At 42.2% G+C, this 576,716-nt stretch overlaps 2 protein-coding genes, 3 long non-coding RNA genes and 1 pseudogene across 8 annotated transcripts; 3 read left to right on the top strand and 3 right to left on the bottom strand.

Annotated features, from left to right (window-relative positions):
* The first annotated feature begins 7,355 nt into the window (after positions 1–7,355).
* LOC102516019 lies at positions 7,356–7,811 on the top strand (annotated as a pseudogene).
* A 105,235-nt stretch (positions 7,812–113,046) lies between these two features.
* LOC116669194 lies at positions 113,047–121,630 on the bottom strand. Its single transcript, XR_004326548.1, has 3 exons — positions 121,492–121,630; positions 121,209–121,210; positions 113,047–113,057 (listed from the first exon to the last, which is right to left on the bottom strand). It is a non-coding gene; the product is annotated as an uncharacterized LOC116669194 (long non-coding RNA).
* A 57,228-nt stretch (positions 121,631–178,858) lies between these two features.
* Positions 178,859–468,545, top strand: ANKFN1 (ankyrin repeat and fibronectin type III domain containing 1). Its single transcript, XM_032498452.1, has 20 exons — positions 178,859–178,988; positions 242,645–242,685; positions 325,016–325,150; positions 340,375–340,576; positions 343,397–343,607; positions 356,021–356,215; positions 357,967–358,080; positions 397,175–397,272; positions 401,585–401,675; positions 407,072–407,179; positions 414,155–414,254; positions 414,567–414,699; positions 415,177–415,293; positions 422,436–422,651; positions 432,004–432,170; positions 434,814–434,964; positions 436,471–436,639; positions 446,288–446,454; positions 453,595–453,808; positions 466,354–468,545. The coding sequence occupies exons 1-20, from the start codon at positions 178,968–178,970 to the stop codon at positions 467,148–467,150; spliced, it is 3,447 nt and encodes a 1,148-aa protein (XP_032354343.1). The 5' UTR covers positions 178,859–178,967; the 3' UTR covers positions 467,151–468,545.
* Positions 389,973–475,646, bottom strand: LOC116669280. Of its 2 annotated transcripts, XR_004326638.1 has the most exons (4): positions 475,553–475,646; positions 475,318–475,458; positions 409,507–409,602; positions 389,973–391,045 (listed from the first exon to the last, which is right to left on the bottom strand). It is a non-coding gene; the product is annotated as an uncharacterized LOC116669280 (long non-coding RNA). The 2 variants fall into 2 exon arrangements; XR_004326637.1 differs by lacking the exon at positions 475,553–475,646 and having other exon boundaries at positions 475,318–475,523.
* Positions 475,647–530,906: 55,260 nt separating this feature from the next.
* On the top strand, positions 530,907–532,905 carry NOG (noggin). The gene has a single exon (XM_006181400.3). It carries the CDS (start codon positions 531,515–531,517, stop codon positions 532,211–532,213), a length of 699 nt encoding a protein of 232 aa, XP_006181462.2. The 5' UTR covers positions 530,907–531,514; the 3' UTR covers positions 532,214–532,905.
* A 2,591-nt stretch (positions 532,906–535,496) lies between these two features.
* Positions 535,497–576,429, bottom strand: LOC116669279. Of its 3 annotated transcripts, XR_004326635.1 has the most exons (5): positions 576,308–576,429; positions 570,796–570,903; positions 569,849–570,000; positions 568,491–568,604; positions 535,497–535,777 (listed from the first exon to the last, which is right to left on the bottom strand). It is a non-coding gene; the product is annotated as an uncharacterized LOC116669279 (long non-coding RNA). The 3 variants fall into 3 exon arrangements; XR_004326634.1 differs by lacking the exon at positions 535,497–535,777 and having other exon boundaries at positions 568,425–568,604; XR_004326636.1 differs by lacking the exon at positions 535,497–535,777 and having other exon boundaries at positions 568,425–568,604; positions 576,317–576,429.
* Between the last annotated feature and the right edge of the window lie 287 nt (positions 576,430–576,716).

Here is a 576,716-nt window from a genome sequence, read left to right as displayed (position 1 = left end):
TTGAAGAATCAATCAAAGGGTTAGCAGATGTGCTGACAGCCACACAAGCTGATTTCCTGGACCTCTTAGTCTTCAGGCCCAGAAAGGAAGCACCGCCCTTAATGGACTCTCATTTGTAATTAAATGACAAGGATATTGTGGCGGGAAGAGTTGTCTCTTCTTTATTAGGGCCACTTGCTGGCTTTTCAAATTCATTTTTATGAGTTTAATTTCCATTGATGTGGGTGATGACTGTTGGTCAAATACCACTCCTGCATCTGAGTCGGCTTTCTCCCCCCAGTGTCCCTGTGGTAAACACGGAGGAATTGAAAGACAGAATGATTTCACATCTGAAGCCCTATTTGGTGCACATTTTGAGCCCAGGGACTAACCACGCGGGAGGCCTGGGGTGTTTTCACTCGGGCACAGCCATGAACGTGTTGTGTGTATTTTTCCCCTTTGGTGGAAAAATGATGGCTTTGCTTTCTTGAAGCATTCCTGCTGACTTATTCATGGAACCCAAAGAGGGTGACATCCAAGGAGGGCAGCATGCAGCCTTCTGTTTCCCAGCCAGAGTCAGGGTTTGGCAAAGAGTGAGCTGGAGGGAGGCGGGACTGCCCAGTGCAGTAGGTAACAGAAGAGTTGGCCAAAAGGTAGGAAAGACTTGAAACCAAAATCCACACTCTGATGCGCGGGGCCTCCCAGTGAGAAAAAACACTCACCAAACACCCACATACTTATTTGGGTTGGAAGAGGGTATGCAGTGCCCAGGAGGCTGTTGAAACAGAGAACTGAGCCCCTTCGATGGGCTGGAAGAGCTGTGGAAAGCTGGGGCAGGGGCTGGGAGGGGGGATGAAGCAGAGGATGCCCAAGGCAAGGCTGTGGATACTTGGCCCAGAGAACCCATTTTGCAGGTTTACTTGGGATGAAGCTGTAGGTTGTCTCTTGTGTGGGTGGTGGATGGAGAGACTTATGAGTAGTAAGGTTATGTCTTTTCTCTAGAACTAGACAGACTTGGGTTTAAATTCAAGCTCCATCACTTAATGAGCATTAGAACCTTGGGGGAAAGTCACTTAATTGGTCTGAACCTCAGTTTCTTTGCTATTAAAATGGGAGTAAAACTGTGGTTTTTAATGAGGATTAAATTTGGCCTCAGTGTGCAGCCACCATCCTTCCATATGGTAGATGACCGGTTGTGTACAGGGAGAAAAGCCCAAGATAACGGCCTTAGAGCAGCTCAGCCTATCTTGCACTAGATTTGTGACTAAGAGTAACTTTCATAGCCTCACAAAATTGCAATTTCTTCCATCATTAAAAAGGTTATTGTAATAATATTTATCTCACTGTGTTATAGAGATTTGAGATAACACATAAAACCACTTAGCACAGTGTCTTACTAAGCAAGTAGAGTGAGATTTCATAAGTATTAGCCAAGGTGACTGAGATAGTAGTCTCTGAGGATGGGAATTGCAGTCTAAACCATGGCTCTCAATGGGGGCCCCCAAGAGATATTTAACGATGTCTAGAGACATTCTCAATCATCAAAATTTTGGGGGTATGCTGCTACCAGCATCCAGTGTGTAGAGACCAGGGATGCTACTAAACCTCCTACAGTGCACAAGGCAGCCCTTCACAACAAAGAATTACCCAGCCCAAAACATCAATAGTGCCAAGGCTATGAAACTCTGGTCTACACCAGACTTAAACAAAATTAAGCAGATATCAGAGGACTGCCTGAGTTGGTATCAGGGATAACTAAATATTTCAGTTATTTAAATACAAAACACGTATCACTTTCTAAATTGTATCTCCTTGAGCATAGGGGCCATGCCTTCATCACCCTTATCCCCTGTAGCTTGGCACAAGTTATGAATTCACTAAATGTCTTTCAAATCAATGCATAAACTGATGCAGTAGCTCGAGGGCAAGGTCAAAGATATAACTGTTATTTGATAATCCATGGAGGATTTTCACCTTGAAACAAAATGGAAAAATGGTTCAGTTTTTGGATAGAGCATCACCCAGGGTGATCAGAACTAAAACTGAGAAACCAAAGTGGCAGAAAACACAGGAAAGTTACTGCTTGGCATGGACCACCAATTTGGGGCTGGGAAGGCTGGGAGTGGATTTGCCTTTCTAATTAGGTTTGACTTGGGCTAATATTGAAGTGAGCTTTTGTTCCCTGAGTAGACACCAGCTGGGAGGTACTCCAGGAACGTGCTGGGTGGCAGGGTGAAGTCAGCCTGATATTACACATTTTCTCTGGGTGATCCATAAATAGATGGTTCACACATGGACATATGAGACCTGTCTATAAACTTAGCTCTGACGCAGAATGTCCTGAGAGGTCAGACTCCTGAGTCACTCTGGATGACAGTTCAAACCCAGGTTCCGTTATTAGCTCGCCGTGTGGCCATGCACAGCACAAGGTTTCAGCTTTTCTGAGCCTCATTTTTTTCCCTCAATCTGGCAAATGCAGACGGATAAGATCTACCTCAAGAGGTTGTTATGAAGGGTAACAAACCAAAGAGATGAGAGATTATATTGACTCTTACTACAAAAAGCTTGGAATAACCCAAAATTCATTACACCCTGTACTGATTTAGGGGCTAAATCAGGCCCTAAAGTAAGTCCCTAAGTAAGTGACGTACCATTTATTAATTTTTGTGTTACCTCTAGTCTCTACCAACTCTTAACCATACCAAAGGATGGCCTCCTAAATATTCTTGCTGCACATCTCTTCCACTCCACCCCAACAACTGTCCTTAGAATATACTCCAGACAACTCCTCCTAAAGCATAATGCTTGTCAAACCACTCCCACACTTAAAAATGCTTTTCATCACCTGCAGGATAAAGCCTAGACTTACTGGCAGGGCATTCTGTCTCCATGACACTCCATCTGTAATCCCTGCCAATGCCACCATCCTCACACACAGGTGTAGTCTAGGCCATACCCTTTCCAGGTTATTTTCTATTCCTGAAATATCCCCATGCTTTTTATGCCCTTAGGTGTTGGCTCCCAATGCTCCCTTAGCTTGAATCCCCTTTTCAAATGAAATGTCTGGTTTTGCAGACTCAAGCCAAATCCCATCTTCCTCCAGGAGATCTTTCTTAATTTCTCCTCTCATGGTTGGAATTATAGCTCTTATCCCTCTGGTCCCCAGAGCACTTTGCTGGCTCTCTTTTAGGACCCTTAAGTTATCTGCTCCTGCTGTTACAGCAGTTTGGGTCCACATCTTTACTCCCTTAGGAAATGGTGAGTTCCAGATAGGTGTTAGGGGTCTTTGTGACCCCTCCTACAATCCCTACTCCAGCACCTGGAATAGTATCTTGCACAGGGAGGCACTCAAACATGTTTATTGGATCAAACATCAGGATCATCAAAGGTTTCACTTCTTAAAGAGATTCTGTTGCCAAAGGTATATCCTTCTGTCCTACCAAAATATCCCCCAAAAGGAATGCTAAAATAAAACTCATTTTCTCTACAACCAGAACAAGTTCATGTCTACCAGTGCTAGAAGCTGGGTGTGATGATGGATGTGTGGTTTAAAGATTTAATGTTTCACACCACTTATCCACTAAATAATCATTTTTTGTCGTACAAGCGTACTATGTGGTGTGAGTCACCATTTGTGTAATTTCTCTCCATTAAGACTTGAGGTAACTGGAAGGTCTATGTGTTATTTCTTTAAGGAATTATAGTTTCTATAAGAAATTACAGTTCTCATCTCAGTGCATTACTTTGGACAGTATTAAAAGGGGAGTTGTCTTGATAAGTTTGGTACCCATCACACCAACAATGATGAATTATCTTGATAAGTTTCATATCCTTGATGTGACACAATGAGAAAGGAGCTTTACTTCTATGGTCTTCCTCCCCCAAACCCATAAGCCCTATACAACTGTAAGGAAAAACATCAGACAAACCCAAATTGAAGGACATTCTACAAAATGCCTGATCAGTATTTCCCAAAACTCTCAAGATCATTAAAAAAAAAACACGTAAAATCTTGAGAAATTATCACAGTCTAGAGGAGTCTAAGAAATCATGACATCTGAACACAACGTATCCTGGATGGGATCTTGGGACAGAAAAAGGACATTCAACTTCCCTATGAAGAATTAGAAGAAAACTGAACTGTTAAAACATGTGGTTATGGCATGGCATGGTGATTGGATAACCCTGAGCTAGTTCATCTGTTTCCTCATTCACTTAATAATAGTTTTCAAACGTGCATAGCTTGTGGGATAGAACGAATTAAATGACTCTGTATTGAATTCCTAGCACTTAGCAGGTGCTCAGTGCACGTTTCCTTCCCTCTGTCATAATGACTTGGGTGCATCTCTCTGTGTTACTGAATAGAATTGAAAGAAAAGTTCTTTAAAAAACAAAATCTGTAGCTATCACTACCTTCTTAATGGTGGAGTAGCATATCTTTAATAAATGGGAAATAAGTTTCTATACTCTCCCCTTCCAGTTCCAGAGACTGGTGGGAGAAACAGACTGGAGAGATGGACATTTCAAAGCTTATTCTATTTCTTCTGTGATGATAAAGATGAGTCCAAGGGTGGAAGAAACTTTGTTCTAGCAGGTATATTAATGAGGTCATATTTTTTAAAATAAGCCTAGAATCCAATAAAGGGTGGAGAGTTCAGAAACAGCTGAACTGTTTTGCACAGTTAAGGTAGAGAGAATTAAGATAAAGGGAGTATAAATGTGTGTGTGTTGGGAGTGGGTGGTGGTACTGAGCCACAGAGTAGGAAGTTACAATCTTTAGAGAAATGTGATCAGCACAATATTTGGAGGCACAGCACAAATCTTTTAAAGCAAAAGTGTATAAACTCTCACTTTAAGGTATTTGTTTTTCTGTAAACACCCCTCAAATTTCGAAAGATCTGCTAAATACAGATGCCTAGCATGAAAGATTCTGGTGGAAATCAAAATCCTAATCTACACTGGCATTAATCCAAAGGAAAAATACAACCCGAGATTTGGGGGTAAGATGAAATGAGATTTTGTTTCAGCCAAAGAGGAAACTGGACATAGAAATGACCATTGAGTCCACATATACCTGGGGAACTCGCAGAAAGTTGGGGCCTGGCATTACACTTTAATAAGCAGGGGCATATGTGTAACGTGTGTGTGTGTGTGTAGGAAGCAAAGCTATACTGCCACTGATGAACAAAACTATCCATTTCTTACCCAACTTCCCAGAGCAGAGTGTTGGGACAATGGGAAGAGCTGAGGTTTTTGAGGCTCACAGTGATGTCAAAGATGTGTGCTCCCTGTAGCTGAAAGGTCCAAACACATAGACTACGCTATACCCTCCATACCTTCTCAACCTCGTTTCCTAATGTGCTCCCACATCTGGGAATTGCCATACTGAGTTATTTACATATCCTGGAACACAGTGTCTGTTACCTTCCTTAGGCATGCTATTTCCTTAGGCATGCTATTTCCTTATCCAAACTCAAATTCCAACTCATTCTTTAAGCCCAGCTGTAGTATTTTATCTACTGTAAAGCCTTCCTAAGCACACTTTCTCCCTTTCTGGATCCCAGATTCTGGCAGTAGAGCTTACGCCTTCCTTACCAGGTGCATTGTTATCTATCTCTATCTGAAAATAACTGCTGTCCCCTCTGGAAATATATATCTCCCGCAGCTCAGAACAGAGGGGACTGTGGATATTTTCAGTTATTTTATTACATACCAGTCCCCAACCCCCAAGACGGTCAGGGCAGACAGAGTAGAGATCAGAAGTGTTTCCATCTTTGTGTTCTGTGGGCACTTAACACAGTGCCTTATTATCAGAGGGTGCTCAACAAATATTTGGAGAGAGACTCAATATCTCTCTTCCATTGCAGGTATAATTGCCTGGTCCTAATGGCAGCTGTAGATGCTTTGACTGGTTAGATCCCATTAGCACAGATATTTTCAAGCTTGTTAGCACACTGGAATCACTGGGAGCTTTGACAACTACTGATGTCTAGGTTTTACCCCAGACATCCTAAGTCCTCACTTAGCTGACCTGGCTACAGCTGGGTGAGGGGACTTTGGAAGTCCCTCAGTGGGTACTGATGTGCCGGCCTGGTTGAGTCTCCTGCACTTGGGTCCAGTGTCTGCCTCTCTTGGGGTCATTTTCCCTCCTCACTCTCACTGCTGACACTGTGGCTGGTTCCTCCTTTCCACAAGACCAGAATTCCAGAATGGCCTTAAAAAAAAAAAAAAGATGTGAAAGTTCTCTGTGGAGCTAAAATGTTTGCTTGGACTGTAGGTTGACATAGAAAAATCTCGAGTTGGATTTGGTTTTCCAAGCCCTAACTGAGGTCATTCAATTTTCCTCTGCAGCAGACACTGGTGAGGAACCAATAAAGAACAATGGTAGAGACTTGGGGGTCCTGAGAATAGTGGGCTTCAGTTCCTCCTCCCAATAGCCATCTTAGGGGGGTGGGCAGGGAAGGAGAGTGGGGACACTCAACTATAGCTCTGTGCTGGCTTTTTCTCCACTGACTTCCCTGGTGTTAGCAAAGGGCAGAGTTCCTGCATTATAATTGTGGCAGAAGAAGCCCCAGCAGCTTCGAGATCAAGGACAGGAACAGACAGCAGAACCCTCCTCATAACGCCCATCTCAAAGCCGCTCCATCTCAGGTTGATCTCCTGGAATCTCTTGCCTGGGAATTGTGGGGATCAATTGGGTGATGAATGAGAAAACGCTTCAAAAGCGCAGCACACACAGTGACCTCTGATCCCTCTTAGTTTCCAGGGACCCCTCTGCTGCCTTGTATGTGCTTTGCTTCTTTCTGTGTAAGAAGGCTTTAGGAGCTGCCTTGCTCAGGCTTCAAGAACCGGAGTGCCTGCAAGTGTGTGTCCCTAGGGGCTACTTTAGCCAATGACTGGGGATGAGAAAGTCTAAGGCCCAGCCCGCTTGTCCAGAGTTAGAACAGCCTTTGAGCTGTGATTTATGCTCCAGAGTCCTCTTGAAAGCTGAGGCCGACACTTTGCCTCAAATCCCATGCTGGCTTGGCCTCTTTCCCCTCCCTGCCCTGCCTCCCCAGTCCCTTACTGGTTCCTGCCAGGAGCACTTCCTTGATCATTTAGTTGCACACAAATCTTGTCTCAGAGTCTGCTTCTGGGGAACCTGGCTTAAGTCACGAATAGAACATGATACAACAGGGTAATTCCTCCCGGCAACTTGACGATTACAAAAATACATGCTTCATGAGTATCTTCTTAAACATTGTTCAGTGCTTTTATTTGAAACATGCACTATTTAATTCCCAATCCAACACTTTGTAAATCAAGAAGCGGAGGTTTAGGAGGATTTCGTAATTTTCCCAAAATCACACGGTCACTCAGCAGTCATTAAAGAATATATGGACTCGAGGGAGGGGCCGCCAGCCGCGGGGCATGCTGGGGGTCTGCGCACGGGTTGCTGGGAACGGGGCGGAGCGTGGCCGCGCCTGCGCGTCGAGGGGGAGAGGCAGCCGACGGACGTGTTTATCCTGAGGCGGTGCCGCAAGACCCCAGTCTTCACTGACGCCGAGGAGTGGAGCACTATGTGCAAACTGAAGCACATCGTGGAGCGCATCCTCAAGCGGCTGCCCGGTGAAGGACGACCAGCTTTTGGACGACGGCAAGACATTAGGTGAGTGTGGCTTCACCAGCCAGCCAGAGGGCCGCAGGCCTCAGCTGCTGTTGGGCTAGCCCTCTGAGCAGATGATACCTTTGAGGCCCTGCGCAGGGAGCCTTTCTCCAGCCTGGCCAAGCTGCAGGCCGTGATGAAGCCACAGGACTTAGGAAGCAGCGACCATGAACAAGCTGTGCAGTGAGAGGGCCACCCCAGGGTCCCTCACTTCTCCCCAGAAAAAGAGGTTTGGGTGTCAAAAGAAGAAGGAGGAGGAGGAAGAGGACGAGGAGGCAGCGGCCTGATTGAACCTAAAACTCCTGCCTTGCTTTACTCCATCAAACTAAAGGTTTTGGAGCATTGTATTTTGCCCTGCCATTTTGTTAATTTTTCGTGGCTTCCCTTATTCCTTTACTCCTCAACCCCTTTCAATCATGTTAGCTCGCAGGCAGGTCTAAGGAGAGAATGGGGTCCTTCTGTCAGGCAGGTGGGAAACGAAAACTCTGCCCACAGCTTGGCAAGGACAAAGGTAGTGATTGATCGGAGGTTGTTGGTCCAAATGGCAACCACTTTAAAACCCATTCTGCCTCTATACTGGTAGAAAAATCATCACTCACCACATTTCCCATCCTCCCCAAGCTGCTGCTTGCAGTTTGCAGCTCAGGTGTGAGAAGTAAAGTAAGCTGTCAAAACAGGGTTTCATTGCCCCTGGAGGTGGGGAAAGGATTCAAGCAGTAATTCTGTAGGGAGCCAGAAGGCAGTGAGTGGCAGGTTATTTTGAGGGACTGCTGGTCATTTTATTATTGAGTTCTGCCTTGAGTATTGAACATCTGTCAGAGGCAGAGCACAAAGATGAGCAAGGCTGGGTTCCTGGTCTGGAGGAACTTGCAGTCTGTGGTGTTACAGGCACATTTGGCCAACCAGAGCCCAAAAAAGAATTTGGGACGCGAGATCAAGGATGATCAGGTCTGCCTTGGAGATTAATGGAAGGTTTCAGATGAAGGTTTCACTTTGGCTGAAAGGCAAGATGGCTGCAATTTCTTCACACAGAATCATAATGGGGGCAGAGGGAGTGGAGATTTGAAGATGTTTCAGGTGATGTAAAGAGAATCTGGAAAGGTACTGATGTCTTAGTGTGTATAGTACCTTCTAGGAATGGTCCAAAGTAGCTAGAAATGCTGGGTTGGGTAGTGGTGAGAGATGCAGTCACTGAAACTTTCTTGCCTTCCTACTCTGTACTGTGTAGGATGCCAGTCACTGTAAAAGATAACAAAGATTCATAAGACACAGCCTTGTGTCCTTAGTTGTTTATAGGAGGAGGAGACAAATAAACAAAAAGATAATTACAGCAAAATGAAATATATTATGGGAGAGTACAAGGAAATGGTCTGATAGAGTTAGGAAGTGTTCCTGGAGGAGGGGACACTCGAGATAAGTCTTATATTTGAAGGAGTGATTAGGTTGGAAGAGTGGGCTGTGGACCAGTTACTGAGTGTTTTATGCAAAGTTAGGGACTTCAGACTTAATCTGGTAGTAGATTGGAATCAATGAATATCTAGGTGCAGTGGGGCTGAGGGAGCACCATTAGATCTGTGTTTCTGAAAGATCATGTAAGTTAATAGCCACACATGTGCTGGTCTTCATTTCTCCTAACCATTCTACTGGTTGATTGATAAGGCTGTGCTCTATGTTTTGAGATAGCAGTCCTATTGTTCTAGCTAATTTGTGGATTTATTTTTGTCCCTGTAAATAGGTGGCTTTAGGTTCCTAATAGAACAGAGAGCTGGGGGCAGGGTTGAGAGTGGAGCAGAGAAAGGCTTTCAACTCACCTGCTGTGCTGTGTCCTCCCATTCAGTGTTCAGTAATAGAAGAGGAAATGGTTAGAGACTCTGATTGCTGATTCGGTAACTATGGTAATGTGCAGGCTCCTGTCATTTATGAGGGGCTTGAATGGATTAGAAGCACCTTTTAAAATGCTTGCTTGTGAAGAGGTAGCTAAACACGTCTTGACTGCAGAGACAGGGTTTTAGAAGGCTGAGTTTCAAAGGCACACCCGACTTTTGCAAATAGAGAAAGGAGGCTTGGGAATCACTCAAGCCTGGCTTGCATATTTCCAACTAATGCCAGGCAGCTGCCCCTAAGCCCTCCCCAAGTAACCCACAAACCCAGGGCTTTGCTTTGAAACTAAGACTCTGCCCCAAATACCCATCTATTTAAAACCGCAACAAAAAATCCTGTCCTTTTGTTTCACATCCCTCTACCAGTCCCACCTTTGTCTCTTTTGAACTCCCATAATAATCCATTTCTACCCCTTTTCTTTAATATCATGAGCCATATTTTGGCTTCTATCAGAACTTCCCAGATAATGAAATTAGACTGACTTGGATATCAGTCCAGTCTTTGCTGCTTCCTTCTTTCTGTGTGACCTTAGAAAAATCACTTTGCCTCTCCGAGCCTCGGTTGTCTGATCTATAAGACAGAGATGACAGTGCCTATTGTAAAAAGCTGGTGTCAGAATCTTGCAAAGTCTCTAGTGTTATCCATGCCACAGAACGAAGTCTCAAGTAAATGGTATTTTCTTTAACTTTCCATCTTTACCCATTCTCTCTAAGCCATGAGCTTTTTAAGAATAAGCGCTGGGTCTGTCACACACCTGCTTCCAATTCAGAGTCTAGACAGCCAGGACATGAGGAAAATGAGTGAGAAAACTGAGCCTGGATCCAAAGATTCTGTTCAACCAGTTTATGTGGCCTGAGGCCAATATCCCAGGTTAGCCAGATAATAGCACTCTTGCTTGACCTCTGACTTCACCCAGACCCTACAAAGGGAGCTCAGTCAACAGATTGATGTAGCCCACACAAGCTGGCCTCCACTCCCAGGAGAACAGACCCAAGCACCTGACGTACTGGTGGAAAGAATTGTGATTTTGCAGAAAGGATGGAACACTGGAACATGGAGACAAAAAGAGTACTCTCAGAATGCCCCCTAAAGAGACCTGTCCAATGTCTTGAGATTTTTAAGCACTGTAAGAATCCCTTCATACCCCCAAACCCAGCATTCCCACCTCATTGCACACCTCCATTTGACTGGAATGCTCTCTATTTCTCTCTAAGTCAGTCTTCTCATCCATCCAGACACCATGCTAGTTGCATGCTTCCCAGTAAGCTTTTTCTTACCCTCTCATTAAAGCTGCTTATTCCATTTTAGACCAAGAAGAGCACTTATGACATGTATAGTTATCATTTGAGAATTAGCTTCATTTTTTAAAATAACTTTTTCTTTGCACTCTATTTTTAAATTATAAAGCAAAGGTACCATGATGCCAAAAATAAAAATTTAAAAATAGAAAAATCAAGCATAAATCCATATGTTCTAACACAACTATATTTGACATTGTGATATATCAACTTCCCATGTTTTAATTTTATCAGCATTTTAAACTTATGTATAAGAAATAATTACATAAGATTTTATATATTGCAGTCTGATTTTTATATTAAAATGTTAGCATTTTCCTAAATTGCAACATGGCATCCACAACCATCACTTTCCATAGATGCATTTTGAGTAGGTTTATATTCTTTCCTTAAACTCTCTTTCCTAGTTGAACATTTAAGTTACTTCTGCTTTTTCATTATTATAAATAATGGTGCTCTCTGCATCTTTTGCTTATACAATGGTATGGGCCAGCACAGAGTACAGTTTCAGTGAATTAAGACATAAAAGTGTTTTTCTCACACATCACAGCCTAATGTCACCCCTCCTGCTCTCTCTTGTTCCACACGGTTTATTTAGGGACCCAGGCTTCTTCCGTCTGGCAGCTCTGCCACGTTCTAGAATCTCTGTATAAGATCGTCAGCATCCAGCAGGCAGATGAAGGAAGAGATAATTTACAAGACACTTCAAAGGACATTTTTTGGGTTTTTCCTGGAAGTCAATATATGCAATTTATGCACAGGTGTCATTGGCCAACTCAGCCACATGACTTCATCTAATTGCACAAGATGCTGAGAGAGGCAGTCTGATATATACCCAGGGAGAAGAGAACGCTGGGTTTGTTGAGCATCTAGCCCATCTCTGCCACAGTTGCTTTCTTTATTTTATGTTACTTATTTAGATTGGAAAAGTGACAAAAAATTCAATATTGCTTTTTGTAGCTATTAATATATATTAAAGCACCATCCCTCACCCATTCATTTATTTAAAAATGAGCTGAGTGTCTGTATAATACAGGTACTATGCTAGACAAGCACTAGAGTAGAACACAGAACAAGCCACATCCCTTGAATTCTGTCAACAAGTCAAGCTACCTATTAGATACTCTCTGCTTTGCTCTTGAATCTCTTAAATGTGTATAAATCTCCATCAAAGCTTTATATACCTTGAGAGCCAGGCATTTCTTTTGTAGTCTCCATTGAACCTAGCTTAGTTCTGGGCACACAGAATCTAGAATGTTATTAGATTAAATGAATGATGAGATAAGTCACCAAATATGCTCTATGAACAAAGCTCTGAGAGGATAAATGAGTGGCTGAAGTTCTACAGAAATCCTAAACTGCAGTAACCAAAGAAAAATATCCAATTGAACTGGACAAGACATCGAATAATGGTTCTCCAAGGAAAGGAAAGATGATTTCTGAGCATGAGGAGCTCTCCCTGCCCTCCACTTTGTGCCTGAAATAAGCAGCACAAACATTGCATTAACTCACGGCAGGAGGGACTTACAGCAAATGCAGAGCTTCCTGTTGTGATGGTTTACATTAAAGTCAAGGGAGATTGTAAACTTCCCATCCAAGGCAATGCTAAGAATGAAGGGCGTTTCCTATTAGCCTATAGTAACTTGGAAAAGCTCGCAGCTCACAGGAAGGGGTAAATCTTGTTTGACCTCCATTTCTAATGTATGAGTTTTGTTTTCAGGCACAATACTACTTGCTTTATGCTACTTTGTCTTCTTTTTTCTCAATAAAGCTTTAAAAGAGAATCCATTCCCTTCTGGGAAGTATGGTTTTACCCTCTTTTCTCATATTTCCTAACACCTGTTGGGCAGCTGCTACATTTTGCTCAAGCAGTGGCTGCATTTGTAAGGACTAAATTCTAACAATATGGAAAGTTAGTGATACTTAGGGATTTGCAATATGAACTTAACTATAGTAGATTACTCGAGCCACACTCTCATATTTCCCATGTACTTCTGTGCTCTCTATTAAGAAGCAATAAAAATAACAAAGCTATGGAGTTCACTGGTTGTGTAGTTAAGAATCTTTTTCTACATCTCTAACCACATAAACTCAGTACTTATATAGCTCTACGTGTATGAGCATACCTGTATATCTAGCTGTGTATCTTTATCCAGGTTTGCAGGCATAATAATGATTTCTTAACTGTATTGCTGTGGCACTAATGTGAAGCATTTATGAGATGTCAGGCATTGTTCTGAGCATTTTTCAAATGTTGATACATTCAAACCTCAAATGACCGTAAGAAGTAGCTACTATTATAATCCCTATTTTATAGACGAGGAAAATAAACCTGAGAGAGGTTAGCCAGGTTGCCCAGGTCACACAAGGTGGCAGATCCAGGATTTCATTTGGGCACTTTGGATCCATAGTCCATGATTTTAACTAAGATCCAATACTTGCACTTAATATTTTGTATTAGATTGATTCAACTATATCTCAAACAAAATGAGAATTACTAGTATAGTTTTAATTTGAAACAAGCCATTCAGAAAAGTAGGACATAGTATCACAGTTATTATCCATATTATTTCTGTCCCATAATAAAAGTGAAGCTTAGAGAAATGGAATGACATTTTAAAGCTCATGTAGTTGGTGAGGGAGCAAAAACATGCTGCATTCTGGCTTTATGTATGAATTTTATGTATTTTACAGTATATAATGTATTATCTGTTATATATAAAAATGTATTTATATATTATAAATTATATGTTATACATATGTTTATTTACATATTATAATAATATATCTGTATGTAATAATAATGAAAATGCTTTGAAAATGACATTTAAAAACAGACACATAACTTGGAATACAACACATTATCCACATCTGGTCAATACACATTTACTTTAGAGCCTTTTGCAAATTGAAATGCCCTACCCTAGGAAGACAGGGAAAGGATATTTTATGGTCTAAGAGAGTAAAGTTCCATATTTCTTGTGAAAATAAAATTCATTACTAAGTGACAAAAACGTTGCAGCTTTCTTACAATAGTCTAATAAGTCGGGTTATTAAAATTTGAGAGCCATTCAACATTCCATGAATATTTTTTGTATCTGTGGAGGTTTGAGAGAAATGAGATGAAAGATCTCGAGCCTGGGTTCTGCTCTTAATTCTGCTGGTGATTGGCCTCTGGTAACTAGGTTAGTTCTTCAGCCTCTCTGGGCTTCAAGTTACTCATTCTAAAAATGAACCTAGGGATATCATTTGTAATTGTTCAAGGGGCCTTAATGTCTGACCAACATTTCCTCAACATGCCTTAAAGCAACAGTGGTGACAGGAAAGGGTGGTTAGTGCTAATCATGACCTTGAACCTGTGGGAGTCCCATCTTCAGTCACACTCCAACACAACCAGGGAAAAGGAAAGTGTTGTGTTGGTCATCTCTTTCTGAATTTGAGGATTTATTTATTCCTCCATGAAAAAATTACTGACCACCAGTCGTGTGCCAGCAACTCTTGTGTGCACTGGGGAAAGAGCTGGGGACTAACTCCGAAAACCTGCTCTCATGGGCTTTATATTGGGTTTGAAGAAGCCAGACATTAAGCAAGTGAACAAACACTGTATAATATGCCAAGAGTTGGTAAATGATATGGAGGAAAATAAAGCAGGAGAAGGATAGGGAATGAAAATGGAGAGAGGGATTTTATTTCTCATTCAACAACAAACTTGATTTAATTGATAAGAAGCTTTTGATAGTCATTGTTCATTTAATTTGGTGTAAAGTTATTTTTTACTGCAAAAGTATTGCTGCATTTGAATATTGAGTGCTGCCCCAAATCTTTTTTTTTTTTTGAATGATATGTAGTTTTTTAATTGAGGTATACTTGATGCACAATGTTCTGTTAGTTTCAGGAGTACATCATAGTGGCTCAACATTTATATTCATTACAAATTGATCACCAGGATAAGTCTAGTTACCATCTGTCACTATTCAAAGTTATTACATTATTATTGAATATATTGCATTACATTCCCATGGCTTATTTATTCTATAACTGGAAGTTTGTATCTCTTAATCCCTTCACCTATTTTTCCCAATCCCCTACCCCCTTCCCCTCTGGTCACCAACAGTTTGTCTCTATAACTATAGGTCTGTTTCTGTTTGGTTTTGTTTGTTCATTTATTTTGTTTTTCAGATTTCACAGATAAGTGAAAAATCATACAGTATTTGTATTTTTCTGACTTATTTTATTTAGCCTAATAGCCTCTAGGTCCATTCATGTTGTCCCAGATGGCAAAATTTTATTCTTTTTTATGGCTGGGTAATATGCCAATATGCCACATTCTTTTTATCCATTCATCTGTTTATGGACAGTTAAGTTGCTTCCATATCTTGGCTATTATAAATAATGCTGTAGTGAACATAGAGGTGCATGCATCCTTTCAGATTAGTGGGGTGGGCTTTTTAAATTTCAAGTAAATACCCGGAAGTGGGATTGCTGGATGATATAGCAGTTCTATTTTAGTTTTTTGAGGAACATCCATACTATTTTCCATAGTGGCTGCACCAGCTTACAGTACCACCAACAGTGCACAAGGGTTCCCTTTTCTTAACATCCTCACCAACATTTGTTATTTATTGTCTATTTTGATAATGGCCATTCTGACAAGTGTGAAGTGATATCTTGTGGTTTTGATTTGCGTTTCTCTGATGATTAGTAATGTTGAGCATCTTTTCATGCGTCTGTTGGCCATCTGTATGTCTACTTGGAAAAATGTCTATTAGGTCCTCTGCCCATTTTTAACCAGATTTGTTTTTTCAATATATTGAACTGTATGAGTTCTTTATGTATTTTGGATATTAACCTTTTATCTACCATTTGCAGATATCTTCTCCCATGCAGTAGGCTGCCTTTTCTTTTTGTTGATGATTTCTTTTGCTGTGCAAGACCTTTTTAGTTTGATGTAGTCATGTTTGTTTTTTTCCTTTTTTTTGTTTTTTTGTTTTTTTTTTTTTTTTTTTTTTTTTTTTTTTTGCTTTGTTGCCCTTGCTGGAGGAGACATCTAAAAAAGTATTGTTAAGGCTGATGTCAAAGAGGGTACTGCTTATGTCTTCTTCTAGGATTTTTATGGTTTTAGGTCTTACATTTCAGTTTTTATTCCATTTTGAGTTTATTTTTGTTTTGGGTTTTTTTTTTAACATTTTTTTATTGAGTTATAGTCATTTTACAATGTTGTGTCAAATTCCAACATAGAGCAGAATTTTTGAGTTGTACATGAACATATATATATTCATTGTCACTTTTTTTTCACTGTGAGCTACCATAAGATCTTGTATATATTTCCCTGTGCTATACAGTATAATCTTGTCTATCTATTCTACATTTGTATATGGTGTATGAAAGTGTCCAGTTTCATTATTTTGCATGTAGCTGTCCAGTTTTTCCAACACTGTTTATTGAAGAGACTGCCTTTTCCCCATTACATATTCTTATCTCCTTTGCTGTAGATTAATTGACCATATGAGCATAGGTTTATTTCTGGGCTTTTTATTCTGTTCCATTGATCTTTGTGTCTGTTTTTGTGCCATACATTTTTTTAATTAAAAAACTTTTTAAATTGAAGTGTAGTAGATTTACAATGTTGTGTTAACTTCTGGTGTACAGTGTAGTAATTCATATATGTTTATACATATATATATATATATATATTCCTTTTCATATTCTTTTTTATTATAGGTCATTATAAGTTATTGAATATAGTTTTGTAGTATAGTTTGAAATTAAAGAGCATGATGCCTCCGACTTGGCTATTTTTTTTTTAAAGACTGCTTTAGCTACCCCAAATCTTGCTGGAGATATCTGTAACATACAGAATATGCATATAAACTTAGAAAATAAAAAAGTAATGTGTTCTAAAGCACAGCTGTACCAAGAGATTTCAGATAAGAGCTCATGAAAGTCTACCAGCCAGACTTCAGGAGAGGGATCAGGGCTGACAATATAAATGTGAAAGTCATCATTTTATAGATGGCATTTAGTTAAAGCCAAGTGGCTGAGTATTATCAGATGGTGAGAGGAGGAATGAGGATTGAGTCATGTTTCACTCCACTGTTTAGAGTGATGACATGGGAGAACAACAAAGAGAGATTGTCCAGAAAGCAAATAAACAAAGTGTTTCAAGAGTACCGCAGGAAGCACTGGGTAGAATGCAGCTAATAGGTCAGAAAGGATGAGGACTTAGCATGTGAAAGAACAGCAGCAGCAGCAACATCAAGTATCCTCCCTCCTTTTCACCATCACTGGGGGGATTCATTATAAACACAGCCATTCTTGACACATGTTTGATTCTGTATCTGAAATGATTGGATAATACTCACTTCTTGGAGGCACTGCTTAAATTACTGACATTTTCTGGATGTGAAGATACATGTCTTAGAAGCAGGTAATATAGTAAAATAAGAACCCACCAACTTCAAAGCCCACACCTACTTGGGTTGTCCATTCCTTCATAAGTCAACCTCAGACAAGTTACTTAACACTACTGTATCTCAGTTTTCTTATCTGAAGAATGAAGCTGTCAATAACAGTCTCAAATGTGTGTTGAAGATTAAAAGCAATAACCTGCCTAAAGGGCTTTAGCACATAACAAGTCCTTAAGTTCTTCCTGTTTTCTAAAGAAAGTGGACAACCTGTAAACGTGAAGAAGGGTGGTGGGACAAGGCATGCACTGAATGGGACCACAGGAGACATGGACTGGGACTCTGGCCCTGGCACTGGTGTTTTGTGAAACCCCAAATAATTCACATCACATTCTGAAGCTGTAGAATCAAGAGTTCAACAGCTAACAGGTCCAAACTACCATATTTGTTTTGATTGGGACAGTGTTTTAGCCCGTTAATTGGTTGGTTTGTATCATTCTCTAGCTTGCCGCAGTTAGACTTTCCTCATGACATCACTCACTTAATTTACCTGCCTTCCCCTGAACCCGTCTGAGTTTGCAGCCTCCCAACCCCTGGAGTAAATCATCTTTCCAATCCCTTCATTTAGACTATTTTATAAGTTTTGTAGCTAGCACCCCAAGATGTCCTTGCTCAGGGCATGTTTGTGTATGGAAAAGTATAAAAGCAACGCTTAGGGTCTGCTTGCTTTTTAACCCCCTGCAGAATGTTTTAGACCTGAAAACAAAATGATTGCCTCTCAAATAAGAAAGATGAACAGAAAAATTAACTGATAAAAGTTTTTGTACACAGAATATATAGCAGCATATCAACCATTCAACTGCAGTTAGATTAAGGTAGTTTGATATTAAAAAATAAAGTTTAAATTACAAAAATAAAAGTAATAATTTCATTGGGAAATTTGTAATTATAGAAAATTATCAAAAATCTTTTCAAATTTTAGGGAAAAATTGCATTTAATTTAATTTTAATGAGGCAGCATAAGATGGAGTTCTTAAGAACTATAGTTGCTTTTTAGTTTTCTTGTCACTCTTCTTAGGAAATGTATCCAATAGCTTTTGCCTTCTTTCATTCATTTCCTCCACAGATTTCTCCAAGTTAAAGAGGAGTGAGAAAGGGAATGGTTATAGATGCTTCCTTATTCATATATTTTACCTTACTGTACATCCTTATGTCCTTAAAACTAAGCACATTGTAGATGCTCAGTAGTATTTCTTGGCTTAACCATCTACTGAAGGGAAGGTTGGGACAGCAGAGCTCAGGTGCCTGGAAGGGGTATAGCATAAAGTTTTGACTGGTATCATAGAGATATACAAACTCTGGCATTGCTCATGGGAAGCAATATCCTCAGCACCCCTTACTTACAAGAGGGGACACGTGACACAGTTGCTACCAAGGAGGCATAGGAATAAACCTGTGCAGGTTTCTGGAAAAGCTTTTCCATTTTGACTTAATGGGATAGATGCAGCTGATGCGGCATTCCTCTTTCTGCCTTGAATCCCAGTGTGATATCTGGAGGAGCGGATGACACTTTGACAACATAAGTTGACAAGCCAACGTGCTGGGCATGGTGGAATGGAGGGGCTGAAGGACATTGGGTCCTTGATGTCATTGACAAACTGCTGCCCTGGGCTTAGACCACATACTTCCATGCAGCTTATTATGAGAGAAAATTAAACCTTATTTGTGTCACAGAAAGTCAGGGATTTTTTTGTTGTTTCTTTTTTGTTTTTGTTTGTTTGTTTTGTTCTTGCACCTCAAAAATATATCTGTTGCTATACCATAGGAAGGGATGGTTAAAATAGAAGGAATATGAAGTTGGCATTAGGGGCATTCAGACACTTTGAAGCTAGGAAGCTAGAGGGGTATTCTGGAAGGAAATTGGCTATTCAGGTATGCAGATAAAAATCAAATAAGTAAAGCATTTAAGAAAAGCTTCATAGTTGGGGAAGTGGGAACATGAACTAGTTATTTACACCCTGAAGTCCAAAATATCCAAGTGGATGATGGAACTACAGATACTCAGTATGGACTCCTTCAGTCCAGAAATACAGCTTCCTAGTACTAAAAATGATACGGGAATAGAACTTAGAAAGTACAAAGGAAATTATGCCTCTCATAATATTCATCTATTCATCTCAATTTTCTTATCAGCAATTTTGGCAGGAGGGTGGATGTTAGATGATTCAAGTTGAACTCTTTGGAAGTGCATGAAATAAAGATTTCTCTGGTCAAGTCATGAAACACCCACTGCTAGATTTTAAAATGCTTAACGGAGAGGAAAGGCGGGGAGGAGAGGAAGGTGTTTGTGCATACTGGGCTTGAGGGACTGTGGGACAAGGATTTGGAGATGACTCCCAGGCAAATGTATGTAAAGCTTAAAAGTGTTTAGACTGCTTTTAAGTAGCTTTTGAAAAATAATTGATTTTGGAAAGGCAATTGGGGAAGGAAGTTATTTTTGTCCTGTAGCTATTTACAGTAAACATGTATCCAGAGGTTTCCAAAAGCATGATATCCTTATATATTATTTAGAGTTTAGTCTCCAGTTTCATCAGTTCTTTTGGCATTAGACCTGGTTTTTACACTTGGGTGCTGAAACTCAGTTAACTGTGACATAGTACTAATGAACTGAGAGGTGTGCTTTCCACCTTAATGGCTGTCATTGAATTGCGTTTCTTCAGCAGAGATGTAATCACCAGCAGTGGTGTATGAGTCAGTGCCGTGTGTGTGTGGGCCTCAGTTTCCACACTCGAAAACAAGGCAGTAGGAGCAAGTGTTCACAAAAGTGCCTTCCAACTCTGACAGTCTATGGTCCTGGAATTCTACAACACAGATGCTGTTACCTTTCAGTCCCAATATGCAGGTAGCTGACTTGACCCAATCTACTTTCCAGAAATGCAAAGTTAATCATCCTCTATGGGTAGATAGTTTGCATCACCTTTTTAAGTTAAAGGATAACTCACAGTAACTCTCGTACATGAACCTGCAGTTTGGAGAATTTTAAAACACAAATAAAGGCCTGTTTTTTTTCCTTTGAAGTCTGAGTCTGAAGTTTTTTTTCCTTTATCTTTGCTAAGAGAAGGAGAGCAAAATTTGAATTGCCCTAAAAGCCCAATGTCTGGATCTTGAATCAACTAAATGACCTCAAATTAGCTGCCCCATTTTAAAAATCTGGATAAGGAAATCCTCTCATTCAGAATTATATAGCTCTAATCAGATATCTGCTGCATATCATCATCTATGCCAGGCCCTTTCATGGTTTCTTTACCCACTAGAGAATCATCAATTCCAAAGGATGACTGTTTTTATGCATTTTTGTATTTCCAGGGCCTGGTACAGCATCTGACATGTTGAAGACACCCACAAATGTTTAAGGTAGTTGTGGTAGTACTTACTTCCTGTGAAACGTGAAATAACAATATGAGGTAGGGCACTACTATTTTTTTGTTGTGCAAACTAAGGCTAAAATTAAGTCAGAAAAACTAGTGCCAATGTCACAGACCAGTCATTGGCAGAGCTATAGCTTGAATCTAAGCATCTTACCTCCAAAGACAGTACTTTTTCCCACTAACTAGATTGTGCCTTCCTACCATGGCCTTCCACCTATTTGCTGCTTCCTCAACACTCCAAGCTGTAACAAATAGATTTTTAAAAAGAATGTGGATTAGCCTCTGATAAGAAAGGATTTTTCATTTAAAACATTTTGCAACAAAAGATAGCCTTCCTTGAGGCTAGCCTAGAGTAATAAATATACTCCAATAGCATCCCACAGAGAACAGGAAAGAGTTAAAAGACTGACAATGATACAGTATAGAGGGAAGGAGGATTCTGAGAAGAGGATAGGAGACACCAAAGGTATGAGCCTTGGGAGAAACAAGGAAATAAAAGCTAGTGCAATAGAGCAAAGGAACCATTCCCTAAAGTCCAATGCCCCTGTGAACCAGATGGGCTGAGATCCAATTATTTTTTTCTTTCGTTTTAAACTCTTTGGGTGCTTGACTGACTAGCAATAAGATTATTTAGAATGGAAAGTAAATAATTCCTTCTCTCATTCAGTTGTGAAGTTCTTAGGTTGCAAACTGAGACAGAAGGGAAGGGGACAGGACACAAACCATAAAAAGAATGACACAGCCTTTGAGGATAGGACATAAACTGGTTAGAACCAACTTGGCCCAAGATGGCAGAAGATTCAACTTACAGTAGACCTTGAGCCTCATTATTTGTTCATTGTAATACATTAGCATGCTAAATGGCACACCCACAAGCTTGACAGTTCTGAGGCTGACCATAAAAGGCCAAAAAGTGGGGACAATGGCCCAATTCCTGGAAATCCCCATCTCTTCCCCAAAATAGTTGGAATAATCCTTCCACTCGTTAGCATATGAAATTACCCAGCCAATAAAAACTAAACACCTCCCCCCACCCCACCCTGGGACTGCTCTTGCTTCTGAGATGGACCACATTCTGTCTATGGAATGTGTATCTCTCTAAATAAACTTGCTTTCACTTTACCATGGTTCCCTCTTCAGCTCTTTCATGCATGAAGCCAGGGACCCTAACTTGGTGGCAGTCCCAGGAACTTGTCCAAGACCTGGGATAAGACCTTTTCTCGTGCCCATTCTTCTGCAACAAAACCAATTAATGGAGCTTACACCATTAGCTAGTTAATACTCAGTTATATTAAGCAGACTTTCGTCAACAGTGCAGTGCCAGTTTGAATTTATATTTAATATTATTAAAACTTTTCTGAAACCCAGTTTTCTAGGGTTTAGATGAAGTTGGCTGGGCCAGCCCATCACCCTTTCTTTCTTCAGTTTCTCATATACTTGGGAAGTTCTTCTCTCCCTCTGTCAAATATTCACTGAGCTCCTAACTCCCTAAAGACTACCAAGTATCTTCAAATTTTAACTGAATGATCCCTTCTCCATGAACCCCAAGAGTCTAAGAATTGGATTGATTACAGCTAACCTGCCTTTCCATGAACTAAAATGTTTGCATTCATTGAGGCATTATGTCTCAAGTGATATCCACCATATTAAGGGATAATACCAGCCATCTCTCCTTTTAAAAGATAAGTAATATATTTTAAAACATTGGGTGGGAAAAAGTCAAACAAAAATTGCCTTTCAGAATCAGATTACTGTTAACTTTGTATAAAAATATAAGTCATCTTCCTGGCTTGGTTTATGTTAGGTTCTGCCAAAATATTAAATAAATGTTATGACCTTTAACAGTACTAGTTCCAAATAACTGTAATGATTTTTAATTCTCAAATTGTCCATTGCTTGGTCACTGGCAACCCGCTCAACAGACTGGCCTATTTAACCTTTGAACTCTGCTCTCAAGTACATAAGATAGGATTCTTTCCAACAAAAAGATGCTTCATAATATATGTATCATTCTGTCCTGAGAAATAGAGCCATCTCAGAAATGAAAGAAACTGGGAAAAAAAAAAGGATGCTTCAGTGTGATCATTTTTTCCTGTTTTTTACAAATAAGAATTTATCTACTTTCTAAAGATTTCTGGGGTATTTGTTTTTGTTTTGAGTATAGCATTTGACACCAGAAACACTGAATTTTTTTTATATGAGCATACAGGATAAATAAGTGATGAACACATTACAAGAAGAAAAGCTACCTTTGTATCAAACGGTATGACTTCATTTATATGTATTATCTTTTATGCATTTAACTACTTACTGAGTTTCTTTTTACCTTATTCCATATGAGAGTTTATTACTCCAAAGTTCATTCCTTTTCCACTAACACATTTGTAATTGTCATAACCAATACTATTCACATTTCCCTGATGAATACTGATGTAGAGAAACATTATATAGGCTTATGGGGTATCCTTTTTTTATGAAAGTTTAGATTATCTGGTTGTTTTTTTCCACATCTCTACAATATCTTTAGAATATGATCTAAAAATACAGTTTATCATTTTTTTCCCCAATGCATTGGAAGCATTTGGTCTACTGTGACTTATCTCAACCTATTTGGAGATGGAAGTCCCTGATATACGTTTTAAAGTGATTCACTTTACGTTAATACTCCACTTAAAACTTCCCAGCACAATCACAATGAAATCCAAACCGAAGTGGCCAACAGCTGGCTCCTCTGATCCATCATTGACTGACCTGTCCTTCACTCACTGCTCTCCTGCTACCATGGCCCTCTTTCTCCATTTTGAATGTGTGTCCTTCTGCTTCAAGGACAGAGCACTGACTATCACATCTCTAGACCCCTCTCCCTCATATCATTATGTCTGGCTTTCTCACTGTCAAGTTTTCTCAAGCATCACTTCCTCTGCACGCATTTCCCGAGCTTCCTAGCTAAAGTACCCACACGTGAGCTCATATTTCCCACCACCCTGTGTTATTTCTTGCATAGAAATTATCACTTTCTGAGATGCTATTTATCTGTCTGAGAACTTGTTGTCTGTCTACCCAGTAAAATGAAAGAGTGCCTGGAACATGTTAAGTTCTCAATAGATAGTTGTTAAATGTCAGATAAAAGATTAAAACATAAAAAGTAACTGGGGAAAGACAAAATACAGGGAAAAAAATTATCAGAATCTTGTGCTAGAGAAGGTTTTTCTAAGGATACCACCAGGAGGAGAAAACATAATAGACAGATTTGTTTGTACATAAAATTGTAAAACTTCTGTCTAGTAAAATTCCCCACAAGAAAAGCTGAAAGAAGAAAGTATTTACAGCATATATAATTAACATTCATGAATACTCAGTTCAGATTAACCCAACCACATGTTTTAAACCTATTTAGAGAAGAGTCATCTTCCTGATTCAGTTTTGCCCAGACATCCTTTAAAATAAGTATAACAGTAATCATCACAGGAAATGATGCAGTTCTAAAGACAAACAGCACAGTAAGGAAGAGGGCAAGAGTAATGAATAGGCAAGTCACACATGCAAATGGACAGTAAGAGATATAAAAACATGTTCAAATTTATTAATGATCTAAAAATACATATTTACACAATAAAATAGAATTTGCTGTCTATAAAACTGGCAAAACTTTTTAAATATTAGTAAATTTTTTTTAAGTAAGCTGTCATTTGTGTGGAGAAAATAATTTTTCTAGTATACAATTGGTGGAAACCTGAATTATAACAACATTTTTGGAAACCAATTTGCCAATGTCTATCCAAATTTAATTGTGCATGCCTTTGACTCAGAAATGCCTTTTCTAAGAAGATATCTTATGAATATGCCAAAGTATATATGCAAAGACATCCATACAAATTTTGCAGCATTGTTTATAATAACAATATAGTAACAATCTAAATGTGCAAAACTGGGAAACAGGATAAATAATGGTTGGTATGTCCATGATGGAATTCTGTGTAACCATTAAAAAGAAAGAAGTAAATCTGAATGTACTTAACAATAGTGCCTATGATACGTTAAGAGAAAAAACAAGTTGAAGACCAATATGTACCCTGAGTCCCTTTAAAGAGCATTCCAGTCTGCAGATATAAGACTTCTGACCAATTATGGCTAAGATGTCAAAGACATCTTATGATCCTCCCTAGCACGAAATCTGGTGGAATTGTTACAGAATTATTTCAACAGCCAATGATGTTATAAGTCAATGACCCCATGATTTCCTTTGCTTTTCTTTCATGGTCACAAAATAAATGCAGCAAATGATAGGTCTCCATATCAGTTTCCCAAGATAAAGAGAGCAAGGGGAACACACTCTCTCCCCAAGAAATTGTACCTTTTTACCCAGCAAAATAATCTCTCATAGAAACCTCCTATAAGATTTGCCCTTACTTCACACAGTCCAGAACTGTGGCACATGGACAAACCTTGCTGCACAGAAGCCTGCAAAAGTGTCATACAAAGGAGAATGGATTTTATGGTCCACCTAGAGGTATCATAATCTATTCTCAGGATTGGAGGAGGAGCCTACTGCCCTAAAATCAAGAGATCTCTGCCCTCAAAAGCCCTGGTCATAAAAGAGAAGATAGGTAATTTAGACCTCAGTAAAATTAAAACTTCTGCTCATTAAAAGGCATCATTAGGTGTATAAAAAAAAGACTAGGAGAAAACATTTATAAAACAAAGATCTGATCAAGAACTTCAATCCAGAAGATATAAGGTTCCTACAAATTAAAAAGACAAAGTCAATTTTTTTAACATTTTTTTATTGATTTATAATCATTTTGCAATGTTGTGTCAAATTCCAGTGTTCACAACTTTTCAGTCATACATGGACATATACACACTCATTGTCACATTTTTTTCTCTGTGAGCTACCATAACATTTTGTGTATATTTCCCTATGCTATACAGTATAATCTTGTTTATCTATTCTACAATTTTGAAATCCCAGTCTATCCCTTCCCACCCTCCGCCCCCCTGGCAACCACAAGTCTGTATTCTCTGTCTATGAGTCTATTTCTGTCCTGTATTTACGCTTTGTTTTTGTTTGTTTGTTTGTTTTTGTTTTTGTTTTTTAGATTCCACATATGAGCGATCTCGTATGATATTTTTCTTTCTCTTTCTGGCTTACTTCACTTAGAATGACATTCTCCAGGAGCATCCATGTTGCTGCAAATGGCATTATGTTGTCGGTTTTTATGGCTGAGTAGTATTCCATTGTATAAATATACCACTTCTTCTTTATCCAGTCACCTGTTGATGGACATTTAGGCTGTTTCCATGTTTTGGCTATTGTAACTATTGCTGCTATGAACATTGGGGTGCAGGTGTCATCCTGAAGTAGGGTTCCTTCTGGATACAAGCCCAGGAGTGGGATTCCTGGGTCATACAGTAAGTCTATTCCTAGTCTTTTGAGGAATCTCCACACTGTTTTCCATAGTGGCTGCACCAAACTGCATTCCCACCAGCAGTGTAGGCGGGTTCCCCTTTCTCCACAGCCTCTCCAGCATTTGTCATTTGTGGAATTTTGAATGACGGCCATTCTGACTGGTGTGAGGTGATACCTCATTGTAGTTTTGATTTGCATTTCTCTGATAATTAGTGATATTGAGCATTTTATCATGTTCCTTTTGATCATTTGTATGTCTTTCTTGGAGAATTGCTTGTTTAGGTCTTCTGCCCATTTTTGGATTGGGTTGTTTGTTTTTCTCATTGAGTCGTATGAGCTGCTTATATATTCTGGAGATCAAGCCTTTGTTGGTTTCATTTGCAAAAATTTTCTCCCATTCCGTAGGTTGTCTTCTTGTTTTACTTATGGTTTCCTTTTGCTATGCAGAAGCTTGTAAGTTTCATTAGGTCCCATTTGTTTATTCTTGCTTTTATTTCTTCTAGGAGAAAATTTTTGAAATGTATGTCAGATAATGTTTTGCCTATGTTTTCCTCTAGGAGGTTTATTGTATCTTGTCTTATGTTGAAGTCTTTGATCCATTTTGAGTTGATTTTTGTATACAGTGTAAGGGAGTGTTCTAGCTTCATTGTTTTACATGCTGCTGTCCAGTTTTCCCAACACCATTTGCTGAAGAGACTGTCTTTATTCCACAGTATATTCTTGCCTCCTTAAGACAAAGTCAATTTAAGATGGACAAAAGACTTTGACACCTCAGAAATGGGACTATCCAAAAGGTCAATAAGTTTACGTGAAAAGTTATCAACATCATTATCCATGGAGAAAATTCAAATACAAATAAAGACCACAATAAAATTAAAAAGACTAGCAATACCAAATGCTGTTGAGGACCTACAGCAAGTAGAACTCTTATACATTAGAGGTGAGGATGTAGATTGGTTTTGCCATTTTAGAAAATTATTTGCTGATATCTACTAGCTAAACTTATACTCTATGACCCAATAATTTTACTCTTGGTTAGATTACCACAGAAATTAATGTATACATCCACCAAAATATATCAAGGGATGTTCTCAACAATTTTATTCAAGGTATCACAAAACTGGAAGCATCCCAGGTGTCTGTCAGTAAGAGATTGGATAAATTGTGGTATGTGCATGTGATGAAAAACTACACAACAATGAAAAAGAATAAACTACTGAATCATGCAACAAACCATGAACTAATCTCATAGAAATGCTGGCAAAAACCAGACACAAAAGATTACAAATAGTTTTATTTAATTTATCTGAAATTTTAAAAATGGTGAAACTTTGGTTATAAAGATCAGTAGTACAGTGATTGCCCTCAGGAGATATAGATTGAGAAGTGGTGTGATGAGGCCTCTTGTGGTGACGGACATAATCTATGTCCTGAGCTGGGTAGTGGTATAATAGTTGCACAGATATATAAACTTAAGATTTGTGGAGAGAGTAGCAAGATGGCAGAGTAGAGGATGCTTGTAGCTCACTCTCTCCCACAAATACACCAAAACTCACATCTACAGACCTACTCAGCCAACCAGAGCCGAACTCCAATAGAACATCACCCTCTTTGAAAGACAAAGACGCCAAAAATCTGGTAGGAGAAAAGGAAAAAAGAAAAAAGAAAAAGCAAAGTAGTGTGGGACCGATCCTGTGGGGAGGAAGCGGCAAAGGAGGACTGGTGCTCGTTCGCTGGGTCTCCCCTCTCCAACGGAGAGGCCAGCAGGACGGAGGGGGAGCCTCTGAGGCTCAGTTCTGCCCCGAGCACCCCTTGACCAACAGAACTGAGTTAAACGGGCACAAATGGTCCCCATGACACCCAGCCCGAGACACGAGCCATCAGCTGGGGCCGGGACAGGCCGCCTGAGCCGATTGGAGGACTAGGGCGGCTGCACTGAGGCAGCCCCAGGGGACTGCAAGGTGCTGTGCACCGTGGCTGGGAGGGGATATGGAGCAGAACAACATCAATCCCCCATAAATTGCGAAAAAAGCAAAGCAACATGGCTGGTGCGCCCTGGGGGGAGGGGCACCATAGCCTTTTTCTCTTCAGACCTGCACCGCCATTACTGGCGCTTCTCGCAAGAGAGGCAGGGCACAGCCACAGTTGCCATTTCCTTCTGTGCACAGTGCCCAGGCAGGGGTGGGGCTGAGACCTGACTCTGCACCCAGGGGCTCCGCAACCTTCTGGGCAGGACTGAGACTTGTTTACAGCCCGAGGCAGATAGGATCTTTCTGCCCTGGCACCTCAGAGAACTCACGCCGCCAAGACAAACAAGGAGCTGAGATTTGGCACGGAACACGGGTGGGGCCGGTCCATGGTCTTCCCCGAGCCTGCCTTCAGAGTGCTGACCTGAGGCAGAGTGGGTGGCTGCACAGAGCAGTGGAGTGACTGGTGCCAGGAGAGGGCGGGAGGCCAACCGCCTTCCTGGCAGGAACGCAGCACCTGACCATGGTGCTGGGAGGGGGCACAATCTGCCCACCTGCCTCGCCTGAGTGCAGCATCTGACTGCGGCATCGGGAGGGGGAGTGACCCACCCACCCACCGGGTAACAGCTCAGAACCTGACCCAGTGTTAGGAGGGAGCACGATCTGCTAGCTGACAGCCACTGAGAGCAGCACAGATGAGGCCGCCAACAGAGGGCCTCTGGAAACAGCAAGCTGAGTTTGTGAAATAGGGCGAAGACACAAAGACCTCTCAATAAAATCATTAAGAGCACACCATCTCCAGGAGAACTAGATAACTGATACTCCTTAAGCCACAGTGCCAGAGAGATATGAGCAATATGAAGAAGCAGAGGAACCAGTTCCCAATTAAAAGATCAAGAGGAATCCCCTGAAAGCACAATGAAGGAAATAGACACTGATGGCCTACTAGATCAAGATTTCAAAAAAGGAGTGATCAAAGAAAGTACTGAAGGAACTAAAAGAAATAGTGTTTAGAGATATAAAATACGTCAAAAATGAAATAGAAGCTATAAAGAAGACCCAAGTAGCATTAGTAAACTCATTTACTGAGATGAGAGCTGACCTAAAAGCTGTACAAAGCAGGCTAGATAATGCAGAGGAACGAATAAGTGACCTCGAAGACAGGACAACAGAAAGCACCCAATCAGAACAGCTGAGAGAAAAAACAAATAAAAAACAATGAAAACAATATAAGGAACCTATGGGATAATCTAAAGCATGCCAATCTACGCATAATAGGGGTTCCCCAAGGGGAAGAAAGAACAAAGGGGATTGAAAAGGTATTTGAAGAAATCATGACTGAAAACTTCCCAAACCTAAAGAAGGAATCAGATATCCAAGTACAGGAGGCTCAGAGGGTCCCAAACAGGAAGAACTCAAACAGACCACATGAAGACATAAAATCAAGATGGCCAGAGTCAAGGATAAAGAAATGATCCTAAAGGCAGCAAGAGAAAAACAAAGAGTGAGTTAGTTACAAGGGAACCCCCATAAGGCTCTCAGCTGATTTCTCTGTACAAACACTACAGGCCAGAAGGGAGTGGCAAGATATATTCAAAGTCCTGAATGAAAAAAAGATGCAGCCTAGGATACTCTATCCAGCAAGGCTATCCTTTAGAATAGGAGGAGACATAAACAACTTCACAGACAAGCAAAAACTAAAAGAGTTTAGCAACACTAAACCCATGCTAAAAGAAATATTGACAGGTCTACTCTAAATAGAAAAGAGGCGATGCTACAAAAAATGAGAAACTCATAACTGGAAAGGAGATAACTGCCATGAATTACAAAAAGAATAAACACAAAATAGTAAAAGAAGACATCTAAATCATTAAGAGTGGGAGAAGGAAGCAAGGAAAGCCACTGTGGAAAACAATATGGAGATTCCTCAAAAGACTAGGAATAGACTTACCATATGACCCAGGAATCCCGCTCCTGGGCATATATCTAGAAGGAACCCTACTTCAAAATGACACCTGCCCCCAGTGTTCATAGCAGCACTATTTACAATAGCCAAGACATGGAAACAGCCTGAATGTCCATCAACAGATGACTGAATAAAGAAGCTGTTGTATATTTATATGATGGAATACTAGTTCAGCCACAAAAACCGACAATGCCATTTGCAGCAACATGGATGTTCCTGGAGAGTGTCACTCTAAGTGAAGTAAGCCAGAAAGAGAAAGAAAATTACCATATGAGATCACTCATATGAGGAATCTAAAACAATAAAACAATAAATAAATAAATAAATAAATAAATAAATACATACATACATACATACATACATACATACATACATACATACATACAAAACAGAAATAGAAACAGACTCATAGACATAGAATACAAACTTGTGGTTGCCAAGGGGGTTGGGGTTGGGAAGGGACAGACTGGGATTTTAAAATGTAGAATAGATAAACGAGTTTATACTGTATAGCACAGGGAAATCTATACAAGATCTTGTGGTAGCTCATAGCGAAAAAAGATGTGACAATGAATATATATATGTTCATGTATAAGTAGAAAATTGTGCTCTACACTAGAATTTGACACAACATCATAAAATGACTATTACTCAATAAAAAATGTAAAAAAAAAAAACCAACAACAAAACATAAAAAAGAAAATTTGTGAACTCTACAGTATGCAAGTTATACCTCAATAAAAAAGAATAAAACAAACCAAAAAACCTCAAACCAATGAAAAGGGACCTTTCCCCTCCATCTTAAAAATTTGGGTTCTTGTAGCTGAAAAGTAGAAATTTGATGATCATAGCTGTCGGGTTGTCAAAGGACATTGGCTGCCACAATTCCTCTTGTATCTGTACAGACAGACACACACATACTATGTGGGTTTATATAAGCATATAAATTTTTGAAAAAATATTCAGCTGATAACAGCAATTATATTTGAAGGAGGAATTGAGTAAGATTTTAATTTTTTAAAATTTTTAACATTTCTGGTTACCAAAATAAAAGAGGAAAATCAGAACATTAGAGCAGAATTATTGATGGTCTGTAGCCAAATGGTGTTAAGTGTTAAGGATTTGTCCTTTATGGTGAATAGATGGAGAAAAACAGATGGTGGGCACCCAGTCCTGCAGAACTGTTAGGGACAGTACTGGGAGAAGTTACTGAGGGTTGCAAAGCCTTGTCCAAGCTCATTTCATCAAGATGGAAAAATCCACTAGGAAAATGAATATGCCTGTGAATAATTGAGAGCTGCCTAAAGTATCCTCTCCCAAAATGACATTTTCTGTCATATGAATGATGAAAAGAGTAGGAAAGCAACCTTAGAGGTCACCTCATTTAATGCCCTTGCCAAGGTGCCAATCTTTTCCGTAATACTTTTAGGGTGTCTCAGTGGTTGTGTAACAAGTGGAAAATATGCCTTTACTACCAAGTAGGGGATGTGTGCTCTATGGTCAACTAGCTAGAAAACAGGCTGTGAAATCTGCCCTGGTTTGTTGACTCTGCCGCCCAGAGCAGTGTGGACTGTGTTTTTGTTTGTGTGTGGGTGTGTATGTGTGTGGGGGGGGCAGTGTACATCTGTGGAATACAGTTGAAGAGACAAGGAGAAAGAGATTGATGATGTGAGGATGCTGGGTTTGAACCCATTTAACAGCAGGTATTCGGGTTAAGCATTGACATGCCCAACACTGACAGAAAACAATTAATCTAGATTTGAACCTCAGTCCTTTTCATTTTAATTTTCTCTTAATCAGAAGTGCATCAAGATAAGGTTCCTAACTTGTAGGAACACCAGGATAAGATGTATTCTGACATGGCTTTCTGCAGATCCCTGAAGGCAGCCTAACTTAGCACAGGTGGTTATGGTGTTTTCTGGTATTACCCAGTGAGTGTTGCATCATGATTTCTTGTCACCTTTCATCTTTTCCCCACCAACTCTTTGCATCATCTGTTCAATGTGCATATATGTCACTCATCTGTTTTCCCCTGGCTTTGAGTTTCCAAAGCCTAGGTATGAAGGGAAAATGGAAAGGACTCGTGAATATAAAAGTAGGTTTTAAAGACTATCTGAGGAGTAGAGCTGGGCTTCTTTATTCCTCAGACTAAGTAGAGCCCTCAGAGTGTGGAGGAGAGAAGGAAGGGAGGATGTATCGAGTACATAGACACTGGTCATTCCTGAGGCCAAACCCACTGTAAGAAAAAGAGAAATTGGTTGTATTTGAGAGTAAAGGGTCCTTATGTCTCACTTTTCTGTAAGGCAACGAGTCCTCAAAGGTGTCAGGTGTCTAGGTTGATGGGACTTTAGAGTTTCTCGATTTGGATGCAGTAGAAAAACTCCCCTGAGAAGGTCCCAGAAGTAGAAGAGAGAGAACCAGACAGAAGGGACCCAATGGATGGGATGCGGGTAGCCTGGGCAGATGGACAGCAGAAGGGCAGTGGGTGTCTCCAAGGAGACCGGGATGGACAGCGGAATCACCTTAGCTACTCTTTGGCCCTGTATATGCTCCTGGGAACTTACACCACCTCTGTGAAGGCCAGGAGATGGAACACTGAATTCCTGAAATGATAGAGATTGATTTTCTGCCACTTTATTAGGGTTTGGGCTCAAAATAGAAATTGAATTACGCCCACTTTAAAGGTTCTATATCATCTCTCAAAAGTTTCACCCCTACCCCATAACCATCCAGAAAGCATGACTTTATCTCCTTTTATTGTTACATAAGGAGTTTAATTTCAACCACATTTCTCTGAAGTAGAGATGTTTGTTCCAAAAATTCTGTGTTAAGGAGACTGATTCCTTAGAAAGTCTTTATTATTTCTGAGAGCCTCCCGTTCAACACTCCACAAAGGTCCTTGTGGGTGATTGGCTCAGAAAGAGAGCTTTACCTGGAGAACCACATTGAAGTCGCCTGTGGGCTAGATTCCTGTCGTTTGCTGGGAAGGAAGGAAACACATATGGGGAAAGAAAATGTAAGGTAAATAAATGTTTCCATACACATTTCTTTCAAATAGCAGGAAAATTTGTTTTCTTGAAGCATTGGAGAGGCCAGTAGGAGTGGATGTGCTGTGATGATAGGTATCTTGTGGTGCATTTGGAATCAGCCAAGCATTTCACTGTGGCCTGCGGAGTCCATCCATAGACACCAGATTAACTGGGACTAGATCGCCACATCAGAGTTGGGCAGAAAGCTTGGAGAGATCATCCAGGCAACACTGTTTTGCCTTCCAGAGCACTGCTAACTGTGAGTGGAAGCTGTCACAGACCGGGGAGTGCCTGGGAGCCAAGAACTGAATGTGACTCCTTTTCTGGAATCCCACACACACATCCTCCTCCCCCCTTCCTCATCCTCCTCCTTGTTTTAATTGTTCCCACTTCAAAGACCCAGTGGCTCACTTTGGGAAGCATTTCATTGTTCATGATGGGAAATGGATCCTCTTCTCCCCACCCTTCTTTCTAGGCTTTCTTTAGTCCTTCTCCTTGTGCACTGCAACACTGAGAAGCATGGCTTCTGTTGGCTCAGCTGCTGGGTTGTTTTTTGTTTGTTTGTTTGTTTGTTTGTTTGTTTGTTTTTGTTTTTTGCTCTTTTGTATTACAGATGCCTTCTTACCACTTATGACACTTACGATTTGGCCCTTACTGCTCCAGGCACTCAATAAACATTCTCTCCTTCCTCATACTTCCCTTGGTTTTTATTTAATTGCATTTTCACTGCACAAAACTGTGTTCTAAAACCATACCAGGGATTTGTTTTAATCAAGTATGGTAAGATATGCAGACGTGGGAATGACTGTTGTGAAGGAAGAAGTTTGTACTCACAGATTCCTAGAAGCAGACACAGAACGTGATGCAGGGCCACATAGTGAAGCAGCCGAGTTGGCCAGGAGAGAGGGGAAGAGGGAAAAATACAGCCCAGAGCCTTTATTGAGGTTCTGTGGGAAGGAACGTGCAAAGCAGGGTGGGTGTGCTGAGTCAGTTTAGGATTAGATAGTGAAGATGATTTCAGTGGACTCTGGGCTATAGGGGTGGTCCCTAGTTTTCCAGTACCTGGTCCTGGGGTTATTTTGGGCAGGGGGCATATTGGCCTGGTGTGTGAGAGTTTGATAAAGGAGATAGCTGGGAATTTGGAGTGACTAGTTTGTATATCGAAGGCAGGCTCCTTGGGAGTCATTTGCACTCTCTGGAAATTAGCTCACTCTGGCAGGAGCAGTTGCTCCAGGATCAAGACTCCCAATGCCAGAGCATCAAGAATACAGAAAATAAGAAAATGCAGTCAATACAAGTTGGATTAATAATAATCATCCCTTTGTGACACACTATCATTTTTGGTTCATGCATGGCCCTTTTAACTTAATGTATTTTTGCCTACAATAAAGAACAATCATGCATTAACCACAGAGCCTAAAACCTACAACATTATCAGTAACACACATTTACTTACGAGCTTCTACTCTAATCTCGTGGTGTCCAACAATTCTTTCTGCAGTTTATTAACAGGCCTCAACACCTCATCTGGAAAAGAACATCCCATTTTGAATGACTGCCAATGGCCACTTCCATTCCCTATCTTCTTATCTGTCTCATCAGCTTGAATTTCAAGCTCTTTGAATGTTTTCCAACCTGTAAGTTAAACACTGGCAAACAGAAGACCATTTCACTTGGCTTTGGATGAAAAATTCATGAATTTATGGAGATAGATGCTGAATTAAATAAATATATATTTATACACACACACATTACTTCGTGCCTGTCTAAGCCAACATCTCTGGTAATGGCAAAGTATTCTTCACAGCCCTTGAATAAAAATCTAAAGCCAAGAATTTAGCGGAAAAAAGGGATCAAGGCAGAGAGCTTTCCAAGTCTGGCCTGAGGCTACAGTAACACTAGCAAGAGTCTTCTTACTGTCTAGATTTTCAGCAGCTCAACTATTCATTTTGAATGAGGGCCACCAAGCATTGTCAGACAGCAGCCAGCAGACGTGAAGAGGCAGGGCCTTTCACAGCATTTGAAGGCTATTAATTATGATGTCTTTTGCACAGGAAGTTTGAGGGATGTTATGTTTGGAGAAACTGGTGGGACTGTTGTGGAAGAATCAGCAAAAGTCAGATGCCTACAAGAAAGGACCCTGGAAGAGCCAGCGGTACATGGTCACAGGCAACAGGTATTCTGGGAAGGGGGTGGTGGGATGATGCTCAGGGGACTTCAGACTGACTTTCCAGTTCCTCACTGCAATCCTGATGGTGTTAGGTGTGTCTCTTTCTGGGAGTTCGGAAGCAGGAGGACGAGAGAGTTGCTGTGTACCGGATGGTAGATTGGTTCTGCCCCAATGGACCCTTTTATTTTCCTCCCTTTCTATAGTTCTGTGCAAAGATGTCCACCAGATTCCTGAGCTCTTATTACAAACAGAGAAATGCATATGACCAAGGGTTTCAGGTCTTCATCAAAATATCCTGTTTTCTGCTTTTTCCTATGGGAACTTTGGAACTTGGCTTTGTGATATACTAGCCAATTCTTCACAATCAGAAGGCTTTTAGAAATCTCCTCAAGTCTCAAGTTCAAACCAAACAGTGAGTCTGGTTATATTTTGTGCAGATAAAGTGTAAATCATTTACTATCAGATTTGGACTTCTTGTATCAATTTGGGTGTTCAGGGCTCCCACAACTCGGGGACTTTGGCTAGATGCCAACATATTTGGGCGACCCCATTGTAAAATTACCCATCCAAATGGAATGAAAGGGTGCTTGTCTACAAATGGCCCATGAAATAACTTTGAAAATCTAACCCCTGCCACTGAACAGTGGCTATTACCCTTGGACACTGGTAAGCAGGACTTGAAATTCTGGAACAATTTTCCTTTGAATTTATGACTCTTCAACTTCATTTCACACACCAGCCTTCTCGTCTCCTCGCCCATGTTAATTGGTCTATAAAACTCCACACACCATAAAATGAGATCTGGAAGGAGATGTGGCAAAGTATCCCCCAAGGTCAACATTATGATAGACTCCACTCCACCCCCAATCCACACCCCAGAAGAAAATGGAAACAAAAGGCATGATGGTCTGCAGACTTCACTTCTGGCTGCCCCTACATAGCAGTTTGATCTTGTTTAGCTGAAACAGAAGCATCCTTTATGAAAGGAGACCCCTTTCTATCTTTCCATGTCCTTTATCTGAGTGGTGGTGTACAGAGAAGATCAAGAACATGGGTTCTAGAGAGCTGACACCAAGGACTTCCTGTGGCCCACCTCCAGCCACATGCAGAACAACCTGGAGAAGCCAGCCTTGATGGTGTCTGACCTATTTGGCTCCTGGCTCAGGCTGTGGGCTGGCCGTCTGGTTTGTTTGAACACAAACTAGCCTGGGAGTCTTTGTGTAGAATGCTCCTTGAAGCTTTTTTCCACGACATCTGCCAATTAAATTTATGAATTACTCTGTTTACTCCTCTGTGACAGGACAGATGTTTTATTCAGAAGCAAAGGACTTCTCCTCATTCTTGCATTTTCTTCTGGCACTTGATAATCTCCTATTACATGCCAGAAACTGAGCAAGAAGCTTTTACATATGTGCTTTCATTTTATTCTTCAGTACAGCCTCAGTAAAATAGGCTGAGGGTTCCCATTTTACAGATGAGGAAACTGAGACACAGAGATGGGAGATGGTTGGTCTAAGTTCCACAGAAACCAATCAGGGGCCGAGTTGGAACTAAAATCTAAGTCTCATATCAAGGTTTTTTTTTTTTTTTGTGAGGTATTTTTTGGTTTATTTTAAAGTTAAAAAAATTTTGTTGTTTTGCTTTGTTTTAGTCTTCCCTATTCTAATTTCCTTAGGATTAATGCTTGACTGTTTTGAGCATTCATTCACTTATTCATTCATCCATCCATTCAAAAGCTATGTTTTGAGCATCTACTATGTACAAGGTACTAGGTCCAAAGGCTAAGCACAGGAATCTACAAACTTTTTCTGTAAAGAGCCAGATAATAAATATTTTAGGCTTTAGGGCTGTATCACATCAGTTGCAACTCCTCATCTCCACCATTGTAGTGTGAAAGTGGCCATAGACAATAGGTAAATGAATGGAAATGGCGGTATTAAAACAAAACAAAACAAAACAAACTTATTCACAAAATTTAGATGGTTGGTTAGATTTGGCACTCTGGCTGTGGTTTTCTATAGAGCACCACACAGTGCACAACCTGCACACCCATAACTGTGTGTTGACTCTGAATCCCTAACCTGCAATAAAAATGAGGATAGCTGGATTTGTACTGATCCACTGCCTCCTCAAAACAATCCGGAGGCCCACCCGGGGCCTCACTGGCTGCTATGAAGAGATGCCATCTCTGCCCCTCAGCATTTCTCTTGCATCGCTCATGGGAATGTTTCTGGAGCAAGCGAAGACCTTGCCAGGTTTGCGTAGGCAAAAATGTTAAATAGTAGAAAGCAACAAAAAGCGTGGGTCTCAGAAGACATGAAGGGGCTTGGGCTTGGGCTTGGGCTTGGGCTTGGGCCTGGCCATCCACAGACCTAACTACACTACAGAATAATTCATTATAACAACAACAGCTACCGCAGATCAATGTTTATATGCTGCGTTATCTCATTTGATCCTTATAACAATCAGGTTAATAAGTATCGCTATTTCCACTTTCCAAAGGAGGAAACCTAGACTCAGAGAAGTTAGGTCACAAGGTCACACAGCCAACTCAGTATATGAGTGAAAGTCTGCCTATTTCCAAAGTCCGTGTTCCTTAGCACCAAGGTAGACTGCTTTTTGAAAGAAGAAAATAAAAGGAAGAACAATTAGCTTTTATTATTGTCATTGTTGTTGCCTCTGTGGAATCATGGCAGTAAGATAACCAAGGGGAACACTGGACATGAAAGATGTGCGGACAGCAACCACAGAGTGTGTTCCTGTTAACTGTGGTCAGATTCCTGAGGCACAGAAGGCCTTCTCCGGGTGTGGGCCCACAGTGCCCTCTACTGCCTGGAGGAATACCACAGAGACCCTGTTTAGAGTCCCCTTCAAGAGGATGGAAGATCCCTATTACCAGCTGTTGAAGATTAGAATTTGAGTCATGGTGTGAGATTTCTATAGGGATTCTTCTTCCTGTTACTCCTAATAATTCTACACTGGATCGCCAGATATTTATTGGGGATGAGGGTGATGGTGAAGAGGAGAGAGATGCCACAATCCACCCAGAGCACTTAGAGGTGAGATGCAAGAGGTCTCTCTGCTGTTTGGTTGCCTCCCGTCTGAACAAGAGTGCACATCTCTCCTTCCCTAGGGTGGCCTATGGTCGACTGAATGGCGATGACATCTGGGCCAGGAAGAAGTCAAGGAGGCTCCCAATGATTCCTGGGGGCATTTATAGCTCCAAGTCAGGTAAAGCTTATTTCCTTATTGACAAAGAAAATTTTTATGGGAGTAAGGAAACAGTGCACTGACTTAATAGGTACAAGGAAAAGGGACAATGTCAAGAAGAAAAGAATACAAACCAACTGATTGCTAAAGGAGCTAGAATGGGAGAATTTTTTAAAAAATAGAAATTAAATAAATAAAATATCACCCTTCATGGTGCAGTGGTGCTGTGGCCTGGGGATGGAACTGGAAACTTTGTGTGGTGAGTTCTAGTGGGATGTGGGTTGGGCCAAAATATATTTGTCTCCAAGAAATACATTTTTCAAAATGCTAAGCTTTAATTTTTTTTTTTAAGTAAACAGTCAGGAAAATGCCAGGCTTGATTCTTTCTTGAATGGGGCCCGGGAAACGTCTTATGAAGGGAAAACCCTCACTAGCTTGACCCAAGCTGACAGCTGCAGCGTAGGCTCATTCAGTTCTGCTTTAGCCCATCCAATTTGAATCTCTGCCCTCGAAGCATCCCGGATCATGCCCAAACCTCCCCTCCCCACCTCACCACCAGCACATGATGTGCTTCCTTTTTTCAAAGGAGCAACTATGTTGGAAGAAGTACAGAGCACCAAAAAACAGTTTTGCTGGTCCAGTAGTCAAATCTCTGAGCCCACAGAGATGTTTCTCTGCCTACCACATTTTCCTTGGCTCTTCTAGTCTCCATCCCTCTAAGCAAACATTCCCTCTACATTTAGACTCCTTCTAACACTGAGTATAATGTAATGGAAAGAAGCATTGGAGACCTGGGTTTTAGTGGTTTTGCTGTTAACTTCCTCAGTGTTTCACATCCCAGACTTTCAGTTTTCTTACTTTATTCAGTATTATCTATTGTATAGTTCCAGTGGAGAACCAAGTAGGATAATGTACATGAAAGTATGTTAATAAGTGCAACAGTCAAACGAATATTTTAAGTGCCTGATACATGCTTAGCATTGAGAAATATAATGCTGAGGCACAGCCTTTGACCTTGAGGAGTTTATAGACTAGCCAAAGAGGTAAATAGAGAAATAGGTAGTTGTAAAGTAATGTTTGGAGATTGGTTTGTGTCTATTTGTTTGTTTTTTTTTTTTTTCATCGTTGGCCATAGCAAACCAACCCATAACCTATTCCAAATCCTGTACCCACTGCCGCTGATTCCCTTTCCCTCTTTAGGCTTCAGATTTCCAATTTGCCAAATGGATGGGTGACTATATTAACTATAACTATATTATATTATATTAAACATAACTATATTAACCAAACCGGGACACTTCTGAAAGTGAGAGGAGGTGCTATTAATAATCACGCTAGAGCAAGTATCCCAGGCAATCAGAGATTATGGTCACACTACAAATGAGCAGGGGCAGGCACTTAGCGCTATCTAAGTCTTGTTCTAGTTCTTACAGTTTATGACCTTGTGTTGATTTTTGCAAGTCTTTCTTGTAGCCCCAGTTAGCACATTTCCTCCTTGGCTGCCCTTGTGAGTATGGCTGCTGGTCTGTAGTATGTAGTGAGCTGAACCCTGGCAATCCCTGAAAATCTTGGTTGCTGCCCTCACAGGTCAAATCCTTTGAGTCAAACTGCACCATATTTTTTGTGGCCACATCACCTGTTGGAGCTTAACTGCCTACTGGGCCTGGGAAACTAAATGAAAATAAACTTAAATACAAGCAGCAGAGGTCATGCTGCGGCAGGACGTTGAGCTCCCGGATTGTCTTTACTCCCATCTCAGATACTTTTTATATTAACCTCCTCTCCCAAAGCAGGAAGCCCTATGCTCACAAAGATGGGTGAGTTTCCAGACAACATGTACGTTTAGTAATACTCACTCACTGTGTGCTTTGGTAAGCCTAAGATAGATAAGAGGGAAGGATTAATGAGCTGATTTTGTATGTCTCTCTCCCTCTACCCTCCAGCCTCCCCACAGGTTTATCCCCTTTTCACTTCCTTTCTCAACATTTTTATGGGCGTGGGATGAAAGTTTAAATTAAAGTTTCTTGGTTTTTCTTTTCCCACACCATCTAACAACAGTATTTCCAACTGCAGTGGTAGGGAAACTGAGGCACAAATGAAACACAAGGCAGTTGTTGAGAACCATTTACACACAAACACACAGTTTGTGCTAAATGATTTGAGACTGGTGGTGGAATCTCTTATTCAGGCTGTTGTGTTATATATCTTCCCAGAATTAGGCCCTAACATAATCTTAAAAATGTAGCCGAGCTAACCATGCTCCTTCCCAAACACATACACACGATCCATGTGAGTATCTTTTGTCATAGAAAGTTGTAGGCCCTTGGGATTCACATAGTCCTTGGACTTTCTTTCCCGGAACCTTTTTTGGCTTCATTACCCCTATAGATAGGCACTGAGGATTGCAGAAACAGATTCTAGAGGAAAAGTCTCATCATCCAAACAGGCATCATAGAGCCTTGTCCAACTGCTTTCATCTACATTATAAAACAACCCATTTTGGTGACTCGGTATTAGGATAAGAACTTGTGCAGAAGGTGTGTTCAGAGAGGTGACTGTGAGGTAGAACGTTGAGAGAGAATACACTGATACACCTACCAAATTCTTCCTGAACCTGAAAGAACTTGTAGAAGACCCACTGAGAAGACAGTTACAACCTCACGCACACAGAATATAGAGATTTTTTTCCTTCTTGTTCTGCACAGCTAACCTGGGCTGTGCATCTTCCACTAGGACCTAGAACAACCTTGCTAAACCCCCATCTCAGCTCGCTACCTTCAGGCATGAAAGGTAGCAGCCCTGGAAATCACAATTCCTGGTTCAAATGGGGTTGCTACTGTACTTGTACCTTTTACCCACTGACTTTATCAGGGAGCTGGATGTTCACTACTTGGTGAGGGTACATGGAGTGAAGTGAAAATAGAAGTTACTATGAGTTGCCCTGCTGGAGACAAGGGGCTGGGATTCCTGGGCTAATTCTTGCTCTTTTTTTTTTTTTTTTTTTTCTTTCTGGAGTAAGCTTTGCTTTTATCCACGCTCCATGCTCTGTATCCCTCTCTGTTGGCTCTCCAGGAGCCCGGCTGTCCTAATTTAGTAAGTAGGTCTTATGGTTTTTAATCCAAGAGCCTCAAATTCCATATGGCATGTTTGAAAGGAAAGCATGCACATCATCTCAGATTCTTTTTGCTTTATATTTGAAAACGTTATCTTGAAGATCAAAAGTGAAAGCTCTCCTCTCATGTTGAGCCCAGCTGTCCTGGGGGTCCAGGACACCCCTGCTCAGCTGTGCAGAGCAATTTGCCACTTCCCTGTCCCCGACCAATTTTGCCCTTCAAGTGCAGACGTGCTGCTGTTGACTCACTACAGTTAGGAAGGATGATTTGAGGTTTTCAGCATAATTTAGCAAGTATTGAGCGAGCACCTATTATGTTCCAGGCTCTGTTTTTAAGTTTAGGGATAGTTTTAAGTTCAAGAAAGGATGACTGGGTTAACAAGATGAATAAAATACATTTTCAAGAATAAACTAGTATTTTATTGAGGGAATTTAAATAAGTGACGTGTAGATAATTGGAAAATAGCATATAAACAATGGTAACAAGGTGTAACAAGGTAAATTGAAATAAGAGGCCTATGGAAGCATTAGCAGCTCCTACAGGAAGGAGCTGTTAATTCTGTTTCAGTTATCAGAGAGGACTTGTAAGGTATGTTAAAACCGAGCTTTAAATATTAATCCAAACATGCATTCCACTGCCATATACTGAATGCCTGTTAAGTGACAGATAGTGCAGATTTAAACAATGTTCTTGCCACCAGGGAACTCATGACCCATCTGGTGTAAATAAATGATTATCATAAAATAAGAAAAATTTGTTTTGGGCTGTTAATTATAATCATAGCACCTCCAGCCCTTTTTAAAGCATTACCATGTGCTATGTACCATTCGTTAACTAATTTTCAACTCATTATTCTAATTATAATTCAAAATCATCCCATATGTTAGTGTCTAAAATAAGTTTACATGAGAGGAAACTTGTCCAGGTTTACCTTGCTTGTCATTGGGAGAACCGATACTTGAACCCTAAATATATGCCTGTTAGATTCCGAAGTCCATAGACTCTTAAATATTAAGAAAGAGTTGTGTGGAGGGAACAATGCAAAGTAAGGGAGCAAAAATAGGGAAGACATGGGAGAGTGAAATTACATTATGAGGTCAGGTTGGGACACTTCCTTTGTGGTTGAAATGTAGTCCACCCTGAAGGATTTCATGCAAGGCTGAACAGGTAGGATGGGGTTTGATTTTTGAGATAGGCTTCAATGACATACTGTAGAGTCTGATTTTTACTCTATAAACTGTTGGTACCTGCAGTAGACATTTTAGATTAGGATGTGATGTAAGAGAACCCAACTTCATGAAAGTATTTTTAGTGAACTAAACTTAGGTTCCTTACCTGACACACACAAAGTCAATTACTAATACCGGGTTGTGGTAAAGGAAAGTACAACATTTATTGCAGGGTGCCAAGCAAGGAGAATGGGCATCTCATACTTAAAAGACCCGAACTCTCCAATGGCTTTAAAGGAAAGGTTTTAAAAAGGTAACATTAGGAGTGTGAGTTGCAGGGTGCCTGATCAGCTCATAGACATTCTTCTGATCGGTTAGTGGTGAGGTAATAGGGTGATGTTCCAGGAATCTCAATCATCAAACTTCTGGTTCTAATGGGTCTTGGGTCTACATGCTTGTGGTCAGCAGTTTCCATCTGTGGGAGTCTGGCTTCTGTAAAAACAACTTACAAATGTGCATTAGGCATTGTTATCTATGTCCTTTAGGAAGGAACTAAAGGTCGTGACTCTGCTATATGGCTGACCTATTGTATAAATTGTTACTAATTCTCCTAGCTGAGCTGCTATTCTTTGTTACTACATGTTCATATTCTTTCAATCATTAACCTCTGAGCTAGCCTTTCTGAGACTCAGAGGAGGCCTCCAGGGACTAACGTAAAGACTTGTACTTCAACAGACCCAGGACACGGTGGGGAGGGGAGTGTGGGGCTTGTGTATCTGATAGAGCCCCAAGGGTCCTGCTCAGTTTCAGTGTCTTTGGATAGATAATAAGGATGAGGATGGGTTTCCTGGATTCCCTGAACTACATTTTTGGAAATATGTGGTGAAGATTAGGGCTTTGGGCTGTGGATTTAAAATTATTTTATTTTTTGAATAGGATATCAATGGTCCACCTAGAATTGATACTTACTTTTAGTAGCTATTAATCCAGGTATGCAAAGGACAAGGCAACTTCTTTATTTTTCTAGAATGCTACTGAATCCCTATAGAACGGAAAATATAGTGTTAATAAGTTTTTGCAGGCATTTTAGGTGTAAACTCATTCAAATAAGAATTTAAACCCTCTTTCTCTTTGAGTGCATCTAAATTAGAGGAACTTTTAAGACATGAAGGAATGGAGGATGGGAAATGGGGAGGAAAGTATCGGACCACTGGTCGTTGGTGTCTGTCCAATATTCTCAAGCCATCGGTTATAAACTGAACCATTCTTAATTCATCAGCTCCTGGTAACCCTCCTTTAGCCTTCTGCTCCCCTGTCAGGAGAGTTTTCAAATGTTTTCCCACACCATTCTGGGGCCATGAAAGACTTCGGGGCCTAAGTTAGGTCTTCCTAGACCTTGCTGATTTTCCCAGGATCCAATCAGGAAGCAAACACAAATCCCTTCCCTCATTGACCCCTCCCAGGGTTTGGACTCAGTCCAAAGGGGTACAGAGTCCTCCAGACCCCACTCCAACTCTCTCTCTTCTCCTTCCACCTGCCTAGCCTCCTGAGCTTAGAAGATCAAAGATCTTTGTCTAGACTTCTGTAGTGGCAAGAGTGTTTTGTAGGAAAACTGGTTCTGCCTGATGGCCTGTACTTCCAGATCTCTCTTGTCCTGATGTAACCCAGACCAAGCCTTTTCAACTTAAAAGCTATGAATTTGATGAATGAGGTCCACCTCCCTGAATGAAAGAGACTCACATAATAAATAGAGTGTATAGATGAAAACACTTGGGTTACCATTTTACAAAATTGTCTCCATGCTATTAGAACCTTGCTCTGCATTTTAGCACCTTGGAGAAACTGATTTGATTTGACTTTTTGTACAACGATAAATTTGGTCTCAGTAGCCAGGCATTTTTCAAGATGGCAAATTTGCAAATTCCACTTTATTTTCTTTCATTCCCCAGCAAGGGTCTCATCTATGATCAAAAGCCTTTTTTTCTTAAACAGCAACTGGCATATCCTTGAAGGTATAATTAGCTACCACAGTAGCTATAAATTATAATCTTTCTTTGACTTTCCAGACAACCTAAATAAGATGCCGTCACTTTCCCCCTACAATTAATACTCCCTGAAGAAATATCTCAGTGCCGTGATCTATTGCTAAATTTGGAGTATGGAGGCAAAAATTTGGTCATCTCCACCAGCAGTTGCAGTGGTAGTAAATTCACCAAATTCAGCAAAATACATGGACATACAACTTGGGTTAGCAAGATGAATTGACTAGGAGCTTGTGAAACTAAAAGTTAAGTATCAGTCTAAAAATTCTTATTAATACTTTGATTGACAATAATGTGGAGAACAAAACGGAGTGTTGTTATTATTATTACTATTGCTCAGTTAACTGATGCAGTGAATTATGGGTCTAAAGTTTCATGCTGTATCACTCTTAGAGCATCTATTGCCAACTTGCAGTAGAGTATTATAGAGATTAAGCTATACTTTTATCACTATAGTTATGAGGGGGCAGGGGAGCAAACCCCCATCTGAGTACCTGGAAGTGTTCTCCAGGCCCCTGTGGTAAGCACACCACAATGATCTTCTCACTCAATTGTAATAATATCTTAGAAGTAGATCCCATCATTCCCATTTTATAGATGCAGAAACCCAGCTTCTAAAGTTTGAAGAGAATTGTCCAGGGTCAACCCCACTAGTGAAAAGACTCATAGTTAACTCTGATCTGTATTTGACTAAAGTAGGACAAATTTTTCCTCATTTTCTTTTCCTGAACCTACTCTGTACATTGAGTGATACCATGATGTAGACTCATTGAGGAATGGCTCTATCCTGGTGACTGATAATTCTTCCTTCAGAGAATTCTGCGTCACCTTCAGGACCAAGTTACTTAGCTATCAGGGGAAGAAGAGATGCTGGCTGTCCACTTGTTTCCATTTGTTTTCCCCATCCCCATCTCCATGATCTTTTATTTCTAAGAGAAGGTGAAAGAAATGAAAAAAATCTGAGTACACAATATATCACAAATGTATACAGTTTTACAAGCAATATATTATTATTCTCTATTGCTTGAAAATCTAGAGCTTAGAGTGGTTAAAACCATATTGAATACTAAAATTAATATATATATATATACATATATTTAATGATGTCTAAGAGGAAAAAATCATATGCAAGTTCACATTGTTAAAATGTAGAGCAAGGAGTCAAACCCAGGTTTGTCTCCTTTCAAAAAACCTCTTCTCTTTACACTATTTATTTATTCAACAAATATTTATTGAGGACCTCTATGTGCCAGAGCTGGATATAAATTAGTCAATAAAATAGACATAGTTTTGCCCTCAGAGAACTTACCATCTAGTAGAGAAGACAGATAGTAGATTACAAATGAATGACTATTATAATATATGCTGCTATTAGAAAGAATAGTGGGGAAGTCTCCCTAGGTATTAAATATGTGAAAAATATATATGATCTATTACATTTATGTTAATTTAAAGAAGAAACTAGGAGAAATTGCCTGAGAGATTCCCTCTAAGAAAAGGGCAGTTAAACTGAGGACTGGGATGTGGAGAAACAACCTCCACATGGACATTCTTGTGCAGAAGCTATTCCTGCAGGGAAGAGAGTGTGAAAGGCCCAGGGCAGTAAAGAACTTAGTGTGTTTAAGGGACAGGAAGAACTTCTGTTCAGCTGGAGAGGAGTCTCTTTGGGGAAGAAGGTCATGGAAGAAGTTGCAGGTAGAGGCAGCAGCAGGTTATACAGGGATTGAGGTCATGTTCTTGAGCTTGGATTTTATTCTAGATTTAGTGAACAGTCAGGGACATGACAGGGTCTGATTTTTTTTTGAAATAGATTGGCTGCTCCATGATGACAGTTTTGAAGGAAAAATAAAGGGATTGTGGCTTATGCAGACCAGTCATGATGGTGGCTTGTGCTAGCAAGGGACAATGTGTGTGTGAGAGAGACAGGTAATGGGCGTATGTAATATATGATGTATGAATAATGATGTATGGTAAATATAGTAAGTAGCATAGTAAAAATGCAGTAAATAGGTATGGAGGAGGAAGAGTCAGGACTTGCATTGTCTGGCCTAGAGTCAAGGGAAGAACCAGGCCAGTTTGCAGGTTTCTGTTACAAGCAATTGATGTGTAATGGTACTGAGACAGTGAAGACTGAGGAGAGAAGAATATTTGGGGAAAAAATCGAGAGTTTGCTTTTGGACATGTAAGATTTGAGATATCAAGTAGATCTTTGGTTTATGAATTTGGAGTTGAAAAGAGAAGTTTGAACAAGAGATATAAGTTCCTGAGCCATCAGCTTGCTGATGTCATTTAAAATGATAGGAATGGATAAGTTTCCAAAGAGAATTTAGAAGGATAAGTAGCCTAAAACTTAGCCATGAGGTATTCTTGTATTTAAAATTGGAAGAAAAGGATCCTTCAAAGGAGACAGAGAAGGGAAGTCCAACAAAGAAGGAGCCAAACCACAAGAATATTAACTGCTGCTGAGGGACCTAGAACTCTCTGCAACAGCGAAAATGATTGACATTTGCAATGTCCAGGGTGGACCTGATTTTCATAGTAAAATACTGTTTCATATTGAACACTGTAGGTCTAAAGGGAAAACAACTGAAAAATGGCCGCTGAATTTTGCAACAGGATGTTATTGTTGCCTCTGACCAGGGAGGCAGTAAGTGGAGGCAGAAGGCTTTCTAGGGGATAGAGAAGGCAAAGAAATAGAAACAGAAGTTTGAGTCATGTTTGTGGAATATTGCCTCTGAAGGGGAGAAAAGAAATGGGGGAAGAGTGACAAGAATATGAGAGTTCAAGAGAAGGGGAATGGAAGATGCCATGTATTTATTTATTCATCATATATTCTCTTAATGAGGTTTCAGCACCATTCCATACCCTGGAGATGTGGCTGTGAACTAGGCAAGCAAGACCTCTACTTTCATGGGATTTACTGGGGGAGGGGAGACAATAAAGAGCAAACAATGAACTAACATATTAAAGGATAATTATATACAGTGATAAGTGGTATACAGAAACAAAATGAACAGGAGCAGGAGTGGCTGCAAAGGGGGATGAGGGCTATTTAAATAGGAGGGTCAAACCGGCCCTTTCCAAGGAGGTTAAATGAGCTGGGGCCTGAGTTATGAGAAGAAGCTAGCCCTAGGAAATATACCAAAGCATGTCTGAATGTTGCTGGGGAGGACAAAGTAGAGATGTAAAGATTGCTACTTTAGGAGAGAGGGGGATGAGCCAAGGCACAAAGTTGAGGCGGTAAGGGAAGATGGGAAGGATTAGCACTACACAGGAGAAAGAGTACTTCAGAAGGAGCTCCGTGGCTTGAATGAGCTGGACTGAGGAATTATTGTTAGTGAGGAACTTGCCAAGGGGTGATGATCAAACGTGGGATGTTCACAGTCGTGGTTGGGAGGCAGTGTGTTCTTGGTCATGACAAGCCCAGAGTGTGATGTCAAAGAGGAACGTTGAGGAAAAGTGCTTGGGGTTTAGGGGTAGTGGTTTTCAGAGTTGATGGTGAGAAACAGGGAGGCTGGGGTATTGGATGGATCACCCAGGTGTGTGTTGAAGTCAGCGAGAATGATGACTAAAATCAAATGGAGGAACGTGAAACAGAGCCAGTTTTTTGTTAGCAGAGTATATCTGCAGGGAGTAAACCTCAAATAAAAAGAGGGCTTTGCAAGAGAGAGTAGAAATAAGTTTAAAAGTTGGAATGGGAAGCAAGGAGGATATTGACCTTACCTCTCTATCCTATGTACAAGTTGAAAAAAAGAAAAAGGAGAGACAGTCTCTGCTTGAGAGGACTTTGGGCAGACTCTGTTGGTTCTTTAGCTAATAGCCATTCCCCCATTTTTTCCTTGTTGCTTAAACGTCCCAGTCAGGTATCCAGTACCAGGGGATTAATAAAATTGGTCTAAGACGACAGTTATTACCTTTCCCCTTGCGAAGACTCCTTCTGCATGACCTTTGTAGCCAAATGGCAGCTATGATACAGTTATAGCTAAAGGCCATTCATTCAACAGAATGTATTTTTGAGCACCTGTATGCATGTCAGCCTGGTTCTAGATGCTGAGGATACAGCTGTGAACAGAACATACAAAAGCCATGCTTTTATGAAGTTTACATCCAAATGAGAGAAGGCAGACAAGAAACAAATAAATACATATGTCAAATTGCATTAAGCACTTTAAAAAAGACTTGAAAGAGGGTACTCTGTCAGGAAATTGCTGAATTAGAAAGTTGATCAGACGTAAGTGGAAATCTGCTGGGAGATTTCTGGAGAAGTTGTCTTATGAAAGGGTAATTGTGAGAGGTAACTTCATTGTCATCTTCCCTTTCTCCTTATTTTTGCTCAGACGTAGGTGTGATGCCTGGGGATATAGTGGCCATTGTATGACTATAGAGCCGTAAACATGAGGACAAGATGTCAATATGCTAAGGTTAGCAGAGTGAAAAGATAGAAACAGTATGAGCATCACTGAGATGTTGCCCCAAACTTAAAAACAGGTTTCTCTAGACTTCTTGCTGTGTGAGATAATTAAATGTCTTTTTTGTGTAAGCCACTGTGAGTCATTCTCCTGTTTGCAGCTGAAAGTGCCCTGTTAGAGAGGTATATGGAAAGCAGTGTCATCCAGAGAGGACCGAGTCTTAGCTAAAACAGAGGGCTGAGTAAATGCTTAAAGAATAAGTTGAGGATTTGGGAAATTACTGATCATAGATCAGGAGCTTAAGGAAGCAGAGGTTATCGATTTGAGAAGAATGGGAAGGTGAGCATAGTGTGTTAGTTATATATTGCTGTATAACAAGGTACTCTAAAACATAGTGGCTTAAACATTAAACATTTATTATCTCACAATGTCTGTGGTCCAGAAATTCAGGGATGGCTTACCTAGGTGGTTCTGGTTCAGGACTTCTCATGTGGTTGCAGTTAAGATGTTAGCTGGGGCTGCAGTCATCTGAAGGCTTGACTGGGGCTGGAGGATCTGCTTCCAAGATGACTCATTCACTTGGCTCTTGGCAGAAGTCCTCAGTCCTCACCATGTCTGTCTCTCCATAGAGCTCTTTGCCTATCTTCACATGGCAGCTGGCTTCTTCCCAAAGCAAGCAATCCAAGAAAGCAAGATGAAAGCCTTAGTGTCTTTCATAACCTTACTTTTGCAATGTCATTTTGGTCAGACAGGTCAGCTCTATTCAGTGTGGCAGGGGACTACGCAAAGGCATGGACCACTGGGAGGTTTTCTTAGGGGCTGTCTATCAGATTCAACTCATGAGACTTATATAGCAGAAGAGGATACAGTTTTGGATGATCACAGATAATAGGGGAGACTTAGACTTCTAATGGTGAATGAGGCAAATTAGAGTATGAGGATGATGGGAATGGTCCTAATAATCTGTTAGAGGAGACTGACAATCAGTTCTAGTGCTATTATCTTGAATATGTATTGGTTGAAGTCTTTCAGGCAAGTGTTTTTTTCAGGAGCTTCCTGATAATGAGATCTCAGTGACTGATGGTTGGTTCCCAGGACATCACAGGGTAGTATGGCTGAGTAAGGAGCTTGAAGATACAAAATTAGAAGAAGAGAGGACTGAAACTTCAGTTCCATTCTAATTCTAGCTGCACCAGCCTCTATCCCAGCTGGAAACTGGAAAGCCATTATTGACCTTAGTTCTTCCAGCAAACAACCCACCCCATCTTCCTTTAATTCTGTTCTGAAAACTGAATTTCAAACTCTTTCTTGGCACAACCTGAGTGTTAACCTTCACCACAAAGGCTCTCGCAACTCAGTAGTTTAAAGCAGTTTATGTCGGGATGACATTAATTATGTCAGGATCCATTGAAGCCCCCAATGAAAAATATTTTGCTGTTGTTGTTGTTATTGTGAAGAATGAAGTGCAAAGAAACTCCTCTTTTTACAGTAAACTTGAAAGCTCACTGGATTGAGGAATTTAATAAATAAAGACAGTTAGGGGGGATTAAGGACAAGTCAACTTTTCAAAAGGATGAAGTATATAGTTTCCAAAACATTCATTTCTGAGTATAGGCTGAAGACCAATATCTTTTGCTTATAACTTGTTTTAGCAAAATTCCAGCATTTAATTATTAGTTTGGTGAATGACCACACCAGACCATTTAGTGTAACATGACAGGCCCTGAAGGGAGTAGTCAGTAATTTGAAACACTAACCATGTGTTTTGTCTAAAAAATTAATACCTGTAGCATGATTGGAGTGGCATGGTTCCACTCCAATCAAATGTAGAAAAAAAAAACTCTATGACATTAATAAAGGCAGCTATTGTTCCTGCTTATGGCAAGTATAATAGATACTTTTTGTTAACCGCTTGCTGTGTGCCATTGCTCTAGCTGCATTATCTCGTTTCATCTTCTTGACCACTATTTGAGCTAGATAACAACCCAAGGAGCTAATATTTATTGAACACACACCATGTTCTACAAATGTTTACATATATTATTTGTCTCATTCAGTCCTCATGATATGATAATATTCTTATCCCTGGGCTAAAGGGGAGAATACTGAGGATTGAAAAGTTTAACTAATGTTGACAAAATATGAAGGAGGCAAGGTCTGAACTGATGCTTGTGTAACTCTGATGCTCACATGCTTAACAGCTATACTACCTAAAAAGATAGTAAAACCTCATTGATTCTGGCTGAATTTGAGGAAGCAGGAAGATTATGGACTGGGTATGGTTAAAGTCTTTAATTCCACACATTTGAAAAAAATTTAGTTCCATTACATCATGTTTAGTTACAAAGAACGCCTCCTATTGGGCTAGTCAGTAGAGGTCCTTGAGGATTTATTTCAATGATTAGCAAAATGGATTTGCAATTGTTCAGATGGATTTAAAAAGCTTGCAAAGAACTTGTTAGATATACAGCGATAGTTACTATTCATTACAGACATTTTCACAGCTACAAACCACAACCCTAAAATATGGACACTAAGGTATTAGACACTGCTGTGTTGCCCGCTCAATAACAAGTCATCATACCTTCCTCGTTTATTAACTGTTTTAGTTGAACTATCAACACCCCCCCTCCACTTGGTGGTCTTATGCTGCAGGTGAAGTGAGTTCACACCCTACCTGGTGGGTGAACTATGAAACTAAACCAGTTACAGTGATGCAACCCCTTTGCCTGTGATTGGCTCGGGCATGGGCATATAGCACAATTCTAGCCAATGCGGCAAGAATAACAGGCTGCACAGGGACTTCTGGGAAGGGTTTTCTTCTCTGTTGACTTAGAGACACATAGAGGGACATTATCTCCTTCCTCCACTGGTGGGTGGGTGATGCCTAGAACTGCTTCAGCCCTCTTATGACATGGGGGGAGTGGGACAAGCACCAAGGATGGTAGAGAGAAAATGGGAAAATAAACCCTGGGGTCAGATGATTTCAAGTTATTAACTCACTGACCCCACTTGCCCTACCTCAAAATTACTTGCTCCATGAGATAACACATTTTCTGTGTCAAATCAGGAAAATCAAGGGTTTTGTTTTGTTTGCAATCTACAGCTCAAAGCTTCCTAACCTTTGGATTTATCATCTGTATGATGCTGAGAAGGAAAAAGGAGTTCAAGAAAACTGCATACTCTCATAAGTTCACATCCAGTAAATGATGAAGCAGGATTTATACCTAAGTCTGCATGATCCCGGAGCCAGTGCTTCACTGTAACACACCAGCTCTCCCTCTTCTTTCTGTAGACTCCATTTATGTTGCAAAACCCTTTGTTCACTGGGACAGTTGAGGGCGATCAAAATGAATGTTTTTCTGCATGCCGGATGCCTCCACCTGCATGTGTAGATGGGGACATGGAAATGAGTATGGAGTCTTTCCAGGTCCCCCATGACACTTTGCCAGCACACATACATGGAAAGCTTTCAGTTCTTTTCTTTTGTGCTAGAGTTGAAATGCCTTGATGGCCTACCATTGCTTATCGGATAAACTCAAGGCTCTCTAATGGTGCTTCCAAAGGCCTATCAGTCTGGCCTCTGCTTTTCTCTCCAGCTGCTGCTTTTGCTACTCAGACAACCACATGATGGAGGATGCAAAACAAGTCTTTTTCACTTCCCCTGAATACATCTTCCTTCTGGCCTCAGAACATCTGCAAGTTCTGTTCCCTCTGCTTTGACTTCTTTATACTGGGATATTTCTTTCTCATCCTCAGGTAATAGCTTGACATCACTTCCTGTCCTCTTTTAAGTCTTCTGATTCTCTTTTAAATTCTCGCTTTATCACAGTAGTACTTACTGTGATATTTGTTTATTTAATGTCTGTCTTCTCCACTAAATTGCAAGCTCTAGACTAGCGGAGGCTCTCTCAGTCTTGTTTACCACTTGTTTCTCTGGCTTCCTGGCCTAGGGAATTGAATTTAGGAAAGTTTCCATAAATAACCTATTGAGTGAGTAAATGGATGATGAATGAAGAAAATTCTTCACTGCTTGTTTGTATATTGTGTATTGATCATGGTTTGCTTGAATGGGAGTCTAGGTGAAACACTCATACATGCATTTCTTCACATTTCACACCTGGCTTATTTTTATAATATTCTCTGCATGATTCCGTTCCCAACCACCATAATGTTTTCCTTGAACACCTACAGTGCCCACCTTACTAAGCACCTTGCTTTCAGCCTTGTCATCTACACTTACACTCCTCAGCATACACACCAGTCTATTCTCCACATAACAGCCATCGTGATATTTTTAAACTGAAACCCCTTCACGTCACTCACTCACACCTCAGCTGCCTTTTGCAGGTAGAGTAAGATCCAGTGTCCTTCACGGCCCTGGATAACTTGGCTACGCCTGCCTCTCATGCCTCGTCTCTTACTAGCTTCTCCTTGGGTCACCATGTTTCTGGCCTCTTTCTGCTCCTCAGAGACACTCAACATCCCTTTGCTCCTTGTGTGCCCTCTGCCCCAGACCTTTGCATGGCTCCCTAATTGTCAGTAGGAGCTGTCACTCAGACACCATAACTGAAGTATCCCTCACACCCTATAATCTCTGCTCCATTACTGCACTTTATTTTCTTCATAGCTCCCACCACTATCTGAGAATATATGTTTATTTATAGGTTTATGTATTTGTCTGTCTCTACCACTAGAATTTAAGTTCCTAGAGGGCATAAATCTTCTATGTTTTGCTATCTATGTGTTTTAATCACTTAGAACAGTGCCTAGAAAGCAGAAAGATCTAAAATAACTTGCCAAATGAATAGATGAATTAGTGCACTCAGAGAGGTGAGTTATTGGTCAGATTCAGATCTGATAAATATTTATCGGGCAATTCAGAAAAAACACCATGAAAATTTGATTATGATCCTTTTTTTTCCTTAAAAATCTCAAATAGTGTACTCAGGACAGATCTGTAAATGAATATATTCAGTATGGTACAAGTGGTACAGTAGATGTGTATATAAGATACACTTGGTGCCCAAAGGTGGTAGCAACCGTGTCTTCTTGGAAGAATCAGAAGGGGCTTCCCCAGGGAAGTCTTGAGGGATGAGGAGGTCTTTTCCAAATGAATTTTGGGATGGTCTCACATTTCAGGCAAAGATAAAAGAGCGTCCAAAGAAGTGTAGTCATACAACAACATGGTATGCTGAGGAAACTAATGTGTTTTCTATGGCAGGGTCAGAGGGTATGTGAGTGAGCAGAAATATAAGGCTGAGCTGGAAAGAAGACAAAGCCAAAGTCTGTTTAGCACTCTTTCCACCTTCTACCAAAAATACCTCTTTTTTTACTGGGAAAAGGCTTCAGTCCATCTGGTCCTTGTGTGACCTCAGTCCATTACAGTACCCAGGCTTTCTGCCTATAGTGGAGAGGTTATGATACGTTTCTGGCCATCTTATTTCTCCTGCACACAGTGATTTGCCAAGGAACAATCAGGGTCCTTGCCTTACATTTTATACACAGACACCAGGAGAAAGTAGAAGAGTTGGTGACCATGCCCTGCTGCCCCATTTCTCCCACTTCCCCTACCACAAACTAGGAAAAGAATGCAAATAGCAAACAGAAACAGAACACAGAGAGATAAAGAGTTTTAGACATTGACGATCCAGATAGAGAGATGGCATTTGGGTTCCTGGAGTCCTTGGAGCCAGCTCCACCTCCTAGTCATTCTAGTTATTGTATGAACCTGTACATTTCTTTTTGTTTTTTCCAGTGTGGGGTAGATTTCTGGCAATTATAGCAAAAAGAGTATTAGTATTCTCATGTTTAGATTAATGAAAACTACAGGAGGAAAAGATTACATTTTCACCCTTGGACATGCTAAATTTGAGATGCTTATGGGAACATCCCAGCACAGGTGTCCCAAGAGGCAGTTAAGCCTAGGGGCCTGGTATCCAGGAGAGAGGGCTGTCTAGCAGTAGAGATTTAGAGTGAGTCAGGACTAAGTTGATTGTTGCAGCTCTGGGCCTAGATCAAATAATTCATGGAAATCATTGAGAGTAAGAGAAAATAGAAATCACAGAAGGAACCCTGGGGAACTCTCTCTTGAAGGAACATGGGTGGATGAAGAGGAACTTTCAAGGCTATTGAGATGATGTCTGAGAGGGAAGAGAATCAGGAAAGAGCAGACTTCCAGAAGCGGGAGGTATAAACAGTTTCAAAAAGGATGGCATGGCTGACAAGTCAGAGTGATGCGAAGATGGAGCATGGTGGGATCTGTGTTCGTTGGGATGGGCTAGGTGATGCTGGAATAACAAATGAATCCCCAAACCTCCCATTGGCTTAAGACAATAAAGGTTTATTTCTTGTATGTTAAGTGGCCTTTGTGGATGATACAGCATGTGGTTACTCAAGGAGCTGGGGTGACTGAAGCTCCCCTACTCTGTAACTGCGGGATATGGAACCTGCAGCATCCCAGGTCACTGGGATGGAGAAGGAGAGAGACTGGCGACCACACATGAGCTTTCCATGGCCTCAGTCTGAAAGAGACACAATGACTTGGCATACATTTCATTGGCCAGAACTAGTCATGTGGCCCTGTCTCCTGAGAAAGAAACTGAGAAATGTAGGAGATACAATGGAATACTGGGTTTGGTGAGCATTATTGTCTCTGCCACAGGGACAAAGAGGTAACTTCTGGACTTACCTATCAGCAGGCTATTGGTGATTTCAAAAGGACAGGCTGCTGGAAACCAGCTTGGAATTAGCAAATGAATGGAAGGTGACAATGTTAGGTGCTTTATAGATTTCTGTATCCTTTACCGTATTTAATCTTGGGACAGCTCTGTGAGCCAGGTATCGCTGTTGCAGTTTTATAAAGGAGGAAGTCAAGGCTCAGTGAATGTTACTTAGTGATTCAATTATTAGTTATTGAGTGTTTGCTAAATGCCAGAACTGAGGATTCCAAGGCAGCAAAACAAAGACGCATCCCTGAACTCTTGGAGCTTAGTCTTATTATTATGCAACTAATCACAACTCTGGAGCATGCTGCAAATGAAAGTCTAGGATGCTCTATCAGAGAGCCCGCCACAAGCCTGGCCCATGGACAGTGATGCTTCCACAGGCAGGGGACGAGTCAGAGTTCAGGAGGCAGAGTTGAGGGGAAAGAGTTGGGAGTGGCACATCTATTCCCCAGACAGAGAAAGGGGTATGTGCCAGGTGTCACAGCATGCAAGCAGAGTTTGAGGTGCTTAAAGGCTAGTGCGGCTGAGTCATAAGGACCCAGAGGAAATAAAAAGAAAAAGAAAAAAAAGGCATAAGATTTAAATGACGTGTGACAGCACTGTCCGCATTCCTGTGGGCCAACTTGAAGATGGTGAAGCCATCTTATACTTCAGCAGAAGTCTGTTGGCCTGCCTGTCTCTCCAGGAGAAGTGCATTGTCCAAATAATCAGCCAAAGTCACAGAGTGATGCTAAGACTTTAACCCAAGTCTCGCCTGCTCCAAGTCAGCCCACCTTTCACTAAACTCCAAACTCCTCTACAGATAAAACAACACCCAGCACAGCTGGAGACGCAGCAGCTATTGTTAGAAGTTCTAAGTTGCCGGAACCAGGGCAGGTTTTCTTATCACTGAGTATCCCTCCCACAGAAAATCTCACATACAATTCATAAATAGATGGCCCCATTTGCTGTGCCATGTGGAACATTTTCTCCCCCCACCCACCTCTCCCTGGAGGGAAGGACTCATGGGGCCTTTTTGTAAGTCATTTTAAAAAGTTTTAAGGCTTTCTCATTTTCATTCTCCAGCTTTCTCTGAAAATGAAGAGCAGTGTCAAGTTGATTTTCCAAGAGTTGCTCTGCTTACCTGCAGCTTTAAAGATAGTCAGGTTGAAGTACTGACCATTCTGCTGTCAGATTCCATTAGGTCTTTCCTGAGTTAAAATCAGTCTGATGAAATCTTGATAGAAGTGCTGAGGCAGGGAGGTAGAGAGGAGAAGGCTTTTACTATTGAAATATTGTTGTTTACATGAACTTCTAAAATAAACATCATCTTTGTCTTCCCCCCCCCCCACTCATGCAAAGAAAGATGAAAGGGAAGGAGAACACCATCCTTTGAGGGCCATGTTGACAAGAGAGGTAACACCAAGACCATAACTTCTCTGGCAAATGAGGGTCTCTATTTACAAAGTTCTAGTAAGTCAGGAATGTGGGTTGAGTCCCTCCCCAATGCCTGCACACCTGCAACTTTGTTTGTAAAAGTTGCAAGTTCCCAAACAGCTGTCCTTTAGAGCAGGGATGCCATGCCAGTGACTTCTGCCCCCGCCTCCTCCTAGACACTTACCCGGTCTTCTGCGCTAGCGTCTCAATCATATCCATGAATTCAAGCATCATTCTGATAGGAATTTTACAGAAGACATTTTTCTTTGGCAGGAAAACTTCTGAGAAACAGCTTTGACTCACACACACAGAGCCCTCAAGAAAATAAATTTTTAAGTGGGGTAACACTTTAGCTTGTGTTTATTTGTTTAAGAATTAAGCCATGAGAGCCTGTGATGTGACTGGGATGGTTAAATGCAGTAATTCACAGTGGAGGGCTCAGAGACTGGGCTGCTTCAGTTCTGATTCTGGGTCTTAGTTATTAACTGTTTAACAATAAGTGAGGCCTGTGAAGAAGTTACCAAAACTGTTTCCTCAGGGGATGGTCTTGGAGGTAAGTGAGATAATTCAAGCAAAGAGCTTAGCAGAGTGCCTGGGATGCATTCGTGTACAGCCTCCATTAGTGATGCAGTCTTCAGAATGCATTTTTTCCTGCCACTTCATTTCACTTTTCTGCCATTTCATTGTCTTTACTAATTTTTATTTTTAGGCAACATTAATTTTTAGCCAGTATTTATTGAATCCGTAGATAAGCCCATTAAATGAATGAATGAGACTTGGGTCCCAGCCAATCAGAGTGCACCAACAGGGCACTCAAGGACCAGAAAGGATGCATTTCTTCGTCTGCCACTTCCCACTCTTGGAGGAGAGTTCTCTCGCAGCCCTCCTGAGCATCTTGACATTTCATACACTCTGCACCCTGAGGCTGCAGCAGCCTCCTGTTCTGTGAGCAGCATGTACAGCCAGTGAGACACTCCAGGCAAGGATAAAGAGGGCTCCCAGCGTGAAACCAGAAAGAACAGTGGGTACCAGGACAGAGATGCCAGGTAGCTGCTGTGCTGTTTTCCCTCCAGCGGGAGAGCCACTTGGAAGGTCCCCCTCACCCAGCTGTCTCTGAGGTGACTGGGGAAAGAGAAGGAACAGTGCGAGCCTCCTGTCACCAGATTATTTTTAGTCCCCTTCCCTCCTGCCTGCCTTCGGCTTGCCCTGGCCGTGCCCGCTGCGCTTGGTTCGCCCAATGGAGAGGCGATCCAGCAGGACCATGCAGTGCATTGGGCAGGTGCTGCCTTCTGTCCTGTGAAAGAACAGGGGCTCTGAAACATCCAGGGCATCACACAGCCCTGACTGGGGGCTCTCAGGTGCCCCTGTGGCCCCAGTCCTGCCTCTCTCAGGTGAAAGAGCAGCAGAACCTTTCTGAGTTGGTCCTCCTGGGGTTTCCCTGCCTGCATCACCTCCACTCAGGTTATTGGTACTCCTCCCTCTGCATTTTCTTTCACTCATGACTCCTGCTAATATTACAGAAGAAGAAGGAGAAGAAGAAATAATGGAACATAACGAATAGCTTGAAAGCTAGTGTGTGCAGACGTTGAGCCACTGACCTGGAGGATCATATCCGAACAGTTGAGGCATCTCTTGTGCCCCGGTATAAGACACAGTAGTGTCTTGTGCAGTAGACACAGAGAGACACGGGGAACTCATGCGAGCCTTCATTCTCTCTTTCTCCTTCTCTCTCACACACAGCACAGGTTTCCAGTAAGACAAAGTCTCAGGTCTCCCTTATTTTTATTTATTTATTTATTTTTGCCTCTGGCCTTGAACTCTAGCACCCAGCCCCCCTTGGCAGGCTCTCCTTACTCCTGCTCTCAGAGCTTCTACCCTTAACCTGCTGCTCCATCTTCCTTCTCCAGCCTCAATGAACCCCCTACAGTTTGACTCTGTGTTTGTTTATAAGTCAGGTCTGAGCTCATCCCTGAGATGGCCTTTGTTTCTGTGGTGTAGGAACTCCTGACCCCTGAAACCCATCCAGGCTGGCCCCGGAGAGGTTCCCCAGACCTCAGGAGCAGGGCATGGGGCAGCGAGACATGATGAGATGCAAGAAAACAGCAGCTGACTGATTTCATAAATGTGATAGGGACCATACTTGAGGGGGTGGTTAAAGTGCGTTTCCCGAGGTGTGGGCCTTGTGTCACTTGGGCCAGATGCACCAGAGGTACTAGTTAAAGAGAACACATTCCTGGGCCATACCCTCAAACTGAGGAATCAGTATCCCCAGTTCTAATACCCTCCAGATGAAAATTTCATGAAATTAGAATTGGGAGACCATGTAAATATTGTGAAAATATGAGCCACCAGCAGTGTGGCTAATGAAAGTTTAAATGTGTCCCCCAACAGATAACAGCTGTGTGTTGAAAGACCCTTCCTTGATCAACTGAGAAGGGACTCTGAGGCTCTGGGAACATCATTTCACTGTTCTGGCTTCAGTGTTCTCACCTCCGTTGTGAGAGGCTTGGTTTAACTGGTTTTCCTGATCCCTTCCAGCTCAATTTCCCTCTGAATCCAGGATTCTGTCAGGATAGAGGGGTCTCTATCTAAGCATAGGGTTGTGAAAGGGACTGCTGCAGGTGTGAAGACAAGGAGAGAGAGGGTAAACACAGAGGCATGACACAGGTGGTGTGAGCCTGAAGGAAGGGATGTGGAAACAGGAAGAGAATCCAGCTTGGTAACTTTAGACAACTTTGAATAAATACTTGATAAGGGACCCTTTCTGCACCTCAGTTTTGCCTTTTGAAAAAAGGGGCAAATGAAGGCTGTTGAATGATAGTGTTTATGAAACATGCATTGTAGGACCCAGCACATTGTAAGTCTTCAATAAAAGATGAATACGATTATCATCATCACATGGTATAATATTCAGGATTAATAAAATCATGTCCTTGAGATTCTCTGGCATGAGATATGGCACAAAATAGAAGCCCAGAAAATAGTTGGGGTTTTTTCTATATAATGGAAATACACTATATCGAATTATTCATTTCTTCTTCCTTCAGCATGTATTTATTGAGATCCTAGTCTATAGAAGGTACAGCATTAATGGAATGGGTACAGTGGTTCCTGCAGTGGCTATGGTCCTGCCCAGCAATCTGGTCTAGGGGGAGATATAGGTAAGTGAAGGGATGCTGTGTGATTGATGCTGAGCCACAAGAAAAATGAGGTTTTGTGCATAGATAAGGTACAGAGTGGACCAGGCCAGCAAAGAACAACAAGTGCAAAGACCCAAAGGAAAGAATGAGCATGGTATCTCCACACAGCCATGGAGATAGACAAGGTTGGAAAAATAGGAGGTGCCAGTTAACAAAAAACTGAGTCATGCTGTTTCCATCTTCCCTTATCCTAAGGGTGTGCAGAACCACTGGGGTGTTTTAGAAAACTTACTCAGATAGCCAGGTGAAGAAGGAACTGAGTGTTAAACCAGAGACAAGGACTCTAGGAAGATGGCTGATGCAGTAATTCTGGTAAAAGATGATGGTGGCTGTGGGCATAGCTAAAAACAGCCAGATTCCAGATGTCTTAACAGGCCAAACCTGTAGAACCTATGATTGATTGGATTAGGGGTATGGAAGTGAAATTTTAAGATCAGTAGAGTGTTTTCCCAATAACCAGAACGAAGCCTCCACATTTCCTCATTAACTACTCTATTGGTTAAGGCTTACCTATATTTAAAATATACAGGTTATGGATTTAATAGGTTTATCTTTAACAAATCAATCAGTTTGTCAGTTCAGTTTCTTTGTAATTAGTTTCAGTAGTCATAGTTTCAGAACTTTAAAGGAATTATATTAGAATTTTTACTTTTGGCTTTTAGAGCTTGAGTTTTCTGTTAATTCCAGATCAAACCTCTTAGAACATCTGCAGATGCAGTAATGAACTTTAACCACTTGATGGCCACATTTCAAAGTCCTTTAGATAATTTCCCCACCTCTGGCAGTTTTCTGTCTATTCCAGTCACTTGTCTCTGGGACTAAATAAATCTGCCTTTTTCTGCTTTGGTAGAATGGCCATTCTTTCACTTGCAAGATATGCGTACAAAATTGTACTATCCATCTTCACTAAAAATATTTAATAAGCAAATGACCAAATGAACGGATATCACTGAAAATCTGGTTGGCAAATACTTGGGACAGTTTGAAGCTTCACTATGTTTCATACCTTTGAAATTCAGATAAATACTCTTTCAAACCAAATAAAGAAGTATTAGAAGAAAGTAGAGTTTAGAAGGTGGTTTGGATGCATAGATAGCAAAATAGCATTATAACCATATTAATAGAACTTGATAAAAGAAGAAAATCTTTCTTTTCATTCCTTGTTCAAATGAATACTGATTCTAAAGCTTGGCTAATTGTTTTCACTAAGTGTATGCATTGTGCCTTTTTTTCACTTAACATTTAATTTAAGCATTCTATGTTTGACAGCAGTTTCTACCATGTTAATTTTTATTATTGAGGAGGTAAGCCAGCATGTTCTTAGTCGTGTCCCTTTCATCGTGCGCTAAGACATTTCTGGACTTTATGACAATAAGTAATGCTATAAGTCGTTTCCTAGAGAGACAGTCCCAGTACGTTTAGAGCAAACTGTGCTTTTCTGAGTGAAACATTAAGGTGTATAACAGATCTAACTGTAGGTATGTCATCTTCTTACAGATGACAGTATTTACCTATTGAAAAGGACCTGACAATGAAGGCTTAGAGAAAAAGAAAGTTACATCTAAGCACTATTAATGGAAGAAGTATCCTCAACAACAAGACTTTGGATAGTTTCAATTTCACTAATAAGGCCATCCCTAAAGTGGAAATGGACATAGGGTTTGTAGCAAATTGTTTTGGATATTCCAAGTCTCAATGACAAAAACATTCAAAACAGAATTTTAGTCTGATATCATTAAATATTTAGTTTTTTAGCTCTCTGTTTTGATTTCATGCTCATCAAGTAAATTTCTGATTAGAATTAGGTTTTCCATGCAGATCTGCCTTCAAGGAAGGAACATGTCCCTCCTACAAGTTTCTAGTATTTTTAGACCTTTTATCAGAGATCTCTCATTATAAAGTAATATATTGCTTCTCATGCAGTTTTCTACAGAAAGAAAATCACTGAAAAGATGTACTTCAAGTTTCTTTGATCACTATGACAGTAATTTTACCCTGTAAATAAATTACCTGCCATCATAATTATATACATCAGTCTCATGAGGTCAGCTAATGTGAGATGAATCTGGGAGATGGATCTGTTCATGATATACTAACAAAATCAGATCTGACCTGTATGACTCCAAATCAGGTGCCTGACTGTAGTAAATTTACCAAGGTATTCATTTGACTGTGTCCCATTTCTCGACACACAGCTTGCCAGCCTTATCTCCTGGTGGTTGCACATTAATATGACCACTGGTGTCAAGGATAAGTGTGTATAATTTCTAGAGGAACTCTTGTGTTAGTCAGGGATGGGTTCAAACTTTGAAGAACCTGAAATTCATACAATTTGAGGGGATAGGATCTTTTTAAGAAAAATAAAATGAAATTATGAATTAAAAATTAAGTAGGCAATTCAGTATTTATTCAGAAATCACAAGTTAGAAACTTAAAAAATCTGACCAGTAAATATATATCATGATAATTTAACATTTGTATTAATCAACTGTCTGATATATCCTATAATTTCATGTACATTTTTGGCAATATATTCACCTGTTCATATGACGGTGTATTTTTTTATACATGGAGAATGGTAAATATAATCTAGTCTTTCTTCTAGTATGGTTGAATCACTGGTAGTTTAGAAAATTTTATTTTACCTCACTGCTTATTATTGGAAATGTCTTCTTTTCTAATATATGTATTCCCCCTAGCACTGCTTTTGTTACATCTCAAATTTGAAAAGTTGTATTTTCGCTTTCATGGTCTGGTTGCTTTTAATAGATCCTCCTTTAATTTTGTTTTTCTGGTGTTTCATTATGTTTTGCCAAGTTTATCCTGCTTAAGATTTGTTACAATTCCTGGATTTGAAATTTGATGTCTTTTAAAAATTCTAGAAAATTCAGACCCAATATTTTGTCTTGAAATATTGTCTTTATCCCATTCTATTTCTGGAATTCTTTTTGATAAGACTTTCCTTTCTGGAATTATAATTTAAATAGTAATTTAACTTCTTGCTTTACCTACCATTTCTCTTAACATCAGATTCATATTTTCCAAACATTTGTTTCTCAGTGTTACATTTTGGATAATTTCTTTATACATGTCTTCCTACTCATTAATTTTCCGTTTGGCTTTGTCTGATTTTCTGTTGAGGTTTTAATTTTAGTTGTCATGATTTTAATTTCTAAAAGCTCTATTTGGCTCTCTTTAAAATATGTTTGATCATATTTTAAGCCTTTTATTTCTTGTTCATATTTCAAACTTGTCTTTTATTTATTTAAATATAAAAATATTCTGTGTCTGATAATTCCAATGTCTAAAATATCTGTTAGCCCAATTCAATTATTATTGCATCTGTTGACATTTACATAATGCTTTGCCTCTGTGTGTCTTAATGATGTTTGGCTGTGAGTTGCTCATTTTCCTTGGAACTTACACAGGGACTTTTAACTTTAAACACTAGATTGAAGTTATGCTTCTCCAAAGACAATTTATATATTTTTTAGCCAGTTGCCTGGCATTATTGTCAACCTGCACCAACTCTAAATACAGTTATAAACTTGAAGTTTTGCATTTCACATAGATAGCTAGCCTTAATTTGAACAACAAATGTTCTGGCTTGTGGTTTGAAATTCTAAGAGGAATTTTATTTCCTTTCCACTCTATGCTAAGATAGACACCAACAAGTTTTCTGGCAGGTTTTTTTGTTTTGTTTTGTTTACATTCAGCAGGTTTTTTTCTCATTTATCTTAACAAAGAAGATGAAATCTTTTCAGGTGCTAGCTTTTTATGGCAATATTCTACTAAGCAATCCATCTGGAGTGTGCCCTGGGTTTTATCTTCTGATCCCTGCATTCTACATAGTTGTCAGAGTGAAAGCTCCCATTTTCCTGGGTCCAGCAGAAGCCTTCAGCATAAAAGCTTCATTTGTTTCTTTCTTTCCTTCCAGGTTCCTACTCTCAGTTGGTTTTTGGTCTTTGCAAATTCCTTCTTATAGTTGCAGATCCATGATGTATTTTAAAAGGTGTTTTTATATATTATCCATCATTACAGTTGTTTAAATCATCCAGCATTGTGCAGAAAGAGTTACAGCAGGCCTGAGACTGCCATCCTTACAATGTCCTGTTTGCAAGACTGGCTTTTGGCTGGTGTCTGGTGGCTACCATCCCTAGAACTGATAAGAGTGATTCTCTGAGCCTAAAATTATTTGTACAAGCAATGTGGTTTATGCCAAACAGGTTCATTCCTTCTGGGAGTCTGAAATTTTGATTCATGGTAGGCAGAGAGAGCCTACATGATCAACCTCCAATAAAAAGTCTGAGCACCAGGTCTCTAATGAGCTTCCTTGGTAGACAACATTTCACAGGTGTAGTCATAACTCATTCTTGGGGGAATTAATAAGCACATTCTTTGTAACTCCACTGGGAGAGGACTCTTGGAAGCTTATTCCTGGTTTCCTCTGGACTTTGCCTCATGCATCTTTCCCCTTGCTGATTTTCCTTTCACTGTAATAGATCTTAACTGTGAGTAAAACCATATGCTGAGTCCTTTGAGTCTTCCCAGTGAATCATCAAACCTGGGGGTGGTCTGAGGGCCTCCAACACACCCATACTGACAGAAAATCCTCCAATGTACCTCCTTTAAAGAGGCTGTGCCCCCATCAGATGATTGGAGATCACCATAATCTAGAGATATGAACTTACAGGTAGTAGTTTTAACAAAATGTCATGGCCACCACTTTCTCCTCCTAGCCCTATTCTTCATTTTAAATCCAAAGTAAGTTTCCACCTTTTATTTGGCTAAGCCAGTATGGTCATCTCTTATGCTGCAACCCATAAATACCGCATTTTGGTAACAAGAATTCTATGACAAAAAGTCTTTCCATGATCAAATAAGTTTGGAAAGTGTTGATAAACAAAGTTAAATGGATTTCTTTATTGCAGAAGTGCTTGGAGCTTTCAATGCATTAACCTTTAATAAAAGAATATGGTAAGCAGTGTTTTCAAAACTTACTTCACCCCAAAATCCTTCTTTTCCGTAGCGTATCTATTTATCTAACTTAGGACACTAATGTTCCTGAGGCATAGTTTAGAAAACACTGGAATAAAAATTTGCCTCCTGTCTTTTGAAAAGCCTTAGGTGCTTAAATGTTTTCTTCACTTGTTTTGTTTATTGGCTTGAGTCTTATTTAGTGACTTTTTCAAGCTACCTCAACAAAATCATTAGAGCTTTAAATCATACTGAAATGTCCAGATTTACTTTCAGGAGCAAAAGTCCATAGTGCCCCTAAGCTAAAAAATGTCTCATGCCTAATAGGAAGTGGTTATGTGCCTTCTTGGGGTGCCACTTTGTTGCTGGCAGCTTCAATGTTTTTATCTCCAGCATGGACCTAGTAAAACTTACCTACTTCATGGTAATGATTTCAAATAAAATCATTTATGTAAACATCTTTAAATTAGTAAACATCATTCATACATTAAAAAAATTGTAAATCTGAAAATCTGCTTTTTCTTAAAACTTGGGAAGAAATGACATATAAATTAGAAATATATTCATTGATTACTTGATAAAAAGTCAATCCTGCTGCTTGAGAGGAGGCTTTCTTAATACCTTCTTGGGATGGCAAGAGAATTTTAGTGGATTTGTTATGTGGTCACCCAAAATGTTGTTGGTTGGATTTACAAAATGCTCAAATCTTCCACTGTGATCACTGGATCGGAGGTTCCCCAAGGATTTCTTTCCCACTGGTCATGTAAAAGGCCATAGTGTTCTGGCGGCTACACACAGGAGACTCAACTGTCTATCTTGCCCTTGATATTTAGTCAGCAGATTACTGCCTTTTCATTCCAAAGGACTTCCCACCATAATTGTCATGGTCTCCTACTTCGGAACATTTGAGCTCTCAAGTGGTATTTACTAAACATAAGTCACTCATTTTTCTATTTTATCTATTAACCCTATAACTGCCCATCCGCCATAACTAACATCCACCCTATTAAAAGCAAACAAACCCAAGTTCCAATTTGCTTGAGCAGACTTACTTTGGATAAATAGTCAATTCTTTTTAGGATTTTTGAAATCGTGAATGTTGACACTTCCAGGAACTCTCCCTGTTCGTTTGAGGACCCGGGCTGGGAACAGCTCTCCATGGTCTGTGAGCCGGTGAAGAGCTGTGGAAGAGACGTTAAGAGTTAACAGTGGACAGATGAGTGAACAAGACTTTCTACCACAATTCCTGCTAGATATATGCTGTGTTTGCAGCATTCATCTTATGGCATGGATCCATTCATTTTGACCATATAGTGAATGATTCTTCAGGGTGGTACTCAAACCCACTGTAGGAGACGGAGACAGGCCCTCTTGGAGCAAGATCAAAGCAGGCTAATTCCAAGGCTGGGTCCCAGGTGTCAGAGCTAGAAAGATCACACGGCTGGAAGGAGAGTAGACAGGACTGAAATCACCAGGGAAGCCTACCTGCCATCAAGTTAAAAGCGAGTGGGCAGAAATAAGACAGGTAACCAAACCAAAAGGTCAAGAGTAAGACACAAAAAGGAAGAAAGAAATGAAATGGTAACACCCAGAACATTTTCAGATAATAGCAAAGAGTCACTTTTGTTGAGCTGCAGTGATATGGTGGATGGGGAATCTGACCTGTTTGAAGACTGAGAGCCAGGGTCAAGTAGCAGGCCCTGTGTTTACCTGTCTATACTTCTCTCCTTGTGCCATCGCCACTCAGGGAGTGATGCTGGATTTACTTAAGGTACAGTAACTCCTCACGAATGCCGTCCTCTTTCAGCTACCCCTCACTCCAGTCTCAGTCTCTTACCCTATGGAAACAGCCACACACAGTGTTAAACCAAAAACCCACAGGGTTGCATTGCCCCCACGTCTCTCCAAACATGAAATATGAGCAGGTTTCTAGGTTTAAGTGCAAAACACTGTTATTAACTTGTTCTCTCATTTGAAAAGAGGGAATGATTTGTGATGGATCTGATTCAAGAGGCAGTTGAATACAAGACTGTAGGAAACCTTGTTGGAGGCGCTGACATGGGGTTCAGTTGAAAAGCCCCAAGTGCTCTGATTTTTCTGATCTAGTATTTATTTGAGCCAAAGGATTAAAGCTGGCACCCTTGTAAACATGATCATCACCAGCATCTCACATCTCACATTGTGTAGCAGGTCAGTGAGTGCTCTCACCTGTGTCGTTGAGTTGGCTTTGTAGGCGGCTCTATGAAATAGACAGGGAAGGGATTAGTTACCACATCATATGGTGACCACAGCAGGAGTAAGGAGCTGGCTATAAAGGGGGAATGTGAGTTCACATTTCTCATTTCTCAGTGACAGAGCTTCTTTTCCTGGTCTGGAATGTCAGAGGGAATAGTTGGCATCAGTTCTGTTCTTGGCCCTCTGCTTCCCACGGCGATCCTCATCCTCGTCTCAGCCCCACTGCAGCTGTCTGCTGTGCACCTCTATCCCAGCTGGAATTTATACAGTCCTCCTCAGAGATGATGGGAGTATCAGAAAGGGTTGGTGGTGTCAGGACACCCCTGGCTGTAGTGGAGGGACAAACCCATCTGAATACCCTGTGAGAAAGCTCAACTACTACTTGATGTCCTTTCTTGGGGTCTGTAGGCACTGTGCATTCTCCTACTACAACCCTCTCTTGGCCCTGATGCTCAAAGAGAGTCCCGTCTCATATCTTCAGCAGACACCTGCTGCCTGGGATTTGCTCCACACTTGGTCTCTGGAGGGTGGGGTTCTGCTCCTGTTCCCTTACTCCTAAGCATGGTAGAACATGTGGAGCCCTTTCAGCTCGGTGCCTGGCAGTGGCCCTGGGTCTGTGTATCCCTGCTGGGACAAAGACCCCACGGGAGGAAGGGTTCTTTGGACTCCCAGTGCTCATTGGCCTGGAACAGGACCTGCTCTGCCACTAGCTGGATTTGGTCCTGAATTACCAACCCCTCCCCTGGAGAGACACGATAGAACTTTATTCCTGTTCCTTATATTCCTATTACCTCTGACCCCATCCTAAACTTCCCTTTATTCCTTCATGTTTTTCAAACTTGAGCATTATTCAGATTCATTTAAAATGAAAAGGATTTTCATAGATCCTCAATAATGCCTTAAATGATTTTTAGTATTAAAATGAGTATAAGGTTTTAAAATACTAATGTATGTTCCTTATCAATAAGCTAATCTGCTTGAATATCATCTACCACTAATGCTTCCTTGTAAGGTTGGAGTGGGGAAGGAGGATCTGATGTAGGAGAAGAAGAAGGAAAGCCCAAAGCGAGTCTCTTCTGGCTTTGGTAATATGTGCAGATGCCACAGACAGATTAGAAGAGAAGAGAACCAAACCATCACTACTAATGAAGCCCAGCCTACCCACCCCAAAGAGATTGTGGGAAGAAAGGAAAGCCAGGGAGGAGTAGGGGGTAGAGGGAACATAGCCCCATTTAATATTTGGGAGTTTGGAAAGAAGTCACTTTTCAGGCTGCCCCACACCAACTTGGGGGTGAGTAAATCAAAGGTAACTTGGTTCGATATGAGCAGTAGTCCTCAAGATGTGGCCACCAGACCAGTAGCATCACTAGGGAACTTACTAGAAATGTGAATTCTGAGGCTGCAACAGGGACCTACTGTGGTAGTTGTGCTTACAACTCAGGTGTAACTCTAAATCCAAAAGAGATTAAAAAAATTCAAACTAAAAACATTGATAGAATGTGGTAGATATTGTTTTACTCGGTTCACCCAGCATTTTTCTGTTATCATCACTGAAATCTTCAGTAACAAACCTAGAAGTTCATAATTTTAACAAAGTTCAGTATCAATTTTTAGAAATCTACCCTACCCCAAGGTCATGAAATAGTCTACTTTATCTTCTAGAAACTTTACTGTTTTTCTTTGCGCAAGTAGATCTGCAGTTCATCTGGAATCTACTTTTGTATACAAGGAAAGGGCTAGGTTTGGTTTTTTTTTTTTTTTTCCTCCCCTGGATATCCAGTTGACAGTACATCATCTATTGAACATTCTTTTTGTCCATACTGCTCTGTAGTGCTATTTTGTCATAAATCAAGTGTTGATATATGTGTGGTGTGTGGTTCTGTTTGTGGAGTCTGTTGTTCCACTGGCTTGATTGTGAGTCCTTGCTCTGATAGGTACTCTCTTATTTGTGGTTTTGCAATAACTCTTGATATCAGGTATAGTAACTCTTTCCACTTTTTTTTTTAAAAAAATTCTTTTTCTCCAAGATTGTCTTGGCTATTCTTGGCCCTTTGGAGTTCCATATGATAATGAGAGTCACCTTGTCAATTGCTACCAAAAATATTTTCTTGACTATTCTTAGGCCTTTTTGTTTCTAAGAGAATTTTTAGGATCAGCTTGTCAAAAAGCAAAACACAACAACAAAATTTCTTGGGGTTTCAACTGAGATTGCACTGAGTCAATAGATCCATTTGTGGAGAATTGATGTCATTACAATGTTAAATATTCCTGTCCATGTAAGTGGTATATCCCTACTTTGTCTCCATTTTCTCTCAACAAAAAAGTATAGCATCCTATATAAAGTTCTCACTCATCTTTTGTTAGATTTATTCCTAGTGTTTGATCTTGTTAATACTATCATGAATAACGTAATGCTTTGGACCTCATTTTCTGATTGTTGTTGTTGTTCGTTAAAATACAACTTATTTTTGCACATTGACAATGTATCTAAAATTGATTAATTTATACGAACAGTTGCTGATTCTTTTGTATGTATGTACGTAATCAGGCCATCTGCAAATAATGGCTATTTGTTATTTTCTGATTAGAATACCTTTATTCTCTTGCTTTTCCTAGCTGTCTAGGAGGACCTTCAGTAAAGTACTGAAGAGAAGGGTAGATTCCTTTGTCTCGCTCAGCATCTCAGAGGGCAAGCATTCATTATGTCTCCTTTAAGTATGTAGAAGTTATTATAAATATTCTTTATCAGACTAAAGATGTTTCCCTTTATTCCTAGGCCACTAAATAATGTATCATGAATTTATGTTTAATTTTACTGAGTATTTTGAAGTTATCATATATTGATTATTTTTTACTCTTTTTTGTCTTTTTTTTTTAACATAATGCTTTGGAGGTTCCCTTTTTTTGTTACATGTACCAGTGCCTGTTTTGCTGTGAAGTATGTATTACGCATACATAGTTTCTTTATTGATTCTCATAATGATGGGCATCTGAACTATTTCTAGCTTGGGGCTATCATGAAAAAAGTATCTATGTGGATATTCTTGTGCGAGGCTTTTTTGTAGGCATATGTTTTTATTTTTCTTAGATAAATACCTCGGATTGGAATTTTTCCTTTTCCTTTCAAATCTTTCTATCCTTATAGTTAAGGTATTTCTCTTATAAGCCCCATAAAAGTGGTTCTGTCTTTTCATTCAGTCTGTTCATACTTGTCTTTTAATTGAAACTTAGCTCAAAATGAATGTAACTACAGTTATATTTGAGTTTAAATTTATATTTCTATGTGTTCCACCTCATCTCTCTTCCCTCCTTTCTTACTTACTTGCTTTAATTTTTATTTTATCTGCTTTCTACTTTAGTTTGCAAGCTATTCTTTCTTTTACTATTTTTTGTAGTGTTTATCTTCAAGATTGCAGCATATGACCTTCATTTGTAAATATCTAATATAAATTAATACTACTTTCCAGACAATACAGAAACTTTAAACAAATTAATCCCATTTCCCCTAGCCCCTTCCAACTTATATGCTTTTATTGCCGTGTGTTTTGATTCTATGTTTGTTTTTAATTCTGTAATGCGTGTTACTATTGCTTTACACAGTTTTTACTCACACAGTTGCCTTTTCTGTTGTTCTTCCTACTCTTTGCATTTCTGTGCTTCTCTCTGGAATAATTTCCCTGCTCTCTGAAGAACTTTATTATTTCCTGTAGTAGGATCTGCTGATGGTCAATGTTAGGCAGTTATTTTCTTGTAACTTATGGCACATATCATGCCATAATCTTCAGGCTTCTGGTTCTTTTTTTGTTCTGTTGAGTCAGCTGCTAGCTAAATTTTCACTCATTTGAAGGAAAGATTTCTTTTTTCTCTGGCTGTTTTTTAATATTTTTTTTCTGCTTTTGGATTTCAACAGTTTTACTATGATAGATCTAGATTTATTTTCTTTGTATTTATTCTGCTTGGGAGTCATTCTCTTCAAATATTGCTTCTTCCACTTTCTCCCTCTTCCTTTGTTTTGGGATTCCAGTTACACTTATGTTAGACCTTTATACCATGCCCATACATCTCTTGTGCTGGGTTTTTTGTTTGTTTGGTTGGTTTTTGGTAGTTTTTAATCCTTTATTCTGTTCACACTTTAACCTCTATCTTTTCTTCTGATCTATCTTACATTTCGCTAATCCAAATTCGTCTCTAACTACAAGACACTCCTCAAACCTACATGTCAGTGGTACCAATCTATTTTAGCTCCTGTATCGTGCCCTTTGTGCCTTTTGTCATACTGCCTTTCTATCCAGAATGATTTTTCTGCTCGCATTCATCTATAAAATATTGTACATACCTTTTAATATTGATGTCTAGTACCATCCTCTCCTCTGTGATGGTTTTCTTGACTCTCCTCAAACAGAACCAAGCACTCACATAACCCCACTTAACTCATACAAACCAGCATAGGACCTACACAGCACTTCATGCACTTATTTGTCTACACCTCTATCTCCCACCAGTAGACTGGGGAATCCTGTGCCTTATACATCTTTAGATTTCTGAGATCCAGCACACAAAGAGCTGAATGAATTAGTTTAATTCAACTCTGGTTGAATTATACTCAACTCTGGTTACATATTAGAATCACATTTGTGGCATGTGTTTTGAAGAATACTGATGTTTGGGTACCACCTTAAATCAAATCTAGAGGTGGGATCAAGGCATCAGAACATTTTTTAAAGCTACCACATATGATTCTAATGAGCAACTTGGGTTAAGGATTGCCGACTTAAAGAATCTGCCTCAGAAAGGTGATTTCATGGTACATACAGTGGGCTGAGACCTGAAAAGGTTTACCTGTGAGAAACTGACTAAATTCTGTGAGGGACACCAGAAAATTTACATGTTCGGGTGATGCATTTCGGTGCAGCTGTCCATAGAGGTACATCACCAGGAACACTAGTGGAGACTCACTCTGTGTGTGTGTGTGTGCACACACACACACATGTGCATGTGCTTGTGTTTAAAAGGCAAGAGTGAGAAAAGGAAACCCCAGGGTCACAGAAGTGACAGCCTGGGACTCTAATCTAGATGCTCAAGTTGATAAGTAATCTGAAGAAAACCCCTGTCTTCTAGTTCTCTCTGCAGTCATAAAAACCAAGCCATGTTGGCAGACCATCCCTATCTGTTAGCAGGAAGGGTGCCTGGACCCCATTCATTCCAAGACTTTAGGGAGAAAGAGGGTGACTGATAAAGGCACCACAGGGTAAGGGAAAACCTGATGACAGGCCTTAGGTGAAGCTGTCAGCACTCCAGCCCCAGTTCAGACGTCTACTGAGATGATGTGTGTGCTCTTCCAGTTGTCATGGAAACAGGATCTTCCTGACTCCCAGCCCCTTTGCTGTGTGTTTCTCATTTTTTAATGAAATTAGGCATGCAGTGAAGTGAGCACACTCCCTCCCACATGACCATGCCTCTCCCATATGAAAGCAGTTCAGGGCTGTTTGTGCATCTTGATCCAAGTGGGCTGTGGGAAACCCTGGCCTCCTTATTCCACCGTCTGGAGGCTGCTCCCTGCTTGGTTCAGGCATAGAGTCTGACACCAGCAATCTACAAGTTCAAATGCATGAGCTATTTTTGGATTCTCAGATCAGGCACAGGAGAGAAAAGTGGATTAATAAAATACAGAAGGTAGGGAAAACATTCTGTTGACCCAAAGGGGGTATTTGTGATGTTCTGTAATAACTGAGAAGATGATCCTAATTGGAGAAAGAGAAAAGCAGCCCTCTGCTGATCTCAAACTGAGCTTAATAGAGTGTTAACGAGGCCACCGTATTTGCAGGGTATCTCAATTATTCTCTTGACAAGAATCGGGGTCTCCAGTTATATTGCCTGGTCGTGGCCTGAATCCTACTCCTTCATTTCTTCTGAACTGCTTATTAGTGATTTTTGTGTGTGTGAAGAAGAGTTTTTTAGGACGCAAGGTAACTACTTGAATCTTTGCTGCTTTCAGCTGTGAAGACTAAGATAAGACTGTAGGATTTTATAAAAATTTATTTAATGAGTCATTTTCTTTCTCATTTCTTCTCCTAGGATGGTGGGGAGTGAGGAGTAGTTTCTCTCCTTACAAGCCAGTGGAAGTAGGAAAGGGGTTTGTCTGTGGGTTTCTGAACTGTGTTTACGTTGTTCAAAGTCTCTGTCACCATCATTTCTACTGATTAATAGCAACCCTTCTTCAAGATCTGTCCAGAGTCAATTTCATTCCTCCTGCTCTGTATACCTCCCCATCTAAGCCTTATCCAATGAATGTACTCATATCCCTTCCCTCTTATCTGTTCTGCACTTGCCTACTCAGAAGTTTCTGAGGCCAACCTCAGAGGCAGGACAATGGCTGGGATTGTTTGTCAGAGAAGATGGATATGTTGAATATAGTAAGTTGAAGTGCCCCAGGAGGGCCACTGTGAGTTATGTATGTCAGACACGTTTTTGTTTTACCCATTATGTAACACATGTCTATAGGAACCATGGTGCCCATTCCTACTTTTATTGAACACATCCAAGGTCTCTGATTGGTCAGCCCTCATTCAACATCTTAAGTCTAATTCACCTGGCCCTTGGCCCTTTTGGTCTAAGCATGTCACATGTAACAGGACAGAACACATTATTATCAAAATTATTCCTCCATCCAGGTACTCTGTGTCTCTAGAAAACTGATGAATTTACTTCAGCCTGTATGGAAATCCACTTCTAGAACCCTGACAGAAATTCCTTTGGGTTGGAGACTTGCTGAACTTGGAAGTCAAAGAGATGCTCATTTCTTTGTTGAATGAGACTTTTTATTCACTTGTAAGAATTCTCAAACCACTAAACCAGCCCTTATTAATTTTTCTGCACTGGAACTGAGTATCACAAGCACATAGCAACTGGATCTGGTGCAGAAGGATCTGTCTTCCAACAAAGACACATTACCCTCAACAACACCTGAGTTAGCCTATTGCTCGATATTGATCATTAACCACGATAGGAGATTAAACAGTCAATCTTGAGACGGAGAACATTCCTAGAGAGTGCTACCTTAACTAACAGCTCAGAACCGGGAGCCCATTTTGCCCCAGATTTATCAACATTCAAAATCTTCATGCAGAAACTTTATTTACAGAGTTTTTAAGGGAAACATGACTATTTGTTATTTTATTTTATTTTTTAATGATGAGGTACTGAGGATTGAACCCAGGACCACAGGTATGCTGAGCTATATCTTCCCCCACCCAAAGCATGACTATTTGTAACCCATGAGTCACACCTGGAAATTCCCTTGATCTTAAACCTGGTGGGCAGAGTTGTCAACAGTGCAAACTTGCCCACAGTCTCTGGCCCAGAACTTTTTATTTTAAAATCACAGGATGTGCTAGTCCTCAAAGCAGGAACACCCATCCACCCATTCCATGTCCATTTCCATCACCCAGTATCCAACTATGTTAATTCATCCTGACCGTAACAGACTCTAATCAGTATATTTTTTCTTCATCCTCAGCATTTACTAACTCAACTTGTATATCAGTCAAGAGATGCCAGATATGTCACGCTAAAAAAAAAGTCCCAAAAGTTGTACTTAACACAACAAAGACTTATTTTTAACTCAGAGTGTACAGTGGGAATGGACAACTCTCTAGGCCTCCTGTTCTTCATGCAGCAGCTAGTTATCCAGGATGAAGGAGCCTTCACCAGCTTCCACCTGTATCTTTTCTGGAGAAAAGAGAAAAGAGAAAAGAAGAATTTCGGACTTCAGCTCTGGAGATTGTGACTCATGGTTACAAATAGTCATGTTTCCCTAAAAAGTTTGTAAATCAAGTTTCTGCATAAAGATTTTGAGTGTTGGTAGATTCAGGGCAAAATGGGCTCCTAGTTCTGAGCTGTGAGTTAAGGTACCGCTCTGTATTACTGCAGAGGGATCTTGTTCTGCTTGTCAAGACTGACTGTTTAACCTCCTATCATGGCTAATGCTCAATATGGAACAACAGAATAACTCAGGTGTTGTTTAACATGACACATACTATTGCACAGAGTGGGCCCAGTTAGGAAACTGGCAGTGGAATGACTAGCTGAGTTAAACAAGGGACAAAGAAAAAAAGGCACACCACCTCTTTTCTGAGGCAAAATTGTTTTTATGATTTATGCAGATTTTTTTCTCCGTACCTTTTCCCTCTTTGCATCCAGGAGAGTCTCATTATCTCTTAAACAGTTCTCCTAAACAACTTCAATCCTTGTGCATTTGTTCGTCTAACATGGTGTGCTTTAACTCCACTCTGTTTTCAAGCCTCCAGGGTGGCTAGGAAAGAGGGCAGGGGGTGATGAGAACAAGGCGAGTACAGCTTCCCAAGAAGCATTCAGAGGAAAGAAACTGACATTTGGTGAGCATTTTCTCTGTGCCAGGAGCATTACACACATTATCTGATTTTATCACCACAATAATACTGCATTGCAGGCTATTTTATTTCCACCAAAAAAACCTGAAACTCAAAGAGGTTAGGTAACATACCTAGGATCACACAGCTAGGAAGCCACAGAGCCAGAATTTGAAGGCTGGTCTGACGTCCAAGTTCATATTATTTCCACCCTACCAGGTTTGTGTCCTCCACAGTGGAACACCATCCGCATGGGTATCGATGGCCCCTCTTCCTCTCAGGGTGATTCACTGAATCCTCTGTCCCCCAGGGAAGGTTGTTAATATCCAAGGTAATTCAGTACTGAAGGACTTCCCTGCTCCATCCTTCCCACTTGTGGGGGTTGTTTCACACCTGCTCCTTCTCCTTCCTAGCCTCCGTGCAGATTTAGGGCTGTTTGCAGACCCAAGGGTCGTATTTTATCAAAAAACCATCAAAAATAAGCAACATCTTAGGTAAGGGAGCATCAGCATCAGTAAGAAGATAAGGAGATGGGATTTGATGATGATGACGATGGTAATAATCATAGCTGAGATTTACTATTACTATTTGCCAACCAGTTTTCCCATATTCACATAATCCTGACAACAATCCTATGAAATAAGTACTAGTAATTATATGTTAATTACTAGTATATCTTAATTACTGGGGCACCAAAATACGAGGCAACTCGCCCAAAGTCACAAAGCTAGTAAGTGAAGGAACTGGCATTTGAATCTAGAAAGGGTAAGTCCTTAATCACTTAGGAGTGGTCTCTTAACCACTCTGCTAATCATATCAACCACCTGGGAGTATTTTGAAAATACCAGTGCTCAGCCCTCACCCCCAGATATTCTGATGTATTTGGTATGAGATAAGGTAGGGACAGTGGTGTTTTGTAAAGCACCCAGAGTGCTTTAAATCTAAAGTGCAGCTGAGTTGAGACCCTAAGTGACTTAGTTATCCTGTCTCCCTAGACCTCAGCTTCCACATCTGAGTGGGGTGGGGAAACTGAGGGATATTTTGAGAAGTCACAATAAACGAAGAGTCTAATTAGCATTTGGTGGGCAGCTTCCAGGGATGCTAAAGGTCAACTGATGTTAAGAGACAGTATTGCCCAAGGAAGAATTTTCTTACCCAGATTATCAGTAACATCCCACTGGTGGATGATAAGTGTGCCCCTTGGCTCTCAAAATGCTCCCCACGTGTGATTCTAAATTCTACTGAGTGTCAAGGGAGCTGGAATGCTTTACCTCCTTGCTGAAGGGATTATTCTACTTAAAACTGTTTAGCCAGTAAACTGTGAAAGAGATGCAGGTAAGTCTGCAGGGCAACCTCCTCCTGGCACAGTGCCTCCATGACTGAGAAGGTGCATCACCAGTTGGTCTAGAGCGTCTCATTTACAAAATGGGGTTGAAAAAAGGTCAAAGGGCTCTTCTAAGGATTAAATAAGATGTAATATACAAATCATGGAACATAGAGGTGCTTGACACATAATAAATACTTATAAACAGAATACACACATGTGATGAAATTAATGTCATTTTCTTCATTGAGCTGGTTAAAGAAGAATCTATGCTAATTTATGTAAAGCATGATAAAAGTAATATAAATAATAATTACAGATGACCAGTGTGATGATGTATTCTAATTGTGTGTTCATTGCATTTTAAAATGTTAGTGTAGTTCTATTATTGCAAGAAAGCAAGCTGACGCATAAAGCATGGAGGAGGCATGACTGTAATCTCGTGTGTAATCCCACCACCCAACACACATACTTCTCTGGAAAGAAGACATCCTCCTAAGAGTATCTTTGATTTGCAGATCCAGGGAAGAAAGTGGAGAGACCTGTTAGGGGAATCTTGGGGCTAAATCCCTCTATATTAGAAAAGGACTGTAAATGTTGGTGCTACAAGGGAGGGAGGGGACCAAGGCAGCCTTGCTGTGAGGGGCCCTCAAGAGAGGGACAGGCAGGGGATAACTGGATCATCCTCATCTTTGTCTTTCTTCCAAACCCTCATTAAAATATTCATTTTTTCTTTAACCTCTTGTGGACTTGATTCCATTTCTTGAATTTGTTAAAGGAAAGAGCTGTGTTCTCCAAGTTGGTTTTGAGGCAGGAACAACGACTATTCATGGGTTTATACACTCGAAGCCTGTACAAATTTCTGAATTGTTTATTACCACATTGCTGGTGGGGAAAGAGCCTAGGTGCCCATCGCTGAGGAACAGGCAAGGCAATTGGGAAGATGCCCATCTGGGTACTATTTAGCAGGAAGAAGCGACAGACTAGGCTGTTTACTAACAACAGCTAGAGAACATAAAAACAGAATGAGGCTATTATCACAATGCCATTTAAGTAAATTAAAACATTCACATAATAAGAACACTGCATTTTACAAGTATATACAAAATTCAGAGATTCGTATTCAACATGTTAGAATGGTCGGATTGGACAGTGCAATAGGATTAGAATGGAATGGAATGGGATGGATGGATGGATGGATGGATGGATTTTTTTTTGAAATTGAACAAACAAGAGTGAGAGGTCTTGAATGAGCCAATAATCACGGACCAGGGAAATGATTAACTCAACTCTCCATACCAAAACACTTCACCTTTTGTAATATTCCTGCGGCAACCCAGGAAATTGGTAGCAGCAGCAAAATCAGCACTCTCCATTCTCCCATGTTCAGGAGACTTGTGAAATTAGTGCACATTGGTAGACCACTCCTAGTGAATTTGAGAGCTAGTTTTGCTGATTTTTAAAATTTAAAATACTATTTCAAAGCCAATCTGAAAAGGCTATATCATGTATGATTCCAACTATATAAAATTCAGGAAAAGGCAGAACTACAGAGACAGTATAAAGAACAGTGGTTGCCAGGGCTTGGGGATGAGGGGGAGAGGGATGAACAGGTGGAGCCCTGGGGATTTTTTAGAGCCGTAAAATTATTCTGTTTGATAATGTAATGGTGGATATGTATCATTATACATTTGTCAGAACCCATAAAATGTACAACACAGAGTGAACCCTAATGTGAACTATGGACTTTAGTTAATTGTAATGTATTCGTTCATCAGTTGTAACAAATGCACCATGCAAAACAAAACAAACAAAAAAGCATTTCAAAACAAGACATGGTACATAAGAACAGAAGAGCACAAGAAACAGAGACCTACATCATACTGAGGCTAGGATGGCAGTCATACTGGGAGAAGCTGATGCCCTGTGCCTCTGGACAGACCAGAGCCAGACTCTGAACAGAAACAGAAGATGTTTTCTCTATAGAAAAATGGAATTAAATAGGCACACAGCTAGAATAACATGTGCATAAGCTAGAATTGGTTATGCAAATGCTCTTATAGAGAGAGACCTGTTTCCTCTGCATACAGGGAAATAATTTTAGCAACTGCAGGATTCTGGGATAGAAGGAAATGAGACATCCATCTTATTGATTTATTTATGGATTAAATTTTTCTGTGAATTTTCAAAACGAGGGGGAACACATTGTAAAGACAGAGGCAGGAGCAACAGTCTCAACTTTCCATGGGTGGATCTCCTTCTTCTCCACTATAAGGGGAACTAAGACAGCTAATTGATAAGGAACCATTTGAAAGCAGTTGTGAAAATGTGTGTTTGTGTGTGTGTGTGTGTGTGTGTGTGAGAGAGAGAGTGGGGGCAAGGTGGTGGTAGAAATAGATCCTACCATTAAGAAGAATTTGATATGAACTAACTTGACAGCTGGTAAAGGAAGTAGGTATAGAACAATGGCCTAAAGAATTATCCTGAAACCTTATCCAAAGCCACTAATTTCACCAGGGGCTATCATAAAACACACTCATGTTGCAGTCCTTTCCTCATGCTCTTCAACAGAGCAGAGCATATGAGGGGTCATGTGATGGCATTTGATAATTGGGCAAACAGAACCAAGTTTTAACAAAACTCAGGGGTCTTCAAATTTAGCACCCGGCAAATGGCTCTTCCAATTGACTCGTTTAGAAAGAAAAAATAATGGAGAAAGGCTAAGAAAGCAGATGGTAATAATGTAGCAGGAAAAGGATAGTAATGGAGTCAAAATGACCTGGACTCTAATGGCAACTCGGTCACTTACTACCATGTAAACCCGATGCAGTCTAACTTTCCTCATCAGTAAAATGGTAGTGTAGTAGTTACCTTTCAGAGTTGTTGGGAGCACTCAGAACAATAAATGTGTATCGCAATGCCTGCAACACAGACAGTACTCAGTGTAGGCGGCCACTATAATGGAAGGCCATGCTTAAGAAAAGTGTCAGACTTCCATCAGTAGTGCTATAAAGGGGTTTATAGAGAGGGAATTCTTCCAAAGTCCTCTAAAGGGAGAAGGAGAGCTCACATTACTGCTCCTCTGTTCTCTTCTCAGAACACACAAGGTGGCTTCCTTGGTTGCAGTGGAAAGTCAATGCGTAGTCCTTATCAGCAGTCATCTCCATTGTCATCACCATTACAACAGCAATAATAGAAGTGCCTCGAGTCTGTTTAGTGTGTGAATGAAAAATATTGCCTGCCATATGATTAAACAAAGGCTGTTGCAGCCATTAAGTCATCACATTGCAGCTCCCCTCCCCCAGATGGTACCCCCTGAGGAGACTCAGGATAGGAAGCACAGGACACTGGCCCTAGATAGCTAAGGTGCACATCAAAGGAATGATTTCAGTGAGCCCAGACTTTTGCATCTTCCCATATGTGGAAAAGCACTAAATTCCTTAACCTGAGATATCTGGCTTTCTTTAATGAATAGTAATATTTTAATGTTCTGACTACCTGGTCTTTGTTGCAAAAACTCCCATATCCTGGCTCCTCCCTTACCTCTTCAGAGAAGTCCCATAGAGCGATCTGAGAGGCTGTCTCCTGGGCTTGAGGTCCTCAGAAAGACCGCCAAATAAAATGCAATTCTCAGCTTTTAGGTTGTGCGTTTTTTTCAATCAAGGGCTTTCTTAAATGTTATCTCAGGCTTTCTGCATGGCACCGAGTGGCTGATACGGCTGCAGTTGGCAATTCAACTCTTCCTGAGCCTTCGTGTCCCTAGCTTGCTATGTGATGTGACATACATTTCCCTGTGGAACAAAGACTGAAATGCTCCAATCAGTCCTAATGATGCATTTACTCCTCTAAGGCCACTGTTCCTCAGTTGTGTCGTGTGAGAGCTGACCTGGAAAACAGACTCAATCTTGTTTGTGCAGAGGTGGAGTGTATCATAAATTCCAGTGAAATGATTTGCAAGGAGACTTTGGAGCATACCCTGCAGGTCAGGGTCTCTGTCTTTGGACCATTTACTTCACCTCCAACAAAGGCTGCAGAAACCAACAGGAATCCCCAATCTCCTCTCTCATGTCTTTGTAGGTTGCCAGCTGCCTAGAAGGCAAAGGACTTGGGTCTGTAGCCACTCCCCTTTTTTCCATTATTTGGAAACCAAGTTTGGGATTTCCCTACTCACTCCCCAGTTTGTTGCAGATGCTGACTACCTAGTCTTCATGGTTATATTCCTTTCTAAATGAATGCAAGTAGATGACTCCATAGAACCCAGGGGAGATATTATCACAGACTCCAGTAGAGTCTGTCAACATATTCATAGGACTACAGCTGTGGAGGCATCTGGAAGATGCATCCAGTCAGAAGGAAAGGTTGTGACATGGTCTCTGGATTCCTTGATTTATGTAGCCAATATAAAATAGACACAATTTTGATCTCTAGGTGTGAAGCTCTAACATTACCTCATTTTATCCTCACAACAACATTCTGGGAGAGGGATTTTTGTTACACCAACTCTACAGATAAAAACACTTAAAACCAGACAGACTCAGAAACTTATCCAAGGTCACTCAACTGGCAAGTGGCAGACTCAAAACCCAAATCCAGATTTATCAGACTCCATAGCCCACATCTCTTACCAGTAAACTACGACTATTCAGTGTATGGTTATTTTCAAAGCACATCATTTTGAAAGTGTAAGACTATTACATGAGCTCCCTCTCAGTGCCAGGGAGGTAGACAAGACTAACGCTGCTGTCCCACCATGGCAGGAGAGGACACAGAGATTTAGGAGGGTGAATGACTCGGCCTAGGACCCTAGGCAGTGGCTAGCAGGGAAAGGAATCTGAACTTTGGAGTCAGACAGACCCGGATTGGGGGCTGCCTCTGACTGTGTTTGTAGCTGTGTTAGAGTCACTCATGTTTTCACCTGTAAAAGGCAACTGAAACCGCTGGTAATACCACCCTCAGAGGAGGTTTTCGATGACATAAACGATATGGGCAATCTAACCAAATGTTTAAAAGTGTGCACTGTTGAGTCACACTGTCTGTTTTGAATGATTCTGTGACCTTGAGAATGTTAACTAAGTCTCTGTTAAAAAAAAAAAAAAAGTATAATAATAGTACGTAATCTGTGGGGGGTCCTTTGGAGGTTTAAATGATATAACTCATGTAAAACAATTAGCAAAGAGCAAGTGCTCCAAAAATATTAGCTGTTACTATTCTTACTTGTTTTATTTTATATTTTATTTTATTTTTATTAGAAAATAATCAGATTTATTCATTCTAGGGAATGGAGCCACCCTGCTCAGTTCTAGGGTGCCACCCATCCTTATGTTATTATTATTTATAAGGCAGTTCATAGCGTGCCTAAATGTAAGAAACCATCAATACATGCGAGTTCTTTCCACCACCACGTGTTCCTGGCTCTCGGATGCAGAACGCATCCTCCCAAGCTCAGTGGAGGCCTCCCTGCCCCCCTGACTTTCACCTGCTTGAACACAGGCCGTGGGGAGCCAGATAAATGAAGGCAAGAGAGGCCATTTTCAAATTTAATAACATACAGTCGCTCACAGAGGCGTCCCTCATCCCCACTGGCAGGCCATAGACAGCCTTTCCTCAATTACCTGCAGCTAATTTAAACACTAGGCCTGCCTTGCTTACTGCACTCCCCACATTCACCCTCGGCCCCTCCTGAGCCCCAGAGGGGGCCTGCTTAGAGAGTGTAAACCCGTATTAATATCCTGAGCAAAATATAATTAGAAAATGAAATCCGCAGCCACAAGAAGAATGTGATGCTATCGAGTGGTGGACAGAGTGAGTGGAATGTGGGGTTTATGCTGTTTTGGGACATTTTCACTTGCTGTGGATTCTTCACATCATTGGTCCCCCCTTATCAGAACTCTAGAAGATCAAGAAAATTGGGCCTCTGTCTAGGTCCCATTGCACAGGTTGACAGAGGAGGGCTGGTGGCGCAGTCCAGCCCACTGCCTGTTTCTGTGAGCCAAGTTTCCTTAGAACACAGCCACGCCCATCATTTACATATCGTCTATGGCTGTTTTTGAGCTACAGTGGCAGAGTTGAGTAGTAAGTAGCAACAGAGACCAGATGGCCCACAAAGCCTAGAATGTTTACTGTCTGGCTCTTCACAGAGAAAGTTTGCTGGCCCTTGTTCCATTGTATCCTTAAGCCTTAAGACAGCTTCCTGAACAGCCCAAGAGGGTCCTCTTCTATCCAACACTGATAACCAGCACCTGCCTCCAAGACTACCAGGTGACTGGGGCTGCACAAGAATGGATGCTTGAGCTGGTGAAACGACCTGGAGAACGAGGAAATCACCTGGGAGCAGAGGTCAGGGCCCTGCTCACTGCTCCCAAGTGGGAGGAACCCAGGGAAGACCTGCTGGGTCCTACATGGTCCAGAGGCTGCCTTAGAGTGGATGTGATCCTTGGGATGAGAAAACTGCCGATGGTGTCCAGAGTTCCATAACTTATAGCCTTAGGAGCCTGAGAGTAATAATGTACTTGGAGATTTGCTTTATGTCAATTGTAGCCAACAAAGATGGAGTTTGGCTGAGAAATATTAGCATGCCTGAAACTCCCTGGGATCTGCCAATAATGCAGATTCCTGGCTATTCCCAGAGAGTCCCAATTGAATAACTTGGGGTAAAGTCCAGGAAGCACTGTTGTATTTTTTTTTTAACAAATAGTACTGGTTTTGTTGTTGTTTGCTCTTATTTTTCATGTTGGTGGCCCAGGTAAAATACTTTAAGTAAAACATCGTAGGTCTGTGATCTTAATCATTTTGGGGTTGCAGACTATGTGAGTATCTTATAAAAGCTATGGAAACTTTGATCAAGGGAAACAATGCAATGTATGTGTACAGACAGACTCAGCGTTTCCTACAACTTTGGGGGGTTCTGGGCTCTCTAAGCCCATTGTTGAGAACCCAAAGTTGAGAACCATCCTAAAATAATGGCTATGAGAGAGAAAGTGTGTGAGAGCATTGGTGGGAGATCAGAGGACTTGGCTTCTGACAGCTGTGGCCCTCTTTCCCCTTCTTGTGAGCTTGCACAGAGAACAGTCCCTCCTCTGTGATGGGGATGCATCGTGCTCACCCAGATGAACTCACAGGGTGGTGAAGGCCACACAAGGCACATGGATGAAAGCAGATTGCACACCCTAAAGTGCCTGCACACACAAAGGATTGTAACGATGCAGTGTCAGCCATGAAGGGCTGCCTTCCGGATTCACACCATCCTCAGCACTGTGATGGCCACTTCTCCCTTCTGTGTCCTTCAGGTCCCATCTAGACCAGACAGGCTGCCGGCCCAGCTGTCTTTGGTACCATAGTGACTTGAAGAATTTCCCATTGTGAATGAAGTAACTGACCGCTGGACATTTCTGCATGGGAGTCCTGCCAGCCCTCCCCTGCCCCACACTAAGTGTACCCAACACCCAACATGAGACCGGCTCCTCTCCCTCCTTATTTCCCCATTTGCGTTGTGATGGGATGATATTTTGCAATATGAAAAGTGTCCCTTCCCCCGTCTGTATTTTTCTGTTCCCCACTTTCCCTTCCAACCCACTCCTACTCAGTTCATTCTACAAGAAAGAAAAGCAGAAGTGGGGTCGTCTGGTGCAGGAGAGGGGAGGCTGTTCCACCTAGGGTGACCCAGGAAGGTTCCCTGAGGGGGCAACTTTGGAGAACCAATATGAAGAAGGCGCGGGAATGAGTCCTGAATATTAGCAGAATGTTGTGCTCCACACCCACACGGAGGAGAGAGCAAGTGCCCCGGCCCCGAGGCCATGTGTTTAAGGAAGAGAAAGGAGGCCAGCATGGCTGGGTGAAGGGAGGAAGGAGTGAGGGGTGGGTGGTAGGGTCAGAGGGACTGGATCTCACGCCTCAAAGCCAAGTGCGGGACTGTGGCTTTAATCCTGAGTGATTCAAGAATTGGCACTTAAATTTAAAAAGACCTCTCTAACTTTGTGTTAAGAATCACAACCACCTTTCAAAAGCCTCCCTCTTGCTGTGTACAGTCCAAGGCAGAAGCAGAGAACCTAATTAGGAGGCTTATTCACAGCCTCAGCGGGAGACAACCGAAGGACTCAGACCTGGGGCTACAGTGCGGAGCTGAGGGCAGTAGGAGTGTGACGAGCCTCTGGATGTATTTTAAAAGTAGAGCCAATCACATTTTAAATGATGGGTTCAATGTGGGATAGGAAGGAAGATCAAGTGAGATGGAGAATCTGACAAATCTAAGATAGTTCTAACTCAAGAGGGAGTAGGCGTGGCAGTGGGAGCAGGCCTGGACCAGACATTGGGTTGAAGTTGTTATATTGGAGGTGTGTGTTATTAAACATCCACGTGGAGACAGTGAGCAGACAATTTGACAGATTAGTCTGGAGTTCAGGGGAGAAGTCTCGGTTAATGTCAAGAGCATATTCCCCAAGGCTCAGATGATGTTTGACAGCCCGAGGTTGGATGAGTGTGTCAAAGGGGAGGGGATGTGGATGCAGAGGAGAGAACCAGAGATCTCCAGTGGAAAGGGTGGGGCAGAAACACGGAATTCACACAGGAAACTGGGAAGGAGTGGCTTGTGAGGTGATGAGAGAATCAAACAGAGTGAAGTCCTGAAAGTGAAGGAGATGGTTGAAGAAGGAAGAGGTAATGGGTCAGATGAGGACTTAGAACTGACCGTGAGTTCTGCAGGGTGCTGTGTTAAACTCTGTGAGTCTGCCATGTTCCCGAAAAGAAATAAGGAATTATCTGTCCTCGGGAGTTAGAGGGACTTTTAGATTGAGACCAAGGGTTGCTCAGAAGTGAAGCCAACTTGATGGATTCCCATCTGCTGAGCCGGGTGCCTGCCCTTTTCTCACCTCCAAAGAAGTGATTTTTCATCAGAGGAGAAACCTGTCACACCTTTGAGCTGCCAAGCCATAAATCTTCTTTCCACCAACTTGCTAATAGTTTTTCTTGCCACCTTTCTTGATAATCCAGAGTCATTGTTATGAAATATGGGCTGTTCTCTCTTTCCCAGCCATGGCCCCTCTGTCCCCTGCAGGTCCTGGGAGTTTGTCACCGGGTGTTTATTCGTTAGAAGCACAGCGGATGCTGTTACCAAGAACGTGACATCCTGCTGAAACCAGAGGCGCCGCACAGCAGCCCTGAAATCTGAGAGCCAAAGGCCCCTCCTGCCCAGAAGGCATCAACAAGTGGCCTCTGCTTTGTTTAATGTATTCTCTTTCTTGGAATGACAGAGAGAAAACGACCCCTGTTTAAACACGGGGACAAAAACATTCTTTTGTGCATGCTCTTACTTATTCTATTGGAACGTATTGAGCATCTGAAATTGTCCAGCAGAGTGCCGGGTTAAAAGTTTGATGGAAATGAGCAATCTAACATCCCTCTTCTGAAAGTCAGAATTAACAGGAAATAACTGAAAAGGTATTTTCCCTGACAAGAGTATTGGGAGATATCCATGTGGAGGCTGTTCAGTAAGTGCAGGTTTGTCTCCTCTCTTCCTTGTGAGGAATGCACTCAGATCAGTGGCCATGGGGTTTTGCTTCCCTGTAATGAGCTCCTGCCAAATCTTGAAAATCTTTGAATAAGATTTTCCAAGCCTCTTAAACCCCCAACGTGGATCTTGAAACTTCAATGAGGTTCCCTTAGTGGTTGCAAAAACTGCCTTTGAAAGCCTCTTCTCCATGCCTTGCTGTGCATCTAAATGCCATCTTGCTATATTGGCCACATTCTATAACAGTAAGTTAGCATTATAGATGCAGTTTCCCTGAGCTCTGCAATGATAGATAGTCAGTGGGCATGTGCAGTTGGATATCTACAAGGTCTCAGTGGGACCCATGGTGGTAGGCCAGCACCAGACCTCACAAAGCACCTATGATTGCCACAAGCATTGGGGACATAAAACTGAAGACAAATCCCTGCCCTTAAGAAGCTCAAATGGAAAAGGGTTTGCAAATGTCAAGTGACTTAATGGAGAGAAGCATCCGTTGGCAGGTCCAGCCCTGGTGTTAGCTCATGAATCCCCTGGCTAAACATATATCTCAGTCTTGGCTGCTGGTCACCCAGCAACTGAAAAATGGCAAGTTAAGACCTGATAGGATGGCTTTAACAATAGTTTGAGCAATGATTTCTGCTTTATAGTTAAAGCCTAACAATTTAATTCCAATTTTCATAGTTTAATATGAGAAGTACATCAAGTCAAGTGACCCAACACTAAATTAGTTTAGGGTTTCTGAGTAAGTGCAGATGCCTGAATTAACCCCTAGGAAGTGTCACATTCTTCCCCTGTGCCTAGCATTGTGCTAAGAGCCTTATATGGACTATCACATTTAATTCACAAACCACTGAAGTAAGGACCATTATTATTTTCCATTTTATAGATGAAAAGGGTGTTTTGAGTCAGGCCTCAAGCCCAGGATGTCTAGCCCTAGACTCCGATCCTAATCCTCGTGATAAGTCATTCCTCACGTGAGGCTGATTCATCTATACCTGATGAGTGTTAACACATTCTGAATGGTCGTCTACACCTATGTCACTTATTCAGCGGAATGGTGAGAGTCCAGGGTGGGGGCTGATAGATGGCGGGACACAAGGACAACACTAGCAAAGAAGGGTAAGGATAATTTCCAGGCCTCACTTTGTCTTCTTGAGCAGACTCTGAAACCCAAATCTCTTTCCCTGTCCCTGTGATGAACAAAGACAAGGACTTCAAAATTTTTAGAGAATAACAGAAGTAAGACATAAAGTCAGATTTTGACCCAAAAGTCTCAGTTGGTTAAACATGGTCAATTCTGGCAGCTTTCTTACCTTTGTAGGTGATGTTTTCTCCATCTGGATCACCAATTTTATCCTTTTCTACCTTTCTCTTCTTGGACAACTCCTTCTCATTCTTCAAGATTCAGCTCAATGGTCAGTTCCTCCAAACAGCTATCCTGAAAGCCCAGACTTACTCAAATGTCCCTCCTCTGTTTCCTCTACCAGACAGCATCATAGGTGTCTGAGTCCTTTGCCACATTCCACACTTGGCTATGAAATCCTTTAACATAAAAACTGTGTTGTACTCCTCTTTATACACTCAGCATGTAACAGAGTGGCAAATAGATAGTAGGTACTGGATAAATGAATGAATTAATAGCTTCTGGCATAGACCAGGTGGCCTTGGTCTGCTTATAACCAGGATCTACTTGCTTAAATTTAATTATCAGTCACTTGGTTGCAGTATGGAGCATGTCCACTCTTGCAACTGGAAACAATTCATGGTCTAACAAATTTAAACCTAGAAGGAATAAAAGACATAAACTGGTCCAATCTTCTTTATATAGATAAAGAAATGGAGGCCAAGGAGACTGAAGAGCTTTCCCCAAAGTTGCGTATATTCAGAGACACAATAGAGAACGGAAACCAGAATTTCTGGAGTCTTTGACACATCTCCCAATGACACGTCTCCCACGTCTCTTAGCATACTACCCGATGAGCACGTTCCTTCCCATGGGTAGATTTATATACATTAAGAGATCCTCAAAGTAACAGATGAAAAGCTACAAACAAAAAGCAAATTCATTTTCCCACATATTGTTAAAAACAACTCACAGGGTCTCTGGTCCCTGGTAGTACTCAGCCACTACTCCTGAAACATGTTTCAAAAATTCAGTTATCCCTGGGCATTGTTTATTATTTCTCAAATAATTTGGTGTACAAAAGAAATTTAAAAAGCATCACAGGCAGCTTCTTGTCTCTGAATGGACAGTCAAGGACATCCACCATAAGGAAAATCCTTATTTCAGCCATGAAGTTGATTTCAATAAATCTATTCAAAGGAATAAAGTGGCTGTTCTTCTCTTTTGAAAAATATACTTGCAGCTCACAAAGTATTTTGTTGATAGAAATGTTAGCAAGCAATGACAGACGTGCAGCCTGAAGACACTGAAATGTAGCATGAGATACACCAGGCACTAGAAATGAAAACACTGCTTTAGTGGGCACTAAGTCTCGATTGGCTTGCACAGTACTTTGGTAGAGCCACTGCCAACATACTGGAAAGAGCAAGGGCTGTAGAAGCAGAAAGATCTGCTTAAGTCCAACTCTATTATGTGTTAACTCTGTGGACTTTGACAAGAGGTTTCATTCTCTTAGTTCCACCCATCAATTCAAGAAATACTTAATGAGCACCTACCTACTCAGTGCAGGTTCTGTTCTGAGCACTGGGTGAACAGAAGTGAGAAGAAGAGTTTAAAAAAAACTCGTCTCTCATCAAGTTTATATTCTCATAGGGGAAACTTTGGGAGACAGATACACATACACACACACACACACACAAATAGGAAATATGTAGTATGTTATTTGGTGATTACTATAATAGGGGAAAATACAGTTAGGGAAGAGGGAGTGCTGAGAAGAGAGTGGTTTTAACCAGGGTGATCAGGGAATATGCCACTGAGAAAATGATACTGGAAAGAGTGAAGAAATGAATCAAGTAGGCACAAGAGGTAGAATGGTCCAACCATAGAAAATGGCAAGTTCAAAGGCCCTGTGGTGGACTGAATGGTGTGCTCTGTAAAGAGCAGCAAGAAGACTATCTTGGGCATTGGGCGTGTTGGGGAGAGTAATAGGAGATGAGCTCAAAGCCATATAAGAAGAGGGAAAGCAGAGGAGTAGACCTTGTAGGTCAGTAAGGACATTGGCCTTTTTTTCTAAGTGAGATGGGATGCTTTTGGAGAGTTTTGAGAAGAGTGGTATGAACTGGCTCCAAGTCTTTAAACTTAACAGTGTATTAACAGTAGACGGGCTGGAAGCATGCAGAACAGTTAAGAGCCTGTTGAAAACGATCTAGGCAAGAGAGTATGGGGTCTCAGACCAGGTGAGTAGTCATGGAGCAAGTGAGAGGTGGTCAGATTCTGGAATGTATTTAAAGGTAGTGCCATCAGGATTTGCTGTCAGACTGCAAATTGAGTATGAGGGAAAGAGAAGTCAAAAATAAGTTCAGGGTATTGACCTGAGTAATTGGAAGGCTAGAGTCATCATTAACTGAGATGAAGAACACTGGGAGGTATAGTTGCATTGAGAAAACCAGGTGTTTGGTTTTGGACCTATCAAGTTTAATGAGATGCTCATTAAACATGTAAAAGAGGATGCTAATTAGGCCATTGGGTCTATCTTGTAGAGGAGAAGTCTTGGCCTCTAAATGTTGTTTAAGGCAATGAGAGAGAATGAGGTCACTAGAGAAGGGCAGTCTCCAAGGGCTGAGCCCGTAGGCACCTGATGTGAAGTGGGTAGTAAAACGTTAATGCCCAGGATATGCTTACTATGCACTAGACCCTGCTCTGAGTGCTTTCACCTATGAACTCATTTAGTCTTCATGACAACCCTGTAAGGTAAGTACTGTTACCACCCTTATTTTATAGATTAGGAAAGCAAGGGAGGGAGGTTAAGTAGCTTGCCCAGTGTCATACACCTGCTGAGCTGTGTAACCAGAACTCCATCCTGGGGTGTCTGGCTTTGGAGTCTGAGCTCCTAAACCCCTTCCTAATACTGCCTCTCCAGTAACTAGAAAGGAACTAATAGGGAAGACTGAGAAGGAGAGCCAGTGAGGTGGAGGGAGAACCAGGGTAGTGTGGGGCCCAGGGAGCCAACTGAAGAAAGGGTTTCAAGGAGGAGTAGAGAGTACCTGTCAGGTGATGTTGTCGGATCAAACAAAGATGAGGACTGGCACAGCAGTGTAGGAGTTGTCTGTGACTGACGAGAGCAACGGCACCTAAAACTAGATTGGAGTGAATTCAGGAGAGAAGGGGGATTTAGAAAATGAGTCTGACAGTTCTCAAGAGGACCTTTTCTACATAGAGGAGCATAAATGCGCAGCAGCTGGAAGGGGATGTGACTCAGCTGAAGGTATTTTTTTAAATATAGGCGAAGATATAGCATAAAGATGTTGAGAATGATACAGCAGAGGAGGAAAAAGTGATGGTGAAGGAAAGACACGGACATACTGCTGCAGTGAGCTCCTTGAGTAGGAGAGGTAACCTTTGGAAAACTGGACAGTTCATCTGCAGAAATGGGAAGGAAGCAGTGTCTACAGGTCCAGATGCTGGGAGTTGGTGGTGGTGGGACATGGCAAACATTCCCTTCTGATTAAGTTCCTATGCCTCAGTTTCTCTCCATGTTGTGAGATTTTAGTATGTTGTGACATACTAAAATGTTAGTGTCATGCCTCCTAGAATTTATGAGCTCAAATTATAGCAATTCTTTCATCTCCCTCCTTATTGGTTATTATTATTATTGTTGTTACTCATTGCTAAGATTTATTGAACATTTACAAGGTAGCAGACACCGTGCCAAGTAATTGGTACACGTTCCTCCCAGAATGGTCCTTACTTGTTCGTGGGATCTTACTGAGACTTTCTAAGCTCTATCGAGGAACCAGTTTGGGATTTGGATAACTAGTTATTTCTTTTCCTCCCTAGTTTTACCTTCATATCTTAAATGGTCATCAGTCCCATGGGAGGAGATTTTATCAGCAACTCTTCTGGTCCAGGTTTTAAACATTGGTTCATCCATCCTGATTCATCTGGAGAGCAGTGGCTTGTGGCTGGGACCAGAAGCATGCTTTCCGCCTAATACCCTTTGTGGGGTAAGATGGAACATGGTAGATTGGGCTAAGCCCTCTGCCCACCCTGGGTGCACTTGATTATGGCTCCACTGAAACTACCTCAGAATGGTTAAAAAAAAAAAAAAACAAACAAACAAACCCAAACAGCAGCTGGCACTTGTTAAAGCTTTCTCCTTCTGCTCTGGGGGTAGTGAAATGGAAGATGAATCACCAGGGACCAGCTAATGAACGGTAATATTCTCAGTGGGAAAAGCCAAGTCAGAACTGGAGTGCCTCTGAGGACAACTGGGCAGTCACGTTCTGGACTTTTCTCATCACTTGGACACACTCTCTTTCACTTTCTGAAATGAGTACAAATTTCTACTGAGCATCCCCTCGTCAAAATCTGCCAGTCATGAGAAACCCCAACTCTCCTAAAAGAAAATCTTCAGTGAAAGTAGATTCTCATTCTGTTCTCACAAGTCTGTTTTGAAAGGAAAGTGTCATTGGTCAGCCGCTGGCCTTGAGTAGCTCATGCAAAGAATAAGACCAAGAGAGGCTACTGTGTTCCTAGGGAGTGCCATTGCAGAAGGTACCTACCCAGTGTTGTTTTGTTCAGTTGTTTCTTTTCGGTGTATGAACAGCTCCAAGAAGATGTGTTATCAAGAGCCCCCTGAAACTGGTTTGAGCCTTGAGCCCAACTACAAGATTGATGCTAGAGTATCCAAAAGTTACCTTTGCTTCATTTCAATACTAAAATCCCCCCGCCCCAACCCAGGTGGAGCTTAAGCGCCATTAACATAACATGCAGTGTATGAAGAAGCATGTTCCCAAACTGTGCATGTGCGGGATTATGTTCATCTTTATATGTAACGGCAAAGCTTTCTTGCTTGCATATTCAGCTGCTGTCCTAACAAAAGGACTAGACTTTCCTTGTTCAAGGAGCCACGGCTTTGGGAAATGATTCCCCATGGCCTCTTATTTGCTGGAAATAAAGACTTCACTTTGTGTGACTATTATTCTTGATGTTGTCTCTGATTAAAAACTCACCAAGAAGTGAACCCCTTTTGGTTTGGTAACGAAAGCATTAAGAGTCAGTGTCTTCCCCTTGCTGGGCGATTTCAATCAGTGGCTCAGTTTCCCATATCTAAGAAATGAACCTCTGAGAATTCCTACATGCTTGAGACCTGAAAATCAGGGCTTACCCAAATCTGTTTCCTCTGAGGATAGAATTACATGGACCATTGGAATGATCCTAATGTTTGATAATACAATCACAAGGTTCTTCTTTAAGAGTTGAGGAGTCCCCAGAGTGAACAAATACTGTTACCACACCAAACTTGGGTCCACTTTCCAGCACACAGTGAAGCCAATTTACTGACAGTGGGTTATGGTGACGGAAAGTACAGTGTTTATTGCAGGCTGCCAAGCGAGGCAAATGGGCAGCTCATGCCCAAAACTCAAACTTCCCTATGGCTTTCAGGGAAGGAGTTTTAAAGGCAGTGTGACAGAGGGACTGCAGAGTGCATGATCAGCCGGTGCATAATTCTCAGATTGGTGGACATCAAGGTGAAGTTTCAAGCATCATCAACCTGGTTTCAACCAGTCTAGGGTCTGTGTGCTTGTGCTCAGCAGTTCTCATCTAATAGGAATCTGCTTCCTGCGAAAACAATTTAGGATTGTGTGCCAGGCATTTATCTATATCTTTCATGGCACTGGGAGTTCAGGGATTCTGCTGTGTGGCTGGTTTATAGTCTAAATTGTTACCAGTTCCCCAGCCAACAGCTATTCTTTGTTTCTACATCTTCACATTTCCTAATCATTAACTCTTGATCCCGCCTTTTGAGACTCAGGGGAGGACTGGGAAACAAAGTAAAAGGCTTTTGCTTTAGAAGGACAGGGACACAGGGGTTCGTATATGGTTTCAGTCCCTCCTTTGCTTTGATACTCAGTCCTGAGGGAAACAGAGTCAGGAAAAGAAGGGGAGTGAAGTTTTGGATAGAGAGCTCAAACCTAAACTTAACAGAGGAACTCAGTTTTTAGGGGGACTTGGTTTCAATACTACTACAGAATGAGGGACCTTTATTTCTCTTATGCGGTGACATGCATTGAACTTGATAGCTTATATATACCATCTCACTTCTTGCATTGCTCCTATAGGGTGAATATTGTTATCCCTAATGTGCGTATGAAGAGACAGAGAGGATTAGGACTTTGCCCAAATTCACACAGCTACTGAGTGATGGAGCTCTTTTAGACAGACCCTTAACTTTTAATCACCAAATGACATCACCTTCCCTTATTGATTTCAACAATATTGGACATGTCTGAGAGTTGCAGAATTCTTCTGTGACATTATGCCTTATAATGCCCATATGGCTTCACCTGGAGTCATTCTGGAAGCTGTAAGTTCATAAATAATGTGTCTTCAACTTGGTTAGACTCGCAGTGTCAGTAGAAGACAGGTGATCCATGGCTGGGCATGGTATCATTGCAAACTAACGTGTTACTTTGTAGTCTTGGGTTGCCATCCCCTGGAGTGTTTTGATGTGATCAGTTGTCAGTTTCAGGTCTGTTGTTTCTTTCAGCAGAAGCCCAGCCCGTGGAAGATGACAGCCCCAAAGCCCTGCCTGTGTTAGGGGAGCTATCGAACTCGGATAATGACATAAACGAGTCGGTGTTCATTTGGGGAATCTCAGACAAAGCAGCCCAGAGGAAAACCATCTCTGTCGATGAAGGTTTGTTTCACTTGCAACAGGAAAATCAGCAGCAGCAGCAGCAACCGGAGCTGGTGCTCAGGCTGGGGAGAGGGAGAGGGAAGCTGAAGCTGCCACATGTGAGTAGCATTTTATGATTTCTCTGCAGCTGGGAAAGGAATGCTGGGGAAGGGGCTTGGTCGTGAGGTGGGCGTGCATGTGTGGGTTGCTGGTGGGAGGGCTGGTTTACACAATTAACAAAGTGCATTTGGGATCTGCTCTCTTCTGCCAAGGGAGGTACAAGAGTGTGTCCACACGCACTTGCATTTTCTCCACTGATCATCAAAAATGCAAGGAGAAGGTGGGGGATATTTTCTTTTTGTTTTCTTTTTTCCTTCTTTGTCTTTATCCTTGAGAGTGGGCTTGTGGCAGAAAGACAGCGTGCAGCCTGAGAGAGCTTTCCTAAGCTTAGGACTCTCTTTCCCAAGAGGTTTTCTTTCCCAAGTTTCTTTTGCAGGTGTGTAGATCTCTGTTCCTTTGCCATTGAGCTGCAGTTTTGCAGGGGTATTTATATCCTTCTAGCCGCAAAAGGGACGAGGATGGCTTTTTGTAGCTCTTGTTCTTAGCCCAAGTTGTCTGTAGTAAACAGCACCAGATGCAACACAATTTAACCTCTCAGTTGTCACTGTTCAAAGAGTTCAGTGAGCACAGCCCAGGCACAGGAAGCATGGGTTGCATTTCATGTATCTGCTCAGCCCAGGGAAAACAAGCAGGTCTCTCAGGGCGGACAGCATTGGTCTCAACTTTGGGAAAGTTTTTTTTTTTTTTTTTTTTTTTTGACCAAGCTCTTGAATTTACTGTGAACATTGGATAGACTGAAACTAAAAAAGGGACAGGGGAGAGTCTTATTGATTTAAAGCAGCTGTGCACCCAGCTGCAGGCTGTCTTATCATTGGGAGCTGGTTAGTTTCTTTGGCTTATTGTTATTAATGCTGAATAATGTGCTGAGCAGAAGTGCACCTGATCATAAACTTGCTGCATTCTGGTTATCTGAAGATCCAGGTGCTTGTTTGTTGTTTGTTTTCTCACCCCCGGGTCCTTCCATCTCTCTTTAGAAGCTCTGCTGTGGCTGAGGATGTCATGCTGAATGTTTACATGCTTGAGCATCTGCAGTAAATGCACACAAGTTCATCTTCTCCAGGAGGAGGGGGAGAAGGGGAGAAGGAGGGAGCCAGGGGGGAACGCTGCTTATCCTAAGAGCAGGCTTTAAACAGCTGTGTGTAATGAAGCTAGAACAGTCGGAGACACTTCACACTGAGACTCAGCTGGGGGGAGAGCGGTTGACCGATGCTTGGGTGCAGAAGTGAATGCTGTTACACTGAGGGGTCAGCTCCCAAACTGCTTTGGGGTGTGCGTGATACATGAACCAGGCGATGAACTTCACAGGGAATCCTCTCACCAAGGCAGTGCTTTCTGACCTTCTTATACCTTGGCACTCCGGGGAAACAGACAGTTGGGGGCCCCAGTGACCATCCCAATGGAAAGGGTTCCCTAGCTGGGACATCGTGCTCTCTGGAACCTGTCCATGGCATGGTGGTGTGCCTTGGCATCCAGATTGGGAGGATTTAATTTAAGCAACCCAGGGAAAGCCAAAGAAATGAGGCAAGAGGAGTAATCTGATGTCTATGCTTTGTTATATTTATTTTATTTTATTTTATTTTATATTTTATTTTATTTTATTATTTTATTTTATTTGTTTGTTTATTTATTTGCCATCACTAGTAACAATGCATTGAGGAAACATTACAAAATGTTTCTTTTAAAAGATTTTGTCCTAATCACACCTTGTTATTACTTCTGGTTCCTCTCTGTGCTCTCAGTCTTTGTCCAAGCATGCCTTTTTGACACAATTGTAACTGCAGTCGGGATGTGGTCATTTACTTTTTTCCCAGTGTTATTCCATACTTTCCTATCTTCCAGTACAGCTTTCACTTAGATGGTTAATTGAGGCTGGATTAAATGGATTAATCCCTTAAGTGGATATGCCGCAATCCGTTTAGCAATTGTTGGCTATTTAAATTGCTTCTAGTTTTCCCATAGTTGCAATGCCATTATAAATATGTTCTGTGCATAAAGCAGTTTCAGTTCTTTCTTTAAAAAAAGAAATTGGGAGAGGATGAATTCTCAACATTGATATTAGTGAGGTGTAAAAAATATGAACAGTTTAGTGGCTTTTCCTGTGTATTACCAAGTGGTTCTCTGAAATATATTACCATTGTCCAAAACCATCCGTCATGTGGCCTACATAAATATCTACTGATCTAGAACCTTATACACATTAGATGATTTTTTTTTCCTCTCTAAATTAGGAGCTATAAAAAGGCACTGGTCATTTTTTTAAGTTTTACTTTTGAGTCCTATTAAGACAGACAGTATTATCCTCCCGTGCATGAGCCTGGAGCTTCTCAGGTTCCTTCACTTTTTCAGCGAGCCCCATGAGGCATCCAAGTTCAGCGGCTTCCCCTCCCCCTCTCTGTAGGGGCAAAAAAGGGAGGAGCAGAAGCTGTTGCTCCTGTATCAGGGTTCCTGAGAAAGATGAGCAGGAGGGTCACGGTTGTGGGGGAGATGAGCCAGCCCGGAACTCTCTCCCAGCCTTGGAGCACAATCCTGGCAGGCTCCTTGGCCCTTCCTTGTTCCTTCTCGGCCCTAACAAATTACACTTAGAGGCAGGCTCCTGCCTTGGCAGGGTTTGAGATGGAGGCTTGACAGAGAAGGGGGAGTGGGGTCCTTGGGAAGGTGAGGACTAGCTAAGCGTATCGGGGGAAAAAAGGAATATGTTGCAAGGTCTCCACCACAGAGGGTGCTTTTCTCAAATGTGCGTGCTTTAACGATGGAAGTTGGGCAGGGCTGAATGCCAACTCTGATCAAATAAGAGCAATAGAATACGTCTTTTTCAGTGCCTTCCTCCTGTAAGGATAATCTTATCAACCATTTATTCTTTCTTTTATGTTTCCCGTGTATCTGGTCAATTTGGAGATTAATCTGCACTGTTCTGACCTCCTGTGTAGCTCACCATAAATTGCTTTAGTGCTAATCTCTTTTACTCATTCTGTAATTATTTGTGTGAAGGCCAGGAGGGCCCAGTAGGAACCACACAGAAACTCAGCATGTATTTGCCCACCCTGACCTATGCAAGTGGGAACTGACAGTGTCTTGGGAGCAGGATTTTCTTGCCCACAGACAAGTGGGTTTGATAAATGTGGGGGCGTTAATGGCACTGTTGACTCTTTCCGTCTGCAAGGGCTTAATAGAGGAAGAATGGCTTCACAAAACTGGTGGGCCCCTGGCACGTCTTAATTCAAGTGGAGGTGTTGGGGCGGTGGTCTGAGAAGGAAGGATGCCTTCCTGCTTCAGATGCTGGACAGACGGGGAGAAACGTGTGCTCATGGTCTGTTGGAGAGAATAAAGTTTTTGTCTGCTAAGGAGAGGACAAGAAGCTTTTAAATTGTAGCACATGTTTTTAAAAAAGATATTAGTAAGGACTTCCCATATGATAACACTCCTCAATCTTTATTGTATTATTGGTTGAAGGTCCAGCTTTCCTGCAAGAGTATAGTCTGGGAGAGCAAGTATGGCGTCTGCTTTATTCACCGCTGCAACCTCACTTATCTGAGGGTTACCACATGCCAGGATGTGACTTAAGGGCACCATCTGCATGATTGCATTTAATCCTCACAACAATCCTATGCAGTGTTTACAATTCTTAGTCCCATTTTACAGATTGAAAATTAAGAGACAAAGAGGTTATGCTGGAGGCTGCGTGGAGCCAAAGTTTCAGAAAGAGGAGGCATTGAGAAGGGAAGAGTCTCAGGCCACTTAAGAGTGCCGAGACCACAACTTGAGCCCAAGAAGTCGAGCTTCAGAGTCTATGTTCTTAATCCTGGCACCATCAGTTTGTTTCACATTGGCTGAGGGAAAGATTGAAAATCTAGAAGAATGTTAAAACACCACTGTACAGCTAAAATGTACTGTAGTAGTAGTAGTAGTAGTAATAATAATAATAATAATAATAGTGATTTTTTATAACAAAGTCAGTATTGATTATGTACAGGACCTTTTTAATGAAGTTATACGTGTGTATTTTGAGTTAATTCTCATAGCAGCCTTGTAAGCTGGCCACCATCCTGATTTCTGTTTCACCAAGGGGAAACTCAGGCCCTGAGATGTTCTATAACTTGTCCAAGGTCACAGAGTGAGTGAGTCTGATTCTGACGTCTGCTATCTATGGTGTACCAACAAGTTAGCACTGGATCAGGGGCCAGAGTGCTCACAACAAAAGGTTCTCCTGAGACAGTGGAGGTGGGTTCCATGGTATTCTCTGACCAGTGTGGACTTAGGGTCCAGGGATGGCTTTTAGATCCACCTCCCATGAAGCTGGACGAAAAACACGTTTCAGCCCATGCCTGGTACTGCCTCAAAGGCAAGTTCCTGAAGGAATCACCAGGAAGCAAGTCGTTGGTGCACTTGCAAAGAAAAGACAAGAATCCCAGCTGAGAACCCACCTTTCTTCAGTGCTCTAGACCTGCCCTGTCCAGCATGGTGGCCATTAGCCACATGTGGCTATTGAGCACTTGAACTGTGGCTGGTTCAAATCAAGGTGGTAAGAAGTGTAAAATACACACCATATCTCAAAAGTTTGGTATTTAAAAAATGTAAACTATCTCAATAGATTGATATTCATTACATATTAAAATGGTAATGCTCTGCTATCATGGGTTAAATAAAATATATTCTTAAAGTTAATTTTTTCTGTTTCTTTTTACCTTTTAAAAAAATTGCTATAAAATCCACATAACATAAAATTGACTATCTTAACCATTTTTAAGGGTACAGTTCAGTAATGTTAAGTATATTCTCATTGTACCACCAATCTCCAGAACTTTTTTTTTTGGTGGACTAAGTGCTCTTTTAGAGATAAATATCATTAAACTTTAATATATCTTAAAGCTGTAGGTTTGAATCAAAGCTGCTGAAAGGTGAAAAGAAAACTTTAAAATGCAAATTAACTACAGTAGTTTAGTCTTTAAACTCAAAGGCAATACAAGATTTGCTACTTTTAAACTAAAATGAGCTAAAACAGAACTCTGTTTATCTTGCAAAATTGATGCTCTCTACACATCAGACAACTCCCCATTCTCCCTTCCTGCAGCCCCTGGCTACCACTCTTCTACTTTCTCTCTATAAGTTCGACTATTCTGGGCACCTCATATGAGTGGAATCATATAGTATTTGTCCTTTTGTGATTGACTTATTTCACTTAGCATAACGCCATCAAGGTTCATCTGCATTGTTGCATATGTCAGAATATCCTTCTTTTCTAAGGCTGAGTAATATTCCATTGTATATAACAACCTTTTTTTTTTTTTGGTACATTTATCTGTCAGTGGACACTTGGTTTGCTTCCACCTCCTTTTACTTTTTCTTAATGTGGCTTTTACAAAATTTCAGATGGCATATGTGCCTTGCATATTTGTGGTTTAATTTATGTGTTTCTATTGGACAACGCCGCTCTGAATTTCTCTCTCTTCCTTGATGCCTCCTCCTTCTCACCCCCTCCACTATCCTTCAGCAGATGTTAGTTTGGCCTCCCTCTCCCCCATTCCCTGAGACCTGAGCCAAGAATATTAGCTTTTATTAAGCACTCCCTTTTATAAGGATCTATGAAAGACTGTCACATTCGGCAAAGTCTTCTGCAATTGAATGAAGCTGTGACATAGCTCAAGACGGATTTTTCCATGATACATAAGTAGAAGGCCCAATAAATTGGGACTGAGAAGGAAAAGCTTTTGAATTGATTTGATGTTTTTCAAAGTCAACAGCTTTCTTCAGCTCACAGTCTGAGAGTGAGTTTTATTAACCACTGAGCAAAGAAGAGTACAAAACCAATAAAGCATAAGTTCACAGCACAGAGCTACACCAACCTCTCACTTCTGAAATACAGGTTTTGTAGAAAGACTGGGGTTTCTGGAGGTTCAAGGCATTGGAATGTTGTCAGTGCCTTTTGAATTTTCTATCTCTTATAGAATTAAATTCAAAAGCCTTAGGCCCTTCAACTTTCCAATTTCCTTTTCCACCACTTCCTACAAGCCCCTCTATAAGAGGATAGGTATTACTTACTAGTCCCCAAATGTGCAGCACACTCCCAGGCCTCCCACCTGGACAGTGTTCTTACTTTCCTGCCTAGGAGACCCCACCCCATGTGTATTCATCTGGTGAAACCGTACTGATTCTTCAGGACAAAGTTCAAAGATCACCACCTCTGGGAAGGATCTCTTGACCTCAGTGCCCATTACAGTCCCAGCAGGAAACAGATGGCACCCTCCAGTGAGTAGTCAGAGGATGTTGCCTAATGGAACCATTTACAGGAGTGTGGCAAGGTTAAGGGAAGCCAAGATGGGATGACAAAGGAGCTCGAGGCTAGCAACCGCTAGAGTCAAGAAAGAGAAAACGGTTCCCAGAATATGACCAGACTCCTAAGAGGGGCCTCCAGACAGAAGCTGTGGCCTCTCATGGAACAGTGCAGTGCCTGCCAACTGCAGTGTGATTGGAAGGGGCTCTCTCCTCCACCCTCTGAGGTCCTGTCATCCATCTGGAAGCCAGAAGGCATGAGTGCCCAGAGGATGCAGTTCCTCGAGGACACCTCCAAGAACACAGGGCAGGTGGGGACAGGTGGAGGGGGCACGTTGAAGAGCAAACAGAGACAATCTAGCACAATCTCTTACCCCATCTCCAGAAACACCCCCTCTCTTCCCAAGACTCCTGAGCAGAACTGTTTATACTGTATGATAAACTTGCCGTATTGTCCTCGTATTGTTCAACTGACTATCCTTTTCCCAAAGACACACAGAACAAAGAGCTATTTGAAAGTCAGACTCATTCCTCTCATTCATACATGTATTTCTGACATCTAGCCAAGTACTTGGGAATGAATAAGTACTAAATAAATATGGAGTGAATGAATGTGTTCCTCTATCACATTTTTTCCCCTAAAGCCCCCTTTGGAATCTGGATGACCTAGAGTGATTCTAGATTAGAAATTTATCAGTGAATTGGATACATCAAATGAATATCCTCCTTTAAACCCCAGCTAGGGAGCAAAAATGATTTGCATAAATGATACTCCATGCCTCGTTATGCTGTAATGGGTGGCACATTAAGTTGTGAGGAATCGAGGAACTTGAATGTAAGCTCAAGTTATGTAGGTGCCCAGGGGGAATATCATATGGAAAATGTGTACCTTTTCTTCATGGCCTCTTTACTTGGATTTTTCATATAAATTACATTGTTTGGAGAAAGAAACTAGAGGACTTAATGCTTTGAACCTAAAGCAACCAGGATGACAGTTGGGTGCACGGTGAGAAAAGCAAACCAGGGCATGGGAAAGCAGAAGACTGAATGGAGACTGGACATTGACTGAAGGGCACGTTTGAGGCTGGGGCTGACACAGCCATGGTTGTCCCCAGGGACAAGATTTTCACGAGGCTGACTGGATTCCTAACCTAACCAATGAGCGAAGACACATCTCTGAAGTATGTCAATATGTCTTGGGCATTCTCATGCTACTGGGTTAATTTTTAATCTGGAGTTTGGAGGTTGTGTAAGTTTCTTAGGGCCGCAATTACAAATGACCACCAACTGGGTGGCGTCAGACAAGAGAAATTTATTCTTTCCAGTGGTGCAGGCCAGGATCTTGGAATGAAGTTGTCAGCAGGGCCATCCTGCCTCTGAAGGCTCTAGGGGAGATTCCTTCCTTGCCTCTCCCAGCTTCTGGGAGCTCTGCACTTTCCTTGGCTTCGGGCATAACTCCAGTCTCTGCCTCTCTTCACAAGCCTTTTTCCACTCTTTGTCTCCTCTGTGCCTGTATGTCTCAAATCTTGCTCTCCTTGCTTTTGTTGGATTTAAGGCCCATCCTAAACCCAGGATGATCTCACCTGGAGATCCTTCATTTGAGTGGCAAGGATCTTGTTTTCAGATAAGGTCACATTCACAGGTACTGGGAGTCTAGAAATGGACAGACCTTTTGGGTACCGCTGTTCAGCCAACTGCAGAGGTGATGCTGGTTCTGATTAGTCAGGCTCCTTGCCAAAGCCAAACTGTTCCCTTGAGTCTACCTTCTCTCATCTTCTTGAATCTAGGATCTTGCTCCCATCCATTATTTCCATTTCCTCTTCTGCATCTTTAATGTTTACGCCTTGGTCCTTCCCTTCAGGTTACAGAGGTGTTCACTTCCTGCCTAAATGTAAACAAACCAGCTTCTCTCTGCCTGATTCTACCTTTGAAATTGAAACCTCTTTCCAACACCACCACACCTCACAAGATCCTCACTCCCCAGCATCAATCCAAGGAGTGACCCTCCTCATTTCACTTCTCAACGATTTCTGGGTTTTACTCTCATCTTTCTGAAGTAACCTAAACTCAGGTTCTCTTTGGTCCTTCTGACCCTCTCTACAGTGTCAAATTCTCTTGGCCATTTCTTCCTGCTTGAAATTTCTCTCTTACCTCAAGGAGGTGTCAAGTCAGGGCTTAGAGAAAAAAACTCCCTCAGTTCCTTCCTGCCTAGCTGCTAATGGATTATTGCTTAAACTTAACAATTGTTGTGTTCCCTCCCCTCCATGCCACATGGGTTGACTTTTCTTTAAAAAGTCCACTGAAAGAGGAAGTAACATTTCCAACGACCTATCAGGTAATCAATAGGTGGCTTCTAATTTTAAATAAAAGAATACTTACTAGCACAAAATGCCATCCCTATCCCCTTTCCCAATGTCGTGCTGCCTCTGTTCTGCAGGTTTGAGCCATCTAGCTAGTCTTAGCTAGCCATCACCTGGCCTCAGGAAGGTATCCAAGACAAGGAGACAGCCCGGTGCTCTGCAGTTTCATAAGACGTGGATTTAGACTCTGACCCACAAGGATACTTTCCACCTTCTTTCTACAGCAGGGCAGATCCAGGGGCCTGCAGTGCACCATGGCCCCTTGCTGTTCACAAATTGGTCAGTCTGTGTGTGTGTTGCCTTGCTAACAAGAGAAGAAGGATTTGTGATTTTGGCTACTGTTTAGACTCCTACCAGTAGTGGAGTCTGTGTTTGGCTGCTGCTCCCCTACAGTTTTGGTTTTACTTGTTTTCTTAGAAAAGCATCTATCCATTCAATCAAGATAGTCAAGGCCATTGGAATAAATCTGTATACAGTATTCTGCAATAAAATTACAACTCCTTCTCTAGTGGCAGTTATGTCTCCTCTTATACCTAATGTTCCTCGTTTGTGTTTTCTCCACCTTTCTTTTTATTTTTTTTAATGGATCTTTTCAACAAGCCAGCTTTGGGTTTTACTGATCGGGTTTTACTTATCTATTTCACTGATTTAGTTTGATTCAACTTTTATTGAGATATACATACAAGAAGGGGCACATAGTACAGGACAGTGCATTTTCACAAAGTGGACACACTCGCATGATTAACACTAGATCAAGAAACAATGGTACCAGCATAGCAGCCCAGAAGACTCCTATGAGCCCATCCAGTCAACTGCTCCCCAAGGCTAGCATTATCCTCCCTCTGAACAGCATAAATTCTATTGGTTTTTCAACTTCTTATACAGTGTACTTACATAAAACACATATGCTCTTTTGTGTCTGATTTTGCTCACCAGTATGACAACTAGCTCATCTATAGCCTACTTTGAGTGTTACCAGGATTGGCGACGATGAGTGTCAGTTACCTGCACAGAGTCTGGCTATAGCATATATGTGTAAGTGGCAGTTATTACCTGCTGATGGGTGAAGTGGGGAATTGAGGAGCATGTGCAGTAGAAAAAGCTCAGCTAATTTATCGTGACTGGTTCCCAAACACGTCCTGGTCAAGAGCAAGATTGGAAGACCTATGTTGGAAAGCAAGATTTTGGTAACTCATTTCCAATTGCCTGATGGCATGATAAGTACCAGGTTTTATTATTTTTCCAACAGTTCATTATAAAAATTTTCAAGCCTATCGAAACATTGGCTTTACAGTGAACATGCATGTACCTACCACCTGGATCCTATAATTAACATTTTGCATTATCACCTATTTATATCTGTCCACCAATCCATTTTTATTTTTTATTCATTTCAGAGGAAGTTGCAGGCTTTAGAAGTAGGTTTTTTTTTTTAAAAAAAAAAGATGAAATTCACATAACATAAAATTACCCATTTAAAACTGAATAATTCAGTGGCATTTAGTACTTTTATGTTATACATCACATCTAGCTAATTCCAAAACATTTTTATCAGTCCAAAATAAAGCCCCTCACCAATTAATCCATTATTCTCCATTCCTTCTTCCTCCCAGCCCCTGGTGGCCACCAATCTGCTATCTGTTTCTGTGCTCACCTATTCTAGATACTTCATGTAAACAGAATCATACAATATGTGACCTTTTGTGTCTGGCTTCTTTCACTTAGCATACTGTTTTTAAAATTCATCCATCATGCATATCAGTAACGTCATTCCTCTTTATCGCTGCATGATATTCCACTGTGTGAGTATACCAGAGTTTGTATGCCCATTCATCCACTGATGGACATTTGGGTTGCTTTCACCTTCTGGCTATTGTGTATCTGTGCATTTGTGCACAAGGATTTGGTTAAGTCCTTGTTTTCAATTTGGGAAGTATATACCTAGGAATAGAATTGCTGGATCTCTGTTTAACTTTTTGTGGAACCGCCAAACTGTCTTCCTGGTATGGTAGTAAAGTTTTTAAAGTCCTGGGAAATCTTTTGCACAAGATGGGCATACTTGTCATGAGATTAGATGTTGTGCCTCTGTGGCCAGCTGTTAGCAGTGATTTAGCCCCAGTCTGGTGCCTCTGATTAGCCTTCTTTCTGGGTAAAATACACAGGGATTTTGTGGCACATGAGAGGAGATGCTGATCAAGCAGGCTTCAGTTTCCTCTTATCTCCCGTAGGGTGTGTCAACTCAACTAGCAGTGGAGGGGCAGAGTGGGTAGTCTTCTGGGACACAGACTCCTTAGTTAATGGTTCCCGTTGTGATCAGGGAGTCTCCATTCCAAGAAACTGCCACATGGAGCAAGACCCCTCTGATACCACCCGAAGCAGCACCAGGCCCCATCATGGTTTCCTGGGTTATGGTAGGTGCGAAGCACAACAGATTTGGGTTGGCGAGAGAGGAATTTGCCAAAGAGAAGCATGGGAGCAGCAACCCCTGGAATAGACACTGACAGCTGGCGGGAGATTTCGGAGGGCTGCCCTGCTCTGCGAGCCTGAGAAAACAGGAGACATTCCAACTACCGCATGATATCATCTGCGCCTGAGTAGCATTTGTTTCTAAACTATGGATTTAATTGCTGTTCCATTGGCTCCTGTTTCTTCTTTCCCCAAGAAAAATGGAATCTTTAAAATTCCCATGAAAGCACGTTCAGTTGCCATTTCTGTTCCAACTTTAAGACAGAATCATCCCTAATAATGAAAACAAATCTGTTATTGGCAAAGCAGTCCCAAGCGTTGCTTTTGGAGAGTCAGGAAGGGGAAGCAGAAAGCAAGCGTCAGAGCAGGCCAGGGATTGCAACAGATTAATAAAGGCTGTTTGTAAACAGGCCAATAATCCACCATATTTGCACAGCACATAATCACAGGAGAATCCCATTCACAAGAATTTGGTCAGGGCAGCAGAGGGAGTGCCGGTGGGTCTTGATTTGCAGATGAAGAGCTTCAGATCAAAAGGGATATGCAACTTATTCAAGGCCATAGAGCTAGCAGGGAACAGAGCCAGAGCTCAAATCCAAGACTGTTTCCAGTGTATGAGGAAAAGAGACTGATCGTCCAAGGCATAGCAGAAATAAAACTTCAGAGTCGCATGGAACCTGGTTTGGGCTGTTGGGACTGTGACTCAGTCACTGACCAGCCATGTAACCCCGAGTAGTTCACTCAGCCCTTGAGCTTCACTTTCTTCATTTTTAATGGAGATGATGCTACTTACAAGATTAACGTGAAGATGAAATAGTGTGTAAATGTAGCACTTCACATGCGAGCAATTCCAGGTGCTCAAAAAGTATAGCTTTCCAGCCCCAACTAGATCATACTGGCAGAGTCTTGAAAATCTATTCCCACTATTTCTTCAACCCTTGCTCTTTTTCTCAAAGTGACCTAAACTGCACATGCTCTGGTCCCTGCGCAGAGTGCTTCAGAAATATTAGCCTCGACATAAGAACAACTGGGGCGCTTCGAGATGAGGAGACACTTTGCAGTCCAAGGGTAGGAAGGATCCATGTTCATTACTTAACTGGGATAAACATTCATTCATATGTACAGCTGTCAGGAAGCAAGACCTGATCAAAGGCCCGTCAGTCACGAGGCTGGCTTTGCAAAGGGCCACTCCGTTAAGGCAGTGAATTTAACATGAAGGGGAAGAGGGAGTCAGAATACTGCAGCTTGGTACGTTGTGTGTCAGCTGAGTGTTTTGGTCCTAGTTCTGCAAGCTTTTTCTAACGGAGGTTAACCCGGACCCTGAAGGCTGACTGTATCAAACATCGATGGCAGGTGTGAGCAAAGGGTAGCATTTCATCCCCTTGTCAAACTTCTGAATTGGGCAAACTTGAGAACAAGACTAAGAGGCAGAAATGTCCAATTTCACAGAAAATGCTGGTCCCCAAAGGCAGAAGTAAACCTTTCAGGCCATTATGGGGCAGAACAGAGCTGACTGTCTTATATCTGCTGCAGAATTTGGAACTTGCCAGGCTTTGGAAAGGTCATTCAGAGTGGAACTTTGTACACTTATGTTCCAATAGCACTGTGCTTTAATGTGGAATTCTATTCTGTGACAATTCTAATATTAATGGTAATATTTATACCATTATTCTAAGACCAGACAGTGTGAGACACAAATTAATAAGCATTTGCTCAACACCCACGGGGCACCAGGTGCTGCTACAATGGGGAGAAGGATTGCAGAAGTAGGTGAAGAGATAAATGATTTAATTTATTTTCACGTTTTGTAAGCACATTTGCATTATACAAGCACCGTGCACATTTGTATAATCTGCTCATTGAATGAATAAATTGACAACGCATGGTGGAATTGTCTGCATTATGTGGTGAGGATATAATTGCTGTTATTGTTATAATTGACCTCATTTGCTGAGTTCCAGCTATGGGGTGGGGGTACCACGTGGGGACAGCAGGGGGCAGTAGTTAAGAGCACTAGCTCTGAAGCCACATCACTACGTTTGGATCCTGACTCTGCCACTTCCTAGCTGTGTAGCCTTCAAAAGCAGCTTGATTTCTGTGTGCTTCAGTTTCTCTCTGGGTAGAATGGGGATGGTAACAGTGGTACCTGCTTTGCAGGACTACCATAAAGACCAAGTGAAATAACTTTTGTAATGTGATTAGAACAGTCCTTGGCATGAGGTAACAATAATCATTACAACAATAACACACACTCACACACACACGCAGACACACACACGTACACTGGGCAGTGTGCCCATTTTATGAAGGAGGAAGCTGGATCCTAAAGCCTCAGGTGCAGAGTAGGCTGGAAATTCCAGTTGCTCTTGCTCTGAGTACATCCTCCTCCCACAAAGCTGGCGGCATCTTGGCAACAAGCAGAGCATGCTGAATATGAGCACCTGCTGCTGTGATGAGGCAGAGCTCTCTTGTGCCTCCTTCTCTAGAAAGGAGCATTTCATGAGCATGTACACATCCCATCCTTGCTGGAGCGGGAGAGAGTTGCCACTTGCAGAACAGTCTCTGCCTAAATGCACGGGGGCTCTAAGAAAGAGATTCCTGCCACACTTCTGAAGTACTTCTTCAGTAGTCTGTCTACAAAAAGAAATGCAACCTCAGATGTGCTCATCTGAGACATCAGTCTCCCCAGGCCCCACTCTGCACTCACGGTGGAGAGAGCATGATTCTGAGGATCTGTGGTATGTTGGAGATCCTAGAATCAGGGCTAGGCTGGGTGAGATGAGAGTTTTAACTTGGCCTCACCCAAAACAGGACAGTCATTGTGTTGAGGAGAAATCAGAGTCCAAGAAGAAACCAGGGATCAAGGCAGAGAAGCAGTAGAAAGTGCCCATTCTAAAGGGCAAGGGAGTAAAAATCACAGACAGGTCAACCCTGGAGCTGAGATAAGTGGGCATTCAAGAGTGAAGCCTGAAGCAGGGTTGGGTCGGCAGCTCCAGACTCCAGACAGTCTGTGTGGACTGCTGGGGAGGGGTGCATCCAGCTGGGAAGGGGCACTGGTCCCTGGAGGCTTGCTTGTTTGAAAGGGGCTATGCACAGCTCGAGTCAAACAGGAGCCCCTTAGCTTATAAAAGGCAACTGTAGAGTTTTGAGTCTAGTGAGAGTCAATCTGATGTCGAGTTTTCTCTTCAGTCTTATAACAATGTGGATGCATTAGGAGATGTTTGAGTCAGTGCCACATATCAAAACCATACCTGTGCTCAGCTGTGTCAGAGAGGTAATTTTGTGGGAGAAGCAGGGAGATGAGAAATACTAAAGTCTTGTTGAGAAAACATTATCAGGTAGCATTTCTCTTCAGTTTGTCACCAACCTATCATTACACAAATGAGAATTTCATTAGCCCCAAGGGAGAGACTTGATTTCTGGTGTACCTCTGGGACTGTGATGTTACAGTCAATGGAGACAAAAGATCTTTGCTAAAATTCTGCATTCTTGGCGGATCACTTTGTGTCTGAACATGGAGGCAAAATACTGATCAGGAGTAGTCAGGAAAGGGGACTCACCCACCAGACCAAGTTATATCAATGTCTTTGTTGTTTGATACAAGTAGATCATTTTGGAGGGAGGTTAAACTTTGCCTGTGATGGCCTTAGTCCTGAGCTAGGAAGATGATCCTAACGCACCCAGAGCACGGCATCTGCACTGTACTGGGCGACTACTGAATGTTTCCATTTTACCCATCAAGGGTAAAGGTAATTCTTGAATCAGTGTTTTCCCTTTGAAAGGATAAAAGGATCAAGAACCTAGGTGTGCAGTGCTAGGAGGTCCTTCATAAACAGGCAAAATGGGCCCCAACATCACAGGGGAATCCTGTGGAATCTGACACAAATATGTCTTCCAGATCTCTCAGATCCTTGACCCTAGCCTGCTTCCTCAGAACCAGCCAGCTCTAGTCTTTATTCTAAATCAGTCATGTGTCTGTATGTGGTTTTGGTACTCCTTGGACTGGCTTACTGGCTCCTGTTATTTCTGCATTTGGTTTATTTTATGCATTTCTTGAAAATTCTTTCCTCCCCTTCTCTGGCAACTCACTGGCAACTTTAACAACTAACTTGAATGCTGATCTCACTCTGTTTATGCCTCTCCCAAACTCCTAGGGTTCTGGACTCTAAATGCACTGGTAATGATAGATGTGCTTTCTCTTCCAACTTGGAGTGTTGACTACATTTGGCAGCTTCTTGGAGGTGTTTCCTGAGATACCTCTTCGCGGTCCCAGGAGGTACAGGTTGTGACTCGTCCACTAGCTGTAGGCCAGGCTTTTTGCAAACACTGTGCTAAATACATAATCTTGTTTAAGTCTCACAACAACCCTCAAGAGGTAATTATTGTAAACCCTATTTAATAGAAAAATTTTACATTGCATCCTAGCCTTGTGTTGTTATGATATAGAGATTCTGGATTTTGTTATACTTCTCCAAAGAGTTTTGATACTGTTTTTCAGCAGGCTGTAACTTAGACTCAATTTGCACAAGACTGTCTTGCCTCTGATAACTGGCAGTTCATATCTCAGTTCAACTTTTTTTCCTTTAGCTAGGTCGTTTGCAGTCTACTTCATGCATATGCAGTTCAAGGGTCAGCCAGAGATTTGGGCAGAGTTAATGCATAGAAGCTGGGGCTCCCCTACTCTGGCATTCTTCCTGGGCTTCCCTCTTCACTTTCCAGAGTATGTGACTGCTTTGGATTCTGTCTCTGATTCCTCAGACCAGAAAGATGGCAAGCTGTCCGTTAGTCCTTCAGCTGGCCTGTGTCACACCATGACTGTGGTCCATTCTCAGGACAAAGTTGCAACAAAACAGGGAACTCACCCTCTGTTAATCTCTTCTTCCAAGTGTTAGCTCCTTTCTAGAACTCTGCTTGCTTTTGTTGGCTCTTCAGAGCCTTCGGGTATATTTTGTCCTGTGAATATTTTGTTCGAAGTCTAGCTCTTGTTTGTGGAGATTGGTCTACTGGGCACTTACTCCATCACAGTGAAAGTAGAACTTCAGATAATGTTCAACAACTGCTATCAGTAACTACTACCTTTATCATAATTTTCATGACCAATGTTCTCTTGCTGAGTCACAGAATCACAGATTCCATGGGCAGGCATTGTGAAGTGGACAGACAAAAGGAATCAAGACAGATCTCTAGAATGTAGCGTTTGTATCCCTCTGCAAGGTTTGCGAAGCAGTGGTTCTCCAGAACTCTGTGGGAACATCACGCTTTCTGAGTCCCCAGGTATATGTGGGGAGGAGGAAGGGTCATTTTCTTGAGTAAAAGCAGTTGGTGAGGTGTTAATTCTTCTCCACCCATGTCTCCCTCAGGGAACACATAGCTAACAGCTCCCACTTTGGAGGCAGGAGACCTGCCAAAGTACATCATACCAGCAGGATGAGACTGGACTGTGTTTTGAAGTGACTCAGTAGGCAGAAGCACATTTTTTCCAAGTTCTTTGTGGCTCCTAGTGGGTCACAGAAGAAGGCCAGCTCTGTCTTATAGCCCTTGCTGATGGAGCTAGGAGTTTATCTGTGGGACAGGAGCCCCAAGGTATGTTTCCTATAAGAAGTGTGACTGTGCCCCTGGCAAGGGCTGAAGGGAGAAAAGACTGCTGCTGGGGAGATCCTCCATGCCAGGGGGCCGCAGAAGCTGATGCTCCTGACAACCATGCACTCCTCTAGTGCCTCCACATCACAGAAACCACTCACAACCCACTGCACCAGTTTAGAAATATGAACACTTCTTTCTGCCTCCCCAGTGTCCTGGCCCCAACAACACACACCACAGCATAGCCATTATCTTTAGTGCCTGGGCCAAATGGGGGATGACATTGGCAGTGGGAGCCAGCAGAGGTGTGCCAAGCTAGATGATGGCATGAGGGACTGTCACTCCTGGGGACTGATCTCTGCCCCAGTTATCTCCCTAAGCTGGGCATAGTCAAAAGAACTGGAATTAAAAAGAGGAGGAAGGAAAAGGTCCATCTGAACAATGCTGTGAGAATGAGATTGTGGACTAGACATTGTCTAAGATTTTAATAACTAGGACTGAGTTAAAAAAGGAAAAACAGAAATGATACAAAAAGAAGCTGCCTGCTCTAGGCAGATGGAGAGTTGAGAGCCTGTAAAAGAACTTGCAGTTCTAAGGGTAAAATGGGCTTTGCGTCTGAGCCTGACCGGGTGGTAGGTCTTTACACGTCCTACATGCACAGAACCCCACATCTAGGATCACTTATATGTGGAGTCTGAAAAAAAGGACACAAATGAACTTATTTACAAAATAGAACAGACTCACAGACATAGAAAACAAACTTACGGTTACCAGGGGAAAAGGAGTGGGTGGAGGGATAAAGTGGGAGTTTGGGATTTGCAGATACTAATTACTATGCATAAAGTAGATAAATAACAAGGTCATACTGTATAGCACAGGGAGCTATATTCAATACCTTGTAATGGCCAAAATGAAAAAAATATGAAAAGAAATATATATATATATAAAATATATATTCATATATATATATAAACTGAATCACTATGCTATACACCAGAAATTAACACAAAATTGTAAGCCAACTATACTTGAATAAAACAAGAGCCCCAAATCTAGGTCCTGTAAAGAAGATTGATAGATTTGACATGGTAATTTAACCTCTGTAATTGAGAGGCATCCTCAAAAGACGAAAAGATGAGTGGGAGAGTAGTAGAACCTATTTACAACATATAAATTCAAAAATACATCAATGAAAATAACCCAGAGAAAAAGGACATTTAGGCAAATCACAAATGTGGACACATGAATGGCTAAGAAACATAAGCAAAAGGCTTTGTTTCTCAAGGATCAATTGAAATACAAATTAAAACAAGGAAATACCTTTTTTCACCTGTTCGACTAACTAAAGTATAACTTTTTTAATATCCAGTGTTGGTATGTGATGGGGGGAGAAGTCACTCTCTATCTCATGATGCTGAGGTCCGAGTTAGAATGATGCAGTCTTTTCAGGGGCAGTTAAGAGTACCTGTCAGAATTGAGGTGTGCCTTCCCTTTGAGAAACCATCACTTTCAAGAATCTGCTTGTAGACAGTCTTCCAAGTGTATAAGGTTAAGCATACAAGGGTGTTCACTGCCACATGACTTGTAATTGCAAGAAATCAGAAGCAATCTACATACCCAGCAGGGGAACTGTTAAAGAAAGCATGGCAAATCCACATCATTCAGCATCCAGGATTCAGGATTCAAGAATACAACTCAGCTGTTACAAAGAATGAAGCACTTCTGTGTGAACAACAGAGAAGCTTGTCCAAGGAACTGAACCTTACTGTGTGTCGGAACTTTACCTTAATTAACCCATTTCATCCTCTAAGATTACATGGCTCTGTGATTGGTACTATTGTCACCTGCCCCCCTCCCCCATTTTAACCAAGGAGGCAAACAAGGCCCAGAGAGACTGCGTAAATCTCCAGGGTTAGGTTTAGAATTCCTGTCCTTAACTGTTACACAACACTGCCCCTCATGTGTGTGTGTGTGTGTGTGTGTATGTGTGTGTTTCATGTGTTCACAGAGACATGGAAAGGGTGTGGCTTTTGGAAAGATAATAGTACAGTGTATTTCTGTAGTGTGCCACCCAATTCTCCCTTGCAAGCAAACAAGGCACACATTTCCCTACACATTCAAAGGGTTAGCTACTGGGGGCTCATAGTGTTACCAGAGAGTAGGATCCTGTCTTGTCACAGAAAGAATTCAGAGATGAGACCCAGAGGTCAAGAAAGTAAAGTGACGACTTATTAAGCAATAGTACCCTCTCAAGGGGAGAGCGGGCAGACTCAGTAGCTATGCTGAGTTCCTTTGGCAAGCTGGTTACATGGGGTGTAAAAATGAATGAGCAGAATATTCATGGAGAAGGAGGTGTTTGGGGTCATATTCTCTGATTTTCACCCCAGCTCTTTCTGGGAGGAGGAGGGATTTTTGTCCTTAGTTAACCTTGATCATGGTGTTGGTGCATGATGGGTACTTCTTATCTGCAAGGCTGATTTTATTGTAATGCGGGCTTAATGAGCAAAAAAGTTACATTCGGATGCTGGAGATTCCCGCCTTTCCCCACCTTTCTTTGTTTGCCTCCAGGACTCTTATCACCCCAGAATGCGTGGTTTCCTGTAGGTCTGGAGGTTCCTGCTTTTCTTTGTCTGCCCAAGGACCCCATTGTTTACAAGATGTATGGTTTCCTGCCTCTTGCCCCATGCCCCACTTTCTCTGCTCATATCTAGCTCTCTGCCTGCTCTAACATTATCTCACCCTCCCCGCCCCACCCCAGGAACTGCCCTCTGCTGAAGGGTGCTGCCTTCTCCAAGTTCACACCCGCTCCTGCGTGGGCTGAGGGATGGCTCACATCCAGTGAATGGTGGAAGGGGTGCCATATAAAGGCTGTTCCCTCCCTTCAGGGCCATTCTGACCATTCCTCCCAGCTCCCAAGCTCCCCTGTGAATCCGCAGCAGCCTTTCTGGAAGCAACATCCCAGTTCAGCTGCTTCCTCTGCCCATGCCACTCCTCCATGGCTCTGGTGACCAAGAACACTCCTTAGTCACCATTGTGCAAGCTTAGCCCCACCTCAGAGTCCATTCCTCAGGGAGCTGGAAGGTGGGGAGTGGAGGGGAGAGGAGAGAAAGGGACTTGCATTTAATATATATTTCTATTTTGTTGAATTTTGTCCAATGAACATGCATACATATATTAATTTCCAAAGGGCCAATATAAAGCATAAAAACATAAAATTAAGTGTGGCTGTAATTCTATAGCCAACAAAATTGGACCCTAGAATCTGACTGGAGATTTGTGTCTAGGAAAGAAAATAGCAGGGCTCTCATTTATTTTGCATGGTTCTCACCTGAAAAACTAGAATGCTTTTCTACTGTGCCCAGGTTTTCTCTCCTGATGCAACACCTCCCCCACCCCTGAATTTCCCTCTTGCTTCTCCAAATTTTGTCTGAAAGGTTTGATATTTTTGAGTCTCCATGGGCTCTGTTATCAGAGAGTGAAGGACCCCTGCTGATATTCTCTCAAATCCCTGCCACAGAGAATGGGAGGCACTGAACCTTGTCACTGTCCCAAATCTTTTGTATAAAAGCGAAACAAAAGAGCCATGCCTTTAGATCACTGAGAGAGAGTAAGATATGTTGATAGAAAGAAGATTGATTTAGTGCTTAGGACAGGAGCCCAGTAATTTTCACGTCTCCATTTTACTTGTAAAATTGGTGCCCTGTTTGTCCATTCATCTTCTGTGCATTCATTTATTCGTTCATTCATCAAAAGTTTGTTGAAGTGGGGAGGATATAGCTCAAGTGGTAGATCGCGTGCTTAGCATGCACAAGGTCCTGGGTTCAATCCCCAGTACCGCCTCTAAAAATAAATAAATGAACCTAATTATCTCCATCCCCCCAAAAAAGTAAAATTAAATAAATTTTTTTAAAAGTTTATTGAATGTTTATTACATGACATGTGGTATGCTTTTGGGAGGTATATTGTCTTTATCATGGTCTAATGAAACAGCACAGTGACTTACTGATGGGTGAGTTACTCTCTGGATGTTAGAAGGTGCCATTCATGGACTTGGTCTGGAGGAGGACAGCCTGCTGTTGTACCTGTCACAGAGAGCTCTCTAGGGTTTAGGTAAATTTGAGAGGATAGTGGATCATTCTAGTCTACAGAAAAAGCTACTGCAGAATTTTCTTTCCTGGGTGATGGCTGAGATTCCACATTATACCATGTGAAATGGAAGTAGATTTTCTGTCCGATTTAGATATCAGTGACATTGTGATGGCTGCCAATGGTGAAGCAGCATGTTGCCCTTGAAGAATATTGGAGTGAGTGCTGAGATTATGAGCTGATGGTCACACATGCAGATGGGAATTGCAGGAAAGCAAAGCAGGCACTCAGGGAATGCATAAATGAATAAGGGAATGAAGGAAACTCAGCTGTGCCTAGAAAAATGCTTTACTTGTTGTAGGTGCTCAGCCAACATCACTAAAACAAGGTGGAGAAACTAAAGCATCTATACTGGGTAACTTTCTACCTCTCTGTCTTCCCTCCAATATATTTTAAACAACTACTGTGTGTCAGGCCCTGAAGGCTTTGCACGTGTTAAGTCAAATCATGCTTTGTAATTCCAAGCAGAACTGCAGTTTAAGATGTGCCTCTGTGTCCAGGGGAGTGAGAGCAGAGAGAAACAAAAAAAGCTCAAAAGTCAGTTCCCATGTAGTTTTTGCACTGAAACCTAATTCCCTCTTGAAACTATTCTTTTGACAGAGAATCTGCTCTTGGAACAACAGAAGCATTATGTCAGTGCAGTGATCACTATTTTTAGATTCCCATGGTCTGACGTGGAGTGTGAAAGTGGAGCTGTCCAGGAGCGAGAGGAACAGGCAGCCAGGGAGCAGGGACTGCTGGCATTGTGGACACTCAGAGAAGCGAGCTGCTAGAGGGAAATCCAGGCTGACGTTCACGCTCAGCTGCACTGGAGATTAGATAGGACCTTAGCTAGTGGAAGTCACCTTGGAAGGTTCGCACGTGGTTAGGTCTGAACACCACTTGTCTGTTCTTGAATAGTCATCTGACAGCAGCAGAAGAGGCATACTTAGGTGAAACCTTGCTGATTTGACACCAGTTGACAAAAAGAAGAGTCAAATTCAAATGTCCCCAGGCAGGTACTGTGGAGGAGAGAAGCAGCCAAGTGAAAATGATGGCAAACTGGAGAGACTGTGCTTTGCGGAAGGATCATCCGATACTAAATTCAAGCCTGTTAGAGCCTTGAGGGAATTCAGACCCCACAGTGTCATAATTTACAAAGTTTCAAGAGAAGCAAGAAATCTCGACTTTTATTGAACTCTCTCAATATTTTTAAAAAGTAGGCACTATCGAGAGACACAGATTGATTAGGCCTCCCCAGTGGGATGCCCCAGATGGCAAATGGTCCTCATAGTCAGTGATGTAAAGGAAACCAGAGAAGTGCAGCAGGTGTTGTCATGGCGACCAACTAGGGGTCCAGATGATGCTGCGGGAGTATAATTTCCTTCCTTCTTTCCTTTTTGCTGTTTTGGGTTTGGCATTTAGAGAAAACCCAAGAAAGGTATTGTGAAGAAAAAAAACCCCTCCTTTTACCTGTAAAACACATTTGGTTTTTCTTTCACACTGCTCGCCTAGCTTTTCGGCAACTCTTGAGAGGTTCCTTGTGGTTCCAAGGTGACTTTACTGCCCAACTGATGGGTGAGCTGTATATCTGAGTATGTCAAGAAGTGCTCCAGAAGTTTTTCCACTGGATAAGGGCATGGCCCTTCCTGATTTGTTATTACTGTGTATTTGGGGAATTAGTAGGAAAAGTGGAGAAGTGAAATGTCATTGACCTGGGCCCAGACCTTTTGTCCCTCAGTCTGAGTTTCCTGAAACCATCATGATCTTTTGCCTTATTGTCTCTGCATTATAAGTGAGGATAACTCACTTGGTTCAGAGAAGCTTGTCCAAAGTCACTCTGTTAGCTTGTGCCAGAACTGGCTTAGGTCTCTAGTCTCCCAGACATGGAGCAGTGATCCAGCTGAAATCAGTTTTCTAATTGGCAAAATAAATGTGCTGATTTGTTCATCCATTCAACAAATATTTGTTGAGCTCCTCACATGTGCCAGCTGTTTAGTGATTAGACTAATATTTCATAGTCAAATATTTCATAGGTGTATCTTTGCCTTCATTGGTTTTGTGGGTTAAATGTAGAACCTCCAAAAGATATGCCAGTAACTTAATTCCCAGAACCTGTGAATATGACCTTATTTGGAAAAAAAAAAAAAAAAAGGTCTATGCAGATGTAGTCAAGTTAAAGATCTTGAGATGAGATCATCCAGGATTATTCCAGTGGGTTGTAAATCCTATGACAAGTGTCCTTATAAGAGACACACAGAGAATAAATGCACAGAGAAGACCATGAGAAAATGGAGGCAGAGATGGGAGCAATGCAGCTACAGTCTAAGGAACACCAGAAGCCACCAGGAGCTGGAAGAGGCAAGGAAGTATTCTCCCTTAGAGCCTTTGGCAGGAACGTGGCCCTGCCGACTCCTTGACTTTGGACTTCTGGCTTCTAAAACTCTTGAGAAAATTAATTTCTGTTGTTGTAAGACACTAAGATTGTTATGGCACTTTTAGGAAACTCATAAAATTGGGTTCAGGCCAACCAGCTGGCAACTTGATTCTCCTCTTTTGTGGGCCCACTGCCTGAGGACTCTCAGGGCTTTCATGAGGCAACAGCACAGTTTGGTGCCACTCAGAGCTTCCTGCCAAAGGAGCAGTCCAAGATGGCCCCTTCTGCCTGGGTTACCGTGATCTCTGCCATGTGACATTGCCACCCTTAGGGCAGCTGGTTCACCAGGAAAGAATATCTGCCTCAAGGCTGCGAGGGCTGTGAGGTAGCTAGAGGAACATTTTTGCCTAATAAGACTGTGAGTGAACATAATGAACCAATCAGATTCTCGCCATTGTAGAGTTTGAATCTGAAGCACTAGATAGCAGTTGTTGGGAGATACAAAAGAAAGACACATGAAGAACCCACAAGGCAATGAGAAACATGAGTGTATGGAATTATCAGCCACAAGGCTTTAGGTAAACTGAAGCTATGGGATAAAGCATGTATACTTTTAAAAATCAATTTGTTAGGATTGAAAGTGGAAACCCCTTCCACTGGCAAAAGAGCTCGGTTTCCAAGTTGGAGTTTTCAGTGTCTTCTGGCCTGCCTCCCCACTTGTCAGTGCATGTACGGGTTTCTCCATCTGAGGTCCTTATCAGGCTGACCAGGGGCTTCACCCAGATTCTTCTTCTTAGGCTTCTTACCTGAACCACATGTTGCCATTGTTCTTGGCCTTGGCAGCAGGCTTGGCTCCCTGAAACCGTGGTGGGCTTTGGTCCAGCCCACAAATGTCTTCTCCCTTCCCCCTTCCCCCTTCCCCCATCCAGGGAATAGGCACGCCATCCTAGAGAAGCTTTGTGAAGAGTCATAGAAACTGCAGTGCATGGCTGTGTGTTCCAGCTCCATGTCTAGCACCTGGCTGACACCTGTTCCTTAATGCTGCTCACTGATAAAAAGAGTAATAACACAATAACTATCATCTGTTTGACTACAGGATCGTGTCAGCTGCCACAGTGGGAATTTTGCATGAATTATCTCTGGTCCTCCCAATAATTCTGTCAAGGGCATGTTACGATATCCTTTTTAAGGTATTATTAGCAATATTTATCTGGAAGGGAGCTTGCGAAGGTCATAAACAGTGTGTATGAAAGGGCATGTAGAAAACGTTTCAGTGTTAGTTGTTGCAGCTGCTACTGTCGATACTGAAGAGAGAGCTCAGGAGGCTAAGTAAGTCCCCCCCCCCCCCAGGTGACAGAGATGGCACTGAGGAAGCCAGGATTTGATCCCTGATCCGTTTGGTCTCATGTTCATACTTCCTGGGTCTGCGTGGGGAACTCTGACTGCTAAGCCTTAGCCATGGCTGAATCTGCTGACATGACCTGGGTTGCCCTGGAAGGGAACCCCGTGGGCACTCACAGTCATTAGGGGAGTGACTAGCTCACTAGGGGAACACTGACCGTGACTCCTTACTTGAACTTGTCAGTTGTGTGGAGTCCCCTGAAGGTCTTGCTGCCTTCCAGAGAGGCTGTGGTTTCTTCTTCTGGGTGGTATCTCTCAGCTCAGCACCTGCTGAGACTTCCTGCCTCCAGCTCTTTATCCCCACTGCCTCCTTTGCCCTTCAGTGCTGTTCAAACCAGTGGAATAACAAACTGGTTCTCTTTGCATTAGAGAGTGACATCCATTTCCATTCTCAGCCCCAAGAAGAGCTTTCAGAGGGGTCCCATTGACCCATGTGTTAATTGCAGTCATTTCCAAAGCAGCCATCCCAACTCCTCAAAGGTGAATGCTTTGATGGGGATATCTTACCAGTTCTTCTAGACAAGGAACTGGCACACCACCACTGCAGAGCAAGTCCAGCCCACCTCATGTTTTTATAAAATTTTATTGGAACGCTGCCACACTCATTCATGTGCATGTTATCTGTGCCTGCTTTGATACTACAGTGGTGGAGTCGAGTGGCTGTGACAGAGCCTGATGGCTCACAAAGCCCTTTGCAGAAAAGTTAGCTCACCTGTGTCCTAGACTATGGCCACATACCAGTGTGTATAATGGTTTACTGAGAACTCTTAACCCATTAGGCTTTGGCATGAAAGGTCTTATTAATTCCAGTAACCATCTTTAACTAGACTAACTTGTTCTTACTTCTCTTACTTCAGCTCACCCTTTAATGATGTCTTGGTCCACTTCCATGATTTTTAGCCACTTTGAGTTATTAAAAGTCTCATCCGATAAATGGGTAAATGTAGCCTGTTTTTGCTTGCTTGTTCTTTATTTTAAATATTACTTTCAATCTCTATTCGATGGCCCTAGGTACTTGCGTAGAACATATAACCTGCTGCAAGATACCTCCCCCATCTCCCCTTTCCTGGTCACAGAACTGCCGCAGTTTGGGAGGGAAGAGGAGGAAGAATGGGGAAAGCTATGAAGTCCTTCCTTTATGGGGTAGCGTTGCATTCCTCTCCTTGGCTGGCCAAACCTCCTGATGCAGCTCAGTGTCTATTAGCCTTCAGAAGCTAGATTATGGTTCCAACAGACAGTGTAGACAGTGGGTCGATTCCCAGGCATTGGCAGCCCCTGAGGCATCTGGCCACTTTAGCCAGCTGATTCCCAGCTGGTGGTGACCACCCCCATCTCTCTGATGTGTCCTGTTTGCATCCCTGCCCCCTAGTACAGCATACATCCTGTCTGTAGCTACCACCTCATCTACTCTCCCAGTCCTTTCCAGGGGCATGAGTCCCTCCGTCTGCCTCTCTCTTGTTCTCCCTTCCCCTGACTGACACCCACCAAAGGAAATCACTTCAGTCCTCCCATTTTGCAGATACTAACCATCCTAAGATGGGGCTCTCTTGAACCTTCATCTTCCCTTGCATATCCCTCCCCTTGGGGAGAAGAACAAGATGCTTCAACTCCTATAACCTCATGAGGACTAATAACATCTTCAGCAGCTCTGCTGAACCTGCCTGGAGGAGGGAAAAGGAGGCAGGTGACTGATGCTGGTAGGTACCTGCTGGCTGCTCCTAGCATGGCTTACAGAGAGGTAGCCACTGCCAGCAGCTGGTGGCTCTCTTAAGAATGGGCGGTGCTTAGCAGAATTTGTCCTCATCTTTGGACCATAACCACTAGGCTGAGAAGAAAAACTATCCCAATTGACATTTAGAGAAAATTGTGTTTGTACGTGGAAGGGGGAAGATGAAAAAAGAGAAGAGGCTTTTTTTCTTTTTGAGAAAAATAGGACATATTCTTTACTATGCTGGAACTCCTTTTTATCAACTCAGCAATATATTGTGAACACCCTTCATCTTTGCACTTATAGATCTTTATCCATTTTTTTAATGTCTACTGAATACCCCATCATATGACATCCCCTAATATGTTTATCCATTCTGCTAACAGTGGGCACTTAGATTGCCTATACATTTTCACTACCATACATGATGCTGCAAGAAATAGATTTGCACGCATATCTTTGCACATGATTATAATTATTTCCCTGGAAGGTATTTCTAAAAATGGCATTGCACATCAGGGCATGAGCATTTTTAAAATTTTAATAATTCTAAAGTGGGCGTGTTAATTAATATTCCCATTAACAAGGAATTAAAAGTTTTTTTTTTTCTTTCACCAATAGTGAGTAGTATAAATCACTTTAAGCCTTGCTAGTAAGAGCTGGGGGAAGTAGTATCATCTTTTTTCTTGCCCCTAATGTAATTTGGTTCAATTCAATAGATACATTTTGAGTACCTGTCAGGTCTAAGGCACAATGGTAGGAAGAAGACACAGGCCTGCCTGTATTCCCAGGAAGATGCAGACATAGAAAGGAGGCTGTAGGGTGGAAGGGTAGCACTGTCTTTGGAAGCAGAGACAAGGATTCCAACTGTGGCTTTGCTGTTAACCATCTCCAGCACTTCTCTTGGTCTCTGTTTCTTCATCCCTCTGTGTGCGTGATAATACAGTTGTGCTTGGCACACATTGGCCAGTAAATGTCATCCGCTTACCACTACTGCAAGAGAGACTTTGCTTAGTGTAAACAAGATGAAATGGAAAAATCAGAATGAAAGGATTGACTCTGGTTGTTGAAAGGGGAGGATATCTGGGAAAGAGCCACAGAGTTGAGTTGGACTGACTTCTTGGTCAGATGGAGCTGCCAGGGAACGGCTGTCATGGGAAAAGGAATGAGGAGGAGAATGCTGGGCACGCTGGAGGCGGGAGTCGGGTACAGGAGGCAGTTCTGAGTCACTGGAGCCGAGAATGCTGGGGAGTGAATAGGATTTGGCCAGACTGTGGGGGGCTGAATACCAGGAGAGGGTGAGTTGTTTAGTTTTCAACCTATTCACAATAAAGAGAAACTGAAAATTTTGAAGGAGGAGAAAACACAGGCAGAGAACAGTGTTTTACCTGAAAGGTAAACTTTGTAAGGATTTCTAACATGCCATTTTCAATTTGTTCATGTACTAATGTCTCCTTATAAAACAGTGACCCCAAACCACAATAAACTAAAATAGCAGCGTCTCTTTTCCAATCTACAGAAGAAATTTAGATGTAGAATTGCCTGTGCCTAGGTTTTGCTCCTATCCTTTTTACCCCCTTTCTTTCCTAAGTCTTTGGTGCCCACAAACACTGTCTACACTAGACTCTAATGTGAAGTCATGTCTGGTTTATCGTAAAAAAAAAATGTTCTGTAGTATTCTCTTTGTTTTAACATGCTTACCAGTACATTGTGATATTTACAACAAGCATGAGGAATTCTAGGTCTCCATCCCTGGGACACACTGGAAAACCATTTCTGTAAAAACTGTGAGCATCTTCAGGGCAGAGGCTGCATTATTCATTTCTGTCTCCCTGAAAGCTTGTTCAGAGTTGGAAGGTGGTAGCGCCTCAAAGAAAATCTATTAAAGTCAATGAAATACTCAGCTCTGTATATAATGTTAGCATCTGAAAGTAGAGATACAATTAAAGTCGTATACCACCCCAGCAAAGAAGTCAGCAAATGGTTCAACATAAATGACAGACACAAAATTAAAATGTGTTAATCAAAATGACAAAACAAAATGAAACCATCGGTATGATATAGCAAAGTCACTAAGTAAAATTGTGCAATTGATATTGCAGCATGCATTTTAAATAAATATGGTTTACTCATCAATTAAAATTTATTTTTCATACACCTCACTTTTCTTCCAAACAAATGAAGCGCATGCATGCGCGCGCGCACACACACACACACCCCATTCGTTTCTCACTAACTCAATGCAAATTACCCACAATACTCAACATTCTTTTTACCCCAACAGACACATGAATGGAAACAGATTGTTGAACCAGTTTTAACAAATCTGGAGCAGCAGTTTCTTTGTTGAAAAAATATTTCCACTTATCAAAAGATGTTGTTCCCTGAAGGGAAGTGAACACTGTGTTCAAGGCACTGACTTCTTTATACAGTAAATTGGGAGCAAGTTCATTTTTCCATGTTGATATCATCCAGATATGAATGACTTCAAGCAAAGAGGGGGATGCTCAGGACTGGCCTAACTCAAAGCAGCCAGAAGATATGTGGTTAATTTTCAAATAAAAGCCACTTGTTTCAGAATATTGTGACTGCAACCAGGGCTTCAGAGGTAAATGTATTAACCACTTTGATTGGTAAATGATTTTGCAATATGTATGTACCTTTCATTGGGTACGTGAAGGGGTAGTCCTCCACCCAACTTAGATAATTTCTGGAACTAAAATTAAAATATATCATTGATGTCAACCAACCTTATTTGATGGCATTTCAGATAGTACTTACCTTGAAACCTTGAAAGTTGCAGCAAGATACACAAATGAAGAAAAGAAGACGAAAAGACACATTATCATAAAGCATATGTTTACAAAGGAAAAATGATGCAGCCTTTCTGTACAAGGGCCCGGACCTGGCAGGGAGGAAGAGCTGGTGCAAGTAGGAAGTGGTCTGCGCTGTCCTCGGTCCTGCCCAGAGGAACCAGCGGGTACTGCTTCTTTCCTTTCCTTTCCTTTGTCAGCATCACAGTCTAGGCACAGAGAACAAGGTAGTGTGTTGGTTTTCTAAGCTTGTGTAACAAAGTACCATGAATTTAGTAGCTCAAAACATCTGGTTATTAGCTCACAGTCTGTAGGTCAGAAGCTGGTGGACCCAACTGGGTCTCTGTGTAGTGTCTCGAGGTCAAAGTCAAGGTTTGTTGGCAGGCTAGCGTCTTGTCTGGAGGGTCTGGGGAAGAACCTGCTGCAGGCTCATTCAGGTTGTTGGTAGAATTTTGTTCTGTGTAATTATAGGATTGAAGACCCTATTTCCTTGCTGGCTGATGGCTGGGGGTTGTTCTCAACACTGAGGCCACTCCTTCAGTCCTTACATGTGGCCCTCTCCATCTTAAAGCCAGCAAAGGTGCTTCCAATCTTCTCAGGCTTTGAATCGCTCCGCTCTCGCCAGAGAAAACTCTGCCTTTAAAGGACTCCTTGATTAAATTAGGTCTACCTAGGTAATGTTTCTTTGGATTAACTCAAAGTCAACCAATTAGTAACCATAATCACACCTGCAAAATCCCCTCTGACATGTGATGTAACCTAATCAGAGGCTTGATGACTCATTGTGTGCACAGTCCCAGCAGTCAGGGCAGGGAATTCTGAGGAGCAGGGTCATCCTGGGATTCTGCCTACCGTGGGAAGTGTCCTACCACAATGGCATGGGATTAAGTCATTTGTTTTTCTTACTTTGTTTCCAGCACAAATAGTTTGACAGCTTAGTGGCTAAGGACTTGGCTTGTGGTGTCATCTACTTGGGGCTTAAAACCCAGCTCCTCAACCGTGGCTGTGACCTTGGGCAATTAAAAGTCCCTTCTGTTAAAATGCTTGTTTTGAACATGCAAATTATTCCAAAGACATTGCTACATTAGGGAACAATTCAGGCGTAACACAGATTTCACATTTGCTAACACGTAATTTCCTCCTCAAAAAATACTAGGTGAATGTAGGAAGCTGCACCCAGGAATAAAAACTGCCATCTGGGAATAGTCAAAACTTGCACATTTCAAACGACTGTCTCAGTCCACTGCCTGTTATGAGTTACACCCGTCCAAGGAGTGTTACAACTTTCCTTCTGATTTCAGATAACCCTCCTTCCCCCACTACACAAGCTGCAGCCCTCCCAATGCTGGCTATCTCAAGTATTGCCTTTTCCAAGGTGAAGTGCCATTATGTAGTGTTTATGTATTTCTTAACCATCTCCTGTGCTTAAAACTGAGCTGCTATTTTTATCAGTTTCCTACCTTTATTTAATGTGTCACTGACTTTTGAGCGTTGCGCACTGTTATGGATTGAATTATGTCCCCTGTCCTAACCCTAGTGCTTAGAATTTGATCTTATTTGGAAATACAATCTCTTCAGAAGTAAATCAGGATAAAATGAGGTTGTTAGGATGAGCCCTATTCCAATAAGTCTGCTGTTCTTATTAAAAGGGAAAATTTGGGCACAGAGACAGACATACACGGAGGGAAGACTATGAAGACACACAGGGAGAATGCTGCGTGAACATGAGCACGGAAATCGGGGTGAGGCTTCTACAAGCCAAGAAATGCCAAAGATGACCAGCAAACCACCAGAAGCTGGGAAAGAGGCATGGGACAGAGTCTGTCATTCAGCCCTCAAAAGAAGTCAAACCCTGCTGACACTGATTTCAGGCATCTAGCCTCTAGAACTATGGGACCTGGTTTGTGGTCCTTTATTGTGACAGTCCTAGGGAACTAATGCATACCCAAGCCCATATTTTCTCATAAGCCCCATGGTTTTTATTTCATGATTTTGCATAGCAAAATTGTAAATTTTAGTGTAGGAATAGTATAGTACTTTTTAGGAATACATACGTTGCACTACAACAGAAGTGAATATGCTGACATGCTGTCTCACTTAAATGGGTCTTCATGTGTTTATTGTGAGATTATGCGTATAAAGTGTTAAGAATGAAATAAGCACCAAGAATGCAGACTGTCATTGCTACCATCATTAGACTGTCTAGTTCAAAACTGAATTTTAGGCAGCTCTAAACAACAGAGGTGAGGGTTAAATGGTGCTCCAGGGTCCAAATACACAGCCTAAAATCTTTGTATGATGATGTGCTGTATTATAGACTTATGGGAATGGCTCCTTAGAGAGAACCATGAACTATGCAAGCAAGAGAATACAGATGCTCAATACATTATGTGGATATTGATCAGGAAGGTTGCTAATTTGGAGAATTAGGCCTTTTAAGAGCAGTATCACTATTTTCAACATTTTTGATTATGTAGCATCAGGACAAATCCAGAGGAAACCCACCCACCTGATTGCTGAACTCCTTACTCTCGCCAGATGTTCTAGACAGCCAGCATAACCAGAGAGAAAGAAGCCAGGCTTTGTATTTGAGGGAAGGAACTATGTCCTGAATGGGAAGGATGCTGTGTCCACATGAGAGCTGGGAAGACATTGGATGGGCAGGCTCTGAGGTCAGCCACAGGAGTGCGCATGCTGGGGGCTCTGCACACTGACTTTGGTAAGTCAATAGGTGTTCAGAGAAATAAGATATCCTTGGACTAGAGTTTCCCAACCAGGCTCCAGGATTTCAGCCTGATGCAAATGAAAGAACAGGGACTCTTTGGAATCAGAAAGGCCTAGTGTAAATCCCAGCCCTGTTGTTTATTAGCTATATGACCTTGGAGAGTTTACCTTACTTCCCAGGTCTCAGTTTCCTTGCATGTAAAGTGGCCATAGTAACATTTACTTCCAAGGTTCTAGTTAGAATTAAATTAAAGAAAATTCATGGAAGGGCCCATCCAGAAGAAGTGCCCAATAAAAGATAAGTGCACATTTGTCCCTTCTCCCCAGCTACCTTGAAGTACTTTTCCACTGAGCATAGCTCTTTCCATGCCAGTTGGAAAGTAGGGTGTGGTCCTCTACAGGAGAGAGATGCAAGGATCTGACCAGTGCCTGCAATGTCATTGTGCCCTACTCTAGATGGTTAGTTACCATCCTCTTGTGCATAACTCATTTCTCAGTATCTTCTCCCCTCCCATGCCAATCCTAAATGGTCCTGAGACTGAAATTTGCATTCAGATTGGCCTGATGGTCCCAAAGTACTTTGAGTATTTGGGGGGGGGGGGGCTGCTTTTATCCCAAGGAACCCTAACCAAGGTCAGAATGTTTGGTAGCAGATCCTTACTGAAGGTTAGGGATAAGGGAAGGGGATTGTAGGAACAGTATAGGACAACTTAAAATCCAAGATAAGATATCCTTGCAATAAAAATCGCGGGCCTTTACCTACCACCAAGAATTTCTTGCTGGTCAAATCCCCACCCTCACCCTGCCTTAGACCCCAGCCTGTCTTCCTCTCATTGTTTCTCCCTATCATCTAGCCCCTCTACCCTTTACCCTGCCACCTGCTTGTAAACTCCCAAACACCTATTTCTTTCTTACTAGAGAATTTTAGTTTGTCACATTCCATGCCCACTAAAGTCTTGTTCTAGGCATACCTGTGCATCTTAAAAAATCCACCAATAGTTGACTAAGTCGGAGCTTGTGCCATACAGTCTGAGCAGCATCCTCGTGTGAAACACAAGTCAGGTTATATCATTCTTGGGCTCAGAATTGTCCAGGGATTTCTCATCTTGGCGTAAAGGCAAACATCCTCTGCATGCCCGTATGCTCTTCTCCACTGCACCCCTCTGGGCCTCTCTTTGCCCCTGTTCACCTGCACTCTCCCCAAGCCAGCCACCCTGGCTTTCTCAGCCTTCTGTTCAAAGGACAGGTGTTCTCTGGGCTCAGAGCCCATGCATGTGCTATTCTCCCTGCCTGGGACACTTTTATCCCGGATTTCCTATTTCTATTTCTTCCTCATATTTTTTGAATCTCTAAAGTGGGTGAAATGATGGCTCCCCAAAAGATACAGCCATAGTCTGATCCACAGAATCTGTGAATGTTACCTTATATGGAAAAAAAGATGTGTTTTGGTTAAGGATCTTGAAAAGAAGAGTTTATCCTGGATTATCTGGGTGGGCCCTAAATGCATCATAAGTGTCCTTATACAAGAGAGGCAGAGGGAAATTAAACTCATATCAAAGAGGAGGTGATGTGACCAGAAGACTGGTGACAGCCACCAGAAGCTGGATAAGAATGGATTCTTCTCTAGAGCTTTGAGAGCGAGGATGGCCCTATGGAAGCCTTGATTTTGGACTTCTGGATTTCAGACCTGGGAGAGAGAATAAATTTCTGTTGTTTTAAGCCACCCAGTTTGTGGTGATTTGTACAACTGGTACAATCTTTGCTCAGATTTCATATACTCTGAGAGATGTTCTACGACCACCCCATGTAAAATAGCCCCCTCCACACACACGTGTGCACATACACACCACACTTTATCCTCTTTACAGCAGCACTTTTATTGTTCTTCCTAGCATTTTCGTTCATGGCATGTATCAGTTTCTGGTGTATGATGTACTTTTCCAGTTTATTTATTATTGTCTGTCTCCTTCTCTATAATGTCAGCTCGATAAGGGGGGGGGGACATTGTTTTATTAACTGATGTGTTTCCAGAGCCTAGAAAAGTACCTGGCTCAAAGGGAAGGCTCTCCAAATATTGATTGAATAAATGGATGAAGGAATTCACCTTTAATTGCATAAAGAACCTGCAGAAGCTTTGAGATTAGAATTAATATTTTAACACCTTGTGGCAGACCCCCAACCTCACCCCTATCTCTATAAGCAGAAAAGTAGCAATAAATACATTTCTTCTAGTGCTGTCCAGAGCAAAGGGGTGTGTGTGTGTGTGTGTGTGTGTGTGTGTGTGTGTGTGTGTGTGTGTGTGTGTGTGTGTGTGTGTGTTGGGAGGTGAATGGGAGGAAGAGAAGGACAAAGTGTCTTTCCAGTGACATCTTTATTAAACAGCGCCAAGCTCACATGCCCTGAGCTTAGGAGGAGAGAGAGCTGCTGCTTTCAGCCTGTCCACACCTGCCAGGCTGTTCTTTGCCATTTTGCAATTAGCCCAGCAGGTTTCGAAAAGGAACAGTAATGGATGGATAGTCTTACCTTGTCAAAACTCATAAGTGACATGCTATTTTTCTGTGCACCAATTTTCTACCCCAGGAGCCTTTATGAGCAGTGGATTAAGTGGGGAGAAAACAATTTCTATTTAAATGCTGAGGCTTGTTAGTCAAACAGGGCACAACTGAGCTTTTCACTTAGAGAACATGGGAAGAGAGTGATGGATCAGATCACAAGTTACTTAAAGGTTTAATTTCCTGGCTTTATTCCTTCACCAATGTTTCCTTTAGTACATTTTGAAAACTCTCAGAAGAAGAGTGTTTTTTGCTTGGGAAGAGTTGGTAATATTTGGAATTCCAAGCCTCCTGTCTTTGCCTTCTTCTCAATCCACCTGTCTGGGTCATAGTTCTTCATGATGCTTCTGGGGGTGTTCCACAACTGTTGATTAAATGCCTACTCGTGTTATGCTACCTGGTGTTTTACTCTGGGGATACAAAAGTTGATTAAATGTAGTTGTTTCCATTTGCCAGAGGGCTTCAATCTCCTGAAGAAGCCAGAAATTTAGACAAATCACTACAATAATATATTAAGTACATAGGAGGTGACATTGGAACTCAGCCTTAAAGGATGAGTAAAACTTCGCCAGACAGAGCATAAGGAGAAGGAGGTTCCTGGTGGAGGATCAACAAGATTGAGGAAGGTGTTTGCTCTATTTGAGAAACTGCAAATTGTTCTGCATGGCTGGAGTGAAATGTGATGGGAAGAGTGGAGTGCTGCTTGAGAGGCAACAAAAGGCCTGGGCATGAGGGAACCTGCCATGCTAAGAGATTTGGGCTCTAGCTTGTGGGTGATGTCACAGAAGGGAGAGTGGAGAGTGACTTGATCATTTCAGCTTTCTAGGGGGTGGATAGATGAGGGAGACCTCAGCAGAGGAGAGATATAAAATTATTTCAGAAAGAAGAGCTAAAACTCTAACAAAGAAAGCGGTGATAAACACAGAGAAGATGGGATGGTCCAAAGGACATTAAGGAAGTTGTAACAGGACTTAGAGACCAAGAAGATGTGGAAAATGAATTATGGAAGAAGTATACAGTGGGTCCTGGCATTCTGAGGTTAGATTTCTGTGCCATTCAACTTTTCTGGTGATCATTACAGGTTGATGAAGTGGGAGAAATCTCAGAGCCAGCTAGTGAGCATCACCTAGGGAACCGCAATGTGTTCAGAGACAGTATTTCCTCTCAGGTGGTGGAACACAATTGCATTACGTAAGCAAATTATAGCATAGAAAGAACGTTAGTGCAGTAATTGAAGTTACCCTGACATACATCTAGTGAACCACATGTTAATTATTTTATGGCATGTTAATTAAGCAGTAATAGTGAACAGTTGTTGTAAAGACGACTTGTAATAGTCTGTTTCTGAAGCTAATACCAGTAGCTTTGCAATCACATGGTGAGGGAGGAGGTCTTCGGAGGCAATAGAGTAACAAAGAGGTAGTAGTCCTGAAATATCTCTTCCTTTCACCAAGCCCAGTTTTCCAGCTGAAGCCTTTGCCTCTGTCTCATCCTCAGTTCATTCATCTCATTTCCCAAAACTTAGGGTTTGGCCAGCCAGTCAGCTGGGACTCCCCCACCACCTGTGGTTCAGATCCTACCTGGGTCTTCCTGGACTAAGAGCACAGACTCTTGAGAAATGGCTCTGTACCACTGTCTTCACATGGTAACTCCTCCCTCCCTACTTCTCTTTCATCGTTATAGGGAAGGAATCACTGTCATAAATGAATGCTTCCATTTTCCTTGCTTCCTCAAGTTAAACTTTAACCAATTAGATATTCATTTCTCTCCAAACCATTATTATTGGGATTCCTAGTGTTATCAGAGTTAGGGACCTCTCGGCAATTCACAATTTAATGAAATCTTTCTTACCTGATGCTATAAGATGATGATATTCAAAGTGTGGTCCATGGACCTATGTGAGTCCTTGAGAGTAAGTGCTTAGAGACTTAAAGGAAATTGTCATTTCCACAGCTTTCATTATGTTCAGTAGGTATTTCTCATGGAATAGGACATAGACCAGTTTGGATAGACTTAAATTTGTGTGGTGAGTTGTATATATCCTCAGCTGAAGGACAAGGTATTCATTCAGGTCAGGTCATTCACCAGAAATGGTTTAAAAAGTACTAGTTGATTGGCCATTTGCATCAAAACACCTGGAATGCCGGTTAAAAATGCAGATTCTGGGCCCACCCTGACACTTAATGGGTCAGAATCTCTAGGGGTGGGGCTGTAAGATCTACATTTTTAACAAGCAACCTAGTTGCTCCTTCATACTAAAATTTGAGAAGCACTGTAAACATTTAATTGTAGTCAGTTATGTTGATTATAACATAGTTTTGAAAGACTCTATTCCCATGTCAGTCATTTACATTCTCGTGTCAGCCAGTTACTGTCCTCTGTGGCACAGATTATAGTCATCACTCAGGAGTGCCTCTGGGAATCCTTCTCCAGCACTTGAAAAATGCACCAAACTCCGTAACTCCATATTCTAGTGAAGTTATATCATAGTCATGTACAAACAAAGAAATTGAAGAGTATGTACATAGTAATATGTGTGCCCCGCCCCCGACCAAATCTGGAGATCCTACTTCTTTAAACATCCGTTCTCTGGAACATAAACTGTGAAGAAAAACACTGAAAAAAAAAAATAGGGTGTGGGAAGCCAGATATCTAGGGCCATGTAGTGAAGGGGCAAACAATGAATTATACAGTTAATTATACATGAGCACATCACTAGACTACAGCATGGGACTTAATATTCAAGGCATCATCATAAATTGTGTTCACTGCCTTCTGCTTATATTTGATAAATTAAATTTCAGAACAGTATGACGCAATTGGTAAACTGTACCCACTTGTAAGTTTCATTCATCTGGTGAGTTCACAAATATGGAACCTCTTATTCCTTGACGGAGTCATTTAAAGAGGTGGCTGTCCAATACGGACAAGCATTAGAATCCCCTGGGAGCTTCTGAAAAATGCAGATATTTGAGCCCTTCCTGGCCATCCTCAGGCACCTGAAAATAAGGTCCAGGGAACCTGTGTTTTCAAGTTTCCCACGTGATTTGGTTGTGGAGGAGGAGTTTGAGAATCAGATTTATTGTAGCACTAGTGCTATAATATAACCTGAACATGGACATCCTAAGGAGGAAATTCGGTTGAAGTGGAGGTAAATCAAGACTCTGGGAGAAGTCCACATTTGAAAATTAAATACTACATAAATTCTGTAAATATGTAAATGAACGTTTGCTGTTTGGTAGTTAACAAGGTGGGCCCTTTAATAGGGCTGCTATGTTGATGATCCTGGGGACTGTGTGCATGGGGATATCTGAAATGGGCAAAAATGCTGATTTCGGTAGCCTTTGTAAAGTCAATCAGCACTGAAGGGGAGAGCCAGGCAACTCAGGCAATGAGTGATTTGAACAAGAATCTTGCCTCTTGCTGCGCTGAGCATCCCAGCATGGAGTTGCCCAACCCAAAGTTCTGCAGGTGGTCTCCCTGGCTGGCAGAGTGGGGAGGAGCAGAGCTGAATAGGATCAAAGGCATTTGACCTGGTCAGTGGCAGTTCTTAGTTATAAGTCTGGACCGGGCTGAAGCCAAAGGCACTGCAGGGAAGTGGAACAGAGCAGCTTCCCCAGAGAGCATCAGCTGGCAGAAGCCTGAAGAGTAGCAAGCAGCAAGCAGGAGGGAGGCCTTCAGGGGCCTGTCCTCAGCAGTGACAGCCCAGGGGCTCCCTGAGAGATGGGTGACAGGGCTCTGCCCAGTCCCATCACAGAGGCTGGTCCTTCCATGAGATAAAAGTAATTTCTTTCCCTGCATCGCCTTGCAAATGTAGGATGTGCTGAAAGAGAGTACAGTTTAATTCAGCCAGCATAATCAACTGTCTGCTGTGTTCCAAACCCTGTGTCCCAGGCTCGTGATAAGGAAATGAAATAAACAGTTCCTGCTCCCAAATTGTTCAGAGTCTAGAGGGAGAGGCAGATGCGTAAGCAACTGCCTAAAATAAAACAAGAAGAGCTGGTGGATGGGTATGTACAAACTTGTGGGGGGTACCCAGGAAGCAGCAGCTCATTCTGCCTGGGTCCACAGGGAAATTTGCAGAAGGAAAGTGATATTTGAACTGGGTTGTCAAGGGTATGTGGGGATTCACCAGGTACACAAAGGGGACAGGGAGATGAGGGTGGAAAGGAGGGATATTCTCCGTGGAGGAAATGGATCAACTGTTCATGGCGTGCTCAGCAATTGTAAATATCCTCTGATGTGGCTCCAGTGTAAAATAGAGCTGCACACAGACCAGGCCATTGAGATTCTCAGGGGGGAACCCTGCTGGTACTGAGGATGCCCGTTTATCTTCTTCCTGGATCATTAATGGAATAAAAGGGCAGGAGTTAAAAGGTAATTTAGAAATCACACGATGTTGTTTAAAGTTTACCACAATCCATAGTAAACTGGATTTTATACACACATCCTCACAGGAAACGGCACCTCTCAAAACCTACTTGCTTCATGAAGTACAGACATTACAGTAGTTTCTTTTCTATTCTATTTCCTTTTTTAATAAACTGTTTTAGAGCAATTTTAGGTTCATAGCAATATTGGAAGATTCTGAGATTTCCCGTATGCCTCCACACGTGCATGATCTCCCCTATTATCAAGTGTTAAAGTTGACACTTTATTATGAACTGAAGTGCATGGTTTACATTACGGTTCACTCTTGGTGTTGTATATTCTATGGGTTTTGAAAAATGTGTAATATGTATCCATCATTATAGTATCATATAGAGTACTTTCACTGCCCTCTGTGCTCCACATACTCACCCCTCCCTCCCCCAACTCCTGGCAACTACTGATCTTTTTACTTGTCTCTACAGTTTTGCCTTTTCCAGAATGTCTTATGGTTGAAATCATTCAGTAGGTAGCCTTTTCACATTGGCTTATTTTAGCCAGTACCATGCATTTATAATTCTTTCATGTCTTTTCTGGTTTGATAGCTCATTTGTTTTCAGTGCTGAATAATGTTTCATTGTCTGTATATACCTCAATGTATTTGTCCATTCACTCACTGGAGGACATCTTGTTTGCTTCCAAATTTTGGCAATTATAATAAAGCTGCTATAAACATCCATGCGCAGGTTTTTGTGTGGACATAAATTTCATCCCATTTGGGTAAAAAGCAAGGGGCACAATTGCTAGACTATGGTAAAAGTAGGTTTAGTTTTTTTAAGAAACTGCCAAATTGTCTTCCAAAGTGGCTGTACCATTTTACATTCCCTCCAGTAATGAATGAGAGTTCCCATTGCTCCACATCCTCACTAGTGTTTGGTGGTGTCTGTGTACTGGATTTTGGCCATTCTGGTAGGTGTATAATGGTACCTCATTGTTGTTTTCATTTGCATTTCCCTGATAACATATGATATGGAGGCTTGTGGACTGATTTAACTTCTAGATGATGATAACACCAAATTAATCAGTGGGTTCATCTTTTAGCAGTTTGGATTGATGATTTGAAACTTAAATCTCAATTTCTGATTCCAGAACTGTTATAATTCATTCATGGGGCTTTGGCAGGTATTTCCCTTTTCTGCAACTCATTTTTCTTATCTTCCCACTTAGGATTAATAATATTTTTTTCCTCAAAAATTTCATCTTGAAGGCAATTCAGTCCTACCAAATCCTCCCTCAGGATTCTGGTAGGCATAAATAGAAAATTCAGGGGAAGACACTTTAAGAATGTATAAAGTGAAATATAAATGACTATTATTGGGTGCTTACTTGGATAACTAAAGCAGCGGGCATTTCCCCAGGAATCCATTGGAGAGAGATGGAGCTGAAAGATTGTTACAGTTGACATGTCCACTTATCACCTTCAGGATGTCCCTAAGAGTGTCACATGAAACTTTGATTTTGCATGTGTCCCAGGCCTTGCTCCAGAGAAAATAGCCAAAATAAAATCCAGGGGTAAAGTTCTCCATTTCTTCAATTTCAGGAATTGTACCTCATTTCCGGATCAAATTTGGGAGGCGCTAGTTTCCTCCCACCTCAGAAGCCTTAGCAGAGGGCATCTCAGCTGCTGAAAAGAGCTTGGAGCCCAGGCACTGGCCATTCTGGGACTGGAGCAGGGAGGCCGGTCTTGAGTGACCAGCTCCGAGTGACCCGAAATCCTAGCGAGGACTCAGGCTGCCCATGAACTCAGGAAATAAATGGAGACTGGGGATTCTGGCCGCCCTCCACCCCACTCTGTCCCAGCTCAGTGGTTTCAGATCTTGTCAGAAGAGCCCTATCCATAGTCCCAAAATAAAGTAAATGACTAACCACCATTTTTTTAAAGATTCTCATTGCTTATTAAAGAGTCACAACAATGAATTTTGCGAGGATAGGTCATGTAAGTTGGTTCCTGGGTGAATGCAGAGCAGTTATTCATTGCCTGCTGCAGTGCCCCACAGTTTCAGGGCCTGGCTCTGCTTTCTCTATCTTTAAGGGGCTGCATGTAAGGAGTTTGTTGGGAAAACTAAGCTAGAGTCAAAATTCTTTATTATCAGACCCCCAAAGAGCTCACTAGCATTGTCTTATCCAACATCTGAGCGAGTCACCTCAGGGGAATTACTTTGCAATGCCCAAATGTGCCATTGCACTGTGCTTACCTTCTAAATCTTACTCTTTCCCAAAGACCTGGCCCAAGTGATGCCTCCTTTCAATATTTACTCTGACTTTGCCAGCCACCTTCCAATAGGCAGGCTGCAGCTGTACTCCCACAGCTCTTTGGTGAGATGCACACACCGCTGTGTTGTCCTAGACGGCAATGGGGGCTTCTTTTCTTTAACCCTTCTTTTCTCACTTCATTCCTTTACCCAAAACTTCCTTTCTTCAGTAAATGCTTATATCACCCTTACTATGTGCCAAACACTGCAAATGTCAGGTGGTTAAATTCTCCTGACAATCCTATGAGAATAGTACTGTTGTTACACCATCTAATTTTACAGATGAGGAAACCAAGTCACAGAGAGGTTAACTTAATAACCCAGCCAGGACAGGGCAGAACCGGCATTTGAACCCAAACTCCAGAGTCCTGGCAAATGAACAGTTAACTAAAAATCCTCGCTTTTCTGGAGGTAGTGAGAATCTCCAAGGTACTAGAATTAGGACTGGGGTAAAGTTCACGTCTGGACAAGGAAGTATGGGGAACAAAAGTGAAGTACTGAAATGTTGAAATGTTGTCTTCCTCTATAATCTAAGCCTGTTTCTCAACATTTTTCTGAACTCCCTCAACAAACAACTCTCAGACAAATAGGAGCAATTTTGTAGGCCACTTTCTTCCCTTGGGAGGGGTTCATGGCTCCTGGTTAAGGCCTTATTTTCCCCTGGGGTTTGTGAACAAGATCCTTAATGACTAACGTTTGGTTGATCATTAATAGAGTGGTTAACACACAAGCTTTGGATTCCAAATCACTTGGGTAAAAGTCTTAACTTCGCCTGTCTGTATGGCCTTGAGCAACTTGCTTGGCATCTCTGAGTCTCAGAGTCTTAGTTTACAAGATGGGAACAGTCATTGTACTAGTCAGGATGGATGCTGGAGTGAGGAGCGTATGCTGGAGTGATAAGTATCTTGCATTTGTCAGCGATTCAATGCAACAAAGGTTTGTTTTTCTCTCAAGTTAGTGTTCAAAGCCCAACCAGGGGACTTGCCCTTTGTGGTTGGTTACTCAGAGGCACAGGCTGAAGGAGGTTCCATATAAACCAAGATTTCTCCACCTCAGCACTCTTGACATTTGGGGCTGGATATTTCTTTGTTGTGAGGGTTGTCCACTGCATTGCAGGGTATTTAACAATATCTCTGGCCGTCACAAACTAGATGCCAAAGCACCCCTCTACCCCTAGTTGTAGCAATCAAAATCATCTGCAGATGCTTCCAAATGTTCCCTGGGAGACAAAACTACTCCAATTGAGAACTGCACTAGATTGATCTAGAAATGCACTTCCACAATCAGAATGGCAGGAAAAAAAGGACAGGTTGAGCTTGAACACTGACAATTAAGTGCTTCTATGTGAAAATGACATCCTCACTTTGCCTTCTGTTTAATTGACTAAAGTTAGTCATGTGGCCATACGTGTAACTTCAAGGAGGTGGGGAGTACAATTCTACCGTGTCAGTTCTGTCCCTGGGAAGGGAGAGACCTGGAATATCTGTCAACAGTCCTAATAAGCAACCACCTGGGATTGTTGAGAGGATTAAATGAATGCATATAAATGACACAGTGCCTGGGTAATTAGGAAGGCTCACTGGTTGGAGATTATTAATATTAGGATGCAAAGCCAGGGCTGGCTACCCAGGAGAGAGTGAAAAGGAATGAGTTAAAATAGTTCCACCAACAGCCCTTTAATAGGAATACAGAATTTCCACCTTACTTGTTTGAACTTTCCTATTATCTAAAAGCCAGTAGAATTTGGTTAGTTTTGTGCTGCTCATTTACAAGGAGTGCTCTCATTAACAATATTGTTGGCCAATTGAAATTGCCTATTATTTAAAAAAAAGAAAAAGAAAGCCTGCTGACCCCTTCCAGGATTCAACCTCAGATTGAGGTAGTCTGCCTCTTACCCTCATGTACTAACCACCTGGGCCTTCTTTCCTAACCATCTCCTCCTTCAGGATCTTTGCATGTATTATTCCTTCTGTTTAGAATGCCGCCTTCCCATCCGTCTAGTTCATTCTTACTAATTTTTTCACTTTCCAAGGTAGCCTTCCTGATTTCTCAGACTAGGTATTCCCTCCTCTGCCCCTATTCTAATAAATGTTCATCGCCCTGAAGTCTTTTCTTCATCACATAATTTGTGATTACATATTTACCTGTGGGGTGAGTTGATTAATGTCTGTCTACCCTTCTGGCTAGCAAATTCAGTGGTATCTTTCCGTCTTTCCCTCTTGTTCACTGTATAACTCCAGGGCCTACTGCCTACAGGCACTCAATAAATATATATAGAATGGATGAATGAATGAATGAATGAATGAATGAATGAAATGAATGAAGGCCAAGACTAAAATCTAGGTCCACTGACACCTGTTTTGAACTCCTTCCTTCAAACCATGCTGCAGGCAACAAAGTACTGGCCCCAGTACATTCCTCAAGAAAGGAAAGGGGAAAGAAACCCTAGCCTAAAATGTCAGATTCCTCTCCTGTAAGGGCCTGCACACATACCTGCACACACACTGACTGAGTGGCTGCTGCCACGGCAGCCGTGTTTGCAGAGAAAGCACAGAGCTCCCAGTTCCTGGTTGGGAGCCATGGTGAGGAGTCTAAACAGAGCCGGGCAGCCTCAAGCTGGAGTCTAGGGGAACAGCCTGCAAGTCCCTGGGCGCCGACCTGCCACACTGATATCTTGGGGGTAAGTCTGCCCTTCCTCCTCCGGGTTTCAGGGTTAGCTCCTGGTCTCATTGTCTGGGCCACACCCCCTGCCCCTTGGCAGCCTGGCTGCTGACCTTTAACTTGAATGAACATCCATTTTCTTCCTTCCTTTGACTTGGAGGGACTCCATGTCTCTGGGCTCTTGCTCTTGGCCTGTTTCACCCCCACGTTCTCCACCTCTCGGTGGTTTCTCTGATCTACAAAGAATCTGGTGAGCATCTCCCCCAAGTCTCTGCCAGGCATGTATCCATCCAACCTGCTCAAATGCCACTTAGCTGTGGCTCACAGCCTCTCCCTGTGCAACTGTGAGTCTCTTTCCCTTTTTGAAATGTGATAATATTTTCGCTGAGGACACAGCATGATATAACTAAAAGTAATGCAAGTAAATGTTGAAACCAATACGTCTCATCATGAGCAAAAATTACCTGTTGTCTAAAAGCTGGATTATTCAGAACAAATCCCTTGATACAAATGTATATAGGAGGAAAAGTAAAACAAACAAGCAAACAAAAATAGATTAAGAAGAAAACAAGGAACCTGCCACCTCTAACAAATAGAGAAACCCCTTTGGCTGTGTTCTGGGCACAAGGAAAGAGAGCCCATTAGGCTTAAAAGATGGCAAAGCCCTGGTGGCAGAACTCGTTGAGTTTATTCCATTAAATCTGAAGAGAGCTTGAAATAATTACCAATTGGTAATTGGTTGCTAGTCTAGAAACACAGCCCACTGAACTAAGGATAAAAATGGTAATCAGAAGGGGAGTCTGTGGTCTGAATCGAGAGGGTTTGGTGTCTGGGCTGTGTATTTTGACTTAAGGGCATGGCAAAACCCTCAAGCAGCTAACTACAGATGAAGCTGTCTTTGCCTCATAGATTAAATCCATTCTTGCAAAAAATGGTTACAGTGTTTTATAAATTACACATTTAGGGTAGTAGCTATTACAATGTAGGCTAGAGTCTTTTATTACAGCAAGAAGGTAATTTTACAAATCCAGGAATTTATGCATTGTATAATTCTTGAGCTTGTACATGGGCTAAGGAACACTGTAAGCTCATTCCTGTGGGAGCTGACTTCCTAAAAGATGGCCTCCCTCCAGAATGGTGAAGACAGAAGTTTAACTGTGGTTGCTACTTTAATCTGATTTACCATTTATATGAGTCATTAATGTGAGGAGCTATTCTGGTTTCTACAAAAATCAACTTTCTACAGCCTCTGGTTCTTTCTTTTTTTTCCCCCCATTTTAATTATTAGAGTAATACATGATTGTAAAATAGCCAAGCAGAACAAATGTTATATGGAGTAAAAAGTAAAATTCTCTTTTTAACCCATACCCCCAAGCCAAATCCATTCCCTTCCCTTTCCAGAAAAATCAGCATTAATTGGTGGATATCCTGCAGATAACTGCTTTCTAAAAATGTACAGGAATACACATAGACATAGATTACATATAAAAATAAATGTGCTTTATGATGTTGGATTATTCTAAACTTGTAAATAGAATCACACTGTGTGTTTGGGTCTGCAACAAGCCTTTTTTCACTTAAGAATAGGTTGTAGCACTTTCTATGCCTGTGTACACCTAATTCTTTTGAACTATTCATAGTGCTTCATTCTGTAACTACTGTAGCTTATTTCATTTTTGTCCTATTGCTGGAGTTTAACTTGTCCCCATTTCTTCTCTGTTACAAATGTGTCAGACATCTACACATATGTACACATATGTGTGAGGGTGTGAGTGTTTTATATATATGTGTGTGTGTATATATATATAGAGAGAGAGAGTATTACAATATTCTCTATACATACACATACATATATATGTGTGTGTGTATATATATATATACACACACACATATATATATAAAACATTTCTGTAGGATAATAGTATTTGTATAGAATGAATTCCCCAAAAAGGAATTAACTGAGCTAAACTGAATGTGCAATTTAAACTTTCCTCCTGTCAAAGACTGTCATTCTGCTCTCGGAAAGTTCTGTGCCAGTTTCCACTGACAGATGTGCCCTTTTCACTGCACCGTCACCACCGCTGGATATTACCCATCATTTCATTTTTGCCAGTCTTGTAGCTAGACAGTTACACGCCATGATTCATTCTCATTTCCCTGATTGGGAGTGAGATGGGCCTAATCTTATCTTTAGGCATTTTGCCTAATGAATCTTCAGGCTAAGCCAAGTACCTAAGTGAGAACTGTGCCAAATCCTCAAGAACAAGAGAAAATGAGAGACTTTAAGCTCAGAACTGCATACACAATGAAAAGGAGCCCCAGGTTGGCTTCTTCGAAGAGGTGGTGCTAATTATGTGAAAAAATAGCCATATAAAAACACAGAAAGGGCTCTACTTAGCTTGGCATGTACTGTGCAGAAATCAAGCTGGTGCAGCCAGGCTGCCCAGGCTTTGCGTGCACATGCAGATCTGTACCGTGGGACCCTGGACAAATTACACAGAGCATTTCAACATTCTCATCTGTGAAATGGGAGCACTAAACATTAGCTTTCTCATAGTACTGTTGTAATGAGACAGTGCAGAGGGCCTGGAAAATAAGTGTTGGATTCTATAAATGTTTGCCAAAATAATAGTAATGACAATAGCTATGATTGTTACCATAAGTTGAAGAAAGACAGTCACATACCTGCAGGGAAAGACAGAATCTCTGAATAGTGACTAAGTGGCATTTGAGCAGGTCAGATGGATACACGCCTGGAAGAGATGAGGGTGACCAGTGATGAGGAAACCCAGTGACCTTTTGCAGCACAGGATCCAGTTAACCAGAGGGAAATGATGAATGATTTCTTAACTGCAGGCTAATTGCCTGTCAGAACAGGAAGGGGTGTTGGTGGCTATGGAGTTGCAAAAATCTTACTGAGTGAGAAATAGAGAGCTAGAGAGAAGGGACCTTATCTAGGATTGCACAGCTGCTCAAGCCACCCAGTCGAACATGGGACCTGCACCTCCAACTCCAAGCCCACGTTGCCTCCATAATTGTGTTTTCTGCCTCATTCTCCACTTCTTAGTTGAATAGAGGAAAATAAAACGAGAGACGAGTCTGCTGAAATAGCTCTTTATTTCTTGTTTCTGATTTTGGAGGATGACTTAAAAAATTACCAGTTAAAAACTGCTGCACATTGATGAGGGAAATATTAAGGAAAAATGGACAAAAGTTTGAAGACCAGGTAATTTATGGAAAATAAAGTACAAATTGCCAACACGTATGTGAAAAGATGTTCAATTCGGCAAAACACAACTTCAAAGAGCATTCATTCACTCATTCAGTCAAAAGGAATTTTTTGAGTGACTGCTATGAGCTAGACATGGTTTATTTTTCATCTACCTCATTGGTAAGAAATTAAAAACATGATAAGGCCAAGTGTTAGTAAGGATGTAAGGAAAGTGGTACTCTCATACACTCTGTGAGGGTTGCGGGAATTAATATATACAATTGGAAAGCTATTTGAATAGCTCTTGGCAGAATAACACCCCTCATCCAAAGAAGCCCATAATCCTAATCTCCAGAATCTGTTAGGTTGCACAGCAAGAAGGAATTAAGTTTGCAGATGGAATAAGATTGCTAATCAGCTGATCTTTTTTTAATTGAACTATAATTGATGTATAGTATGTGTTAGTTTCAGTGTACAACATAATGATTCAATTTTTTGCAGATTATATTCCATAATAGGTTATTGCAAGATATTATGTTTAATTCCCTAAGGTATACAGTAAATCCTTGTTGCTTATCTGTTCTATGTCTAGTTGTTTGTATCTTTTAATTTGATAATCCTAATTTGTCTCTCCTCCCCTCCTCTTTGGTAGCCATAAATTTATGTTCTGTCTGTGAGTCTGTTTTTGTTTTGTATATAGATTTATTTGTATTATTTTTTTAGATTCCACATGTAAATGGTATCGTATAGTATCTGTTCCTTTCAGTCTGGCTTATTTTACTAGGCTTAATATTCTCTAGGTCCATCCATGTTGCTGCAAATGGCAGTTTTTTGTGGCTGAGTAATATTCCATCATATATATATATATACACATATACATACCACATCTTACTTATCCATTCATCTGCTGATGGACACATAGGTTGCTTCTATATCTTGGCAGTTGTAAATAGTGCTGCTATAAACATTGGGGTGCATGTATATTTTTGAATTAGAGTTTTCATTTTTTTCCGGATGTATACCCAGCAGTGGAATTACTGAATCACATGGTAGTGCTATTTTTAGTTTTTTAAGGAAACTCCATAGTGGTTGAAACAATTTACATTCCTGCCAACAGTGTACAAGGGTTCTCTTTTCTCCACACCCTCTCTAGCATTTATTATTTAGAGACTGATGATAGCCATTCTGACTGATGTGAGGTAATATCCTCATTATGGTTTTGATTTGCATTTCTCTAATGATTAGCATTTCTCTAATGATTAGCAATGTTGGACATCTTTTCATGTGCCTGTTAGCCATCTATATGTCTTCTTTGGAAAAAGGTCACTTTAGATCTTCTGTCCATTTTTTAATTGGGTTGTTTGGTTGTATGAGCTGTTTGTATATTTTGATATTAACCCCTTGTTGGTTGCATCATTTGCAAGTATTTTCTTCCATTCCTTAAGTTGTCTTTTCATTTGGTTGGTGGTTTCTTTTGCTGTGAAAAAAAATCTTATAAGTTTGACTAGGTCCCATTTGTTTATTTTTACTTTTATTTCTTTTGCCTTGGAAGACTGGCTTATCAGCTGATCATACTATAGGGAGATTTTCTTGGATTATCCAGGTGAAACCAATGTAATCTCAAGGGTCCTTAAAAGCTGAAGAGGGAGACAGAAAAATCAGACTCAGAGAAGGAGAAATAGTGATGTAAGCAAGTCAGAGTGACGTGAGAAGGACTCCACTTGCCATTGCTGGCTTTGGAGATGGAGGATGTGGGCCATGAGCCAAAGGGTGTGGGCAGCCTCCAGAAGCTAGAAAAGACAGAAAACCAGACTCTCTTCTAGAGCCCCCAAAAGGAATGCAGTCCTAGCAGTAAGTACCTTGATTTTACCCCTGTGAGTTCCACGTCAGACTTATAACTTAGAAAACTCTAAGAGAGTAAGCTTGTGTTGTTTTAAACCACGAGTTCCTGGCAATTTTTTATAGTGGCTGTAGGAAACTAATACAACTCATCAGTTCCTCTTCTTGTTATTATATTGGAGAGTCACTCACATACATGTTCAGAGAGCCACAGACAAGAATGCCTCCTGGAGCACTGCTTGTAGTGATGACAATTACGGGGGCTAAAACCTGTTATCCATAAACTGGGATAGAAAGCAGAATTGAAAGTGAATTAAGTACTGACTTGAGGTCTGTAAGTACTGACATGCCAAGTACTCCAAAACAAAGCCTGAGAAAAAGTAAGTTGCACTCTCAGGAACAAAATTATATATATTTTAACACTCCATATATGTGAATTGGAAGATGCACGCCAAATAAATGTTTTAACCACTCAGGAAACAATTGAGTTTGAAAAGCTGATGACTCATATAATTTTAAAATAAAGTTAAATTGAAAAATAGTGAGATGACTGGAAGGTTTTTCCCAACCCCAAGTCACATACACCCCTTCTTTGGTTTCGTCCACTTTATAGTGAAAGGACCTAATATTAAAGTGCAAAGATCCAAATGTTTAGGGGAGTAAATGCTCCAGCATATGAGAGGAAAGGATAACTCTTGAAAAATCTGAACTATCATTGAGGCTTGAAGTCACGGAACTCTAAGTTTTCTTAGTTCTGATGAGGAGGGTCCTGGTGGTCGCTCAAAGTCATAGGACAGTCTTGGGCCCCTGGACAGCAAGGCTGGAGTCAGAGTGACTAGTCTGGCTCTCTGCCACCTTCCCTACTAGCCATACTGTTGTATTTTTGGAGACCAAGGTCGAAAGTTCAATTTCCCAAATGTGTTAACTAGTTTGTGCAGAGAGGGCTGGCCTGGCTCACATTAGCAATATAAGTCTCTAAACCCAGTTCAAATACCACCTCCGCTCCGAAGCCTTTCTTGACATTCCCCATTCCCCTTCTCAGCCAGAACTGACCACTCCTTTCTTTCCTGCCCAAATAATCTTGCATGTATTTGTATTGAACACTTGATTCCGTTTATTGAACACTCCTCAGCCAGACAGTGAGTCTTTTGCATTTGGGAATGGTGTTTTGCTCTTTCTGAGATTTAGTACTTGGTGCATATTGGGTCTTTATTTAGCATTTATGGGATTAATATGAACAAGACACACTTCTTGGCACTCAAGGGATTAACAAACTAATGAAAGATAGGGATTTTTAAATTACTACAATCTGTTGTATTAAATACAATGTATTATACTTTTTAACTTAATATAACTCCGCCAATTAAGACAGAATAGATTGTATTAAGGTAAAATGTTGTCTTCTCATGGTAGAGGTTATGGTTACCTTTCTGAGGGGTAGTGACTGGGGAACACAAAGGTGGCTCTTGGAATGCTGGCAATATTCCATTTCTTGGATCTGGGTGCTGTTTATATAGGTGTTCTTACTTTGTGACAACTTACCAGTTTTCTTTATGTATGTTTTACTTCAATAAAAAGTTAAATATCTTTTAACTCCTCAGATGGGCTCATCTTGACCACTCTATCTGTATAAAACATCACCTGACCTTGCCTTATTTTCCTTATTTTTTAATTCTTGACACTCATCACTCCACGACAGTGTAATTTATGCCTTTGTAAATGCCTTAAGAACAGGACCTTTGTCTTCTTCACCCTTGGGCCTCGTGTAGGGCTTGGCACTACTCGGTTTTGCTCTTATTTGCTCCAACTATTTGTTGGCCTTTGAATGAATGAATGTGGTCACCAGGACCGAGTGATTGACTTTCTTCCAGTAACATCCCAAGGGGTGCCTGATTTTAGTTGCATAATTACGGTACTATTCTTATCTAATGGAGAAGAGAGAGAAGGAGGGAGACTGTGAGCTCATAGGAGTCATCAGCTGACTGCACAAGTATTTAAATACCTGACCTTATGAGTTTTCCTTCAAAATGGAACAGGCCACACAAGGCATTTTCAAAATCTAGTCATCTCCCCGAACAATTTTTACTGAGCAAGAAATTAATCTAGGGAAGATTTCCAGTGGTGATTTACTTTTAACAAATTAGAAGGACTTTCTGTTTGCTGTGATCTAACAATGCCATAGGAGACACCCAAGATGGGAATTGGAAGAGGAATAGCCCCAAGACAAGTGATGTCCCAGGACAGCAATTTTCTCAGGCTCTTCCCTCATCTTGTAGTCCTTTAGCTTTTTTTTTTTTTTTTTTTTGAGATATATTTCACCTACCGTACAATTTACCCACTAAATGTATAGTATCAAGTGTTTTTAGTTTGTTCACAAAGTTGTACAGCTATCACCATGATCAATTTGGAACATTTTCATCACTCCCAAAATAAACCACTTACCCATTTCCCCTAGTTCCCCAGCCCTGGTAACCTGGCTAATCTACTGTCTGTCTCTATACATTTGCCCATTCTGCACATTTCCTGCAAATGGAATCATACAATTTGTGGGCTTTTGTGACTGGTTTCTTTCATTTAGCACAGTGTTTTCAAGGTTCGTTCATGTCATCGCATGTTTCAGTACTTTGTATTGTCGAATAATATTTTTATTGAATAGATGTCCATTGTATGGATAAGCCATTTTTAGGGATTTTTAAAATCCATCTATCAATTGATGGACATTTGGATCATTTCCGCTATTGTCTGTTATGACTAATGCTAAAAGGAACATTCACGCACAAGTTTTTGTGAAGCCACGTGTTTTCATTTCTCTTGTGTAGATACCTAGAAATGGAATTGCTGGATTGTGTAGTAACTTTGTGTTTAACCCTTTGAGGAACTGTTTGCCAAACTGCTTTCCCAAGTGGCCACCCCAATTTACATTCCCACCAGCAATGTATGAGGGTTTCAGTTGTCCCACAAAGTCCTTTAATTTTCAAATACTTTTTTGTAATGCCTGATTTGCCTGGAATACCTCTGTTCTAAAATCAAGTAGATGCATTTCTACCTTAGATTCAGTGCCAACACATTTATCTATGTCCCTTATCAGTCTTTGTACTCCTGCTGCTTCTACTATTGCTTCTGCTGATGACAGCTAGCATTTGTAGAGGACTTGAAATGTACCATAAACTGTTCTAGTGTTTTACATATATTAACATACATTTAATCCTCCCAGCAACCCTCTGAAATAGGTAGCCCAGCTGAGAAATAATGGTCATTTAGACCAAAAGAGCAGTAGAGGAAATAGTGAGAAGTGAGTAGATTGAATCATTTATTTATTCATTTATTTAGTCCATAAATATTTATTGAGCATTCACTTTCTGCTGGACACCATGTGATCTGCTGAGTTTACTGCTGTGAACAAAAAGAGTTTGTCTCTGCCCTCAAGGAATTTATAATCTATTGATTCAAAAGTTATTTAGGAAATAAAATCAAGATACCTAATCGATTAACTTGACACAGAAAGGGATTTAGGGAAAGGTTTCAAGCCTTGGCAACTAGAGGACAGTTGTGCCATTTCCTGAGTTAAGGTTTGGAGAGACAGAAGAGGCGGGGGAAAGACTGAAAAAGATGGTTTCAGTTTTGTGCATGTTGATCCACAGGGATCTGTAAAACATGTGATAAACTGTTGGATATATGGATCTGGAGTTCAGAACAGAGATCTGAACTAGATATATAAATCTGGCAGTCACACAGATTGTAATTGAAATCATGAGCACCATTGCCTAGGGGAAGAGTGAAAAAGTGATGTGAGAACTCTAGCACTGGATGTTGAGGAACTTTGATTTTTTAAGGCACTATAAAGAGAGATGAGACAGCAAAAGAGCAGCCAAATAAGTAAGAAGAAAACCAAGAGTTTGTAAGGTTCCTGGAGCCAAAAGAAAAGTGCATTTCACAGAAAGGAGCTGTCAGCAGTTCTGAATGCCACTCAGAGGTCAAGGAGGGTGAAGGTGCTTTGGGTTGAGAATCTGGGTAGTCATTGGTGACCTTCTGGAAAGCTCTGTGGTACAGTCATGTTGGGGAGCTCACCAGGCCAGTAGAAAATGATGGAATGGAGGCAGACATGTTGCAACTCTTTACGAGGCTGGGTAGAGAAGTATCCAGAGTAGGGCTGTAACAAGCAGGGGAAGGACATGCTTAACATGTTTTGTTTTTGATAGAAACACTTAAAGCATTTTTAGATGCTGTTGGCATGAACTCAGTCGAATATAAGAGTAATGGTGTATGCTCAAGGTTCAACCATACTTTAATACAATTCCTGGTGATTTAATAAAGTGATGACTCTCAAAAAAAGAAAAATTGCCTGTACCCTTGTGTACACAGATTTGAACAAATGTTGAAAGTTTTACTTAGCATGGAGTAACACAAAATCATGAACTACGTCTTAGACCTGTCACTTCTAGATAGAGTTATTTAATCACTTTAAGCTTTGGTTTCCTCATCTTACTTGTCAAGATTGTTGCAACGATGAGAAGTAACATGAAAAGGCATCATCATCACACTTGGCACCTGGTCAGCTCCCAGTAAATGGTAGCACTCATTATTTCACTCCACACAGCCGTATAATATGTATTAGCCAAATCCTTCCTTCTTATGTTTTTACTGCTGGCAGGGATGTTGTATCCATTAATTTAAGCTTCAAATAGCTACCTGGGTTTCCTGCCCCTAAGCCTAACTCTCAAATTATGCTGCCTTCTTCCATCATCAACATGTACTCATTCTTTCAATACAGGTTTTTCCATCTCCATTACACCACTCAACTATATTTTAATCACGTACTGTTGTCATCATTGTCATTATCATTCAAGAAAAAGGAGTCAACCCGCCATTCACAGCCTTGGGTTTACACTGTTTGACTTAATATATTTCTACATCTCACTCCATCCTGCTCTTCCACAAACCAAATTTCCCCATCCCCTCATCCTTTTTTTGGACTTGACTCATGGCTTTTTCTTCCTGGTGTTGATCTTGATTCCTATACAGTGCTTCCTATTAGAATGGCCTTGGCAATGCTGGTATATGCCATTCCCAACTGAATCCAACCCTTAGGACCCTCCTATTTCAGGAAATAGTCCCCCACACTGGTTACCCCAGCCATTCAGGTAACACTTGGAGCAGCATTAAAATAAAGAAAATCATAAAGCTAACTGATAAAATGAGTAATTTACCCAAGAGAGAACTTCCTAGAATGTACTACTTGTTTCACAATTCCAACTATCTTCTTAACACCTCTAAAGAGGACTGCACCATCACACTGAATTCAGGTTTGTGTATTAACTTGCCATTACCAGCCTCGCATTCTTGAGTGTCTTGTCCCTCTCAAGATGCTACTTATTCTTCAAGTCTCCTATACTCAGAATTACAGTATTTTCTTTATTCCTGCCCTTACCCCATCCCACTCCCTCTTCTTTTGTCCATCTAGCTAACCATCCACACATTTCCAACTCTTTAATGCCTTTTGAATTCATCTCTTTCTTTCTCATTCCTCTGACATTTTACCCTATATCCTTGCCCCTCTAGTTCCTTGGTCACAGCACTTAGTGATTATCCTTCTTAGAACTGCACTTTGACTATATCCCTACCCAGCTAAAAATCTGCACATTACTTGAAAAATAGTGTCTAGACCCCTACCCTACCCCACCCCTCCATCTTTTCACCTCTCCCTACTTCCTTTAGGAAGATCTTATTCCACTGTGTTTGACTCACTTTTCCCCAAAGTCACTCAGGGGATGTTCTTGCTTTCTCTCCCTTGCTCATGTGGTTCCACCCACCTATAATCATTTTTCTCTGCTCTTCCTCAAGACTCTCAAGTTGAACATCCTCTAGAGAATCAGCACTCTAGCTGTTAATGAATTCCACTCCTATGAGCTAAGGTTACACAATATCTTAATCTTGAACTAGACATTCATCATGTTTGGCTGTCTTTGGTTTCCTAGAATTTTACATCTGATAAGCCTCTTATGGGTGACATTATCTGTGGCTATATTACTAGAGGTAAAGTATCAATTACAAGGGCAAGGGGACTTCTGCTCCATTCTGTGCAGCTCAACCTCCACCAGGAATGTCACACCAAAGAGAAATAGTGGCCAAATGGAACACATTCAGAGGGAGAGGGTCAGAAAAAGAAAGAAAGAAGAATCTGAGAATGGGAATATTCAGGGTTGGTGGATTGGACAGTTGTCTTCAAAACTGTCTGGAAAGGTAATTAGGTTTAGCCCATTTGCCCCAGAGGGTAAAGGGCCCATTCACAGGAGTGATATGAAGATATTAGCAATCAGTACAGCATAAACAAGGACCAGTCAGAAGGGATATTGGCTCTAGGGCTGGCATACAGGCTTGAGGACCTCCTTGCTGTACTAAGCTTTAAGCCTTTGGTTTCTGGGTCATGGGAAGGTTAAGGAGATTGATTGGAAAGGTGCCTGGATATCAGGGTAGCAGTGGGGGCTCTGGAGGAGGTGAGTTGAGCCGTAATTAGCAATCACTGATATAAAAGTGCTTTAACAACTAACATGGTCTTACTGGGACCTACCAGCTGAAGATCTTGGCTTGACCATTTAACAGACTAGCTTTCTGGAAGTTGACATTGAACAAATCTACCACTAGGGGAATGTGTGGGAAAACAAAATGTATGTTTGTCATTGCCCCCAAGTGTCATTTGCTTCTTCTGCATCCTGTAATGACTGGATGCATAGTGTGCGCACAAGAGGGACTCAACAAACATGTGATTCATGAATGGATAAATTGTTCATCCCTGCCCACATCTCAAGCTCAGGATCCTGAGAGAAAACTCAATTCACTCTCTACTCTCTTCTCCTGCTTCAGGCTATTGGAACTTACCAGGACTTCTTCCTTCCCTGACCAAATGCTAATGGAGGTGCTAATGAGGCCCTCTGGCCATCAGAAAGAAAGAGAAAGAAAATCAAATAGTCTAATTAATCCACAAATTACAGTCACTGAGAAAAAGTGGCCATATTTCCTATAGAAAGCCAGACGGGGACTAATGGGCACTCAAGCATTGGTCTTGGCTCCATTGGGTGTGTAGTTTGGAGGTTACCTGTTGTTTTTTCAGGGATTATGAGGCACCACTTGGCTTCCATTTGGGTGGAGCTCACCAGAACTCCGTTCCAAGTCTGAGCTGTCTGTTTGCTTATTAAATGGGAAAAAGAGGGCAGAGAGTAACCTCTTTGTATAAGGTGAGCCTAATATTAATAGCAAACATTTATTGAGTACTCATTATGTGCCAGGAACTATACTAAGGGTTTTACTTGGGTGATATCATTGAATCCTGTATAATTATTTCCCCACTTTATACACAGGGAAACTGAGGCTTGGGTAGGATAGGTAACTTACTCAAGGTCACACAATAAGTGGTTAAATATGAGGTCCAAGTCATTTTAGCCAGTACTAAATCCACCAACTGCGTTCTGTAGTCTATGCTTAACTCTTTCCACCTACACTGTGTGGTCTAGGATGGCTGCATTGTTCATCAGTGAACCCTGGGAATACAGCACAGCTTCTGCTGTGAGCCTCTCTGGGGGATTGAAGCTAACATTGCACAAAGTGGATTTTAATGGCTTGGTTTGAGGATGATGAGGGGCAGAGGTGATGAGGTGATGTGCCAGAACTAGCTAGTGGGCCAGGGCAGAAAGGGAGGGAGGACGCGTGGTGACCTGTGTTCTCTGGTTGAGAGCAGAGCCTCTTCCAGATGTCCCAACAGGACACAGAGGATTTTCACTATAGCAGGGAGTGTGGGCCTTTATCCAGGGAGTTGGAGACAGCTGTGTTTAAGAGCTACCAGTACACCGAGTGGAGAGCAAGTTTGAAAGTGTGAAATGGCCAGATGTGCTGGGTTGGAAACCAAATGAATGAGGCAAGAGGCTAGGAGTAACTAGGCATAAAGAGAGAGCCCTTACTGCTCATGAATTAGCAAACTCGGGAAAGCCCAGTGTGCATCCTGTGTGAGCATGTGTGTGTTGCATCGGACACCGAGCAAGTCACTGCAAGTGGACAAGAACCTATGAGAGGCATTCCCCAGTGGGGTCAGTCCCACTCACACCTAGAACCATTAAGAACTCCTCTGAAAGCATCTCTTCTGCTCTGCATCTTGGCTGAGTTAGTCACACCAGGTGACCAGTAGGCCAGGGGTCCACAGAGCAATGAAAACAGCAACAGGTGCACCTACTTTAGCCAAATGCTATCCTAGTTCCGTGTTTGACAAACTCTAAGATGCACGTGAGTCATCTGTGGGGTCCAGTTAAAACTCCGTTTCGATGCTGCAGGTCTAGAGTAGGACCTGAGATGCTATAGTTCTAACAGGTTCCCAGGTGATGCCAATACTACTAGTCTATGAACTACACTCGAGGCCCTCTACATAGTTATCTCTTTTGATCCTAATATAATGTGTATGAATTGACACATTTGACAAATGAAGTCACTAAGGCTGGGAGTACTGGTTGATCTGCTCAGTCACAGGGCTAATGAGCTCAATCCAGATCTGATGGCACTAAAATCCGTGCTTCTCTGCTTCTCTGTTAGGCACCACACTAGTCCACATACATGTTCAAGCTGCCTCTGCCCCGAGGTTCAGTATGGTGGCCTACAAGCACAGCCCCTGGCACTGGGGCCCAGTACAGGCCCCAGCATCCCTACCCTCAAGGAACTGGTTTACTCAGCCCACTACCTTCCATGGTACCTGGGACTGGTGCCGTCTGGGACTGGAGTCTTAAACACATCCTAACCCTCTTGTTGAGGACCTCTGCCAGTTCCAGAACAAGGGCAGAGCTCACCTATTGCTCCAGTCAGAGGCTCGGGAAACTCCCTTTACTTCTGTGCACTAGCCACTTCATAATGTGCATGCACCTTGTCCCTTGGGCTGGACTGCATGGATAAGAATACCGTCTGGAATGTTCTAGAGTACTAAGTCCTTGCTTAAGATTAATGGCTTGCTCTTACCAGTCTCAGCCTCAAGGGGCTGTCCCTTTTCTCCTCATCTTGTCATTCTCTCAGGCCTTAACTCCGTGCTGTTCTCCATTCCCTTTGCTAGTCTGGCTGTGACCCCGTAACGCCCCTGGTGGCAAGGTGACTCCATTTCTGAAATGGTCTTTGGCTTCCAAGGGCTAACATTCTAGTTGGAGTGACAGATGGAGATAGCCAGTCACTCACCTCTTCACCTTTGCCCTTCCCTTCCCCATCTTTAAATACTCAAAGCCTGAAGGATCCACTGCAAACACCACCTTTTCCATAAAGTATTTCCTGATTGCCTTGACTTACATTGACCTCTCCTTCCTCTAGACCCCTCCCTACCCAACGACATCCTTTTTTTTTGCATATATCTCATAGCATTTAACACTTTCAGCCTTGCACTACAGTCAGCCTTGGCCATGGCTTCCCTTGTGTCTTTGGCTCCTTGGAAGGAGCACCTATGCCTGGTCCATCCTTGTGTCTCTAGCAAAGAGCTTTGCACATTGTATGTGCCGAGTAAATGGCTATTACCTGCATGAACTTATTTCTAGTCAGATTAATAAATAGCACAATAAAAAAATGAAGACTAAGAGGTGGAAGAACAATTGAATAAAAAGGAGGCTGGAAGGGAGGGGGAGACTCTGTGGAGGTCCCACAGAGGAAGTGAGGTTGATGGGTGTCTTGAAGGTTGAGTAGGATTTCCATTGTAAGATGAATCACTGTTATGATGAAAACTAAAATTTACTGAGTATTTACCGCATTCCATATCCTGGCTAAACCATCTGTTCATTTCACCCTCACCATAGCCCTGTAAAGTGAGTTGGTCCTGTAGAGTTTCCACTTTACAGATGAAGAAAAACAGAGAGAGGCACAGAGAAGCCAACTCACTTTCTCTAGACGGTACAGAAAGAAAGTAACAAAGTTAGGATTTGCACACCTCTCTCAGACTTCATAGCACATGTTGTAAACCCGAGGCTACGGGTGAAGATGGGAATGCCACAGGCAGAGGTCGTGCAGGGAAGGAAGAGAAGCAAGATGGCAAGACGAGAGGGGAAAGCATCAATGAATCCCACATGACAGGGGCTGGGGCCACTGTGGTGTCAGACAAGGCTGGGAAGGTGGTCTGGGGACAGACTGGGGTCATGTTTTCCCTCCGTGAGGATGAAGAGGACGAGCCATGGAGAAGAAATACCGAGTCAAACCTGCACTGAGAAGCATTATTTATGTGCTGTCTCTGGCCTGGCCCCCAGGCCGCTGTTGCGAGGGGAATGGGGATCCCAGCCAGCGCCCCTGGACAGCTCTGCGGGCCACGGAGCTCACTGCAAAGTCACACTTTGGAGAATAAAGCCGCTGGTGATGCCCAGAGTGGCCCAAATAAAAGTCAAATACCACATTCAGTCCTCCAGGGGTGTTTTTGCTATTAAATTAAGTCTGGAAAATAAATAATTGTCTTTGGATTTGATTTGAGAGATTTTTGGTAGTTGAACACTCAGTCAGGGGGAAAAAAAAAAGCTAACTATTTCTTGAAAGATTCTTTGACTGGCTCCCCCTGCCAGAGGACAGCGGATCACAATGAAGGCTTGCTGTCTGCGAAGAGCTTCTTTTTTCCCTCCTTGACACAATTATCCCAGAAAAATAGAGGGGGGGAGGGGAGGCTCCGTCATATGTTCCGATTTTTATTGCTGCATTCCTTGGATGGCTCCATATGTTTACCTTTAGCTGACTTTAGACTTGGTGTTCTCTGTGGCTGCTGGCGTCAGCCACAGAATTCTTTCATGTCTATTACTTTATTAAGGAATGTAAAAGCCACATACAGACCAACCAGGGGACACAACGGTAGGAGACACAAATAACCCTGAATGGGCTTGCTAAGAGCCGGAGAAGGCTTTGCACCTAATTCTCCCAGATGGGCTGTAAGGCTCTCGCAGACCAAAAGGGGGCACTCTTAACACTCGCTCCCAAGCCCCATCAATAATACCATTCCAGTGAAGAAACAGTGCAGAAACTGCGCCGGATCAGTCCTGATGGCAGCAGAATGGGGTGAAAGAAACCACTCTCATCATCAGGGATTTGGGGCTTTTATTTTTAATGTTTCACTTTCATTGACTAGAAGCGGAATCCCCCAAGTCATAGGGAGATTGTCGAGATAAAATAGGATAAATGCACCCCAAGAAAAGAAAATGGCTTTGCACAAAGGCTTGGCACATCCATTATAAATGCTCAGGAAGAGCAGCTATTATGTAAGCATATATGCTGAGATATTTCTACCTCTTAATAGGGGAACCGCATCTAGATCCAGACTGGCTCATAGCACAAGGGTGTAATTGTGGAACGGGTCACTATATTGGACAGCATTAAACAGAGGGTGAGGGGTAAACCATTAATTACACAACTTCCACTATGTGCTAGGCACTTTGCATGCACTTCTTGCTGTCACGATTTTATCGATGAAGAAATGGAGGCTCAGGGAGACTAAATATACTGCCCTGATATGTGACAGAGGCAGGATTTGAACCCAGGTTTCTCTCTTGGATTCTAAGCCTGAGCCTTTTCCATTAGTGTTTTCATTAGAACACAACTCAGGATCAACTTTTCATAATACATTATTTTCTCACATAATCTCAGACTCCCAAAAACACTTTCCAAAAGCTTAAAACCAGCACTGAGAACCTTCAGTCACCAATGGGTACAGTCTTACTCAAGGACTCAAAACTTAAATCCTTAAAATTGTCAACAAACATGTTTGTGGAGAGGTGGATAAGGGAAGACCTGAAGAAGCCAGTAATGGAGATAATTCTTGTGCCACCAGCCTCCAGAGCTGTTTGTCGGTGCCTAGAGGCCTCGTATTTGTTCTCCTTTCAGTGAGTCTTTCCAGGCTTCTATACCAACCACCTACTTCACAGAACAAAGTCTGGAGTTTGTTTTAGCACTAGTGTTCTTCCATTTCCCTTCCCAGGATCTTCACTCAATTTGCTGATTTCTGCTTTCGTAGGAGTTTACAGTCTGTGTTCTAACCACCCAATACATTGGGAGGTTAAAAGAGAGCGCTGTGACCCAAAAAGGCAATCCTCACACTTCCAGCCAGGTAATGACAGTCTGAGCTGGAAACACTGTGTAAAGTAAGGGTGTGTTTTCACCTCTCTCAGGGAAGCTGATGACTACCCACCTGTTCTTTCCTGGTAGGTGTCTCAGTGATATAAGAGTAGAAATACTTTGACTTAACATGGAAAGAAAAAAAGGGATTCTTTGCTGAGATGACAAAACAGTTTGCCTTGTGATTTTCCCTGAGAACCTGGAGTAGGTGAATGATGTGCAGCTGAAAGATGTGTTGATGATCAAGAGGACAGCCCCTCAGCCAAGCTAAGAAAGCCCTCATTCCCCACTTAAGATTCGATGTTCTCTCATTGATTGTAGTGCGTTCTGTCCTGGAAGATTTCCTGGTGACCATGCCTCAGCCCACTGATCCTTCAAGAAGATCTTCGGAATTAACATCTCTTTTCCTCTCTCTGCATCACTGTGAAACGTTTTATAAGGTTAGATACTCTTTTCAATGAGAACTGGCTATGAGTATCTAATGTTTACACTGGGCCTATATTTCCCAAGGTGGTAGTAAAGGCTCTGAGAAGTCCTGTAATAAAGAAACCTATGTCACTTTACTTAATTCAGAGATTCTCATATGTATCTGACCACAGAACCCTTTTAGCAAAACATCTATTAATATCCCATGGAAACAGTGTAGGTATAAACAGAAATTCTTGAAACTGCTTAGAAGGGATAACCTCAACTTATTGATGGATTTGGATAGACTATTTAAAGCAGAACTATTGGTCACATATTTGGGATAAAACCTGAAGCTGCCTTAGTGGTCTGTCTGGCTTATTTTTAGATCTGTGTAAGTGTGTGTGCATGTGTTTATATATACTACATATAAATATGCATTTTAACTGCGAGGTTAGAAGATGAAGGGGGAGAAAAGGAAAGAATATTCCTTCTTATGAAAAAAAAAGAAAAAAGCAATCAATGTCCTGAGGGAGAAGTGAGAGTTTGTAAGTTTTCAGGCATTATCACCATCTCCCCACTTCTGGCACCCTCCGATCCCAGCTTTGTACAATGATGGGAACACCTGGACAGCTTTCACTGAGTGCCCGACAGTCAGATGACACCCTCTCATCATTAAACCGTGCAGAGCCGGGCCCCATCCCTTCTCTCCAATCCAGCACCCAAAACACTTCTTTCCAAGTCATTGATAACCCACCAGCTGTATTCCTGTCTATTCTTTTGGATGATGAGTTAAATAATTCAGAAAACAGTATTTTTTTTCAAAGTTGCAATTTAATTTTTATTTTCAGAGCATGTTTGAAGACTTCTAAGGAAAATTCTCTGAAATCCACTGTTTAAAAATGTACAATTGTATGCATTTTTAATTGTTGTAAAGCTATGGAAATCGTTTTAAAATGATTTTAAATGAAACATAAAGTTGTTTTCTGAAATAGAACTTCACCAATTTTTTTTTTAATTGTCACATATAGGGTGATTTTAAAGTAAATAAGAGCACAAGGTTCATATTATTTTAAATGTATATTGTATTTGTCTTCTCACCGCTGTGGTTTTCAGTCTGTGAATAGCATCATAGTATGAAGCCAGCCTATTAAGCAGCCTGTTTGGGTAAGGAAACTCTGAGACCAGCACAATGTTGCATTGCTTGCTGTGTCCTTCCAATATGGTTAGAATTCCACAACCTAAATGATCATTTGTTGAACAAATTCATGCTTTTATTAGTCAAAATACAGAGAAAACAGAGCCTCCCTGTTTCAAGATATTTGCTAATGCATGGTTAATTATCACATATAGCTGACTATAATTCATTTTACAGGGCGACCTCCTGCAGGTAACATACTAGCAGTTTATGAACCAAAATAACCTCACTATAGGTTAGAGCCGTTCCAGGGCCGGTCAGACAGTTGGTGCTTCTAGACCTTCTCACTTCACATTGCTAATTCGAACAAGGCTTTATTTTTATATTTGTCAGCAGCAAGACTGTAGGATGGTTGTTAAACTTCTCCCAGGCCTAATTAGAGCGGCAAGGCTCGCATTCATAATGAAGCTCGTGTCTTGCTCGGAGTTAGTGAGCAGGGCTGTTACAGTAGCTTCCTGGCAGGCCAGGGCTGGCAGTTTTAAGGTAGCTAGTGGCTGCAGTATTAAGTGACTGTTGAAATTCATTGACTCCACCACGGCTAATGTGTCTAGATGACAACAAGTTTACACGGTTCTTTTATAGTTACAGCAAATGGGTCCATTTAAATATTTATTAGGTGATTATGGTGATGTGAAATGGAAAAAAAAATGCAAAGTGCAATCTTGCAAGTCTGTCTGTTTGTAACTGTTTATGTGGGGCCGGGATCACGGTATCACTCAAAATCGCCGCATCTTTCCCTTATAAATATTTATGCTAGATCAGCAGGGATGAATGCTGATTTCTTTGCGTTTTGTTTCTTTATTGACTTCTCCCTGGGCAGAGGTGAGCTGTGAAAAGCTGTGCGGGCTTACTGGGTTGGAGGATATTTCAATCGGCCAACCCAAAGGCATTTTGATGAGCTGGGGGAGAGTTCACTTTGCTGAAACTGAAAAGTCCTTTTTGCTCTTGGAGATGCAGCCTGAGAGAGAGTGTTCGGGCAGCTGGTGTACCGCCCTCTCTCAGAGTTCACTGCATGCTGGCGAGCAGTTTTGCCTCCAAAAGACTGCTTTTCTGTATAGCAACTTGTCAAACCTTGGATTGAATCAGGTGAGGCTGGTTGATTTGGATGTTGGTCAGAACTTCTAACTTGATTTTTTTTTTCTTATTCTGTGAACCATTTTAAAGACTACATTTTTGCAAAAGGCGAAAGGCATCTATCTCGAATAATGCGGCATCTGAGACAGAAAGGGGAGAGGTTAAAATGAACCCAGCTTTATTTTATAAAAGTTAAATCTACATAATAACAAAGAATTCAGAGTCTGTGGGGGGTACTGTCAAAAAATTTCAGATAGATCAAGGGCAATGGAATATTTTGCAACTGAATAGTTTGACTGTGTCAGTAGCTAGAGTCTAAGATAATGATTCCCAATCCATCATCCATGATGTTATTTATTATTTTGTTCCCTGTGTCTTAAAACAAAGAGCATCTGTATAGCCTTGACATATATAAATGTAGAATTTTCAGGAGATTTCTAGAAGTAACTTTGAAATAGTCCATGACTTCATCTAGGGTGCCCTGGAGGTCCAAGGACTGTCCAAACAAAAGTTTGCATAGAATATATAAGGCCACTGAATCAGGAGTCTCTGTTGCTTCAGTTGGGAAAAAAAAAAATCTTAATTTCTAGCTCTAGCCTAAAAAATCTTAATTTCTATCTTTCTAGCTAGCTATATATCTCTTTTTAAAAAATGTACTTGTCTCTCTGTAGAGCTGGACCTGTTACACTGCCTCTAATCTGAGACTGGTTTCAAGGGCATTGATTACCAAAGAGTCTAGAATCACCTCATGATCTGATCAATAGCGTGTCCCTCTAGGACAGGAGTGTAGCAAGAGTTCACTGCGGTGATGGTTCTACTATTTCATGAATTAATTTATTTCTTGATGATTTAAAGAGATGTAAAAGTGGGTGGGAAACTCACTACTAAGAAAGTGCTAGGGTGAATCTTTGGTCCTATGAAGACTTCTCCAGTGATACAGATTATTATCCTTGAATCTACAAATGTGTATTCTAACTTTAAGAATCCAGTTAGGTGGATCTGAGACAGGAATAAGTGGGGCAGGGCACAACCATTAAAGAAATGACACAGCAATTGAAGATAGGACAAAAACTGGCTAAAACCCAATTAGGCCCAAAATGGTGGAAAATTCAACTTTCAGTAGACCTTGAGTCCCTAGATGGCAGAAGATTCAACTCCCAATAGACCTTGAGTCTCATTATACACTCATCATAATATATTAGCCCACTAAATGGCACTCCCACAGGCACCATGACAGTTCCAACACTGGCGATAAAAAGCCAAGAAGTGGGCAGTGGCCCAGTTCTTGGGAATCCCACCCTCTTCCCCAAAGTAGCTGGAATAATCCTCCCACTTGTCAGCATATGACGTTACCAAGCCCATTAAAAACTAACAACCGTGCACCCAGAGGCCTCTCACCTTTCTCTCTCTTGCCTTTTGAGACAGCCCACACTCTGTGTATGGAATATGTTATCTACTTTTACCTTAAACTAAACATTCCCACACCTTGTGGCCCCTCACCTTTGAGATGGCCCACATTCTGCCTATGGAATATGTATCTCCTAAGCTGCTTTCACTTTCCCAGATGACCCCATGCTCTGTGGCCACCTCTCTGGCCTTCTGAGACAGCTTGCCCTATCTATGGAACTTGTATCTCCCTGAATAAATTGACTTTCACTTTACTATGGCCCACTCTTGAATCCTGTCCTGCACGAAGCCAAGGACCCTGACTTGGTGAGGCGCATCCCAGGGACTCGTCTTCTGAGACCTGGAACATGGCCATCCTCTCCTGCCCTCTTTTCCTACAACAGATCCTCAGATTAAAAAGCATATGGATCTCTCTTGATGCAGGAGGTGTGGATGTTCCTGGTCGGAGCTGTTTGTAAGAGACCTGTGATAGGTAGTTTGCCATTTCTTTTCAGTTTGAATCTTTTCAGCTGTGGGGATGATGCACAGAGCCTGCTCACGCGGTGCAAACAAAAATCTTCATCTTAGTTTTCAATGAATGTGAAATGTTGTTGTTTTCAATGAATATAAAGATGTCTTTTAATCCTCTAAACTCAAGGAGGAAACATTTATTCTCACCGTTGAATAAATGAGGAGGCATGAAATTAAAGAGTCTTTAGGGTTTTTTGGAGCTCTCGGAGTGGGCTGCCACCCTGCCCCCTCCATAGTCAGGTCTTTGTGAGGATGTGCCCAGGAAACAATGCTTACCTGCGTGTTCCTTGGAACCACCTGCTCTCTAGCCGAACCTCTTGCAACTGTGAAGGCCCCGCTGTAATGAGTTTTCTGGTTCATTTCATAAAAGATTTGATCTGCCAGTGTTTTCTTTACTCATAAGCTTTCTATTTTACAAAGCAATTTTATAAAGCAAGACCCATGTCTGATGGGTTATTGTAAAATCCAAATACATCAATATACCATATGTGGAGTAGGTCATTGGGAAAGGTCATGAGGATGCAAAATTGCTTCCCTTAAAATCACTATGTTTGTGCAAGGGCCAGGCACAAAACAAGGAAGTAAATTCTATTTCCATGTGAGAGACCATTAGAAAAGAGTCATTTGGGCTTATCTTTCTAGATGCTCAGGAAAGTAACACTGTCCATGTCATCGGCTGGGGAAGTAAATAAAGAAAATATCAGCTCATTTTTGTCACTGTCATTAAGTCTGTGTCTCCTTGAATTGGCTGGCTAATTTCTTTCAGGTGAAGAAAATAACAAAATAGCAGCCTTTCTCCAAGCACACTAGCTCATAGATTTTTTTCCATGGTGAAGGGTAACTGCTGGGCATCCTAGCTTGCGTGGGTGCTATGACCCCCAAAGTTACCAGCACGGCGTTTAAATTACAAAGAACTTCACCATGGATGACTTCAAACAAAAGCAATAAAACCCTCATTGCACTTCATTCTCTTTTGTTCTGGTCTACTGAGAAATGACAGCCCTAAAAATGAAAATAGCAAAGCATATTTGATCTCAGTCCTGATGCCATTTGGAATGTGTATACCTGTGTGTGTGTGTTTATGTGTGTGTGTGTGTATACATATACTTGCATGCCCTCCTTTGTGATCACAGATTTTGGCTCTGGGGTCCATAGCATTGCTCTGTGCCCCAGTGTCATGTATTTGAGTCTATACTCAGTGTTATCTCCCCTGACTCTTCAGTCTTGTCACTGTGGATCAAGGTTGAATTGTAGGTAGGAAGTAAATTAATTAATGATGGTTTGGATGTTCAGAGCTATAGGCTGGGAGGATATCAAGTTCTACTTCAAGTTATTTTATATCCTATTCCAAAATACTAGAGTATAAAATTGTACGCCCTAGTATAAAATACCCTCGTGTAAGGAAATGGAAATGCCTCCTGCCTCCATTTCAGTCAACTGCTATGTGGGGTATATTTTGCTTTGATATTAGTGTTATTATTTCATCTTTTGGTGTGTTGTCGGGCTGAACCCTTAGAGTGAGTTGTGAGTTGAAAAGTGGGTGCGGGGTGGTGGGGGGCTTCCTGAAGACTGAATTTGCCTCTTTAGGGAGAAGAGGTGGCTCCCCGGGCCAGAGAGCAGAGCTTTCTGGAGGACGGCCAGGGATTACCTTCCCTATTTCACAGTAAGAGGGAATTTCTCAAGCAGGATGAATTACTGGCTCAGTCTCACGTAGCCAGCTCTGTTTCAATAATTGCAGAATCTAAGATTGTTCATTCTAGCTTGTTCTTTGTATGACAGCTTGAGATTGCCAAGCTGCCTTTAAAATACAGTGATAATTACCTAAAAGGTACTATTTGTGCAGCAGTATAAAGTTTGTGAAGTATGTGTGTTATGTATGTATCCATATGCCTGTGTGCGTGTGTGTCTCTGACCCTCACAAACACTTAGTGAGAAGCAGGGACTATGTTCTGCCTCAGTTTAATCGATCAGGAAATGAGATTCAGAATTCAGGTGACTACTCTACCATCGTGTGACCCCAAACCAGTTCTCCAGATTCCTCGCCTGATGTTCTTCCTACATCACAAAGATTATTATTAGCCCTATAACATCTGAGTATGAGCTAGCTATTGAGGAGCTTGATGAAGATTCTCAAATACACAGATTATTTTTAAGAGAAAATGAATGAGAAAAAGATTAACTTGTTTCAGTTGGCAAGACCTGAAAACAATTGTTCCCAGCAACCCCGAGAATGCTTTTTGTTCTCAAAGGTGGAAGTGATTCACATTGATTAGAAAAACTTTCTGACCTTCAGAGTCTATTTTGTGTTTCTTTTTCCCTGAGTTACTGATGAGTTCTATTTGTTCTAAGTTCAAGCTTCAGTGACTGCTAAAAATGAAGGGAAAGTTCCAGGATTGCCTTGTTATATCCTGGTTTCTTAGACAAGGAACATGATAGGGAGTAGAAAAATAATCCAGGAGAAAAGCACCCAGATAGAAACATATGTTGAAGTTGTTAAGGAAATAAATATCAAAGGTTACATGAATGAGAAAAAAGGGGAAACTCTGCAGAGATTCTTGTGGTAGAACATGCTATGAGACATTCTGATTAAAAAGCACCATCCTATGCTGAAAGAACAATAAGAGATTTGCAGGAACCATCGTGGAAAAGAACCTTACTATTGCTCTCAGAAGGGATTGTCTGCTGGGCAGAGTTTAGACTGTGCCCTTCAGAAACACCTGTGTGCAGACAGCTAGTCAAGAGACCACCATGGAGGGCATATGGCAATATGGTAGATAAGATACCCGCCACCTTCTACTGGCTCCTATGAAGATGTGTGGGGGGATGGGTCTCCAGAGACCTTCAGGTTCTGGATGGGAAAGTGTAGGAAGGCTCTCAGGACATAGGTGATGTTTTCATCCCTGCTTACAGCTGAAGGTCATGCCTTTGGAAAAGAAAGGAGGATGAGGGCTGTGATGGCAGAAGATGGGGTTGAAGAGAAGATGTTAGTTTCCTGGACTGTGGCCTATGATACCAGAACAAAGGGTCCTGGCTAGGAGCTGGGTACACTTCACAGAGACTAGGAAGAAAGTATTTGGCAGACAATTCTGAGCTGATTAACAGAGTTGAAATAGAGTTTTTGTCAGAGAGAAGGGGGAAAAAAGTCCAAATAAACTGCAAAACAGGATTATATGGAAATTTCCATGTCTGAAATGGCAAGAAACCACAGAGCAAGGGCAAGAGGTTCCTAGTATTTCTTAGTCAATGACACATGACATCTATATGCCAATCCTACAGAACAGAGTGTACAAGAAGTGGAACTTGAGGCGCTAAGATATATAGAAGACATAGGCAGTCTCTGAGATATTTCTCTACTTGCGTGGCGAAGCCTATGGCTATGATAAACAATATGGTAACCTTTGGATAAAAGGCAAGAGAAAAAAAATATTAACCCCATCCAAATAAACATATTTAAGTGCCAGATCCCTGTGACCAGAATTCTTGCCCTGAGTCACCAAAGAGAAGAATTTGGTTGCTCTGAAAGAGTAGAGTCCCTCTTGACAAACCCAGACACCCTTCCCTGGCATCCACCACAACTGTGCCCACAGAGGAACCCAGACCATTTATTCAAGGAACATCAACTATGTGGTGGGTGGTGGAAATGCACAGAGGCCTCAGACACAGCCCCTGTCCTCCACGGGGCTGCCGTCTGGTAGAGAGGAGAGACGTGGAAATGAAATATTTAACATTATAGGAATCATGGGGATATAAATAAAAATCCCAAAGTGTGGAGAAGAAAGTGTGTTCTCTAGCAGAAGGTATGGCCCTCCCTTTGAATACAGACCATATTAATACCACAGGTTGGTGGCTGAGTTTATTCCCTTGGGGGATCTGACTCTCTAAGACACAAACCTATAAAACCGTAAGTAGCTGTGTGCTTAAGCAAGATCAGTTTCAGCATTGCTAAAGAAGTTTCTCATGAGGCAAATGCCTTTCCAGAGCTTCCTTTCTGTTACTGCAGCCTTAATGAGTCTTTCTATAGAAACTTCCAGTATACTCACTTCAAGCCTTTCTGCTGGAAGCTGGTTTGTAGCGAATCCTGCCTACTTGCTGTAAATCTTTTTTTTTTTTTTTTAATCCCAATTGTAGGAACTGAGTGGCATATTGTCTAACAGGGAGAGAAAAAGAGGAGGAATTGAGGCCTGTATATAATGGGATCATACATCTGTACAAAAACTTACAGATCCTACAGGGGAAGTAAAGTGAAAAACATTTCAACTGTGAAAAAGGAAAAGAGAATCCAGAGTTCTATTTTGGTGGGCGTTATACTGCAGGCTCCCTAGCCAGGTAGTGTCTGAGGATATTTTCCTAATGCAAATTATTTTAAAAATTATTTTCAACTACAGATCTATATTTAAAAATAAAGAAGTGATTTCAGTATAAGGGATTTTATCTCCATAAATTTACCAAAAGTCTGATTCCATCGAAACCAGATGTTCTCACAATTATTTGCCTCACTGACAATTTCATCATTTAGAAACTAGAGGGAAAAAAAGAGAATTGCCCTTAAACTTCATACTGGCCTTCAAAAATGATATTGAATTAATAGGAATGCTGAGAGAACCATGTCAGAGAGGATAAAGGTACAATGAGGATCTCTGAACATCCTTAAAGTACCCCAGGCTTTAAGAAATTCAGAGAATACATTTAATTAATATTGCTTCAGCTTCCAACACTCCACCAAAACTGCCCTTGTAGAGGTCATCAGTGACTTCCTTTTCACCCAGTGGATACATGTCAGTGCTCACTTTCTATTTATAGGTGGAATTCGATGGGGTTAATCACTCCTTCCTTCTTCAAACATTAACTAGCTTGCTTACTAACTTCTTCAAATGCACTCTTTCAACGCATTTTGCACAGAGTAGTTAATGTGTTCTTTTCAAATTAGACATCAGATCATCTCACCCCTTCATCAGAATCCTCCTTCAAAAGCTTCCTATTGCTCTTGGAATGAAGTCTGGACTTTTTACAAAGGCCCTTCATGAACAGGGACAGGGATGAAGGAAGGGGAGACAAAGTCATTTGGGAAAGGTCAAAATAAAGAATGGTTTTTCATTTAATTATCCCTGTTCATCCAAAATCATCTTGAGGCACTCTTTTCTTTTCTCACTTTATTCTTGCGTCACTGGTCCTCTTGTCACGGTGTGACGTACTATGTTCCTTTTCACTTCAAAACCTTTGTACTTACTGCTCTCTCTGCCTGGTGTGTTCTCTGTCCCTCCACCCCCTTCTTTTTCTTAACTCCTACTCATCTTTTTCTTTCAATTCACAGGTCATATCCTCAGTGAAACTGTCTCTAACCCTTGGACTAGGTCAGACTTCCCCACGGATCACTGTCATTGTACCACTTCTCACTTTTATCACATATAAACTTGTAATTAATTAATTTTTTTAGTGTCTCCCTTCCCCTACTAGACTGTAAGCTCTGTAGGACCAAGGGCCATTTTTATTTCATTCATCAAAGTGCCTAGAATTGTTTCTGGCACATGGCTGACACTCTGAAAATACTGAATCAATGAATAGGTATCCTAAAGCCTTTTTGGCTTTTGTTACAGAATCAGTTCTTAATAAATATCTGTTGAATGGGGAAAAAAATGAAATTCTGAGAATAGATAGAAACAAGTCTATGCCTAGAAGACTCCTAAAGTGAATGGGGATTTCTAAGTTTGGAGAGTGCCAATAATTGAAATTCTGGCTGTTCAATTGAAAATAATCCCAATGAGAACAAAAGAGGCCAGGTAGCACATGAAACTGTGTATATCTACATGGTGAGTGTGTTGGGGTGGTGAGGGGTGGTGCTCCTGCATTTAGATCTGAAAAGAATCCATTTAGAAAATGGATTTGAATCCGAAGATACAGTATTAGTGCCATTCATTTTCTGGCTGCTGGGAAATCAGAATGAAGTACACTTTGGGTAAGATCCTCATGTCACCGAAGCCTGTTCTGGAACTCACACACAGCAGGCATTTAATGAACATGTCACACTGAACTGCACTGCTGAATAACAGAGAGAAGGAAGGGCACTCAGCTTTCAACTTGTATCAATCAGGTTTTCAGATTTTCTAGCAAGAGTTATCTTCACATCCAAAAGAATAGACTGAACAACATAAGGAAGAGAATTCAAGGTTGAGATAGAACAATTAGGCACCTATGAGTTCAGTTTCAAGATTTTAGGCATTGAAAAGTTTTACCTGAAAAGTCTGTGCTGAAAATATGCATCCCTCTATCCTCTTAGCAATCTTATTGCTTATCTCTGAGATGACGCAATGAACAGGAGAGTCCTCAGAGGACTTGTGATTAGAAGATATCCAAATTTACTAAAATTTAGTTCCTTAAATTTAAACTTTTATGAAAATTCTTGGCAAATTTCTAGAAAAGATTATTAAATTGTAGATTCAAAAGTCTTTGAAAAAGTAATGTGATCACCAAGAACCCACATTTGCTCATTAAGAACAAATTGTGGCATGGTACCTTAATTCACCTTTGAGCTAAAATTTACTGTGTGGATAAATTAAAAGACCACCCAAAACATATTCCTTATTCATTTCAACCAGGCATTCAACACAATCTCCCAAATGAACTCACAACTGGTTGAATAACTACACTCAAACACTGTGACAGTCTGGAGGAAATTTTATAGGATGCGAACTGAGGGCTCTATCTTCCCTTGGCTACAACTGCTCTGTTGGTTGCCAAATTTGTTTTTATCAGCAGAGCCTTTCAATCTGAGTCCATGCTATCTTCTCATTATGCAGAGTGATGGGAGGATGAAAGGTTTAAAACCATCCTATATCAGGAACTGTTGACAGAACAGGCAACACTCAACCTGGAGAAGTAAGAAAGGGCCACCTCACTCCCCCTTCTGCATTACCTCATTGCAAAATTACACACTGCTAACTATCCCCTTCTTTTTGGTAGCATCTTCCCTTGATTTCCACAGTGGTACACTATCCTTTTTTTTTTTTTTTTTTTTACCTTTCTTCTTTATTCGCCCTTCTCTGTGTCCTTATTAGTCAATTCACTTCCTCTGGCAACTGGATTGGGACAAAGTTCAGTCCCTAACCTCTGTTCTCTATTCTTCTTCCCTTGGAGTATTTGTGTCCACTCACATCTGCACTAATGGTTCCTTAGTCTATAAATCCAGGCCTGACCACTTTCCTAGCTCAGGTTCCACTTGAGCAATGACTTGATAGATGGGTGTATTTGAAATCCTACAATCATCTCAAATTTAAAATGTCAATGATCTTTGTAAAATCCATGCTTCATCTTATCTTCCCTAATTCTGTCAATGGCACCACCATGTTTTTAGGTCAAAGCTTGAGAGAAATCTTTAACTTTCTACACCCTTTTCTCTCATATCCTCTTGCTCATCAATTTGTGTCAGTTCCTCATTTATAGATTCTTTTGAATTTGTCCATTCGTTTCCATTTCCATAGCTGAGACCTAAACCCAGGGTTGAGTAAATCATTGCACAGTCTTTCAACTTGTTTCTCTGTCTCCCTTTCCAACGTCCCTTGAGTTTTACCATAAGATCAACCATCCAAAAGTGACAAGTGTGAATCTTTCATCATGGAACTCCCTTCCTCACCAATGGTTTGCTCTTCCACCAGCTGAAAAGCCTCCTTATATTCTTGCCTTTCAAATTCTAACCTACCTTGAAAGTCCAACCTAAGTTCTTTTTCCTCCTATGAGGTTTTAAATCCCAGCTCTGTCGCTTATTAGCTGTGTGACCTTGGGAAGGCTACTTAATATTTTTGTTTCGACTTCTTTATCCAAAAAAAAAAAAAATGTTAACAGTACCTACATTGTAGGACCATGAAGAGGATTAAACGAGTTAGTATCATTCAGGTGTCTCAGAACTAGTAAGTGCTATATAAGACATTATAATGCACGTGCATTGTATATTCTCTAGCTGTTCCAAACTGGAAGTTATCATTTCCCCTATGCTCGCCATTAACATATTACAGATATGACCTTTAATCTGCTCCATTCATTAAATTATGTTATCACTTTACATTTCCGCATAGAATGTCTCTTAGCTACCCACACTGAAAGTTTACAGAAAGCAAAGGTCACATCATATATTTATTTGTATCCCATAATCCCTACTCTTGGCCATACCTAGTAGGAATGTGCAAATAATGATTATGCATTGATGTGCCCCAGGTTTTCTAGAAGTGACCACCCCCCACCCAGATTCTCCAATTCTTAATCTGCCATCTTTGCTTGGTTTCTAGATGTGGCCCCACTCATATTCTCCAGAGGGTTGATTTGTGTGGTACAATCCACCTCCCTTACAGGCCATCTCTGAGTGCTGCATTTATCAGGGACAGTGGGTCTTGGCAGGCAGACAAGAAACACAATCTGTAGACAGAGCCACCACAAGCCAATCTTGCCAGTACAGTCCCTGCAGTTTGCTGACAGTCATATGGTTGTTTTCCAAGCCTCTAATATGGAATACCATAGGGCCTTTCAGGAGAAATAGCTGAGGATCTGGGACCGCTGGCTATTTTCCTTCCATTTTTCTCTTTGGGAGATCGTGTGCTGACATTTTGACTCTAAAATGATTCACAATGCCAGGGCTGTCACGTAAAGAATGGGCCAGCAAAAGGTTGAAGTTTTGGACTGAATTGGTGTGAATGCTTCACCCAATCTTCTGAAGACCATCCAAAGCCACACATAAATAATGAGTTTGGAATGGCAACAAGAATGCATGGGATGTGGCCTTCTGCATCAGCCATATAATGTTCTCAGTGGGCTATTTCAGATAAAGGACTGTTAAAAAAAAACATTTGATGGGGAGAGTATAGCTCGGTGGTAGAGCACATGCTTAGCATGCACGAGGTCCTGGGTTCAATCCCCAGTACTTCCATTAAATAAATTAATAAATAAATAAACCTAATTACCTCCCTCCAACAACAACAAAAAATTTATCAGGGGATGGTGGGGGAAAAGCTTTCTTTGAGTAAATGGCACCAGCACAGTTTGTATTTCTACACAAAATCCCCACCCTCGTGCTGTGATCTCCTTTTAGGCAGAGCACTCAGCGAAATGCTGGTTCATATCCACAAATTCATGAACTGTTTCTACTATCCTTATCAAAGAAACCCTACCAGCGCTGTGTCACACACTCCCATTCTTTATCACCAGGTGTTGCTAGGTCTTGTTTTATGGTCTAGGAAGTTTCATGGGAGTCAAAGAAGAAACCACACAGATGAGGCTCTTAGAATTCCATCGATGGGATGGAAGTGACAAATTGGATATGCCCTTTCTAGGTTGCCCTCCAAAGCTAACGTCAGTGTCACCTACTGGCCAAGTTCACTCCACAAAGACTAGTCCTTCCTCTGGCCAAACAGGAGATGCTTTTGGAAGCATGTAACCTCATAAGCCAATAATGGGCTCAAAGGATGCTGTGTAAGAACTTTATTTATCTGTGCCTTCCAACTGAACGGTTAACCCACCTGCAGACAGGCTTCCAGAAGGAAATTCAGACCCCAGAAAATTCTAGCTCTACAGACAGCCAGACACACCTCAAGAAAGCTCCCTGTCCTTCGGGTTTTCTACCTGCTGGTTCATCCTTGTCTGTGTTTCCTGATGCTGAAGTCTTAACTCCTTGAGAACCAGGATGGTCCCCAAACCATACCTCCATGGTTTTCTCAGGTGAGTGAGGGCTGTTTGGCTTTGACATGCCTCATTCAGTCTGTGTTTTGCTGTAACACATCTGCTTTTTTGGACTTTCCATGATCTGTCTACCCCTCTGGCGAGAAGTTACTTCCCCTCCACTCTCCTCACACTCCACACCTCCCATTCACACAAACTCCTAGAGGATTCCCCAGTCCCAGCATTTCTTCTGTTTGATCAATCTGCCCAGAGGCAGGCTCTGATCACCCACATTGACATGCCTCTAAAGGCTGAGACAGATGACACTCGCTAATGAATATGAATCCCAGCAAAAAGTTGGGATTCCCAGGAAGAGAAAGGGACACACAAGAGGCTGATGATGAGAAATGGAGGGTGAGATGGAGGTGGCTTGGGGCTCTTTGTGTGGCTGCCATATGGGGCTGTGGTGAAGGACTCCCTGTACTGTGGGCTAGAGGCTGCCCTGTTTGAAATTCCAGTCAGTGCACCTCTGCACACTGATCTTTCTTGTTGGATCACAGAGGTAGGAGTGTAGAGGAGGGATGCGCAGAGGGAGGATCCAGAGAGCCCATCAACATTCAAATGCCAAAACAGACACTTTCAAAGGTCTAATCCTTCACACAAGCAGCTCTTCCAGTAGGCATATTCCAACTTGTCATCCATAGCTTCCCTTAGGAATCAACTGCTCTAGAAACTTTCCCTGACTCTGCCCAGCTGCATTAGACCATCCTCCTTTCTGTTGCAAGAGTGTCTTGTGCTTGCATCTATTTTTATAGCACTTGCCACATTTGGTCTTTGTAGCAGATTAAATTGCACCCCCAAAAAGATATGTTTAAGCCCTAACTCCCAGCCCCTATGAACATGACTTGACTTGGAAATAGGATGTTTGCAGATGTAATTAGGTTAAGTAAGGATCTTGGGATGAAGTCATCCTGGATTTAACATGGCCCTTAAATCCAGAGGATTTAGAAAGGAGAGATTTGACATAGAGACACAGCAGGAATACCCATGTGAAGATGGAGACAGAGAATGGAGTTATGCCAAGGAGCTCCATGGATTTCCAGCAGCTTTCAGAAGCCAGGAGAGGGATGTATTCTCCCTCAAAGCTGCTGGAAGAAGCCAACTTTACTGACACCTGAAATTTCAGGCTTCTGGCCTCGAGAACCGTGGGAGGAGAGACTTCTATTGTTTCAAGTCACCCAGTTTGTGCCATAGTAACCCTAGGAAATGAATATTTTTATAAATGTGTATCTGGATTTTTGTCTCCCTCACCACAGCTGTGAGCTCCTGGAGAGTGGAGGTTGCGCTGTGTTCATCTTTTGATTCCTACAGCCTAGTGCAGGACCTGGCACAGACGGAGGGACACCTGAAATGTTTTCTGAAAAACTCCTAAGCCTAAACCAGCTGAATGCAGGAGGGAGAAACCCCCGAAACTAGCTCTACAGCAGGAGGATTTCCATCAAACCTGCTCGCAGTGACGAAATCACAGAGGGCTCGATCTCCCCGTAACAGTCAAGGATGTAGTGGAGTTTACACTTTAGGTTAGACCGTTGCTTTCCGTTTTGCCTGCAGGTGGATTTCTAGAACTTGGGTGGTGGCAAGGGTCCCTGTGCCAATCTGCACAGGCGCTGAAGTGCTTTGGCATGCATCCAAACTTTCTCTCTGGGTCCATGTTAAGCAGATTTGTCTAGAAGATGGACAAGTAGCCTGTATGGACACTCTGATTTAAACCACATGCCCTCCTGGGAGTCCCTGGAATGAGGGTTCCAGTGGTGCAAATAATCTGTTGTTTGGTTTGGGTGCTTTCTTCTCTAGCTGAGCAAAGAGATGATTTTTTTTTTCCTCAGGAGGAGGTGAGTGAGTAAGGATGAAAATATTTACTTAGAGACCACCTAGGCCAGGTCTGAAAACTCCTGAGCCAGGTGGGAAACTTCAGCCCAGTGAGAGCTCTCTGTTTTTGTTAAAGAAAAAGAAACGGCAGCTGGACAGCCCGGGAGCGTTGGCGCAGACGTCTGAGGCGCGGATCCCTGAAGCAGACTCAGTGACCACTGCCCTTTCGTGCTTTTCCATCGCCTCATTTTACAGATGACAAACAGCCTGGCCACTTGTTTAAAGCTCAGGGTTTTCTTTTTTCCCTCCTTCTCTCTTACTCTTTTTTTCTAAAAGCCACAAGAGTATTCGGTGATTTTTCCCTCCCTGCCTGGAGAACATTCATTACAGACGCTTAAACTGCCCCCTCTTCTTGGGGCAGCTCAGGCCCTCAGACCAAGAAGCTGAATCTTTGCCTTGGCAGGAACGCTGCCCACATGTAAGGAGGAGTAGGTGTTGTTACTTGAGCCTGTCGTGAGTGAGCCCTGAACGGGGACTGAGCAGACAGTGGAATTCAATTATAAACCGTGGAATGGGTACAAAGGACATCCCAGGATCCTTCCCTGCCTTCCAGGAGCTTCCAGACACACACACACACGTACAAACACACATGCAAGGAATTGGAAACAAGTAACTTTTTGCAGGCAGATATAAAACCGGGTGCTTTTCATTTTTCAAAGAATCTTCCCATTCACAACATTATTTCATCTTTGTGAGATTCCTGGGATAAAAGGCAAGTGGTACGACTTCTGTTTTACAGATCCAGAAAGATAGGTGATGTGAATGGATGCAGGGCACACAACGTCTTTGTGTCAAGGTGGGATCAATATCCCATCCCGACAGTTACCACTCCTGGCACCGTCCACCTTCATAAGAGCAGCTAATCTCTGTCAGGTCCTTTTCCTTGCCAGGTCGTCTCTAAACACTTTGCCTACATTATCTCACTGAAGCCTGACAAGGGTCCCCAAAAAGGAGGGGCTGTTACTACTCCCATCTTACAGGTAAAGAGACTAAGACTTGATCAGGTGACACAGCTAGTGAATGCTGAACCCAGAATTCAGAACCAAGTCTACCTGACTTAAAAAACTCTTCTTTGTGACTCTTAAGTTACAGATTTTAAGATTCCATTTGGTGAGAGTATACAGAGGAAAGCAGTAGTTGGTAACAGAAGGACTTGAGCAAGGCAGTTTCCTAGAGGATGTGAACTCTGAGTCCACTTAAAACAATGAGAGGTGACATGTATCACAGCTAAAATGAGGCAGGCCCTATGGAGGAGCCACTAATAAATGCTCCCTACAAGGATGGCATGGTTCTCCTAATCTCACAGGGAAGGGGCCAAAGCTTAGAGAGATCAGGTATCCTGCTCATGGTCCACAGCCGGAGCCTTGATGGAGTCAGGCTTCGTATTCAGGTTTGTTTGGCCTCAGACGACTCAGGTGTCTCCACTCCACTGCACTTAATGGCTCCATGAAGGTGGAAAGTCACCACAGTTCACAAAGCAGGTGACATCCACGTGTATTGGAGAACACAGGTAACACGGCTAAAGCGTTCAGGGCACAAAAAGGCTGGAACTTAGTGGCAGTAGGTTTTCATTTTCTCTCTTGATCCTTTTTTAAAATATATTTTTTCTTTTGTACTATAGCAGAACACACAGCACTGTACAAATTTCCATGATTTATTTAGCTTGCTTCAGATTCTTTTGACATATCTGTCACCTTGCTGACAGATACAAACACCCTCTTATTTTCCTGCGCTAATGCTACCTTTGTGGAGAGTAATGTTAAGGACCACTACCATTTTTTGAGTACTTACAACGAGAAAGCCTACATTAGCTTATATAATTGCCTCAGCAACCGTGCAAGGTAGCTGTTATTTATCCCAACTTTAAGATGAGGTAACTGAAGCCAGAGAGGTTACATAATTTATTCAGATCACACAGGGAGCAAATGGCAAAGCTGGGATGTAAATGTGGGTCTGCACGATTCCAAAATTCATTCCTTTTCCGTTGCCTGAAGGTAACTGGATAGGCTCTACATGGAGGCAGTGAAAAAAAAAAAGAGTCTGTTAAGGTCATGTTTGTGTATTTTAATTTAAGATAATAAATAATAGGGAAGGGGCTGACATGATGGAAATGGTGCTTGAGGCAGGTGGGGAGAGACTGGAGGCAAGAAAAACCTTCTTCAGAGGCCACAAATAGCAAGAGGAATTTGGAATGTCAAGCACCTGGATAAGGATGGTGGCTGGAGAAATAGGAAATGGTGTCTTAGGACCAGTAGACATTGTAGAAAAATAATTAGTGAGATTTGAATCATAACCAAAAGGAAGGAAAGAATTGTAAGGGACACGGAAGACAAATTCTTGGGAAGCATCTTCTCAACATCATAACTGTGAGGAAAAAGGAGATTGGTGATGATGAGAAGGGAATTTGAAAGGTGGGGGTGGGGGGTTCCTCCTAGGGTCCAAGCAGAGCCAGCTGGAGGCAGAGAAACCGCTGTGAAAAGCTGGGCCATAGGCAGTCACACCAGCGCCTCTACAGGTGGCCATGGGTAAAGAAAGGCCTACCTCAGAGAGAGGGATTTCACCATTGCCAATCCGTCCCCAGGCGTGAAGCCTTGAGTTTATGCTGGCTAAGAGGCCAGTGAGGAAATAGAACCCTGTGCTGAGTCATGCATGTGTCTATACCTGGCACGCCATCCCACTCGCCATGGTGACACCCCTGTCCTCCCACTCTGCGAGCCCAGCTTCCCGGTGCTATGGGGAGATTAGGGAGGATGTCCTCTGGAGCTGTCCAGCTCCCAGAATTGGAGGGGAACACTGATCAATCCTTTCAGCACTTCAAACAAAGCCACCTCTCCTGAGAAGGAGTTCAGTCTTCCATTATTTTGTTTTCCATTATTTTGTCCCATTATTTTTTATTCTTTTATAGCCAATCACTGTAGGATTTTCTGATTTCACTGAATAGCATGTTGAGATTATTTACGGCTCTACCCTGTTACCCTGTAGATGTTTGTATGTAATTTTTGTGACATGGGTTATCGATGGCAGCTATACACACCCATGCCTGCAGATGCCTATACACACTGGAAAGTTCCAGACAGGGCAGAGGTTGCGAATTGGCAGCTCATGAACTGGATCTAGCCCACAAACATATTTTGTTTGCCCTACACAATGTTTGTTAATATTTTGAGTCAACAGTTTTCAATTGTGAGATTTCACACATTTCCACATTTCCAGCTTCTCTTAGAAAAGTCAAAAGCTCTGGCAATCCTGGGCTGCAATCCTATGTGTCAGTAAGCAGTAAGAGCTAAGAAACTGCTGTTCCCTCTACACACAGCATTTTGTCCTTATTTTACCACAGTCTCCACCACTTCTCATTGTGCAATGCAAGGCCTACTGCCGCACTTACCTTACTCACCTGGCCCCTGTAGGAATTTACCTTTGAGACCTCAGCATATGGTAACAGTATTGGTTTGAATAGAAATTACTTGGTGCCCAGAAAGTGTGAATGCCCTGGAGTGGTAGGTACGGCTGAATTCTAATTCCCTGCCCCTTCCCTTATGCCTTCTTCTCCTAATTACACGCTCTTCCCAGAATGCACTGCACCTGGTGATGAATGCTGAGCATCCAGACAGGCCCTCTCCCTCCAGCGTAGCATTACCTAGTTCCAGGTTCACCTCCTTCACCAACACCCTCATTCCACAGCACCTTACTCGCAGCCTCATGGTGCAGGTGGAGCCGTCTCACGAGCTGATTTGGGACAATACCTATGACATTGCCGTCACCTGAGTCACATTTCAGTGGAAGAAAATGCAAGAGAAGGAGTGTGGTGAAATGAAATAACAACATCTCTAGTATTTTAGACAAGAGGGGAGGCACTGGGACAGCGAATGGAGTCTCTGAGGAAAAGCTGGGAAGGGCAGATCACAGAATGCCTGGAAGATGGACTTGATCTAGGGATAAGGGACAGATGTGGTGGCATTTTGCCGTGAAGAGTGGTGTGACCAGGTGGAATGATCAGCCCCGATGATCACTCTAGGGCAGCAGGGGAGGCACACTTGAGAAGAAGGGGACCAACCTCAGGACAAGAGAGCACTTGGGAAGGTGTGAGGGGGCATCCCAGGTTTAGAGGCCAGTCCCATCTCTGCTGACTCAGCATGCAACCCTGGGCCTCAGTCTTCCTCTGTGACCTTCAGATGACCTTAAAGCATCAGTCCTCTACTACCCTCTTTGGCACCGAGCCCTCTCCACCTGCTGTTTCCATCATGAAGGTGCAGTGAGTACAGGCCCTTGCCTCTTCTGGTTGGAACCTTCGCCTGCTTGACAAGTGAGTGCTCTTTCCATGCAAAGTATGTGCTGTGTCAGCATCCTCTGGAGAGAATGAGCAGGAAACATGGCCCCAGATATCCCAAATAGATAAGAATGTGAAGAACAGTTGTTTTTGTGGTTACGGGCCAAAACGTGAACAGTTGTAATTTGTTCATTTTGATAGTGGGTTTTGATGGATTTAGATGAATCTTTTTGTAAAAGAGAAGTGGCATCATAGAGAAGGGAAAGTGCCCTTAACCAGGATTTCTTTAGAGGAGACAGGCTGAAGAAGCCAAGGGTATTGATGAGAAATATCTTACAAGCAGGTCCCTGCAAGCTTGATGGGCCTGTTTGCAGCTCTGGGCTCCTGGGGTTTTAGCCACAGTCTGACAGACAGAACCACCAGGAGAGTGCATTTTTGTCCATTAAATAAATGATTATTTTTATTACTGTCAGCTACACTTACTGCGATAGGCTTAATATTGAAGAACCAGATCCTTCATCTTACATAGAGCTTAAAATTTTCAAAGCTGGCAGAAACTGTACCCTCAACATCTATTGAATCTTCCCTGGGGCCTAATAGAGTTGACACTCAACGAAACACCTACAGATGGGCTCTTTGCCCTTCACTCTTGAGTATACATATCATGCACCTACTATGCAATAAACATCTTAACTAGGTATTTAAGAGACCAAAAAGGGAATGAAGTGGGGGTGGTGGGGAGGGTATAGCTCAGTGGTAGAGTGCGTGCTTAGCATGTACAAGGTCCTGGGTTCAATCCCTAGTACCTCTATTAAAATAAACAAACATAAAACCTAATCATCATCCCCCCAAAGTAAATAAATAAAAATAATTTTTAAAAAGGGGGAATGAAGCACAGTGCCTTCCCTCATAGAGGTTTTATTCTGGTTGAGAGCCATCGTATGATCATACTAATGACTAAACCAGGCTCCAGTGACTAAATCAGCATGATAGGTATCATGAAGAAGATCTTTTAAAAACTTTTTTTCATTGAAGTGTAGTTGATTTACAGCATTAGTTTCAGGTGTACAGGAAAGTGATTCAGTTCTACATATACATACATATATATTTTTTCTTTTCAGATTCTTTTCCATTATATGTTATTACAAGAAACTGAATATAGTTCTCTGTGTTATACAGTAGGTCCTTGTTGTTTATTTTATATATTTTAACATGTGTCTGTTAATCTCCAACCCTGAATTTATCCCTCCTCACCCTTTCCCCTTTGGTAATGATAGTTTGTTTTCTATGTCCATGAATCTATTTTTGGTTTGTAAATAGAATTCATATCATTGTTTTTTTAGATTCTTTGTATAAGTGACATCATATGATATGTGTCTTTCTCTTACTTCACTCAGTATGATAATCTCTAGGTTCATCCATGTTGCTGCAAATGGCATTATTTCATTCTTTCTTGTGGCTGAGTAATATTCCACTGTGTGTGTGTATTGTCAGAGCTGAGCCTTAGAAGATGAGTGTTGTAGGAAGCTTACCATCTTGCAGGGAAATATATACACACACACACACGTGCAAATGTGTGTGTGTATATATATATATATATATATATAAATTAAATAAAATATATATATATATATATAAATGTGCACATGTGTGTGTTTTGATACTTCACTGAAACTCACTGTGAATAGCCTTACCCCATGTTTAGCCCAGACCAGATGCAGAGGTGACCAGTCACTGTTTTCCTTATTTATGTGCCATTTTCTCCTATTATATAGGAACATTTGGATAGAGAGTTCCTTTGATTTTTCTGTTTTAAGAAAGCAATTAGACATCACAGTCAAAGGCATCGAGCTCTGAGCTGGAGTCTCTCTTCTACTACCATTCCGTCTTGGGTCCACAGGTAAGCTTTGGCCTCTGAGCCTCCACTGGGCCATCTGTCAAGGATTCATCCCCCTTGCTGGACAGACAAGACACTAAGAAACAAGTTGTCTTTAGACAACCTTTCAGGAAGCCAACGTTTTATTGAGCATCTCCACTGTGCCAGGCACTAGGTTGGGACTTGGTGTCTATCCAAACTCTCCAAACTACTGTTCAACCTGGTCTACCCTTGACAGATGGCTTTCAAAATAATCATGCACGAAACGTGCCTCCCTTGAAACGTTCCCAAGAGAATTTCTTCCCCAAAAGAAAGCCAGTCTCGCCCCTAAAATGCTGGGCAAATGAGAGTGCACTTTACCGTGAGAACTGTCATCTCCTGGCTGGGCCCCACCTGACTCCTAGGAAACAGCCAGACAGACTCTCCTGCAACCAATCCCTGGACAAAATAATCCAGTCCAAGCTTCTGCTAAGCATGTTAACAGAATAATCATTATCTGATTAATGTTCAGCAACCGCTGCAGGAGGCTGAGACACGCCCCTTCCAACCTTCCCCTCTCCATGTCCATCTCTGTCCCGCCACCCTGCCTCCTCTGGGGTACAGATTTGAATCTCACCCCTTTCAGGGGCACAAAAGCCAACTCAAATCCGATCGCAGCAGCATCGATAAACTTATTCCCTCCCCACGGGGCGCCTCCTAAGGACCCCTTCTCTCTCTCTCTCTCTTTTTGAACCGTTTCTTTCATTCTTTGAAAGTGCTTTCTTTGTCCCAAGCATGTGCAGTGCTTCCCCTCCCTCTGCTCCCGCCCTGCGTGGCGCTTTGGCCGCTCCTGGAGCCAGGCCGTGGGAGAGGCGGCCATTCTTAAGCCTCCCCGGACAAAGCGAGGGTTCCCTTGGCAACGGGAACCGTGTGGAGGTTCGAGACGGGGTATCCCTCTACCCCCCACCCCACTCCGGTCTCTTTCAACTCGGGAGCTCACCCCTCAGCTCTCATGGAGGCGTCTCTAACCAGGGTAGGGAAACCACAGTTCTGAATATCATCGGTAATTGGCGTTTGGAGACGATTGCTTTTGCGTGCAACAGGCAGGAAAATGTGGGCAGAGTGGGCGAGTGAGCTCGGGCGCGCGCTGGTGAGCAGCCCAGGTCGGCCGGAGGGAAAGCTGGTTTCGTTTCCGCACACAGGCAAGTCTTAATCCGAAGTAGTTTGGGGCTGTAAAGTGTTACCTTTATCTTTTGCCAGGTGGGAGAATGGAGAAGCATGGCAGGAGAGAAGCTACAGGAGGCAAGGTTTTACCTTGTTTTCTGGTTTCTCCCTTATCCTTGGCTTTTGCGTATATAAATAGGAGGAAATCAGGAATTGCTTGTTCCCGTATTAATGTCAACTCGTGCTCAATATTTCTGCCAGTGGACTTGTGTACTGGTGCTGTCTCTCTCTCTTTCCTGTTCATTCCTTTTGGATTTTGTTGTTGTGATGATGGAGAAGGGTTTGTAAACATTTCTGAAGTACAGAGTGAACTTTTCTGGTAGGAGGTCACCTCTGTGCCGCTGAGCCCGGACTGGGAATGGTTGGGACTGACTGACATGTATGACACTCTACTGATCCTGCAGGTTGTGTGGGTATTTGAACCCAGGTTGGTCCAGAGACCTCAGATGTGCCTTTGGTTGATGGAGGGAATGTCTGTTACTGACTGGCTTAATAGTAATCAAGAGTTTCTACCACCATGTGGAAGTTTATCATTGAAGTCTGGGCCCGGTAGGGGAAACTGAGTAGGAAAAATAATTCAGCTCTTTTGTTTGATCCCAGGACTTCAGAGTAAGTGAAATCTGTGCTGAAAGCTTCTGGAGAAGGACCCTCCAGCTTAATTTCCCTGAAAGCAGCAGAGATGTGTGTAAGTAATGGGAGAAAGAGGAAACCACTTCCAGTAAACTCTTTGAGGACAGGGACTCAACTACACCCAGTTTCTAACCAATTACAGGGCCAGGCACATTTTGGTACCCAATCAATGTTTGTCTATTTGAATTGATTCTTGTAGGATCCTTTACCACATGTTGCATGAAGCGTGGAGCTAGGACCAGTCTTGTGATCAGGAGACTTAGGCTCTGGGCTGGGATGTGGCCTTAACTAATGATGGGGCTCTGGCCAAGCTATTTCAGTTCTCTGGCCCTCCATCCATCAGGTGGCAGGGTTTGGTGAGAAGAGTGTTTCTCTAGCAAAATATGCTGCCCTCAAGCTTGGGGACAAGAGGATTTGGGGGATGGGGGTGGGCGATGGGTGCAGTCTGGTCAGAAACAGCCCTTCCGGAGAAGGATGATGCAGACAGTGGAGGAGGTGGAACAGGAAGAGGACTGGAGATTGGAAGCTGGAAAACTCTGGACCCTAGGTGACCTCTGACATTTAGAGTCATAAGATTAATCTTTCCCAGTTTTGCATCACCTCTCCTATATCGGTTACTTTCTCAGGCTGAGACAAAGTAATACCTTGATTTTTTCCTGATAGAGGCAAGCAAACTATCCTTCCAACAAGTGGTGGTAGATTTGAACCACTGCCCTCAGTGTGCTGAGCAACTGATTCTAAGCCAGTTACACTCTGTTGCTTCATTCCAATGTATTCTTTCATTTATTCAACAATCAACAGATGGTGATGGAAAGCCTGTGAGGTCAGGTGCCATTTTTCAAGGAACAAGACAAATGTTTTACCCTCATAATGCAAGAGAAAACAAGAAGGGAAAAAAAGATAAATATGATTATGACCTAGTGTGTTAGGTGCAACAGGGAACACTAAAGCAATGCAAGGAGACAGAGAGTGATGGATAGAATGGTCAGAAAAGTTTTCTTCAAGGGGGTGACATTTAGGTTGAGGCATCAATTAAATGAGAGAATGAGCCATTCAGATGCTGAGAAAATAGCATTCCAAGCTGGAGAACCATTGAGTCCAAAGATCTCAATGTGGGAGTCTGCTTGATGATTTTAGGCAAAGCAAAATGCCTGGGGCTGGAAGAGAGTAAGTGAAGCAGACAGGAAAGGTCAGAAGGGTGGGATGAGATAGCACAGATCACAGGAGGCTCAAAGCCATGGTGTGGACTACACTATTCTGCTCATTTAATTGGAACAACTTTATTCTATCTAAAATATGAGGGGAAGTCATTGGACAGATTCTGTATGGAAGTGATTCTATCTGATCACTCCAACAACTGTGTAGAGAATAGTGTACCGGAGGCAACATCTACAGAATGGTTAGTTAGAGGGAAAGGAAGGGAACCCTATGTGGGATGGACCTGGCTTTGGATCCTGACCTTAGCATATAACTTGGGCAAGTTATTTAACATCCCTGATCTCTGTTTATTCATCTATCTAAAGACGGGTCCTATTACCTCCTTCGGTGAGTTGTGAAGGTGAAGGAAGGGTGTATATGTGCTCTCATGGCAGATGCTCAAAATGGTAGCCATTGTTGTCAATACGGATTCTGCAGCCTTTGCACTGTTGGCACCAAGAAAACTAAAGATGTCAGGTACATGGCTGGTGTCACATGTCACCCTCTTTAAGGCACACACCCTTGGGGAGGAGTGAGAGGTGGAAAAGGAAGTGGGGAGGTGTCTGGTTAAGGTCAGGGCTGCATTGAGAGAAGAGGGAAACAGGCTCTTTTTTTCCTGCGTAATATTCTTTCCCCATAGGCTGAATCCGACTTGTTCCCTGTTTTTGTAAATAACCTGTTATCGACATGCAGCCTTACTTGTCCATTTAGGTGCTGACTGTCCTGCTTTAGCATCAGGAGAGCAGAGCTGAGTGGTGCAGCAAAGCTCGCAGGACCTACAAAGGCTGAACTGTTTACTGACTGACTCTATGAGTTTGCTGATCCCTATTCCACACCACTTGGCTCCCTTAATTAGAATGGCTTTATTGTATTCAGCTTAGGTATCACCGACTAGGAACAGGATCCCCTCTCCAAGTCTCCAAAACAGCAAAACTGAGAGATTCTCTTGGGGAAGGTGTGGTCCTAGTAGAATAACACAGCAGGGCCCTCAGGCCGCTGGGAGCCAGCAGGGGAACACTGGTCACGTGGGGAGGGCAGAAAAGAGAAAAGATAAGGACTCTGTCCAAAGGGGCAGGGATGGGGAGAAAGGGAACACTAAGCCCTTACCCTTAGCTATTTCAGGCCCCAGTGACAGCCATCTGAAACTGTGAGAAGGAAACTCGAAGGCTCAGGAAACAGGCAGATGCAGCAGCTTTATTTGACCATCTTGGCTTGAGTGCACACTGTGAATGAGGTGTGTCTGGGAGACTCTGTCATGGAGCATCCAGACCCCAGGGCCCATCACCTTATCCCCCCCACCAGGTGACCATTGGCAGCACACTGAGGAACAATGCCCGCTTATTCTCAGACACCACAGCTCAGGTTCTCAAGGGCCTACCTGCAGGCTCCTCTTCCCTCTCTCAGGACTTTAGGAGTGTGCAGGGCCTATGGTGTCTTCCCAAGAACCATTTCTTGACTCTCAGGAAGGCCACAGATTGGCTTCACTCTCTTTAATCTCCAAGTTCCCATTGATACACTTAAGTCGTCCTCAGACTGTACTGGCTATAAACCTAGTGATGCAATCGATCCCAACCCATGATTATTTTACGTACTTCAAGGTTTTACTCTTGTGTTGGAGGGTACATTTATAGGTGTAAACTTACTGGTCAGAAAGCAATGGCAGCTTCACTTGATTGGGTCTGTGGAATCCAAGCTTGAACTTCACTCCTAGGTGTTCCTCTAGACTCCTGGTTTCAGACTTCAGCATGTTGCCATGAGCAGTGGAAACTGGGTCACACAGTTTTTCAACTCCAGGTAATATAAATACAGTACCATGTATTTTTTGGCACTCTTAACTTTCCAACCAGCCTACATGGAGAATACCCCAGCTTTTTGGAATGCTAAATAATTCACCAGACCCATCGGCCATAGTGTTTCAGAGCTCAGTAGGCTCCTTCCACTGATCCAATGAACAGATGTGCTAATTTTTCACTTGCACGAAGAGCTTCAGCCATCCGAACACTATGGACTTGGGGGTTGGATCAGCCGTACAGAGTCCTAGCACCTTCACTGATTTCCAGACCAAGCAGCTCCCCTTGCTATACGCCAGTGGTTATCGTGCCTAATTCCTAGAAGCAGATCAGTAACTTGTGAGATCCAGCGGCATGACGGCTCAGTTCCAACATGGGCTTGCCCTCTGCACCCAAGACCGTCTAAAACAGAAGAAAGAAAACTTCCTAAGGCTCAATCAACTCTTCCTTTCCCTCTGTCTTCTTTCACGCAGGTACTTAGATGAGGTCAGAAATGGTTAATGAAACTATAACAAAAAACTAGCAAATCCAGAACCCTGGTGGCTGGTGGTAGAGATTAGTAGCCTTTGTTAAGCCACTGGGGACTCCAGGCAAAGCATCTGGAACTAGAATAGCTCCTACCTTCTTGGCACTTCCCATCAAAATGAGGAACCACTGAGATGAATTCAGCAAGCCTGTCCAAGGGGGTAGAGACGGACAACTAAACAGCATGTGGAAAGGAAGGGAATGTTATAGAAGGAGCCCTTGCTAAAAATAAATGATTTTTTACAAGTGTGGTTAGCTTTACAGAGACTTAAAGTTATGAACACAGCATACATTTTCCCCCCTAAAATAAAAGCTTTGAGAAAGTTTGATCTGCCTCACCTAAAAAGATGCAGCAGACAAGGAAAGTATCTGTGAAAGCTTTTAAAATTGTGAGCGTATTTCAAATACAATAATCATCAGGAATGTTTAATGCTATCGGAAGTCAATTGATGTGGCATAACTTTATTTAAATCAGTGTAGTCATGTGTGTCACCCCATTAAAAAGACTCCCTGGCACTCTTATTTATGGAAAATATCTGCCGCCATCTAGGAGCAGTCTAGGCAAAAGAAGAAGGAGAAGAAGAATTAAAAGAAGTATCAGAAGAAGAAGAAGAAATGGGCCAATTTCATGGAATTTCTGTCTAGTTTGACTATTTTCCTGGCTCCCCAGTGAAAGCAAGCCTTCATTTTGTATTTAATCTATAGCCAGAAAAATGATAATCAGTGCTAAGCATGGCATTCTGTGTTACGTTTAGTTGGGATTGGACCCAGCTGATTGACTGAACCAACTAGGATGGTGCCCTTTGCATCACCCTTTAAGATCTAATGACCTAATACTCATAAATCAGAATTGGGCATCTATCATCACACAGCCCTGCCCTATCTCCAGTTCACTCTTTCTTTCAGCGTATCACAGTTGGGCTGAACAGACGGTGCTTCTGCAGGTTCTCAACATTTCTTCAGTAGCTCTTAAAATAAGTGTGAGAGTTCGAGCATTGTCTTTGTCCAGCTAGCATTTATTTGCTGGATGTAATTTTGTTCCCGTTTTATATGATGTTGCCAAGTGGTAACTGCCGGATGTTTTTGTGCCATGTGATTAAAGCTAGTAGTGCATGAGAACATCCTTCGGAGTGAGTTCTCTCTAGCCCCCCCTCTTTCCAACACGCACACGTTAATAATCCTTCAGCACCAGTAGTTACTGTTTTTCTTAAACATTGTCAGTCTCTGCCGTCTGAAGAAAAGCTTTCACGTTTGGGATTTGGGTTGTATTTTTGTTGATTGTACAGAAAGGCAGAAGGGCCAGGGGAAGTGGGGGCCTCTCGACTTCTCTGCTTGTTGTCAGTGCCGGGATGATTATGGGAAGAGAATTTTAAAATTATCGGGTAGAAACTGGGGACCAGTGGGGAGGAGTAATTAGAGGATTTGGCCAGAGGAGGGGGGGGCGGAGCCGAGAGCAGGACAGGGAGATGGAAGGGGTGGGCCATCTGGTGTTAATCTCCTGCTGTGTGTTTGCAGGGCAAAATAGCCAGGGCACTTTGTCAAGGTACAGTCTGCTCTTGCAGACACAGATGGAGCAAGAGGGAGATTAATACATGTGGTTCTAACCACCTTTCATATCTTTACAGCTAAACATTATTTATAGAAATCAATTAGTCCTCTGTCTCTGCAATTTTATTATGAGGCTCTGTCCAAGTTTCTGGCAAGCTCTTTAAGAGGATGATTGATGGTAAACTTTCAGAATGAATAAAAAATGAACCCTCCCCCTAGGAATTGGTTTAGTGGAGAGAAGGGTAAATGATAAAAAATTACGAACTCTGCAAGTCACCAGGAAACACTAATGTAGGATCAGTGTGGTCCTTGTTATACTATTTTTCCTAGCAGCTCTTTTCTTTTCTTTTCTTTTCTTTTCTTTTCTTTTCTTTTCTTTTCTTTTCTTTTCTTTTCTTTTCTTTTCTTTTCTTTTCCTTTCCTTTCCTTTCCTTTCTTTTCTTTTTTTCTCTGCTTCCTGTCTTCCTTCTTTTCTCTCTGTCTCCCTATGCCTCTCCTCTCCCCTCTCTCTCTTTCTCTCTCTCCCTTTTTGCACAAACACTCAGCTGCCTGTTTGCTATGGAAACTTTAGGAGCACTTGATGCCTACAGCTGAACTTGTGGGAAAGCAAAGGTTTATTCATTTGCCAAGCTAGTAAATGCCACTTTGATTACTGATGCTTATGCAAGATAAAGAAGCCCAGGAACAAATGGAACACAGCTCTCATGTTTTGTCTTCTGGAAACTTTTATAAGAGATGGGAGCTGCTGATTGGCCTCTGTTAAATGAGTCTAGGAGCCAAGTAATAACAAATATAAAATCCCACTGCACAGGGAGGAGGGTGTAGCTTAAGTGGTAGAGTGCATGCTTAGCATACACAAGGTCCTGGGTTCAATCCCCAGTACTTCCTCTAAAAATAAATAAATAAGTAAATCTAACTATCCCTCACCCCCAAAATTAATTAATTAAATTTAAAAAATAAAAATAAATTTTAAAAAATCCCATTTCAGTGAGTTCCACAGAAAATGCATATTGATTTATTCTGAAATTCTAGTTTTGGTAGTCTGCTACCAAAGCTCACGTCCCCAGGTTTAGAAATGAAATAATTATGATACCTTGGATGTGTGGAAGGAATTATCAAATAAAACAAAATTCTAATCCCTGGAAAGGTTAGGAGGCAGGGCCAGATGGCAGAAAGCTCCTAACTCCTAGAATCTTGAGATGTGAGATTGTTCTGTCTTGTTAAGATATTTTGAGAAGATAAGAGGGTTCTTGTGACATGTAAGAACTAAGACATTAGTGGTGGCAAAGGGCAAATGGAATGAGAGGGAATTTGTTTGCCATTTGGGGGACTATAAAGGATGCTGGGAAATTTTAGGAGAGTTTCCCTGCCTCAGTTTCTATCTCTGTAAAATGGGAATGATACTAGCATTCACCTCAGAAGTTTGCTGTGAGGACAAAATGAGACCAAGCATTATAGTGCTTGACATAGTGTGACCACAACAAATTCTCCTGTGGTGGCATCGCCAGGGTTAAGAGGACTCAGAACAACTTTTCTCATTTTCTTTAGGTTTGGTGTTCAGTGTAGAACTGGTTCCTGATTGTTAACTGCAAAGTGTATCTGAGGAGGCCCTACTAAGTGCCTTCAGGGAAGGCATTCTATATCTTTCTTTTGTGTCCTACTCTGTATTACTTGGTATGGACCTTTGTACATAGTAGGTGCTAAATAAATACTTTCTGGCTTTCAGTTCTTTATGTGTAGATGAGATTTTCCACTTAATTTGAGCTGCTGATGTAAATGTATACAGGCTCTATATAAATGCAGTTTAATAATACGTGAATATCTAATTGTCAAATATTCAATAATTTCCCACATCACACAGAACGTCTTCCAGTTTCCAATTCGATGAAATCACCTAACACAATATCTGACACCTTAATATGTGCTAGTACACATTTCTGAAATGTTGAATGAATGCATAAAACCTACCTAAGAGAACAAAAAGAGAAATAAGCAAGAGAAGGGTTTTAAATTAAAATGTTACTGACTTTTCTTTTAGATTTCAATAGGAAAAAAATGGTATGAACTGAATTAGAAAAGTAATTTCTTGCAAGCTATAGAAAATGTGTCTTCCTAACTTAAAATGATTAGGTGATTTCAAGCAGTTCTCAAAATTCATGAGTCCAGTGGGCAACCATGCTTGCAAACCGCAGGATCCAGGAAGCCACCCTGGATTGTGTAGCAGACACTGTTCAGCAGTGTCACTGGCCGGCTTCTATCATTATTTTCATCCTAATTCCACTGAAGAATCAAAGTCCCAGGAGAAGCGCTAATTGGCCTAACTAGTGTCACGTGTCCACCCCAGCCCCAAGGGTAGGGTGGAGGTCTTATTTACAATCCCATCAAGTGTACATAAAATGAGGAGAGGCCACTCTCAGGGTGCTGCAACCAAACAAAAAAGGAACAGATAGCAGAAAATAAATGTTCACATTATAAACTTGCTAATATAGAGAGACAGTAAATAATGCGTGTGTATATGTGGCTGCCATAATAAAGTATCGAGAGCGCTTGACTTCAACAATGGGCATTTTATTGTCTCAGAGTTCTTGAGGCTAGAAGCTCAAAGTCAAGGTGCTGATGGAGTTGGCACCTTCTGCGGGCTTTGAGGGAAGGATCTGTTCCAGGCCTCTCTCCTTGGCTTGAGGATGGCTGTCTTCTCCCTGCGTCTCCACATTGTCGTCCCTCTGCACGTGTCTGTATCCAAATTTCTCTTATGAGGACACCATCGTACTGGATTAGGGCCTACCCTAGTGACCTCTTTTTAATTTAATTACCTCTTTAAGACCCTATCTGCAAATACAGTTACATTCTGAAATACTGGAGGATAGAGGGTTAGGACTTCAATAGATGAGTTTGGTTGAGGGTGGCGGGCCTGTGGCACAGTTTAGCCCATAACGACATGCTATAAACACACTAATTTATTGAATCAATCAAATGAGTAGAACTGCCAATGGACAAATACCCATTGTGTCTATAGTATTTTTGAGTGAAAATGGAGTAATCATTCAGCAAACTCTGCAGAGATCTTTGATGTTCCAAATTTGCCAGTTGAGCTAATCAGAACAGAGATACGGGTTTTCTTCCCCCCATTATTTCTCTATGAAAGAGATATTTGATCTTTAGCTATAGAGTTGCTACTGGGGACTTCTGAAATACCATACATATTTCTTTGGGAAAGAATGAAAAGCAGCAATAATAAAACTTAGCTTTCTAATATTGAAAATAAATTAAAATAAAAACATATTTGAAGCTTGAAAAATGAGAAGTAGGGGCCATTTTATATTTGAGATGCCAGTTTTGCCACTTAAAACTTTCTGAAGTTTTTCTAAAAGCAGAGCCAAGCAGAAATGACTCAGTATTACCTCCACTACACATACAGCTATTCTCTTTGACTCTGGCCACTGTTTAGACCTGACGCTGTCCAGCTTTAAGCAATGCACAAAATAAATAATATTCATGCAGTGATGCAGAAAGCCCTGGCTGGATCCAGGGCTATTTAACTTGTGTCCTAAAACTCCCAGCTCTCTGAGTTTATGGTCCTGTGATTCACATTTTCTCAGTGTGACTCTTTCGTGGTCTTCTTCCACTTCTTCCATGACCAATGTCCACTTTCGCTAGACCTCATCCCCCATACCTGTGTCTCCTTGGAAAGATGTACTCCGCTGACCAAGGAACTTTAGTTTGCTAAAGGGATAGTTTGCTCCTGAAACTTCAGAGATATTTTGTACTGTTTCCATCTTTGTAGGGGTGAGATGGCAGTGTTGTCCCATGAGGTCCAGGCACTGATGGGACTTTGTCCAGCCAGTTTTGCCTAACAGTGAAATTCTCCTTCATTTCTAATGCCTTTGAATACTAATCCACTGGACCTAGAAGGAAAGCTCATGAAGTAAACAAGATGCGTGATTGAAGCCACCAACTCCCATCTCTGAAGAAGAAGCCATCTAGAAATTTAAAACAGCTCTTGTTTATTTTCTATAGTCAGCATATAGACATGATGTGATGTGCTTTGTGGGGTGTATGTATGTTAGTGTTTATACACATAATCACAGAATTTCGATAAATCTTTATCAACAGTAGCTGACTTGACTTTGGTGTAAAAAGAATTAGTATTTGCCTGTGTGTATATCAAACAGTAGAAATTTGTACTCTAAGGCCTCTCACAATCTGTCCCACTGACATCTCTTTATTCCTCTCTGCTATGACCACACCCCATTCACCATGGTCCCCCATCCTTCTGCATCTTTGCATCTGGTGCTCCCTCTGCCTGGGAAGACCTCCACCCTGCCTCAGCCCTTTCTAAATCCTGATAACTTCTGGCCATGTTTTGCATCTCGGCCCAAACAGTAGATCCTCTAGGAATCCTTCCCTACCTACTTCCCTGATTCTAAGTCTCAGTCAAAGGACCCTTCCCAGCATCCCATAGTACCCTGTCCATCTACACTGTGTCTGTCTTCATGGTGTCTCATAATCCATTGTTAGTTTGTCTATTTCTACCCAAACTGTGAGCTCCTTAAGGGAGAGGATGTGACATATATATAAAACTTCTTTGTCTCTAGCCCCTAGCATGGTACCTGGTGCACGATAAATGTTTGATGATTAGATGAATGAGTGAATGAACAAATTAATGAGCTGAAGTTTTTAAAAATGAATAATTGGAGACACAGATTTCTTTTCTTTAAAAAAAATGTTTCTGTGGGGGAAGTAGTTAATTTTACTTATTTGTTTTTAATGGAAGTACTGGGAATTGAACCCAGGACCTCGTGCATGCTAAGCAGGCACTCTACCAGTGAGCTATATCCTCCACCCCCAACACAGCTTAATATCAACAATATAGAAGTTCTGAAAGCCTCTTTATTTGAAAGTAGTATCAAAGTCCCTTCAATATGGATGAATGACCCCCAGTTTCCAAGCTGAAGATGATCTGTGACCCCCAAATTCTTGGGGCCTTATATTACAAATTTCAGCCCATTTCTCAGGATAACGCATCAGTGTATTTCTCAGTAGAAATCTGTCCTGTCAGTTGAAAATACTCAGTGGTGGTAGCTGCTGCACAAGCCACAGTGGAAAATAAAATCCAGTATGGACTGCCAAAATTATAGCCTGCTTAAGAAGAAATGGTAATATACATAACATGTTCATTATTATGGTGTAGTGAAAAAGTACACTGGACTTGGAGCCAAAAGGCATAAGTTTAAGCCTGGTCCTCACTGTTTGCTAGTTGGGTGGCACTGAGTGAACTTAGTTAATGTTTCAGAGCCCACCTAACTTGAATTTTGTGAAATGAAATATGGGGTTCACTCAAATTGCCTTAGGAACTTTAAATTCTGGGTCAATATGATGGAATAAAAATGTGTATTGCTTGAGTACCTACTATATGCCTTTTATTCTTTAAAGATGAGTTAAACTCAAAAATGCAGATTTCCCCCAAGGCCACACAGGATCTGTTTCTTTCTATTCCATTGCATATTATCATTGTCAAATTCATGGCTTAACAATTACAAATATTTTTTTTTAGAAAATATTTCAAAATTACCTAGAAAGTGTGTTCCATGACATTACCATTGCTGTTATATAAACTGTTACTTTATATTATATAGACCACTGTTGTATAAAGAAGTATGTAGACCACTCACAATTATGAGCAGGATTTTATTTGGATAAGATAGGGTGTTTCCTGTGTCACGTCTCCTTGTCAAGTGAAGTAGATTTGCCAGAAAGATACAAATGAGTGTTGTCTGGGTAATATGTTCTACATCCCCAAACTTTTCAGAGTCCTAGTGGAATCTGTAAAATGCCCGTGCCAGCAGTCAGCACCACACACCCTCTGGTTGCCTCTGAATCAGCTGTGTGGGACGCTTGGCGTCATATAGCCCAAACATTCAGACGCTGGACTCATTTTTTTAATTTTCATATGGGTATTTGGCACTTAAAGAAACAGCCAACTTCAGCTTGGAACACAGCATCCAAGGATTGTTTAAACATGGGATTAGTCTGGGCTTTCTCAGGGGAAATGTTCTTTTTAGCATGGCTTTCGAGAACAGTGATCTGATCCTGTTTATGAACAGCACTGTCAGTATCGTTGATAACAACAAGAATTCTTTCTCCTCTGTTGTAATCAGGCCAGTCCATCCTTTTCCCATCCATTACCCTCATTCAGGCCCTGTTACCTGATTCCTGTTTCTACTCTGGAAGCCACCTCACCATTTCCCTGCCTCTACCTTCCACATGTCAATCTGCCTAGCACACCCTCAGCATCACTTCAATGCAGTCTGCTCTACTGAAAAGCTTGCAGAGCCTCCCCCTCACCTACACAGTTGTTCAAATGCATTAGGCTTTCTGGAATCTGATGCCTACTGTGGAGGGGAAAAGCTTAAGAAAAGAAATTGGGTAGTCTTTGTTCTAGTTCCGGTTATACCACAGTGGAGCTGTGTGACCTTGGAGGAGTTGCTTTCCCTCTCAAGTTCTCTTGAGTTAGACATGAAGTGATTGGACAAGATCAAAGATGCCAGATGAGTGGCATTCGGGCACCATTCGCTTCCTACAGTGCCCTTGGAATTCTTGGCTTTTTCCCACTGAGCACTAATGAGCTTCAGAATCATCTGTGCCTCAACTCCAGCAGAGTCCAGTTGACCCTTGAGATCAACCCCCTTTGATCTCAGGGGAGAGTATAGTTCAGTGGTAGAGTGTGTGCTTAGCATGCACGAGGTCCTGGGTTTAATCCCCAGTACCTTCATTAAATAAGTAAATAAACTTAATTACTGCCCCCCACCCCTCTTCCCCCTAGAAAAACACCTTTGATCTCCCTGAATGTGACCATCTCTGAGATTGCTTCCGGCTTTAACTTTCCACAGTTCTGCAGTCTTCTTTCAGTCTTACTTGCCTACTGCTCCCAGCGCAAAGCCCACACTGTGCCCAACAGCATTTTGAACGTTTCCTCCGAGTACATTTGAAACATTTGAGGCCACTGGAATGCACTTTCACTGCAGTCTTCAGTCCAGATCCTACTCATCCTGCAGACCCTGGGTGAGCTCCACCTTCCCATGAAACCTTCACTAGTGACCCCAGCGGGAAGTGACCATCCACCCCTGAATCCCCATAGTAGTTTTTCTTTCAATTATAAGCAAATATTGAGGACAAAATCTATGCCACCTCTCTAACCTTCTTGACTGCTGTATTTAATGATATTTGTGTGGCTTTCTCAGCCCTCTACTAGACTATAAACTCCTGGAATTTAAAAACTGTGTTTAAATTCTAGTTCTTCCTGTTAGTTTCTGTGAGTCCATACACAAGTCATTGGATCACTCTAATTTTGGGGCAGCCTTTACTGCGTACTTGTGCAGTGTTTGGTACATCCTAGAAAATCAAAACCATTTGTTTGGCAGAAAGAACGAAGGAAAAAACAGACATATAGAGAAAAATTTACTAAGACCTACCAAATGAGCTTAATGTGAGGTTTAAATGAGAATATACACACTATACACATATGAATATATACGTACACATATATACTGTATATACATATATATGAATATACACACATATATGTATACTATACACGTATATGTGAATATATATGCTTGTATATGTAAAACTTTGAAAACCTTGGCTCACATGTAAAAAACATGTAATAAAAGTATGTAATTTATCACCATCAATAATATTAGAGAAAATGTTTGCTAAGTGCCAGTTTTGTGACAAGAACTATGCCTAATATGGACGCTGGCATGCTGTGGTAAAACAGTGCAGGCTTTGGGACCCAACTAAACCTGTGTTCATAGCCCAGCCCTTTCACTTTTGGTGATGTTGGGTGAGTTACCTGACTCCTCTGTCCCTTCATTTTTTTACATTAGGATAAACTACAGTGTGGTGCAATAACAAATCCAAAATTTCTCATTAATTTCACATAACAAAAGTGTCTCATTCATGCTATGTGTCCATCGCAGGGGAGCAGGAGGCTCTGCTCCACACAGTCGCTCCGGGACCCAGGGGGATGGAGGCTTTCCCACCTTGCAGCTGCGCCATCTGGGACAGATGGAATTCCCAGTGCTGTAGCAGGGCAACAGATTGGAAGTTCTCACATCAGCAATTAATGCCCAACACAGAAGTGACCTGTGTGACTTCTAATCACAGACCCAACCTCAGTGGGCCTGGGAATTGCAACCTTCCATGGACTCAGAAGAAGTGAACCAGACCTTGATGGCCATTAGAAATGTCCGGTGAGAAGAATAATGCCTACTTGGTAGGACTCCTGAGAGAATTTAACGTAATAACCTCACCAAGCGTATAGGACAGGCCTTCAGTAACTGTTGATGCCTTTTCCTCTTTTCCTCCTGATGAACTGGAACAAGATGTACGTCTGTTGTTATTTCTTTTCCATTTCAAGTACATGTCTTTGCACATAAGCTCAAGAAATACATTTGGCTGAGTAACTTTAATAAGAAATTTGCAATTCTTTTTCATAGACTACCTTAAATTCACAGGAAATGTATTTGTGGTTATAGAGTGATAGGCAATTGTAAGACAAATTTAACATTTTGGATAATGGTTGTATCTAGAATATCCATAGGCATCAAAAGCACTTGCTTTGGGGTTTTCTGGTTTGGTTTGATTTTTCTGGGTTTTTTTCCACCAACACTTTTAGATTTCACACAACTTGTTTATAAGCCTTTATTTCAATGTTATTATAAAGCATCTTGTCAGCTTGATGGTATTGGTTTCATGCAGGGACACTTTCCTGCTTCTTTCTAACAATATCCAGGCTTGGTTCAGGTGTCCTCCTCACCACCTTGCAGCCAGGTCCCTGGGGCAAGCTGATCCAACCCCAGCTCCAGAGGAGGGCCTGAGTGATTCATAGATGTTTCCTTTGTCCAGATTGGCTTAGGAAGGACGTCTTGCCCCAATCTGCCCCGTGAAACAAGAGAGGAAGTGTGGTTGGTGGCTTGTGGGGAAGCTTTTCTCACCCTTGAGGGGGAGAGAGAGAGGGAGAGAGATGCCTCCTCTTTCTCCTATGGTTGGACTGGATGGGATTCTGGAACCACAGTCCGCCAACCCATGGATGAGTCTGAGGCTGAGGTCCAGAGAGCAGAGCGGTGCAGAGATGAGTCATTAGCCTCAGAGTGTGCGCTCTCTGTTTTGTGAGATGATAAACTGCTTATTTTTTAAGCTTATTTGAGTTAATGTTTTCTATTATTTCCAGTTGAAAATATCCTAATGGAAGCTAATACCATTATGTATGAAGATTTACTCTTTCATTAAACAAACAAATAAGAGCCCACTGGGTTGTGTGTCTGGGAAACAGTGCTGAGTGAACACTGAGAAAACTGCAGCCAACGGCCTGAAGTTTACAGTAAAGGAGGGGAGAGAGGCATTCACCAAAAACCTGCTCTCTGTAGTATGCCTTGTTTTAGTAAATGACAGCACCATCTAACAGTTGAGATGCCTGGAAACCTTGGGGTCATCTTGGACTGCTTTTTTTCTTACATTCTTTATTTGATCTTTCAACAAATTCATTTGGCCACATTCTCAACATCTATTCAGAGTTTGTCCACTTCTCATGTTCTCTTCACTGTAACCACCCAGGTCTGAGCTATGCTCATTTCTCCAGTGGTTAACTACGAACTTCCTTTCCATGCGTACACGACTCTTACCAGTCATACAAGCCAGAGCTGCTATGTAGAGGCAGGTGGAGACCTCCTTGGAGAGGTTGAGGACTGAATGGGTCAGTGGAGATTGCAGGCTATAGAAAACTGTTTTCAGAATTTTGACTGTGAAGAAAGATAAAGAGATGGTTACCTTTGTAGGGTGGTGGTCTCAAGGGAATCTGGTTTGGTTTTTGTTTCAGTACAGTAACAACAGCCTGCTTGAATAGTAGGGGGAAACGATCCAGGAGCAAGGGGCAGAGGGTAGAGTGGAGATGCAGGGGGAAGTGGGAATAAGTGATGCCTGCAGAGGAGAGGTAAGCGCCCTGGCCTTGCATCAAGGAGGCCATGCTCTCCTTTGAACAAAAGGGAAGAAGCAGAGGAAGTGTGCAGAGATAAGGAGGTCTGTGGACCTGGCAGGAGACATGAGTTGTCACTTGAGAGCTCCTGATTTCTTTATGAAGTGTGAAGTGGTACATCCACCAAGAGTTAGGAGGTAAAGGTTGGAGGTTGGAGGATGAACAGGAGATCTGAGGAGAGCCGGAAAGTCAACTGATCATAGACTCGAGTGGCAAAGAAAGCTTCCTGGAGATTCCTAGGGACCTTGCCAAGCCATGTTGAGGGCTCAGCTTGAAGGTGAAGGTTAACAGATCGGTGGCGAGGGTGTGCTCTGCTGGGGGCCTCAGATGAAGACCCTGAAGACTCTTGTGCTAGGAGGCAGCAGAGGAGGGCAGGGCTGCTGCAGGAGGTAGCCCTCAGCAGGTCTAATATAGTTGTCTCATTGATTTTGGCTTATTTGATGATCTATTAAGAAGCTTCAACTGCAGGGATTGTGTTAATAAGAGAGGGGCCCTGATCAGGCCCCTCTGGAAAATCCATGGAGATCAGGGTCAGCCCTGCTGAGGGGGAGAAACTTTTCAGGCCCCTATTCCGGCCCCTGAGAGTTCACTCCTCTTCTCCATCTTGAAATCCAAATCCATGCTCCATCTTGAAAGACAAAAATGTAAGTATCTTCAAAAAAATGATTTTGGAGGTCAAAGAAAGTAAAAGGATTAGTGAAAGCACACTTTCATTCTTCTGGCTAACATATGCGGAGCTCCTAGTTCATTCCAGGTGCTTCCAAGGATTCAGAGAATAAGGCAGGCCCAGGTCCCCACAGGGCTACCTGCCCAGAGGAGGAGATACGTGCCTAAGCAAGTAATCACCCTGGCAAATACAGAAGTAGTTGTAAGAGCTATGAGAACGTGGAGGAGCAAGTGACCAAGTCTGCAGGAGGCTGATGGAAGGTGTGGGCTTGATGGGTCATTAATTAGGAGGGGCAGGGGTTTGGAGAAGGCCAGGCTCTGTGAAATGTCCTACAGTATCCTAACACCCCCATATCCCTTGTTACTCATCCCTGTTCCACCACTACATCCCTGTTCCGTCACGTTGGTAGAAGTCCCTGGAAATAAGAACAGCTTCTAAATGTATCTTCTGCAGCTGGACAGGAATGGAGAGCAGGAGGTGCTCCCAGAAGAGAGTTGCAGGAGTAAGAAACCTCAGAGTCCCTGAAGGAAGCAGGAAGGGCACCAGGAGATGCACTAAATGAGCAGTGGCCTCGGGGGCTTCCCTGCGGGCGTCCTCTGGAAGGTAGAAGGTACCAGGGCCTGGCCTTCCATCCTTCCCCCAGGCCTTTACCATCATTCTGTCCTTTGGCAGAGGTGAGGGACTGGAGCTGGAGAGCCTAGAGTGAGTGATTTTGATTCACGCCAGGGAAAGAGCAATGGGCGTACGGGAATTCTGTCTCCAGCATTAATTAGCCCAGCAGATGGGCCCAGAGCCTGTTTTCCCCTTTGACCTAAGCAGCAACTTGTACCCCAGGAGGCTCTCTGTACACTGAGGGTCTGCAGCAGTGGTTCTAACAGCCATGCGCTGGGCAGCCTGTGGCATTCCAGGAAGTTGCGTTCTTTATCCCCAAACCCCCTCTCCATTTGTGTGTAAATGAGTCGCATGATTCATTTTCCATAAACAGCGTGGGTGAACAGAAGGGGAAGAAATCCAAAGGCTGGGGCTGGCATTTCACTTTGTGGAAACGGCCAAAGAAAAGTTATTTTCTTCATTTTGGCATCCCTCTGAGAAGAGGCCAAGTCTCTGAAACAAGAGGTTGTCCACAGCTGGGTCACATCACCCTGAGTCTGGGTCTTCACACGGACCCGTTAAGGCTGTCCAGGCACAGAAGTCAGCACAGATGAGAAGACAGGAAACAGCAGGGAAATGTGTGATTGAAATGCAAACTCTACCCAGACCAACACAGAGGTCCTGAGGAGGAAACTCCCAGGAAAGCAGCCAGCAAAGGGACCAAGGAGGAGGGTCTCTGTCCCAGCTTTGCTATGTGTCACTCTGAGATTTAACCTCCTGATCAAGACCTTCCAGAATTTGACCCTAAGCATCCTTTTGTACTTGTTACTACCAAGAATGATGCTAATAGTTGTCCTAGTCCACTTGGGCTGCTGTAACAATGTACCATAGACTGGGAGGCCTATAAACAACAGAAATTTATTTCTCACAGCTCTGGAGGCTGAGAAGTCCAAGATCAAGGCACTGGCAGATTTGGTGTCTGGTGAGGACCTGCTTCCTAGTTCACAGAAGCTGTCTTTTCACTATGTCCTTGCATGGCAGAAGAGGGGTGGACAGAGAACCCTTTGGGACTTCTATAAACACCTCTTATAAAAGAACCCTAATTCCATTCATGAGGGCTCTGCCCTTATAACCAAATCACCTTCCAAAGGCGCCCCTCTTCAAACTCTGTCATATTGGGTGTTAGGATTACTCACGTGAATGTCAGAGGGACATGACCATTCAGTCTATAGCAAAAGCAAAAATGACCCTGATGTTCACTGCACGCTTACTATGTTATTGTCACATCCATGGTATTTTAGATTGATTATCTATTTCATCTATACTCGCCACTGTTCTGAAAGGTGACTGTCATTACCCTTATTTTACAAATGAGAAAAATAATTCAATGTGATTAGGTAACTTTTTTTATTTCTTATTTTTTATTGAAGTATAGTTATTTACAATGTTAGTTTCAGGTATAGTACAGCAAATATGTGTATATTTTTTCAGATTCTTTTCCATTACAGCTCATTATAAGAAACTGAATATAGTTCCCTGTGCCATGTAGTAGGTCCTTCTTGTTTATCTATTTTATATATAGCAGTGTGTACCTGTTAATCCCAAACTCCTAATCTATCCCCCTCCTCACCCACCCCTCTGGTAATCACAGTTTATTTTCTATGTCCATGAGTCTATTTCTGGTTTGTAAGTAAAATTTGTATTTTTTTTTTAGATTCCACATATAAGAAACATCACATGATATTTGTCTTTCTCTGTCTGATTTACTTCACTTCATATGATAATCTCTAGGTCCATCCATGTTGCTGCAGATGGCATTATTTCATCCTTTTTTATGACTGAATAGTATTCCATTATATTTATATACCACATCTTCTTTGTGATTAGGTGACTCTTGGCCTCCAATCAGACACCTAAACACAGCAGAACTGAGTTTCAAAGCCAGGTCTATCTGATTTGAGAGAATGGGTCCTTCACAATAGGCAAAAAAAACCCATTCCTTTATTTACTTTTTAACTTTGAGGAGGATGGCATCTTCCTCATTCCCTTGAAAACCCATGCATATTCCTTCATCTGCATCCTTGATAGTAAGCAGGATCTTTCCCCCATGCTTCACTTACCTGATTCTTAGTTATCAGGCCAAATGGTGGGAAGAAATGTATGCAGTAGATTCAGGACCAGCAAACCAGTGACACACTCAGACTGGTACAAGAAACAGGACCCTGGAAGCCTCCGAGGTCCATTGCTAAGAAGTGGCAGTGAGAATCTGCGGGCAGGACGTGGCAGGTGCCAACTCAAGAGTCCAGAACCCAGCTGAGCCCTGGGTCAGGAGCCGGTTTGCTAGGACAAGCTGATTGGCTGGACGTGTCCCTCTGGGCTCTGGCGAGCGGGGGAGGGAGCACTTTCTCAGCTGGCCTGTCTCATGCAGTCCTGGAGACACTACATGCCACCTGGTACTTCTGGTCAGGAAGTTGTCTGTAAACAGGTTGACCAAGAGAGAGGGCCTAGCCAGTCCTCAGAGCGCTTACAGCATCTGCCATCAGCATCAACGCATGTAGCTCCCAGCAGGCTCTGCGCTGTGTGGTTAGTTTTCAGTCCCTGGCACCAAGATAAAGGCTCTAAAAGGCAGGAGCTGCCCCACAGGGTTCACATAACCAGCATCTAACCCAGAGCCAAGTCCAAACGTTGATCAACTTATTACACCAGTTTCCCTTGATCTCTCTCTGACCCCAAAGAAAATCACTGAAACTGGATTCTTTACAAGGACAGGTTGAGAAATAGTGTTTTATCAACTAGCTTGAAGAATCCCAGTTTTAGAATGGTGTCCTCAGACGTTAGGTGCCTGCGAATCTGGCCCTGTGCTCCCTCTGGTTCTCACCTGTGACCCTCCCTGGGGTCCCTGGGCTCTGCCATGTTGCCACCTGGTTGCCGCTCGTGCCCCTTCCTGCCTTCCGCCTCTGCTCCCGCTGCTCCCTCTGCAGAGAATGTATTTCCCCCAGATATCGGTGTGGTTCACTTCCTCACCGCTTTCAGACTTCTGCTCGACTCTCACCTTGTCTATGATGCTTTCCTTAACCTTCCTACTGCCCCGTTTTGTGCTGCACAGATATCCGTACTTCCTCCTCTTTTGTATTCCCCCAGAGAACGCATCACTTTCCAATTTACCATACACCTCACCTGTCTCCCCCGCCAGAATGTAGATCCCAGAGGGCAAGGATTTGTGTCTGTTTTCCTTACTGCTGTACCTCCAGCAGTTCGAGCAATGTCCAGCACAGAAAAGGTGCTTAATCAACATTTGGTGAGTGAGTGAAGATACAAGAATCACCCGAGAAACCTAGAAATACAGACTTCTGAGATCCGCTGCAGAGATCCTGATCCCCAATATTAATGACCTGGCTGTGTTCCACGATGTGCCCTGAACACGCTCCTCTTTTGTCATGGTAGAGCTCACCCCCTTTTCCCTTGTACATCTGAGTCCCGGGAGGAGCAGGGGAGCCGCTGTCCCTCTGTGCACCTGCCAAGTTCCTCTGTGCTCGCTGTGCCACCCGGTGTGATTGTTGCTGTCCGAGAATCCTGGGGTCAGGCTGACACTGTGGGTGGTACAGCTGGAAAGGGAGAGACTGCAGTCTTTTTCCAGAGGCTGTAGTCTCTTTGTCCTCTCTTGTCCATGTCCTGGGCTGGCCAGGAAGCCAGAAGCCCACAGGGCAGCAGTCTTTTGCCAGCCGTCCTTCAAAGGCTTGTGTGCCCCCTCGACCCCCCAGTGACTCTTGTCCGCAGAGCCTCGGGCAGCTCAGCTAGGGAACACTGGAGCCACTGCCACTTGGAATCCCCAGCAAGCGTACAGGATGATCACATTCTGGGACAGCTGGATTAGAGGGGGGAGGCAAGGGTGAGTTTGGCTTCCAGACCTCCGGAGTGAGTGACCTTTCTAGTGAATTGCTTGAGGACTCTTGGGCTCGACCTGATGCAATTATTTGCATCCCTCCTTGAGAGCCCCTCTGTGCCCTTGGGACAGCCTCTGCCCGTTCTTACCGTCATCTCCGGTGATCCATGGTTGCCTTCTGCCATGTGGATCAGCTGTTCAGTCCTGTTAAGGGTCCTGTAATTAGAGCACAAGACCTGCAGCTCCTTGCTTGGATTTTGCCCAAAGAAGCCTCCAGGGGCACTCAGACTCCTGCCTACCCCCTCACATCTATTCATTAGCAAGGACGAGCCAAGATTGATCTCCTCAGTCACTCCTCCTCCCCTCTCTCCTCCCCAGACTGAGTGTCCATGTTTGAAAGCCGGGCTTACCCCTGGGGAGTTAGCAGGTGGTGGCAGGGCTGGGTTTTACTCAGATCAGATGAGTCTATACAGCACATAAGCTTAAATGGACCTTCTTTATGTTTTTTTATTAAATGAAAGGAGTTGATCTGTGCCGTTATTTCTCCTCTTGTGCCCTGACTACTCTCACCCAGCTTTCGAGGTGAAAAATAAAGAGAAAGAAAATCTGTATCCACTTTGGATGGAATAAGTATTTTCCAATTTTTAGACCCAGACCACTTCCTACTGCTATTCTCTAAGAAAAAAATCCTGATGCCTGCTGGATTTTAGCTACACAGAGCAAGATATCAAAATATGAGTTCCATAATTTTTCATTGTCATTTTTAGTCTGGGAAAGGTGCCTCAAATATGACAGGGTAGGAACTTTGAGCTCTAGTCAATTAAGATTATTTTACAAGGAGGGAAGAAAAAAACCACCCTGGATATAACTTGTTGGGAGTTAAGACACTGCCACCCTTGCAGCTATTGGAACGTGTACATTTTCTGCCAAAGCCCCGTGGTGGCAGGAAGGTCGTGCCTCTGACTTTGGTGCTTGCAGTGGTGGGTTGAGCGTTTGGGGACCCCCTGCACACCCTGCACAGCGCTTGTGCTCATTACCAGGGATGGGCACCTCAGCTCACGAAGTCAGAGCCAGCCAGGTAGGCGAGAGTCAGACGGCGAAGCCCAGAACCCACCTACTTTCCAGGGTGAAATGCCCTGTCACCGTCCATCTCCACCTTTCCCCGCCCTCCCGACCGACAGGAACCCCAGCCTCTCCCTCCGTCCTCTGATCACTCAGCGACCAGGCTCCGGCTGCCCCAGCCGTAGAGGCTTCCAGCTCATGCATTCAGTTATCAATCAATGGAGATCTCAGGGGCAGTGGGGCTGGGGCGGACAAACCAGCCTTTCTTTATGCCAACAGGGAATGCTTGAAATAACTAGACACACAACTCTGATTGATGCGGCCACAGTTTACACACCAGACTTCAGACAGTCTGAAATGGCTGGAATTAATAGCCTATTATTAGATAGTGTGTGTGCTGGGGGGAGGGGTGTGGAGGCAGGAGGAGAGACAAGAAAACACCTCTTTATGATCTTCTCATTTAAATCTATTTATTTGACTTTGCAGAGTGTGATGTGACAGGGTTGGCGGGGGGTTGGGGGTTTGTTCTTACCACCCTGCTGTGAGTCCCCTGGGGGGCACCAACCAGCTTGGCACCAACCCACCCACCACATTTGGGGGTCAGTGATGCAAATCCATGTGGTTGGGCCAGGAGGGGTTAAAGAGACCGGGGAGTCCAGGACTGAGGGAGGAGGAGTGGGGCTTGCCTGGTTCACTTGCTTCAATGCCAGGCTCTGCTCGCCAGCTGCAGAGAGGGGAAATGGAGTTTAAACCCCCAGTTAGAAATTTTCCCTTGGTCTGAACATTGTTTAAATTCCTGAAGTGGGTGATCCCGGTAATAAATACCTTGGACTTTGTAAGACAGATCTATTTACTCAAGTTTAAAGTTTGGATTTGATGGATATGCGCTTGGGAATGCATGAGACCGGAGTGTTTGTTATATGTTGGAACCAGTTCAACGTGTACAAGGAGTTAAGAGAACTCCATTTATAGCAAAGCCAAATGTCTTCACCATTCCTTGTGCTCCCTGTGTCAAGTCTGGGCTTCATCCCATCTTTTGAACATCGTTGGCCCTCAGAAGACACCAGCTGACAGGGATGAGAGGGAGAGCTTGGCCAAAGTACCCAAAGCACTTTCTCAAGACTTAAATGCGAATGAAGCCTTGAGCTAGATCACCTGCCTCCTAGGCAGAAAAACGCTTCTCTGAGGCGAGAGTAGGGGATCTACTGCAAAGTACAGAGCTGGGGGATAGAGCTGGAAAGATCTACAGACTCAAACTCATGTCTTACAGTTTTGTAAGGTTAGTGGCTCAGCTGTTATTATCTACGGTAGGAGGAAAGATTCATCCTATCATTTGAAATATGGGTTCTCTCAGGACACACTGCCTCCTGCTTGGGTCCGAACACATGATGTTCCCCTAAGTACCACCACTCCAACCCTACTGCCCCTTGAGCAAAACAAGCAAGCCAGGTAATTCCAAGAAGGCAAGATTGGAGTTTCCAGGAACTCAGGCCACCCCTATCCTCTTTGACTGTAGAAGAACACATATTTCCCCCCAGGTCCCCAGGTGAAATGACCCATCCGACCTTCTCTCCTTGGTGAAAGACAGCATCATTCCAGAGTGACTGGCAGTGTGAATGGCTGACTGGCCGTGACGAATCCCACTTAACAGTTTGGATTGGTTTTCCTAAGGAGGTCCCCATCCAACCACAGACCTGGGCCAAAGCTCCGTGACCTCGCTGAATGTGGGACCCACGTCAGAGTGCGTGGCCATGGGCCACCACATGCCACTCTGCTGCCGCTGTCCCACAGTGCAGCTGGGGCTTTGTTCTCCCAGCGTTGGAATGACTCCCCTGTTTTCATGATGGGTATGTGTGATGTGGAAAACGATCTCACCTTGGGCTTGACTCCTAGAAGCAACAGCCAGGAGGAAGTGGAGATTCCTGGCCCATCTACCCTGGATAAAGATTGCCGGGGGTGTTTCTCATAATCCGCCTACAATTCATGTGTGTCTTTTTGGGCTAGTGCTCACGGCCACAGTGGGCGACCCCAGCGTCCTGTCTGGACTTACTTGCTGCAATCAGAAACTGCCTCACAAGATAAAACGCCAATATTACATTCATTTAAGAAAGTACATACCTTTGATAGGCTACGGTTCATGGTGTTTGCAACAACGTGAAGATGTTCTTTTCTCCAGTGATACTTTTTGAACTGCCTAAACTCCTAATTTTACCATAGCTACCAGCACAGGTTTTGGTTTTGTTTTTTATAAGCTGCTGGGAGTTTTTGCAGTACATAATTAATATTTAAGTTACCTCCAAGGCAGTATTTTCCAGGTCGGTTCAGGATTTAGTTGGGATTTCATTATCACTTCACAATAGAATTGATTGTAAACATAAAATAACTACTCAAGAAATTCCTACTTACAAATTTTCACTGTATGTTAATGTAACCAGCTCTTAATATTGGTTGATAACTGGTCTCTTGGGGAAGGAAGGAACAGGACGTCATTCACCTTTCCCCTACAGGAGCTCACCCACTTTGTTGTAACCAAGTTAGAAGAGCCTAAAAGGTTATAGGCATATTCAAAGGAAAAGATACAGACTTGGGTAAAATGGACCTGGGCAAAATTCTGATGAGCCCCAGGACCATCTCATCCATCAGTCTGCCCACTGAGGCTGCTTCAGATACCACGTAGTTGTTGAGGGCACCAAAAGAACCAGCAGAACTTCAGAACTGTAAAATACCGCACAGAGTGGATCACTGTATATGTAAAGGTGTCAATATAAATAATTGACAATATAATCTAATTTTGCTGGTGTGAACCCCTTTTAGTCCCTGGATTCTTGATGAGAGTGCTAACCTAGACCCAGATCAGAGGCTCTGTTCTTTCAGGGGTTGGTAGTTGAAATTATTGAGAAGTTGCTTCCAATCTGTACTTTAAAAGCTGCTTAAATTCTCTGGGCTTCTCCTAAATCAGTCTTGCTGAGGGTAAGGCTGGGGAACTATATATTTTTAAAACTCAACCTTAAAGGTTAAGTAGGGTTTTTATCCTCAGAATAGGTGGCAAAGGCATTCCCGAGGGCATAATGGTTTCCTCAAAAGGCACGGGTTGAAGAAAGAGAATGTGTTTTATTTGAGTTCTGCTGCAGAACTTCTCAGAGCCTTTTATATGCTGATGAATATTGAGATTATAATGGGGGGTGTCACATGTAACATCTCCTAAACTTATTTGAATATAGGTTCCTTGATCATAAGTGCCCCTTAAGCATACTTTAGGAAACTCTAGGCTAAGGAAATGAGAAGACAAAAAAGACTTCCTGGTAACACAGAAGAGTAGAAAGCAAACTGCCTTTGTGTTGTCCTTAACCAGAAGCAACAGGCTAGACTTCAGCCAAGTCACCCCTACTCCCTGGGTATGGGCTGAGGAGTCCCTGGCCTCCTTTGAAATGCTGTGCCCGGTGGTCCTGACAACCTGAAGAAGAGAACACGTCTTCAAAAGTGGCAAGAAAGAAAAGAGGCAAAAGTGGGGACAAGATCCATTTGCAGAGATAATAAAATGAGCTTTGGCTCTTCGGCCACTAGACCAGCCGGGAACACAGAGACCCGAAGGGCTGAACGTGCAGGAGGAAGGCAGCCTGAGATTTCGATTTTAACCTGCCCCACTTTTGGCAAGCTGGGTGATCTTAGGCAAGTCTTTTAATCAGTCTGAATCTCAGTTGCTTCGTCTGTAAAATCAAACTACCTCCCCACACGGGGATTCTCAGCAGAATAAATGAAATGACATTTGTTAGATACCCAGTTCAGAGCCCCAGGCTGAGTAGAGATTTACTAAGCTGAATAAAACATTCCTTCCTTCCTCCCCTGAACCTGGAAATAAAAGCAACTTCCCTTAGCCTGACTTCAGTTCTGGAAGCACCCATGTGCACGCCATCATATGACAACCCAGAGACTGTGTGCACCCCGTTGCTTAATGCCTGGCCAGAGAAGGTGTTCACTGAATATTTCTTTGAACTATTGTGACTGAATAGTTGTCTATGAATAAATTTTAAAGCACAACAACAAGGAGAACCCTAGGTTCATGGAGGAGGAAGTGATGAATGGGGCCTGTGTAGCTTTCCATTCCTTTCCTCATACGTGGTGTGTTGATGGGAACTCTTTGGGCCTCTTTCTGCACCTTTTTGGTCCTTCCCCAGGAGAGGAAGGTTGGTCACTCTGATCATCTGTTGGACCCCATTTTTCTCAGGGGTTGGGGTCACTTCCTGTCTCTGAGATGTAAGTTGAGCCGACTTTAGCCAGGCTGCCATTCTTGTACTGTTGTGAGGAGGTGTGTGAGCTTCTCTCTGGCCCATCTGTGCTTGTGGTAAGGGATTCGAAATCTCCTGTCATCCCAACCTTGTCTCTTCCTGTAACCCAAACGTGCAAACTCTGTGGTTCGGGGTGGAAGGCTCTCTCTGAGCCCTGGGCCTGCACATGCAACAGAGCACTTAAAGAGAACTTTATTATAGAGATGACACTTTTGAAAATAGCCAGAGAAGAGTATTTTGCATCTAATTTATGAAATGAAATCATAGTATATAGTGTTTTAGTTGGTAAAACAGTTATACTCTTTTCAGCCTCATGAACTCTTCCACAGGCCACACTTATTGGTATCCCCCCTGACAACATAATTAGTGTTCTAAGGATATTTTTCACCAGCTGCTTATGTCTTCAAGTTAAAAGTCAACAGCTAAATATATAGTATGGCAAACGCATACACAGTGAAATTGATTGGAGTACTCAAAACGACTTGATTATTTATATTTATAGCTGTAATTAGAGAGAGGCTTAATGCCTTATATAATCGGTTCTTTATTGGAAGTTTCAAGACAGAGGACTTGATCCTAATTCACCCTGTAGCATCGGGGAACCAGCCCTGCTCTTTAAGCCACACCACTGGCCTTTGCTTCTAGGTTCATTAACTACAGAACAGGTTGCCCTACATCATATACAAAACATTAAGGGCTCTTTATTGAGCAGCTTTCAAAGGAGTTTCTATTCCAATTTGCTAACATAATATATGCCTTTCCCCAGAGTCTAGTTGGCTATTTTAGTCTAGGGAATGAGGGATCCTTTTTGTTATTATTAGAAAAAGAATGCTAATTCTGTTTAACGTTGATAACATGTCTATAGCATAACATAACAAAGAATTTTCATCCTTTCTACATGAATGCCTTTTTATCTGGGAAGTTTTAGAGCCCATTCCTATACCTTTCTAGTATTCTTTTTGTATCCTGGTCTCTGAAATCAGAAGATTTTCCTCAAAGTTTAAAAAAAAAAAAAGAGCATTTTCCATACTAATAGCAATTGCTATGAGTTATTGAACACTTACTGGGTACCAAACCCTTTAGAAAGCACTTTATATGCCATTTATATCTTTCATCTTTGCAACAATCTGATGAGGATGGCACTATCATGTTCCACAGATGACGAAATGGAGGTTTGGGGAGGGTGGCAAAGTGACTTCTCCAGGATGACACAGCAAAAAGGAGATAGCTCAGGCAATCTGGTTTCTGAAGATGAATTCCTAACCATCCCTTACAGCTGCAGACTTGTCAGTGAAACTCCGAGTGCATAGGCTGGCTGCTGCTTGCTTCTTTCCCCATGGTTTTTTTCCTCTTTTTAGAACCAACAAACATTACATATGCATAAGGGTATGTATGTATATGTCACATATGTGTGTATATGAGTTTGTATGCCTCTGTATATACAATGTATGTATATGAATTTACATGCATCCATATATATATATTAGGTGGAAAGAACATAAACAGTAACTTTGATTCTGGTATTCAAAACCACTCTTATATTTGTAGCTGCAATTACTTGGGTGATAGACACACTTATTCCTTTGTGTTTCAATGTCATTTTAGAAGTTTTCATACACATTTTCATATAAAACAGTTCTCACGATTGCATTTGATCTCAAGCTCAGCCCTGAGAGGTTGGCCGGTCTTGCGTCCTTTGGTTCAGTTTAGCAAGGAGGTGACTTATTCCAGATGAGTTCACTACTTGTAACAGAATGCAACCCAGAACCCTTCTCCAGGACATCAAAGGGCTGTGCTGCTTCTACAGGAGGTCAGGCAAACAATCGCTCTCTGAGCTGTGCAGGGGCATCCAGATGCAAATAAAATAACAACCTTCACCTAATCTCAGGCACAGTGTTTGTATAGCAGAGTTTCATTGGTGACTCTTGCAGAGTCAGCCATCTTTGTTTTCCTCCATCTGACCATGCAGTTAACTATGTCTTCTTTGTACCACCTTGGAACTTGACCAAAATGCTAATCTCAAGTGTCACCCCAGGGTCTTATATGGTCCATATATATTGATGTGATTTCCATCCACTAGATTGTAAGTTCTATAATCCAGTTTTCAGCACAGGCCTGGGCAGTAGAAGGTGTTCAAATATTTATTTATTTACTTATTTATTTATTTATTTAAACTTTATTTTTATTGAAGTGTAGTTGATTTATAGTGTTAGTTTCAGGTGTACAGCAAAGTGATTCAGTTCTATATATACATACATACATATTTTTTCTTTTTGGATTCTTTTCCATTATATGTTATTACAAGAAACTGAATATAGTTCCCTGTGCTATAGAGTAGGTCGTTATTGTTTATCTGTTTTATATATAGTAGTGTGTATCCATTAATCCCAAACTCCTAATCTATCCCTCCTTTGTCCTTTTTCCTTTGGTAACCATAATTTCTTTTCTATGTCCAAGAGTCTATTTTTGATTTGTAAATAAAATTTGTATCTTTTTTTAGATTCCACATATAAGTGATTATCATATGATATTTGTTTTTTACTGTCTGACTTATTTCACTTACTATGATAATCTCTAGGTCCATCCATGTTGCTGCAAATGGCATTATTTCATGCTTTTTATGGCTGAGTAGTATTCCATTGTATTTCTATACCACACTTTCTTTATTCATTCATCTGTCAATGGACATTTAGGTTGTTGCCATGTCTTGGCTGTTGTAAATAGTGCTGCTATGAACATTGGGGTGCAGGTGCTCAAATATTTAGCCATTGATTTATTTGCTCTATGGAAACATTTGCTGAACTTGGCATTGGCAATAGAAAAAGATATGGAGAAAGAGAAAAGGGACAAGATTCAGAGCCTTAAATCTCAGTTTTAATTATTTTGCCATAGCTTTTCCAGTTCCCCTACCCCAAATACCAAACTTTGGAAAAATTCCTAGGAGCTGCACCTTCCAGAAACAGGCCAGGGCAAGGCTGGTCGTCCCAGAAATAGCCTACAGAGAGATTCTTTGGGGACTTAATGTGCCCTCCAGGACAGTGGAACCTATAAAACTCGTAGGAGGGAATTCTAGGGAGGAGACCAGTGTAGCAAACTGCTTTCTCCCACCACAGAGTTAAAAAACAATGTCCAGCCTTTAGGTTGTGGGAAAGAGAATGGTGAAATCATTCTCTGTCTGGCACAGGCTGCAGACTATTAAGTCGTTTGGGAAATGTGGACTTGTACCAATCTACGAGATTGGCCATGGCCATTTTAATATGTTTTTGAAAATCAGCAAGTGCTTAAAAACTTGTAGTAAAATCCCTAATAAACTAAATTAGACCAAGACTCTGCCAGAATTGTATTTACCTCTTGAAGTGGAGGGTTAGGAAATCACGTTAAAAATTAAAGTGAAAAAAAAAAAGAAAAAGAAAGAGCAATAGATCGTGTGTTTCGGGAGTTGTTTGGTGAACAGAGCTGTCCACTCTCAAAGGCAGCTCATTTGCAAAGTGACAGGTGAGTGTTTTCGATGACACAGAGTTCTCATGAATGATGCCACCCGCCATCCCCCTTTTATGCTTTTGTTTTGTTTTATGAGGCTTATTTGTTTTTATAAGGGTGAGTTCGGAGGGAGAGGGGTGTAGTTACTGTAGCCAGAAGAATAAATGCTTTGTGCATTGTGCATACTCATGTAGTATACTGAACAAGTACTAATAAGAATAAAATTATTGGCGCAAATAAAATCACACATGCTTTTTAGTCACCTGGGAGAGGGGCTGTGCCAGCCTTCTCGAGCATATAAAAATAATTCCTCACATCTGAATGGCATTATAGAATTTATAAAGCCCTTTCACATGTATTATCACGTTTGATCCTCAACAGAGCAGCAAGTCCAGAGTGATGTGTGTTATTATCCCATTTTACAGTTCAGGAAAAGTTAAGTGGTTTACTTAGTCCGTCAGTGCTTCCAACAGTGTTCTGACTTCAGAACACTTCATCCATCATGTCCACTGTGACAAACGGGAGCAGTGGTATAAATTTGAGCGAAAATCTCTAAGGTCACTTTGTGTAGAAGAAAAATATTTGATGCAGGAAATGGACTTATCATCTGGTTCCCCAGACATCAGAGAAACAGTCTACACCGGGAGAAAAGCACAGAACTAAGGTCTCATACAGCCCAGTTCTGACACAAGCTAGTTGTGCGTCCCCAGAAGATACACATACGAAATGAGGAACTAATATATGGTGTCTTACTTCCTGAAGGTGTCACTGAAAACCACATGAATCTAACGTACGTTATTGTACCTTTTGAAACCTGCATTAATGAGGAGCCTGGTGTATTAGCGTCCTAGTGCAGCTGTCACAAACCATCACAAAATCAGTGACTTAACACAAAGTAATTCTCTTACCATTCTGGAGGGCAGAAGTCTGAAATCAAGATGTCAGCAGGGCTATGTTCCTTCTGGGGGCTTGCCCTTTTCAGCTTTTAAAGGCACCTGCATTCCTTGGCTCGTGGCCCCTTCCTTACATGACTCCATCGTCTTGCTTCCATTATCACATCTTCTACTATATCCTCCTGCCTCCCTCCTCTAAGGACCCTTTGTGATTACCTTGGGCCCACCTACATATCCACCATAATCTCGCCATCTCACAATCCTTTACTTAATCACATCTGCAAAGTCCCTTTTACCATGTAACATATTCATAGGTTCCAGGGATCAGAGCCTGGAAATCTTTGGTGAGCCATTATTCAGCCAACCACAGCAAGGATTAGCAAAAGATGAGACTGAATTTTTGATTTCTTGTCCATATTCATTGAATGATAAAGCTCAGCGGTATAAACTAGCTCTCCTTCCCCGTCTATTTCTGTTCTCTGTTAATAAGCATCATACAGACAGCTGAAGACATTTCACAATGATAGATGGAGGGGAGAGACAGCTTAGAAGCTTCAAAGCAGGCACATGAGTTGCATCTCTTAGCCTCTCACTTTGTATAAGGAAGAATAATTTAATCAACACATTTCAACAGCTCACCCTGAGAGTGCCAGTATTCCTTTGGCCTTCAAACTCTTCCATCAAGATGAGTGTCTCCCTCGGCCCTAACAGGAGGCTGTGTGCTGTTCCACTTTGAACACGACACAAATACAGTACTTACCACTTTGAATGTTAAAAAATTGACTTGGGATCCGGGAAGCATCTTTTTCTCCCTCTGTGCTCCTGAAAGGCTGTGTCTCGTTCATCTCTGTCTATTCGAGGATTTACCTAGCTCCTGCAGATAAGCCCTTGATCAATGTTGGTGGAGTGAGTGTATTTTAGAGGGTTTTATTTTACATATTAATGGTACCAGAAGCAAACTCGGTTCCTCCTGCCTCCTCTTTCCAGCCTGAATCTAATTAACTCATTCCGATTTCATCGTTACCTGCAGCCCTCTCCCGCCTGTCAGATACCCAATCTTTATTTAAACAACTGGCTCTGTATGAAAACCCAGGACACAGAAGGAAGCAGATGCCCCTACATTCAGAGCAAAAAACATAATAATTCTGAGCCCATTTCCTTCTCTCCATCAAGTAGACTACAGGGTTTATGACAGCAGCCAGCCTAAGAGAGATTGACTCACTCAGAGTATTACCCTCCTTACTCTGTGAGTGCCTGCAGCTTTTCAGCTTCTGTTCAGTAACAGTGCGTATCTCTGTCGATGGATGTTTCCATGCATAGCTTACTAAAATAAAGAGAAGAAACAAAAATGCTTGGGCACTGCCTAGCAATAGTCCCTAGATACATGTAGATTTTAGTTAGTTCCTCCCTTGAAATTTTAACACTACCTTTTATTAAAATAAAAGTGGATTCTTGGGGGGAGGGTATAGCTCAGTGGTACAGTGCCTGCTTAGCATGCATGAGGTCCTGGGTTCAATCCCCAGTACCTCCATAAATAAATAAATAAATAAATAAATAAATAAATAAATAAATAAATAAAGCCTAATTACCTACCCTCCCCTCCAAAACAACAACAACAACAAAAGTTTAAAAAAAAGAATTAGTTTGCATACACTCTACCATATATAAAACAGATAAACATCAAAGATCTGTACAGCACAGGGAACTATATTCAATATCTTGTAATAACCTATAATGGGAAAGAATCCAAAAAATGAATATATTGTATATGTATAATTGAACCATTTTTCTATATACTTAAAACTGATGCGACATTGTAAATCGACTATACTTCAATAAAAAATAAAAATAAAATTCTGAAGTGGATACTTGACTTAAAAAGATGGCATTGCATAGGACATCCAAAATTTATAATTCTGACTCCATTTGGGAAACATGTGAATGTAAAGATTGAGTATTTCTTCCATGGGCTCAGCTGAGGAGTTGTACTAGGGAGGAAAGTGTGGGACCTTCAAGGTTAACCAAAGTCATATCTAGCTGGACTGGACCCAACGCCTTTCAATCCTGAGATGGAAACTCTGACACCCTTTTTCATTTTGAGCCACCAGAGCTGCTCTGATACCTAATCGGATAGTAAATACTTTCGGAAGAAGTTGTGGCCAATCAGCAGGGTCATGCAGACTGTATCATACAGATTCCCCTTTCTCACCTGACACCTCAAAATCATGTTGCACGCGGGTCAGAGTGATTGGAACTGTGTTGCTAGAAATCATGGAAGCTGTCAGCCAGCCGTTCTCACTTCCCTGACACAGCTTTCCTGCTGGGTATCTCCTCGTGCTCCATAAAAAACACTTGTGTGTATTTGCTCAAATGAAAGAAGATTTGTCTCCCAGGAAAACCATTTAAACATGCGAAGACTGTGATCTTATTTTTGAATATTAGGTTTCATTTTACGACAGATCCTGCTGTTTCGTCCAGCCTATCTATATGAAAAAGCACGAACAAGCCACATTGTTCTGTCCCACCCCTGTCCCTCTCTCATGTGCATTTATAAAAACACAGACATATCTGGTTCCATGCGCACTGTACAATATTTTATCGATCACAGTGAACTTAGTTGTATCATATTTCCAGGGGCTGAGAAAAGAAAACACAGAAAGCGGGAAACACTGAATTTGATTATGCGAGGCATGGGGTTTAAAAGACCTGAATTCTGGGGAGGTCTTGTATGTGGGAATAATAAAAATAGGTTTTACTTTAAAAACTGCCCTTTTACAAACCATCTGACCAAGAGATCTTCCATGCAGTCCTTTGTGTCCAGACACACAGTGCACACAGCAGATTCCGAGGGAGGCTGCTGTTAGTTTCCATACCCTTCTTCTGCTCCTTTTACCTACTGCCAGGCTTCAGCTGGACTCCTGGGGTCTCTAGCTGGGATTATTCCAATGGTCTTCTAATTAACTAGCCTCCGGGCATGCCTTCCTCTGCACTTAGCAAACACTCTGCAAAGGACTCCAACCCCGAAGTCTTCTGATTGGCTGGATTTACATCACTCCAAGTCCTTTAAACCACGCAGAAAATAATTTAAGCCCAAAGATCAGATACACGTTTGCCCTTACGTTCTTCTGTTTGGCTTAATTTTCACATTTAACTCTTTAATGCACCTGGAGTGTTTCCTATGAGATTGAAAAAAAAATTTTTTTTTCCCCAAATGGATACCCAGCTCTCTAGTTGTTTTTCTTGAGTGATCCTGCCTGTCCCCTCTGACCTGTTTTCTCTCATGTCTTGTAAGGTAGTGTTTCAGACACCAAGGTCTGTTCCTGGGCTCCAGCCCCATCCCGCTGTCTCCCCTGCTCCTCCTTCCCAAACACAATTGTGATGGAAGGAGGGGAGCTTTTGGAATGTTTTTCCCATCACGTAGGTTTAACTACTCCTTCGTTAATACCTTCTCTGGAATTTCTCTCTCTGTTCTTAGTAGTTTGTACTTCTGGGTAAATGTTGGGACCATTTTTGATGTCCAGTATATATCCTCCAGAGATCTTGGTTACAGTTGCATTAATCCTGAAAGATCAATTTTGAGAAAATTTCCATCTTTACAGCATTTGGTCTTCTTGTCCAGGAATGTGGCATGACTCCACATCTTTTCATCTCCTTTTATGTCTCTGAGATAGTGTTAAACTTGTTTTTTATATAAGTATAGCACATTTGATGGTTTTGTGGTTTATTGTAGTTGTTTTATATTTTTGATGGCATTCCAAATGGCAGTCTTTTCTCGTTATATTTTCTAGCTGGCTGTTGCTCTTACAAAAGAAAGCTACTGACTTTTTACTGTTTACTTCATACTTAATGACCTTACTGAACTCTTGTCTATTCCAATATTTTTTCGGCTGATTCTCATGGGTTTTTTAAGGAGATATTTTCTGAAAATAGTGACTTCTTTTTCTTTTCCAATAAGTAAAGGTCATAGTCCTCATTTCTGTTCTGGTTCTCATTACATTGGCTTGAACTTCCAGAACAATGTGAAATCGCAAACTCAGTTTTGATCCCCCAACTTTGATGTCCCTCTCTCCCCAGCTTCCCCCATCCCTGCCCCAAATATCCTGACTTTTCCTGGCATTTTCACTAGACTCTCCTTAATGAGTTCCAATGTCTCTTGGTGTCTTGGTAACTTTCCCACATTGACCCCTGGAACTTCATCTTCTAGTCAGCCCAGCTGCACCAGGTAAGGTGGCCAAATAAAATATAAGATTCCCAATTAAACTTGAATTCTAGATATACAACAAGTATGTCTTAGTATAAGTATGTCCCATGCAACTTTTCGGACACACTTATGATTTAACTGGGTATCTTGTTTTTTACATGGTAAATCAGGCAATCCTAGTACCAGTTCCAATTGCAAAGCCAGTTAAACCAAGTTCATCTCTGTGATCCCACAGTTCAGTGCACATATGTATATAGATCTATTACCATATCTTTAATATCCTGCTAAAATTATATGTTTCCATGGCACTTAATATCCCCAGAACCTACTAGTGGCCGACATATCCTAGGCATTTAATGTATGTTCGTTCAATGAATTTTTAAAATAAAGGCAAGCAGATCATCACATTTATTTATTTATGGAGCATTACTGGAACACATGGACTATAAAAAGTTCTGAATCTTCAATAGAGGAATAAACAGGTGTGTGGTTCTACTCAGTACCAAACTATCCAGGGAAAAAGAGAAAAGTGCAATTGCTTTTCTAAATTTTCAGAACTGAAATTTTTTCTTAATCCAGAAGATAAATAAATCTGTCACTTTCCTTTTGTTAATAGAAAGAGCCACAAGCACTGGAGTGGAGGCAGGAGAACCTGAACCTAATTCTGGCTCTTTTATTGAATTGGCTCTTTGACCACGGGCAAATCATGGCACTCTCCTGCCACCTTGGTTTCTTCATCTGTAGAAGTGGTTGTCAAATTGTTTTTGTGAGTGTGTGTTTGGTGAAGTCATTGTAAAGTCTTGGATTGCCCCAGACCAGGTCTAGGCCCTCAGTACTCACCCTCAATCACTAGGACTTTGTTCTCTGAAGCCAGTCTCTAAGCTACCCACCACATTGTGCTCAACTTCTTTGCCCTCAATACTGCCTCCCCAGGTCACTCTCCACTTCATAACCTTCAGAGACTCCCCTGCTTCCTAACGAGTAGAACCCGAACCCTTCACCTGGCAATGCACTCAATTCCACCAAGATGCATCTGCCACGTGAATGGGGATTTTCTCATCCATTTCGTCAGATGAGTGGATGGTAGATACCTAACAAATATTTGTTGAATTAATTAATGAACTAATACACTGATAATGCTTGGCTTTTGCAGGCCAGCTTAATACTTTTTAAACAACCCTTGGTTTAGTATCTCCTGAAAGCTGGTACTTTCTCACTGATTTACTGTTGTGCACCTCCTTTTTCCTACCCGAAGGGCTAGTTCCCTCTTTCCTACTTGTATAAATGCTTCAGCCCACAGTTAAACTCCCACCCAGTGCAGATTTCTCCTCAGATAATCTTCCCTGCCTGGCTGCCTCTCCTTTCCCTTCCTACTGCCTGGCCCTCATTTGCCTTGCAGTTATACCTGACCTTGTGACATCTCTTCTACTGTTGACCTGAGCTATTTTCTATCTGAAAATAACTCCTTTTATATATCTTTTGACTTTTTATATCCTATCACTGCAACTAAAGTGAAGACTCCTTGAGGACAAGGACTATGGAATTCTTTGTCTCCATCAGCAGCTGACACAGGGCTTGGCTCAATGGGACTTTATCACCCTACGTGCATATCACAGTCATTGGGGACTTTGCTCATAAGTCACTTGGGGACCCAGGCTGATGGAATGGCCACCATCTTGAACCTTGCTGGTTGCCCTACCAGAGGGCAGAAAAAAGACCTCGGGAGACTTGTCTGGGCAATTAAATAAGCTGGCAAGGAAGTGGCTTCCTGATCTTTACTTTTGCCCCCAACAACCACTAGTCATATGACCTCATCCATCCACAAAGGAACCAGGAAGGCCATCCTCTATATGCCAAGAAGGTAGAGAGTCAAAAATATTTGGCAAAGAGTATGAGTGAGTAAAATGGGACACAATAAAATTTGATATTGGTTTAGAATGCAAGATAGGCACAACCTAACCAAGGAAATCTTTTTTTAAAATTATATGTTTCAGGTGTGTAGCATTTTAATTTGCCTGATTAAAAAAATGGGCAGAGAATCTGAACAAAGTGATCACCACCACAAATCTAGTTATCATCCATCACTGTATGGCTGACCCCCTTCCCTCATTTTGCCCACCCACCAGCCCACCTTCCCCTCTGGTAACCACTAACCAGATGAGTTGTTTTTGTTTGATTCTGTTTGTTCTTTTTTTTTTTTAAAGATTCCACAAATGAGTGAAATCATACAATATTTGTCTTTCTCCATCTGACTCATTTCACTTAGCATAATACCCTCAAAGTCCATCTGTGTTGTTGTAGATGGCAGGATCTCATCCTTTTTATGGCTGAGTAGTAGTCCATTGTGTATATATCACATCTTCTTTATTCATTCATCTATTGATGGATATTTAGGTTGTTTTCATATCTTGAATATTGTAAGTAATGCTGCAGTGGACATAGAGGTGCATATTTTTTGTATTAGTGTTTTTGTGTTCTTAGACTAAGTATCCAGAAGTGAAATAGCTAAGTCATATGGAATCTCCATACTGTTTTCCATAGTGGCCACACCCATTTACAACCCCAGCAACAGTGTACAAGGGTTCTCTTTCCTCCACATCCTCTCCAACATTTGTTATTTCTTGCCTTTTCAAAAATAACCATTCTAACAGGAGTGAGATGTCTCCTGGTTTTGATTTTCATTTCCCCAATGATTAGTGATACTGAACATCTTTTCATATGCCTGTTGGCCGTCTATATGTCTTCTTCAGAAAAATGAAGATCCTCTGCCCATTTTTAATCAAGCTATTTGTTTTTTTATTGTTGAGTTATTTGAGTACTTTATATATTTTGGATATTAACACCTTATCAGATATATGTAGTGCAGATATCTTCTTCCATTCAGTAGGCTGCCTTTTCATTTTGATGATGGTTTCTTTCGCTGTGCAGAAGATGTTTAGTTTGATGTAGCCCCATTTGTTTATTTTTCATTTTGTTTCCATTGCCTCTGGAATCAGATCCCCAGAAAACATTGCTAAGACTGATGTCAATGAGATTAATGCCTATGTTTTCTTCTAGGAGTTTTATAGTTTCAGGTATTATTTTCATTTTGAGTTAATTTTTGTGTACAGTATAAGATGGTGGTCTAATTTTATTCTTTTGTATGTGGCTGTCCAGTTTTCCCAACACCATTTACTTAAGAGACTTTCTCCATTGTATATTCTTTGCTTCTTTGTCACAAATTAATTGTCCGTATGTGTGGATTTATTTCTGGGTTGTCAGTTCTGTTCCATTGATCTGTGTGCTTGTTTTTGTGTCAGTATCATACTGTTTTGATTACTATAGCTTTGTAATATAGTTTGAAGTCAGGCAGCATGATACCTCCAGCTTCATTCTTCTTTCTCAAAATTATCTTGGCTCTTTGGGAATCTTTTGTGGTTCCATAAAAAATTTAGAATTTTTTGTTCTAATTCTGTGAAATATGACATTGGAATTTTTATAGAGATTGAATTGAATCTACAAATTGTTTTGTGTAGTGTGAACATTTTAACAATATTAACTTTTCCAATCCATGAACATAAAGCATATTTCCATTATATTTGTGTCTTCAGTTTCTCTCATTATTATCTTACAGTTTTCAGTGTACAGGTCTTTCACTTCCTTGGTTGAATTTATTCCTAGGTATTTTATTCTTTTTGATGTAGTTGTAAATGTGATTGTTTTCTTAATCTCTCTTTCTGATAGTTCATTATTAGTGTATAGAAACCACAGATTTGTGTATATTGATTTTGTAGCCTCTGACTTCACTGAATTTATTAGCTCTAACAATTTTTTTGTTAAGTCTTTAGAGTTTTCTGTATACCGTACCATACTGTACCATACCATACATACTGTACCATACCGTACCATACCATATCTGCAAATAGTGATACTTTTACTTTTTCCTTTCCAATTTGGATACCTATTATTTCTTTTTCTTGCCTAATTGCTGTGTCTAGGACTTCCAATACTATGTTGAATAGGAGTGGTGAGAGTGGGTATCCTTGTCCTGTTCCCGGTCTTAGAGCAAAAGCTTTCAGCTTTCACCACTGAGTATGATGTTAGCTGGTGGCCTTTGTTATATTGAGGTATGTTCCCTTTATGCCAGCTTTGTGAGGAGTTTTTATCATAGATGGATATTGAATTTTTTCAAATGCTTTTTTTGCATCTATTGAAATGATCATATGAATTGTATCCTTCATTCTGTTAATGTGATGTCTCATGTTGAGCCACCCTCCATCCCTAGAATAAATCCCGCTTGATCATGTTGTATGATCCTTTTAATGTGTTTTTGTATTTGTTTGCTAATGTTTTGTTGAGGGTTTTTGAATCTGTGTTCATCAAGGATAGTAGCCCATAATGTGTGCATGTGTGTGTGTCTGTGTGTGTCTGTGTGTGTGTGTGTGTGTGGTGTCCTTGTCTGGTTTTGGTATCAGGGTCATCCTGGCCTTGTAAAATGTGTTTGGAAGGGCTCCTTCTTCTTCAGTTTTTGGAAGACTTTGAGTAGGATAAGTATTATAATCTTCTTTGAATGTTTTGTAGAATTCAGCAGTGAAGATGTCCGGTCTTGGGCTTTTGTTTGTTTGGAGATTTTTAATTTCTGTTTTAATCTCCTCACTAGTAATCAATCTATTCAGACATATTTTACCTCAGTTTATATTATGCATTATTTAACTAAGTATTGTAATTTTAGTTAATTTTACTACTTTTGTCTTCTATTTGTGCTTGCTTTATAAGTGACTGCTCCACTACCTTTATTATATATTTACTTTTTCCAGTGAAATGCTTACTTTTGTATGTTTTCTTATTATTACTTAGTGCTACTTCGTTTCAGCTTAAAGAAATCCCTTTAACAGTTCTTGTAGGGTCAGTTTAGTGGTGATGAACTCTTTTAGCCTTTGCTTACTTGGGAAATTCTTGATCACTCCTTACATTCTGGTTGATAACCTTGCTGGGCAGAAAATTCTTTTTTTTTTCTTTTCATGGTGGTACATTTTTATAGAAAATACTTATCACTGTAAAACATTTAGCTGCAGTGTAATCATACATTTATCCGTTCAATGATGGTTTACTTTTCATGGTGTCTTCATGGCTATTTTCTTGAGTTAGATCATATTTGTCCTTTTCAGGGGTCTGCTTGCCTTATTTTGTAGAGGACCCAGGAACATGCTTAGTAAGTTCTCTTCTTCTTTTTTTGTTTTTTACATTTTTTTTTATTGAGTAATAGTCAATTTACAATATTGTGTCAAATTCTAGTGTAGAGCACAATTTTTCAGTTATACATGAACATATATACATTCATTGTCACATTTTTTTCCTCTATGAGCTACCACAATATCTTGTATATATTTCCCTGTGCTATACAGTATAATCTTGTTTATCTGTTCTGCATTTAAAAATTCCAGTCTGTCGCTTCCCACCCCCCGCCTCCTTGGCAACCACAAGTTTGTATTCTATGTCTATGAGTCTGTTTCTGTTTTGTATTTATGGGGTTTTTTGTTGGGTTTTTTGTTGTTGTTGTTGTTTTAGATTCCACATATGAGTGATCTCATATGGTATTTTTCTTTCTCTTTCTGGCTTAGTTCACTTAGAATGACATTCTCCAGGAACATCCATGTTGCTGCAAGTGGCATTATGTTGTCGGTTTTTGTGGCTGAATAGTATTCCATCATATAAATATGCCACAGCTGCTTTATTCAGTCATCTGTTGATGGACATTTAGGCTGTTTCCACGTCTTGGCTATTGTAAATAGTTCTGCTATGAACATTGGGGTGCAGGTGTCATTTTGAAATAGGGTTCCCTCTGGATATATGCCCAGGAATGGGATTCCTGGGTCATACGGTAAGTCTATTCCTAGTCTTTTGAGGAATCGCCATACTGTTTTCCACAATGGCTTTCCTTGCTGCCCTCTCCCACTCTTAGTGATTTAGATGTCTTCTTTTACAGTTTTGTGTTCATTCTTTTTGTAATTCATGGCAGTTATCTCCTTTCCAGTTATGAGTTTCTCATTTTTTGTAGCATCCTGCTTCTTTTCTACTTAGAGTAGACCTGTCAATATTTCTTTTAGCATGGGTTTAGTGTTGCTAAACTCTTTCAGTTTTTGCTTGTCTGTGAAGTTCTTTATCTCTCCTTCTATTCTAAAGGATAGCCTTGCTGGATAGAGTATCCCAGGCTGCATCTTTTTTTCATTCAGGACTTTGAATATATCTTGCCACTCCCTTCTGGCCTGTAGTGTTTGTGTAGAGAAATCCGCTGAGAGCCTTATGGGGGTTCCCTTGTAACTCACTCTTTGTTTTTCTCTTGCTGCCTTTAGGATCATTTCTTTATCCTTGACTCTGGCCATCTTGATTATGATATGTCTTGGTGTGGGTCTGTTTGGGTTCTTCCTGTTTGGGACCTTCTGAGACTCCTGTCCTTGGATATCTGATTCCTTCTTTAGGTTTGGGAAGTTTTCAGTCATGATTTCTTCAAATACCCTTTCAATCCCCTTTGTTCTTTCTTCCCCTTTGGGAACCCCTATTATGCGTAGATTGGCATGCTTTAGATTATCCCATAGGTCCCTTATATTGTTTTCATTGTTTTTTATTTGTTTTTCTCTCAGCTGTTCTGATTGGGTGCTTTCTGTTGTCCTGTCTTCGAGGTCACTTATTCGTTCCTCTGCATTATCTAGCCTGCTTTGTACAGCTTTTAGGTCAGCTCTCATCTCAGCAAATGAGTTTACTAATTCTAATTGGGTCTTCTTTATAGCTTCTATTTCATTTTTGACCTATTTTATATCTCTAAACACTATTTCTTTTAGTTCTTTCAGTACTTTGATCACTCTTTTTTGAAATCTTGATCTAGTAGGATATCAGTGTCTATTTCCTTGATTGTGCTTTCAGGGGATTCCTCTTGATCTTTTAATTGGGAGTGGTTCCTCTGCTTTTTCATATGGCTCATATCTCTCTGGCACTGTGGCTTAAGGAGTATCAGTTATCTAGTTCTCCTGGGGACAGTGTACTCTTAGTGATTTTATCAAGAGGTCTTTGTGTCTTCGCCCTGTTTTGCGAACTCAGCTTGCTGTTTCCAGAGGCCCTCTGTTGGCGCCCTCGTCTGTGCTGCTCCCAGTGGCTGTCAGCTAGCAGATTGCGCCCCCTCCCAACACTTGGTCAGGTGCTGAGCTCTTACCCGGTGGTCAGGCGGGTCACTCCCCCTCCTGATGCCATAGTCAGATGCTGTGCTTGGGGGGAGGCAGGTGGGCAGATCACGCCCCCTCCCAGGACCATGGTCAGGTGCTGCATTCCTGCCAGAAAGGGGGATGGCCACCCGCCCTCTCCCGGCACCACTCACTCTGCTGCTCTGTGCAGCTGCCCTCTCCACCTCAGGTCAGCGCTCCAAAGGTGGCCTCGGGGAATACCACGGAATGGCCCCGCCCCTGCTCCATGCCAAATCTCAGCTCCTTGTTTGTCTGGGCGGTGCGAGTTCTCTGAGGTGCCAGGGCAGAAAGATCCTATCTGCCTCAGGCCGTAAACAAGTCTCAGTCCTGCCTAGGAGGTTGTGGAGCACCCCCTGTGCGGATTCAGGACTAGGCCCCGTCCCTGCCCCTGCGCTGCGCACAGGAGGAGATGGTGGCTGTGGCTGTGCCCTGCCTCTCTTCTCATGAGAAGCACCAGTAATGGCGGCACAGGTCTGAGGAGACAAAGGCTATGGCACCCCTCCCCCCAGGGCGCACCAGCTGTGTTGCTTTGCTTTTTTCGCAATTTATGGGGGACCGAGGTGGTTCTGCTCCTGTATCCCCTCCCAGCCACAGGCACGCAGCCCCCTGCAGTCCCCTCGGGCTGCCTCAGTGCAGCTGCTCTAGTCTTCCACCCAGCTCGGGCAGCCTGTCCCGGCCCCATGCTGCCAGCTCACGTCTCGGGCTGGGTGTTGTGGGGGCCCTTTGTGCCTGTTTAACTCAGTTCTGTCAGTCAAGGGGTGCTCAGGGCAGATCTGAGCCGCAGGCCAGCTCCCCCTCCATCCCACTGGCCTCTCCATTGGAGAGGGGAGACCCAGCGAACGAGCACCAGTCTTCCTTTGCCTCTCCCTCCCCGCGGGATTGGTCCCACACTGTTTTGCTTTTTCTTCTTTCTTTTATCCTTTTCTCCTACCAGATTTTTGGTGTCTTTGTCTTTCGAAGAAAGTGATGTTCTGTTGGAGTATGGCAGGTGCTCTGGTTGGCTGAGTGGGTCCATAGATGTGAGTTTTGGTGTATTTGTGGGAGAGGGTGAGCTATAATCATCCTTCTACTCTGCTATCTTGCTTCTCTCTGGGGCAGAGAATTCTTGGTTGGAAGTTTTTTCCTTTCAGCACTTTGAATATGTTATACCATTCCCTTCTGGCCTGTAACATTTCTGCTGAAAAAATCTTGTAGGATTTCCCTTGTACACAACAAGTTGTTTTTCTCATAGTGCTTTTAGGATTCTCTCTTTATCCTTAACTTTTAGCATTCTAAATATAGTGTGCCTTGGTGTGTGTCTCTTTGGGTTCATCTTATCTGAAACTCTTTAGGGTCCTGAGACCTGGATGTTTGTTTCCTTCCCTTAATTAAGGAAGTTTTCAGCCACTGTTTCTTCAAATAATTCTTCTGGCCCTTTCTCTCTCTCTTTTCCTCCTGGGACCCCTGTAGTGTGAATGTTATTCTGCTTGATGTTGTCCCAAAGATCCCTTAAGTTATCTTTATTCTTTAAAAAATTATTGTCTCATTGTGCTATTCTGCCTGCATGAGTTTTATTGCTTTGTCTTCCAGATCACTGATTCATTCTTCTACCTCATCCAGTCTGTTTTTGAACCCCCTCTAGTGTATTTTTCAGTTCAGTTTAACTTCTGTTTGGTACTTTCTTTTATTTTCTGTCACTTTTTTGACGTTCTCACTGTGTAGATCCATTCTTCCTGAGTTTGGTGAGCACCTTTATGACCGTTGCTTTAAACTCTTTTTTCAGATAGATCACTTATCTCTATTTCATTTAGTTCTTTTTCTGAGGTTTTTGTCTTATTCTTTTAATTGGAACATATTCCTTTGTCTCTTCATTTTGCATAATTCTATGTTTGTCTCAGTGTATTTGGTAAATCAGCTATCTCTCTCAGACTTCAAGGAGTGGCCTTATGTAGGAGATGTCCTGTGGGACTCAGAGGGGCAATCTGACCTGATCACCAAAGCCAGGTGCTCAAGGGGTGTCCCCTCTGTGGGACACATGCCCCTTCCTGTTGTGGTAAGGCTGCAGTTGTTGCTGCAGTGTACAAAGACTGGTCGTGGGGCCTGGGCATGCCTCTCGCAGGGTACTGGTGGGCAGGGCTAGCACCCAGACCAGCTATGAGGCCCAGCCATGGATCCCATGGGGTGTTGGTGGGCAGGTCTGGTCTCCAGGCCAGCTTTGAGACCTGCCCACAATTCCTGTGCACACAGGTGGGTGAAGCTATCATCCAGTTGCCTATAGGGCCTGACCAAGGTGCAGGGTGGCCAAGGCTCTCAATGGGGCATGCCCACTGGCACTAACAGGTTAGAGAGTGAATTCTAAAGTGGCACTTGCCAGCACCAATGTTAACAAGGTAGCCTGAGATTGCAAAAATGGCTCCTGCCAGTGTCTCAGTCCCCAGGGAGTGTCCCAACTGGTTCTTTCCTTGGTTGCAGAGACTTCAAGGTGAGTAAGTGGGTCCCCTTCAACTGTGGTCCATATGCTTTTTAACCTGGTGTTTTTGTCCTGGTTTTCAGGTCAAGTCAGTCTGTGTGTGAGCCCTTTCAGAAAGGGTTTTCCTTTCCTTGCAGTTTCGTAGTTCCTGGGATTATTCCCCTGTTGGTTTTCAAAGTCAGGTGTTCTGGAGGCCGATCTCTCCTGAGCAGGATCTAGAGGTTGGGGTGCCTGATGTGGATGGAGCTTGAATCCCTTGCTCCTCAGGGAAAAGATCCCTTTGTGATCCCTCCTGACTGGGGATCACAATGCCTGGGCTGTGTTTTTTTGTTTTGGGTTTTTTTTGTTTGTTTGTTTGTTTTTTATTGGTGAGACCATATCTCTGCCTCTTCCATCCTTCTTGATGCTGTCTTTGTACCTTTTGTTGTGGAGGCTCCATTCATCCAGTTTTCAGGTCACTTTCCAAGGGAGTATTCCCTGTGTAGCTGTAGATGTGCTGTGTCCATGGGAGGTGTTGAGTTCAGGAGCTTCTTATACCACCATCCTGATCCCACCCCCTCAGGATACCTTTTTTTTTTTTTTTTTTTTTTTTTACTGAAAGTATATAGCTAGCCAAGGAAGCTGGTAGTGAAATATAAATTGGGAGGGAGAAGGGCGAGAAATTAGTGAGTTTTCAGACTATGCCTGCTTTCCTCTCTAAAATGATAAGTTGCCCCTCTCAGAAAACTGGGCACTGTTTGTGATCATACGTAACTGATTGGCAACAGCTGTCATATTTCAAAGCCAGTGTCCAGCACTTCCCATGAGTTTTGTCCATTTCTCCCCTCCCTACCCACAATCCCAGCACCACTGGTTTTGATAATTTATTATTACAACCTTTCTGGCTCTATTCTCCTGGACTAAGACTTCCTTGGCTGCAGAAGGAGGCTCACAAACCACTGTATTTTCATGACTGAATGAAGAGTTTATTTCTCCAACAAGCAAAAGGAGACTTGTCCCCAAAAGTACTCCTAAGATCAAAGCTGAGCTACTAAAGTGTTAATTGGCGAAGTATGACTATCAAAAATTAGTTTCTGTGTGAACCAGTTAAAACAAGATAATTGGGGGTTGTCAGCACTTCTAAATATTTATACCAGTTGATACAAATATTTATTTACATATCACCTGTTTGCAATTTTTAATCACTTCTGCTCTATGCAAAGTTGCTCATAAACCATTAGATCATTTCTCTTGATACTTAAATTAAAATCTAAACTTATTCTAGTCAACTGACAGAAAGCTAAAATATTTTTGTTCAAATTCATTTGACAGTGTGGATTTTTGACAGTGTGTTTATACGCCTCATTTATAATGGAAAGTGATACTGTAGCCATCCTTTCAAAGGGAGATTTCTGATTTTTTTTCATAGCCAATTCATTCTATTTTCCCATGTGGTATTCATTAATCCAATTTTGTTGATTTTCATTATATCTCTGGAGTGTTAAAACTTTTCTTCACATTTCTGCAATTGGTTAGCAATATCAGTCCAGCTTTGCTTGACATCTTTTCTATTACTGTGCATCAACTCTATGCTAGTCCTGAAATATTAAGAATGTCCTAAAAAAAAATTTTTTTAAAGAATGTCCTCCTATTGGAGGAATAATCCTTCTCTCTCCCTTTTAAATCCTCACTCCAGTCATAAATCCCTCAACCACCTCAAAGGACATCTCTACCCGCACCTTCCTTACCATTTTGATGTTTGTTTACTTTATCTTCTTTTCCTGCCTTCTGGAAATAAGAATCCCCATGACTTTCTAATGCTAACACTTGCATTAAAATGCTAACACTTGCATTAAAATACTTAAAATTGATAAAGTGTATTCTTCTTGTTATATGTGACATTCAAGTTGATGGTGAAAGACTTTGGAGAGAATTCCCACCCTTTGAGGATAGCCCCAGGATACCTTCTGATACATTTACATCTGTGAATAGTATTCTCTATGCTTTTATGTTTTCGTGGAGTTGTGATAGTAAATATTCAATTTCATTGCTTTATTTTCACTTACCATTGTGTACCATAAGCATTTCCTCCCTGTAACTACAACTCTTCATGAAGCTTGTGGTGTTTTTTTTTTTTTTAATGGTTATATGATAATCCCTTAGTAGATACGTGCACTGTAGTTTAGTCAAACCATCTCTCGCTGGATTTGAGAAACATTAGATGGAGTTCGGTGCCTGGATCTGACTACTCACTCCCTCTTCCTGTGGATAGAAAATATATTCAGAGAACAGTGAAGAAACAGATGGAATCCGAAGTTCTGAATCCACATTGTGGTTATCAGCTGTGGATGATAGCAGAATGCTAAGTGTTATCTAGGGAGAATGGTCGACTGAAAAATTTGGAGAAAAAAGAGAATGTTCTTGGTGTCAGCTTTGAAATAGAAATTTGAAAATGGAAATTTTGTGCCAAGACGTGAAAAAAGTTCATTGTAATCCTGTGCTTCCCATATCTTTTGAGGCAAAGAAGGAAACCTGCTCCCACATCCCGTTCCCTCCCTCAGATTGGCATTTTAGACACTTGCAGAATTAAGGGGTTTCAGTGGTGGCCCTCATCTCCAAGTCTCTGCACGGCTCATTTTCTGTGCTGCGTATTTTAATCTTTTTCATTTTCATCCCAGGTGTGAGCCCTGCATTTTACCCCTCTCCCCAGTGCTGACTCCTGAGTGGGCTCTTTCCAATGACTCAGCTTCCACCGCTCAGAGCAGGGTGCTCAAAAGGGAGAGGCATCTGTCTAAGTGAGAATCATGCTCGTGCTTTCCCCAGAGTCTCAGTGCCTCACCCTACTCTTTGTATATCTCCATCTGTTTCAGGATCCCAGGAGGCAGTGTGTTCGTCTTTGCTTCCTACCTGAAAGTCTGTACACCAGTGGTTTTCTAAATGTGGCAGCATCAATGCATCGCCTGAGAGCATATTAGAGATGCAGATTCTTGAGCTTCATCCAGATGCATTATATCAGAAACTCTGGGCATGGGACACAGATATCTGGGTTCTGGCAAGCTCTCCAGGTGAATCTAATGCTTGCTAAGTTTGAGAACCACCACTGTTGACCAGTCTCCGAATGTTATACCTTTTTTGCTTGCATATTTATCTCAGTGGGCACTTGTCCTCAACAGATCCATACACTGACGCTCTTCCTGATGCGGCTGCAGCTTGCGTGCTTGGGTGGAAAGTACATCCTTTTACCATGTGCTCTTCCCCCAAAACTTGCCTTTCCTCAATTTTTTAAATTTCTAGACCTTAAGTGAATTATGCTGCTGCATTGGTAGCAAGAACATTCATCTTTGCCACCCTCATCCCTATTTCAGGCACAAATGCCTCTTGTGGTTCGTTTGTCTCTCATTCTGCACTATTCTCAAACTTAGCTGTTTTTATGCATATATATATATAGTCCGTTTACAATGTTGTGTCAATTTCTGATGTACAGCACAATGCTTCAGTCATACATGAACATACATGTATTCATTTTCATAGTCTTTTTCACCATAATTTACTACAAGATGTTGAATATAGTTCCCTGTGCTATATAGTATAAATCTGTTGTTTATCTATTTTATATATAGTAGTTAGTATCTCCAAATCTCAAACTCCCAATTTATCCCTCAAACTCAGCTGTTTTTGAAAGTGTAATAGACATCTCAACTGGACCTTGACCTTTTCCATATATGGCGCTAATACCCTTGGCCGGATCACAGTACCTCCCCTCCTTTCTCTGTCTCTTTGCTTTCAGCCCATTCATCTGTTTTCTTCATGATACTACTCCAGATTTTCTCCTTTGAGATCTTCCTTAATAAGGAGATATGAAGTCAGCAGTTTTAGAAGCTGCCAAAATACTCAAGGTGCAAACAGATCTTATCCATGTCTAGGTCTCCAAGTTGGATGATTCTACTCATCAGCCCTAACAGCTTGACTCCATCTGGACTCAAGTGTTGTAGTCCAGCCTGGTTTTCCTGAAGGTGGTTTCTCAATCTCAGTGCTACTGACACTTCAGACTAGATAATTGTTTGTTTGGGGGATTAACCTGTGCATTGTAGTAGGTTTAGCAGTCAGTAGCTCCCCCTCCTCAAAACATAATGATCAATGAATGTCTCTAGACAGTGCCAGATGTTGCCCTGGGAGGTCGGGGGCAATTCACCTAAGGTTGACTGGCTCATTCTCCCGAAGCCATCTCTTAGAGGACTGGAGCATACCATTCCTTGTGGTCCCTGCTGCAATCACTGTGTTATCTTGGAACCAGTGAAATAATCCCTAGGAGTTTCCACTGTGATCTGCCTAGTCATTCCTCATAGTTCCGTACAGTCCACATAGCCCTCAGCGTGGCTCTCCCAGTCCATTCACCAGCTTCCCAACAGCCCCCTGCATCTGAGCATCCTCTGGAGCATTAGTGTTCTTTGTTTCCTTTCTTTAGTATTTTTGCTGGATTTTTCAGCCTCAGCCACACTTCTTTTCTAACTTCACCTTTGAGAGCATTTAAAACACTGTAGGTTCTTATCTGTCCAATTTAGCCTCTAAAATCTCAGCATTTCTCCTAAAGTAATAACTCCTTTCTTTCCACTCATAGCTTCTTCCTTCATTTTTCTTTCCTTTCTAACTGCTTATATTCTTAATGCAAGATCAAAGCCCATATTTTAAACCAACTCCATTCTCCCTTAACTGTGTAAGCAAACCTACCGTAGAAACAGATAGTTCAAGAAAATGGTGTTTTAAGTGTACTTCTTAGCTGAATGCCTAAAGATAACAAACCAGGGACTCAACTCCTCTTTAACCATTATCTGGGTCAGGGTGTCTTAAATCCCTATCATAATCAGCTATGGATTTAAGAAATTGTAGCTTATTTAAGAAATAAGCCCTATGGAACAACAAAAAAAGTCAATTTGAGAGCATTCAGCAGAGAGCCCCAGGAGCCTGTAGCCAAGCTACCTGAATCGAGAGGTGGGTCCTGGGGAAGGAGGGTATAGCTCAGTGGTAGAACATGTGCTTAGCATGCACGAGGTCCTGGGTTCAAGTCCCAGTACTCCCAATATATAATTAATTAATTAATTAATTAAGTTACCTCCCTCAAAACAAACAAAAAAATTCTTAATTAATTTAAAAAAAAGAAGAAGTGAGTCCCTTCCACAGTCCCGTCTCAGGCCTGTGCGATTCCAAACAAGATAAACGAGAACCCCAGATGGATCAGCTGAACTGGTGTTTCCAGTTGCCCAGCACTACCCTACAGACCAGAACCACGCTCTCTCTCGGTCTCTCTGCTCTGGATGGAACCTAGCTGGGGTTTTGCTGTTGTTGTTGTTGTTGTTGTTGTTGTTGTTGTTGTTGTTGTTGTTGTTGTTGTTCTACTTAAAGTCCCAATAATGGCCTCAGCAGCACATTTCCTGCAAGCCATCACCCCCAAACAAGTCAGAAACAAGTCCAGCACTGCCCATCTGCACTAAAGTGGGTCACACCAAGATCTTTACCAAGACCTGTGGTCTCGTGTTCTGGTTCTCTGCTCTCCAGATATTTGTATTTAATCTCAAGGTTTCCAGGGCACTGACTTGTTGGAGATCAGGATTCTAATCCTTCACACCTCTCCTTCACTGACTGGATATCATAAGTACCGACTTCATTGATAACTGGGGAGTACCCACTAAATCCAAAATACACAGCAACTGGGACACTTCACTGCAGAAGCCTAAGCCAGGCTTCCCTCTCCCCTCCTCTGAACTGAAGAGGCAAGCCCAGTGCCACATGACTGTGACTGCCATGCCCCATCACTGCTGGACCTGATTGGCAGCATTAAACAGGAGCCTGGAGTCACGTGCACACAAGAGCAGCAGCCCGCAGCCAGGAAGCCTCCCTCCTATGGGAAACGGCCCAGTGGATGTCCAGCTCCCAGTCTTAGTAAGTCCACCTTTTCCTGGAGGGAAACAGAAGTTAGGGAGTGAAGAGAGAAACCAGACTTGCTCACTCCAGTAGCTGTCACTCATGGCTGTGTCCTCACAGAGAGCACAGGGAGACAGCGGAGATATGGCCCCTTCTCTGCACTGACTCTTTGGACTATCTATACTTTCCCTGTTTTAAGAAAGCTTTACTATGTGCCAGGTGCTATTTTAAGTGTTCTCCCTATAGGAACGCATTGAATCTTTCCAACAAACCTAGGGGAAAGCCAATATGACCACCAGTTTACAGAGAAGGAAATTGAGGCTGAGGGAAATACTTTGAGATTCGAACCAGGTTATGCATCTCACGGTGTTCTTACTCAGTAGCTTTCTTTTAGGTCCTCAAATAAGACATGCTCTTTCTTGACTCAGGACCTTTGTACAAGCTGTGCCTTCTGCCTGCAATAACCTTCTTTCTTTCCCTCAATGAGTTGTTTCCATTCTAGCGTTTAGATTTCAGCTTAACTAGAATGCCTCAATAAATAGCCCTGATCTGATACCTCAGATGAGAGCAATACCCTCGATTCTGGTGGACAGGACTCATCACAACTCTTTTCAGTTTCACTCTCCAGTGCATAGGAAGAAAAACTGGGGGTTGTGGTTTCTGAAATTTTAACAGTAATGTCACTGAGTGATGGAACGGTGGTTGTTTGTTGTTTGGTTGGTTGATTTGTTGTTCTTATTCGTCTGTTTTTGCTTTCTATATTTTCCAAATTGTCCTGTGACTAGATTATACCCCATGTAAGTGGAGTAGTTCCCAGCAATAATGCAGGTTGAGGTATGTCAGTAAGTGTCTGAAGAGACCAGAAGTGAAGATGAGTGGCTTTGTGGAAATCCTTGAGTTGCAAGATCAGAGCGCCAGATGGGTCATCAATGCAAACTGTTACACAGTCCAAGAAAGGTGGGAGAGAAGAGGAAAGCTGAGAGCCCGTGCTGGGGCCAGAAGGGAGGCACAAGGGAGCCTTGGAAAACATCCAATGATATAGGGTAAGACATGGCCAAAGGGAGGCGAGCGATCACGTGGAGCAAGAGCAGCATAGCAGATGGCCGGGAAGGACCACTAAGACCCAAGGACAGATAGATTCTGCCACTTATGCAGCTGTACTTTGGAGGGAGAAACAGTAGTGACCCCTGTTGGAAAGAACTATGGGCGCGGGAAAGCCTAGTTTTCATTCAGGTGAGGAGATGTACTGAGAAGGCCAAGACAGGTCAGTTCTCTTACCTTAGAATAGGGGTCCAGAAAGCATGATGAAAAAGACAAGACAAGGAGGATAGAAGGGCATGGACCCAAGAAGGAGGGGTCTGATTGAGACAGGAAGGAAGGAGCTAAGGATGGCTAGAGTAAGGGTCGGCCCTTGGCACGGGCAGCAGGATTAGCATCATGAAGGACTCAGAAGGCTGGGAAATGGGCGGGGCACACACGGGGCCCGCTCCTTGGGCACACTGTACCTGAGGCAGTCATGCAGGGCCTCAGGTTTCATTTCATGCTCTGTTGTCATGGTATTAAAGTTCTTAATTGTTTTAGAACAAGGTGCCCCACTTTTTCGTTTTTGCACCGAGTCCTACAAATTACATCCCTGGTCCTGGACACAGGTATGAGTAACCAAGGCATCCTGGATGTGGGAGGCTGCTGGGCAGATGGAATCCTGTTGCTGGAGAAGCCTGGAGGTTGATTCATTTAACTGCTGTCTGTTGAAGAGCCCCTATATGTTGAATATTCTGCTAGGTATTGCAGAAGATAAACAGATGAATACAAAGTTGCCTGGGTTCATGCTCTGATTTATAATGAATTTGAGCCATTGCTCTCCTATTCGAAGGGTTTTAGAGCAGCATCAATTAAGGTCATCTTTTGTGAGACACAACTCCAGTGTAATTTTCAGATTTCATGTATATGGACTTCATATGTTTTTGTAAGTGTCTTCAAAGGAAATGGTTCATTAAAATTGATCACTTGATGTGTAAATACCTGACCATTGACCAGCTTTCATAGTATCTACAGCATATTTCATTCCTTGCCAAAAACCGTCTCTTTGGCATTTGAATAATCCTTAGAAATTCAGTATTTAATTACAAGGTTTGGACGATAGTAGCCTGTGAGACATGAAAGGGTATTATGAGTCTGTATTGTCAGCTGACACAGATAGAAATTTGGAAAGAGATGTTTGAAAGTAGAAGATATTCTGAGCCAGATAATATTTTAATGATCCCAAGGGGGAAAGATTTGAGGATAAGCAGAGCTTTAAGACATCTTTGGTGTGAGCCTTTAGTTAAGCAGCTTTTACTCTGCCTTTAAAGAAAATTTTTTTAGCAAGGTTATTACCTCAGAGCTGCTTGTGCAAAAATCAGAGACCTTTCTAGATTCTAAGTGTCAGCTAATCAGACAGAGGTGATGGTGTGCTCTGCTCAAAAAAAAAAAAAAATATAAAACTAGGAGCCAAAGGAGCCAAAAGATCTAAGCTCTGTTTCTTAAACAAAGCTCTGCAGCCCTCTGGACTTCAGCTCACCCATCTGTAAGGAGACATCAGGTGAGAGGACCCCATGTCGTTAACGATGTCACTCTCTACACCAAGCTCTGCTCTGTCCAGCCCAGGTAGCATCTCTGGCCTCCTACAACTTCAGAAATTCAACTTCCCGCAGGGAATTTAAATTTACTGGTAATTTCAATCAAAAGAATTAACCTCCAAGAATGAAAGTTTTTACTGTAGGCTGTGAAAGAAGGAGGTAAAGGAAAATATAAAAGAAAAAGTAGAAAATGACAGTGGTGAGGACAGTGACAAAGCTTAAAAGCTTAAGCCCCACACTGAACACTTCTGCAAAATCCTGGGAAATACTATTCTCACAGCCACATCTGACTTGAGATTCTACTTTAGGACCTTGGGACAATGGAAAAGTCTTACACCACCGAACAGTAAACAGTTTGGGATTGAATGTTAAGCATCCCTGTAATTAAAGGCCCTGCATCCTCCCAGCTGTTAGGAATTTCTCACTGCTTTCCTTTCTCTAAGACTGTGGCCTCCCTGCTGCCCAGCAAGCTTCCTTCAGTTTACTTTAGGAATTTAGTTTCTCTCACTTTCTTTGGTAGCAGAATTTAACTTCCACACCATCTATTCAAGGTCTAGGCCAACTTTGCATTTGCAAATACCCATGAATGTGCTCTGCCAAACAAAAGGCCATCTCCTCTGGGTTTCACTCTTCCCTGGTACAAAAGAATTAGCAGAGTTCTTCCAGGTTCCACCACATGATGCCAAAGGAAGAGTCGAGAGCAGTGGTTCTCAGCCTTGGGAAGGGTGAGGGGAACTGGCCTAACTATGCCCCTCCCAGGGATATCTGGGAATCTCTGGAGACATTTTGGTTATCACAACTGGGGCGGGGGGGGGGTAACACTGGCATCTAGTGAGTAGAGGCCAAGGACACTGTTAAACATCCTTCAATGCGCAGGGACAGTCCCTACAACAAATAAATATCTGATCAGTGCCAAGGTCGAGAAACACTGAAACAGAGAGTGATTTTCCCACTGATATGAATCAATTCATTCCACCTCCCAGAAGGCAGAAGAGGCTAGTCAGTTTGGGTTTTTAATTTTTTTTTTTTTTTTTACCATTCTACATTTGTTTAAAAATAATATACTTGTCTTTGTCGGTTGAAGGGTTTGGAGTATAGAACTCCTAAATGAGATCTGTGTTTCCTAAGGAATAAAGACCTCTGGGTTCCTAGCACTGCTGTTGTCTTTGATAGATTTACCTGTTAGGGTCTTAACAGTTACATGTTCCAATAGCTCATCAGATTCAACAGATCGAAGACTGTGGTTACAGCCTCGGCTTGGGCTCCATCCCTTCTCACCTGAATCTACTGCCTATCCAGTCATTAGGTTCCATCGAAATCTACTCTTCCTCCCATATTCCTCATCTCTGTACTACGCACCCAGTCTCCCCAGAAATCACCTAATCCCTTGTGTCCCACTCACCCCTCATCCAGTTAGCCACCTGGTCCTACAGACTCTCCTTGGTCCCTCATCTATTGATCTATCTACTGGTAGATCTATCATCCATCTATTTAATCCATCTATTTTATCTCTCTAACCTGTCCATCTGTCCACCCATCTTTCTCCTAGGCTGTCACTGACAACACTGACATCTGGGTCAGTTCAATAACTCCTTCTGACTACCCTTCCTTTCTCCAGGCTGACCTGGCTCCCATCCACAGCTGGGCTGTGACCAGGGTGATGTTTTTGACAAAGTCTGTTCATGCTTCCCCTCTATTTTAGAACCCTTTAAATATGCTTCTTGGCTTTGAGGGTGAAGTTCGACCCTTTACCTGGAAGAATGATCTGACTCTCTCTTGCTTATCTCTGTCCCCACCTCTGGTCACTTTTTCACATGGAATCCTTTGGTCTAGCTGCTTTGAGCTATTTAGCATTGCCTTGGCTCCCGTCCTCTCTGGGCCTTTGCACATGCTGTTCTGCTGAGCGTGCCCTACCCTACCTCTTCTTGCTCACACCTGCTCTCCTTGAAATCTCAGTTCTGCCCTGACTCCTCTGGAGAGCTCCCCTGCATCACCTCGGCCATTGCGCCCCAGCGTGTCCCTCCCAGTGCTTCACAGGAAGGGTTCTTCAGTCACATAAATTTGGGATATTACCCCTCCCTGGAATTTATAATAAGTATTAGAATATTAAAAGCTCTGAAAAAGACTATAGTAGAAAGACCTATTTCACTATCTTTAATCCAACATTTCCCAAACTTAACTTGGACATTTAACTTTTTTTCCCCCCACAAACCATTATCAGCCTTCTTTGGAAAAATCTGCTTTAATCTGATTTAGGAAGGACCTCATTTGCCCCTGTAATACCCCAGACCTAACTGTGTCATAGTACTTACCACACGTATCACTGTAATTGTAGTCATTTTCTAGAAGGTCTCCCATGTAAATGCCTAGGTGATAAAATAATAATCACCATGTTTTAGTCAGTGTTATAAGTTCAGTACATGGGTCACATTTAAAATATCTGGTATATGTTGATAAATGAAAATATCATCGGCCCAGAAGGACCATCTACCTCATTGCTGTTGATAGTTAACATCTATTATTTGAATAGAGTGTGCAGTAAAACTGTTTTGCCAAAATATCCCCATATCCAAGACAGAATTCAATTCCTAGTATTGTTGGCATGCTTTCTGGGAGCGCCGTGCTTCTGCGGGTTTCTTACTGCTCTCATCCTGAAGATGAGAGTCTCTCTACCCTTGGTCTGATACGTTAACTTGCCTTCAGCGTAGATGTTTCTGTATTGTTTTGGGAGTCATACTTTAAATTTGTTGCTGTTGCTTTGTGTTTTGTTTTTGAGAAGACCATGCCTAAGGAATGCATCAGTTGTGCTTAACTTGAAAAGAACACTTGTACTCCACATTTGCCAGGAGGAGCCTGAGAACTTGGAGGCCTCCCCCACTCCACTTAGTCGAGGGGTCCTGGGCTAGCAGCCTGTTCACCAGGGCAAGAGTCTTCCTTTCCCTCTCACCACTGGCAGACCCTCTGCTGCTTAGGAGACCCCAGAAACCTCCCTGCCTATGTGCTCAGGGCCCTTCCTTCCTTGTGGGTCGGGAGATCTGGATGTGTGCAGACGAGTAGCCATGGGGAGAGAAAATGCACAAAGTGTTAAAGGTGACTTAGCAGTCTGAAGGTAGAAAAACAACATAATCAGAAACGGTGGCTCTCTGTGAGGTACCCTTAAAGGAAGAAATCAAGAGAACTCTAAAAGCAAATAATACAAATTCCTAGGGAGACTGGAGAAGTTATTACAAAGGAGCAATCTGAGAAAAGGAAAAGAGTTCTTGGAACTCAGAAACATTGCTGAAAACTGAATTAAATATCTTGAAACTTGGAAGAATTATCACGTAGAGAAAAAAAACTTCAAATAAATAGAAATTATGTGTGTAAAGTGACAGCTATGCATGGAGGATACATCCTATTGTAGAGGGTGAATAGGTTCAAGCTTCTTGAAGAGTAATTAGGACTCTCCAACTAATATTAAGCTGCATATACCCTATTATAAAGTACTCACAATTCTAGGAACTGTCCTACCATATTAAGGCATGTGTCTTTAAAAAAAGTTCCAAATGCCTTCTCATTGCAAGCTTACTGTAATAGCAAAAAAATCACAAGCCACCTAAATGTTCATCAGTACTGGGACTGGTTAAATAAATTAGGGCATGAACATAAATGAATTACTATTTAGCCACTAAAAAAAAAATGAGACACATATAGACTGACTTGGAATGTATGTCCACAAAGATACTATTAAGAGAATAAAAGCATATGATAGAGAATTATGTAGCATGACCTTGTTTTGTTGAAAAAATTTTAATGGTATATGAGTATATGTATGAAGATTTGCATATGTATATTTGCTTTCAAAAGCATAAAAAAACAATTTGGAGTGATACCCTCATATACTATTGATACCCTCACATAGTATTACCTCTGGGAAATGAGGCTGCAGTGTTGGGCAAGACGTTTACTTCTTTATATACTTCAGAATAAATCTGTGAGGCTGTGAACTCTTTTAATTCATTTTGGTACTCTTTTGTATTTTCCAAATTTTCTGTAATGAAAATTGCTCACTTAATTAAACATTTTTACTGTGTAAGAGGTAAAAAGAAATCAAAACACAAGAAGCCATTTATAAGTAAACATGGCAGGGCAACGGGAGGGTTCACTGAGTTCTCAGGGCAAAGGCACAGAGTCAAAACCAGGAAAAAAAAACAACAGTGAAATTCCGATACCATAAGAGAAGCAATTGGAAATGTTTATAAAACTCTTAAAACACTAGCCACAAAAAAAAAAAAAGAAATTAAAAAGCTGCTGTTAGCAAAATTATTAACCATCATGAAAAGCCAATCAACTATGACTTTTTAAAGAAGAACTCACTTCGGATCAAATCAAAATCAAATTCAGAGACAAAAGAGGTTGGAGATGGCATGTTTGATAATCATTTAAGGAAAATTTTGATCCAAATGGAAAGTGCAATTCTTTGTAAGGTAATTTTTCAGTTTGCACTCAATAAAGACCATCATAACTATCATATGTTAAGTATTTAGAATGGGCAAGGTGTCTGCCAAGTGCTTTATAGGCATGATTCCTCTTATAAGGAGAGATGCAGGAGCTACTGTCATTTCCATTCTATAGACAAAGGCACTGAGCTACATAAAGATTTGTGTGTGTATGTGTGCTTCCATAAACATGAAACATAACGGTGTGAGGTCACACTGGAGGTCCCTGGAGGAATGCAGACTGAACTCCTGAGCCTCTGATACCACTGCCTCTTCCTTCAGAGTGGGAGCTCTGGGCAGAGATCCTCAGACTCCCAACAACAGCAGCACATAGTCTCGGGTTTTAAAGAACACTTGACCAAAGTAAAAAAAAAAAATCCACCGTTCACCAATTATTATTATTATTATTATTATTATTATTATTATTATTATTACCCAATAATTGGCAATTCTACCTTATATAAAACCTGCATTGGTTTTCTTAAATTAATTTCCCAGGTAATTTAAAAGACTGTTGGTTCCCAGCACTCCTGGGAATATGTGGAATAGAGAATAAGTATCCTTACCATGGCAATAAGCAAATAATTGAAATGAACATAAAATAGAATTAATTCAATATTGAGAATAAGAAAGTGGCAGCCACTTCATCTTGAAACTTATAATCTTGACCATGTAGGAACTAGTTTATTGTGTATTTTAAAGAACAGGTATATAGATTTGACTCCGTGTTATATTATTCAATTATACACACATCCATGCAATTTTTTTTGCGTATTGTAAAAATTTTAAATAGCAGACAACTCAAGCCAAATAGTTCAGTCAGCAGAGAACATTTCAAAATTACTAAGCTGTCTTTTTCTTAACGAGTGTCAATTGTAGGTTACAGATCATAACCAGATGGTATCAACCACAGGAACCAGGGTGAGACATTGAGATTGATGGGTGGTACGGAGAATCCTTTGGTTGGACACTTTGGTCTAGAGATCAGTTGCTCCAGGACCATAAGTTGATATATTTCAGTGATCATCAGAGCACAGGAGACTGGATTTCTAGCAAGGAGATCAGAGAAGGTATCCAAGGGCTTGGGACAAGGTCCATTCCATGTGGACCTGGCAACTGAATCAGGCCCAAGTGCTACCATGACCTGAGAATGGTAACTTGCTGGTCTCGTACACCTTTGGGGAACTAGATATGCCTCACATCTCCCTGCAGTGGGAGCAGAGGCTAGGCTTCCATAATTATAGTCATCCAGGATTGATACCAGAAGTGCCCCATCTATCATGCTCCAAAGACTCCCAAGTGGTGGAGGAATGGACTCTGCTGAAATGTGTGTAGAATAAGGCAAACGGTGGCTGGGTCTGTTGGTTCTCAAAGGAGCCACTTCTTCCTGCCCTGTGCCCTTGATGGTGTTCCTTTGTCTGGAGGGCTGCACTCTCCCCAATTGCCTTCTTAACTCCTACCTTAGGGTAGGAATAGTACCTCTCTACGTGTTATGAGTAATAAGTAAATCAGTGCATATAAAGGCACTTAGGACAGTTCCTGCTGCATTAAGCACTCAGCAGTGTTAGCTCCTATTAGTATTAAATATGAATTTTTCTTCAGAGATTATCCTAACACTTCCCCAACTAGACCTCCCTGATTTCTCTTTCTGGATTGGATCGTCAAAGACCGCCTTCTCTCCTCGCTGACCACCTTGTAATTTTGCGTTATATCATCACATGATCCCTCCAAAAGGTAGAGTTGTCTCTCCAACCAGACAGACATTATCAGGAGGATGTGAAATGTATTATTAGGGCCTAGCACAATGTCCTGCATGTACCAGGCACTCAATAAACATTTAGCAGATAAGTTAATTATTCATTTGAAGGGCTCTCTTTCTCCTTTAAGAGCCCAGATTTTCTTTTTCTAATGTGGAAATAAATTTAGAAAAGCAAAGGCAAGTTTTTAAGGTTTTCAATGGTCTGTGAAACCTCACCACAGTGTTCTTAACAGCTTTATTTATTTTGTACCCCAAGAAAAAAGACTGGTACCACCGCATTGGAAAAAGACATAATGTAGTCTCAAGGATGGCTCTGAATAGTTTGATATTGCTGTGAAATTGTTGCCCAAATGAAGAGCTCTTGTCCGATGAATCTGTGAATAACAGACAGTTTTCTTTGTTAATACTTTTGCATCTAAAGAAGATCCTGTTATTTGAGGCAGTCATAAAAAGTTTTCTCAGTAGGTGAGAACGTTCTAAATTTGTTTCCTAGCAACAAGTTCCTCAAAGGAGCTGAAGGCTTCCCAATTTCAGAAGAATTTTCAGGACACTTTTTTTGCCTGGAGGGGCAAGAACTGGAGGAGAATGTATGTCAGGGGGAGGTCAGAGGAATGTTCCTCACTCCTTCCAGTAAGTGACACACGTGACATCTTGCTGAGTCACACCGTAGGATCCATCTAAAAACTTCAACTCAGTAAAACTGCGTTGCGCACCTAACCTGTATAAAGAACTCTGGAAGAAGGATTATCTCAGTTCTTCCTGAGCCCAGCAGTTCAATAATTTAGTACTTTGCCAATCTAGGAGCCCTGTCCCCAGTCACCTCCATGTTAGTACATGAGGAATTAGATGGCTTGCTAAAATATTTAGGGATTTTCCAATGTGGATTTGGATCTAACTCAAATTATACTCAGCAGTTGGAGGAATGAAGATTTGAGGAATGCCCTCTGGGAGAGAAATTTGGGAAAATGGTACAGCTTTCACTGCCAAGAGTGGAGACATCTTACCCAAATAAAACTGTAGCTACCTTCCTAGCTCCAATTTCATGGACTTATCCTATCTTCTTTTTTTTTTTTTTTTCTTCTCTTCTTCAGGTTTATAACATTTTCTTATTCTTTATTTTTTTTTTAATTGAAGAATAGTCAGTTACAGTGTGTCAGTTTCTGGTGTACAGCACAGTGTCCCAGTCATTCATAGACATTCATATATTTGTTTTCATATTCTTTTTCATTAAAGGTTATTACAAGATACTGAATATAGTTCCCTGTGCTATACAGAAGAAATACGTTTTTAAATCTATTTTTATATATTGTGGGTAACATTTGCAAATCTCAAACTCCCAAATTTATCCCTTTCTACCCCCTTTCCCCCAGTAACCATAAGATTGTTTACTATATCTGTGAGTCTGTTTCTGTTTTTCAGATGATTTCATTAGTGTCCTGTTTTTTTTCCTTTTTTAGATTCCACATATACGTGATATCATATGGTATTTTTCTTTCTCTTTCTGGTTTACTTAGAATAACAATCTCTAGATACATCCATATTGCTGAAAATAGCATTATTTTATGTTTTTTATGGCTAAATAGTATTCCATTATATAAATATACCACAACTTCTTTATCCAGTCATCTGCTGTTAGACATTTCGGTTACTATGTCTTGGCTATTGTATATAGTGCTGCTATGAACATTGGAGTGCATGTATCTTTTTGAATTAGAGTTCCTTCTAGATATATGCCCAGGAGTGGGATTGCTGGATCATATGGTAAGCCTATTTTTAATCTTATGAGGAATCTCCATACTGTTTTCCATAATGGCTGCACCAAATTACATTCCCACCAGCAGCATTAGGAGGGTTCCCTTTTCTCCATACTCTCTCCAGCATTTACCATTTGTGGACTTTTGAATGATGGCCATTCTGACTGGTGTGAGGTAATACCTCATTGTAGTTTTGGTTTGCATTTATCTGATAATTAGCAATATTGAGTATTTTTTCATGTGCCTATTGGCCATTTGTATGTCTTCATTGGAGAATTGCTTATTTAGATCTTCTGCCCATTTTTGGATTGGGTTTGTTTTGTTTTGTTTTGTTATTAAGTTGTATGAGCTGTTTACATATTCTGGAAATTAAGGCTTTGTCAGTTGCATCATTTGCAAATATTTTCTCCCATTCCATAGGGTGTCATTTTGTTTTACTTACGGTTTCCTTTGCTATGCAAAAGCTTATAAGTTTAATTAGGTCCCATTTGTTCTTTTGCTTTTTTTTTTTTTTTTTTTTTTCCCCCTATTGCCTGGGTAGACTGTCCTAGGAGAACATTGCTAGGATTAATGTTAGAGAATGTTTTGCCTATGTTTTCTTCTAGGAGTTTTATTATGTCTTGTCTTATATTTAAGTCTTTCAGCCATTTTGAGTTTATTTTTGTGTATGGTGTGAGGGAGCATTCTAACTTCAGTGATTTACATGCTACTGTCCAGTTTTCCCAACACCACTTTGCTAAAGAGACTCTTTTCTCCATTGTGTATTCTTGTCTCCATTGTCAAAGACTAATTGACCATGGGTCTGTGGGTTTATTTCTGGGCTCTCTATTCTTTTCCATTGATCGATATGTCTGTTTTTATGTCAATACCATGCTGTTTTGATTACTGTAGTTTTGTAATATTGTCTGAAGTCTGAGAGGATTATTCCTCTAGCTTCATTCTTTTTCTTCAATATTATCTTGACAATTCTGGATCTTTTGTGATTCCATATAATTTTAGGACTATTTGTTGTAGTTCTATGAAAAATGTCATAGGTAACTTGATAAGGATCACTTAAATCTGTAGATTGCCTTGGGCAGTATGGCCATTTTAGCAATATTGATTTCTTCCAATCCAAGAGCATGGGATATCTTTCCATTTCTTTAATTCATCTTTAATTTCTTTAATCAATGTTTTGTAGTTCTCCATAGATAAGTCTTTTACTTCCTTGGTCAGATTTATTCCTAAGTATTATATTGTTTTGGATGTGACTTTAAAAGGGATTGTTTCTTTCTTTTTTTGCTATTTTACTGTTAGTGTAAAGAAATGCAACTGATTTCTGTCTGTACTATCTTCTTAATTTGGCTTTCCAAATCAGCCTTCTGATAATAATAATAACAGTAACAGTAATAACACCAGGTAACACTGAGTCCCTACCATGAGCCAGCCTTATGTTACTATGTTACTGTTTTCCATATATTATCTTATTTAGCCTTTACAACAGTTCTTTGAAATAGCCATTATTATTGTTTCTCTCAAGCCCAGAGCATAGAATCTGTTTGCCAAAGTCACACTATTACTAAAAATGGAAGAGCTTGGAAAAATATTGCTCACTGAAGTGACTAATCTGACTTATCCAGACCCATGTGGGTGGCATGGCAAGGTCTTTTTGTAGGTCTGAGGACACAGTGACTTAGATGCTCAGTCTGGGAAATGACCAGAGCTGTTTGAATCTCAGAATACAAGTAGTTCCTATCAATCATAAGGACTTGCCTGCCATCCCCAATTAAACCCACTACCCTGAAAACTTTCCCTTTGGATATAACCACAATAGATCCAAAAAAAAAAAAAATGGATTTGGAAGCAAGCTCAATTTTCTGGTGGGATGCCACACTGAAGAAATTACCTACACAACTGGCAAACTCCTAAGCATAGGTACAGTCTAATTTTTCCTCTCCTTTCACTGCCATCTTGAGTAAAGAGAAAGTTGGCATTGACTTTAATCCCCACCTCCCACTACTCCCCAGGAAAGCTTTTTACTTCTTGGAAAAGAAAACTTGTCCATTTGCCCCAATCAACATGAATTGAGGAAAATGATAATTTTTAGGAGGAGTTTCACTTAATGGAACAAAGTGTCAGAACTGGGCCTTTGAGAACAAGATGAAATGTCAGTATGAACCAGAAGCATGAGGATGATGCGTCTGAGCCGTTGGCACATGCAGCTAGACCCTTCATATTTCTCGTAGCTGGGGATCAGACCTGGGAGACTAAATAAGCATCAAGTGATCTTGAAATTCTAGGATGTTCAGGGGCAGAGAGCTGAGCGTGCGGTTGACTTATGTCCTTTCTTTGTGGGCTACAGCTCCCTGTACCCCCAAGAAGAGTTTCCCAAGAGAAATAATTTCATCTCTAGGCTTCTCATTTTTCCAATCAGTGATAACAGCTTCATAAGCAATTCAATGCCTTTTTCACTTTAAATTGGTTACTGGACATTTTTTTAACATACTTTTTTCTCTCTTTGTTTCAGAGACTGCCCTTTAAAGACCGGCATTTCACCTGCAGCAAAATGTAAGTACATTTCTTCCTTGAAATGGTACCTACTTCTCAGCTATAATTCCTAAAATCTCCTAATCTTTAAGGCTCCCATCTCCCATTGCTGCATTTTTAAAGTCTGGCTCAATAAAGACAGTGCCAGTTTGAATTTGATATTTCACGCTATCGATTTATATAACATCGTGGAGCATTTTATAAACTGTTTGGGAAACAGATTGTGGTTGTGACTAGGTTGCATCAAAAAAGCTAGAAAAAAAGTAAAAGGAAAAAATTAGGTAATATTCTTTCAAACTTTATGACCCAAACCTTTGAATATTCAGGTTCTCTGAAATGACTGATTTATTTCTCTTTGCCCAGTCGCTTGTCACAGTCACAGACTATTTCATGCTTAACAGCATGGTAGTTATTGTAATAATTCCTTCGTGTGTGTACTGCATTTCTGCCACTCTTTAAACCAGTGTTCTTTCTAGAATGAATCTCCTGTGTATTATATTTCTTTCCTCTTGGTACTCCCAGTGTCCCTACCCAAATTACTAACACCCTCTATCCTAAAAGACCAAATAAAATTACACCAAGTCTGAACCAAAAGTTCTGGTAAAATATTGCCTCTGGGAATTAAGATGTAATCTTTTCTCTTCTTTTTTTTTTAAATGAAATGTGTATAATGATTTTAACCAGAAAATATGAACATCCCATCTGTCTCTGAAATAATTTGATAATATCCAAATTCAAAAAAAAAAAACAAAACAACAACAGGATATGTGTGGATTCAATATAAAAACTCTAGCTATTCAAAAGTAGCTTAAATGTCAGTGAGTTTCTTGTTACTGCCGATAAGTCTGCAGCAGATCAACAACCATAATAAGGTAGACGATGAATCCAGGTAAACCAAGGAGACTCCATCAGCTCTCAGCTCCTGATTTATGCAGAATTTCTAATGGAGGTTGCATCTCAGCAGTCACTGAAGCATTTAATTAGACAGTCTTGGACCCAAGGGAATCCAGAGGTCTCACCTGAATTCTACATACTATACACGTTCTAATGAATTCTCTCCTGAATCATCCAGTCCCTGAGAAAATGATGTGTTCAGCTGAACTGTTAGAAAAACTTAATTTTTACTGACTTCCCTAGATGCTGGTTTTCGTTGGTTCTCTAGAGTAAATTGATCTCACTGCTATTCCCCCAAATATTCAAACATCAGCACAGGAAACATCACCCTTAAAATCATTCAAATTTTATGTCAAAGTATTATGCAGTCCCTGGAATCCTGTAAAATGTCAAGCTCTGTATTATATTGCTTTGTCTTTACTGCATTATCAAGACACCTGCATGTTATGAATGTTTTAAGCAGCTTTTACCAATGAAGTCATGTTAGATTTTATGAGCAGCCTCCCTTTTCATGTGCTGTCATATTTTGTTTGTGCAAATGTTAATTTTTCACTGTATTCTGTCTTTTGAACACAGAACACCATTCAGAGGAGACCACCTGTGTTTCCTTTCCTGCATATTCATATTTGGTAGCTCTTTGTCATACTGTTTCTGCCTATTTAGGTTTCTACTGCTTTTAAGTGATTTAATGTTAAGTAGTAAAAAAAAAAATGGTTGGTATGTGTTCATGGTGAAAATTAGATGAAATTAGGCAATTTAAGGCAGCATTTTGAATCATATGCAAATATATAACTATAAATGTGTGTGTGTGTGTGTGTGTGTGTGTGTATATATATATATATATGACAATTACCTCAAGATCTCTTTATCAAAATTTCACTTGAAAGCACTTTTTACCTCCCATCTCTGGGGGAAGTCTAGTTATTTCACCTTAGGTCAATTTGTGATCACTTTATTTTTTACATTTTTTTTCTCAAGGACATAGAAATTACCTGGTGACCTATTTAATTCTTAAATATTCTTAGTAAACTTGCACTGGAATTTTACACTGTCCAGACAAAATGCTTCCCCATGGCATCTCTGAGCAACTGGTGCAAAGTTGGTCTGACCTACGGAGTCATGGAAATGCATTAAAATCACCAGACAATTGTGACTTGGGGTCATTTTGGCAGCCTGACTCATTGGGTCCCTCTGGAGTTACCCCTGTGTCCTGATGATGACTGTATTATGCAGTCCATGCAAAGGGAGAACCACCTAATCAGCGCTCTGTTCAGACGAGGCTTCCATCCACAGTGAGTGGCAGGAGGCTGTCCAAGTCAAAGTCCTGAAATGTGTACGCGCCCCGTAAAACCCCCACCCCACTGATGGAGGAAAGCCTTAGCTAAGCAGGAAGGTATGCCCCCTTGGAGAAAAAGGACAGATGATGGAAGGAACTCAGGAGTAAAAATCAGAAGGTGCATGTCTGAGTCCCAGATCACTACCAGCGACTGGTATGATTTTGAGAATTTTAGTTAATCCCTCATTTTCGAAATGTCTTTATTATGGGGTCGGCGGGGAGAGTAGGAAGAAAAACATTTTCCTGCCTCCATCAAAGGCTGGTTGCGATAATAACGTTAGCTTTTCGAAAAGATTTTACCATCTAAAAATGCTTTAGATCTTGGGATTCTTATTAGGTTATTGGAGGCTCTTTCTGTTTTAGTGGGAGTCACTGGGACTCTGGGAGCAACCTTTGGGCCCTTACATCAATACTACACAATAGAAGAAAAAGAACCATATTGGGCTAGATCATGCCCCTGGCAGGAAGTATATCCACGTTTTTTGTTTCCTTTCAACAACACATATTCTTTGGGACCACTGCCTCTGGTGGAAGGGAATGGTCTTCTGGGTGGTATGGGTGAGAAAGTTGCCAAACAAACCTGAATTATCCAGAGGCCTGTAAAATTCACAATTGCTTTTTAAGAGGCCTGGTGATATTGTGCGTTCCTTTCGATTTTTGGCAGTAACGATTTTCTGCAATTTGTGGTTTTGCAATTTCTCTTTACACAGACAACACTCTGGCTCTCATTCAATGCCCCACTGGTTGGAGGCAAGGCGGAGTGGGAAGAGAGAGATTCCCTGGGGCTCTGACCACTTCAGAAAGAGAAGAAAATGTTAATGAAATAAGTCAGAAAGAATGCTTGAGACTCGTGAAAGCTGGTTGTTTAGCGGGGAAGAAACAGCTTTTAATAAATTGCATGGTGTGGTTGGGATTTTATCTGGGGCTTTCATCAACCAGGCAAAGGTCTGTTCCCCTTAACTCTTCTTGACTCTCTGCAGAGCTTTGTCCGGATTGCCATCTCAATCTCTTTTTTTCTTTTCTTCCTGTATTCAACAAGCCTAGAGCTGTCTGTTCTACTGGCTCCCCTCAGCATCTTCTGGCCTTGATGGGGTTCTTTTTAAATAGTCCATCTTTAGGTGTCCACTTGCCAATTACATTAACCTGGTTTGTGTAAATTACCTAAAGAGCCACATGCCAGAATTCTTGCCTTCGTCTCTTTGTAGAGGGAGCTCTGTGTTCCGTACTGCAGAGGCAGTGCGTGGATGTAGCCTTGATCTACGTGCGAGTAATTTGTCTTGTTTCTATTCATCACCCCTGGAAAGGCTTTGCTGACTTGTGTTTGCTTTTCTTCTGAGTGCCAGGCACTGTGCTGAAGGACTTAAAGGTGCATCCAGCGTGAACCATGTATTCCCTCCCTATTCGCTTCTTTGTAGCAAAATAACCCCCTGTTCTCCAGGGAGTAGACATCCCAGGGCTTATACCCTTAGTTCCCAGGATTTCTATGCATAAAGGCGATTGGTCTGGCCACTTATTTCTTCTCTTTTCATCACCTAAATGTCGCTGCTCCTTTTGCTTCTAGAAAAAAATATAAAGATAATTGCTACTCATAGGTTAATTGTATCATTTTCAAATATTTAGGGGAAAATATGATCTTCCTGTGTGTGTCCTAAAGGTGCAGGGAATTGTTTGTGTTAAGTCATTATAAATCATGGGGTTTTAATTTCAGAAGATGCTTCCAACATGATGCAGTTCAACAGCACACCCCAAGCGTCCTCCTCACAACATCCTCTCTAGGAGCCCTTTCTCTAGCCTGTGGAAACCCAATCTGTTTTTTAATAGCTCAACTCTTCCAACTTTCTTTTGCTAACCTGAGATAACCTTCAGGTGGTTTGTGCTAGTTTTGCCTTCTGGAGCAGCTCAGAAGTCCATTCCTCCTTCCACATGACAACCCTCCAAATATTTTGGAATCTGATCCCCTATACTCTTGGAGTCTTCCTTGTCCAGGCTAAACATCCTCAGTTCCTTCAGCCATTCTTCATATGACTCGGTGTAGTTACGCTTTTCCATTTGTCTCAGTCACATTTTTCAATGTCCCTCTTAAAATGTTACAGCCTGAACTAGAAAGAATACTGCCAAGATGGCTGACCACTGCAGAGCTCCAAGAGAAAAAAAAAAAAAAAAGAACCTCTTTCTGGACATGTTATTTCTATTACTATAACCTAAGAGCACATCACAAATTTTAATAGCATTTTAGTCCTGAAGTTAATCCTAAAACTTCTAGCAATGTTATATAGAAGCTGTTATGAAAAACAGATTCTTTTTCCAGTCCTATATTTATGCATTCGGTTTTGAAGATGCAAACCTTTACATTTATTCTGGTGACAGTGATTAGTTTCAGAATATTGGTGGAAACTGTTAGGAGCTCCTTGAATTTGAATTATTTCAAATCCTGTCCCAGTTTTGGGTCATACTTGATTTACCTCTCAACTTCATTCAAGAGATTGATTAAAAAAAAAAAGAAAAAAGAGTGAATATCTGGATTTTAGCTCCTCAAATGTGGAATCATGTTTTATCAATCTTTATCTGTCCTGGGACATTTGTTAAACAACCAGATGCTCAATAAATGCTTTTATGAAATCAGTCAATAAAATCAAATACAGGCAGCTTTCCAATACCCTGACACAGAACCATCTAAAAATTTACAAACCAAGAACAAGATGAGTTTTAAGCTATATTGCTAATGCTTGGTGATTTTGTAGCACTGCAGTGTGACCCTCAGGGCTAGGTTGCCTGGATTCTAATTGTACTAGACTTTGCTAGCTACATCCTTTGGAGCAATTTTCTCCACCTCTCTGGGTCTATTTCCTGATTTGTAATGTAATGATTATAAATTTTTTGCATCTGCCTCATTTGGTTGTTGTGATGATTAAGTGAATTAATCCATGTAAAGAATTTGGAATAGCTACCAATAATATAAAAATAACAATGAATAGTAGTAATAATTGTATTATTTCTTTGTTGTTATTTTCAAGACACGCTACTAATTACCCCATCCTAAGAGGAACAAAGGCAAGTTTGGCATAATTTGTTCATAGTGAACTCATATTAACTCCAGATAATAATACAGTAACGATCTTATCAAAATGCTGTGTGACCTAAATCGAACTCAACTGCTTCATGCCCATCAAAGTGCAGATATGTATTAAAAGAAATACAGTCATCTAAAAAGGAGTGAAAATAATGTGAATTTTTACTAAATTCCCTCAAAGAGGAATTACATCACATTCCACAGCAAAATATTCTATAGATCTTCTTTATCCAAATTCCTCATAGTAGCTGCTCAGAAATTTTGCCTCTCTCTTCCTGCTGCTTGTATAACAAGATCCTAGCTTGTGTTGCTTTTTCTTCTCACTTACATCTTCTCTCTTAACACATGCCCAGTTCTCCAGGCTTAATAAATTTACTAGTCTATTATTTTCTGTTTCCATTTCTTGTATAATTTCAATGTGGCCTTTCCAGGCTGCTTCTGGAAAAAATTATATATATATATATATAAAATTATATTACATATATAGTATAAATCTGTGTGTGTGTGTATATATGTGTGTGTGTGTATATATATATACATATATATATACTTAGTATAAATCTTACTGATGTAATAGATGTGTAGCACACAATTTACAAATAATAATAAAATATGCAATACTCTTTATTGTAAATTCCATACAGCCAACTGATTCTCACAGTACACTTTCATTGATTTTTGCTGAACTCTTGTACCTGTAGCCAACCTATGGCTATAACTGATGAATAAATGTAGTCTACATATAAATGTGGTTGATTTTTTAATTTATGTTAATGAGTAAGACAAAAGTGAAGCAGCAAAGATGTATGTCACAGATCCACTCATTCGTCAGCAACATGAGCAACTTCTTTACTAAACTGGATAATAGTTTTTGAGTACTATGGAATATTTCCTCAATTTTCTGTATTATTCACGATAGGACAGCGATAAACACAACACTCCTTTTTGCTTTATCTGCTTTATTAACGTTTTCTGCATCACTTTCTTAAATCTAGACAATCAACAACACAATAAATCAAGCCTTGATTTGTAGTATTTGTTGATTTCTTTGATGTAGACTCTCCTACCATAGCCAATTTCAAGCAGTCAACATGACATCATTGAATATGGAATTAAGAAGGGGTGCGTAATACCTTTCTTTATATGGTATTTCCACCATACTGATAAAATAGATGCAAATAACCACAGAAGTACAGGTAACAATCAGTTGTCATAAAACAGATAGGAAGTGATGAATTTTGCATGTTTGTCTCTTTTTTTTAATTTGGGTTATTTCATCATGAGTTTTCATGATTCAATTTTTAAGAATGGCTGTTTAAAAAATGGCTCACAAATTCCTGAAAATCTAACAATTGCCCCTTGCAAACTGGCACAAGCCATCTCTAGTACAACAGTGGTCCTTCATCTTTAGATAGCAGTACTGGGGGAGAAGCAGGGAGAGGAAGTGGAAAGAAGATGTTGGGGAACAGCTGTGAACATTTACAAATAATTTTTTCCCGAGTTACAAGTCATTATCTTTTTAACTCTATTTTAGAGTTTTGTCAAAGATCAGAAACTATCTTTTGTCTTCAGAAGCCACTTTCCACCTCCTTTACTGTTAAAATATATTTCCACCTTTAGTACTGATTACTGACTTAAAGATTCTATCATTGTATCTTTTCTTAACAGTTTTTTAGACTGCAAAAGAAGCTCCAGTTAAGAGGGAGTGGGGAGGAGATAATTGTAAGAATGTCAATATTTAGTGGAAGTCACAAGAAGGAAACAAAGTTTAGTTGGATTTACACTATTCTGAATTGGAGAGCTTTATCAGAAATGCAGAGCTATCAAGAACCAGGGATGCTGACTCTTTCTTGGGCTTTGTAGTGTCTCCTACATCTGTAGACCAGATCCATCTTCTTATTCCTCAGATTGCAGATGGCCCAAAATGACAAGCACAGACATCAAGGAGAGGCTATGTTAGCTCTGGTTTCCACTTGGGGAATCCACACATAATCCAAACACCAAGATAGGAGATTCACACAGTTAAGGTTTTGGTTCCTTGGGATGCCACTGTCCAGCATATGAATGAAATTTCTCAGTTGGAGACACCTCTGATTCTATAAGCCGTGGATAATAGACTTTTTAAAAAATCAGCATTGTGTGTTGAAAGTTATCAAGTATTTTCTGCATCTATTGCTATTATTTTGGTTTTTTCTGTTAATCTATTTGTATTAAATTCATAGATTTTCTGAATTACCACATTTTCTGAATCATCATCGCATTCCTGGCATTCTCTACTCAATAGTAGTTTTTGAACATACATTGATAAACAATTTGCAAATATCAGTTTAAATTTTTTCATTTAAGGTCACTTATGAGAATTCCCTATACAGTTGACCCTTAAATTGCACAGGTTTGAACTGTATGGGTCCACTTGTATGTGAATTTTTTTTTCAATAAGCATAGTTGACAAAATTAAGGAAAAGATATGTCCTGAATGCATAAAATATATGTAGATATATAATATATATATATGATATACAAATATGTGTTAATTCACTATTTAGTTATCAGCAAGTCTTCTTGTCACCAGTAGGTTATTAGTAGTTAAGTTTTGGGGGAGTCAACAGTTACATATGAGTTTTCTACTGTGCAGGGAGTTGGTGCCCCTAACCTTCACATTGTTCAAGAATCTACTGTAGTTTCCTTTTCTTTTTTCTTTCTTTCTTTCTTTCTTTTTTTTTTTTCGGTCATTATATTCTCCTTTACATTTATCTAGCACTGAGTTTCTTTGTACTTTGAAAAATTTTGTTTATCTTACTCTTTGGAGACTTTCGTCTCCTTCTTCCCATCCCATTCTCCTCACCTGTCCTACCTACAAGTTTTTCTGTTGCCTCTACTCAGACCCCCACCCAGGACTCCCAGTCCAACCAAACACTTAATAGGGGCTTAGGTTCCTGTGGCATCGTGATATTGGGGGTACCCAGGATCCAAGACCCATACTCACTTACTGTTTGTAAAGCTGAGGGGGGTTCTTCAACCTCTCTAGACCACAACTGTATCACAAGCAAAAGTTGACAACAACCTTTTTCTTCCTCCTTTGACACATTAAGAGGACCCACATTACCTCCTGGTTTCAAGCAGTGAGCCCAGCTTTAGATCTCCATTTGGTACCAAGGATTTGTAATCACCCAGTGAGCTACAGGTGTGAAACTCCCAGCCCTTCCTAACTTCAGTCCTTCCTTGTCCTGATTCCAGACTGAAGCTCAGCTCAAGGGCTTTATCCCTCCATTTATCTCTTCATTTTCCTGTTTTATTTGTTCTCTTTCAAGTTACTGATTTTGTTTGTGAACAAGGCTATAGCTTTTTAATACTTGACTTACTTCATTAAGTTGAGTCCCATAAACTTATATAGTCTTCTGAGGGAATGAATTGAGATAATTATGTGAAATTTTTAAAATACAAAGGATGAAAACAATAAAAGGAAACACGAGTGTAAAGCTGGTATTTTCTTTCTGCCTAGAAAACCCCCTTTTCCTTTCTGCCTACCTAAATCTTAATCATTTCTAATTCACATTTTGTCTTCTTTTAGTTTAATCTCGTAAATATTTAAGTACAATAATATATTAGGCACTACACTAGCACTGAGAATACAGTAATAAAGAAGATAGGTGTGGTCCTTGTCTTCATGGAACTTGTGTATAGTGTGGGAAACAAACAAAAACTTACAATACAGGAGACAAGGATATAGCTCAGTGGTAGAGTGCATGCCTAGCATGGATTCCTGGGTTCAATCCCCAGTACTGCTGTTAAAAAAATGAATAACCTATTTACCTTCCCCACAAAAAAAGATGAAAAATAATAAATAAATAAAATCAAAATTAAGAAAACAAAATAGTTGGACAAAATAATTTGAAAAATTAAGTTAAAAAAAGTTAAATAAAAACTTGCAATACCATATAATAAACATAACATTAAAGACTTTAGCGATTATCATTAGAACATCCTATTTAACAGTTGATTACATACTCATTTTATTATTTTGTAATCTGTACATCTGGATTAATCATGTTTTCCCAGGTCTGAAAGACCCATGAAGGTAGTGAATATATATCCATCCTATAGTTTTCTTATTTATATCCTTGGTTTCACACATGGAACCAGGGATCATTGTGCACATGGGATTAAGTAGTCTTTATCCTGCAGTAGAGTTAAAGTGGGTTTCAAGGCACCAAAGTACACAAAGAGGTAGTTTTAAGGTCAGCTGTTATTGCTTTTCATCAGTGGCCATTATGGAAGTTACAGAACAATTTGTTGGTATAGAGTGGTTTTTAAAGTCTCAGGATATGGTTTAGAATAAGACTATTTATTATTTTAGAGTTAATTTTACAGTGAAACACTGGATTATCACGTCTCCGTGTTAATTCAATTTTAATGCTAAAATAAAGTAACTTTAAAGTGGCTAAAGTAACTTTATTCCTGATTTATGAAGCATCTTGTCTTTTAAAAGGAGAGAGACAGACCAAAAGAGAGACTCAAAGCTATATAAAAGACACTGTAAAAGCTAACTGCTCAGATCATGAATAGATACCAGTTTAAAGTACCTCCAAGAAACCTCTAGCATATACTCCAATATTTGGAGCAAAAAAAAGATAATAAAATGGCATCCACCAAATGACCATAACAAGAGACAGAAAGTACCAAGTACTGGTGAGAAGGTAGCATTCTCATATATTGCTGGTAGATGAGACATTTGGTACAACCACTTTGGAAAACACATTTTCTTCTAAAGATGAACATATGCAGACTTTATAACTTAGCAATTCCATTCTACTGTATATACCCAACAGAAATGCATTGTGGTATATTCACACAGTCTACAACTACCTGCAGCCACATGAATAAATCTCACAAACAATGTTGAATAAAAGAAGCCACATAGTGGAAAGTGCTAATGGAATAGATACGCATAATGAACCCATTTGGGGAGGTTTGCAACCAGACCTAATCCCAGTTTGGTGGATGGTAACCAGTTGAACTGTTTCCATTTTGTTTTTCCCCACCAAGTGCTGTCACATCGTCATCAAGTGGAGCAGATTAACACTGTAAAGATGATAATACAGTAGGAGTTCTGAGCCAGGGACAGGACAGGAATGTCAGATATCCAGTGAATGAGACCAAGTTCTTAGCCAGACATGTTGTGGCAATAAGAATGAGGCAAACCAGAAGCAAAGCTTGAAGAAGGACACTGAAGGCCAATAAGAAAATCCAAATCAACTGGAAAGGATCACACAGTGAGTTAATGTCACCATTTGGATACTCAACCACCCAAAGATAGGAAAGAAAGAGGATCTCTACTTGTGAGAAGCCTCCAAAGTAGGAGCACACCCTGATCTGAGACCAAGATCTCATGCCCACTAGTGTAGTTAGACTAAGTATAGTTGGATGGAGATTAGAAGGTATGGTATGATATGGGAGCCAGAAATTGAACTGGCTTACATAAAACTTGGCAGAAACCCCAAGAAGCTCTCGGGTAGGTAAACCGGACTGAATATAGTTAGGGGATTAGGGTGGTTGTGAATAATCTTCTCATCATGAGAACCAACTTAGGAAAAGTGCTTAAAGGGCTGCATTTATTAAAATTATACATATATATGCCTTTTAAATCTGGAATTACAGTTTTAATCTCCAGTTACATTAAGGGATATTGACAAATGTTATGTTTTTTATTAAAATTTAAAGCCTATATAAATAAAAGCAAAAATAAACAAAAGGGACCTAATCAGCCTTAAAATTTTTTGCACAGCAAAGAACACCATCAACAATATTAAAAGCCTACAGAATGAGAGAAAATATTTGCAAATGATGCAACAAGTGAGGGGTCAATATCCAAAAAATAAAAACTCTAATTCAAAAGATATATGCACCCTGGTGTCTACAGCAGCAGCATTTACAACGGCTAAGACATGGAAACCCAAATGCCCATCAACAGACAATTGACTTAAGATGAAATACACACACACGCACACACAAACACACAGACACACACACACACACAATGGAATATTTCATTCAACCATAGAAGGAATGAAATATTGTCATTTGCAGAATATGGATGGACTTGGAGAATATTATACTTAGTGAAGTAAGTCACAGAAAGACAAATATATGATGTCACTTATACGTGGAATCTAAAAAACAATGCAAATGAATCTTTATACAAAAGAGATACAGACTCACAGACATAGAAAACAAATTATGGTTACCAATGGGAAGAGGGAGGGAGGGATAAATTAAGAGTAAGGGATTAACAGATACAAACTACTATACATAAAATAGATAAGCAACAGGGATTTAGTGAATAGCACAGGAAATTATGTTCAATATCTTATATTAATTTATAAAGGAATATAATCTGAAAAAAAACTGAATCACTATGCTGTACACAACATTGCAAATCAACCATACTTCAAATTTAAAAAAAAAAAAAACCAATATGTTTGTTATGTTCTGTAATTCTGTGTGCCTTTGAATACATCTTCAGTTCAGTGAAACTTCATTGTACTGTGATGAAGAAGCCAGTTGGCCACAGAGTTTAGGCACAGAACATTATGAAATACAAGGATGGGGTGGGCAAGGTACCTAAGAAAGCAAGAAGGAGGACAAGATACTGTTTGGAGGGAAGTTCTCAGTGGCACACAGAAGATAACAGTGTGGCAGGGAGGGATGACTTAAAATACTGTGTACATGATTGGCTTTCCTTCTCTACTCATAACCTATGAACCTCAGCATGTTAATTTTTAAATGTGTGTCAAGCTTGTACTCGTCATCAGGCATTGTGCTAGAGATGGTGGGTGAAGATACGTGAGTAAAGGCAGGCTACCTATGCTCTGATTTCAGTGGTGGCATTAAGGTGAAGCTAGGGCAGAATTACTCTAAGGGAATACCTCCATCTGAAACATTTTCCCCAGATGGAGGAGAAATCACCTTGAATCATTTTTCCTTGGATTGATATCTTTTCCAAGATGGCTCAGCTTCCTTCCCTGTGAGCCTGGCACCCAAAGTCACATGCCCAGAGTAGACACTCTCAAGGACTCAAAGTTATTCCATCAAAACAGCCCAAGCCTTGACCTCAGGGCCCAGCAGCCTCCAGGCAAAATGGAATTACTTAGCTCTGAGAGGTTTTCTCAATACCAGGTCATGAAAAAGCTGAGTGAGTGAGTGAGTGAGTGAGGTTACTCAGTGATGTTCAGTAAGGGTTGAGCATCACTGGATCCAGAGACACTAAGCAGAAGAGTTGGTTCTGTAGTTCTAGTGAGAGAACTGGCAGAGAGTGGAGAGTAATGAGATAAGCTTGCTAGGAGTCCCAGCGTGGCCTTCTGAAGCTTGTGTCAACTTGCTCCTCAGTAAAAGAGTCCATTTAAGCCACTGCTTTGCTTTGGGGAAGGTTTTACGTAGAGAAGGATCAGTCCGATGGCCAATTTTTGTTCCATTAAAGCTTCAGTGTACTTCCTTAGTCTTAGTAATTAAGATTTTTCTAATCTCAATATGTGTGTTCCCAAAAAAAGTCTTTCAATAACGTGTATTTGAATTATCAAACATTTGCTGATTGCTTACTTATCTGTTGCCTCCTGAAATTTGCTGGGTACCACTCCCCAAAACACTGTTTGTGTTTTAATTTCTAATATTCAGTAGTCATTTCATTTGTGTAATCTGCAAATGTAACTGTCTAATATATAGCAAAAAGCAAAAGAAAATAACCATTAAATCATGTGAGAAATGGTGAGAAATGTTGCCCACCTTCTCACCCAATGATCCTTTTCCAGGCACAAGGGTCACAGGGGGTCCAAAGCTGCTGGTTCCTCAGGTTATTCATTCCATGCACTTTAATGACTCTCATGGAGTGAAGGTCTCACCAAGGGGAGAGTGACTCTAGCATTTAAATATTTTTTTAAAAAACATTATGGCACCTCAACCAGAGATAACATTTTACTTGATGCTCTTCAGTGATCTTTCTTGCCACACTAGGTGTTTGGATTTATTAAAACATGGTTCCATAGTGTATTGTGGGTAATTTAATGAATTTTCACTGATAATTTTGACAATTGGCAATTTTTTACCTTATGCGACAACTTTAAAACTTAAATCCCACGTGGTCTGTGACTCCAGTTTATTCTTAAATTTTGTCAGTAACATTTTTTTTTTGAATTATAGTCAATAACATTTTTTAAGCAGATAGCAAACACTTAAAAGTAATACTGTTTTCTCCACAGACAAAAGAGATGATTTTATTTACAGTATTTTAAAGGAGAACACTTTCTAGTCCATTTTAATTATGTCATTAAAATGAAGACTAAATAGAAGTAGGGGCTGAGAGACACTATCAAGAGAAAAGCAATTCTCCAAGGAAACTAGAGAATCCTAATTTTATTCTGAAATTTCAACACAGACCTGCAGGAGCTATGCTGGTAATTGGTTTTTATAGTTTTGCTATAGCACTGAGTCACGTTTTATGGATTCTTTTATAGGAGAGCTGTATTGCAGTTTATTAAAAGAGAAGACAGGCAACATCAACCTACTAAAAGGTCAGAGAGAAAAAAGCAGATGGGTCTCTTCCCCTGAATCAGGTTAAAATGGTCCTGCCTGTCAAGATAGCATCACTTTGAAAAAGAATACATTATTCACCCCCAAAAGAGGCATCTGTAATCAGTGTTGCTCCTTTCTAGATCCCAAACCCCCACCACCTCTAATCAGATAAGGGGAAAATCAGTAGTAGCTGCAAGGTGATTGCAAACTGTGTTGGAAATATAACTTGAGATGTAGGCTACCCTGACAGGGGTCTGCTTCCTAATTTGTATGTTTGGAGCAAACCTACCTCGCTCATGGCATCATGGGCAGAAGCTTTGGTGAGGACTGAACTGAGAGATCTTTAATCTGTTCTGCCTCAAAGAAATGAATGTCAAAGAGACCAAGTCCCTGCAAAGACATAATAACACCAGTCGGCCCTGACCCATCTCTGCAGCTCCAGTTAATGGCTGCAGCTCAAGTTACGAAGTTGCCCAGCTATGTTTGTTGGACCTATTTGATTTCCAACCTTTTCTCATTATTTTCTCTACAAACCCCTTTTGCATTTTTTCCCTGGTGCAGCTCAGGCTTTGAAGAATGTAGTGCATTAAACAAATAGTCAATTAATAATACATGTTACAATATTTATGAACCAAACTGGGAAACTGCCAGTCAGAACTTTGTACTGACATGTTCACCATTACTATGTGAGTTGTTATAAGCCCCTGAAGAGAAAAGGAAACTTTGCATTTTCAATTAGACTTTTAGAAATGTAAACGGTTTCCTATTGATATATACATCACTAAAAATGCTGAAGTCTAGTAATATGTGAAGGTCAACGGGTAGTCATACACATTGTAAGAGAGCTTCCATTCAGAGACCTTAAGAATGTTATAAAACTCCTACTACGTCTTGTCTTTAGGCATAAGCTTCAAGCATCAATTAGACATTCCAAAGTGCTGTTTCATTTTTTTCACTTTAGAATATGTGGTTAACCACCTTGAGTCAATAGAACGTCAAACCAGGGTAACAGGTCTGCCACTTTCTACAGGTAGAATGGTTACCTTCTTAAACTATGCTTGTCACTAGAATCATATGTATAATTTTTCCATTCGTATTTATAAAATAACAAGCAAGAATACAGTAAACTACTCAGATAATTGACAAATACAGGCTGCTTTGCAGTGATGACATTACTGCGGAACCTGGTTGTCGAGCAGCACCGCATAATGAACACTTGACATGGCCATTTGATGAGGACCAAGTGGACCAAGTCTGAATTTGGTAGGGAAAAGGGATTTAGGGATTTTTAATATATACTTTACAGAAATGCAGGTCGTTTGAAAGTTAAATTTATAAAAGTTGAGAACCACAGATATCAGAAGTAAGACAGGTTTCCTACATATATTTTATACCTTAGACTAACAACCCTAAGTAAAAAGAAACAAAGCTTAAGTAAAGTATTTCAGCTTATACGCTAGCTACCTAGTAGCAGTTATTACCATGCATTGTTTTGCTTTGTTTTTTAATTGAAATATAGTCAATTAATGGTGTGTTAGTTTCCGGTATACAGCACAGTGATTCAGTTATACATACACGTATATATTCTTTTTTGTTATAGGTTATTACAAGCTATTGAAAATAATTCTCCATGCTGTACAGCAGGTCCTTGTTCTTTAGCTCTTTTGTGTATAGGAGTGTGTATCTGCAAATCCTAAACTCTCAGTTTATTTCTTCCCCCCCCTTCCCCCCCCCCCCCCCCCGGTAACCATAAGTCTGTTTTCTATGTCTGTGCACTTACTGTTACTGTGTCTTGTTTATGTGCCAGGGACTAAAGTGAGCATTTATACACATTATTTTCCTGATTACTTGACTTAATCTTATTAACAGCACTGCACAATGGGATTATTTCAGCATTTTACTGAAGAAATGGAAGGTCAGCTCTGAAGCATTCTGCCCAAGATCACAGGTACCTAGAATATGGCAGAACTGGAATTAAAATCAAGTTCACCTGATTTTAAAACCCATATTCTTTCTTCCACAATTAATTATCTTCTTAAGATTGCGTATTAAGACTGAGTAGAATTGTTAGATCCTCCTGCCTTCAAACATGGCCTCATGTTGTCTTTAAAGCTACATTCTAAAAAAATTCTTAGATAATGGGTAGCAGGGTGCTGCTTGTTGCCTCTATCAAATGTATAAAAAGCCATCTTCTATTTTAACTACTGTCAGTTCTGGAGAATTGGACAGAAGAGCGCCCACAAATTGGGCTTGTCTAAATGCCTTTGGATGTGATGTGTTACGTCAGGAGAAAGTGATGTCATGTACTCAGTAGACAGGATCCAGGAGATGCTCAGGACAAGAGATCTAAAAAGTGACAAGGCTGAATGCCTGGCCTTTAAGTTCCTTATCTCCTTTGCTCCTCACCACAGTCCCTTCAGTAGGCATCATGATCATCTCCCAAAGATAGTCCCAGAGAAGCTGACAAAGTCATTCAGCTAATACAGCTGGGTATTTGAACTTAGGTCTGTCTATCTTCAAAGGCTCACCCCACTATGCAGAGCACAAGGTGCCTGTGTGCAAACACCTATGACAGATGCATGTCCCTACTGCCAAGAATCTATTTGTCACAAGTTCTCCAAGATTGGCTTGGCCACTCACTCATCAGTGTATAGCAGTAGCCATTGTTTCCATTTCCTGTACACCACTCTGTGCCAGCTACGTAGCCACATGCCTTCTCTGAATGATGCCTGGAGAAATAAATATTTGTTGAATATATATAAAATTTAATGTGTCATTCAATAATCAGAACAACATTATGAGGCTTAAGTTGCTATTTTCATGTTGGGAGAGAGAGGTTTATTGAAGCCACGCAGTTAAAAAAAAAAAAAATCAGGAAGCTGGAATTCAAGCATCTATTAGACCCAAAGACTGTGCTCTTTCCCTGAATGACCCTACCTGAAGGTTACCACAGGTGGAATGTCTTTGCCCTTAGGTTTTATTACATTTGGCGTGGAAGTTTATGTAGTAATTGTCAGGGCTTCCCCAGAAGCAGAGCCTGAGGCAAGGATGAAAGTACATGTGGTTTATTAGGAGGTGATCTCAGGAAAGTGAGGAAGAGAGAGGAAGCAGGGGCAGAGAAGGGAAGACAAAAAGATGTTTTATTAAGCAAGTTAACATGTGGACATTTGGAACTTAATCTCACTGGGAGACTAGGACCAAGGGAGACAGGAATGCAGTGAGGGGAGCCCTGCCATTGGGAACAGCATGGAATGCAGCTGGATACTCCCAAGTGGCCGACAGTCTGGCCAGAACATCTCCTGTATTTGGGCGTGTAAGTCACTTGAAGCTAAGATCATCTTCATTCTGAGATTTTCACAAGGAAATGTTGCCAAAGGAAATAAAGAGTAGATCCGATGAATGGCCAGATACATCATGTTTGTGCACAGAAAGGCTCAGAGTATAAAAATGTCAGTTATCTCCTAATCTGTAAATGAAAAGGAAACCCAGTCAGAATACCAACAGGCTTATTAACAGTTGAACTTGACAAATTGATTCTAGACTTTGTACAGAAGAACAAAAGTCCTAGCATAGCCAAGCCAATCCTGAAAAGGGACAGGAGTTGGGCAAACTTGCTGTGAACAGATACCTAGACTTATAAAGTTGCAGTCATTCAGAGAGTACGTACTGCCACAGGGATGGATACACTGATACTCAATAGGATCAAGATCCCAAAAATGGTAAGGCAAGGAGGTGGTCATGAGACTTCAATGGGGAAGGCGGACTGTTCAGTAAGGGCGGTGGGTCTGCTGGCTTTTCACGTGGAGATCAGTTAGAATAGGGGTTTTACTCTTTCCCCTATGGAAAGCCAGTAGTCCCACAAGCACTTTCTGAGATTGAATCACTGGGGCAGCCTCCAGTATGTCTGGATTTTCTGCTATACCGTTGTTGGCATTTTTTCTAAGGAGAAGAAGGAAGCTTCTGTGAAATAATTTACTATATCTATTTATACAATGGTTGAAACAAGGGTTAGGAGATTGGACATCCCCTCAACAACCTTGCCTCCCCGAACGCCTCCATAGGAATAGAAGGCCCGTTCTCTCACAAAAAAAAAAAAAAAAAAAAAAAAAAACCAGAAAGGATAACAGGATCTGCCATTCTCTTTTTACTTTAAAAATTTAAGGTTCAAAAAACTCAGTTTTACTCTTTATTTAGAATCCAGTGTTCTTTAGGCCTGCTTTCAAAATGTAAGGCAAATAGGTTTCATCTTACAGGTGAACTACAATCCATTGAAACAGTAGTTCACATGCTCTTGAAGCCAAGTCCCAACTCATGAAAAAGAATGTCAGAGTTGATTAGTTATGTCTGCCACGGGCCCAGGAATGGAAAGTGACAGCACACTTGCCAAGAACTTATTCTTTAATTTGATATGTTTCTGTTCATAAATATAAACATAATTTTTTTGTTGTGAATCAAAGGAGCTTGGTATTACTATTTGAATAAATTAATACCAATTTCTGCCCATGGAGTATTTTTTCATAAGGCATCCAGTTGGAATAGGCCACACAAACTAGATTGATATGTCACATTACAGCTCTTCTCAAATGAAAGGAGAAAGCACGCCCTCCAGAGCTAAGCTGTTTGGCTTCAGCAAGTCAACAGTTGATTAGGGTATATGATATGCCTGGGTTTCTTCTGAATGCAATAAACAACTGTGTATCAGCATGTATCTAAAATAGTGCAGCCATCATTGTTAATCACTTGAAATTTTATTACTTTTAAACAATTTGAACAATTTTTGCCATGCAGGAAAATTGGAGGACAAACTAAATCTGACATATCATTTTATTTGTTGAATGTATTTATATTTCACCTCCTTCCAAAAAAAAAAAAAAATTGGAGCTGCTTACAACAAGAGCCATATACAATCTTGTTAATAAAAAAAGATAGTCTTGTTAATGAAAAAAGATGGGTCATTTTTCTCCAAATAAAACTGAATTCTGTTTACTCAGTATTTTTAATTGGTCTCCTTTGATATGGGAGCTTTGCATAGCTTTGCAATGATGAAAAATAATGTTTCAACTGTAACTTATAAGAGATGCTCCTAAAAGCACATTCTGTGGCTTAGGGAATAAAGTAATAAATGAAATCTTATGAAAGGAGAGATAGGTGATTTTTTTTTAAGGTGAAGCCTCTGTTTCTAGGGCAGTTTTCATTCTAGTTAAGCCAGCATTTGACTTAGTTGCATTTCTATCAGCAAAGACTTTTGTTTGCAATTAGCAGAGAATGTAGATCTCTTGTGGCCCAAAAAGTTTCCACTTCAATGTCCAAATTTTCAGATTGGGCATGCATCTCAGAACTGCATAGTGTTCATTTCCACTTATTGTTTTGATGCTAAAGGTGTCTAGTTGACCTCATCTCCTTTATTGTAACTCCCACTCCAGATGAAGTTTGAAAGTAACATGGAATATACATTCTGTCAGGAGAATTAAAAGAAAAAAAATAAATAACCAATACTCCTCTAACTTTTGTAGAAAGAGATCTTGTGGGTCCATACAAAAGTTTCCTGGCACATGAGCATTAAGAACCTAAAGATAGAAAAATGGGGAAGAGTAGATCCCAGTGGCAGAGCATATGCCTAGGCACGCATGAGGTCCTGGGTTCAGTCTCCAGCAGCTCCATTAGCAAAATAAATAAATAAACCTAATCACCTCCCCCACCAAAGAAAATTAAAATAAAATGGAGAAAGATAAAAATAGAAAAATGAAGTAAGGAGTGAGGAGAGCTTCCACCATGAAAGCCGAGACGTCCTATTCAGATGCTTTAGTTGACTTACAAATCTGTCTCTAAATCCATAGTTTATACTTCTTCTGTATTGAGTTATGGGCCCCTTTGAAGATATAATAAAGGATCTGAAGCATTCCCTCAGAAATAAACAAACGAAAGAATTCTTTGTCAAACAGTTATCAGTAAAAATAACAGGTTTTTTTTAAAAACCATAAAATTTTCCTAACAACTTAATTTTGATTGTGATAACACGAATAGATAGATGTTTAGGTGATAATTAAGAAAAATAACTGGAAAGATTTTTTTCCTGAACTATCATCATAAATCTTTAGAAGCAGTTCCCTGCTTCTGGGGTTGAGGAGTGAGAGGGTCGATGTATCACAAAGTTATAAGGGGACTAGGAATCTACATGCACATCAGGAATAATTTGTCTACTGAATACCTTTTGTATGAATGTAGGAATCATTATGAACATAGGTGCCATTTTAATAAATGAAATAAAAATTACTCAAAAGGAAAAAGTTCCAGAATTTGAGAAGCTATTGGAGAGTTTACTGGTTCATTCATTCATCCATCCATTTATTTACTGACCAAATAGTTGCTAAATGCTTACCACATGCACCCTGGGATGTTCAGAATGAATTTCAGGGATACCCATTAGATCATAAACTCCTTGAGGGAAGGTAGCGAGTTGGCTCAAGGCAATTAGCTGTCAGGTATTTCGTTGTGACTTTTATTATGCTCTGTGGCATAATCACAGAACACAGGCTCCTGAGCTGCCTTCCATCAGTCATTCCTACCTTCATGGGTTGATGAGAGATGTTCAACGAGAATGCCAACTCCTTTATACATACAAGGATGTCACCACTGCAGGGGGCTTTTAAAAAATATCCACTTAATTGGTCTCCTTTGATATGGGAGCTTTCCACTTCTTTTACAGGTAGAGAAACAGAAGGGCTATAGGATAAACTGGCTTCTCTAAAGTTACACAGCTCACCAATGATGGAACCAAGGCTGGAACTCTTGTGATTATGTTCTTTTCACTAAAGAAAAACTTGGGGCAGTAAATCTGCAAAAGGATTATTTATATGTACTCTCTCCTAGGTCAGCTGCATTTATCTGCTTGCTTGTTTACTTTCCTTCCCCTTCTTGAAAGGTTTTATTATTTTTTTTAATTTGAAATGCATACAGTGTTAGTAGGATAAAAAGTAATAACTGAGGGAATTTGGAGTGAGAGAGAGGAAATGAGAAAAATTAGGTGAAACAAGGGGTTACTTTAGTAGATGAAGTGCACCCATAAGGTTCCACACGGCCGCTAAAAATGGGTCACCAATTAATGCTGTACTTCCTGGCAGCCAAGTAAGGTCAGAAACAGCATTCACGATAGGCATCAGATAAAAACAATCTAAAATCTTAAAAGGCTACATACTCTGTTATTCCAACTATATGACATTCTGGAAAAGGCAAAACTATGGAGACAGTCAAAAGATTGAAGTTTGCCAGTAGCCTGGGAGGGGGACGGGATGACTAGTGGAAGCACAGGGGATTTTTAGGGCAGTGAAATACTCTGTATGAGATTATGATGATGGATACATGGGACTGTGGATGTGTCCAAACCCACAGAATACATAACACCAAGAATGAACCCTAATGTAAACTATGGGCTTTGGGTAATTCTGATGGGTCAGTGCAGGCCCATTGATTGTAACAAACGTACTACCCTGGTTAGGGAGGTTGGTAATGGGGGAGTCTACGCATGTGTGGGGGGAGAGGGTGTATGAGAAATCTCTGTACCTTCCTCTCAATTTTTCTATAAACCTAAAACTGGCCTTTAAAGTTCTTTATATCCAAAAAAAGTGTCTTGATTCCCAGGAGAAATAGGCTCCTGGCCTTGAGGCTTCAATGAAATTTCTCTTGTGGGTTCTCAGAAAAATGCCTTGCTCTAGGAATTCAGTAATAAATTTCAACAGGCTGGCTCCTGAAACACTACTGATGCGGGCCAGGGGGAATGCAATGCCCAGGACAGTGAAAGCATCTAGACACGAGGCCAGGATGCTGTGGTCCAGGTATACAGCTCACTGAGGGTCTGGCTTCATCCAGCGATAGCATTTAGACTCCCTAGAAGAATAATAAACAATTCACCTTGATTGGGCACTCACCATGTGCCCAGACTATTCTGAGCATTTATCTGCTATCTTCACATCTTCTGGGCAAGCCCCATTGAACATGGTTACTTCAAACTGAGTTGTTTTTTTTAAACATTTTTTATTGATTTATAATCATTTTACAATGTTGTGTCAAATTCCAGTGTTCAGCACAATTTTTCAGTCATATATGGACATACACACACTCATTATCACATTTTTTCCTCTGTGATTCCCTGTGCTATACAGTATAATCTTGTTTATCTATTCTACAATTTTGAAATCCCAGTCTATCCCTTCCCACCCTCCACCCCCTTGGCAACCACAAGTCTATATTCTATGTCTATGAGTCTATTTCTGTCCTGTATTTACGCTTTGTTTGTTTGTTTGTTTGTTTTTGTTTTTGTTTTTTAGATTCCACATATGAGCGATCTCATATGGTATTTTTCTTTCTCTTTCTGGCTTACTTCACTTAGAATGACATTCTCCAGGAGCACCCATGTTGCTGCAAATGGCATTATGTTGTTGGTTTTTATGGCTGAGTAGTATTCCATTGTATAAATATACCACCTCTTCTTTATCCAGTCACCTGTTGATGGACATTTAGGCTGTCTCCATGTCTTGGCTATTGTAAATAGTGCTGCTGTGAACATTGGGGTGCAGATGTCATCCTGAAGTAGGGTTCCTTCTGGATATAAGCCCAGGAGTGGGATTCCTGGGTCATACGGTAAGTCTATTCCTAGTTTTTTGAGGAATCTCCACACTGCTTTCCACAGTGGCTGCACCAAACTGCATTCCCACCAGCAGTGTCAGAGGGTTCCCCTTTCTCCACAGCCTCTCCAGCATTTGTCATTTGTGGATTTTTGAATGACGGCCATTCTGACTGGTGTGAGGTGATACCTCATTGTAGTTTTGATTTGCATTTCTCTGATAGTGATATTGAGCATTTTTTCATGTGCCTTTTGATCATTTGTATGTCTTCCTTGGAGAATTGCTTGTTTAGGTCTGCCCATTTTTGGATTGGGTTGTTTATTTTTTTTCTTATTGAGTCGTATGAGCTGCTTATATATTCTGGAGATCAAGCCTTTGTCGGTTTCATTTGCAAAAATTTTCTCCCATTCCGTAGGTTGTCTTTTTGTTTTACTTATGGTTTCCTTTGCTGTGCAGAAGCTTGTAAGTTTCATTAGGTCCCATTTGTTTATTCTTGCTTTTATTTCTACTAGGAGAAAATTTTTGAGATGTATGTCAGATAATTTTAATTAAGGACTGAGCAATGGAACTTTAAGGTTATAAAGATTATACGTTTTGTCAAGAACTGAGTATCTTGGAGAACAGATATGCAGTATTGCTGAACATTTTTCTAATACTGGATCAGTCGTCTGTTATGAAAATTAAAGTGTTTCACCAGAACATGTGCCAGAAAGTGTTCAGAGGAATAAAGACCAAAAACTAATAATTCTTCAACATATTAGGATTTCTAAACCACTGTCCCTTCCACACCAGGAGCACAGGTAATTGGGAATTTATAGTATTTGAGGCACTCCAATATGTATGAGAGTGCAAGGTGTGAATGTTTTCATTAATTTAAAGATGATCAGTGTGAGACAGTGCTCCATGGCCAACAGGAGCATGTGTGTTAAGGAGACAAAATTAGCACTTTGGGGTATTCACCCAAAGAAAACTAAAACACTCATTCAAAAAGTTAAATGCATCCCTGTGTTCCTTCCTAGAGGAACTTTCACGTTAAGTGAAGCTCTATGCTCTAAAAGACAGTGTAAGTGAAAACCTTTCACAAAGTAAAAATAGGCTTGTTCCCATACACAAAATGTATGTGTTCCCAATGCTGCAGATGAAAGAAATTTTATACAGACATTTCTCTGCAGCATTATTTAGAAAAGCCAAGATATGGAAGCAACCTAAGTGTCCATTGATAGATAAAGGATATGGAAGATGTAATAGATATAGACAGTGAAATATTACTCAGCCATAAAAAAGAAATCTTGCCATTTGAAACAACAGGGATGGATCTAGAGGGTATTATGCTAAGTGAAATAAGTCAGACAAAGACAAATACCATATGATTTCACTTATATGTGGAACCTAAAAAACAACAAATGAAATGAAAGAAAAACAGTCTTAATAGATACAGAGAACACACAGGTGGTTCCCAGAGGGGAAGGGAGTCGGGGGATGGGCAAAATTAGTGAAGGAAATTAAAAGGTACAAACTTCCAGTTATGTGATAAATAAATTACAGTGATATAACATGCAGCATATGGAATACAGTCTATAATACTGTAATTACTTTGTGGGGACAGATGGCTACTAGACTTTTTATTGTGGTGGTCATTTCATTAATGTATGCAAATGTCAAAGCACTGTGTGGTAGAACTGAAACTAACATAGTAGTGTACATCGATTATGTTTCAATTAAAAAAAGAAGTTAGCATTTTTATCAAATGAATGTTACACCAGATCTGCTCTTACTACATTGTCTGTGGGTACCATTATGCTGAGGTGGTTAGCTGAGCCTGTGAATCAGCTCACATGAGCCATTACACTTCTCCACAGTCAGAGCTTGCAAGTAATTCCTTTCCCACGGTTCCAGCTTTGGTATCGGTTTTCCTCTGGACGGCACACAGTCTGATGTCCCTAACACCCCTGTGGGACCTCATAATGGAGACTCCCCCAAAAGAGCTTCTCAGCACCCCCTGCACATCAGAATCACCAGGGGAGCTATGCAAAAGCCTGATGTCCAGGCTGCACCCCAGACCACACCCCAGACCACACGTCTCAGAGCCTCTGCAGGGAGAACTCTCACAAGACAAAGACAGAGGTAAAAAGAGGACACTGAGAACATGAGACTCAGGTCCCTGGTATCCGGGAAGTGGGGAGAAAAGATGATGAGGAAGGAGACCAATGAAAGGGCTGGGGACCAGTGTTCTGGCAGAAAGGAATCCGGACCGTATGGCTCTGGCTGCAAATACAGGGCAGCTCTCGGACACAAGGGATCCTGCTCCTTCCTCACTCTCTGTCCATCCTGCCTCCTGCCACCAGACCCATCCTGCCTCTGAAATCCGTCAACACTAAGGCTTAAATGACTACAGTCAGAGAGGGCCAGGAAGAGGAAAAGTGAACAGTAAAAGGCAATGAATGCTCACAGGAAGGAATGAGGGCAGAGAGGAAGCCAGGAGGGGGAGAGTAAGTTGTGGGTTCTAGCCTCCCCTTGACCATAGTCATCTGATTCAGTGATTTTCTTCTGTGCCAGCCCTGCATTGATGGTGTTTTGGTGGAGACAGCTGGTCACACCTGGTGGTTGTGTCTCTACAATCCTTAAGCTTAAAACTGTGGAATGTACTGGAAAGACCTTTGATGCATTTAAGTACAGAGAGGGTAGAGGAGATGGGAAGTAAGTCCAGCTTTTCTCAGCCTTTCTGCTTCTGAGTCATAGCACAGCCCCAAACGCCTGGGAGGTAGGATTCAGCTCTCTCTGCCAACACAATCCACCAATACAGGCATTTGCCCCAGCAAATGACGCTCACTACTCCCTTTACATTCAGGCTGTGCAGAAGGGGATACTCCTTGTGAGAAGCAGACTTGTAAAAAGAGAAGTGCATTTCCATCCTTTCCTTGGTACCCCCAAGAAGTCCAGATTAATTGTATCAATTTAGAAGTGGCTAATTTTTAATGGAAATTTAATCTGTAGGTTACCCCAGTGAAAAAGTAGCCTGTTTACAAAGCAAGAGTGTCAGTGTGGTAAGTGTAATCCAATCGTGCTTTGTAAATGGGTCAACTTTTCCCTGGACTATTGTATATCACACAGCTTTTACACAGGCTTGTTAAATTTTAGATATTCAAGGCAATCAAGTCTAAAACATTTTGAGTGCCTTGGTTATATTTTCTCATTACTGGTTAAGGCTCCATAGTCTAATACCAGAAACTTATGTCAGAGCTGCAAATTCACTCTGGAGAAGAATTAGTAGATTAAAAATGCTGCCTAAAGAAGGAACGTGTCACAAGTTGAGACTGTCCGTTCTGAATTGGCGAGACTTAGTCTGAGAGCAGCCTGCCAGGAGTTAGAAAAGATGAATGAAAACATCTCCAAATTCTCAAGTCCAGCCATTTTCTTGGGGTGTAGAGAAGCACTGATTTTTAATCCATGATTTATGAGCTTGGAAGGAAATAGTTACCAGCAGATTACAAAATTTTTAAAATGTGATACTTCTTCTAGTCTCTCAGAATTTGGCCATTTCCCTCTTGGCAGACACAAGCCTTCCCTTATGAAAGGAAGCTGGAATTCATCAGGTTTGCTTTTTTATCAGTTGAGGCTGAGAACAGGAGTACAGATTAGAAGGAAGGGGTCATTCTGAAGGTTTAAGGATGGTGAGGGGAGAGGACACAAGATGAGGCCGGCTTCGCTTGACTGCCACCTGTCCAGGTTTCTTTTCTGGAGGGATCGTTTTAGGCCACATGAAATTATCAATTAATATAAACATTTAAGATGTTTTGAAATACATGTAACATGTTTTAGGGACCATCTATGAATCAGACACGTTATATATTGGATGTAAGAACATTAATAACAACTCCACAGAGTGGTTAACTTCATCCCTATTTTACAGATACAAAATTAAGCCCAGAGACATAATTACCTACTTAAGGCTATATGTCTACAAAGAGACAAATTTGGAATTGAAACTTAAGTCTAGCCCTTTTGCCAAACAATATCATCTTCCAAGATTATCAGCAGTCACCAAAGTGAGTTAAGTCAGAATGGGCCTTTGTAATTTTTTGTTTGTTTATTCATTCATTCATTTATTCATCCAGGCTAGGCCTGGATTACCTAACTGCATACTGACCAACGCCAGAGGCTTTGAGGTCAAGTCCTAGATCTGTCACTTCCTATCTTGGTGGTCTGGTTGACTCACTTAACCTTAGGTTCCTGATTGATAAACAGGAGATTGTGATGGCACCAACTTCAAGGGTTGCTATAGATTAAATGAAATGAAAACTTAAAGGCTTGGTTTGGTGCCCAGGTATAGTAAGAATTCACTTACCTTTATGTTGGTGGTGGTGGTGGTAGTGGTGGCGGTGATGATGATGGTGACAATGATGGTACAGATGTCATTTCTCTACAAGGAGAAGATGGCACTTGAATCCTGGAGCTGATAAGGACCTTGGGGATTCATCTCTTCCTTGCCTGTGGCTGCAGATGTAGCTCTAAACAATAGGGTGGCATTAATGCCATGTGCTACACAACTGATTTTATTCACTGGCCCTTAAAACATGAACAGTCTCTCTCTTGCTCTCGGCTCTGGAAAAAGAGGGTCAATCCCACAGGCGCAGAGCTTGTGGACACCCCGATGACACGGTGGGGAGCATTTTCCAAGTGTGTGTAAAACCCTCCACTTGGGCTCTCAGCCTCTCTCCAGGGACGATGTCCTCTTCAGAAACCTTGCCAGTTTGCTCACAGTCGCCGACCCTCCAGGCCACAAGCAAATGAGGACGTGGTGACTCTTTGGGGGATTCCCTCCCCCAACCTTGCCAGATGTTTGGCACCATGGAAAGAGGCAGAGTCACAGCTTCTTTTGGGCAATTTAAGAAATGAATATTAAAGGATGTGTCACCCGGACTCTAGAAAACAGGTCGCCGTGGGTTTTCTCCAGCAGCATTCAAAGCTCCGGGAGGGGATTTTGGAATCAAAGAGGAAACACGCACTGGTTAGCTTACCTGTCTTGCATCCCATCAACCCCTACTTCCAGGAGCCCTTTTGTCAGCCTCTTACCCTATCCCTGTTCAAATGCTACCCTGGAAACTCCTCAATCTAAGAGATACAAAAAAATCTAGAACCAACACTAGCTTCTGTAGCAGACTGAGAATGTCGCTACTTAAAGTCTCTTCTGGAAGTTTAGAATTTTAGCGAGAATACAAAGAGCTGGGTAAGAGCTTACAAATTTAACCCATCCTTGACTCAGTGTCCACTTGCATGTACTGATTTTATTAAGGTGATGGTGTTTTTTTCTTTAATTCTTACTTTTTATTGAAGTATAGTCAGTTTACAATGTTAGTTTCAGGTGTACAGCAAAGTAATTCAGTTATACATAAACATACATAAATATATTTCTTTTTTCAGATTCTTTTCCATTACAAGAAATTGACTATAGTTCCCTTTGCTATACAGTAGGTCCTTGTTGTTTATCTATTTTATATATAATAATGTGTATCTGATACAGTGTTTTGATTTGCTGTGAAATTCCCATCTCACAGTTCTAATGGGATTCAGACGGCTTTACCTGATCAATAAACTTTTAGGAACTTTGACGACTCATGGCCCAAGGTAGAAATGATAATGCCCAACTATGGCTTTAAAATCATATTTCAAAAATAACACTAGGCTGGAGATGTGAAAAGAGTAACAACATTATTGATTGATTTGCTGTCATGCTATTTTTCCCCTCTAAATTGGCTCATTTTGCTTTTACATTTATTCCCACAGGATGTGAGGGTTTTGTTCAGAGGTCCCTGTCAGGAAGGTGCTGACCCCACCCATTTGCTTTCTGTTGCAGAGCTGGGGCTGCACAGAGCCCGTCCATCATTGGGCAGGATTTGGATTAAAGGGCTGGTATAGAGAGAGGACTTCAGAACATGCACAGATCATCTAGGTCACTGCAACTACCCTGGTCTCTTTATTCATAAAATGGTAGGCACATTCCTTTGCCTTAGTGAAATTTCCAAACTATTAGTGATGTAGAGTAACTGTAGAAAGGAGTAGAAAGAACATCAACTCTGATTCAAGTGTTATTACATCTAGATACCATTGTAATCTTCACAACAGCTTTATAGTTTAGGTACGATTACAGTGCCCATTTCTGCAGGAAGAAAGACATAGCAAAGTTAAATAACAGTTCTCAAATCACCAACCATTGAGTGGCGGAGCCAGTGTTCCAACACACTTCACAAGTCCTCATTTTTAACCACCGTGCTACAGTTCGATTTCAGGAGTCAAATTTTCAATGTCCTAATTCCAGTTCTGTCACTAACGCTTGGACATCTGTCTCCACCTCTGTCAAATGAAAAGCTTAGAGTAGGTAAGTGTTTCCAGTATAATTTATATCAAGGGATTCAGGGAAGGAAGACAAAAAGGATTTAGAGAGTCAAGTCCACTGGTCTATATTGTCACACGGGAGCGAGAACAAGAAGGCAGTAACAATTTGGCCCTCTGGTTTGTCTGTGAGCGAGATGACACTGGTGCAATGACCTTAACTAGTCTTTAACTAGAACTAGTTAAGATTATATGCCGTCTGCTTCCCATTAATGCTTGTGGAAATGCGTAAACCATTCCATGTCGATTCTCTCCCGTTTCTCAGCATGCAGTTCCATTTTCAGTCCCATCTTCCCAGGTACATTTAGTGTCCAGAGGATTCATTATCACACGCGCACACGCGCACACACGCCATTAAAATTACCTGAAGGAGGTAACTGACTCTCTGAGGCAATGTAGCTCATTATGCACAATTATGATCATACATCTGCCCTTCAAGCAGAGGGCTGTAGTCGGTTTCATGTGAGGATAGCCAAAAACAGATTTATCGGAAACATGGTGGCCTCAAAATTATCATACCCAATTTAAACTTTTGGATATTCAACTTTCCCAGTGTGACTTCCTGTTTTGCAGAAAAGAGCTTGACGAAATAATAATAAAAGAGGCCCATGCTCATTTCTGTTCACCAAGGGGCTGTTCAAAACAACATTTTAATGATTTAAGTGTAAGTGAATCAGAAGCATATGGATTAGATTTCCCCTAAAATACACAAGGATTTTTAAATGAGGGAGAGTGGAAAGAAGAATTTCCCCAAATTTAGTGCTCCTTAGAAATGCCTTTCTAATGTTATTAAAAATTGATGGTGGTGGTAGGGCCGGCAGGGGTGCAGATTGACTTTGAACTGCATTTGGCAAATGGGTGGGGCGAGGAAAAGGTTCTTAACCTCTCTGGGAATCAACTAATTCATCCCAACCAACATTCTTGATGAGTTAAGTGTAAATGAATCAGTAACATACGGATTGCATTTGAAATACACATGGGATTAAAATATGAAGGAAAAAAGCACTTGGTAAAGTATGTCTGGGGTTTTGCCAAACCCATAACGTTTAAAAAAAAAAAAAAAAAAAAGTTTGAAACAATTGATGAATTCCTCCCAGGCCTCGCCGCTCTCACCAGGCAGAATAGATGCATGGCTGTCTGCAGTGACTCTTCAGCGCCCAGCCAGGGTCCAGCCTCACCTGCCCGGTGCCCGATCGCTTCCTCATTTTAAGCTTCCGTCTTAAAGGGGATCACTTCCTGAGTAAGAGAAAAAGGCTGACTTACTCCTAACTCTCTTGTGAGAGCATGCAAAGATAATACATTTGGCTGTTCAGCCATTTGTTTCCCTAAATAAACAGAAGAGCCCGTAGAACAGAGGTTGGAATCTGTCCCTGATTGGGATCAGATCTTATGTTTACTTTTCAGTTTCCTTATTTGGCATCTGAGTAAAACAAGGGGTGGCTTGGTGCTCCAGCCCACAGGGGGACCCCCTAAACCTGTGGGGTCCTTACTTTTCACCTCCCTGTACCTTCTTATCTTCCTTTCCTCCCAGAGTCCATATTTTGTTCTTTTTTTTAATTGAAGTATAGTTGATTTACATTGTTGTGTTCATTTCTGGTGTACAGCATAGTGATTCAGTTATACGTATACTTTTTTCATATTCTTTTTCATTATAGATCATTAAAAGACATTGAATAGAGTTCCCTGTGCTATACAGTAGGACCTTGCTGTTTATCTGTTCTGTATGTAGTAGTTGGTATCTGTTAATCTCCAGTTCCTAATTTATCCCTCTCCCACCCCCTTCCCCTTTGGTAACCATAAGTTTGTTTTCTGTGTCTGTGAGTCTGTTTCTGTTTTGTAAATAAGTTTATTTGTGTCATTTTTTTAGATTCCACATATAAGTGATATGATATATTTGTCTTTGTATGTCTGACTGACTTCACTTAGTATGATAATCTCTAGGTCCATCTGTGTTGCTGCAAATGGCGTGATTTCATTCTTTTTTATGGCTGAGTAGTATTCCATTGTTCAGAGTCCCTATTTTGAAGGATACAGTTATAGAGAACTGATTTCCTCATTTTGTCATTAGTCAAAAACTGCAATTGTAGGAGAACCAGCACAGACACATTGAGCTGATAGAATCTGAGTTAAAGAGGTTTTAGCTCTACTGTGTGGTCTGAACCCAGTTAGTTCTGTAACTCCAGTGGATATTTCTGACATATTGGGACTATCTCTGAGGAGCCCGTTTCTTGCCACTTGGGTCCCCAAAGGGCCAGGATTCCAGGTCGGAAATCATTAGCCTAACGAGTCTGACAGGCATTTTACTGTAGAGAAGTGGCATTCTATAGGACTGAGCCATCCAAGCATCCTAATCTCATCTGAGCAAATCTTTCCCAGAGACTAGGCAGGTGGAGAGACTGGGTAGCTCTGAGAATCATCTCAGAGAGAGGCTGGAGGGAACCAGGGGGATCACTCTCCCCAGCACAGAGTCCCCAGTTCCTTAGAGCCTCTCCCCTTCACTCGGGCCGTTCTGCTCCTCATTTGAGCCCGGAGCCATCCTGCCAGCTCCATCTAGAACCTCTGCAGAGACTTCAGTGGCTTCGATCCGTCGCAGCCACCCAAACACCTATTTTTCAAGAAAATGAAGTGTGTGTCGTCAGGGATCATTAGCGGGCTGAAGGGGAAATTGACTTGATCATTTCCCTGCCGTGTTTTTGAGGGCAGGATGGTGCAGCGGAGGCTGGGGAAGGAGGGGTTACTTGAGGAGCGATATGAAAATTCAGAAGTTAATCTTCTCACATCAGGACATATTCCTGCATGTTTTTATCAGAGTAGGCGGGAAGGCTGCTCTTTTTCTAACATTGGAAAAGAAGCTTGCTCTCTGAATTCCTGCGAAGCAGACCCGGCCCTGGCAAATGTCTCCGGAGGCCCACTCTCTTGAGACGGCGGTGCTCGCAGCTTGGCATTAAAGAAAATGTGCAAATGAGACAATAAACCTGGATGGCAGAACCATTTCAAAACAATCTGGGACCCTTTTTTATTTTCTTCCTGCCACACCCACTTATGGGACAGTCACACGGACTGTTCGGAAAAAGGGGTCCCTATAGGACTAGCAATTGTGGAGAAGGGAGAGCATACCCTTTTGCCCGATGTCCTTTCTGGTGTCAGGCATTGGGGTTAAGGTGCTATTGTCACAATGAGCCACTCTTTGAAATGAGTTATGCCTGTGGCTCGAGTGACGGAACCTCCGTGGAGGCCGGGTCCTGGAAGCACGCGTCTATGCTGAATTTTCTTTCAGGAAAGCAATCAAACCCGGGGCACTTAGGCCCTGCCGTGGGGCCCACTCAGAAACAAGACGGACAAGTTCACAGGCCACTGCCCAGGAGCCTCCGAGGGCTGACATAAGATCGATTGGCCATCCCAGGCCATTTAGCAAACAGTTTACATAGGCGGCCTGGGTCCTGGATTTAAACTAAATGAAAACTATCGGGAGAACTCCCTATAAAGTGGACTTGATCTATATTAGGGAACAGGCTAATTATAGGGATTGGCATATATGGAATCAAAGCGAAACACTATATGGGACTAGAGAGTGGTGGTCTTTTATACCAGGGTGGTCTGAAACCGGGGTTTAATGTATGTACAATATACAAACATTTTTGACAGACCATTAACACCTATAATCTTGTAAATATTTGCAATTTTCTAGATCATAAATATAGCTGCATAAGCAGTTCTTTCAGAACATCATTTATACACCATTAAAGGTTAATTTACAAGTTAGTACCTTATAGAAAGAAGATATGTGGGCTTTATGCAAACTTTCTGTAAAGGGAGACTGGTGTCTCCAAAAGCAATTTGTAGCTCTCCTGTGGGTCTGACTGGGGTCCTATTCAAAGCACTATTTGAATTCTTTTCATCAGCTCATGTTCACAGCAAACTTAATCTTCTGTTTTGGGGGAAAGAAAAAAGAAACAGAAGAGAGAAAGATCTGAGGTCTTTGGTCTGTACTTCCAAGCATCCAGCTGTTTATTTGAACAGTCTCTCTTGATCCCATTCTCATTTGTCATTGTCCCTCTGATACCTGCTATTGTACCTTAGCCTCCAGCCCCAAGGGCTTTCAGCAGTTCTCAACTTAAAGACCCCTCAGAGGACCAACCAACAGTGAACATCTGACCTCCGAGATTCCTATCATGTGACCTGACGTTTTTTGAATGATCAGAAGAGCAAGAATGAGAGGAGGGAAGGTGTTTTGGGGGCAGATTCTTTTCCCCCCTCCAGCCAGGCAACATTGGAGCCTCACTAAAGATGTGAGAGGGACCCAGGCTCCTACAGGAGCTGTCCGCAAATGAGAGCGATGGCAAGATGCCGGGGCATCTGGGAAAAGAGCATCTCCTCTGTAAGAGGGTTGGTAAATGTGGATCAGATCCGTGAGGGGGAAGCCACAGAGTGAGGTCAAGTGACCACAGCGGATTTGTGTTGTCTGTAGAGAAGCCGGACTGTGTAACTTACACTGTAGGTGGAGCTTCTCTTCCTCTGCAGAAGGATTCCATCGGTATCATTGCCCTTTCCCTGAAATGTGAACAGCTGCACGCCTGCCTGGTCCAGCAGGGACATTGTTCATGCACCCTGAGCCTACTCTGCCTCTTAGGCCTCCTGCATGTAGAGAATTCTCCGTATTTTCCTGGTGTTCCAGAGCTCATGAAGACACCAGAAGCAAATTGCGAAAAGTTTGCAGTCTACGTACACCCTCCACCGTCCTCTTCCTGTTGATCTGAGGAAATTTCCCAACCATATCCAATCTCTCCTGTGCTTTTCTGCCCCCTCTAAGTCAGCTCAGTTCTCTGCATAGCCAGACAGCTCTCTCCACACTTGCAGCCTGCCTGTATAGCATGGCAAAAACGACGCTGACCCGGGAGTCCAGAGATTCAGACTCTAATCTTCGCTTTGCCACTATCTGACCTTAGAGAAATGGCTGTCTATTTGGGCTTTTGTAAGTGACCAGGTTGGGTCTCAAAATTCCTTTCCATGACTCATAGTCTATCTTGCATGGTTCCTCTCGTTGGGAAGCCATAAAACCTATTATTTCTCTCCTCCCCCCTCCACAAAGACTTCATCTGGGAGGGTAAACAGTATTGCCCTTCCCCCAGCCCTCCTGCAGCCCTCAAGCTCTGGCCCCTTCATCACTCCTTTCTCGCATCTTTCTATGATAGCCCATCTCCATCCCAGCCACTGTGAGCAACTCCCTTTGCCTCTTTCTCTGCCCACATCTCCCTTTCTGTGCCAGCTTAATATCATCAAAAATAAATAGAGCTCAGAGGTTTTGTGGGAATTAAAGATTCCCTGATATGCTGAGAAAAAAAAAAAAACAATATTTGAGGCAATTGGGGCAATGTTTCATAAAATTGGAATTTAGGGAATTGGAGAACCTGACTAGGACCATCCCAACCCGGATGACAAGTGTCGGACTGTGTATGCAAAGTAACCAATCAAAGGACACAGTATTTTAATGGGAGGGACACACAAAAATAGCTGCTGGAGCAACTAGGAATGTCACGTTACTCACTTTTCTCTGGAACAACCAGAGCATAGAACATTTGAACCAGTGAGCAGTGAAATTTGGTTTTCTTGACATTTTTCAGTTATGCTTGAGTTTTTTGTAAATTACACTTTAGCTGAGGGATGGGAGTGGCGGGGATGGGGTTGGGGAAGTGGCCTCTTCCATTTGGAAATTCAGTAATTTTCAACCCTGGGCTGTATATTGTTCCTTCAATTTCTGATTTGGGGGCTCAGAGCTAGACCTCATTGTACCAACGCTGTCTTAGGCCATCTACTCTGAGAATTTTTCCCACATTTGAATCTAATTCCGTGGCCTCCAAGACACATCCTCGCTGAATCATCGTGAGTCTGTATGCCGCCTCCATCTGAGCCCTGTATCCTGTCTTCTTTCCCTACTCTTCCTCCCCTACCTTCAAAATGATGCTGCCCCACATACCTTTCACTCAGGACCCTCTTCTCAACTTTCTCCGGTAGCAGTTAGCTAAGGTAACAGCCCGGTCTGTGCACATGGGTGGTTTCCACTGAGTTCACTTGTTAGCACCCCCTTGAGGGCCCCTGAGCCCTCTGTCTCATCCCCGTGTGACTGGAGAGTACCTATCTCATATCAGTAACATATCAGGCTACCAGATCTTAGTTCACTGTAGATACTCCTACAGAAGGCCGTGACTTTGTACAAGTCTTTGCTTTTTGCAGGTGCTAAGATGAAACAGCCATATGAAGGATGTTTCTGTGTCTTTTGTGAATTCGCTGTTGAAAACCATCTACTGTGTTATCCAATGTCCCTTATATGAGAAGTCATGTGATCAAGTTTTTCTTAGAATTGAGTGCTAAAGAGAAAAAGAATTCTTGGTCTTTCCCAATTAACTGTTTTACTTGCTTTTAGGAGGTAATTAGAGGCACAAAACTCAAGAGCATTAGAGGAATGCAGCCCCACTTCAGGAAAGAGAGTCATTGCGGTTTCCTGTCCTATCTGCCTTGGTTACCAAGAGCCTCAGGGCCTCGTCTTTCCCCAGTTGTCACCACTCCCCTCATCCTACCTTCTGAACTGGTCCACACTCCTCCTTCCTCCTCTTCTCTTCAATGCTCCATCCTTGGTCTCAGCCACGTGCTCCACCCTTCTCTCCTCAGCTCCTCCAGGGCTTTGTAAAAGGAAGAGAGGTTAAAATAACATACTTTCCCCCAGCAGTATGTTACTTTGCAGGGGTCTTCCAGGCCAACATGCCTTAACCCAAGACTCATCAAAGGATATTCTTAGGACAGGTTCCTCCAAACAAAGGAAAACAAAACAAAGCATTCTTTGAACAAAAAAGCTAGGAAATATAAACTCCAGCTGCCTCTTGGAGATTCTTAAAGAATACTAGGAGAGTTAAACCTAAGAAGTCCTGAAGTAAAGAAAATACATGTATTTGAACACACAGTCCTTTTAAATGTGGCATTCAGAAGAAGACACTTTGAGAACATCTGGCTTAATCCAAATAGTGGATTCCAGTGGTGGCTCTTCCAGGCACTGGGACCAGAGGGCAGAGAAAGTATTGGTTTGGTCTGGGGATGGAGGGGTGGCCTTTCCTGTTCCCAGATAAGACCCGAGGTAACGGCCCACTTTCCACCACAACTCAGCACTCGATCCATAACTGCTTCCCCAGATTCTGAGGCCTTTCCAATATCGCTGGCTTCCGCAAACGATCCGTTCTTCTTCATCAACTCACACAGCTTCCCTGCCCAGTCCTAATAGGTCTACAGAGCTCCTTACCAACCGTATTCAACTTTTTTGAGTAGAAGCGACAGAAATCCTTGTGCAGAAAAAGAAATTTCTTGGCTCTTCTAACTGGACTTAAGGCATGGCTGCGTCCAAGGACTTGAATTAAGTCATCATCTCTGCTCCTTTCTCCTTCACTTGGCTCACTTCTGACCATCTGTTGACATCATCTTAGCATCTCTCTGCCTGCTGGGAAAGGTTACCAACTACTCTGAGTGTATATGCTATGGACTAACAGTCCACAGGAAGAAAGACCTCTCTGTCTGCTGTTCATGTACCAAACAACGTGGACGTGCTATGGCTGGCCCTGCTTACAAGGTCACCTGCCCATCCCTGTACCAAGAGCTGAAATCAGAGTATTGCCCCAGAGTGATTGCCCAGCGTGGGTCAAGGAGGGCTTCATGACAGAGAAAAGGTCCAGGTCTACCCCCTGAATACCAGCATATGTCTTGCTTGTTTTGGAGGCATGGGTTATCCTGTTTCATTTTAAAATCCATCTTCCTTAAGAAACAACTACTTACATTGCATCACTCTGCTCTCACTTGCAAAGTGCTTCAGTTTTTGTATTTGTTTTTGTTTTTTTTTTTTTTTTCATTACATCTTGTCCCCATAGCCTCTCCAGGACAAGAATCATGTTTCCTTTTTATTTTCTTCCCCCCCCCCACCAAAAAAAAAAAACTGGTACTTTTCATTCTTTTACTCATTCTACAAAACTGAATTGAATATCTGTTGCATATCAGGTACTCTGTTAAGCCCTGGAGATTTTTTTTTTTAATTAAAAATACAAGATGCTCAGAAAATGCTTTACAAATAACTGAACCACATGCCCTATGACAGTCCAGCTGCTAAGAGTGGACCTTATTCTCTCAGCCAATAGGCATCATTCCCTTTTTAGTGAGATAGTTATGTGACCTTGTGTCAGTTCTTTTCCTCGTTGGGCCTCAGATTCCTCAAGTGTGAAATAAAGAGATTAACAAGATGCTCTCCCTAACTCTAAAATTCTAGGTTTCTAAGTCATGAACAGCCATATTCTATGGGCCAGAAGAGATGCCATTCTTGAACTCATCCCTAATTATCTCATTCCAACTTAGGTTCTGCCCTCACCCCTCTCAGCATAAAAAGAAAACACAAATTGATCACACAGCCCCCTCTCCCGCATATCACTTCCAAACAAAGGTGAATGTTCCATTTTAAAACCATGCAGAGCTTTCTGGCCCATTCATTAAAATTAGCCATTTTATTTAAACGTGCACTGTAATTTACCCAGCCTTCCCAAACAACTCTTGGAAGCACATAAGAGAAGGAGTTGTGTCCATTTTACAGATTAGAAAGCTAAGGTTGAAATGTACTAACTACTGTCTTGCTCAAGATCAAGGAGCTGGTGCCCTGTCTCAACCCTCCAAGGCCTTGTAGCACAGCCTCAAAGATCGAGTCACTTCTTGCCACCAAAAACCTGAATCTCATGAGAACAAAGTCTGCGAACTTCTTAGGATGTTTAAGTCAAAAGGCCTTTGGAGAGGCATAGTTTTAGCTCACAGCATAACAAGGCCTTTGGCAAGGAAACAAGGAATACCAGGAACGTAGTGTCTGCGAGGAAAATGCCACGTATATCAAGTAACTCTCACGGTCTGGGGATGAAAGAAAATAAAGCAGGGGGAACCTCACCCAGGTTGGGCCCTTCACTCTGTGAAGTTCTCATTCCGGTCCGTGCACAGCTCAGTCATGCTTTCCCTCCTTCTCCTAACCCCTGCCTTTCCTTTTTAAACCCAAGCACCTACAAAGAGAAACCCCACGCACATGCTTCTTACTCGTTTGCACCTAACTCATCAAGCTCTGTTTAGGAGGAGCTATGTGGTGTCCAGAAATCTTTTGGAGTCTCTTCCCCGCCCGCCTTTTAATAAGCCATTTGAAAGCGTTTTTACTGGCATGGCCATGCTTGAGTTGAGCACATGTAAACAAAGTAGGGCACCGCAGAGCCTGGTGGGCATTCAGTCTGCTTAGAGACCCAGAGGGACAGCGCTGGCCAGCAGGTCTCCTGGGCTCCGTGGCAGCGGGGCTCCTCTAGGGAACACGAAGAAGCTTGAGACACTGCAGCTAGTCCAGCGCCAGGCCCATGGAGGTGCCCCCAGGACCAACAAGAAGCAGACAGGGCTGCAGACTTGAGCTAAAGGGTTTTCTCTGTCCTGCCCAGCTCCAGAGATCTTGGAAGGGGAGAAGAGTTACAGAAGAGCCCAGAAGGAGATGGTCACTATGAAGAAAGAGAGTTCTGCTCACCGGGCAGGCAGCCCTCACCACCATCATCCCTTCCCTGGACCCTCCTGCAACAGCCTCCCAACTGCCAGTTCTGCTTTCACTCTTGACCCTGTACGGCCCAGATTCTTCCACTCTGGCAGAAACCAGAGCAGTCATTGAAAGCAAATCAGAGTTTGCCTTTCCTTGCTTTAGAAAATTCCAGTGGCTTCCTGGGGCACTTTGAATAAAATCCAGGTTCCTTGCTGTGGCCAAAATACTCATCATAACTAACCCTCACCTGCCCCTCCATCCTCAGCCCCTTCTGCTTGACCCCATCCATGTAGCTCCAGCCAAACAGCTTCTGTTCTGACTTGAATGCATCAAGCTCATTCAACCTCAGGGTCTTTGCACTGGCCATCCCCTCTGCCTGGGCTGTTCTTCCTGCAGCTGGTCACATGACTGGCTCCATCTCATATTCGTTTCTTCACTTGGACATCTCCTTCCGTATCATTCCAGCTACAGTAGCACTTCCACTTTAACTTGTTCTTTAATGTTAAATTTTTTTGCTTAGCACTTGCCACTCCCTGAAATTGTCTTAATTGGGTCTTTGTTTACATGATGATTTCTGTTGACCCCTCCAGAGGCTCAGGGACCACCACTGCTCCTTACTCATCTCTGAATCTCCATGCCTAGAACAGTACCTGACATAGGGTAGTCTCTCAATAAATATTTCTTGAGTGAATGAATGGATGAATGAATGCCCTGGACATTTATTTTAATTCGAGTCACACATAACCTCAAGAAGGCAGGGAGATGCCTTCCAGTCCTGAGCAGCAGGAGCAAGCAGATCTAGAAGAGCCTTGCCTCTGTCTTGGATATGGTGGCACGATTCATTGATCCCAAGCATCTGTCCCTTAAGGCAAATGCTTAAAAGATTCAGCCAGAGCCAGGTAAACCAGAGCCCACATCCCACCTGTGACACTCACTGATCACGGGCCTTTGGACAGGTCATCTACCCTCCCTGGGCCTGTTTGCTCCTTCGTAAAATGAGGGTGATAAGATCTAACCCACAGACTGTTGTATTTTATAAAATGAATAAATCACGGAATCTGATACAAGAGTAAAGGTACAAAAACTGATGATGAAGCAGAGAAACATGGGTTTGTTACAGTATTAGGACAGGTGCTTCCCCAGACTGGAGTGGTCTGGGGAACATCTCTACCCACCAGTTACATTTTTAAGTGGCGGCTGAAGGAGGAAAAAGCAAAGGATGAGTGGAATACCGTGTAGAAGCGATCCTAACTTTACACTTCCCCCTGACTGTCTGGGAAAATATTGCTCAGTTTGTTTCCTTTAAATCCCTGCCAGGGAAAACTGATAGATGATGCCTGAACTGGCTCCCTAGTTCAAAAGCCCAAACATTTTTTCTAGATATAGCTGTTAATGCATCTTAATGGCCTGAGTCATCATTTTGACACAAAAGACAGCAAATTCTAACACCTACAGGAGATGTTGCCCATGTCTGGAATTCTGAACCTTTCTGACAAATACCTCGGTGTTTTCCTTTGGTTTTTCTATGTATAAAGGATACAATAGATATAAAATGTTTCACATGACTAATTTTTTAATATGTGTACATTTCAGTATCCCTTTGTCATTTAACGTTACAGTGTGTTCTTTTTTCCTTGTAATAAACAACTGTATGTAAATATCTTAACTCAGTGGGTATGCAGTATTCATTTCTATGACTGGCTTATAATTTTCCTAGCCCTTTCCCTGGCGAAGAAACAGCAGTTCAACAACAGTTCAACACTTAGGCTTTTCTTTCCAATTTCTCACTATTATTAATAACATTGTAATACGTAAATCTTGCCTGAATTTTATGTAGTTTCCAGAAGAGTGTGTCAGAAGTGAATTTCTGGCTCAAAAACAATGGACATTTTTATGGATTTTTATAGTATCGGTAAATTGATTTCATATATATATATATATATATATATATATATATATGAAAAAATCTAGAAGTATAAAAATAATTAAATTCCCAAAGTATAGGCTTAGACTCTGATAAAAATTAAAATAGCTAATATTATCATGTATTTAATATGCATCAGAAACTTGGTTGATTGGTTACATTAAACCTTATTTTATCCTCACAACAAGTAGATAGCAGAGTTAAGACATTTTCAACTGTAAAGTATTATATATAGTATTATGTATAAAGTACGAAGCAAATGAGTCATTTAACTGACAAGACCTGGGATATGTTTGGCTTTAGATACAGCTTGAGTCGAGGTCCCAGGTGATATTGCTTTCTATTTCTTGACTCTGAAGTCCTCTATGTTTGCTTCACCCTCAGCAGTGAATGCTTCCCCAAGAGCCTGGACCAGAGTCCCCTCACATCCCCCTGAGCCCACTCTCACCGGATCTCATGTCTGTGGCTGTGGTGATGCAGTACTTTTACTGGCTAGATTTTCGTCTTATACAATGGCACCCAAAACACATGAACTGAGACTAGGGTAAAGGGAAGAACCCTGAAGGAAATTTGGGACCATTTGATCAACGGATGCTGAGCAGCAGAAGTAACTCTATTATAGGGAGGTGTTCCTACCAACCACATTTCACAGAGAAGAAACTGAAGCTCGGAGAGCTTATTTGACTGATCCAAGATCACACAGCTAATACGCTGCAGAGAGTGATCTACATGCAGTCTCCCATCTGTCTGACCCAGCAGAAGAGACTGATGGGGCGCCCAAATCTCTGATCCAAAGGTAGCTTCGCTCTAGTCCCATTGGGGCTGGCAGTTTGCCTGGGTTCTTCCCTCAGCTCTGGGTCTCCACAAAATTGTGTTCATTCAGGGCAAATGTGGCTGTTCATTCAGCCTAGGGAAGAGGCTTCCTCTCATTCTGGCCTCTGGTTTAATGGATTCATGGTTAAGAACATGGGATGTAGAGGGCAGGCAGCCTTGGGTTCATATCTCATCTCTGAACAATGTACCTTGAGGATATCACTCAAGCTGGGTAGGCTTCAGTTTCCTCATCTGCAGATGGAGCAAATAGCAGTCCCTCCTTCATTAGGTTGTTACCAGAATTCAGTGAGGTAATGCATGAAACCTGCTGGGATCCACGTCTCCTCCTCGTTGGTACTCAGTGATGATCAGCCATTTGGGGCCGTGAAAGGGCATTGACCCCACCTGCGCACGGGCCATAACCTCCATTCCTACCCATCCTCAGGCTTGGTTGCTTACAATTTCCAAGCTACTATCAAAAGTTGAAGGTAGTATGTGACAGTGAGATAGCTAATGTAAGACAGATCATTCTTTCATAGCAGAGGACTTAACCTCTGCTTCAAATTAGGATTTCTGCTGATCATTAAGGAGGTGAATGTTATGAATGAGAATTTATTCTTATTTCTTAACTCACAGAAATTTTATTCCCTTTATTCTTAATAGCTTCTCTCTCCCCAGAATTCCTTCTTATTCTTCATATTTTAAACACCTTTATTATGATATGATTCCTGTAAACTACACATATTTCAGATGTACAATTTGATGAGTTTTGATAGATGTGTACATCAATGAAACCACCACCACAACCAAATAGTTAACACTTCCATCACTCCCAATTTATCCCTTCCCACCCCCTTTACCCCTGGGTAACCATAAGTTTATTATCAATGTCTGGGAGTCTATTTCTGTTTTGTAGATAAGTTCATCTGTGTCCTTTCTTTTAGATTCCACATATAAGTGATATCATAGGGTATTTTTCTTTCTCTTTCTCTCTACTTAGAATGACCATCTCCAGGTCCATCCATGTTGCTGCAAATGGCATTATTTTATTCGTTTTCATGGCTGAGTAGTATTCCATTGTGTATATATATATATATATATATATATATATATATATATACACGCACTACATCTTTTTCCAGTTATCTGTCTCATCATGTATTTTGACTCATCATAGACTATATTTACATGCCTCACGTGATGCAGTATTTCTGCTGAGAGAACCCCAGCTTCCCTCTATTTTCCTTGAATTGTGCACAGCAAGTTCACTTTCAAGATTTATTTGAGGGAAAGGATGTGTCTCAAAAAAAAGCACATGCTACACCTGGCAGTAATATTTATAGGTTACCTCTTGTGCTAGTCAGGCTTCTACAGAGAAATATGACCAACAAGTATAGTATATGGATATACAGACAGAGATATCCTGGAAGGGACTGGCTCACAGGATCATGGAGGGTGAGAGGTCCCACACTCTGCTGTCTGTAAGTTGGGGGCCCAGGCAAGTTGGTGGTGTGGTTCATTCTAATCCAAACCCAAAGGCCTAAGAACTCTGGGAGCCATCGTCCTAGGGCAGGAGAAGATATATGTTCCAACTAAAGCAGAGAGATTTGCCCTTCCTTCTCCTTTTTGTCTATTAGGGCCCTCAGCAAATTGCATGGTGCCCTTCCACAGTGGACAGAGGCATCTTCTTGACTTGTTCTACCGATTGAAATGCTAATTGCTTCCAGTGACATACTCAGAAACAATGCTTTCCCAACATCTGGGCCTCCCTTAGCCCAGTCAAGGTGACACATAAAATTAACCATCACACCTAAACCCCTAAAATCCCAGATACAGAAATGATATAGAATATAGGAGCCATTCAGGGAATAACCACCAACTGGTGGCTGTTTGGTGTGTTCAGTTTTTGCTTAAAGATTTATGAATAACTGTCAATTCTCTTCTTGAAATTCTCCAGGAACAAATCCAAAATTCAGGAATCTTATTCCTAAGAATCAGAAAGTCAGATTCTGGCAAGATGGCTCCCAAGGAACCTTTCCTTCCCCACTGCTCCACCCCCCTCTTTATTCCCCACCCCACCCCCCGCTGTCATCCCCTTGGATCTAAGTTTTCCAAAATCCCCAAATTAGGTATTAAGTCCATGTTTATTCCATCATGATGTTCTCCTCTAGTCTGGGAGATAAAAATAACAGAAAGAAACGCCTGTAGTCTCATTTTCTCCTCCACCATCCCTAAAGTAAACTTCAGAATGTTGCTGATCTCATGCCTCCTCTTTCTTCGTCTGGCCCCGTCCAAACAGGAGCGCTTTGAGGGTGGACCCCACATATGGCTCCAGCTTAGAAAAATCACGGTTGCTTTTGGAATATGCAGGCCAACTCTGAATCTGTTTCTGGCACATCACTGGTTTTTTTTTTTCCAAAATTGGTTCTATTTCAAAAACTAGAGAATGGGTTATTATTGACAACAGTAATTCTGAACACTGATGACCAATAAATAGGCAGCTTGAAGGATGCCTTATGACAAAACACAAGTAATGATAAACAATTTAGAAAAGTCCAGGTCTCCTAATTAAAGAGATGCCTTGGAACAGTCTTCTTTTGTCTCAAATGCCTTGAAATGAGAAAATTTGCAAAACTACGACCTTTATTCTGAAAGACGTTCAGCATGACGCTTAAAGGTAAAAGATGCATTTAGAAAGCCTTGTTTTAAAGCTTTGAAGTGAGCAGAGTCTGACTATTAAAAGAAAAGCTGTGGGACTTTCGTTAGAGACAATTTAATGTGGCCCATTGTTTTTCTCCTTCCGGTATGGTAAGTTCCATTGGACTCTCAGTGGCAGCCCCCTGCGTGTCATACACGGTGCTCATGAGAGGATCCCCAGTAAGAAAAGCATGGCTTTTGCCCTCAATTACCTTGAAAATCTTCTGCTGGAAAAAGAGGCACTACCAATTCAAATGTACTCAATTTAAAGAGCTAGTCATTGTATAACATCATTTTTTCTATCTATTGTCCTAAATTTCTACTTTCCAAACATAGGATGTTGAATCCTGCAGAGAGAGAAAATAAATGGGCGTGCTGAGCAATGTTCTTTTTCTTATGACATTTAAAAGCAATTTTCTTTAAATGAAATTTAAATAGAAATTGCTAATATTGAAATTAGTAATATTATCAGATATTCTGTGTTTTTACCCAAGAAGGATAAGACTTCAGGCTTCCTAGGGTTTCTCCAAATAGTCTTTTGTTTTTATTGCTTGAAAATTGACAATGCAAAGACAGCTATTGACTTGGCATCCAGGGATAGAAAAACACACCTGGTCTGAACGCCTGTGTTAGTCTCTTCAATCTGCCCCCCGCCCCAAGTCCTTTTCTTTGTTACTTCCCTGAGGAAATTCACCTTTGGAACTTAGCTCAGTCTAACACAGAGAGCTAGATAACATTCTCTGCTGGGAAGAAAGTGGCAGCTATTTAGTTTGGGTTGGGAGCCGTGGTGATGGTTGTTTTGTAAGGTTTACATAATTTTTTTTTAAAAACGTCCTTATGACCTTGTGTGAAAAGCCATAGGTTTAGAGTGAGTCTATTTGTAAGTTTTGTAAATTTAGGCAACTCCCTTCTAAGTTCTCTGCCTCATTGTCCACATCTGTAAATTTGAGCATGAAACCAGTGGTCCCTGAGGTTTGCTGCACTTGAGAATCACCAGAAGAGCTTTTAAAAATCCTGATGCCCAGGTTGCAAGCCAGACCAATTAAATCAGAATGGCTCAGGGTGGGAGCCACATATGTGTTGTTTAAAGATCCCCAGGTGATTCCAGTGTGCACCAAGGTTAAAAAGCTACTGCAGAAAACTGTGATGTATCCAGTGTCTTTCTCCAGCTCTCGTATTCTAAACTCCATGGCTCTCTGAGCTTCCATTTGTTCATCTCTCTTATGAGGCTCAAGCTATTAACAAATTTTCTACAGCTTCAATGCAATGACAATCAGAATCCCAATGGGCTTTCTTGTGGAAGTTGACAAACTGATTCTAAAATTTTTGTGGAAAAGCAAAAGATTGAGAATAGTCAAAGCAATCTTGAAAGAAAAAAGAACAAATGTGAAGGCCTCAGGATTATCAATTATCAAGCTATAGTAATCCAAATACATGGTATTAGTGGAAGGATAGACAGACAGATCGAAGGAGCAGAGGAGGCGGTCCAACACTTTACCCTCACTTAAAAAATCAAGTGATTTTCAACAAAGGTGCCAAAACCATTCCATCAGAAAAAGAAAATCTTTTCAATGAATAACACTGCAACAACCAGATAGTAATTTGGGGGAAAATAAAAGAATCTCAATCCTTGCCTCTTGAATCACAGACATAAATGTACAAGCTAAAACTACAAAGCCTCTAAAAGAAAACAGAAGATAAAATATTTGTAAATTCCTAAGTAGGACAACCGGAATGCAAACCATTAAAAAAAGATAAATTAAAAATTCAGAAGACACCACGAAAAAATGTTAATAAGCAAGCCACAGACTGGGAAAAAAATTCACATTACGTAGGACTTGTATTCAGTATATATAACGAGCTCCTAAAACTTGAGAGAAAAATAACCAGGGAGCATGTAACAAAGTGCTCAAACTCGTTAGACATCAAGGAAATGCAAATAAAACTCACAATGAAACTGAAATGAAGACTCCTCACACACATTAGAGGGGCTAAAATGAAAGACTGACAACGCCAAATGTTGGCAGGGATGGGGAGCCGCTGGGACTCACGTGTGTTGCCTGTGAGAGAATAAAGTAGTATACTTACACTGGAAAACTTTGGGCAATTGCTTATCAAGTTAAACATATATCTACCCTACCAATAATTCCATTCCTAACTCTTTTCTTAAGAGAACTAAGAACACTTGGCCATAACAAAACTTGTGCACAAATGTTCACAGGAGCCTTATTCACAATGGCCCCAAAATGGAAATAATGCAGATGTCCATCAACAGAAGTTTAGAGAAACAAATTGTAGTATATCTGTACTCAAGAATACAAAGGACTTAACTACTACTATAAACCACAGCATGGATGAATCTCAAAAACATGCTGAATGAATGAAAAAAGTCAGACACAGAAGAGTACATACAGTGTGACTGAACTGATAGAATGACAAAATCGCAGCCATGCTTGTCTCTGGGTGTGAGAGGGGAGGGTGGGCAATAGGCTAGAACTCTCTGGGATGCTGGAAGTGTTCTATCTTGAGCGCAGTGCAAGTTCCATGGTTGCATATGTTTGTCAAAACACTTGCTAACACTATGTATTTAAGACTGAATACTTAAGATCTGTATGTAAATTATACCTCAAGAATTAACAGTAAACAAACACTTTTCGTAAACTACAAAGTGTTACACAAGCACTAGAAAGTGTTTTAGTTTTTAAAGTCTTCCAAGAAAAAGATGAGTTTGTGATGGTTAGAGTGTTGAACTAAACATGGTAAACAATCACATGACACTGAGCATCCCATTTGCATTTGGATACTTGATGGGATTGGCTCGAATGTGATGAGTTTGTTTCATAACTTAGAAAATGGATACAGTGCCTTCTAACCACTCTAGCTAGGAATTTTTTTTAAAAGCCTGGTACTAAGAGCAATCTGTACATAAATATTTAGAACCTTGAGCCTTGACAAAGTGTTGGCACATCCACTTTATGTATTGCAATTGCTGGTAATTTCAATGAGGTGCCTTGGATTGAAGTGGAAAAAAAAAAGAAGTTTATTACGGGACACTAGAAATCATGTTCTGTAAACCAAATTCTATTCATAACTGCACAAGACAAAAAGTATGTGCATGAAGAGAAAAAGATGAAAACTGATTTAGATATATTATTTTCCAACAAAACCTCAATTAAGAAATCCTCCAGGAACAACATCCCCTTCTTTCCTTTTTTAACACACCCACAGCCACCTGCATACCTTCCATAAAGTACCAGGAGCAGCATCAGTTCGTATGACAGGACCCACGAGCAGTATTCCCCCTGAACTGTAAGGACACACAGCCAGGAGAAGAGCCCTCTTCACACTCCTTTCTAACTAGACCAGCTTCAGGAGTGAAGGGTTGTTCCAGACAAAGTTGTAGAGCTGACGGGGTTGGCTCCAACACTGGCCTGCGGTGGGAGCTTTGGATATAGCTTGGGGATGTCACCTGGGCTAGGTGTTAATCCTAGAGTGCTCCCCATCCCCAAATCATTCTGTCCACAAGCCCCCACCTACAGTCAAGTCCACTGATTAGATGGTCTCACGCACAACACAGGGGGAGCCTCTCCTTCAAAGCACTTCACTCGGCCTAAGGGTGCATCTCTCGATAGAGGGCAAGCTCGTTGAGGGCTTTGCTCACCATTAAGCCCAATGCCTAAGACATAGCAGGAGCTGCATGTGTTTTGTAGACTCTGCAGCTCAACGAATGGATGCTGACCCCGCGGACGGTTCATTTTGGCCAATAAATGAAAGACATGTTCCAAGTGTTAGCAGAGCACCTAACACTTAAGTTGAACTTGAGTTCCTTTTTTCCTTTCTCTTTACACAGATGTTTCCTCCTTCAAGGAACTGCTTCCTCTTACTAGATGACTAGATCTTACTGGTTTTAACCATCACCACCCAATCTCTTTCAAAAAAAAAAAAGAAAGAAACAATATGATATTATTTACAGCTGTCGAAAGACCGATAACACTTCGACGGTGTGACCATGTTATGGTTTATATGTTTCCTTACCCAGCAATGGACATTTTAGATGCTTGTGATTGGATAACAAAATATCCTATACCCTGATATTTGATAAGAGTTTCAGAGCTATCTGGAAATTGTGTGCGTGTGTGTTTGTGTGGGATGGGCTCAAATGCACATGCACATGTTTGTGTATGAGAAAGACTGATTTGTAAAATTCCAGCAATGGACTTAAATGTTATAAATTCCATTCCTAGAAAACTAAAAGATATTATAAAATTTTCATGTATAACCCCACCTTTTAAAGTTGTCTGAAAAGGCACATTGTTAAAAATACTCATAAGACCTTTCATCTTCCCTCTTATTCTTCACAAATAAACACAGTCAATCTTAAGTCTAGAGAATTTCCAATCAGGCTAATGATTTCCAATTTATGTTGATTGAATTTTGCTTAATCTGATAGAATAGGCCGGGCCAGGATAGCACACCTTAGAATAGAGTGGGATGGAAGTCATTAGGGTCCAAAGCAGGGTGCTTTGTGAATATTAGTAACATTTGATGAAATTTTTGTTTCAGTTTTATACTTGCAATGTGTATGTTTCCTGGGTCTCAGTGTGAAAAAGCATTTCTTAACGTAAGTCATGGTCAAAGAAATTTGAAGGCCACCGCTCTATAAGACGGCATGAAATGCGCAGGCAGCAACGCAAGTCAGAAAGTCCAAATCTGGTGGAAAGAACAGGAGTGTAGGCTCATCAGCGTATGGAAATGCGAGAGGGATTCCCAGGCATCCTAAAGAGAGACCGCTGAATTCACTGGGACAGGCTTGGTCAGAGGAAGGAAGAGGGGCAGGTGAATCCCCCTCCACTTCCCAGAAGCGGAACAATGACCACAATTGTCAGAAACACATCAGAAAGAACCCGAGTTACCTGGAGTGAGCTACGTGAACTATGAAGCACAAGTCAGGATTCTGTTTATTCTGGGACTAGATAAATATTGCGCTATTTTTTGATAGAAAGGGATCTTTGACTTCTTCAGTAAATTGTCTCATGGAGACACCTACAGCTACGATGTCCTTATGGTCTGTTCCCGTCTCACAAATTTTTAATTGAGCCGGGCCAGTGTCATTTAGGGTGACAGCAGGGGTGTGGTGGGGACTGTGTGTGGTCTTCCTCTTGCAGACAAATTCCTATTCGTTAAAGAGTATGAGGCAGAGACTGGACAGGCTGCTAATGGCTTATTCCCTCCAGCTGCTAGGCTAGCGGTAGCATCCCACACTGACTGCAACCCTAAGCGTCCTTAGGTCAGTCTGCACCAAAACATCCTCACTTCAGAACTCACTTCTACCCCCTTTCTTATTTCCCTGCCTTTTCTATACATGCACACACACACATGCATGCACACACTCACACACTCACTCCAGATGCACACATCTCTCCATCTTTATTCCACTTCTGGTTAAGGACTGCCTCAAAACAAAATAAGGAGTTGAAATTCACTCTTGGTTAAAAGAGGTCTCAGAGTTGAGCAGTATAAGGCTGGTGGGTTCTCCTTCTGAATCTTGGTCATTAAGACTCAGCCTCCTTCTCCCCACCAGGACTCAATCCTGCCTCTGCACCCAGCTGTGTGACTTTGTGTCTAACTGCTACAAACACAGATTTCCCTCTTCAGCTCTCCAAACTGTTCTTCCTAAATATCCCCTCTACTGTGGTCGGCAAGCCATTCGGAGCCCTCATCACTTCCTCCTCGGTGTCCGCCCAGTCTCTAAATCCCAGTTTACCCAGAACACCCTCATCCACACCTTTTGTCCCAGAGTAACGCTCAGTAACACCCCCTTTCATTTGCAAAAGCATTCTAGCGTGCACAGTCACCTGTCCAACACCCCACTCAGCTTGCTAGGTTAGCTCTCTTCCTGTGCCTGCAGTGAGCCCCTGCCTGAGGTCTATAGTTCCAGGTTGGCCTAGACTCCACATCTCCTGCCTCCCAGCATCTTCTTGAATTTCCAAAATGGAAAGCTCCCCTGTCAATGTGAACCTTCGAGAAAATTGTAATGTTATCTTGCAGTCTTTGTGACCTTGTTTGAATGTTATCTTACGTTAGGTATATTTTGCTGTTTAACATTTCTACCCCAAACATAGTGACTTAAAACAATGATAATCATGGATTATCTCTTAGAATTTCTGTGGTTCAGGAATTCAGATGAGACACGTTGGGGCCATCTTGCTGGTGCATCGGCTGGAAGTTTCCAACAGTTGCGGCTTACGATGACCACTTATACACTGATGCCGGCTGTCGGTTGAAGCCTGGTTTTGTGTTTGATTCTCAGGACACTCACTCGTAGCCTCTCCATGGGACCAGGGCTTCCTCACCACTTGGTGGCAGGGTTCCAAGGATAAGCCCTTGAGGCAGGTGAACACTGGTCCTCCTGATGACCAAGGCTCACTTAATGTCATCATGTGGCCCCCCTCCACCATACTCCTCTGATCACAGAAGACATTAGGCACTGCCAAGATTCAAGGGCAAAGGACATTAGACCCTAGCCCTCTTCTGCTGGAGAAGTGTAGTCACATTGTAAGAGGGTCGTGTGGGATGGGGTACAGCCATCCAGCTTTGGAAGATAACCAGCCATTTCTTCCCCACCCAGCAACCATCAGCAAGATGCCATTAACCTTGTTAACTCCTTCCATCAAACTTTTCCAAGGGTAAGTCCCTTGATACTATGACATGGGGTGATCATTTTCTAATCAGAAATGGTACCAGGTGGGAAGGGACAGACTGGGAGTTCGAAACTTGCAGATACTGACAGGTATATATAGAATAGATAAACAAGAATATACTGCATAGCACAGGGAAATGTATACAAGATCTTGTGGTAGCTCATGGTGAAAAAGTATGAGACAATGAATATATGTATGTTCATGTATAACTGAAAAATTGTGTTCTACACTGGAAATTGACACATTGTAAACTGACTATAACTCAATAAAGTAAAATAAAAAAAAAAAAGAAAAAAGTTAAAAAAAAATGCTGCCGCACACCAGAAATTGACACAATGTTGTAAACTGACTCTACCTCAATTAAAAAAAAAAAAAGTAGAGGCAATTTTAAAAAGAAGAAAGAAAGAAAGAAATGCTACTGTAATCCCTTGTGGTTGTGAGGCCCGTTACAGTTTCAGCCTTTTCATTTGATCCTCACAACCCTGTGAGGAAGACAAAGCGGGCTTCACGCTCCCATATTCCAAGCAAAAAGGGCAGCACAGCCAGGTTCATAACTTACCCGAAGTCACAGAGCCGAGACTCAGCACAGTCAGTCGGACGTGGAGTCAGATTTCTTTCTACCACTGACTCACCTCCACCAGCGGGAAAGCAGCACGGCACCAGGGTGTCAAATTCAAGCCCGAACTGGAGTCCTGGTTCCCCATCTTGGTGGCTTTGGACAAAGAGCTTAACCTCCCTGAGTTTCCATTTCTCACTCCAGAATGAAAGCAATAAAACCTACCTCGTGTTTCATTCCTGTCATGGAACTAAATGATGTTCGTAGAGTACCTAGGGCAGTGCCCGACGTACCTTGGGCAACCAGACAGTAGCTAAGAAGTTCATTTTAATGATGCTGTGTGATCTAACAGGTGACACTACCTGTTTAGAGCCTGCTCTTGAAGAAGTCAGTGATAATCCTGGCCACAAAGAAAGTGGGAGATGCTCTGCACCTGGGTGTAGATGAGGAACCATCCTCAGATCACATCTGCAAGCCAGTGGTCTTCTGTCTTTTCTCACAGAGAAATATTGTTCAGCCATTTGAGGAAGAAATCTTACGAAGAGCAGCCAATTCTCAAACTCATTTATGCAAACAATATTAAATGGGATGCAGGCTAATAATAGTTAAATGTCCGACTCAAAAGTCTGCTGGTGATGTGGTGGTTTCTTTGTTATACAGATTGGGAATCAGTGTTGTTGGGAGGTGATCTTGGAGTTGGCCAACCTTGGGCGCCTGGGGCAGAGTGCAAGGTTAACACAATTGAGCAGCTCTCAGCGAAGTACTCTCGAGTGCAATTTAAACATAACTGTGTTGTGTCCATTGCTGTGAAGGTGGATCCTGAGTCGTTAAAAAGCCCTGCGTTTTGCTCTTATAGCTTCAAGAGAACAGGGTGTTCTACTGGCAAAGGCCACTGGATATTTGTCATCAGTGGGTGACAAGTGAAGGGACTAAATTAATCTGTGTTTATATAGTATCTGAGAAATAGGTCACAGGGGCCAGGCGTCTCATGTTATAGTCCCAGAAGGTGCCTCGTGAGACCCTGAGAAACAGGCATTTTGTTAGAGGTCAGAACTAGTTTTCCTTCCTTCTGTCCCATCATTTGAGCTGGACTCTGAGGCTTCAACTCTGCTTCCAGGGCCAAAAGGACAGCAGATTGGCTCATAAGAATGCCTAAGGGATACTTAAAATGTGTGAGCCAGTCCTCAGCACTTTACCAGAGTAGAGCTCTCGTTCATGTCAGCAGGAAGCCTGCCTGCAGGGCAGGGCACCTCAACTGAGTTCCTTCTCTGCTTTGCTGGTTCTCAGTCTTGCCCTGTGGCTACTTTAAGCATTGATGTCTTGGCATCAGAAAGCAGGGAGACGGTTTGGTTTCTTCCCGTGCTGAGAGCCAGCTCTCCAGAGCAGCTCACCCTCTCCCTTCGGGACCGCCTTGGAATTCTCCCCGTTTCTAAATGAAGTCCACATGGCCCCACTGTAACGTGTGGCACACGGGTCACTCAGTAGTGAAGGGGAGCTCAGACATCTTGATTGATCCTCCGGGAGTAACCAAAACCCTGAATTCCCTAACGGAGTAACTGACTCTGCCATCAGGCTGCTGAGAGTTGAACAACCCTCTATGTTTTCCAAAGCTTCTTCATACACCAGGTTTCCCATGGTCTGGCAAACCTTGCAAGGAAAGCACAGCACATGTAATTAGTCCATTTCACAGATGAGAAGACTGACATTCAGACAGTTCAGTTGTGCAGCTGGTGAGTTACAGGACAGGTTCTAACCTCGCGGGCATTGCTTCTTCCCCATGGTGGCTAATGTTTTACTCTCTCCTCCTCACCCCTCCTCCAGCTTATCTCCCCCCTCTCCATTCCCTCCCCCATCCTTCTCTTCCTCCCCGACTCTCCTCCCTCCATTCTTCTCTCCTTCCTCTCTCTCAACCTCTTTCTCTCCACCCCTTCCTCAATTCTCTTATTCCCACAAGGATTTCAGGTAGGACCCTGAACACTCGAGAATCACGGCACTGACTTCACCATTCATGCAGCGATTTAGACAGGACCTTAGCTCTCAAGGGAAATCTCTTTGTCTCTCTTGGACTCATTTTCTCCATCTATGAAATAAGGATGCTGTGTGGAGAATTACAAGATAACAGAATTAAAAGCCAGAAATGCCCAAAGAAATACTGATGTAGGAGATGCAAGCAACCTGTAGGAGATGCAATCTTCAGGTCAAATTGGTGTGTGCCTTGATGTAGAATTTTCACTTTCTCTTCTTCAGAATTGAGAATCGTGTTCAGTTAGAGCACTTGAGCCAAACCTGGGGCTTTCTCCCCACGCCACCCTGTCCACTTGGGGAGACACCCAAACTAAATGCTCCAAAGGTCCAGGGAAGAGTTGAGTCTATCTGACCCTCTAAACAAAGATATTATGTTAGCAATTCAAAACTGAAGCACTCGAAGGGGAGGGTGTAGCTCAGCAGTAGAGAGCATGCTTAGCATGCACAAGGTCCTGGGTTCAATCCCCAGGACCTCCACTAAAAAATAAAATAAAATAAAAAGCTAATTAAAAACTACATAAAGAAACTTACTTACGCCCTCCCCCCAGAAGAGCAGAAGTATTCGAGCTCTTGCTCACAGTCCAGCCTAGGCAGATGGTAGCTAGTCTCATTACCATTGCACCAATGCCTGCTAATGGCCCCTCTCACCTCAATTTCTATTGATTTGCAGATGTTCGGAGGACTATCTGATATTGAAATTACTCTCTGAACGATGTCTGATCTCATTTCCTCCCCTCCTGTGAAAATTAATGACATGAACACACGCTTTCACGAGTGCCTGTCTCCCATCTCCAGACTGTGAGCGCTGTGATGCTTGGAGAACGCTGACTCAGTGTGAGGATTTAAAGACCTCCAATCTAATTTAAAGAGTCAGAGAAAGGTAATAGCTCAAAACCGTGCCCCTCGACTCTTCAAAGCAGTAGTTCTAGTTTGTAAATAAGAGTTTGGATCATTCCACCCTGAGAAATGACCACAACTGAGAGAACCCTGTTAAGACTGTAAATGATTCCCTAGGGGCAAAATGTCTGCAAGAGAACATCGCTGGATCATGTCAGGGGTCTGTGTGTGTTTTAGTCCTGTTCCCATATCTCTTCAGAATAAGTCTAGATGTCCCTTACATTGCTTGTCTGATGTCCCCTCCGTAAGGCTTTCGATGGTTTTTTAACTCATTAATTGACCAAACATATAGGATGTTCTACTTTGAATGGATTTACTCATAACATCAGAGGAAGCTCGTATGATTGGACAGTTCCTGCTTAAAGTGACCAGTAATATCCAAGGAAGGCAAGTCAGTCCGGGTCAAGACCATGTCAATAGATACAGGCTATCCTAATACATAGAACTGACCTTCTGATGCCCTGAAGTGTAACAGCCCAAAGCATATTTAAGGACCTAGTTGTACGGTTCCTGATTTTATTCCCGCTAACTTAACCTTGGCTTCATGTAACTGGGCTGACCTGAACACTGGGCAGCAGCCTATTACAGTGGCCTTGGGTAGCCTTCGCATCTTGCCCAATTTGGCCTGTAGTCCTTTGCTGCAGGGCTTGGAACCTAACAGCAGGGCCAGCAGATGGCCTGGCCACCCAGTGTGGTACTGCCTCTTCCTGTGAGCCATCCAGAATTTTCCGGGGTTCCTTTGAAACAAGGAAGGAAGGTCTGTGGCTTCAGACACTTGATCCAGAGGCATCTGTTCAACGTCCCTAGTCCAATCACTTATTTCTCTAAAGTATCTTCTTAGTGCCAGATACTTGCCTTGGAAACTGATTGACAAATGACGCCAATTTAGCAAAGAACCAGGAGCTAATTAGCTTAAGAGAAGGGTTCTTCATTCGCTAGGCTACATAAAATTCCCTTGCAGAGTGTGACAAATCCTTTATCTTCTTTAGAGTGCAGGAGAAGCCAATCATGTAGCATCTTAGAATGAGCATGTTGTTGAGAATGCACGTGGCTACATAGTGGGCATCATTTGTGCCTCCCTGGTGTTCCTTTTCATCACTGTCATGGAAAACATGGTGCCTTCCAAAGAGACAGAGGCTGAGTCAGATTCCTGCTAAAACAAAGTCACACTTGGTTTCCTGAGGAGGACAGCTGAACTGACTCAGAGGCTGAGGATGTAACCATCGCGGGAGGAAAAACAAACCAAGTTTCAATACTCTTGATCCTGTACCCTTGTAGGGCTGACTTCCAGGGAGCAGAGGTGATGTGATCAAAAGTAGCATGGAGTCTCATCTTCATAGAGTGTGAGCATGCTTGGGGGAAACAGAATTGCTCTACCAGAACATTCCAAGTCCGAAAGGAGACCTCTTTGGGACATGGAGCGTCCACTCTCTGTGTCTGCAGTGGGTCTCCAAGTGGCCTTAGGAGGACAAGGGTGCAGACATCAGTATGTGTTGCTCATTTTCTCCAGAACTTTCTTTTCTCTGTCCCCAATTGAGACAATTTCTCTATTAGCATCTGTAACCACTTCTAGTTAACGTCCACATTCCCTTAAGCAACTGGAAAGCAAACCAAATAAATGTAGAATCTCTAAGCAGAGCAGAGTTTGATTTAAAAATGAAAGAAACCAAAACACTGCCATCTCACCTAGCTAACCTTAGCGTGTTAGAAAAGACCACAGGATGGAGGCAGACTGCCTGGGCTGCTGAGTCAACGGTAGGAAAGAGCTTCTCATGCTCAGAAGGCAACCAACAGCCCTATTAAATAAAGCCTTGCTTTTCTCACCTACCCCCTCTTAACTATGATGTCCCTACAGCAGTAGAGGAATAACTGTCTCCAGTGAAGCACCGCTCCTACATTCATTCATTCATTCTTTTGTTCTGATGACAAACGTTTATTCTGCACCCACTTACATTCCAGTGGTTTTCAATTTCACACATCCATCCATTCATTCAGAAATTACTTACTGTTGAACCCCTATTTATGGGCCAAGTACTGTCTTTGGTACTAAATGTATGAGACGCAGTTCGGAACATGAAAAATGGATCATCTGGTTAGTAATTCACACTCTGTTCACTCATCTAGTCATTCACCCACTCACTCATTCCATTGATGGATATCTGCTGAAGCCCTACTGTTTGCCAGGTACTGTGTGAGGCACCAGGACAGACATCCTCCTCTTCTCTGCCTTCTTTTTAATTCATTGTAGCACGCATATACCACCACCAGCACTGCTAAGCACAGAAGCAAAACCAAACCCAACAATTTGGGGGCTGTTACATGTGCATATTTGTGTGTGCGGTTATTTTAGGGGGAGAGGAGAGTGGGCTTCAGGTGGGAGGGCCGCGGTATTGAGTTAGACAGGGTTGCTGCAAGGAGACATTGGTTCCATTCAGGGTGGGATCTGAGAAGGCAGATAACAGATTCAGTTCAGCACAAAGTGAACCTTTGTGCCATAATCGCAACGGGTTAAGCTGCCTCAGAAAGTGGCGAGCTTCCCACCCCAAGATGTGGTCAGAGGTCAGGTGACGATCTGCCAAGGACAGCCCAGCAGGGATGCTGCTGCCTGGAGACTCCTGATCCCTGATCTAGAGTCACTTTCAACTTTGAGACTTCCTTACCTCAACAATCTCCCTGGCACATTCTAAGTGTTCAATAAATACTTGTCAGATGAATGATTAAATAAACGTTAAGCCATTTGTTGGACCTTGAGGTCCTTGAGAGTCAGAGCTGGGCTGGCTTCATTCCTTATAGTCATGGGGCCTCCAGCCCTCTCTAGGGCTCCCGGGAACAGTCTGAAGGCCTTTGTACTGGAGGCTACCCAAGCTCCCGTTTTAACATTCTAGGCAGAAACGTCTTCTCCTTGTGGTTTAGCCACCTGGCAGATTCTCTCGGCAAGGAGAGCATCCTTTATAGGCCGACTCAGTCATCTTTTCCTTAAACTCCAGGCTTTGTTTTCTTCCCAGTTAGCAAGTTGCAGCTCCTCCTTCCCCACCATGAGACCTTATGTGCTCAGGGAACAAAAATTGGTTTTGCTATCAGCTAGAGAGACAAAATAGAAACTTAAGAACGCCTTCCCAAAGCAAACAGTAGAAGTGGCTTCTGCGTTAGCTCTCTTTGGGGTTATCTGTGGCTGTGTCCCTCCCTCCGGTAGCGCCCGTAATCAGAAAGAGGATACATAGTTGCCATGGAAACTGAGTGATTGCGCTATAGCCCTGTGGGCCTGACACCGCTGCCTGAAGAGAGGCAAGAGGCGGGGGAAGTCAGAGCCGTCCTCAAGATTCTTGGGCCAGAGGCCACACCATAATTCAGGTCATTGCACTTTGCCAAGGAAGTTATCAAAGAAGAAAACAGACTGACATTTTCCGGCCCTCTGGTTTGCTCTTAGGATTCATGGTTGGTAGTTAGCCTGGCTTCTCCATCCGGGGAGAGACAGTAGAAGTTTAAGAATTTCATTCTTTGATAGCACAGAATATGTGGCCTGGTCCAGCATTGTGGATGCTGGTTCACTTCAGCAAAACAGCTCAAGACACAAGGAATTATTTCACACTGGAGCAAGGACTTGACCTGCTTGTCCATGGGCTGTGTTATTCAGGGACAGCCCAAGTCTGGCAGAAATAGCTGAAATTTTCTGCTACAGAACTGAACCCGTTAATTTAGCTGAAAATATGACAGAGTGAACAGTGATTCTAAATGCCCTTGACTCCAGTATGCCAAGAAACTTCCGGAAGCAATGTACACAGGACAAGTCCTGAGCTTCCAGGGGGCTGGGAACATGTCACAGGGCATTTTGATGGGCAACTCTGAGAAGCAATCACACTTTGAGCAAGGGAGCATGATCTCTCCAGCAGCAGGAGGAATGTCCAGTTCCTAGGACAGCTATAGAAAATGACTAAGCTTGTTTGCAAACACCTCGAAAATCACATCAAGCAACAAAGGAGGCCATATCTTTTCTTGTTATTGACCTGGAGAAGATGATGGGAAACCACCGGCCTTCCCCAGCTGGTTTCTGTTAATGACCACCTCTGGGACTTCAAGTGTCACGGCTGTTCCTTTGGAAACCCCTGTGTCATGGTATGGAGGACTGAAGTGGGCCCCATTCTCCAGGTGAGCATCCTCTCTGGTTAAATACACCAGTCCGTCATTTCAGCAGAAAGACGACGTGGTGTGGAATTTAAGAAAGAAAGGCAATTTCCTTTGAAATATCGAGGCAGATGCTCCTTTCCTGTAGAGTAAAGCTTTCGGCAGTTCCTCTACTCACCTACTCTCAGAGGCGCTCCCCAGACCCACAGAATCAGCATCACCTGGAAAATGGTTAGAAAAGCAGATTCTTGTGAAAAAGAGTGTGTGTATATATGTGTGTGTGTGTATATATATATATATATATATTATACACACCAGAATCACTTTGCTGTACACCTGAAACTAACACAAAATTGTAAATCAGCTCTACTTCAATTTAAAAAAAAAGAAAAGCAGATTCTCTGGTTCTACCAGACTTCCTGAATCAGAAACTCTGGGGCTGGGGCCCAGCAGCCTGTGGTTTAACCAACCCTCCAGGTGATTCCAATGGACGCTAATGTTTGAGAACCATTACATATTTACGTAACTAAGTATATACAGTACTAATTATATATGTGTGTGTATATACTTAGCACTGCTATATATATATATATATATATATATATATATATATACACGCATATAATCATACACACACACACACATATATATATCAGTACTAAATTTATGGGTTTTTTTAAACTTCAGGGTTTTTTGACAGGATAGTAACTTTTATTGAAACCTCGGGCTAATTGATGTGATAAATCTGAGTCCCTTTGAAGACCATCTCCACGTGCTTCCTGTGGTCTGAGTACCACAGACGGGAAGCCAATAACCCAGGAAATCAGGCGGCTTTCTCTTGGCTGGTTTAAAATAGGCTATTAGGAATCTGCTCTACCATTTAAGAGTCTCTAAAACAGTGAAGTGCTTGGCCTTCTTTGGCATTTAGATAAATCTGATGAACAGAAAATTAAACAAATGTTAGATGTCTTCTTAAAAGAAGCTGATTAGAATATTGGTAAAGAACATGGGCTTTGGAGTCAGAGAGATTTGGGGTTAAGTCTGCCCCCATCACTTGCCAGCTGAGTGAAACTGGGCACGTGGTTTAACCTCTCCGGTCCTCCGTTTATTTCTCCACCTGTAAAATGGGAAGAGTACTTGCGCTGCGCTGTCAGGGCTACTGTGGCATCCTTGATAAACAACATCATTCAAGCAACGTTTGGGCTCATTGCTCCTGTGATTTTACTGGGTTTGCACACAGTGAGTGGTACCGAAGTGTCCAGAGAATCCTCACTGTAAAATGTGGCTTCATTGGATCTCTGTGGAACTCTTCTTCGGGGACGGTGTGAGTGGAAGAACAAGAAGGAGAGCCCTAGAAGTCTGTGAGGGGAGAGGTAAGGCGTGAGAAGCAAGGCAGGAGCGTGGGGTGAGGGGAGTTTGTTGGTCGGGTGGAGGCGGCTGTGTATCTTTGGCCTCTGAGGCTCTGCGGTGGCCACAGTTTTCCTTTCTCATTGTCAGTGGCGTCTGGGCAGAGAGGAGCTTCGGGGCCAGACCTCTGAGGCTGTGTGTGGTGAGCCTGCGGGGGCTGGCAGTCGCTAAGGGCGGAAACCGCTGTTTGGGAGCTGCTTGGCTGTTTAACTGTTTCTGATGCTCATTGCTGAGGATGAGAAAGAGGCAGGAGGGCCCAGAGCCTTCCACACGGTGTTTCTGTTCGTGGTCAGAGGCTGCTTCCCACGAGCACCGAAGGTTTCTTTGGAACCATAAGCTTATCAAGCGGCTTCTGGAACAAGATTTGTAGCTGGCTACATGTCATAACATCAGTCTCTGAGTCTCGTCTGGATTCTCTCTACGTATTTCAAAAGAACCATTTGGCCCATTTCAGAAGTCAGGGATAACTGCCTTGTGGGAGTTACAAGGTCCTCGCTGCGCAGCTGAAATGATTGACTCAGAACCATTCCTGTGAGGCGGGGGGAAGGGGTGGGGGTGGGGCAGGGGGAAGTGGGGAGGGGCCAGGGGAACATTATGATCCTGTAAAATGCAAGGTAACCATAAGAGTGTAAATGTTACCTTTTATCTCAGGGCTTCTGTCTTAAGGCTTGAAGTTCGTCTTAGGGTTGTTTTCTTAAAGAACATTAATTTCTATTTAATGAGCAGTATTTCTATTTTCCTATTTAATGAGCACAGAAAAACAACAGTAGGGGCCTGGTTAAGAAATCATGTAATGACATGTTATGTGGCCATGAGAAAAGATATTTTGAAATAATTTTAATGCTGTTGATGCAACATGAAGTGAAAAATAGCAGGAATGGAAGAACAGTGGCTCTCAGGGCGGGGTCCCTGGACCAGCAGCAGCGCCTGTAAACTTGATGGACATGCACATTCCCAAGCTCCACCCACACCTGCTGAATCAGAGACTCAGGGACTGAACCCACACAAGGTGTGTTTTCATAGCCAGGTGCAGCTGATGTGTGTTAACATTCAAGAACCACCGATACAGAGCATGGATCAATGGGAATATGTAAAATATATGCATATAGAAGAAAACACACCAAAAGATGAAGTGGTTCTGTCTGTGATAGGATTGTGGATGATTTTTGCTTTTCCCTATTTATCTTTCGTGATTTTTATATATGCTGCTTTTTTCTAAAGTGAGCATATCTAGCTTTCATATTCAGAGAAAAAAGTAGGAGTAACGTCAGATATTTGTCACACGTGTGTCATGTCAACTCATACCGTATTAACATTTTCTTGAAGACTTAACTATTTACACTCCTTCAGATTCTTTATTTCTAATTCTTAAGAGTTAAATCTCCTTATATTTTCCTTGATAAATTTTCTCAGCCCTGCTGCTTTTTTACTGACTTTCCCACCTTCAAGTCTTGAAGTCCCTGCTATTAATAATAAATAGCATTTTGTAGACAGTCAAAAGTCTGTATGCTTGGTTTGTCATAAGCCAGCAAATAGTTGAGTTTTTTTAAGCATGACATTTCCTTTTGTACATATTTAGAGGTTAATATATTTTCATGCATTAGTAACAATTTTTAGCTTCTGCATATATTTTCATGCACAATTTACATTTTGTTTGGATTTTTTTTTTTTACTACATCAGCTCAAAGCATTTTTAACAACTTGACCCTTCTCATTTCAAGGGTTTATTTACAAAGTAAGCAGATATTGTGGATTTGCACTTATACAAGGGGTTTAAGTTCTAAAAATCAGCAAATAAGGTAAATATCACATATGGTCAAAATTACTCCATCTCAGTAATAGACTGCCATTTCTGCAGTCCTGGAACAGACTCTGCCTGGGTACTAGCAAACATGATCAGCAGCCACGTGATGCAAAAATATACTCCTTTCCTCTCTAGAATCGCTCAACACTGCCAGGTTCTCACATCAAGTGAGGTTCTCAGAGTCGGAACCAAATGAGAAAATAGCGAGACTGCTCCTCTGATCTTAGACTCATTTTCTAGGAAATGGCAGATTAAATTGCCTGAGCCATTTAAATTATTTTGGAGAGTTTGTTTTCTTTTGTTTTGGCTGATGATGCATAATTGTGTTTGCCTGAGCACAGGGTGCATTCAGTGCGATTTCCCTGCAGCTTTCCCTGCATTTCTGCAGTACCTCCTGTTGTGCCCTAGGTTTCCTCCTCTCATCCCTGTCTCGGATGATCTCCAGGCAGAAATGACTCTGACCTCTCCCCTGGTATTCAGATCTTACTCATTTGTATAGCACAGGGACCTAGATTCAGTATCTTGTAACAACCTATATTGAAAAAGAATATGCAGAGGAATATATATATATATATAAAATGAATTACTGTGCTGTACACCAGAAACTAACACAACATTGTAAATCAGCTATACTTCAATTAAACAAAATTTTAAAAATGAATCTTTTGCAAAAACGTCCTTCTACATAAAGCCTTCATCGTCTCAGTAGAAAGTAATCCCTCCATGATCCAAACATCTCGGGACGTTTATCACTCTTTACTATATTTGCACTGGAGCATGTGGCTTGCCCAGGAGACTCTTGGGTTCTTGAAGGTAGTAGCCAAGTGTCTTTAATACCAATGCTGGCTTTGAATCCTAGGTCTTCCCTTTCTAGCCAATCTTAGGTAAAGTGCTAAATTCCTCTGTGCCTCCTTCTTCCTCTGTAAAATGGGGATAGTCTTGGTATCAATTTCTGAAAGTTCAAGTGGTCATTAAATGAGATACTAAATGGTAACACGTTAGCACAATATTGAGCGCATAGTAAACCCCAATTCATGTTAGCTACTTTTATTTCCATTCTCCCTGATGATGCCTGTAGTACATTTTTGCTCCAGGGGGAGGATATAGCTCAAATGGTAGAGCGCATGCTTAGCATGCACAAGGTCCTGGGTTCAATCCCAGTACCTCCATCAAATAAATAAATAAGTGAACCTAATTACCCCCCTCAAAATACCCTAAAACAAATAAAAATTAAAAACAAAATAAAACTACACTTTTGCTCCATAAGCATTTCTTTATTGAATGTATGAATGAATGAATACTACAGTTAAGCTCACACACACCCGTCTGATGGGGAGTTTATACTTGCCATTTGTGTGTGAATCCATCACAGAACTTAATGAATCAAAGATTCTCTTGTGTGCTCAAAGCAGGTGTCGGGTGCATATGGGTAAATCCTCTCTCTTGAGAAAGCTGCCCCCAACTGTTTAGCTTCGACCTCACTGAGCTGTGTGTCTTCATCCATGAAATGGGAATTAGAACGCTGGTCTGTGATTTCTGCCTGAATATGAGGAGAACCTGAGGAGGACTAGGCTTTTGGAGAGTTTTATAAACAGTGACTGTTTGGGGTAATTTGAAGTATCAGAGCATGAGTGTGTAAATCAGCATATTTCAGTTAGAGCTTCCAGTCGCCTGGGATTCTATAGATGTCGCTCAGTGAGGGCACAGGGCAAAACCAGCTGCTTTTTGGGTTTGTCAAGCATCTCAAGTTATTTCTCAGGAGTTGGGGTTTGGCAAAGCCCGAAACCCACATTGCCAAGTCCTTCTTTCCCCCTTAATTTTTAAGCCCATGTGTATTTTAAGGGAAATTTAATCTGTATGTTTCTGTTTCCTTTACACTTAACTCATAAAAATGGTTTGTCAGAGCAATTTGATGTCCCAAAAATCTTTGGAGCCTTTATAATGATATTTTTTAACCTCCCCCCCCCCCTTAGACACAGGAAATTGCGTTTTTTAAAAGAAAATGAATCAAACTTAAAGTCTGGAGGTCAATATCAATGGGTCAGACACACAAGCACAAGGAACTGTGTGTCTGTGAACATGGTATCTTCCACTGCTGCTCCTGCAGGGCTCTGGGGGTGAGAGAAAGATCAAGTTCACATGCAGGCACAAGGCAATTCTTGGCCGTGTACTGTGATAGGGTCCTCAGATATGTGATTGTTTGCCCATCAGAGTGAGAGTCCTCTCCCATCTGTACGTCTGGATTGGGAGATCTGCTCCTTAGAATTTAGGTCCTTCCATCTTAGCCAGACCCTGAAATTCAGCATCAGAAGTTCATGCACAGAAGTCGTCTAAAAGAAATGAGGCCACTAATTCTCAAACACAGTAACTGTCTTCTAATCTGGTTAATCCCTAGAGAGAGAAAACGAGTCAGCATGTTGGTATCAATAGCCATAGGAAGTGTTCTCCCACAGCTGTGAGACGCCCTCCAGTCAGTGAGTTTGCTGTCACAGAAGGGACTCACGTAATCCCCTGATAGCCACAGCACAGGCAGAAATATGCCATGCATTGGTACTGTGTCTCAGTCACGGGAGGGGTTACCTGGGGTTGTTTGAACTGCGTTAGATCCAGGTTAGTAGCGATGCCACCTCCTCTACCATCAGCTGAAGTGAAACTCTAGTCAGGCTTCTTTCTGGCAGCATGCTCACTGCTGGCTTTGACTGGGTCTTTCTGGACACCAAGGATCACAGGGCCTCCCAGTGCATGGCATACAATAGTTTGGGACAGATCAACCATGGTGGCTGAGTTTAATCCAAAATGCCCTAAAAGCCTGCATACAGCTGGCTTATCCCACCTCAATCTATGGGTTTAGAACTCTAATATAATGGCCCAAGCTGAGACTTTCTCTGCCATGTGGATCAAAAAAGCCATGTGGACGTTCAGTCTCCCAAAGCAAAGTTGCAAATAAGTCTAGTCAAAGATTGTCCTCATAGCTCTTGTCATTTTCAAATGGAGACAGGTGCAGAAGAGTTGGACTCACTGAATGATGAAGACACTGAGCCTTGAAGGACTTCTATCACTAAGTTAGCTTGTGATGGAGATGGAACAGTGAAATTCTGGAGCTGGATGGCTGAATGAGGAGTAAAAGATGGGCATGTCTAAACAACACGAATGCCAAGCCGGGGCACTGAGACTGCATGTTGTTTTTATTTGGGATCTTGGAGAAGAATAGAAAACAATTGACAGGAAGCAACCAGTTTTGAAAATTCAGTGAGTCCATGGGTCTTAGGCAGGTGAGCTAGTCAGAAATCAACCATTCTTCAGCAGTCTAGGCAGTAGCAAACATATACAGGTGTTCTTGATAAATGAACTGCTTTGAGCCAGATCAGTTGCTTGTTTTGCCTCACTGAATTCACATGATAACTTCATAAGTTAAGTATCATTATCCGCATTTTACAGATGAGGAACCTGGAGCTCCTAGGTTCATTTATTGTGGTGATTAAGTAACGTATCCAAATTTGCATAGTTAATGGAAGTGCTAAAACCCCAAAACAAGTCCTTCTTTAAAAGAAAATCACCTCTGACTGGATATAGAAGCTAATAGTAGAAACCTACAGGAACGTACATTAGCAGAGCGCTGAGCTACATCCCTCATAATCCTGCCCCTCCCGAGACGACCTTAATGGCACAGAGTACGTAGTTCTGTTTTTGTGTGTGTATTTGCTACCCAACCTTAAAACATACATACCCACATTCCACACAAAAATTAGGACTTGCTTTTTAAAGTTTGTCTTGAATATCTTTCTGTGTCAATAATATCTTTCTGGGTCTAGAATGGTTCTAGAACTTGCTTTATAAAATTTGTCTTGAATATTTTTCTGCATCATTTTAAGGATTCCTGTAGTTTATTTAACCCTATCGAGTATTTTGATTCCTACTTTTGGTAACTAAAAGCCCTACTGCGATTCAGTGTGCGCTATTTATTTATATGTTATTGTACACTTGTGAATGGACAACTGCAGGATAATTTCCTAGGAATGAATTTTTTGGGTGAAATCATATAAAACCGACACTCTGTCCACTATACAAAGCCACCTCCTTTGGCTTCCGTTGGCTTTCTGTTTACTTTGATTTCTGAGTGAAGTTGGATACCAAATTTTCAGGCAAATAACTTTATCTTTCACTTGGATTTCATTGCTAAGGAATTGCTAAGAATTCCATTCGATTTGAGGAACAACCAACACAGTCCAACTCTGAGGCAGAAGAGCTGGCAAGCAGATCTCTGAAAGTGTCCTTTTATTCAATATTACATTCAATAACTACTTATTGATTTTTAATTTTGTGCAGCCCACTGCACTAGATCGTGATTAAGCAGTGGTAAAGCAGGTAGCGTCCCTCCAGGCCACTGGAGATACTGTTTGTACAAAATCCATCTGCTGCTCAGCACCAGGCTGCTGCCGTCCGGGTAGACCAGCCGTGGTGTTACAAGAACCACTCCTTAATGTTCACTTTAGTTTCCACGCCACAGAACCACTACTAATGGGAAGTATTCTGAAAGGAGGTTACAGATCAGACTCCTAAAGCAGGTTATTTCCACAGTTGATCAACATTTTAATTAAAATTTTAATTTCGAAATAATTGTACATCCACATGCAGTCATAAGAAATAACACAGGGAGATCGAATGTGCCCTTTACCCAGTTCCCCCAATAGTAACAACTTGTATTTTGTGATAACAATGTCACAACCAGAATATGCATATTGACTTAGTCAAGAAATGGAACATTTCCATCACAACAAAGATCCTTCCTGTTGCCCTTTTACAACCACATCCACTCTCTCCTTAACAGTTACCTTGACAACCACTAATCTCGTCTCTATTTCTATATTTTGACATTTATAAATGTTGTACAAATGGAATAATATGGCATGTAACCTTTTAAGATTGGCTTTTTTACTCAGCATAATTCTCTGGAAATTCATCCAGGTTGTTGTGGGTATCAACAGTCTGCTCCTTATTATTGCTGAGTAGTATTCCATGGTTCAGATGTACCATAATTTGCTTAAACTTTCATCCATTGAAGGTTATCTAGGTTGTGTCCAGTTTGGGGCCATTATGAATAAAGCTGCTATAAACATTCATGTACAGGTTTTTGCGCCAAAACTGGTCTTCATTTCTTTGGGATGAATGCCTAGCAGTGCAACTGCTGGGACATATATAAGTTGCATGTTTATTTTTTTTAAGAAACTCCCAAACTGTTTTCCAGAGTGACTGTGCCATTTTCCATTCCCACTAGTGATCAATATGCTCTGCATCCTCACCAGCATTTGGTGTTGTCAACTATTTTTTTTAATTTCAGCCATTTTGATAAGCTTATAGTAAAATCTCATTGTGGTTTTAATCTGCACTCACCTAAATGGCTAGTGATGTTGAGTATAATTTCATGTGTTTATTGCTTATTTGCTGTTTATCCTCTTTGCTGACATGTCTCTTCATATCTTTTGCCCATTTCCTGATTGGAATGTTTAATTTTTGGTTGTTGATATGTTCTCGATACCAGGTCTAATGTCAGGCATGTGGTTTGAAAATATTTTTTCCCACTCTGCATCTTATCTCGATTTTGATTAAGTCTAGTTTATCAGTTTTTCCTTTTTATGGATTGTGCTTTTGGCATCAACTTTTGTCTAGTCCTAGATCTTGAAGAGCTGTTTTTTCTATAGGTGTTAGAGCTTCACATTGACATTTCAGTTTCATGATCCATTTTGAGTTAATTTTGTATAAGGTATGAGGCTTAGATCAAGGTGGGTTTTTTTGTTTGTTTTGTTTTGTTTTGTGTGTGTGTGTGTGTGTGTTTTGGGTTATTTTTTGGTTTGTTGGTTTGTTTGTTGGTTTGTTTGTTTATTTTTGCCAATGGATGTTTCATTGCTTCAATACACTAATTGAAAGGCTATCTTTCCTCCATTGGGTTGTTTTTACACCTTTGTCAAAAGATCTCAGTTGGGCATATTTGTGTGGGTTAATTTCTGAATCTTCTATCCTGTTCTGTAAATCTGTGTGTCTATCCCTTTACTAATACCACACTGTCTTGATTACTGTGGCTATATGATAAATCTTGAAATTGAGTAGACAGATTCCTCCTATTTGAGTTTTCTTTGTCAAGATGATTTTAGCTAGCCTAGTTCCTCTGCCTTTCAACTTACATTTTAGAAAAATCTGTTCTACATCTACAAAAAAATCTTGCTGAGATTTTGATAGACGTTATAATAAAACCACATGTCAGCTTGGGAAGAACTGACAATGGGGAGAATTGTCAACGTTGAATCTTCTAACCCATGAACACATACGTCTCTCCATTTAGTAAGATCTTTGTTTTTTAAATCGGTGTTCTGTAGTTATCAGCGTGGAAATCTTGCACCTGTTTTGTTAGATTTACACATACGATTTCATTTTTAGAACTACTGTAAGTAGTATTGCATTTAAAAATTCAATCTTATATTAATTGCTAGTATACAGAAATTCAGTTGAGTTTTGTATGTTCATTTTGTATCCTGTGACCCTGTTGAATTTTCTTATTAATCCTAGGGGTCTTTTTGAAGACTTCTTGGGATTTTTTTGTGCAATCACTTCATCTGCAAATAAGGACAGTTTTAGTTCTTTTTCATCTGTGTGCCTTTTATTGCCTTTTCTGGCTTTAATACACTGTAAAGTCTTCCATTACTATGATGAAAAAGAATGGTGAGAGCTGACATACTTGGCTTACTCCTAATCATTGGGGGAACACATTCAGTCTTTCAACATTTACTATAATGTTAGCCATAGATGTCTTGGTAGATTTTTTTTAATCAAACTGAGGATATTCCTTCTATATCTATTTTTTCTGAGAATTATTATCATGAATGAGTGTTGAATTTTGTGTGATACTTTTCCTGCATCAACTTATATGGTCATGTGAATTTTCTTCTTTCGCTTAATATGGTGAATTCCACCGATTGATTTTCAACTATTGAACCAGCCTATATGCCCTGAATAAATGCCACTTGGTTATAGTGTATAATTCTTTTTATATACTGCTGGATTCAAATGCTAACATTTGGTTAATGGTTTTTGCATCAATGCTTATGAGGAATATTGGTGTGTGGTTTTACTTTTCAGTACTGTCTTTGGCTTTATTAGGGCAATATTAGGTTGATAAAGCGAATTGAGATGTGTTCTCTCCTCTTCCGCGTTCTGAAAGGTAGTATAAAATTGGTGTTAATTCTTTAAATATTTGGTAAAATTCTCCAGTGAAACTACCTGGGCCTGGAGATTTCATTTTTTTTTTTTTGGTGTTTTTAAATTATGAATTTAATTTCATTAATAGTTGCAAGACTATTCAAACAATCTATTTCATATTGGGTGAGTTGTGGTAGTCAGTGTTTTTCAAGAAAGCTGTCTGTTTTATCTAAGGTGTCAAATTTATGTTTGTAGAACATTCATTGTATTTCCTTAGTATCTTTTTAATATCTGTAATGTTCCCCATTTAATTCCTGGTATTGATCATTTGTGTCTTCTCTCTCTCTCTCTCTCTCTTTTTTTTTTTTTTTTTTTTTTGGTCAGTCTTAATAGAAGTATCAACTTTATCTTCTCAAAGAAGCCATCTCTGTGTCATTGATTTTTCTCTAATTTCTTTCTATTTTCAATTTCATTGATTTCTGGTCTTTATTATCTCCTCGCTTCTACTTAATTTATTTTGCTCTTCTTTTTCTAGAAGTAGAAATTAAATTTAAAGACCATCACATAGAACATAAGGAAACATTATTTTCATATGAAGAATAAAGCAATTACTAATGAGGAAGACAAGTTTAAAATTTTTGTCATGATTAAAAATACAGTGCTAAGTCATGAAACCACTTTTATGTTCTTATATGACCCCCATAAGTTACAGGAAATATCAGAGGAAGCATTGAAATGTCATTATATACGTTTATGTATATTTAAAATTGAATCCAGGCAAAATGAATTTGTATGAAGAGTTACATCTTTTCAGAAAAATTGCTCTGCAAGAATCATCAGCTGTAGATGAACTAATTTGTGTGTTCCAAAATTATTTATCAAGAATTATCCGAATATTATTATAATATAAAATATTTTTGAAGGTCCAGTAATAATTGCATCAACAAAAAATCCTCTCAAAATTAAACAAAATGAGATTCACTCAGTGACGTCATGTGTCTCTGTAGTTCATTTCTTTTTATTATTGAGTAATAATCCATAGAATGACTATACCACAGTTTATTGCTCTGTTATCCTATTAATGATATCTGGACTGTTTCCAGATTGGCTATTTTGACCAAAGCCATGATAAATGTTCTTGTACAATTCTTTTTGTGGATATTTATTTTCCTCTCTTTTGGGTAAAACCCAAGGTAGAAAGGCTTATGACTATAGGGGATGTTATATTTAACCCTATAAGAGACTACCAAACAGTTCTCCAAAGTTGTTACGCCATTTTATACTCCCTCCCACAATCTACATACATTCAGTCTTTCCTCACCATCCTCATTAACAATTTGATGTTAGCCATTCTAGCAGGTGCGAACTGGTATCTCACTGCGGCTTTATTTTGCAGTTCTCCATTGACTAATCAGGTTGAGCACCTTTTCATGTGCTTTTTGGCCATTTGTACCTCTCCTGTTGTGATGTGTCTCATCAAGCCTTTTGCAGGGTTACTACTATTGATTCCATTTTACAGATAAGAAAATTGAGTCTCTAAAGTCAAGTGACTTGCCAAAGATTCACAGCTAAAAAGTAGCCAGCTCAACTCTTTTAGTCACATTTCCTGACTGTAACTGGTATTTCGTTTCCAAAAGACTGTACTTTTTTCTGCAATGGATCCCCCACCCCAGCTTCCCTCATCTGAAACATTCTACAGCACCTGAGGGTCTGTTAGACAAGGGTGCAGCAGAGAAAGCAAAGGTGGAATGATTTCAGGTTAACTGAAAGCAGTCGTGGTCCTTTCTCAAACAGAACTCAAAACCATTTTACACTAACTCTGGGGTCCCCATGTAATGCCTGATGCCATCCCAGGCAGGAACCTGCTCTCAGTCTCAACAACTCGGTGCTGCCAAGCTCAAAATAAACTCTTCTTGTTCAAGGGCACATGTGTTTCACAGGGCCACATGTAACTCTCTGCAGCCTATGCAGTTTCAGGGTTAAAATCCAATCAGTTAAAATAGCCACCATTTCTCCTGCCCATATGTCACAATGCACTAAGTTAATATTTGGTTAATATTTGATTGATGAATTATAAATGCTCCTAAGTGCTTGATTTTGTCACTTCTGTATCTAGAGGAGATGGTGAATATATAGTGTGTGTTGTGTGTGTGTTTTAATTTCAGAAGTAAATGCATTTTAGGATTGGACTATATCAAAAATCCCTACTTTTCCTTGATGCTGAAGGTAAATCCCTGAAGGAGCAGTGAGAATGAATAACGAACTCTGGTTGTACTTGATACGCTGAGTTGGAGGGTTGAGGATCTGAGAAATAAGTGGAACTTTGTGACCTCCCTTTCAAACCAAGAGGAGGTGATCCTGGCTAGATTGGCAGCGCAGACGGAAGGCGCCTGCTGCAGTCCTTTTAATCCTCTCTGAGCAAAGTCTTGGATTCCCCCCCACCCCAGATAATGAATGAAGTGAATAAGCCATTGAGCCTCTAATTCCATTCAATGCCTCTGCTCTCCTGCGAAGTGCATCCGGCAGGCCTGACAATGCCATAGAAGAATTACGCTGAGTACTGGCAAACGGAGGCCCTGAAAAAGCTCTGCTGAGCAGTCGTACAAAGTGGCCAGGGCACCCCATTCGGCCCCTCCCATGTCTGCTCTCCTGGAGCTTCAGAGTCTGGGACAGAGTGAAGAAAGGGGAGTGGGACAGAAATCTGAAGACAGAACTGAGCCGGGCATAAAGGGACTGTGCCAACGTTTGGAAGGGAAAGATGGGAATAGCTGAGACAAGGCTAAATTTTAACAAGGTGAGTCTGTAAAGCCCTCTTAAATAGTATTATTACTACCTCTTTAGCTTTCTTTTTATTTATTCCTGTTTTTTCTTTCTTCTTCAACTTGTTCAAAGCCTCTTTGGTACTGTGTCCTTTGGGTCAGATGCTCCTGACTTGTGTACAGGAAACCTGATCTGGCATTTTTAGGAGAAAGGGAGAGAAGTTTTTCCTTTCTGCTGGGAGTGACTGTAATGGGTAAGGTGGCATTCACAGTTCCCGGGGTTAAGTGACAGTGTAGACCGCCTTCATAATTGCTGGGTCCTGGCCCGTAGCTGTGGGTCTGCATTAATATGTTTGAATACAGTTAACTTCTTTACTTCTCCTCTACCTCAGTATTTTGAATTCTCATCTCGTTGTGATGAGTTACAAAGAATCGTCTCTTCTCTAGTAAGATTCGATGTCGTGAAGTTATGGCGATCAACCATTTGTCAAACTGGTGAGGTATTTCTTAGAGCAGTAGGCAGGTGAGAGATCTGGCGGGAACTGGATCCCAAGTCATCCACACAACTGTCATCTGAGGAGCTCTCGGGCTGCAAAGTAAATGGAGAAAGCAACCTGGAAAAGAGGGAAGGCCTCTTTAGAGATTTACCTATTGATCAGTTGACCAAGGGTAAGGGGACCTGTTGGGAAATTTGGTCTCCGGGGCCTAGAATTCAACTTAAACCTGGACTCACACTCCAAACAGAAATATTCCTTCGAAGAGTTCATGAAAATCCATTTTGGCTAGCATTTAGGAGAAGAGAATAAATGAGGGTGGAAGGAGGAAGATTTTCTCTGTGGCTTGACTGACCACCAACACTACCTAGATTAGTACTCATGCAGACCTCTATTCACTGAGTGAGGACCTGGGGTAATCAAAGGATCAAATGCTCTCAGTCAATATGGTAAGTGCGTAAAAAAGTTCCTGAATCACTATGCTGTACATCAGAAACTAACACAACGTTGTAAATCAACTACACTTCAATAAAAATAAAAAAAAGTACCAGTCCCACCAATAGAAACAGCTTTTTGACTTTATCAAAGAGAACATGAATAGATATCAGGCTCTATTAGTGAGTGAGGCACAACTGCATTAGTTATTCTTTTGAAAAAAGCAAACATTCCTGATAAATAACATATGTATTAAAGTAGATTTCATTGTACTCCAGGGAAAGAAAGTTCACCTATGTCAGTTCTGAAGTATCAGAACATACAGTTAGCTCACCGTATCTGTGGGTTCTAAGATCTATGAATCCAACCAACTGCTGATCAAAAATATTTGGGAAGGAAGCGGGGAGGGTATGCTCAGTGGTTAGGGTACATGCTTAGCATGCACGAGGTCCTGCGTTCAATCCTCAGTACCTCCATTTTAAAAAATAATAATAAATTAAATAAATAAACCAACCAACCTAATTACCCCCCAAACAAAAACAAAAACAAATGAAGTACTGATACACACAGCAACTTGGATAAATGTCAAAGGCATTATGCTGAGTGAAAGAACCCAGCCTTAAAAAAGAGGTTACATATGGTACAAGTCCATTTACATGACATTCTTTAAAAAAAAAAAAATTCCAGGAAAAAATTCTAGATAGCTCCAAAAAGCAAAAGAATTTGCCAAGCACCAGCCACTGTTGACATAGCGTTGACATCATATTAGGTGTCATAAGCTATCTAGAGATGATGCAGGGTATATAGGAGGATGGGCATAGGTTACGTGCAAATGCTATGCCATTTTATATCAGGGACTTGAGCATGGTGGGGGGCAGGGATCGGGGGTGTCCAGGAAACAATCCCCTACAAACTCAGAGAGACGACTGTGTTTGCAGTCCAACCCAAGAGCAGCTGGGTAGAAAGAAAGCAATTTGAGTTTGCGGCGGACATACGCTTTGATGTGCTAAGTGCTCTAGTAACCTTTTGATATCATAGCATGTTGGTGTCAGGAGTGGCCTTCCAGATCTGCTAGTGTGACCCCCTCAATTAACAGAGAAAGCTGCCAGTTTTTTCTTTCTTTCATTTTTTTTTTTTTTTTTTGAAAAAGGGTTGCGTCCCAGGAGATTCTTTGAGAAGATTCCAGTTGATGTCAAGAGACACTGCATATCAACCTGCTGCAACCCTTCTGCAGAAAGGAGCAGCTCATTAAGCCTTCACCTTTGGCTCATAAGAAAAGTGTAAATTCCATCCACGTTGCTTTCTTTTCCAGCTTTCTTGCTGGGCTGCTGCTTATTTTGAAGTTAACAAAGCTAAGGAGGCCTGTGGTGAAATGTTTGTTCGGAAGGCCAGAACCTAAACTTACACTCCTTGTCATGGTCATTTTTTTTTTTTAAAGATGACAGATTGGAGCTGCAGGAGGGGAGAGACTCCAGCCACGCTAGGAATGAAGGATGCTCTTTCTGGTTTGTTATTGTGACTGTTGTCTTCCCATGTGCTTCTGGGGATATCAGGTTTATCACCATGGCTGTGATGAGGCTGGGAATGTGGTAGACAATATGACAACAATTTCCTTCCTGGTGTGTCCCTGAATGGCCAGCACAGTCAACATGTAATCAGACGATCCACAGCCTCACTGCCTCTGCTGACAGCTTCATTATGCCTATGATATTCAGCTGGGTAATTCATTTCCCGAGCATGGCAATATCTCCTGATATGCCTAATGGGTTGAATGTAATTTTGCAAGCTTTTGAAGATGAATGTCTCCCCTTGTGCTTAGCTTTGTCCTAATATGGGCAACGGTGATAGCTACCATCAGGAAACAGCACTGTAGCATTCTACTTTTTAGCCTACATTGGATCTCCAAACCACAAAGGCAGGAAGCATTAGTGATTGGATTGATACACTAGATGTGGTCACTTAATGTCCCTTGTAACCAGCTTTTTTGCCTGCCTCTGCATTTAACCTTCATAAAGCCAGGGCATTCTACAAAACACAGTGACTTTGCCAAAGGTATAAAATTAGTTAATTAATAGTTCCAGGGATGGGGTGGGCTTTGGCAGGCACTTACCAGTGCTGTCCTGAAATGCAAGACCTAGGTGAGAAACAAGAAATGTGAGCCACACGTAGTAGCCAATACCCAAGTAGCAATTTTTCTTTTAATTAAGGGTAAAGTATAAAATGCATTCCTCTGAGTTCTCTTTAATTCAGTTGAATTAAACATATGTGCATTGAACACCATCTACCAGGCACAGGGTCCCAATCCGTGAGCTGAGAGGCAAATTCAAAGGTTAGTGAGGCCTGATTCCTGCCCTCATGGAGAATTCAGTTCAGTTAGGAAAAGTAGAGCCCATTAGACTGTGCTGAGAACACTAAATTAGTTATGAATACCACAGCAAGAGAAGAGAAAGACACTCACTCACATTTGGGGAACATAGTTAACATGCAGTCTCCAAACCCTCCTGCCTTCGTCCACTAACCAGTCTGAATTCTCTTGAGAGACTCTGTTATCCCGAGAGTCTTACTTGAGTTGACATCTTCATTCTGAGAGTCAGGACCCTTCATCATCTTCACGGGTGACGATCAGTTCCAAGTACCCCAAATGACAGTGGAGGTGTCAGCATGAAGACGGGGCTAAGAATCTTGCAGTCTGTCCTTCTTTCTGCCACCACACCTGTCTTCTTGACTTTATAAAAGTAAATCCTATGAGGCGGAAAACAGAGACCTACTTTTAACTGCAGATATTTTTTCTATTAAGATTTCCTTTACAAAAGAAAAAGAAGGCGGATGAGGAGGAGAATACATAGGAATAGGAAGAAGTGGAGGAAAAGTCTGCCTAAAATCCAGCAGTCAGTATTTAGACTCATGAGCTTGACTACATCACCTTGTATTCTGAACCCTTACTTACCTGAATGAATCCTGAATCCAGTTTTCATGCTCCCTGGTGAAGACTCATGTGATCTGATGGGCAGGTGGACATGTACATAGGGTTTTGAAACCGTGTAGTCTACCAGTTGCTTTATTGGCCTGATCTAAGCAAATTCTTTCTCTGAAGTATGACTGCATTGAGCTATCAATTTCTAGGGCATGAGTTAACAGTCTTATTTTTAAAATATTTGAGAAGCCTGCACAGAATTCTTAAAGTAAGAGAAGACACAAAAGTCGTTTTGGCTTTGAGTTGCAAATGAAAGCCTCCCCCAGAGAAAGAGCCCAAATGACTGTTGTGAACGGAGAGGGGTCCCAGTGTCTCTGGGATGGCTCGAAACCTCTCGACAGCCTCACTGCCCTCCAGGTCTCACGACACAGGGGCACAATCAGGATGCACTTGGCAACCCACGTATTGTAAATGCTATTCCTGATGATAAGATCCAGTGCCTCAAAGAATGTAGATGGCCTCGGGGATGGCTGTAAGGAGAAGTAGCCTGTGCTAATTCCTCTTGGAAAGATTTAGGTGAATGCTGCCACCTATTGATAGGTGAAGTATATGCCACAGATTCCCACTGACGTGGGATGGTGCTAATTAGTGTTTATCAGAGCAGATCTCACGACTTACTTGGCCAAAACATTTTAACAGCCCTAAGTTCATAATTCTTCGTGTATTTGTGATTTAAAAAAAAATAAGTATGTTATACTAATTTAAAACAACTCACAAACTGTATTTCTGGTAAGGGACAAATGCCATGGGTTTGGCAGTCAAAGATCTGGGTTTGAGTCTCAGCTCAGCCCCTGAGTGCACACAAACCAGTCAATTCATCTCTCTGAACCTGAGTTTCCTCGTCAGTAAAAAGTGGATAATCCTCTTTTGTGTGAGAATTCAGCGATATTGCTGCCCCCAACACACAGGAGGTGTTTGATAAATGGCAGCATTTATTATTTTTTTTTCCACTGAGTTATTAAAAGTAACTATTCCTGATGCAGTGATTGGTGATACGACAACCCACATGAAGCATCAGACTCCTCTGCGCAGTCCAGTTATCCTTCAGCAGTGCGACTTGTCTGGTATAGTATCCTTGACATCCAGAATAAGGACAGTGTGAACATAAATATTCGAACTTTAAGCGTGCCAATTGAGAAAATGAGGATAAATGGGCTTCATTACCAAACGTCTCCTGACCGCCCTGGAGGATATATGGGGCTGAGCAGATAAAGAATTATGATAAAACTTAGGAGCTGCGTATAAATGGGGCTTTGTGACCTGCTGGATAAGGTTGAGACTTAGAGCCAGACCTAGGAGGGTCACATTCCTTCCTCGGCATGGTGGGGATCCCGGGCTCACCCAGACAATAGGGGATTCATAGCTTGAGAATTCTAATGATGACTGAAAGGAGGGCTGCAGCCAGAACAAGAGGACTTTTCAGAAGCAGGACCCTGATTATCACATCGGTGCTACAGCCCAGCGAGAGGCTGCCGAGAGGCAGTATGAAGCCAGCCGTTCTTGGAAAGCTTTCAGCGAAGTGTTTGTAACCTCCTTTAAGAGAATCCCATTTCTCAAAAATGCAACACTGGAAAATCTCACATGATTAGTTCAGATAAACAGCCTGTCATCAAATCACACTAGAAATCACACGGACCCTCTCTTTTTTGAAGAGTCCTTTTGAACGTCATGAGTCTAGTTTCCAAGACTTAGAGAAAAAAAAAAATCCAAAAGAAGGTTTCTCGGTATATTTGGGGACCTTTACTTTTAGTCTGAAAGGTCAACGGGTGCTTTAAACAAAATAATCAAGAAATACCGTGCCAAAAGCGAATATATCTGTGGGACATATGGGACATTATGCTGTGCAGCAGAAATTGACACGTTGTAACTGACTATACTTCAATAAAAAAAGAAAAAGCAAAAATGAAATACTGTGCCTATGAACAGTCTGCACCTTTTGAAAAGGTCTGCTTGGGATTGAATAGCTGATGCCCTCCCCCACCCGTTTTCTTTTTTCTTTGGGGCTTAGAAATTGAGAGGGAGGAGGCGGAAGAGCTTCACATTCATTACTAACAACTTTGCACATAATAAGCATGTTCAGATACACCCTGGGGTGTTAGTTTTCTTTTCCTATTTTTTGTCTCCTTTTTAACAGCTTTCGATAAGTAGCACATTTTATTTTTGAAAAAAGAATCGGAGCCGTTACCGAGCCACCACACCCTAAAGGAAGGTCAGGAGATTAGAGAGGGAAGTAGGCTGGACAAAACTCTTTGCTGACCACAGTAAGGGACTACCACTTTTTTTTCCCATAATTTAATTTTGAGACTCCAATGAAAAGGTACTCCCTCAAAAAAAAAAAAAATGCTGAGGAAAAAGTGAAAAAGTGTTACAAAATGGTCATGAAAAAGTGATCAGTTTAAACTGATGTCTTACCGACAAACCACATGGAACTAACCACAGGGCAGACATGCATTTGCTATGATATAGGAACATTCTCAAAATAGGGGCATGATTTTGCAGGAGAGTGTGGACGTGAGGAGCTTCTGGTGTTGGTGGGCACCGGGCTCATTTCACAAGTGTTCTGAAATTTGAAATGTTGCACTTCACAGATCAGAGAACAGGATGGTACTAAAAGGAACCTTTGAACTGAGTTGACCCAACTCCCTCATTTTACAAGTGGGAAAGCTGAGACCTCAGGGGAGAAGGTAACTTGCCCAAGGTCACACAGCTGGTGAGGAGAGCTCTCGGTCTCGAGTTGAAACTCCCCATCCCAAATCAGGGTTCTTTCCACTGAGCTAAACAACCCCGACATGGGAAACTGCAGACCCTCACATTTAATCGGGAGTCCCCTTTAGAGGGAAACTCTACACCTGTTCCGCTGCAAATGGCCCTGCTGTTGCCAGAGGTAGTTCATCGCAGCTGGCACTGACTTCTTTAGCTGCTGCTAAATGGCTTCTTCATAGTAGCCTAGGCGCATACACCTGGCTCCAAGGACTGCTTCCCGCTCTTTCCTCTGTCTTCAAAAGGTGCTTAGACCATTTACCTGAATTCCTAAATTATCACTACGTTTGTGTACTGGGATTGAGTGATGTCACCATCATCTACCATCATGCAGGTTAAACTCAGCTTCTTTCTCGCGCTCACTTCCTCCCCTACTCTCAACTGGACCATTGATAAATCCTGTACGTTCTGCCTCCAAAGTGTGTCCCATGGGCCGTGATGGCTAGACCCAAGGGATCTTTAATCAGCTACACTGACATTCTCCTGCTCAGATCTCTGTTGCCAGTAGGATAAAGTCCAAACTGTTCCACGTGGTGTCTGAGCGCTCCCCATTCTAGCCCCCGCCTACTTTTGGAACCGAAATTCCACTAGATCCTCTCATCACCATTTACACCAGCACAACCAACTGCTTGTCATTCCCCAAATATTCCAGGAATTCTATGCAGTGACTCCATTCCCTTCTCTTCTTTTCAACCGTCATTCCTCCAGATCCAGTTGAAATGCAGCCTTCTCTGTGCATCTTCCCTAAGCATCCCAGAAGGAAGCAATCACTCTTTTGTGCTCCCTGAGCACATTTCTTATACTTTTTTAGGACACTTTAAAACTCTGCCCTCTATTATAATAAATTGCATCTCCCCCACTAAATAGATCTCTTTTATCTTTCAAAGATGTCGCATTCATCTTTGTACCCCTCCACACCAGAGTGTTTCATCCAGTGCTTTGCATATCATAAACACTTTTCTTTCTTGATATTTTTTGAGTGTTTAGTATCTGTAACACACTAGGCCAGGCAGTGTAAGGACTGGAGGAGGAAAATAAGAAATAACTAAAATGCAATCCCTGTCTTCATAGGAGCTTTAATCAGTGAGACACATTCACAAATAACCTAAGTGAGCTAATGGTGGGGGTGGACTTGGGTGGAGAGGAAGTGCTGAGTATGCAACAAACATTCTCAGTGTTCCGGATGAGATCACCGATGTGATGATATGGAGGGTGGGGTGATGGGGGAGGGGCGGGGGGAAAGAAAGGGCAAGGCTGCTTTTAAGGCCGTCTCTGGGCTGTGGTTATTATTAGAGCCTTGTCTAATAGAGCTGGCTGGTCCAACCCATCCTACCCCCAAAACCAGTCAGTCTTCCTAAAGCAAGACTCTGGTCATTGACCTCCCTTTTCAGGTGTTTCTTGTTGAATGAATCAGCATGAAATAATTGCTGATTTATGTTCAGTGTTACGGAGAATATCCGTTTGTAGATGAGACAAACTCCAGGAAACAGCTGAGAACAAAAAGTGAGAACGTACCGGCAAAGTGCTGGGAGGCCTGGGACAAAGTAGGTGTGTGATTAGTATGGCCTGAGATTACTCGAGAGGGAATAATCAGAGGAGATAAGCATTCAGTGGTGGCCACTGGGCAAGAAAAATTAGAGGTACTGGAGGGGGAGGGTATAGCTCAGTGATAGAGCATGTGCTTAGCATGCACAAGGTCCTGGGTTCAATCCCCAGTACCTCCATTAAAAAACAAACAACAAAAACCTAGTTACCTCCCCCCTCCAAAAATAAAACATAAAGGTTTTTAATTAGATGTGCTAAGTGAATTTTAGGGTTCCTTTCAATTCTCAGACCCCTGTTCTTCTTTGAGAAGCACTTCCACAAAGCACTCACTAAATGTTTTTTGTTTCTGTTTTGGGTTTTGTTTTTTGTTTTTTTGTTTTTTTGTTTTTTTTTTTTTTTTTTTTGACTGCCTTCTGTGTGCCAGGAACTCTGCTAGACACTGGAGCTAGAACAGTGAATAGAAGATTTTGCACTTAAACTCTCAGAGTAACATGGGATGACTGATGTTAAAAATGTGATGGGTATAATGATGGGAGAGGACAAGGTGCTACAGGACCACAGAGTCAGGACTCTAACAGCCCAGGGGCAGAAAAATATCCCTGAGAGATGATGTTTGAGTCAAGACTTTAAGACCACACATGAGTCAGCCAGACACAAAAGGGACTGAACCGAGGAAAATCATATGTAGAATGCTGGAGTTAATAGACAGGATGGCACATCCTAGGAACTGAAAGACATTCATGGAAGGCAAGTAGGAAGGTGGCAAGAAATTAAGCTACAGGGATAGGCGGAACCAAATTATGGAGAACTCCAGTGAAGTATGTTAAGGAGTTTACACCTAGGGGATAGGCTTTTGGTAACATTAAAGTATCTGGCCCAGTGTAGCTAGCCTACTAAGTATTAATAAACGCCTGTTGAAGAGTGGATTAATAAATGAATGGATGAATGAATGGATTTCCTCTGCAATAGACTCATGAAATGACTCAGACTGGAGCGTTGGCTCTGGAAAGCAATGCCACTGTTAGAGGCATTGTCCCCTTAGGTCTGCATAGCAATTGAACTAATGACCCCTGTGAGGCAGCCCTTCACCTTAGTAGAATTACTCAGGGTCACCTGACTTACCCCAGGAGATGGAATTTAAGTAAATCTGCATTCAAGTCAGAGTCTTCCTAGAGATAAGGGTAGAGTTTTACCTGGCAATCATTTGGGCTTAAGCTGTGAAAGGGTAGCCTGACTCTTTCTTAATCCTTGATGAAAAAATAGCCTTCTCAACCTCAAGGGCATGCGTATTCCCAAATTAGATTACTTCTAGCAGTTCTTCCGTGGACGAACAAGTCCAAGGAGAGAAGGAGAGAAAAAATGTTCCGGAGAGAGATTTTGGCTTTTGAACAAGAAAAAGTAAAACAATCGTGGAAAGCTTAGCTGAAATCCTCCTCTGGACACCCAGGTTAATGTGTCACTGAGCCTTACCGCGATCCCAGCTCCAGAACGGCCACCTGTTGGAGACCAGTGAACTGCCAGGGTGAGATGCTGTCTCCAGAAAGGGGTCCGATTTTCAGGAACACAAGATGCCACTCCCAGGATTCTAATTAATTACCAGGCCAAACTCCACCCTCTTGTTCATAGCGAAGAGACTCTCTCCTGATTTGCTACCGAATCACATTCAGAGTTGGGAAGCTGACTCAGCTCCAGGTCTAAGTAACAAACCAGAGTCAGTGCGTAGTAGAAGGGTCTGGAATTATTTCTGAAGCCATCACAGCAGCTAAGCTTTCATTTGGCAGAGAGAGAATCTGAATAGAGCTTTAGAATTATTCTCAATGATTCTAGGGATGTGTGCACATGTGTGTGTGCACGTGGGTGCGTGCGTGTGCAGTATTCATACGTGCTCTTTATCAGCAGTGTCTCCCTAAACATAGTAAGCAGCCAGTGAGGGTCATTTGCCATTTCATTTCAGAGAGAAACATGAAATGTACCTACGTAAGTGGCTTTCTAGGAAATCCACTCTGTGCGGCTTGTTGGTCAGGTAAAGGGCAATGCTGTGAAAGGAGTCAGGTGCACCCAGATGTGGCTGGCATGGGAGAAGCACTGGGATCTTCTTCCTAAGCCCGAACCTCTCAGTGGCCTAAGTCCCTACTTTCTCAGAACCTACTGAGGCAAAAATATACTCTAGCATTGGCTGAACAGCCCTGACTGGATTGGGAGCATTCTAAAGATGCCCCCTGTTCCTGCAGGGAGCTTGTAAAGGATGGTACGGGTGCCCCGAGGTGAGAGGATGTGGCTGCCACCTGTGGGCTTCTGGTCCCAGGCAGCTCTGGGAGTAAGGGGCTGTCTGGCCCCTGGAGACCTGCAGGTCATTTGCAGTCACAGTTTGCTGGCTGGGCTCTCAGACGCCAGACAATACTTCTTTCCCTGCACTTCGTGTAGTGCAAGCTAACTGGCTGCCTCACTGCCCCTTTGCTCATCCTTGAGTAACAGTCGGGTCCAATTCAGTCTTGTCTGCCTTGAAGCTTGTTGTCCCTGCCTGCCATTCCTAATGGACCTCACAGATACCGTAGGCTAAAGACGTACAGAAGTCATGGCATCCTTTTACCACACGCACAAGAGCCTGAGAAATCAAGCCTTCCCGGGGCTGCAGTCCCGAGAATACACCTAGATTCCGAGCCAAGCTGTTTCTTCCCTCCCTTCTCTCCCTGTGCATCATTTGCTCTTTTATTTTGCATTAAGAGTAGCTTAGTGATCACGGACTTCGGCTCGTGCCTGTAGTGATCCTCTTCGCATTTTATCCTTTACACAGAATAGGAAGGAGGTTCGCTTGCTTTGCGCAGAGGCTGAGCCACAGGAGAAAGCAAAGCCAATGTGATTTATTGAATGAGAGCCCTGGACAATTACCAACAACTTGTTCCTCTGCTGCCTCCAACAACCTAAGCTGGTAAGTCCAATTTATCGTTCTTTCTTCGTGTGAACATGGAGCTTCCTTAGTTACCGATTATTTTTTAAATGTGTACGTGTTGCTGCAGTTTAAATAATAGAAAAAAATCTGCGTCTTCCAAAGTTAGCTGCAGGTGGTCCACAAAGAATGCACCTGAGCCCATACACAGCAGTCTGCAACAGCACATACAGACCATGTGTATAGGCAAGGGTGGGGGTACAGGAGCCCCATTTCTGATACGTGGGCATTTTGTTTGCAGTAGGCTTCAGGGCATGTAGTACTTGCATAACTGATTAGCACTTGATATGAAAAAGACATTATTTTTTTGTTGTTGTATAAGGTCATTTCCACTCAGATTCCTGAGTGCCTATCACATACCTGTGGGATCAGGTAAAGATGGATCCCATCGTGCTGATAATCCTGAATATAAATCCAGGCACACTGTTGTCTTTAATCTGGTTTTCAGGCTGGACATACAGAGCAGAATGCCAGCATTCCATCCATCCTGGATAGGCAGGATCATAAATAACCTCATGACTCTGTTGGTGAGGATATCTGCCAAGGGGACACAGTACACATTCATGCAAACCCTTGCTTGACCAACTGCCACTTTTGCACCCATGTCTCTTAAGTCCTTTCTTGAGTCCATGAAGATATATGGTGTGTAGGATGCACAAAGTTTGAAAGTGGGATTTTTTTTTACTGCACATATTTTTAAATTTTACATATATGTACTGTTCATTGTTTCTAAGAATGTTTAGAGCTTTAGCTTGTTAAACTTACATAGTTATCAAAGGAATAAAGCCCACCACAAAATAAGAATTAATTCAAAAAGATACATGCACCCTACTATTAACAGCAACATTATTTATAATTGCCAAGACGTGGAAGCACCCTGAGTGCACATCCATAGATGGATGGATAAAGAAGATGCAGCACATATATGTGATGGAATACAACTCACCCGTAAGAAAGGATATTTTGCCATTTGCAGCCCTTCATTCATGAAAGTGGGATGTTTTAAGTGCCCTGTTACCCGTGCTGGTTGTTGGCCCAGCCAAGTCTGCTGGAAGTACCACTGATAATCAAGGCTGAGTTTGCTTCTGTGCTAGGCCCCACCAAATCCCCATACTCACTTAATTTCTTCATTTCCTAAGTAAGAGGTAAGCCAGTTTCTGCAGAGGGAGATAGTAAATGGAGAAAGCTATTGCGTTTCCTATCACCACCACCACCACCACCACCACCACCACCATGCCTCCTAGTCTTTTGTTTGCCTGGCTACTGCGAGAATTGAGGGCAGCATCGATCCATCTCCGGTGGGCTCAGAGTCCATACAAACATCATACAGAGTTTAATGTCTCTGGTGCACTCTCTCTGCAGTATATCACTCGCTGTTCAGATGAAGCTGTGGCTTTGGATGCTGACAACGATGGATAATGTTGGAACAGTGAGCAGCATGCTTCTCTAAATAAAAACCAAGTTAGGAAATCTGAGAGATGGGTGACGTTTTGCCTAGTAGAAAGTATCCCCAGGTCACTCAATCACAAGAACAGGGTCATTCTCCCATGTGATTTGGCTGTTTCACAAAGGATGGCATTTTAACAGGAAAGAGACAGAATGGCTTAGTGGTTTGGGATGTCAGGAAAGCAAGTCCCTTTTGTTGGTTCCCAGACAAAGAGCGTATCTTTGAGAAATTCAGTTACTCTCCCTGGATCTCCATTCTTGCATCCCTTCCATTCCAGAATGTTTCAAAGAAGAAGTGCTAAATAAGTTAATTATCCATGAGATACTGCTTAAATCTTTCTTGTTAAAGGATGCAACAGGTTATCAAGATCATTGTTCATGAGGGGAGGGTACAGCTCAGTGGGAGAGTGCATGCTAAGCATGCACAAAGTCCTGGGTTCAATTCCCAGTACCTCCATTAAAAAAAAAAATTAAAATAAATAAACCTAATTAATTACCAGCCCCCTAAAAGAGAAATCTTACAAAAAAATTTTTTAAAAGATCATCGTTCAGGCACTCTTATCCAGAGGCCATGCAACGGAAACCCACAGATGAGAGGTAATAGGAGATGTGTGCCCCCTCCCCCGCCTAAGGGATACAGGGCACTCTGAAGGAAACGTGATTACACTTAGGGAATCAGAGGAGGAGAATAGAGCTCCTCACTGGCATTAAAAAAAAAAAAAACAAAAAACAAACAAAAAAAAACTTCAAATTCAAATAAATAGGTCATGTAAATATTTTTTCATTATTGATCAGTAATTGATTTTCTATTCTTAGGATGACAAGATACTGAAGGCCTTAAATGTTTTGAAGCAAACAAACATGGAAATATTTGGGGGGAGTTAACTCAAGGATTAGTGGAATCCATGATGGAATTTATGACAACTCTGAGTTGTTCAAATTACCCCCATACGCATATGCGTGGAATTAGCAGTTGCAAATGTACTATGATTTGAGGAATTCTAGAGGCTCATTTGCCAAAAAAAAGAGAAAAAAAGAAAAAAGAAAAAAAATTGTCCCATCTCTAGGATTAAGGTACCTGAAATTCTTTCATCGGGGATTCAGTTAGGTATTGCTGTCTTTTATAAAATATAGATATTTCTTAGGAGGAATGCTAAAGCCATTGATACCTTATCATGAACGATTGTACCAAAAAGTTTTCTACCTCAGGGGAAACCCAAAAAGTGTTGCGTTAATATTATATTAATTCTTCTGCTTTGCATTTATTTCATACCTGTCTCCAAGAACTTCCCTCATAATTATTATTTCACTCTTGATCAGAAAACTAAGTAGCCTTTGGGACAAGCTGCCTCCTTTTTGTGTGGAATGCCTGGATGAGACAGTATCATCTGGATTTCCTCTAGGCCCTTGAGAGTCACACTGTGGAAAGCTGAATTCGCTGTCTTTCCCCTTTAAATCCACTCCTCCTCCTGTATTTCTTGTTGTTGTTGTTGTTGTTTTAATTATTGGTGGAACCATTGTGCACCTAGTCAGCCAAGCAAAGCTTGTAGAAGTCATCTTCCGATTTCCTGATTCCTTCAGCACAGCCCCTCCATCCAATCACTAACCAAGCTTGATCCATTTTACTTTCTTCATTTTTTTAATCTGTCCGGCCCTCTCCATCCCCGTTGTCATATACTGTAGTGGAAGTCACCAGCTCTCAAGAGACTTTTTCAAGACCTTCATCCTTGGTTGTCTCTTGTCACTGGTCCCTCCACACCCCACTCACCTTCAAACCACCCTCTGGATGCCACCAGAGTAATTCTCTAAAAAAGGCAAAATCAGCTTTTCCTTAAGGGATTCCCTGCTGGGAGCAGGTTGAAGTCTGTGCTCGTTATCATGGCATACATGGGAAGCCCTTGATGGACTGGCCCTACCACCGCTCCAGGTTTCTTTCCCAAGGCCCTGGCATGGCGGGTGAAATGTACCCCTGAATGTGTCAGAGCCCAGAAGAGAACCATTAGGATGCCTACGGGCACTGACCTACCAGCAACACCGTGGCAAACACCGTGGCACTGCGCGTCTCCATGTCCTCCCCTGAGCTATTATACCTGGAACGCCCTTCCCCTTCCTTCCTACTTACAGATTCTTCATTCACTGTTCTAAATTCCTGCTCGGGAGCACCTTCTCTCACCCATTTCCCCACCCCCTTCTCCCAAGACCACCTCCTGTCACCCACTTACCCCTTTGTGTTACTTCTTTGCCTTAGGCATTTGAGAGCAGTGTCTAGACGTTGAGATATCAAATCTAAACTCATATTGCTAGGGTTTGTACCTCAGATCTGTTGTTTAGTCGTGCCTCAATTTCTTACCATGTAAAATGGGGGTGATAATAGTCCTTACTTCATAGGGCTGTTGTGGGATTTGGCAAACCGATTACATATAAAGGCGTTATTCGAAATCGCTCCTGGCTCACAGAAGGTGCTATGGAAGTAAAATATATTGTTGTTATCCTGTAATTTCACATAGCACCCTATTTCAAAGCTACATACCCTTGCATCACTGTCCTCCTTTTTAGCCTATGAGCTCCTTGGGCTACAGGTAGGGTAATCAACTTGTTTCAGTTGGCCCAGGACTTTCCCATTTTAGCACTGTGAGTCCTGCATCCTGAAAATTCCACAGTCCCAGGCAAACCAAGACAGTTGGTCACCCTCTGAGGACCCTGTCTTTTTCCCCTTTGAGCCCCCAGGGTCTATCACAGGATACGCAGGTGACAAAGCTGATCGTCCATAAGGGATTATTGAACTATAGGACCAGCATTAATTCTTTTCTCCTTCTTCCTCATAAACGTGCTTTCAGACTTCAAAAATCAGTCTTCTTCTTGCTGTGAAGTCACAGCTGACTTTTCAAAACTTATCACTGAATAGCTGAATATCTCATTTTTAAAAAACGCACAAGAACTGGAAAGAATGCTTCCACCCTCTTACATATCATCAGTGTAATAGAACTGGCCAGACTTCAGCAATCGAAGACATACCCGTCATGTTAACAGCCGGCGGAGGGCGGTCACCCTTTCTTTTCTATCCAGTGACAGGCAGGTTGAAGACTGAAGGTCCCCAGTTCACATCACAGCCTGAAGGGCAATCCTGTCCCAGTCAGAAATGTTCCCTTCACTGAACGTTTCTGTCCACTGAGCTGTCAAGAACAGCTAGAGCTCCTGTTTCTAAATATGCTTTGTCTTACAACCGCTTCTCATCCAAACTGGCTCAGATCTTTTTTCACAGTACAGGTACAATAAGAAAGCCCCCACAACCAAGCTCCTATGAAACAGGAACTCTGGGGCTGCCAGAACTCATAATGAGGACGAGATCTTGTCTTTGAATCAAGATCTCAGAAGACACTTGACAGGCAGCCTGACCAGGCTCCCCCAGGCAGAACAATAGCAGAGTTGCTAAGAGCACGGGCTTTGGAATCAGAGTTCAAATTCTGCCTCCTCCATTTACTGGCTGTGGGATCTTGGACAAATTACCTAACCTCTCTGGGCCTCAGTTTTCTTGTTTGTAAAATGAAGTTGTAATAACAGTACCAACTTCTAGAATTATCATTACATTTTGTCTTAGCCTGTGAAAACAAAGCTTGAGCAAAGTCAATTGTGAATATTCTCTTAGGTATTGGGAGATACAACCTCACGGCATCAAGAGTGAAAGGAAAAGGGAGATGAGTCATGGAAGGAGGGAAAACAAACATAAGTGGTTTGTAAGTGAACAAGCCAGGGCATCCCAAGGAAACACATCTGGTTGTTTGTTTGTTTGCATGTGATTGCTTCCAAGAAGCCCTCAATAGCCCACAGGGAAGGAAGGTAGAGGAAATTATCTGCTGGCTACATCCAAGCTCTCATCTCTCACTGGTCCAGTTTTTCCCATTTCCAGGTAGTATTACCCACTCCTGGAGGGTAGCCATGAGTGAACCTGGAGCCTCCTTCCGTGAGTCTGGTTGGGTCAGAGCTGTTGCAGCTACTGTCACAGCAAGCATGGTGGAGGTCATGCCAGAACCTGCCCTTCACTTGAGACAGCTGGTGGGGTTAAGACACAGGGTGATGGCAGCAGCCAAAGCTCTCTGTTTGAGCACGTGGCCAAGGCTGTTTTGAAATATATCTGAAGAGGCTCCACTCTCCACAAGTTATTCTTGCCATTTTGGACCTGGATTCTCAAGGCTGCTGTCACTCTTCCCTTACAGCTTAGTTCTAGGTATATTTGCAGGTCCTCCAAAAGTATAGCTGAGGTCAGGCTGTACGATGTCAAAGAGCAGAAGTCTTTAACTTTCATGAAGCCCAGTTTATCTATTTACTTTATACTTTGTGCTTTTTGCGCTGCCTCTAAGAAATTATCGTCTTGCTCAAGTTCATAAATATTTTCTCCTACATTTTCTTCAACAGGTTTTATAGTTTTAGCTTTTGTGGTTGGGTCTATGATCTACTTCATTTTAAGTTAATTTTTACATATGATATGAGGTAAGGGTTGAGTTTCCTTTTTTTTTTTTCTTGCCGTATTATTCGAATATCCCATTGTTCCAGCACTGTGTGTTGAAAAAATTCTTTTTCTCTATTGAATTATCTTGACACCTTTGCCAAAATTAATTGATAATTTATGTGAATTTCTATTTCTGGGCTTTCTTTTCTGTTTCCTTCACCTGTATGTCCATCCTTACGCCACTGTCTTCATCTATACAGCTGTCCTTACACCAATACCGCATCTTGATTATTGTAGTATTTTAAGTCTTGAGGTCAAGGAGTGGAAGCAACTTTGTTCTTTTTTTTTTTTCAAAGTTGTTTTGGCTGTTTTAGATTCTTTCCACTTTTATACAGCTTGTCAATTTCTTTATTTAATAAAAGGAAAGAAAGAAAAAAGAAAGCCTGCTATAATTTTGATTGAGATTGCATTGAATCTATAGCTCAATTTGGAAGAATTGGCACCTTAACAATACTAATTCTTCTGATCTGATCATGAGGAAGGTATATCTCTATTTATTTAGGTCATCTTTAACTCACTCATTAATGTCATGTAGTTTTAAGTATATAGATTTTGTATACATTTTGTTATATTTATTCTAAGTAGATTTTTGTAGGTTTATTATTCTACAAAATTTTGATGTCAACTAGGAGTGAAGGTTGTCTTGCTTCTTTTTTTCCAACGTATACGCCTTTATTTTCCTTGTCTTACTTCACTGGTTAGGATGCCTAGTACAATAGAAAAGGTAGAAATGGACATTCTTGCATTGTTTCTGATCTTAGGAGGAAGCGCTTTCTTCTTTATTCATTAAATGTAATGTTGGCTATAGGTTTTTGTAGATCCTCTTTATCAGGTTGAAGAAGTTCCTTTATAATCATGAAGTTTTTTTTTAAATCATAAATGTTGAAAATTGTCAAATGCTGCTTTATCTGTAACTATTGAGATGACCATTTCCCCCTTTATTCTGTTGCATTAATGAATTGCATTGATGGGTGGTTGAATGCTATACTAACTTTGTTTTCCTGCAATAAGCCTTGCTTGATCATGATATCTTATCCTGTTCGTTTATTGCCAGATTTTATTTGCTAACATTTTGTTTAGACATTTTGCCCCTATGTTCATGAGAGATATTGGGCAATAGCTTTCTTTTCTTGTAATGCCTTTTTTCTGGTTTTGGTATAAGGGCAATGCTAACCTAAAAAATGAAGCTAAGTTTTCATCAGTTATATGTAGGACTGATATAATTTCTTCCTTAAATATTTGGCAGACTATAACATTTAACATGATTTTTATTAAAGATTTTGGGATAAAAGAAATTATTAGGATGCAAAAAAAAAGAAAACATAAAACTAGAAATTAGTTTTTCCATAGAGGATCGCCTCCTGATTATCTCCTGAAGTCTAGTCCTGTATCTATGTTGCAGAGACCAGCTCACCTTCAATCTGTGTCCCCTTCTCTTTGTACGTCAGGTCTTCTAATCTTCTCTGATGGAAGAGAAAAAAAATACACCTTATTTCTTTAGAGAAAATCCAAAGAGTTTAAATTTTTCTTACTAAAAAAAACCTAACAAATTGGTTAATAAATACATCCATACAATGGAATACTATTCAGCAATAAAAAGTGAAGAACTACTTACTAATAGACATAACAATGTGGATGAACCTCAGAATAATAAAGCTGAGTTAAAGAAGCCAGGTTTAAAAAAAAAAAAAAGAGTTCATGGTGACAGTTCCATTTGTATAAATTCTAGAAAATGAAACCTAATCTGTAGTATCACAAAGTGGACCAATAGTTGCCTGGGAATCGTAGGCCTGAAATAAATAGACATTCAAAAAATATTCACTGAACCTCTATTTCATGCAGTCTATTAAACAGTTGATATGTATTACCTCATTTAAAACTTTAATATCCCTTTTTAGACATGCTGAAACTGAGATGGGAACACTGTTAATGGTGAGGAAATTGAAGCTAATATTTTACCAAATGTCATACAATTAATAAGTAATAAAAGCCGAAACCTGAAGTTAGATCAGCCTTCTATCAAAGTCCTTACTTTTTTTAAACATTTTTTATTGATTTATAATCATTTTACAATGTTGCGTCGAATTCCAGTGTTCAGCACAATTTTTCAGTCATACATGAGCATATACATATTCATTGTCACATTTTTTTCTCTGTGAGCTACCATAAGATCTTGTGTATATTTCCCTGTGCTATACAGTATAATCTTGTTTATCTATTCTATAATTTTGAAATCCCGTCTATCCCTTCCCACCCTCCACCCCCTTGGCAGCCACAAGTTTGTATTCTATGTCTGAGTCTATTTCTGTTCTGTATTTACACTTTGTTTTTTTGTTTTTGTTTTTGTTTTTGTTTTTTAGATTCCACATATGAGCGATCTCATATGGTATTTTTCTTTCTCTTTCTGGCTTACTTCACTTAGAATGACATTCTCCAGGAGCATCCATGTTGCTGCAAATGGCATTATGTTGTCAGGTTTTTATGGCTGAGTAGTATTCCATTGTATAAATATACCACCTCTTCTTTATCCAGTCACCTGTTGATGGACATTTAGGCTTTCTCCATGTCTTGGCTATTGTAAATAGTGCTGCTGTGAACATTGGGGTGCAGATGTCATCCTGAAGTAGGGTTCCTTCTGGATATAAGCCCAGGAGTGGGATTCCTGGGTCATACGGTAAGTCTACTCCTAGTCTTTTGAGGAATCTCCACACTGTCTTCCATAGTGGCTGCACCAAACTGCATTCCTACCAGCAGTGTAGGAGGGTTCCCCTTTCTCCACAGCCTCTCCAGCATTTGCCATTTGTGGATTTTTGAATGACGGCCATTCTGACTGGTGTGAGGTGATACCTCATTGTAGTTTTGATTTGCATTTCTCTGATAATTAGTGATATTGAGCATTTTTTCATGTGCCTTTTGATCATTTGTATGTCTTCCTTGGAGAACTGCTTGTTTAGGTCTTCTGCCCATTTTTGGATTGGGTTGTTTATTTTTTTTCTTATTGAGTCGTATGAGCTGCTTATATATTCTGGAGATCAAGCCTTTGTCGGTTTCATTTGCAAAAATTTTCTCCCATTCCGTAGGTTGTCTTTTTGTTTTACTTATGGTTTCCTTTGCTGTGCAGAAGCTTGTAAGTTTCATTAGGTCCCATTTGTTTGATATAATTCTTAAAGCCACCATGATGATCTTGAGGTGGAAGAATGGAATGAAATCTAAGTGTATTATCTCAACCTATTGAGTTTTTCTGTGAAACTGGCTAACAAAGAATGCTCTCTAAAGAACATCCCAACATTAGCAACAAACTTCCCTTGTCGGTTCCCGTCCTAGGATTCTGGGTCTGTTTTACCTATCAAGCATTTTGTTCAACATTTGAATTCTTTTCTTTTCCAGTTCTATTCAGTGCAAAGATGCAGAGGGTACTGTTTCTATCATTTTTCAAGACACTTTTAAGGGTGCTCTAGGGATTAAATGACATATTAGTAAAGTGACCAGCGAGAATTATATGACACACTCAGAGTAACTGAGAAGAGGTTAAGAATGGTTACAAGTCTTGTTAAATTTATTCCAAAGCACTTTCATCTTTTTAATGCCATGTATTTCTCATAGGGAAGGTCTGCTGTCAGATTCTCTCAGTTTCTGTTTATCTGTGAATGTCCTAATTTCACCTTCATTTTTGAAGTATTGTTCTGCTGGATAGAGAAATTCTTACTTGACAGTCTTTTTTCTTTCAGCACTTTGAATGTGTCAGCCCACTTCCTTCTGGCCTCTTTGGTTTTCTGGTGAAGAATCAGCTATAAATCATTTTGAGGATTCCTTGTATGCCATGAGTTATTTCTTGCTTGTTGTTTTCAAGATTTTCTCTTTGTCTTTAGGTTTTGACAGTTTAACTATTATGTATCTAGGTGTGAATCTTTTTTAATTCATCCTACTTTGATGTTCATTGAGATTCTTGGATGTGTAGGTTAATGTTTTTCATCAATTTTGGGAAGTTTTTGGCCATAATTTCATTAATATTTTTTCTCCCCCTCCTACTCCTCCATCTTGGACTCCTGTTATATGTATACTGGAACACTTGATGGTTTTCCACAGATCTCTTGACTCTGTGTTTCTTCATATTTTTTTCTTTTTGCTCCTAAAACTAGATAATTTCAATTGATTTATCTTCAAGTCTGCTGATTCTTTCTTCTGCCTGCTTAAATCTGATGTTGAGCCCCTCTGGTGAATTTTTCATTTCAGTTATTGTACTTTTCAACTCCAGAATTTCTCTTTAGTTCTGGCTTTGTTGTATAAATTCTACTTCTTTATTGATATTCTCTAATTGGTGCCACATTATTCTCGTAATTTTCTTTATTTCTCTAGACATGATTTTCTTTAGTTTCTTGAACATATTTAAGATATCCAATTTAAAGTCTTTGATAAGTTCAACATTTGGACTTCTTTGGAGACAATAGTTACATGCTGCCTTATTTTTGGTGAATGGGACAGGGTTTTTTGTTTGTTTGTTTGTTTCTTTGTATATCATTTTTTTCTGTTGAAAATTAGGCATCTTAAATAATAAAATGTAGCAACCCCAGAAATCAGATTATCCCCTACCCTTATTGTTCATTGTTTAGTGATTTTTTTATATCTAAACCTGTACAGTTTGTGTTTGTTGTCCTATGTGGCCACTGAAGTCTTAGCTTAGTGGTCAGCTAATGGTGGAACAAAAACTTCCTTGAAGACCTAGTACCAGTACGTCTCCCAGTCTTGGCAGAGGAGATCCACGTGTATGGTGGGGCATGTCTTCAGTACTCACCAGGCAGTTGACAGCTCTGCCTTAGTTTTCACTTCCTGTTTGCATAGAGCCTCAAAGTCAGACAGAGATGAGAGCTTAGGATCTTCTCAGGTATTTTATGAGAATGTTCCCAGCTCTGGGCATGCATGTGATCTGCTAGATCCCCAGGAATGTGTCAGAACTTTTCAAAATCCTCTATGGACATCTCATTCCCCAGTTTTTCCTTTTAAGCCTTTTGGTTAATGTATTGTTTGCCACCACTCCTACTTACCACCTCAGGTAGCTGTGATATGAAGCAATTGCTGATGTTTATTTTTGACAGATGCCCCAAAGGAAAAGGTTATTTGTACTTGGTGAGCTCTGAGACAGGTCAAATAAATTTGCTTTTTGCCTTGTGAGTAGGTTCTTCTATGGAACTACCAGACATATCAAATAATGACAATTCCCTCAAAATGGAGTTTTAAAGAAGCTCCATCACCATTCTGCACCACCCAGTGGATGACAGGCTACTGTTTTGTACTATAAGTGTAGGCTCTTTGTCTTCAAGGCTGCCACAGAGCTGGGGAAGGTGAGAATCAAGCAAGTTAAAAACGCCACAAGTCTCACTGTTCTTACCAAATTCAGTTACTTTTCTTTTTTTTTTTTTTTAGCATTTTTTTAATTGAGTTATAGTCATTTTACAATGTTGTGTCAACTCATACACACAATTACTTTTCTTGAATAAACACTTCCTGGATTGCCACAAACCTTAATTTCCAGGGTTCTGGAAAAGTTAATTCTGACCATTTTTTGCTAGTGTTCTCATTGCTTTTATGGAGAAGAGGGTTTTCAGAGGACCATATTTTGCCATTCCCACTGTCATACAATTCTTTTGTTTTTAATATTTCTGTGAAATGTTTAATTAGGCATGCCACTTGTAAATGGCTATCTAAAAGTCTCAGTTGGGGAGTTTTGTCTTTTATTAGTAAAAGTAAACCCTTTGAATGTAGTGTGCTCACTGGTAATTCAGTTTTAACTGTACTACTTCATTTGACATTTCTATTTATTATGTTTCCTAATTTTGTTTCTTTTTATTTTTCAGTTATTTTTAGACTTATTTTTATTCCTCTCTCCTCTCTAATAGTTTGAAGTTCTACTTACTATTTCTGTTTTATCATAAGTTACTGTAAACATACATATTAAAATATCTAAACTTAACTTTTATCAAAATAAAAACCAAGTAGTATGCTAAATTTATAAAAATCAAATTTCAAAACAATGTTTAAAACAAACAAGAAAACTGTTTAAATTATTACAGTGTACTTTGATGTTTCTGGTTTGGCAGGAAGACTTGACATAACCTTAATAATTGCTGCTATTTAAGTGGCTACTATGCACCAAACAGGACATACCTTTCATTTGTTCATTTCTTTAATCTTCACAACTCTGTAATAAATCTTTTCATATCTTATTAAACAAGCTTAGAGACTTTAATTAAAGTGCCCAAAGTCATATAGATCATAGATAATAATATCGTGATTCAAGCTTGGATCTGACAAATTCCAGAGCCAAAGCTACACTACTTCTGAAATGCTTGTCCCTTTCCATGGTAAAACTTAAGAACACTTTAGTTGGTAGGGGTGTACAAGTTTATGAGAACAGATAACAGAAAGTTGTCTTTCTCAGTATCTCTCATCAGAGAAAATTTTAAATATAGCAGAAGAAAAGAAAATACAATGATAAGTGAAATCTAGAAGAATAGAAACATGCTAATGAGTGGCCTGGAAGGACAGGACAGCTGGGACAGGATGAGAAGGAAGTCAGAGAGATAGAGAAAGCTGACCTCTTTTGAGTGAAGGGAGCAGATGGGAAATGAGAAAAGACAAAAGAGACCGTGTGGGTAGGTGTCATCAGTTAGAGAGCAAGTCACTGGAATTTGATCAATCGACAAGAATTTATTTACCGGACTCCTGGGCGCTGTGGGAGATACAAAAGAATGTAGTTATTTGGGGAACGATAATGATGTAGACAAGACAGATTGCTTGAACTGGGGCATTAGTGCTGAAGGCAGGAGGCAGAAAGGAGAGAGGAGGCAGAAAGAAAGAAGTAAAGGCAGTCCCCATGTGAGCTAGCTTGTACATCCCTCTGGAATTTCTGTGAGAATGGTTTAAGATATTGAGGGAACGCTATAGTTGCTGTTGAATCAGAGGTAAAATATCTGTAGATGGAAGGAGGAAGATGCCAAATCACCTACTCTTTCCATTTCTGCTTTTGTATAAATTAAAAGATCATTAAAGATTTATGGAGACACACCCTCATGTACATACACACTACGGACAGTGCTGTTACATCATCCTTCCAAATGTAAATGCAGCTGTTTGGCTAAGACTGGGTAGGACCTGATGAACATGGCTAATATCTACTAGATGTGACCACCTCAGAAGGCATTAGAAAGTCTTTTTGTGTTGCAGAAAATTACAAGCAAGACATAAAAGGTGCTTTAAGACATTCAACAGTGTAATGAAGATGGATCTCCATTTGTTAAAGTGCAAATAAGTCAAGATTAGTTGGTGCTAGTAGACACAGAACCCAATTCAGAGGCAGGAGGAGGAAATGAGTTTTCTCAGTAGAGGCTTACTATATTATAGGTAATAGACTCTCATATGTGCATTCATTTATTCGAAAGTATCTATTGAGTATCGTCTATAATAAAAATGATAGCTGTCAGGAGTCTTCCCATAGTCTAAGCTCTTTAAGTGCATTACCTCATCCAATCCTCACAACCATAGTATGTAGTTATTATTATCCCTATTTTATAAATGAGAAAAATGAGATTCAGACATGTTGAGTAACTTGCCTGAGATCGCATAGTCAATAGGTGGAAGAGGAGCTATTTATATCCTAATCTGTGATATATTTCTTGTACGCTGAAGTAGGCACATTTTAGGTGGTGGGGATTTAAAAATTAATACTTGACAGTCCTTATTCTTAAGAAGCATATAGATTAGCTGGGAGACAGAAAGCCAAATAGTTGTAATGTGATAAAAAAATATTTGCAGTAACAGACAGGCAGTGAATGAGTAAAGAAATACACAAGTTTGCCTGGGGGGTGTCAGAGACTACTTGAGCATCGACCTTAAGGATCAGTAATTATTTCCTAGGGGATGAAGTCACAGACGGAATTTCAGTACATATAATGCAGTGCATACAAAGACCCAGAGGTAGGAAAGAGTTTGAACTATTTTGGAAACTCTAAGGAGGACAGAAAGACTGAAACATAAAATGTAGAAGTACAGTAGCAGAGGAAGCTGGAGAGGCAAGCACTTGTATGTAAGGCTGAAGAATTTAGATTATATCCCTGTGAGAACTGGGGAATCACTGCTGGCAGTCCTGTGAAGAGTTTGGTCATAAAAGAGATTCTACATGATTTTCTATCAAAGTCCAAAAGGCTATAAAAATTCAAGGACTGGAGATGACCTAAGGGTCACAGCGAAGTGGCAGTGGCAACATCACAAATGGAAGCCTCCACTGGAAATTTGAGGGCAGGTGATGGGAAGGCAGCAGTGTGCTCCGAAGTCCTGGGCCCAATGCACCAGAGGCTGCACAAGAGGTGGAGACACTTTGCACATACCTGCCTTGGCCAGTTATGTCATTCATGCATTTGTCCATCCAATACACACATGCTAGGCAGCCATGGCCCTAGTAGCAGCAATATTTCAACAGCAATACCCAACATAATGGTGGATGGCTTTTGAAATACCATGGCTAATCTCCTGGAAACTGACTTCAGGTGTGACATTGGTGAGGCCCTGTTTAGACATTTGTGGAATAATCACTTCACGGCCCTTTGACTAAGATCAAATGTAGACATTTGTGGAATAGCACTCAAACACTACTTGGAGGATGTCAGTAGGAAGTGTCCTGGAGGACACGATCTGGAGTATCTAGGCTTAGCAGGGACAGGCCTGTGGGTACAAATTCCCCAAACCTGTGGGCACCAAGATAGTTCACCAAATCTCGGACAACAGGCACAATTCAACACCTCAAGAGATGGAGGGTGTGCAGGGAACAACCACACTCTCTTATACTCCCAACAAAAGACATGATCTAGAATACAGGGAGCAAAATCCCAATTGTATATATTCCCAAGAAGAACTGAACAGAGCCCCTGGGTTAGAGAGGGATAGAGACCAAACGATTTTGAGTAGAGGCTCAATCATACATATGCATGTATGTAAATGTACATGATTATATAGTAAATAGATGATGTCATTCGATTCTTGCCACCAATTAGCTATCTGGTCATAAACAAGCTGCGTCCCTTCTTGGGGTTTCAGCTTTCTCATCTATAACATGAAAAAGCTGGATCTGATGATCTCTAAGGTCCCTTCCAGCTATAATAGTTTACAAGGATTCCAGCTGGTTACTGGAGATGATGAAATTCTTCATCAACTTATAATTATGTTGCGTAAGTGACACAACATTCGATTTTCCTCCTCTTAGGAACAGCCGTGTGAAAATGACCCAACAGATGCAGAGTTTACATCTTTCTCAGTCAAAAAAACATAGCGCCCCATCGTCTCCCAATGCTGCCAAACGCCTTTACAGGAACCTCTCCGAGAAGCTGAAGGGGAGCCACTCTTCGTTTGATGAGGCCTATTTCAGATCAAGAACTGACCGGCTGAGTCTCAGAAAGACCTCGGTGGTAATTAGGAATCTTTTCGTTCTTGTCTCAGTTTGATTTGTGCAGTTGGTGTTTGGCTTGAAGGAGATCCACGTTTACTCCAGATCCTGGCATCCGCAGGTTTATAAATGCAGAGAAAGTAAGGCAGGCACTGCAAATACACATGTTAGCCAAAGTTTAAGTGACTGAGACTGTCTCTTTCTTTTTCTTAATTGCTTTCTCTTTCTTTCCGCTTAGCTTTTCTTTCTCGAATAGACCAAAGAAACCAAAAAAAAAAAAGAAGCAGTTTGACAAAAATACGGGATATGAGATGAAATAGGATTAAACAGGCTTTCTGGGAGATCCAGTATTCATTCAAATGCTGAAGAACAATGAATAATATTTTATTTACTTATTTATGATGCATATCCCATATGCTTCCCAAAGGCATTCAAGGCAGAATCCTGGCAAAAAAAAAAAAATTCCTATGTATTATATAATGAGAAATAAATAGACAGCAATGTGGGGGACAGCAAGGGAGCAAGAAAGGGAAAAAGACAGAAAGAAGGAAAGGAGGGAGGGGGAGAGAGAGGAAGGAAGGGCAAAAAAACTAGAAAAAGAAAAGAGTGGGAATAGAGAGAGAAATAGATATACCAAAAACCTAGGCAAATACAGCACCTAAAATTTGTCATTGTGTTTCTCTCTGAGTTCCTAGTCAGTCAAAGCAGAAAGGGAAAGCACTCTTGGCGAAGGCATCCCATGAGCTAATAACTGAAAGTGCACCAGTCTCTCAGGAGAAATGAGTGTTCTCCTGTTGCCAGGTCCCCTGGCCCTGAGATCACAGTGAATTATGTACCAGAGTAAAGCACAGTGTTGGTGATGCTAAGCACCTTCTCACAGAGTCATTTCTCATATTGGCCCTCAGTAAAAGCTGAGGGCATGATAGTCATGTGCTCCTCAAGGGTATTTCTGCAGGGAGTAATGGCACCATTGGTTTGAGCTTGAAACAGAAATGAGCCCTAGCCTTTCCAGACAGAAGGATCCTAGAGTTTGTCAGCAAAAGCGTGGAGAAGGAAATGACTTAACGAGTGAGAACAAAGATGGCACATGAGAAATTCGACCTACTAAGAATCAGACAAATACACAACTGTACTATTTGGACAGGGCAGCTTTTTAACCTTGCACTCACTTGTTTTCGAATTTGTTTCCTCGTTTCAAGCCCATCTTCCAGAGGGCTTGGTTGTGGCTGAGTTACAATCTAAGCATTGGAGGCTGTTCCATTGGGGAGATTGTTGACAGAACACTTTTCCACTCAGCCGACTGCCGACTGCCGTGGAGCATAGAGACCTGCATACCAAATAGCTCCAGCCGCTGGGTCCCCATTGTCACAACGAGCATTTGCATAATAGCTTTGTATTTTCCTCAAATTTCATTCTTGTGTTATGTACTCAGCTGAGCTGGCCTGCAGCCTTGGAAAGGGAGAACTGATTTTTGATGAGGCTGAAAAGAAAACCTGCCAACCTAAATATTTGGTTACTGAAGACCTTCCACATTTTAATCAGGCAACCCCTATGCTAGGTCAGGACCGTTGGTATTTCAACATTTTTAAACACCAGGCAACTCCCGGAGAAGATACCAGATAGATGTATGACTAGCATATGTGTTGCTCTTCTCCCAGGAGCTACAGAAATATGTATTTGAGAGAATTCTAGAGCTTTTCTCTTTTGTTTACTATTAATCCTCTGAAAGAACGTTTCAAAGGAACCACATTGTCTTTAGCTATTTTTTTCTATAGGTGATTTATAGCCTATGAATATTCAACTTTTGGCCCCCTCAGGCCCCAAAGAAATTTGCCCCCACCACCACCACCACTGAAACACTCCTTGGGTACCACCACTTGAACCCCTCACCTGAGGGCTCAGAAATGCCACGTATTCAGTGGCTGGAGCTCTGGGTTGAGAAAGTGGAGAGGTTATCACAGAGGAGGCTAGGAGTTGGGGAGTCAGCCTGTAGGCAGTGTGGACCTATTAGAGATCTATAAATAGGGTAGGGACATGTGACATTGTAAATTTAAGAAAGAATACTTTTGTAGCAGTATGGGGAAGAGATGGAGGAGACTAAGACTGGCAAGAGGTAGGTCACTGCCATGGTCCAGAGAAGAGATGGTAACAGTCTGAGCAATAGTATAGACATGGGGATGGGGAGGGAGGGGTGAGTCTGAGAGAAAAAGAGAAAGCATATGTCCTCCCAGGTCCAAGCCAGTCATAATTCAAAACCACCTGCACTGTGCTATCTATGCCAGCATTTCCCAAACTGTATTCTGCAGAACATTATTCCAGAGCAGTTAAATACAATGAAAAAATACGTTCTGTGAAAAATACTTGAAAGAGGTTGTATTTCTCACCTACTGGAGAGTCATAATTGCATGTTAATTAGTAAAGGCCTTGAGATGTCTTACAGTAAAATAATGCAGTACCTTGGTTACACTGAGTTACAGTTTAATCCAATGTTTACCACATTCATTTGACCACATGCTACTTTCTTCATAGAACACCTTTTAATGACCCATCGAACAGTATGCTACAGAAGACTGGTTTGAGAAAAACTGATGTTTGCTCTAATCTATAGATTGTGTACTGTATTGTCTCAATGCATATAAATGGACAGATCTTTCCAATGCTCATTAGAAATGATGGAGGGAGGGTCCAACAGGGTTTACTTTGGATACCTTGGAATAAATAGCAGTTATCCCACTTTTAAGTGGGAATGCAGTCACTGAAAAGGTCTCGAAATTCAAAACAGCTAGGTCACAAAGACAAGCTGGTCTGCGACATTGTACTAACCTGCTTTGTTCTCCTGTAGAACTTCCAGGGCAATGAAGCCATGTTTGAGGCCGTGGAGCAGCAGGACATGGATGCTGTGCAGATCCTCCTGTATCAGTACACACCAGAAGAGCTGGACCTCAACACACCCAACAGTGAGGGGCTGACACCTCTGGACATTGCCATCATGACCAACAATGTGCCCATTGCTAGGATTCTTCTGAGGACAGGGGCCCGAGAAAGTCCACACTGTAAGTAACCTGGAGAATAAATACATGTACTACGAAGGCCAGACCCCAGCTTTATGCCACCAACATAGCCACTGCTTGCCCTTAGAATGAATGGTTGGCTAAGCAAGGGCTCTGCAATCCTTTACAGGTCTTCATGAACTTTCATGCAAATAGCGATCATGTTTATCCATCCAAGCATCAAGTTACATTCTAAATAGAATATACTGAATGGTGTTGAAAAGGAACCTCAAAGGAACTTCCTCCTAAGGATGTAAGATACGCAAAATCCCCCAAGTAGGGCCACAGAAGGGGAAGTATACACAGAGAAAAGACTGAGTATGTGTGTTAGTGTCTTTGCATCCACAGTCAATATGGTGGCTCCATTCATTCATTCATTCATTCACCAAACACTGAGGACAGGGCACTTCTCTAGGTACTAGGAATACAGTGGTGACCAAGACAAAATCTGTATTCTCATAGAACTTTCATACTAGTGGCGGAGATTTCCAATAAGCAAGTAAAAATAGATAAAGTCAAATATAAATTCAGATCGTGATAGGGAGGAAATCAATTGAATGAGTGGCTAGAGATTAAGAAAGTGGGACTATTGTAAATAGGGTTGGGCAAGAAAAGCCTCTCTGATGTGGTGTCCTTTGAGCCTAGTCCTAGACGATATCAAGGAATGGGCCATGAGAAGATGTGGGGTCCGATTCTGGGCAGAGTGAACGGCAAATGGAAAGGTTACAGAGGCAGGCAGGAATGAGGCTGCAGTATCTGAAGTGTGGCTGAAGCAAAATGAAGCAGGGGAGAGTGATGGCTGAGGAAGAAGTCACCGGGACCAGATCACATGGGACCTCACAAGCCACAGTGAGAGGTTTCCCTTTGATTGTAAGTGTGACGGGGAGACAGTGGAACAGCTTAAGCAGGTGGTGACATATTCTGCTTTGCGTCTTACAAGATCATGAGAGTGCTCTGTGGAGAACAGACAGCAGTTGGGACAAGTGTGAAATTACAAAACCAGTTAGGAGGCTATTCTAATGGTCCAGGAGACAGCCACCAGTTGCTTGGACCAGCACGGTAGTGACATTGATGGTGAGCAGGGGTGAAATTCTGCATGTATTTTTAACAGATTTGTTGAGATATAATTTACATGCCATACAATTCACTCATTTAACATGTACAATGCAGTGTTTTTTAGTATATGCACAGAATTGTGCCACCATCACCACAATTGATTTTAGACCCATTTTCATACCCCAGCCTCCCCACTCCTCCCAGCCCTGGGCAACCACTAATCTACCTTCTGTTTCTATGGATTTGCCTAGTCTGGACATCTCACATAAATGGAATCATATAGTATGTGGTCTTCTGTGAATGGCTTCTTTCTGGATGTATTTGGAAGTAGGGCTGATCGTACTTGCCAAAGGAAGCTGCTCTGGGGCCAGAGACCCCACCCAGGAGTGGATGGGATAAAATCATCCAGCCCCTGCCCTGTGCCAGGCACTATTCTGAGCACTTTACCTGTATTGACTCCTTTAATCCTCACACAACATTCTGAGGTAGGCACTCACATTCCCCTAGGTGCAAACTCTCTGACCCAATGACCACAATGGCTCTGAGCCACCGTTTTTCTGTTTCCTAAAAGAAAAAAGTAAACTCATCAAATTGTTAGTTTCACTAATACTGATTCACTTACTTCCAAGTGGGGAGACCCAGAAGGCTGAAAGAGAATCAAGCAAATATGTAATTAGAGGTCACATCTCTGCCCCTAAATTTCATAAAACCCCTGCCACCCAAAGACTAGGTACAGAGGCAGACCCTGATATCAGAAAACTCTTTCTTTGAAAAATGCTAAGCTCACCACATCCATGTCAAAAAGAATGAGGACTTGGGTTCAGTAGCTTTGGGGCTCCTCAATAAGAGCTCCTTCGTCAAAGTGCTGCTTCTTTTTAGTGGAACTGGAGGATTTGGAGGGATGGGCAAAGAAGGATGGAAGAAATCGAAAAAGGCTTAGTTGCTGCCTTCCAATTTATGTTGCAATAATGTCTGTCCCAAAGATCCAGTGAGAGAGCAGTGGAGAGAGAATCAGGGGGTCTGAACATAGAGAATGCTGACTGAGCCCCATTCTATAGGAACAAGGAGACCATTCATCCAGATGTTGCCTGCACTGGGCTGGATGAAACATTAGTCTTACTTACCTGCGACGCTACAAAGAATTTCTGCATTTTCCATGAAACCAGTGAGACTCCCCATCTCCCCCAAGCTCCCTTGTGCATAATTAAATCTCCATAAAAGAACCCAAGTACTAAATATCTCGTTAAACCAAAAGCAAATCCATGCAAAAGATCCCTGGTTTTTCTCACTCCCTCTGGGATGACAACCACATTATCATCACAAAGCTGTAAAGGACAGTGCGTGAGAGACCCAGGTTTTAGCCTCTGGGAAATATGATAGCTAAGTCACCCTGGCCACCCCAAAAGTTAAAGAGATAGGACCACGTATAGACTCCCACATGTTTAAAAATGCCCAAGGAATGTTCATTGACTACCTGTGAAATCTCCATGTATGTTATTCTCCAGTTTTCAGACTTGCCCTTCAGGACAATGTTATTAACTCCATGTTGAAGAATAGGAATTTGTGATTCTGAGAGGTTAAGTGACTAACCAAAGGTCACACATCTAGCAAACGAATAGGGATGTCAAGGATTCAAGTCCAAGTGTGTGGGAGGCAACCTTGCTGTCTTTCCAAGTAACCAATGTGGAAGGCTGTGGCCCCTGGGCCCCCGTAACTTTCCCTTTGTGCTGTTTGCTAAAATCCTGTGATGCGTTTCTTTCTCCTGTCCTGTGCCCTGAGGTGCCATTCCTGTTGGGAAAAGGCAGGATAGAAGAACACAATCTGTTTTCAGGGATTTTTAATTCACTTTAGCTATCAAGCACAAAAGAAATCGAATTGCTTCTGAGCATGAGTGTGAGCCAGCCCAGGAGAAAAAACAGAGTCTGCCAACCAGAGCCAGATAAGCAAAGCACCTGCTGCAAATTGTTCCCCAGGAGCTGCAGAGGCAGGATAGAAGAGAAGAAACATAACAATGAGGTCCTAAGTTCCTACACATTGCAAAAATGCCTTTGCTTGCATCATCTCATTAGATCCTGACAACTGGCTTGTGAGATGAGAGTTTCCTCGTTTTGATCAATGAGGGAACTGAAATAAGAAAAGACAAATCATTCACCCAATGCCCCAAAGCTACAAAGTGGTGGACCCGTGATTTGAACCCAGATCTTCTGTTATTAAATGCTCTGCTATTTGTGGGAAAGTATTAGCACGCTCACTGTCACACTGTAGATGTACAATTTCTTCCTTCCTCAACGCTCCACCTGTTCCTTTTCTAATGGCTGTCAAATATTTCAGGATTTTTAGTAGGGTGAATTTTCTGTCTTCCCTCCGCCTGTATGTTCCCGTTGGAAAACTAGCCCTATACTCTTTCCACTACACCAGCCAGAGATCCCAACACAACCCAGAAGGAAGTCCTCGAATTCTCTCCATTTCGTAACAGGAATCACAGAGACACAGATATGCTGAGGGACTTACCTCCTAAGCTGTTGGTCAGGCATGTCTTCCCTGAAATCGTAGAGCTGTATGGAAGTGTTCTTTATAAACATGGATTGAAACTCAACCATGTACATTTCCTTATTCAGAAGGAAAGTCCTAGAAGTGGCCACCCAAATTTGCACACTGCCCCATGGCTAAATTTATACAGAACCCCAGCCTGCTCATCAGATGAATCCCCTGTCTTTATTTGGCAACCTTTTTCTGTTCCTCCCACCTTTAGGCAAGCAGCACAAAGTAATAGTCATTCTAGAAGAAATCATCAGCCCTCATTAAAGTAGAACCCCACCTATGTCCTCTCGGACTGGTGTGCCGAGCTCAGGAAACAGGCACAGAATTTGAAAGGACCGGAGCTAGGAAAGGTACCATACAGAGGTATTTCAGGATGCCTGGGGGCTATTCCTTTGGTTTTGTTTTCATCCACTCAGTATCCCAGTCACCGTAACTCAAGCTCAGTTGCAAAGCTGCTATCTGAGAACGACTTGCCCCATATCTGAAAGCCCTCAGTCATAAACCCCTCCCTTATTCTAGTTCATATCCTGCCCCCCAACCGCCCCCACCCCGGAATCACACTCACCAGACTCCAGGAGGAATTGGCTGAATTGTCAGTGAGGTCCCTGCCTTTCTGAGGCTGCTGTCATCCATTTGGCATCATTTATGCTCTAGAAACAGTCATCATAAAGAAGCCAGTTCTTTTTGGATAACTGTCGTGTGCAAATCTGGTCACCCACCTGGATGTTGTCTTGTCTGTGGACCCCAGTCCCTGGCACGTAGTAGGTGCTGAGAAGTCTTCAGTTGAAATTTTAAGCCCTGCCTTATGCTGCTGGCAACCATAGGAATCCCATTTTAGCACGTATCCACACACATACATTACGTGTGTGTGCGCGTACACACGGTGTACGAGAAAAACCTTGTCTTCCAGTCATTTGCACCGTGGGGCCCCTGTTGTTGTTGTCCAGACACTGTTGGGAAACTTGGTTGTAGATGTAGCCTGGCTGTGTTTATTTTTACTGTTTAATAAGACGGTAGAACACTCCTCATTTTTTAGTCTCTCTGCCCTTTCCTATAGCTGCATTCTGCATTCCTTGGTGAACCCCTCTCTCTCACTTTCCTTGGATCCCGCCTGTCCAACTAGGAAATGTCTCCCAGAATTAGTTGTGTTCAGTTACTTCATAAAACACGGATTGCAGAGTAGCTGTCATCTGAGTGTGGTGCAGACACCAATGTTAAAATTTTGGCAGACTCGTCAGGGTGCACCACTGGTTTCTGCAGTAGTCCAGGGTCCGTGTCGGTGCTGGGACTGGTTCAGGGCACGTCTAAGAGGTGTGACTATAAACTAATGAGCCTGACTTTACGTAAACAAACACACCAGAAAGTCTACAATCCAAACGAATGTTATCCTTTAACAGGGTCCTCATGGGAGACCCCACACTTGCTCCAACAGTGCTGCCATTGCTCTAAACACTTTTGGATTTGTCCTCAGAGCCAGTTTATGAGAAAAATCTGACTCGTTGCTTAGAGTCACACCTGATTTTTGTTCCAAAACAGCATTGCTCAGCGCCATCACCCTCCGTGTTCACCAGACTTGGCTTCAAATGATTTAGAGAGGTTTCCTGAAATCAAATCCACCCTCAAAAGACAAAGATTTGCAACCATTAAGGATAAGTAAGGAACAAGCCTTAGGCAGGTCCCTAAAATGAGTCCCCGGGTATTTTTAGCTGCTAAATTAAAATAGGTGTGCAGATCCTCACCCTGCGTTACAGACTCGCTCCTCGAACCTCATCTCGTCCTGCTCACCCCTCACCCGTGACACGCCAGCCTCCATTCTGTTCCTTGAGCACTCCATGCTGTCTTATCAGAGGGCCTCTGTATTGTTATTCCCTAGGCTTGAAATGATTGAATGCTTTTCATCTCCATCATTACATGGCCAACTCCATCTTAACATTTCAGCTTAAATGTCACATCTTCAAGAGAGGCTTTCTTTAGCCACTCAGCCCAAAGTTGCTTTCTAATCACATCACTTTATTTTAATTTCCTACATAGCACTTAAATCACTCTGATGTTTTTTCTCCCTGTTTTTATTTGCTTATTTCCTGTCTCCCCTGCATTAGAAGGTAAGCTCCATAGAGCAAAATTTGTCTCCTTCATCACTGTATCCCCCGCAAACAGTAGACACCCAATAAGTATGTGTTTAATTGAACTGAAGGACTCAAAGGTTACTTCTACTTCTTTTGAAGGGTGTGAATATATTATTAATTTTGAAGGGAATGGTTTTACCAAATGTCGACTGCGTTTATCCTTTGCTTCTGAATAATTATTTAGCCATCAGGTGGCCACAGACTAAGTTCCAGTCACTTGCTCTTCAAGAGTCGATAATTGTCCTTTCATTCTTTTGTTTTTATATTTTTAATATACATGCAACACAGAATATATTCTCCTCATCAAAAATTAGAACATTATAAAGTTAAAAGACACCTTGGTCAGCGCACCCAACACATTCGTGTGTACATGCATAGATACATAGATGGTCTAGGTTCCCGTCCCTAAGTTCCTCCAGCATAACCACTGCTATCATCTTAAGGCATGCTTGAACTAGAGGATCCACCTCCAAGCTTGCTGAGTGACTGTTGGTGAGACCTGTGTCCCTTCCTGCAGTGGTCTCTCCACACAGCACTGCTCCCTAACATGGCATTTGGCTTCCCCCAGAGCAAATGATCTGAGAAAGGGAAAGAGAGAGAGAACTAGCCAAGATGGAAGCAACAGTCTCTTTTATGACCTAGTATCAGAAGTGACATGTTCTCATTTCTGCTGAATCTCATCGATCTTGAAGACCAGCATAGACCAGCCCTGGTACAGTGTTGGAGGGTGCGAATACCAGGAGATACACATCACTTGGGGCCCTCCTGGAGGCTGGCTATCCCACTACCTCTCTGGGATTGTTGAGAATTAAATGTCATAGGTTTAAAACATTTCTCTGGCACATTGTAAATGGTTAAAAAACAAAACAAAACAAAAAACTGTTAACCAATATAAGTCTCAGACACAAAATAAAACCACCCCAGATTTTCTGGTAAAGAGCTGAAATATTTGACCCCATCTACTGTATAGTTTGTGTTGTGAAAACACTGCCCAATATAAGCACTTTTTAAAGTTTGTAGGATTTTATGTTCTAAAAATACACTGTCCACCATAGGAGACACTGGCCACCTATGACTGTGGAGTACTTGAAATGTGTCCAGTCCAAATTAAAATGTGTCTTAAATGTAAAACTGACACTGAATTTTCAAGGCTTAGGTACAAAGAAGGATATAAAATATCTAATTAATAATTTTATGTTGATTGCATGTTGAAATGATAATATTTTGGATCTATTAAGTTAACTCAAGTATATTATGAAAAGTAATTTCACCTCTTTGTTTTTGCTTTTTTAATGTCACTGCTAGAAAATTTTAAATGGTGTGGCTCACACCGTATTACTGTTGGACAGCACTGAAAAATTAGCAGAAGATACAGTTATCTGATTTCACATTTAAACTCCCTGTGACATCATTGGGTAATCTACTTTGGATTTTCTAAATAATTTCTTCAGGTGTTCTGTGTTTGTTTTAGAGAAAATGTCCACTGGCCCCTGGAGTTTAGGAGGCCTAGGCAGGAAGTCCCTCTCTCTGTCAATGGCTCTGGCTTCTTAAGAGCAACAGTTACAACTGAAACTATATAATATAGGCTTTGTGGAGCCACATTCTGCCAAAAGTAGCAGAGAAAAATGTTCCAGAGCCCCATGTCCAGGATGGAATGAATTCTAGGAGAAGATAGTTGACAGTAATGAAAACGGAACGTTTAATCTGCAAATCGCTGAAACCTTTTTGAAACCACACTCTCAAAGTCCTTGGAAAAAAACCTGAAAATAAGACAACAGGTTGATACCCAAGTGAAGCCAAAGTGAATTTTGAGTCTTGAACCGTAGCGAAACGGGTAAATTGCAAAATTTATGTTTTGAGTTTTGCTGGTATGAGAGTTTTTGAATTTAAAAAATATTTAATTATTGGAATACCTCTATGTTGTTTCTTTTGACGTTCCTACCAGGAAACAAGTCAGTTGTGAGGTTGTTAGAAGGTTGTCACTTATGATTAGCAAAGATAAATTTTATTAACTGCTATTCTTGGTTGCCCAGAGGATATTGGCTTACAGTGAAAGGTTTATACCCAGGTGACCCTGTTTTCTCCTTTGAAATAACAAATAGGGTTGAAATTGACACCACTTAGTATGTATTTTTGAATGGTAGCTAGAACAGAAAATTTTTATCTGGGGCAGGAGATTTTTTGTTTTGTTTTTGATGGAAGAACACAGAGCTATTTTATAAAAACAAGTATTTGGTTTATTTTTGTGTGCCTCTAAAAAATATAACACAGACCAATGCACGTAATAATAATAATAATACAAACCTCTGCAAATTGAGAACCTTCTATATATAAGATTATCACAAGGCTGCCTTGGTGAGACGTGAGTTCCTCTCACGAAGGAAATCATACAGGACCAAGGGTACCAAGGGTACTGTCGGAAGAGGCACCTAAGGCTGGTTGTAACGATCCTTCTAACCCTGAGATTAAATGGTTGTCTTAGTGCCTCGTTTTTCTCATCAATAAAAACAAGGAAAATGCTAATAACAATAGAAAAGTTGTCACTAAGTTGCAAGGTGGCGTATCATTAGCAATTGGCGAACGTATTTATTTTTTTAAGCAAGCCAAATTAAAATTAGTTGACATTTTACCCTCAATGTATTTTCAAAGCTTTACGCATTCATCAGCCAGGCCCAAATTCACCAACTGCAGGGTAAGGGCAAAACTAAGAAAGAGTAAGGCCAGTAAGTAATTGGCAATCAGTAGGTTAGATTCAGATGGTGAAGAAAATCCACTCCGTCTGATTATTATTTATCTCGGGATTTAAACAGTAACCGTAATTGTGTTCTTTGAACACCAAGTTCCTGCCCTTCCCCCACCCCCACCCTGCAGTTAATTAGCTGGGCAGGTCTTATAACAAATACCCACTCAGAAACACTGGGTGGTAGAAATGCTGTTGATAATTAAACGCCACAATAGCATGGAGCCTAATTCAGGAGCCGCCAAGTGGTCTTGCCCCAGCCGGACTGCCCACCACACACTCACAGACCCTCCATTGTGCTGGCTGTGGCTGTGCAGAGGGATAGTTGCTTGGCTGGAGAAGGAATCAACTGTAGTAAGAGAGAAAAGACCAAACCTGGCAAACATATCCAGGAGTTCTGGACTCAAGGGGAAAATATCCAGAGGGTAGAAGTGAAAGGGGAATGGATCCAAGAATAAGAGATGTGGATGGACGGGAAAATCAATCATAAAGTAGACATTATTAGCCTTTCCAGTTTCTACGTCCAACCAACCAGAATGAGTTCACCCATCTTCTGCCCAATAGAATCAGGCAACTGGAAAACTACAATGCATATATAAACAATAGGTTGGTTTGCATTCCATTTGGATTTAGAGGAAGTTCACCGAGTTTTTTAAGGTTTTTAAGAAACTCTTGAATCATCATCCCACCTCCCTGGGTATCAGTTTCTTCATCTTTAAAAATAAGGGGGTTGAAAAGGTCCTCATTCTGGCGGGAGGGGAGGCAAAAATAGGAATGGGGCTCCCAGAAAAATTTCCAAGGTGTCAAAAAGCCTAACCTATCACATCATTACTTAAGGCCACATAGCCTAATATGATTATTGTATTTACTGGCCTTCCCTTAAAATATTAACCCAGTTTGTTAGGTTTGATCAGCCAATACTGAACAGATGCTTCTACTGGTTGTTTTAGAGGTCATTATTAATAGAGAGGAAAAATGATTACTTTAAGTCAGTTGGTTTGGTAGTCAATAAAGAAAATCTTTCAAAAGAGAGTATTTTATTAGACTATTAAAAAATCCATAGAATAAAAATAATAGAAGATTTGCTTCATGAAATGGTTTGAAACCACTGGCTCAGTTAGTGCTTCTCTTACTTGCTTCTGTTAGAAAAATTACCTCTAACAGAAGCAAGCTGAGTATACATATTCCCAGGAGCACCTGGGGACTTAGCCTAGAAAGGGAAAAAAAAAGAGACATCTATGAAGTCTCTCTTATTTTTTTTTTTTAATCATCATTTTTTAGGAAAGTGTTCCATTCTTCGTCATGAAAGTGTTTGTTTCAACTTCTAAATAATGTGCTTTCACCAAAATCTGCATGGAAATGTTGACGTATTTATTCTGTGGCTTCAGAGGTGCCCACTGCACCCCCTCAACACCATCACCATATTATGTTGCAGGTTAGGTATCTCATTTTGAGAAGCACAGGGATCTAGATGACCTTGGAAAATGCCCTTGGCTGTAAAACTCTATGTATCTTCCTTGTCAGTCTATGAAGAGTTGAAATCCCTACATCTTGAAGATGTGGAATCCCTTTACCCCTAGAACGCAAATGGCATCAAGTCTGAAGCCTGGGAGTAAAGGGAAGTCTAGAAACAAAATGTGTTGTACTGGGAAAAGCGGGAGAAATTTCAGGGGGAGCCCAGCACAGCTCAAGAGAAGCTGTCCATCTGAAATGCCACCTGGAATTCACACCAGTAATAACTGTTGTGGATATAAAAATTAATAGGGGGGATTTCATAGTATTAGAAAAATTTATTTTTATAAATCATGTGTCTATCACCCAAGTGTTGACGCATGCATGCAATTCAAACATCAGGCGTACAATAAAAAGCTCACTGAATGACTTAGCAAGGACAATTCCCCCATTTTCTCCATAATTTGGAGTGGAAGAAGGGAGGGGGGAGTGGGTAGAGGGTGCAGTTACTGGGTCAATTAATCAACCTGAAAACTGTGACACAAACTCTGACGCCTAACCTATGTCTAAAAATACACAAACGTATACGAATTTGTTTTAAACTGTCAATGCCTATATTTAGGGCCTTCCCAGCAAGGCTATAATGAGACTGTGTTTGAGGGCTTCAGTCACAGCAGACTCTACCATTAATCTGAAGTTAGTTAAATTAACAGCATTTAGTACTGACTTGTCAATCTCACTGCTCCAGGAAATTGCACCTTGAGGCTACTAATATTGCCAATTTTTCCACAGGAGTATGCGCCTGCATGTATGTGTGTGTGTGTGTATTTTTTTTCTCCAGAACCTCCGTGTTCATACACCATCCTTGCTTCCCTATATCCACAGCACTTACATTATCATTTATTCTGGCCTCCTTTAGCCTTCCCAGGGGATTCTGCCTAGTGTAGCTGCTCAGTGAAAGAGTTTTTTAGCTTTATATTTGTTTGTTTATTTTTCTGTCATGGCTCATGACTGAGGCTTTAAAAAAAAAAAGAAGTGTGACAGTATTTAGAGTGCATGATTGACTGCTACAACAACATTCATTAACCATGACAAATCTGCAGCAAAACACAGTCCTGAGTGTTCTAAACAGCAACTTTAAAAAGAAAGAAGAAAGAAAGTCAAAGAAAAAGATTCCACTAATTTTTCATTGACCTCACCTATAAATACATTTAGACTGACGGTGAGCGGGAAGCAATCATCAATTAGTATTCATTTCCTGTAATTAATGCAAGCATGCCTATGAACACAACAGAATATGAATATATAACCACCTAATTTCCATTTCAAAATACACCTAGCAAATTTTCACTCGCGTTATCTTCACAGTATTTTCCCTCTTAATTAGAAGAATGAAAGGGTTGGATTTCCTTCCCACCCACCAGGGGGAAATAGAGTTTTAGTCAGAGAGAGAGTCAAACACATGTCGGCGACAGATGGAAAGAGCTTGCTTCTGATCCGTTTCGTTATTTGTGTGATCCTCTACTGCACGCACATGCTGAGGCTGTCCTCACTTCTTTATCACTAACCAAGAAGGGCTCCACTCAAGTGACCCAGTGGCCACCCGTGCAGACTCCCAACCTGACACAAGAATGTGAGATATTCTATCACTGACACGAACGTTCACTCACACAAGGGCAGGTTGGGTAAACAACACGATGTGAATCAAATAAAGACGATCACACTTTGACTTCGAGCAGAAATATCAAGCTTGACCACCTCTCTCGGTGAGAGGAGCTAGTATTATTACTTGCTCTCTGGGGCGCAGGCATCTCCAGAAACCGTCAAAGGTCATACTGATCAAAGGGCAGTGTCTGATCACAGCCCAGCCGTCCAGCCATCAGAACTCATTAGTTCTACTGTGGCAGCAATAGCGGAATCCTTTGTTAGCCATAAATAAATTGATTAATAACAACAAAATTACCACTAAGACACACATATGAAGATGTCTAGAAGCAGGGAAGAATATGACAAGAACAGAAAATCTGAATCAGGTTCTACCCAAAACGACAAAAAAAAAAAACAAAAACACACATCTTCAGCAGAATACAACTTGCCTCATGGATGACTCTTCTTAAGGCCTTCCTAGCTCTACAGATCTTCTGCCCCAAGTGTTTGTCCCTCTGAAAATCATGGAAACAAACATGTGCAGAAGTGGTCCTCATACTAGTGGAATTCTGATTAACTGTTAACCCTAATTAACTGTCCTCCTCCTAGTGGAATTCTGATGAGCTGTTCTAAGCAGCTATTCGGGCCAGGGGCAATACCTTACATTGATGGATTTACTATTTAATCCAGTGGTGTCACCAGTTGGACTTTCTCACAGTAAGATAGTTACTAATGAACAGAGATTCCACTTGCCCCAGGCATTGTTAAAAACCCATAGTCGATTCCCAGATAGCCTGCCAACGAAGCATCATTTCCCTGGAAAGGAAGGAGTCACCCCATTTCTTTCCTTTCAGTTGTCAGCCTGGAAAGCCGAGCCATGCACCTCCACACGCTGGTGCAGGAAGCCCAGGAGAGGGTGAGCGAGCTGTCTGCTCAGGTGGAGCATGAAGGATTCAGCCTGGACAACACAGAGAAAGAGAAGCAGCTGAAAGCTTGGGAGTGGAGGTACCGACTCTACAGACGCATGAAAACCGGCTTTGAACACGCCAGTGAGTACAAGCAGAGGTCTCGTGCATTGAACTAGACCAAACCTTGATCTGAGACAGCCAGGCCTCCTTTTCCTGATTTTTTGCAACTCTACCGGGTCATGGATGGCCCTGGTCGGCCTATTTGGAGTAAGGGCTCTGGGAGGCTGTAAAAGGACCTTTTGTCTTGCGGGATTTTCTGACTCCTCATGGGTTCTCTCACCACAGCCGTGAGGCTTCGGTGCTGCTGGCCTCTGTCCACCACATCACACTCATCTAGCACTTTCCACCCGCCGCACCCCGATACCTAATGACCTGCATGCTCTGATGCCCTAAGTGGCTGTATTTGCGGAGGTAGGAGGTGGAAAAATGCTTCAAACTCAAGTTTAAGTTGTTTTCAGCTCTGCTATCTACAGTTTATATAAACTAAGCGTAGTTACTACAGGCAACAGAGGACAATCAACCCATTAACTATGCTTTTGTCTGTACTTCCGTTCTCTTTACCAAGTCTTCTTGTTAGTTTAAGAAAAGCCTTGTTTCAAGATAATACTCATTAGCACTGGAAGGTACTGTTTAGTGCTGCCCCTGATTTAAGAATTCCTATAAAATCCCAATACTTGTGAAATATTAAACTCTTACAACAAAGTGATCTTATTTAAACAACAATGACAACAACAAAATTAGACTTGAAAATTTAAATATCAGTAAGGAAAAGGCCAGTTCATTAGTTTGGGAATTACCTGTCTCTGCTTTGTGATATAAACAAACACCAACAGCAGTGAAATTCTTGTTCTCTGACCTAGTGTTGTATACGAAATGCCAAATCTAGGCCTGATCCTTTCCCTTGAAGCAAATAGCTGAAGCAGCGTTAATGAAAGCTCACTTCTAACATTAACCATCTCTTCAGCAATGCTGGTACATGTTTTTTTTTTGGTTTTTTTTTTAATAAAAGGCATTCAGCAATTTGTTTTAATAAATGCATTTACTGTTGTACCTTGTTTAGGACAGATTAATACAAGAATCAGTCAAATTTTTGGACTTGATGCCATTTTAAAAAATTCTAAACTGCAAAATATCTTCTGGATGTTAAAAAATTCCTAGAAATATCAGAAGTCCTTTAAAACATGAAGTTAGTGGACGTGACATTTGCCCATGAATTCTTTCTTAGAAAACTCCTCCTTGATGTAATAGGATGCTTTGTGAGAGCCAGGCGAGTTAGCACTTCATACTGGGAAGAGCCCAGAACTGGGCATCTGAAGCCACGGCCTTTCATCCTACCTGTGTCTTCGGTGTGTCCTTGAATCAGTAATTTGGCCTCTTTGGGCTGCGGTTTCCTCATCCTAACAGTGGAATACTGTTACTCATTCTTTCTACCCAACAGGGATGCAAAAAGGCTCTAATGAAATGATTTACAGGGAAGTCCCTTATGAAATAGACCAGTCTCTCTCTACAACGTCGGTTCCTGCTAACACTTTCTGGCCTCCTCCCCACTGGTCCAAGCCCAAAACTCCTATTGTGTTCCAAGATACTTTAGGAAGGCTTAACTGGTCTTACTTACCCCTTCAGAAGATGTTCTAATGCTCAAATAAGACCACAATGGCAACAAATAAAGGCCATGGAGACTTCTGATGAAAATGTTCAAAAGCAAAAGCTATTAGGCTCTACAAACAAATGTTTCCATAGTGTGTGTTTCAGGGTATCCTTTGAAGAGGCAGGCACATTGTTTGAAAAGGATTTGCTGTGTTAAGATCCTTGTGTTTTTCCTTCTGTCCCAGGAGCCCCCGAGGTGCCAGCCAATGCCTGTCTCACGGTAACCAGCAGCACATCACTCACTGTCAGCTTTCAAGAGCCTCTGAGCGTCAACGCAGCTGTAGTAACCAGATATAAAGGTACTGGAACTCCAGACACTTTTTTCACTGCTCCTTCTTAAAAAAAAACAATCTATTGTTTGGGGCTCAATTGTGCATTTCATATGTTTGTTTTTCCCGCTGCTGGGATTTTTTTTCATCCCATTTACTTTTGAAATTGAAATATTTCCATAGGCATTCACACACACGGCACTAAGGCGACTGAGCATATGTCTCAGACTCAATATTAATACTAGTATTCCATTCCCGTTCGCAGAGGGCCTGCCCCAGCATAGCGTATGGTTAGGGGCGGGACTGAGTAGGACACAGTAAAGAATCAGCCTGATTTGAGGGGCTTAGAGGCTGAGATATGGAACATAAATGGGGGGCGTGCAAACCAATAGCTGTAATAGGTAAGGAAGGTTGAGAGTTAAAATAACGACAACGTTGGAGGTCAGAAAAGAAAGAGAGGTGGGTAAGTGATAGAATCAGAGAGGCCCCGGGGGAGCGGTGGCATTTGGGCCTAGCTTTCAAGGATGGCTGGGGTTCGAACCAGACGACACTGGGAGGTACGTGAACTCCAAGTGCAACAGGGAACAGTGGACACAGGTGTAAAAGTGAGAGCAAACAGGGGAGAGTGAGGGAGTTTGCAGTGGCTCCAGGGGAGGGCAGGGTTCTTGAGAAAGCACGGTGAAATGTACCATCAGAGAGTGAAACTAGGGTCTGGACGTAGGTGTGGAATAAGGCTTGAAGTCAAGACTAAAGAGACTGGGGTTTATCTGATGGACTCCGCAGACCACTGAACAAGACGGAAGCAAGGTCAGAGAGAGACCTGAAAATTTTAACAACACTGTGTGATGTATTGGAAGAGATGTGGACATAGAATAAAGAAACGAATTAGGGAGCGGTTCAGGAGAGAGGCCATGACAGCTGGACCTGACAGCTACAGCAGCTCTGAGCAAGGAGAGAGAACACTCACAGGAGAAAGATTTCATGGAAAAGTTACAATGATAAAGCCAAGGCTTACAGAGCACCTGCATGTGCGCCAGGCACTGTTGAAAGCCTTTATATGCATTATAAGGCTCTATTCTTCACAACAACCCTATAAGTAGATACTGTTGTGGTTCCCACTTTGCAGATGAAAAAAACTTGAAGCAATGAAGTTAAGGACTTGCCTACAGACTCACAGAAGAACCAGAAATACCACATTATGTTGACTCTTGAATGTGGTGGGCAAAAGCGAAAGAAATGTTTTCCTGATTGATGAGGATATACGAAAGCACCCTGAGCAGTCCTAAAACCTGATAGAACTCTCTACACATACTGCAAGATGACAGGCCACCACGCAGGCTTTCTCTGTTCAGGTCACTACTGAGCCTTGGGCCGCAAAAATGTCCAAGTAGCATATGCCTTCCTTTCTCCTTCCTAGGGGCTGTTCCCAGGAGAACCTCCTGTGTCTGCAAACATTACTCCACCCACATAGCTTTCTGAGGTACTTGGAATTTTCCAGATAACTCCACTGTGTTTGTAATATCATGAGTAAAATAGCTTTGAATTGGTTTTCACTTTGGGTTTTCTGAATCACTCTAAGAGAAGGTAGCCTGAAGCTACTAGCAACTGCAGCTAAATGAAGCCACCAAGAATGGCTGCCCCCAGCCATCCTTTGATACAATTCTGGTACGTTCTCCTGGTTGCTGAGACTTCCTGAAATTCAGAGCAAATGTTTGCAGAGCAACATCAGACATGGGCAGGCCTCCTCACTTTCTCCCTCTCTCCAGCTCAGGGCTTTGATGAAGGGTTTCATCAGTGCTGCCCAACTTGACATTGTCTTCCTACATTTGATGACTGAGCTATCAGGAGCTAATTTATCCAGACTGTCAGCTCTTTAATACTTGACCATCATGCCAGCAAATTCCATCAACATTCACGCATTAGCACACATCATCTCAGGAGATTTGCGTTTGGGTGCTGTTGAAGTGAAAGGTCACAAGTGGGTTCTCTTAGTGACTGGAGGGTCTTAATTAAGCATTATAAATAGAATTGTCTGTTGCATTGTGGAGAAGGCTTCCTTGTGTTAATTTTTAAGGTCGTAAATTGAGTTCTTAACCTGACCGCTCTCAAGGGTTATTTAAAACAGCTGCCAGCCTACTGTACCCTGAGACGGTAGGACAGTTTTTAAATCAGGGTTGAAGTAATTATGTAATTATGGAAATATTAGCAAAATTACCCTGAGACAAGGCTAATTATTTTGTTTGCTTTAAAAAAAGAAGAAACAATTCAGAAATCCACAGAATGAAACGGCAATTATCCAATTGGTTAGAGGGAAGGCTTAACCCTGCAGTATTTAGGGTTTGGCAAAAACATAACTGTTCTCCAGAATTTCTGGGTTCAGCAAAACCTCAAGCCTATTTTGACAACTGGATGTTTTCCCCCTTCATGCTTAAGCCAGTTCTTGAAAGAAAATCTGAATCCTTCTGTTTCTTCTTGTTTACACTCAACTCATCAACATGCTACCCCCACCCCACCGGAAAGTTTGTTAATATCCGGAAATCTTTTTAAGAGCATCTCTTGATATGCCTTCTTCAGGCCCCCGGGGTCATGCACTCGGCCAATTGCCATCCCAACTCGGAGATTAGAAGAGTCAATTTCAGCTTAAAACTCAGAAAACAGTTTTGTTCAGACACTCCCTGAACTTTTCTGCCTGCATCTTCCGTGAAAACAGGAAAACAGAGCTAAAAGAGCTACGGTTTGTTTCCAGGTGTTCTCCTCCTTGGATTCAAAGAGCACTTGCATCTTTTGGTCCCATCTCACCAATCTTCATGACTTACAGAGAAAAACTAGGGTTATTTCAGAGGCTTTGATCCTTTGGACAATTGCCAGAGCTTCATTCCACATTTTCTCCTGTCTTGGGTGACCTACCTGGAGCTCTCATTTGCAAAGAGTATGTCATTTCTCTGTAGTCCCAAAGCAGAAACACCTTTTCCACAGTGATCTTACTGCTCTTTGCAAGACGGGGAGCCAACAGGAGGGTGTCCTTTAACAGGTGCAGTGCAGCATCTGTTTTCCATCCTGAGGATGAATTATTTTCTGACATTTTTTTTCTTAAAGCCTGCCTCAAAGTGGTCACACCTTAAGAGTCTGCCAGTTACAAGCTGCTGCAGTAGTTGCTCCAGTATCTGTGAGCAGAACCCTGGTTTGGGTCGTGCCCTTCCCCGCCTTTCTTCCCACCTTGTTCCCTAACAGATTAGAGACCTCCACCCTACTTCCTCCCTGCACAGGCTTTAATAGCAAATTATTTCACTGCTCTTCATTGGATGGCATTTTAAAAAATAAGTTAAAGAGCATTTTGCCTCGCAGAGATTGACAGGACCTTTCAGGAGCTGGTAGGGTATCTGCTTCTGCCAACCACCATCTCCAGTTTCTTTCTCAGCAGGAGAGGAAGCCAAAGAATTCTAGGGAGATATCTGGGGACACTGCAGCTTCTAGGAGGGAAAGTCCACCATTTGTACATTAAAACTCTCAGAGTTGATAATTTATAATGATAATGTGAGCTTGGTCATGACTTGATCACCTGGGCCATCTTTTCCTAAGACTTAAGAAAAACCTAACTTCACAGGGCTTGGGTGCACACTGCTTAGTAATTTATGCTATTTTTACCCCTTCTATTATTTTTTTCCTCCTATACGTTGTAGTTGGAAAGATATTTGTCTAACAAGAAAAATGCATTTGCATTAGAGAATATAATTACTTTCCATATTTAATTGAAGAATTAATCTGATCATAAGCATGAGGTAGCTACCTTCATTACTAGATTGAAATTATATAATTCCACAAAACAAAAATATTTATAACTTCATTTAGCCTGTTTGGGCAGGAGTGAAGCCAAAAGTATGCAGATGAGAGCAACTAGGAGAGACAGGAGATATTACGTCCAGAGGATTTGAAACTCAGTGGATTAACATTTTTTTGCGTGCAAGTGAAAATGCGGAAGTGAGTTGAGTGACTAAACGTATGATAAGTGTAAACAGCAGGTCCAGTGGGAGTGAGGAAATGCCAACACTACTCAAGAATCATTTCTCTGACCAGCTACAGCCTTGACGTCCTAAGTCCTTCTCCCACCCTCCACTAGTTACAGAGCTGTCAGGATCCAGCCAGTTTACTCTCCAACCGTCCTGCAGACCATCCTGTAAATCAGATACGTTGGGAAGCATATCCTTTTTGCATTTTCTTCATTTAGAAAAAAACATTAAACCCTCAAACAACCCAGTACAGGGTTATGTAAAAGAAAATATCCAGGTTCCCGGTTTCCCCAAGGTCACATCTTTATCACCGTTAATCTCTGTTATGAATTTAACAGTGTATCGTTACAAATCCTTCCTTGATGCACGTACACATATATGTACGTGCACACAGATGTATAGTTTTGTGTGCTCTAATATCATTTTATCTGTCTGATCCTACAGCTAGTTCTTGTCAATTCAACAATATCTCATACACATGATACACATCTTTCTGTGTCAGTGTGTTTGGGTCTTCATTCTCGTAAATGGTTGTATAGTATTCCTGTTCCCCTAGATGGAGGTGCCCTAATGTGCTTAAATCTTCTCCCACCGATGGACACAGGTGGTTCAATATTTTTTCCTATTATATAATGTACTGTATAATGTTGTAATCCTTGTATGTATCTCTTTTACCTGTGAGAATATTTTTTTTCTGGAGTGGAAAGGTTTGCATATCCACACACTCTTTCTCACCAATCTGCCTACAACTATGCTAAGCCCATATAGTAACTTCATAGTATATCTTAACACCTGGGAGGGCAGGTCCTCCCCGTGGTAATCTTGTTCAAAATGTCTCAGATATTTGCACATATGTTCTCTTTGAAATGAATTTTAGAATTGGCTTGTCAAGTTTAATTTTTAAAATCTTATTGAAGGTACCATCATATTCCTAAATTAATGTGGAGAGACTTCCCATCCACGAAATGTCTTCCTAATCAAGTTGAGTTTTACATACTTAGGAAAGTTTAATGATTTTATTTATATCGGTCTTCTTTCCAGTAAAGTCTCGTGCTGGATATATTTTATAGTTGTGGGGACTATTCATAAGTGAACTCCTTTCAAAATATTCTCATTAGCTATTGTGGGACAGTAGAGGAGCTATTTCTAATTTTTAAAAAATCTGTAGTTGGCTCCTTTACTAAACTCTCTTAGTAATAACTTTTTTTTTCAGTAGATTGTCTTGCATCTCATGAATTTTTTTATATCATCTTCAAGAAAGGATCATTTTGTCCCTTCCTTTCTAGCACTTTTCATTCTGTTTCAGATCTCAGTTCATTAACTAGATAGAGTCAATGTGAATTCTGGTTCCCACTACATTGTGTATAGTGCCTGGGGTAGCAGATATTCTTCTCTTGTACTTGCTTTTGTCAACATGCATCTGATATTTCACCATGAAGTATGATGTCTACTGTAAGTTTCTGGTAGATGCCTTTTACCAAATTAAGGAACTTTCATTTGGATTGTGATGATTGATGCAGTCAGTGTTGAACACAATTTGCAAACCTCCTCTTCGATTAGAACCCCCTGAATACCTCGAACGCCATATATTTGTGTCCTTTCTTTTAGAATTGGTGAACATTTGTCTATTTTATTGGTTTGTTTGAAGAATTAACTTTTTGATTCATAAGATCTATTTCTTGCTTACTTTCTATTTGATTAATTTCTGGCTTTAGCTTTGCCAAACTCTACTACTTTCTGTGGGTTTATGTTTTTATTTTTCTTTCCTACTTTTGTTTTTTATTTGAAAACTTAATTTACTCTTTTCTTTATTTTTCTTATTTTCTAATTTATGGATTTTATGGCTATAATTTTTCCCCTGACTACTGTTTTGTCCATATCCCAAAAGTTTAAAATCTGTTGCTATAATAATCACTTATTTATAAATGATTTGTAGTTTGTTTCATTCCCACCCTAGCCAGCTTTCAGAGGAGTCATCTTAAACTTCTAACTATCCATATCCATATTTTTTGCTATATTTTTTGCTGTTAATTTCTAGTTCTTATATTCAATAAGAAAAATTGTACATGTGCTATATCCTGTTGATTTTTTAAATAATCCTTCCTTGTGGCTAACCAGTAAATCCAATAAGTACCATACTTGGTGTTTGAAAAGAATGTGTTAACTCCATTGGGTATAAAGCATCAACGTGTGTATGTTGTTTAAATCCCTGCTGTTTTGTGAAGTATTTGTCCCTTTGATCTTTGATCTCCGAGAAGCTGCTTTATTTGTCTTGCTTAATGCTGTTTGCCTCAGTTTCCATTTGTAATTAGCATTACTTTCTATGCTTCCATTTGCCTGCTGTCTTTTCTGTCTTTTTTATTTTCATCCTTTCCATGCATTTGCAATCCATTTGTCTCTTGTAAGAAGTGTATAGTTAAATTTTCCTTACTCAGTCTGAGAGTCTCTTTGTGTACACCTTTTATTTATTTACTTATTTATTTTTTGTCCAAGGTGATATAAGAAAGGGATTAAAAAAACCAATTTGTACTGAAAGGCTTATTTATAATGAAAAACAACCTTAATTGGCTCCATCATTCGCATCCTTCTTTCTCTCGGAGCCAGCCACTTTTAATGCCTTTACTTCTCATAGTTACCCATCTACTTTAATTAATATGCTTCTATGGCTATTTTTTGATTTATCAGTTTCAGGTCTTATGTATGCCATTATAACTATAACAGAAATGAATTTAACTCTCTCATAACTCCACACTCATCTATGCTTTCCTATTCTCTGAACATACTTGTATTTCCATTTTTAGTTAAGTCAACTATGTTTACACTATTATGAGCATTAGGTTTTTGACACTGCAGAGTCAAGTAGTGTACTATGATTATATTTCCTTTCCTAAGTATTTTCCTCAAACCTCTAATTATCTTTTTCTCTTTTCTGCCCTACTTGCCATTATCATATTCAAAGTTCATTTCAAATGATCCTTTCACGCTGATTTTCCCAAGACTAGTACTTACTTTCCCTCTTAGAATACTCTCTGCTCATGTTTCACTGTGTAATGCTGCATAATAAAAATGCATTAGGTTTCCTTTAGGGAAATGCTCATTAAAACTACAATGAAATATTACTACATGCCTCTCACAGTAGCAAAAAATTTTAAATAGTGACGGCACCAAATGGCCAGGATGCGGAGATATCAGATCACTCATACATTGCTGGTGGGAATGTAAAATGATACAGGCACTCTGAAAAGCAGTTTGGCAATTTCTTAAAAAACTAAACATGCAACTACCACACATCCTACCAATTGCTCTACTGGACATTTATTCAATAAAAAAATGAAAATTTTGTGTTTGTATAAAAACCTGTACACAGATGTTTATAGCAACTTTGTTTTAATAGGCCCAAACTAGAAACAATTCAGATGTCCCTCAACAGGTGACTGGTTAAACAAACTGTAGTACATTCATACTGTGGAATACTATTCAGCAATAAAAAGTTACAATTTTTTTTTAAATTGAAGTATAGTCAGTTTATAATGTGTCAATTTCTAGTGTATAGCATAATGTTTCAGTCATACATATACATACATATAATCCTTTTCATATTCTTTTTCATTATAGGTTACTGCATGATATTGAATATAGTTCCCTATGCTATATAGTATGAACTTGTTGTTTTATCTATTTTTATATAGTAGTTAGTATCTGTGAATCTCAAATTCCCAGTTTATCCCTTCCCACCCCATACCCCCCTGGTAACCATAAGTTTGTTTTCTATGTCTGAGTCTGTTTCTGTTCTGTATATAAGTTCATTTGTCTGTTTTTTAGATTCTATCATGTGGTATTTTTCTTTCTCTTTCTGGTTTACTTCACTTAGAATGACAATCTCCAGTTCCATCCATGTTGCTAGAAATGGCATTATGTTACTATTTTTTATGGCTGCGTAGTATTCTATTGTGTAAATATACCACCACTTCTTTATCCAGTCATCTGTCAGTGGACACTCAGGTTGTTTCTATGTCTTGGCTGTTGTAAATAGGACTGTTATGAAGATTGGGGTGCATGTATCTTTTCAAATTAAAATTCCCTTTGGGTATATGCCCAGGAGTGGGTTTGCTGGGTTATATGGTAAGTCTGTTTTTAGTCTTTTGAGGAATCTCCGTACTGATTTCCATAATGGCTGCACCAAACTACATTTCCACAAGCAGTGTAGGAGGATAAAAGAACAAATTATTGATATGCACAACAACCTGGATGAATCTCCAGAGAATTATGCTGAGTGAAAAAGCCAATCCAGAAAAGCTACACAGTGTATTATTGCATTTATATAACACTCTTGAAATAACAAAATTATAGAAATAAAGAACAGATTAGTGGTTGCTAGGCATTAAGGAGGAAATGAGGAGGGGAGAAATGGATATGCATGGCTCACTTTTTTGTTTTCCAGCTAATGAATATATATAGTTTTAAATACCTTGTTTACCTTTGAAGAGATCTTGAAGAGAGAAGAAAGTTGGGCAGGCATGTGTCAGTTTGGCATCTTGATCCAATCTCTTCTCCAAGTCACTTCTCTTTCTTACCCAGACTGTCTGCTCAGTAAATACAACCTAATAACTAACATTAGCCTAAGCCAGCCCACTTATGAAAGCATATCTGCTATGTCAAAAAAATTATGAAATCTAGGTAAGGACACACATGAAACTGGGTTTTTATATCAGCTGGTGAAGGATTATTCCTGACACTAATGTCTTCTTCCTGTTATATTTGGAAAATCATATATCCAGAGAGGTATACGGAGTTTGGGAAATATGTTTTTTCTCTAAGGTATGGGGAGTTCCTTGAAGGCAGAAATCTTGTCTTTTTCATTTTTCCCTTCACCTCCTACATTCCAGTTAGCATTGGCCTTCTTTCTGTTCTTAAACCACATCCCCCACCACAGGTCATTTGCACATGATGATCCCTTTGCCTGGAGCACTGCCTCTCCATTCCCTGCCCACTGATAGTTCAGGTCTCTATTAAGAGTCATTTCTTCAGAGAAACATTTTCTAGTGTTTAATATAAATCAGGCCTATTACAAGTTCTATCATGTCTTTTACCTTTTAGTCAAAGTAATACTCACAGCTTGCAAACATCTCTTTATTTCTGTGGCCTATTTTTAAGTTGAGGTAGGTTTCTTTCTTACAGAGCTTGTTACAGTTTTTAATACCTAATATATGTATAACGTTATTTCCCAAATTTCATTTGACCATGATTGGATGTTTCATGGGAATAATGTTTCACAGAACCCTGAGAGTATTTAGAACAGGAATTCTCAAACTAAGCTGCACAGTAGTATCAGGATGTCTGCCAGGAGCCCTTTCCAAGACCAGTCAAATCTGAGTCTTTGCAGGATGAGGACCCAAGCATAGATATTTTTCAAGAGCTGTAAGATGATTCTAATATGCAGCTGGGTTGTTAACGTGTGGTCATGTCTTTAATACGTGTCCCTCCAATCAGACTGTAAGCCTCACATGAGCAGGGACTTTTTGTTCATCCCTGTGCTCCTAAAATTCGGCATGGGGCCCCACATTTATGTGGTAGGTACTCAGTTAATTCCTTGTGAGTCACAATGAGCGTAATAACACAGTCCCCTTGTTTATGGGGCTTAGAGGTTCGTGGGGAAAATAAAGCTCGGCCACATAAGAATTCATTTCACAGTATAAGGAAACTAGGGCATGTCACTGACCAAAGTGTTGAGGCTGGAGTTTCTGACTGGCTTTGTCCAGTCCCTCTTTTATTGAGCCTCACCTCTCATCCTTCTCCTTTATAAGGAGTTTACCGTTCTCTTCTCAGACCCCCTCCCCTTGCCTTTAGTTTCATTCTTCTGTACTGTGCTGCCTCCCCCAAGCTCACTGTCTTCAACACACTTGCCACTGGAAAGTTTCTGCAAAGGTGATCACATCAGTGCTGAGCTGAGAGCGACTTCTTTCTCCCTCCTCCCCCTCCCCCACCCCTCCAGAACTTTGGAGCTACAAAGCCTCTTGGCGGAGAGGGAGGCCCACCAGGCAGCTCTTTATTGCTTTGCAACTGTGAGATTCCTCCCCACACTTCCTCCTGAGGACAAGTCAGCCTGCCAATCAAGATTTAACAGTGGAGCAGTGCACAGTGACGTGCCAAGCCCCCCTCTCCCACTCAGCCAGCCCCATCACCACCTCACTCCACCGTACTCACCCCTGCAGTGAACAGACTATCCCTGGCCCCCTGGGAGCCTGGCAGTGGCTGAGCCCAAACGCCACAAGAGCTGGTGACTTTCCAGTGGCCACAGAGGCCAGCTTCTACTCAAGGCGCAGCTCACTCCCTGCCTGCCCAGCGGGGCACACAGCTGGCACTGCTGTGATGAGCCACTCTCTGAGCCACCTTCTCCCCATGGAGATTTTCTCTTGATTCCTTTTTGGCCAGACCCCTTTGCAGCATTATAGTTTGTCAATAGCCCGCGACTGCTTTCTAGAATTTCTCTCCAGGAGAAAGTGTGTTTTTCTAAGAAATAGGTGTTCTAGCCTGAAGCCTAATTTCATGTGAGGGCTCAAAAATGAAACAAAAATAATCACCCTCAAGTCTGGAAGCTGAGGGGCCTCTCCACACCATGAAGAGTGCTTCCCTTTTGGGAGGTGGGCGGCAAGGGTGGTTCTTTGTGCTTCTTAACAAAGATTTTTCCAATTATTAAAATCATGTAAGCTCCTTGGATCAGCCAGGGTCCCAGTAGAAAACAGAAGCACACTCAGCTTGAAGACTGAAGACATTTTAATGAAGGGATTATTTACAGAGGTGAACAGGGTTCGTAAGTGAACAAGGGACAGTGAAGCACACAGGACTAGCAACACTGGGAGGCTGTTGTCACCCCTGCTCCTGAAGGACGAAGGGGCCAAAGGCTGGAGCGGGGACACCAGCCAGGTGTTTCTGTGTGAAAGGATGCACCCACCACCAGAGACACCGGATGAGCCCAACTAGAACCCGAGGGGCAAGAGGCCCTGGGCGATGTGTCCGGAGAGGTCAGCCTCCAGGGAGACACACAGCAGCGCAGTAAAGTTTAAAAAAATTTGTTCCAGGATGAAAAGAGTAGAGTGACAAAAAGGGAAAACAGCATAATAATTATAGAACATTGCAAACAGCAGACATTTTAAATGAAGAGACAAATCATTCACCCTTAGTCCCACATCACAAAGAAATCTACCCCTTAAAGGAATGTCCAGTATTTCTTGACATACCCATTAAAATTGAGATCATCTAGTTAATACTAATGGTGAGCATTTGTCAAGCCATGTGCCAGGCACTGGGTCAAGGCTTTAAAGCCATTCTTGCTTCTTCTAAACCTCACATAGCCCTACGGAACAGGTACAATTATTATCCTCTCCTCGTGAGGGGAACCTAAGACAAAGAGAACTTGCTGCCATGCCAGAGTCCAGTTTATCCTCAGTCATTGATTCCAGAGCCTCTAGTCTTAATGACTGTACCTTCCTGCCTCCTTTTCCACTTCATATCCCATGTCACGCCTCTTGCCTTGAAGCATTGTTTTAATCTGTACTCAACATTACAGGGTCTGTGTCAATATACTTTCTCAATTGTTGGCATTTCAGGCTGCTTCCAATTATTTCACTATTATAAATGAACATCTCTGTATTTAGAGTTTTTTCCTGCATTTGGGAATATTTCTTTAAAGGAGAGTTCTACTAGTTTTTCCTCCATTTTAAAATCAGCCTTGATTTTTCTATCATTTCCACATCACGCAGTTGTAAATAGCTAAATGTGGACGTGGGAAATAATATTAAAACTCTCCTATTCTCCCCTCCACTCCACTCCAAAGAAAAGAGAAAGGAAATTAAGAGAAGTGAGGGGAAGCATAATGAGTCAAGGAGCTCTAATTTAACAAGAAATGGCATTCAAGTAAGTTGAAGATCTGCCACCCCTGCCTAATCCCACTGCCCCACGTGGTAAATGGGAACACGTTCAAGAATAATGGATGCAGGGCACACAGGAACTGTAGCGTACACGTTAACCAAATACATGGAGTTAAATCTCTTCTAATCAGCCATTTCCACTTCTGATTAAGCCTGTGCTTAGGACTACACCAACGGATAGAAACAATTCATTAAGAGAACTTAGGTCAAACTGTTGACTGCCAAACAGCTGTCCACTGACGAAGGAAGGGTTTAGGGTACTCTACCAAGTGCTTTAAATTCTAAAAACGTGCACTTGGTTTAGGGACGTCCATCCCACTCTTCAGTACAATAATTGATGAGCCACTCAGAAAAACGAGCCAAACTGTTGTCTAAAAACTACCTGGCCTTCTTGACAAGTGTTTGTCAAAATCTTGATTTGTCTGTTCTATACAGTGTGCTGACTTTGGCGTGGTGTAACTTAGGTCAAAGTAACACACACTCCTGGGGGCCCATGGTCCCTGAAGGATGGCATCATTGCAGACTTTGGAGGAAAGCATGAGTCTGCTCTAGGAGATCATTCTTTACATAGTAGAAAGTCAGGAGGCTGCTGCTCTAGTCCTGGTTCTGCTCCAGCTAGCTGGGTGACATCCCGGGGTGAGCCATGTCTCCTCTTTGAGCCACAGTTCTGCCCTGAAGAAATAAGGGAATAAGACCAGATCAGTGGTTTTCAAACAGATCCATGGAATCTTAGGTCTCCACAGAGATGCCTCAAGGACAGCATGACAGAGCAGGACTGGGGTGGGGGTAGATCAGTGGGAGGTTTCCCAGACTCCACAGTCTAAATTATTGTCATGCTGTTACATTCTTTCAGAGAACCGTGTAAGTTTCCCAGTTTGTAATTATGCCTTTATCCATATAGTATTTCTTCGATATCTGTTTCTCTTTCTGGACTATATTCTCCCTGAAGGCAAGGACTCTGCTTATTTAGTTCACCATGATCAGCCCAATGACAAGCACAGTGCTTGGCACATGGTACATGATTATTTGTTGAGTGAATGAATGAATGAATTCACACTTGTCATATCTGGCCCTGGAGGTGCTTATAAACATGGAGATATAATATTTGATTTTCCTCCTTCTCTTCATTTGTAAACCAAGGGAAAACAACTCTCTCTGAGTTCTGACTTGACCCTGACTTCTTAGAAACCATATGACCTTGGGCACAGAGACCACAGCTTCCCTGAGCTTCAGTTTCCCTTTTTTCATGAAATGAACAGGATAGTCTTGCTTTCTTAGGTCTCCTCACACCCTTAATTAACATTCTGTGATGTTCATGATTTTGTCCCTTCCTCAATGCAAAAGGGTTTAGATAGAGCTGACAATCCTGCATGGACTCAGACCTCAATAGCATAGAGTTCATCAACGGGAACAAACAAGCTCTCTGGTGGGAAGAGATATTTGGAGACTATCTGAACTATTCTGAGAGGTATAACTATGAACAGGCAAAGACAGAACCAAGAGAAAAGCCATCCCTCTGCCACCTGCTAGCTTTTTGTTTGTGACCTTGGGCCAACATTTCATCTCTGGGCGTTAGTTTCTTCATGTATAAAATAGGAACAGAAGCATCTCTCTCAGCTGCCCCATGTGATGTCATAAGAATCAAAACAAATGAAATGGGCGGAGGGTGTAGCTCAGTGGTAGAGCGCATGCTTAGCATGCATGAGGTCATGGATTCAATCCCCAGGACCTCTGTTAAACAAACAAACAAAAATAATAAATAAGTAAACCTAGTTACCTCCCCACTTCCCCCCAAAAAAACAAATGAAGTAATGTAAGCAAAAATGTTTTGTAAATTATACCGTGCTATAGATACTTAAGATGATGTTGGCATTATTATTATTAGGTTAACCAAAAGGTCATGATGTTAACATATTATAAAGCCAAAATAACTAAACAGTGCAATAATGGTACATAATAAGCCAATGGATTAGAAGGGAAAATCCATTAGTAGCTCTAAATGCAGGAATTTAGTATAAGATAAAAGTGGTATCACACATCAGTAGGAAAGGATGTACAATTCAATAAGAGGGCCACTGGATAAAAAAAAAATAGTATGAAATTGGATTCATGTCTCAGTTTAATTCCAGGATAAATTATTAAAAAAAAAAAAAAGCAGAGATTTCAATGTAAAACTAAAATCATAAAAGTTCTCAAAGAAAACACAAGAGAAATCCTTTACAACTAAAATAGGAAAGGCCTTTATAACCATGAGTCAAAATCTAGAATACGTTTAACCTCATTAAAAATTATCTTCAGCAGAACGAACTATAAGCAACATTAAAAAGATGCAATTTCATACAGTAGGCATAAGCTCATTTTTCTAACATCCAGAGAGGTTTTGAAATCTATAAGAAAAAATAAGGGAAAGATGGTTCATAGAGAACAAAATACAAATAGCTCCGAAGCATATAAAAAGAAGTTCAGGTTCTCTCATTATAAAAGAAATGGAATTTAAAACTAACCCGAGATATCACTTTTCACTTTCCAGAATGGCAAAAATCCAAAAGCTTTAATATACACACTGTAGATTAGGCTGTAGGAAATAGTCACTCTCATATGATGAAGATGGAAGAGTAAATTTTTGTGACCCTCATGGAGGGCAGTTTGGCAAGATCAATCAAAATTACAAATGCAGATAACTTTTAACCTAGTAATCCTTATTAGGGGTATTTATCCTGCAGGAACACTCAGAGATGTATAAAATGAAATATGTACAAGGTTATTCATAACATTCTAAGAGTACAAAAGAGTAAATTGCATCACATACAGTTTATAAGAGTAAAATAAAGAATATCTATCAATAGAGAACCAGTTAAATAAATTACCATGCAAAGCAGCTATAAAAAAGCATGTGGAAATCATTATGTATTGATATGGAAAAGATCTCCAAAATAAGTTAAGTTTTAAAAAAAGTTTAAAAGAGTATATATAATATGCTATCTTTTGTGTAAAACAGGGGTGGGGTGGGGAATCTATATTCCTATTTGCTTGAGGATACATGAAGAAATTCTGGAAAGATACCTAAGACTCTAAGAACAGTGGATACCTATGAAAGGCAAATCTGGGAAGTGGGAAGATGGCAGACGAGGAAGTGAGGGGCTTGTTGCTGTATCACTGTTTGTACCTTTTGGTATTTGAACCACGTGGATCTATTCAAAACATTAAATTTAATTTAAAAAAAAGATCAAAAGAAAAAATAAAGTTCATGGGCTACAGAGGGAAAAAGGTGAGGCAAGAGAAGAAAAAGCAATGGAAAAAGACGTAGCAGTCAGACAGAAAACTACTGTGAAGGGAGAGCCTTTGCGGAAACAGTGAGGCCAGGTAGAGACACTTTCCCTCCCATGCCCAGGAGTAGAGGATGCTTCAGAATTCACCTGAAAGAAGAAGGAAGGGGACATTTTTTTCTGTAAATTTCCACAGTGTTTTTCCTGCATTGACAAACTTGAGAGAAAAATACAATAGAGCCAGAGTGGGAAAATCGTGCCAAATCTTTTAAGGAGAAAGAACAAATATCTGTTGCTGTCATCTCTGTGACCATAGAGGGTGAATTCCACGGAGCAGGCTTCCATCCTATAAAATAACAAATTTCTCCAAAGGAGTGTTTTGTAGGGCTTATTTAAGCTATCAGGAAAGTGAAGAGTCTTAAATGACAAGAGTGTTTACATATTTAATTTTTGTGTAACGTTAGAACCATAAAAGCTGTCCCTTTAAGATGGGGGATATGTGACACATGCAGTTAATTTCCACATTAAATTATTGAATGAAAAATACACACATTATCCATTGCGACTCCGGGATTAGGTCAGGTCAAATTTTATTGCTCTTGGCCAAGGGCTTTTGTAAGACTTATAAGGCTAAGAGCAGGTAGAGTGTGATCTTTGATATAAGTTACAGAGTTAGAATGAGGTTCTGAGTGGGAAAATACTCAGCATTTCAGAGGTAATTTCACGAAAGTCTTCATGAGACTAGCACATCACTGTGTTGATTTAACTGGAACTTTATAAGATCACTTTAGCTTTGGTTTCTGAACCTGCCAAGGCTCATGTATCTGCCTGACAATAAATAATCAGCCTTTTCTAGATTGATCAGTAAAGGATGTTAATTTGAACTACCCCCAAGAAGTTTCTTGCATGAGACCAAATGAATATGGCAAGAGGGGAAAAAAGGGAAGGGAAGCCAAACGTAGATGATTCTCCAGCTCAGGGTTCCGAAAGTAAACATTTGATGGGCTAACGGTGTTTTATAGTATTTGCCTTCAAACCTGGACATGGGCATGGAATCTTGGAAAGGGGTTAATTATTCTACCAGAGTAAAGAAAAAATTGTATGTGATGAAAACAGTCTACCAAACAGGGCATTTTGAACAAAGTGCTATCCCGTAGGGTGGTTTATGAAAGAAGTAGAAGTGGTAGCAGTAATAGTAGGAAGTATTTATTGAGCTTTTACTATGCGCCAAGCTAAATGTTTTCTATGTATTACCTCGTCTAATTCTTTCAACAGTCTTATGAGGTATGATCTATTCTTCTCTTCATTTTGTAGACGAGGGAAATTAAGAAGTTGCTCAAGATGTACAGCTAGTGAGTGATGAAGTCAGGGTATATTCTTCTCCAAACGGCATCCTCGTAACATCCTACTGAACCTCCATTTATGTTAAAATATACACAGGCTTTTATTGTCCTGTAGTAGGTCAGAGCTTACTTATGATCAGTGGATTCTTTGTGTTTGATTATGGCTTCTGAAACACAGGCTTGAATTAAGGGGAATCCAACCACTCCTGGCACAAAACTGCCAAAGTATCAGAGGACTAAAAGTAAGACAGAAAATAACTTGGAACACTTTTACAAAGAATTTTAGGCTGTATTTTCTGTGGATCACTTCAGCTCTGTAGTTCTGTATCAGAAATAAGTTACGCTGGAATAATCTCAGAACTAAATTTTAACAAAAAACGAAGTCTAGGTGCTTTCTTTGGTGACTGCAATTACTGCAACTATTTTCAATGTGAACTTTGTAAGAAAAGTATTTTATGAAGCATAAATAGCTATATTTAAATATTTAACTTCCTTATAGTGGTCAGTTAGTTGGCCCGTTATAGTATCCTGGGTGTCCTGAAAATTGTCATAGATGTTTACAGGAAGTTGATCTCCCTATGTCCTGTGTTTCCTCCATTTGTTTTCTTTGAGACGTTCTGGTTAAACCCGGATTCCAATTTGCATTAGCAGAGGTATAAACTGCTAGTAGATTAGGATAAAGACACCTGTGGAAATGATGAGAGATTTTATGCAGGTCCACCAGAATACCCTCTTTCATTATCTCCATAGTGGAGGAAGACAGCAATCGGATTCTTTATTCTTAAAAACTACATTCTACTCACAGACTTTGTGAAACAGAAACAGAGGAGGAGGGGGTCAGAAATACTATGATTAGATTATTGAATTGGCAAAAGTTTGCATTCCTTTTACTACTTCAAAAATATTTATGCCAGGGAAAAAAGAGAGAACTAAGTTGTGGTGTAGTCTATGGTATTGGCGTCCTTCCTGGTTACAAAGGTAACCAGCTCCTGAGAGACCAGTGTAACAGATTCTGTGGAAATGGCTAAACTGATACAAAAACAAAAGCTTCTTCAAAGATCCCAGAATCAGAGCCACACAAATACGCCCAACTAACTTTTGAAAAAGGTGCAAAAGCAATTCAATGGAGGAAAGGTAATCTCTTCAACAAATAGTGATGAGCAACTAACTGGATGTCCAGAATGGGAGAAAACAGAACCTCTACCCTAAGTTTGAGACATCGCACAAAAATTAAGTCAAAGTGAATCATGGACTTAAATGTGGAAAGGAATAGGAAGAAACCTGTTTTCATTTGTTGATATCACTGATCACTAGCAAATTTTTCATTTTATTTTTGTCTCTGTTAGTGTTATATTCCTTATTTTTTAAATAAATATGTTCTTCAAATCTATAGGAAAAGCCCATGAATAGGATGATTTCCATAAGAAATGATTATAAAACTATTTTGAGAATGTGTATAATTTTAGAGGTTTCCATGGAAAGAGGAATTCATTTTATAGTCTCATTTACTTAAAAACCTGTTCCTAGTGGCATGTGAATAAATCCCCATTGCTAATGGCTCCATGATGGGGAGAGCCCTACGGATGTTCATCAGCATCTCTTTTTGTTTTGTTTTGTTTTTTTAACTGAAGTGTTGTCAGTTACAATGTGTCGATTTCTGGTGTGCAGCACAGTGTCCCAGTCCCATCAGGATCTCTTTCAGTGAGACTCAAATAGCCTTCATGACCTTGTTCTTCCTCCTTAGGGCAAAGTTGTCCCCCGATAACTAAACCATGACCTTAATACCCTCATTATGCCTAATTTTTTTTCTAAAGCATGACTTTAATAAAGGAAGAACAGGTACAATTTTTTAAACATAAGCAATCACAATTCTCTTCCTCATTCATTTGAATTTGTTCCCAGTTCCCGTACTTGTTAGCTGTATGACCCTGAGTAGGTACTTAACCCCTCTGGCCTCAGTTTCTTCCTAAAATAGGAAGGCAGTGTTTCTGCTATTTTCAGAGTCATCAAAATGGATCCACAGTTATTTCAATAATATATAATTTAAAATAAAATAACTGAGAGCACAATAACCATTAAGCAGGAGAAAAGCCAGGCCAGTTTTGAAAGTTGAGGTCCCAAATGACATTTTCTTTGCCCTGAGGCATCTCTTTGTTATAACCAGGAACCTACTAGAATTCTCCAAAGTCCCTGTTCTTTTCTTTCTCTGAGAAGTTAAGTCTTAAGATAGTTTTGTCCACGAAGGAAGAAGAGCACTTCCTGTAGGCTTCATCCTTTCTACATGACTGTTTTCTTGAGTCAGAATATACTTTGTTTGCTTTATTAATCAGGGAGAGGGACTATAATTTCTTGCAAATTCCATTTGAGTGGTTTTCACTTGGATAGTTCTAGCTACCCAATGGAAACAGTTTGCCAAGACTTCCCCGTGATCTCCAAGTAAAGGTATCCTTTTATATGACACCTACATTTCTTTTCAGATAATTTTATTCTTTCAACTGTTTAAACAGTTGACATCTATTTGACACTGTGGCGGTAAATTCTTTGCTGTTTGGTAAGGAATTAATAAAGCTAAAGGATGTGTTTGTGTTGGTTTGATGTTCTTCAAGGTAAGAGGATAAAGATTTAGACTTATAGATCTTCAGCTCATATTGTCTGATCTAATTCTGGAAAATCAAAACCCAGTAAAAGTTAACAAAGAATTGGGATTTTTTTTTTAATGGTCTTAAGAAATGACCCTTTATTTTAAAACATCAAGAGTAAAAAAGTGATAAAAAGGATAAAATTAAAAGGTATAAATATAAAACTGTATAAAATCGGGGGGAGAATATAGCTCAATGGTAGAGCACATGCTTAGCATGCATGCGGTCATGCGTTCGATCCCCAGTACTTTCATTAAATAAAAATAAATAAGTAAGTAAACCTAATTATCTACCCCCCTCCAAACAAAACAAAACAAAATATATTTTAGAAAAGAGTTTTACTTAAAATGGTGACATGGTGAGATCCAAAAAGCAAGAAAAAAATAGTAAAATACTAAAAGCCATATAAAATATGTAGCATAAATAAAAAAAAAGAAAACCCCGAGATCCTGGAATTTAACAACCAAGGAAAGCAGAGATTATCTGGCCCAACCTATTCCTCTAAAACTAAGGAAACTGAGACCCAGAGAGGTGAAGGGACTTGCTCAAGGTCACAGAACTATTTGGCAGAGCCAAGATAAAAATCCTAGATTCCTGCTCCCAACTCAGTATTATCTCCGCTGTAGCATATTACTTCCCAAGTCAAAATCACCGGCAACCAGAGAGAGAGGCCTGAAGCCTAGGCTGGGAACTTCAGGGGTCAATGTGCCCAGCCCGTAATCTGAGCAATTTGTAGAACTGAGGTGAGATTTCTTGAGTTTGCAGTTGAGAATTCTCAACAAAAGGAGCTTGTTCAACTCCGATCTCCTTGGGATTAGAGTAACAGGCTGAGGACTTTTAGACACTTGCTACTTCTTTTGGCATCAGAGGTTCACACCTCGGCCCTCAGATTCCTGCATTTCTAACTGGGGTGGATCCTGGGAACCGAGACCTCAGGTCAGAATCTCCAGACAGTTGGCCAGCCCCGCCATCAGTGCATGGGCGTAGCCCAGTGGCCCTCCCTCTCTGGGTCTCTGAAAAAGAAACAAATTTAAGAGACTGATTTTGCTTTTTAATTGGATTCCCTTTAAACATAACCAGCTGTAAGTGATGATGACTACATGGGTCCCTATTCCTTAACATGCAGTCTTTTCACAGCCTGGCCCCTTTCAGTTGCATCTCCCACCTCTTGTTGTCTTGCATCTAAAGCTGAAACCATGGGGCAGCTCCCCCACCTTGGGCTCGTCATGTAATCCCATGCCTTCCTGCCCTTGCACACGCTCTCTCTGCGTGGCGTGCCCTTCCACCCTCTCCTGACGTCTAGATGGAACAAACAGATAGCTGGGTGGATGGAAGAATGGATGGCAAATAAATGAGGGAATGAACAAACATAGTACAATTTGAGTAGCGCCAGAAAAAACCTGTCATCTAAATGCAGCGCCAGCTCTTTGCAGAGGATCCTCAGGACACACGTACATCTCACTAGGCTTGTGTCTGCTTTTGCGCAGAGGAGTATTCACTCCAGTCCCTAACAAGGCTGATCTGCTTTATTCTCCGCAAAGGGAGAATTTTTGCAGGGGAAATAACAGATTCGGCAGCCCCCGTGGTAACAGAGCGTTTCTTTGATCTCTTGCCACTATCTGAGTGTTGTTTTGAAAGCTATTTAAGGATGAAAGCATCCCCCCCAAAATCTACTGTCAAAGGGGATTTCAGCTCACCTCAAATTCAACCAGCTCTGAGGTTTTGCATGTGTAAAACTGAGATGGCGACAGCTACATAAATATTAAATGAGCAATGAGATGTCAGTGTTTTCATTACTGTTTGCAATTGAACTTTGAGTAAAGCTGAGACCAGTTAGTTACATACTCCTGGAGAGACAGCATGGTTTTTGATATGACCACGAAATTTGATTTGGAAATTTTTAAGTATATAGTGTTGCTAATAGCTCTCAGTTTAAAAAAAAAAAAAAAAAAAAAAGCAGTTGAAGCATTTCCTATGAAATGCCAACTATTTGGGTTTACATAAAAATTTGGCTCCCAAATACCCCAGTGATTAGAAAAAAGTTATCTCGGGGTGGCTAACAGGAAGTCAGGCAGTTTCCTCCTCCGCACAAAAGGCGAAGGTCATGCCAGCCCTGGGACGGTACCCATCTTACCTGGATCACAGCACTGGTATCCTTCCGTTCTCCATGACTACAGCCTTGCCTCTCTCCAGTTCTTTTCCCACAAGCTGTAAGAGTGATCTTTCTAAAATACAAATGTGATCCTATAATGGCCTGATATTTCAATAGCTCCAAAATGCCTTCAAAATAATGTTGACACTTGTTAGCCTGATAAGCTCCTGCCTCCCCGTCGAGTCTCATCTCTGATTAAAGCCACACTCACATCATCCCACCTCACCTCTTCTCCCGTAAGTGCCCTGCCATTCCCTGACCACACCGTGCGTCCGTGCCTTTGCATACCCAGCAGCTTCTGCCTGACATGCCTTTAACCACTCTCTTCCCTTGGCAGACCTACACATCTGTCAGGAGTCTGCCCAAAGCCAGCTTGTCTAGAAAGTTATCCCTAACCACCCTCTCCCCAGACTGCTGAGGGCTGCCTCACTCAGCCTGCCTCCATCACAGCACTTACCACACCGCATTATAACCTTATATTGACTTGTCTGTCTCCCCCATTGGACTGTAATTGTCTCGATGGCTAGGATCAGGCATTGTTCATATTTGCATCCCCAGCACTTTACATCATCTGGTGCCTAACAGGGCACCACTGTACGTCTGAAAAATCAATCAGCCAAACAGCACTAGATTGAAAGTTGGATTTGATCTCCTATCCCATATATGCCAGCAATTATCTTGGTGTTGGACCAATAGATACAAAATTCAATAAACTCAACTCTGTGGATTTATTGAAACCTGATTATGTACGTATCCCTCCAGTAAGTCCCCATAATTCTTTTTCTCGCTGTGTGTGGGCCAAGTACCTTACTGTTGAGATTTAAGTGTTGCCCACGACTTTCCTGCCCCACCCTGCTACTGCAGAATAGATAAAAGACTTTTCAAAATCTGCAGAGCTTCGTCCTCTCCGAAAGTGGGTGACCTCTTTTGCATGTTTGCAAAATAGCAGTCTTGTTCTTTATTTTTAACTGTGAATGTGACAGAGTCTTCTCTAGTAAAGAAGTTATTGCAATCATTCATTTAAGACATCTTCAGTGGGACCCTACTAAGTGCCACTTGATCCAGTGGACCAAGATTAAAGGCATGGGTGAATCTGCCAGTTAAACAGATGAGCTGGAAAATACCCAACATACATTTTAGGTCCAAGCTGCTGATTCAGATATGTTTTGTGAGTGCTGAAATTTTAGAGACATCACGTGTAAGTAGAAATGTAGAAACCAAAGGCAACAAACAAAATAGAGATAATACAACACTACCCAAGAAGAGTAATTAGACCCTTCAGATAGCCCCAGCTAGGATGTACATTGTCCGCAGTGTTGTGATGTGTAACCTTTCAGAGGGGTCTGAGGGGAAGAATACATGTCTGTTGTTTACAATATGAAAGGCTTTCTTTGATACCCCAAAGCCCATCTGGGATTCCTGGACCCCACGTAAAGAACCGCCATACATGCATATTGACGTTCGTGCCCTCAACATCAGCTAGTCTGGTCATCCCCCGCACAGAAACAGAAGCTGAGTCCGGGAGAGGAGGACGGGGCTCTTTGTCTCCCTGAGCAGCTCTGGAAGGCTTAGTCTTGTCTTGATGGGAAAATCTAAAGACTAGATTTTTCAGGATCAATAAAAGCACCTTGTTGAGTAATTTACAGTAGAACGTGAAAACAAATAGGGAAGGGAAATGTCCAAACAGCACACTCCCCCAGGATGAGACACAAAGGGAAGGGGGCTGTGGCTGGTGCTCCTGAGGTGGTCTGATTCTTTCTTTTCTTTCTTCCTTCCTTCCCTCTTTCTCTCTCTCCCTTCATTCTTTCTTTTCTTTCCTTTCTTTCTCTTTCTTTACTTTGCTTCTTTTCTTTCCTCCTTCCCTCCCTTCCTTTCCCTTCCTTGTTTGTTTGTTTGTTTGTTTATGTTCTCCCGCAAATCCCTCTGGATCCTAGGGAACCACTCCTGCTTTGGAGTTGGTTTGTCCCCAGGTCGTCTTAGCCTCTCTCTTACCTCAGCTTAAGTGTCTCTAGCCAGAGGAGAAAGAAACAAGTGAAAAAAGACATGGGCCTTCTTCAGGACTGGGGAGGGCCAGAGTGGGCTGCTGGAGGGGAGGGAGGGAGAAAGATTTGGCACCAGTGAGGTTACATAACATGACCCAGGCTCAAAATATGTGCCAGCAATTTATATGAGTTTTCTGTGACTGTTTACTTTGCTGTTTATTTTCTAAATCAGTTCTTACCTTGGCCACTACTGCCACGTGTAGCTGACACGAAAATACAGAACACCTTCATGAGACTCTGCCCACCCCCCCAGCATCAGTATAGTCCCCTGTTCCACCCAGTGGTCACTGCCCTCATCCTCTCTCCCTCTTGAAACCACAACAAGGAAATCACAGTATTGGTGACAACTCGGGCCCTTGGGGAAAGAAGGTAGAGGTGCCAACCAGGAGCCCCTTAGGTTCACTCGGTAGAAGTCAAATATTGCAAATACTTTCTGCAAACTCTTCACAGTTGGAGCTGTCTGTAGCTTAAAAGACCTCAACGGGGTTGTTAGTCCGTTTATCACTTTCTCCTCTTTAGGGGTTGGGGGGGCAGACAAAAGAGACAATGGTTCAAATCCAGACTCTGCATTGATAAGCTGTTTGGCCTTAAGCTAGTTATTTAAAAGTTCCCAGTCTGTCTTCTCATTGGTAAAATGAGAGATACTGTGACAGGATTGTTATGAGGATTAAGTAAAATATTTAGAGGTAAAGCACAGTGCCCCAGTAAATATTAATAGATGTCTTCCCAGTATCCTCCAAAGATCACCAAGCAATAGCTCCCTATAAAACATTAGCTGTTTTGTTTAATTCAGGATTTTTAACCTGTTTTTGTAACATTTGATACATGCCATATTTCAACACCTTTATTATGGTATGATTCCTATACAGTAAACTACACATATTTCAGATGTACAATTTGATTAATTTTGATAGAAGTGCACACCCATGAAACCACCACCACAATCCAGATAGCTAACATTTCCATCACTCCCCAAGAGGTGCAAATTTTGATATCCCAGTGTATCCCTTCCCAACCCCTTTACCCCCTGGTAACCATAAGTTTGTTCTCTATGTCTGTGAGTCTGTTTCTGTTTTTTAAGTTCATTTGTGTCCTTTTTTTTTTAGATTCCATGTATGAATGACATCATATGGTATTTTTCTTTCTCTTTCTGAGTTACTTCACTTAGAACAACAATCTCCTGGTCCATCCATGTTGCTGCAAAATGGCATTATTTTATTCTTTTTTATAGCTGAGTAGTATTCCATTTTATATATATATATATATATATATATATATATATATATATATATATATATACCACATCTTCTTTATCCAGTCTATGGACATTTGGGTTGTTTCCCTGCCTTGGCTATTGTGAATAGTTATGCCATATTTTGTAAGATAATCTGTAACTTTTTTTAAATGATTGGAGAAATTTTCTTAGGGAAAACTGCCAACCTACACCCTTTGCCAGTGATTCTCGCCCACTATCAGAAAACACCTGGCCCAACTCAGCATCATTAGAAATACCCTTTATTGGGGCACTTGAGGTACCCATAGCTACTGTTTTCAGAGGAATTTGCTGGAATTCATGGCCCTCCTTAAAATGTGCTCTCAAACAATGCAGTGTAGATAAGGTGAAAAAGATGCTATACATTTCATTGTTTCTTGGGGTCCAGCTGACAAGTGTTTTGTCACTTTGACTCAGGAGGAAGAGGAAGTAAGTGACTTGCATTTTATTCAGTTAACAGCTATTTTTGGAACTGTTATTACTCCATACAACACACAATGTTGGCCACTGTGGGGGATGCAAAAAATGAGTCAGACACAGTGTCTTCCCTGAAGAAAATTACAGGGAAGATAAAAATGCTCATTTAACACAATTTTTTGGAATGCCTACAATGTGCAGATCCTCTTCCAAGCCCTGGGGATACAGTAGGGGAAAAAACAGACAAGCTCATGAAGCTCATATTTCATGAACAAACAAGTAAATTTAAACAAGACAATTTCAGATAATGATAAGTACTAAAAATAAAGGAGGATATGTCGTGGAGGGAGATGCAGATGAGCTGTGTAGAAATAACTTAGTAAGTTAGAGAGGAAAAAAGTGCAGATGAAGGAAAGTGGGTAGAACGGCGTGACAGGAGATTCTAAAGAAGAAGGCAGGCGCCAGATCATGACTCCTCGTAGACTCCGGGTCTACAAACTCTTTCTATAAAGGATCAGATAGTAAATATTTCAGGCTTTGTGGGCCATATGGTCTCTGTTTCCACTGTCCAGATCTGCCACTGAGACAATACGTAAAAGAATGAGTGGGGTTGTGTTCCAATAAAATCTCACTTTTGGCCACTAAAATACGAATTTCATAGAATTTTCACAAGTACAATATATATATATTTTCAATGTAGAAACCATCCTCACTTCATAGGCTGTACAAAGACAGGTGGTAGGCTGGATCTGGCCCACAGGTCTTAGTTTGCCAACCCCTGTTGTAGCTGTGTTAAGGTGTTTGGATTTTATTCCAAGTTCACTTATAAGGTTCCAGTGAAAACCTTGTATTGTGATATGATTTATGCTTGGAAGAGACTGTTATGGCTTCAGTGGATTGGGATTAGGGGGTGATATGAACAGAGGCACACAGGCTAGTTCAGCTCTGAAACTGCCCTAGGAGTTCCAGTGTGAAACGATGGTAGCTTGGGTCAGGGTGATGATAATGGAGTTTAAAAAAATTAAAAGGAGACAGATGTGAAATATGTTGTACAGGTAGAGCTAAAATTAAAAAAAAAACATTGCATGAAACTTTATAATATAAAATAGAGAGGATTAATGCCAGAAAGAGTGACCGATAAAATTACTCTGGGAAATCAGAGCGAATGACATGGAGTTGAAGGAGTGTGAGCATTTCACTTGAGTAGGTTTGTTACAAGAGGAGACAGGAGAGGCATCAGACTGGAAAGACAGCTTGTTTCCTGAGAGCTTGCATGGTGGTCAATAATGTAACATCAGTTCAATAAACATGCATTGGCCTACTCTATGCCATGGCATATGCCAGCTGCTAGGGAATATAGAGATACACAGTCACTGCCCTCACTGAGCCTGTAAGATCAGAGAGAGAACCGCACTAGTGGATTATTACTGCCCTACAGAGGGCTCTGAGAGACACAACAGGGACTTCAATTGTATCTTGGGATCAGGGAACGCTTATGTGCAGCAGTGACCTTTACACTGACTGCTGAGGGAAAAGGAAGGGATAATTAATGAAAGTCAGGAAGGAGATAGATGAACAGTACGTGTGGAAAAGAAGAAGCCTGACATGTTTGAGGACCCAAATATCAGAGAGAGAAAGAGAGCCTGCAGGTGTGATGAAACTGAAGAGAAAATGGAGAAGGCCCAGGCCACCCAGGGCCTTGCAGGCCAGGATGCGGATGGAGGCTTTTATCCCAGACTGTTCAGTAAGAAGTTTTAGGCGAGTTCTGAGTTCATACAGACCTGGCTTTAGTTTCCAGTTCTGCCACTTGTTAAAATGGTAGAATTATTGATGAATGACTTAGCCTGTCTTGAAGGAATATAGTGAGGGAAAAAATGACAAAATCATCTGTGAAAGTAGCTGGTCTATTTTCTTTTTTTTACCATTTATTAATTTACGTATTTATTTTACAATATCACATTTTTTAAATTGAAGTATAGTTGATGTACAACATTATATGTTACAAGAATACAATACAGTGATTCACAAATTTTTGAGTTTATACCCCATTTATAGTAATTACAAAATATTGGCTATATTCCCCATGTTGTACAATGCATCTTTATAGCTTATGTTATACCTGATGGTTTGTACTCCTTAATCCTCCACCTCCATCTTGACCCTCCCCCGTTCCTCTCCCCACTGGTAACCACTAGTTTCTTCTCTACATCTGTCTGTTTCTTTTCTGTCATACTCACTAGTTTGTTGTATTTTTTTAGATCCTACATGTAAGTGATATCCTACAGTGTTGGTATTTCTCTCTCTGACATATTTCACTTAGAGTAATGCCCTCCAAGTCCATCCATCCTGTACACAAGAAACTAATACAACATTTTAAATCAAATTAAACTTCAGTTAAAAAGAAAACAACCAAGCAACCAACCCATTTAAAGTATGAGCAGAAGAACTAAACAGACATTTTTCCAAAAGAGGAAATGCAGATGGTGAACAGGGACATGAAAAGTTGCTCAACGTCACCAATATCAGGGAAACGAAAATCAAAACCGCAATGAGACACCATCTCACCCCTGTCAGAATGGCCATCATCAAAAAGAATACAAATAACAAATGTTGGCAAGGATGTGGAGAAAAGGGAACCCTTGTACACTATTGGTGGGAATGTAAATTGGTGCAGCCACTATGGAAAACAATATGGAGGATTCTCAAAAACCTAAGAACAGGACCACCATATAGCCCAGCAATCCCATTCCTGGGCCTATACCCAAGAAAAACAAAAACAGTAATTCAGAAAGATGCATACACTCTGCCGTTAACAGCAACATTATTTATAATTGCCAAGATATGGAAGCGTCCTAAGTGCACATCAATAGATGAATGGATAAAGAAGATGTAGCATATATATGTAATGGAGTACAACTCACCCAAGTCTGTTTTCATTAAGTGTTAGTTTTCTTTTCCTGGAGCACAGAGCAAATACAGAGACTAGTGCAAAACAAGGCTCAGAAATTAGGTTAAAAGCCCAGTGAAGAAGTCCTTATTTTATAGATCAGAGGGAGCAAAATGGAACTCTGTTTTGAGGATTGTCCCCCATTTACCAATGTCCACACATAAAGCCACTCAATTTGAGCCCATACTCCATACTTCTACAAGAGTGAGGCGGGTGTCCAAAAATCAATATGGCATGGACCCTGTCCTTAAGAAGTTTAATTCCTTAAAGTTATAAAGAGGAAAATGGGATGTTAAGAATGGGTGTAGTAGATTTACAATAGCTAAGATATGGAAACAACCTTAAGTGTCCACCAATGGATTAATGAAGAAGATGTACACACACACACACATACACATATACATAATAGAATGCTACTCAGCCATAAAGAAAGATGAAATCTTGTCATTTGCAACAACATGGGTGGACCTTGAGGGTATTATGCCAAGTGAAATAAGAAAAATATGTGGAATATTTTTAAAAATTTAAACAAAATAAATGAACAAGCCAAATCAAATAAAAACAAACATATAGCTATGGAGAAAAGAGTAGTGGTTACCTGAAAGGAAGGTGGGTAGTGGGGGGAGAGTGAAATAGATGAACGGGTTCAGCTGTATGGTGACAGACAGAAACTAAATTTTTGGTGATGAGCACACTGCAGTGTGTACAGAGGTAGAAATAGTGTTATACACATGAAACTTATATAGTGTTGTAAACCAGTTACCTTAATAAATTTTTTTAAATGTGGGTGTAGTAGAAAAATGAAAAATGCCCTTCCCAAAAAAGCCAAATTTAGGCCTTTCTCTGAATGAAAGCTGTCTTTCTGCTTTTGCCCCTGTGGCTGGTTATTTTAATTCCATGAGGACCCAATAGGATTCAGAAAGCTGTGCTTTGGTCACACATCTTGGACCTTGCATGTGTAAATGAGACAGCTGATTCTGCTCTTTCCTGCTTTGTACCCTTTAGAAACATAAAATAGCTTGTCAGAGTTCTCTCCCTGCAGGCAAGAAAGGCATCACTCTGTTGGAAACAAAACAAAAATCTCAGCACCCCAAGAAGCTTCACAGGAAAAGAGCTCTTACCCCTTGGAACAGGTGTCAGATGCTGCCTATTCCCAGACAGGAGTGTGGGGTGGCAGTCCCAACCTTCAGATCACTAATTGTCACTTGCTTTTGAGTCTCTGCTATTGTTCAGTATTATCCATTGCAGTGTTTAATGAACAAGAATTATCACCTGGACAGTTTCTCTTCAAAAGTAGTCTAAAGCAAGTGAAAATCCCTGTGGACATCTTGTAACTCAAGGATATGGCAGTATTCTAAAGAAAAAGGAAAAGTGAGTTTGTCTGAATCAATGACCAATGTTCCTATTTTTAGTCCAGTGTCTTCAAAGTGCCCATTCATAAAACCCAGATAATCATAAAATAAAATGTAATGATAATGTAAAATAATAAAATATAATAATAATAAAGCCCAGATAATCCTGTGTAGGCATGGAGCTCTTTCAAGCCATAAGGAGTAGTGGATGTGAATGTCTTGCCATATATAGAGTCAACATTTAGGTTTCTGTTGGTCAACCCCTGACTCTGCCATCCTTGTTGCAGTCAAGTCCACAGATGCCTACAGGCTGTATGTACGCTGTGCCAGTTTCTGGACCAGCCCTCCCAGACGGTGTCTACTTCATAAATGAACTTTTGCTCCAGATTCCCTCACTGTGCCACTTCTGCCTCCTAAAGGGGTTTACATACTTCATTCTATTTTTTTTTTTTGAAAAGTCAGTTTACAGTGTTGCATCAATTTCTGGTGTACAGCATGATGTTTCAGTCATCCATATACATACATAGATTCCTTTTCATATTTTTTCGTTACAGGTTACTACACGATATTGAATATAGTTCCCTGTGCTATACATTGAAACTTGTTTTATCAATTTTTTATATAGTAGTTAGTATCTGCAAATCTATCTCCCAATTTATCCCTTCTTACCCCCTTCCCCTCTTGGTATCCATAAGTTTGTTTTCTCTGTGAGTCTGTTTTGTAAATATGTTCATTCCTGTCTTTTTTCTTCTTTTTTAAGATTCCAGGTATAAGTGGTATCATATGGTATTTTTCTTTCTCTTTCTGGTTTACTTCACTTAGAATGACAATCTCCAGGTCCATCCATATTACTGCAAATGGCATTATTTTATTCTTTTTATGGCTGAGTAGTATTTCATTGTATAAATATACCACAACTTCTTTATCCAGTCATCTGTCGATGGAACACTTAGGTTGTTTCCATGTCTTGGCTATTGTAAATAGTGCTGCTATGAACATTGGGGTGCATGTCTCTTTTCAAATCAGAGTTCCTTCCAGATACATGCCCAAGAGTGGGATTGCTGGGTCATATGGTAAGTCTATTTTTAGTTTTTTGAGGAATCTCCATACCATTTTCCATAATGGCTGCACAAAACTACATTTCCACCAATAGTGTAGGAAGGTTCCCTTTCATCCACACCCTCTCCAGCATTTATCGCTCATGGACTTTTTAATGATGGCCATTCTGACTGGTGTGAAATGATACCTCATTGTAACTTTGAGTTGCACTTCTCCAATAATTAGCAATATTGAGCATTTTTTCATGTGCCTATTGGCCATTTGTATGTCTTCATTGGAGAATTGCTTGTTTAGGTCTTCTGCCCATTTTTGGATTGGTTTTTTCTGTTGTTATTAAGCTGTATGAGCTGTTTGTATATTCTGGAAATTGTCAGTCACATCATTTGCAAACATTTTTGGCTATGCCGTATTGTCTTTTTGTTTTATGGTTTCCTTTGCCATGAATAATAGTTTGTAAGTTTAGGTCCCATTTGTTAATTTTTGCTTTTATTTCTATTTCCTAGGTAGACTGCCCTATGAAAACATTGATAAGATTTATGTTAGAGAATGTTTTGCCTATGTTTTCTTCTGGGAGGTTTATAGTGGTCTTATGTTTAAGTTATTAAGCCATTTTGAGTTTATTTTTGTGTATGGTGTGAGGGAGTGTTCTAACTTCATTGGTTTACATGCAACTGTCCAACTTTTCCAACACCACTTGCTGAAGAGACTGTCTTGTCTCCATTTATATTCATGCCTACTTTGTTGAAGATTAATTGACCATAAGTCTGTGGTTTATTCCTGAGTGTTCTATTCTGTTTCACTGAGCCATATGTCTGGTTTTGTGCCAATACCACACTGTTTTGATTACTGTAGTTCTACAATATTGTCTTAAGTCTAGGAGGGTTATCCCTCCAGCTTCATTCTTTTTCTTCAGTATCGCCTTGGCAATTCTGGGTCTTTTGTGATTCCATTAATCTTAGGATGATTTGTTCTAGTTCTGTGAAAAATGTCCTGGGTAATTTGATAGGGATTGCATCAAATCTCTAGATTGCTTTGGATAGTATGGCCATTTTAACAGTATTAATTCTCCCAGTCCAAGAGTGTGGAATGTCTTTCCATTTCTTTAAATAATTTTTCATTTCTAATCAGTGTTTTGTAGTTCTCAGCATATAAGTCTTTCACCTCCTGAGTCAGGTTTATTCCTAAGTATTTTATTTTTTTTGATACAATTTTAAAAGGGATTGTTTCTTTACTTTTCTTTTCTGTTATGTCATTTATAGTGGTGTACTTCATTCTTATTTCCTGGTGATGAATGTTATCTAAGTTATCCCTGAGAAATCTATTCCCCTCTGACACTATACCCTGCTGGTCAAGATACATCTACCTTTAGAGTCTATCTGAGCAACCACCTAGCATTTATCCAGTGGTGTAATGGTAAACATTTAAAATTGGATCTCTAGGCTACAAAGCATACACACAAACACTCTTAAGTCTTTTATAAAATTTTACTGATAGAAAGGATGTGTAGCACACAATTTACAAGGAATAATAAATACACCATACTCTTTTTTATAAATTCTTCATAGCCTATCAATTCTCCCAAAATGCTTTTACTTTCATAGAATTACAGACAAGTGTAGTTACCATGTAAACATTGGTTGATATTTTCATTTAGTTTAAGGAAGTAAAAGAAAAATGAAACAATACAGACTTATATTAGAACTTCACTCATTCATCAGTGACGTTCTTTGTTGAATCAAGCAATAGTTTTCAAGTACAGGGAGAATATTTCCTCAATTTTTTGTGTGCTTTTGCTGATTTCTATGGTGCATATATTCCCACCATGGCCAATTTAAAGCTACCAATGTGATGTCACTAAACAGATTGGGATGAGATGTATAGTAGTACATCATTATATGTTATTTCCACCATACAGGAAAAATGGATATTATTAATACTCTCAAGAGCATGATTAATAGTAAAATGAAGTAAACTAGGCAGTGAGGAGTTCTGAGTATTTACTGTCTCTTTTTTAATGTAACTTATTTGTTTATACAATTTAATTTTTGATGATGGCTGTTTAACTACCAGCTCACAAAATTCTTGAAATTTCAACAAACAGCTCTTGCGAGCCATATGGGTCACCTCCAGCATCTGTTGCATTTGTCCCACCTAAGTGTGGATGGAGCCAAACTCTAACTCTTCTTCTCCCTATTTGTGCTGCCTCTAAAAGCCACCCTATCATGCCAACTAGATGTGACATGATGAGGGGATTTTGCACTCTACTTTGTAATAAACGTGAGACGTTCCCAACTCTTAAATGTTCTAGGAAAACAAGTAGGTGAATCTAGTAAGGAAAAATATCAAGAAAAAAATGATCTCTATATGATCTGGGGCTTCAGGATCACTTATGCATCTAATAACTCCCCTAGTGCAGATCATTTAGATCTTCTCATCCCCAAACTGCAGAGATTACTGGAGGAATTTTTATTCAAAGTCACCCCTGGTTAGATGACTGAAAAAGTATGAGAGGTGCAGCTCCATGAATCTCACTGGAGACATTAGCTGGCAGCAGCTGGGCCTCTGGAAGACTGGTATTCATTCAATAAACATTTCACACCAGACATGGAAGAAGAGAAAGAACAATTAGTAGTAGTTAGAATCACAAAAATGATAGTATTTTCTATCTAGAAAGCCAAGAGGATCAAGAAAGAGATAAATTTAGAGTAGGAGCCACAATAGGGTGAACAATTAGGAGAGGAATAAAGAAGCAAACAGATCAGATTGTAGAGCTGACTTGTTACTTAACAGTATTTACATACTTTGCAAAAACCTGAACACAGCATTTATGCATCATGTCTGTATCTGTATGCAGCTTTGTCATATGGCAGGCAAAACTAAGACAGTACACAATGTACAGAGGTAGGGCCATATTATTTTGTGGACGGCAGAATCTGACCACAAACAAATACAGCTTTTCAATTCCAACTGTGCCTTAAATCTTCTAGAAGTAGTGGGTGCAGGAGGGCTCCACTAGTGTCCAAAAAAAGAGAGGGGGAAAAAAGCCATTTGCCCTTAATTTAAATCATTGTTTTTCTAGGGAAATTTAATTTGGGGAAAAAAATGTTTTTCTAATTAACTAGAAGACTGTGTGCTATGCAAACAATAAAGATTCTTGTTTGAAAGTAATGCATGCCCCTGCTCCTAGAACTACCAAGGGAATTTAAAATAAAAAATGCAGCGGCTCCAACCTCCTATTTTTCCAGAGCTAAACAGAATTCCCAGATCCAGAGCTTTTACGTCAGTTCCCAATTTAAAACCTATCAAGTGTTGAGCAGACTGACGCTTCAGTAAGACACATCCTCTCATCTCTAGAAGTGACTGTATTTGATCTTTCTCTGGGTTTCACGGCCTGTCCCTCTCTCCTCCTTTCTTCCTCTTGTGCTATGGCTGGCCTGAAAGGTTAAAAACTTCACAATTAGATGGAATCAGAGGAAGATTTCATAATGCTCCGGTGCTGTGCTGGGCAGTCTAGCCAAATTCCATTCACTAGCTAAGGCGCCTGAATGAGTGTGGCCAGTAAGAATGCTATTTTGGTTCCACAAAAGTGCTGATAGGGAATAGGAAATAAACTTTCATTTTGGGGGGTTCCTCAGGGCAGTATGGACAAGTGAAGAGTCTGGGATGTTGGGAATCTGTAAACCAGGAATTAATCCCTACTTCAACTACTTACTGGGCAACTCAAACAACTTCCATTCTCTTTTGACTGTATTTTGTTTATTCTAACAGTTTTCTTAGTCTTTGTGTACCAATGTCAGATTTCTATCTACCTTAGTTTTCAGGCATTTCAAAGTCATGAACCAGGTATTTAATTCATCCAACATTTACTGAGCTACCTATACTGTGCTAGGTGCTGTGAGAGATGCTTTGGAAACTGGTATTAATACAGCGTGGTCCAGGCTCTCAAAGAGCTTATAGACTAAAGAGGAGACAGATCTCTTAAATACAAAACAATAAAGCAAGCACAACATAAGAGATATATTAAAATTTCTATGGGAAAATTGGCAAGAGAGCTTCCCTTGGAAAGCCAAGAAAATCACAGAAAGGAAGAGTCCTTGAACCAGGCCTGTCTGAATGAAAGGGGAGAAGATTTCAGGGAAGGAGAGCATACCAAAAGGGAAAACAGCATAAGCCACGGGTCTGAGGTCAAGTGACTGGTGAGGATAAGGTGGGAAGTCTGGGTAGGGCCTGGGCAAGAGGCAAGAGGTACCTTTGCAGTCTGTCCTCCTGATGTGTGAGGAGGATAAAACAATGCTGGGCTTTGAGGCATGTGAGATTAGAGGGAGAACTTGGACAACAGCAGGTTTTAGATTTTTTTTAACCAATTGAATAGAAATGAGACACTGCTGCAATGTTCTCTCTTTATGCGTTTACGTCTGCACAGTCTTCACCTCTCACAACGCTGGCCTGAACCTGCAGTGTCATCAGCTAAAGCAGGGTGTGCTCATCACACACCACATCATGGGCTTGACATTCACTTGCACTTGAGACTAAAGTCTCTGTGCATCCTAACACTTCCAGCCATGAATTTTCTACTCCTCTCACTGATCCTGTGACATTTCTCCTCACATTACAGACCGAAGGTGACAAGGCCAGACCTTCAGGACCTCTTTCTCTTCCTGTGCTTTCAGCCTGTGGTTTATATAGCTGCCATCCGGAAAATGGTGATGGTTCAACTAGAACTCTCTTGCCCAACTGACTCTACATTTCTAAAGCTTAGATAAAAATGAAAATACCTGTTAAAATAACAAAGCATCACATTCAAAATATTCATAGTTATTTGATATAAATGCAGTAAATCACGGTTTGACCCAGAGCCAAATTTTAAGAAATACTAACACCTATGTTTGGTCTGGTACCTTTCCTTCTAATGTTCAACTGCTATGAGCCATTGCATGATTAAACCCTGCTTCTATTTCCCAGACCTAAGTAGAAACAGTTGCCCTGATCTTTATCTTAAAATTATAAGTCATATAGTTTTAAACTTCATATACATGGCTCCAGCCCTTCAGGGATTTAGAGCAGACTTATAAGTGATTTTCTCATGGCTTTAATATTAAGTCTTTAAACTACCTACACATAACTTTCCAGAGAGACCATGCTAAGTTGCCTTCTTAGAATTCCCAACTGACTCTCAAAGTGATTCCTGCTCACTCTGTTTCCCTCCCTCATTCCTTAAATGACCAGAAACTCCTTTCTTCATGTCAAAAGAGTCCACCAATCCAAAGAAATACATAGAGGGAGAAAACTATAGGTTCCCCCCAAATAGAGTGGCCATTCCAACATGGAGAATTTTTGTCCTCCAGTGTAAATCTTCTCTTTCTCTAACCCACTCCCCCTTTGAAACCCAGGTGTGTTATAAGATCTACTTGGACTTAAATGCTTAAAACTGCCTATTAACTCCTAAGGCAAGCCCATACCTCCTTGCAAACCTGTTTCTATTTCAAGAAGCCAGTCCTTATTTTCCACCTGAATCATGCTTTGTAGAACGTATGTCAATAGTATACAAACAGTTTTTATTCAAAAATAGTTTCTTCAGAAATTTTAAAGATTGCATCTTTGAGCAACTTTTCATTAATCACTTGTCACATAATCTGGTCTTGTTCCCACTAACCCTTAGCTCTTCTTTTGCGGATATCACCCAGAGTCCTTAGCTGAAGTCAGAAGATGCTGATGCCCAGCCTGAGGCTGAGATCTCCACCACCACAGTCAGCCATGCATGTCTCAATGGCAACCCAGGATATTTCTGTTTATGGAATTTTCCTATGCTCTTTGCTCTTTCTAGATGTCCTTGGATATGTGCTACGATTGTCATTTTGTCTGTGCAATTCCTCAATGATTGAATTTTTTTCTTTAGCTAAAATAATGTGCAATATTATTCTCTGATTACAAACCCTCTCCAATTTAACTTTAAGAAACTTGGCTTTTTCAAGAGCTAGGAGCTTATAAGCAGAATAAGACATTTTGGAAAAAACTGTACATATATATTAAAATACATACATATGTATGTTTTCAAATATGTATTTATGATGAGATATAGGCTGCATTTGAGAGTTAACATATAACCTTAATCAAATTAATCTAATTAGATTTTACAATATGCCTGAGAGCTTCATAGGTCAAGAATCTGGAGAAAGAGAAGATTCACATGGAAGAAAAATACTCCATGTTGGAAAACTAGTCTATTCTGGATGTGTGTGTGGGTGTGCATGTGTGTGTGTATGTGTGGATACGCATACAATAAAACAGATATATTTGATTTGTAAAATATTTAGTAAGCATCTTCTATGCACTAGGCACACAGATTCACGTACTAGAGGGGAAAAAATGATTGACACATTTCCTATTCTCAAGTTTCTCACAACCTAAGAAAGAGATACATGCAATAAAGCATAATATGTGTGTAATAAATCTTGTTTTATATGAATAAAGGACTTTGGGAACCAGAAACAGGTGTGTTTAATTAATTATTCCTGAGGAATTTAGAGTTGGCTTTGCTAGTTCTTAAAGGATTAGTAGGGCTTTGATAAGCAAAGGTTGGACGATGAGCAAAAAGACAGAGGCAGAAAAGTACACAGAATGATCAGGTAGCAGGGATTTACAGAACAAGGACTTTGCTTCAGGAAGTGGCAGGAGATAAGGATAGTTGCAGAGGGAGGATGGGACTAGATTATGAAGGTCCTCGAACACCTTGTTAAGATTTCATTTTATTTTGAAATCAACTGGACACTATGAAAAGATTTTTAAGAGGAGAACTAAATAAGTAGATGTGCATTTTAAAACTATAATTCAGGCCATAGTAAGACAATTGTATATAAGGAAAAGGAGATGAACAGAAAAGTCAATTGAGAGAGTTTATCATTAGGCCTATAAGAAAATCAATTGCAGAGCTGACGTTCATGATGAGAAAGGTCTGCTCTAGAGTAGTTTCACTGTTAGGGAGAGAGGGAAACCTGTGGGAGACTTTTAAAAACAGAGCCTACTCGGTTTAGTACTCAACTGGTTGTGAGGAGTTAGGGGAAAACAAGAGGCCAGGATGCTCTGAGATCTGGGGCTGGTTGACTGGATGTGTGGGAGTGCCATGATCTAAAATTAGGAAAACAGAAGAGAAACATATTTTGGTAAGGAGAAGCACTTAGTGGACACCCAGTTGGAGTGGGGGACACTCAGGTGGAAATTTACAGAAGGAAGTTAGAGCTCCAGAGAGAAGCTAGACCTAGAATTACAGTTTTAAGAGTCATACCTGGAGCCATAAAAGTGGATAAGGTCACTACCCGGGGCAAGCATGTGGAATAAAAAAAGAGCCAAACCCTCAAGGAATATCACATCAAAGGAAAAAGAAAACGATGAACCAGGGAGAGCCTGAAAAGAGGGGAGCAGGAGCTAGGAGAAGCAGAAGAGAGGGTGCAGCGGAAACCAAGGGGAAAGACGGTTGCAAAAAGCAGGGGAGGCCAAAGTGGGCGAGACTTGCCCGAGAAGAGACTGCTGTGGATGATCAAAGGACTAGGGATTTTAGGGGAGCAATGTCAAGAGAGTGAGCAGAGCAAGCTAGATTCCCAGGAGCATAATGAAGAGAAGCAGAGAATGCAGGGGCAGCAACTCGAAAGCAGAGGGATTGTGTGACTCTAGGGGAACAGCAGGATTTAGAGATGGTTTGGCTTAATTCTGAGGTATGTAAGTGTCACAGAGAATATAATTTAAATCTTAAGATCTATAGCTTGTCATCATGAGGTTTAGAAATATGCAGGCCTTGTCTTCCATGTGACTTAAACTCCTGCTTCATTTAGGATTGCTTCAAATCCTGCCATGTGTAAACTGTCACTTAAGACACTTTTTACTGATGATACACAATTTATCTTTCTTGACCATGTTTTTTTCCAACCAACGGAAAATGTTATGAAAGAGCATGGTCTCACAGTAAGATGGGGTGTTACAATCTGGGTATTAGATTTAACTGCGAATGAATACCCACTTTGGGGATGTCAGTTATGGGGGAGCACTGAAGAGGTCAGCCACAAATCCCAAATTCTCTAGCTGAAAAGAAGCCAATGAAAAGGCCTGGAAGATGGTGTCAGGGAGGAGAAGGAAACCCAAGGGAGCAGTGATTCCAGGAAGAGAGTGATTCCAAAAGGAGTCAAATTATGTCGAAGGAAATGAAAGGAGGCTTCTTCATCTGGGAGGAGAATGTCCCTGGGATCTTGAAGTAGAACCCTCAGTAAATTGGTGAAACAGAAACCAGATATGGGGAACAAACAGAAGGTAACATCCTAATGAACCCTTCACTTCTCACATGCAATAATTAATTTATATTCTATATATAATTAATTTTTATATGTAGTGTGCCTGAGCATGTATGTCTGTATGTGTGTATGTGTGTGTGTGTATATATATATATACACACACACACGTATGTATATTTAAGGTATTAATTACTGTTGAATGATTACCTTTTCTCTGCTCGTTTTAAAAAACAATTGTGAACTTGGAAACTGACTTGTCATCCCAAGAATTGTCAGATGTGCCAATACAGGGAAAAGCGGGTAAACTTACTGCTTCTGAGAGAGACTGTATGCTGGAGTTTCTGTGATGTTTCTTGATAGATGACTATTCTCTCTTTCTCTTTTCCTCCCTCCCTTCTCCCCTCTCCCCCTTCTATCCAGTGGAATGGAGCATGTCTAAAGACTTTTGTCCTTTGGCTGGAGAAATCATCATGGAAAACCTGCAGACCCTGAGGTGCATAATCACAGGACTTACAACGGTAAACACCAAATCCTTCCATTAGACTTCCCATTCCCCTGCCCCTGATGTTTGTGCTGGGATATTGGTAGCAAATGCCTACTCTGGAAGCAACAGCCAACGCCCAGTCCTCTGGCAACAACTGCCACTCGTTAAGTGTGATATGTCTGGTATCCATAATCTGAACCCCACAAAGGAGTGAGCAGACAGCATGAACCACTTTGTAAGCTGCCATGTTCTACAGAGATCAGAAAAAGACTGGCCTCATGCAAGCCTTGAAAGCTGCTGCTTTCTGGATCACAGTCTAATCTTCGGAGGGGATCAAAGGCTCTAAGAGATCCAATTCTGACTCCCTGTCTGACAGTAAAAATAATAGCCCGATCTAACCCTCACCCCCACAGCTTCGGTTGAGATCAGTCATCAATTGGAATCACACAATTTCCTGAGAGAAATCCTTTTCCCTTGATTAAAAAAAAAAACTGTCTAAATATCCTTTCACAAAAAAGAAACTATATATGGTGGTGCTCCATTTCTCAGTAACCTGAACCAATTTAAACTGTAAATGAAAAACTGGAACAAACCATGCTTATTTGTTTAACCAATCTAAACTTAAATGTTCATTATTTGTAGAACTATAAACCATATGAGCATATAAAATGCAAGAAATAAAGACAAAGAGCAAATCATTTCACACTTGAACAAACCCTATATTTCCTTAAACAATTAAATGTAACAAAACTGGATCATCAAAATCTTTTTTTAATTGAAAAACATTTTAAGTAAGCTTAACTCAAACCTGTATCTTTATCCAATTCAAATAATTAATATTTTAAGGCCTTCATATGTGAGAGGTACAGGAGAATTTTATTGTTGTTCTTCTAAAAGATCAGGCAATTAAAACAGTTATCTGTAAAGCATACTCCTGAAACCCAGCATTAAAAAGCTGCATTAGTTGTATCTCTTCAAGTTTGAACCAGCTTATTCCAATAAAATTCTTGGTGGTTCGGTCACCACCACAGAATCTTAACTTTTAGTCTTACTTACACGTCTACACCAGGGGCCAAAACTGTGGATTAGCAGAACAAACAAACCCCTGAGTGGGTGGCCCCCAGAGATGCTATCGACAGAAGACTGATTCCCAACCCTATAGCTCACATGATGGAAGACGGCCAGAGAGAACCCTAAGGAATTTCCACTGCTTAAAAGAAAAAGTGATATGGTGATAAAAAAGGAAAACTCTCCATAGAGAGTTTCTCTAATATTTGAACTAATTTTTATAGGGATTAAGTTTTTCCACTTGGTTGTCCAATGAGAGCAACACAGACATTATCCTAATCACATAAAAGCCTAGAAGTAGATTTACACTTCTACAGAATCTCCATAACCTTGAGGTGCACAGAAACCCATCTTTAAAGTTATGAAAATGAAGTTTATAATATGGTAAAGCCAATATTATTAAATCCTGAGGAAAGACTCCACAGATTGCATTTTTTTTTAACTTCAAACACCATTTTGCAAGCAATGCTTTGAAAGTGCTGACTTCTAAAATGCTCCTTTGGGTTCATCAGAAAAAAAATTCCTCAAAGCAAAAATATAAAACTATACAGATAAACCTCCTAGAAGAAAACACAGGCAAAACATTTTGACATAAATCTTAGCAATGTTCTCCTAGGGCAGTCTACCCAGGCAATAGACATAAAAGCAAAAATAAACAAATGGGGTCTAATTAAACTTACAAGCTTTTGCACAGCAAAGAAAACAAAACAACAATCTACAGAATGGAATAAAATATTTGCAAATAATGCAACTGAGAAAGGTTTAATTTCCAGAATATATAAACAGCTTATCCAACTTAATAACAACAACAAAAAAAACACAACCCAACCCAAAAAGGGGCAGAAGACCTAAACAAGCAATTCTCCAATGAAAACATACAGATGACCAACATGCACATGAAAAAATGCTTAATGTTGCTAATTATCAGAGAAATGCAAATCAAAACTACAATGAGGTATCACTTCACACCAGTCAGATGGCCATCATTAAAAAGTCCATGAACAATAAATGCTAGAGAGGGTGTGGAGAAAAGGGAACCCTCTTACACTGCTGGTGGGAGTGTAGTTTGGTGCAGCCATTATGGAAAACAGTAATGGAGAGTCCTCAAAAAACTAAAAATAGACTTAACATATGATCCAGCAATCCCACTCCTGGGTATATATCTGGAGGGAACACTAATTTGAAAGGATACATGCACCCTAACGTTCATAGCAGCACTATTTACAGTAGCCAAGACATGGAAACAACCTAAATGTCCATCAATAGATGACTAGATAAAGAAGTTGTGATATATTTATACACTAGAATACTACTCAGCCGTAAAAAGAATAAAATAATGCCATTTGCAGCAACATAAATGGACCTAGAGCTCTTCATTCTAGATGAAGTAAGCCAGAAAGAGAAAGAAAAATACCATATGTTATCACTCATATGTGGAATCTGAAAAAAAGGGGATACTAAGGAACTCTACAAAGCAGAAACAGGTTCACATAGTAAGCAATCTCATGGTTACTGGGGGAGAGAGGGCGGGGAAGGGATAAATTTGGGAGTTTGAGATTTGCAAATGTTAGCCACTATATATAAAAATAGATTTAAAAATAAATTTCTTCTGTATAGCACAGGACACTATATTCATTATCTTGTAACAACCTTTAATGAAAAAGAATATGAAAACGAAAATATGTATGTATATGAATGACTGGGATGTTGTGCTGCACACCAGAAACTGATACATCGTAACTGACAATACTTCAATTTAAAAAAAAAACATAAAACATTTTAAAATATCATAAGCAAACAAACAAAAAAAAACCCTCCTTAATTCTTTTTTTTAATTGAAGCTTATTTATTTACAATGTTTTTAGCTTCGGGTGTAGAATGTAGTGAATCTATATTTTTATAGATTACACTCCATTTAAAGTTATTATAAAATATTGACTATATTCCTTGTGTTGTACTTTACATCCTTATGTCTAATTTATTTTATACCTAGTGGTTTGTACCTCTTAATCCTCTTCCCCTATCTTGCCCCTCTCCCCTTTCCCTTCCCACTGGTAACCACTAGTTTGTTCTCTGTATCTGTGAATTTATTTCTTTTTCGTTATGTTCACTTGTTTGTTTTATTTTTTAGATTCTACATATAAGTGATATCATACGGTATTTATCTTATTACAGTATTTTTCAATAAGCTGACTTATTTCACTAAGCATAAAATACCCTCTGGTTATTGCAAGTGGCAAAATTTCACTTTTTTTAATGGCTGAATAATAATCCATTATATATTATATATAATCCATTTATATATATATATATATATATAAAATATATATCTCACATCTTCTTTATCCATTCATCTGTTGATGGACACTTAGGTTGCTTCCATATATTGCCTATTGTAAATAATGCTGTATGGACACTAGGGTAGATAATATCTTTTCAAATTAGTGTTTTCATTTTCTTTGGATAAATACCCAAAAGTGGAACTGTTGGGTCATATGGCAGTTCTAGTCTTCTTCTTCTTCTTTTTTTTTTTTTTTTTTTTTTTTTTTTGAAGAACCTACATACAGCCACAACTCCTTAATTCTTAATGCTGTAAGACATTAAAGCATATAAACCATTGTTTTAATAATGGTTTTAAAACTGAAGTAACATCAAAGAATTAATTTTTAAAATGTTTGAATAACTGAGTAAAGGATATTTATTGCAGCATAAAATTACTTATTGTGCCAGGAAACAATGTGGAAACAATCTAAATGTCTACCAGTGAGGGATCAGTTAAATAAATGACTGTATTTATGCAAAGTGAAGTGCTATCAAGCCATTAAAAGAATGAAGAAGGCCTTTAAATACTAATCTGAAAAGGTGTTCATTATAACTTGTCAATTATATAAAGCAAGTTGATCAGCTAAAAAAAGGTGATCGTGGTTGGCACTGGGGAGGGGAAAACAAGGAGAAAGAGGTAAGGGTGAGAAATCACTGGTTTTGGTAAAGCTTACAGAACTATGACTTAAAAATTAGTGTATAACTGGGGGAGGTCAGGAAAAGCAACTATGATATTCTAATTTTGAAAAAAAGCACAAAGAAATGGAGAGGGCACCCCAAATGTTTATTATCACGTGTAAACATAACAGTCAAGGAAAACTAGAAAGCTAACGTATGGGTGGTGGAGTAGTTCATTTCCAAGGGATGGATGAGTTCACCAGACACAGGGTAAAGCTCCTAGAGTAAAAGTCATTAAATTCCCAATGCATCATTCTCTCTATTTTGATACTTTGCAGGGCCAACAGTATTTTGTTCAAGTCTCGGCTTATAACATGAAAGGATGGGGACCTGCTCAGACCACGACACCAGCATGTGCCTCTCCTTCTAGTAGGTGGTGGCTGTGACCTCTCTCAAGCCTGGCCAGGCTCCATCTCCAATTCCATCCTCAGGATGCCACTGCCATTCCCTCTCCCCACTGCTTGGGACTAACAAGACCTCCTCAGAGTAGCATCTGGCCACATAATGAACGATTCCTCTGCAGAAATGTTCCCCTGGGAGGCAACTCAGTGGAATGAAAGAAAAGGGAATTTGGAACCAGCAAGACTGAGTTTGATACCCATTATCCCTTTTATTAGCTGTGTGGCCTTCAAAATTTACTTAAACTCTCCGAGTCTTGATTCAACATCTGTAGAATGGGCCCAGTCATACCATTCACAGGGCTTCTGTCGGGATGTAATGAAGTGGCACAGTGGGACTGGCTGGCCCAGAGTATATGCAGTCCATTTTAGCTCTCACCTCCCCTTCCTCACCAAAAATCTTACATTCTGTCGGAAGAAAACCTTTCTTACTAACAGGCACTCTGCTATACTCTGCCACAAATAAAATCTATATTTGTAATAGTGGCTGAAAAACTCAGCAGGCCACTTCTAATTATTTGAAGATTAATAATTTATGGCTGATGTACTCTCTATTGCAGGTAATTCTGGTAATTATTAACCAGAAGAAACATCTCCACACACAAACATGATAGATTTTTCTGCATAATGAACCTATTGCACTGAATTATATATTAATTTTAAAATCTTCACTAATGTGATCATTTAAACAGGTATCATGCTTCCTGTGAAGGTGCAAACTGCTCCATCCTTTGTGGAACAGTTTGTCCTACTGTATCAACTGCTGCTGATACAGTAGGAATGCTGTAAGAACATTCATTTCTTTTTAGTCCCATAATTACATACCTGGTAATCTAACCTAAAGAAACTGATGTAGACACACAATCATGAACAAGTACGTGCACTGCAGCAGTATACTGATACAGTGAAATGTACGTGGTGGGGGAACAAATATCTAATATTAACTTAGTGGATAAAGTATGATATATACAGATCCAGACTGTACAAAATACAACCACTAAAATACAACCACTAAAAATGATGTTTAAAAAAACATTCATTGTATGGAAGACATTCTTACAGTATGAGTTTTATATACACAAATAACAGTTTTTTCATATAACATTTAAACAGAGTTTGACTATCAGGTGGGTGTGTCTGCATCTAACTCTTAAAATTTAACTGGCTATCTGGGTTATGAGTTTATGGTCTCTTTAGTTTCCTTTTTTATATATATTTATGTATTACTTTTCTAAGTATTATAACATCCCTTTACCCAGGACCAACCTTGTATCAGGTGGTGCATTATGGGTTTTCACATTCAGTGTCTCACTTAATCCTGACAACAGTCATTCATCATTGTTCCCACTTTGTGGACAAGCAACATCATGATCACCTGCATCACTATCAGCATCAGAGCTAACATTTATAAGACTCATTATATGCTACATGTTAGTCTAAGAACTTTACACGGATCAGCTCACTTAATCCGTTACTGACTAGGGAACTATTAATACAGAGGCACATGCATATATACATATATGCAGCCCAACAACAAAAATTAACAAGCATTGAAGTCAGGTCCAAACTCTATGTCTCTTGTTCTTAACACTATGCTGTCCTCCTCTATTAATAAGGAAATTGAGCTTCAGAAAGTACGTTGCCTTACCCAGGGTCACAACTCTGTACATGGCTGAGCCACGATTCAAGCCTGAGCTAGTCAAGACTCTGCTGGGGTAACTAGGGGCCTACTGGTGAACTGTATTATGCAGCACAATCAGACAGTCAAGCAGACTAAGTGTCAGCCAACCATCCCTGCCTGCCACCTCCGCTGGATTCATAGAGTTAAATCAGGCCATACAGACCCTTGGACCACTGATATCAGAGATCTCTGAGACTCCTGAGTCCCCTAGCACTTGATGATTTAACTATTCCAGTCTTACTTGGACATCTTTCTTACTGAAGACTTAGCAGAAACAAATACTAGGAATACTGTAAGATTAAGATACTAAGGGAACCAATCTCATTCCACGAGGTGGGGGGAGGGGTATGTATTTTTAAAGATGGAGGGATAGAAGGGACAGAAATGAAGAAGAAGGGAAAAAAAACAAACCAAAGAAAAGGCTAGTCTCAGTAGACCAGAAGACCTGAGGGTGGGGCAGGGAAACACACTCCAAATGGGTACCCCATGCAAATTCTGATCTGCATATGGATGCAGTTACTTATAAACATCAGATGTCCCAGTTCTACAGACTTCCAATTCTGTTCAGACACTCTCCCTCACAGCCCATTTGAAGAGCTCTCTCTATAATGAAAAGAACAGTTGTCCAAGACGGGGAAGAGTCACCTATTATTTGGTAATTAACACAGTAAATGGCAACACTTTCTAAAACAGCACAGCTGACTAGTAGGGGTATCTGGCAAAGAGCTGAAATCCAAACGTCATTACAGTTGCTGCAGACATGCCGTATCACTTGGATAGAACAATATTAAAACATTCTGGTTCTATTTATAAACAGCATGACATTGTGATGTAAGATATATCAGTATTCAGATATTTACTAGAGGACAATGTATTCTAGCATGACAGAGTAATTGGAAATTTGGTAATATGTTCCAGTAAGCTATAAAATTTTTTTTATTTTTACAAAAGGCCTTAATGTGTTTTTATAGACTTATGTTATATGGTATGGTACATAATAAGAGAAAAGGACCCAGACAGGCTTGTCTGAGTTACGATCAGGAAAGCCCTGATATCTCCAGTGAAAGTAAGCTCTGCATTGTGTTGCAACTGAAGTGTCTCATTACCAGAACAGTGAACTGTATTATGTGGCACAATCTGCTCTTTTCCTACCACACTAAGTATATTCCTGTCAGGTTCCTGATTTCTTAATATATTTTCAATTTTCTCCCTCATCCCTAAAGTCTCCTATTTTATTTAGTCGTCAGAGCCTTTCAAACATCTATGAGAAAAACTCATTCTTTCCAAAAACCTTGGCATCATGTCCAGTGCTCACTTAGGCTGCAATTTAGCATTAGCAATTTTCTAATGTATCATAAAGTCATCAGCTCAACCTGCCTCTGATGTAATACGGCTCAGCTAAAAGAGCCAGGTCCATTTTGTCTCCCCCTGCATTGACAGCAGTATTAACACTCATTAGAACGTATCAGCATGTTCAGGGCCACTTAGGAATTCAGCCACCCAGGAGTCTTACTCAAGCAAGACTTTGTTGCTCATTTGTCATGAGTACTTCAGATACATTCACCCAACTAAGAGAACAAACTCATAATGGCCTTTAGGAATTCATGAGAGCAATGTTTGTTCTCACTGTGCCAATACCAGGGACACTATCGATAATCCAAGGGTCACTCGGAGTTCATTTCCTCAAACATTTCCAAATTTCCCAATAAAAGTTCTTTCCGAGCCCATCCTACCTGAACACCATCATGCTTCTAGTCACAGTGCCTCACCAACATTTAACCAGCATCTCCAACATGCCCAGAATGATGCTTTACTTACATTACTTCTTTGAAACCTCACATAACTTTAAAAAGAGACTGCAAAAACTCACTTTACAGAGAAGAAACCTGAGGCAAAGAGAAATTAAGTAAGTTCTGCCAACAAGGAACAGAGTCTACAGAAAGCACCTATGCCAATTCCCTGTCTCCAGCGCTGACCACAACTAAGCCACACCACACAGACTCCAACCAAACTCTGACCCTCCTTCCCAAAAGAAAACAAAAACAAAAACAGGTCCATGGCATAAGGAAATGAGCACTATAAGGAGGATCATGAGACTATGCGATAGTCCCGGCTAGGCCATCAACAAGCCAAGTAGTTTAGAACTGGAACAGTTATCCCCAGGCCTCAGCCTTCCGAGAGGTAAGATGAAGGGCACAAGGTGGGAAGGAGGAAGGATTAGAATCTCTGAGGCCTTCCTCTTCAAAGGGGACCATCTGATAGGGTAAGAAATGACGTTTCCATACTCACCACTCAGGGACTTAACTTCCCATCAATGAATTCCCTTCTTTTTAAGTTATTACTTACATACCACTTGCCATGGGACACTGTGCTAGATAACTAATACATCTCTCATTTAATCCTCACGAAAATCCTGCAAGATAGATACTGTGTTCCTTTTTAAAACTAGGGAGTAGAAGCCCTGTCAGTGTAACCTGCCTTACAGACACTGAGCTAGGAATCAAAAGAGGCAGGGTTCATACCCAGGTTTATCTGACTCCAGAACCTGCGTTCTAACTGTGCTGCACCACCTGGCCTTGGATGGACCAACATGAAATGCTTTTACCAAACTTTAACTATCATGGTATCTGCTTAAGTTTCTAAACAAGGGAGACTCCATCTTTTAAAAGAACTCTAGGGGGAGGGAATTTGAAACTTGTTCAGTTAGAATTTAAACCTCAGATATACTCATGAACTAACTGGCTTTTCTAGAAAAGAATGTCTAGCATTTTTAGAGAAAGCATTTCAACCATGAAGCACTTTAAGTTGTTGCTTTTGAAAGATCCAGAAAGTAAAACCAGGGAAAAGAAAATAGAGGGAAGAAGGGATGGACTATGAAATGACTGACCTGCAGAAAGAAAAATCCAGAGTTGGAGACAGCAGAATTATAATCTTGACATTAGTCCCATACGGGTTATTACTCTTGATATCATTATAGCCAAATGGAATGAAAATAGAAGGGGGAGAAAAATCTCAGTGGGTATTGCAATTTAAATTTGCCATGTAAGCTAATACTGTATATTTAGAGACTGAGCAGACAGGGTGGTTGGTGGCTCAGAGTATGTGCAGGAGTTGCTGTGCCAGCTAACCAAAGCAGACATTCATTAGAGCAAAATGTAGATTTCCATTTCTTGGCATCTGACATGGGCTCTTTCCTTGGAAAGAAATGTCAATTTGGCCAAAAGTGTGAAACCTACAATAAAAGCATTGGGACTGTGGATTTCATCTAGTCTGCACATTCCCACTCCCTTCTTTCTTACCGTGGAAATCCAGTTGAGACCTGGTGTGCTGAGTGGAGAGGTGGCAGGGGAACTGATTAGGACACGGATGCTGAACAGGAGGGTAAGGAGCTGAGGGAGGGATAACTGGACTCCCCAATTCCCCATTTTCTTTTGGCTTCCAAGTACCATTTTCTCTTGCCCTAAAACTGCCCAATACAAGAAACCAACCACAATTACTGTTTTGCACAGGGCCTGAACGATGGCAGCTTCCAAACCCTTGGCAATGCCTGCTAGTTGTGCAAGTGCTGGGTGCTCATGCACAGAGCCTGTGGGTAATATGAGCAAAATTCGGCTCCTAAGGCAGGGCAGGGAAGAGGCCTCTCCTACTTGAAAATTTTACCCTTGTTTGTTTCTTTTGTTCAATAGACTGGAAAGACTATGACGACAGAGCACCCAGACACAAGGGACAGAGTGAAGTTCTGGAAGGTCTGCTGCAGCAGGTCCGAGCCCTTCATCAGCATTATAGTTGCCGGGGTAAGGATAAAAATCTGCGCTGGGCCATCGACTGAGGTCTCGGTGGCGCCGGTAATTTTAGCAGTTTCCTAACTGGGTCATACCTTCTCATTCATCAGGGAGGGAGAGAGATATTAATATTTGTACATCTGGAATCACTTTACAGCACTATCTTGCTTTAACCCTTCAGAAGAGACTTCCCTCTCCCTTTCTTCCCTTCCTCTCTCACCCTCTCTCCTTAAGAACAGTTTGAAAACAAGCACAAGTAAATATCGGTGACCACTGATTCCCTTCCCTTTGAATTGTCCCTTTACAAAATTTCTCAGTGTGCTGGGTCTTTGGGATATTCACCTTCAAACTTTTTACCTGCAAGTAAAATTCTGAGCATCCCTGAGGAAACTTGACCAATTATAACAGCAACAACAATATTAAACTTTTGTGTATATTTATAATAAAGTTTACACTCAATTTCACACCCACTATCTCTTTTTAATCCTCATTTTGGCAATTATCACTGAGGCTAAGTGACTTGACCAAGGTCACAATGCCAGGCAGAGACAGAATCAAGATACCAACCTAGGTTTTGTGTCTCCAAGTCCAGTCTTTCTGCCACACCTCATTTTTGTCTCCTCCTCTTATATCAGGATTGGGCACTGAATTTCATGCTCACCCTGAATTTGAATCTTCCCCTGTACTACTGCCCAGGTGGAAGGAGAATATGCCTTCTCTAGACCTTGCCAACTACACCCAGAAAATCTCTGAGAAGCTTTAAAAAGATTATTTTCTACTTGGGCTGTTCAAATGGGTCAGGGTCAGGTTTCTGATCTGTGTAATGATTTGTGAAGCAGGCACTTAGTTTTATTTGGAGAATTAAAGTTCCATAAAGTTTTCATTTTTCATGCCCCTTCACCCATCAGATCTCTAACTGCATTGTACTCTCCAGATTCAGGGCACCGCTGGACTAGCTAGGTAAGAAATCTATGGTTGAAACTAAGAGATGCTAAATGAATTTTGACTAGGTATAAAGAAGTCATACTTAGCATTAGCAAAAAGTTGTTCCCAACTTCTGTAGAGGTATAGCAACAGAGCCCTTCAGAAATGCTGGCTATAGCTATAAATGAGGGTGCGTATTTGCAAGAAAATAATGTTCTCCTAATGAGTGGTTCACTAGGAGATGTAAATATGCATGGAAGAGGCTGGAGAAGGAAACTGAAGTGAGATTTTATTCTCGGATCTCTAGGGAAACTTTACCCAGACCAGAGCCTTCAACATTCCACACTGACCAAAGTACACTCAGTTCTCAGCTACCAAGGGCCCATTTAACCAGGCCAGGATTATCTAGGCTCCTTTCTCTTCTTCTGCCTCTCCATCATTCCCCTGCCATTGGTTCCTGCATGGCAGGCGAAAGGAATAAAGCAACTGGAGAGATTATTCTTTGCAATTCATAAGTCGGCTTTCGCTTGGTCTTTATCAGAGGGGTAAAGCTTAAACTACTCATGAGAATGGATTCTTTTTTACATTATCTGACAATTTAGATGTTTTCCCCCATTACATTGGATTACATTCCATTAGTCAAGAAATGATTGTCTAGACAGGCCAATTATTTCCATGGTTTTCATTCAACTTTTATCATGTACATGTTTTCCCCTCATAGGGATGTAAATATACATACAATATCAGAAAGATGTAAGTAAGGCATAAGGTAAGACTTCCCAAAAGGGAGGAATATTTCACCTTAAAATGTACTTTGGACATTTAAACAGCACCCAAAGTGTGTTCCAAAGAAGAGTGGTTCTGTAAGATGCTCAGCTGAAAAAGGGTCTCTCGTCAAGTAAATATGGAAATTGTCGCATTCTACATCCCCTCTCTTGGAAATGTAAAATAGACACTAAAATATTAAAGACTCTAAAAAAGAGACATTTTGAATTTGGTTAAGCAAGCATTTTCCAAACTTATTTGGCCATTGTAAAACATTTTTCACAGAATTAGTGTTCCAAGGCACACTGTGGAACACTGACCCCTAATATGCCAGCATAAAAGAAATGACCTTCTAAGGTGATTTAACATGTCTAAGTCTAAAAGGATAAATGAAGGATAATTAGGTATTGCACACAGAAAACTACAAAGCTGTTATTTAAAATACTCAACTACATTGTGATTCTATGTGGTTTACAAATTTTATAATTAGATAAAACAATTACTTCAAATCCCAGTTCTACACTTGCTGTGTATCCTTGAGAAAAACATTTAACCTTTCTAAGCCATAACTTCCCCATCAGAAAAAAATCAGCACAGTAATAGCTATCTTTCAGGATTGCTATAAGAATTAAATAATGGATTAAACTCACCTGGCACAAGCACTGTGCAAACTCTAGTTTATTTTTTTTCCATTGTTCTTCCAAATGAAGAATGGGGTGATGTCCATCCTCAGCACTTTATATACGCTAGAATTAAAGTGTAATCATTAACTCCATTGTAATGAGCCTGGAGCTCTCAATAAATACACAGCATATTCTAAATGCAGAAGTAATACTAAAATACTCTTTCTCCCACCAAAGCCCTACATGGGAGATACCAAAATCCACATTACTTTCTGTATTCTGGGCTAAAGACCAGCCACAGCTAATCTACATGTTCAGTACTGGGATGAAAAGTCAATGGGGATGTTGAGCAGCCTTTATTGTTAACAGGGTTAATGCCCTGACATACATAATGAATTAGAAAGAAGCCACCTGTGTTCACTAAAACATCCCCTACATGAGTGAATTTCAATTATCATTCAATTTTTCAACTGGCAAACATTAACCGAAACACTGCCCACTATGTGTCAGGTGCTAGGCATACCAGTATGAATAAAATAAACTCCCTAAACTCCAAGCACTTAAAAGCTGAAGACCTACTACATTCAGAGTCCAGAAAATTAACCACTGCTCCAGAGCTCTGAACTAAGCAGAGACAGAAGCCACAGTGGTTCTTAGGAGAAAAGTAAATAAGTTTAGACCTTGTATCAGTCAACGTGGGCTATATTATGCTGCAGTATCCAAATGACCCCCCAAACATTAATTTCTCCCACATTATATGGCTATCACAGGTGAGCTGAGGGCTGTTCTTCTGGCTTGTCATGATCCTCTTTGTAGAAATATTTAAAACTCTTGAAGGTCTCACTGGACAAAACTTTACTTATGTCATTTACACTCAAAACTCATGGCAAAACTGGCCATGTTTGTCCCCCACCACAAGAGCTCCAAGAAGTGCAGTTCTACCACGTGTCTAGAATGGAGACCTGAAATATTTGACATTTTCATGGGCCCCTTTCCCAAATAGTCGTAGCATTTTTTTCTCTTTTTTCTAGTTGAATTTTTTTAGTTTAATCTTCATTTTTAATTAAGTTGTATGTGATGACCATACTCTGAAGCCAGACTATATGGGTTCAAATCCAGGCTGGACATTTACTAGCTGTGTAACCTTGAGCAAGTTGCCTACCTTCTTTCTCACCTGTAAAGTGTAGGTAAGAATTATATAAACCTGTCAGCCATTTGAGGGCTGACTGACTCAAAATAAGTAAAGCACTAAGAAGAGCTTTGTTATTAAAGGAAAAGCATTTTCTCCCATCCTCCATTTTCTATTCCCCAAAGGCTCAATTCTTTTGATATTTTCTCCGTATCTCTAAATAATGGACTATAAGCTAATTCATGATTTTTTTTAATTACAGTTATCTCACTTAATGAAGATGATTTCTCTTTTTTATCCCTCCACCCTCTTATATGCACAAACAACCCCTACCCCCTCATCCTCCAAATATACTGATACTGTAATTTACTAAGATCACTATTTGCTCCTCACATTATAATGATCACATAAATTCTACGATTATTTCTCTTTCCTGGATAACTTGTTTTCCCAATAGATAAAACTCAACTTTTAAATTTTTCTATATGGTTACAATTAATTAACCCCCAAGCTATCCTCCAGTTGTATCAACTTTCTCTCATATAATCAGACACATAAGTATTGTTTCAAGTGTATCTTCTTAAAGAAACCTCTCTGACCTACTCCAACCTAGACTGATCACTGGCTACCTCTGTATTTGGTACACAGCTGTCACCTAGGATCTCCGTTCACCACCATATCAAGGACTCTTTTTGCCACTTTCTTATATTAAATTTCTTCGTTTTTGCACACTGTCTTCCTCTTTCTTGGGCTCTTTTGTCATTGGTGGAGCCTTTCCTCTAGCAGCTTCCTGAGTGGATAAGTAGATGCTAATTTTCGGATACACTGTGTCTAAAGATGTAGTTATTCTATTTAACATTTAAGGATTTGGAGAAGTATAGAAATCTCAACTGAAATAATTTTACTTCGTATTTTGAAGGTGTTGCTTCATTGCCCTCCAACTTTCAGTGCTGAGAAGTTTGATACCATTCTGATTCCAGACGTTTCATATGAAATCTACTCTTTCCAACTATGGAAGGTTTTAAGTTTCTTTTTTAACTCCGTATTCTAAAATTTCGCTGTTATGTGTCTTCATGTAGCTCTATTTTTTTGTCTATTGTGTGGCACACTTGGCAAACCCTTTCAATATGGAAACTTTATACCCTTCAACTATGAGATATTTTCTTAAATTATTTAATTAGTTCTTCTCCAACTTTTCCTCTGCTCTCTCCTATGAGAACTCAGATACTGAACCTCAGAGACAAGCCCTTTAGGGTGTTTTTTTTTTCTCTTCTCCTACTTTTCATCCTATGTTCTTTTGTTCCACTTTCTTGGAAATTTCCCCAAATTTATTTTCTATTTGGCTTTTCAGACTTTGATAGCTATTTTTAATTTCCAGTGCTCTCTATTGTTCACTAACAGACCTAATCCTTTCTACAAGGATGCAGTGTCTTTGCTTCTCTCTCAGGCTATTGGCAGACTCTGATTCACTTTATGTTTTTTCTCAGCACAGGCACCCCTCTAAATTGCTCTTTTGTTTCTTGTTTTTGGCCTTTGTTTTTTCGGTCACATGCTTTTCACAACTGCCTGATGATTCCTGGATGTTTGCTCAGAGTCAGCTCAATAGTTGTTGGGAAGCTTGGAGTGTGGACAGGACTCTTTATTCACAAACCTCACTGTAAGGTGATCTGGCATGGCCTTATCTTCAGGAAAGCAAGAAAGCCAACGTCAGAATCTTCACAGGTGTATTCTTAGGCTAGTCAGAGTCTCCAGAGAAGTTTCTTTCAGTGTCCTACCTGGAGGGTTTGAGTACCAGGGTTCCAAGAGTCCAGTGGGAAAATACTCTGTATGTAAGCTTTCATTTAACCCACCTGTTCTGAGCACATACAACTCCTTCCCTCCATTTTTAACCATACACCATGTCTTCCACTCTAACGACCTCCGTTTTGGTGCTTTCCAGAGAATAAGCCACTGCTTTTCTTCTAGAGTGGGGAAGGGGTATTGTCTACCCATGCAGAATAGGAGAGAATATCTAGAAATCTGACTAGTTTTAAAAAGATTTCAACAAATCCCCCTGATTTTAGCTCTACATTCACCACCCACTTCCAGCATTATATGGTGCCCATGGGGAGAGTTAGGTTACTTCTCAGCTTCTCCACTGTTAGCTTAGGGGTCATCTTTTTCAAATCTGCTAAATCCATCTGTCCATCTGCTTTCCAGCTACTAAAAATTCACTTGCTTTTGTCTACTTTCCTATTTCTGTCTTTATAAATTTATGTCACTTTCTCTCTTTACTCTGCTTTTAGTAAAATTTTGGTATATGATGAATATGTTCAATATGCTGCCTTTAATCAGAAGTCCTAGCAGCATTATTTTCAAGTAGGATATGACCAGCCAAATTTATGTTCAAGTTAGAAAAAAATGGTTTTGCTTTGTTCTGCTTGGAATAACCATTACCAGCACAAGCCTGAAGCTGACAGGAATGCTTGTGTCAGTCAACTCATTCCCAACTACTCCTGTAAGATAAGCCAAATTGGGCCTCAGCCATGGACCATCCACCCCAGGTTTCCATGCCTAACAGCAGTGATATGGACCATGTTCTCATCCCCAGTAACATGTCTGTTAGGAGTCTGGTGGTGACCCCAACAACCTCAGCTTCCCTTCATCAGTTACATTTAATATGAAAATTAAATCAGTGATCATTTAGTTCAGCTCTAGGGAGCACTGTCTGCAGAGACCATTACAGGAAGTCCACTACTTTTATCAGAGGGAGCTCCAGGTTGTAAATAAAAGAAATAGAAGCAATGGCTGATCTCCTCATCACTGTAATCACAGAGTCTTACACACAGCAGTGTCCTAATAAACATTTATTCATTGAGTGAGGTCTCAGTGTTTTGGGCTACTGGGTTTTTTTTTTAATCTTGGACAATCTACTTAATTTCTACGTCTCAGTTTCTTCTTCTGAACAATGAGGATGATAATCATACCTATGCCTGCAACTGTTTCTGTAAGCCAAATACATACACTGGAAAAAAAAACTGCACAAGAATACTACCAGTGGTTCTACTGAAGTGGCAGGATGATATGGGATGGATTTTGTTCTTTTATTCTATGCTCCAGACTTTCTGTAATGTGCCTGTATTAATTTTATAATGAAAAAAATTTAATGGAATATGTAGACTAGTAAGAGTTTTGCCAACATGGAGAAGTGAGTGAATATTAATGGCAATGGGGGAAAGTGGCAAAAGAGTTGATTCCATTTCTTTTTATCTTCCCTCATAATAAATCACTCACAAGGAGAATATAAACAAAACACCAAGTGGTTTCTCTTAGAGTTATAAATGTTACTCATCTCCCACATTTTTGAGAAGGTGTTCACTAACTCATTGCTGGCATCTCAAAATACAAAAACTTCTTGTAGGAATGAATGAGCTGAATCTCTGCATGAAACTGAGGATAAGTAACACTGAGGGGACAGGAAAGAGAAAGGCAATAAGGTGGGAAGAGAGTACTGAGAGTGTTGTTCTTCCAATGGAATTTACACTGTATTTTTTTTCTGTGTTCCAGAAACTTCAAAATTACAAACCACAGGCCGCAAGCAGTCAGTCTCAAGGAGCCTGAAACACCTATTCCATTCCTCAAACAAGTTTGTGAAGACCTTGAAACGGTGGGCCCTATGTATTTTTTCCAGGAAGTCTTAGCTTCTCAGGAATCCACTGGTTTTGGTTCTGAATGGCAATATGGTAGAAATTTCTTTCTTGTTATTAAAAGAATATAAAGTTCACTTTTCTCCTGAGAATCTGGACAAGATAGCAATTTCTCTGAATTCTAGCCAGTGAACTTATGATACTTAACAAGAACATGCTCATAGGTGTATTTTAAATTATCTTTTATCATGCCCCCAAATTTTTTTTTCCATGACTGAGGCTTGGTAGAGGAGATGATTTGAGGATAACTTTTATTTTGCCTTTTTTTTTAGGGGACTCTACATAGCTGTTATATTTTATTACAAAGACAATATGTTAGTCACCAATGAAGATCAAATACCAATTGTTGAAATAGATGACTCTCACACCAGTTCCATTACCCAAGATTTTCTGTGGTTCACGAAGGTATCCTGAATTCTAATTTCATTTTTCCCTACTTTGCACCAGTATTACTACACATAAATCTCTAACATTATTGAGGGGTTGAGGGGTCTCCAGTGATCAAAGTATTGGGGTTGGGAATAGATTATCTCAAAGGTCTCTTTCAGCCCTGATATGCCCTATGTTATAAAAAAATGCCGAACTAGTATCTACACCACATTTTCAAAGCAAAGAAGCTTGCATCCTGTCAGATTGTGTCTCCATTATTCTGAGTTATGGGATCATTTGGCAAACACTAAAATGTGGATCTGACTGTTTCATTAACATTCAGATCTTTTTCCAATTGGATAGAGATCAAAAAGTTGTTTTGCATGTATCTGAAAGTGAACTGGAGAACAAACATCGGGGGTCAGGTTTCCTTCTCCCTGCTTTGCTTTGATGCCACAACCTAAATCATGTGCTAGCTTGGACGATGATATGACCTCATGACTTCTTTTGCAGCTGTCTTGTATGTGGGAGGATATAAGGTGGTTGAGGCAAAGCGTACCTATCTCCATGTCCTCATCCACAGTACTGCAAACTCGGCAGAAGATGCTTGCAGCAACAGCCCAGCTACAGGTGAGGGGCAGGTGTTAACCCAGACCTCCAAAGAAATTTTAGAAAAACTTGTCAATTCAGTTACCAACTCTACTTGGAAAGGAAAAGGGTGGACTCCTTGTTCTTCTAGACCCTTAGACATAAGAGGTCTTCTTGCACAGTCTGAGCTGCACATCTGCTTTTGTAAGGAACCTGTGCTTTTTGGCAGTCTCCTGGAAGAGGAGCAGGGGTCTCTCCTAAAGAGTCTAGGAGTAAACAGGAAGTGCGGAGAAGTGAATTCTGGATTTGGTATTAATCAGTCAACTAATTTCTCCTTTCTGGGCCTCAGTTTCATCACTTGCAATATAAGGACCAGATCTCCTGAAAAGCTCTTGATGCTCTGGCATCCTGTGCATCTATGAGTGTGTGGAGATGGAGAAAGAGACCAGCAGGCATTTTGAGGAGTTTCTTGGCTTGATGTTTATGGTAAAGCAAAGGCATTTGCATACATATTTGATACTTAAAAAAGCAAAACAAAACAAACAAACAAAAAAACTTCTTAAAAGCTTACCTTTAATTCTGAATTTATTTATCCTTCTATACTACTAACCCAATCAAGATCAGGCCCCCAGGCCCTGCAAGAATCTTTGCAGGTTACAGAGCCCCTCCTAAAAATGACACTGAATTCTAACCAATCTCTTCTGGTTTTCCCTTCATTGTTTTCTCGTATTATCTGAACTTGTGGTTCTCAGCACAGAAAAACATCTGCTACATAGAATTGGGGTCTTTAAGACCTCACTGAGCCTTTATCAGTGATGTCTGTCAGTTACACCAACCCCAGAAAAAAACTTAACAGGAATCTACACAAGCTGTGTTTGGCCAGGCCATACCAGCCAAAATGTAAAAATAGGGTCATCATAATAAAAAAAATTCCTACACTTCCAACCCCCATCTGCAATTATAGGAATTTCATTTCTTAACCCACGTGATTAATAATTTGATTCTCTGTTAATAATAATTTTTATTTTCTTGCTGTTATAATTAATTCTGAAAGGTAATTCTTAAGCCTCTTGTGCTACACTCCATTGTACAGGCGGTTTAACTACCTCATGTCCTCAGTGAGATTAAAAAAAACAAAAAAACAAAAAACAGTGCTCTCCATCGACACTTTTTTTTTTTTTAGTTAATTCAGAACTTTTGCTTTGTCCTCAATCCCACAAATCCATCTGCCTTCTTAACACTGAAAAAAATAGTGAATTCTGCTTTACAAAGAATATTAAGTCCATTGTTAAATTACTCAGTCTTGATTACAGAATTTTTTCCTTCAACTCAAGAAGTTCCTGAAGCTAGGCCACAATAGCTGTGCTGAATTCAAAGTGCCCCATCCTTTCATCATTGACCAGCTTGAGTTGGACCAAGTCATTGTGCCTCACACAGCTCTTTCTTTAGGATAAAGCTCATTTCCAGTAGGCTCCTTGGTCCTTTACCAAAGTTCTTTCCCAGGAGTCCAGTGGACCCTCCCATTAGCTCATCACACAGCCCAGACATGCTGTGGATAGGCGGAGGATAACTTGGTTTTATGTTAATTTCATGACTACAGTCCTCACATGTAATGTTTGCCTAGTGATCATATTCCACTTTTCTACTAAATTCACTTCCCCATATTACAGGCCAACTATTTAAAGCCTTATCCATTCTACCACATCCCTTCCCCCACATCTCCATCAGCTGATGACTTTACTGCATAATTCATTAATAAATGGGAACTAATTCTTCTTCCAACACCAAATTGAAAAGCATCCTTGCACTGACCCTACTTTCTCTTCCTTCCCTCCTATTCCAACAGATCTCACTCCACCTACCAACGGCGCAACCCTCCACATGCACTTTGGATCTCAGTTTTTCACTCCCTCCTTCAGCTACCAATCTCTCTTCTCGTCCTTAGACCCAAACTTCTTGAAAGAGTGGCCAGCATTCTTCTCCATTTACTTCCTCCCTTCCCAGTTAGTTCTAAGCCCTCTCCTTGACTTCTGCTACCACCATGCCTACCACACTCTCTCAGGCCACGAGTAATCAGAGGCAGATGATGCCCATAAAGCCTGTGCTTCAGGGCCCCTCTCCTGCATGATCCCTGTGAGTGTCGGGGTTGTAAAGTGCTTAGGTGGAAAGAGGAAGTTGGGGTGCAATCAGGAAGCATTTCTGGTAACCCGCCTAAAGAAATCCCAGTGGGGGAAGGGGATCACAAATTCCAAATATTCCAGTATTGGGGGAAGATTTCCTTTCCCATCTAAATAAATATTCACTTTATACCTAATTTTCATATTTGTAATTTTATATTCTTTGTCTAAAACAGGGTCCCAAAATTGTATGGTACAGGCCCCTTCAAAACCTGGATCCATCCCTGCCAATGACTTCAGTTTCACTAAATCTAATGGACACTTTTAAATCTTCTTTGCAACTGACATCTCAGCAGTGTTTGATACACTTGGTCCCGCTCTCCTTTTTTAAACTGCCACATCCTTTGGCTTCCACATCTCCATACTTTCCAGATTTTTCCAGCTTCCTGGCCTGTCTTTCTCACTCTCATTTGCTAGCTGTTTCCTCTGCATAGAATCCTCTTCTACTTCTTTGCTTCACTAATTCCTGTATATCCTTCAGATCTCAGCTTAATTTTTATGCTTCCTCAGAGAGGCTTTCTCTGATCTCCTGATTAAGTGAATCACTCTCAGAGTACCTTGTATTCTTCATTCAGAATGGTGATCATAATCCCATTAGTTAACTATTTGTATCATTACTTGGTTAGTGACCAACTTGAACTGTGAGTCCCCAAGCTCAGGGAATGTATCTGTCTTGGTTACCACTACATCCCCCTATATGTGGCATGTGGCAGGGTCTCAGTAAGTACTGGCTGGATAAATAAATGTATTTATCAATCCAACCCCTGTGCCCCTAAGATCACACTTGAAGGTACTCTATCTCACCAAAGGGAAAAAGAATCACAGAAATGTACCTCATGCCATAACTCCCACCTGGATAGTTCTCCAGCCCTGCACAGTGACCAGTACCTTGTAGTACTCAATAAACAGCTACCCCTTACAGTGCACATCAAAGGCCGAGCACTGCCTCCTTAAGTAATAGGAGTCAGTTTAGTCTTTTGTTGTAGGACCTATCGCCCAAACTATTTGCTGATCTTTAGAATGAAAATATCTGCAAATAGTGAAGCAAAATATCTTTTGGGGAGGGGGGGCTCTAGGTTAAAGGGCACAGAAAAAAACTTTACAGAAGAGGAAGAAAAATAAATTTGTGGAAATTTATACTTAACATTTTAGGCCCCTTTACTAATCTAACATTTCTTACAATGTTCTGAGGAGAGTAAAATGGCATTCTTAAATAGCCTGACTGGCATCAGCCTTACATAAATCCTACGATTCCACCTGCAGTGTATCTCACTTTACTCTCCTCCCCTTTCCAGCATCACTCCCACTGCCTCATGTCAAAAGCCTCCAAAGTTATCCTCTTTCTTCCAGTCTTAATATCCTCCCAATCCATTCTCCACACTTCTGCCAGAGAAGCCAATAAAAGGTTCTGACCCTGTCACTCCCTGACTCATACTCTTTACAAGAGTGGCCCAGACATTTCATCATGGCACACAAAGGTCTTCACTGCCATCTTTCTCCCCCTCCTGTTTCCGTATCACCCTGCCGTACCTTCATCACAGAGCACATGAACCACTGTGCATCCTGTGCCTTATTTCCAGTATCTATCTGCTCTATAATCAGGTCTTTTAATGCATGACAATAAATAACAGTCGTGAAACAACAGCTTTCATTTATTTAACAGAACAGGTGCCAGACACTGTGCTAAGTGCTTTACAAACTGTATCTCATTTTTTCTTCATCACACCCTAATGAGAAAGTACTATTATTGATATCCATTTAACAGAGAATAAAACTGAAGCCTAGCACGTTAAATAACTTGCCCAAGGTCGCACAAATAGGAAGTAGCAAAGTCTGGATTCAAACCCTGATCTATGTAACTCCAAAGCCTGTATTCTTTCTAATATTTCATCATCTTATTCTGTGTTCATTTATAAAAAGCAGAAAAATTTTAAATGGAAGAAATTATCTACATTATAGTTAAAAAAGAAAAAGTAGAACTCTATTCTGAATCATTTGGAACCTATTTAAGAGAAGTGGTCTTAAATTTTACTTGAAAGAAGGTAAAGTACGAATTAACTGATTGATTACTATTACCTAGGCAGGAAGAGAGACAAGTACATGCCAGCAGTTGGATGTAAAAAAAAAAAAAATTAGAAAGACTTTAAGTGACCAAGACCCCACATTGTTTTTCCTACCCTTAGGGAAATGGCAGAGACCCCAAGAGGCAGAAGTGTACATTCCTCTTACATTGAGAGATGTCCGAACTACTTATCCTCAAAACACAATAATAATCTGACACTGTAGACTGGGTTACAGTAAACTTCCCTCCTCCACAGCTTTTAGGAATGAGTGTTAGTGAGTTAAAGCCAGATAACAATTTATGAATGCTATGTCTTTCTCCTTTTTCAAGGGGGAAAAAAGATTTCCCCAAAATTTTATTTTTCCAGGACTTAATATCTCTACTTCCTTTAGCTTCATGTCACCCCAAACTGAATACAGGTCTCTAAATATTATGCATCTGTCCAAGGCTTATTGACAGCCTGTGATTTGTTGTGGTTATAACCTAGATACATTTTTGTAAGCCATCAGGTGGCTTTTATTTCTCTTTACCCTGTAGAATCCACAAGGTTCCCACATCTCCTAACCCTGACTGCACAGCATGACAGGTATCAGCATGGCCTGTTTTTCTTTTAGGCTCTAAAGAACTCCAATTTTGCCCCCTTAGAACACAGTCACAATTTGTTTTCAGAAGGATATTCTTCTTTTAAATTGGGCTCTCCCCAGAGCTAGTTATCCAACTCAGTTTGTTGTCAATAAAGAATTTCAGGAATACTTATAGACATTTCTTGTTTAGCCCATTAGTCAAAATATCCAAAGCTGACAGTGAACCACTGATAATAACTCTGCTTAAATGAAATGACTACCTCATTCAATATCCACCCACCAGCTTTGGTCCAAAGTAAATCACATCTTTCTGTGTCCTAATGAAAACACGGTAATTCAGTCAGCAAAAATTTCTTGAGCTACTACTATGTGCTAGGCACTGTGCAAGGAACCTAGAAAAATAGAGATGAAAAAGCCATGATCTCATGACATGTACATCAATACACAGGAAAGTCAGAGTCATGCTAAGATACAACTTTGTACAGGAAGCTGTAGGGGACAAAAAAGCAGATGGTAAATTCTACCTATGAGAGTTGGGAAAGTCTTCCCAGGGAAGAGGAAACCTGGGCTGAGTTTTGAAAATGAGTTAAGTATAAACAAGGGTCAGGTTCCAATTAGAGCAATAAAGAAAGCCCATACCCTACCTACTTGTATTAAGCTTGAGAGTTTACAAAACACTTTCTCATACATTGCTTGGCTTAGTTCCCCAAATACTCTATAAGGTAAGGATTAGCATGAGGGATGTCTGAGCCATTAAGGACCCTTAATTTTAGATAATGAAACTCAAGACCTAAGAGACTAAATCATTTTTCAGAAGTCTATGTGTTAATGAACAGCCCTGAAACTCAACACCAGGACAACTAAAGGCTTAACAGCAGTGGAATGCTGAAGCCAACTTGTACTGGCTTAGCAGAGCCAATGAATGCTCCAAAATTTTCAAAGCCTGTTGTCAAATCTTTCGTAGGTCTGGTAGCTCAAAATAGGCTATTGTGGGAGCATTTACACCACAGAAATTGGCATATGCTATATATCAGGCCCCTGTCTTTCTTTTCTTTCCTTCCTTCTTTCCTTCCTTCTTTCCTTCCTTCTTTCCTTCCTTCCTTCTTTCCTTCCTTCCTTCCTTCCTTTCTTTTTGATGTCCAGTTTACCAGCTTGGCTTTGTTGATTGGCTAATAACACTCTGCATAAATCTGTATTACTACATACAGCTAAACGCCTTACCCAATTACTTCTCTATGATTTATAAGTTAATTATTGGGAAAAAATAATCTGACTGATTAGGTCATTTTTAAAAATCGTAATCCTGCCAAATGACTTTTTATATGTCATAATTATTTATGAGATACCTCACTTATGTGTCCTGTCCTAGTAAATTAAAAAAAAAAATTAAAACACAGTCCTTACCTATAAGGGAACATTCTGGTTCCCATATCCAGATGTGAATACTGACCAGCTGGTTCATTCATCTTTAGGTCATCCGTGTTACTTTCACAAATTCCAGTTCTACTTCTGCTCTTCTGCTAACAGGTTATCTCATCAGCATTTATGTGAGCTCACAAAAATATCAACTAGGAGTTCTGAGATAGTTTGTAATTTTAAAAAACCACAGATATTCAAAGTAAAAGGGTATTTTATCCCATTCATCCAGTGCGCTAGGTTAGAAATCTTCAAATCCTGCATATTTGTAAAACTGTTTATTTTAATAACATCTACCTGGGCCCCTCCACATTTAATGTGGCACCCTTTCCTTCCTACCTTTCTAAAAGTATTGTCTACCTCATTGGCCTAGCTCACAAACAATTTTAACAAAATTTTAAATTAACAGAACTCTCTGAAATGCAGATAAGTCAAACCAGGCCAATCTCCCAATTAAAGTATCTTGAAGGGAATGTGCAGTCATTTGGGGACCTGTACAATGTGCTACATTGTCAATTCACTTCTTCATTTTAAACAACCCCACTTCATACCAGCTTACTGTAGATCTCTTGAAAACTCCACAAGTAGCATACCTGAAATATCAGGCATTTTTCTTTAAAACATCTGGGATTCTCTTCAAGTGCTGGTAACTGAGGTTTATGTGCTAGTGTGTCTATGTGGGTAAGAGATATTTACAGATATTGAATTTGCTTAAAAAAACATAATTTTTGTGCCTCTTGCTATAATCTTTGCAGGCTTATGGTGAAGACTTTTTCTTTGAGCTTCTGTTAAGTACATTTCTATGATGCCACATATTCTAAGCCTGCTTTAAAAAAAAAAAAAAGGCTTCTCAGAAACATCAGATAATTATTCAGTGTCTTTTGTTGCAGCTGTGTTGCTTTGTCTGCACATCATCTAAGCTACCAGAAATCTATTTGTTTCTAGAATTTACTTGGAACCCACAACTTGGGAAGAGTTTACTATGAGCCCATTAAAGACCGGCATGGAAACATCCTCATAGTCACCATCAGAGAGGTGGAGATGCTCTACTCATTTTTTAATGGCAAATGGACGCAGATCTCAAAGCTGCAAAGCCAGAGGAAGTCTCTCTCAACACCTGAGGAGCCAACAGCCTTAGACATTTTACTGATTACCATCCAGGTATGCAGTACTTTCCATTTCCTAATATATTTAAAGTTCCAAACACATTTATTGTGGCTCTAGTGAAATATAACAAGAGCCACTTACATACGTAGAGATGGAATGAAGAGGTCCAGAGATGTGGCATTGTTTGTATGCCACACATAGGAAAGATTCATAAGCTTATTTTCACTTAACACTCTCCAGAGCTGGAATTTTTCAAGCAATACAAATAGTGGGCACACTGAAAATGCCCCTGACCAATGAACCAATGAGAAACATTGAGATAAATGTTTGAGTGTGGGTCCACAGGTAGTGTAATTAAAACATTAAACCAATCCCTGAATGAACTGTCACAACAGTACATTTTTAGACTATATATATGTGTATATGTGTTTGTGTGTGTGTGTGTGTGTGTGTGTGTGTAAAACACTTGGAACAAAAACACTCACACATATTTACTCTTGCTTGTTCCGTATAATACTTCCTTAGGATGGACAGGCATGATTAAATCCATTTTAGGAATGAAATAACTGAGGCTCAAAGAGCTTATGTGACATATGGCCACACACAGATGCAGATTTGGTGAGGTTAATGACGGTTCAACATCACTCAGCTCCTCACTTCAACAAGCCCCTTCCAAAACCCTACCATTCACAATTTTGTATTCTAAGGAAACCACCAAAAACTGTATTAGCTTCAGGCCCCACCAAACTTGGATTTGCCCTTAGACACACAGCTGGAAAATGGCAGAGCTGAACCTGAACTCAGAACTTCTGAGTGGAAGCAGGCTTCCTCTACTGTATTACATCATATTCGGGCAGGGCAGGAGTAAGGGTTTTAATGAGTGAGGGAGGAGAGATGAAATAAAAAACGAAAGACTGATCTGAGAACCAAACTGCTACCAAAATTCAAAATTCAGACATCTGAGATCCAAGCTCTTTACCTGGATGGCAGAGCTGGGATACAAACCTACCTCTTGTGCTCCTGAGTCCAGCACGCTATCCAGGACACCACACCGTCTCACATATTCTTGTGTGAACATGGGCTCAAGCTGTTTCTTTTTCCTTCTTTTAAACCCAGTAATGCGGGGTGAATTCTACAGAACTCTCCCGTTAGGCTTGGGCAAAGCGAGCAGAAACAGTTACCTCGAGGCCGACACAACCAATTGCGTATATCCACAAGACAGTCAATCCGGAGTAATGGGAAAGGGCCCAATCTTACAGGAAAAAGCCAAACCTGAGCCTTGGCCCAGCAGCCCCTCATGATCACCCTAGACAGCTAGGCCACCAGCCTGCTGACTTAACTCTCATTCTCCACTGAGGGATGGCTAGTACAATAATCTCACCTTTCCAATACTTGCACTGACCCGGACCAGGGTAAAGTCCAGTGTAGCAAAAGTAAGCTAAGTAGTCAAAGCCAATACTTCTGAATTTGATTTCATGGAATTTGGGTTCATATGAAATTTAGAGAGGGTGTGAGGGTGTGTATGTGTCTGTGTGTGTGTGTGTGTGTGTGTGTGTGTGTGTGTGTGTGTGTGCGCACATGCATATGTAGGTGGGAGAAGGAACAGACACATTCGTGGCTCCCCTCTTCACCTTTTATAAGTAAGTGCTAAAAGAAACATTTAAAAAAATCATAATAAATTGAGCTTTTACAGGGTGACTAATACACTAATCCCCTATAGGGATAAACTGGGGTCTGGGCTACCTTTGCTCCTAGAAACAGAGCATAGGCCCCAGCATGATATAATACCTGGTTTCTCCTAGACTTATTACATTAAAAATGTGTTACAGGTGCAGAAAAATTCCAATCTGGCAAAAAGTTGTTAGAGAAGGAGACCAAAAATAGAGGCAAGATCAGGTTTCCACACAGATCCAAGTGGAAAATTTACCCCCCCTGACAGGCACATTCCTGCTTGATGTCATTCCCACCCACCCCCCACTTTCCTTTCTCCTCCTCCTACTTTTTCTCTCTCCCCTCCTTCCCACACAGGTCTTACACTAGAGAGGAAACGGGGGAATAAAACTACTAGGTCTGGTATTCAATCACTCCTAGACTTAAGATGTTAATTATGTCAGGCATTGGCCACAGCAACTCAACAGAGAGATAGGTCCTGGGGTTGACCAAGGCAGGCTGGGTAATTCCCACAATTCCAGGCCACAAACTATTCTTTTTGCTCAGGGTCAGTAGACTGATGTCACCAGGCCTTCTGATTGGAATCCTGAGCTTCTTTCTGCTACATCACACCACATTCTGATGCACCACTTTGGAATCAGGCTGACTGGGTATGATCCCTGACTCTACTTCTTCTAGTTATGTAACCAGAGCAAGTCACTTAATTTATCACCTCCTGTATTCTCTCCTCTGCAAAAACCTACTTCATGGGGTTCTAATGACAATTAAGTGAGTCAAAACATATAAAGCATTAGAAGAGTAACACAAAGTGAGTGCTCGATAAATGCTAGTGATTTTTATTATTTCTCTACTCAGAAAAATCCAACCAATGCTAAGCTCTCCTCAGGGCACACCCAATCCATCTCCTCCTCATCTCTACTCTCCCAGGGGACCCTAGGTACTAACTCAAGTCATCTTTCAAGGCATTTCACTACTTCCTCTACTGTTTCAAAAGAACTGAGGAAAAACTGTATAAAGACTATATGATCCACAATGGGGTTTTCAAAACAGACAAAATCTGAGCCCATAACTAATCTACTAATCTTCAGTGCCCCAGGGAACCTCCAGGGTCTAACTCTCTCAAATTTCTGAGCCTATCAAATCCCAGACCTTCATAACAGGCCTCTCTCATATACCTGGAAGGGAGAGAAAAGCCCTTCCCACACTTGCTTGGGAAAGAAAAGAAAGTTATTATGGACAAGCGGGAATCCCCCAAGCAAACTAACTGGCAGTAAGAGTACAGCTGATCCTTGAACAGCACAGCGGTTAGCTGACACAGCCCCCCAACAGTAGTAAATCCACATACGATCTCTGACTCCCCAAAAACTACTAACAGCCTACCGCTGACCAGAAGCCTGATGGATAACCTAGTCAGTCAATTAACACATCCTTTATATGTTATACAGGTATTATATACTGTATTCTTCCAATAAAGTAAGATAGAGAAAAGAAAATGTTATTAAGTAAATCATGAGAAAATACGTTTATAGTACTGTACTGTATTTATCAACACCATAAGTATACACCATCTCCTTACAAGACAAATGTTAGCACCTATATCAATATCATCTTATATAATACAAAACACTGTAGATGTTATACCTGTTACAAACACTAGAATCAAAAGTGAAAAGATAATGTGAAAAAGAGGTTCACATTTACTTACAAGTATAACAATTCATGCATTGATAATAAAGACCAGCAGTATGATTGCTTTTTGGTAGCCTAGTGTAATAGATACCATTGCTTCAGGGTAGACTAGTCTAGACACTAATGAATGAACAGTTATAAAGTTTTTATGGCATACAGTATTACAGTCACATTCATAATACAGTATTGGAAACATTGTTATTTTTTTAAAGAACCATTTAGCTGTGATGATAAGCTGATAGGAGAGAGGGGCATACTATATGGTAATGTAATTCTCTGAAAGCAAATTTAGGAAACAGTAAGAAAACTAACACATTATTAATTTTACATTAAATATTATTGGCCTTATGCCTACATGAAGATAGACCACCCATTTCAATACAAATTTTGCCCAATACAAGTGTGCATGACATTCCACAAATTTTGTATATTTACTGAAATCCATGTCTAAGCAGATCACACAGCAGAGACCTCGTGTCATTCAAGGGTCAACCGTATTTCCAACAGAATGGCCCCTCTCAGGTACTGGGTTACTCTGACCATAATCTCCAGAGGTTACTTCAATAACTGGAAGTATCACAGGTGACGTTTTCTCTGATGATGAATCTCTTACATTTGTATTACATTCTCTGTCACACATCTATAATATCACTTGATCCTCATGAAAACCCAGTGAGGCTGAGTGAGTAATTGGTGTCCAATTCATAAATGAAGCTATGGATTTCAAGGAAGGAACCCAACAAGGTCTTATCGGCCAAAAAAGCAGCACGTGGGACTAGGACACAAGCCTTCTGACTCTTAGCCTGGTGCCCTTCCCGTTCCACCATGCTGTTTTACACACTCCCCCCTTTCCTCTAGATCCTTTTTAAAAGTGTGACCCTGGAGAAGCTGCGGTGAAACTTGCCTTCTATCTACCTTCCATCCCTGCCTTCCTTCTCTTGTTCTCCTCAGGCATTTCTTGTCACCTACAGAGACCCCATGATGTAGTTTTTACACCTGAGCTGCCCAGGACCTATCTCTTCTGCCCTTTTCTGCTTTTTTCCAACACATTTCTGCTCTCTCTACCTCCAAGCAACATCTAACATGGGAAACAAAAACTACTGGAATCAGGAAGATATGGCAATGAGTCAGTTGGGCTGGATATAAGAAATAATTGGGTTAACACAAAATCTTGTTCACCAATGTTCATGACAGAATTATTCATAGTAGCCAAAGAGTGGAAACAACCTAAAGGTCCAACAACTGACGAAAGGATAAACAAAAGTGGTATATTCATATAGTAGAATATCATTCAGCCATAAAATGGATGAAGTACTGATCCATGCTCCAACAGGGATGAACTTTGGAAACATTATGCTAAGGGAGAAAAAGGCAGACACAAAATGGTACATAATGTATGATTCCATTTATACAAAATTTCCAGTACAGGCAAATCCATAGAGACAGAAAGTAGATGAGTGGTTCCAGGGGCAGGGAGAGGAGGGATTGGGGAATGACAGCTAATGAATGCAAGGTTTCTTTTTGGAGTGATGAAAATGATCTGGAATTAGATAGTGGTGATGGTTGTACAACTTTGTGACTATAGTAAAGATCACTATAGTGAATTTCACACTTTAAAATGGTGAATTTTATGGTATGTGAATTATATCTCAATTTTTAAAAAAAAAACAAAGAAATAAGTAGAAGTAATAGACAGTTACAGTTATCTGGAGAGCCCTTGTCTCATCTAAAGAACAGTCCTATTCAGCCTCAACTAATTGCAGTAGAAGACAGTGGTCCCAAAGTTGAAATATTTTCCAATTTTTAAAGAGAAGTTGAAAACTTAAGAGTTTTAGATAAAATCACTTTTTATTTTTAAAAGATAGAAAATAATTCATAAAACTTATATTCTTTGCAGTCCATGTAATCTTGGGCCACCGGCCACCATGTTATGACCTCTGGGTAATTCAGCTTCCATACCCTATCCAAAAAAATAAAAGCCCTATAGTTATTCGAAAAGCAACTACATATTGTTCCTCTAATATAAGCTCTTAAGATATCTGATCAGTGAAGAGAGGGTGGTGTATACCCTTCCCGGTCACTGCACCAACACAACATATTCTTTCCCAGAGGCCCAGCCCCAGCCCCACTACCTCTGGGCCTCTCACTTCATATTTAATAAACATTTTTTAGTACCAACTAGGTGCCAGGAGCTCTTCTAGGTGCTATAGGGGAAAACAATGAGTAAGTCAAGGACCTTGCTTTCAAGGAGTTCAGTCAAGAGAGGGAGACAGACTGGTAAACAAATCAAGGTAATACAAGGCAGAATTAAACCAGAGCCTGATAGCAGCACAAACAGTGTACTATGGAAGCACGGACAAAGCAGCTATTAACTCTACCTGGAAACATCAGGGAAGGCGTTGTAGAAGAGGTGACACCTGGCTGAGCCATGCAGGGTAAGTTAAGTTCACCAGGTGGAGAAAAAAAAAAAAGAGAAAGAAAGAGACAGGGGAGGGCAGGAGGGATGGAGCAAGGAGGAATGAATTAAAGAGAACTGAATTAAAGAGAGGGCATGGCAAAGAAATATGGCAAAAGCTGGAAAAGTAGATCCCACCCTCCCTTGGGTCCACAAAGGACTTCACACAACCTTCATCACACTGGGTTAAGAAAAACTTGCTTACATGTCCCTCTCACAGACTGAAATATGAGTCCCATGAAAGGAAGTTCATATCTTGATGTCATTAATATCCTAGCACAATGCCTGAAACATAGCAGGTGCTCAATAAAAGCAGGTAGAATGAGTGAATTCATAAACCAACAAAGAATCAAAGAAGAGAGATCAAGCCATGTACAGAGAAAGAAAAAGCAATCCATTTTGGCTGGAGGTAAGAGACACAAGAGGACTGTAATGGAAGTAGACTAGAAATGCAGGTCAGAGGTTAAATCAGGCGATATATAAACCCACAGGCATTTAATTTGGCTTAGGAGGCCTTTCTAATGTACCTCAGATTATGTGACTGGGACAGCTTCTTTCTCTTCCCATGCATTTCTCAGGCTCCAAAAACATTCTAACTAATGAAGGATAAATGACTATGTAAAGGCAGGAAAACACATAGTAGATGCTCAGTAATAGTCTTTAAAAATTGAATGAAAGAGTGAATTACTCCATCCAAGAATGGTGTTGGTTTTTACATAACCACAGTATGTTCCTAACTCACATTCTATTTGTGGTCAGTTCTGACCCCTACATGTTTTTCTCTTATACTCATATCCATCCTATATTTGTACTCTTGGTTTTGGATCTTTACAAGCACATTTTCTTATTAAGTTTCAACCCTAATTATGATAGGTTTACTTTTCCAATGCATAGGGTCATTCAGAGCTTTATTACTATTTTCCAGAAAATCAAAACCACGTCAAATTTGGGACCCACAAATTTGATACACACATTCTTCATTTCTTTGTCTGGAACATCAATAAAGATGCTTAACAGACTGACTTTAAGGACCAGTCTCTACTTTTCCCAAATTATCTAGTGAAAAAGATGATACTGGAGATATCTCCCTGGTCTATGGATCCTGCTCTTTTCCTGTTACAAAGTAAAGCTGCTGTATGTTTGCCCTTCACAAAACCATGCTTATTCCTATTTAGTAGGGTTTCCTAGGTGACTGCAGATTGTTTGATGGTTCATTCCCATTTTTTTCCAAAGATCAGTAAGTTGGTGGTCTTTAATTATTCGGGTCATCCTGTGTTTCTCCCCTCCCTATTTCAAAGACAGACACATTTGCCCTTTTCCAGCCTTTAGGGACTCTTCCAGTTATCAAATACAGTGACCTGTGGGTTTGTGGCCGTATCTGCTTGCACAGCAAGTACCCCTGGGGTGCATATCGTCAAATTCTGCTGATCTAAATACTTCCATTTTTCCTTCTCTCATTAGCCATTTCTCTTTCTTTGATTACCTGTTCATTTCTCAAAATTTCACCTTGACTGAGCTTCCTCTAGTTAAGTAATTACCTGTGATCTGTTCTGAAGAGACAAGATGAAAAAGTTCAGCCTTATCAATCTCCTGATATTAAGAATTCCTTCCTTCTTGACAATGAAATCAAATTTTTCTAGTCTAGTCTTTTGCCAAACATCTTAAAAGTTAGTCTTTGCTTTTTTATACATGCTAGTTTTATCTTCCTCCCAATTGTGCCCATTCTCATTCTGTCCTTATTCTGCTATTCTCGTATGTTCTGTTTTAGGGACATGGCCTGATTTCCACATGTTGCATACCTATTATATACAAAAATAGCACTGGGTAGTAAGGATACAAAGCAATTTAAAAAAACCCTCCCATGAATTTCATAGTATAGTTCAAGAAAAGAACATGAAAGAAGAAAAACACAAGTACTTATTCCTCTGTATGCCTACATTGCCTCTATTATAAACTGGCTTCAGTATATTATGATCATTCATTTACTCATCTGTCTTTCTTAACCTCTTCAAAATATCAGGTTTTACATGGAACCCTATGGGGTTCCATACCTGGAACTCAGTATGTTTGATAAGGATGGGATAAAGGAGACAATACACAACAGCATATGCTGCATGCTGCAGATGGTTGATTCTACAGAGGAGCAATCACTCCTTCAGAGTATACTGTCAAGGAAGGCCTCAGTTCCATACTGGATTGAGTACAAGTTTAATTGTTTTTTTCCTCTTCTTTTTTTGCCTTCCCTACAGTTAGTGGTAGGGTTGATGCCCTCTTTGTTATCCCCTTTGAAAACCAGGTTAGACAAACTCTGGCCTATAAGAATCTCTCCCCTATACTCAGTTACCTGAGTCATCACTCCTAACTCTGTTCCATCCCTATGCTGCCCAAATGTCTTACCAACCAATATAGGGAGAGGGAGAGTCTGTATTACCAATTATTCATTATTTGAATTCCTACAATCACACAGAGAAGCAAAAGTCACAACCTAAACAGCTCACTAGAAAACTGACCACATATGAAACAACTCTAGTCAAACGTCCCTCTGTGTTTAATTAGGCTGGCACTTCCTGTTGCAGCAACTTCATTCAGTCTCTGCTGCCTGTGGAATACTGTGATGTGACAATACAATGCAAATTCAATGCAAATCTATTACAAGGTAAATTTTTAAATCGTGTGAAAGATAAAGAATTTTGCAAAGCTAATGAAGATGATGTGGAGACCTAATCAAATCACATGCAGAGCCACTGACAACTGAGAATCTAGCAGTGGTAGGCCAGTTAACAACTGAAGAACACATGTAAGGAACAAGGATTTTATAAGAGAATGATGTGAATATCAGTTATTTAACAAGGGGGAAAAATATACTTTTTTTGAATTTTTGAAAAAATGAAGCCTTCACATACTCATACAAAAGTTATCCTCTTCATGATCACACTGTAAAAGTCAAATATTAGGAACAGCATTTCAGCTATCATACAATTTAGTCTAAAAGTATTAAACCAAGAATCAATACTTGATTCTCTCTTTGTTCTCAGGATTAATGAATAATTATAACTACAACCCAAATGTTAATAATATAAGTAGGTCTATTGGTATTACTTTTTGTTTCATTTTTGAAGATAAAGAATCAAATCCTTTTTTTCTATTTACTATAACATTTTGATCCTTTTCCTGACACCAATTATCCTGAAATAATGAGACTCTCTGTACTGCTTTGTCAGTTTTTACACTTGCAAATTTCTTTCCCCAGCTAAACAATAAACCTTCCAAATACAGAAATTATGAAGTCTATTTTTCTTTAGTACCAACACCAGCCTATTCCCAATCACAATTCACACACTCGTGGGACATCTGAAGAAAATAAATATGCAGAATATATTAATAACTGATTATCTGACTTGGAGGCTAATTCTCCTAAAGGTGAGACTGGCTGAACCACCATGCATCCTCAGCATTCATGGTGGAATCCCAAGATTTCTCACTAACTACTTAGCTACGGCTCCTCTAGTTCATGACATGGTGCATCTAAGGAAGGAAGAGGTTTTGAGACTGCGTTTAAAGGTGTTCTTAATTTTGTTTTTCATCCTACAGGATATTCTCTCCTATCACAAAAGGAGTCATCAGCGTCTCTCTCCTGGATTATACCTGGGTTACCTAAAGCTGTGCAGCTCTGTAGATCAGATCAAAGTTCTTGTTACCCAAAAGCTGCCCAACATTCTCTGCCACGTGAAGATCCGTGAAAACAATAACATTTCCAAGTAAGTTGTGAGGAGTTTGGATTTTCCTTGTGAAGCAATGGCTCAAATGATGAGTGTGATGTGCCCATCAAACTGAAATGTTACTTGCAAGTGAAGTTTCTATGATGAGATGTCCTCAGGGCTAGCACACTGGGGCAAAGGCATAGCTGGGTTTTAACATTAGAATGAGGACGACGTGCGGTGTTGGCTGGTGGAAGGAGTGAGCGTCCATTTAAACAGGACACTATCCTTTCACTTTCCTCTCTGCAACTACTGATGCTCAACTGGTCAATGAATAGATACCCTTTTCTTTCAACAATGCTATTTCCAGTATCTTTTCTTCACAGCCTAAAAAGTCATATTTTTTAAAAAATCACTTGTGTAAATGGGTTCTAGTAGAGAAATTGGTTTCCCCTTAATTTTAAAAGACCCTCCCTACCCTCATTCTCTCCACCCCTACCCCACTGGTCTAAGGACTTTTTTATGTTTCCTATACTCTTTATGGTTCTCTAGGGAAGAAAAGAAGTAACAAGGCCTGAGCTTCTGGAAACTGCTCTTTGGTTTGGCATTATGGTGAATTACCCTGTTAGCTTTGGGAAAGTTGCCCAATCTTGGTAATCTGGCTCAGCTTTACAACGGTCCTCTAGCAGGCCTCTGAAAGTCTACTATAATAAACTGAATTGTGCTTAACATGAAAAGAAAAGGAAAGAAAAGAATAGATAAGAAAAGAAAAAGAACTCTCTGGAATTTGTCAAGTCTTCAATGTAGAATTTAAATCCCCCAGATTCTAGTTACACCTGTGAATTTGCTTAACCAAACAGACTTGAATTTGGTCATTTAAAATTTGGTCCCTCAGGTGGGAAGAATTTATTAACTGTAGTGTCTTGCAATGTTTATTAAATACTTGATGACAGTGAAGATAGATGATGATGATGGTGTCCTCTTCAGAGAACTCACCAGCTGCCATATTCTCTTCTCTCACTTACCAACTACACCTAGACTCTAAGTCTGCCATCTGGTGGTCACTTCTACAATCAGCATCAGTTATCTCAGTCCTTCCTAAGAGGTTGCATGGCTCATTTGTTGGTTGATTCAGCAGTGGTTACTTTCATCCATTTTCTAGATTTATGTCTTAAAGGTACAGATTCTTTTAGTGATTGTACCAACTAATCTCCCTTTGCCAAGGGTCCAAGTTTCGTTTTTACAAAAGACTCTGGTATTCTTCACTCTGCTGGTTCCCTCTCCCTTAACCTTACAGACTAAACTGATTAGTTAGTGGGCAGATGCTTTCATGGTATTCCTCGTGGTAATTTACTTGCTAATTTGACTGCAGATGCTATTTTAGTAATGTGGTCCTTTGAAGTCTGTGCATACTTATGCTAGTCAGAACCTCCTCATTTAGTTCAGTATCAACGATGGAAGAAAGGAAATCGTTCCCCAGCAGGTTCTCAAAGATTAGTTATTTGTGAAGCCAACAGTATGCCCCGATGGAAGTAGAATTTTGATTTTCTTTTCTCTTATTGAGACAAAGGGTAGATCTTTTTCCATAGTCTTTTACAATATGAGAATTGAAATGAAACCAGTATCATGCAGAAACTTTCTTAAGAGAGTAGCTGGTTAAAAGAGAACATGTGCTGATGAAAAGTTCATGTCACAGTTTCATATTCTGATGCATAGACTGGAGCCCAGGTGAGTATAACCCACTGAGGGGAGCCCTCATAGGTTCTTCACACGGGTGGGAAAATATATTAGCACCTCCTCTCTTTCCATCTCGGGACAGGAGGGCTTTCCTTTCCCCTCTAGCCTGTGCCTGAGAGCATACTGCTGCTCCCTGCAGAGTTATGAGGAGAAGATGGACCAACTAAATGTGTGTAGACACTTGTGCTAAAATACCTGTGGAAACAATGTTGCCCAAGAGGGATTTACCTTGATCTTTTCAAGATCCTTTTGAAGAGCAGCCTTTGGGGGACAAACCAGATGTGCTTTCCTCCCACCACCGTTCTTTTCCCTTCCCTTCTGCATGGCATTTGGAAAAGTTCATTAGGAAGGATTATAGAACATGCAGAATAAAGACACAGTTGACTGGTTTGGAAGGATGGAAGCAGTGATGTGTGTCCCCTGGTTCCTTTTATTAGAACTGTCTGGTGTTCCTGTTTGTGATTCTCTTCATTTTTTTGTAAGGGGAAGGAAATCCAAACAGTACCCATGATTACAACAGGCCAGGGTTAAAATGTGCCATGTGGTTTTTTGCCTGAGTTGGACCAGAGTCCTGTGGTTACCCAACTACTGAATTAACCAGGAGAGGCCCCTGTGGTAAAATGTAGGGTCTTAGAACTCACAAGGATCTTCAGGGAAAGAAAAATGAAGACAGTCAGGAAATTACAACAAAATATTTCAAAGTTCCAAATCTCAAAAACTGATTCATTACAAATCAGACCTGCTCTTCTGAGGTATATGTGGTTTGATAGGTGAAGTAAGCATAAATTAGAAAAAGCTCATTTTACACTCCTTCTGGGTGGCAAAAAGTTCAAATTTCTTGAATTGCATCAAGTTTTAACCATTAAAAATTGGTTATCCAGGTTATGGACATATACACTAAAAATGTTCTGTGCTGTGTTCTGAACTTTTGTTATATTTCTAATTTTAACTTGACTCAACATACAGAGAGGAGTGGGAATGGGTCCAAAAGCTTTCTGGCTCTGAATCTATGGAAAGTGTGGATCATACTTCTGACTGCCCCATGCAATTGTTCTTCTACGAGCTCCAGATGGCAGTGAAAGCCCTCCTTAAGCAGATCAATATACCTCTACACCAGGTACTAGTCTTTACCGTTTTTATCTTCTTTTTATGGCTCATGGAAACTGCATTATGGCATAAAACTCAAGAGGTGAAAAAAATTTTTTTTCATTGATTTACATACCACTTTGCACATACATACAAATTTTGAATTTGATGCCTGTAAGTAGACACAGACTGCACTTCTGTACCTTTTCTCTAGCTCCTCCATGTTATTAACCTCTTCCAAAGTTCCTGTGTTTGGGTCAAACAAGGAAAAATAATTGGCTAATCTACTTTGAAAGACAACAAATCTCAGCTTCAGAATAGCATGAAGCAAGGATAAAAAAATATAAACAAGTAAGTAAATAAACAAGTGTACAGTTGGATGTACAGATGATTTATCTAAGAAAAGAAGACTAGTGGTAGTAAATCTATAGCAAAGGCCAAGGTTATGCCATGCTGTCTTTCCACAAACAGAAAATCTGTTGTCAAAATTACTGTGTTGTCCAAGTCAAAATATGCAAATCTTTCCTCCACTAATACCCAACTTCAAAGAAAACTGTTGGCATGGAAGAGAACAGTAAAAGTTTCTTACACTCTGTCTAGCAAGTTAACAAAATGTAGCATTAGGTTGGATTCTTTTTTTTTTCTGACCTACATTCACCATCCCCCCCAACTCAACACACACCATCCCTTTACACACACACAAAAAAAATGAACCAAGTTTAGCCTATAAAGAAGAACATAAAAGGAGTGACTGGCTCTCTTTACATAAAACAGAGATAACCATGAATTGGCCTCTGATCCATGGAGGCAAGGGGACAGATTGGAGGCTCATTGGAGTACTGCTCTGATTATACGTCAATACAGCAAGGCCAGTCCAAAACAGCCAACAAGATGAAGAACGAATTGCACTAGATGCCTATAAAGACATTAGGAGAGCAACTGGATTATTCCAGGGGTGGCCGTGCACTCAGGAGGAGGGGAAAATACCAGCTCAGCTTGTGACAGTAGATACTATTAAGGGTTTCTTGGGCTTAGCAGGTTTGAAGCAGCTCATATTTCATTGGTGACTCTTGGGCTACATATACATGTTGGGAGAAGGCTGCCTAACTGCCTAAGAGTGCATACAACATTTTTTTTTTTTTTGGATACTTGTAAAATTTACTCAGTCCTTGGCCAGAAACTACATTTTCCCCCCTTAACCAACTTAAATTGAAACTAGTGGATTTTTAATTCAATCCATTTTTGTTGCTTCGTGTAATTATATTCATCATTTTGAAAAGCCCACAGAACGCAATCATTTTCTGCTTTTATAAGAAGCATAAATGTTGTTTTCAGAGTTTATGTGGAACATTACTGCCTTAAATCTTGATTTTATATAGCATTATTAAATTGCCTGAACCCTAATATTTATGTTGTATAAAAATTCCAAGCTTGAAGTCGTGTAATTTTGTTAGATGTTTTATGCCAGTTTGGTGTTGTTTATGTAAGTGCCATGTTGTAACTCTCCTATTTTTCCTCCGCGCGTGTCCCTCTGCAGGCAAGGAACTTCCGCCTCTACACACAGGAGGTGTTGGAAATGGGTCACAATGTGTCCTTTCTTCTCCTGCTCCCTGCCTCAGACGACGTCTGTACAGCCCCAGGACAGAATAATCCTTACACCCCACACTCAGGGTTTCTTAACCTCCCTCTTCAGATGTTTGAACTTGGTATAGTAGCTTGTTTCACCTAGAAATATTAACCCAGCCTCCTTATAATAAAATCACAAAGTTATATCTGTTCCCCCTTGTCCCAGTGGAGGGTCAATAAATCACATGATGGCTTTGGCAACAACCCTTCCTAGAACTGTGTACAAGTCTGAGAGAAAGCAAAGCTCCAAGACTATGTGCCTGAGCAATAATTATTGAAACCTAGCTAAGGCTCAATGGAGAGGAGGGACTTCTAAACAGAAAGTTCAGTTATCAGGCTGCAGTTCTTGCCTCCCTTTTGCTCTCCTAAAACATAAATACAAGAACTGATGTTTTCATAAAAAGCACTGCCCCTTCTCTTTCTTTCTTTCTTTCTTTCTTCTCTCCCCACCCCCAACCCCTCTTTCCTTCAACCAGGAAAAAAAAAAAAAAAAAACCTGAAATTAAAATGTAAAGTACGTATCACTTCGGAGGAGGGAAAAAGCCTATAAGTAGTGCTGATTTATTAAATAGACTCTAATATTAAATAGACTCTAAATTTCTAGCAGGACATTTGAGAAACTGACAGAGTCTCCCAGGATGCAATATTGTGATTATAATGTGGGATTCTGAATGGTGGAAGATCTTGTCCTGACTTTCAAAAATGAATAGCCTGGGCCCCAGGTTCTCTATTTTTGCAGAGACCCCTGCTGCCCACTGAATATGTGAATAGAGAGGCTTTGTCTCTTCCCCGTGCTTCATCCTGTAACAGGCCAATAAGCTGCAATTAACAAGAGTTCCATCAGTTCAAATGAATTGTAGGATTTGTGGGAGGGTGAGTGACTGGGTGGGTGGAATGGAGGCAGACTCTCTTTGGATTGCTCCCCAGCCACCAAATTCAGAAGCAGACAAGGCAAATGCCTGATGTCTCTTTTGAGACTTGGGCATATCCAAATCTGAATTTATCTCGAGGATAAATAGATTAAGCCTCCCAGTTTCCCTTGCTCCAAGCAGTTCAGATGCCCAAAAGCTGATGAACAGCAATTGTTATTTTCCAGAGGAGAGAGAGTTATTAGAGAAGCCTGAATCAGACTTACAGACTGGGACTGGAGAGTATTGGATCCTCTATTGTGAGGCACTGGCAATCACTTACCCTTCCAGTTTCTTTTCTGTACCAAATGATTAATTAACATTGGCCATACCACTCCCAAAAGGCCTGAATGTGAATGTGACCATTTATTGAGTTCCCCATCCAAAGAACAGTATTAGCCTATGTTGTAACTGCATTGCTACTACAAAACATAGTTTAGGTCAAGATATTTCAATTCAAGTCAATACAAATATACTGGGTGCCTACTGGGAGATTCAGAGATGAGTAAGACAAAGACTGCCTTCAAGGGGCTTTTAGTACAGTGGCAGGAGTAAAGTAAGAATACAAGTTAATTTTTAAATGAAGTATATCGTGCCAAAATTGTAAGTATAAAGTGATACTGAAAAAAGAAGTGAAGCACATCTTCTGAAAGAAAACATCAGGAACCACCTTGGAGAGAGGATCTTGATGTGGGTGTTAAAGAAAGGACAGGATGTTAGTAAACATGGACAGTAAAAGCTTTTCTGTAAGAGGGAGCAGAATGAGCAAAGATGTAAGAATACAAAAACTCAAGAGAGCCCAGTTTGGCTAGATCTGAGAAATGGTCTGAGGAAACAGCTACAAAGCTGTGTGGACAACTCGTAGCCATAGTGGGCACTATTTTAAAAGTCAGGCTGTGGAATCTGTTTAAGATGGACTGAAAGCAGAGCAGGTTTGGGGAGACAGTTCAGAGGTTATTATAATAACCCAGTGTTAGGAAGAAACAAAACAAAAAAAGGAAACAAATACAGATGTAAGAAACACTGGAAGTAATCAACAAGATTGGACAACCGTTTGAATGAGAAAAGACAGTCTGGAGACTTCCAGAGGACCCCCACTGTTTTTAGTTTCAAAGACTGTGAGGACATTGCTGCCATTACCAAACCTAAGGAAATCAGAGAAGAAAATGCCTTGGGGGAGAAAGTGATGCTTTTAGCTCCAAATATCTTGAGTCTGAAGGTGCTAATTCAACATCCAAGTGGACATATCCAATCAGCAGTAGAAATGCAGGAGAGAAAGCTGAGTACTAAACACAGCAGTTAGGCCAGTGTCTGATAACATCTAAAGCCATGAAAGCAAATGATTTCCCAGGGATAGGTAAATGACAGGGAAAAGAACCAAAGAAAATACTTCACTAGAAAGCTAACCAGGAGTCCATTCTATGTGAAATGGTCATTACTGTTCCCTGATTACAGGCAAAAATACATGAAATTCATTTCCTCATGCTTCAGTGGCCTGCCTGGGAACAATAAATAATCTGGTATCAGTCAAAATAGTACGTGACTCCCGAGACCCTGGAGGACCGAGCCCTGGAAGCGTCCTCTCCATCCTGCCTTCTGGGAGGCTCACACACTTTTTTGGGGCAGCCACACTTAATCCTACTGTTGTCACTCTCTGTTCTACAATTTCCTCTCTTCACTCATTTGTTCATGAATTCATCAATAACTACTTATTAAGTAACCTACTATGTGCCAGGCACTATTCCAGGTACTAAAGAATCAGCAATGAACAAACTCCTCGTGGAGCTTACACTCCAGTGAGGGAGAGAAACAGTAAGCCAATCAACAAACAATACTGTAAATGTCAGGCAGCAGTGAGGGCTATGAGGAAAAATGAATCTTGGTAAGGGACTGAAGTGACAGGGACTGCAATTTTGTATAGGAGGACCTGGGCAGGCCTCTCTGCAGAAGATATATTTGAGCAGAGACCTGAGATTTCCATGCAATGAAAACAGCGATTGCAAAGGCCTTACAGCAAGAGTGTGCTTGGCTAAGAGATCAGCGTAGGTGGGGTGTGGTAAGCAAGAGCAACAAAGACAGGAAGTGAGATCAGAAGGTCAGCGGGAGCCAGACCACGCAGGGCTTCCCAGATCATGATAAGGACTTTGGATGTTACTTTAAGTGTACTGGAAATTCAGTGGAGAAGTCTGAGTAGTAGAGTAACGTATTAAAAGCTCTGCACAATCTGGTAGTCCCCCTAAACACACACACACATACATACACACATACACACATATATACATAACTAGCTAGTTAGCTTAACTTTGTTTAACCCAGCATTTTCCAAATTCATTTGGCAATGACTCAAACCATTTTGGGCATGGCACTTACTAAAAACCCACAGAAAACATACTCTAGGATATGATGCCCAAGAACAGTGTTACTCAAACTTTGGTGTGCATAAGAAACACTCAGAAAGCTTGTTAACATAGTTTCTTGGAGTCCCACTCCAGAGATGCTGAGTCAGTAGGTCTGGGAAGGAGCTGGAGAATCTGCATTTCTAACACCACACGAAGTAGTACTGCCTAGACACAGAGAAAAAGACATTTTAGGAACTTAACAGAAGTAGGATTGTGGTTAGCACAGTAATAGAATCCAACAGGGCCTATCTCTGACCTGACTTACCTTTTCTTAATACCAAAAGTAATGTAAGGCCATTAGAAACTAGCCTTCATCTATGAAAACCAGGCCATAGATCAAAACCTGGGTCTCAATAGTTCCTGACTTTAAGATATTTTTTTCCTAGAATAAAACATAACTTCTTACCCTCCTGGTTCTCCCTCATTACTGTATCATTGGTGATCCAGCTGAATAATGAGGACCATGTAAGTTTCCAGAAAAGACCACTTGGTTAGGCTTGTTTCCACTGGCATACACAATTCTATTAGCCTTTTCTAGGGCTCAGAAGAAAATGTTGCCAGTAGCGGGAAATTAATACACTCTAGTACTACACTTAACGTACTCTAGCACCACTAGCACCAATTTTTTAAATATTACTGGGCCTTAGTAAGAATCATGATAAACTCTCTCCTATCCTCAAGCAATGAGAGCTTTCAAAGAGGCAGATTATCAGAGTTATTTCCTCCGTCAGACATCAGCCTGCTAAGCATTAATAGTATCATCTAAGAGCTTGCTCTAGTGGGCCTAAGCCCCTCCAGGAAAAGTGCTAAGCAATTTTCACTTGTTTTTTTTATAAGTTGGGACTTCGATCTTTCACAGATAGGTCCACACTAAAAGCTCAACTGATACACTAAGCATTTCTGAGAAAGAGAATGTTGTTGGAAATTCAGTCAGAACTCCGAAATTTTAGTAACACAGGAGTTCTAACAAAACTTGAAAAAATGCAAATTATGGGAATATGTACACTATAACAGAATAAAATGTTACACTATATTTCAGTTTGACTTGTATAAGTCTTCCCTGTCCCAGGCAAAGGACTTGAGATTTGGCACCCTGACCATGTTCCTGCCAATGGCCTCAGTGAATCATAATTAACCTGCTAACCAGCTATGGAAACCTGCATCTGTGCCTATTCCAGCACTAACTAGATCTAGCAAGGACAAAATGACAGAGGAGCTTAGCCCTCTGTCTTCTGGAGGAAAGACTAGGCTGGGGCAAAGCCATAGGGTATTCCTTCATTGGATTACTTGTAGGGGAGAGAGAGGCCATCACACAGAAGGATGCTGTGAGACCTCTATGAGCAGGGTTGAGCTGAAGCAAAGTGGTACAACTGCAGACCCACCCCCCTCCACAGCATGAGGGCTGACACACCCTACCCTTTGGAGAGGAGCAGGCTAGCACTCCTCTGCAGTAATAAAGAATGTGCCTGGGGGCTGACAAGGGTCACTATTTATGCTGTTCCCAGAAATGAAAGGAAAAGCCCTTAGAAACTCTGTCCAGTGATGTGGCCTCAAGGATTTGCCTAGCCTGCACTGAGGAGGTCGCCCTGCCATAACCCTGTGCGCAGTCACAACTGAAAGCAGGCCTATGAAGAGGAAAGTTCTTTTATCGATTTCCTTGGCTCTATGATTCATATTGACTGGACTAGGAAGATCAAGAAACTGGGGAATTTTTAAAAAACAGTTTGAAGCCTGGTATACATTTCATACTTCAGTGCTTGGCTGCATCCTTCATTCAACAAACATTTACTGAGTCTCCACTGTATGCCAAGTACTGTGCTGGGGCTGCACATGCAGATATTAACAGGACACAATCTACCCACCAGAAGCCTAGAATCCAGTGGAGAATACAGACATCTATACCAACAGTCTCAATGCAATGAAAACCCTGCTGTAAGAGGCAGGCTGTTGAATTTCAGAGGAAAGACACTTAATCCTTTCTTAAGGAGGCAATATTTGAGCTAGACCTTGAAGGGTAAGTAAACATTCAGAAAAAGAAAGAAAAGGCAGAGTAGAAAAGGAAAATCACTTTAAGCAGAAGGAGCAGCATGCACAAAGGCTTAGAAAACGCAGCCCAATTAAGTACACTCTTAATTGTGTACTCATTGTGACAGGTGCTTAAGGTACCCCAGGAAGAGTGACGGAGATAAAACTAAAAATTAAAAAAGTACGAAATCACAAAGGGCTATGCCATCCTAAAAAGGTTAGACTTTATCCTATAGGCAATGAGGAGACGTAAAAGGTTTTAAGAAAAGAAATAATACAGTCTTACTAGGTTTTAGCAACTCTGTGGATTGCAAAAGAGCAGAAAAGAGGCTGAGACTAGAGGCAATGAGACAGTTAAGAAAGAGACTGGCCCAGGTGGACAGTGATAAGAACCCAAACTGAGACTGCCACAGCAGGGGTACACAAGAGAAGGCAGAGGCAAGAGGAATTTAGGAGTTAAAATCAATAGGACTTTGTGATTGATTTAATGCGGCTGAAGAGTAAGATGGAGGAGCCAGAGAGTCTGAATAGGATTCTGAGATGGATAATGTTGCCATCTACCAAAACAGGAAATAAAAGGGGAGGAACAGGTTTGGGGGAGGGGAGAGATGATGAGTTAGTTCAGTTTGACAAATGATGAGTTTTGTTTGAGGTGCCTGTGGGATATCCAGGCATTGAGCCTAATGGAATCCAGGCCACAGGCTTACAAGAAATGGCACAGTCTCAACCCTCATTCCTAATGCCCATTTTTCATGATTTAGGATACCATTCCTGAATTCCAACTGTCAACTCATTCACTACCAGGAATCTTTAGAGAGGTATCTTATACCCAGGTTCTTTCTGACACCTTGGCAAAGAATCATGGAACTAAACTGACCTAGGAGGTAATCTTATTGATTCCTTAGCTTCCAAACTAGGCCACATGGCCCAGATTGATCAGGACTTTATTGAGTTATTTAGGAAGAGCATTCCAGTCTCAATTCCATTCTAATACTCTAACTACTAAATGCATCATGATTCCCCAGGAGGATGGGGTAGGGATGTGGACAGAAATTTATTTTGTCTCTAATATGTGCCACCTGCTGTGCTGGGCACTTGATATATATTATATTGTTGAATCCTGGGTAGGCATCACTATCCCTGTCTTAGATATGAGGAAACTGAGGCTCCCTGAGGTTATATGCTTATTATTGCAAAGGCAGTAAGTGGCAGAACTATGATTCAAAAAAATATTTCTCCTTTGGCATTGGAGCTAAAGGAGGCTTTATAGTAGGTAAAATATTGTTATCTAGATGTCATTTATTGGTCTCTAAATCAAAAAGTGTTGATATGAATAATTTAAATTCTTGCGGGAAAAAAAAAAACAAACTATGGTTCAAACCCAGTTCTGTCTGATATCTAAGCCTGAGTAAGTTCCACTCTACCATACTCCTAATCTGACTTCTAGTGTTGGTGCTGACAGCATTTGAGTCTTCATTATCTCATACAGAAAAAGACAGAGAGAGAGAGAACACCACAGAAAATAAGTCTTAGTAAATTACTAACAAATCATGCAGTCCGGATAATGCATTTCTGTATCCTTATAGCATTTGCCTATAAAATGCATGTGATTCACATTAGAAAAAAATTAGAAGCTTCCAGTCTATCCTCCCCTCCTCAGTGATGGCTACCGAATGTATCATTGCTAAACCACAAAAGACTATGTTAAAGTAACATTTGTTAAAGTAACATTAAAGGCTCTGGATAAAAACCACTGGAGCAAGAAAGTGCAGCCCTGTCGCTGTCACTGAAAGGTCCTCACAGCTCACTGTGGTGAGTGGCACGGGCGGTGTGGGTGCTGGGAGACCACCCACTGATCCAAGGCTCTTACCACAAGGAGACACAACAAGAGAAAGCTGTGGACACCCTGGCATTTTAGAATTCAGACGGGACTGATAGTATTTCCTTTAAAGAAATTCTTCAGTGCCTCTCACTATCTTCCCAGTCATATTTTAGAAAGAAGGAAAAAAGCTGATTTTTTTTTTTTTGACAACTTGGTTTGGAAAGGCAGACTGTGAGGCACTTCACTCTCTTCACTCCCCAGCCAAGAGAGGACATCTGTCAAGTGTGAACAGGATATAATCCCCCCTTGAAAGGCATAAAGACACATTCAGGGAGCTACCAGGGTCAACAGTAAACTACAAAGTAATGGTGACTCTTTCCTGTAGAGCTGCCAGTAAATATCACAGACCTGAAGTACACCTTTTGAAACAGGAAAATCAAGAGCACCTTGAGAAAAGAAAGAATAGAGGGAAAGAGGAGACATTGGAGGAAGGGTCTGCCGTCTTCAGATCAGGGTGTTTGTTGTTGTTCATTCAGTCAATAAACATTAACTGAAAAGCTATAATGTTTCAGGTTTGAGGAAATAAAAATTAACAGAAGACATGATTCTTGCCCTCAAAGAAATCACAGTCTTAATCCCAAGCCAATCAAGTAAACACATTATTACAGTAAAGCAGGATGAGTAAGAGTCCTGATACATTTATAAACAAGTGGTCTAGGAGCACAAAGGAGAGAAATTAATTCTGCCTAGAGGGAAAGAGGTGTCAGTGAAGATTTCACTGAGAAGACGACATTTAAGTTGAATTTTCAAGTATCAAAAGAAGCTGACCTGCAGGTATTGGTAGAGAAGGGTGCTGGAGGAGAAGGAAACACCATGTTCACTAGCTTGGAAGTACAAAAAGACTTCAGTAGGTTCAGCCTGACCCAAGCGTAGGGTCAACATGGGTGGAGGGCTGTTGCATGATAAAAGATATGACTGAAGATATATTCAAATCCTAGATCACAAGTTTTCTTCCTAGCGATGTTTGGATTTTATCCTGAGTCAAGAAGGAACTCTAAAGACGTCTGTAATCAGAGAAAAGCATGAAAAATAGATTACTTGGGAAGAGCTTAATAGTTTGTCATTTAGGAAGTGCTAGAGCAGAGGAAGTGAGAAGGAAGGATCTGACACCAGAGAGGAAAATCAACCCCAGAATTGAAACTACCTGAATTCAGAAATACCTCCTTGAAATGATGCAGAGCTCGAATAAGGATGGACCACTGCAGCCCTCACTCCATTCTTCTCTACCACTTTCATATGACAAAATACAAACAGAGCAGGTTATCCTTACACTCACCTGAGTTTCATCCTAAGAGGAAATCAAGCAAGGAAGCAGGCAGTAGTAAGATGCGAATTGTAGGGTGCACAAAAATCTTTCAATGCGCAGAGAAGTAGGGCTTCCTTGTTGAGGTGCAAAAGTGACCAGATGCCCCATTATGAGGTAGTGTGGTCTTAGCTTCCCTAAATGGCTAGGTCTGGGTCTCAGGAATCAACAGCAAAGAGGCCCAAAGGCAGTCATGAGACATTCTTCCTAGAATTCCTCACCAAAGAAGCCAGAATAAAAATGTTTCCACAGATCTGCTGAGTTATAACAGACCTGTTTCCAAAGCATAAAATGCACTGGTACAGGTCAGAGGTACACAGAGTAAGTGAGGTTCCTGTAGAGAGAGTCTCCAAATTCATCAATGGCCTGGAAGAGACAGGTACTACACTTGTCTGAGTCAAGATGCCTTCCTCATCTTACTGGAATCTGAAGTTATGGTATGTGATCAGAGCCAGTCAGAGAAAAATCTGACCACCTCATGTTGCCTGCACCAAGCTGAGTCCCACGCTCCTCTCTCCCTCCTCCATGATGGAGATGAAGGTTAGGCTGTTTCCTCTGGCCTCTGGCCCGCTGTTTTTTAAGAGAGGAAGGCCAAGTGTGCTGAAGACAAAAATGATCTGTCAAGCATCAGCCCCATATCCTTCCAGAGGAGCTAAGGAGCAGAGAGGCAGGAGGATCACACCTATCATACTAGGTCTTTAGGGAAGTTTCCCAGCCAGACAAAAGACAAAATACACCCTGAGAAAAGCATGTCTTGTATCTTCTAGGACTTCTGGCCTTGGAAAGGAACATACAAGATACATACTGGAAATCAGACATGGCAATGAAAACTAGGTTTCAAGTTGCTACCTGGCTTTTTTTGTTCTTTAAAGTGACAAGCAAACGTATTTTTTCAGTAGTGTGTGTGTGTGTGTGTGTGTGTGTGTGTAAAACAGCACAACCTTAGAGGCTGAACATAAACTGCAGCTTCAGCGAACCCCACTTCCCCATACTTTACCAGGACTTGGTAACCCTTAAAAGGGAATACTGTCTGACTAAAGCCAGACAACTGGCCCCTTAAGAGCACATTTATAATTTATTTATGGCCTAATATTTTCCACTGATAGGATTAATAAATCATGTTTTCATTCAACTTGTTTTCTCTGAGGTATGAATTTCTCTATTTTGATACCAGATCTTAACATGCTTTATTTTGCTTGTCCATTTTCCAGTTCATTTTTGCAGCTACAGGGAGAAATTTATTAGTCTGTATTGCCGCCTTTCTGCTGTTGTGGAGCTGGATTCTCTGAATACCCAACAGTCCCTGAGGGAAGCAATCTCAGACAGCGAAGTTGCAGCTGCCAAACAAAGACACCAGCAAGTTTTAGATTTCATTCAGGTAACAGTTTGTTTCTTCAGAGGTAAAAGGAAGAAGGGGCAGAGCGGAGGGGATGAGAACCAAGCATGAGAAAGAACAGCAATCTGGGCTAATTTAAAGACCACAGTGTGCAAACAGACTGTTGATTTGGTTAAAATGTAGACTCAGGGAAATGTGAGTTTTTAAACAAAGGCTTACAAAAAAGCTACAGATAAATCACAGTGTTAATAAAAGCTGCATCAGCCACTGTGGTGGGTAGCAGTAGTCTCCAATACTGGAAAGAAAAATCACTGCCAGAAGAGGTAGTGATCAGAATACAATTTTTACCCAGTAACCCATTGATAATTCCAAGAGAAAGAAAACTGTATTAATTAATTCACTATCCCAGAGAAAAAGAGAAGAGAATGAGCCATCAGTCTACATTAACCCAAATCCAGTTGGACCTAAGATTCCTCATTCTTTGGACTTTGTTCTGGCAGAGCTGACACTTTTGATGTATAGCTCAGAGGTTAAAAAATGTGTCCCCAGTCCACAGTCTTTTCCGGAAAAACCTTATGGTGACATCTCAGTGTCTTGAGAAAGGGGTACTGACTAGTCATCAAGATAATGTGGATCTGGTCTTAGTCTTTAAATCCCCTGGACAAATCTTACAATCTTTATGCCTACAGTGACCCAATCACAAAATGAATATAGAGTAGTCCCCTCTTACCCACCCACAGGGGGTATGTGCCAACACTCAGTGGATGCCTGAAACCATGGATAGCACATAACCCTACATACACTGTTCTTTCTTATACATACATACCTATGATAAATTTTAACTTCTAAATTAGGCACAGTAAGAGATTAACGATAATAATAAAATAGAACTGTTATAACAATATACTGTAATAAAAATTACGGCTGATGTTTTCTCTTTCACAATATCTTATTGTACAGATTTAATGCCTTTTCCATCTTAACTAAGCACTTATGCACTAGGGCCATAACTTTTGAAATTTTAGGTGCAACAACAAAACTAGCAGGAATTTTTTCCTTCTTCACAGATAGAAGATTCATTCTTACTGTATATCTTAGTAACCTCAGCATACAATTCTTCCTTTCCTTATTAAGTCAAGAACTTTCACCTTTTCACTTAAAGCAAGCATTCTGAAGCTTCTCTTTGACATAACCAAATTGCCAGCATTGCTACTCTTGTGCTTTGGGACCATTATTAACTAAAATAAGGTTTACCTGAACACAAGCACTGCGATCCACAACAGAGGGTCTGATAACCAAGATGGCTACTAAGTGACTAAGGGGTGGGATACACTGGACAAAGGGATGATTCACACAAAGAGATGATTCATATCCTGGGTGGGATGGGGCGGGACAACAGGAGAATTTCGTCAGAAATTTCTACTCAGAATGGTGACAATTTAAAACTTATGAACTGTTTATTTCTGGAATTTTCCATTTAATAGTCTCAGACCTCAAGTGACCGATGGTTACTAACACTGCAGAAAGTGAAACCATGGATAAGGGAGAACTACTGTAATAGCAATAGCCCCATCATAAATACCACTATGACATATATTCAGTTCAATTTGATAAATACTTGTTGAACACTCAGGTGTCAGGCACTGTAAGGGAGATACAGAGTTGTATTACACATGGTCCCTGACCTTAAAGAGTTTAAAATCCATTAGGGTAGGCAAGAAATGTGTATAACTACTATTTGTAAAATGAATTAGGTGCCAAAAGAGAAGTAACAACAACAAAAAAAAAAAGTTCTCTGTCCACACGAAGTAAAAATTTACTTACGTTTGTGGGTATAAAAAAAGTTGCCATAGAGGATGTAACCAACATCTGAGCTGGGCCTAGAGAGAGAGGTTAGTCCACAGTAAGGAGGAAACAGACTGGGAAGCAGTCAAAGTGTAAACAGGGCACAGAGAGCAGAAAAATCGTTATCTGGGGAATGATGAGTAGTCAAGATTGGTTGAGGCATAAACTGAATAAAGGACAGTAGTGAGAAATTAGGTAAGAATGAAAGTAGAAATGAGATCAGATCACATGAGGGCTTTACTAAAGTCCATGGTAAGAAATCTGCATGTTGATTCTGCAGGCAATAGGGACCTGCCCAAAATTTTGGAGAAGGTCAATCATAGAATTTCACAGCTGTTTAGATAGATTTAAGCAGCAGGGATATTCCTCCCATATGCATTGGTATGGCCACACTGGTTGTTTATAGTAAGCACTCATTCCCACTGGCCACTAAATAGCCTGCTTATCATTCCTAGATTTAAGGAGACTAGAGGCAGGGAAATCAGATAGGAAGCTACTGTATTAGCTGCCTTAGGCAATGAGGATTTAAGATGAGGAAATGCTGTGAACCTTGAGCAAATAAATTTCTCTCTCAATACCTTCATGTGTAAAATAGGGATGATAATAATAGCACTAGCTCCCAGTATTACTGAGAGAATTCAACAAGGTAGTGCAGGGCAAGCACTCAGGAAAGTGCCTGCACATAAAAGTATGCAATAAATTATACATTCATTTATTCATTCATTCATTAAAAAGAAGGGAAAATGCTTCAAAACATGATATGCAAAATTTGGGTTCTATTAAGTACTTAGGGAGAAGATATTGTGATATGCTTGCAAAGTGTGAGCAGACATATCCTAGCCTATTTCTCTCACCCTATAAATAAGATATTTTAGGTGACCTTTAGACTAAAAAAAATAAAACTTGCAAGAACTTAATTGCTCTCTTGACCTGAAAGTGCAGTATTTAAAAATTCAAAACATTTACATCATTTATTTTATTTCCAGTAAAAGTGGAACATCGATGGTGGGAGAGGGTGGGAAAAGGAAGAATGAAGCATGAGGAGGATATGAAAGAGCGGCCTCTTTTGAATCCAATGTAAGGAATAGTTGAGAAGAGTAAGAAGAATAATGACCAGAAGTCAATGAGCATACATTTTCAGTCCCAAATCTTCTACTGATAAACCTTGGCATATCGGTCAATTCATCTGATCCAGGGGCCTCAATTTCCTCATACATAAAATGAAAAGACTGGACTAGATGACTTCTTAAGTGACTAGTTGGCTCTAACATTTCATGACTTCCTTGACAACCATACATACTTTTAGAGAAGCACTTCTTTAACCATGTCTTAGTTTCTATTCAAGTCCACTTGAGATGCCCCTGAATCCACTATGTTCATCCAACAAGAAAGCTGACTTTCTCTAGTCTGTCACAGAGTCAAACCCCTCCAAGAGTTCCTGGCTCCATTTTCACTCCCTGATGACGATCCTCCATCCTTTCTTTTTCACCTAGCCTAGGGCTCCACTGCCTTTTTTTCTTTCCCTTTCATCACACCATTAAAAAGGAAGGGCAGGCCAGGAATTCTTTAAAGTTCTAGCCCACTCTGGTCTACAAAGCAGGTAATCCGAGAACCCCCTCTACATATTCTCCAGCCAGCCAGGTAAACGTAGACTTGGATAAAAGCCAATTCCCAAAGGGTTCAAATAATCACATCTTGGCCAAGGTAAAACCAGACCATCTCCTTGGACTTCAGTGGACTGCCTTCCTCTATCTAGCACGGGTAACTTCACTGACTAGAGATAATGCAGTATCATCTCTCCCCTTATCTCTGTTGGGCTTCTCAATCTCTCTCACTCAGAATGAGAACCAGCTGTAGCCGAACAGCTACACTGGCATTCACAGCTCAGCTCACCACACACCATAATCCGCAGAGGCAACTGCCAGCCGGGAGAGCATTTGTATGATTCCAGATCTAAGACAGTGTTGAAGTTACTACACAAACCAAACATTGTAAAAAGCAAGGGAGTCTATGTAAATACAGTGAGGAAAAGAAGCCAAGGAGTGCAGCCAGAAAGGAGAAGGGCTGGGCCAGGGGAGGTGTAAAAAAAATCACAGATAAGGTACACAGCCTTTACAGACAACACACGCAGCAAAAATGTCAAAGTGCAGAGACTTGGCGCTTGGCATATTTTGAGCTGCTGAAGTCTAAAGGGCAATTAGGCTATAATTTATATACTGTAATGCTTCAAATGCTCCTAAGCTGTAATAGAAACACAGCTCATTAAATATAGCCAATCTATCATCCCCTCAAGCACCTTGTAACTGTGCTGTGAGAAAACCAATCACCTTTACATTTTAATAAAAATATTATCTTGCCTGAGTACAGAGAAAGGGGTGTAATTTATGGGATGAAAACCAAAGTTTTTAAAGGGCAGGGTGAGAAATGGATGCAGAACTTTTAACCAACAGACCTAGTGAGTTCATGGTCTTTCTTTTTTAAAAACGTGTCAGCAAGTCTTTAGAAGCTGAATTTGGACCTTAAAATCAGGGGGATTATGTTGTCAGTTATTTTTAGATCAACAGTATAAAGTAAAATGGGTGAAAATTGGACTTCTTTTAGAGCTACTTAGCTAAGTCCGTTAAACTCAGTCCACAAGCTTCCCTGTACCTGTTTTCTTTACTTTTCTTCAGTTAATACCTCTTCACATCATCACAGAGAAAAATTTAAAAATAAACATTGTTTCTACATATAATTTTAAAAATTTCTATGCTAAACCTCACTGTCCATCCACAGCAATAAGGCTGAAACAACTTTATCTGAAGAGAACAAATGGATTATTATTAATAATTGCATTAGCTTCCTGTGGCTGCTGTAACAAATTACCACAAACTGGGTGGCTTATCGCAATCGAAATGTATTCTCTCACGGTTCTGGAGGACAGAAATCTAAAATCAAGGTGTCGACAGAGCCACACTCCTTCTGGATGCCCTAGGGGAGAACTGGTTCTCTGTGTCTTCCAGCTTCTGGTGGCTGCTGGCATTCCTTGACTTGTGGACCCCTCACATCAATTTCTGCTTCTGTGGTCCCTCTTTTCCATCTGCCACATCTCTGCCTCACTCTCATGTCACATTCATCATTGGAATCAGCCGCGCCCCCCCCCCAGATAATCCAGGATAAACATCTCCTGTCAGAATCCTTGATCATATCTTTTGCCATACAATAGTTACTCTTTTATCATGTAAGGTAATACAAGTTTCAGGGATTAAGACGCGGACGTATCTTTTGGAAGGTCACATTCCACCCACTACAACCACCATGATTTTCACTGTAACAACTGAAAATTTTATAACAATGTACAGTTTTATAAGGTACACCTATCTCCATCATTTTACTTAATCCTCACATCACTCTGCTTCAGGGCAGAGATCTAAGGAATTAGGTAACCAGGCATTCATTCATTCATGCAATCACCGAATAACCACTTATTGAGTACTTATTTTTTGCACAGCCAAGAGTAAACAAGGTACAACAGCACAGTCCCTGTCCTTGGCAGGACCCTTAAGAGCTGTCCCCTGTCATGCAGTGCCTTTAAACTCTGAGACAAGAATATGCTGCATGAGGTAGGATTAATAAAAGCTAGCTAGGAGAGCAACAATCTCACTAAGAAAATCTGTCCAAGTTTCATCTGGGATTCCCACTTTAGCTTTATCTGCTGAACATCAGATTTCTCCCTTTACAAAGCTCAGAGCCTCCTCACAGGCCTGCCACTGCTGAACCTCTTGCCCAACTCACTGCGTAACAAAGCCTGAAGCTCAATTTCATGCTTTCATTATCAACTCTGAATGCTCTACCCAGTTCTGTCACTCCAGGACAGAACAGAACTAGAAAGCAAGGGGAAATGCCTACTGGCCATGCAGTGCCAGTCACCAGTTCACTCAAGCTTGCCTGTCACTCTGAACACTGCAGACTGCCACTGTTTCAGACTCAACTCTGCTTGTTGGGAGAGCTAGGTTTCTGGATATTCTTTAAAGAGTATTCTCTAAGTACATATTAAGGCTCTAAGAGGGAATTTTGCAAATAATATAGAACACCGGATAGTCCCTTATCTTTCAAACTTCTACAATCAGAGAGACTAGCCTTGTAGTACTCATACAATGAACATCTTCTACCTGGAAATTAAGTAGCACCAATTTTCCAAATGTCCTTCAAAAATAACTCATGAAGTATCAGAGCTGGAAGCAACCTCAGGCATCATCTAGTCCAACCTCTTCTTTTTATAGTTGAATAAATGGGCCAGAAGAAATTAATGGCTGTCTCAAGGCACCCAGTGAAATTAGATGCAAAGCCTCTCACAAGCTTCAGGACCCCCCATGAAAAAAATGCATTAACAGCCTTCCTGGGGAGAGTCAGAATAACCAGAAAGTTTGTGGCCAATGTATATTAAGATGTGGGAGAATATATGTCATTTACAGAGGTGGACACAAAAATATGAATGAGTTTTACACTAAAAGGCATCTGAGTAACAACTGTTATACTTTATAATGAAAATGTTGTTAAAATCACTTTGGTAACCCAGAAATCAAATGGTAACAATCTAAGATGAGCTACTCTAAAAATGTAAGGATGTTTAAATTACTTAGGAAGAACAAGTTGTTTTGTACTTTAGAAGCACTTATTTCACATGTAAGAAAGTAACGTTTAATATATAGTTATTAAAATAGGTCCAAGAATCTCTGCTTAGTAAAATATTCCAGTAATGTTTTGCTTTTCTAATTCACATAGAAGAACTGAAACTACGTTTCTTTCTTCACCTGTTCTGAAATTCAGACTTTATCATGTGTCCTTCCCTACAATATCCTAAAGAGGAATATTTCACTATATGCTGAGAATTAATAATACTTCACATGTGTGAGAAATGCACCCTGCAGTTTCACAGAGTACTTTCAAATTTATCACTTCACCAAATCATCACAGCAGTTCTATGAGATATAAAAGGGGAAATGTTTTGTCCACATTTTATAAATAAGGCAAAGGCTCAAAGAGGTCAAGTGCCTTGCCAAAGGTTGCTGCAGAACCAAAAAGTGGTGGATTCTAGCTGGAATCCAGGTCTTCCACTATTTCACTAAATGAAATAGTTTCTCAGGTAAAACTATGCAAGACGCAAGAGATTATTAAAAAAAAAAAAGAGGTATTTTCTGGCTTAGCAAATCTATGTTGAAAATATTTCACTCTTGCTCAAAACCAACACTGCGGAAAATGCATTATCTTGGAAAATGCATCATCTTGGACTCTCAGGGAAACACTTTTTTAATACCTGTCTGATAACTTATTGTCTTTTACCATTTTATTTCAAAGCAAATAGATGAAGTCTGGCGTGAAATGAGGTGGATCATGGATGCTCTACATTATGCAAGATACAAACAGCCAGTTTCTGGTTTATCCATCACTAAGCTGATAGATCCCTCAGATGAGCAGAACCTAAAGAAGATCAATTCCACATCATCACATATAGACTGTCTTGCATCACCATCCCCATCCCCAGAGATGCACAGAAGGAAGGCAATGAGCGGTAAGCACTAAGATCTAAAGTTCTGTATTTCAGTCACCAGATTCTTGGTTCTGTCTCCACTGATAAGGTTCTTTTGTGTTGAGTCACTGATCCCAGCAAGCAGTAGGAAACACTGCTCAGTGGTAAGAGTCTAGAAGCATAGAGTAAACAAAGTCAGAACAGTGGAGGAGTAGGAAGCTAGGATAATAACCTGAGATCACCTCCATTTAGGGGTGGGGAAGATTAGGTCCAGTTCTAGTCCAAGCTTCTAAGATACAAAAGGAATCGGACCAAAACCAGGTAAAAGAGGAGAACAGACCCAGCCTCTAATAAATAGGGGCTGACAGGAGCGAGGAGGAAGTAGGTCGCTGCATGGGCAAGCATTCAGGGCAAACTTCACACCCACACGGCACCAATGTCCCCAGGTGAAAGGGGGAAGAGAAACCCTAGATCAACTAGAATCCTGAGCCTGCAGCCATGTAAGCAGTCCGGTCTCATCGTGGATACAACAATCAGGAGACAACTTGCAAACAAGCTAGAGGAGATGCCTCATAAGTCACCTCCACTCTTGGGAAATAAATCCGAGTTGACATGACAAATGTCTAACCGAGAAAACATGGCTGGGTTGATACAACTTCTACAAAGCACCTTTATGCTTAAGAGCAGAGAGAAAGCATACTAGTCAAAGGCAATATAGTGCTCTTGCTTAGGACATGCTGAAGCTAGTGCCATTTTTCTAGTCAATTAAAATAATGGTATTCAAAGCATCTCTCTTTATGCTATAGCTTATCAGAAAAAGCTTCACCATGATAACAACAGGTATTTCTCATAAACAGTTCTGAAATGTGACCTTGTCCCATAGGGGGCAGCATGGTGTAGCAGAAAGAGCCTGGGTTTAGAAATCAGAGACCTGGATTCAAATTCCAGCTTTGTTTTGCTAATTACATGCACTTGAACAGATTACTACATCTGGGTCTCAGTTTATGCACGTGTAAAATGAGAAAAATAATATATATCACCTTGAAAGTTATTTGTGAATAAGACAATCTGTGTCAGAAGTTCATGGCATATAAATAGACAATAAATTGTAGGTGTCATATTTAACGTTATTCTTATTGTTGAAAACTTCAGTGGGGTCATGAGACTTTTCTGTAAGTAAGTTTGTGATGCCTCTATGTTTTAAAACTTCAGTGTCTAAAAATCAAAACTTAGCAAGTGGAAGAATTTGAGAGACACTAATTTACATTACCAAAGGATTCTATGATTTAACAAATAATTCAACAAAATAATTATTTAAGTAGATTTTTAATAGATTCCCAGTGGACTGGAGATACATATAAAATACCATCCCTAACAGGAGCTAACCTAATAGGGGAGACAGATATATTAACAATTTCATCGTAACTGCATATGTGATACGCATAGGGTGCTATAACGTCTATTGGAGGTGTTAACCAGAAACTCAAGATCAAAGAGAGCTTCTTGGAGGAGGTAACAAAGTCAAGTACTGAAGGATAAGCAGGAGCTGAGCTGAAAAAGAGGAAAGAGGAAAGCATTATAGGCAGAAGAAGCACAATGTGCAACTACACTGTAGTTCAGGGAAGTGCAAGCAATCCAGCTGAATGCAGGATCTAGAGACATAGTCCTTTTTTTTGTTTGTTTCATTAGAAAAAATATTTATTGGTTACTCACTATGTTCCTGGCACTCTTCAAGGTAAAAGGGATATAGTGATAAAGCAAAGTCTGTGCTCCCATAAAGCTTACATTCTAAAATGACAAACAGTGAAAATGTAAATAAATGAGATAATTTCAGAGAGTGAAAATTCCAGTGAGCAATCAGGGTGGGCAGGGAGACTGTTGAATTCAGTAGGGTGATTAGCAGAGATCTACCTGTGAAGATTACATTTAAACCAATCACATAAAAGTAATGCAAAGATCTGGAGTTGGAATATTCCAAGCAAGAGGCCCTGAGGTGGGTGAGGGATGGAAGGAAGGCCAAAGTCACCGGAGCTGAGCAAACAAAGAGGCTAGTGGTGAGAGACTGGATACAGAGAAAAGCAAAGGCCAGATCAGGCAGGGCATCGTAAGAAGTTGAGATTTTATTCTACTTGTGATGGAAAGCCATTGGAAACGTTTAAGCAAGGACTGATACGATCTGAATTACTCTTTAAAATCAAATCTGCCTGTTGCATGAAGAGACCAACACTGGAAACAGGGATATCAATCAGGAAGCCATTAACAAAGGAGACACCAAGTTTTCTGGCTTGAGTGCCTCAGGATATTATGATGCCATTTAGCAAAAAGAGGTTAGACAGGAGGAGAAACAAGCTTGAGCAGCTGGGCATGTTGAATTTAGGTTAGCTTTGGGGCATGCCATGCAAAAAGAAACATTCAGGATAAAACAGGATGTATGGGGTCCGAAGCTCAGGAAGGAGAACTTGACTAACAGTACAGACTTAAGAACTGTTGACATATGAATGACGTAGCTATGAAAACGCTTGGTGTTCTCAAGAGAGAGTAAGTACGGTACAAAAGGAGACTATGGAAGGATCCCTGTGGAACAGAATAGGAGACTTCATAGGCTAAGACGTAACAACCAGAGGAAGAAGATAAAAACAAGACAGTAGTGTCACAGAAATTAAAGCAAAACAAATGATGGTGAAAGGTTAAATAAAACCGAAAAGCTTCTATTGTCTTGTTTTGTCTTTGTCTGTAACAAGGAAGTCATCCATGATCTTAATGACAGCAGTTTGTGAAGGAAAGGAGGTAGAAACTGAATAGAAGTAGATCAGGGAATAAATGGAAGGTAAATAAGTGGGAACAGTAAGGATACACTCTTTTCAAAATCTTGGCTGTGAAAGAGAAGAGGGAAGGAGGGCAGTAGCTGGAGAGGAACAAGACTGAAAGGGCGTTTTTTAAAGGTAGGAAAGATAAGCCCTCTGTTGTTCCACATTTCATGTAATTCTACAATTCAGTTCTACCTCTACCTTTGCAGCCCTTGTCTGCCCTCTCTGCTCACAGAACTTTCCCAGTGTTTAATCTTCTCTTGGCCACATGATCTTAAGTAGGTCCTCATTGGCTGTATGAGGGTGGCCTCTCCTGTGCCACATAAGTGCCAAACTCTCACGTTGGCCAGAGGACGAGTTACACACACTCCCTGCTGGGAGGATCTGGCCAATTACACTCGGATTTTATTATTAACTTAAAATGTGAGTGATCATCATTCTGTTTCTTAAAATATAGCTCTCTCTTGGGTCCATTTATTTCTCTGAAGCCAAGATTCCATGGGCTGTGAAACACAAAGACGTGGAGGGCAGCAAATGAAAAATGGAACCCAGTGACAGGAAAACTGTTGAGAACTGGGAGAAACATTCAGCATTACATCCCCTCACAAAAGCAAAAGCACTTCAGAGCAATGAAATCTGCTCCTGCACACTCTACCCTCTCCACTAGTGTAACTATTTTTAATTGTTTGGAAACCACTTACGAAAAGGGAAAAATCCAATTTAGAGGAACATCCCCACTGGGTTGCTCACAGGCAAAGTTGGCAACACAATTCCATTCTGTGTGACTAGAGCTCACTTAACTTCTGAGAATCCTGCAGGAAACACAAAGCCTATGTATCACAAAACTAGACTCTGGTACTAGCCCAAGATTCTGTTTTAAGGCTGTTGAGTACCTAGAATTTGTTACTATATGTGTATGTGTGTGTAGCTGGAGGGACAGGGTGGAAAGGCAGTGGAACTCCGTAACTTACTTCCCATTTCTGTGTGGTTTTCAAACACAAAGTCAAGTCCTCTGAGTCAATTAAAATTAAGCATCTCCCAAGGACCCAAGGGGGAAAGTTGGCTCCTAGAAAAGGCAGCTCTAGGCAGGGGGTGGAATGATTGGTCCATCACATGGGTATTTTCTCTCCCACTCCTTTTCTGTTGGTATAGTGGTCACACACAGCAGCATTTTTTTTTTTTCCTATACTGCTATTTCTCCTAGTGACGCATGGGTGAAGCAACGGGGGGGGGGGGGGGTTCCTTCAGATGCATGTGAAGATTATCCTGATATTCCAAACGTAAATCTTCCCAGATGATGTAAAGATTAAGAACACTATGGCATAAACTAAATAACAAAAAATCAACAGGAATCTGAAGATGAGAAATTATAGACGGTGAACAAATCCCTGAGGTTCTACCCAAGGCCTGATGAGAGATTTATTAAAATTCTTTATTTCTAAATTATTTAAATTCTATTCAAACACAGTGGAAATAGAGTCAATTAAGCACACACACAGAAAGTATCAATTTGGACAGTGATATATTAAAAATGTGAAGATGGATTTTTAGGGCAAATACTACTTCTTATTCCTTTCCATCCTGCCATGCCCCCTGCCTTTAAGAGAAAAGCAATAGCTTTAAATCAATTATTCTTTCCTGCAATGTCATCTCCCCATAACATCCTCAAAATCCACATCAACTCTACTCTGCTGTTGTTGGCCTGATCCACAGAGACCAGGAGTTGCAACACCCATTACAATGGCAAGAAAGCCAAGCTACCTAAGCCAGCACTAATACTATGGGCAGAACTTCCATCAAACAGCTCCTGGGTCAACCAGAGGGGAAACGCAAGGTTCTACAAATGCTGGCCTGCCCAGTGGGCCCTCTAAGGGAATTGAGGAGCACAACCAGGTTTATTAAAATAACAACTGGGCAAGGTGCCTACAATGCTTAATGGAGCATATGGCCTGGATCTGGGGATGGAAGCTGCACTTTGCATTCTTTTCCAGGAAGGGAGGGAGTGGCAGTGGCCTAAGTCCCTGGAAACTCTCCTCAGTGCCCTGGCTGGCATCCTGGAGATTTTCCCAGCTTGTTCTGGGAGGGGTATCCCACTCTAAGCAATAGGTTCCACTAAGTCCTATAATAAATAATACAACCACCATGGAAGTCAAATATTTAGATTCCCACTAGAGCAGTGTTTCCAAAGTGTAGGTCTATGAACCTACAAGATAATATTTACCATTCCATACTCAAGCCATTTTTCATCTCCTTCCTGGGTTACTACAGTTATAACTAGTTCTTCTCTTGATTTATCTCCTATCTCTCTTACTCCTGGGAGCTATAGTAAAGAATGTATATCATTTACAAATTGACTGCTAAAATCTAGGATGGGGAATACAGTACTGGACTAGATCATCACCAACACAAGACACCATAAAGAGATTATTATTCTCCCTTATTATCAAGACCATTCTCACAGCAAAATCTTGAAGTTTTTCTGATTACTGGTTTGTATTTTAATGAGTCACCTCTTGATATGTTTTCTAGTTATTATCTATTGAAGCTGGAAAAGATTTCAACAATATTAATACCTTCTGTTTGTAAGGCACTTAAAGTATCTGTAACAAACTAATTTGATCCTCATTAGCACCTATGGAAGAAAGGCAATATAATTACCTACACGCTACAGATTAAAAAAAAGGTTCAGTGGGGCTAAGTAATTTGCTCAAGATCATATACACAGTAAGGAGCAAGACAGGACTTCAGCCCAGTTTGTCTAATTTTAAGACAATTGTTCTTTTTGCTATAACTGGGCTGACTCTTAAGTCAAGTATCACCAAATATAAAGCAAAATGATTTAGGTGACTGTTTTCAGGAATTTCTATGTCAGATTAAGTAAATTAGATTTTGGGGGGCTGTATTCAGCATTGTTTTTAAGAAGCAATCAAATCTCACTACTCTTTAAGCTCTTGAATTTCAATATTTGTTTCACTTTCAATTCAATCCAGCATTCTTTACTGAGAGCCTTGTATGTACAGCACAAGAAGTTAATAATACAGTGACAATTAATTCACAGCCTAGGCCTTACGGTCTGTTCATATGTCCATGTTCAGATTAGATGATCTGGGAAGTCCAGCAGATCTGCATGCCCCTTTACTTGACTCCTTCCTTCACTGACTGACTTCTTCAACATTTACCAAACAGAGATGAATAAGACATAGTGAACACCCTCTAGAGTTCATAGTTAATGAGGGAGATAAAAATACAAATGAGTAACCTTTAATAAGTCTTGATAAGTGCAGTAAAAAAACATAAATAAAATGCTATAAGAGCCAAGAGAAATGAGCAGCTAACTCCATCTGGGGAAACCAGCACAGGCTCTTCCTGAGAGACTGAGTCCTAAAATATGATGCTCCATTGAAATGTAAAAATGTCCGACCTTTGAAGCATACCTTCATATATGCCTTAGTCCCCTGCAACCAATAAAAGCTCACTATTCGGATGCTGAGAGGTCAAAGTGCAAACAGATCTTGAGTGTTTGACCTGACTATGGGCTGCAAAGAGGGAAAAAGTGATACAAACCCCTCAGCAGTTGCTTCTAGTTGTATCATTTTTACTATCAGACTTCTAGTGGGTTAAATGGTGGCCACCAAAAAGATATGTTCATGTCCTACCCTCAGAACCTACGAACGTGACCTTATTTAGAAAGAAAAGAGTCTTGACAGACTTAATTAAGGATCTTGAGATGATATCATCCTGGATTATCCAGGTGGGCCCTAAACCCAATGACGGGTGTCCTTATAAGACACAGAACAGAGTTCGTGTGAAGACAAAAGCAGAGATTGGGGTGATGCAGCCCAAGGAATGCCAGCTGCCACTAGAGGCTGGAAGAGGCAAGACAGTACTCTCCCCTGGAGCCTCCAGGGGGAGTACAGCCCTGCTGACACCTAGATCTCAGACTTCCAGTTTCCAAAGTTGTGAGAGAATAAACGTCTGTTGTTTTAAGCCACTCAGTACATGGTAATTTGTTACAGCAGCCACAGGGAAACTAATACAAGACCTAATATGTTTCTCTTACTAAGAGCTTAGTATAACTCTGAGTGGGTACTGCACAAAGTGCGTCAGATGAACCAGGTCCCAGCCCTCAGGAAGCTTCCGCAGAAAACCATGGGAATTCTAAGGTAAATAGCAGTACAGCAGGTTTTTGGAGGGAGACAAATTTGCATGTAGATTCCTATTCTGCCACTTAGCAGGTATATGAATTGGAAATTTTAATAAATCTGTGCTTCAGTATTCTTATCTGCAATATGGGAACTACTGTAAGAATTAAACAGGACAAAGCACCAAAAGCACTCAGCATAATGGCTGGCCCACAGTTAGCACTAAGTATCAAGTACTGTTATTACTGTTGTGGACACAAATGAATACTTCATGTGGACAGCTGAGAGACAACAGTGATCAGACAGAGAGGGAAGTTCAATTGAAGTCAATTATCAATTAATTGCATGGATCTGATTCCCAACCCAATTTCAAATCTTCAGTTAACCTCTTCTTCATGACCCCTACGGCACCTATCGCGGCCATCATCAAAAACAACCAATAGTTTGGAGACCCTGTTACTGGCAGTTCCCTATTTTTCCCACTAAAGACAGGAAAAAGTACTGTCTAAAATTATTTTAAGAACATCAGTCATTCAGCCCAGGTCTTTATCCAGTTCTCTCCTTTTAACTTGAAAATCTATGCCTGTCTTCTTCCTAACCAGGAGCCCTTCCATCCTTTTCACTAGCTCCCAAGTGATCACCCCTCCTTGTTAAACCCATCAACCTACTATTCATATCTTTAATGGTTCCCTCTCCAATGGTTCCTTCTTCTCTGCCTGCAAACATCTTCCCTCAACTTTGCTACCCTACCAAGTTCCCATTCTAACTCCTCCAGGATGTTCTGACCAACACCTTAACCTCAACCTGTCCAAATTAAATTTACCATCTCTTCCACTCCCAACCCTGCTGCAATTTAGCTCCTTTGGTTTAATGCTACTCCTATCTTCTAGGCACCAAGGCTTGAAACCTATTATTCGTCTCAGGGCCTTTCCATAGGTGTGTAGTAAACATCTTTGAATGAATGACTTTCCTGGATTTCTATTTTCTTTCACATAACCACCACTCTTGCTCAGCACCACAATCTGAAAAAGGTAAATATTTATAGGAAACGCAGCTTGGGCAACAGCCTCCCAGCTGGCCTTCCTGCTGTCTGTGTCCTCCTGATCCAGTTCATCTTACATCCTACCTGCTACATAACTACCCTAAATCACACCTCTCATCTTGTCAATTACTTCTTCAAAATTTTCTAATAATTATCCATTGGCTACAAAATTAGGTACAAATTCCTTATTGAGGCATAAGGAATTATGCCTCCTCTGGCTCCACTTTACCTTTAATTTTGCCAGTTATACAGTCTGTCACATGTGTAGCCTTGGGTAATCACCACTATAATCAAGATATTCAACTGTACCATTACCATGAAACTTACTCTGTTACTCCTTTATAGGTCTTACCCATCCCCCATCTCTACCCCTGGCTACTACTAATCTGTTCTTCTATAATTATTTCATGAATGCTACATAAATGGAATTTTTTATTTGTATTGATGAGCAGTATTCCACAGTACAGATGTATCACAGTATGTTTAACCATGCATCCACTGAAGGATATTTGGGTAGTTTCCAGTGTGGGGCTAATACCAATAAAATTGCTATGAACATTCATATGCAAGTTCTTGCATGAAAATAAGCCTTAGCTTTTCTAAGGTAAATTCCCAAGAGTGAAATTGCTGACATCTTACTTTTGTAGCCTCATTTTCCCAAAATTCCACTCCTGTTCCCATATTATAGTCAAATAGGACTACTTGTACTGTTTCTTCTTCGTCTCTGGTTTCTAATCTCCTCATCAGTGTTTGCACATTTATTATTAAAAGCTGCCTCAAATCACTTTTTGAAAGTGGAAGAGGAAATAAATTAATATAGACAGAAATAGAGATGGATGAATGGAGAGAAAAAACAAATGAGATGATAGAGTATTTTATCAACCCTGTCCCAATAAAATGTTACCTCTTTCCTATAAACCTGTATCTTATTTGCTAAACTTCTCTTGCAAAATGTATGTTCTCCCACAGCCTCATAGATGCATACATGCCCTCTACCTCTGCTAAAACAGTAAACTCCCTGGAAATAGATCATTTCTTATCAACTTTATATGCAGTCAGCCACCAAGCACAGTGTTTCCGTTAGAGCAGGAGTTCAAGCAAAACAGAACCTTCATCATTGAATTAAGTATTTTTGCCCTGAGAGGGCTCTGGTCTAACCAGGAAACCAGGATGTTACATTTACATTAAAAAAGATAACTAATAATACAAGTCTAACCTTTGGCTGAGTGCCAAAGGTTAACAGGAGCAAAACATATTTCAGAAGTGCAGACAAGTGCACAACCCTTTCTGGTACAGTTGGGGAATGCTTCCTAAAGAAGGTTTTGTTTGAGGGAATCCTTGAACAGATGAGTAGAACCAAAAAAAGTAGCAAAGGCAGTCCTTTCTGACAACCATTATTTAAAGAACAACATATGGGTTGATCTCACTCTTTGTAGGTGCTGGGTAATATTCCATAGTACAGATGTACCCAAATTTTAAACTGTTCTCCTCATTATGGACATTTAGGTTTGCATCAATTAGGATTAAGTCTGGATTCATGTTAAAGAAAACCCAAATAAGAGTGTCATAAACACAAGATACTTTCTCTTTTGTGTGAAAGAAGCCCAGACAATTCAGGGACTCCATGGTCTTCAGATACCACACCCCATTTTCCAGCTTCACCATCCTAGCACATGGCTTCTCTTCCAAGGTTGCCTCATGAGCCCACCAACACATCCTGTTACAGGCAGCTGGAAGGAAAAGAAGAAAACAAAATGGCCTATCACCCAGCTAAGGCTGCTCCCTTAATGTAGCCTTCCAAAAGTTTCATATCATACTATCAGTTCTATCTCACTGGACAGAACTTAGTTATGTGCCCATGCCTAGCTGCAAAGGAAGCTGGAAAAATGTGGTCTTTTACATGAGTGCTGTCTCAAACAAAATTTAAGATTTTGTAACTAAAAAAGGATAATGGATATTGGGTAGCAGCCAGCAGTGAGAGAAAACTGAAACCTTGCCCTGCCAATGAGTAAGCACACGTCACCTTCTAGAGACAGGAAAAAAAAAAAAAAAAAGGAAAAGAAATAGTTCACACCTTGACCCTGAAATAAACAAATTAGAAAAAAAATTACATCTGGTTCTAGTTCCCAAAATAGAAAAAAACCTTAATCCCATTGTGTAAATTACTGACCCACTAAGAAAACAACTTTTTCCTCTGATGTTCGCAATATTCTTATGATAATCATGTCTAATTTTCCACCATGAACAGACAAACTATAACACTGCAACCCTGTGTGTTTTTACTTTAAATACCTGTTGTATTTTTTAATTAGCAAGCCAGTCCTGAATTTGGACTCCCTTGCAGAACTTTGCCAAGTGAACTATTTTTCTTTTCTTAAAGCTTCTGTGTCTCTAAGTCTGCCTTTCACAGTAGTCTCAGCCACTAGATTATTTCTAGTTTTTCATTATTATATATCATGCTGCAGCACACAACTTGTAAATGCCTCCATGTACACATAGTGATAATTTCTCAAACATGGATATCTAAAAAAGGACCTGCTGAGACAAATAAAATGCACATTTTAAATATATTCTACCAAGCTGCTATCCAAAGAGCCATGCTAGTTTATATTCAAACCAGCATTATATGAGGTTCCCTGATTTCCCACACATCACCAACACAAGAGGTTATCACTCTTTTTATTTTCAATAAATCTGATGGGCAAAAAAATGCCTTGCTTTTGTTTCAGTCTGCATTTCCCAAACTGCTATCTAATTAGTAATTACAGTCTATCTAGGCTATATTTATTATGCTTATTGGCCATTTGTATTAATTATTCTTTGAAGTGTTGGTTATCTTTTGCCTGTTTGGATTGCCTTCTTATTTACAGGAGATCTTTATATATCCAGGATATTATTCTTTTGTTAAACATATTGTTACTATTTTCTTTCAACCTATCACTTACCTTTTTACTTTGTTTATGGGATCATTTGTTTTACAAAGCATTAAACTTTGATGTAGTTAAATTTATCAATCACTTCTTTTCTGACTTCTGAGGTTTTGCCTTGCTTAGAAAGTCCTTCAGACCCAAAATTACAAACATATTGTCTTCTAATGTTTGTAGAAGCATTAGAATGTTTGCTTGTTATATTTAAACTACATGCAATTTATTTTTTATATATGAGATAAGGTAGGACTTCCTCTAATTATTCTCCTAAAGAGATAACCAATTGTCCCAACACCATATAATGAATAATCTATTCACTCCCCTACTTTGAAATGTTATCTTTGCCATATGTTCAACTATCACACAGAATTAAGACTGTTCCTGGACTTCATATTTCTGTTCTACAGATCCATCTGTCCATTTGTACAACAAGACTATAAATTTTTAATTACCAAAGCTCTACAGTATGTTTTGATACCTTGTAAATCAGGCTCCTCCCTATTGTATCTTTAAAAAAAAGGTTGGCTATTCTCACAATTTTTTTTCCAGATAAATTTAAAAGTCAATTTACTAAATTCCATTTAAAAATCCTATGGAGATTTTTGAATGGGATTGCCTCAGATTTATAGATTAGAGCTTTCTTGTTCTTTTATTAAGAGCTCTTGCACGTTTTCAAAATTAGCATATATTTACCAAGTACCTGTTAAGGGCTGAGTTCTGTGTGAAATTCAAAGGATTTTAAGACAGTCTTTGCCCTACAGAAATGCACAAACTGATTGGGAAAAAGATATAAACAACTAGTGCATTAAACAACAAATATCTACAGAACTAAACTTGTGGCTCATTTATGATCATTCTAGTATGACCTCTGAGGCTGACTTTTGCCTCTGATTCCACTTCTGTTTTGTTTTTTCCCTTGGTATTCAATGTTTTTCTTTTTAAACACCTGACAAAGGGATAAGTACTCATACACCCAACTGATTTTTTTAGTCACCCTAAGAAAGAAATCCTATTATCACCCCCATTTTGCAGATAAAACTGAAACTCAAAGAAGTTAAGTAACTTTCCCAAGACCACAAAGCAATGTGGAGGCCAACTAGGATCTGAAACCAGGTCTCCCTGACTACGGCCACCCAAGTGCCTTCTCTTCTTCCCCCTTTTAAGTTTCAACTACTTTATCAAATGCAAAAATCATCTCTGAAATAATAGGTTACGAATAAAATGAATGACATCCAGTTTTGTTTCCTCTCTACACATGCACAGTGAATAATAATAAAATCAGATGAGGAAAGGAGACCATTTTCCCCTCTGCCACTGCAAGGGTTGGCACTGTCAAGAATTCCTCTCTTTCCTCTCTTAAGCTAAGAACAGGAGCCACTACATAACTTAATCACAGGGCCCACGCAGAAAGGAAAAGTGTTCAAAAATTATTAGAATTTCAAGAAATGAGAGCGGATCATTAAACGACGCACAAGCCCTTCTAGGCACAGAGGGGAGAGGGGAGGGAGGGGAGGAGGGAGAGGGGGAGGAGGGGAGGGAGGGGAGAGGGGGGAGAGGGGAGGGAGAGGGGGGAGGAGAGGAGAGGGGAGGGAGGCCTCAAACATAGGCTCCTACTTGGGCCCTGGCTGCGAGTTTCTCTTTTTTCTAACCTCAGTCTCTGGCTTTGCAGATTCACAGCCGTGCTCTGACGAAGAAGCCTGCTCGGAAGTCTTCCTCCCCACCGACAGCGACTACGACTCCAGTGACGCTCTGAGCCCTCGAGACCTGGACCTGGTCTACCTGTCGTCGCAGGACATCGCCCAGCAGGCCCGAAGCGGCCTGAGCGGCAGCGCCCCCGACGTCCTGCAAGTGCACGACATGAAGCCTCCGTCCGGGCCGGGCCAGGACGCCCAGGGTCGCGTCCCAGCGCCAGAGGCCGACCACTCGTGCGCCGAGCTCCTACACGGCCTGACGCTCACGGGCCTCACGCCTAAGAACCACGCCAAGATGGCGCCTGGCGCGCGGCTGCCGCTGGGCTTCCTGGGAAAGCGGAAGCCGGCCAAGCACCCGCACTACGGCGGCTTCAGCCGACACCACCGCTGGCTGCGCATGCACGGCGAGACGCACTCGCTGTCGCTGTCTGAGGGCGTTTACACGCAACACCTGTCCCGGGCCTGCGGCCTGGCCCAGGAGCCGGGGGCGGCCGAGCAGCTGGGGCCTGCCTCCGAGGGGCCCCGGGGCTTGGCTCTGGCCCATGCCGCCAGTCTCCCTGAGGAGCCGAAGGGCAGCCTCCAGGACCCGAGGCCTGCGGTGCGCCGCATCTTTGTGGAGCCCTACCCCGAGGCCCTGGTGGATGCCAAGCCCTGGGCGGCCTTGAGCCCGCCGGCCGGAGGCCACTCTGGCCTGCCCAGCCCCAGCGGCCCGGAGATGAGTCCAGATGGCCCGACCTCCTCCCCGGTGTCAGAAATACTCAGCAGCATGCTTTAGGGAGGCCCGCGACTAACTGTCTGCCGGTCCACCTCAAGTCCCTGCATTTTCCATCACCCTGCTCCCAGCCTACCCCTACCGTGTCCCCATCCATTTTCAAATGGTTTGAATGTTAAAAACCCAAAGGTTATCGGTTCAAGGCCCTCTTTTTTGGAGCAGAGTTGGAGTGGAGGCAAGAGTTGCCAGTGTCATTTCGAGTTCAGCCTATAAAGGGTGTACTTAGAAGGGCTTTTGTGACAACATGGAGTCCTGGACGCAAGGATTCAAACATGCCACCCTGTTGGTGGCACCTGTGACTGAGGTAGGGCAACCCCAAGAGCCACCCTCAGTTCTGCAGCTGGCTGTGTAATCTGACCCCTGACTTAGGGCTTTTCCATGAATTTCATGATTGATGGGGAGGAGTTCCATAGATGACAATAAGATGAAATAAGATATTGTTCCCTCCATTCCCAACCTTTAGAAGAGTTTGGGGGATAGAAGCCCAGGTTGCGTCTCTAGGGAACAGGGTCAAGTGGACCTGTCCTGGGTTCCCTGTCAGCTGAACCAGGTCATTCCAAAGAGCAGGGTTCTCAGCAGCTCAACAAATCCAGTTTATCCATCAGCACTGATCTGAGTAAATAGGACTTGGTCAGGCCTTCAATTAGTGCTGTTTGGAAACCTCCAGAAACAAAAGTAGAGGAGGCTTCTCTTCTAGCTCTGTCTTACGAAGATTGTTCACTCAGCTCCCATTCAAGCATGAAAATGGGCCATATATTATTCCAGGGTGCAAGGAGGTGGCTGAGTGAAGTGAAAGCCTGGATTATAGACAAGGGGTGGGAGAGAGACATGCCCCAAAATGTGTTTCCTTTCCAATCCTAAAATAAGTAAATCCACAAGAGTTGTGTCTCTGAAAATGATAATGGATCTGCTCTGGATTCTTAGGTGATAGATTTGTTATGGAACAAGAAAGTGCCCTTCAAATATAGCCAGGCAGGGATAGAGTTTTTATAGTGATATAAGCACAACTACTCACCCCCACATCACAGGACCTGAGACATTGTCCAGAGCATGGGTTGCTGCCTTCCCTTTTCAATCTACCCTTCCAAAGTCAGTTTTGCCCCTAGATCAGCTGACCCATTGGCCTCCTTAGAAGGCCCTACCAGTGGTTCCAAGACTGGGTTCAAAGACACCTGAAAAATCTTGCTATGGTCTCATTGCCTCCCACCTGCCTTTCTCACAAATGAGAAACCCAAATCAAAGAGGAATCACACTGCATATTCAAAAAAGGCACGAGCCCCCTCTCCTTTCCTGGAGCCAAGACCCATTCAGTTCACTGATATTCTAAATGGTCCTTTTCTGCTTCACAGACATTTTGGTTAAATATTGCTCTTTATGGCCCTACCCCTGTCCTCACAGTTCCACCATTCCGCCTCATGGGAGTTCATACAAAGTCCCCTGTTCACAATGTTATTCCGATCCCTTTCATTTTTAAAACATTTGATTTAAACATAAATAATTACCCTGGTGGAAAGGTACAGATTTGGCCCATGGCCTATGGTCATTAGAAAACTAAAGCCCAGAGCTCAGTCTTTATTTTTTTAAGAGATTTTATTGTCAATGAACACCAACCCCCTTGCCGCCACCCCCAAAGAATCTTGATCAGAATCACTGCAGCTCCTTTTCCAGGCCTGGGAGGATTTTTAAATGCAGTTTTCTTCTGTTCTGAGTTAATTCTATGTGTATGGAGTATTAGAACTAGAAGGGACTATAAAATTAGTCTAAGTCCTTGCATTTACAGGTAAGGCAGTCAAGGCCCAGAGAGGTTCAGCAACTTACTCAAAGTCACGGAGCTAGTTTAGTCTCAGAGTTAGGGTCAGAACCCAGAACCACTCCCTTGATCGCAGTGTTTCCATTGAGAATTGGTACATACTCAACTTTTCATTGTCTATAGGCTACTCAGCTAGTTTACAGATCATCTATCTGCTTCTAATGCCAAATTCAACTCTTTTTCTCAACTTTTACCTAACAGATTTCCAATATCACAGAGCTCCTTGTTGCTAGGAAATACAAATTTCATATAACGGGTAGCTAAGCTAATTGATTGATTATAATTAACTAAAAACCTAATTTGGGAGAAATGTCGTTTAAAATTGCTTACCATATGACTCCCATTTAAAAACAAAAATGCCACAGAGTTACCTGCCCTCAGTTTCTTCTTATTTCTAATTGTAAGACAGATTGTATAGGTTGAATAAGTTTGTGAGATGAGATGCTGGAATTGTCAAGGACTCAGAAACCAAGCAATTCTCTGATCATGACCTTTCTCGTGACATGGAAGGAAGTTTGTGACTGTGAATTAGACAGGAGGCATTCAACAGACAGCAAAAGCAGACTGACCCACCTTTCTGGCCCCTCATCTGGTCAGCATGTTTTGGCACACTGGACCAAATAATGGCTCATGAGGTAAAATGGCCTTAAATTCAAACCCTCTAACTTATATTAGGGACATTGGGTAATTTTTTTACCTTCTATGAGGAAAAGAGATGTATGCCCAGGAAATGAATAATGAACCTTAGATTTCAATGAGCATACTTAATCAATTTGAAAATGTGTTTTCCAAGCAATATCCTTTGAGAAAAGTAGATTTTATATCATCAATAATTAGCTATCGTTATCTGTTCTAGGAGGTTCCCTCCATCCATACCTCCACTTTGCAACTTCTTGTGAGCCTATTTTAAATTAAGACATTATTCTGAGAGATAACTGTGTTCTCTAATTCATATTCCTTTATTCATTTGTCCAGTCTTCTCATTATATAGACTTTACAAAGTCTGAGGATTCTTGTCCATTTGTTTGTTTTGCTTTGTCTTATTGGTTTGGTTTTGTTTTGGATATGATGGACTTTTGTCTTTCATTCTTTTTAAGTCCAGCCTGGGAGCCTGTTTCAGGTCTTCTTTTCCACCATGTTTCTAACATGCTTAAGTCTCCCGTGTACTATCCAGCCTTTGTCATTTGTGAAACCCTCAAAAATCACTGACAGAGATCCTCCCGTATATGTCTCTATTCTAAGTCCCACACAGAACAAAGAATCAAGTATGAAACATTCCTGGGCCACAGGGAGCTCACAGTCTGACATGAGTGTAGCCATCATCATCATACATCTTCCCATCAATGTCTTAGAAGAGGCAGGAGCCTGTCTCGTTCACCAGGCCAACATAGTACATGTTGGGCTGGACATCTTTGATTTTCCTCTTTTCATAAAAGAGGATAGCCTGGAAAATGCAGGTCACCAATGTATGTGCTTGTCAACCATTTACAAGGCTATGACATCCTCTTCCTTGGTGAGGGTACCTGGGAGACAGTAATCAAAAACGTTCACTCCCGGGAGTGGGTGTTTTAAGAAGTAGTAACTTAAAGACAAGACCCATTCCATTTTAAGAACATTCATTAATGTTCAAAGCAATAATTACACTGGGGAAAATAGTTCCATTTGGTTTGAAAGTTGAAGCCAGTCAGTAATAATATTCCTCCAGCCCCCATTCCTAAAGGATCCCAAAGCACTTTATGAAAAGCACTGACTGAAGCCTTGTTGTCCTCCCCTAAAAAGACCTTGTCCGGGAGCCACCTGGCAAACACCCACCCTATCCTTGCCAGGAGATCATGCCAGACGAGTGGAAAAGAGGACTGGCCTCTCGATCATTGTTATCCTGCCACACGAATGTGCGCCCTGGTGAATGTTGAGCTCTTCCCTCCAAGACAACAATTTCAGACAAGTAGGCAATACCAGAAAAACCCCAACTCCTTGGGCTCTTCTCGTTCTTCACGCTCCACCCGAGATGTACTAACTTTCTCTTGGAGAACTATCAGCTCAAGCTGTTAGGGGGTTTGCAGTGCATTTCAGTTCCCTGGTTATGTCAACGGCACACAGAATTCACTGGCTCCTTAAAACTGATCCTTTTTGGAAAGATGATACTATCCTTCTATGGCTATCTCAAATTTGCAAGTACTGAGCTACAGCAGAGAGTGTGTCCATCTCTTGGTATATTTGTTTATTAAACTATAACATACCAATTAGAGAGGGTAGTCAAATTAACAAGAGAGGACTCTCAGAGAATTGAAAGTGCAACATTGTCACTTTGTAAAGTCTAAATATTTTTCCAGATGATTCAATTAAGCAAATCTGAACTTTTTTTTTCCCCTGGTCATACCTTTAAGGAAATTTTTAAAGGAGCTATTTGGAAAGCAATGATACTTCATCACAGGTAGTAGGGCGAACAAGGAAAAAACTTGTTTCTTTGCTGGTCACCTCTCCTAAGATGTTCAAACCCACGGCTTATGACTGTTAAGCGAAACTTTAATGCGGCCTTACAAACAACAAGGGTAGTGTCTCTAAAACTATGTTGTACAGCTTGGAAACTTATTCTAAGATCTTAATTCAGAGTTTTTCTGAGGTGTTGAACTTTGCCATTAGCAAAAAGTATTTTTAGAAAAATCCATTGACTGTTTATGAAGCACTGATTTTTGCCATATTTCAGGTCTCTGGTTTTTCCACCACATCTGCACACAGTAGTTATATTTGTTATTTTTTTAATTATTTCTTCTATTTCCATTAGTAATGAATTTGTAAAATGGTTATTCAAAAGGACAGTTGGTTTTACTTAAACAATCAGGTAGACTGTGATGATATTCTGTTTGGATAAAGGAAGTAGATTTGTTGTTTGTTTTCAATATTATCCTAGGGTCGTTCCTCTCCAGATATATACATTTTTTTTTTTTAATTTTAGAAGAAGCCAATATTTAACTTAGTGGCAAATGTTAAGAAGCTATTAGTTAATGCTCTTTGCTCCTCTTCCTTCAGTCTGTGGCATGAAAGTCTGAACATGCTTTCACAGTAACCACCAGCTAGCAGCTGATTTATAAAAACCAAGTCTGGCAAATTGTTGTATTAAGTCACTCTGAGTTGCTGTACCCCTTCTTGCCCCGAGACAAAGCTGATGTTTGGGGATTCCTATGTATGTGGTCACAACACCACTTTAATGTTTGCAATGGAAAGAAGTGTGGGGCTGGGGGTGGGGGGGGGGAGTACAGATATATTATAGAAAAAGTAATTTAAGTGACATTCTATTAGGCAGTGTTTAATTGCTTCCTGCCTAATGTGTACATAGTAATTTGGCTGATTATTGGTTGTTATTTTGTTCAGAATTTATTGTTTCTTGTTGCTATGTATGCAACTGAGTGTATGTAAAAGTTTAGACTTCGGTACGTTATCTGCACAATTTTGTGTGCTTTAAACCTCTGTAAATGTACAGAAGAATCACGTATGGTATGTTAAATGTGACCTCCAATCTTGAAACAATACTATTTTGTAGTATGTACTTTTGCAAACTATTTGAACATTTTAAATGGATATTGTAAACGGCCAGTACCTTCAATCTAAAACAAGACTGGTAAAATGCATGCCTCTCGAGCCTACCAATTTATAAGAGGTCAGGGGTTAACAAGAAATAAGATAATTTTTCTAATGGCAAGTATTTTTGATAATTTCCTACCTGCCTAATTGTATTTGAAAGAAAAAATTGTCAGCAGAAGAAATCTTAACTATCAGAGGGAATGACTCTGTTTCATAAGCATTAAATAGCACTATATACTTTATATCTAACTTGATGTCATTGAAATCTAGTTCAAGGGTGAAGAAGCCAAAAATATTTTTGATTCTTCACAAGATCTTGCATTGTTTAAAGGACAATTTCTAAGCCCTTGTCTTCAGTGCAGAGAAATGTCAATTCAATAATAAACTAATAGAATTGTCAGTACTTGGCTTACCTGATCCTTTTTCTAAGTCTCAATGAAGACCATCATTTTTCAGCCTGAGCTTTTAAAATCTTCTCACTAAAACTTTGAAAAGAATTATAATTGAGGGCATCTTTTTGACAATTATCAAAAAATTCTGGCCCTTGATTGATCGATAGCATTTGAGTTACTTCTCTTGCAAAGTTGGCTGATGCCAAGTACTGAAAATACGGCAGCAGGCTACCATGGCAAATACTCTCACCAAACTGCACCCAGGGACTTGGACATCCTAATCTTACCCCTCCTCAACCGCGTGCACATTTGAATGTCTTCAATGCAATTCTGCATGTGCTGGCCTAGCTCTATTTCTCTATCCTTTTACCTCCTCACCCACAAAATTCTTCTTTTACCCCTCCTCCTTCTGGCTGAGATCAGAGATCTCCTCTGTGTTTGAGAACACTACAAAGAGATGACTTCAATCCCAGGAACTTGTACAAAGTTTCTTCTGAATTCCCAAGAGCAGGAAATAGGCTGCTTTGGACCATATATTTGTTTTATGCTGTTTTACAGAATTCTTTTCAATACACACACACACACACACACACACACACACACACACAAATTCAACTCTTTTTTTGGCGTGTTTGTGGTCGGCTTTCCTAACAGCCTCAGAAGGCTGTTTTGTCGTCCTGACCAAATGTGCTGTTTTCCCTATGTAAATTGTCATCTTTCTAAGCAAACCATTACCTTCTTCACCTAATTCTGTCTTTAAATAAAAGCTTACCTTCTTTTTCAAGCCAAACAGATGACATTGGTCTTTAATATCCCCTTTCTTCTATGAACACTCCTGGGGAGGTGTTGGGGGAGGGACAGAATAGGGTATGGAGTAAGAGCAGGCCTTTCAAATTCAACCTGCTAAGTAAGAAGTGTGCCTTCATCGCCCTTTTGATAAGGTATGCCAAGCAATATCCAGTATTTCTATCTGCCAAGCAGAAATAATTCCTTCTTCTCCATAACAATTTAAAAAAATCATGTTAGGGAAATTAGGCAAGCTTACACCCAGGAGTTTCTTACTGATGGACAGTGACTGTCAGGTGGCGAAAAATACTCAGAAGGAAATGTCTCTTGCCTAATATTATCTGTCAAGTCAGTTAGATCTTTGCAATGATTCCTTGACTGTGAAAAAGCACTTCCTCTTCAAGTAGCATACAGCGTGCTCACCTTTGCATAATGTTCTCGATTTGTCAATACTACTGCTACTAATAGTAGTAATAATAATAATCCTTGTTCTGTCAATCACTGCATTGTTATTTTGCCACAGAAGGGACTGATATTAGATCCAGACTAAAGAAAGTTGTGTACCAGGCGTACATGAGACTGGGTCAGATGCTCTGTGTCAAAAGCAACTGCCTGATTTTCCATCAGCATCTCCCCAACACAGCTCCTGGCACAAATACCTGTTCCATGAGTGATAAATGGATGAGGAGATCACTCAAAATCAGGGTAATTCTCATAATTTGCTTAATTTCTCCACAAAGAAACCAACTTGAGGGCCTTTTCATGTGTCTGCCTGCCTGAGGCTATAATGGCTCAGTCTGTCTCCTGAGAGTGCCTTGAATGTACTTCTTTAGGACTTCCTGAAAAGTTCCACCACCACAGTGCTTTTGGCTGAGCCCCCTGAAGGAAACAAAGGACCTAAGGGAAGATGTGTGCTTCAGACAGCTCCAGTTAGATCTGAGTGTCCAGTGTCATGTCCAGTGATCAGGCACCATGGAGACTGACGGGCAGATCACCTGTCCCAGCTTCACCCTCTGAGCACCAAAAAAACCTGCAGAAATCTTGCCCCAGTGCCCAATAAGGCCGCTCTGCACACACCATTTTCCCCATCAAGCCTTTGATAACTGCAGTCTCCTATATGTTTATAAAACACTTGCATGAACACCATCCTATTTGAATTTGACAAACCACCCCATGAGGTGGTCAGAGCAAGAGCTGTTATCTCCATGTAACAAACAAGAAGCTTGAGGCTTGGTAAAGTGAAATCTCGGGCACAGGACTCCTGACTGTCCAGTATGCCACATGCCTTGACTCAGGCCCTAGGAGAAAGGAGAAACAGTGCTCAAATTGGCCACGGGAAGCTCTCTCCCTAGAACAGACACAGGCCCTCAACAGACGTGCAGGGGACATTGTACACATACAGGTAATGATCACAAACGAAACTAAATCAGCCAGAAAAGCACCTAGACCCTTTCCTAGGAGGCCCTTGTTCTGGCTCCGAGTCAGGCGCTCTGTGATGACAAGCCAGATGCTTTTCCTCTCTGAACTTACAGACGAAGACATCTACCAAATGTGCAGATCTTTTTCAGCCTTGAAATTTCACGAATCTAAAAATACTCACGTTGAGGACACATCAGGGATGAGTAGGGATTCCTCTCAGAGCGTTTCTGTTTTGTTGGTAGGTTTTGTGCGGCCGTTGCTCTTGTTGGGGAGGGCAGGTGGTGGAAGAGAGACACAGGAGGTGACATTGAGTCTGTTGTGGCTAGAGGAGCGTGGAGAAGGAAAGTAACTGACAAATCCATGCATGTCCCCACCCCACCCCCTGGAAAAAATTCCTTCTTCTGCCTCACTCTGACCCCAGGCTCTCTCAGAATACAGTTCCATCTATTTCAGTTCCCCAGTCCTTGGCTGTCCAGGCTCCGGCGGATGGGGTCTGGAATATCCCTTGGACCTTCCCTGGCATCCTGACTTGGCATCAGCATTACTCACCAGCTGTTCTCTCTGATCCTGCCCAATCACTAGCAGACAATTCCTTCCCTGGAGTGTCCTGGAAAGGGTCAAAGCATTGCACAACTCCAGGGGGCACTATTATTAAGTGTGGAATGTACTCCATTAGCCATTTCCCAGAATCCAGGAGTGAAGCAAGCAGGCCCTTTGCCAGACAGCAAGCCCGCGGCGGGCACCTCCTTTGGGGCGGAAGGCAAGTGGAGGGATTGGCATGGGACAGAGCGCAGGCCTCATCCACGTGGGATGGTTGTCATACCACTCGGGGGGCCTGCTCTGAGGCACACTATTAGACACATATCCGATTCTTCCAAGTCTGGGGCAACATGAGCACCAGTTTGGCCCTTGCATGGGCCATTTGGCTTGGCTGGAGCCAGGTGCCAGCCATTGTTCACCCGCTGTCCTCAGCAAAGTCTGTGAAGTCAGGACAGCATCGTTCTCTGACAAACATTCAGTACATTTACTCGGGTCCCCGGAGGCCTGATAGTGAAATGTTTTCCTCCCCATAGTTATATTTTCCTTGGTTGAAAAAGTTTTGTTTTGGAAGTTGCTACCCTGTCGAGGTAATGAGTCAGTTTGGGAGGCCGGTGCAGAGGGGAAAATGCACATCACTGGCAGAGGCCAGAAGGATGGGGGTGAGAGGAGATGGGAGATTCCGGGTGGGAGAGAGAGGTCCACACCCTCTGCCCCCTCCCACTCTTTCAGGAAGAGCACAGCCCCTCCTTCCCAGCTGGGGGCCTCTTCACTGGGGTCAGGGGTCAAGCCCCAGGGCTGCTTTAGGGCTTGCTCCTGGGAAAGGCTAGGTAGGCAGGAACTGAGCTAACATTACCAGCCACCTTCTGAATGCCATTGAATCTTCCACTTTGTACGTCCCGTGAAAGTTGGTAGTATTCTTATCCACATTTTACAGAGAGGGAGACTGAGGCTCAAAGGATGGGAAATCACACAGTCAGGAAGTAGCAGAGCTGGGCTTAGAATTCAAGGAGACCCGTGCCAGCTATACCACATGGTCTCCCTGTAGGAGTCGCTCATTCCTATCCAGAAACAGACTGAAGTGACCCTGAGGAGGGATATGAAGCCCCACCTGAAAAGACAACTAGGGAAGGACTGTTGGCAGAGGGAGAAGGGGGGTTTCTGGACCTGAGCCACCCTTGCTTTTCCCTCCCAGCGCCTCCTCCCCTCAGCGTCCCACCCCATACATTTTCTTCACGTGGAGAGAAAAGTCACAGAGACACAAAAACACACAGAAACACACCAACACGCTCAGATTCCCCTCCCACCACACACACACACACACACACACACACACACACACACAACACAAACACACAAGCACAGAGGCACACACATCTGGAGGTAAATCTCAGGATTCAAGGGTTGGCTTCATGCCAGCTCTGAGCCCCGGGTAGCCCACTGAGGAGCCCTGGTCTGCCTCACTTTGGGAGGTCAAATCAATGAAAGAGCCCTGGTAGTTTAAAAAAGAGAAAGGGAGGGGAAAAAAAAAAAAAGAACACCAGCACCTCTCATGATGGGAGGTCAGAGCAAATGAAACCAGGAGGAGGGGGTAGCGGGATGGGGGCTGGGGCGAGAGCGTGGGGGTGGGGAGCCAGTGCTGGCAGCTAAATTCCTCCCCTGGCCCAGCTCCAAAAGATTAAAATAGAGCTCTTAGAGTGTCCCCTCCACAGACCAGCCTGCCAGGGGCCAGACAATACGTGGGTTTGTGCTCCAGCACAGGCCTCCAGAGAGGTGATGGTTTTACCCGGACAGCTCAAGGCACAGAGGCAGGTCTAAAGCAATTCCAAGGCTCCTTTGGCCCACAGTCCCAGCACAGGCCACAGCCGAGGGAAAGCTGCCGGCTGCGAGGACGCACACAGATTGCTCTCTTCTCTTCTCACCCTAGGGCAGGCCACTGGACTCCCACTTCTTCATTTTCTCTGCCCCCAAAACACCCAACTGGCAGGGCTATGTGGGATGAAGTCTTAGCGAATTCGTTATACTTTAATTTGGGGAAAAAATAAAAATCTCGGCATGCCTGTAAACAGGCAGCTCTACTAATGAGAACTGGACAGGGTGTCCCTCGGGGTTATCTGAAATACTCCGATAAGTACAGACATCTCATTTTTCCCCACCCCAGGAACACGGCTCTCCCAGATGGAAGCCCCGCTGGCCACTTGCGGTTACATCTGCTTCCTGGGAATTCTTGAGGATTTCAGGCAGCTGGGCCTTCAGTCCAACATTTCAGACCACTTACTAACACACAGAGATTGAAGAACAAGTAGGTACCAGCAAAGTTTACATGCTCTGGAGTTTCCCAGGCATGGGTTCCAGTCCTGACTCTGCCACTCAGTAGCTTTTGAAATGTGGGCAAATTATTTACTCCTTCTGGGACCTGAGTTCTTTATCTCTAATGGCACCTACTGATGATCACAAGGGTTAAATGAGAAAATGCATAAAATGTGATCAATGCCTGGCAGGTACCTAGCAAATGTTAGCCAAAAACAACAGAAAATCCCCTCCTACCAGGATTCTGGAAGACCTCTCCCCCATAAATAGGATGAAAACATAATTCATCATCCAAACTAGAACACTTTTGATAATGAGAATGGACACTAACTGGACAGACTCTGGGACCCTGGCTTATCAGGGACTGTCCCTGGAAATTGGGACATATGATCCCCATTTCTATAACTTTCTGAAGGGTCCTTATATAACATTCCATCAAGAAAATCCTTTAAAAATGGCCCCAAATTTTATATCATGAAGCCCGCCCTTTGGAAGTAATAGCTCTCTTTGGCATACCATGGTATCCATACATGACATTTTAATTTAAAGTAAAATTTCATTATGTATTTCAAAATCATACAGTTGTAGGCAAGTGGTAAGAGGTAAGTGCTAAGTCATACCTGAGTGAGGCCTAAATATTGACAAAACTCTACTGCTATCCTAATTTTTTCTTTTCTGATAATTAAGAAAAGCAGCTATGATTCAGTTTTAATGGAACACCCCCTGGTTCCCATGCACAGAACATCAATAATCCATAAAAGCAAAGTTTGAGAATCTCAGCCTTAAGGAACCAAGAACAACTCCCAGGGAGTGAGGGATGGAGGGCAACTTTTGTGATCAAGACATATTTTCTTTTCTTTAAACAGTTTCAGCCATTCAGGAATGAAGATCAAGATGTAGGACTCTTGGGGGAGGGAAATATTTCAGTGATAGGGCACATGCTTAGCGTGTACAGAGTCCTGGGTTCAATCCCCTGTATCTCCATGAAAATAAATAAATTAAATAAATACACTTTTTTAAAAAGATGTAGGAGTCTTCAGTTCTTTACCAGGTATATCTCTCCGTAGGGCTGCTTGAGTGTCCTCCTGGCATGGCACCCGGTTTCACCCAGAGCACGTGATCCAAGAGAATGAGCAAGGCTATCTAACGCGCCTAGGATTGAGGACAGTGGACTTCCAGGTTTAAAACCCAAACAGTTCAGGACACATCATTGAGTTGGTTGCCTTAACGGAAGAAGCAAACCCTGAGAAGTGTCCCCCAGCTCCTCAGCACAAGACAGCCACCAACAGCTTCAATCTACTAGAATGAATCTTTGAACCCAATACCAAAACCAGATAGTTCTCCCAAAGAAAGTAATACTGGTCAGCCAGGTGAAAGCTGGGTCCTCTAATGCAGAAAATGCTCAAGCAGCCTTTTGCGTATGATTGTTTTGAAACACACGATTGATTGTAAGCCTCTGATATCTTCCATTCCACCCAGCCAGCCCCTCTCCAGTGTTTGGGTACCCGTGGGATTTGCCCTGCTGAGTTTCTGGAAGACTCCCTCCAGCATAAGGTCTTAGACCCCTGTTCTGACTTTATGTGTTGGTTTGTTTTTTGTTAAAGAGAAAAGCGTCTTCCTCTGGAATGTTTTGATTGCATTAAATACATTTAAATCACATGTGGAGGGCTGTATGCCTTACCATGTGATCTCTTTTAATTCTCACAACCTGTAAGGTGGTCACTGTGATGATACCCATTTTCCTTATGAAGATATCAACTCGGAGAGACTAGCCAGTAAGCAGAGGAATTCAGACCTATGTCTTCTGACTTTAAATCCTATTGTCTCTCTTCTATACCACACCTCACTATTGCAATCCATTTATTTTATTTAACATGAAATGATATTTAGATATACTTATTCCTTGCATTTCAGCTGAGTCATTCAAAACACAACAGACACACACACACACATGCTCACCAACACACACAGACCAACTTCAAAACTGGGTCCATGTAAATAAGCCCACTCTACACCCCCACCCCAAACAGTGAGGAGATGCATTTTCCTTCAGCCACATTGCCACTTTGAGAAATCAACTACTGCATAAACAAAAGAGAATCATGGCCCAGAGAGGTTTAAGGGAGAGAGGACAGTACATCGTTTGTTATACCATTAACCAGCATAAAAGTAAAACATGCTACCAAGTAAAACCAAAATCCTACCTTGCAAAATCTATCCAATAGAGATAAAAGCACCAATAGATAAGGATGTATACACAGATGCTTATTTCAGCTTTGCTGGTTGTAGCAAAACTAACTAGAAACAACCTGAGTGCCCATGAATAGACGAATTGTTGAACAAATTATAGGGAAATTATAAACACTTTTGCACACTTCTAAATGATCAGACTTGATAAAAAGAGCACATATTATTTCTGTAATTTGAAACAATAACAAAGCAGAACAAGATAAAAAATAAACTAAAACTAGAATTTTGCAGAGTCTGATTTGAACAAAGGAAAACTCAGATCCCTGCCCTTGCATCTTTGAATTCATCCACATGCACTCTCTTAATTGGCCCCAGATACCGACATCTGTGTGGAATACCTCCACTCTTCGCTTCCTATGTGGGTTTTCAAAATGGCCGCCTCTGCTGGATGTTAAGACTTTAGTTGAGACCCATCTTCCCCACCCCCACATCTCCCTCCACCCACTCGTACCCAAAAAAGACTTTGAAAAGGCCAAGAATAAATCCTTTCCACCCCAATTATTCTGCCAATACATCATTCTCCCCACTCTTTTCTCCCTAAACTCCAGATGGTGAACTCTGGAGATGGGTGGCTGTGGGAGGCAGTGGAATCTCCCTTTCTAAAGGTCTTTACCGAGAGAGAGAGCACCACATCTGTGGAGGATGGCTTGGATTTAAGAGCAGTTAGGACAAGTTAGTTATGGGTGGTTTGCCATTTTTGGAGTGCTGATTGCATGCAGAGCCCAGTGAGAAGGAGAGACAGGAAATCTGGAGCCCCAGTGGCAGAGAAAATGTGCACAGATGAAATAACTTGGTAGCCTGAAGAAGCAATATTTAATCAATAACTTGTAAATACAACTCCTAGATTACATTTTTGGACCACATAAATCTAGGCGAGATAGCTGATAATTGATGATAGCCCTGTGATTCAGAACGATCTTAATCAGCAGATGTCATTTAGTAGGGGTTAAAGTTCCATATTTAGGTTAAAAGATCCAAAAACAGGATGGGAGAATTGTATCTGGGGTAAAGGATTGTTAAAAAAAAAAAAAAAAAGTTGATTTAGGCATTTTGGGCATTCTATTTAACGAACTCGAATTAAACAAGAGTGTAAAATCTGCTTTAAAATACCCCCCCCCAATAAACTAATACACTTTCCAGGTATTTTAATAGAAATAAGTCCACCCATCTTGTCATTCATTTGTTCATTCTTTCAATAGGAAAAGTTAACAAATGCCTACTAGGTGTCAGGTACTGTACTAAGCATAGGTTAATGAGCTCTAACAATTACCTAGTCTTCTGTATTCATATTTTGAGTATTCTGCCCAATTCAAGGTAACTTGTTTCAGCTTCAAGAACAGTAGGGGGATATATACCAGGTCGTGCATGAAATAGTCTAAAGAATTGAGGCTGTTCAGCCAGAGGTGTTAACATCTGAGAGGGGCAATCAAATTCCTGGAGGGCTACTATAATAATTGAATCGACTTATTTTCTATAGTATCATTTAGGAGAATTACGACTGTAGTAGTTTCAAATTATATCCGCAAGTTCTTCCATACTCTTTCCTTCAAAAGGTGGAGCCTAATTTCCCTCACCTTGAATATGAGCTGATCTTAGTGACTCCCTTCTAACCAATACAATGTGATAGATGGTCACCATGTATGACTTCCAAGACAAGGTCATAAAAGGCATTGTGGATTCTGCCCTGCTCTCTCTCATATCACGTGCTCTGGGGGAAGCCAGATGCCATGCCACGAGGATGCTCAAGCAGCCCTATGGCGAGATCTATGGTGAGGAATTGATGCCTTCTGCCAACAGCCAGCAGTGAACGGGGCCTTCTGCCAACAGCCATGGGAGTAAGCCATCCTGCAAGCAGACCTTCCAACCCCCAGTCAAAACTCAGATGCAGTCTAGATGCAGTCCTGGCTGCAACCTCATGAAATACTCTGAACCAGAACCACACAGCTGAACTGCTCCCAAATTCTTGACCCTCAGAAACTCTGTGAGATAATAAACGTTTGTTGTCTTTAAGCTGCTAAATTTTGGAGTAATTTGTTACACAACAATAGATAACTAATAGATAACAACTAAATAGATCTGGCAAGGAGACTGATTTAATTTCAACAGAAAAAAGAAATTCCAATGATCACAGTTGTCTAACAGTGTAGTGAATGGGACCACCTAGTGGAAGCCGTGAGTCCCCTGTGTTCAACCAGGAGAACCATCACCTCTCAGGGACACTGTAAAGGTGATGTCGACACTGGGTGCCTGAGGATGAGTATAGAACCCAAACTCTTCATTTTTCTTCTTTATCCTACATATTCCAACCAGCCACCATTGACTTCCTGACCTTCACTCCTCTCTCTCTGGCTAAGAAAGTAAGGTCACCTTCATACTATGTCAAGGCAACTCTGGTCTTAATTGGATCCAAATTGGCTTGTCCCCACCAGAAAGATGCCATTGCTTTGTTTTCACAGTGCCACCTCTGCCATGACTTAGAGACTCATCAAATGGAAATTGGATTTAAGACATTATTTGCCCTGGATTGCACCAAGAGCAGTGTAATCCCTTCAAAGCCCAAGTTGCCACAGTCAACATTCCCCCTGCCGCTACTGATAATTTGTACCATATTAGCTAGGTTACTTAGCATTTGCAAATAGGATTCTGTAGCAGCTGGACGTCAAATACACGAAATAGTGCTGCATCAGCCTAGAGCCTGGAGCCCACCCTCTCCACCCACCCTTCAGTTCCCTGGAATATCTCCGGCAGTCCTTACCACCCACATACCCAGCTCACTGCCCTGCTTCTGCTCGGATAGAGACCTCGGCCCCATCATGCATGCAGCTCCTGGGGGGAAGGAGCAAAAGAGAGGGTCAGTGGGGACCGAGGAGTCCCAGAGAACCAGCCCAAAGCAGGTGAAACACGCTCTGGACCTGAAGGATCCAATTAAGCCCAATTCACCGGGATCCAGAGTTTTCCTACCAAATTCCTAAGGAAACCGAATTGAATAATGTGTGGCTTATTCAGAAACACACATCCCTGTGTTGTTGGCCAAGGCAAGGGCAGTGCGGCGGGGGGCTTAGGCAAGGGGTGCAGGTGCACTGAAATGAAAACAACAGGCTAAAACAACAAGCTCCCGCCTATAAAGAACAGCCCCGTGTTTTGCCGGATTCCTGTGTCGGAGCGAGTGTGCATATATATGTGGGCTCCAGTGTGCGTGTGCAGCTGGGCCTGGGGGAGGGGCGTGGGGGGCCTTCCAGGGAGGGATCGGGAACGTGTCTACATATTTTAAATGGCAATTGCAAAGAAAACCATCAGAGGTGCTCTAACATACGTTTGGCACTGCCTTGTGCCAGCTCCCACAATAACTTCGGAATCTCCCCCCTCATTTCATAAACATTTTATATACATTTTTAAGTGGGAATATTTTTGCTCATTTGGGAAGAGAGTGCCTTTATGCAGTTAAATCAGCCTAATTTGTGCCTTTTCACATGTCTCTAGGGATAGGCAGCGGGAGGAGTGATGGGTGCAGCGAGGTGGGGTTGTGGGGCAGGGTGGGTTGGGATGGGGAGAGAGTTTGGGGACAGGCAGGAGGAAGATGATTCTATGAAAAAGAAAATCTCATCATTGTCCTGCTTTGGGTCTGTTCTACACCTTTCTGTGGAAAACCTGTTGAACCTGCTTTAAACACACACACACACACACACACACACACACACACTCTTGAGGCAATTGGAAGTTATGAGTAAGGGTTGTGTTGCTTTTCTGTTCGACCTCCACTCCTGCAGAACTGAACAATTCAATCTCTCTTTCCCCAGCTTACCTGTGGCATGTGGGGCCTGCTCGACTTGAATAAACGGCTGTTTATGGATGATAGCATCTGGTGAGGTCACCTTGTTATGTTAAATATTTCTACCTCCTGCTGGAGAAACTGAAGCTGACTGCTCTCAGGACCACCTCTGCCCAGCACAGAGAACACGGCGCCCAAGGCAGGATCTACACTTCAGAAAAGGCCATTTAGGCTCCTCTGTGAACTTAAAGCACTGCTTTCAGGCCCTGGGATCAGAGGAAAGGATCCTGGCTTTGATCTAATGATACCCATATTCATACTACATATGGAGAACCTGTTTATAGATGGTTCTGAACACCTTGGTCTGCCTTCATTTTCGCTTGTCGAGGGGGTTGTACCCAGACAAAGGTATTATTGTTACTTTGATCTCCATCCTACAGATGAACAAACTGAGGTCTGAACTCACCTGAAGTAAATCGAAGACACAGGATTTGAACTCAGGTCTATCTGACTTCCACATTTGGGATCATCCCGTCATAGATTCTGGAGAAGACAACCCGGGAAAAACGAAAAGAGTCAGAAATGCTGTGTGGTCCAGTGATTCAGCCTCCATGTGCCTCAGATTCTTCATCCATAGAAAGTGGGAAATGACCACCCTTAATAAGACTGTCATGGGTCAGCTGAGATCTTACAGATGGTTTGTAAATTCACTGAGTACCTCGTGGCCAGTTTGTTGACCGAAAGAATGGACCAATGAATCAAGACATGGATAAACATCGCTTCAAATGAATCCCACTGTTACTCAGAGGAAGAACCCACTGCTTGTTTCCTGGGTTCCTGAACAGGATAAATCTACAGAGTTTCCTGCATGAGGCAAAGAACTGAAGTACTCTCCTCCCCAACATAACCCCAAAAGACATGTTTTTCCAATGTTCTTTCAGTAGCTATCCTCGGATGTGGAGGAACATGTGAAAAAAAAAACAAACGGGTTCATTTTTTTAACGAGGTTGGAAAGGCATACCAAATATTTCGGATCTCCAAGGTGTCCACTTTCCTCCAGCTGTCCACGGCTTTCAGCTGGGTCCTGAAATGGACTTCAGGACACCCAGACAAGTAATTCTAACCAGCCGTGCCAGGAAAATATTAGCGTTTAAAAAAATAAAGCAGAGATTCATTTATTATTTTTTAAAATATATATGTGTCCTCCTATAATGTCCCACATACTGAAGAACTCTGGACAATTCTGCCTTCACCTGACCAGAATCAGCAACTTCAGAGCCAAGTCTATTCGTGTCTTGTTTAACCCAGTCTTACAAGCATCACCCCCACCTCTTCCTTCCTCTTGACGCTGAATTTCTAGAGTCCATTCCCCTGTGGGATGAATTGGTTCCGTTCCGAAGATGGTGGGGGCGTTCTGCTGTGATGACGCCGTTGTGGTAAGCAAAGCCTCCAGAACTATTGGGTCTGAAATTCTCTCCAACCCTGGCCTTTAGACAGCCAGTTCCCCAGATGGGGCAGCCGTGGTCTGCTGCCTCCTGCCTTGAGAACCAGCCCGGGGGTCGCCAAAGGAGACCCAGGAGAGCTGTAGGGCTAACCCACCAACCGTAAACATTACCTCCTCCGTTGATCTTCAAAGGCTTGGAGAAAGAAAACAAACCACATAAATCTTTATCAGGGTTCCTTACAACTGCCCCAGGAGGTGGCTCCAAGTCACTCTGGCCGGTGACTCTGTACAGAGGATAAAAAATTATTTCACTTAGCAGCGCTGAGCCAGAGATGGATTGCTTTTATTTTTCTTTTTGCCTCTTTTCTTTTCGTTCCCACCCCAACTCCTCCTATTGGAATGACTTCTCTTTGTTATTTGCCAACCCGGAGCTCCACGGTGAGAATCCTTGGTCCTCAGTCGACTTCATGGTTTCTGTTCCAGATAATTCCCTGATAATTCCAAAGGAAGTGGAGACTTTAGAACAAGAGCTACCACGTTTAGAAACCGAGGACATGGTGACCGTGTCCACTGTAGAGGATGACCAGGTGGCTAGTGTAGCTACTACAAGTGGGGTTACAGAGGAGGAAGTCTGAGGTGGCCACCCCCCATTGAAAATCTTTCAGTAATACATCTGTCCATCCAGGAAAAACTCCCCAAACCCATCCTGGACTCCTAAGCAGACACACACGGTGGCGTGACTTGTACTTAGGAGACAAGGATCTAAATCCCACTTCTGACACTCTCTACGGGAACTTGGCAAATCACTCATCCTCCCCAGATCCCATCTCATTGTAAGAATAACAGTAGGAGGTGAGCCACCTGGTAACTCCAGCTCAGCATGCTGCTGAGTGCCTGTTCATCTTGTTAAACATGCTGTTCCTACCATGGCTCTCTGTGGTTTTACAGACCCCATTCTACAGATGAGGAAACTGAGACTTGGAGAAGTGAAGTAATTCATCTGAGGTACACAAACACAGGGATAATGGCACTTACCTCATAGATGGGTGAGGAGTGGATGAGATAATGTCTGCAGCGTGCTGAGCATGACTCCTGGCGCCTTGTGAGCTCTCATTCAAAGAGTGCACCCACCTCTGGACATCCTCCCTGACCCCCTGTTCTTCCCTCTCCCCCATCCCCCACGCTTCTTTACCAAATCTCAGCTCCCACGCCCTTGTCGGTCTCCCAGCTGCAGGAGTGCCTCAGAGGTAAAGATGTGTTCCATCTCCGTAGTGCTGGCCAGTGCCTGGCACACAGTAGGGGCAGAGTGACCATCAAAACAATGAGTGAAAGAATGAATGAAATGTTATGAACAAATGCCCAGTTAGTAGATGACTTCTGAAAAAAAAATAGTTGAAATAAGTACTACTAATAAAATGACTTGTTCTAAAGATGGTTAAAGATCCAGAATTTCCTGGAGGAGCCTGTGTGCTAGTGGAAAAATGTACAAAAGGGAATGAAGAACGAAGTCATCCTCTTTTTTTGAATACTAGCTTTCACTGCAGTTAAAGAGCTTCACAGATTTCTCCAGGATGCGCATGAATCATAGGAAGAGAACCCAAGAGTCCCGAGTCCCAGCCACTCTGACTAACTTCAGCAAACATCCTCTAGCCCCACAAAACTGGGGCTGGCATGGAAACCACACCCATGTCCACCTGCGCACACACACACGCACGCGCGAGCGTACACACAGGCACACACATGCCCCACCAACAAATCAAACTCTCAGCATCAGCTGAGCACCTACTCCATGCAGCGCCCCTTACAAAAGTCAGAAGGAAGACATGAAATATCTTAAAGACCCCAGGACACGATGTAAAGAGAGGACAATCTGTGGGCAGGGTAATAAGTCAGTGGTAGAATGCGTGCTTAGCAGGCACAAGGTCCTGGGTTCAACCCCCAGTACCTCCATTAAACAAACAAACAAACCTAATTACCTCCCCCCCAACAAAACAAAACAACAACAACAACAGAAAGAGTGTGGGCTTGGGAGCCAGAATGAGGAGACACAAACCACCAACTGCGTGACTTAAGGTGAGTTACTCAGTTTCCTCATCTGTGAAAATGGAAATACAAATAGTGCCTACCCACTCAGGTGGGGGGCACTGACAGCAGGGGAGGTTATGCATGTGTGGGGGTGGGGGTGTACGGGGTATCTGTGTGCCTTCCTCTCCATTTTGCTGTGAACCTAAAACTATTCTTTTAAAAAGTCAGAAAGAGGAAGGAAGGAAGGAAGGAAGGAGGATGGATCTACATCATTGGCTGGTTAGAAGGATTAAATGAATTCACGGCTGTGAAAGCCTCCCCTTATCTCTGTGCTTAGCACATAGTAAGTACTCAATAAATGTCTGCTTTGATCAGTATCAACATTATTACCCAGGCAAAGGGAAATTCCTCAGCTCTACTGTTGTTTGGGTTTTGGTTTGGCTTTTTCGGTTTGGGGGCTTGGGGGAATTTTCTGCAATCGTATCTACATACCGTTCTCAGACTATATCATCTGAAGCCTCAACAGAACTCTCTCTCGAGCTGGCAGCTGAATAGGGCTCTTATGGGTCTCAAGCTGTAATAGTTGTTGCTTCCCTGCCCTCCACCATTTTAACAGATTGCTATTGTTTCCCTGTCTGTGAAAGGAAAAGGGGGAGTGCAATTTTCCAAGTAAAATCAATGCACGAAGCAAGGGGCTCGGCTTCTCCTTCCCACAGACACAGCCCTGCCAGCTGCTGCCCGTCCCTCTTTCACACAGGCAGCCCCTCTGGTTTACGCCTCCCAGCGGGACGGTAATTTTCAGTTCGGGCCGAAAGGCTTTGTTTAAATGTGGCGCTTATGTGGGAATAAGAGTGTATTGCAGGGCTTGGTTTTTTTTTTTTTTTTTTTTTTCTTCCTTTTTTCTGAGGGTCAGTGTTGAATTTAGCCTCCAAATAAACAACTCCATCTTCTCCCATCCCTCTTGGAGTTGTGGGTGGGATTGAAAAAGGTGGAGGAGACGAGAGGCTGAGGAAGAAAGAAGGAAAAGATGAGACAAGAGAGAGTTGTCTAGGGGAGCTTCGAGAAGGAGGAAAAGAATAGGCACCCCTGTCCTCCACCGACGAGACCTCGTGTCTGCCAGAATGATTTCTAAACTAACAAGGGAAACCACTTCCTGAGAGCCAGCTGTGTGCCAGACAGTGTGCTTGGTGTGCTAGTGACATGATCTCATTCAATTTTCATAAGAGGCCCTCTGGAGTCTATATGATTGTGCCCACTTTACAGAGGGGGACACGGAGGCTCAGAGAAGTGAAGTAACTTGCCCCGAGTTGCACAGCCAGTGAGCTAGGCAAGCTGAGATGGGAACCCAAGTCTCGCTGAGTGCACCAACCAGGCTCTGTCTACTCTCCCACGGGGCCACAACTGAGGGCTGTACCATTACAGGGTTGATGAAGGGAGATCTGTGTGATCCACATATTCCAAACCAAACTGCAACAAAGCCATGTAACATCTGATATTGGATCTGCCTCAGAATATATAAAGTAAGTGGCTGCCCTGGGGGAAGATGAGGCTGAGGCGGGAGGCAGCAGGACAGGCAGGAGATAGTGAGATGTGTCATTTCCAAAGGCACTTGGGGTAGCATGACCCACTGAGAGTGAGAGAAGGGAGGACTGGGTGGTGGGAGACAGGGAGGTTAATGGTTACTTTCTAGAAGTGGACCTAGAACTCATGGAATGCTGCACAAAGGGATCAAAGGAAACCCTGAGTCTTGTGTTTTGGGCAGAGGCAAGAGTGTGTCCCTGTACCGCGATAGGTTATCACAGCCACCCCCTAAGTGTCCCTGGGCAGTTGGGTTGGACTCAGTGCAGAGGGGTCTGCAGATTTTCCAGCTCTCCTATAAGAAATTTTAAAGGGTTTATGTTTTCTTTCTAAGAACTTAGCTCAAAACCACTTCTCTGCCAGAAGTGCTCTCCAGGAATTCTTGCCTGTGAATATCCTTCTTACCCAGTCATTTTATGGTGTGAACACCCCCATCCTGAAACAAATTGAACTGGGGAAAATTGGAAATTGGGACCATCTCTCTAGTCTGTCTCCAGAGAGATGTGTAGAATGCTGGGGACACAGAGACCTCAAAGTTAGACAATACAGACACTATACTTCCTCAACCAGAATTTCATCAGGACTTAAAAACCAGTCCTTTGTCACTTCAAGCCACTGATGTATCTTTGGGCTCATCAATGTATTATTCATGTTCTAAGTCATCCCGTGGAAGTGGTGAAATAAGAAATAAATATCAATTCACAAAAGGAATAACGGCTGACAATTCGGTGTGTGAACAGCCAAGCAATCACGATGCACGCCTGAGGAGTCAAAAGTCAAGTCCTATTAAAGCACCACCATCCACATTAATATGACGGACCAGAATAACTCTGAGGGCGCCATTATCATCCATTATGAAAATAACATTCATTTGCAAAATGAGGAACATACCAAAACGCAAGCTGTTCCAGTTCTCACAGCTAAATTACACATGAAGCCAGCAGACTTCCTCTTCCAACATTTTGAAATGGTTGAATATGCACCCGAGCTGGCCAGGGCATGGATTTTCTAAGACTGCCCCAAAGGTGAAGCCTGGAAAAATGAGGACTGATGGCCAGGGAGACATTGAGCCCTGCTCGAGAGTTGAGCAGCTGGGCACGACTGTGCTTTGGAACTTCTCCTAGGGGGACATGACTGACAACCAGAAGCAGCTGTGAATCCCAGCTGACGTCTTCCAAGAGCTTATTGGCGTCTCACCTCCAGTGGTTTGTTGGTTAGAACTCAGGGAGGAAGTGTAGTGGACTTTGGTTACTTTTGCCTTTTGAGCATTCATTCATACCCTTTTCTAGTAACGGTTTCCTGAATTTCCTTTGGGAGCCAACCCTTCCCCGTTCTTGGTCCCTCCAATAATAGCTAAGAATCTCCACAAACGTGCATGAAGCTCTCATCATGTGCCAAGGACTGGTCCAAACCTTCTGCATACATGTCATTTAATCTTATACCAACTCCATGATGTAGGTACTATTATTATCCCCGTTTCATAGATGTGTTGGCTAAGATAGAGACAAATGCATAGTTCTCACTTAAGTGGCAGAAGTAAGATATACAAATCCAAGCCATCTCCATCCAAGTGTCCTGGTCCTAACCACGAGGAGTTGCAGCAGGACTGACCTCTGCCCCAGTTCCAGGGATAGGACCATGAACTAGGTCTGGCCAATGCAAGCATCATACAGATTCCTGCCCCCAGCTGCGACTGATTCAGAGAAGGATCTATTAGCCATGCTGGACCAATTTTGTCCAACCAATGCAAAACCCAAGGGGTTATGCTTGAACCACTGGAATTAGTTTCTTGAAATAGTGTGTTTGTTTCCTCTGAGCATGAACCTGAGACAGGAAAGCCTTGAATGTCTCAGAACCACCGTGTCACGAGAACCTAAGAATGAAGTCAGTGCAGATAAGATCAGAAGAGAAGGTCTTGATAATAACACCTGAACCTCTGAAATTATTATAACGCCCTGACCTTTTCTATGAGTCAATCAGCTGCCTTCTTACTTAAGCCAGTTTGACTGGAGTTTTCTGATATTTGCAATACAGAAATCAGTGTTAAAATTTTACAATAGACAAGATTTGGGGTATACATTACTTCAACATTACATTCCTTTATTCATCTATTCAACCCATCGATAAAACTCTACTGTTCATCTAATTACAGTCACTGACATAAGTCAAGGGGGTGCCCTCCCCCACTTATAGATATAGTTGGTTCCCATAATTTTGTGCCTACCACCATTGTAGCATGAACCTCTAATATTTGCTTATGTATAACTTAGGAAAATATAAACCCCTCTGAGTTATAGATTTATTTATCCTGGGGTCACTGCAATCCACCTGAGTCCCTGGCACACACTCATTCATTCCTTTCTTGCCTTCATTACCTCCTAGGTACTAAGTAACTAGTCAGCATCCTTGGTTGTACACAACAAAAAGCAACTCTAGCTAACTTCTACAGAAATTAAATTTCTAGAGGGACATCGAGTAGCCCAGAGGATCACCAGCAAGTATGGAGAACCAACTTGTGAAATGGATGGGCTAGAATGAAGAGAAGCTGGGCAGCCGAAGCACAGCCCGAGTTGTACCGCAGAAGAGTCGGTTAGGGTGTCCAGCTGCCACCACTGGGCAATAGATGCTACTACCAGGGCCACCAGCATGAATCCTAAGCCCATCCTGCTTCTCTGCATTACCAGCTCCAGATTCAAAGACCTAAGGCAGAGCATCCAATTAGCTGAGCTCAGGGCACATACCATGAGATACAGAAAGCACTGACTTCCCAGTTTGCTCACTGGGAGGTAAAACCTGCCTCTGCTGAAACTCACACCGTGGCAGGTTCCCCAAACATTTCTTGGTGGCCATGGAGTGACAACTGTCGACTACAAACGATGAGCCAATAAGATGAAACAGACAAAGAAACAAACAAACAAAAAAAGCATGATCAACATGGTCCTTGCCCTCATAAAGTTTATAGACTATGAAGGAAGAGGTCACTAGTTAATAATCAGGTGAGAAACTGGCAGCCACAGCTGTGATGAGTACAATGAAAGAGAGGAATTGTATGCTATAAGGAATACAATGCTGTGTGTTTCTGTTATCCATTACCACGTTACAAACATCCCCAAAACTTGATAGCTTAACACAAACACTTACCTTTGCCTGTCATGGTTCTGTGGACTGACTGGGCTCAGCTAGGTGGTTCTGACTTGGGCTCTATAACATAGCTGTAGTCAGATGGCAGCTGGATGTGGAGGCACAGGAAGGCTCAACTGAGCCGAACATCCAAGATGGCGTTTTCACCTGTCAGCTTCTGCTGGCTTTCAGCTGGGCCTTAGCTGGGAACTTTGACTAGAGCACCAATCTATAACCTCTCCATGAGGCCTGGGCTTCTCACAGCACAGCAGCTGGATTCCGAGAGGGAGGAGTACCCCGAGGGCAAGTATTCCAAGAGGTCCAGGTGGAAGAAGCAAGGCTCCTTATGACCCAGCCTCAGAGACTATACAGTGTTACTCCTGCCACATTCCAATGGTCAACAAATGAGTCACAGGGCCAGAGTAGATTCAAAGAGCGAGAACAACAAAACACATGAATACTAGAAGGTATGGTTCTTTGGAGGCCATATTTGGAGACTAGCACCCATAGGGAGTGTGCAATCAAAGAACCCGGCCTAGTATGAAGGGTCAGGAAAGCTTTCCAAGAAAGTGCCATTGACCTGAGATCTGATGGATAATGAGGGGTTGACGAGGTAAAGACAAGTAGTATGTTTTAGGCAGAGGAAACAGCATGTGCAACGGTCCTGTGACAGTAAGAAGCATGGCACATTCAAATACATAAAGAAGGCAAGTATGGCTGAAGTGCAGAGACTAAGGCAAGATGTGGGTGAAGATAAGGCAGGAGACATTGCGGGGGAAACCAGTTCTGGAAACCCTTCTATGGGCTATGTTAAATATTCTGGGCTTTATGTTAAGAGCAATGGGAATACTTTAAGGTGGTGCTTGGCAAATACTTGTAGATTAAATGAATGAGTGATTGACCTCATTCAGTAATTCCACAAATAGCTACTGAACATTGACACTGGGCAGAAATAATAAATCCCGTAAATAAAGTCTTGATAGAAGTGGCTGGAAGCAGAGGAAGTTTGGCTTATCAGAGATGGCCTCTCTGAGCATTTGACATTTGAACTGAGAAATGTGATGAGAAGGCACCAGTTATGACAAGCTCTGAGGGAAAAACATACTCAGTAAAGGAACACAGCAAATGCAAAGGCCCTGTGGTAGAAGTGAGCTTGGTGTGTTCTAGGAACAACAACAAAAAAGAGGGTCAGTGTGTCTGGAGCAGTACCATCCTTGTAGGGAAGAATTCAAAACTGGCTTTCTAAAAATGGCAAGGCCACCAGCAACGCTTCCATATCAGGACAGCATATCACCAGGGCTGCAGCTTCGGTGACTCCGGAATGTCTCTTTCTGCTAGAATGTTTGGAATGCTCTTTCTCTCTGGCCTGGCTCTGCCTGTCCTCAGCTATGAGACTCATCTTTCATCATGTACTTCCAAAGCTCAACAACCCCCAAGGAAGCAATTTGGCAGAATGTTCAAAGAACCTTAAAGAAGTTCGTGTCCTTTGATTCAGCGATTTCCCCATCTAGGGATCTAGCCAAAGGAAATAATCATAAATATGGAAGAAGATTATTACACAAAGAAGCTCATCCCAGCATGATTTACAATAATGAAACAAGCTAGTAAATCAAATAATCAACCATAGGGGAAAGATTAAGTAAATTAATGTACATCTCCTGGATGTGGGCATTAAAAGCCATGCTCCTGAAGGACTGAAATATCATCAGGAAATGTTTGTGTTATAATGTAAAATTAAAAAGCAGGATATAAAACAGTATATGTGTGATTTCTACAACTATTTTTAAAATTACATGCAAGAAAAATACTGACGGTAATCATTTCTTTCAGGGGAGATTATAGGTGATTTACTTTTCTTCCTTTTTGTAATCCTTCTACTTCCTGTCGTGAGCATTATTACTTTTAAGGATGAAAAATAGATTTTATAGCCTTAAAAGAAAAAGAAAAAGAAGAAGCAATGGTTCCTCACCACCTTTAGGCTCACAAACACCTTAGCTGGTACTCAAGGCTTCTACAATCTGGCCACAAATTCTATTTTCTACTTTTAAAAAATTACATCTTTTTTTTTTTTTTTTGTCTCCCAAGACTTGTTTTAACCAGAATTTGATGTCCCAGCTAAGATAAGTTTGCCTCCTCCCCTAGGTTGCAGTCCTTTTTGGTGGTAGACATTGGGGCATGCTAATCTCAACACCCACCTTGCAAGGCCTTTCCATGTCCCAGAAGGCCTTTCCTGACTAAGCTGGCCCTCACTGACCTTCCCTTCTAACAGTCCCTAGCATTACCACGTCCGTCTATGCAGCTCACATTGGGGGCTGAACACACCTGGCCTTCATGCCCCTCAGAGTCAAGGTCTGCGTCTTGGTCCCCCATTATGTCTAATCAGCTGCTGCTGGTTTTATGCCTTCCTGTGAGTACCATTCCATCTTGACCCTGAGCACAGAACCATCTTGTTCCTCTCACGAGGGTAAATCAGCCTTTGGTTAAAGGAATAAACGGGTGACTGTATTTGGGAAATTTCACTCCATGTCTCGCTCAGGCCCAGCTGTTGATGGGGACGTCTTTCTCCGGCAGAACTCCCCCCTCCCTAGCCCCACCCTGTTCTCCTCAGCCATCCACCACCAAAGCTGACCATCTCCAGCTCAGAAAGGTTCCAAACCAGGGGTGGCGACGTCAGAGGGAAGTCTGCATATAAACTCCACACACACCAGCTACTCAAGAAAGGACCCTTTTGTTTGCTTCCCCGAGAGCCCCTGTAAATTACGAGCCACAGTCTTTCTTTTTCTTACATGAGCCTAAGATTAGGGTAGAGAAATCATAACTCACCCCGCAAAAGTGCTTTCTGTGGCAGCAGATTTCCCCCAGTTTTCAGCACATCCATAGCTTAGGGCACATGGCATGGTTTTGGTAAATGGTTCATCTTCCTGTTCAAACACAGACGCCCAGCTCTGCTGTGCGCTCCCACGGTTCGCAGCTCTGAGGGTCCTCCTCTCTCTGTTGGCTTCTTACTGCCTTACTTGCATCTGTGTGCTCCCAGAATGACCACGCGGAGGACCACGCAGAGTCCTACATGCCTGATTCCTCAGCACCAAGAACAGTGCCCGGCACACAGAGGCCCCGCATTGTGTGTTTGTGGAGGGTGGGAATGAATGAATTATAAAGGCCTCAGACAGCTCAGAAAGAGCTTCCAAATATGAAACAGAATAGAATAAAATTCCTAGCTTATGCCCTGTATTGGCTTCCTAGGCCTGACATAACAAACTATTACAAACTTGGTGGTTGAAAACAATAGACATGTGTTCTTTCCAAAATCAAGGGGTCAGTAGTGTCGGGCTCCGTCCCAAGGCTCCAAAGGAGACTCCTCCCCCATCTTTTCCAGCTCCAGGTGGCCCACTCACTCCTGGGCTTATGACTGCATTATTCGCATCTCTGCCTCCATCTCCATAGGGCCTTTTTCTTTTCCCTGGATGTCTCTTCTAAGGAGATTTGTCATCGGATTTAGGGCCTACCCAGATAATCCAGGATGAGCTCATCTTGAGCTTCTTAACTAAATTATACCTGCAAAGACCCTTTCCACAAATAAGGTCATGTTCACAGATTCTGGGCAAGAGGACATGTACTGTATATAACTTGTGTGCCGTTCAACCCAAGAAATACTCTTTTTTTTTTAATGGTAGAGATATATCTTATTCCCATTTACCCCAACACCTAGTAAATGGTCAATTTTTAAAAAAAATTTTTATTGACATGTAGTTGATTTACAATATTAGTTTCAGGTGTACAGCAAAGTGATGCAGGTATAAAATGGTCAGTTTTTTAAATGGGATGGACGGATGTTCTGCCACTCTCCACAACATGCAGCATGTTTAGTTAGTGCCTGTTGCAAAATCTGACTGAGAAAGGTGTCTCCCAAGTGGTAATACCGTCTCTTGGGAACTTTTCTCCCAGCACCAAAGATTGATGCTCCTGGAATCACATGTATATGTGGATGCCTCCATCATATCCCCGCTAATATAAAATACTGAAACAACCACTTGCAGAGCGGATAAATCATTTTACATAGATATCTCGGTGGACCAACCAGACAAAGGGCTTAAGCAATGTTTGTTGTATAGTGGGATGTCAATTTAAGACAATTCCAGAAAACTTTGACTATGCACCTGAATTTTCCTGAATATAGTGTTCCCATTCCTGGGAAAACAACCTTAAGTCAGCAACCCTAAGCTGTCATCCAGTGAATTCTAAGTTTTTCTTAAAGCCAGCCCTCCGGCATAGTACAACGTCCATATCTACCTTCCTAAACATGGCAGGTCCCAGAGGTTAACAAGCTCACGAAAAACAGCACAATCAAAACCAACCCACATTTGAACTGTTGTTGACTTGGACTGAGCGAGGTGATTTTTCAGCCCACATTTGACTGCTGAGAGAGAGGACAGACATAGTTCTATGCGATTCCTTATAAATGGCACAATTTGAGACAAGCTTTCCAATGAGCAACGCTTGTGTGGAACCCACAGACGTAGGCACCCACGAGGCTCATGTGTCACTTGCAAACGTGTGAGCAGTGGGCATGTGGGACTCAGCCTGACACACCCTGCAGATGCAGCTATTCTGGCAGCTCGAATCCCGGTGTTGGCAGAGAACAGAACAAACTCACGTTAACCCTAGCTACCTCCTTGGGCTCTGCTCTTCGGGAAGGAGTCAGCCAGGCAGACAGCTGCCACTTCAGATTCCACTCCCCAAGAACAATGCACTTTATTTTTGGAAAGAGGATAAAACAAAGGAGAAGAGAGCAATGCCGACAAATATACATTTGCTTTTCTATTTATGCAAAGCCTCTGCCCCGTCATCACCTCAGTTACCAGTTGTTTAGAGCTGCCATAGAATATATAGACTTGTAAACAGTCACTGGCCTGCATCCCTGAAGAAAGTAATACATGTCATGTTCCAGGATGGTACATCCCTCTGCTGTAAAGAGCTACGTAAATAACAGGATTATTTCCATGACAGACTGTTGGCCCACATGGTTGTGATTAATGCTCCTACACGACAAATACTCTCCCTCGATCCTCTCTGTGCAACAGTCACTCTCTCTAGCAGTGGTATTCTAGGTATGGGCTCTTCATCATGCAGGAGAAAAGGGGAGAGAAAGAAAAACCGCCTTCTCATTCTGTTGCCATCACTCTGCTCACCACTTTCCATACAATTTCAAACATCATCTTAATCGTACTCACTAAAGCATGATCCCACACGAAAAGCCCACTGGTGGGGGGAAGAAAAAGAAAGAAGGAGAGAGAAACAGAGATAGACAGAGAGAGGAAGGAAGAAATGAAGGAAGAAAGGAAGGAAGAAATGAAGGAAGAAGGGAAAGAAGGAGGGAGGGAAGGAAGGGAAGAAGGAAGAAAGAAAGGAGGGAAGGAAGGGAAGAATGAAGGAAGGGAGGGAGGGAGGGAGGAAGGAAGGAAGGGAAGAAGGAAGGGGGGAAGGGAGAGGGGAGGAGGGAGGGAGGGAGGAAAATAGGCAACAGAGGCAAAGAAAAAATTTAAAAACAGCTCCAAAGGAGCAAGGACTATGTTTGTCTTGCCTACCACTACACCCCCATATTCTAGCACACCTAGCAGCGCTGGCGCACGGTAAACCCTTAATTAAGTATTCAATGAATAATTAGAGTAAGTCCAAAAATTGTCTAATAATTGAGTGGAAAAATGGGCTTAGTTCAAACCCGTCTGTGTAACAGTTTCCTTCATCCACTGTTTGTTTGGTTCTGAATCCATCCTGCCGCTTACTGGTTCAAGCTTACAGAAAGGGCTGAAGACTGATATTTAAGGAACGCTACCGTGCGCCAAGTATTTTAACTCGCGATCTCACGTAAGGCTACGCAATAATCCTAACTATTTGATAAATGGTACGTATATGCTGAAAGAGGTTAAATAAATTGCCCAATGGAAAGACAGCCATCAGTGGAGAAATGGGAATCTAGACACAAGCCTGGCAGATTACAGAACCAAGAAAATTAAACTATATCCCGTTGCTTCTCGGCAGATTATCAAAGCGTATCAGCTGCGTCCTTAGCATCAGCTTCTAAGATGGGGCTGAGATTTACCAGGTCTCACTAGAACCGAATTTGACGAGGAAAAACTCATTGGGTGTGGGGAGGAGTTCTTCAGAATGAGATCTTAGCTGTAATACGTAACAATAAGAGGCAGTTTTTCTTTTTAAAAAAAAAAACAAAAACAAAAACAAAAACGCTGGCCCTATTTGATTTACTCCCCATGAGATTTCTAAAGAAGAGGTGCCTGAGAAGTTAGAATCACTCATATGTGGAATATAAAAAACAAACAAAACCCCAAATAAACCAAACCAAAACAAACATGTAGATACAGAGAACAGAGTAGTGGTTACCAGAGGGGGAAAGTAAGGGGCAGGCGAAATGAGTAAAGGAGATCAAATGTATGATGATGGAAACTGAATTTTGGGTGTTGAGCATGCTGTAGTGTATACAGAGTAGAAATATAATGTCGTATCCATGAAACTTACATAGTGTTATAAACCAAGGTTACCGCAATAAAAAAGAATTTTAAAAAAATTAGAATCACATACTTATCATCTGTTTATTGGCAATTTTTCCTTCCTTCCAGCTTGTGAGCGATGGCAAGAAGAGACCACATCTGTTCTGCTCATGATTGTAAACCTAGCACCCAGAACTACATGGCGGCACTCCATACTTAATGAACGAAAGTGAGGGTCATGGACTCCCCATTGGGACTGGGACTCCAGGCAGGCTAGGGATGATATGTGTGACCCTGGGTCTTTGGTGAATCCAAAGCATGGTCCTGGGAAAGAGCTGGAGAAAATGAATTCGGACTATGGAGAATTATTCTCTCCCACTCAGTTATATTTCACATTCCTCCCACATAAAAGGCCCCAAATCAGATGGAAAGGAACATTTAATCAAAATTCAAGCCCTTGTGAGTTGCAGCCTAGCATCCTCCAATTTCCCAAACACTTGCTTCTGGTGGCTCCTATCAGATCAAGGCTGTGAATGAGCCTTGATCTACTGTAAAGGATTAAGTCTTCAGAGATTTGGGATCCTGAGTCAAAGTCATTTAGCTCGCTGAAGTGGGAGGGAGAAAAAGGAAAGGACCCAGGCTTGCTTTGGGGCGTGGCCCATTGAGATTGAAAGAAGCTTAAACATCTTTCATTTGTCACAGACCCAAAGTCATCTGCCTCATTAGTAGTAGAGCCAAGACTTGAACTCAGGTCTTCCACCAGCCGCCTCTCATCCAAAATTATCCCCTACCCTCCCCCCTCGCCCCACCCAGGTAGATGTGGTAGAGGGCCAACACAACACGAACAGGGAGCCGACAGCACAGGGTCACTGCGATTCTGAGCTAAAGAAAGGACATAGAGAAGCACATCTCTAAAATGTGGACAAGGCCTACCTCATGAGGTCATTGTCATTATTTCATGAAATAATGAATGCATAGAGGGTAGATTTGATAAGCCTTATGTCTCCCTCTCCTCCATCAGTCTCAGGAATAGGAAGAACTTATACGAAAATGGCTGGGATATGGCAGGTGTGCAATAACATTATTTCATTCACCATGACTGTGTTACAGAACCAAAATAAGACTTAAAATGTTATACCTTCATCAATGAAATCCTGATTCTCTCCTAAGGGAAACTGGCACGCCAGTTACCCCAGGAGAAAAGAAAGCCTTATGCAGCATATGTGGAGTCATCTACAAAACCCATCCAGCCCTCCCAGTTGACTGGACCACTAAACAAACTGGCCTCCTAAACCAAGGTTCCTGATCCAGCACCATCTACCCTGGATGGTCATGAAAGAAGACTTGGGACAACCAGATATTTTCCCTCTAAAATTTGAACTGAAAAATACCAGGAGAATAAAATATTTAGCAGCAGAAGACAAAAGATCATAAGACAAAAATAAACCAGAGAGACCATGAAGCATCATGAACAAGGTGAAGGTACGAGAGTCAGAAACTAGGAAATCAAGAAAATATAAAAGACAGAGGTTGCGGAAATCAGGCAGCAGGAAGAGGAAAACAGCCATGAAGAAGAGGTGAGTCATGAGAACGATGGAACACCGCAGTCACGGTCCACACACTCCGGAGGCCAACATTCCTGGAACCACCCAGGATTCCAAATGACTTTACAATTCCACTTCCAGGCTCTGGGTGGCCCAGATTCTGCTGGAGTTCTTGATCTTCCTGAGGCCAACTGAATAGCCTTCCCTGAGTCCCCACACATGTGTAACCTTATGACGAACTTATGAATAATTGGAATGAATCTCTGTTTTTTCACACAAACAAGTCTGATTAAGTCAGCCTACTTGCCATAGTTCACATATACCCTGGATTTCCTGGGATCAGTCCGATTTCATGAATTGGAATTTCATAATTTTTGGAAGGAGATTTATTAAAACTATATAAGAAATATGATTGAAATTTCACACTTGTTTATGACTTTTTCTATAAATAAATGCACAAATAAAAGTGGTCTGGCTTTGGATTTAGTAAATATGGTCATCTTAATGATATACTAGGCAACTGACTAGGCTCTGTGGGGTAAGGAAGTGGGGAGAGAGGGCATAGAGCTACGTAAGTCTCCCTCCCTCCACTCAAGAATGCTTTCAGTTGAGTTAATAGAACCCTACCCAAAAATTCTAAAGGAGAATGAATAATGAAGCAGCATAAGGGTAGACATCATGTCTGTCATATTTGTTGTGTATCACCAATACCTGGCACCAAGCCTGGAACTTAAAACAACACTTTAAAAATGTTAACAGAAAAAAAGAAATGAAGAAAAGAAAGAGAAAGTAGGAAGGGAGGGAGGGAGGGAGGGAGTGAGAAAGGAAGGAAGGAAGGAGGGAAGAAAGGAAGGGAAGAAAGGAAGGAAGAGAAGGGAAGGAAGAGAAGGGAAGGGAAGGGAAGGAAGGGAAGGAAGGAAAGGAAGGAAAGGAAAGGAAAGGAAGGAAAGGAAAGGAAAGGAAAGGAAGGGAAAGGAAGGGAAAGGAAGGGAAAGGAAGGGAAAGGAAGGGAAGGAAGAAGGAAGGGAAAGAAGAAGAAAAGAGGGCAGAAGCTGTGAAATGTGCCTCCCAGATCTCCTCCTACCAAGTACATAATTCACTGATGGCTCCAGCTGCAAGCTCTGAGTGCATCACTGCATGTGCACCAAGACCATGTACTCCACTGCTGCTCTCAGCCAAAGCACAGTCACAGCTAGGGTACTAAGGCCACAGTTCCTGCAGAATGTGGGACCCTCTGATGTGTGGTCTTTGGCTCAAGGACTCCCCATTGACCTGGTTGAAACTGTTTAGAACTGTAGTGTAGTCTAAGACTCTACCTATCCAAACTTTCTTCCTCTCTCCTTCACAGATGTCAGACTCGCATCATGGTCCAGTGGCTCTCCCAACCTCCTTTGAGCTCCTCCCCTTTTGTTTCCTCACCATCGTCTCTCCTCATAAATCTAAACCATCTTAGCATCTACATCTCAGAGAACCTAACCAACGTAGGGAGGGAGGAAATAAGGGAAGGAAGGAGGATGTTGAGCATGGCTAAGTTTGGAACTATCCCGTCTCAAAAGTTCTTGACCTTGGGATTATGAGGCAGGTTTTTCAGTTCTTTCCCATGGCACAGCTAAAGTTAGAATGACCTGCTTGACATACACACCCACATCCACCCTCTGCCCCGCTCTGTGCCCCTGGAAGCTGACCTCTATGGCTCGTGTCTTCTGGGCTGTTTGACTGGCTGGCTTCAGGTTGGGTTTGGCCATTGAGAGGCACCAGTAGGAGACTGGAGTTCAGGGACAGAGAGTGAGCAGGGTATTTCTTGATTGCTCCTCTCTGCTTCAGCACTGTGTTTCTGCCAAGAACTGCATTCCCTCATGACACCAAGTGATTGCTTTTCTGTTGCTCCAGCTGAGATTTCAGCAACTGTTTAGTAGAAGAGAAAGTTTAGCTTATTGTCGGGTTGATTTCATTAATGGTCAGTCAGTGGCCTCCCCATGTCCATCTTTTGCCCTGTAACTTCACAGTGCCCTCCGCCTCTGACTCTGGTCTTGGCTATGTGGTTTGCTTTGGCAAATAGGAAAGAAGAATGTTTAAACACACACACACACATTTGAATGTTTCTACTTCCTTTCTTGTTTCTCTGTTATCGACATGAAATGGTGATAGCCTCACAACCTGATTGGGTTAGCCTGCTGGAAGATGATTTTTAAAAGTCCAGTCTTCCCAGCCCAGGCTTCCTGTACTAGCCTACAGCCCGCCAATCCGCAAACATATGAAAATGTTTAACCAAGATCAGAAGAGTCACCTAGCAGACCTGCAGCTGACTGAAGAATACAAGTGAGCCCAGCTGAGATCACAAGAACCATCTGGTAAGCCTTAGATTCATGAACAACAATTAATTAGTTAACTAATTTTTTTAATTATAAATGTATTCTTTTAAGCCACTGAGCTTTGGTGTTGATTTTTACACAACATCACTGTGACAACAAATAACTGATATGGTATCTTAACTGGTTTTCATTTCAGGGAAGAAGCAAAGCCTGCCCAGCCAGATACGCTTAGGAGAAGGAAGAAAGAGTACCTGGGGAAGGAGGTGTTGGCAAGGACTCCTTGTAGAGGACAAGCTGATGCTCCCTTAAGGAAGGACCAACAGTCCAAGAATCTGGTCTTGAAGGACTTCTTTGGCCTAAACCAGATCTAAGTCAAGTGAGAGGCCTTAACAAAGTTACTCTGGAGGGAGAAAATAAGAATGCAACTGCAACACTGTAGAGCACAGGGAAATATACTCAATACCTTGTAGTAGCTTATGGTGAAAAAGAATGTGAAAATGAGTATGTGTATATTCATGTATGACTGAAGCTTTGGGCTGTACACCAGAAATTGACACAACATTGCAAACTGACTACACCTCAATAAAAAAAATTTTTTTTTAAATAAAAGAATACAATTTCAAGACTATAGGACAGAGAAGCACTGAAGGCCAAATTCCAAGTAAGGTCAGAATTTTATCAATCCCAGAGAATTTTATCAATGCAAGAGTACGATCCCGGAGATTGGGAACAGGTAAGAAAAGATGGAGGGGGGTCCACTAGCTGAGGACTTCAGAAAAAAACCTCTTCAGATGGTCAACAACCCAAGCAAGCGTTGCCCTGGGGTCGACAATCTCCAGGCAGAACTGGATGCAGAGGAAGATCCAGACCAGTCTTAGGCATGGGTAAGACAGGAAATATCATACCTGCCTTTGAATCCAAGAAGATGTGGAGTTTTGATGGTGATGCCCTCTCCCCTACAGGTGGCAATCACCATCTATAAGCACCACTGGGAAATGAGTCTATGAAGGAAGTCATCACTAAAAGTCAAGAGAGATTACATATGCATCTAGCTGAATAGCAAACAACCCCAAAATGCAATGTCTTGAAACAATGCCACTTCATTATACCTAACAGATTATGTCTCATGAATTTGGGCAGGGCACAGCTGGCTGGTTATTCTGTTCCATGTAATGTCATCAAAGAGCACTCAGCAGTATTCTACTGGTGGACGGACAGAAGACCACGTCACTCCCAATCTAACACTTGTGCAGGAATGGCTGGAAGTTGGGCTCGGCACAGCAGTACTGGGGCAATCAAGCATCTAACTCGACTGCTCGGGGCTCCCAGAGAGAGCATCCCTAGAGGGACCACCCAAGGCTTCAAGGCTTCATGGAATCTAGCTTTCAAGAAGCAAAGTCTTCGTCTTTAATCTACCTCACCATGGTGTGAACAGATGGTCTCCAAAATTGGTTTTAACCTTCCAGAAGTTGTGCACAATGATCCCTAGGACTGAAAGACAATATTAGCATTTCAATGCATATTTATTTTCTCTTGAAAAATGAATGAATTAAGCTTTATGACTATTTAATAGCCAGGTGGGCATTTGCAATCTTCTTTGGTCCATATGTCACAGCACAAGCAGCACTGAGGGTTAGTGGGATTCCCCCCAAAAGACAGAGGCTGACGGTGTTTGCTTGCTTGCAGAGCATCTCTCTGTATTAACAGTTTACATGTGCCTGGTTATGCACAGTACTGTTTTCTATTATTGCTTCAGCTGAATGTTTGTGTCCCCAACTCCAAATTCATATGTTGAAATACCAATCCACAGTGTGATGGTACTTGGAGGTGGGGCCTTTGGGAGGTGATTAGGCCATAAGGGTGGAATTAAGGCCCTCATGCAGGGACCCCAGAGAGCCGCCTCTCCCCATCTGCCGTGTGAAGACACAGCGAGAAGTCAACAAGTCAGCAGTCTGCACCAGAACCTGACCCTCCGGGCACCCTGGCCATGGACTCCCAGCTTCCAGAGCTGTGAGAAATGAATTCTACTGTTTATGAGTTACCCAGTTACTGCATGGTGTTTTGTTAGAGCAGCCTGAACGAATTATGACAATTACCTAATTTTAACCAAACTCATCTTCACAAAGTGGACAGACAGCTTAAAAGAATTCTTGCAAAGAAAGTATGAATGGAGGACAATACTGATAATTCCAGGACAAGTGGCCAATAAGAAAATGGGAAACAACACTCCCACTTTTCTTACTTCTAGTAGGAGCTCTCTATCAGCTGCATCATCAACTATGATAAGAAAGTTGTCAAAAAATCAAATTATTAAGAAGACTGTTCACAAAATGAGTACCTATAAATCTACCTCTATTTACAATTAACCTTTACTGAAAGGCACATTGGGTTAATGTGTACTTAGCTACTATGGTTAGCAAGACACTAAAAAGACTGTTAATTTGATTTTTATTCTTTTAAATTTCCAACTTCTGAATGTATTTTATAATTGCATATTATATTTGCACAGCAGTTGTATATGTGTCATTTATAAATGCATAAGCAAATGCACAAATATTGTGTGAGTGCCTCACCAAAACCATTTTACCAATAAGGGGCATGATCAAAAATATTTGAAAACCACTGGTGAGAGAGCAGGTGGATAGCAAAGTCAAGGGCCAAAAGGAGTGGAGTAAATGTGGGGGAGGAATGAGGAGTGAGCAGGTGAAGTGTGATGTGCCTGGAAAGATCATCTCCTGGTAAGCATATTGGAAGCTCCTGTGACCGGATGTAGTTCTTGATTGTCATCAGTTTGGCCCCCATCACCTCACCACCTGGTCATGGTTACCATGATTTCTGTGCTGGTCTCATCCCCAGTTCACCCAACTCCAAGCCCAGAATAAGAGCTCCAGGCCAGGGAGGAGCGCCTGCTCACCACCCTCCCTCCAGCATCCTTTGCAGCTTAGGTGCTGCCGAGTCCAGGAAGTCTGTCTTGATCTCCCTCGACTCCTGGGTTAGCTGGCCCCCTCCATGATCCCAGAGCCCCAGGTCTTCCATTCTAGCACTGGATTCTAACCCCAGCACTGTACTGTATCACCCTGTACCAATACTGCCATTATTTGTTTGTTTTTCCAACTAAACTGTGAGCTCCTTGAGGGCAGAGATTTCACCTTATTCATTTTAATAGCCCCAGCCCTGGCCCAGGCAGGCCTGGCGGGTCGTGCACATTCAACAGCCACATGTGGAAGAAACGAATGGGAATGAATAGAGGAGGGACCGAAGAGTGTTGTTATGCATATTGCCATAATTCCTTCCCAGTTTCCTCTTCCCTCCCCTCAGAAACACACTTCTATTGGTCCAAGGCTGAGCCACAGGTCACTTCGTTTTAGACAAGACTCTTTTAGCAATAAGTCACACTAGTTTAGGATTTAAAAAGAAGAGATGAAGGGACTATAATGACCCATTTAACCAGGAAATCTAAGGATGAACCTGGCTTCAAGCATTCCCAGATCCAGGAATTCAAGCGTGATCCTCAGTTTGGCCCCTCAGAACCTTCCTCACTCTCTTCCTCATCATTTGATTCTGACACTTACCATGTGCCGTCTCAATCTCGCCTCTTCTACAAATCAGTCTTCCCCCAAAGTGTAAAGAAGATGCTCACCAGCCATCCCCAAGTCACAGGCTTTTAGGTCCCTCCCCGAAAAGGTAAGTGACCTTCTCCTCCAGGTCCGAAGTCCCAGGGAGAAAGAAAGAAAAGTCCCAGAAAAGGATCCTGATGGGTCCAGCTGGTGGCAAATATTCATTCCTTGCCAGGAAAATGGAGTTCTATGATTGGCAGATCAAAACTATGTCCCAACCCCACATCCAGGGTACGAGAGATTGTGATCAACTGTCCCACCAACTCGTAGAACTGGAAACTGGGAACGATGACTTAAAAAGTGGAGGGGGTGGTAGTTGCTGGACAGACAGAAAAAAATGACAGATGTCTCCAAAGCTATCTGGAAAGTGGAGAATAAGAATCCTCATTGCTCCCTGGAAAATTCAGACCTCATCTTTGGGCGAAGGGGAAAAAAATCCTTGTGACAAATCACTTTCTCCCTCTGCCTGCCCATAGGCATCTTCAAAGGAGATTCTGTTTCTCTCTTATTCGTGTCTCTACCAAAATGATGCTGGGTGGTCAAATCTGCAAGTGCCCCTCAGAGCCTGCAGCCGGACCCTGGTCAGCCCAAGAAGCCTCTTAGCACAGGGCGTCAGTTAGCTGCAGGCTGAGCCGTGCCAGCCGCAGTCAAACCCAGGCCCAAGGGCCATTCTGAAGACCAGCAGCAACTGCTCCCAGCCGTCTCCTGCCAAAGTGTTATCGTCAGGCCTCTGTTCCCAAGTGCTGCAAGGCTGAAGACTGGTCTCAGCTTGGCTTTGACAGCCGGGCTCCGGGCCTGGCTGGGGGCTGCGGATCAACGGCACTTTGTCAGCCCGGCAGGCACACCTTCTAGAAGCTGAAGGGTACACTGAACGGAGGCGTCTGCAGAGCTCCTGGCCCCGGCAGGCCCTCGGCGTGTTTGGGTAAAGAAATATGCAGCCCGAGCTGCGGTCATCGCCGCCTGAGCTGCTGAGCTGCGATCAACATCCACACCGCAAGGACACAATATTTTCTCCCGATTTACAACACGTTCATTTATTTTGGAATTTCTGTGCCAGCTGAGGCTACAGGGCGGTGACAGTGGAAAACTTGTCTTGGGGCCAAGCAAAAGAGAGGGTTGCAACTGAGCTCCTGTTCTGAAAAAGGGTGCTCGAAAGCAGCAAAAAGCAAGCAAGGCAGAGAGGGTGACCTTCCCCGGACAGCAGCCCACAGGCCGCGGTGCCCAGGGTGGGAAACGGTGCGTTTGAACGTCCACACCGCTCCCAGCACGAGGCTCGGCAGGCAGGCCGCTGGGACCAAGGGTTCCAGAGAAATTACTGACACCCGTGGGGTTTCCATTATACAATATGATCTGCGCTCTCTCTCTCTCTATCTCTCTCTCTCTCTCTCTCTCAAAGTTCCCTGGGGAGTCAGAGATCATGGGCTTTCAAAGGCGAGCCCTTAGCCTCCAAAAGCAAGCTTTCCTATATTAAAAAAAAAAAAAAAAAAAAAAAAAGCTGCAAATGATGGGATCTGGAGTGACAAAGACCTGAGTTTGAATTGTTTCCTCTGCTGCTTACTGAGTGTCTTTGGGCAGATGTTTTAGCTCTTTTAGCTTCAGTTACACATCTGTTTTTAAATGGGCATCCTGATACCTAAGCAGCAACGTGGTCCTGGGAAATCGGGTAATTGGTTGAAGTACACAGCACCAAGCCCGCTCTTTCTGGACACTCAGCACATGACAGCTCTGACCACTTTGTCTTTCTGCTTTTTCATTGGCTCCTTTGGATGCCTCCCACTTGGCTTTCAAGTGTTCCTGTAAAACAGAACAGGATGTTTCCAGGATAGAAGGACTATTTGTTGGGCTCCTTGGGACTGAGAACTTCTCCAGATTGGAGGATGGTCCAAGAAAGGAGGTGGTGGTGGAGAAGGGGATGGATCCCACTGTACCCTGCGATGACCAATGCCCCCAACAAAGGGCCCTAGGAGGGGGCCACTCCAGTTATTGTCACAAGGGTCCTCAATAGAGAGGTCAGTGTGTCCCAGGCACAGGGAGGTAGTTGCCACTGTCATCTGGGGCTACCTTCCACAGAGAACCTGCTTCTCCAAGGAAGTAACAAGCTCCTCAACTCAAGGCAAAGAGGAAGGATACCCCAGGTGCATCATTCTCATCCTACCAAGAGAAAACTGACACCTGCCAAGGATAAGTGACAACTCAAGGGGTCCTAGCTGGTAAGAAGCAAAGCTGGGCTTTGCATCCAAGTCTGGTTCATTGCCAGTCTGGTGGTCTTCTTATAAAGCAATGAGTTTTAGCAAAGGTGACCAAATGCAGTCACTCCTCATTATTCACGGTAGTTGTATTCTGTAAAGCTTCCTGAGTATCGAAGACTGAATCCCGCCTCCCAGGGGAAATGCATGGGTAGTTTCCTATGAGCCTCTTTTCTGTCCATCAATCAATTCATAACCCTATTTGACGTGTGTTTCTGTTTAAAGACATTCGATTTAAAATATGCTGTTGACTCATTAACACTGAACTCGTGCCCAACAGCACTGTAACTCATAACCAAACAAGGCTTACTTAATACATGTTATGTTTTCTGTATGGCACATCACAGCCTTCTTGTGCTGTGGAACACGAGACCCCACTTTAGCACTGCATCTGGGGGGTCATTTTAAACACCAAAATCACCAATGAAAAGCAAGATGCAAAATGTGGCCTTGAATAGGCCATGGGATGGACACAGTCTGAGACCTCGAAAGGAAGGCAAGGTGTCACCTTGTTCAACCTTTCAACCTCAGTGAAAACATGCACATCGGGCAGCTCCATCTTTTGCTGCTGTGTATGCCCACGAATGACAGTAAAAGTGCCCCAAGTCTTGACCTGGGAGTTACAAATAAATTTCAGCAAGCAGGTGAGTTTGCAAATGACAGAATCTACATGCAGTGAAGATCAACTGTAATTTATCGTCCACACCAAGACACTTCTCAGAGGGAAAAGAGTTGCTACTGACAGTTATACCAGGACAATTGGTATAAACTGGAACTGGCCCAAGCAAATCAGGATGTATGATCACCCTAATTTTAGCCCTTGAGGCCCCTTTGAGAGTCTGCTGAAAACCATGAGCACAGACATTTTTGCAGACAATCCTAAGGAATTCACAGACGCCAGAGTTCCTCGAGTTACACATCCGGCCCTACAGTTAAAAACAATAATATACAGACCATGGTAAGGTCAAAGCACGCCAACACTTGAGGCTAAAATAATGATGGGACGAGCTTAAGTAGAGGAACCTCCTCTGGGACCCTAGGCATTCCTAGACAAAGTCACTATTGACACATACTTGTCTACCAGGGCCATGCCTCCTTGTCATAGATACCAATTCATTCCAAATTGGAAGTCACACACCAAGAATCTGGGCAGGGAAAGGAATGAAAACGAGCCGCGGGGTATCCTGAGAGCTTGACTTGGGTGTGCTCAAAGCCTTCCCTACCCATTATCCCTCTGCCAAACTCCCCGCCCTCAGCACTCGTGCAGAGGGCCAGGCACGGAGGTGGTCTGCGGAAGAGGGACTTACTAAATAGTCGGGACTTACTTAGCAGAGAAATAAAGAAAGTCCCCCCACCCCCACAGCCATAGGACCAAGAAGGAAGGACCACCACCACTAAGGTGAACTGAGCCCCACCACCCCATATCTCACTTGCAGGGAGGAAAGGAAGGGAGTTTATGGCCACTGGTGGGAGCCATAGATAGCGCTGAAAATGTACAACTCCATTGTGCTGGGTTAAGTCCCTATTGGTTGATGGGGCCTGAGAGCCGCTATCTTTAATCCCCCACCACCCTCCTGCCCCCAGTGCTCACCTCCTCACTTGGAAGAGCACAGCTGCCCAGATGTGTGTTTCCCATTAACTCTGCTGGCTCTACTCTGGAATAAAGGAGACATTTTCATGCCAAATTAAAAACGACTTGGAAATGTGCATTGTGTTGGGAGAATTGGCCTTTTGAAAGGGGTATAAAAACGAGGGAGGCTGATTTCATCACCCTGCCTGCAGACGGGCCATCAAAGCATCCTGTTCCCATGAAGCAGGCAGGCCACCTCTGCTCCTTCCCCCTTTACAGACTGTGTTAGCATCTCCATCATTTACCCCCAGGGTGGGATAAAGCACGGTGCAGAGGCTAAGATCTTTAAACTGCCTTGAGTGCCCATTAAGCACATTAATAACATCCACCATCGTGAGTCTTACCAACGTAATTTCCGACTTCAAGCCAGGCGTGAAAAAGAAAGAAAAAAAAAAGGAAATCAGCTGAGTTTATCAACCAAGGAGACCCCCTTAAATTAGAAGAGATTAAGGGGCATTGGGGAAAGAAGAGTTAGCTGAGAAAATCTCAGGACACTCTCGGACCATTATTTGGCTCTTTATTTCCCTCTCCCGCATCTACGTCATTGGAGGGACTGGGCTGAGCCAATCTGACCTTTCAATATCAGTGACGCTAATGTTGAAACTTCGGCCTGGGAGGGCAGGGTCCCCATACGGCAAGAAGTTATATAAGGATCAATTTTAAAAGAAAAGGGATGATTTGAAAAATGGGTCTTGGGTGTGTGTCAGCACTACAGTTGCTTGTTCTAATCTGAGCATGTTGGGGGTCGGGGGAAGGAGGTTTTTCAAAATAATCAAAGACACCACTTCCTGAAGGACTGAGTTTTAGGCAATTCACATGCCTGAACTCACCTCCTCTTCACAGCTCTTCAGAATGAGTGTTACCGTGTCCACTTCACAGATGAGAAAACTAAAGCTCTGAGGGGTCAAGAGGTTTATCTGGGAGCCCACGGCTCTATGTGGACAAACTAGAATGGAAACTAAGATCTCCTGGGCTCTGAAAGATGTGCTCTTACCTCTCCTCTCTTCTGCCTGAGCTCTTGTAAGAAAGTACATGGATGAAAAGGAGGGAGGGCGGCTGGAGAGAGATCTGTTTATTTACCACCTTGGAACAGAAGAAATTATTTAAAAAAAAAAACATTCTGACCCATGGGACCACACAAGACCAGGGCAGGAGATCTTGGGCCTTAGAGCTGTCTAGGGTCAGAGGGGCCCAGCTGGCTGCCTCCTTCTCCCCTCCTCTTGCAGCCCAAGCCACAGGACCCAGTCTGCCAGGCTCCTTCCTTGCCTTCCTCATTAGCTGGGATTGGGACCAATTTGTGGATGTCTTTGGTGCCCTAAGGCAGTGTTTGAGTCATCTTCCTGATGCTAAAGAAAAAAGAAAGGAGGAGACAGCCATCCCCCAGGAGGCTGGAGACACGGGGAGAAATGAGCAGTGATGGATGGAGGCCAGAAGGGAGAGGCCAGCGTCCAGAGGTCATTCCTCGTCTGGCTTTCTTTAACCAAACTCTTCCCTGGGGACCTGCTTCCCCGTGAGATCAACTCCTGCCACAGGCTTCAAAAAGAGGCTCTCTTGGGAATGGGCCTTCACTATTTTGAGACTTGTGAGCTTAAAGGCCCCACACTCTTCTAGCTCCCTGGTCTTCCTAGGGCTCCAAGGAGAGAATCCAGATAGAACTCAGTAGGATGAGGGCCAGCGAAGAGGACAGGTCTTCTCATACCAACCCAGGTGATGGGTTTTATTTGCTTCAGAATTTGACAAATGGCCATGGGCCTCTGAAGCTGGAACCAGGGTCAAATCAAGAACACATGATGGAGTCAGTGGCAGGGAAGCCGCCTAGCGCAGAAACGTCACTCCATCACCTCCAGCAGTGAGACTTTGCAGAATTCCCTCACCTCCCTGAGACACAGTTTCATGACATCTTATCTGATTGGAAGTAAAGTAAATGGATAGAGGGATTTGTAAGCGGGAACACACCAAAGTGTTAGTTGTTGTTGTCATGAACATTCAACTAAGATGATGTGAAGGGTAATGATGTAAAACGCCTCACTGTTCTGGGGCATAAACGTTGGAATAGCGCCCTGCACCATCATTTCATCTCAACCTCACAGGGATTCTGAGACAGTTACTATTATCTCTTTTCTAGACCAGACTGAGATTGAGCGAGGCTGAGCACTTTGTCCAATATCATATAATAAAGTTCACGGCAAAGTTGGAATTGGAACATGACTATGTCTGGACGCAATGATGCATAATTATTCCTATTCTTTATGCCAAAAAAAAAAACCAACCCACAAAAAGTGGGGGAGGGGAAATCAATGTCTACCATGCCATGAAGGGAGGGGTCAGACAGAGGGTGGAGGAAGCAAAATAGGAGAATTGACTGGCATCTCCCATAAGCCAGGCCCAGCAGTAGGCATTAACCTGCATCAATCCATTCAACCAGAGAGAAAAATGTCAGGGGCCAGCATGTGGTCTCCAACTCAGGGTCAAAGAGGAAACTCATCCTGGAGTAGTAAGTGCGAGGACCTCAATCTGTTGCCATTCGATATCATTATCCAAGGTGTGCTCATGTCAATACTAAGCATTTGCCCTCCCTGTCAGAGATCCACTGAATCTGCAGGTATCAAAATGACACACCTTTTACAAAACACTTTCCCATACTACACTGGAGCATGTTAAATTCACAGAAACCCCATGAAGCTTGAAGACTACAGGATATGCTCCTATTTGACAGCTTAGGGAACTGGGGTTCCTGGAATTCTAAGTAGTGACCTCCCCCTGGTGACAGTGGCAAAAAGCAGGTGGGAGCCAGTCTCCTAACTCCTCCTTCTCAGCCCACAGCCCTTTCTCCTGAAGCCGGCTACTTTTCAAAGGCCTTTTCTTGAAGCATCTCCTTAAGGGTGATCTCCTACATCCCCAAGTATGACATTATCATCTCAGCTCTACTTTGGCTGGGTGTGGCTGTTTAAGCGAGACTTGACCAGAGCAGAATTTTCAGGACAGCCTGGGTTTGCTTTCTTCCCTCCCTGGTGGGTCTGACACTGATCAACTCCTACCCTTAGCATATAAAGAACCAAAAAATGTCCATTGTAACATGGGTGGGTCAAGGGTGCTCTTCTGGTTGGTGTGCCAATTGAAACATGGTTTTAAGAAAAATTGGCAGTATCAAAATTATAAACATACAACAAACACTTAAATTCAATTATTCACTTCCAGGAATCTATCCAAAAGAAATATTCAGGTGAGTCAACAGAGGACACGTATCAAAGCTGTTCCATTGCAAATTTGTCTATAAAAACCAAAAAATGGAGAAAACCAAAATGTTCCTTATTAGTACTATTTTTTTTTTCATTCATGATACATCCATGCTATGGAAGAGCATGCAGCCATTACAACGAATGAAGTACTGTCACGGATGTATATCCATGGTGTTAAATAAATCAAGCAAGTTGAAAATAACATGAAAATAAGATCGAATACTTTTGTTTAGAAAATTAAAAAGGGGGGAAAGAAAAACACCTCAGATTAAGGCCCATCCCTTAGGCTTCAAATCGAGGCTCAGGCTGTCCTGGGCCCAGGATTTCAGGGAAGGGGCGGCAAGGTGAGAGGGTTGTGAGATGCGTTCCTGCCTCCTCTTTTCTGAACATCACACAAACTTGATTTTGAAATTTCTAGTATTTTTTTTTTATTTCTGTTCTTAATGATATCCCACGAGGCCTGTAAAAGATGCCAACAGTGCAGATCACAAAATTACAACTGTGATTATTCCTGCGCCACTGACTGAATTGCCCCAGTCCTGTACCCTGCCTCATATATATGAGCATATATTAAACACAACATGATGATTATATATACATACCATGAGGGGATAATATACACTATCAAACTATTGACACTGTCTACTCTAGGAAGGGGTGGAGGAGACTTTCATTTTTTTTCCTTTGTGTGTATGTGTGTATGTGTGTGTGTGTGTATTTTTAATTGAAGTATTATTATAGTTGATTTACAATGTTGTATTAGTTTCTGGTGTACAGCATAGTGATTCAGTTACAGGTGTGTGTGTGTATATATATACACATACACACACACATATATTCTTTTTCATATTTTTTCCTTTTTTTTTTTTGGTGGGGGAAGGTAATCAGGTTTATTTATTTCTATATTTTATTTATTTATTTATTTTTAATGGAGGTACTGGGGATTGAACCCAGGACCTTGTGCATGCTAAGCATGGGCTCTACCACTTGAGCTATACACTCCCTGTTTTGATATTTTTTCATTAGAAAAAATTTTAAGGTAAAAACTATTCATTTAGGCATAATAGAAGAAAATAAGCAAAAACAGACCAAAAGAAATTAGGTGCAGTAATTGCCTCCAAGTTAGAGAAACCAAACTGGGTCTCTCATCATCCGAACTGCATCAAACCCAACCCCGATCGCATAGCAATACAGAACAGCAATATATTACAAAGCAGGTTAGCAGGGTGGAGCTTGGGGAATTAGCCCATTTTGTTTACAGTCTGGAACAGTGCCTGGCTTATAGTAGGCATTCTATAAAAAATTACTGAGTGTGGAGTGAATGGAGACGAACTCAGGATATACACAGAAAGGTACTTTCACTTGATTTAAGCAATTGAGAGGAGGCGGCCAAACTGTGACCGAGTACCAAGACTTCTGAGCGCAGCTACGACGGGTCTGTAATTAGCATATCAAGGGTTACTTACCTGTGACCACTCCTAAACTGCTTTTACACATTAACTCATCAAATATCTGTTACAGCCCCTAAAATCAGTCCTTCCCCCTAAGGGGCTTCAATCAAGCAGTGCAAGTGGACCATAAAACCAGTGCTTGAAAATGCCCCTTGTTAGCAGAAATAGTCCTGGACAGGGATGTAAGCCTGGTTCTGACTTCACCTGCCGTATCACACTGTGATCTTCTTTGGCCTCTCACCTCGCTGAGCTGTCAAAATAGCAAGGTCCAAGTTAGACATTGTCTCAAAATATAGGGTCTCATTATGCTCCTGAGAATAGGTTCTTAGAAATCTGGGAATTCTGGCCCCTAGCTCAAGACACCAAGCACTAAATGTCACTCTCAGGTCCCTTCAGCTCAAAACTGCTGATTCTAAGCATGTTGAACTTTGTCCTGACAGTATCACCAGTGTCCTAGGGTGGCAAGTCCCCCTTTACTGAGGGTTTCGAAGTTTAGCCCCATCCAAACAAACGCTGATCCCAAGTTAGTAAGTTTTCCTGAAGATTCATGGGAGCCTTGAACAGGAGGCACATGTTGCAAGGATCAAGAGCACAGTCTTTATTTTTGTTATTTTTTAATGGACGTACTGGAGATTGAACTCAAGACCTTGAGCATGCTAAGCACGCCCTTTACCACTGAGCTACACCCACCGCCAAGTTTTTTGTTTTTGTTTTTGTTTTTTAATGGAGGTATGGGAGATTGAACCCAGGACCTTGAAGAGCACAGTCTTTAAACTAAGATCTGGTTCCAATCCCAGCTTCACCACTTACCAGCAGGATGACCTCGGACGAGTTCCTGAATCTCTCTGTGCCTCAGTTTCCTCTTCTATAAAATAGATAACAATAATAGAGCCTGTGTTGCATTCAGTGCCTAAGAAGTCCTTAACACAACGCTGGGAGCCAGGAGCAGGGTATGTGCTGTAGAAAACAGTAGAGAGAGAGCATAAAGAGAAAAGGATTCTAGTGATGCAACGGGAAATGTGAGGTCCAGCAAAGCAAGAGTGACTTTGGGGGTGTCCTCTCAGGAACTGTGGTTACTGTTTCCTCCCTGGGTCGGGGGTGGGGGCTGGGGGGCCAAGGAGGGTAGGATGCCTGTGAAGAGCTGATGAAGCTCCAGCTTCCCCAGGCTGACTTCTCTGATGACAGTATCTCCCTCTGCGTCCATCCTGGTGCACAGCAGTCCCCCGGAACTGGTGTGCTGCAACAGGGAATCAAAATCAATACTGCCGTTGTTACCAATTTCCATCTGCCTGAGACAGTCTTAGGCCCTCCCAAACCCCAAGCCAAAGCCTGACTGCGAAGGAAGGCCACTCCAGAGTAGACCCCAGAAGATTATTCCCTAGTAGTTTTATAACCTTGAGGTCTTAGGCTGACGACAGAAAGTGTGCCAAGGCGCTAAGACGGAGTCTCCCGCGAAACACAGTTTAGCGCCAACGGTGGCAGGGGCCCCACCCAGCCACCCATCCTTGGACCTTCACAATTTCCCGTTGCCTGTAACTCAGCCTGCAGTCTAGTTGGGAGAGTTTGGAAAAAGACAAGATCCTTTCATTTGGTGTTTGTTTTAATTTTTCCCAGCAGCTCAGATCTAACATGAAAATTGCCATAAACTGGGAGTATCAGTGTTCCCTGAAAATATCACTTCTCAAGTGAAAATATATCCAAACAGCCAGTTGTTTGAGAAGCGCACCCTCCTCAAAAATGCAGCTGTCACCAAAAATACATTTGAAATCTTTCCCCTTCTCTCTCCCTCTCCCCTTTTCTCCAGCCAGCTCTCCCTCCGTCTTGCAATTTAGCTTTAATTGCCCTGTCAGCTCTAAAGGCTGCTAATTGACGCCTTTTCTTCGGCGTTAAAACTCCCGGGGAAGAAAGGAGCTCGCGGCCCCCAGAGCTGCGCGATTGGGCCGATTTGGCACGCCTGTCTCCCTGCGAATGGAGCTGGGTGCTGCGGCGCTGGGGGCAGGCGTGGGGGAGTCGCGGAGGCGGGGAGGGGGCTGGGCAGGGGTTGGAGAGTCTATTTTTAGTGAGGGTTTTATAGAGTGGATCCCTGTGGCTTGGCTCCACACTGAAATATTGTCCTCGTCTCAATGACATAAACACAGGGCAACTTGGAGATCTTGGCGCCAGCCCTGGCCGGAGCCTGTGAATGGGCAGGACGGTGGGATGGGACTGGAGCGGGAACCCTGCTGTAATTACAAATAAATCCGCCCCCCGCCCCCACCCCGGGCTCTCCCGGCCCCCTTAATACCGCAGAAAGCCTCCGCTTTTGTGTAAATGAGAGGAACCCGAGGTACCGAAAAATCTACCAAGAGGCAGCTAATGGCATCAGGACTTGGGTAAGCTGAGGTTAAAAGAGAAGGCAGTTGAGAATTAATTAAACAGCCATCGCCATCGGTGAAAACCAGGCAGAGTATGGACGGCTGCCTTGGCTCCTGGAGTAGATCCAGTGCACTGCTGTACCCGCAGATCATCGGGCATTCAGATCTGGCCCTGGTCCACGAGACATTGGAACTGATAAATTGGAACCAATTAGCGCCAGGTCTCCATAGGATTCTTTGGAATGTCCCAGACCCAGACCGGGCTGGATGAAGCTGTCGCTCTGGACTGCCTCAGACCTGGAGCCACACTTTCCAAAGCATATTTAAATATAGCCTTGCTTCCCTCCAAATGTAATCCCAACCCTCATTTTTATCCTTGGAAGCTTGGGAAGGGGGGGTGGGAGGGGGGGAGATTTCAGAGCCGCCCCCCCCCCCATTCCCCACTCCTACAACCAGGGGAAATAAATAAAAGATTACACCAAATTCCACTGGAAGCTGTCAGTCCCAGAATGGAACTTTTATCCCATTATGAATTTCATGGGTGAGACGGTTTAGACTTTGAATGTGGCTGACACCTCCATTGAAAGGCCCTAATTGCAGTTGTAGGAACTGACGGCCGACACCACACTGTACACAGCATTGCATTCCTCTGAAGAAAGAGCATCCTATGAGAGCAACCCCGGGCCTCCCCTCAAGGCCGTGGACTGTCAAGGTTTCACTTAAACTTTAAACCAAAGTTGCCCTATCGAAGGGCCAGGTGCTAATTTGGGATTCTGAGGTCGGGCAGATTTGCCTTGGCGGACAGGGCTGGTACTATAACCAGGGGGCTGGCTGTAGTCACGCTTCAGCCTCAGAGACGACCAGGAAGGGAGTTTTTCAATCCACAGGGACCCTCGAAGGACTGCTTTTATTTTCAGATGAACTTCCTCTGAGCCCGAGCATCCAGAACTCGGCTATGCAACAGAAGAGAGAATGAAGAAGTACCCTTTCCCCCTGGGCTGCTGCCCAACCCCCTGAACCCTAGTCAGGAAAGCCACCCGCTGGGAGTGCCCAGGGGAGGGGGCTCCTCATCTCACCCTGTGGCCAACGGCCCCTGATGAGGACCAAACCAAAGAAGGATGGCATGTGACACGGAACTGTCTGTGAAGCTGCTCTGTTCCTCTTGCCTTGCTGGACAGCAAGGATTTTTTTTTAATTGCAGGAAAATGCACATAATGTGAAACTCACCATGTTAGTCATTTGTAAATGTACAGATCAGTAGCACTGAATACATCTCCACAGTTGGCTGTGCCACTGTCACCATCATGGGACTCCAGAACTTTTTTCATCTTCCCAAACTGAAACTCTCTACCTGTTCAACCTCAACTCCGTATTCCCCCTCTCCCTCCCCCTTGGCAACCCTGTTCTACTTTCTGTATCTATGAATTTGACTACTCTAGGTACCTCATATAAGTGGAATCATACAGTATTTGTCCTTTTGTAACTGGCTTATTTCACTTAGCATAATGTCCTCAAGGTTCATCCATGTTATCGTATGTGTCAGAATGTCCTTCCTTTTTAAGGCTGAATAATATTCCATTGTATGTATACACTACATTTTGCTTATCTATTCATCTGTTGATGAACACTTGCATCATTTCCACCTTTTGGCTATTGTGAATTATGCTGCTGCGAACACGGGTGTACAAATATCTGTTCCAGTCCCTGCTTTCAGCTCTTTGGGGTAGATACCCAGAGACAGAATTGCTGGATCATATGGTAATTCTATTTTTAATATTTTAAGGAACTGCAATACTGTTTTTTGTAGCAGCTGCATCATTTTACATTCCCAGCAGCAGTACACGAGGGTTCCAATTTCTCCACTTCCATGTCAACACTTCCTTTCCTTAGATATATATACATACAGTAGCCGTCCTAATGGATATGAAGTGATATCTCACTGTGGCTTGGGACACCAAAGACTTATATTTGTTTTATGTTTGCTTTGATAGCTCTCTTTCTCTTTTTAAAGAACTATAAATACCCACCAAGTACTTCACCCTCCCTCTCTCTCTCCCCAAATATAACCACTGTCTCCAAGTTGGTGCATATAATTCCCATTCATTATAAGCCGAACCACATATATTTTCATCCATTAATAATTGATACTACTATTTTGCAAGTAAGTCACCTTGAATTCCATTTTTGTCCCTCTCCTCACCACCACTTTCCGTATTTGTTAGCTGTATGAGGAACACCAGAAGCAGAATCCCAGATGAAGCAAAAAGAGGCGATCAAGAACAGACCACAAGCTTTGGGGTTAGGCAGAGTTAAACCACAGCTCCACCACTTGCTATTTTGGTGACCTTGGTCAAGTCATTTGACTTCCCTGAGTTTTAGTGTCATCACATATAAACTGAGATGTTTTGAGGACAGAATGATATAACAAATACCATGCACTGTACCAGGCACCCAGCAAGAGAAAGTCAGTAATTGGTAAGAAAGCAGAAGAAGAGAAGAAAGAAGTTCACATCAGTTTTCTTGTTGAGCTGTGCCTCTGCCCGGCTGTCACTCACTCAGAGTACCCACTGACCTTGCCCACATCTTCATGCTGCCACGAGGTAGGACAGACCACCTCATCTTAAGATGAGGAATGTGACCCTGTTTATCCTTTACTAAAATGTTGATTTAGGGGGAGGGTATAGCTCAGTGGTAGAGTGCGTGCTTAGGTTCAATCCTGGGTTCAATCCCCAGTATCTCCATTAAAAGAAAAAAAAAAAAAGAATGGCTCTAAAATGTTGATTTAAGTTCTGGGGAGTGAGGGTCCCCTCTTCCCCCTACCAAGAGGGCAGTGGAGACTGGAGGAAAGTGAGGCAGGAGGAAGGGAAGCCTGAATTGTTCTGCCAAGTCACCCTACTCACGGGAGGACATTCAGCTCAGGCCCCGAGCCTGGCTACAGAAACTGTAATCCAATACCTTAATCCATTTCTTCTTCAAAGCATTGCCCTGTGTGCCAGGTGGACAGAACCCGAGTGATGTCAAGCTGCCCCTGAGAAACTTTTGCATTGGGCTGCGTCATGCAGGCTGGGAAAAGAATACCCAGAGGGGCACCTTTGACCGGGTTATCTGGACAATTGTGGCCGTGGAATGACAGCCTGGAGGACCTAAAGGATGTTTAGGGAATTGCACCTCGTTGGTGTTGACAGTGAACCTACTCATTGATCCAGCCACCCCCAGCGAGCGCTGATGGAGCTGGACGGGGTGCAAAGCTCTTTGGCTACACAAAGAAGAATCAGACACCAAGAGGAGCCTGGTCTTCAGAGAGATCAGTGCTCTTCTGCCCCTTTGGAAAGACTTCTGAATCCACCTCTCCAAGAAGACAGCAGGAACTGGGAGCAGTTGGGGCAGAAGAGAGAGAAAATAGTTCCCAGAAGGACTGGGTTGTGGGGTCTCAGGGACGGGGGTGGGGGACTCCACCATCTTCCTTTCCAAGGGCCTGGGCTGAGTTTAGCCTGACATGTCCCAGCAGCTGTGACTCCCCCAGAATGAGCTGGGATCATTCAACTCCTCCCCGACCCCCACCCCAAGCCGCAGCTTCCTGGGCTGGAGCCAACCTCTCCTCACCCCTCCTCTGTCCTGGCTCTCTCCTGCTGCCAAAGACAGCAGACCTCAAGATACCGAGCTGCTAATTTGTGAGGATTGAGGCTGCTAGCGGTGTTGGTACAACAAGCTGGCCATCTCCAGTTCAGCGTGGGCAAGTCATTGGTGTATTCCAGTTAAAACGTAAAACACCTATTTTGGTCAACTTGGTCTTTTTATTTTTCCAGATACCTAAGAGGGATCCTGTTTATAAGAAAAGATCAAACATAAGCGATTACTGTCTGGATTTGCCACATTAATTAAGAGACGGGATTAGTTTTTACCACCATGGTTTTCCTCCACCCCCTACCAGGATCCGTTCTTGTCTCCAGAACAGTTAACAAGCTGGGAGATTCATTCATTCACTAGGCACTTACTGTATACCAAACACAATGCTAGGCACTGGGATTGGAGAGATGAGCTCCCCTAAAGAGCTTGCCGTCTAGTGGTCAAAACAGACAGCTTCCTAGAATGAAGTCTGATCATCAGTAACCTAGAGGAAGGTCCAAGGGGCGTAGGAGCTGAGAGGAGGGAGCAATTAAATCTGCCCACAGGGACTCAAGACTGGAGGAGGCAATGTTTAAGCAGAATCTACAAGGCTGCAAAAGATCCTGCAAAAGAGAGAAAGAGAAGACGGCGAGGCAGAGCCGGCGCTGTGCAGAGGCCTCCGAGGGGTTCTAGACACACTAAATAGAAGACGGACGGCAGAGAGTGGGGAGAGAATGGGGAATGTAGATCAGGGTCAGATTCGAAAAGGCATCCAAATGTCATAACGTTATCTTGAGAGGAACCAAGAAAATCCTTAGAGGTTTTCGAACACTTATAAATCATTCCATTTCTCTATACAAGTTTATTTTAGCCTGTTTCTAACTTCCAGGATGCTAAGACTTTGAGAGAACTGGGAGGGGCCCTTCAGTGCACTTCAGTAGGAAGCTTCTTGCCTTGGGCAGGCCAGCAATATTTGCAAGCCCTCCTTCTCTGTGGGAACTTGGGGGAACTTTGGTGAGAGATGGGATCCTCACCTCAGATCCTAATCGCTGCAGAATAAAGAGGAGCTGCTATCAGGGACAAGTCAGAGACCTCACCAAGCCCCCTCCCCCAACCAGTCACGGCCCTGAGGTCCCTAAAAAAGGACGAGTGCCCCAGAGCTTGCCTGGCTGTCAAAATATTTAGAAGCAGCATATTGAAATCACGCATAGAACCATCGGACTACCTCAGAAGTAAACCTTCATGCTGTGGAAGCAGTCTGAGCCATAAACATTTTGTCTCAAAGGAAGCTGCCTCTCCTCCTGGGCGAGGGGCTTGAAAGAAAAGCAAAGTTCTATAAAATGTGATCTGCCAGGATTTTCTTCCCCTATCCGTGGCATGATAATTACGATGCCTCTCATTACGTTTAAAGGCTCATCTAGGGTGACTCAAATCCTCCAGGAGGTGAGGGAGCAGCTCTGCATTCTTCTCGCTGTATTTTTGCTGAACCGCTGCAGTAACTCACTTCTGAAACACAGCAAAGTGAAAATGAGGCTGGAACCGCAACCTTGCCTCATTCCCAGCCCGCCCCCTCCCTGCCACCTCCTGGCACTTCAAGGGCCCTTCTCCCAGCATTTTAGGGATTATCTTTGAGAGTTTAATCAAGCTTTACATTAACTAGTTAACATGGTTAAGCCTTTGTGTGAGGAAAGAAACGCTTGTCTGAAATTGTAGTTCTCAGAATCATTTTGTGGGGAGGAAGGGGCCCAAACGTTGGACTGGGCTCTGACCTTATCCATTCTCAACTATGGGTGGGGAAAAATTTTTTTTAATTTATATATATATATATATATACACACACACACATACATACATACAAATAACTTACAAACCTAATTTTTTTCCTAAAAATTTTTTTAATTTATATATATATGTGTATATTATATATATATACACATACATACATACAAATAACTTACAAACCTAATTTTTTTCCTAAAAATCCTGAAAAGAATGAATCATACCTTAGAAAAATCTTGTGTTGAAACACAAGTCTACCCACCAACAGTGCTGGTGAAGAACTAGCCACTGTTTTATTTACTCTTCTTTGTATTTTAATGAATACATGTACTTACGATCTCAAATAATTATGCAGCAGAAAAGATTGGAAAATGGTCATGGTAGGTGGAAGGACGCCTGATGGGTTAAAGGGAAGGTAGGAACCCCTTTTAGAAATTTCAGGGAAGGTGTTTACATAACTTGGAAGCCCCCTTTCATTTCTGTAGATATGCTTTGTGAATTACAACAATGAAATACCAGGATTTTTTTTTTTTCTTAATTGAGGTGAGGGCATTTCTTTAATGAAGCTGGGTAGAGGCCCTAAGGTGAAACCTTAGATATAAGAAAAATAAAAGCAGTTGGGGGTTTCAGAGACATTGTTTGTCTTGAAAGTGATGTGAGGAAGCTTGATCAAAAGCCTTGTTTTACTACAGTCATGCTCTATTATGGAGGGGGTATCACTGGTGGGGTGGGGGAGGGGAAGATAAAATGAGCCCTCGCCACTTCACCAGGTTGTCAGAAGTCACTGGACAAAGTAAATCTCCCTAGCCTGTTGGTACCGATGACCTTTGAAGCAAGTCAAATATGTATCTGACCATGGGAACAGTAAGAACCAAGATCGATAATTTGGGAAGGCCTCATTGAGCCCACAGCTCTGAGCCAAGCAGGCTCCCCTGCCTCCTTAGTTAATCCTAGAGTCAAAGAATATGGCCTTGGGAAGCTCCCTCACCTCTCTGGGCCTCAATTTCCCTATCTATAAAATGGGGAGATAATCACCCTTACTCCAGAAGCTCCTGTAAGATGTAGATAAGAAAATGTTTGTAAGGCAGATGGTAAATTCCTGGCACATGTGAAAGTTGTAGTCTTGTTTCTAAACTGGCAACTGGGAGAGAAAGCCTCTTTTGAACTCATTTGGGAACCCTGTACTCCAAACTGTCAACTGAAGTACCCAGCCCCCATTCCAAACTCATTCCAGACTGCAGAGTTTAGATCAAGCATGAGATTGGTTTGGGGTGCATTTTAGTTTAGTTTTGTTTTTCTGCTCAGTAGTGGGTTTTGACGTGGGTATCACTTTAGTTGGAAAGCAATCTGATTTCTCTGTAGATGCCTGAGACGGGAGATTAAAGTGTCATGAAACAGTGTCTGTCACATACTTCCACGATGCATACAAACACTCACCCCTGCACACCCATCTCCCCAGTAGGTTTCTCCCTCACTTCACCATCACACAGGAGCGCTGAACCATTTAACTAAACCTGAAACAAAGATCGTCCAAGAATACAAGCCCACCCTGCCCCGCAGCCTGCTGCTGGCTTCAAAACGCTTTTCAACACGTAGAACTTTAAATGCCATTCCCAGCTCTACTAATGGCTGACAGTTGTTGGCTGGAGCAAGTTGTTGCCTCTAAAGTCACTGATTTTAAACTTTCATTGATTTTTCCTTAAATCCCAAAATGTTTGATGATTCCTTGCTCTCTCTCTTTTTAAGCAGATTTACCCAAAAATAAAGTGAAAAGTGATGTTCTCTCTCCCCTCCTCACCCCACCCACTTACCTTACTCTTTGGAGGTAATCATTACCATTAATGATTTATAAGCCTATTTTAAGGGATTTTTTCCTTTTGCACTTAAAATAATCCCTGCATAGAGACTGAAAGCAAAGATTCTAGGGCTGAAGAGCCTAGACTTCGATCAAAATAAAGTTTTGTTTTTGTTTTTCAATAGGGGCTGTCTTCAAATATTTAGGACCTGTAATCACTATATTGATATGGTTTCCCAAGTCTCTTTCAAGTATTTCTAAATTCAGGGATAAATGCAGATTGGATTTCAAATTGCTTAAGGCCCACTCTATAAGCCCCCAATCTTGCAGCCTGCAATCCTGAGCCCCTATACCAACTTGTCTGCAGAATTTGGATAGTGTGCCCTTCCCCTCACAGCCCCAAACATCATCCAGCCAAGGCCCCCTCCTCACTCCTCTAGCCTGTGACTTCCTCTTGGTCTTTGGACATTGAATTCCCTAAGGAGCCTTTTGGGATCCTCCACCTCATTCCCAGACAATTGACAACCTGACTTCTAATCTTTGGTTTATCTTTCTCTTTCCCCCAAATTTTCTTTGACAGTGTCTGGAATCGGGGTAGAGGCCTGGTGAATAAAAGGATAAATAAGACGGATGGATGACAGTAGGTGGTCACAGCGAGTCATTTCAAGTCTGCAATGATACTTGGATGGGGAGGAGACAGAGTTCGGGGCCAGGAAAAAGTTCAGAGATGTGAGAATGTAGCGTTTGGTGGAGTCAGTAGCCGGAATCTGTGAATCACTCCACCCACCTCAAATAGGGGTGGTTTTCACTTTATTTTTCACTCCATTGAGTTCCTGTCTCCTTGTTATCTTGAATCTTTGAGGGGCTAAGGGAGGCTAGACCATATTATCTCAATAAACATCTATCTGAGGCAGCAGGATGAGAGGCTATGGGGGAAAGGTGAGCCTAGGTTGAGATGGGTGCCTGTGTTTGATGGGGGGAGGCAGTATGTGAATTCCTCGTGGTAGGTGGCTAAGGGGGACTGCCTCCAGGAACCCTTACAGCCTGGGTGGCAAAGGGAGGGCTGGGGGCGGGGTGTGTTAGGGAGCGTGGGTGGTGGGGTGTGCATCCTGGTGTATTTGTATTCACCATTCCTGTACGAGTTGTGGTGGGGGATGCATGCTCACCAGCTGCATCAGTGTCTGTAAAGCGTGTGTTCAGGTGAATCCACAAGGGTGATGGGTGGCAGGTGGGAGGCAAGTCCTGGAACAGCTATACTTTTCATTTCTATTATTGGTGACACTTGTCTTTTTGCCGAACAGCCCCTCCATCATTTTGGAGAATCCTTTCCTACGCTAGCCCTGCTGTAGCTGTGGCAAGACAGTCATTCTGCCTTTGAAATCCTGGGTCACATATGGTAAAAGCCCACAACTCAGAACCAAGTTGTGTTTGATTTTTAAATATATTTATGTAAGTGTGTGTATGTATTTAGAAAGGGTGTGTGTGTTTTAAGACAGTGAATGGAGACAAATAGCAAAAAGATTTCCTTTCCAGATGGCTACTTCGAGTCCAGCGAGACCCAGACACCAGCCCAGGAAAGGCACGTGAAGCCGGGACAGCCCCGAAGGCCAAGGCAGAGGCGGCGCGCTAGGGAGGCCAGGGACCTGCCGGCACCACCTCCCCACCACCAACCCACAGGCCCCCCACATCAGGGCAGGCTAAACACGAGGAGGCTTCTGTCTCCAGGGCTGGAAGAGAGGCGCCCTCGTTAAAACTCAGATAAACAGTTTATCAGGAGATGAATGAGCCACCGGGCTCCAGCGTCGGCTCCCCCTTCCCCAGCGTGGAGCCTGGCGGGCGGGGAGGGAGGGCGGAGCGGAGCCGGACCAGGGAAGGGATGGGGCAGTCAGGGCTGGAACAAGCGCTTTTCTCCTTTGGCCCTTAGCTTTGTCTCTACTCCTGGAAACGCATCTCCCGTTCACTTACCTATTTTCCCACCCCAGCCCACGATTTGGCGTCATCTCCTCCTTCTCCCCTCTTTCTCTCCTCCTGGCCCCCCACCCCCTCCGTCATGCTCGTGAGAACTTCACTTTTCTAACTGGTATCCCATCAACAACAAATTCACTCCCAAAAGATTGGAATGTATTGTGAAGCCACACTCCCCGCCATCCCCCCCCCCCCTCTGAGCTGTGAGTCTTGAACTGGCCAGAGTCCCCCAGCCTCCCACAATCTCTGGGGAATCCCTCACCCTCCCACCTTGGAAGCCACCTCCACGGTCACATTCCTCCTGTTCCTCCTGCCGTCAGGAGAGGAAGTTGACAGCTTTGTGGCTGACTTTTCTTCACTTTGCTCAGTTGGGTCGAGTCCCAAAATGTCATTTGTGGTTTCACTGAGAAAAAGCCCATCCAATTCAACGTGTATGGGACCCAAGAGACAGTCAGAATCAGAGGGTGATGATTTTCATAAGCCCGGGATGATTCGGGGCCTAAAAGACAGACACTGTCATGTTTTCTCTTTGGTGGTGCCTCATGCTCCCCTGACCTCTCTGTGTCAGGGAGTCCCGGAGAGGTAAAGTGACTCACCCAAGGTCACCCAGCTGGTAGGTTGCAGGTTTTCCGATGTTAAGCCCCATGTCCTTTGCACGTCACCCACTGCTGCCTCAGGTCCACGTTTCCAGAGCCCCCAAAAGCAAGATTGTTGAATTGCTCTTAGAATCAGCCGGAAATAAGAAAAGATGCATAAAACTGCCCTCTGGGTCCTCTTGTATGGACTGGAGTTGCTGAAACAGTTGCTCAGAAGAGGGCTTCCATCTCCCTTGACCAGATCGTGTTGGGGGGATGGAATCCAGGGATGCAGAGAGCCAAGAATGGACCTGCCATCACATCATTCACTGGACTCTTCCCACATCGGCTGCCGAGGCTCGAGTCCTTGGCCAATCCTCACTGAAGTCCAACTGCCCCCCGCCCCCACAGAGGGCCTAATCAGAGAGCTAAGCAGATCCCTCCTTCAGCCCATCTCCCACCCCTAAAGCTTCCTTTTGAATAAATACACCCTCTTTGTCCTGCTTGTCAAGCTCCCTCTTCAGTAGAGCCTCCAGAAACTTTGAAATGGGGTGGCTGTTGAGTCCCCCAAGAAATACCAGGCTCCCTCCTCCAAACTCCTGCAGGCCAGCAGCCATGGGGAATAGGTCAGTGGTCCATGCTGAGTAGACAGAGAGCAGGCCCAAAGGTGCTGGAGTTGATTCCAGCAGCATTCCAGCCCCCTTCAAGACCCTCTGGCTCAAACCTGAGATGGTTGGCCAGTCGAGGGTGGAGGGGTTCCCAAAAGAACTAACACTGGTTGCGAGTCTATTGCCCACCCTGTACTCTGCCCCAGGCGCTGTGCTGAGCTAAGTATTCCTTTTTGTCGGGGAGGGGAGGTAATCAGGTTTATTTATTTTTTTAATTTCATGGAGGTGCTGGGGATTGAACCCATGACCTTGTGCATGCTAAGAGTGAGCTCTACCACTGAGCTACACCCTCCCCACAAGCTAGGCATTCTTAATCTCCTATATACAACATTATTCTAAGAGGCGCGTGTTATCCCCTTTTACAGATGAGGAGATGGATGTTTGGAGTTAAGATGCTAACTTTGAGAAGGTAACCCAGCAGGTGAGTGGCAGGGCGAGAATTCCAACTGAGATCCACCTGGTCTAAAGGTTGTCTTTGTGTTGAGTCTCCCCGTTTCTGAAATTTATTCCCCCACTCCCCACAGCCCAGATCATCTGGCTGTCCCTGATATGGTGTGCTTCCCTCTTCATGCTGACTCAAATCTCCTCCTCTCTAGACTCAGATAAATACATCTTTTTTCTTTATCAAGCCCAGCTAAAGCTCAGCCCTACCATTAACGTATTAGTACTGCTCAGTCTCTGATAAACAGCATCCCCAGATTCACTCAGTACCTAAGTATACGGGCTCCCCAGTGGGGCCTGGAGTGGGGGGCTAATTGCAGTGTCCCCAAGTGAGGCATTTCAGAACTCCAAAGTAAAGAAGGGTAAGTGTGCTCTGAACACAGAATAGTTTATAATTGTTTTGACTTTCTTGGTCATCATCATGTATCATAAAATATCAGACATTCAAAGGATAGCATGAAATTATCATATTTACCAAAAGTGAGCATGCGTTTTAAAAAGTCGGTAAAACACTGGTCTCTGCGGTTACAGGAATTTGTAGATTTTTTTTCCCCACCCTTTTAATATTTTCTTCCCACGCTTGTCATACCAGCCTTTAACTGGACCACAGAGGTCTTGGATGGTAGCAGTTGATTGTGAATTCTTCCTCCCTTGTGTTTCTGCCCATGGTCTTTAACCAGTGGACACTCTACCAAGAGGTCACCCGACCTACTGTCTAACACGATTCATTTTCATTCTCCAGGGACCTGTTTTGCTGTTCGGTCACCTTGACCCCATCTAAATAGAGGACAAGGATCTGGGTTGGTTTTCAAATAAAAGTAGATGATTTGAAGGAAGGGAGAGGAGACTGATGGAACCAAAAACAGAACAAGAAAATGTCACTAACTGGAACTCACCATCTCAGGAGGCCTGGGCTAGAATTTGGCCTTTGAACTCTTTGCTGAAAAATTATTCTCTTAGTTAATTCACAGGAGTGGCAGCATTGCCCTGGAACATTTCATCTCCCTGAGGAAACAGACTACTGCCATGCCCCCTAAAGCATATCAAAAAGAAAGGAGGACTGTTTAAGAGCCTACTGTGTGCCAGGTTCTAGTCACACATTATTTCAGAATCAATGCGATTCAAACAACCAGTTGGTTGTTCTTACCTCCTGTGTTCATCACAGCAAGGTTTTCTTTTAGGCACTACCTTGATGGTCTAATTCTACATATTGTCTAGACTTGAATGTTTAAGGAAATGTTTTCAGCTGAAACTGGCCACCCCTCCCAATTGTTGGGGTTTCTGCAGAAAGACTGTATGGTGAAACAAAGTGCGCTTGCTTCCTTAGACAGATGATAAACTTCTGGGGGTGGGGAGGTGCCAGGAGGTGGCAGGGGAATGCAGCAATACAGGTTGAAAGGAAAATCCAGATCTTTGGGAAAAGAAAGCGGAGTGATTCAGGTTGTCACAGGAGACCTCCGAACTCCACTCTGTGGAACCCTGGTGCATGCTCGATCCATCCATGCCAAGTCTCTCTTCTCCAGCTTCTTCCAGACTTCAGCCACAGCCACCACAAAGGAAACTGAGTTTGAGTTGTGAGGCTTGGATTCAGTTCCTCATCCAAGGGGAAACTAACCGGAAGTGTCATTTATTGAAATCCATCTCCCATCAAAGAGAAACTGCTTCTGGAAGAGAAAGCATCATGGAGGTTTATTTAGAATCATAGAAAGGTAGCCTGGAAGAGTAATGTAGTTACATCACTAGTGCAGAAAGTAAGGTGTGGGGTGCCACAAAAGTGACTTGTCCGAGGTTGACATAGTTTTATCAGGGGCGGACCCCAGCCAGGACTCACGTGTCCTACTGCCAGTTCACCTTTTAGCAGCCAAAACAGACCCGTCAGCGCGCACGCACGCGCGCGCGCGGACACACACACACACACACACATACACACAATGACACGGACGCAGAAGCAGACACTGAGCTGGACAGACTGGACAGTAGACAAAACCCACCTCGCGGGCCGCCCCCGCCAGCGCCGGGTGCAGGACTTGAAGCTGGCCAGCAGAGGGCGCGCCGCCCCCAGGGAGCCGAGCGGCGGCCCCGCGGAGCCGGCTGGCTAGGGGAGCCGCAGGCGAGCCGGACGCGCCCCTGCAGCTCGGCCCACTCAGGGTGCAGGACCCGGCTAAGGAGGAGGAGGAGGGTGAGGAGCAGACCCCCTTGGTGGGCCCGGATAACAGACGGGCCGGAGAGCTTCCTAGGAATTACATCACGCTGCGCAACGCTGCGGCTCTAGGACTCCTCCGGCGCGAGCGTGTGTGCATCTGTCTGTCCGTCTGTTTGTGTCTGTGTGTGTGTCTGTGTGTGTGCGCGCGCGCGCTGGGGGGAGGGGGAGGAGACTTAGACCGAGCCCGGGAGAGAGGAAGGCGAGACGCGCCCAGGGAAAAAGCTCCATGCACATGGAGAAATTCTTTGCACCAAACTGCACTGAGAAACGAGCCCCCAGCACCTTCCCGAAGCTCCCCTCCCGGTACAGAGTACCCAGCTAGTAAGAATCCTCCCAGCTCCACCTCGAGCACCCCCCAAAACCGGCCCTGCACCCTCCAGCCCGGCTCCAGTGCCGCCGCGAGCTTTCCCCAGGACTGGCCCTGGCGGGGCGCCTAGAGCCCCAGTTGCATTGCTCCAGGAGAAAGGAGGGGGGCGGTGCATTTTGCAGGAGGAGGAGAAGGGGGGTGGGTGGTGGGGGAAAGAGAAAATTGCGCGGAGACCTGCCAAGCGCCACCGCCGCCGCCACCGCCGCTGCCGCCGCCGCCGCCGCCGCCGCCGCCTGTGAGCTCCGGCGGGCAGCCGGACTGTCGGCTTCCCGGGGCATCTGGGTCCGGCGGGGCACAGCCTGGGCGCTGCCGAAGCCGCCGCCGCCGCCGCCGCGGCGAGTGCAGGCGGCTTCCCCCGGAGCCTGTGCAGCTCCGGCTCCTCGGGGGTGGAGAAGTGGGGGGTGGGGTTGTTGTTTGGGGGGAAGAAGGGGGAGGGGGCAACGCCAAGAGAGTCAGTGGTTTCCATGGTGATGGAGCTGAAAGTGCAGGAAATTTAAAGGCTTGGACCCTGCGAGACAGACAAACCGGTGCCAACGTGCGCGGACGCCGCCGCCGCCGCCGCCGCTGGAGTCCGCCGGGCAGAGCCGGCCACGGAGCCCGGAGCAGGCGGAGGGAAGCGCCCCTAAGACCGACTCGGCCCGCAGCGCTGCACAGAGCGGCCGGACGACGAGCAGCGAGAGGAGGAGGCGGGGAGAGCGGCCCGTCCACGCGCCCTGCGCCGCCGCCGGCCCGGGAAGGCAGCGAGCAGCCGGCGCCCCCCGCGCCCGCGGTCGCCCTGGAGTAATTTCGGATGCCCCGCCGCGGCCGCCTTCCCGAGTAGACCCGGGAGAGGAGTTGCGGCCAACTTGTGTGCCTTTTTTCCGCCCCAGTGGGAGCCGGCGCCGCGCGAAGGGCTCTGCCGGCGACTCATGCTGCCGGCCCTGCGCCTGCCCAGCCTCGGGTGAGCCGCCTCGGGAGAGACGGGGGAGCGCGGCGGCGCCGCGGGCTCGGCGTGCTCTCCTCCGGGGACGCGGGACGAAGCAGCAGCCCCGGGCGCGCGCCGGAGGCATGGAGCGCTGCCCCAGCCTGGGGGTCACCCTCTACGCCCTGGTGGTGGTCCTGGGGCTGCGGGCGGCACCGGCCGGCGGCCAGCACTATCTCCACATCCGCCCGGCTCCCAGCGACAACCTGCCCCTGGTGGACCTCATCGAACACCCGGACCCTATCTTTGACCCCAAGGAGAAGGATCTGAACGAGACGCTGCTGCGCTCGCTGCTCGGGGGCCACTACGATCCGGGCTTCATGGCCACCTCGCCCCCCGAGGACCGGCCCGGCGGGGGCGGGGGGGCAGCAGGGGGCGCCGAGGACCTGGCCGAGCTGGACCAGCTGCTGCGGCAGCGGCCGTCGGGGGCCATGCCGAGCGAGATCAAAGGGCTGGAGTTCTCCGAGGGCTTGGCCCCGGGGAAGAAGCAGCGCCTGAGCAAGAAGCTGCGGAGGAAGTTACAGATGTGGCTGTGGTCGCAGACCTTCTGCCCGGTGCTGTACGCGTGGAACGACCTGGGCAGCCGCTTTTGGCCGCGCTACGTGAAGGTGGGCAGCTGCTTCAGTAAGCGCTCGTGCTCCGTGCCCGAGGGCATGGTGTGCAAGCCGTCCAAGTCCGTGCACCTCACGGTGCTGCGGTGGCGCTGTCAGCGGCGCGGGGGCCAGCGCTGCGGCTGGATTCCCATCCAGTACCCCATCATTTCCGAGTGCAAGTGCTCATGCTAGAACTCAGGGCCCCCTGCCCGCACCCGGACACTTGATCGATCCCCACCGACGCCCCCCGCACCGTCTCCAACCAGTTCCACCACCCTCTCGCGAGGGGATTCAATGAACTTTTTTTTTTTTTTTTTGGCTACAGAGACCTAGCTTTCTGGTTCATGTAATGCACTGTTTAACTGTGTAGGAATGTATATGTGTGTGTATATACGGTCCCAGTTTTAATTTACTTATTAAAAGGTCAGTATTATACGTTAAAAGTTACCGGCTTCTACTGTATTTTTAAAAAAAATTTTAAGCAAAAGGAAAAAAAGAACAGAGAAAAGAGAGACTTATTCTGGTTGTTGCTAATAATGTTAACCTGCTATTTATATTCCAGTGCCCTTCGCATGGCGAAGCAGGGGGGAAAAGTTATTTTTTCTTAAAGTACAAAAAGAGGGAGGGGAGAACTTTTGTAGAAGGACTTTTTAAAAGCTATTTTCCATTCTTCGGAAAGTGTTTTGGTTTTCCTTGGACCTCGAAGAAGCTATAGAGTTCAATGTTATTTTACAGTTATTGTAAATATAGAGAACAAATGGAATGACTAATCATTGTAAATTAAGAGTATCTGCTATTTATTCTTTATAATATCCCGTGTAGTAAATGAGAAAGAAGTGCAGAGCAGGATTAAAGAAAACCACTAAAATCGACTGCGCTCGACACTGCTGATTCTCTGTGTTGGTGATTGATGGGGGGTGGGGTGGGAGGGGCGGGTAGGGGGTGCCGCTGTGCTTACTACGCCTGTTGGGAGAAGGGGCTCATCCCCTCTTCTGGTGTGACGGAGGTGACCGCTCGGTTTTTCATGGGGGGGGGGGGTGCTCTTCTCAAACTCCTCACTTCGGCATCACGTGGCCTCCGGCCAGTCTCCCAGCTTTTTCTCCCTATGTCACCAAAGCTCGGGCCCGTCGTGACCTCGACACCCAGCCGGCCCCCTGGAGCTGACCCCAGGCTGGGCCGAGGGGAGGGGGGGAGGGTGGGCGGCCGCTTTGTCCTGCCTGACAGGCCCTTCACAATGGGGACACGTGTCTTTCACACCTACCCTGGGGGCGGAGTGCCGCTGAAACTTGACCCCGAGGAATGGGGGGGGGGGATCAGAGCGCGCCCACCCCGATCCCGCCACCCCTCCCGCCTCGCACCCCCCCCACCTCAATATCCAGCCCGAGTTAACCCTTTGCATACCCGGAAGCTATGGTGGTGCTAACTGAGGCGATCCCTTGGAATCAACAGTCACAGGTTTGAGCCCCCGAAACCCCAGGCCCTCAGCCAGAATTGCTGGGGATAGCTGGGAGATTTCACACTCACCTCCCCTTCCCCTAGTATCTAAGGAGCACTCAGAGGGTAGGGGCTTCAGAGGGGTCCGAATTTGAGTGAAAAATACCACCACTGGGATTTGCAATGGGGAACGGGGTGCGCCCCCTCTTCTGGACACTTACTCCGTCCACTTGGGGGTGGGAAGGGAGGACAAATCAGAATCGGGATCTTTGAGCTTTGGGGATAGATAGGGGCAAAAAACGTGTTATCTCCTAAAGGGACGTGCGAAACGTCACCCCCACCCCACCCCTTAAAAAGCCAACTTCTTGGGGCGGGCACTGGACTCGCGTGCGTCCCTCCGCCTCAGTCAGCGGTGGCGCCCATCCGCGCAGCTCCACGTGGGCCCGCTTCCTGACACTGCTCAGCGCTCCTTTTATTTATCTTGGACTCCAAAGTCGCTCTCCTTTACTCCCTCCCCACCCCCTACACCCGCCACCTCCCAGCGCCACCCTCCCGGCGTCCCTCTCCCCAACCCCCACCCCCTAGTCCGCAGTCCCGGCGAATCTATGCTAATTATTTCAAACCTGCGCCGGGTCCCCAGCGCAGTCTCAATGCCCCCGGCCCCGCCCGCCCTGTCCCTCCAGCCAGGCGCTTTCTTCCCTCCCGACGCAGCCTCGGTGGCTCCTCATTTCAATAGCCTGGCTCGGGAGCCGGAGCCCCCTCCCCGGCGCTGCCTCCGTCAGCCGTGGGACAGACGTTAGGGTATTCATTAACTGAGAGCCGAGGAATAACGGCATTATTCCCCCCGGAGAGGGCACCCTGCCCCCGCGACTATCTGAGGCTTCATTGTAAAAGGATTAAAAGTTAAAGACCTCCATCTTATGATTCTTTCATTTAATCTTCCTGGCGCCTGGGAGACATGCTCGATGGATGATGGCTTTTAAAATATTCCTAATGTCGGCTACCTTAAGACTCCAAGCCGGGCAAACAAACGTAATTTATTTCCAGAAGAAAGGGGATATTGAGATGTTTAAGTTTATGAACCGCCGTCCCCATGTATATTTGTTAAGTTCTGACAAATACCCAAATAACGTTAAAATCAGCCATTCATCACTTATGAATTTATGCAAAACTTTCTGTGCCCCGGGCCAATATTTTTTTAGACAGAGTTTCACTTGCGAGGGGCGGAGGTGGTGGGGAGGGGGGAAGGGGAGGGGGCTTTAGGGGTGGGGGGGGGGAGCCGAAAGCAAGAATTTTCATGCCTGGTAAACACGCGAATTATGCGAAGAGAGTTATTCCCAGCTGGGCGGGCAGCCAAAACTCGGAGAGCGCGCCGAGGCCAGCGCCCCCACCCCCACGTTGGCAATGTCATTGGATTACAATGCGAGGTCTTCCCCTCCGCGACGCCCCCTCCTCCCCCCGCCCGCTGGCCCGCCCGCCCGCCCGCCCCTCCTCCCCACCCCTGCCCACTTGGAAAACCCGCTCGCAGCCGGCGAGCTTCTCGGCTTTCAGAGCGGGAGCCCGCGGGAGCTAGGAGGACCCGGGCTGCAGACGTGACCGGCGATAGACAGACCACCGGACAGACAAGACCCAAAGGGCAGGACCGCAGCCGTTCCGGACGCGGAGAGAAGACCCAGCAGGACCCAGCCGGTCCCAGAAGAGCGCGAAGGAGGTGCTGGCTCCCGGAACACTGTGACTAATGCACAGCCGGTTACGTCTCCATTATTATTAATGTTGATAATACTAATAATAGCATCAACGCGGAAAGGAGTAGAGAGCTCTGGGCAGAGAGGCAAGAAAACTGTCCTCTGCGGTCACCTAGTGCCTATCTCCTGTAAGGAGGAAAATTGATCTTGGTGTCTTCTGAGGCTTTGACAGCCTGTGTCCACGAATTTATGCAGCTGCAGGGGGACCATGGCTCCCCAGGATGGAGATTTATAGCTATTACCGATACAGACATACCAACTTTTTCAAAATCCTGGAAGAGAATGGCAAGGGTTCCCAGCACCCCAGCCCTCCTGCCCTGATGGCAAGAATTCACTCATCAACCCTCTGTTTTCAACTCTTCCCTTTATTTCTTCCACACTTGCAGCACCCCCACACTTCGTGCGCAAGCATACTGAGGCCAAATGTCCATGGGAAGCCAGCCCCCTTAGGGGAGGGCCCTCTGGCCCCCAGAGTCTGGGAATGGGATCTGGTTCCCTGTTGAGATGGAGAAGGCCAGGGGTCCATTATCAGTCTTGCTTGAGACTCCTGGGAAAGAGGGTTGAAGTTTGGTGGCAGCTGCAGGAGGAAAGAAGGCTGCGTATTAAGAGCTCTTAGCTGTGCTGGATGGGGACAACAGGGGGAGGGCCCAGCCCATATTGGTATTTTGAAGGGGTGATTCATCCTTTTTCTTTAATGCCCTTGGAATGTCAGAGCTGGAGGGGAGCTTAGATTCCAATGCCCACCACTCAGTTTACAGATGAGAAGACTGAGACCACGGTGAGGACCTGATAAAGATCACACAGATTAATACGGTTGGGGGTGGCTAGGTGGTCTCCACTATGCCTCTTCACTGTTCTCTTGTCCTTTGTTCTTTTTATTTACTTATTTGTCTATTTTGGGATCGGGGTGGGGGGAGTTCTCTCCAACATTGACATAATACAACTGATGGTCAAGAAGCCAACCAGCAATTCTGTTGTATCTGTTCAGCAAGCAGTTCTTAATGGCTTGCCACGTGCCAAGCGCTGATCTAGGCCCTTGCTACACATTCACATCCAAAGCCTCTAGCTTCCAAATAAGGAAACTGGAGCTCAGAGAGTTCAAGCATTTCTTTCAAAGCCACACAGCAAGCGGCACAGTTATAGTTTAGAACCTGAGCTTATGCTAAAGCCTGTGCTTCTCCCAAATACCCTACCTCCCTCCCAGCACACAGACACCTGGCTTGGAAGACACCATGTGCCATACCACAAGCTGGCAGGTCTCAACACAAGCTCTGCAGGGATTCATGCCTAGGAAGCCACACAGGACATTTCTGTGCACCCTGTTCTGCGCTAGGACCCCCTCTCCCTCACCACCCACCACCTAACACAAGGAGCTTACAATGCAATAGCCGACATAAGAAATTAAGAACACAGTAAACTCTGAAACAGAAGCTTAAAAAAAAAAAAAAAACAAAAAAAACACCAAACAATCTCTGGACCAGAAAGAGAAGGGCTCCCTAGAGAAGGCACCTGAGTCACATCTCAAAGACAAGTTGACTATTGACCCACTGAGGTACGGATGTGGGAGGAAAGGGTATTGGGGTGGAGAAAGGAATATATATAAGCAAAGACATGATGTGGGAAGAGTATTTGCATGTTTAGGAATCCGCTGAAACATACTTTAGCACACAGATCCACACCAAGTGATAGAAGGCAATGAGGTCTTAAAACCAAAGGTTGAAGCCAAATTATGGAGGACCTTGAATGCCAACTAAGGGCACAAAACATTATTACTCAGGCAACGGGGGAGCTATGAAGAGCTCTTAAATAGGGCAGGGACAATATTATAGCACTATTGCAAAGGAGTTGTTTATTCATTCAACAAAAAGTTTTTGAGCACTATCCTGGTTATTACTGGTGTGTAACAAGCTACATCAAAACTAATGATCTTAACCATTTTATCTTGCTCATAATTCCCATAAGTCAAGAATTTGGGAAGGGTTCAGCTGGGCAGTTCATCTGTGATGCTCACGGTGGCTGCTGAGGGCTGGAGGATCCACTCCCAAAATAGCTTCTAGCAAAATTGCTGTTCACTAGGAAATCAGCTGACCTGTTGATTAGTGCTCTTCCAAGTGGCTTCTCCATGTGGCTTGGGTTTTCTCACGGCCTAGTGGCTTCAGAATAGTTGGACTTCCTATGTGGCAGCTCACAGCTCTGAGAGAACGAGTTCCAAGAGATCTGCCTGGAAGCCACAAGTCTTCTCGTGACATTGCCTCAAAAGCCCCACAGCCTTGTTTCTGCTGCAGTCTGTTGGTTAAGCAAGTCTCTAAGACCAGCCCAGATTCACGGGGAAGGGAACTAGACATCATCTCTTAATGGAAGCAGTAGCAAGAATCGGGGGTCGGGGGCATCCTTAATCTACCACCAGCACTTCCTATAGGCTAGGCTCTGCATTGTACACCCAGGACATAAAAATGAGAAGATACAGTCGCTTTCAGTTAAGTTTGGTGCCAGTGTCCAGGATGGATTGGAAATGGGATTAGTTAAGGAGGAACTTGCCGAGAATCATAAAACAATCAATGCCAGAACACAAAGGTCATTGGCCAGGAGCCTGGGGGGACTTGGTGACTGGTTGGATGTAGGGGCTGAGGAAGAGGTCAGAAAGACCCCCAATGTCTCAGGCCTGCCAGAGACCATGCACAGAAGAGAAATCAAAGATGGAAGAGCTTCCTCTCATCCCCAATCCTCCCTTTCCCTACATACACACACACACACACACACACACACACACACACACACACACACACACACACACACACAGAGGGAGGTTCCAGGCTTGCCCAGAGGAAGGAGGAATCTGAGAAGCCTGGAGAGGATTTCAGTCTATAATCAAGATGAATGAATGAATGGTAGGGACAGAGCAACAGAGAGAGGGCAGGGATAAATAAGCTGTTTCAACTCTGGGCTTGGGGAGCAGTAGGATTTTCCCCAGCAGCCAGAAGGGTCCTGATAGCACCAAATGTATTTGCATCGGGGGGTGGTATGAAGGAAGGGGTACAGAGAAATGTGGGAGGGGCCAAGGGGCAAAGAAGGTGTTGACACTCCTTGAGTAATGCTACCAGCTTGTGCTTCACAATGGTTATTTCATCCTCATCGTGAAATGAGGAGTAGTATTGCCATTTTACAGAGGAGGAAAATGAGGCTCAGAGAGGTTAAGTAACTGGTCCCAGGGCACACGTCAGGGAAGTGGAAACTCCTGGATTCAAATCCAAGGCTGTGTGATTTCAAAGTGACATCATGTCTCCTCCATAGGGCTTCTTTGGTGGGAATGACTCCTCCTCTTTCTTTTCATCACACTAAGCCCTAAGCATTGCATGTTCTTGAAGAAGGAGATTTTTAACCTGTGATTCTTAGAAGAGCAGTGTCAAGGTTGGCCTCTGCAGAGTGTATGTAAAATGTATTTGTGTATTTCTTTTTTTTTTTTTTTTTTTTCTGGGAGGAGAACCTGTCATCTTCATCAGATTCTAAGGTCTGTAACACAAAGGTTAAACCCTGTCCCAGTCCATTAGATTTTTAAGTGACAGAATTGTTTATTGTAACTCATGCTTTTAGCCTCCATGGCACACCATAAAGTATTCAGTACATACTAGGTAATGTGAAGTGAACTGACTTGGGGTCTACAGGGAGCCATTGTAGGTTCTTGAGGAAGGGAGGCAGTGGGAAGATTCTTCTGGCTTAGGTTTGTGTAAAAAAAAGATTAGAAAGGTAAAACTGTAGGCTGGAAGGCCACCTGAGAGATTGTTACTGACACCTAGATTTGGAGGACAGTATGACAGAGGTGGGGAGAGGGAGAGAAAAGGACAAAACTGAGAGATGTTTTAAAGGTAAATGGAAATTAGATCCAGTCTGCCTCTTTGTATTAAAGAGTAATTTGCTGGAGCTAAGAAGAAGTTCTTCCCTTTAAATCAAACGTGCCCTCTTTCTTTTGCCACAGTCTCCACTTTTCCCTATTGCCTGCTTCACACATTATAATACCTACCGGAATCATTGTAGGCATTATGCATTTGAGACCCCTGGATTAGATATAAGGAAGGGACTGAAAGTAAAAAGCCAATTTGCATTTGCAGGGACTAAGGTCACTTGACTTGCCTCAGGTGTAATGCCTTTGGAATAGAACTAGCGCCAAAAGCAAAGTTTCCAGATTTCCAGTTCAACACTTCCTTTACAGTCATTATAAGTATAAACAGTGTTAGAATTTTAAAGCACTTTCACATACATAATTTTACATGCTATGAGAATGAACACCCCCAAGGGCGGGAAATAAGTCTGTCTTATGTCCCCAGAGCCTAGCCTGGGGCCTGACCCTGAACCTATAGCAGCACTTAACCAACATGGCCTGGAGGATTCGATGCCGTAGGCTTGTTTTACAGGTGGGAGGATGGACGCTCACAGAAGTTGAGGAAAGGACGGATGCTCACAGAGCTCATTCCAGATGGTGGAGGCAGGAGTGGCTTGTGCCATCAATAATGGAAGACCCAGCTGCTGCTCTTTCTCTGTGGTTGGGATCAAGCTCAGGAAACCAACCACACATCTGCAGATGGTTCTATTAGTGTACAGAACAAGGGTAAGGAGGCTGCAGTAGTCTGCACCTGCCAAGTCAGGCCCTGCAGGGACTGGTTTTGGTAACCTCTTCCCAGCCTGTGTTGTAAAGGACTCCCAACTGGTGTTCAATTTATTCAATTAAGGGGGAAAAAAATTAGTTAAGCAAGGAAAATAGCTCCTCCCCCATTTTACAGATATGGAAACCATGTGGATGTAGGAATCTGATGGGACTGGCCCGACGCCGCACGGCTAGTTGATGGTGGTGCCCACGTTCAGACAACTCAGCTCTCTGCCAGGCTGCCAGTAGAAGCAGAGGGGTTTAGTGCTCTCTGAGTTTATAATCCCAGCCAGTCTCCCTGATTCCATGCTCGCCCCAGCTCCAATCCATTCTCCACGCTGTTGCCCAAGTGACCTTAAGACACACATGTGGTCTTGTCACTCCCTTGCTTAAAACTTCTCAATGGCTTCCCATCACTGAGGATAAAGGCCAGACCTTACCAGACTGAGGCCCCTCTCCCCCAGCCTCTGGGTTCCAGCCACCCCATCTTCCATGCAGGTTCTCCCACACGCCGAGCTCTCCACTGCTTCAGGGCCTTTGCACATGCTGTATCTTTAGTCTGGGGATGCCTTCTCTGCCACCGGCACCCCTCGATGCCACCCTGTCCTTCAGATCCCATCCCTAGGGAAAGCAGGTCAGGTCCCTCCACCCCTGCTCTCCTGGCTCTTGGGACTTTTTCTTCAAAGGATGTGTCACAGTTGGCAGTTAGTATTTATAATTTGCATATTTTGCACGCTCAAGCTCTTCCAATAGACTGTCACCACCCTCCATGCTGCTCGCCATTGTACCCTTGGGCACTGGTGCAGTTTGGGGCACATACAGACACTCAGTCTATGTAGGGATGAATGACCACGCTGAATAAATGAAGAAACATTCACTGATCACCTTCAGTGGTATCAGCCAGGTTCTATCTGGGACTCTGAGGATACAAGGAGTTCAGAGTCCAGCTCCAGTTAAATAGTGATCCAGGGGAAATTTAAGAATGTGCCCCAACATATGATAGAGAGCAGGGAGCCGGGGCTGTCCAGGTGATGCTATCAGTTCTGAGGATTAAAGCGACTCCCAGGTTCCTGACGCCCAATGTCCCTGCCGCTGGAGGAAGTGGGGAGGGAAAGCTAAGTTGCCTGATAAACTGCTTTAGCAAATCAAGGACCCTCCCAGTAAAAGGGAATCCACCACTACCACCGCCCCCTACCCCACCCCAAGAAGAAGCTTTCCCATCAGGAGATAGCATTGAGTGATTCCGCAGAGAAAAGTCTAAGACTCTCCAGGCATGGGTGGAAGAGTCACCTTTCCCGACATCTGAAATCCTTAAAAATGGGAGAGATTACCTTATCTGCCGGACAGTTAAAACTTGATCTTTCCCTGCCCAGGGAATAATAAAATCAGACAATGACTAACTCATGCTAATGCTGTACAGTTTAAAACCACTTTCACATCCATTATCTCTTTCCAACCGCACAAGGGCTCGCAGCCAGAATTTTTATTATCACTTTAAAGATAAGGAAACTGAGGCTTGAAGAATGACTTACCCTGGAGGCAAAAACCTTTCTACTGGGGAAAGGAGTTTGCCGTGGGGATGGGAAGCAGGAGGGAACCTTGGACTTGGGAGTGAGACCAGCCTAGGTTTGAATCCTGGCTCTGAGGCTGTTCGCTGTGAACCTCGGTTACGACGCCTGACCTCCCTGAGATTTCGTTTCCACATGTCTAAACTGGGCATAATGATGTGCCTTACCAGAATGTTGGGATGTTCCAGCCTCTTCCAGACATGTCACTCCCTTGGGGGCAGAAGCTGAATCTCCTGCCACGCAGAGCCAGTGACCAGCTACTTGTCCAGGTCTTTATCTCTGCAAGTTCCACAGCTGGGGGAAAAAATCCAACGGATGTTTTTTTTCTTTGCTGATGAAAAGACTTTCCATTTAGGGCCAGGTGTTTTGTTGTTGTTTAAATTGTAAGTCAAAGAGTGGGTGAGGAAGAAAACCCACCAAAGGCAAAGCTGAGAGGCAAAGGGTTAAATGAGGATGAAGGGAAATCGGGAGACCAAGGGATTTGTTTTACATGAACAGAGACAGGAATTCAGCCCATGTAAATTAGCCCTGATTTGTTCTAACTCTAGAAAGTCCTCATTCCTAGTTATTGGCCCTTAAGCAGGAACCACTCAGAAATGACTTGTTCCCAGAAACAGTTTTGACTGGTGTCATTCTCACCCCATTTCAGGGACAGAGACAATCACATCCAGGTAGGGCCAAGGCCCCCACAAGAGTTGACATTCAGTATCAACAAATGGGGAGTTTTGAGGAACATCCATCTACGTGTGATCACCACGGTGGAGATGAGGAAGCTGAGGTCCACAGAGGGAAGTGATCTGGTCAAGGTCAAACCTCAAGTGAGAGACCAAGACTAATGCAGAAATTCTGATGGGACTGTGGGGCTGTTGGGAACTAACCTGTGGACCCAAAGGCCTCTGATCCCGAGGCTGGACAACCGCCCCAAAGGCCACATTCCAAGGCTGGCTGCCCAGGGGCCTGGGCTCTGCAGTACCTTCCTCCCTCCCTTCAAAAGCAGGCACCATGGGTAGGCCCTGTGTTGTGGCCCCTACCCACTGGGATCCCTGGGGACATCTCAGTGTAACTTCTCTTTCTGGCTAGACCCTTGGAGATTGATGCTGTCTAGAGTTCTGGTCTGCTCTCCTCTTCTCCCTTCATGTACCCGCCTGAGGGAAACTTGGGGCTCCCCACAGTGGGAGCCACCATGCCTGGCTGGCCAGCACTCAGATCTCTGCCCTGGGCCAGACTCCTCCTGAGCTCCCTACCTGCAGAGCCAACTGCCTTCAGGACTTTGCCACATCAAACCCAAGTTCAAAGCTGAATCCGAACATTATTCATAAACCTTCTAATCAATTCTCAGTTTTCTCATTCTTGAGTCATGGCCCCACCATTCACCCAGGTATATGGACCAAAAAACAAAAATCTCTGGTCTACCTCTAGTGAGCATCCTCTCCTCACTAACCAAGTATCTGCCAACACCTCCTGCATCACCTCTCAGCCCATCCTCTCATCCTCCGCCCCATCTTCACCACGTGCCGTAGCCCAGACCCTCATCCTCTCTTGCCTTGGCCTTTGGATACTCGAATAGTCAACTTCTTCATCTCGAGCCTCGTCGCATCATCGGTCAACGTTGCCACTTGCATTGCCACTTCCCGAGCACACAGTCCAAACTCCCAGTACCTCCCCTTTACTCTAGAGCCATGGCTGACTTCCTCAGCATGGCACCCAAGGTGCTTTATGGTCTATGACCCCAATTTACCTTCCACTATAATCCGCCATCATTTTCTGCTCCACCTCACCCCCACCAACCAGCCACACCCACTCACCATGGCTGCCTACACTTGCCAGCACTTCAGTGCTTTTCCTTACACCATCTGCTCTCCCTGGAATGCCCACTGCCCCACCCTTGTCCCATCACCCCAAACTAGGATGCCCCCTAGGGAAGACCATATCATAGTTCTAGGCACAGCTCACATGGTACTGCCTCAGCCCTTGGCCAGGGTGGAATCGTCCAGCCATACTTTGCCCTCCCACTGTGCTGATGATTAATAATAATCATAAATACGTATGAACTGCCCATGTGTGGCAGGCACTGTCCTAGGTACTTTATGAACATTATATCATTTAACTCCAACAAAATCCTAAGTGGTATTACTACTGATATGTAATACGTTCAGAAAGAGTGGGTGAATTACCCAAGGACTCTTAATTACTTACTGGCAAAACCATGACTCAAAACCAGGATTCAGACTCCAAAACCCATGCTCTTTCCAGAATTGCATACATTACATCTCATCATATTAGCCCAGCACTGATAACATTGCACTAGGTTGGCACGGACCCTTATGTGGCAACCTCTGGACTGGAAGCCCTCTGAGGACAGCTGCTGCATTTGACTCTAATTTCCCACCACGTTATCCAAAGTAGTGCCTGATGCATATTAAGCATTTCATAAATATATAATGAATGAGTAACTGAGTAACTGGATATGAGAAGGGGCTCTGTTTTCTTCCTTTTTAAATCAAATCCAAACAGAATTTGTTGGTCTGTTTAATGAACATTGGTTAATTCCAACTGCAACTTAAGGTGATCCTTGGAAGGCATAGGTAATGTGGGGTTGTTAAAAGTATAGACTTTGAAGTTGAATGCAAGCTCTTTACCCCAGCCTAGCTGTGTGACTGGTAATATTAATGCCTTTGTAAGCTCTAAAACTCTGAGCAAACACAAGTCACTGTTATTAATATGTGCTTCTCCGAAGAGCACTCAGCCTGTCCCTACCCACACAGAGAAGGAAAGCAGAGAGAGATGACCCCGGAGATCACGGGCATCTGGCTGAAAAGGACTGTGAACACCAGGTACAGATGCTCTTCTGCAGGTACTGTGGTGTTGTGGGGAGCAAGTTTGATGAAAGATGGAATAACGAGGGATTGCTGCCTATTTAAACCAAAAACAACTGAGGGTGGAGTCATAGAAGACCAGCATGGAAGGGACATTACAGCAAAGTGACTGCCATTGCTCCGGCCCTCTCACATTTATGGTGAGGAAAGTAAGGCCCAGAGAGGTGCAGAGACTTTCTCAAGGTAACAAAGCTGGCTAACACTGGAGCTGGGAATAGATCCTGGTGACACTCATGATAGGCCAGTTTACCATCCTCCCAAGATTAAAATCACTTTTTCAAAATATTCGATGTGATTATCTTTTTTCTGTGTTCCTGAATGAAGCATTTATTTAAAGAATGTGCCAGTTAGACCTATTAGCTCATGATGTCAGAGAGACATCCCAACAATCTCCAAAGCCCCAGAGGTGTGTGAGGGGATGGGAGTTGCTGAAGGGCCAGCGCCCAGCTTGTCCACAGGAGGAGCCTCTTCCTCCCTGCTGGTTACCATCTGGCTCTCAGAGACCAGCCGCTGCCACTCCTACTCAATAGGTCTCCAAAGGCCTGACCCTCCTCAGCCCAGCATCTGAGTCAGGGGAACGTGGCGAGCAGAAAGAGGTCAGGTTTTAGAGTGGCAGCCCTCTCCGAGAACCCATCTGTCTTTCTCCATTGTCGACAGAGGTGAAACCACAGTCATGTTATCCTTCCATTCATGGCAGGTACTGAATTAAAAACTCCTACCTTTCCCACTGCTCATCCTTGGGGAAAGTCAGTGATAGCAGGGACCATTTATTGGGCACTTGTGCATGCCATGCACAGCACTAAGCATCCCGCTCCACGAAAGGAGCTGGTACTGCTGTTTACAGGTGAGGGAACAGGGACACACAGCAGCAGGAGAAGGTTACACAGCTAAGAAGAGGTAGACCTGGGATTCGCTCGGACCTTCTGACCTTACAGCCGACACCGCTGACCTCCTTAACTGCCCCCATCTGTACAAAAGCAGTAGCACCATCAGTCCAGCAGGGGTACCGCCAGGATGAAAGCAGGTGAGGCATGTAGGAGCCTAGCATCCTGCCTGCCCTACAAGGGCACTTCAGAAGGGCATTCTCTGTCACCTCTGGGATTGAGGCAAATGGCAAGGAACAAGAAGGGGAGAGACAGGGGCCAAGATTCTGGGACTTATTCTGACCATGTAGCATAATGTAGCGGGTCACCTAATACAGTGAATGGAAATGGGAATCCACCTGGGATGATTTCAATCTAAATGGTAAAATGTCAGGCCTCCTCTGAAATGCTCACCTTCCCTTTTCCTCTAGCTCTCCTGCAGGAGCGTGCAAGCACTCACGTGCACACACACACACACATGGACACATTCATACACACGTATTAAGGCTGTTTTCTTCCACTTCTTTGGCTTCCCTGCCTTTGGTATCCCTGGCAACGCATCCCAGCAGCAATGAGGAGGTGGCATCGTAGCTGTTTCTCCCACCCCATTATCTAGCTGATCAAGACTGTCCATCCAACTCAAAAGTATTGTTCAGAGGGCTGGGCTAGCATCACCCAAAAGGCAACAGGAGAGGTTACAGGACCTCCACCTTAAAAGCAAACCAACAGAACAATGCTCTGTCCAGGATGGAGACGGAGGAAGAGAATCCCAGCCCCTGGCTGGGCCAGAAGAGCCTTTCCCAGGCATGGGCGCTGGCAAGGCTAGTTGCGGACTTCAGATGCTCTGGTGTGCTATGACTAAGGGAGAGCTATTTCCAGTCTTTAGGGCTGGTGGGCTTCCTTAGACGGAAAATTTGAGCCCTGTCCATGTAAGTCTGGAATCACAGAATCCATACCTTGTACCACCTATCAGACACTGAGCCTCACAGCTCTTGTAATTCCCCTCCTGTGAGACAGGCCCCCAAGAGCCATTCTCTACGGTTACCCTGAACACGAGGGTCCATACACCATATCACACACAGCATCTCACTCTGTCTTCCCATTCCCTCGAGGAAAGCCTTTTATCACTCCCATTCTTTGAGACAAGGAAACTGGGTTTCTAAGAAAACATCAATCAGTTGCTCACAAGCTCTTCATCTGATGTCAAGTCCGATTTCTTGGCCATCAGGCTACAGCTGATCCTGCCCCCAAGCCACCATCTACATACTACCCCTTATTACGAAGGGGGAAAATTATGCCTGTGGAATTGATGTGGCAGATATCTCATTTAGAATTTGAGGGAACCTTAAAATTTAGGACCATTTCACAGTGTAGGAAATTAAACCTTCTATCAGGTCTACCCATAGTAGTTACACAACATACATCTATCAGAGTCCAAAGAAGGGAAATGATACTGTCAAGACCACACAGCTAGTAAGAGGATAGGATTAAAACTCCAATCTTAACTCTTAGTAGAGTCTAATTCAACCTGCTTTTGCTAAGCACCTGCTAAGCCAGGTGCGGGGGCTATAGACGGGCAGCAGGACTGGTTGCTGACCCTGAGGTGGGCAAATGTTGCTATGTGAGCTCTTGATTCAACCTGGGGGCTTCAACAAGGCAAAGGATGAGTAAGAGTGAGTCAGGCAAGATGGGGAGATGGAGGGGAAGAGAAGAACCATCGCTGGTCGGGGGAACGGCATGACCACAGGCATGGGGACCTGAAATAGCTTGGTGTGAACTGGGAACTCTATGCAGGTCAGGGTTACTGTAACATAGAGTGTGAGCCTGCGGATGATGGGAAAATAAAAACTCTGGCAGAAGTCAGGGGCCATGCGATGGAGGGCTTTGTAATCCACATTCAGGAATTCTGGCTCTCTCCAAGGCCATTGGGAGCCATTGAAGGGTGGAGGGGACTGTCATGTAAAAACCACTGAAGGGTTCTGTATAACCCTCTGTAGAGGGTAGATCGGAAGAAGAGATCAATTAGTAAAATTTTGCAGTGTCAGGGTGGCCTTTTATCATCGAAAGATTAGGGATGGAGAGGAGAAAGTGGATGCAAGAACTTCTTGGGAGGTAAAATTGGCAGGTCTTGGTGATTGCTTGGCTATGCAGAGTACAGAGCAGGGAGGAGTCAAGGACAACCTCAGTGTCCGTTCCATCACTGAACCTTGACTACTGCCTGGAATGTTCCCTGCCCAAGACTAAGGGACCTATGTGTATAACACCATCCTGAGGTCCCTTGGAGACCACAGACTCAGAACAAACAGAAAGAATAGTCTTGAACTAGTCAAAGGGCTGGGTCCATTGTGGTTCCACCACTAGTAGGTAGGGTGCCATCAGGATCTATTTAATTTGGGGATTTTTGTTCCTTTATCTGAGGTGGAGAATTGGCGTGAGCCATCTCTCAGGCGTCTTCCAGCCCCATCTACCTTCCTGATGCAATTGTCATGAAGGTCAATTTCATTCATTCATTCACTCATTCATACGGCAACATCCGCTGAGCACTTTCCGCGTGCCTAGCCCTGTTCTGGGCTCTGGGAGTCCAAAGATGAACAAGAATCAACACCAGCTATCATAGAAAGAGGATGGAAAGATACAGACATATAACAGACAATTACAACACGAGTGATGGGATCAGAAAACACCCAGAAAGGCTCCTCACCTGGGTTGGGAGTAGAATGGGTCAGGAATTATTTCCCTGAGAATGAGATACCTAAATTGATATTGAAGGATAAACAGTCTGGCAAAGAGAGGGGAGAGATGTTCCAGGCAGCAGTAAAAGCACTGTACAAACACCAGAAAGTAAGAGAGTGTACCATCAACTCAGGAATTGAAAATAATAACCAGTATATGTGTGTTGTAAACAGCCAGGCACTGTATTATTATTGCTGTTGTTGTTGTTGTTGTTGTTACTATCATCATCATCATCATCATCACCATCATCATCATCATCATCAGTACCACGACCACGAGCAGCAGCAGCAGCAGCAAATTTGTAAGGTGAAACACATCACAAGCAGGATGCACTGTACTGTTTGTTCTAAGGACCAGTTTGTTCCTCTCTCCTCTGGACTGTGCTGGTGGCACAGAGAAATATTTTCAGTCACTAATTCTTTTTATGAATCTCCATGACTTTTCCTTAAGAAAAGAATGTCAGTGATATTATGCAATATTTCTTTAGAGTCTCAAATAACCATGTGGTGGCCAAAAAAAAAAAAATCATCCCCATTTTGCACAAAGAAGTTGATTTAGCCAATAGTGGAGAAATCTGGACTTGAATCCCCATCTCTCCTGCTCCAGGTCACCCTCTCTTTTCCAGAACCCATAAAGACCTTCTGGTTGAGCAGAACATAGAACCACACCTATCATTCTCGAAGACTTCTGCAGTAGACTGCACTTGCCAGGGTCAGTGATCCCCTTACACTGATTTCCTTGAAGGTGGGTCTGCTTCTTAAATCTCTTTAGTTAAGCCATCTCCAAACCACTTTGGCTAGAAGATAGGATGGGTTTATGTCCGGGAAGGCTTCCTGTAGACAGCAAATCTTATCCATGATGGGTAGATTCCCTGTGTTTAATCAAGGAAGGTGATATTTCCTGCCTCTGGGGTTCCGGTTTTTTAACATTTTGCATAAGCCAATGCTTGCTTAGAATTTGAAATCCACCTTAGAAAGCCAGATCCACACGGTGAGATGAGAGAAGAGATCTGGACCTGGAAGACCAGGGTGGGCGCATTTCTGGGCTGCGCCCCTTTCTGCCTTATGACCCAGGGGCAAAGCCCTCCACCGTGGGCACACCTGGGGCTGGCACAGAACCGTGGTTTAAATCCCAGGGCTGCCTAGGATCAGTTCTCTAGCCACGTGCAGGTTATACAGTTTCCTTGAGCCTCCATTCCTCATCCAGAAAATTGGGGCCAATCCTTCATACCCCTCAAGATAATGTGATGCTGGAAGATAAGCGCTGTTTAGTTGACATTTGCTAAATAAATGGGAGAATTTAAAACAGTTTCCTTCACCCTCGTCTCCTTCTCTGGCTCACTTTCCTCATCTATGGAAGGCAGATCAACTTCTCCCAACTGTAGACCTTATTGGGCATCTGAACAAATTCCATGCTTTCATGTTTGCAAAAGTTCTTGTGAACTCTGAGTCTATGACAATCTGAGGTATAATTTACTCTATCTAGGGAACCATGGGAACCTTTTCACATATGTATTTATCATTCTATGTGTGTCCTGCAGGGTGGATATCATCATTATTTCCAGTTTCTAGATAAGGAAACCAGAACCCAGGAGGTTAAGTGCCTTTCCCAGGTTCACAAGATAGTATGTGCTGGAGAAGAGATTAGAAACCAGGTTGGTCTGACTCCAAACCCAATGGTCCTCCCATAAGCCTCTGATCCCATTGAGTCCAGGGGTTACAATCCTAGTCTCTGGAGCCAGGCTACCTGCAGCCCTGTTTGAGGTCTACCACTGATTAATGATGTGTCTCTTGGGAAGAGTTAACTTCTCTACCCTTGGTTTCCTCATTTTTGAAAAGAATGTCTTGATGGTATCTAACTCTCGGGAGAAAGACCCTTCATCTCACTGACTTCTAGTCTCTTCAACTCAAAAATGAGGACATAACAATAATTGTATTGTGCCAGACTGGAGACAAAGGAACCTTACTTACTGAAGACCTTACTAGATACTCATTGTAGCTCTAAGATTGGGGATGTTCTTTACTTGAGATTTATGTCTCGCCTCCTCTGGGGAGCCTTCCAAGATCATTCAGGGGCTGTGTTAGGGTCCTCAACATGCGCTGGGGCATCAGTTAACACTCATTTGTATGTCACCAAATAAGTTTATTTAAATATCTTTTATGCCTTGACTGATACTGGGAGATTCCTTGAGTACCTACCATATGCCTGAAACTGGACACTTTACCCTATGAAGTGAGTTTTACAATTCCTGTTAAATAGAAGAGAAAAGTGAGGCTCACAGAGGTGAGTTTGCCCATGAGCACACAGCTGTTTGCATGGAAGACACTAAAAAATATTTGTAGGATGAATGAGTGAATGAATGAATGGTGTGTCCTCAAATCCACTAATGATTTGGAGAACAAAGCTCTGATCCCATGGTATCTAGAACAGAACTGATTGCATAACGATGTCAGACTCAGACATGAACAGAGAGAAGGTCAAGATGTCCGATGAGTTTTCCAAACCCTCCACCCAGCGGACGCACATCATGATCGGCACAGAGGGGAGCAGTTACGCCATCTGCACGCATCTGGGTGCTCACGGTTCCAGGGAGTTTGCTAAGGGGCTGCCTAAATTTTCATCTCTTTAGGGACATTTGATTATTTGATGATCTGAAAAACCAAAGCAAAATTGTATTTTGCAAGTTGAAATCTCACCACTGGTTTCTATTTGTTGTGCAAATTGGATTCTCAAAGGTCAGGACCCTTGATACCCGTCCGTCTTCAGTGTTCCAATAAGCCACAATTTCAAAAATAAGAGAAAATCCTCAGAGTTCTCACACTCTCCACAACTCTTTTGCTTTCCCTGCCACTTGGCACCCAAATGTGACATCAAACAAGCCAGGAGGAAGGATGAAGGGGTGGGGCGCAGAGACGGGGGGGGGGGGCACCAAAGGAAGGCAGCGTTCTTGTTTCACCCAGCTGTTCCGCCCACATTTAACGGAGGTCTACCAGGTGAGGTAGGAGCCACTGCTCCTCTCTTCTAGAAGAGGAAGCTGCAGTTCCAAGAGCCCTGTCAAGATGATTAAGATATGGTCCTTTCTCTCAAAGAGACCCCAATTCAATAGAGGTGACAGACATGGAAGCCATGACCTATGACCCAAAAAGAGTGGCTACAAAGTACTCAAGGTGTGTGGAGGGTGGTGCGATTATCTTAAGAAGGAAGGCCTCCCTTTGGGAAGTATTTGCAAATGTGGTGAAGTCAAGCCTGACAATGACATCTGACTTGGCTTCATGGTGATAGATGCATCCTGGGGGAAGGGTCTAGCTCAGCAGTAGAGCGTGTGCTCAGCATGCACGAGGTCCTGGGTTCAATCCCCAGTACCTCCATTTCAAAAAAAAATTAAGAATAAATAAATGAACCTAATTATTCCACTCCCTAAATATATATATATATGTATTCTGATTCCTTCACCAAGTATGTAAGGCGGGTCTAGCACCTGGAGGTTTAGCTGTGTGATTTTAGACAAGTGATTTCATATTTTGAAGCCCGAGTTTCTTCATCAGATGAACAGCAATAATGGTCACCCTCATCCTTGTTGGGACTATTGTCATTATTATTGCTATTTCCCTGGCCTACCCGCACGGATCACAGGGAGGTCTCATGGTGTAACGGGCATCCCTGTGCAATAAACCCACTGCAACCCCCTGTTAGTGTGGGGAGAATTATCTCGCTATTGTTTCTGTTGAAGACCTGTCCCTGCATTCCTGAGTGACTGGGTACTCTGTATTGATTCCTCAATCAATTAAATCTGGTCCCAAAGAGGAATCAGCCTCTAGAAGGTCTCCTTTTCCCTCGTGTGCCTCGGAGAAGCAGTGCGATTCCACTACACCGGATTTTCCAAACTTGACACTCTGGACGTTTCGGATCACACAGTTCTTTATTGCGGGGCGGGGGTGCCATCCTGTGCCTTGTGGGATGTTTGGCCACATTCCTGGCCTCTAACTCCTAGATGCCAGTACCCGCCCTGCAGTTGTAACCACCAAAATGCCTCCAGACGTTGCCAAGGGTCCACGGGGCCGGGGCTGTAAAATCACCCCACTTGGGAATTCCTGTGACTCCACACCCCTAGGAAGGAGGCCAGGCTGGGGTTTCTGCATCCCTGTCACAGACGAGAGAAACTGCTGGGACCCGGAACAGGAGGGAACCCAAGCTCACGAAGGAGCCTGAGAACCAAGAGTCCCACCTACTTCACCTTCCAGGACACGTAGGACTGCAGTGCCTTCCAAGGAGGACACGCAGGGAGGGAGCAAGTCCCAGGGACCAGAGACTGAGTCTCCTCTTTCTCACTCCAGCCGGGACCCCTCCACACCCCTCTCCGCCTGCCACTGAGCCTGCAGGAATGCCTGCCCCCTCCCTCCCTCTGCCCTGCCCTCACCCCTTGCATCTGTGTGGCGGGAGCGGGTGGCCTGCTGAATGCTGGGATAGGCAAGGGTGTCACTGCAGGCAGGGTGACAAGACACAGTGAGGATAAAGCCCGGACTTAGCCCGGCCCCAAACTTCAAACTTTGGGGGATGTGCTGTCACCAAGAAGCAAACATTAAAAAAAAAAAAAAAAAAACCCACCTCAAGTGAGATTCCTCCGTTGCCATGTAAGGGAAGGCCCTGGCCAGCTCTATGCAAGCTGGGAGATTTGGGGTGCGGGGTAAGCAAGACAGAGAAGGGTATTCTGATTCACTCCCTAGTCTCCACCCCCAGACCCCCCACTCCCCCCAGCATCCCTCTTGGAAGGGCCCCTTAGAATGCACCAAAATAACCCCTCCCTCCTCCTTCACCCACCGTCCTGTTCGCCTCGGCCGTCCCCCTGCAGAAGGCCGACACGCAGCCTGGTGCACGGGCTAGGGGTGTGTAACATTTTGTCTGAATAGGCCCCTATGTTCCCATAATTTATAGTGGTAAGTAATCTTATTTGCAAAGCAAGCCCTTACAGTTATAAAAAACAAGTTAATTGACTTGCATAAAAATCAAACATGTAAAAGTTTTCCATCTTAACACAAACAGCACACTGAGCCCGTTTGTACAATAGCTATGATGCAGGGCGGCCCGAGTCTGGACTACCTAGGACCCGGCCCCTTTCATAACCCAAAATGGAATCTTAAACCCTGACAAGGCCACATACCGATGGGAGTTACTGAATTTAGAGTCAGTCACTCAACTAATTATACGACGTTTTATTTTTTTCCTTGTGTCAATAAACAAACTTGGGTCTGACTTCTGACACTGAGTCCTAGAAGCCAATTAAGAGGCGTTCCCAATATATTACAGGGTCTACAAACAAGGATGGCTTTTCTTGGAAAAGTGAACATCATGTTTCTTTTAATGAGTGTGAAAATATATGAGTTTCTTAATCACTGGCAACTTCGATGGAGTCCGAGACAGGGAAATCACTGACTCCCAGCTCAGGAATGAACAGGGGCCAGATTCTTGACGGGGGTTTTTTAACGATTGGATGCTCTGCTGAGGGGACGGCTGGGAAGACAGCATTCAAGAAATGCTACATTTAGTTGTGACATGACAAAGAGTTGGTGGTGAAGTGGGCAGGAAGAGGCGCCCCACTGTGGTCAGGATCTTCTGCAGAAAGTGGAGACCCCCACCTTGGTGATGCAGAGGAAAAATCATAAACCTGCAGAGAAGTACATTGCAAAAGGCTGTTCGTGGTGCCATCCTGATCATCCCCTGCCCCTGCTATCCTGAGAGCCTATTTTGCAGGTAAGGCAAAAGGGGAGGGAAACTAAGATGTATTAAGCATCCATCGTGTGCAGACTGCCTTTGCTTTCCATAGTCTATTTGGCCCTCAAAAGAACCCCGCCAGGAAGCTGTAATTGCTCTTGTTTCATAAATGAGAATCCTGAGGCTCAGAGACGTGGAGTGACTTGGCTAAGGTCACACAGCAAGTTAATGGCGGAGCTGAAGTCAGTGCTCATTCAAATCAGTCATCGTACCAGCACACTGCTCTGACAGGGTGGGAATAGTCATGGCCAGAGCCTTCAGGCACCCTGGATCAGGCATGATGCGATTGAGCACCCACCCTTTCTGGAAAATGGCCCCAGGTACCCACTCACCAATATCCACACAGACTAGACAAGCAGCAGGAATAAGAGTTTGATGTGTGTTCTAGGGAGGAATTCACGGAGGACATGCATCCAGTCCAGCTGAGTGGCAGGGGTGGGGTGGGGCTTATGGTCAGGAAATACTCCCAAGAGCAGGTGACCCTTCACTGGTGACTTAAAGTATCTCAATATTTTTGAATTCTATGATGCACACGTGAGGAAAGAGCTCCCCGGGGGAGAGGCCAGCACGAGCCAAGGCATGAAGTTGTGAGAACAGAGCAAACGTGGCCCCTGCTGGGGGCGCTGGCTCACGGGGACAGGAGGAGGCACAGGAGGGCCCGCCGAGAGGCAAGGAGCAGGTGGGGCCGACATGGCTCAATGCTATTCTCTGAACCAGACCAAGCGGGCCATGCCTGGGGCTGGGACAGACAGTGGACAGTAATCAAACCCAAACAGAGAAGAATGGCGGGGCACCAGTACCAGGGTTCAGGGTCAGTGCCCTGAGGCAGCACAGTGAGGGGTTAAGAGCAGAAGCTCCAGATCCAACCTGCCTGGGCCCCACGCCTCTCCTTGTCTCAGTTTCTCTCCTGCAAAACAGGATAATAAGAGTATCTATTTCCTAGAACAGCACACGGCATATCATGAGGCCTAATGAGTGTGAGATGCTGAAGGCAGTCATTTGAGCCCCTCCACCTTGCAGGCCATCGCCTTGGACAAGTCTCCAAACCTCCCAATAACCTGGATTTGTGGGCTCGTAGCACAGAGGAGGTGCCCAGGGGATAGATGCTGTCATGGCTGTGGCTTCTGCTTTCATCATCACTATCTATGGAACAGCCCGTCCTGCCTTCCCCAGTGAGGTGCGAATCCCAGCCACCATCCCCTTGCTGCGACCTGTCCAGGCAGGTTGCCACGCCACCCAGGCAGGCAAGACAAATGGACTGGCCACCTACACAGAGCACACGCCAGGGGCGCGGAGCCCGGCTCCCCGGCTCGATGAGGCGCCTTCTCGCCAGCAGGGCTCCCTCTGCTCCGCCTGGGCTCTGCACCGAGCAGAGCCGAGTGGAGGTCCTGTTATTTATGTTTGGAAAATGCATTCAGGGCAGTTCCCAGAAGCACTTACAGGGCTCTTATTTAATTGCTACTTTATAAACTCGCTGCTCCGAAGAGTGAGGGATTGATGGCCCGGCCTGGCACCTGGAGTGGCCTCGCTGAGAACACTTTTCCGAGAATGGCCTGGGAGCCGAACTCCCAGGAGCCCTGGCCCCGTGTGGCTCTGGCCTGCAGCCAGCTCTGGAGGGCCCTGTGGGCCTCGTCACCCTAATCCCCAGCTTTGGGATGGCAGCAGCTGCCAGACTGGTCACACACACATATACACACACGAAGACCCTTCATCGGCTCAGGACCAAGAGCTTTGGGTCGGGGCAGGGGTGCGTTGCAGGCTAGGAGAGGCCGTGCTGCTCCCCATTCACCCTCCCCTTGCACCAACCTGCAAAGCCCAACCATGAGGATGTCCCAGGTCCCAGATGTGGACAGCAGGTACGCAACCCAGGTGCTGCTGGGCCCACTTCTCGTTTGCCTCACTGTCTCCATCGAGGTCAGGCAGGCCTGGGCTGGCATCCCCAGCTCCCTCAACTTCAGGGCAAGTTACTTAACCTCCTTGAGCCTCTGTTTTCCTCTCTTGTAAAGTGTGCCTTGTGCAGCCAGTGTCTCAGCATCACTGAGAGAATGAAATGAAATTATGGTGACGGGCCTCTCTTGGAACATAGATGTAGAAGGTTAATCAAGGTTAGTTATTGGATTTCTGCAGCCCCAGAAATTAAGGGTGAAGTGTCTTCAGTGAGGTCCGCCTAGATTCATCATGTCTAAACTGCCCATCCAGAAGAAACACAGACCTTCACAAGGCTTCCTGCTGTGTGTGCAGTCCCTTTACACAGCACCATACTGTAGGGCCCAGTGGGCACCCAAAAGCATTTTACAAGCCTTCTCTCAAATGACCTTCACTGCTGTCCACCAGCATTTGGGTGGGGAGCCTCCTTACATAGAGGAGGCTCATCTCAGAATGTAGGGCAGGTTGATGATTTGTTCATCAGCTGCTGTCTCCAAGCCCCTCTCCCTTTCCTCCGTACCACACCTTCTCTGCCCTCGGTGAACCCAAGGCCCAGGGTGGCCTCCAAGACGGCTCCCGATGATCCGGCCCTCCCGCACTCACCACCACACACCGTCCCCTCCACATGGACAAAGCAGACCTGCATGACCACGAGGACAATGTGGGAGGGACTGCTGAGGCCAAGTCAGAACATACATCAGAGTTCCACCTTGCCCTCTTGGACTGCTCCCTGTGGGGGACAAGCTGCCTGTCATGAAAACACTCTTGCCGCCCAACAGAGAGGTCCTTGTGGTGGGGCACTGAGGCCTTCTCCCAAAACCCCAATGAGTTCAACATCTCAGAATCAGACCATCCAGCCCCAGGGAAGACTCCCCTCCTCATCCTGTCTGCAACCTCATGGGAGATCCTGAGCTGAAACCACCCAGGCAAGCCACTCCCAAACTCCTGACCCACAGAAAGTGTGAGATAATAAAACCTGCTAATTTAAGCTGTTAACTTTGGGGGCTAACTTGTTACCTAGCATTAGATAACGAATACATCATTCACCTCACCCCTCCTCCAGCCACATCTTAACTCTGATCTGCCCTGCCTACTTCCATCCTACACAGCGTGCACTTATTTGAGACTTGACCAGTACAGTTGTCGTTCTGTGGATCTGTTCCTTTTGTTGGATGCTTTTATTTTACTATTTGTTTGCTCTGTGTGTGTGTGTGTGTGTGTGTGTGTGTAGCTTCCCAAATGAAGATTCTAATAACCAAGCTTTGTAAAAAGAAGATGTTAGCACACATTTTAACATTTCAAGACCAAGACTTCCTGGGTTTCTGGTTCTCTTCTCACCTCCCCTGCCCGTGTCCTCAGCTCAGACCCACGTTACCTCCCACTCGGACCATGGCACAGCCTCCTTGCTAGGTCCCCACCATGCCCAGTCAGCTGTGCCTCTGTCTCCTTCACACTACTGTCATGCAAACACCATCCCATTAAAAAAAAAAATACCATCTGCTTAAAAACCACTTTGCCGTATTTCCCTCATCTCACAGGAGAAAGCCAATCTCCACTGTATGCCCTCCAAGACCCTCTGAGACCCTCCCTGACCCACCCGACTCATCATTGCCCCCCAGTGAATTGTTGATGGGTCCCTGGCATTCTTGCTTCTGTGCCTTGGCACTGACTGTGCCTTCTGTCTGGAAGCACTTCCCTGCCTTTTCCACCTGGCAAACTTCTGTTCATCCTTCAGAACCCAGCTCAGTCATTGCTGTCTTGAATTCTTCGTCCACATCTCCAAGCTGAGTCAGTTTCCCTCTGTATTCCTGGCTGTATCTCTCTGATAACACAGAGCACATGGTTCGAATTATATATGCAACTGCCCCCCTGCTACGCTGCAGACCCCTAGAGTTCCATTCATTTTTGTTCCCTTGGCATCTACTTCAAGGGCTTGGCACATAATAGCTACTCAGTGAAAATATATGGAATCAGAAAGTTTCTGTGCGGGGGGGGGGGCAATTTTCATTCTGGGAGCGAGTACACGTGGATCTCCATGGTGCAGTGTTAAGCATACAGAAGGCATGCCATAAATGTTAAGGTCAGTGCCTTTTTTTCTATGCTCTACATGCAGAGGGGCGCACCTTGTTTGTTTAACCATGGCCTCATGGCCTTTCCAAGTACTCCCAGGAATTCACAGGATGGTCTGACTTTTCACTTACGTTAAACTCTCCTTGAACTCTGTGGGCTGTTGCTATCTCTTTAGACTCCATCCCTGCCAGGTATCCTGGAATCTTTGTGTTTTGCTTCTGTAAACCCTACTAGTGGATTTCACAAGGTCACATAACATTTACCTTTTCTGTCTTCAGTTCATAGGATCTCACGGAATTCAGTTTGTTCATTCATTTGCTCACTTTTAGCACAAGAGTCAGAGCGTGAGCTCTGGAGCCTCACTGCCTGGTTCAAATCCTGGCGAGCTCTGAGCCCAAGCAAGTGGCTCCTCTGGGCCCTCAGTTGCCACATCTAGAAAGTGGGACTCTCACAGTGCCAATGCCACAAGGCTGCTGTGCAGATTCTGAGATACCATCGGTACACAGCAAAGGCTCAATGCATATTCATATTTAGTCGTTCAACAAACTTTTCTTTAGTACGTGGGTGGGCCAGGCACTGCTAGAGGCTGAGGAGAATGGAACAAGCCCACTGCACGCTGGAGTTCACAGATCAGCAAGGGAGACAGGGAAAGACCCACGTGATTACCAATAATGCCACGGACGTGCTCCAGTGGAGGGAGGCAGTCCCGGAGCGGTTTACTGGGAACAGAGAAGGAGGAGTAGAGGCCTTTGCAATGGGAGAATGGAAAATACATCAGTGAAAAAGTGGCAGTTCACCAGGTACATAGGGAGGGACCCCCGGGCAAGGGGACCAGCATGGGTCAAGGGCAAAGGGTGAGACAGCGAGAGGCAGATTTGGGAAGCTCAAAGGTTCATGGGACTGAAACACCAGGGAGGTGCTATTAGCTCCGTTTTCCAGATGAACCGACTGTTGAGTATCAGTGGGGCACACAAGTACGTGAGACGGAGAAATGGCTGCAGGCTTGGAGTGGCTTCGAGGGCAAGCCACTCACACTCCAGGCACCAGGAAAAATGCAAGCATTTGAAGGCCAGCCTCCTTTCCATCTGCATTTCAGAAAGCTCACTCCATCTACCACCAGCATGGTGACTACTGCAGCAGCCCTGGCAGGATGAGATGAACTAAGAAGGAAGGAGAAGGGACAGACGCAAAAGCCTCTTAGAGAAGAATTCTGCGCACTTTGTAAAAGGCCGGATAATACATAGTTCCTGTTTTGTGGATCATGCAATCTGTCACAGCTACTGCAGTCACCAAAAGCAGCCACAGACAATCTGCAAATGAGCATGGCTGTGCTCCAATAAAACTTTATTACCAGAGGAGTTTGAGGGCCAGATGTGGGTCAGAGGCCAGATTTGGCCAGCTCCTGGTTTAGAAGGTGGACAGACATAAACTGACATCTGGGATTGCAGGGAACGTACGGGAGAAAGATTTCAAGGATCTCAAAGGATTACCAGGTCCAGTGCTCTGCCTCTCTGCCAAGGTGGCCAAGCACAGTTCTACATCAGGTTATTCGCTCCCAAATATAAAGATGGAGATCCTACAAGCTCCTCTCTCTGTATTCAAGAAGTTGCTCCCAGTAGCTGTCACCTCCTGATGCCCCATTGGACACACGTGATCCTGCAGTGGTCTTTGGAGAGACTGGAGAGCACGGATGAAATGCTGACTCATGATAAAGCCTCTTAGAGTGTCTGGCTCCCCATTTCTGGCCCAGACCCATCCCTGGCTCACTGACTGCAGGAAAATGGCACGTGAATCCAGCTGGGGAAATCATAACTACCAAGAAAGCTGGCTGTTGAAAGAAATCCTGCAGATAATCCTAATGCGACATGTCTACCCCATTGTGTCCCTCTGCACTGTTGATGGGAATACCAATTGGTGCAAAACTTTTGAAGGGCGCTTTGGTTACAGCTTTCAAAATGTACAATACCCCCTTACGCAGCATTCCCGCTTCTAGGGAATCTATCACCTGGAAACACTTGCAAGTACGTGCATCCTGGGTTATCTATTTCATGGCATCTGCTGTGTTATGGACTAAATGTATGTGTTCCCCTTAAGTTCATATGTGGAAAGCCAAACCCCAGCATGTTGTTATTTGAAGGTGGGACCTTTGGCAGATGATTAGGTTGAGATGTCAGGAAGGTGAGGCCCTAAGGATGGGATGAACGCCCTTATCAGAGAAGGAAGAGACAGGAGAGGCTTGCTTTCACCATGAGCACACACCAAGAAGAGCCACACGAGCCCACAGGGACAAGATGGCCGTCTACCACCAGGAAGAGAGTCCTCACCAAGAATCAAACATGCCAGCACCTTGATCTTGGACTTCCTAGCCTCCAGAACTGAGGAAGCAAGTGTCTTGTTTAAGCCCGCCGTCTATGGTGTTATGTTATAGGAGCCCCAATTGACTAAGACACATGGTGACAGCAAAACTAAAATTTAAACGTTCATCAGTTCATCAGGTTCAACTACAGTTTGTTCATAGTACAGAATACCACACAACTGTTCAAAGTTTGAGCTAAATTTACAGGAATGGACACAATAGGTCCTGATTCATTGTGGAGTAAAAAAAAAAAAATCACAAAGTTATGTTATTTCAGTTTTTTAAAAAATAACTATATAAAGACCACATACATATATGCAGTGTGGACTCAAGTGAGGTGTCCAGGGAGCAAAGTGGAAGGAGGCGCTCCCCCTCCCAGGCTCATGGAGGTGACGACGTTGCACATGGACAAAACTGAGAGTGAACATCGCCTTGCATTTTTCAAGAAGCCTGGTGGCATGCCATTGAACTGTGGTACCAGCAAACATCAAAAACCACGCCTCCAGAAAATCACAGGATCCTAGAGAAAGGGCAGGCAAAGAGCTGCAGAGGTGAAAGAGAAACACAAAACATCTGAGTTTGAGTCCCAGCTCTCCCTCACACCTGTCATTTACACACAAGCCCAGGTGTATTTCTAAATCACTCCTCAGTATTTTCATCTGCAAAATGGGACTTATAACGTCGACCCCCCAAAGGCTTGCCGGAAAGAGTCCATGAAATGATACAAGTGGGATGACCCAGCATGGGTAAGCTCCCCCCGGAAGTTTGTTTCCTCCCCTCTTGAGACTTCCTGAGACTTTTTCAAAAGGTCTCGTAAACCCAATCCCATTGCTTCCTCAACGTGCATGGGCATCTCAGAGCAGCTCTGCTTTTATTTCTCGTGGGTTATCAGCTGGCAGAAACCCTCCACATCGTGGTTTTGCCAGCCCACAAATGTGGCAGACTGGATCAAGTTTTCATAAGAGAACCCAGATGTCAAACCTTGAACAGAAAGCCTTGAATCATGAGCATCTTTGGATTATCGGAGGCTTCAGCCTGATTTCCATCTGGGGAGAATCACCCAATCCCTCACATCATTCATTTTATAAGCATACGTCAAGAGACCCTTACGTGCAAAGAAGGGCTCCAAGCAGACCCATAGACAGAAGAGTGTGTCTGAGGCTGTGTGAGCAGTTTCTCTGGAGCAGAGTTTTCAGCAATGTTTGGGGTCTGTTTTGAAGACGACTTATGTGCAGAGCACTGTTCTAGGTGCTGATGAAAAACACTAGCAACAACCCATGCCTTGGGCCCTCAAGCGCCTGTAGCCTTTTGAAGGAGAGATTTGTGATATGTGAGCAGAGATATAAATACATTTGTTTGCTATCCCTTTCCTGAGAAAGGAAGTAGGTGGGGAAAAGCTGATGTATTGTGGCCAGAATGAGATGGAGAGGGACTGAGGCTTAGGATGGAGGCAGAAGGTTGCTTCGTGGATGATGGTGGAGGCCTCGGTGCATGTTGGGGAGGGGATGGTCCTCAGCCTCTGTGCCATGTGCTATTGTTGGGAGCATCCTGATTGTATTTTGAGGAATCACCTCTCCCTCTTGGAAACTGCTGAACTGCCCAACACTTGCTATGAATGGGCACAGGAGCACCAAGTGTTTGAGGCCCTGGGTCCATTTGGGATACCAGTGGTGTCCAGCAGTGCCTTACAGCCATTACGTCTCACAGATACTTTTTATGTGTGTTGGGATGTGAAAAAAAGTTGAAAACCAATGCAACTGAGCCTTGAGGGACTGTTAATGAAGGTGTCCGGTCCTCCTCTGGTCAGCAGGGAGGTACAGGACCCTGTCGAGGCCAACCAGCAAGTTCCTCCCTGGAACTTGATTCATAAGCAGTGTGTTCGAGACTGAAAATAGCAGAACGTTGTTTCCCATGGCAGCAATTGGGTTTTCAGTCTTTTCTCCTGTAAGTGTCCCTGACTCTTTCCAATTGAGGAATCTGTTGCTTGCAACCACGGAATGCTAACCAGTGCCAGGGTGCGGTCTGGGAAGATGTGTGTTTGTGTATGTGCACGTCTATCTGGGTATAATTGTGTTTTGTCGAACTTAAGCACCCAAATATCCTCTTGTACCTGTGAAAGCAGAAGCCTGCTCACTCTCACCTTCATCTTGCACCCACAATTTCTAAACTCTCCCCGAAGTCCTCTGGGATCAGAAGACTGGGTGGGAGAAGCAGAGGTCTTGAGATGGTCTGCCCTTTGTGGTTAGAGGGGACTGTTTCCCCCAGGGCTCCAGTCCTCTGCTCTCGGCTCCATGGTGGGAGGTCAGAAAGGGGTTCCCACCCATCCTTGGAGAGGCCACTTGACTCCACAGCAACCAGGAGGGGGCCCAGTCAGTATGCTATACAGAGATGAGCAATATAGCTGGTATTTACTATTGAAAACACATACGGGCAAATATTTGGCTAAGTGTTTATTTGCTAGTGGAACTTTTTAAATGGTTGAATGGAGCCCAAGTGTCAGTGTGGGGAATTTGATTAAAAACAAACTGGGTAAGTGTTTCTCCACAGCTGGGAACTTGGAAAGTTTCTGTTTCTTTGGCTCTGGAAGTTTCAGTGGTGTCTGTCCCTTGACTCCAGACAGTGGGCAGGGAGCCCCAGGCCAGGGCCCCAAGTCCCCTCATCAGAACTGGGTCCCACAGCCCTTCGGACACAGTGCAGAGCCTGGGGTGACAGAGGAGCACTCTGCCCACCTCTGGGCGTGATCTGTTACTGAGGCTTAATCTCTTCATCAAGAAGCGCTTTCGTGAGAATGGCTCTGAGCATCACTCTGGTGATGACTAACTGTTTGCAGATCTATCTTTCTGCCCTTCTCTTTCCCTTTCTTGTTTTTTCTCTCTCCAAGTGACGTTTCCTGCTTATGAAATATGTCTCTTGCTATTAACTCTGAACAGCTGGGGACAGGGAAGGGTGGGACTTTGCTTTGCTAAGGGGTCCCGAGAGCACACATCTTCTCTCCCACAGAGAAAACCCCAGCATCTTCTGAGTTCCTCCTCTGTGCCCCACTGTCTCCTGGGCTCTTTCTCCATTCCCCACCTCCTCACTTCATCTTACCACGTAGGAGACTTGCCATCCCCATTTTACAGATGAGTAAACTGAGGTTCAAATGTGTGCCATGTTTTGCCTGAAGCCACCTAGATGGAAGGTGGCAGAACAAGATGTAAGCCTAAATGTGTTGGACTCCATAAGTTCACCCCTTCTTTTTTTTATTGCATTCACTTGCTTTATCCTCTGACCATCACGCTGGACATCCCAGAACAAGGAACCAAGGCCTGGGAAAGTCAAAGGAGAGGACCAGCAGGGGCATCGTCCTCTTCTCCAAATCCCTGGTTCTTAGGAGGGATGGTCATGTAGAGTTTGGGGAGAGAAGACCCCATCCTACACAGCTGGCTAAAGGCCACAGGAGGCCCCCAGATCCCAGGACACTGGATGGACACCACAGGAGGCAGGTCACTGTTGTCCTCAGACCCTCAGAAATGTGTCCTGTTAACCCCTGGGGACATCCCTCCTTCCCACCTACATTCCCAGCTGTGAAGCCGCAGATGCAGGTGCGAAGCCAGCCACGCACATGACTAGGAACAATCACATACCCTCTCCGAGCCTCAGTGGCCCCATCTGTGAGGTGGGGATAATCATACCTCCCTACAGCATGACTGAGTATTGAACAGGAGGACATCTACCAAGAACTGAGTCGCATTACTGTCACCCCAGAAAGGATTATACCCCGCCCCACAACACACACACTTCCACTGAATCCCATGGGAACCTCTGATTTCTAAAAGAGGAGAAAGCTCACGTCTCTGGCCTGAAGCAGCTCCCCACCCCCACCCAACTGATTGAATAGTCAAAGCCTGTCCTTTACCCTCTCCAACTCTGCAACTCGCAAGCAAACAAGACCGCTCATGATAGGCGGCCCTGGAGTATGGCCAGATTCCTGAGGGTGAGAAAAAATATCACACTAAATCTCCAGGAGACAGTCCCCGGAGAGAAACTGTTCCCACTGCTGGGACCCTTGCCTTGTGCCATGGGCCTGCCTTGAGCCCCAGGGGTCGGGCTGAGGGACGCCGACTCTGGGGACCTCACCTCCTCCCCCCAGGCCTCGCAGGTGCCGAGGAGGCACCGTCGGGGCGCATCTCTCAGAAGAGAAACTGAGGCTCTGAAAAGGTAAGCAGCTGGGTCCAGGTCATGCAACGATTAGGGATAAATTCTCTGTCCTCCATGGCCAGGGTGGATCCAAATTTCCAGGAAGGGGAGTTTGAGAAAGCACACTGGACGTTGCAAATTAAAATTATACTTAGATTTTAAAAAAGAGAGAAATGGGTTCTTAAAAAATTACATGAATTGCTAAAGTTAGACAAATATTCAGTTGGGCACGAGTGAAAAGAAAATGAAGCAATATGCCCTTAGACAGCGAGGGTGAGCAATCCAACCAGAGTTATGTAAAAACCACGCTCTGTTTTTATGAAGAGGAGGCTCCCCCTCCCCTTCTGTTCTCTCTCTATGCCTTCCTCACATATACACCATCACACACAATCGTTCTGCGGTTGTTTCAAATAAGGAATGGAGGGGTGAATAGAAACACAGAACAGAAATAATGGCCCACGTTTGTATTTCTCCCACCACTCTCCTCTTATTTGGGCACCACTGCGTTCGTGTGGAGTGGTGTAGGTTTTATCTCCCAAGTGAAGAAGAAACAGAGAAAGAAGGTCATTTTCCCAGGGTCACACAGCAACTTCGTATCAGAAAGAAGATCCTAGCCCAGGTGATCTCTCACACGCAAAGCCTGGCCATTTATGGAGCTGTAACTCCTCACCCATTCTGCTGCTTACCCTTGAACCTCCCAGTGGGGCCCTGGCCAGACTTTGATCCCAGACCTTCTGAATCTCCTCCATTCTTAGCAGAAGGACGTGTTTAGAAGCGCAATTACACTAGTTTTATATACGTATATGTATTACATGCACACATCTATGTATATATATGTATATATGTGTGTATTATATATTAATATGTAATATATAGCATGTACACATTATGTACATAATATGTGTTATATATTATGTATATATAACATATATTCACATATATTACATATATGTATATATGCAATATACATTATATATTATGTATTGCATACATAATACATATATGATGTGAGGTTGCTTAGCCGTGTCTTATATATGTGTATATTATATTGTATTATATTGCATATGTACACACATATATAATACACAGCTAAGTAATCTTATATACATACACCTACATGTTGTGTGTTTATATACATATGTGTGCATATGTAAAAGACAACTCTTTTGAAAGCCATGAGACGGGAAAGAGGAGGCAAAAGGCACAGGGAATGCATAAGAGGAGAAGGAATAGGTTGTGAAGGAGATAGAGAAGAAAAAGGAGAGAGAAAGTCAGAGGAATCAAAAAAGGAAAAGGAGAAGGATGGGCAAGTGGGAGACTCGCCAGGAGAGGACACAGAAAGCCGAGAAAGAGACATCTCTCCCCCTGCAAGATGAAGAGTGGTACCACTCTGAGGCCGTGAACTTCCTAGCAATTGTCAGGATGTTCCTTGGGCCCAAGAAGTGTGGGTTCAGCCAGGGAGGGCTCCTTGGAGCCTGCTTATCTCAGAAGCCACACTCTGAGACCCTTGCCTGCTGGGGGGATGTGGGAAGGGCAGGCAGATGTGGGGCAGGTGGAGGGAGGGGTGTGTCAGGTCTAGCCTTGGGGATGCTGGGCAATTTTCTGCTCTGACCTCCTTCCCAAAGCTGGTGAGATACCTGGTGGCCCACAGGCAGGTGTCCATGCATCACCGGGCTCTCCCTGGGGCCTGGCGTGGGGTCAGTCTTCCACTCCCCCTGTGCACCTGGAGACATAGACAGCAACCTCGCTGTGCCTCAGTTTCCTCATCTGTAGGTTGGCACAGTAAGAACACCCACATCCTCATGAGTCATGGGGAGGAAACGAACATGCAGACCCGTCTGGGACCCGAGGAAGCCTCAACAGCTTCCAGCTCTGGTTGTTCTTGCTGTTCCCTAGGCTGAACCACCTCCTCTGGCTCCCATGGCCAAGGCTTCCATCACGGAGCAGGGCTCCTGGACTGTCAATCCGAGGGCTGACTACGCACTGACCACATGGGGTTTTTAATCCAGGGAAACCAAACGTGGGGTTTCTGGCATTTGGGGAATGACAAGAGGGGAGGGAGATTGTATTCATTTAGATGACATTTACTGCACACCTACTATGTGCATAGTCCCATCCACGTGCTTGGCAGTGCAATTACAGCCAAGGGACGAAGGAGAAGCACTCAACACTCTTTCCCAAACTCTTCCTGTTTCTTCTTTTTGAAATATTGTTTATGTTTCTGTCTCTCCAGGTGAACTGTCAGCTTCTCCAGGATGGGGGCTCTGCCTTGCTCCTTCTTGCTTCCTACAGTGTTTGGCACAGAGTAGATGCTTAGTAAATATCTGGGAAGTAAGCCAACAACAAAACAATGAGAGACCCAAGGACGGGCCTCCCAGTGGAGATTGCAGGAGCCCCCACCTCCTGTCAACAGCAGAGGCTGCGAGCAGCGTCTTAGTCAATTCGAAAGAACTGCAAATGTGGAGGCAGTGAGGCTGGCTCTGGGCTCTCTGTGTCACTGTGTGACCTAAAACAAGTGACAAAGAATACCTGAGTTTGTTTCTTCATCTTTCAAGTGAAACTATGTCCTCTACCTCCTTGAGTTGTTGGAGGGATAAAGCAAGAGAATTAGATGGTGGCCCTCAGCCCACAGCGCCCATGCCCTTTCTGCAGACGGCAGGACAGAGCCCAACCCCTCTGTCTTCTCTAGTTTGCCACAAACTCCCCAAGATCAAAGGACCCAAGGAGTAACTAGGTTCATCCTACAAGAAATACACAGGAATGCTTTGGGAGTATATTGTTTTAGGTCAATGGCATTTTCATAAAATAATAGTACCCTGGTAGTTGCTCTGCATACACACTGTCTCAGTTCATCTTATATCAGCTGTAAGGAGCAGGAGTCCATAGCCCCATTTCACAGATGAAGAGATGGAGCTCTAAAACTCCCATCCGAATGTGCATGGCTCACAGGAAAGGAGCCAGGATTTGAACATCCCTCGGTGGATCTGATTCTAAAGTATAAAGTATTTCTCCTCTACCCCATGGCCTTTGTCCAAAACTGTGGAAATAACCCTTCATTCTCATCAGAAGCTCTGGTCAGAAGATGAGGAAATGGAATCAGGGAACTGGGTCAGGGGGAATTGTAAGGAAAGGAGGCTGAGAATCCTTTTCTTTTCCAAAACGAGTAGAAACAGTCCGATTCCATTTTTCACTGTCTATTGCATCCTAAGAACACAAAGACCTCAGCCAAACCCCTAAGTGTTTAAAGAGTAACAGAATTCCAGATTAAATTAATATCCACACTCAAACAGTAGCTGCAACGGGGCAATTGCCAAGTGGTTTCTACCCCCATGAGAAAGGAAAGAAAGCAAATACTGGCCAGGACCTTCGATCTGGAGCACTGACGTCGGATCCCGACGTGGTAGCACCATGTGGGGGAGCCTGAGGACAATCAAATCTTTTCACATTTCCACTCAAGTCTGCCCCTTTCTCACCAGATTCCCGCCTAACAGCTTCCCTCCAGCGACAATGAATTGGTACCAAAGTGATCTGGACTGTTTTGACACTGAGCATCAATTCCACAACCTCGGTTTTCAACCGCAAATCAATTATTCTAGCTAATTACAGGGCCAGAGTGAGTTTTCCCATCAGAAGGGAAACTCTCATTCACTCTGCCTTTCATTCGCCCAGGAAGGAGAGACAAAGAGAGGAAGGCAGGAGGGAGCGATGCTTGAGTTCTTAGGCAGTGCCCACGTTTCCTCCCTGGGACAGAACCCAGAGAGCTGGATGTCACTGAGCCAAGCACGCAGAGTTCCAGGAGGAGACTTCGGGCTTCCTGAGAGCAGCCTGGAGGGTCTGCATCATCTCCATTTAAGAGGCACTGAAAGGCGCCCCCACAAAGGCTTTAGACTGGCAAGGAGAAAGGAGAGGGTTGGGTTTTTAAGAGGTGAAATCAAGCCACAAGTAACAGGAAGTGGGTAAAAAGCAACACTAGATCGCCCATTCTCCTGCAATGAGACGGTCTCCCGCAAACGCCATGTGTAGCCCCTTGGAGAGCATGCCTACTGTGCATTGGGGCTCCTCCCCCGTGCCTTCCGTGCACAGTCCGTGCAACAAAGAGCCGCTGCCCATTTATTCTCAAGCTCTAACCGCTTTAAGGACCCCTGGGAAACATGATTGTGGCCTCAAGTGACAAGCTGCCCTCCTGAGAAACCATTTTTTTAAATACACAACAAGAATCTTATAAAGGATGTTTTCTGCTTTACTTTGGCCAAGCAGAAGCTCAGAGACAAATTTACTGACCAATTTTAATAACTGTGCAAGACTCCATACCATGCAGGTGTGTGTGCTAACATTACGTGAGCTTGTGTTTCTGTGCAACTCTTCTTTTCTTTCTGCCATGATTTCTTTAATCTACCGCATCTCTTTTAGGGAGTTGTCTTATTTCTGAAACGAAAAGAAGCATACGGGACCTAATCAATCAGTCATTAAAGAAAAAAACAAAATGCAGAATTTGGCTTCAGTCTCACAAAAGCCTCTGGGGATAGTGATCATGGTCCTCATAATTAGGATGAGAAAATTCCAGGCACAGAGAGCGCAAATAACTTGCCCAAAGTCACACAGCTGGTGAGGGACATAGCCAGGAAGCTAACCCAAATCATCCTGACTTTAAAGCCTAAAGCTTAAAGTTGAACCTTCAAAGCGTGTGTTCTTTCCACTGCCTGGGGCCAGATGTCCCTTTGTCTCTATAAAGCTTCCTCTGGCCTCATGATCTGGGAGGTCTCAAAGTCTCACGACCTTCCAGAGTCCAAGAGTAGAGCCACCGAACCAGCCACTGCTCCCATCTTCTCCGCTTTCACCCAGGATAGCACAAGAGGACACAGGTGCAGGCTCCACGCCTTCCTCCCCAGGCCACGCCTGGCCAGTCCCAAGACAGCATGTTAAGGGCTTGGCGCCTTCATTCCGGAGCCGCGTGTGTTGGGAGGGAAGCCTCGTGCATGTGGTTCTGATTTGCATGCATCCCCCCCCCCCCGCCCCCGGTCTCCACAGAGCCCTGCCATTCCAAGTCCGACAAACCGTGGGAGCTTTTTTTTTTTAAACCCAATCCTTACCCCTCCCCCCTCTCTCAATTTCTCTCTGTCTGTCTGTCTGTCTCTCTCTCTCTCAGCTTTTCTCTTTGAGTCAGAGAACCAGACCCTGCCAAGTGAAAATGTAACTCAAACCTCAAAGGGCTCAGCGCCGGTGCTAGAAACTCGCACGGCACGATCGCCCAGAGATGCGGCTCTGCGGCCGCGACTCCCGCTGGGCGCGGCTCCCCCGGCGGCCGGGAGCGGGCGCTGCTGGGGGCCCGGTGCTTTCGGCTGATCACGTATCTAGATGCCCTTGCGCCTGGCCGCTCACAGTGGGGGACCCTTTCATTCCATTGGCGCCTACTGTGTGCCCAGTGCCTTCCAGTCGCGTCTCCTTCGGTCCTCTCTCACAGCCACCCGGGGAGGCAGGCGGGGAGGTGGGAACCCTGCTGCCCTAGGACATCGTCGCACGGTTTGTAAGAAGTGAAGTCGGAACTCTAACTCAGGACCATGTGATTCCAAAGCCTTTTTTTTTCCCACCACACCAGGGACGTGGGCTGCAGGGGGAGAGGTGCCTCTGGGCTGGCCAGGAAATGGGTCCATGAACTTGAATCCACCCACCTTCTCCCTGAGCGGCTGTCAACAAACAAACAAGCAAAAGATCTGCCAAGCAGGGCCTGTTGTCTGCAGACTTGCCGGGGAGGAGTTGAGTGATGCGGGCAGGTGGGCACATTCAGAAGTGGCTTTCTCAGGGAGGCGAGTCCTGAGCCGGACTGGGAAGGAGCGAGCAGCAGCAGCTGGAGTCTAGCTGCTACACTGAGCACTGTTTATCCTTGGGTCTCCTTGCCTGAGTCCCACCCTCCCCCCATCAGGACTGACTCTCTCATCGGCTGCATGGTGCAGGGTGAAAATATTGGGCCCCATGTCCAAAAATTATTTTTCATGAGACAGCCACAGGACAGCATGAAGCCAAGGACAGGGCCTGGTGCCACCACTAAGGTCACATGCCCATGATGCCAGCCTCCAATGACCCCTTCCTGTCCCCACTCAGAGGAGTGGGAGCTGACCACACAAAGCTCAGTAGCCCAAATGTGGCCCAGCTCAGAACCATCACCAAGGTCTCCTGATGCCTCATCCAGGCCTGGCTCCAAATAAGCCATCACACTGGCAGCTACACCCCTGAATCTGATCTCAAGCAGACTCAATGTGTACCTATGGATTTAATTCCATAGGAATTAAAAAAGAAGTGATACTCATTCACGACTGAGTGTAAATAACCTGTACCAGTTTCAACTGCGACCCTCCCACAGAGATTTTCATTTTCACAGGATTCAAAGCCTTAAGCTCAAGAAACACACTTTACTTGGTGGCATTTCGGGCATCAAAGAGTAGATGGGGAGGGGGTGCAGGGGACAGGAGGCAGAAGGCATTTCCCTATGGGTCAGACCAATCCCACAGGGGAGATGCACAGAGACCTGGTACTGGATCCTAGGGGCCCTTCTGATCTTTCACAGTGGTTCAAACAAGCACTTAATTTTCACCATGTAGGGCTCACTGGGGCTACTGACCACTGCTCTCTCCACCAAGGCCGAAAGTCTCTCTACAGGAAACTGGGCCCACCACAACTTTGACCTTTTCCCCCAAACTCATGATGGAGTCAACTCTTCCAACAGGACCTGAAGAAGGAAAGGAGGAAGAGACAAGAGAATGGAGGGCAGATGGGAGGGAAGGAGGAGAAAAAGGAAAAAAAGAAAAAACATTTATTCTGCTTTCAATTGATTGTAAGCTGTATGAGAATAGAAACTATATCTGTCTTGTTCCCTCAGCACTTGAGGCAACCAAGCCAGCCAGTACAGTGCCTGATACACTGTAGGTGCTCGATAAATATTATGGTTGGGTGGGTAGATGGGGAGAGGGATGGACAGCGGGTAGGTGGATGCATAAATATATATGTAGGTAGATGGATGTATAGATGGGTGGGTGTACGGATGGATGGATGAACTGATGGAGAGTGGACAGGTGGATGGATGAAAGGGTGGTGAGCAGCTGGACTAGCAGATGGGTTAAGGGATGGGTGGGTAGGTAAATGGTAGCAGGTGGGTAAAATGCTAGGCCCTATGGTAGCTGCTTTTGAATTTACTCCCTTCTATTTTCCAAGTGCTGCCTTGAATCCTCTTTGAACAAAGTAGAGGTTTAAACAAGCAAATCATTTCTCATCAGCTCTGTGAGTTAAATACTGTTCAAGGTCACCTCTCCTCTCCTAGGAAGGGGCCCAGACAGGATCCCAATCTCAGTCTGCCTGAGTTGACCCAAAGCTCTGTCCACAGCACTGCTGTGCTGAAGAGACTGAGCATTTGCCCGGGGGTCACCTGTGGCATTTCCTGCTCACCTTCATCCCTGAACCTCCGGGCTCCATCCCTGGTCCTGCTTCAAGGACACAGGCACATTCAACATCTTTTCTAATGTTTTCTAATTCATTCAGGCTTCTTGGTGCATCACATGTTTCTTTTCTGAAATATCCCAACCGACACCTCCTGTCTCTCAGAGGTGAACTGACCCACTGGGTCAGGCAGGAAGTGAGGTCCATTGGACATGAAACTGAATCACACAGGGCAATGTCCCAGCGAGCTGTCAGCCCAGGTTTCTAGGGCCGATCCTGCGTTTGCTCCCAGTCTTGACACCCACCCTGCCCTTGCTTCACCCACCCGTTACTTCAGCTCCTGAGGGCAGTCCCATTTTGGAGGTCAGGGAACTCCAAGAGAATTTGCTGAAAGTTAGTATTTTATCCCATGCCCCCAATGTGCGTAAACACAAAATCTTATATACACAGACCCCTTTTGAAGAACCCCTGACCTAATTCATGGTGTTGTGGAATTTGCTGTTTTGTGTGTATCATCCCTTCATAATCTGGGTATCGAGTATGTAAATGACCTAGATGATTGATTCTGCTCCCATTTCTCTGGATCACTGTCAAAGAATTAAACAATAAGGTATGGGTCGGGGTTCCCCAAAGTCACATAAACTCTGACTCTATCCTCAGAGAGTATAGTAGGCAGCTGAGAAGCTCCCATAGGTCCCTGCTCCCTAGAACTCATTCTGGACCTAGTAACTTTCTTCAGTGGGTAGAATCTGGATGTCCCTTCCAAGATTCGGTTACAAAATAGCCTGGCTTCCATTTTGTTTGCCCTCTTCTACTCTCTTGCATGATTGTTCTTGTGGAGACCGGCTGCCCTCTTATAAACTGTTCTCTTGAGAACGGCAGCCTCTGGCCATCAGCCAACAAGGAACTGAGGCCCTTGGTCCAATAGCCTGTGAGGAGCTGAGTCCTACCAGCAGCCTCCTGAGTGAGACTGGAAGCAGACCTTTCCCCTGTCGAGCCTCGAGTTGACAGTAGCTCCAGCTGTAGCCCCAGCACCAGAGATCCTGGGCCAGAGGACTCAGCTAAGCCACATTAAATGCCTGCTCCACAGAGACTGTGAGATAATAAATGCGTGTTGCTTTGAGCAGTAAGCCGAGGGATAATTTATTACACCTGCAGAGATAACTAATACAGTCATCCCACATCCTATTGAACAGCTGCTCTGTGACAGTGATTCTAAGGAAAAAGAGATGATGAATAAGATCAACTCTGTGTCCCTCAGATGCTCTCAATCTGTGGCTCAGTTAGTAAAGCAGATCATTACAAGTCATGTAAGTAAATATTATAATAAAGTTACTATCATTGACAGAGCAAACAAACAATAAAAATCCATTGGCCAAGGCAAGTCGCATGGTCAAACTCAAAGTTAATTGGCGGGGGTCTGGGTGGGGGGATATACTCCACCCCATTTCGCCAGAGAAGCTGCAAAGTCACAGGACAAAGGATGTAGACACAGGAGGGGATAAGGAATTAGGGCCAAAAATGCGATCTGCTTCCATGAAAAACCATGGAAGAAATGTAAATGCATATTGCTAAGTGAAAGAGGCCAATCTGAGTAGGGTATACTCTGTATGAAACTAACTGTTCTACATTCTGGAAAAGGCAAAACGATAGAGACATTTTAAAAGATCAGTGGTGGCCAAGGGATGGAAGAGGAAGAGATGAATAGGTGGAACGCACAGGATTCTTAGGGCAGTGAAACTACTCTGTGAGACTCTAATGGTGGATATATGTCACTACACATTTGAACCAAACCTGTGAGATAGACAACACCAAGAGTGACCCCTAATGCCAATTATGGACTCTGGGTGATAGAGATGGGTCAGTGTGGGTTCATCGATTGTTAACAGATGCACTGCTCCAGTGGGTTGTGCTGATACTTGGGGAGGCTGTGCATGCGTGGGGGCAGTGGGTATAGGGGAAACCTCCGTACCTTTGATCCAATTTTGCTGTGAACCTAAAACTGCTCTAAAAAAATAAAGCTTATTTTAAAATACAGTTTACTATAAAGGGCTATAGCAGTTTAGAAAAAGTACATTTAAACTAGCCATTAAAAAAAGGGACTGGAAGGAAATGCTTCAAATGTTGACACTAGATGTTGGCAGATTGCCCACGATGCTTACTTCCCTCTTGATATCTTTTCCACCTCCAAATATTCTACCATGAGCATGTTAACATTTCAAGGAAGAAAAAAATGGTACCAAAAACATGAAACAGGCCCTTGGAGCACGAAGGAAGGGGAAATTGTTTCTGGCTAAGAGAGTTTGAGAAAGTACCTGACGGCAGGTAACATGGAGCTGGCACTGAAGGACAAAAAGTCCTCCAGCAGTGAAAGGGTATCCTAGGAGTGTTTGGATCCAGAAAACAGAAGAAGCCCGCTAAGCCCGGAATGGGACTTGCCTTAAAGCTGTTATGACAGGAAGAGCGTCTCAAGGGGCCGGCTGCGCAGCCAGGCCAGGTGCACTGACAGCTAAGTGACAAGCAGCGGTGCACTCACCTTGTGGAGGGCAGAGCTGGGAGGAAATGGGCATCATCTAAGGAGTCTAAAATGTCAGCAATTGAAGGGACTGTAGAGAACAGATCAGCCCCTTTGTCTTATTTTTTAGGTCATTTTCGACCTGAAAAACTCCAGCAATTTCATATGGTTCAGCTTAATACCAGGAGGGGACCTGAGCCCAGAGGGTGATTCTCCCACTGTCACAGAGACAGTGAGTGGCAAAGCCAGGACATGTCCAGTGCATTTCAAGAGCCAAGAAGGGACAGACTCAGGAAGTTCAAGCTGCTTCTTTGAGCAGCTCAGATAAAGGCAGGCTTGATGTTAGGATTGCACTTAGGAGCGTGTTAGATCCTCCAAGACGCCAACCTGGGAGGTTTCCGTTTTTTGTTTTTGGGGGAGGGTATTAGTTTTTTTAATTGAAGTATAGTCAGTTTACAATGTGTCAATTTCTGGTGTACAGTGTACTGTTTCAGTCATACATATACATATGTATATACATTTTCATATTCTTTTTCATTATTTGTTACTACAAGATATTAATATAGTTCCCTGTGCTATACAGAAGAAACTTTTTATCTATTTTATATATAGTAGTTAACATCTGCAAATCTGAAACTCCCAATTTATCCCTTCCCACCTCCTTTCCCCCGGCAACCAGAAGTTTGTTTACTATGTCTGTGAGTCTGTTTCTGTTTTGTAGATAAGTTCATTAGTGTCTTCCCAGAGGGAACTCTAATTCAAAAAGATACATGCACCCCAATGTTCATAGCAGCACTGTATATAATAGCCAAGACATGGAAACAACCTAAATGACCATCAAAAGTTGACCTGGGAGGTTTTGACCGTGTGTCCACTGTCAGGCTCACAGTAAAGAAAGTACTTAATATAACTTGCGTCATCATTACAGCAGGTGCACCCGATTCATCTTTAAAGCAAGACCTTCTGCAGATGGGCATGCAGTGAGCAGTCTTGGAAGACCCTCAGGGGCAGAGACAGCATCTCGTCCTTCTCTGCAGTGTCTACAGGTCCTGGCACGACCCTAGGCACGTGGTTGTGTTCAGTAATGTTTGCTGGAGCCAATGCCCGATGTCTCTTCACGTCTGCCCTCCCAGGCTGTGGGCCTTCAGCCCTTTGTCTCCCAGTCTCCCAGGGTCAGAAGAAGTCTCCCTGGTCTCGTTCTGTACCTTTTTCTTTTAGTTAAACAGCTTTGGGTGGCAAGGGGTGGGGCAGAGGGGAGCCAGGGGTGAGAGTTGGGTAGCCATCAAAGGGCCCTGAAGCTCAGGGGTGGCTCTACTGAACCACTTTTTCTGTTGCATTTAGAAAATACCGGTTTTTATTAAAAAAAAAAAAAAAAAAAAGGGGGCAAATCCATCCCTATGCAGGGGGGATTTGGGAGCAAGCATTAGCCTCCTAAGAGGGTTCACAAGGTTATACTTAGTCTCTCTCTCACACACACACAAACACACACACACACACACACACACACACTCACACACACTCATTTTGTATCAAGCACCAGGTTGAGTAGGTCAGAAAGGAATGGTACCATTGTTCCTTGATTAATGCCTGTTTTTCAGGAGACTGCCCCAGAATGTCACTTCTCTGCACTTCCCCTACCTGAAAATGAGATTAGAACTTGCCCTTGATTTTGCCCCAGGACCAGTGCAGCTCAGAATGCTCACAGCAGGGCCATTCAATGCGCACTAATCATTTCTTCCTATCTCCCCGTGAGATTAGGATACTCTGGGCTCTGGCTCCTGGTACGGCCTGACTGTGTTAGGCCCCGACACTCCCCAGCCACTGTGAAATACCCTGGAAAAAACAGGTCCTGGAAGAAAAGATCTCCTTAAGGAGCTACAGCCTCAAACTCCTCTTTCACCGAAGGCCTGGGAGGAGGTGGGGGCAGGGAGCTGAGGGCCTGAGTCGACCCGGAAGAAGGAGGATCTGAGCATTTCATGAGACCTCTGCCCTAATGGAGGCTCTTGGCCGGGGAAATCCACGGAGGCTCGTGAAAATTCCTCCTTTCTCTTGGTAGGTCCCCCAGCTAAGAGCCCAGCATGCCCCAGTCCCTCGGGTGCCTCAGTTACCAAGTCTCCACTGTTTCTCCTGCAGCCAACCTACTCAGTTTCACCTCCTGATCACCCGGGAAGAGGAGACTGCCCACCTCTGTTACCTCCAGCCAAGCTTCAGGCTTGGGACCCACTTGGTCTCTCTCTTCCCAGCTCTTGTTTCCACCAAACAGAGCTCCTCCTGAGTGTGGCCTGCAGCACAAAGGCTCCGAGGAGAGGCTGCTTCTCTGATTCTTTCCAGCTGTCAGAGAGGCCAGCTAAGAATAACCACCCCCGAAATAGCGTGTGGGATGATTTAGGTGTGGCTCGGCCCAGAGGCAGGTGGATGGACTAAATGACCTTTGGGAGTTCCTTCTACTCCTTGGGCACCTCGTTCACTAACAAAAATATACTGACCACCTACTATGTGCCAGGCACTCTTAGATACTGTGGATTCAATGATGAACAAGAGGACTGGCCCCTGTCCTTGTGGAGGTCTGAGCTTTGATGAGAAAACCACAGCCC

The sequence above is a fragment of the Camelus ferus genome, chromosome 16, assembly GCF_009834535.1.
Source record: "Camelus ferus isolate YT-003-E chromosome 16, BCGSAC_Cfer_1.0, whole genome shotgun sequence".
Classification (NCBI taxonomy): domain Eukaryota; kingdom Metazoa; phylum Chordata; class Mammalia; order Artiodactyla; family Camelidae; genus Camelus; species Camelus ferus.
Note: the sequence above shows the minus strand (reverse complement) of the source record. Positions and strands in the feature narration are given on the sequence as shown.

Bases quoted from the DNA above. Each gene is read 5' to 3' on its own strand.
- NOG (XM_006181400.3), top strand. From the start codon at position 531,515: ATGGAGCGCTGCCCCAGCCTGGGGGTCACCCTCTACGCCCTGGTGGTG.
- ANKFN1 (XM_032498452.1), top strand. From the start codon at position 178,968: ATGGAGGCGTCTCTAACCAGG. The intron at 414,700-415,176 runs GTATCCTGAATT...CTTCTTTTGCAG, and splicing joins ATTTTCTGTGGTTCACGAAG to CTGTCTTGTATGTGGGAGGA. The intron at 432,171-434,813 runs GTAAGTTGTGAG...CTCAACATACAG, and splicing joins GAAAACAATAACATTTCCAA to AGAGGAGTGGGAATGGGTCC.